Here is a 576,716-nt window from a genome sequence, read left to right on the forward strand (position 1 = left end):
GCTATAACCAGTTAGCCATTAGCCACTAATATAACTGCTGTGGCTACGCTAGGGGATTGGTTGGTTGGTTGGTTGGTTGGTTGGTTGGTTGGTTGGTTGGTTGGTTGGTTGGTTGGTTGGTTGGTTGGTTGGTTGGCAGGCAGAGAAGCAGACTGAGGATTGCGGATTGTGTGACTCCTGCTTCCTGTGTCTCTAACCCAGCCGCCAGCGAGAATATAGGGTACGAACGCCCTATCTATGGCTGCATTGGTGTTCCTTTTTGGCCTGCGTTCTGATGCAGGGAGCGGGACCAGAGACCCTGCATTACACATGGGTACATGTATCTGCATGTAAAAACACAAAGAATAAGATCTGGAAGAATATTTTGCAAACCAGTATCAGTGCTTACCTCTGGAGTGAGGAGGAAGGGACTGTATTATGGGGGACATTGTCAAAGGGAACTTCAGCTTTACGGGTAATGTATTTTTATTTTTACGTGATGGATTTATTTAATACTTATGTAATTAAACATTACTAGGGCAACTTATTTGCCTTTCTTCAGAGAAAGTCACCTAATGGATTGATTAAGGATTACAAAAATAATTAACATTTTGAAGTCAAAAGTGAAAAAAAAAGTAAAGGATTGTTACTTAAAAAGCATTCTTACCTTAATGAAACAATGTTGTTCTTTTTTATTCTGGGTAATAATTCAGACTGTTGTTAAAATTTATTATTTTAACAATTATTTATTTTAATTGCTAATGGAAAATGCCAATCTGATCTTAAATTTATTCTCAGACTTCTGCCTTTTTTCCCCTTTAAAATTGTTTTTAATAATTTATTAGTAGTTTGGCAGAAGTGACATAATCTTATTTTCCTTTTGTACTGCATTTATTCACAGCCAGGATCAATCTGCATAAATAAACACTGTCTCATTTACAATGTTTAAACAGTTTATGTTAATTTGTTAAGTTATGAAAGACACTTTTGGTCTACTAGTTCTACTAATGAATTACGAGTATAGTTATTTAGAGCATTAGCTTTGGGTTAAACAGATTTGAGTTTGGATTTTAGCTGTTCAGCCTTAAGCAAGTCCTCCAATCTCTTTTTAGGGATGGATCAGTCCTTTCACTCCTTCATTTAGTTATTTCCTTAAAAGTATTTGCGGAGCATCTGGCCTGTGCTAGGCATCAGGTTGCTCAGGTCTCTGCTCTCACAGAGCTTACAAGTCTCTGGAAGAAGGTAGATGTTAACCAGATACCCACACTGATAATCAAGTACAGTGCTACTAAGTGTCATGAAGGAAGCCTATAGGGAGTGATGAGGATACACCAAGGAAACCTGCACTAGTCTGGTGAGGCATGGAGGGCTGAAATTTGAAAAATGAAAAGGAATTAACCTGGCAAATATGAGGAAGCATTCCAGCCGGAGAGAGGAGCACGAGCAAAGACCCCGGAGCAGGGCATTCTGTGAGAGGCTAGTGTGGTTGGACGTGAAGTAATGGGCAGCAGGAGCTGTCAGGAGGTGAGGATGGGAGGTGGATTTATAGGCCTGGTGAGAATCTTGCACTCTAACCCAAGAGCACGGAAAAGTTTTAATCAGATAAGGGACATGATCAAATCTAGTTTTAATGGTTTAAAGCCATGGCTCTGCTTGACATGAGGAAGTCAGAGTAGAGTAGGGATAAATATTGAGGGAGAGAGGAAAAGACCCAAGGATTATTAATTGCCCTGCATTTTCATGGAACAACCAGTTAATTTCAGAACTCGGTTCTCTCTTTTCCAGACCTGTTTACTCTGGGGCTCTGCTCTGTTCTCTGCAATGCAGCCTGCCAGGAGTTTTATTCTCTCTCCTCTGGATGTCCTCGGTGTTCTACTGGGACCTTGGCCCCACAAGTAAGCCAATGAATTATTAAAAATAGTTTGTTTTCCAAGAGATGGTATTTGGTCTCGATGCAGATTTTTGTGGGGTATAAAGAAGCCAGACTGGTGCCCACAGCTCACTGTGTGTCCCAGGGCCCAGCCCAAGTGATGGCAGCCTAAAAATCATGTCTTTTTCTGCCTTTGAATGGGAGGCAGAGGCAGCTGACTCACCTGCCCAATGCATCATCATGGGCCAGAGCCTACTTTGGGGGCCAACTGCAAGCACCACGCCCCCACCCCAGCCCACTGATAGCTGCCCGGGGAAACCCCAGGCTTCACACTTGCCTGGGGTTGCTCAGGCATAAAGTCCCACATTGTTCCCTCCCATCCTCCCCAGACCCGAGTTCATTTACACGTTTAAAGGTGGGGGATTGGGTGTGCAGAGGAAACATTGAGCTCACCTCAGGGACTGTGGGGGCCCCTGGGCCACCTACTTGGTGGTCAACCCAATTCGTCCCATTACCCTCTGTTCCCACCCCAATGATTCCTTGATTTCTTATTCTCTGCTTACCAACTAGGAGAACCACTCATGAAATTTAGAATAATCTCCTAGTTCACTCTAGGAATCAAGGCCACCCTGAATGAAGTTACACCCCCTGCCAGTGTCTTTGATCCTTTCCTTACTTCCTCTTGAGGGTTGCTGGCAGGACTGCCCAAGATCTATTGATTCTGTTTGTGTTCACCGCTCCTTATAACCGAGCATTCTTACATGTCCCTGGATAGAGACCAGCAGAATCATAGGACACAAGGGGAGAGAGAGGAGAGGAGAGGAGAGAGAGGCATGAGAGAGGGGCTCTCTCTTAAGAAATGTTTGGGATCAAATACTTTTTACAAAAGTGGATCTCCTGAAAAGGGGAGGGATCCATGAGACATCAGAAATGTCCCATTGGATATGATGGCCGGATGCAGAGCCCTTTGTCATGTGGCCTCTGAGTGAGCCCCAAGGCTGCTAGTCCTTCTTGGGGCAGCGTGCTTATGGCTGACCAGGGTTGGCTATGCCCACAATGGGGTCTTCAAGCACTGAGGTCTTAGTCCAGAGCCAGGGTCTTCTGAGCAGACACCACTGCCACAACTGTCAGCTTCCTTAGAGAGAAAAGAGGATCCAGTAAAAACAGCTAACCTTATATAACCCTTACCATGTGCTGTACATTAACTTACAGTTAATATATGTAATCATATGAGGTCACCATTGTTATCATTCCCATTTCATAGATGAGGGAACTGAGGCACAGAGAAGGTAAAACCTTGTCTGAGGCAGAGGCTCCAGAGCCTTGGCCATGTTCTGCTGCCTCTGGGTAGGGCCTGAACTCCGCCTAGTCCACTCCTCCTTTTCCCAACTGCTCCAGCAGGAGTCCCTGAGGTTCTCTTTCACGATGGAGTCTCAGCCCAGCTCATTTTCCAAGCCTGGCCTGACCAAAATGGCCATATCCTCAGTCTAAAAGCCTGGACTAGTTTAATTAATACTAGTAACAACAGCAACCGTAACTAACATTTATGGAGCACTCTGCATATGACAGGCATTTTACTAAGCACTTACTAACAAAACTTCATCACAGATGTCCAAGATAAGGAAAATGAGGCTCAAGGAGATAAGTTACTTGTCCAAGGTCACGGGAGAGGTGGGTGGTAGAGCCTGACTCTGGAGCCATTGTGGAGAACCTTCCCTCAGTCTGTTCATGGCTTTCTACCTAAAGGCGGTCACATCTGTCATGGCCAGGGGAGGTCTTGGGCAGTGGGGTTTCCTGAATAGGGCCATACATTTTGGAGTCAGACAGACCTGAGACTAAATTCTGTGTTGGTACTTGTGGGACTTGGGAGCACTACTGAACTACTTAGAACCTCAGTTTCCACTTTTGTCACCTGGGTCTAATTCCACCTTCCTCACCCTGAGTTATTTTGAGATCAAAAGAGAGAATGCTGGATTTCCTAAATTATAGGCATTTATGTATTGCCTTTATGATTTTTGCCATTATTTAAGATTTTCCATAAGTTGACTTAAAGAAAAATAAAGTTTAAAAAGGAAACTGTATTACTACCATAATGAAAAGCCATAAGTAGAACTAAAATTTTGCAATTCTTTTTTTAAAAGATGTTTATTAAAATATAGCTAACAAACAATATTATATTAGTTTCAGGTGTACACCTTAGTTATTCAACATTTATAGACCTAGTGGAGTGATCACCATGATAAGTATAGCAACCACCTGACACCATACTATGCTATCCTAGTATTATTGCCTATATTTCCTATGCTGTACATTACATCAGGTGTACAGCATAGTGGTTAGACATTTATATAAGTTAAGAAGTGATCCCCTAACTAGTCTAGTACCCAGCTGGCACTATACATAGTTATTACCATATTATTGATTATATTCCTTATGCTTTAGTTTACATTTCATTGACTATTTTGTAACTACCAATTTGTATTTCTTAATCCCATCACCTTTTTCACCCTGCCCCTATTTCCCCTCCCATCTATCACCACAATAGATCTAGTACCCATCTGACACCATACATAATTATTATAATATTACTGACAATATTTCTTATGCTATACCCTACATCCCCATGACTACTTTGTAACAACCAATTTGTACTTCTTAATCTCCCCTTTTTTCACCCACTTCCAACCCCCTCCCATCTGGCAATTACCAAAATGTTCTCTGTATCTATGAATTTGTTTGTTTCATTTATTTTGTTCTTTAGATTCCACTTATAAGTGAAATAATAAAACATTAGTCTTTTGCTGTCTGACTTACTAAACTCAGCACAATACCCTCTAGGTCCATCCATATTATTGCAGATGGCAAGATTCCATTCTTTTTAATGGCTGAGGAATATTCCATTGTATATATGCACCACCTCTTCTTTATCCATTCATCCATTCAGGAACCCTTAGTTTGTCTTCATATCTTGGCTATTGTAAATAATGCTGCAATGAACATAGGGATGAACACATCCGCTCAAAGTAGTGTTTCTTCAGATAAATACCCCAAAGTGGGATTACTAGGTCCTTTTTTGTCTCTTGTAGCCTTTGTTTTAAAGTCTATTTTGTCTGGTATAAATATTGCTACCCCAGCTTTTTAGGTTTGTTTGTTTCCATTTTCATGAAATAACTTTTTCCTCCCATTTACTTTCATTCTGTGTGTATCTATTAACTGAAGTGAGTCTTGTAAGCAGCATACAAGGTCTGACATTTGAGAACGAATCCTAGAAAAAGTGCTACATATCTCATTGCTGAATATCACTATGGTCACCTTCAAAGTACTCACCTTGGGAATCTATGCACCGAAGCCAGCACCTAGTCCACCCTTCAAAACTATTTGGGAACTCTTTTTCTGGAATGGTCATCAGAGCTGTTATCGTATTACCCTTGATGTCTTGAATGTCATCAAAATGTCTTCCTTTCAATATTTCCTTTATCTTCGGGTAACGAAGGAAATCACTGGGGGCCAGATCAGGTGAGTAGGGAGGGTGTTCCAATACAGTTATTTGTTTCCTGGCTAAAAATTCTCTCACAGACAGTGCCGTGTGAACTGGTACATTGTCCTGATGCAAGAGCCATGAATTGTAGGTGAGAAGTTCAGGTCGTCTAACTTTTTTCACGCAGCCTTTTCAGCACTTCTGAATAGTAAACTTGGTTAACTGTTTGTCCAGTTGGTACAAATTCATAATGAATAATCCCTCTGATACCAAAAATGTTAGGAACATCATTGCAACAAGTTCACAAACTTAATTTTCAGACCTCGTATGTAACGGTCTTGTTTTCTTATCCATTCAGCCACCCTATGTCTTTTCATTGGGACATTCAATCTATTTACATTTAAAGTAATTGTTGATCGGTATGTCGTTATTGCCATTTTATTATACATATTTTTTTTCCCCACCTAAAAGAAATCCTTCTAAGATTCCTTGTAATTCTGCTTTGGAGGTAATGAATGCCTTTAGCTTTTTCTTGTCTGGAAATCTCTTTATCTGTCCTTCAATTCTAAGTGATAGCTTTGCTGGGTAGAGTCATCTTGGTTGTAGGTCCTTGCTTTTCATCACATTGAATACTTTGTGCAAATCCCTTCTGGCCTGCAAAGTTTCTGTTGAGAAATCAGCTGACAATCTTATGGGTGCTCCCTTGTGGGTAACTAACTTCTTTTTTCTTGCTGCTTCTAAGATTCTTTCTTTGTCTTTAATCTTTGACATTTTAATTATGATGTATCTTAGTGTGGGCCTCTTTGGGTTCATCTGTGATTCCTGGGCTTGAATATCTATTTTCTTTGCCAGGTTAGGGAGGTTTTCAGTCATTATTTCTTCAAATAGGTTTTCAATTCCTTGCTCTCTCTCTTCTTTTTCTGGAACCCCTATGATGTGAATGTTGGTACACTTGATGTTGTCTCAGAGGCCCCTTAAACTTGCCTCAATTTCTTTGGATTCTTTTTTCTTTTTGCTGTTCTGATTGGGTGTTTTCTCCTACCTTATCTTCTAAATTGCTGATTCAGTCCTCTGCTTCATCTAATCTACTTTTGACTCCCTGTAATGTATTTTTCATTTCGATTATTGTGTTCTTTATATCTGACTGGTTCTTTTTTATGTTTTCTATCTCCATTTTTATGTTGCCTATCTTTCTTGAAGTTCTTCCTGAGATCATTGAGCATCCTTATAACCATTGTTTTGAACCCTGCATCTGGTAGGTTGTTTGTTTCTATTTTGTTTAATTCTTTTTCTGGAGCTTTGTTCTCTTCTTTTATTGGAACATGTTTCTTTGTCTCCCCATTTAAGCTGCCTTCTAGTGTTTGTTTCCATATATTAGGTAGGGCTGCTATGTCTCCAAGTCTTAGGTCTTAGTAGAATGGCCTTAGAAATCACTGGGGGCCAGATTAGGTGAGTAGGGAGGGTGTTCCAATACAGTTACTTGTTTACTGGCTAAAAATTCCCTTACAGACAGTGCCATGTGAGCTGGTGCATTGTCGTGATGCAAGGTAGTAGGTGTCCTGTGGGGCCTAACGGCACAGTCTCCCTTGTCACCAGAGCCAGATGCTCCAAGTGTGTCCCTTGTGTGGGTTGTGTGTGTCCACCTATTATAGCTGAGCCTTGGTTGCTGTTTGCACATCAATGAGAGGGATTGACTCTCAGGCTCATTGGTTGTGAGGACTGACCATTACTACAGTGAAGGGCCTGTTGTGGAGGGGCTGACCCTATGAATCAGAATTCACTTTAGCAGGGCTCTGGTGCCTGCCCAGTCTGCCCTTTGGGTGTGTCATACTTGGCGGTAGCCAAGCGATGCTCTAGCTCAGTTTGAAGCTGGCCACTGAGTGTGCTAGGCCCAGGGTCACCTGGGAGGCCAAGTTCAGCTGCATCTTGTGCCCTGCCCAGGGCCACCTGGCATGAGCCACAAAGCAATCTGCACATGGCTGCCACCCATGCTGTGCTCAAAAGTGTTTTGAGAGACCAAGGCCAGCTGTCATTAGTGCCAGGCTTAGTGCTGCTCAGCCAGAGGTACAGAACATGCTGAAGCCAGATGCTGCTTGTTTGGGTTTTGTAAACCCTTGAGAGACATTAGAAAAGTCTGCAGCATGAGCCAAAGCAGTCCATTCTTATGAAAAAGCCACTGGAAGAGGCTTGGGTGTGCCTGAAAGTTGGGTGAGGCAGGGTCTCAGAATCACCAAAGCTGAGCAAATGAACAGCATGAGCCAGTTTGCTGGAGACTCAGATATATGATGCCTACCTGTGTCTGCATGCCAGGAGATGGGAGATCTCAACAAAGAAACAATGGCTCCTGCCAACAACTCTGTCCAGGAGAAAGCTGCCCCTCCAGCCCTTGCATTGCAGCTAGACAACTCAGTTCCTCCCATATCATATGTCTTTGGTGTTTTTCAAACTGCTGCCCCAGCACTGGAGCTCAGAGCAATTGAGTTCATCAGTGAGTAAGTTTGTGCATGGGCACTTTAAGAGGAGCTCCTGGGATTGCAGTCACCCTTCATCTCACTCAGCCACAATCTCCGCTGGTTTTCACAACCAGAAATCATGGGGTCTTCTCTCCCTGGCAACAGAACCCTGGGCTGGGAAGCCTGGTGCAGTGCTGGGACCCCTCACTCCTCCAGGAGGGACCTCTGCAGCAGATATATCCCTCCCCGTTTTTAATGGTCACAAGCGGGTGTGGGACCAGCCTGTTCCGCATCTCTGCCCCTCATACCAGTGTCAAGGGAGCTTCTTCTGTATGTCCTTAGTTGAAGGGCTTCAGTTATGCAAGATTTTAGGTGGTTCTCAATGATGGTTGTTTTGTAATTTTGATGTGGTTGTGAGAGAAGATACCACCGCGTTTACCTACTCTGCCATCTTGACCAGAAATCTCCCAAATTTGTAATTCTTAAAGTAAAAAAAAATTTTTTTATGTGTACCTTTAAAATGATCTGGCCTTATAATCAGCAGTACATATGCTATAGCGAACACTGACATATCGTGCTAAAGTGAGTAGGTCAGAGCACAGCACACAGTCAGTGTTTATTAAATGGTAGTCATTCTCCTCTGCGGTCTCCTCGTCCTTCTTTTGGTCTCATTCTTGTCCTCTCCTTGCCATGTGGTGACCTTGAAGGCCACAAATTCCAGATGGTTTAGCTACAAGATGGAGGAGAAGTGCAGCCTGTGTCAGACCGTTCTATGTGAGAAATAAGCCTTTGTTATTGAGTTGCGGTAACTAGCATTAGTTACTCCAACCGAGGCAGCAGTGTTCTTAGAAATCACTAAATACAATAACGCAATGAGGAACTACTAGAACACAGACAAGAAGAGCTGTGGTAAATGGTGAGACTTTGAAGTGAAACTCATTTGTCTTAGATGTCATGGCTCAGAAATATTTTGGAAAAATTGTAAAGATTAGGATGAATCAACTTTTGTCCCCTTTTAATTCAGAAGATGCCCATTTGTCAATTTATAGGGATAAATGTAGTGGTCAGATGTAGCCAAATATTCTTTTTTGGCTGGTCAGCAAATTCTAAACTTTGAGAAAAGCCACAGAGGAAACCAAATTACTAGCAAAAGGCTTGTAGGTGAGCCTGCAATTGGGGCAGAACAACTTGGCTGGCTGCAGTGGCAGGTTGGTGCAATGATTATGCTCGCAACCTGGGGTTTGAGGCCCAGCCCTGCCATTTATCATCTGTGAACATCTGGGCAATGCACTTCACTTATCTGAACCCCAGTTTTCTCATTCAGTAAAGGGCAGTGATGACAGCAGCTGCCCTTTAATCACTGTTTTGTATCACAGTGGGAATTCATTTCCACTTGGACAGCAGCTTCTTTATTTTGCTTAGCTCAAGGCAGAAATAGCAGCTGTAAGTCTCTGGGCTCTCTGATAATTCATGGGCTCATGGCCTATTTGCAAAGCATAGCTTTCAGCAAATAGCCACCTTAGCTGGGTGGTATGTCATAGAGGCCTCACAAAGCACAACTTTGAAGAGTTAGTATTGAATACAGGTGAGAAGGTGGGCAGCCCTGATTAAGTGAGGGATAAGGGGAATGAAAGCAGTGGAGGATGGGAAAAAGGATGCGCACACTTAATTAGGAATCGAGACTATGCAAAAGTTCATTTATCTCGGGGAGAGCTTGGGGGGACAGTTCAGGAGAAAAAGTTACATTTTCTATGTGGGAGAAATTATTGGATTAACTCAATTGTATGTGAAAGGTCACTTACGAGAGGTTTTGTTTGTGGTTATGGATATCTGGGAAAATTTGTGTTTATGTTTTCTTGGTAGAAATAGAATGAATTGCATCAGTAGAAATAGAACTTGTTTTTGGTCAGCCTGGTACTTGGCCATGCAAGGATGACTCCGGAATAACAAGAACAGTGTTGACTTTTCTGCAACCACAAGAGGGAGACAGGAACTGGGATAGAGCTTGGAGGGAGTTTGCGCAGGGACAATATCTGAGTCCTTTGGGGGAGGGGGTTCATTGTTGTTGAAGGAAAACGTGCTGAGGCTGTGCTAGAGCCTTCGTGGGCATGGTGGCTGCCTGTCGTCTCTCCCATGGGCATGGTCCCCAAGAGTAGAAATAAATCAAGTGTTTATGAGCCTGTTCATTGTCCTGTCCTGTCAATTCTCTCCCAGCAAGGAAGGAAGGCCTGAGGGAAAAAGCAAGTTGATACCAAGTGATTCCATGAAAGGACTAACCTCTCTGGACGTTCACCATAGATCCCCTGATGTCCTTCACCAATTGTACTTTCCCAGCATTGGCAGTTAACTGGATCGAATAGTGTTAGGGAAGAAGTTCAGCTGGGTGATCCATGCAGACCTCAGGGTTGGGGACTTCCACCGCTGAGGTTTGCAGAGGGAGTGGGGAAGGATGAGGAGCAGGGGGAGTATCAGGCTGGGCGAGAGTCCTGTGACATCGTGGGAATGGGCAGTAACCCAGGGCAGGGTGAGCAGACTGAAACTTGCTGGAAAACGCACTGCATTTTGCCAGGAGGAAGCACCACGTAGGGTAACTATTAACTACAGGACAGAAAGAAAGGGAATCCAGGAGCTAAAAAAATCACAGCTATCACAGCAAATCATATCAAGCCTCTAGTTTTGGAAACGGTACAAAAGTGCAGGGGATGAATGTAATTAATGAAAAGAGATCGGGGAATAGCAGGAAATTACAAATCACATCAGGAATAGGGTAAGGATCCCACTGCTCTTTGCCAGAACCTTCAGTGAACAGATGACAGATGGATAACTTGAAAAAAGATCTTAGTTCCGATTCACGGTGTCTTTAATGTTACCAATTCCAGGCAAATACTGTTGAAGACTACAGCTAGAAACTGAGGGCAGAGTAACTCTTTCTGCAAGACAAAACAAAGCAATATAAGCCAGATTTATTCAATAAAACTCTGACTTATTTTGGTGGTTTACTTGTGTTCGTGGGAGAGAGGGATTAGAAGCATTGCTGTAGAAGTGAGAGGCTGGAGTTCTGCCTTTTAATGAACTGGATTCAAGCCTGATCTGTGCTTTTACGAAGTATGTGACCTTGAAACATTTTTTAAAAATTCTTAAATCTCAGATTCTGAATTTTTAAAATAGAGATAACAATACACAACTATTCTATGCATATCATTGGTAGTTGGAAATATCAAATTAGGTAAGGTATATGAAATTGCTTGAAAAAAGTCCTATCTGCATTTTTATTATAAGAACAAAAACCATGGTTGACCTGGATGCCATATTATCAAGGACAAGTGTAAGCAGTGGCTTCCGAGAGCACAGTGACAGTCCTTGATTATATTTGTCATTAAAATTCTTCCAATAGCATATCTGGCTTGGGAAACCAAGTGGTATTAATTGGTTGATAAACTTGTACTGAAAATCTGGAAATGCCACCTCATTGAAACAAAAGACAAAAACTCATTGGGGACTGTCTTCACTCCATATTTGGCTTGGGGAAGATGCTTGTAATTATTATAAAATATATAAAACTCAAAAAGTATTTTTTAAGTTATCTCACCTACGGTCAGGTTGGGTAATAAAGGAAGCAACAGGGTTATGAAAGCGACTTGAGGATTTGAGATACTGAATGAGTTACAAAATAAATTCTGTCCAGAAATAGGGCTGGAATAAGATTAAATTTACTTCAGGAAATTCAACTGTTTCATAGTTTGAATGGGTTAAGCATCTTGTACTGCAACAGAGTTATTTCTCCCTTGTGATTAGTTACAACCCTGCATTTTAAGGGGCTTAACACTAAATTGGAGCATTCTCTGTAAGAACATGAGAGTACAGGGAGGAACATTGTGATAATGAGATGCTGACATCATCCACTCTTGAGGCAAGATATTTCAGTCAGTGGCATCTCTGTAACCAGGATAGCAAAACGTACAATTTTAAATTGAGAAAAAAGAAAGGCACAGATTTCTTGCTAAGTTTCAAAGTATTGGAACACAGGAAAGCTCACAGATACTTTGCAACTCCGAGATGGAATCGTCACCTACCCACCCGGTGAGATGCAGAACTGGCAGCTGTCCTCAGGGGTAGGGTCAGGGCTGGTAGCTGCCTGCAACAAAATACCCAGCCCTGGAAATGCATTCACCCATTCACTTATTCATTCTACAAATATTTATGACATATCTGTATACCAGACACTTTGCTAGCCTCTATAAGGGACATACATTTTTATGAGATGTAACCTCTGCTTTCAAGATGTTTATAGGCCATGTATTCTCGCTCCGGGTTACTTTTTAATGGTCTTAAGCAGACATAAACATTTTTTAAAATATTGAGGTGGAATTCATTAACCATTTTAAAGTGAATAATTCAGTGGCGTTTAGCATATACACAATAATGTGTAACAACTAACTCTGTCACGTTCCAAAACACTTGTATCATTCCAAAATAAAACCTCATATGCAATTCCTCCTCCCCCCAAGCTCTAGGCAAACTCTAATCTGCTTTCTGTCTCTATGTATTTACCTATTATGAATACTTCATATAAGTGGAATCATAAAAAATGTGACTTTTGTGTCTGGCTTCTTTCACTTAGCATAATGTTTCCAAGGTTTATCCATGTTGTGGTCGATAATGTGGATAAACTGTTGCACTATTTGACGTTCCCAGCAGTAATGTACAAGGGTTCCCATTTCTTCACATCATTACCAACTCTTGTTTTCTTGTTATTTTCCACATTTTTGATTATGGTCATCTGAGTGCCTGTGAGGTAGTTTCTCACTGTGGTTTTGATTTGCATTTCCCCACGGGCTAATGAAGTTCAGCATCTTTTCATGGGGCATTACGTATTTTTACAAGGTAACCAAGGTACCTATGAGTAATGATGCCAGGTCATCTGAAAGACATGATCATCTTTGCCCCTGGGAGGGAGTGGGGCCTGAGATCATGGAACAGAAAACTAGCAAATTTTGATTGGAGGAGAGGGGGAGGAGGAGGAAGGAGGTGAGGGCAGGCCTGGGGCACTGCTTGAGTTTGGAGAAGAGGAGCAGTTATGTAAGAGCGTTTGGGAGAGGAGACAGCCAGGCAGCCAGGGAGTGGACTGAGGGCTTTGTGTTTTGAAGAGGTTGGAATGATAGCAAAATTAGCTCGTGGGATCCCGGAGAGAAAAGTGTGGGTGATCAGGACCAGCATCCCTATTTCACCATTTCTCTAAAAGCCACTACTCCACTGATGGATAAATGATCTACTTCTCAGGGAGAAGAAGCAGAACTATGCACTGGGTATTAGGGAACCTCTCTGCCTGGAAGCATAAGCCATAGCAGCCTTTATCTGAGACAAGAGAAGTGACAGCGCTTTGAGAACACGGAGAGTCCTCTCCAGACTCTGAGTTGTGCAAGCCTCATCTTGAAAACCACCATTTGGGGGTCTATAGGATGAACTAATTTTTTAAAGGATTTTTCTTAACTGAAGAATGCTTGGCTATAGCTTTGGAGCGTATGTTTTTTCATGTTTACCTGTCATCTCACACTTAGCAACAACCAACCCCATTCTCAACAAGAGTATTGCTTTGGAGCCAATTTCCAGAACTAGGATTTAAACTCCCTGAAGGGTATTTCCATTCAGTGGATAATAATACTGAGCCTTGACCTGGGAGAGTCAGACTTCATCTGTACTCTATTCACACCCCTTTTTGCCTCTACAGAAAATGAGAGCTGTACCGTGTATTATAGAATGTTGGTCTAGCATGGCTTTCACAATTAGGTTGAATGTCCTATGTGGCTAGTTTCCATCCCCTTCATTTGCTGAAACTGCTCTCCCAAAAGGGAGTATCTCCTTAACTGCTGAATCTAATGGATTTTTCTTGGCCCTTACTTAACCTATTTAACCTAGTTACCATTTATCGATCACTTTCTATATAGCAGGCTTGTTGCTATGCACTTCACATATTTGTAGTATGGTTGCCCGTTTAACTTGCTGTATAACTTGGATGTTTAGAGGAAAATGTATATCTTTGTTTTGTCTCCAGGAAGTTTGGCCTTTCTCACGCCCCATCCCACAGGAGAAAATTATTTAACTGTCCAATCCAATTTCAAACATAGTCCAAGCCCATACATTAAACAGCTCCCTTAGGTAGTGTTGTAGGAGTCTCAGCTCTTCTTGCCAATGGGGAAGAATCAAAAATCAGTAAGCTGATTAGTATGCGAGCCGAGTTTATTGGTGATATGTTCTCAGGGAAGAGAACGGGCCTCACCGAGGTGGGTTAGAGAGGTATAGGCCCCCAGTCCTCTTGTCCTGAGGACTTACATAGTTTGCCGGGTGGGGTAAGGGAGTTACTTACTGATTTAGCAGGAAAAGGTGGCACATGCTCTTCCACCGAACGGAGTGACCTCCTAAGATGGGTGGAAGTCTGCTAACTCAGATCCTTATCTTGCTCCAGACCACCTCTTGTCGTCCGTTGTAAAAACAGATATGTGGCTGGAGGCAGTTAATCAGTTACTTGTGAGCTTTTCCTGTAGGCACTATGGACCACCTCCCACCCCTCTTCCCTCTCCTACGTTTTGTAACTTCTACCTAACAGTAGTAGCATAGAGTCTCTGTCGGATAAAAACGCTCAGCTTCTCAGAGAGCCTCCCTTTCTCACTCTGTTGCTTCTTTTCTAAAATGTTGCTTTGGGATATGCAGGGAGGGGACGACTTTCCACAACCCTAGGGCAACATGGCAGAACCAGGCTCCTGAGGGGGTGAGGTCCTTGTCTCTCCTGGTCTCCAGGCCAATGTCCCTTGTCCACCTGACTGCTGCTTGATCTGCTGACAGAGATGGCTAAAGTTGGCAGCTGTTCTCTCTTGCCCTGAGCAGGCTGTAGTCCTGCCCCCTGGCCCACCTAGCCTCCCCTCCACTATAGCTGATGGAGGGACTCCTTTGAGATCTATAACTGCCACTTGGCCCCAGTTCAGGAGGTCTGCTTTGGGGCCCTTCACCACTGCCATGGAGATCCTCTGTGAATAGCTTCCACATCAGAATCTCAGCTCTTGTGGGGACCTACCAGCCCCCAGTCTCTCCCTTAGTCACTCTGAAGTTGTACTGGGCTCCTGTCTCCTCCCAAAGCTCATTCCCACTTGATGGACCCCTGGAATGCTCTGCCCCCAGATCTTCTCATGCCTGGCTTCTTCTGGTCACATGGGTCTCTGTTCAAATGGCTGAGAAAGTAATGGTATCAAAGTCAATTCTTAACATAAAAAATAGATTTAGAAATAGGTTTGGGTTAAATCAGCAGTGTGTGTACATGGAATAAATGTTGGGAACTATGAAAATATCTCTGCAAAGATCTATATATTATATTTCAGTTTGTTCTTGACTGGATCTCTGAATAACTTACATGCTAAATGTAGACCTCAATTTGAACCTTCTCATTTTTCTTTTTTACTAAAATTACATATCAGATATACTCCAAGGAATGCTCAGCCTGTGATTCTCTTCAAAGGTCTGCCTTGGGGTGGCTGGATCCACTCCCCAGGCAGGTGCAAGAGCTGGAGTTTCTGTCCACCTTCGCTTCCTCCAGCCGGCCTCACACGATGACTGACAGGTGCAGGAGTGTGAATGCCCAGCTCCCCGGCAATGATTCCAGACAAACTTTCAGGCTTAATTAACACCAGAACTCCCGTGGGATCAGGTTGTGGCTGGATTCTGCCTCAGTTTCACCCTTGAAATGTGGCTTCTTCTCAGGTCTCCTCCTCTATCCGTCACTCCCTTACTGGTTTCCCCAGGCACTGTGTCCTCAATAAATCACCTGCACATGAGCCCTCGTCTCAGCGTTCACTTCTGGGCAACTTCACCCAAGATGTGGAGCTTGCTCGCTGAGATTGGTGAGCAGGAACGGCCTCCGTGAGGAGATGCCATTTGAGCAGAGACCCATGTGACCAGAAGAAGCCAGGCATGGGAAGATCTGGGGGCAGAGCATTCCAAGGGTCCATGAGGTGGGAATGAGCTTTGGGAAGAGAAAGGAGCCCAGTACAACTTCAGAGTGACTGAGGGAGAGAATGGGGAGAGAAGCACTGCACCCACTTGCCTTGGGCACTGGAGGCTGGTCTGCGGTTGATCCAATCTTTCTCATCTCCACTTGGCAGAGGCAGGAGTTAGGGGAAGTTCAGTAGCCTCTCTTCCCCTCCACAATCTATGGAGAGAGGCCTAAAAATGGGAAATGCCTATCTGAAAGGTTGTTGACCCTAAAGCAAGTTGAGGCCAGCCTGTGTTTTCCTGCTGCAGTGCTTGAACAGCATCTTCGTTGCATAAGAGTCACTGGCCATGACCAATTATTAGGTTGGTGCAAAAGTAATTGCGGTTGAAAGGTTAAAAATAATTGCAAAAGCCTTAATTAGTTTTGCACCAACCTAATAAATTGAACAATTAGAGGGCAGTGGAGATCCTGGGAGAGTTTGGCTCAGTTTCTATGCATCCTTGGTGCTTTAGCCAAAGAAAGGCCTCATTGCAGTGCCTGGTAAAAGACTGATATAATAGTAATTTCCATGTCTTGGGAATCCTCTCATTTGAAGCATAATTGTATGCCAAGATATTAGGTTGGTGCAAAAGTCATTGCGGTTTAAATGGTTAAAAATAATTACAAAAACCGCAATGACTTTTGCACCGACCCAATACTTCATAAAGTATAGGACTTGTGACACTGGCCAGGACAGTGAAAGAAAGCAGATGAGAGTCTGGATGCCCCTGTTAGGGAAACCTTGCTGGGCAGATGGATTGACCCCTAAAGCTGGGATCCAGACAACTGTGCTGTGTGTCTTGGCTGGGGAAGAGAAAATGCTTTCCTAAATGAAAAGCGGGAAGGAAGGAGACTCTTTTTGCTTGCAGCTCACTGGGAACTGGTTAATAGATGCGTCCCAAAGCCTCAGCTCACTTGGCTATGGACTTCGCCGTGAAGACCCGAACCATTAAACTCATCTTCTTTGTTGATTCTTTGTCAGAATGAATCAGTGACTTTTCATTATTCATGCAATGGGATTTAAATTCATCCAAATAAAAAATGATATAGATGGAGACTGAGGAAAAACCCCTAGTACAAATACCACAAATAATCATATTCTTTAAACAAAGCTGTCCTGCTCAAATTGTTAAGGTGTTTTAATTATGTTTTCACACGAAGATTTTATTTCTTGCTCCAGGTGCACTCAATGAGCGATAGTTGGTATAATTTCTTCCTGATTCATGTTATGGTTTATACTTCCTGCAATTTTAAAAGGAAGATTTTAACAGAGTATCGATAATCCAGGCCTAAAATCCCTTACTTTTTTTCCCATTTGGTTCTACTTCATTTTGTCAATATTTGTGTTAAGCAATCTGCATTGATTTTAATGAGGTGGTCCAGCGACCTTCACAAATAAATGATCCTGTGCCAGAGCAAAAAGGTCTCTTCTGCCAAACTCTTCTTGGCTGACTTACTCACTCACCTACTTGCATCAGCATTGTTCTTATTTTCAATAAGAGAAGCGGTAGCACGCAAGAGGGAAAGGGGCCCACTGATTAAACAAGGAGACCAAGTCATTTGCTTTAGTCACCCCAGAGCTTAGGGTCTGTGTGTTGTAAGTAATGTGCTTCCCAACAATTTGTGGGGTCTTTGGTGAAATACCAAACTTACTATACTAAACCCCGAAAGTAAGTAGGAGAGAACTTTGCTTCATTGATCTTCTGAGACTCATATATCAGCAGGAAAATAGGGGAAGGTCGTTTTCCCACGGCAGAGAGGATGAAATAAATATTTATTGCTTCCGAGGTGCAGAGCTTGTCTTTTAATCTACATCCATGATTTTCTGTTCAGTTTTGTGTTCTACACATTTGATTGTATGCTATCCACAATTGTAGCCAGAGAAAAACCAATCTGCGTGTATGTCTTGAGGGAGAGGAGGAGAAGTGGGGCTACCTGACAGAGGAGCCACCCCAGAAACCAAAAGATGTTTGCCACCCAGGAGCCTGGTGCAAGCCCACCCATGTCAACATTCTCTGGGTTTGCCAGTGACCTTTATCCTTTTATCTACCTTACTTTTACTCTCTTACTCATTACGAGGAGAGCATGAGGACAGAAGAGGGGGTTGGGTGGGGAGAGATAGTTCTGAATCATACATTTCATGGTACTGACTGCTGCTACATACTTTTTGGTTGTCACCGTTTTTAAAGCAGGTAAATACATTGATAAATAATAGCTGTGATAATAAAACCTCAGCAGCACTTTTGCATCACAGGAATTCTAAACCTTCAGTCCTATAGACCATTCTTTAATTATTAGAAAATAAATTTATGTTAATAGTAAAAGTATCAAATAGACATAAAGTGAAAAAAATAAAAGGCCTCCTTACCATTCCCCATCCCCGATTCTCATTTCCTTAAAGTAATCATTGCAAAGTCTCTTTTGGAAATTTTCTACATCTGTATTTTTAAGCACACATATTTGATTTTTTTAGACAAGTGGGATTGTACTTTACATACTATTAAGTGACTTGATTTTTTTCACAGTCATAGTTTTGACATCTTTCCATATCCATGTATACAAATTACAGGTAGGATGACTATATACTTTATCCAACAAAGACACGTGTTGAGTGACAGGGAGTGCTGTTACTAATTCAGTGGGACAACAGGTATGAACTAGCAGTGTTCTGGGCAAAATTAGAATATTTGTTCATAGGACAGCTCATGGTTTGAAGCCAATCTTTGTTAGTTTCTCTGGAAATTGCAATGTTTTGGACAGGATAAAGAGGTGGAGGGATCCATCAGAGAGCCAGAACTAGAGACATTCTCATCATGTAAACTGTGGACAGCTTTGGCTAAACAACTAACACTGCCAAACTCTAGCAAGTTGACATTACAATTTTTGCCATTTGAGTTATATGAATGGAAAATTAGGCGAAGATGTTATAAGCCGGACACATTCCCCATAATAGATATGACGGTTTCAACAATGTCAGTAAGGCAGTGAGATGGACCAGAGAATGAGATCTTCTTTGAGGACACGGGGGACGGACCAGAGTAAATGAGTGGATTTGGGGCTTTGGCTGATCCTATTCCCATGAAACTTTACGTCTACCCTGCAGATGACAGTTTACTTCTCATACCTCACATAAAGAGTTTTGCACACACTGGGGTGTTTGGGGGTAGGGGCTAGGAAGTTTAATACTGGTGGTGGTGTCTCAAGCTTGAACAATTTCCGTAGGGCCTTTTAGATCCTCTACTGAGTTGTGCTTTGTGCTTCATTTAATGCAAAGACAGAGTGGGGTTTGGGGTGTTTTCTTTGACAGCGAAGCAGCTGTGAGATAATTGGTGACCAGAGATCAGAGGAGCCACAGATCTCTAGCAATTGGAGCTCTCCCAGGCAGGACAACATGATATAATGTCCAAAGAGGAGGATGGGGTGTCGCCAATCTCTGTTGGATGCCACACATTGTTTTTCCCTCCTGGCTGTATGAAAAGGACTAATTTCATTTTTATGTGACTTGCACTCATGGTTTCTCATTTCTGATGGGATAGTTTCCAAATTCACATCATCAAGCCAGCTGGCTGCCACATCCGCACATCCCATTTATAGACTCTACCTATGCCTGTGTCCTTCTTTGCAGTTTGACCTTTGGCAGACATTTTGTCATCTATTAGAGACCCTCCTTTACCTCTGTCAATAGCAGGGATGAATTCAAATATAACAAATTCAAAATTTGAGTGTGATGATGTAAGAAGTACGGACAAAAGCACAGGGAAGTTATTTTTCTCATCACTAGGTATCTAACCAGATACAGGTGTCAAGCGACTGTCCATGAAATTGGACACCACCGGTGAGGTGTACTAGAAGGTGCGTTGGACTGGAGTCAAGTAGAATGAAGTTCTGCTTCTGGTTCCGACACCCATTCACTGTGCAGTTTGGAGCAAGGCTCTGGGCTTCCGTTTCATCCTCTGTAAAATGAGACAGGTGGCGACGCTTGGTTTCTAGGGTTCCCTTCAGGTATAATGTTCTCTATGATTTTGACACTTTACTTTCTTACAAAGTGAAAAAGAATCACAAAAATTCTTCACATTCAATTTTTCCCCCCTTTAATGACCACTTCAGAGTTTTCCTGAAGGAGGCACCATTTTGAGTCCATTACTCTTTCTTTCTTCATGGTCTTGACAAACGTTAGACTTGAGGAATGACCAGAATAGGAGACTGCCTTTTAAGGTCAGTTGAGGGCCACATCCAAATATTTCGCACATTGGCCTACCTCTGAAATGCCATCCTCAGGAGTTTGCTTTCTGCAGCTAAGGCACCTGCACTCAATATACATACATGTGCCCTGGGAGAGGCAAGATATTAAGCTTGTTTCAGCTTAATTAGAATGCATTTATCTGGGTTTTCCCAATGTGCTGCTAACTGACCACAACACCTTGGAGGTGGAGAGAGAGAATGGGAATTTTTTTTATAGGGCAGAGGAGTGAGTGATACCTCAAAAAATCAGGACAATACCAGGTGTTGCTACCTGGTGGGAGTCAGTGAGAGACAATGAGGAGTTGGGAGGGGGGAGAGAAGGGGAGTGGTTGGCAGCAGTGAAGAAGGAAGTCAGTGGACACTAAGAGCCCTCTCGAACAAGTTTGCCTCACAGTTTCTCTTAGCACAAGTTTCACACAGCCTAACATGACAGACCCAGGGTCCTTAGCCTGGGTCTGTCATGTTAGCCTGTGTGAAACTTGTGTGGTTCCTCCTTGCTCAATGAGCACTTGAGAGCGAGAAGGCAGGGAAGGGAATCAGACTGTGTTCACTTGTGACTCTCTACTCTTTCTCCTGGCTCCTCCAGAATCTCTGTGTTTTCATTTTGCCTGAATTTCAGATCTATAATTAGAGTTGAGAAGACAATGTTCTTTACAGAGAGTTTTGCTAACACCATGATTTTGGGAGAGGAAGTTATTTTAGAGGTGAAGAATACGGTAAATCTTCCCTCATTCCTTTATAAAGCACGCTCTCTCTTAAGAATCTAAGAATGGTAGGTTGCTGCAGTTTCTTTCTAAAATAAACTGTTAAGGGAGAAAAATTTCTATTAAGGGAGGAAAAAAACCCACTGAGAATCTCTGTCAGTGTTACGAACGGTCACCCTTAAGCTTCCATGAGAGTGCAGGGTTGGAGGTGCGTGCTGGAAAACTCACTTCTTCAGGGCTATGCTATGGTGGGGGTTGGGGTTGGGGGGTGTTGTCATGTATGTGATGTGTGTCTTTGTTTCATGCTGTTCTGACATTTTATAATGTGGTTTTCTCCTGGGAAAGTCGATTATACAGTGTCTTTTCTTGCTTTAATAATTCATGTTTTTTAACCTTACAGGCGACCCTGGATATGATAGTGAGGGAGTGCTTAAGGAAGTTTGGTGAAAGTGGTACACACCAAATCTCTGTGTTTCCTATAGAAGTGGGAGCTGTGAGAGGATTTTGAAAAGGTTGGATGTAAATGTGAGGAACACGTCTTAACAGTTACCGATTTTTGAGTTATCTCCTGAATGCCAATGATTGTTTTCCTTCTTTTGGTGAACTTGATCCCACCAAACTCAGATGCCATGTTAAAGACGAAAACACTGTTTGCTTTGTTTACTCTCTTTTCATTCATTCTTTCACCTTATGTACAAGGCTCCCACTTAGCTTTTGCTGGGACGGGTGACCGTGAGTCCACAGTTTTTCCGTGGTGTTATGACGGAGTCAGCCAGTTATTGTCCAAAACTTTTCTGTCTTAGATCATGAATTTAAATGTAAAACCTAAAAATTTAGAAAGCTTCTAGAAAAAAATGTAGGAGAACATATTGGGCCTTTAGGAATAGAGAAAAAGTTCTTAGACTTGACATCAAAAGCATGATCCATAAGAAAATTTGATGAATTGGACTTCATCAAATTAATAAAAACTTTTGTTCTGTGATTCTGTTAAGAGAATAAAAGACAAGCTATAGACTGGGAATAAGTATTTGCAAACCACATATTCACCAAGGGAACAGTATGTAAATTACATTTAAAAAAAATTTTTTTATTGGGGAACAGTATGTTGCTCCAGGGCCCATCAGCTCCTGGTCGTTGTCTTCAATCTAGTTGTGGAGGGCACAGCTCATTGGCCCATGTGGGAATCAAACCAGCAACCCCATTGTTCAGAGCTCGCACTCTAACCAACTGAGCCACCTGGCTGCCCCAAATATATTTTTAAAAACTCTCAGATGTGAGGGTGATCTGACTGCAACATCTCTCACCCCATTGATTGCCAGGGTTGATTTGGCTGATCTGGCTGGCTAGGCGGGCGTCCCCTTCCTCCCTCACCGTTTCATGTGTGTCCCTCCTGAAACTGCGTGCTGGGTCGAAGAGGACGACCTTCCCCAATAGAGGAGAGGAACGTTCTTCCATCAAGGGTTTGCGAGTAGCTGCGCTCCCCTGCTGGAACCTCCAAACAAGCTCATAAGGTCCATTTGTAGGAGAGTAAGGTAGTCAAGCTTCCAAGACTCTAGACAAATCCGAATGAGGTGCTACATGTGGCAGTCCCTTTAAAAAACAAAACAACAACAACAAAACAACTCTCAAAGTTCAACAGTAAATAACCCCAAACAATTCAATTAAAAAATGGGCGATACAGTTGAAGAGACATTTCTACAAAAGAAGATATACAGATGGCAGATAAACACATGAAAAGATGTTCAAAATAATTAGTCATTAAGGAAATGAAATTATAACCTCAATGAGATATCACTGCTTACCTACCACAATTGCTAAAATAAAAACTACCAACAACACCAAATGCTGGCAAAGCTGTGGAGAAACTGAATCACTCATCGGTAGGAATGTAAAATGGTACAACTACTCTGGAAAACAGTTTGACAGTTCCTTAAAAAAACTAAACATGTAACAACCACATGCAACCCAGCTATTGAATTGCACTGCTGGGCACTTATCCCAGACAACTGAAGAGTTATCCTCGCATAAACACCTGTACACAAATGTTTATAGCAGCTTTATTTAAAATTGCCAAAACCTGGAAACAATCAGTTCTTCAGTGGGTGAATGTTTAAACAAACTGGTATAGCGGTGCCATAGAATACAGCTTAGTCAAAAAAAAAAAAAAAAAAAAAAGGAAGAAGAAGAAGAAAAGAACTATGGATCTATATATATAAAACAACCTGGAAAATTCTCTGAAAAATTATGCTTAGTGAGGAGAGCGAATGGCAAAAGTGTACATACAGCATGATTCCATCTGTACAACATTCTTGAAATGACAATTATAGAGATGAAGAGCAGATTAGTGGTTGTCAAGAGTTGAGGAGGGCATGGCGACGGGAAGGAAGTGCTGTGGTTAGAAAAGAGCAACAATGAGAGATCCTTGCAGTGACAGAATCGTTTTGTTTCTTGACTGTCTCAATGTCAGCATCCTGGTGTGATCTTGTACTACAGTTTTGCTAAATGTTTCCATGGGTGGAAACTGGGTAAAGGATACAGGGGCTCTCTTGGTTTCAGTTCTTAATAATTGCATGTGAACGTACAATTGTTTTAAAATTAAAACTTTTATATGAAAAAAGAAAAAACCACCTAATAACTCACACAAAAGGGGGCAAAGGTTTTCCAGACAAAGGTAATCAATCAGAAATTCTGGAGGGAGACTGGAAATCACGTGGTTCCCAACCATAGTCCCTCTGAACCACCAGGAGGAGGAGCCTCTGGTTTGAGAAGTAAGGAATTAATGCATGTGAGTCTTTTTAAAACTGTAGGCTTACATCCAAGGCAGGTGTTATTATGGCCAAATGTTAATAGCTACCACTCTTCCAAGGGGGTTGTGCATTCCAACAGGAACAGGACAGCTTGCAGGATGGCAAAGCCCCAATCCACAGAAAGGGCTCACTTAGCTAGACCTTTAAATGTAATGCTGGTGGGGTGCCATTTGGAGGGGTCACGTCTGGGGCAGGTTATACTTGTTGCACCTTTAAAGAAGGTCAAAGCTGATGGCTTTGGGGCTACTGCCTTCGTTCTCAAGTCTGGTCACTTGGCCGTGCTTTTTATTCTCTGTTTGTGGCAAATTTCAGCATTGCTTCTCCTGCATTCAGCAGGACAGAAGAGAGGCCAGAGGGCAGCTGTGGGATCTCAGCAGGACTTAAACAGTCTCTGCTGGAGGTGAGGGGAGGATGCAGATTGAATGCATCTTTTGGAAACATTGGTGATTTCACATCAGGCTCACTCACCTTCTTGTGCCTTCTCCCAGGCCTCACTGCGCCTTTTGCTACATGTATCCATCCCTCCACCCACTCCATTAGTATATTCCTTTTCTTTTTTTAAAGAAATGGTTAAGGATATCTTCCCAACAGAAGGAAATCATGTTAGTCATTCAGTTTCTCAGGGATTTCCCCGTCCCTTACTTTTGGTTTGTGGCACCAGCACACAACAGGGGCTGAGGCACATCCGTGTAGGTATTTCCCCCTGTGGATTCTCTTCCTAACTTGCTTTCTAGCATCAAGATGCCTTATCGTCACTGCCTTAATCTTTGTAAAGCTGTGGGATCGCCTTATTAAATGTTATTAAGTTCTACCCGTATTCAGTGTGCATTAAGTCTCACTACTTCCGTGGATGGAAGTAGAAAAGGCTGTGAGTGTGATTTTGTGATTGTGCAAGTGATGGGCAGAAAAAAAAATTGCACGTGGTATCTGCTTGTAAGTTTCCTTAGTGAAATTAAGCATCAGAATTCCTTTCTAAAGAAACAATGGGAATACACTAAGAGTAGGCAGCCGGAGCATCGCAACAGCAAGCATTTATAGGTCATGGGCTAAACACTGGGAGAAGTGCGAAGGGTAGAAAACAGTTTGTGACCCATGCCCTGCACAGGGACTTACGGTTTGTTAGTAAAAATGGAAAAAAAAAAAGGGTGGGGTGGGGATTATCTGCTGTGTGACAGACAGGGTGTTACTAGACGCTCTCAGTCATTCTGCAAGGTAGTGAGAACCACGGCAGCTTCACAGACATGGGAACTGACACTGAAAGAGACGAAAGAATTGCCCTTGCTTGGTGAACTAGAAATGGCAGTGTTCAGGTACGAACCAGATCTGCATATGCCATACTCTAAACAGAAAAGAGCAACAACAGCAGTAAATGAGCAGGTGCTAACTAAGCGCCCAGGAATAGCAGATGATAGAGGCTGCGAGCTACCTGTAGAGGGAGCGATGGCTGTGCCAAGCGTGAGCACTCGATGAATATGAATTGTGGACTCTGTTTAACATCTCAGCTAGAGGGTATTTTCCATATTGGCTTAATTGGATGTGAGAGCTCTAGCAGTAAGCCAACTCAAGCACATCTGTGCACTTTGTAAAGTGACACGAATTATCTTGTTGACAAAACATGAATAAATGCTATCCTACCATTTTTGTTAAAAAGAAGGAAAATTCCTTCGAATTTGGCTTAGAACTTTCCGCTTAAGACAGTGTTTCCCTGTTCTATATATTCCAGGTCACTCCTACCTGTCTTCTTTCTTCCTTCCCATTTCCCAGAAGAATCTGTTCTTGCCCAGTCTTTGTCTTTGAAGTTAGCCAGCCCTCCACAGTGCAGAAAATAAGTACTACAATACACTGACAGTAAGTTGTTATTCAAGGAAACTCTTCACTCTGTTGTTACTTGGCATAGGCTCAGGAGAATGTATGGGAAGGACAAACAACAAACCCACCTGAGATCTGTGTTACAGGGCAGAAAGGATTACCATGGAAATATTCAGACAAGCCACCTCCTTCCAGCTCTCCAAGACTCTCCTCCAATTATGAGCTCAATTCCCCTCTTCTTCCCCCAGCTAAAGTGAAGCTGAGTCAATCCACAGAATGGAGGAATGGGGAACAGGAGAGAGAGGAGGGGAAGATAAAAGCATGTAGAAGGAGGCTTTGGAGCAGATGTGGGATGGGAAAACAGTATGGTTGGGTGGGATGTATTTGGATCTCCTTTCAGATTTCAAGCAAGTTGAGACAGGAGTTGGAGCGATTTTGTGGTTATTTGAGGTTGTTGGTGGACAGAGTTTCTGCATTTTCAGGAGCTAGAGCCACTTCTGAATGCCCCACCAAGCTTACTACATTCCGGGACCTCGGGGTCAGTCACCCGACTCAGTCTGGGTGGTTAGAGGGAGGTGGGTGAGGAAAGCGAACCAACTCAAGAACAGCCAGTGCCTGTGCAAGGATTACCTGTGAGAAAACTATTGGGTTAAACTTTTGAAACTGCCATGTTTAGTGGGGAAACAAATGTTGACTGTCATCAATTTCCTACGATGCAGTCTCATACAGTCTCCTAATCTTAAATCCGTTTCTAGAATGTTTTAAAAGGATTTTGAAACTGAATATGTTGGAAGGAGTGGACTTTGGTACCAACAAATATTTGGATTCTCGAGCTTTTCCTTATTAGATGTGTTATCTTGAGCAAGTTAGCGCAAATCTTCTGATCCCCAGTTTTCTCGTCTGAAAAATAGGTATAACAACAGCTACATAGGGATGGAGTGAGAGATTTTAAAACAACTAGAGCTTTAAGCCACATTGTAGGCACTCAAATGTTAATATTTTTACTGATCTCACTTCACTGAGTTTTTATTCACTTGAAATTTTGGACAATGTAGTTCATGTCCCTGGATTTTTCATGAACCCCAGCACTCATAATGAGTTAGAGGAATAAGGGACCCAACAGCTCAACTAACCTAATGCTGCATTCTACAAATGTGGAAATCAAACCCTGGAGACATCTCCCTTGGTCGCAAAATTAGCCAGTGTCAATCCCTCTGACCAGTTCCAGCTGCCAGTTCCAGAGGGTTGACTAAGTTGCTCAGGTAGTGGGTCCGACCTTACATTTCACTGTCCTTTCATCCATCCAGCAGAAACTCAGAGCAGGGAGAAGTGGGACAAAGAAGCCAGAATGTCCCCAAAGGTCAGCTTTTCTTTCAGGCTCTTTTATAAAAACTGTGATATAATTGACATAGGACATTAGTTTCAGGTGTACAACATGTTATGATATTTGTATATACTGTGAAATGAAAAAGGCTCTTGTACAGACTGTGTGGCTCCTTCACCCCAGAAGACTCAGAGCTGCTCTAAGGTTCAGGCGGGAATGGCAGACTGATTGCAGCTCCCCACCAGTTAGTAGCAGTTGCCTGGGGAGCTGTGTTGAGAAGAATTCTGTGACCATTTCCAACTTCATCAAGACAGAGTTCTATGATTGGTTAATGATATCAGCCTTAGATGTGGAAGGGGACAGTAGTAGCATGAATTCCTGGTTCAATGAGATGACTAATCTGAAATAAGCATTATAATAACTAAAGACATGAAAGAAGTACAAAGCATGCTCTGAAGATGGTCCATGCCTAAAATATTAGGAGAACATGTGAAAATTAAATCACCTCTATTGTTTTTCCCCTTTCAGTGGGAAGGAAGGTTTATATCTGCAATAGCATTAGTTATAGTGCTATAAAAAGAGAGCTTTATAATCTGTACATTTGTTGTAAAAAAATATTTCCAGTGGCCTCAGCTACTTTTTTTTCTTCAAGCTTCTTGATGCTCATGGGATCCGTCAAGCCCACTGGACTAGAAGTTGTCCCATAAGGGTTAGAGCCCTGATTATAATACATTGTTCTATTAATTTTTATCGATCCATGAATTTTACAGTTGTTAGTACATGACCTAAGAGCCAAGGCTGCTCCTTGGGAAGGGAAATGGTGACTAGATTAATTGGACAGAGCCTTCCAAAGGTTTCCAATCCCATTTGAAGCAATTGGTCTGATTTTTACACAGGGTCAATTGTCTTTTATATCTGATTCAGAAAATATAGTCAGAAGAATTTATAGCCAAAGGCAAATGTAATGTGAGCTCATTGGTAGTAACTCAATTAAGCTTGCTTGGTTACATAAATGTAATTGGCTTTTTGAAGACGTACATTTTATAGAATAAGGAATGTGAGTTTTCAATCGAAAGATAAGGAAATCATGTACAAGCGTTCTGCTTATATCACAGGTTTGGCACGGCACACTGAACAGGGAGGCTCACTTCCCAGGGTGTGAGCAAACACCAAAAAAGGTAAGGCTTGTGAAAGCACTCTGAAAGGTGGTGGGGTGGTTTATAGAGGCAAAGAATGATCATTTGCTGAAGAATCACTGTTTTCTTACTGGGCCTTTTCCTACCTGAAAGCCCTTGTCCAAGTCATGCTCTGTCCCCAGAATCACTCCCCAGAGTCTTCCTCTCCTCAGCCTTCAATGCCCTCCAAAGGGTGGGGCTGTGACATCTTCCCCCTGGGATACCCACTGGCCCTCTTGGGACATCTAGGCTGTCACCTCACTCTGCCTGGTGTAGGATATTGCGAATGCTCTTTGGCCACCCTTCCTCACTCCCAGATGTTACAATTGAACGCTGCTTGATCGGGTGGCCTTAGTTACTGGCCCACCTGGGAAATCTAAAGCCTGTTCCCCACATTAGCCTGCAGAAGGATCCAGCTTTCTCTTCCCTGATCCCTGGCCACTCCCTGCCTGCAGAACTCAAGTATGATGGGAAACCAGGGAAACAGAGAGCAGACCATTTACTCCGAGACACTGTACTTGTTTACACTCACCCTGACATATGTTAACTACATGTTAAAATCCTTTCCTCAACTGCTTTGTCCTTCTTAGTGTTGTAAGTCAGAAACTTCCAAATGCTTTTTTCCTTATAGGCAGAGCATAGGAAATAGACTCTTGCCCCTTGTTCCATAAGTTTAGTTCTCTCTATTAGGGTGAAACTAGCTGCTATAATAAATAAACCTCAAACTTTTTAATGGTTTATCTCAAGAAAAGTTTATTTCTCCATCATGTAACAGTCTGATGTATATAATCCTCCTCAGCATGGAGCTTTCTACCTATGGTAATTCAGACACCCAGGTTCCTTCCATCTTGTGGATCATTTGTCTTCTGTTTTCAGTTAATGAAAAATTCCAAAAATGCTACATATTATTATTTCCGCTCACATTTCATTGGTGAGAACTAGTCATTTGCTCACATCCAGAGGTAAGATGCACTGAGAAATAAATCTATGGTTGGACAGTCACCTCCCAGCAACAAAGTCATACCACAGAAGAGGGAACATAAATTCAGGGCGGGGGGCACCTAGCGGTCTCCGTTGTACCACACTATCTTAATGTGGGTGAGAACCACGGTGTTAACATGCTTATCCCCACTTTCTCTCTCTCCAGCCCAGCAAGCAGCATTTCTAAAGCTGCCCTTGAGTTGGCCTGGCCCCCAGTACTATTGAATCTCCACTGTAAGACCTAAGCCAAGCCTTTGGAAGTTTTGGTGAAGCATGGCATGGGCTGTTTAGAAGGGTCAGCAGCAAGTTGTGGGTCAGGGTCCCAATCTACTGCCAGCAGCTCTACCATCCCTTTCCTATTTGTAACTTTACTCTAGTTACAAGTTTGGAAAGGGATGTGCTTATTTCTTACCCTTCTGGCTTTGCTAAAATCAATACATTTTTAAAAGACCATGTCCTGGTCATGCCTGTTTCTCTTTTGGCGCCTAGGACTCTCCCCACAGTAGCCCCAACACAGGGGCCTAGCTCATACAAGTTCTCATAAACATGTGTTGAATGAATAGACAAACAAACATTGACAGTTAACAATGTCCAAGGGAAGCCACACATCAGGGTCCTAAACATTTTATACACCAACTAACCCATGACCCCCAAATACGGAGAGTAGAACCCATTAGTGTTAACATAAGATGGGGACCACCCAATATGAGGGAACCACCCAATCTATGTTCTTTGATTTCACTGGTCAAGAAATAATGCTTTTTTGCTGGGTCTTTTTCAGTCACTATTTGCTAGAAAGAGGATTTTTCCCCCCTGGTAACCGAAGTGGATAGTTACTTAGGATTGTAACTAAGTGTATTGGTTTTGCATATTGGGCTGGGATAGTGTGAATCACTCTACAAGAATCTTAGTGGATCTGCCCCTGAGCACCTTGGCCAGCTAAGCCCATGTCCCAGAGCTGGCTGCAGAGAGCCCAGTACTCTCACCATTTAAGGTAGAGAAGTGGAGACCATGGTTGTCAGCCTGGGTGCTAGTGGGCTGCGTTTGAGGGGAGGGAAAGATGTAGTGGTAGTGTCCTTAAGAGGGAGACAAATGAATATTGAATAGGTGCTAAAATGCCTACCTGGAATTCAATTAACAAAAGTTATGACCAGATAGAGAGAAATGGGTAAGACAGCAGTACAGAAAGTATTTGTGACAGGAAAATCGTATTGTGGAAAGCATTTCAATTATCCTGAAGATTGGCCTAAATGAAATTTTAACCTATTTACTGGTCCTCAGATCTTAGTGAGGCAGAGCTGCTGTTAATTTTGTCAAGCCTTGAAGGCATCTGGGAGGTGATTTGCGGTGAAGTCCCTGGGGGAGGTTGATTGCCCCTAGAGTACCATCTTTGCATGGATTCAGGAAGGTGATGAACCTCCAAGAGAGCCCCCAGGGACCCTTACCTCCTGATATTCACACCTTTGTGTACTCCCCTCCTACAGTAAATCACAGTTGACCTGTGGGAGCAACAGAATACTATGGAAGTCACAGGGGATGACTTCTGAGTCTAGATCATAAAAGATATTGCAGCTTCTCCCTTGATTTCATGGATTGCGAGCTCTGGGGTAAGCCAGCCACCAAGCTGTGAAGGCACTGAAGCAGCACTGTGGAGAGACCCACATGTAGAGAAACTGAGGCCTCCTGCTAACAGCCAGCACCAGCTTGGCAACTATCTGGGTGAGACATCTTGGAAGTAGACCGTCCAACTCCAGTTAAGGGTTCAGATGACTGAAGTCCCTGTGGACGTCTAACCCCATGAGGGTCTCAAACCAGAACCACTTAGCCAAGCCACTGCCAAACTCTTGAACCTCATTGATGGAATTATGAGATCATGAATGATTCTTATTGTTATCAACCACTCATTTGGGGGGCGATTTGTTCCATAGCATTAGGTTACTAATACGAGAACCATGTCTCATGTGCACAAAATCACCTTTCACTCTGTGGACTTTCTGTGTTGACTTTCTATAATGTTAAGGTTGTAGCAAGCAGTAACGAAGAGCGTAAGCTTTGTTGAAAGACCGAGTTCAGATCCCAGCACCATCACTTCCTACCGTTGTTACCTGGGAATAAGTTGTTTAACTTCTCTGATTCTCAGTTTCTTCATTTTTAAAATGGGGGAAAATGATGGTATCCACCCAGCAGAGCTGAGGATTAAAGGTGATATATGTTTTTTAAAAATTCCAGATCCTAATACAGAGAAATGTTTAATAAATGTCATCTTAAAAAAAGGCAAAGAGATCCAACAACAAAGGCAGAAAACCCCCTCAATGTTTCTCCCATTAACTCTTTTCTGGCCTGATGTACACAAAGTGAACAACAGTTTGAATTTAGTTCAACTTTGCTTTACTATTAAATTCATTGTTCATTTACTGTTTTGCTTTTGTGTGAGTGAAAATATTCTAAGCATAGAACAGAAGACTGGAGTCCAGGAGATTGCTTTCAACAGGACATTAAATCAAGAGAAATCTGACAACAGTGTCTGCCTTCCTTTATGGATGTAACGACACTGTTCAGATTGTAATTATGAAGATGAGCTCTTTCTCAGTAGACTTAGCATCTTCTCTGATTCAGATCTTGAGAGACATGTTGTTTCTCCTATTACTACAAATGCACACTAGTGGAACTTTACCACCAACAGATACATCTTTCAGCGATGCGAGTAGATTTATGGTAGAATGAATAATTCAGAGCTTTTTCAGACCCCAAATTCCCGGCTTAAATTTTTAATGAATTTATCAGGGTGATAGCTTGATATAGAGTTGCACCAGAATATAAAACTACTAAATATTTATAGTGACTCTTGATTCAAAAACTGAGTGATTCCACTTTCCCAGCACTTTTTTTTTGCTTTGCAAGAATATTTTTCAATCTCCCAACCAGTTAAGTAAGTTGTTTAAGAAAAGAACTTGTGAATTCATGTCAAATGGCAGAATCGAAAGATTTAATGAAATTGATGATATGCTCAGGAAAATATATTGTTGGGTCAAAAGAAGGTCTATGAGAATTAGTTTTAAATAACCCAGTAGGATAGATCTCCAGCATTAATCATAGGCATTAATTTTATTCAGAGCAAATAGCTTGAGAAGTTTTTACATGATTATCTTTCTTGTCAGGGATTTCCTGTTATTACACTTTAGATTTTTGTCTATAAACCTTGTCTTATGGGAGTAGACTAACACTTAAACTGGACATTAATTAAATTATATAGGTTTTCATGATGTGCAGGCTTTTAATGTTTTTTTGAGACAAAATTTACCCAATAGTAGACTTTGGCAGACACGCTCAGTCCTCCACACAGATCTACTTTGTATCAATCAGAGTTCATTTAGAGAAATAGAACCACTTGGAGATATATATATATATATATATATATATATATATATATATATATATAAAATAAAGTTCATATATATATGTATCTATAGATTCAAACTTTATTAGTCATTTTTAATCATAAAACCAGAAGGCTAGAGATATATGATTTTTAAAATGGGAATTTCACTGTATACAGTTTTGGGAACTTGTTAAACAACCTCTGTAAGGCTGTCATCTCACTTCTGATGTGGACCTGAAGTCTGCAGGCAGGCAGTTGGGAAGGGAAGATGGATAGAAAGTGGGGAGAGCAAGGACCAACTGGAATCCGTGAGCATGAGCTGGAACCCATGTCGGTTCTCACTGCTTCCCACCTTGACGTCATGGTGTCCTGCAGGAGAAGCGGGTATCCTTTCTCAAAAGCTCAGCACATACCTGAGCCAGAAATGGGAGAAGATGCAGGCAGATCCAGGGCGAGGTGGAGTTACCCTGGAGGAAGGGCAATGATAGGCCTGGTCACTGCCTCACAGTAACGAGGTGAGCCAATAGAGAAGCAACAACATGTGTGAGCTACAAAAATGCCTGCCTCCATCTTCTGAACATACAAGATAAAAATGGCCACTGCTCCACTTCCACCCTCCAAATCTTACCTGAAGTATATTTTTTGGGCCTTCTGAACTGGAAACTTAAATGGATGGGAATTCTGAGACATGTAGCTCAGTCTGGACAAGTCACCACATTACAAAGCTACCACGTCCCTGGATCTTTTGTACCACTTGTTTTTGTACCTCCCCTTTCTCCCTGGTTTCAGATTCTTTAGCCTCTATCAGCCAGCACCTGCAGCCTTACCTTTTGAGAGATGAGCTTGGGTTATTGGAGTTACTTTCTCCGGAAGTGCCGGGGAGTCTTCTCCCCTCCAGAGCAGCCCTTGACCTCTGACTGACCAGTGTATCCGTCTTCAGTGTACCCCAGTAACTGGGATCTCTGCTTGGGATCTAACTTTCTTAATAATAAAATTCTTCTCTGGCATCTCGTGTGATCCAGTGGCTGAAATTTTTTTCCAGAACTTACTTTTCCTGTGATGAGATCTCTGAAAATATGCTCGGCTGTGCCTCTCTGAGGCTGACTGCCCATCTTCATTGATGGCCTGACCTATACCTGATCTGCTAGACACCCTGGGTCCTAGATTCCCCCATCCTTTCCTTGTGACCTGACTATCCAGGTCTGGACTCACCATAAAACTTACTTCTCATATGTCCTTCCCAAGCATATGAGCTCTGGCCTCTGCTTATAGGTTTAGATCTTGGCCCTTTGACCCACCCGCAGACCTAATGGTTCTGCTTGTCAGACACTTCCCCAGACTGATCCATCTTGCCTCTGCCAGAGTCTTGTTTCTGACAAAAGAGAAATGGGCAAAAGAAAAAATTTTGATAAGTGGAGAAATGTGGTTGAAGAATAAGAATAAGGACAGAAAAATAATTTATTCAACAGTGTCCCAGATATTTTTCTAGAGGTTGGGCACATTGCAGTGAACTAACCAAAGCTCCTGCCCTCATAGAGCTTATCTTCTCGTGGGGAAGAGACAGACGATAACAAAAACCAAATAAATATATAATGTAAGTGCTAAAAAAAATAAAGCACGGTACAGAGATAGAAAAATGGCAGTGAGGATGTGCTATTAATATTTAGAGAGGGTGGTTTGGAAAGTCCTGTCTGTGGGGTCACATTTGGGCAGATTGCTGAAGGAAAAGAAGGAGTGAGTCAAAGGTATCTGGGGGTGAGGGTGGGGTGGGGACAACTTTCCATGCAGATGAAACACAAATGTGAAGGTCCATTTGCTTTCTTGAATAGCAGGGAATTCTTGCAGCCTACATTAACTGATTAGGAGGCATCCTGCTAAGCACTTTACATGTATTATCTCTTTGAATTCTAAAATGGTAATGTGATTAATGTTGCTATGAATGTTTTTATACCCATCCAATTTTCTTCATTTATTTTCATCATTTTCATAGGATCAACTCTGAGGAGTAGAATTTTAAGTCAAAGGATATGGACGTTTTTCTAGCTCTTGATATTTTATTACCAAATTGCCTTTCCAAAAGACTGGACCAACAATTTACATTGTCACTAGGAATGTCCAATATAATAAAGAAATAAGTATTAGAATGGCATGTTTTTGTTGCAAATGTCCACACTCAAAGGGCAGTTTAATATTTCCCCAAAGTATAGGATAGAAAGATGTTATTTGAATTTCTGTGCTTAGTAATGCTTTCTTTAAGGCATTGCTTCCAGGGCATATTTAATCAAAATCAACAGTAATAAACCTATAGCTTCTCAGAGTTCTGAATTGGGATCAGAAGGACTTTAAGTTCTGGCTTTGTCTCTCATCTAGGTGGCTTTGGGTAAATCTCTTAACTATGCTGAGACAGTTTGCTCATCTGCAAATTGGTGATTTGTACTTGGCAAAAATATAATGAGACTAGAACGATATAGTGTATATGGTAGAACTTTCGAACTCGGGAGCATTCTACATATATTAATTAGCTAATATTATTTACTAAGCATTCTCTGTCATTGTCTTACAAACAGATATGAAGCACAGTGTTTGTTACCAAAATATTTTAGTGGATGTTTTACTGTGTGGCTTCTTTTTTTGGTAAGAGAGCTTCGGTTTCCTTGGGGCACCCTCATCCCACCCGTACCCCACCCCTACCCTCAGTCCATGTGGTATGTGGGAAGTTGAATTGACTCTAGGCTCTTGAGGTGAGCACGTGATCCAGACCTAAACCAATCAGTATATCACTACACCCCCTGACTCAGTTGAGGGATGGACATGTGACACAATGTGAAGTATTCCTGGAATATTTGCTGTAGCATGCAAGACAGCGTCCTGCTTCTCCTGCCCTTAGAGTAGGTTGAGTATTTTGCCACCACAGAGGAAGAGCCTGCGTGATGATGCACCCAAAGCAGAAGGAAACAGGAGCCAAGAGACGCGAAGAGAAAACCCTGACAGGATTGTCTGAGCCCCCCCCCAGGGTAGCCCTGCGTGCCTTGGACTTACCAGTTACACGAGCCAATATATTATTTTTGCTTAATCCAGTTTCAGATGGGTGTCCTGTGATCTGAAGCCCAAAGATTTGAGAATTATACAAAGCCTGCACATTTGTGTAGCATTTTTTTGTTGCTCAGAGAGTTTCACATATTATATGTCTGCTGTTGGTTTCTCCCAGCTTCCTTGTGATAGAATCATGGAAAGTGCTATTATGCCATTTTTAAAGTGAAATACCTGGAGCAGTGAGAGGGGTGGTCACGAGCCAGTTCATCACTCAGGTTTAGACCTGCTCCTTCCTCCCTCTGGGGATTGGGGCAAGTTACCACCTTCTCTGAACCTTGGATTTCTTGTCTGAAAAACTGAGGAAATAATGCTGGCCATTATTTTTTGGATTCAATGAGATGGCAGGTCCAAAGTGCTGATTGCAATACCTGGCCATAACAGGTGGTCAGCTAGAAAAGAGGAACTCATATTATAATTTCTGCAAAATCCGAGAGCTGGTGAGTGTTAGTGCTGTGACTCAACCAGACCATAGCCTGCTGCTTCTTGTATGTCACAGCACGCTTGTGTCCTCTCATGGGTTGTGTACCCATGAATCACCACAGACTTTTGTGAGTGCTTGATTTGGGGGAGCTTCAGAGTAGTAGAGCAGTGCTTTGATGGCTAGTAGGAGCAAAATATGAACAAAATTCACCCAGGAGCCATGGGCCTGTTCTTCTGGAGTCCTCCAACTCTTTCCCAAAGTGGTGTTAAACCATGAATTTTGATTTATAGAAATATTGAAAGATATTTCCTAGAAAACCTATAATAGAAAACTTATAACAGATTAACCAAATCAATAAGGCAACATGGGGAAAATGTATCAAATAACTGGATATTTATTTCCATATTGAATAGGTTGGCAAGAGGCAAGAGAGCTCTTAATGAATTTGCTGACCTCATTTCTCTTTCCTTTAATATAATACAAATGTTAACATGCAAATTGAGTAATGGAACATCTGCCAGATATTTTAAATGCTTGTTGCCTCAGTTGAAATGGATGAATAATTGTATCATATGCCTATATATTAGAAGAGACAGGAGATGTTTTCAGGGATCTGTTTCCTGTGTCTCTGTTTTCTTCTGGTTTTGCCGAAGAAACTCATTAAAGGTTTGCGTTTAATGATCTGATTGAAGCAGCCATGTACCCAACTAGTTAACTTAGTTATTAACTTTCCATTTTCTAGGCAATAAAATACCCCAAGACCATGTGTCTTAAGCCCAGAAGAAAAATCACTGTATGTCCTAAGTCTAAAGCAATGAATAGTGTTTCACTTGCTGCTTTCAAGCATTTTGATGTGGTAACACAGCATGTACACAGAAAATGCAGAAGAAGCAACATTATTATGAATCTGGTATGCCTACTTATGTTATTAATATAATTACATTTTTACTCTGCCATCGCTGATCTTCTTTAACCAAAACTAATCACTAGTTTTGGTTAAAGTGTTAGAAAAACCCAAGATGATATAAATGTTAATTGTTATTCAGTGTTTATAAAGTTTCTCTTTAGGAAAATCCACCTCCAGGGATGCTTCTGGAAGCATTATATACATGGAGATTATTCATGATTTTTGCTGCCACTAGTTCCTTTGCTCCTGGAGAAGGTATATTCTAAGCTATTTTAATCTCTTAGCACTTCAGCAGTCATCTCTTAGCATTCATAGAGTCAATATTTCTTTTAATATTGGCATTATTACCTGTGGCTCTAAATGAGACTCATTGGAACTCATTCCAAAACCCAAATATTCAAGAACTGATTGCCTATAGTCCGTTGACAGAAAATGTCATTGGCGGGAGGGGGTGGGGTGCTAAATTTAGAAGCAGGGCAGTGATGCAGAGGGTGACAGCTCTCTCGAGATAATTTGTAATCGAAGAGAAGTAACCAAATTATTTTCTATTTCAGAGATGTTTGTTTATTTTTGTAAGCAAAGGGGATGCATAGAGTAACCGGCTATCTAAACACCATCTCCTTGCACAGAGTGGACAAGGTGTGTTTCAGTGATTCTCCAGGAGACCTGGTTGGAAGCAAAGATGGAACGGCTGGAGAGTGCATCACTGTTCTGTGATTGCAAATCAGGGCTGAGGGATGACTGATTGTCTTACTGCCTTCTGCTTGGACCCAGGAGTTATAGTTCAGTCTCTTTGTTCCCTCCTTGCAAGTGAAAATTTTATTATAAATGATGGTTTGTGTACTTGCCCTAAATCGTTTTTTGTTCTTCTTGTTTTATGACCCCAGTACTTCACTGTAGATTTTCTCCTGTTCTAATGCCTTCTCTTTGTCATTTATCATGCTGACAGTTTAATAGAATTGCAGGCCTGGCAGATGGTACTGGGATGTCCTTTCCCACACAATGCTAAGGAGCTTTAACCCTATCAGGGAGTCTCTTGACATAATGTTGCAAGAAATGGTGCTAACAATCCTGATATGACAAAGCAGCAACCAGCAGAGTAAAAACGTACATGCATCAACTTCATATGGTTTCATCTCCCATGCTTCTGGTGAAGCTGATGAAGAAGGGTTCCTTAGGATACTTTGGGGGCCCATCTGTAGTCAGCTGTGATGGGGCATTTAGTTAAGTTACTGAAACTCATGAGAGGGGATGGAATGATTTTCCTGGAGTAGGGTACAGGTTATCTTTCAGATAATAGAAGAAGATCAAGGTCTAGCAAGGAAGAACGAATGTGAAAGAGGTTACAGCCTAATAACTTAAAGAAAAAAGTGGCTATGCATTGAGAATTTACTATATCCAAGAATCTAAGTTCTTTATATATATATATATATATAAAAATTAATTAATTTAATCTGCTCACCAATCTTTTCGGGCAATTCTTATTGTAACAAACATTTGCTGAGCTTTACTGTGTGCCAGGCTGTACGCTAAACACTTGACAGGCATTTGATCATTTTTTTCTTCTCAGTGTCTTTACCCCTCAATTATCTCTCCAATATCTGTTCACTTCTGCAAGTATCTATGGCCACTACATTAGGCCAGGCCACGAACATTATTTTAAAACTTTTTTTACATAAAATAGTTTGTGGGAAACATCACAATACCGTAAGGAGCCCATATTTTAAGTGCACATACACATACATTCCTGATCAAGATAGGGGACATTTCTACTGCTCTCGCTCCTGCCCTCTCCTAGTTATTACCTTCCCAAAGGAAACCATTATTCTGACCACTACCATCATCAACTAGTTTTTTCTGTTCTTGAACTTTACATAAATGGAATCATACTGTATTAATCTATGGCCTCGCTTCTTTCATGTAACATTATGTCTATGAGATTCATTCATGTTGTTGCATAGATCTATAGTTCGTTCTTTTTCACTATAGATCTGTAGTTTTCCATTATATGACTATGCAACAATTACTTATCCCTCTGTAATTGTTTCTTGCTTAAATTACCAATTAGCCCCTTAATTGGTCTGTTGGCATCTCCTCTTGCCTTCCATTCTTTTCTGCATTCCATAGCCAGGGTGGTTTACTCTGTACTTTCTAAGGGATATATACACACTGAGTCTGGCAAGTGCTAGTATTCTGACCAATCCGGGGTGTATTTTGGGGTAAAGAGAGTCCAAATTAACAATTTCAATTCAATATACATTTATTGTACAGCTAAGGTGTGGCTTCTGCTCTATAAGAATACATAGGAAGTTCATAGGCAGACAGTTTTATAAATTAATACATTTTGTTCAGCCTGATTGATTGGCCAAAAGTGGTAGAATACTAGGTTTCGGGGGTCACAAAGAAGATAAAACCCTTCTCAAATTCCCATCCTTGGCTTTGAGTCCAGACTCACTGAAAAACCTTCTAATTACTGATTGGCCTCCAAGATACCGGATATCTGGAAGCAGGTCCTAAACAGGAGGGCAAAGCAGGTCAGTCAAGAATATTATTGTGAAAACAACTCATTGGGCTTAAAAGAAGTCCAATGTATTGTTGCAATATCATGTGCTTGGCTGGTATAATCCTGTGCTTGAGAAACTGGGTAATTCTGTGTTTATAGATAGTAGTGAGTTTCTGTTCTGAACTGCTGAGAATCAGACCCCACAAATTCAGTACTGCCAGGTGACATGGTTTGGGTACCAGGTATCCTCCGTTTCTGACATCGGCAGCCCCCAACAATGTTCAGTTCAGCACACAGCACAAATTAGTCACTCAATGCATAATTTTCAGTTTGATGTGACAGTGAAGTATAATAAAAGGCTATTCTGCTTACTTAGAGTAGGTGTTGAAGAGAAGACAAATGGTCATTTCCTTGTTTATATAGTAAGATATTTTTCTTTAGTTGATGATGCCAAGTAAGTCTGTCTATCCCTGAAACTCTCAAATAGTTCCTTGTGGTTTTCCAGGCCTGTGAAGAAGCTGAGGCTCAACTTCATGATTATATTAAGTTTACTAAGTGAAACCACATTAAAAAATTGAAATTATTGGTTGGTTTTATTTATCATTCATTTTGGGGGAGTGAAAATTTATTGTTTTTATTTCCATGAATGTCAATAGTTTTGCTCTGAATTTGGTAAAAATTCAGCAATAGGTTTTAGAAATTGGTTTATTGAAATATTTACAGAAAAATACACAAATCATACACAGCTCAACAATTCATCCTAAGGAGAACATACCAGTGCCAAGTTGAGCAATTATACATATTTTACATAGCTTTTTGTTGTCATTTCTGTTCTGCTTTTTTTCACTTAATGTTATTTTATGTATCTGGGCACTAATATAGTCTATGTATCTCTTTTAAATATCCTTATCATAAATATATGTATTATATATCATATATATGATATATGATATATAATATATTATATATATAATATGTAATATATGTATATATATAAAACAGCTTGTGGAACAACATTTCTTCTCTTTTGGAAACTTGCGATTTCATCCTTTTGGTGTTTAAATGGTACTGCAAAGGGACTACTTGTAAAATTGACTTCTTTCTTTCTTCTAAGCTGTTTTCTTGGAACATGAAATTACCAGTTCAAAAGGCATGAACAGTTTTAAGGCTTTTTTTGCTCAGTTTCAGATTGCTTGCCCTAATGTCAGTGAATAGTACCTTGGATAATACTTACAATTGAGTTTGGACAATTAAGTTCATGAACTTGTTACAACGATGTTGCTAACCTCTTTTGATATCAGAGGGATTATTCATTATGAATTTGTACCAACTGGACAAACAATTAACCAAGTTTACCATTTGGAAGTGCTAAAAAGGCTGTGTGAAAAAGCACAGGATTATACCAGCCAAGCACATGAAATTGTCGGTGAACTTTTCGCCAACAATTCATGGCTCTTGCTTCACAACAATGCACCAGCTCACACAGCACCATCCGTGAGGGAGTTTTTAGCCAGTAAACAAATAACTGTATAGGAACACCCTCCCTACTCACCTGATCTGGCCCCCAATGACTTCTTTCTTTACCCAAACATAATGGAAATATTGAAAGGAAGACATTTTGATGACATTCAGGACATCAAGGGTAAAACGATGACAGCTCTGATGGCCATTCCAGAAAAAGAGTTCCAAAATTGCTTTGAAGGGTGGACTAGGCACTGGGGTCAGTGCATTGCTTCCCAAGGGGAGTACTTCGGAGGTGACCATAGTGATAATCAGCAATGAGGTATGTAGCACTTTTTCTAGGATGAGTTCGCAGACTTACTTGTCACACCTTGTGTATGTGTGTGTTTGTGTGTGTACACTAGTACTACCCATTGGGTTTTGTCATTTTAAATTTATTTTCTTTGCTTGTTTCATAAGAGTGTAATTGTGTAAGGGACTTGATATGGTCTATTTCCATCCATTATCTTCCTATGAGTTGGCTAATAAAACTTCGGCAAGTTAATACAGGGACGTCTTCTAACTGTATTTAAGGTTGTGGATGTATGATATAGCTTATATTCAGTTATCTGAATGAAAAATTAAATGAAAATACTTTTAAATTTTTATGAAAAACAAAAAGAATCCCAGTGATTATTTTGTTTTGGAAAGGGGTTTGAACCATCACGTAGTTACACTGAAATTCATTCACCACCTAATTTGAGGGGTTGCTTGGTTTGGTTGATGTGGGAAAGAGGGTCCCATTAGACTGGAAAGCCCCATTTAGCTCTTTTCTTTTTTTGCCATTTAAAAAGACTGAGATATACTTGACATATAACCTTAGTTTCAGGTGTACAGCATAGTGATTTGATATATATATGTACTGCAAAATGATCACCACAGTAAGTTTAGTTAACATCCATCACCACACATAGTTATAATTTTTTTCTTTTGTTCAGAATTTTAAGATCTACTCTCTTAGCAATTTTCAAATATGCAATACAGTATCATTAACTATAGTCACCATGGTGTACATTACATCTCCAAGACTTATTTATTTTAAAACTGGAAATTTGTACCTTTCAATTCCCTTCACTCATTTTGTAGTTCTGCCGGTTTATTTCCTTAAAGAGCAGCAAGTTAGCAGGACACATACAGAGCCAGTTTGCTGGGACCGAAACCTTAAATCTTGACCATCCCTCTCCTGTTGGTATAGCTGTTAGTGTCCTTCAGTCCTGAGAAGAGCATGTGTGGAGATGTTGGCTAAAAATAGCATAGCCTCATCCTTTTTGAGGGAAAAAGCTACCAAGAGCTAAGGCCTCTAAAAATTATGGAAAATGGACATGCAGTATGAGTTAGGCGTTTGGACAAAAAGGGTTTGAATTGAGTTGTCCACAAGCTATCTTGATGAGTTTTACAGAGGGGATCAAGCCTCTGAAACAAGATAAATGATTTTCTGGGAGACAGCATGGTGTAATGATACAGAGCATGGGCTTTGGAGACAGATAGACCTGGATTTGAATCCTGCTTGCTTCACTTGCTAGTTATGTGACCTTGGAGCACATTCTTAGCCTCTCTAAGCCTTTGTTTCACAATCTGAAAAATGGGACTCAAATCTACCTCAAAGGATAATTGTCAGGTTAAAATGAGATAATGCATATGACGCCTGACACGTACCATGTGCTCCGCGTATGTTGGATATTGCTATTTTTCCATGGATAAGTGTATAGACCCACAACTTCATGAAGACCATGAAGGCACCCCAAAAGGGGCACTAGAAGGGGCTTTGCTGCTTCTGTATCTTGCAAAGGTGACTTCAGGAGAGGAAACAAGCCTTGGTTCCACCCCTGCTATCCTTCCACAGAGCTTCTAAAAAGTTTCGATACACAGGTAGAAGAGATCGAACCTGGGATTCCCAACTGATGAAGGGCATTTAGAGCCATGACTATTTATCTGCTATCTTCAATTCTATCCTTTGGGTGTTATTTTTGTTCTTTTAAGCTAGCAAAAGGGTGATATAAACTAACTATAACCTATAATAAAAACTATTCACAGATTTTTTCGGTTTTTACAAGTCAAATTTTAGAAAACCATGTTGTCCCTACAGGTTTGCAGGCTGCTAAAACCTAGAGGAGTGTATAGGGAGAACAATCTGCTCTTTGAGGAAAAAAGAAGATGGTTCTGCACATTGTGTGAAGCATATGACTGGTTCCATAACTTTGTAAAAAATACCAGTCGCGAGTATTGCTTTTAATACCAAGGTGCTAATCCAAGTCATTTTGTGTGTCAGATGCAAAACAAAAATTGTCATTCATGCTTAATTCTTCACTAGAAGCAGACTATTGGGTATTGATAACTATAATCAGTGTTGAAACTTCAAATGAATTGTTCCTGTATCATCTGCCAGGCAGTTTTCTCTCCTGCCAAATGGTTCAGGAACTATGGATAGAAGAGTGGAATTATTTCTGGCACACCTTTTAGCTGCCTGTAATGTGTTAATGGACTTGGTCAATAGGAAGCCATACCCTCTGCATGCCGGCCTTGGCTATGCAGCCAGACTACCACTCCTGGAATCCTCTGGGAGACAGTGTGGCGAAAGGATGTCAAGAAGCTAGTCTTCCAATGAGACCAAAAGTGACGTCTGACTGAGAGGGACAAATACCATATGATCTCACTTGTGTGTGGAATCTAAAGAACAGAATAAACGAGCAAAATAACCCGAGAACTAGACTCATGGATACAGAGAAACAACTGATGGTTGCTACATGGGAGGGGGTTCGGGGATGGGGGAGAAGGTGAAGGGATTAGGAAGTACAAATTGGTAGTCACAAAATAGTCATGGGGATGTGAAATACAGTCGGGGGAATATAACTAATGCAGTAAAGACTGTAGGGTGTCAGATGGGTCCTGGACTTACCAGGGGGATCATTTCATAGATTATAGAAATGCCTAACAACTGCACTGTACACCTGAAACTAATATAAAATAATATTGAATATCAATTATAGTTTTATATATATGTGTGTATATATACAGTATTGTAATAGCTGTGTACAGTATCGGAGGGGTAGTAGACTTGGGGGGGTTATCACTTTGTGAGGGGAATAAATGTCTAATCATTATGTTGTTTTGTACACCTGATCTTAATAAAAAAAAAATATTTAAAAAAACTCAAAAAACAAAAGTGACATCTGACTAATGTTTCTAGACACAGTCTTCACAAAACGGGGCGCCCAGTGTACATGCTTAGTCCCAGATCCTCCCTACAATATGGCGTGGTGGGGTTGCCGCGGGCTGCTCAGACCACGTTTTCCTGATATCTTTCCTTATTGATTAGAAGTAAAAAGATGAAGGAAAATGCACTTAGACAAAAACATGAGAAACTCCTCCAAAACTAACTTTATCTTAAAACTTTAGAATGTCATGAATAACCAATGAAAACATAGATTTTTGGAAAATGATTCTTATAGTCATATTCTTGTATGTTTAGAAACCATAAATTTGCAGGCCTTACCTCTAATAATGTAAGAACTATAGACCCAGGGTCTTAAAGCAATCAGCTCAATATACTGTATTTGTATTATTATTTCTACTCTCAGCCACACTTGTGATAGACTGTAAACCCCATGGGGGCAGGTGACATATTTTACTGCAGTATTTAAACTGCATAAAAACAGTGCCAGGCACATAGTAAATGCTTAATGAAATTTTGTTAAATAAATGAACGCATATCTATTTTTGAAATAAAAGATACCATCGTAGCAGGGCATCTCAAAGGAAACTTCAATTTTCCCATTAGATCCACTGAGTTTTTGTTTTTTTTCAATCTTTTTTGTTGCTTACATGAGTGAACAGAGGATGTGGTCTATGGGGTTTTTCACTGCATCAAAGAGATACACAACCTGGAAATACTGGGGAAACAGTAATTTGATACATTCCTCTGATTCTGATCAGGGCCCCAACATCCCTTGCTTATCCTCATGTTAAACAAGTTAACCAGAGGCAATATTGAGCCTTCCCTAGAAAAGTGTTTCAACTGAAATTCTTTTCTGCTGTGTCTAATCTAGAATGATCCTACTAAAAATAGTTTGCTTATTTTTGTTTGCTCCTTAGTGTAGGAGACAAAAGAGTTTGCCAATATATTTCACATTTATATTTTTGGGAAAACTGTTATCTTGTTCCTTTAATTTTTCTCCTTTAACATCAATCAGCAATATTTACAGAGTCTCTATTACAAGCCTAGCACTCTGCTTTCCCATGGTTTCATGCCTCATTTACAAGACCTTGGATAACATTTCTCATCTTTTTCTAAATCTTCTCTAATTTGTTCACAGCTTGCTTAAAATATGAATCCACAAAACTAGGCATACAGTGGTGAGCGTGTTGGGCAAAACAGTTTGTGTATAGGTTTTTCAGAGAGACCTAGACTCCCTCTGATTTATATCCAGGATAAGGGATATTGATAAATGAAGCCCCTATGCAGATCTGACATGGGGAGAGGGGGTTACAACCACAGAAACAGGATAAGAAACTTGATGTTTTCCAAACTATCTCTACTGGGATATAATTTTTCTTTCATAGAAAATAAGTCACACCTTATAATCAAACTTTCAAAACGTTGAACATTTTCTTGCTTTGTTTGGCTCTGCGTTATTGCCATAAAAAGAGTTATCGCCATGATTATGTGTATAATAAACCATCCCCAAACTCAGAAGCTTACAAAAACAAGCATTTGTTCTCATGCTCATGGGTCTGTAGGTCAACTACAGTCAATTGATTCAGCTAATCTAGGCTGGCATCAGCTGGGCAGTTTTGTTTTAGGCTCTTGGTCACTGAGGCTTCTCTCCAAGGTGGGTGGGTTCCTATCTGCTCCATATGTCCCCTCATCCTCCTTGGGCTGGTGGCTATGCAAAGCATATTCTTAGGAAGAAAGACAGGAGTGCAAGAGCCAAGTATGTTGGTCTTTGTTCACATGTCATCTGCTAATATTCTTTCGGGTGAAGCAAATTACATGTCCAAGTCCAGTGTCAACGGGGGCAGAGAAGAATACTGCACCCACAACAGGAGATGGAAGGGAGTGAATATTTGCTGAACAGTAATCTAACAGATCACCCAGCTCACTTAACTGTAGACTTTACAAAGACAGGACTTTGATCTCTTTTGCTTGCTACTGTATCCCCAGGGCCTTACACAGGTAGTCGCTCAATGAACATTTGTCAAATGAATGAATGAATGAATGGGGAAGCCAATGATATGTTCTGGCCATAGCAGATTAAGAATAGTATTAATGGCAGCAGCATAGGATATTCTCCTTATAACAAAGGCAGCATTTTAATAACATCTTTTTAAATGTCTGGCACAATTTGTACTAAGGTCACTGTAATGTGCACACAAATATATTCCTGTGTTTTTTTGTCCTACCGTCAGCACAGTGCAAGAGGCACTCTTCCGGCCAGGAGGCCCCTCCACACTGGAGAGGCAGGAAGGCAGCCTGCCTTGGATAAGCTGCTCTGCTCGCACTGCCTTGTCTGACCAATGTGCCTGATGAACAGGAATCAGCCAGCGGAGATCGCTGCCGGCCACCTTCCCCTGTTCCAGGGGCCCTGCCCAGCTGTGTCACACAGCTTGAAGCAGTGCTCCAGGGAGTACTCCAAGCGTCTCTGCTGCCTGCTCCAGTTCGAGTCAGCCAGGAAGGCTCTCGCTCCCGTGTCCCTGCCGTTGTTGATCCTGACAGATACCCGGTATTGGACGCTGAGCCCTTCCTGCTGCATCGTCACTTGGCAATGTGACCGATCCTGCCTGGTCATCCGGGCTGAGTGTACTTCCTGGGAATCACTGACAAACTGCCTCTGGAAGCCAAATACTTAACATAGGTCACAACCAAGTCTGCACGCTAAATAAATGGTTCGACTATCTTAAATTTGGTCTAGATTGAAACTTTATTCAGAAAGCAAAGCAGGGTGATTGGTGATGTCAAACATCTCAGCGGGATACAAATTTGGAGCAGGCAACTTTTCCGTCTTATTCAACGTTATTATCCCAGTGACCAGCACCAGGGCGGGCTCATGGCCTATAGGAGTGTTCCGTTAGTATTCTTAGAATGTATAAACGAAAAGCATATGCGTTCTCCAAATTATTTATATTTGGCATTATAACAAAAATTTCAATATGATGTATGTAGTATACTGTTATCAAATTAGTGATACTTGAAATTGAATGAATTTTGATTTATTAAGTTCTATGTTGAGAGCAGTAATTGGCACATAGTAAGCACTACATAGTATTTGACAAGATAAAGTAGTCTCAAAAACAAGAATCAAATGACTTTCTTGTTCCTGCTTTTCCAATTTGGAACAAAGTACAAATAGTCTAACTTCTCTGTCATGATTCCCTGTTCTCCCCGTGTCTCTGTTCCGAGAGACCATATCACTCACGTGATGATGGTGATGATGGCAACAACAATGTAATAATGACACCTAGTATTTATTGAGCATTTACTATGCACCAGGCACTGTGCTAAGTGTGTTGCGTGCATTATTTCATTTAATTACTAAAATGAATGTATTCAGTAGAGCATATTATTATTACCTTTTTGCGAAGGAACCCATGGCTCTGTCAGATAGAAAATGATGAAGCCAGTCTTTCAGATTTCAGAGTCTGTGTCTCTTACTGCTGTATTTCCAATGGGGGGGGGGCGGGGGCTGCAGGTGGAAGTCCTCTTCACATCCCTGCCGAAGACGTTGATAGTCGTAAGTGCTAGCTGAAAGAGGTGTGCGGTTTTATAAAGTGCCTCTGAAAACTTATCTTTCCTGTCCTGATGGAAAGTAATTCAGATCTGTGGCTTTTAACACATTTCTCAGTAGTTTGGCGTGAACTCCAGAAAAAATGCAAATCTCCTTTCCTCTGAGATCCTCCTTGGCTCCAACTTTGTCTTAAGTAAATATGAAAAGAGATGGTAATAACGTCCACAGTGAAGTTAATTAAGCAGAGCGGGTCTTCTACCACTAAGAATCCCATGGAGGACTTTTTAGAGAGTTTAAGTGACATGCCAGAGGCTACGAAGTCTATTAGGTCAAGGAATCAGGACCTTTGGCATCTCTGGGGCAGTAGAAGGTGCTTGCCATGGTTTACTGCACGGAAATTATCTTGAGCAGGTGTGTGTGCGTGCGTATGTGTATGTGTGTTCCTGCCAGCTGACCCCAAGAAGCAGGCAAGTACAAACTTTGCATAGTTAGCTGTGCCTTTGTGTGGCTCAGGGGAAGGTGATGTGTTGAGGTTCCCTCTTGAGAATAATGTGCAGAAGAGGCTGTGTGTAGGCTGACAGGGGCTCTGCTAATCCTTGCCTTGCATCTGACACTTTCCTGGATGGATTCCATTGCTGGGGCTCTCTGAGTAGTGGTTCCCTTGACAGCAGGAGAGAAAAAGGGGCCCGAGCTTATAGCTCCCTGATCCCCTTGGAACTCCTCACTGAGATGATGGGTGCTCATCCTTCAATGTGATACCTGTGAAAGCCACAGTCGTCAGTCTCAGAGAGGCCGCCCATTCAGAAGGCAATGAGGGGCTCTGTCTTTCCATTTTCAGCCTTAACAGGTAGCACAATTCCCAAGGTGATATAATAGCACCCCATTAGTCAGGCTCAATAGTATAGCTTCAGAGAACAGTGTGCATGATCTATAGCACAGTTGACCTGGCATGAGTCTACCATATAAAGTGTGGGGAAAGCATCCTGGGCTTAGAGAGCCTGAATATAGCCTGAGTCTGCCTCCCTCCCTTCAAGGGTGACCTTCTTCCAATGTACTTCATGACAAGGGTGGTCATTTCCACTGGTTTTCTACCTGGCTGTTAACCACCTTATACGGCACTACTCTGCTCAAAACAGGCCTGTGGGCCTCCCTCCATGCAAACCTGCTCTGCAGTGCTGGTCCCGCAGGGAAATTATAATTTCCTTTACTGCTTTATCCCTAAATTACCCACAGAGTGGCTAACTGAAGGCTGCTGTGTTTTGGGGTAACAGAGGTTTTGTGTTTCCTAGTATAGCATAAGTGGAAAAGCAGGGAACTACATAAGAATAGTGCTATTCTTAAGTGTCTCAACCAGTTATGATGGAATTTTTTTCTGGCTTTTTTACCTTGATAGGGTTCCTCTCTCTTTTCTTGTCCTCGCTTCCAGATGAACGTGCAACACCCAATTCATTCTTCCTTTATTATGCCTAGGAATTTAGCTTTCACGTTTCCCTTCACCACCCCAGAATAGTTCCTGACCTGCTTTTGTGTGGTCAAAAGCTTAGTAAGGAGCTTTGCGAAAGGCAAGGCCTAACACACAGACCTCTACCTTCAGCTATGCAAAGAACTAGCAGGAACTTTGAAATTACGTATTTTCCCTTATTTTGGTAAGGGTCAGATTCTTTGGGAGGACTCCCTTACCCGTTTTGGTAAAGGGAAGAAGAATGGTGAAAAACTATATTATTTTCTCCTTCCTATACCCTTCCTGCTATTTAGGAGAAGCCCCCAGGAATAAAATTTGTCTCCTACCTCTAAGTTACATTAAGATGTCAGCTTTTAAAAGTTCCTACTTAAGTTTAGGGCAGAGATAAACCTTATTTAGGATGTTACCCACTCTAACCAATTCTAGAAATAAAGTCTGCCAGTAACAGTGCTGGCAGACACCTGTACAGCACTTACTCTGTGCCAGGCACTGTTCTAAGCATCTTTCAAATGTATTTCTATCACATAACAACCCCATAAGTGAGAACTTATGTTACCTGAGTTATCTGTAATGCATCACATTACAAAAGTACAGTGTGGTTCAAATAACTTGCTCATGGTGACATAGCTGGCGTTTAGCTGAACTGGGCAGGCTGGGTTCAGAATCTGTGCTTTAGGTACTGCACTATATTGACTTTCATACAAACAGAAAAGGCTTGGAAGGTGTGTTTGGGGCAGGGGATTCTTAAGGTCTCTAGTTAGGTCACTGTGTCTGTATATACTGCAGAAATGAAATACCTTCTGATGGAAAAGAGACGCTGCAGAGTAAGGAAAAACGGTGTGCATGTCTCATGAGCCATTTTAAAGAAAACATGTTGTGATGCACGATTGTATCCTTTGGAAAATCTTTGGTATTCCTCCTGCTTGTGGTATCCTTACCAAAGCACAGAAGGAGAGTTTTCTAACATGGAAGTTCCTAGCGTCTGTGTTTTGCTGTAACTTGATTAATCACTTAATAATTGTTTCTATGAACCTGGACAGCCAATGGCATGGGGCACAGTATTATTTGTTGTTGTATACTGGTCACAGCAACAAAACTATCTTAGTATAAAATCTCCAAACGTTAAGAACTGCATATCTGATTTGCCAGGGTGAGCAATGGGTGCCGAGACCTGGTTTCGGGAGATCTCTCTGTGTACATTGACGTGCTGTACGTAAGACCTTAGGATCGATGTAAAGAAGGAGCTCCTTCTTTTGTATTTTTATGCTATTCTGTAACACTAATGTATCCTCTTTGGAGGAATGGTTTAGTGTCTGTGTCTCCTAGGTGAAAAGGAGACTAATTATAAAAAGCATCCAATCCATTTCGAGCATTTTCACCAAACGGTGAACCCAGTGGATATTTGGAGATTACCCCACCAGAGTGCATTTTTTAAACTTTGCATCCAGTCACTAAACATACTCTACTGGTTTGATTTAGTGCTACACTTAAAGGTGATTTCATACATGATTTAAAGCCAAAATCTGTTGAGGAAGAACAGACGCTCCGATTATCTTTGGCTTTTATTAAATTGGATTCCTGCAAATAAGAAGCACGTAGAAGAGTTATTGTCAGTGCTTTGATATAAAAGGATTTAGGTTCGTCAATATTATCAAAATGCCATGGAAGGACTGTGGTGGTAACTAAATTTAGAACATTGAGAAAAGCAGCTTAATAGTAAAAGAACCTGGGACTATAATTGGAAGTTATTTTTATCCATTACTACTAGTAGCGCTGTCACCTGACTTGTCAGAGGGAAAATTTTTCTTTCTCCTTGTATTTGTGATTTTAAAGTTCAAAATTAGTTGGAGCATGTAAATAACGCAGACAACCAAATGCAATTCTTCCGAAAAATTTAGAAAGAAATACTGGTTTAGAAAACAGAGGAGCCTAAAGAGACTAAAAGGAAATTAGCTGAAATGAAACTACATTAATACCTTCAATGGGGTTCAGGAAAGGAAATGGCCACGTTACTCCAAACCTGGTCTTCATTTTTGCCATCTCAACCCTTCTGTACATTGGAATCACCAGAGAGAAAGTTTAAAATACCAGTGATGTACCCTCACCCTGGACAATTAAATCAGAATTTCGGGGGTGGGAATCCCATCAAAACAGAGAGAAAGCCTATTAAAAATTGCATGAAAATTATTATCTTGTTAAATTATGTAGTTGTCTGTTCTCTCTGCATGAATCAGTTAGTTTATTTTTTTCTCTTTTTCATTTTCAGACTTCAATTCATTCTTCTTCACATAAATTAGGAGGTCCTTCTCAATTCCAGAGGTTAAAAGCCTAAAATGATGATAGTACTTCGTGTGAAGAGGTTAAATGCTACAAATGACAATGGTATTTTAAGATTGCTTTTGTTTGGTGCTGTAACTTTTGAGGGACCAGCCTACTGAAGCGTGACCACACATGCAGTTAATTACAGAGTCAGGATAGAATCTAGGTCTCCTGACTCTTTCTACTGTTGCATGACAAGATAAGATTCTGAAATCAGTATTCTATCAAAAAGTGCAATGTCAAATACCTTGCAAAACTCTTTGAAACATGATTTGGCAACTTTAAATTTGGCACCTACTTTAAAGTTTTTCCACACTAAGGTTCTGATAATGCTTGAAGACCATAAAAGGTTGGGGCCTCAATTGGCCGTATGTCCTTGTTTAAGAGAGGATTATGACTTGTTTGGTGACGAAAATTTTGACCCTGCCTGGATGGAGGTGGCAGAGGTAGTATGTTTTTCAATGTAGGCATGTGTGCTGTCAATATTCAGTAGACAATGTCAAAAATATCTTGAGATTTATTGCTTGTTAAAATAGGTAAATGGATCTTCGTTTAAAGAGTAAAAGAATATTTGGCTCTAAGGACTTGTCTGTCATAAGCAGTATTAATCAATCAATCAATCAATCAATTATGCAAATATTTATTAAACACCTACTCAGTGCCTGGTACTATGCTAGGCATTGGCAGTACAGTGGTGAGAAAAACAGAGCCAGGAGCTGCCCTTGTGGCGTTTACAGTCAAGTGAAGGAGATAAGACAAGTAAAGAGGGCTTTTCTGAAGAAGCAGCTTCTAGCTGGAGACATGAAGAAAACGTGCCAAAGGCAGGGGGCCAGGATTGAGGGAGAGTGTTCCAGAGAGAAGGAACAGCAAGCACATTTCAAGATCCGGAGGTAACAGAAAGCATGACTTTCTCAGCAATCTCAGAGGAGTTCATTTGAGCAGGTGCAATGAAAGGATCAGAGGATTGAGGCTGGAGATACAGATGGAGATCAAAGTTTGTATTCAGTGGTTAGGGGTGAGGAATTCACGCTAAGAACCCCGTGGAGGAGCCATTCAGGCATTTTAAGAGAGCTTTGTTTTAGAAAAAGCAGACTGGCTGTGGTTTGCGGAATGGATTAGAGTTGGACCAACCAGTTAGAGGGCTGTGTGGTAATTCAAGCTAAGAGGAGGGTTGCCTGACCTCGGGTAGTGGCATTGAAAAATCGAGAGAAAAAGACCAATTGGGAGCTATTATCTACAGGATTTGGTGATATTTACCAGTTTCTCATCTGACAGAATCACTATTTACAGAGACTTCCCTGAAGGATAGATAGCCCATGAGTCTCCAAACTTAAGTTTTGGATTAGTTAAACATTATAAGAGGGTACTATGTTTGCAGTGCATTGTCAATGTGATTCGACTCAAAATTGCTTTAACATTGTGCCATCAGGCCATATGCTTTTGTATCTTCCTGTGGATGTTCTTCAGGCCATTGTTTAGAACATGATATGGGCTCCTCTTTAGGAACATCCTGAAAAAACTTCCTCTTGGTGTACACTCCAAATGACTTGTGCTTCTCTGAGCTTTGTTTTGAGCTCTGGGATGAGTAGTGCTGGCAACCACAAGTTCCTTTTAGGTTGGGGTCTGGGAAACTCCAAGTCAAATTATGGCTGCTTCTACAAAGTGTATTAGCTTGTGGCAGCTATTGTCCTTATTCTGGCTTCATTTTTCTGGTTTCTATTTTTAATTTACTTTCTTCCCCGTTCTTTACTGGGTTATTATTATTATTTTAACCCTGCAACGTGGTATCTTTATAAACCACGTCAATTCCTTTTTGGAATGAGATTGAGTATAAATAATTACAATAATATGAAAAGAAATTTTTGGATCTTTGTGCCAGAACTAGAAGTTAGGAAGTTAATATTGGAAATATACTCTTAAATGTTTAGTTGTGAATTTAAAATTTAGATTCAAGTTTTTGAAAAGTCTAAGGGTTTCTGTTAGAACATGCATTTCTTGGTCCTTTTTCCTTTAGATTATAACTTGAGCATCACCAACTCCTTTCTCCTGATTTCAGCTGAATAGCAGTGTTTTCTGTGTTTGTAAGGAGTAACTTATCTTCACCAGTACTTCTGTAATTTCTCACATGGAAGAAGAGTATTTACACATATTCATTTAAAAATATAACGTGGTTATAGTAGGTAGTCTTTTTCTGAGTCACAAAAATAACTCCCCCTTGCATTTCCTTCAACAGCCAGGCTCTGTGTTATATATAAGAAATAGGGATTTAAATATATATTTATGTCCCAAAGAAACTAGAAACCTAGTGGTGGGGGGAGTCAATTGTATCTTTGTTATATAGTGTGATAAATGCCTCCACAGTGGGTAAGCACAGTGAATGCCTCAACTTTCCAGGTCCCCACCTTTTGTCCTGGCTGTGAAAATAGCCCTGCCAAGTCAAACTCACTGAGCTTCCTTATTCTGTGTCTGATTGTACCAATGTCATATGGACCCAGCCTGTGTGGGTGTCTGACTTCTTGCTCCCCATTTCGAAGTCAGAAGGTTTGGAATTATATGTTGTGCAAAAGGCTGCAGCTTCTATTCAGACAAAAATCTCATCACTGCGGGTAACCTTTTAATGCCAGATTTTGCTTAATGAAGTCACTTCCACATTGCCTCTGTTAACCTATAATTGGAAGAATGCTTTGCTTAACTGGAGTCAGGGAATTCTATTAAAGGATACATTCTGCAGGAAGGACATTCACAGCTAGTTTCTGATAAATCTGTTTTGCAACCCTGGCATTGATTTACATTGGTGGATGTGGTAGAATCCAAAAATGGCCACAGTTTTTTTTTTGCAGCAATCCCATCAAGAGGCAGAATCTATTTTTCTACCCCTTGAAACTGGGCTAGCCTTGTAACTTGTTTTACCAAGAAAATGTGGTGGAAACAATATAGTACCAGTTCTGAGTCTGGGCCTCGAGAGGCCTTGCAAGCTTGACTCTTACTCTTGGGACTTTACTGCTGTCTTAAACAAGCCTGGGCCAGCTTGCATTACCTGCAATGATGAAATACATGTCCCTTGTCTCCCCATCCACTAAACATATGAGAGAGACCATCCTAAGCTATTCAGCACCCAGCTAATCCATCTGCTGACCACAGATGCATGAATGAACCCAGCCAAGATCAGCCAACCCTGGACAGATCAGTAGAACCATCCAGCTGACCAATAGGTCATGAAAAGTGAACATGGTTTTTATTTTACGCTACTAAGATTTTGGGTTGCTTGGTATGCGGTGAAAGCTAGATAGTAGAGCAGAGTAGTAGATGGAAGGAAGGGAGTTAAAGGAAAAGGAAAAATAATAATATGCACTCACCACCTTCTTTATACCCAGATGATGATTTTTTTAAACTAAATCATAAAGAAAGAAAGAAATAAGTCTCCTAAACATTATAGTAGATGATTACACATGAGGGAGTAGATTCAAACCTCCTAAATAATTAATGATTCTCAAAAGATATGTCAAAATGAACCCATGTTATTTATGGCAGTGAATTTTAAAAATATCAATCCTATAATGAGAAAACATATAATTCTATTCATTTACTCATACCTAGAGAGAATATACACCATTTATTTATTTATTCCCACCCCCACCCAAAAGACAAAGGGTAACAGTTCAACTCAACTGGAAACCAAATTAGATAAGTGACCAGGTTCCAGAATTATACAGAAATATAATTCATATAACTTCCAGAAAATAAAAAGAAGAGGAAGAAGAAACGTGCATAGTCTGATTGGGAAGGGTGTGGGGCGGGTGGGAGACAGCAGATAGATTGGATCTGATTATCGTAAGGAGCAGTCGGAAAGCCATACAGGAGAAGGGGGGACCATGCCGTGTCAGGCAAAGGATGGTGCACTGAGAATGGAAGGATTGCTACCAACTCGCTGAGGGACCTTTGAACCATTGACTTAGGCTCTTTAGCCTCAATTTCCTCATTTATAAACTTAGCACTGGGCGAGTTGTTACCTTTCTGGTCTTGAAACAAGTCAACCTATATGGGGTGACTGTGTCTCACCCTCTTCAAGAAAGTGATCCTAGGCTCCTGGTGAAAGGTTTTGTTTATTATAATGATTCTTGTGGCCCTTAACATATTTTGATTGTCTGGTATGTGCCAGACACTCTGAGAAGCACTGGTCACATGGTGGTGAACAAAATGCAGACCCTGCCATTGAGACACTTAAGTATACAGTGTGGAAAAGACCACACTGTATGGAAAGAACTCTAATGGGGCAAATACCTGGCCACTCCAGGAAGGGGTGCTCAGAAAAGGCTTCCTAGAGTAAAAGTCCCTTTAGAAATAACTGAAGGATGAGCAGCAGTAGCCAGATGAAGAGGAATTTGTTGATTTGCAAATTGGCCCCTGTACATGGAGGGCAAGGAGAGACCCACGAAAGAGGCAGATGACTCCAGATTGGTGGGTGGCAGATTTAATAAGCAAGGGAACTTTTTACGAGACTTGATTTGGGGGGCCACAAGATGAGTAGATCGCGACACCTGCCTGCCAGGATCTTAAAAGTTTGTATAAAGGCCTTAACTGGTTTCAGTTATACATGCAGGTGGTCTCAAGAACACGTTGCTCTCACAAGGCGGCATCCTGGACAATGGCTGCAGTTATGGGAACAGTGGGCGGACTGTACATTCCAAGGACAGAGGAGGGGGTGAGAAGCCTCTGATTGCCCAGATCCAGGTCTCAGGTCAACCCGCAGTCATCCTCTTAATGACCTCCTCCAACAGCACCGCAGTGACGGTCCAGGCATGGTTCCTCTACAAGGAACCAAGTGATACTTATGCCCAGATAACAGTGTACCTACAGCATTTTAGTAGCTTAAGAATCAGAAAATTTTAACACTACCTTGAGGTGTTACAAAACTTTTTATGTATTCGTTGTCATGGAGCCCTGTTTTATTATTTATGAGAACACGGAGAGCCAGAAGAATTAGAGACCTTTAGTCAGGCTTCATCACATTCACTGGAAAGGAGATAATTGTAATTATGGAAGAGATTAATGTGCAGACAGGCGACACTCTCCAGCACATTGCACATAAAAACTCAGCCACATTGGAGAATAATGAAATAGAATGGGTTTTAGGGTTTGGGGTGTGTGTGTGTGTGTGTGTGTGTGTGTGTGTGTGTGTGGCATTCATCTTAAGGTTAGTAAAACCATATTTCAGGAAGTTTGGAAAATGAAAGATTATGAATAATCCTATTACTCTCACCATCACTTTTTGAATTTTGTGTATCCTAACAATCTTTTCCCCAACAATACAAAGGCATGTTACCGAGTTGACCATCCTTTGGCATCAAGACTGACGGATCTGACTGATTGCTCTATTTTGTGGGGGAGAGGCTGCATAAATGACAGCTTCTCAGGTTAGTCTATTCAGAATAGAATGAAGAAGAATTTCTATCCCAGCTCCCTTCTCCCATGATTGCACATTTGCCCGTATTACCTGTGTCCCTTGCACTTTCGGGTTGCACGTGCTTGATCCAAGCAGATGCACTTTTATGGCTCAGCAACAGGGAAGCCCTGGGGCAGCGGGCTGGAGGTGCATGGCATTCGCAGGAGGTGAGGCACTGCCAGGCTGTGTCTGTGTGAAGTCGGTGGGAACCCACACAGAGTTGGTCACTGCCAAGGTGAAAGTAGGGAAGTGAATGGGAACAGAAAAGTTATTTGAAACAACCTTTTAGCTTTTCTTTTGAGAAAGGTACTCTTTCTGGTAAGTTAGGAGCCTCCTCTAAATCAGCTGGGTAGCCAGGAAAGAAAAAAAGATATATGTCCACTTCAGTGCTGATGGTCTGCATTATCTTGGGGTATTTGAAGGGCAAGTTTTATTAATGGGTATCACTGACATTGAAAATCATAATGAAATAAAAAGCTTGTGAACATATTTCTTGCAAATTAGTAATTCTTGAAGCTAAAAGGCAAAGTCATTCTTGAGATTGCTTTTGGCAATAATTATTCAAGATGTGAATGTATTGGACATATATTGTGGGCTGTCTTACTGATGAGTTTTAAATTTTCTATTCTCTCTGATTTTCCATACCACCCATAATGTTTCTTTTCAGCAATTTAGTCTGTCTTCAGTGTCATTTATTGATAAATTGCTTCAGGAACTGCTGATACTTGAACATGCATAGTACATCTTCGGAAAACAAAGGATAAACAGAATGAGATTTGAAAATTAAATGTAGTGTTTACGGAAGAAATTAAAATTCCTTTTGATTTTAATTTTTTAGTAACATGGCTTTTTATGTGTCAACATCATCTTGAATGTTGATGGTTATCCTGCCGGAGGAAAAAAGAAAATTCCAAGTGGCTTATATTAGATTAGCTCTGGCCAGGATACAATCATTGTCCCTTTTGTTAAGAACTAGAATCGGTCAACAGCCCTCACACAACCACAAGGGGGCAGAAAGTGCAATGCCGTGCTACACATAAAATGGGCGAGAAAGAGATATTTGGCAGAGTACCAATGACTACCACAGCAGGTTTGGCCTTTTTAACAGGTAATATCACAGAAAGTCTTGTGGGATAAATAATATACAGTCGGTTTGAGGTTGTGACATACATGGCATTTTAGATGTTTAAATTACAGAAAGTCTTATTTGTCATCTGAACACATACCAGATTTCAATGTATAACTACCAACACAGCTATTCGAAATGCTACAAATATCTTCATTAGCTTTAATTTACTGTAAATCTTACTGAGTCCACATTCTCCATAAGAATAGTGGAAAATGCAGTCTCAGTATTATTGGGGCTCCCCTGCTGCAGGGTTTTGCAGTAAGGAGAGATCACTCTGGTCTTCAGTCGATCGTCACTGCTGAGGCGTCCACTAGTTAAGCCCGCATTCGACAGTGGAAGCAACAGAATCTCTGCCAATGCTGGAAAGCCCAGGACTAATGGCCCAGCCTCCCTCAGGGTTCCCCACTGTGATCCCCCTGAGGTCACTCCACTTCCCTGGGACACTGTCATCAACCAGGACCCAAGTCCCGCCCATACCTGGGGACCACCAGCCTTTGTCCCATTCTCAGTTTGAAGTCAATGCTGTGTCCTCGGATCTTCTCAAAGGACAGGAAGAACTGCTGACCCTGAGCAGCTTCTCTTTCTGTAAAGCACTTCCATTCAGCAGCCTACCTCTTCCCATGGTCTGCCAAAGTGATTCCAAGATCTGCTTCATGTGATTATTGCCATGGTTGAAAGGATTAAAGGAGACTTGTGAAAGCAACTGCCACAGAGAAATTCCTAGTAATGTAAATTTCCAACAATTCTTAGGTATTCCTAGTAAAGTGTGAATTAACTTTAGTAATAAACAAGTATCAGAACAAGGGTGGAGTTGGGAGAAGAAAATTGATATTTATTGTGCACCTACTATGTGCCAGGCCTTGGTAAGATATTTTCATATGTTATCTCACTTAACCATCACAGTCACAGTATTAAGTAGAGAGTATGAGCCCATTTACAGAGGAGAAAACTGAAGCTCAGATGGTTCTATATATGCATAAAACAAAAAAATAACAATAGCTAGCATTTATGATGCTTACTGTATGCCAATGACGGTTATGAGCTCTTTATAAATATAAACTCATTTAATCTTCACAACAGTTTCATGAAACACCGCGTTTCCCTGAAAATAAGACCTAGCCGGACAATCAGCTCTAATGCGTCGTTTGGAGCAAAAATTAATTAAGACCCGGTCTTATTTTACTATAATATATTAATTTTTGCTCCAAACGATGCATTAGAGCTGATTGTCTGGCTAGTTCTTATTTTCGGGAAACATGGTAGGTACAATAGCTACAATATTTTTATTTTACAGATGAGAACATTGAATCATAGAGAGTTTGAGAGATTTATCCAAGGTTACACAACTAGGAAATGGTGAGATTTGGCCCCAGGCAGACTGGCTCCAAAGTCTGTGCTCTAAACCACTATGTTATATGGCTGAGGGAGAAGGAGGAGAGGAAAACAGAGGAAGACAGTGACAGAGACAGACAGGCAAGAATGGAGGGAGGGAGAGAGGGAGAGAGGGAGAGAGAGAAAAAGAGAGAGAGAGAGAAAGACAGAGAGAGAGAGATCATAGACAAATTTTAGAAGTTGAATTTGTTGAAATTACTTAAGACTTTCTCCAAAGAAGTTTGATGCATTTCCAAAGAGTTGGACCTCATAAATAGTCCTCTGATGGAGCCTGGCACTGGAGGTCAATGTCGAGTAGACTCTACCCTGACTTCTCAGGCAGCTACTGAGTGCTGATCTCCCAATCCCGTTTGGTCTTACCATGAGCTGAAAGGTAAGTTATTTTGAGGGGAGGAGAATTTTTTTTAAAACCTTTCTATATGTTTGCCTGCTCAGTCTATCAGGTTTCAGAAACCAAAATACAAAAATTCAAATTTACAAACAGTGAATTATCCGTGTGCCTACGATTACCTAAGATTGGAATAAAAAGGCAGTGCTGGCATTCCCAATGGGGTAGCTGACAACTTGGTGGTGAAATACTCAAAATGGCTTTCCTGAAAATAGAATATGAAAACTAATTTTTTTTTCTTCCCAGATGCCAGTGCTTATCACCTGGTTGGCGAGATGCCAGATGCTTTTAAACACAAACTGTGCAAACCACATGAGGTCAACTCTTTGTAAGTAGCGCTGATGATTGTACAAGACAACACTGGGCCTTGCTTATTAAAGCTTAAACAGTCTTGGCTCTCCAACAGTCAAATTACTCTTAGCTCAAGGAGGTAGGTATACTACGAGTATATTAGCTTCCTGGAGGAAATAACCTTTTACCCTTCTTTCAGCATCTTTCACTGGTAACTCTGAATAGGTGTTTGAAAAGATTAAGTGACTTGTTCCTGCCATGGAAAGAGGACTTAAACACCAGATTTTCTGACCTCTAGCTGCCAATCAGAGTAAGGAAGACTGGATTCCATGGATTTTTATTTTACTAAACTTTCCAAGGTGTAAAGGTTGATGTGGTATTTTAAAATGATTTTATGATAGACTGTTATCTTTGAATTAGAATGTATATCTAGTGATCAATTTAGTTTTAAATATTATTACTTGGTATAGTTCTTTTAACAACAGACACAAAGACTGACTATCACATGAACTATTTTACAAATGATTTGGCTTTTTGTTTTTTTAAACAAAACAAATAGCCAATTTACTCGATTAGTATAAATACTCGATTTATACTCGATAGTATACTTGATTAGTATAAATATCTAATCTAACTTGAATAGATGATCAAAATAAATGTGGTCCAGATATCAAACCTCACTTGGAATCACAGACAGATGCCCTGTGCTTAGGCATGGAAGTATTCCTAAAAAGTTGCAGACAAACAAAATTTTTATAAATCAAATTATGATATACTTGGGAAATTGATTTACTAGGAAAATTGACTCTGTGACACTGGCTACTATAAGGAACCATATTGTGAATCAAATAACCACCTTCAGTCTTTATTTGTTTAATTATATCTTTCTTCATTCTTTTCAGAATAGATTTTAGGCACATTGATAATTCACCATTTGTAAATTTGAATTTTTGTATTTGGGTTTCCAAAACCTGGTAGACTGAGCAGGCAAACCTATAGAAAGGTTTTTTAAAAAATTCTCCTCCCCTCAAAATAATTTCTATAAATTTTTAATGATGTCTAAAATGACACTTGAAAGGTTAAAAAACTTGTCAAATGCACCAGAGTGCTTATCACTAGCAGAATTTACTTCTCATTGTTGTTGATCAATTTATAATTGTAGAATTTCTGTTGCATTAAAAAAAATGTGTCCTAGATTATAGCAACTGCTTTAATTTACTGTTTTAGTTACCTTATTACAGATGATTACAGAGTCATTTGCACATGCTCTGCTTTTAAAAAATGAATTTCCAGGTCAGTCTGAGAATTTCTATAATTGTTTTTAGAAACAGACTCTTGTGGGTATAATATTTACATTATTTGTATTTATGCTGACCTTGCTATTTGTATGAATGATGAGATCCACTTAATGCATTTTTGCCTACTTCTCTGGAAATTTGTGAAAACAAAGCAAAACTAACAAGAAGGCAACAACTTACACAATAAGTGTAATTTAGAATTTAAATACATTAATTATGGGAAGATAAATTATAAACATTAATTAGACAAAACCACTTGTCTTTAAAGTCTGCATATTCATATTCTTGTTATATTAGGTTTTGCTTGAGTTATTTCTTAATTTCTCTTATTGAATTTATATATCAATATGCTACAGATTATGATGTTATTAAACACATATTAGATATAATATAGACAAATTTGTTTTATAGAAACTAATAAAAAAGGACATCTTAAATTAATGAGATCAACCCATTTTACTGTGTGCAATGCATACATTTTATACAAGGTTTTCCACAGAAACAAAAACAATAAAAATAATAAATGTTTGCTGAAAATTGCTTCATGGTGGGGGGTAGCGGAATGTAGAGGCATTATTCTTTCATTTTTGCTTTAAATGGTTAACTCCCCACCATTGCACTGGAGTTGCTTTTTCCTTTAAGTTCATGCTGACCTTTTCCTTCCTTCCAAACTTCCATCTTTCCTAGCCCAGAAAGCAGATGTGGGAGGAAATTGGATTCTCTATGAACTCTCGTCCCAGGCACAATCTTCTCAGATTCACTCCACTCTCAAAATCCTGTGCTAGGTTTTGTGTCTGGATGAAAACCCTTCACACGTTGTGAAATGTCATATTGCATTTTAATATGCTTAAACCTATCCATCTTTTTTTTAAAAAGTATATATATTTCCTCCATCTTAAGGACCCACACACAGTGTGGAAAGTGCTTGAAGGCAGAATAGTGTGATTGATTCATTAGAGGTTTCTGAGGAGGCACTGTGGTTCATGTGTTTTTGTTGGTTTTGTTTTTGTTTTTATCCCCCTAAACTTTAGAAATGTGAGATCTGGCAGGGGTGTCTTAAACTGGCTCTGGATAATGACCGCTAAACTATGAGCTGACACCTTACCTCCACCCTCACACCCTTTAGTTTCCGAGATGAAACTTGGAAGGTTATTTTTCAGGAGGCTGTGACAGCAGACTGAATAGAGGGATCATTCCCATGGCTCACTGACTAATTCGGTGGGTCTCTCGCCAAAGCAGAGTCACACTCGAGGGGAGGGTGTTCAGAACACACAGCTTCAAGGACATTCCAGACTCAGATGGAAAGTCCCCAGACTGTAGCTAAAACTTTCACCGGTCCAGATATTCAGCTTTGAAGGGCTTCCCCCTGATGGTTTTGGTAGTAAAGGAGAAAATCGTTTCTCCTCAGGGCGTTTGGAATTGGCAAAATAAACATGCTGTGCGCAGCTGAGCCTCCCAAGCCTTTGATGTTTTCATTGAGAGGATGGAAGGTCCGGACCTAGACTGTCAGACGTGGTTGTCGCTTGATCTCTTAAAGCCTTTGTGTCCACAATACCTGGATACTCACTCCACGTACCACCTGCTGGGGCCTCATTTTTCTTTTCATTTCTTAAAAAAAAAAAAAAAAAAAAAGACTCTCCGTCGTCTAGGCAAGTTGCGAGAACTGATTAACGCCTGCAAACGCTTGTATATATCAGCAGATCCCAGGTGGTGTAGACGCCAAACGTGGACCAAGGCCCGGGGGCGCCCTGGAGGTGTCATCTCCCTGAGCGACAGTGTGCACCTCTTGCATTAACAGCCCTGGGTTCCGCTTGGGTCTCTTCCACCCCCACCCCTCCTCTCTGAGACCCTGCCACCGTCTCACCTTCTCTTCCCTTATGTCAGGTGGGGTTGGGGGGATGTCTACTCTTTCGAAAAGGGACGCAAAAGGGTTAATGATGAGAGTTGGCGGCCAGGAGGGGCGCCCACACCGGCCCTGGCAGCGGTGGGCGTCCGAGGTGAGGGGGCGCTGTTCGGGCAGCAGAGCGCCGGGTGGCGGGCGGGAGAGCTGCCAGGCTGACAGAGAGGCCGGCCAGAGTGGGGGCTGCTCCGCCGCCGCCGCTGCTGTGATGCGGAGCCTGTGCTGCGCCGGACGGTGGAATCAGAGCCCGGGCGCAGGAGCACCAGCTGCAACATCAGCACCGGTGGAGGCACCTGCACCAGTTCTCCCGCCCTGCGCTGCGCTCTCCTCCCCGCCGCGCCCGGGGCCGCCGCCCCACGCTCTCTATGGATGTCAAGGCGGCTCCCAACGGGGTGGCCACCATCGAGGACCGGATCTTGCGGATCACAGGCTACTATGGCTATTACCCGGGTTACTCCAGCCAGAAAAGTAAGATGTCGCGGGGCTGCCCTGCTCGAAGCGCCGGAGGGGGGTGGGATGCGAGAGGGAGAGTCGTCCGGACACCTGCAGCCTTGCCTGAGCCGCCAACGCCACCCTCTTGGCAGTGGGGCCAGTGGGCCAAAGTATGTGCGCTGTCCTCGGTCCTGAACCATGGAAGGAAAATGGGGCTCCGGTCGTTTGCGCCTAGGAGTTTGGAAACATTCGCAGCCTTGGGGGCGGAGGCGCAGAAAGGACCCGGTGAGCGCTCCAGACGGCTGTCGGCCCGCTCACCCCTGGCTTATTTACGACCGGAGCAGGCTAACATGGCTGTTTACTTAGCGGAAAGTCAGCCTTTGGGGCTACACTCTCGAAAGCCCCTACTGGGTGCCAGGCTGCTGGCGGGGCGCTGGGGACGCAGGCTGGATAGATTCGGGGGTGGGACCAGCCAGGGCTGCTGAACCAGACTTGGGTCCCGGCTCCCGCTAGGTCAGCTTGCTCGCTTTGGGCTGCTGAGACATTGCCAGCGCGGGAATTACTCTTGTCAAAACGTGTTTGGGAGGTTCGCCATCCCGGGCAGAGAAAGAACCTGCTTTGGGTCTCCGAGTCCCAGAGCTTGGAGTCAGAGACCGTGCACATGACTGGGGGTGGGGTGGGTGCGAGGGGGAAGCGCCGCCAGGGCACGTCGCGTCTTCCCCTGAGCCCCAGCAGGCTGTTCTGCTGGGTACCAGCTTTCTTCTGGCTAAGTGAGGTCCTGCAGCGCAGATGCTTTCGCATTTCTGGAGCAGTTTTGCTGGGAGGGAGATGAGGTGCGCTCTACTTTGGCCCCCTCCCCCAACACACAAACCCACTGTCTATATTTGCTGGCATTAGTTCTGCTGGCTCATTTTCGCCTCTTCTCAAATGGGGGAGTAGCTGCGGCTTAATTTCCGTGCAGGTGGGGTTTCACTTTTTCTATATCAATACATTTCTATTGCAATAGATGGAGCTCAATTAATGTTTTTGCTGTTAATTTTAACCAGAAGGCTTGGAAGCTCCTAGAAGCATTTCTGATTGGTATTTTCCTGTGACATTTTGGGGTACAATCAACATTGCAATTTCTCTGAAGCAGACAAACCCTGACACATAGACCAGGGACATTTTTCTTTTTTTCCATGTAACTTTCTCTCCCACTATACTCCATTTATATTGAATAATAATTCAAGAGCTTTCTTCCATGGGCTGTCCTCACACAGATATTTTCTAGTTCAAGATTTCATTTGGCTTCAGGAAAGGCCAATCTGATTTGGATGGTTTCTGTCTAGCTGTTTTTAGCATTAGAGGCATACATTATTCATTTTCCATACAAAAGTAATGATATAGTGTTAGAATTTTCTGGAAAGAAAATAACATGCTGTGGAATGCAGTTTGAATCTTTGTACTATAGACTCAAAAACTTTTTTTTCCCTATCAGCAAAGGGTTTCTTTTTTAACCCTAGAAACTTACATGAAGTCACTGACATTACCATGTGGAGATTCCTTAGATTTCACCTTTGAATATTTTAATTAGGAATCATGGATTCTTGGTTGCTTGGAGAATATAGAAGCTGTCTGTGAAACTACAAAACTCAGGGTAGTATATTGTTATAATTTTCATAACAGTGGAATTTGGTTAATAAAGAACAAACCCAAAAGGATACTGGAAAAGTGACATTTTAAATAAAGACATGTTCATATTATCTTTTCCTACTTGTTGAAGTAGCTCTATGTGTTTCATTTGCCATGCAATAACAGGACAGAAAGAGGGCTGAGTGTTGGCCAAGACAGTAACTGAAGATAAAAGGGATAAAGATGAACTTGGAATAGTTATTTGTGATGGGCACTTACCTCACTTTAGGCCATGGAGTTGAAACAGTGAAGGCAGAGAAACTCACACGGACAGAGAATTACGTGATACTGAAATAACTTTCAGGATGCTTGTGCTTTCGGAGGTAGGAAGAAGTTGCCATTTTGCACAATGACCAGCGAGGAGAGAAGAGAGCTGGAAGAGAGCCAGGCAGCCGAGCACCATGAAATAACCCTGCCCTTAATTCAGGCTTCAACTACTGAACAAACACATTGAAGCAAACCAGTACAATATGGGCAATTGATTTAGCTGTTATCAGGAATGAGTAACCGCTTGGGGGAAGGCTGGAGGGATATATTTATGAAAAGGCTGTGGAGAGGAGTCTATAGTATGTGAAGGCAAGATGACATTCCCATTTTCTGTCTGGTTACATATGAGGCTTCAAGATGGGATGATCTCTTGATATCTATGCTGTTTGTCTTTTTAGAGGTAGGTAGGGACTCACCTCTAAGAATATGAATCAGTGATGAGTGTCCTGTTAATACATCCTGATGCCACCCTGCCAGTCAGGAAAATGAGTACCTTGTCTAGAACAAATTCTAGTAGTCAGGCTGATACAAATACATATATTTTATTCTGATACATATATATGTATGGTACAGAGATGATTAAAGCATTTCTCTAGCCTCGAGTTATGATCTGTATGGGAAATAGATCTATTCATTAAATAGTTGTTAACTGAGCATCTCTTATGTGCTAGGAATCCATCAGTGAACAAAACAGACAAAAGTATTTTTGTTTTTAGAGCTTAAGTTCTAGTGGGAAGAGACAGACAGTAAATAATAAACAAATTATGAAATTATATTTCAAGATGAAAAATACAAAAATTACAAATTGCTTTGAAAAATTGCAAGAGTGTAAAAAAGATTTTAAAATTCTGAGGGGGCTAGCGATTGTGGCAATTTTAAGTAGGGTGGTCAAATAAGGCCTCACTGAGGAGGTCACAAGTGAGCAAAGACCTGAAGATATGAGGGAGTTGTCCATGTGGACATTGAGAGGAAGATGTTCCAGGCAGAGGGAAGAGCCAGGGCAAAGCTCCAAGTGAAGCATGCCTGGCGTGCTAGAGAAAGAGCAAGGAGGCCTGCATGGCTGAAGTGGGATGAACAACTGGGGGAGAGGTTGGAGATGAGGTCATACAGGGGCTCAGATGAAGCAGGGTCTTAGAGGCCATTGCAAGTCATTGGGCTTGTACGCTGAATGAAATGGGGAGTCTTTTCAGGGTTTTGACAGAGTGATGTGACTTGACTTACCTTTCCAAAGAATCAATTTGATTGCTCTGTTGGAGCAAGCGTGAAAGCAGAGAGACTAGTTAGCATGCTATTGTAATAACCTGGGTGAGAAGTGATAATGGTTTGAATCAGAGTGGTAGCAATAGAGGTAGTGAGAGGTGGTCAGATTCTGGTTATATTTGAAATTACAGCCAATAGGGTTTCCTGATGAATTGGCTATGGTATCTGCAAGAAAGAAAGGAGTAAAAAGTGATCCCCTCTTTTCTGATTTGACCAAGTTTGAGTTGCCAGTGGCTGAAGTGTGAAAGGCTGCAAGGCAGAGAAGTTTAGGGGGTTGGGGGTAAGGATGACTTTTGGGAAAGGTTAAATGTAGTTGGAGATGTTGAATAAGGCTGGAGATGTCTGACTGGAGGTATAAATTAGGGATGTTCCAGCATTTGGATGTTATCTAAAGCCTAATACTGATGAGAGCTCCAAAGAGTGAATGTATATAGAGAAGAGGAACAAGGCCTGAACTCTGGGGCTCTCAGGTGTTAAGAGGTTGGGGAGAAAAGGAGAGACCATTAAGAGACCAAGAAAGAGCTCCTAGGGAGGTAGAAGGGAATCCAGAAGCATGCGATACCCTGGAAGCCAGAAAAGAGTTTCAGAGGGAAGGGATTATCTGAGTCCAGTGGTGATGAAAGGTCAAGTAAAATGAAGACTGCTAACTGACCATGAATTTGGCAACTGGGTATATCATTGGTGACTTTGACACGAGCAGGTAAAGTTGCATAAAATGCATTAGAATGTGTTTACAGAGAATGAGAGGAAGGGATTGGAAACCTGAGTATAGACGACGCATCAAAGAGTTTTGTGCAAAGAGGAAGAGGGATTAGGGGTTGTGGGGTTAAAGAAGTTTTTTTGTTTGTTTGTTTGTTTTGTTTTTAAGATAGGAGAAATATCAGCATGTTTGCATGTAACATGAGAATGACTCATTAGAGAAAGAAAAAATTGTGATGTTGGAGAGATAGGGTATTAAATCTAGTGCACAAGGGAACAGACATTGCTTTAGAAAGGAACATATAGGGCAGAGTGTACAGGTGCAGGTTCTGGAAGGTGGGTAACTGAGATGGTGGGAGTCTCTTGATGTTTTCTTTTTGCTTTAGTTTTCTCCAAATAAGAAGCAAGGTCATCCACTGAGAATGAGAATTTGAGAAGAGGTAGAGGTTGGAGGAGAGAGAAGATGTGAATACTTAAACAGGGTCAGTGAGCAAACTGGGGAAGTACCTTAAGGTGGTCTGGCTGCCTTAAAGGATCCATTTAAAGTTTCTGGTCAAATATATGGTGATGGAAGGAGAACTGCCTCTGGGTGGTGAGCACACAATATGATATATAGATGATGTATTGCAGAATTGTACACCTGAAACTTATGTAACTATACTAACAATTGTCACCCCAATAAACTTTAATTTAAAAAAAAAGACAGTAAAAACAAAAAGTTTCTGGTCACAAATTTAAAGTGAAACCAGTCCGTAGGTTGTTGTATTCATTGACACAGTGGAGACATGGAGCAAGTGAAGAGAAGGGTTTAACCAGAGTTACAAATTATCCAATAGGTATAATAAAATAATAGGGGCAAAGAAAGTATTATTATAATGATTGACCATAGAATTGAAAACTGGTAAGTAGAGAAGAGAGGAAATGAAGACCATTGGGGAGAGTGAAAACGGGGGGGGGGGGGGGGGGGGGCGGGGAATCAAGGGATGGAAATCTCAGTGGGGTTGAAGGCTAGCTGTAGTTAGCTGGAAGATAAAAGGTGGTGGTCAGAGAGATAAAATGGTTGTATACTATAAGAAGTCATTCATTTCCACAATTCAAGTCAAAGGATAAATTCATTTGTTTTATTGTGTTCCATTATTGAAGGTTTGAGGGTGAGGTTTCTTTTTGTGCTTATGTAAGGAGGCAGTATGTTGATGTGCAGTGAATTAAACCATAGTGGTTTGGAAATTGATTGTAGTCTAAACCTGTCAGCAACTGACTCTGAGACCTGGGACACCTCTCTGTGGACGCCAGTCTCTGTAAAAAAGAGGATGGATGTCACTGTCTCAGAACAGCAATACAGTAGGTCATCTTTGACAGTCTGCAAAGAGTCCCACCCTCTACGGAAGAATCTCACTAGTAAACTCTATGAGTCCATTTACTTTGCCTCTGTCTCATCACTCCACCTTCTCAGATAGTAGCCAGTTGCCTCTTTTTGTACCATGCCATATGGTACAAACAACATACCATATGTTGGCCTTTTGTTTTTGCTATACCCTGTACGTGACCAGGTTCTATAGCTAATTTCCATTCATAGTTGCACATTTACAGTAAAACTTTCTCCCCTTGCTGTGATCCTATCTCTGATCATCCTGTCTCCAAAAGGAACGCTACCAACTTCCGGCTCCTTTGACTGTCTGACTGCTATGACTTAGCCTTTCCCAAATTTCCAGCCTCAGCTGTCTCTTCTCACTCTTTACTTTCCCCAAGTAAGCTAATCAATCTCATGGCTTCACTATATCTGTCTGTATTTCTAGATCCACTTTTTCTGAACTCTGACCCACATTTCAAACTTTATACTAGAATTCCTACCTGGATGTCCTCCAGGCATGTCACACATAAAACTAAATTCATCATCCTGTCCTTAAAATGTGACTTTGCCTTCTTATTATGTTTTTTAGCTTCCAATATCTGTATCTAACCAATTGCCAGAAACCTGGAGTTATCCTCAGACTCCGCCCTCTCCCCACACCCCATATTCAGTGTCCTGCCCCAACTGTCCCTCCCACCATCACTGCCTTAGTTCTATCCATCACATCTTCTGCCCAGCCTCACCTTCACCACCTTTAATTCCCTAAAAGGCAAATCTGCTCACCTCATTTCCCTAATCAATTGCCTGAAATAAATCTTCATTTTCTGTGGAATAAAGTCCAAACTCCTTAGTTGCCACAACCTGAGCTCAGCTTACGTTGTTCTATTTTAAGACACATTTCCTCCCTAATTGCCAAAGTAATGCATGCTTAATGCAGAAAATCTGGAAGGCAGAGAAGCAAAGACAGATTAAAACAAAATAACTCATAATTCCACCACCCAGAGGTGATTAGTGTTAATGTTTTGGTTAGCACTGTCCTTTTGGTCATTTTTATATCCACAGATACAGGCAAATACTTTTTATTTCGTACTGAACATTTCTCTCATTGGTCTATATATTTGTTATAAATTTAATGTATACAGTCTCCCATATATTTAAGCACCTTCATCTACGTAAATGGTTGGATTTTTACTTCAATTTTTCTTTTTAGTTTCACATCCCACATGGCCTCCACAAATCCTGGTCATAGTTTCATTAAGCAGCTCGTTGTTTTATTAAAATTATTGTCCCCATACTCTTCTGCTCCTCAGTGTCCTTGTACACTATGGCCCAAATGGCTTCTTCTCCCTCTGTCTCCTTCCTCACGCTTTGGAAAGCTCCTCTTTATCTTTAAAGGCTGAGTTTAAGTGCACTGTCTTCTGTAAATCTTCCTGATTGCTCCAGGCTGGGTGACTCTTTCTTCTGTGCTTCTGTAATACTATGTACTCCCCTCTGTTCCAGCATTTAGCAGACTACTATTTTGGGCTGTTTACACCAGGCTATGTCACCCACAGAGCTTGAGGAGGAAAGGGACTTATCTTTATTTATTTATTTGCCTCTTAGGCAAAGTGTCTAGTACATTCTGGGTACTCAATAAAGTTTATTGTACTAGTGAATGAATGATTAGATTCCTTTGAAGAAATTGGAGCGTCAATTGTTTTCACACAGAAAAAAATAATATGTGATGGTAGTGATTGGAAGGAAATTAAAAAAATTTGCTTGCTATGAATGAAACAAACAGAGGTGCCTATTCAAAGAATGAGAATACACCAAATGGTATGGTATGGTCACTTTACCTTTGTGGTTGTAACTTCTGCATTTGTGTATTTCCTATTTCCTTCATAATATTTTCTGTACTTGAATGGGGTGGAGGTAAGGCAATTTTTAAAAACACAGAGTAGTAAATATAAAGTTACTAGAATTATAAGAAATGAAATGTGCCCACCTCCCCCCTTTAAAGTGGTTACTGTTGGTCTTCATGGTACAATATGAATATAATACTTAAGCACTCTAACTGGATGAGTTATAAAATTGTCTCTTGCTGGTGAAATGAATGGACCAAACGTTTCTCCCAGTTCATATTCTGTTTATACCTGACAGTAAGCTTTATGCTTCTTTGTATATGATAGGTAGTATTTTGTAAACAGTTTTAGACTATGACACATAAGGGCTACATTGATCCTGAATATCACTGCATAGTCATTAATATGGATAATGTGGTAGTTTCTACAATGTCAATTCTGATATGTATTTTTCACTTAAAATACAAATTTACATATAAACTGAATATTTGTATTATAGAATACTACTTCTACTACCAGCTAACATGTGGGTTTCACATTCAGTTTGATATACTTTCTTTAGAAAGCCTTAAATGACCTGGATGAGGCCATTAGGTTTAATGCAAAGACCACAAGACCCTAGTCTGCTACTTGCTAGCCTTTTAAATTTGTGTAAGTAACTTGACCTCTTAAATGAACAATTTTGTTCTTGGAAAATGGAAATAATAATAGTTGCTTCACAGGTCATTGTAAGGATTAAGGAAGATAATGTATATAGAATGTCTGGTACAACACCCAGTTCAATGTATGGAATCTGTTATGATTATGGAGAAAACTAATAGCATTGATTTCATGATTTCAAAGAGCCTTGCTCATTTTTTTTTTTTTGTAAATAAATGGTTTACCACTTTTTCCCACCATATCCAATATCATACTTTGAATTGTTATGGAAAATTGTGTTACAGCAATGTTCAAGATAATTTACAAATTATCCAAGTTCATAATGGCTTTTATTTTTGGATGTTGCCTTCCTCCCCTTAGCCATTTCTAGCTTGCCTGACGTTGTAACCGAAAGGAGCAGTCCTACTTGGAATGCCTTTAGGGATCATTTATAATGGGCTGGAGGCCATTTGTGATGAGATTATTTCCACTGGGTTGATCCAAAACAGAGGAGACAAGTCTAGGATCTATGTATGGGTGGCAAAATGGGTTTGCATGTATGGAGATGCAAATACCCAGACATCAAAGTAGAGGAGAATGCAGGGGTGGGGGAGGTGGGGGAATGTGGAGGTGAGGGTGGGAAGGGGAAGGGTGGAATTCCAGATGACAATGGGTAGCATGGGATGTGGTGGGTAACGTTAGATAGCATTAGTAGGGCAATCAGGTGAAGAGGAAGTGAAGGCTGAGGATTAATTTGGAATGGTCTAGTGGAAGTTTTATTGTTCCTTTTATATGTGGAATCTTAGAGGGGCAGTTCCTTTTTTGGCTATTTATATAGTAGCAAATATAACAAATAAGGTATTGTATGTTCTACTTAAAAAAATACATCATTATGTTACAAACGCATTTACATATTTATTCATAGTCTTACTTAGTTATAATACCGTGTTTCCCCCAAAATAAGATGGGGTCTTATATTAATTTTTGCTTCAAAAGACGCATTAGGGCTTATGTTCAGGGGATGTCATCCTGAAAAATCATGCTAGAGCTTATTTTTCCAGTTAGGTCTTATTTTGGGGGAAGCACGGTAGTTACAATTTTTTAAGTTATAAAGCACTAACTAACAGATACAGAGGAATATAGAGAAAAAGGAAAATAATCTTGTGACCCTAACATAACTCCTGTTATTTTGGTTAATTTCCTTCCAATAGTCCTAATGCATATTGGGGTTCACGTCTTGATTTAGTGACACTATAGTGTAGTCATAATTTTGATATACATACAATTTTGTGCCCTGCTTCTTTTCCACTTAACATTTTAGGATAAGCATTTTTCTTTCATGTTGTTGCATTTATCTGTTTTCAGAGGCTGGAATTAGATTTTCCTTTGAGAGAGCTTGGCTTAAAAAATTTGGGCAAGCTAGTTCTGTTATTTGAGACTCAATAAAATGGAGAGACGTGGAGTGTTATTGAGGGCTTGTTTAGTTTCTAGTCACAGGATTGTACCTGAACTAGCTTAAGCAAAAATGGCAGCAATTGAAAGGATATTGGGGTCTCTCACAGATTTTAAGGGCAGGGATTAAGGGGTATAATGTAGCATAAGGTCCTGGAGGGCTGTGGAGGAAAATGGGAAGCCCTCTTTCTCTGCCTTTTATCTCCTCTTTTCTGGCACACATTCTCCATTCTTGTCTCTTGCTGCAGGCTGGCTTTCTCTATTTTCTGGTCCAAATGGTTGAAAATAGACTCTGCCAGCAGTTCCAATGTTTATCTGTCCTTTGTTCAAGAGACCAGACAGATTGAGCAAGAATCTCTTACTTCTAAATCCCTTTCCTGGGGAAAGGGACTCGTTGGTCTAATTTGTATCAAGCACACACTCTTGAGCGCATTGACTGGTAGTTTGGGGCAGGGTCAAGTTATGTAATCATGGCTGCCACAGGCTCTCTCCTGTAACCTACTAACTGGGGGAAGACTTAGTTTATGAGTATAGAGAAAAGGAGCGATTGGCTGGACAGTCACCTTAGTAGCTGTTCAGTTCATAGATGTATGTGTGAAAAGTTTTTCATATCAACTAGTAGGCTTCATTCAAGATCTTATTATTATTATTTTTTTTGGGTACTGATAGCCCTTAGAGTGTATCTAGGTACTGTTTAGTGAAGTTATAGACACTGCATTTCTATAAACTGAGAAAATCCAAGTGTCTGTTTAGATTATCAGTCCCTAGGGAGTTCTATTTTAATATTACCCAGCCAGTACTGCGGACTGCTTATTACATTCTATTGGAGTGCTACTGGTTGCAACAAGTGTGGAAGACATATTTCTTTTTCGAGATCAGATAGGGCAACACACCACTTTCTTCAGATTCAAGATATAGTAACTGAGGATGGCATTTAACATTGTATATTGTTAAACGAGGACTGTAATTACACTATTGTAAAGTCTAAGATTTTCTCTCTTTTGTCCTGGGCTAATGCCAAGACAACACTAGGGAGGTGTCAGTAATAGTTTTATGGTCCTGAAAACCAGACATACTAGGAATTCTTTACCCCTTGGGAAAGCTAAGATTCCTAAGGGTGGAAGGTCCGGCAGGGTTTTGCTACTGATATCTTGCCAAAACCCAGATCATGTGACTTTGGTATCTATCATGTGTTTCTGTTCATTCTCATGTTTAATCATAGGCATTCTAAAGGGAAGACCCAGGTCGAATGAGTTGGGAGCCTGGGTTACAACATCTTCCCTGCTGGGGTTATGGCGGCAGGTTCTAAAGAAGCCAGATACCTATCTATTTCCCAGGGACTTTTTAGAACAAATATATTAGAAGTTGAGAACGTTTTCTCCTTCATTTTTATTTATTTTTTTAAATTAAAGTTTATTGGGGTGACAATGGTTAGTAAAGTTACATAGGTTTCAAGTGTACAATTCTGTAATACTCATACATCACCTATCTATCACATGGTGCACACATAATGTGATATATAGATGATGTAATACAGAATTCGCCTTAATTTTTAAAAAAGTTGTGAGCACCTGAAACAGGAGCTTGTTGTCTTTGACCTTTCTAGTCCGTGTCCATGTAGCCGCCTTTGTGATCTTTAAAAAGCATTAATTAGATGCCGCCATTCCTCTGGTTAAAGTCCTCAGTGGCTTCCCATACGTCTTTGGAAAAGTATAAAACCCCAAACCCAGCCTACAAGGCCCTGCAGGGTCGAGTTCTTCAGATGGCACCATTCTCCCATGCCCTCACTGTGCTATGGTTATACTGGCACGTGCTCCAGACCCTGTCCTTCCTCTGGGCTGATGAACAAGCTCATCCCTCCTCCTGGTGGTGTTACCTGCCTGGCTTCTAGCCGTCTCTCAGGTCTCATATTAAGTGCCACTGCCTCAGAGAGGCCTTTCCAGCTTTACACCTCTCTCATCTCATGCATTTTTCCTTTATAGCACTTACTACAAACTACAATTATAATTTATGTCACCACTTATGCTCCATAAATATTTGTTGCTTGATTAAACCTTGTTAAAAATTGAGTAGATGTTTTATTTTTAAATCCACATTTTATTTGGAATATTTTTAGACTTACAGAAAAGCTGCAAAGATAATAGAGAGTTCCTCTATACCCCTTACCCAGTTTTACCCCATTGTTATCACTTTACATTACCAATGTATGTTTGTCAGAACCAAGGAACCAATATTGGTACATACCATTAATTAAAATCTAGGCTCTATTTGGATTTCACCAGTTTTTACATTAAGGTTCTCTTTCTGTTCCAGGATCCAGTCCAGGATACTGCATTGCACTTAGTTGTCATGTATCTTAAATAAGCTTTTAATGCATTGAACTTCAAAAGATAATTTCAATTTTATAGGAACTTCCTGGCCAATGTTTTAGGCCTTGGATCAGACCACATTTGAAAACTTAACTGCTAGTTTTCAAGATGACAATGGATTAAATTCGTGTTAGAAATCACCTATGACTTAACATGGTAATTATGTAGTATCTTAGAGGACTGTTCTTTTATAGTACAAACAATAGTTTCTAACATTTGTGCTTTTTAACATTTTGGGGGACACAGAAATCTTTGAAAATCTAAATAAAGCTATAAATTACCCCCTCACCCCAAAAAATGCACATATACACCAAACATTTTTATGTAGTTTATTTCATTACACTAGACATTTATTACTTCTTAGGAACAGGCTATAGGAATGGTGATTTCAACAAATTGTATCTTTTTTTTTTTTTTGTCTTATGAGAATGGATGCAAAATTTAATGGTAGTGCCTGAAAAAATTGAAATAATTCAAATTTGTTAACTAAAATAAACATGAACTTCAGTTTTATTCAAAAGTGAATTTTAGTGAGAAAGCTCTTGTAGTTTGAAATTGTGGAGTAGCCTCAGCCACAGGAATATGCAGCTCATCTTTGACATCGGGTTGATTTCAATTTGATTAAAATTTTAACACCTTCTAAAAAGTCTAACTCACAAGGATATGAAGTTAGAGGTCCTATAGCTTATTTTGCAGGAAGAGGTTGGATTTGTACCAATAAACACCAGACTTCTCATAAATTCTTCAAGTTGAATTAATGTCACATCATTTGATTTGTACTCAAGTCAATGAAATCATCTTTGATGTGAGATCTGCATCATCCATGCTGTCTTTTGTCAGCAAAAAAAGGATGAAATTATGTTTCAATTTTAAGGTTGTCTAAGCAGAATTAGCCTTCAAATATATCCTGCAGTGTATCTAGATATCTATAGATTGTCTGCACAGACATTTTATGACATGTCATTCTGGATCTTTACTTTCCTGAGAAGCTATGTTTAAAAAAAAAAAAAAAAATGTGATCTTCAGCTGCATTATAATAGTGACTTTAAAACTTTCAGTGAAAAAGTATATCATATTTATTTCTACAAACTAAGCAAAATGAAGAATGAACTTCTCTTTGAACTGACTGCTCTCAGGATGGGCTTCCCTTTTCTCTCTGTTAAAAACACGTAATTCAACTGAGTAAATCTGAAGATCTAATTGGCTTTATTAAGTGATTCATGAATTGGGCACCATCCCACCTAACAACTAGAAGGGAGCTCTGAGGGACTGTACAAAATGGAAGGTTCTTATAGGAAGAAGGGTAGGACAAAGGAGCTAGTAACAAAAGAAAAGCAAGGATTATTTTTAGATGAGGACATCTTCTTTTGGGGAGAAGGGGACAGAAATGCTTTTTTATCATGCAGATTACCTCTTCTTTCTATGGGGATGGAGAGGGCCCACCTGCAGATTACCTTACTGGTGCTCCACCAGAAAATTCCAGACTGATTGATTGAGATTACATTTCTGGAACAGGTTGAAACTGCAGTTCAATCAGGTATTTATTAAATCTAGGTTTGGTATCATAGGCTTTCAGCATGAGTGATACCATTTTGGGCCTGAGATTTTCTCTTTAATATCTCAAAGGTGGTACAAATGTTTTCCCGAATGTCATTCAAAGATTTCAAGTCATGCTTTCTGGAAAGATATTAGCTTCTAGGTAGTTAAGGAGAACTCCACATTCTCTTCACTGGCTCTGATGGAATTGGCTTTTGAGGCAATAGGAAAGGTTTCTTGTGAGATCATTGACAAAATTTTGGTTGCTACTATTATACATGCTGATGTATAAGGCAGCAAGTTACACTGATATGGAAAGCTACTTTTATCACCAAATAGCACAATCTACTTTTCTCCCCAGGCACAGTTTGTCAGACATTTGGTGGATGATAGTCATACACATATAACAGAAAATCAGGAGTTGGAAGCATTGTGAGATATATAGTTATTTGCTAATGGGAAATAGCATAGTTGTTGGACTCTCCAATTTGCATAAAAATTATGGCAAATGAGCAAGTTTGGGGAAGGACTTTATTTGATAAAGGCACGGGTTCCATTTTTATCCCCTGCTGCAGACCACAATGCAGTTTATCCTTTTCCAAAACACACCGGTTCCCAAGATTTCCCCAGGATGGATTTGGCTGCAAGTAAAGAAAACTCAATTTATATTGGCTAAGAAATGGGGAAATTTACTCTCTTTTATAGCAGGAATTTGAGAGGTGGATGGCTGACTTAATGGCTTATGCTGTAATGAAATATCAGATTCTAATTTTTTCTTTCCTGTTTTCCATCTCTTTGTGTGTTATACTTTGTAGGCTATGTCCCTGAATTTATTTTCAAACTCTTCTACTAAGTTTTTCACTTAAAGTTTCATTTAAAGTTGTAAAAGTTCTCTTTTGTTTTCTTAATATTCCTTTTAAAATTATTACATCTTATTTTTGTTTTATGGATATAATAGCTTCTTTTATTCCTTGAGGATATTACTAATATGGTTTTAGAAGTTTTTTCTCTTGAATGGGCTGTTTCCTCCAAGTTGCTTTAAATTTTTCTTTTATTATTTTTAGCCAATATCCTTGGATGTTTTGTGATTTTTGTTCGTCTGCTTACATTCTAGAGTATAGGACTCCAAAACTATTTGGAAGCGGTGAGAATGGTTGAGGAAGTTAAGAACTATGACAGATCTTACCCCCCTTGCAAGTTAGCCCACTACAGTTTCATGGATGCTAGCAGAAGACAGGAGAAACCTAGGTCAGGTACAAAGGACTTTCTTATTCACAGGTTAGCAAGTAGCATGAGCTTCATGCTCACAGTGGTTCCCCTTGCTCCCCAAGTTCCACAAAGGCTTCCTTACTATGTAGTAGGTTTGAGTCACAGCTGAGGACTCCTGAGCTTAGGGAATCCCAATCCCTTATAATGACATATAGCACCCACTCAGCCTTCGCTCCAGAGGAAGACGTTAGTAAACAAACCTGCCTTCTGTTCTAGAGGGAGACATTATTTCTACCTTCCAAACTGTTCACTCTACAGAGCCTTGAAAAGGTAGTCCAGAACAAAAGGCTGTCAGATCCTACACAAGATGTTCAGAAATGGAAGACCCATGATGAATTGTCTCCCAACAAGGGCTTATCTATTATGACTTCACTGTGAAACAGCTGGGCTCTTTTCTTGGGAATCCTCAATATCATTTTCTTTAAGATCTGGTTCTTTAGATCACAGAAGACTATTTGTGGGACTGAGTCCCTGCCCCGACCAGCGGGGCATTCAACAGGGACCGAAGGGAGACACCCTGAAAAGAGAAAATAGGAGGCGCGAAGAAATGGAGGCAAGACAAAGTTCTGATCAAGCCTCAAATTTTTTATTGCAGCTACAAGATTATATGGGTTAGGGTAGTGAATGAGGAAGGAGAGAGCGGAATGAGGAAGGGGCTTTACTTATCAGAGACGTGACCTTTTAAGGGCAAACTGACTGTTCCAGGAATTAGGCCATGTGCTTCCGGATAGCATAGTTTCTCTGAGTCAGGCTCCTACAAGTCCCAGAGAGCAGTTTCCAGGCTCTTGGCCTCACATGGAAAGGTGCTGGCTCGGTTATTAGATGGCCATCAGCTGTTATCAGATGGCCATTCACTGTGGCTTGTTGGCCATCAGCTGTTACAAGTTAGCCATTAGCCACTAATATAACTGCCGTGGCTACGCAGAGGTGGGTTGGTTGGTTGGCAGAGAAGCAGGCAGCAGATTGTGGGTCGTGTGGAGCCTGCTTCCTGTATCTCCAGCCCAGCAGCCAGTGAGACTATAGTGGTATGAACCCCCTATCCATGGCTCCGTGGGTGTTCCTTTTTGGCCTCACCATATCCTGCGTTCTTATGTGGGGAGCGGGAGCTGAGACCCCGCATGACACCCTGCCTGACACATGGTGCAGTGAGCAGGGTATGGCACCGGCCTGAATCCCCAAAGGGGTAATGGAGAAGGTTATACATATGGAAGCTCAGTTTCAGGAAGCCCGTGAGGAGCGGTGCTGGGAACAGGAGGCGCTATCTGCTTGGGAGAAATGTGACCCCTCGGTGAATTGGCGGGCCTCTTGAGCCTCTGGATGGCACACCACCCTGTTGGCCGTGGTGGGCGTCTCCTTCCTTTTGGCGGTCTGCTGCTTCCGTGGGCTCCTAGAGTTGTGGACATCTGACACCGAGGCCTCCACTCACTCGGACACCTGGTGCGACCAGCCGGACTCTGGCCAGGTAGGAATGGCATCTGACTCTGGGAGGACATGTGGCCTCCACACAGTGTGGTGCCCGGTGGCCACTGTTCTCGGGAGCTGGATACCCATGGAGGGGTGGGAGGAAGTGGACGGTTCTCCAACCAGCATAGGCTGGAGAAAGCGAAGGTCGTTGCGGTCGTGTGGGCTGGGAAGTGCTTGCTGAGGCAGACCAGGTGTGGGACTTGTGGTCCCAGGAGGAAACACTTGTTGAGTCCTTGGTGGAAGATACAGGTGAAGTCAAGGTCATCCCTTACCCCCAGGTTGGGGAGGAGTTGGAGCCCTCGCCCTGTGGAGAGGGCTCACGTTGTGGGGCCAGCGCACAGCCCTGGTGAATGATTGTGGATTATGGGGAATTGCCTCCCATCCCTGATTTGATGGACCGCTTGACTGTTTGCTTGGGAAAGTACCGCCAAGTAGTGGAACTGGCGGATGTTTGCTTCCTGTGTCTCTCCTGGCTGCCAGCGAGACTGTGATACAGGAAGACCCCTTGTTGGGGTACAGGCAGATGTTTACTTCCTGTATCTCACCTGGCTGCCAGCGAGACTGGTGCAGGAAGACACCTTGTTGGGGTGCTGGCGGATGTTTGCTTTTTGTATCTGGACCAGTGGCCAGCAAGGATATGTAAGCACCTTGGCTGTGAGCCACTATTGTTCCGGCATGGTACCCTGAGAACTCTGGCTGTGCCCAGGAAGTCTGGCTGTGCCCAAAAAGTAGGTGGACATTGAGGGACACCCCCTGGGACATTGCTTGAACTGGACTGAAACTTTTTCTTGTGAGCTGGATTTCTGACACAGGGCCCTCGTGGAAGACTCTTGTTGCGCAGATTGTGAAGCAAGATTCTGTAGGGGTGGAGTGAGGGAACCAGAGTCCCAGAGAGCAGTTTCCAGGCTCTCGAACTCACATGGAAAGGTGCTGGCTTGGGTAGTAAATGGCCATCAGCTGTAATCATATGGCCATTCACTCTGGCTGGGTTGCCATCAGCTGCTACCAGTTAGCCATTAGCCACTAATATAACTGCTGTGGCTGTGAGGGGTTTGGTTGGTTGGTTGGTTGGCAGAGAAGCAGACAGCGGATTGCAGGTAGTATGGAGCCTGCTTCCTGTATCTCCAACCCAGCGGCCAGTGAGACTATAGTGGTATGAACCCCCTATCCATGGCTCCGTGGGTGTTCCTTTTTGTCCTCACAATATCCTGCGTTCTTATGTGAGGAGCAGGAGCTGAGACCCTGCATGACACCCTGCATAACACTATTCTAATCTCCTGACTGGCTGCTGTCGTTTTTGGGAACCAAGTAGGAAAGAAAGCTAGGCATGTCAGTGAGCAGTGTGCATAGATTCACTTACTTTGTCCATGATTTTGGTGTGGTATCCCAATATTCAACTATGCCCAGTGTTCCTGTAGACTCTTGTTTGGGCCTCTCAAGAGAATAAAGCTCGGGCCTTTGCCAGAATAAAGGGAGGGAAGGTCAAATGTTACCAGAGTGAGGGTGGGGATTAAGAAGCCTTTAGCCTTCTTAAACAGACCAAACCAAAGCTCTTGATTTTAACATCACTGTCATCCCCTTTATAGTGATAACTGGTAACTTTGGGAAATTCTGGGTTGTAAACTGGACTAATATCCATTTCCTCTACTTTAGGTTTCAGTTTCCTCAGGCTTGACAAGTCATTTACCACTTTCTAGCTTCTAAAATTTTGTTATTGTCTTCTTTCCTGATTCTTGTGGATTTGTGCCTTTAAAAAATTCACTTATTGTCATTTTAGTGGAATTTCCTAAAAGGACAAATAAAGATGTGTTTATTCAATCTGCTATCTTTACCAGGAAGAATCACTGTACTTTCTATTTATATTCTTTGAAATCTTCCAACTGTAAACCAAGACAAATGTCTTGTTCATAGTGGCAGAGTACATTAAATTTATTTCCTTCCAGTGGGAAGCTGTTTTAGATGTCATAACTAGGGGGCAAATGACATTGTACATGATCTGTTTCTTGATCTGAATGCTGGTTTTATGGATGTGTTTAGTTTATGAAAATATCAAGCAGTAGACTTGTTTTGTGTATTTTTCTCCATGCATGTTATATTGCACTAAAAATTTTACATTAAAAATTGTACGTTTTATTAATGGTTTCCTTTGCTGTAAAAAAACTTTTGAGTTTGATGTAATCCCACATGTTTATTTTTTCTTACTTCCCTTGCGCAAGGGGATATGTCAGTAAAAATTTACTCCGGGTAATGTCTGTGAAGTTTCTTCCTATATTTTCTTCTAGGAATTTTATGGTTTCAGATCTTACTTTTAAGTCTTTAAGCCATTTTGAATTTATTTTTGTATATGGTGTAAGGAGGTGGTCAAGCTTCATTTTTTTGCATTTGTCTGTCCAGGTTTCCCAGCACCATTTATTGAATAGACTGTCTTTACCCCACCATACATTCTTGCTTCCATTGTCATAGATTAAATGACCATATAGGAATGGATTTATTTCTGGGCTCTCCATTCTGTTCCATTGAGCTATGTGTCTGTTTTCATGTCAGTACCATACTGTTTTGATATGTCCACTACAAGTTTATATATGTATATGTGTGTGTGTGTGTGTGTGTGTATGTATATAGTTACAAGAAGCGGAGTACAGCATTAGGAATAGAGACAGTGGAAATGTAATGGCTGTGTGCGATGTCAGAGGGATAATGGATGGGGGGGGGTTCACACAGTGTGAGGGATATAAGTGATAAACGTCTAAGTATTACTTTGTCTTGTGCACCTGAAACTAATAAAAAAAATTGTATGTAACATGACTATATATCATAGCATTCTGTCTATTTACCCTTATTTTTAATAAAACATTGAATTGTAATTTAAAATAGTTTTCAAAGTAACATAAAATAATTACTTTTGTGTGTTCCCAGTTCACTAACCTCTGAGCGTGTGCCCTAATCGCTTACCAGTACGAGGAAAGTGGTTCTCAAATACTTTGCTGCATATTAGAAAAGCCCGGGAGTTCTAAATATCCCAATGACAACGCTGTGTTCCATTCCAATCAGAACAGAGTCTCTGAGATTGAGACCCGGGCACTCATACTTTTTAAAGCTCCTCAGGAGTATCCAATGAACAGCCAAGACTGTGAACACGGGTCTAGGGCAATGCTTCTCAAACTGCCTGTGGGGAAGAGCCCGTTTCCGTTTTCTAACTTTCCCCTCATCATAGATCAAAACTCTTGCAAAATCAACAAAAATGGACTAATCGAAAAAATAATGCACTGAAATATCACAGCAATGTCAACTTTCTATAAAATTACCTCAATGCTTAGTCTCAATTTCTGTATTTATCTTGCTACAGACTGGGAACAGTTTCCCTTCAGAAATATCTTATTTTCTGATACCCAAATCTTAGACTCATTAAGTTGCTTGGTAACAAAGCTTAGTCATTCTATTTCCAGCTTATTTGATATAGTCTTTGTGACAAATTTTATCCCTTGGAGCTTGAGTAAATATACTATTACTTTGGCGCATTTGAGTATTAATTTATGCTGCATGTGACTGAGGACACAGTACTTGGCATATAGATGGGCCTTGATCAGATATTCAGTGAACAAATGAATATCATTAGTTTTGGGAGGAAGTGTAGGGCAGTGGCTAAAACGAGTATTTATTTGGATCAATGCACTCTTGGGTATGAGTTCCAGCTTTTCCAGCCAGCTTTCTGACATTGGAAATAGCAATATTAAAAGTTCTTTCCTCTTTGGATTTTTGTGAGAATTAAATCAGATAATATGTGTAAAAAAAGTTAGCACAGTGCCTGGGGGCAGACTAGGCACTCAATAAAAAGTAGCTATTAATATTATTATTATCATTAACATCATTATTCGATCATTCGTCTGGATGTCTTATAAGAGAGTAGAATAAAGTGTACCTGTGTGGATTTCATTTAGATCTTAGGTAATAAATTTTGGGGTATGTTTTAGATTATTGATTATGTATCAAATTTGTCACAGAGATTATACCAAATAGGCTGAAAATAGAATGAACAAACTTTGTTACCCAGCAACTTAATGAGTCTAAGATTTTGGTATCAGAAAATAAGATATTTCTGAAGGGAAACAGTTCCCAGTCCGTGGCAAGATAAATACGGAAATTGAGAGTAAGTATTGAGATAACTTTATAAAAAATTGACATTGCTGTGATATTTCAGTGCATGATTATTTTTTCGATTAATTCATTTTTATTGATTTTGCAAGAGTTTTGATCTATGAGGAGGGGAAATTTTAAAAACGGAAATTTGTTTCTCACCACAGGCAGTTTGAGAAGCATTGCCCTAGACCTGTGTTCAAGTTCTTAACCTTGGCTGTGCATTAGTATCTCCTGTGGAATATTTAAAAAATACAGATGTCTGGCTCTAATTCAGGTCCTTGGGACTGGGAAAAGTCCAAAAGGTGATTGTGATATGCAGGCTGGGTCATTGCCATAGATATCACACAAAGAGCAACTAAAACATGTGAGGTGAAGAGGGGGTGAGGTTTTCTAATACTTGACTTAATTGGGTGCTAAATAGGAACAGAGAAGTCCTGGAGAGTTATGAGCTTGGGCTTGGAAGTCCAGGATATGAACTCAGCCCATCTACTTAAAATCTCTGAGGATGCTAGCCTGTCAGCTGGAGGTCAGAGGCCACATTTGTCTTTCACATCTGGATACACCTAGACTGACCTTGAACAAACTATTTAACCTCTCTAAGCCCCTGTGCTCTTATCTGATCATTAATTTAGATAACTTATGGGTACATGTATAATTAATGGGTAATAGGAGCTCAAGAAGTAGTTTCTGTCCTTTGTGTGTGTGCACATACTGCATCCTCAGAAGTGATCTCTTGTTGGAGGAGGTCATCCGGAGGATGTAACCTCAGGTTGACCTGTGAGGTAAACCAGGGGAATCAGAGGATATTCATCCTGTCTTTGAAACACACGTTTTGGCCAGTGTTCCCACAGCTGGAGCCATTTTCAAGGATGAGCCTTGAGAGAGCAAGGTGTTGTTGAGACCATCTCTAAGGAATATGCCTCTAAACCCAGTTAAGGCCTCTGCAAACTTTTAAGATTCTAGCAGGGGGATACGGAAATCTACTTGTCTCGCAGACAACACAAGACAAGCCTCATAAGTAAGTTGCCTTATTTATTAAACCTGCCACCTACAATCTGGAGTTGTCTGCCTCTTTCCTCAGTCTCTCTTTGCCCACTGTGTTCCGGTGCCAGTTTCAGATTTCACCTGGGAAGCTCCCAAGTTTGTGAACCAACACCCATGCTTATTTTTCTAGTTCTTTTTTTATTCATGCTGTTCTTCCACTCAAATTCTCTATTCCAGCAAAATCAATTTATTTACTGACCCCTGAATTTGTCGTGTATTTTTCTGCCTTTCACTCAGCACTTCTCTCTATATACCTGTATCTCCATAAAGTTTCCCTGACCCATACAAGGTAAAGCAATCACTCTTTTTAAAAAATTCTCATGGTTGCATTAATTTTGGCACCTGATCATGTGGTACTTGGGTCTTTTCTTCTACTGTAAGACTGAATTGTCAAGTGTTTTATTGTTTAACTCTCTGCTTTTATAGATATAGCTCTTTAACTACACTGCATTTTAAATAAGCATGGGACCTTGAAGGCAGGGACAGTGTTGAATTATACCACACAGCAAGAAGTCAAGGAAGATGCGTTGGTTTCGGGAAAAAATTGTTTGACTAAGTTCTTCTGATTCCCTCATTTTCTTTTATGGGTTTTTGATCAAGGGTTTTTTTGTTGATACTCTTAGACATACATATTGCTGGCCCCTGCCTAGAAGGTAATTTGAGCACATAGAATGTTTAGGGAAGAAGCTAAGTTTTGTTAAGAAGTAGGAGACATTCTCTGTCTTTGTTTGCCTGCCTGGTAAATTCCCACTTGCGCTTGAGTCTCACTTCTGTCCTCCCTACCATCCCACACCTACCCAGCAATTGTGAGTTCTTCCTCTACCTGAACTCATAAACCCCCCATTATGGAACGTTGCTTTGTATCCCTGTGTTTATTCATTTATTTCTCCCACTGGGCTGCGAGTTGCCAAGGGCATAGATTTTGGCTTAGTCATCTTGGTATCACTGGTGTGCAGCACACAGTATTTTACCCATAGAAAGAACTCATTAACTACTGAAATAGGATGAAAACACAAGGACTCATACTCAAGCTGTAGAAATAGGATGTGTCAAAAGACGGTAGCTATAAGAGAAAAGCATGTATTAAGTTTCCAATGTGTGATAAAAACATGAGCTACATGGATTTGGGAAAAGTGTTGGAGGAAACCTAAGGAAGAAACCTTGGACAAGGTGGAACTTGATGGAGGAGTCAGATTGGGCCTTGTGTAGATTGAGGAGGTTATTCCCAGTGGAGGAAATGAGCTAAGTGAAGGAACAGGGGCAGGGCGTCAGGCATCAATCAGGGTTTGGCGTTGCACACAACAGAATCAACTCTTGCTAGTTTAAGTCAAAAGGTATTTATTAAAGAATTTGAGCACTCATACGGCCTCTGTGCCAGACAGTCATAATCAGACACTAAGTTGCATTCCCTAACCCTAACATTAAGGAGTGTGGAGATAGGACTTTTCTGGCTTGTACCTTGGGAAGGTGGAACAAATAATGAGTGAAATAATCAGGATGCAGGGCAGTATTAAACTATAATAGGCAGACATTAATGATTTTGTGCCTGGGCATATTTGGGTGACAGTGACTAGGTCAGGCCACCTAAAACAGAAGACTCTGGGAAAATACTAGGAAACAAAGTTGGGACGATCAGTAAGAGCCATATTTAGGAGGCCCTGAATAGTACAACAAAGACGTGAAGTTTTTCTGTGTGAAAGGGGAGCCATGGAAGATATTTGAGTGTATGTGTGTTGGGGATGGGGGGAGTTGAGAAGTATTCTAGAAAATGTCATATTTTGGCATTCTTGAGGGCTTGGTGACTTAGTCCCAGGAGAGAGAGCACTTATGAGGGAGGAGGATCTGGGGCCTGGCGCTAAAGATTGGCTTTGGAGAGGTGGGGTTTAGCTTGGGGGACAGTGAAGGTTCAAGAAATGATGGGGTGGCATGTAAGTGCCATGTAACTGTGACATCGGTCACCTCATGATTGCCAGGTTTGATTCAGCTGATCTGGTTGGCTAGATGGTGTTTGTCCCCTTCCTCTCTGCACTTTCATGTGTCTCCCCTCCCCCTGAAGTTGTGAGATCAGTCAAAGGAAACCTTCCCCGATAGCGGAGGTCTAGTCTTTGGTCAAGTGCATGTGAGTATGTGTGTTTCTCTTCTACAGCATAGGAGATTTGGTCTACTAGAACTAAACAAGCTCTCAAGAAATAATGGGTGATTGAATAAGTAATGGGACCCAGTAAGAAGCCATCCTTTTCTCCTTTGTAGCTCACTTCTGTTCTTGCTGCTGCTAGAACAGTTTTCCCAGTTCATGAATTCCATCAAGCCTAGATTTCTTATGTTTTCTTGTTTCCTATGGTGGTGTCTCACAAAGTGTGGGAGAAATATTCCTGGTGAAATGAGAGATGATTTAGGTGGTACGTGAACATGGCATCAAATAATCTTACGTAGTAAGAAATTTATTCCTTTAAAAATTCTTTTGTAATCCTTCTGCTTTTGACAATGAGGAAGTATAACACCAACATATCTAATCTCCATTTTTAATAAGGAGAAGAGGCCTCAAGCTAAGTGTTCCAAATACAAACATCTCATGCCATAATTTTAATAACATTTAAAAAAATTATGATAAATATTTTCCTATATGAGAGTGATATAAAATTTTAATGTCCAAACATTAGATGATATTTAGGAGTTATTGTTAAACTTCTTGGGTATGATGATGGTATTGTACTTAATGTTTTAAAAAGGCCTTATCATACACATATATGAAATGATACAGTATTTGTGATCTGCTTATCACAGATGAGGTAATTCAGCTGTATGTATGCTGGGAGAAGTCGTGTGATACGGCAAACAAGATTACACATGGGTTGATACAGTGTTTCCCCAAAAATAAGACCTAACTGGAAAATAAGCCCTAGCCTGATTTTTCAGGATGACATCCCCTGAACATAAGCCCTAATGTGTCTTTTGGAGCAAAACTTAATGTAAGACCCAGTCTTGTTTTCGGGGAAACATGGTATTTGTTATGCTGTGTATATGCAGGTTTATTTTTTTGTCTCTACTTTTGTGTTTATTTAAAAATTTCTATAATGACATGTTTAAAAAGTAACAGCAAATTTCAATGTTAAATAAATTGATTAGTAATAGAAAAGTAAGTCCATTTACAAAAAAACTAAAGCAAATAATAATAACATAGGTGGTATGTGGATAAGGCATTAGTCAAATTACTGAAATCTACAAAATACTGGTCTACTGGAAAAAGTTCAAGTATCTAACTGAGGAATCTAAGGTTCTTTTTGTTAGGGCCCTTTCTCACCTCTTTTCTTACCACTCCAGATGCAACAATATCAGGTGACCAGGAGTTTCCTAGTGTGCCATCTTAGGTTTTGATGCAGACTGTTCTGTTTCTCAGAATGTCTTCCAACAATGTTTGTTTGGACAATTCCTGCCCATTCTTTAACTCTCAGCACAAACAATGGAAATGGAAAGAAAGAAGTATTCTGAGAGGCTCTGGAGAAAGAGTTGAAATCACTTGGGACTAGCTGTGGCTTGATACCAGCATAAGAAGGAGCCAAGGGTAACCCCAAGGTTTTAATGGTGGAATGATGGTAACTTTGACTGGTCAGGGAGGCTACAAGGTGGAGGTGTTTCTGGATGATCACTGGTAAATGAGGCATGTTGAATTTGAGGTGTCTTCCAGAACTCCAAAGTGTTGATAGCAGCATAAACTGGGCAAGGGACATTTCTCTCCAACCAGCTTTTGAGTATTCAGTTGATAAGTGACATGGCAGAAATATTGAAAAATCTTTGTGCTCCCCCATCTCTTTCCTGTCGATCGTATTTTGAGTGTTATTCTGCTGACAAGACAATGAGGCAGAGCAAAAGAGGGAGAGGGTGTGAAATGCAAACAAGTCATTTGTTGCTTTTTAGGGGTGTTGAGAAGAGCTTGGGGAATGGGAGAGTTAGAGAGTATTGGTATATGTAAACTTTTTCCATTATTACTGAATTATAATTCCCCATCTACTATGTAGTCTGACTTCAGATTGTTGAGAAGTAGCTGTTGTTAATGTGGCTTTACCATTGCTTAGGAACTGTGGGGATTAACTGCAGACATCCCACAAGACCTATCTGGACTTTGTAGCCTATTTAATAACTTGGTCTTTAATGCGGAACAACAATATGGTTACAGCATCTGGGGGAAATGGGGCGGGCCTTTACTCCAAGTACTGATCACCCTATAGGGATAGTGAATAACACTGATTCTGTTTTCAAGTTTCTACAGCAAAGAACAGCATTTGCATTGGTCTGTTAACATTTCGACCATTCTATTTTGGTTCTTTGAGAGGCAGCTTGATGTACTGACACACTGCACAAGAAGGATTTGATCTAATTTTAGTTGGAGTAAGTATGATGTTGCTCTTCCACTGTATTTGGACTTTCCATTAATAGGTTGGTGGTTCAGTCACACCACTCTTCTTTCTAACATTCGTCTTCTTGTCTCCCCTCCCTTCACTGGCAACAGAGACCAGGGATCATCTACTGAGGTGTTTTTGCAATTGTCATCATTGTACTTTGTAGGCAAGCAGCATGTTTTTCTTTGTATTTAAAGCTGAGAAATACATGATTACCACTTTGGGTCTCCTTGTGAGCACAGGATTTGACACGATTTATGACATTTTAAGAGCTCACTGTTAGGGCTTGCACAAAGCACAGAGAATGAATCTGTCGAGGGAAAAGCAAAAAGCAAAAAGTGTATATACCAATGTGCTGCAGTTATTCAGCGAAGCGCAAAATCTTGTTGTAGTTTGTTTCGTTTGAAATAGATTTTACTTCTCAGAACTCATTTGTTCTCAATTTTTACCAGCTCAGTCTTTTTGGTGTCGGTATTGTATACTCTGAAATTTTAAGATGTCATGGGTGGTGACTTGTTCTCTGGTTAAGCGTGTCTTATGATGCCAGGTTGCTCTTGTCTTAGATGAGTTTTGAAGTTTGCCACTGTTACTTTAGCTTATAAACTTTTAGTGTTTTACTAAAATCAGCACAAGAAAGCATAAATAGATTCAGATTTATTTTAATACATGAAAAGAGAGGGAACAAAAAGATTCTTTTAGTAACATTAAACACTTTTTCAAATTTAGGCTTTTCCTTGGTTTGTGTTTTGTTTAATGGACGTTTTTATTATTTGGGGTGATGCTGGGGCTCATAAAGATGACTTGTGAATATATGAAGCACTAGTAACAGTGGTGCCTGCAATCTCCGTGGTATATTTAAATATACTCAACAGCTGCCCTAAGGAGCAAATCTAGCACTTATCCAAATTGGAAAGCCAATGAGAGGTTAGCTGTGGGAATGGCTGGAGTCTGTCTGTATTTGAATTTTCATTTAACATAGATTGTTGCTCCAATGTATCTCTCTGGAGGTGTGGATAGATTTATGCCTGTCAATTGAGGAGTACATTTCTCATTTTTTTTGGTGTGCAGCACAATGTGGATGTCCCAGGCCTTGAACCCCAGAGATTCTGGGTCTGTTGTCCTGGGGCAGAGCCCAGGTATCTGTGTTTTGATTCATCAGAATCACCTGGGGGAGCTTTCACGCCATACTGCTGCCTGGGCCTCCTCCCAGAACACTGACTCAGATCCCCTGAAGGGACGCGGCCTGGGAAATCTGTGTTGATGTTCAAAAGGAAGGAATGAGACCTAACTTATGTAGCAAAGATGGTCCTTGACAAATGTCATTTAGAGATAAGATTGAGATACTCATGTGAGACCACGAAAGATGAGAAATCTGTGTCCAGTGAGATTGCCTTGAGATTGATGATGATCACGATGACGATGGTGATGATGGTGACGATGATAACTGAGTGTCTGTAAGCTTTGTGTCATTCTTGCTGCCATGAGCGCTAAGTAGAGGAATTTTGTGCTTGACATTAATTGAGTTTTATGCTTTTGTGATTTGTGGCTGCTCAATTAACGTCATTAGGTACTTGCTCTCCTAGTCTTAAAATATTTATCATTAACTAAATAAATTCTCCCATAATTATGAAGACTTGGAAAGAATAAAAATCCTTGTACACTGGGTCTGTGTTGGCTCTGCCGTAGAAACCAACACTTGATATATTTCATGACATTTTCTGAAAGGTAAATTTGTTATGAAATGTTAAATTTCCTAATTGGTGAGAGAAATTAATAGATTAATTTCAGTTTCAGTATGCTATTTTCAATGGCATGCCTATCGCTGTCAGAGATGTATGGAGTATGTGAGTTCTCTTTTCCCTCATCCATTTATAGACCCAGACCATGGAAAAATTGGAGTGGTAAAAGCATTGGGCTAGGAAGATCAGAACTTGAGCTTTAGTATTTTCTCTTTCTACTTATTAGTTCTGTGACCTTGGGCAAGCCACTTGAAGTCTCTGGGTTTCCTTTTCCTCCTGTACAAAATGATAATAATTTGTTTGCAAGCAGGGGACTAGACCAGTTAAACTCTTCAAGTCCATTCCAGTTGCAAGCTCCTGTACTGAGTTTGCAGAGGAAAGAGAAGTACCCAAGGCAAGGTCAAGTTAAGTTGGGTGGACTGGGAGGAGGTGGGTTTCAGAGCTCAGGAAGACTGTATATCCCTCCTAGTGTTGTGCTTCAAACACTGGCTACCTCTCCAATCTTGCCCCTGGTTGCCATGATTTTCCATGTCTCCTATTTTGTAGATTCATGGATTTACTAAATAATGTGTGATAAAGCCTCAGTGGGACCCTTGAGTCATTTGTGAGGGATTGAGGGCAATTTTACATAATGGTTAGCTGGCTTGGAGAGTTACAGTGCTGAAAATGTACTTGTTAAGACATGGATATACATTTATGATTGGGAGGAGTTTTAATGAAACATTCATGACTTTCCTGTGTTTCTCTGGAAAAATAAATTCAATCACAGTAGGGTTTTTCACTCAATGGCTTATTAGAATGCATTCCTCTGCCTGAGTCATTTAAAGATATAGTTAATGTTTCTTCTATTTGGCAAAGATGTTATTGGACCCACAAATATCCTGTTCTCTTGAGAGGAAAACAGCTTCAATATTTTTATTCTTTAAATTACTAAAGTAAAGGGAAATGATTACATTGTAATGTTCCTACTTGCTGCTTGAAAATTCCACAGAAAACAACAACACTAGATGGATTATTTACCGTGATGGTTTGTGAAGCATAGGCTGCTGCCATACTGCAACACTGCTTGTCTCTTACTACCTGTCTGTAGGATGTTTTCAGTTTGTCCCTCTAGACCCATTCCCTGCCCTTCTGCACCCTCCTCTGTGCCTGAGAGCCTGAGCTGTACAACTGTATCTACCAGTGTCATCATCTGCTCAGGCTGCTATAACAAAACACCATGGACATTTATTTCTCTATTCTGGAGGCTGGGAAGTCCAAGATCAAGGTGCCAGCCATTTTTGTTTCCGATGAGGGATCTTCCTAGCTTGCAGACACTGCCTTCTTGCTGTGTCCTCACATGGTGGAGAGGGGACTCTGGTTTCTTCCTCTTATAAGGACACTAATCTCATCTTGGGAGCTCAATTCTTATGACCTCATCTAACCCTAAGTACCTTCCAAAGGTCTCACCTCTTAATACCATCGATGTTGGGGGCAAGGGGTTGAACATATGGATTTTGGGGGACACAAACATTCAGTGTATAGTAACCAGGCTCCCTTGCCCTGCCTTCTGGAATGATGTTGTTTAATGGAAGACACTGTAGGGAGGTCTGGAGGAGACTGAACTCGGGGTGTCCTTCTTCTGACACTCACCTGCTGGGCTGCACCTTCTGTTAGGCATCCTTTACTCTCTGCAGCGCTTGGTCCTGCTCCCTTTCTCTCCCCTTTAGGCCTAGGGGTGGTATAGCTCCTTCATGCTGTCCTGCTGTCCTCCTGCAAATCTTGACTCTGTCCCACTCTTTTCTAAACACTATTCCACTCTCCTCAACTCCCCTTTCTAGAGCACAGTCTAGCTCCTGCTGGGACCCTGGCTGATTCATGGTCTGAGGAGTTGATTTCAAAAGAGTCCTTAAGAACCTCCTTGTAACATCAGGATTCTGTTCATGGTACTTGGTGTTATTATAATATTTACTTCCCGATTTACTCAGGGGAAATGGCTGTTGAAGTGATGTGGCTAAAACGCCACAACCTTTCTTGATTCGAAAATACATCTTTCTTCCTCTAGTTTCTTGTTTTAAAAAAATGGTCATTGTATGATGGGTGTGTGACAAGACGAACATTTTGTATTTTCTGGTGGAATGATAAATTGCTATTAACTTGATGGAAAGAAATATGGCAGTTTATAGTAAGGGCCTTTGAAATATTTAACTTGTAGACCCACTAGCAATCCATCCAAAGGAAGTAATTGGAATTGCAATGATAAGTGCAAAATAATCACATAATATTGTTATTTTTAATAATTCATAATAATATAAATACATGTTCAGCCATGTGAAAATGATTTCATAAAGTACCTCTATATAGTATACCATGCAGTCATTAAAATTAAGTTTATAAGATATAAATGATAAACGTCTAAGTATTACTTTGTTTTGTACACCTGAAACTAATAAAAAATAAATAAATAAATAAATACATAAATAAAATAAAAATTTAAAAAAATGCAAAATCACAAATACAATTTGGTGCTATCCTCAAAAAATACATATATTACTATAAATGAGAAAGGCTGGTGCAATTGCTGTTTAAAAGGTTAAAAATAATTACAAAAACGGCAATTACTTTTGCACCAACCTAATATTTCTTTTAACTTGATACCTTCAGAAAAATAAAGATTTTTAGAGACTGTAGCATACTCATGATGCTATTGGGGAACCTTCTTTGGTAGCGAAATTAAGGATCTGAGAGACCGTGTTCAAGCCTTCAGGACCAGGGCAGGGCTCCAACCCTGCTGAAGTTGTGGTTCGCATCCGAAAGGGTACATCTTGGGTGGCTGGCTGCCTTTCTTAACCTTCCTCTCCTTGCAGATGGACCTGGTTGTATAATGCATTTTCCTACTTAATATTATTCTTACTTATTTTTAAAAAGGGAAATTAATATTTTTTCCAACTTATTTTTAAAGAGGGAAATTTGGTCTGCTCTCACATCTACCTAATATGTTGGTTTTATTTCTGCTTCTCGTTTGGGAATACTTTTTTTCTCATACCACAATCTTTTTTTCTTGCCAAGTATGGGTTTTTAAAATATTCTTTCAGATTAGGTGTGGGGACAGAGACAGGAGTGCGGTTTCCAGGCTCTCGGCCTCACATGGAAAGGTGCTGGCTCGGGTAGTAAATGGCCATCAACTGTGATTGGATGGCCATCAGCTCAGTGGCTAGTTGGCTGTCAGCTGTAACCAGTGAGCCATTGGCCACTAATATAACTGCCATGGCTATGCTAGCAGCGGATGGTGACTGGCTGTGCCGGGGGAGACTGGTGGTACCCTAAGAAGCCCAGGAACTTTGGCTGTGCCCAGAAAGACTGGCGGTACCCTGAGAAACCCTGGCTGTGCCCAGAAAGACTGGTGGTGCCCTGAGAACCCTGCCTGTGCCCAGGGAGATTGGCTGTGCCCAGGACTGATAGTGCCCTGAGAAACCCTGGCTGGGTCCCGGATATTGCATTCACCTCCAGGCTCCTCGCACAGGGCCCCTCGCAGAAGATGCTTGTCGCGTAGATTGTAAGGCGAGACCCTGTAGGGGTGGAGTGTGGAGACAGAGCCATGAGTGCAGTTTCCAGGCTCTTGGCCTCAAGTGGAAAGGTGCTGGCTCGGGTAGTAAATGGCCATCAACTGTGATCGGATGGCCATCAGCTGTAACCAGTGAGCTGTTGGCCACTAATATAACTGCCGTGGCTATGCTAGCAGTGGATGGTGGCTGGCAAGCACAGGTTACAGTTAGCACAGCGGATTGCAGTTAGCAAGGGGTTGGTTGGTTGGTTGGTTGGTTGGTTGGTTGGTTGGTTGTTGGTTGGCAGAGAAGCGGCCAGCGGATTGCGGATCATGTGGCTCCTGCTTCCTGTGTCTCCAACCCAGCCACCAGTGAGACTATAGTGGTATGACTCCTCTATCCATGGCTCTGTTGAGGTTCCTTTTTGACCTTGCCAGATCCTGGGTTCTTGTGCGGGCAGCGGGAGCAGAGACCCTGCATGACATCAGGTTATGGGAAATTGATTTTACTGCTAATTCTCCCTCAAAATTGTGCAGACACTGATCCAACCTCCTAGTTTCCTGTGCCCTGTAGATTTTTCAGATATGGAGTTACAGAGCTGGACTCATAGGAGGCAAGGCTGTCTTCATAGTTGAGCACACAGTTTGTGTGCCTGTGGGTCTCCTGTTAGGGTGAAGATATCTCAGTTTGGGGGAAAGTAATGCACTATTCAGTTTTGGCTGTCAATACTTTAGTAGATTAGTCTGTCAAGTAATTAGCTGTTGCTTTGGAAAGCAGAGTGCAGTGTCCAGAAGAATGAGCACAGCTGAGGTTTAGATGGAAAAGGAGGGAGAAGGACAGAATGCTTGGGATACACCCACAAGCCTTATGTGAACATGAGGTTCCAGCCCAGGAGGTGAGATCTGGGGAAGAAGGACTTGGAAAGGGGAGTGGTAAGATGCTGATGGCAAGTCTTGCCTATTTTTGATACTGCCGAAGCACTACCCCGTACCAGAAATCATGACCAATGCGCCACTAGAATTGGGTTATGTCCAGTTCAGTGAAAATGGCATGAAATGGTAGCAATCATCGTAATAACTTCCATTTATTGAGTATGTGCTCTGTGCCAGGCACAGTGCTGAGCATTTACATACATTATATCTTTTCATCCTCTCCACAATGCTGGGAGGTACATGTTACCATTCCTATTTTATAGGTGAAGAAATAGAGGCTCAAATAAATGAACTGATCCAAACCATGTGGTTAGTAAGTGGTTGAGCTGAGTTTTGAACCCAGTGGGTTTCGTCTGCTGACTATGGTATGGGCACCCCTAGTAGTTGGGGTCTTGGGTTTGAGTTCCAGCTCTGATAGCCACCGTATGACCTTGTGTAAGCATGAACATGTCTAATTATCAGCTTCCTGTATTAGAATTCATAATTTTCATATAATTTGTATTATCTTAGGTGCATTAGGGTTTGCAAAGTGCTTTCTAACAAATCCTCTAATTTTATCCTTACAGCAATTCTTAGCAATAGCAAACTTAATACCTGTTCTATAAACCTGCTTTATTAGAGACCTATAAAATTATTTTAATTTATAGGCTTCTTAACTGAATTTCCAGTCACTTGACTCTTCAAGTATATTTTCAATTTTTTTCGTTCTAGATTGCAAGCTTTCCTAGAGATATCTAGATATATTTTTTAGGATTTCCATGGCACAATATGAAATTGGGTTATAACCCTCATGTTTGGGGCTTATTGGAAGTCATATTTGGCCTGTAATATGTTTCTTGCCCAAAGGTAAGGAGGTCTAAACAAAAAGCTTCCTCAGATATGTGTGTGTATATATATATATATATATATTCTAGCATATATATATTACTTTTTTTTTTTTTAGGAAAAGGTGGTTTACTCCATTTTGCAGATCATGAGACCGAGGTTTACAGAGATTGAGCAATTTGACAAAAACCACACAGCTGAAACATTATGAAGTTGGAATAAAAGGACAATATATAAAGGGGAAATATTACTATGTAAACATTTTCTTTTGGGGCAATATTTACTAGGTTTTACTTCCATTAGTTTTTTTTCCTATGTAGAAGACAATCTACGTGAAATTTTGTTGAAAAGTAGAATATTACACTCCCTACCTTTCAAAATTAATACTTTAATTGACATAAATTTTGTCCTCACTAGTATAGTCTCTCCTCCTTCCATTCCATTTGCATTTAATGGCAAGATTAGTCCACCTGCCGTATTCTTTCAATAAAGCCACTCTCCTGTTAAAAACCAGTGATTCCCCTAATTAAAAAATAAATAAATAAATAAAATGAAAAAAAAAAAAAAAAGGGAAAAAAAGCCAGTGATTCCCCATTGTGATCTAAACTGCTTAGTGTGAAGATTCTCAAAGTTTTTCTTTTCTGTATTCATAGCCTCCTTTGAAATACTAGAATTATTTACTGCATGGTTGAAGGGATTAAAAGATTCAAAATCACACAAAACTAGGCAGCAGTCACTACATTACAAGTCCCATTGCAGTAGCAAGTGCTCTCTTGGCACTCAGAAAGGCAGCCACTGGTAGGTAGTGTGGTGTCCTCATTCTCTTGGCCATTCTTTGGCGCTGGGTTGAGGTTGAGCACCGTGCCAGGGCCACACTTTCCTTCCCACACATGCTTTAGAGGAAAAGTTCCCTCAGGTTCCAGAGTCCCACCATCTTTTTTTCTTGCTGACTTGGCCTGCTCCCTTCATAGCAGCAAGCTTTAGACCTGCTTTGCCCCGCTTTGCACAACTCTCTCAGCTTGCATTCTGTCGCGAAGAGACGTTGCTTTGACTACAGCTTTCCTCAGTGATAGCACATCTATGCTTTTCACCTTAAAGTTAGTGGCCCTGCAAGCCAGGGACTACAGCACACCTGTTGCGAGTCACTGCCCCAGTGTACTCCTCACCCCCTCCCCACCTGCAGGCACATTCTGCTCCTGCCAGAGAGGTTTTGCTCAGGGTAATCTCACATGGCTATCTTCTCCTCTTTCTGAACTCCTAACTGCATTTCAAGAGCTGGTCTAATTTTCCTTTCTGCCCAGAAGCGTTCCTAATGACTCCTGTCCCCAGTGAGCTCCTGTTCTGAACTCCTCTACCATCATATTTTCTGTATATCTCATGTGGTGCCTGCCTGTCACAGACTATGTGTGTACCTTCCTGCTGCAACAAAACCACCATCTCCTTGAGGGCCAGACCCATATATTATATTTTCTATCCATTACAAAACCTGACATACTGCTTTTGTGCATAACCGGTGCCCAGAAATCTAAGTCTGAGGGCTTTTTAAACCTATTTAAGATTGTATAGAGGTATTTCCCTATATGAGGCATTATCGACACAACTGTTTAAAAACAACCAGTGTGTAATACAGCTGAAAAGCGTCCTGTAGGTGAGAGGTTGGGCTATGGGGAAATTGTTGCATAATATTGTGCCCTTTTTGAGGTACTCTAGTGGAGTGCTGCTTACCTTTGCTGAATTTTACCCCATGACACACCTCTTGGTGCCCGGAGAACTTTTGCTGTTTTCTGGAAGAATAGTCCTCCAAATCCACCCCAGTTCTCTGGATTACCACCAACATGTGGAAGAAGCTAGTTCTGGGCAACACTGTGGCTTAATGGATTCATTGTGCATAGTTAAGAGTTTTGCAGGGAGCATAGGTTGCTTGTATGGGATTTAAAAGAAAATTGCTTTGAAGGGCTTCTGGGGGAATGTGTAAGAAAGATAGGTCTACTACTGCCAAATAAAGGTAATCTTTTAAAAATTTAAATATGCCCATTGCCTGCATTTTCTAATTTCCCCCCTGATTTTCCTATCACATGAGAATTTGACCCGGTGTGTCTATTGGATTACCAAATATTATTATTATTTAGAATACACTCTTTCTGTCAGTGTTGAAATTTCTTGCAAACCAGCCTGTGCTCATAGCTTTTTTTCTAGTGTGGATATACATTATAATATATAGGGAGATTAAAAAATTTCTCCACCCTTCCCCAGACCAATTAAATCACAATTTCTGGTGTTGGATCTGGGATATGGGTTTTTTATTTTTTTAAATGCTCCCTCAAGATTCAAATGTACATCTCCAGTTTGCATAAGATTCAAACATGCATCTGAACATGAGTACAAATTGAGAACCACTAATCTAGTAGTGGGCTCCCTGTGATCTCAGCTGGAACTTGTTGGAAAGTGCCTGCTTGGTGGTGAGCAGCTATGCTGATTTTTGCCTGACTTGGTAATTACTTCCATATTTTCTTTGTTACAGAAATTATATGAGAAGAAACTTGGGAGAAGAGATAATTAGAGGGGTTTGGGATTCATCATAGAGCTCCTTCCTGATCAAAACAAATGGAGATGCAGGTTATTAGTTGAAAGCCTAATAATGTCTTATGCTGAGGTTCATGCTTTGTAAAAATCATCCATGCACTTAGACAGATAGTATGTCCAAGCGCCTGTTAAACACATTGTTTATTTGCTGTTTTCTCAAAAATGTAAGGGGTGGGGGGAGGGACTGCCTTATAATTATATATTAGACAAGGCAGTTAATAAAACATCATCAAAGCTTGGGCTTCTATTGAGCCCCACTTTGGGGATCTCATATAGGACTCTCCACCATTGTCAGTAGACAGCTGGGCACTTCTTGCTGCAGAATTCTGTGCCCTCTTGCCTTTCATTTTTATAGACATCTGGAGAAATATTTGATGAAGATAGAAAATAACTTCCTCAAGAGAAAAATTAGTAATTACTTTCTTGTTACTGAACATGCTCTAAAGCTTGTAGAATTGTATTTTATTGTTTGGTGAATTGATCCTTTCTAAGAAGCTATTCTATAGGGTTGTGTAGGGAGTGTCAAGTCCTTCTGATAGCTGCTTAGAGACTCTTATGAAAGAAACACATCCAGTACCAGAACAGACCCAACTTATCCTATTTATTAATTATACTAGCACTTAAACCCTCCACCAGTCTTCATTTATTATTCACTCTGCTTCCTCTGCTTCCTGCTTTCTCCCTTTTAATGTGGCCAAACAGTGATTTCTCATACATTTTTTTTATTGGGGTAGAATTGGTATACAAGATATGTATATTTCAGGTATATAACATTATAGTTCGATATTGGTGTACACTACATAGTGATCATCACTGTAAGTCTAGTTACCATTCATCACCGTGCAATTGATCCCTTTCACCCATTTTGCCCTCCTCCAACCTCTTTCCCCTCTGGTAACCACCTTCTCTGTATCTGAGTTTGTTGTCACTTAGCTTATTTGTTTTAAGATTCCACATATAAGTAAAATTACGAGGTGTGATCAAACAATATGGTGAATGTTTAAATAATAAAAATGTATTACAGTAAAAGACACATTGCCATTACTCCCCCTCAAGATACTCCCCCTCACTTTGAACGCACTTATCCCATTATTCTTGCCACTTTCTGAAGCAGTTCTGGAAGTCCTCTTTCGTGAGTGTCTTTAGTTGTGCTGTCATGGCTGCCTTGATGTCTTGAATGGATTCAAAATGTTTACCGTTCATGGTCATTTTGATTTTGGGGAAGAGCCAGAAGTTGCACGGTGCCAGATCTAGTGAATAAGGTGGATGAGGACACACCGTAATGTTGTTATATCAGAAGAGATGTGTGACATGGAGTGTGGTCATGATGGAGGAAGATGTAAGGCACTTTAAAACATACCTTCTCTCAACTGTAGCTCACACATGACTGACTGCACTGAACAAGTTGAAACTTGTCACCCACCATTACTAAGATTCGACATGTTGCTTCCTGTATTGAAGATCCCTGACTTTCCCTTAGATGGCACTCAGCAGCAGCATTCACCGTAGTTTTTTATCATAACTATCCAAAGGCTCCGTGTATTAGATACAGTGGGGACTATGGGTGGTTTTAAAAAGGGAGATGTCATGATTCTGTTTTAAGGTCTTTCTGGCCAATGAAGGGAGATAATGTGAAAGGATAAGGGTGGAAACAGAATAATCCAGTGGACAGTTTTTGTTGCAGACCAGGCAAACGATGGCAGCATCGGTGGAGAGGATAGCTGGATTTAGGATACATTTTGGAGGTAATGCTAAGAGAACTTGCTAATACACTAGATGTGGTGGGTGAGGGAGGTCTGGGGATGGCGAGGGTGAGAGGGCATGGGGAAGGGGGATGAAGGAAAAGGATCAACTAAGGATGATTCCTAGGTCATTGATTGAGGAACTGGGTATATAGGAAAGACTGGGGGAAATAACCTTTGGGGGGGATAAAAAGAACTTCGTTTTGATCATGTTAAGTTTGAAATGCTTATTTCCATCCAAGCGGAAATATCAAATAGGCAGCCAGAAATATGAGCCTGGAGTTCACAAAAGAGGTGTAGACTGAAGACTCAGGCTTGGAGTATATCAATATATGGACTTTTATTTCTTTCTTCTTCTTCTTCTTTTTTTTTTTTTGCATCAGTGTATGAATGCATGGGAATGCTTAGGGAGTGAACATATAGATCAGAAGAGACTAGGTTCTGAACAAAGCCCTGAGGCACCCCAGGCTTGAGAGATTTGGCAGAGGAGGAGATAGGAGCAAAAGTGATAGAAACAAAAAAGTGGACCTTGAAGTAGGAGGAAAATCAGGGGTGTATGTTATCATGGAAATCAAGAGACAATAATGGTTAAAGAACGAGCGACGGTGGAGCTCTGTCTAGTCCTACTCAGAAGTCAAATAAGATAACGACAGAAATGTGGCCATCAGACTTGGTGCCTGGTCAGGGGCCTCAGTGAAATGGTGAAGAGCTTTGGTGTTTTACTCGGCTTTGTCCCATGCAGCCCAGGGCTCAGCTGAGATTCAGGTGTTTTGCTGACTCCACTCAGGTAGCCCAGGTGTGTAATGACTCTGATTCCCCAAGGGCCTGGTCTGGCCCTCCCTCCCCAATTTGCGGGGGTTGAGAGGTAATCATAGTCACACTCGATCCAAAAAGAGGACATGAAATGTGCTCCGTGGGGGCTGGGCACCTCTGGCACTGCTCCAGTGTCTTACAACTTCATAGATGGAAGCTGCTTAGGAGCAGCAGAATAAAGTAAGTGGCCCAAAACTCTTTGATATGCCTCCCCTCAAAAGGTGGGGTCTGTTATCCTTCTCTTGAAACTGTGTGGGCCTCTATGTCTGCGCTGACAAAAGACAGCAGAGGTATAGAGTGATGTTGGGACAGTTTCCCATCCTGGCCTTAAGAGATTGGCACCTTCTACTTGCTGGCTCTTAGAACCCTTGCATTTGGAGCACAGGATCACCCTGTAAGACACCTGATCCTGCTGGAGAGACCACATGGGGAAACTTGTGGGGGACAGGAGGAGCCCAGCTGAGCTGAGCCCAGCCTTCTAAGCATGTGATTGAAATTATCTTGTAGCCTCCAGCTCAGCTGTTAGTTGAATACCACTGAATGGCCCCATTTGATATTCGTGAGGCAGAATTCCTAACCCACAAAATCAAAAGCTGCTTGTTGTTTTGAGCCACAAAATTTTAGTGTGGCTGGTGATGCAGCAGTAGATAATTAGGACTCTAGGAGACCCCTTGGGCATCCAGGTCAGTTGTCCTTAGGCAGAAAACCCACTGCCCTTTGTACAAGAACAGTTTCTTTATTGGTATTTGAATTACCTATATTTATTTGGAGCTAGTAACATGTTGGGGTTTTTTTAGCATATAAGAGACAAAAACAGCTTTGTTTAAGAAACTGTCAAATGGCTAATAAACAGAATTTTTAAGTGAATGTAGAAAATAGCTAGTTTACCTAGGCTTCTTTCCATAGGTCTGCTATCGTCTGCTAACTCCTTAAACCTGCAATATAATCACTGATGTTCATGATGACCTTGATTTTCTGTACTTTGATTTTGAATCTTATTTTAGTGTTAGGTATTGTATAGGTGACACTTCAGGACAAAGATGTAATTGATGGAAAAGTGCCAAGAGACACAGTTAAAGCTTATTCCATTGCAAAGGACACAAACATTTACCTCTAGGCAGGTAGCCACACCAATCAGACAATGCAACAAGCTCCTAGACAGAGGTGCAGGCCTTCCAGATCCGTGTTTTCCTTGGGGACTTACTTCAGTGTTAGAGAAACATCAGCATGGCCTGAAGATGTCACTGGGTTCACACTCATGGTTTTGTTTTGTTTTATTTTGTTTTTTGCCTCTTTGTGTCCTCTCAGCCAGGATTAGGACTAGGGTGAGGGGAGTGAGATGCCCAGGGCACAAAATTTAAGGAGGCAGTCACTCTCAGGGGTGTACAAATGCAGGGTCAGTGTCTGAGCATGCATACCTCCTTAAATTTTGCATCAGGACATTTCACTCATCTCACCAAACCCAGACCCTATTTCCAGCCTCCCCCAACAATTCTGGATTTCCCATATGCCAGCCCCCTCACCAGGTCCACTGTCTGATACAGAATAACTCTGGCATGTTTTTGAGTGGTCACTTTAGCACCAGATGAAATGGAAGTCAATATCCCATGCACTCTTGGATACTGAGAACAGAAGTAGGCTTTAGGCTTGCTCAAAGTCCATTTCTGCACATTTCTTTTCTTTTTTTTAAATTATTTTTGCAGTTCTATATCCTTTTTATTTATTTATTTATTTTTAAGATTTTATTGGGGAAGGGGAATAGGACTTTTTTGGGGAACAGTGTGTACTTCCAGGACTTTTTTCCAAGTCAAGTTGTCCTTTCAATCTTAGTTGTGGAAGATACCATTCAGCTTCATGTTGTTGTCCTTTCAGTCTTAGTTGTGGAGGGTGCAGCTCAGCTCCAGGTCCAGTTGCCATTGTTAGTTGCAGGGGGCAGAGCCCACCATCCCTTGCGGGACTCGAGGAGTTGAACCAGCAACCTTGTGGTTGAGAGCCGATTGGCCCATATGGGAATCTAACCGGCAGCCTTTGGAGTTAGGAGCACGGAGCTCCAACCACCTGAGCCACTGGGCCGGCCCTCTTTTCTTTTTCATTTAAAGGTTTTATTGGGGAAAGGGAACAGGACTTTATTGGGCAACAGTGTGTATTTCCAGGCCTTTTTGGGGAACAATGTGTTTTTCCCAGGATCCATCAGCTCCAAGTCAAGTTGTTGTCCTTTCAATCTTAGTTGTGGAGGGCGCAGCTCAGCTCCAAGTTTAGTTTCTGTTGTTAGTTGCAGGGGGCGCAGCCCACCATCCCTTGTGGGAGTTGAACCGGCAACCTTGTGGTTGAGAGCTCGTGCTCTAACCAACTGAGCCATCCAGCCACCTGGGAGCTCAGTGGCAGCTCAGTGGCAGCTCCTTGTCTTCATTCTAGTTGCGGAGGGTACAACTCTATGGCCCATGTGGGAATGGCACTGGCAACCCTGTTGCCCGGAGCTCAAGCTCTAGCCAACTGAGCCACACATCCGCCCCTCAAGTTTACTTTTTCATATTGTAGTTAAACAGAGTATTTGATTTAACCAAACTTCCCCAACCATGGTAGAAGACAAAGAATTAATTATACTTGAGATGCTGGTGGTTGTCCACAGATAAACTTTACCTGAACGAACAAGTTATAAAGTGAACTTCTGCTGAGTTTGTTGCTCCAGGTCCTTGAAGGTCTTGCTTTAATGTTGAGAAATGCCCTTATTACCTGGTGTTGCAGTTCATATGGTGCCTGAGCACACCCTTTATCATCCCACTAAAAACCTTTTGGTTACTTAAAATTTGCTTTTGCCCAGTTGTAAACTGAGCTGTTAAGTGAATTTCTACACTAAATTATAATCACTTTTGCTAAAAGAGCCACCTTTAGAGTCTGGATTCTGGTATAATTTGATGTGCTGCACAAAAATCTGAAAGCCTGAGAAGAAGTTGGATGTGTGACTTTGAAAGTGTGGCTGAAATAGCATTGCTTTAGCCTTTGATTTGTTTTTATAAGGAGCAAACCAGATATATGACAGATAAGGCAACAATAACAGTTATGAGTGAATTAAGTCCTAAAAATATGAATTAAGTCTAAAAATATAAAATGAGAAATGTATGAAAAATGAAATAGGATTAAAACTGATATAGTAAATCAAGCTGAGAAATTTAGGTCAAATTAAAGAATGAAGTGTTTTATAAGCTTTATGGGTTAGCAAGCTTTCTCATTTTGTTAACACACATTTCCAAGGTGTTGGCTATATAAGAATTCTTTGTCCTTTCTCTACTTGAGATTTACGTCTTTGCCAAGTATTTTATGACTTCAATCAATTTAAATTTGTGAGACTGATAATCCTTATAGAAGTCAGTGCCTTGTCATGAGATCTGACACTAAAAATACACTCCTCGGGGGTTTTCTCATTTCATTCTCTGAAACTCAAGAAGTTTTGTGTATTACCAAAAAGGAAAATTTCTCTCCTTTTTATTCATACCCACTTGGCAAATACTTTCAAATGGGAAAAATAATAGGAAGCAATTTAGGCTGCTGTGTTATAGATACTCTGAAGAGAACAACTAACGTAAGTTCAGAATAAAACATTAATTACTGAGATGTCTAAAGCTGTTGAGTCACCTGAGATCATTGGTGAGAACCGTACCTTACATTGTGTTCCTATGGCTTGCTTTCTGTGCTGTAAAGAATTCCAGCTCCTACATAAAGTATACTATTTTTCTCTTACGTACCCACTATCACATTTTGCCCTCAAACTGCTGTCCTAAAAACTCTTCAACCTACTCTTGATTATCTGAATTTATTTAGACCGAAATGGCAGTTATGATGTGAAGGTACAGGTAATCATGAATACTAATAAGCGTATATTGAAAGAAGTCTGCATTACAGGCTGAACAATGTGCTTATCTTTTTTTTAATGATTTCTTTCTGTGTGGCCAGGGGAGGGGTTACATAAATTATTTCCTAGTGAAAGGTCAAAAATTCTATATTTTCTTCTAAATATTTCAAGCTTTTTCACATGTAGGTCTGTAATCTACCTGGGATTAATTTTGTTGATGATGTGGTATAGGCTTCCAGGGTTATTATTTTGCCTACGTGGATAACAAGTTGTCCCAGTGTATTTATTGAATCATTCATCTATGTAGTCTCTAAGTTACTTGCAGTTCCTCCCCTGCTTGGTATCAGGTTTTCATATTGGCATGGGTCTATTTCTGAGTCCTCTATTCCATTGGATGATTTGCTAATACCCTTACCAACACCACACCGTCTTAATTACTATAGGCTTATAAGAAGCCTTGATATTTGGTAGGTTTAGTTCTCCTATTTTGTCATTAAAAAATGTCTATGCTATTCTTGGCTTTTTGCTTTTCCATACAAATTATAGAATCAATTTATCAAATTTCATGAACAGCTTTGATGACTTTTCATGGGAATTGCATTTGATCTATGGACTAATTAGATTCTCCCCATCTTTGAGCGTTATCTCTTTGTTTATTCATGTATTTTAAATTTTGTCATAATTTTTTATAGTTTTCTTCATATAACATATATTTACATAATTTATTATGAATAAAATCTTTAAATTTTTATTTTCTAATCCAATATTATGGTTATAAAGGAATGTTGTTGATATTAGAATGTGGATTTTGTATTTCACAACTTAGCTAATCTTATTACCAGTTCTAGTAATTTATTCACAGATTTTCTATATTGACAACCATGTACAGCAAAGGGCAATTTTATCTCCTTTCCAATTTTTATTCCTTCCAATACTTTTCTTGACTTAATGTGTTGGCTGGGATGTCTTCAGGATATTGATTAGCTGTCTTAATAGCAGGGATCCTTATCCTGAAACTGAATTTAAAGGTAGTGTTTCTAAAATTTTACCATTAATTGTGACGCTTGCCATAGGTTTTTGGTAAAAATCTTATGAGGTTACCAGCAAAGCTGCTGTAATCCTATGAAAGGTGTAAAACATCAGGGTGATTTCCACAAAGTTCAGTCCTCACTTTGCAGTTGATTCTGAGGCTGGGATCGGTATTTGTCATCACACTCCTCTCTAACCAATTCTAGAGTTCATTCATGCTTAGAGTGTTTAAGCAAGTCTAAGTTGCTTGTCTGGTCAATGACCCAGATCTTTATCCCTTAGAGGTCTGAGCCTTTGTCTATTTTTATTTTTAACACCTGTGGACCATAGTTGCTGAGATTTTCCATTTAATGTGATCACAGGGTGCGGAAATACCCCCAGAAAATTCCCTGGATTGCACTTTCCTTTCATCCGTATTGTACAGCATCAATCCTAGATCTTTATCACAATCAGGGTCACAACCCCCACCTTGACAGTGATCCTTTCTTTGGCTACTAGTCTACTCGAAGGAAGAGGCCATATAACTAACTTGGTCATAGCTATAGGTCCACACCACGTCCTCTGGTAGAAGCTTCCCCTTCTCTGTGAACCAGGAGGTTCATAAGCAGCTGCTAAGATCGTGGAGAGAAGGAGCACACATTTAGCAAGATGGTCACTGAGGGGAATGGTGACAGAGCCCAATCCTACTTCCTCCTGTTGGTTCTATACCTGTGTATTCTCGTTATTGGAGACAAAGTCCCCTGATTGTCAGTTCAGTCTTGATGCCATGAAGGTAATGATTTCTACCTCATCTCTGATGATTAAGTGCCACCATTTGGCCTCTGCCATCCTCAAGTCCCATCAGCACCACAGACATAGTGATATTAAAGTAAGGGACACAGTGTCCTCTACTGTCGGTTTTAACCTGCAGAGGACATCCATTGCTTCCCAGTGAGTCTGGTATGCCTCTCACCGGAGCATTCTACCTTGGGGCCTTTCTGGAGAATGCATTCAAGTGGTGAGTTCTCCAACCTCACTTAAATCTATTCTAATATTCTCACCTCTCAGGGCCTTCTGAGTCCTACCTCAATACACTGCTAGGACAATTTCATATCTCTACCTAATTTACAATAGGCCATTGACATATTCAATCTTCAGGAGGACATTCCAGGCACATTTTTGAACCAGTCTCAGGTGATTTTGCCAAAACATTAAGTACCCAAATCATAGCAAAAGGTTCTTGTATCAATAAATTCTTCTGCATCCCGGCTATATTTTCTGTCTCCTAATCTAAAACCTCGAAGACCCGTTCTCATATGTATTCTCCATTCTCCAGGTTCCTACTTGCACACATGAGCAGGTCCTATTAGCATGTATCACTCCTACTGGATCAGGGACTTTGTTTCCTGGGCCTGTGGTGCAACCTAGTCTGGAGGCAATAAGGGGCAGTGGGAGAACTCCTGAGGTGGACAAGCCTTATCATGTTAACCAACTGCCTCAGGTGATGTCTTTGCATATCTCCGGATGAGAAGAGACTGTTCTCTACAAAGAGGGAGGGTGCTGCTTCTACCTTTAGTCTAACTTATCTTTTGGAAGATGCCTGGTAGCTCCATATATGTAGACCCTGAGAAGGAGGCGGGGAGGGGAAAGGTACAGTTTGGGCTCCTGCTGAGCCCCAATTCTATCTGTACTGTAGATTTGCACTTGCTTTTGATGTTAACATGTAAAAGGGTCCAGCAAACATTACACCACAGAGACTACATTGAGGTTTTAATCGAGTAGCATGGCTCCGCTGAATCCCTTAGGCCCCACCACGGAATTCACATCAGTGCTCAGAACAGCCAAGTGCCGCTGCTGCTCCACTTACAAGCGAGTGGAATAGCAACACTGCTTTCTTCTCCAAAGTTAATTTCTGTCAAATTCACAACAAATTCAGATGCTTAGCTTATTATTTTATTGGGTTGATGCAAAAGTAATTGCGGTTTTTGCAATTATTTTTAACCTTTTAAACCTCAAAGACTTTTGCACCAACCTAATAATTGGAGAACAGGTACTGTGGACTTAACTTGCTGTCAGTTGCCCTTCACCTCTCTTGGGGAAGCCTCTGACGGTCACCTATCCTCGCCCTATATTTGATGAAACTGTAAGCTTCGTTTTTGTTTTGCAATGTCCTGTGTTTCTTCCCTAGTTCCTGCTTTTCTTTTCTTTGGGTATTCCTCTCCCCCCGCCACCTGCTCCTTTTTTCCCTAGAATTACAAAGTAAGAAAACAGCTGTGAAGGTGCTTTAAAAGTTAAAGTGCTTTACAACATATGGTTCCTGCAGAATCCATGTCTTCCAGGTCTGTGCTGGTCCTTGAGGTAGGAGGGAGGGATATTTGCTCAGTGTTTCCTACATGCCAGACATTGCCTTTGGTCTCTTGCTATATATTTGTATTTAATTCTTATAGTGATCTTGCGAAACTGCTATTCTTATCTTTATTCTAAAGATGAGATAATTTAGGCTCAGAAGTTTATCTAATTTACCCTAAGTCACACAGCTAGTAAGTAGAGAATCTGAAAGAAAACCAAGTTTTGAAATTTTTGCTCTTTCCATTCTACCTCCCTCCACTTTCCTACTGTGTTTCCCCGAAAATAAGACCTAGCCAGACCATCAGCTCTAAATGCGTCTTTTGGAGCAAAAATTAATATAAGACCTGGTCTTATTTTACTGTAATATAAGACCAGGTCTTACATAATGTAATGTAATGTAAAATAAAATAATATAGTACCCGGTCTTATATTAAGTTTTGCTCCAAAAGACGCATTAAAGCTGATGGTCTGGCTAGGTCTTATTTTCAGGGAAACAAACACAGTATGCAAATTTATGCAAAACATCCATCTGCCAAACCTCCCAGTGTAGTCTGAATGGTCACTTTCACTTCTATGTGGCATTGGATGAGCCTTTTTCTTTGAAACTTGCTGAGACTTGTGCAATTTAGAGTCCTCAACCCGAAGCTAAGGTCTAGCCCTTTTGCACAGTGTTCTCTGAAATGATGCCTGGACCATGAAGAGACAACTGAAAAAGGTCAAAGACAGAGCTCTTGTTTTTCAATTGCAAAAACTGTTTACTAGGAACAATCTTACAACTGTCAGGCACTCAGAGACTTTGCTGCAGGAAGGATGGGCTCACATGAACCCGAGTGAAAGACAGTGAAACATCAGGGGCTGATGTTAAGAAAGGTGAGAACCGAGGCAAAAATTGGGGATAGTCACTGGTGGTGGCAAGGGGGCTCCCTGACCTATAATCTCTATCAGCCTTCCTAAACTATTGTAAACAAGCAAACAATCAAGCAAAAAGTACAATTCATTCAACAAATATTTTTCAACCTTGCTATTCAAAGTGTGGTCACCTGCAGACCATCAGCATCAGCAGGGCACTTATTGTGTAGAAAAGCAGCCTCTCAGGCCTAACCTCAGGCCTACTGAGTTACTAGAATCATGCCGACGTAATTCTTATGCACCCTGGAGCCTGGGGAGCATTGGCTTAGAGCATCTTCTCTGTCACAGTGACAGGCACTGGTGATAGTTAACAGCCATCAACCCAGTGAGTGAGCGCTCTGCTGTCACGGGAAAGAGAGGCCAGTGGGGTGAGGGTGGGGCGTGCAGAGGGACATACAATGAGCAGGTAAGCAAATATATTAGCAAGATAACTTCAATATGGACAAGTGAAACTTTCTCATCGTATGTCAAGTGTGAAGAAAAGCATCTTTAGGACACTTTGGTGTTTTTGATGGATCTACAACCTATTATCAGAATAAAAACTGAGCATTTGCAACTTCAGGAGTAGTCCCCTAGCCTTCCCTTCCAACCAAATTGCTGCACTATGAATATGGGAGAATAGAAACATAGACTGACAAAGCCCTCAGCAGGGGTGGTCGAAAAAACATTAAATTGTATGCTTAAAAGAAATGGAAGTGGAATAGCTGTTAACCCACAAATTGAGCAATTGCTATGTGTAAGAAATAATAGTCAAGCCGCCTTAAAGTGTAGACATGTTAAATAAGATACCAGAGCCTCAGATCTGTATGGACTGGAATGCTGGCTCACAAGGAAGACCTTGATTTAACCAGGATAACAGGATTGTGAAGTTTCAGCTGAGTTAGCAAGATAAATAGAAGGTCCATTCCCAAAGGAGTGGTAAACCATATGCAGAATTATGAAAGGGAAGTCTGAAAACCACTTACATGACTCATTAAGCCCCTCACCTATGTAAGGATAGGTGAATTGATACTCAAAATTAAAATTTTGTGAGGAGAATTCCTCTCAGAAAAATAAAAATAAAAAAGAGGGGAAAGCTGCGTTGTGATTCTACATAAATTAAGCAAGGGGAGGAAATAGTGAGGTGTTCACAACCTCATCACAAATCTGAAGAGGGGGCTTCTACCACACTCCCCAGAGAGCTTAAAATGTGACCCTTGTCAGTAGAGGGGCTTGGTAGATTAGGTGTCTGTCACCCAATCCCCTGTCCCCACTGGGATATCAAAGGAGCCAGAGCAATGGGATGGTAAGCTGCTGCCACCTCTGAAAAATCACACTGCCTTCTGATGGAATGTGTATCCTAGGGACCAGATGTGGAACCAGTGGCCTGGAATAATTCTAATGGGATTCAACCAGTGTGAGGAGACCCTGGCAGTAAAAGGCTGTGAGGCGTACAATGGCGTGTGGGGGGTTGGGCATAGGGGACAAGAGCTGATGGCGTTTGGAAATGGGCAGCCATAGGAAATGCTGAGTCAACACAGTTGCAGTCAGAGGGACTCAGAAGGGAGTCTCCAGAGGACTCCTAAAGATACAACAGAAAATGTCCTCTTTAAATGTACATCAACACCAGAAAGAACAGCACTATCTTACTATAGTATTGGTCAAGTAGGAATTTTCCTGTCCTTTTACTTTTTCTCCCTTGTGGCTTCAGTGTTGGGTGGGACACAGGTCAGAAATAGCAGTGGAAAAAAAAAAAAAAAAAAAAAAAGAAATAGCAGTGGGTAGGTGGAGGAGAAAGAATTTAATACAGAAGATGTTAACCAGAACCCACTCCCCAAAGGTGGGGGAGCAGCTGGCTGCTGGCCCAGGATAATGGAGGGGTATGTGGGAGAGAGAAGTCTTAACTTTGAATGAAGATTGATCTTTTGATTACTGTACCCAACTTGACACTTTTAAATACTGAATTGGGATTGCAGTTGTGATTTAAAATGACAGCAGGTTTTTTAAAAGATCTGATTATGACTATCAAAGTCAGAGTTAAGGAAGGATCTGACTGGGTTAAAGGGATAATGGGAAAAAGCAAGTTTTTGTAATTAAACCCCAGGAGTCCTACTTATTCAATGTGCCAGTTACAGTGAAGGGTTATCAGAAAGAGAAAAACTCGTAAATTCCAGAGCAGAGTGAGATTGGTATGACACAAGCTTTGATCATTTTTGTCAGCATCTGGAAGCACATTTTCTGTGGAATGACCAAGCTGTGTAGGTAGGGGCAGTGTCTCCGACATGAGCGTTTCCCAAAGAATGGTCATTTTAAGGGATTCACAGAAGAACAATTTTCAAATACTAGTAGGAGTTGAGCATTTGTTTTAATGTATTCTATTGATGAGGATTGTATTAACTAACTGCTATCATGAACTATCTCAAAATCAAAGTGAGTTAAAACAGTGAAAGGTTATTTCTCACTTCACATCATAGTCCAGTGTGGGCTTTGGTGTGTGGGGGGGTCCTCTGCTCCGTAGTCATTCAGGGAGTCCGATACCTTCTATTCGGGGGCTTTACGTTCTTCTAGGTCTTTCAATTGGCTTGTTCCAGCCACAAGCAAAGAGAGGGCATTCAGGATCACAGAAGGTGCCATGAATCACTTCTACTCATGGTCTATTTGCCAGTCATGTGACCCCACCTAACTGCAAGGGAGGCTGGGGAATGTATAGTACCTGGGTGACCAGGAGGCAAAGGAAATGGGCTGGGGGAGAGTTAACACTGTCTCTCTTCATGCATACTTTATGAAGAGAATAGCCCATCAAATCCTTGACCTCACAGATACAGTGTTATTGCTTAGGCAAAGCTACAGTAGTAGAGCCAAGAACTCTAATTCACTTCCTGCCGGCTACATGGATCAATAAAGGCAGGTTCCTGTGGGCGAAGAGGGAGGTGGGGAGTAAAAATCACTACTGATAAGGACCCTGAAGAATGTGGTGGGGGAAAATGCCATTATGTGAACGCAGAGTGATTCAGGTCTATTCAACCTCTATAGATTTCTGCTTAGGACATAGCAAAAGAGGAGCAAAAACAAAACACTTTTTCTCTTCAGGGCATTTCACTCTAATTAATCTTAAAATGAAGCTCTTTAAAATGAAGCTTTTAGTATTGAGTTATTATCAACACTTATTTCTCGCATGAAGAAAATAGGATTTTCCGGAGTGGATTTTCATAAACCAATTGGTTATTATTCTTTGTATTTCATTTTCATTTTTAAATTGGAAATGTTATTATAGACTGATTATTAAGTTATTTCTTAGGCAAGAAAAATAGAATTTCCAGGTGTGAATTTTTGTTCATCAGTTGGCTGTTATGCTTTGCATTTCATTTTCATATTTTTTATAGTGTGAGAGCATTGATTTCTTTTCACTGCCTTTGTCATTATGGTCACTTTCTATGTTTGCGATGGGTCAGAGCTGACTTTGGAGCCAGGATACTTGGGGCACACCTCCGTCTGCCCCTCACTGGTTGCCTGACTTGAAGTAAGTTTCCTGGTCTCTTCATGCCTCAGTTTTCTTATCTGAAAATGACAGCAATAAGATTACCTACCTCATAGGATTATTCTGAGAATTCAATGAGTTAATATTTATAAAGCACTTAGAAGGGTGCCTGGCATATACTCAGTGCTATGAATATTTTCAGTGTTAATCCTTGACAAGTGGTACTCATTTTCCTTTCATGGTGGTGATGTAGTTTCCTTTTGGCATAATACTTGACATTAAAAAACAATGACCCTTGACAAAGAGAAACATTAATAAATAAGAGCCCAAACCATAGAGTGCGATGGCCAGAACTGTGTTGTTGGTAAGCAGACTATTCAAGTGCGGACTCACTGTCCCACATGATGGTAGCTGACTTGCTCATAAATCAGGCCGTAGATTCAGCTTGGCGTTGTTGCACATCAACCAGCAAGGGATGAAAGCCCTTTCCTGAGGGTAGTATAGCGTTTTGCTACAGCACCATTGGAACAAAACTAACCCTAAACTTGTACTCAAAGAGGCTTTGTTTCTGAACAAGTTGAGATATAGTAGCATAAAGATGGGGACCAAATATCATTTGTTCATTGCCAGAAGTCAGGAGGAAGGTGATGGCTTTCGCTCTGCTGGCCATGTGGCTTGCTAACAGCTGAACCCTTGAGTTAGGCAGAACTGCCCTATGCCCAGGTGGCACCCTGGTACCCAGCTGGGAAAGAATTCCCCCAACTGAAGAGGCCACTCAGGAGAGGCACTAGGCTGGAGGAGCAGAGAGAGCTCATGAACAGGCACTCTGACAAGGAAGAAAGAGTGAGCTTTCCATTTACCCTGAGTTGACCAATCCCATTTGTCACTCCTCTCCCTCAGGGACAGACTGTGCTTCGGAAAAATTTCTTTTTGTGGAGGCGGAAAAGCTGTTTCTCTTTAGTAAAGCCCCAAACTGTTAGGGTGCTGTATTGTTTGGTCTCCTGTGTAATCTGATGACTTACAATGTCTGCACTGCTCTTTCTGGTATTAACTACAAGTGACTTCACCCATTGGAGTCTCTTCCATAAGTCTGTTATTTTTCCATGAATCCTGGTAAGACTTCTGCTTCTTTACCCACAGACAACCAGGGCAAGGGTAAGGTGTTTTCTCTTTATGGAGAAGAAAAAAAGCCCTTATTAAAAAAAAATCCATTCATGGGTGATCTTAGTTGCTATGATGTAAATGTGTGTGTGTGTGTGTGTGTGTGTGTGTGTGTGTGTGTGTGTTATGAATAAACAGGAAATACATTTTGCTGGTTTTTGGCCCTTACAAAATAAGAGAATTTATACATTAAATAAACTCCCAACATTGTTCCTTAGCTTTCTTAGAAATGTAGGTAAATCTTTGAAGTGGTCCATGGTAGTCTTTTACTGTTAATTTTACAATCTTCCATGTCTTTTAAAGATGTGCTTATATTATTTATGATATAAGACTATTAATTTTCTAATGAATGTTTCTAGATTTTAAGTGCACAAAATTATCACTAGTAAAAGTACGTGCAATTTTCTGAGGCTGAAAAACAATAGCATAGAGTTATTTATTTACACTTTGTTCTGCTAAGCTTATTATCAGGCAATGAAATAACATGTCATATTTTTGTGAACTGTATAACAATAGTTATTAGTAGCAATTCCCCACAAAGCCAAGTAGATAGCTTTATTTTTTTTAAATGTTTGCTTTGGAAATGAATTTTACCACTTTAATTTTGCAACATGGGAATTCTGATTTTTAAAAAACAGATATTTTCTCTATCTAGCCCAATGGTAACATATATTTTCAAGATTCTAATGACACACTCAAGAAGCATTCATAAATCAGTAAGTATTTAGCATGATAATGTTTTTACTCTGTGGCCTTAGGAAAATCATTTCATTTTTATTTTCTACTTGTCTTTGAAGAAATAGCAATTGTGATATTCTATTAAATAAAGTCTTGAAGCTCTCTGGGATGAAGAGTATGCTACTTTTTTATTTTTTGAGATTATAATATTTATAATTTATTACATATAACTTTTGAGTTAGGCCATTCCATTGTGTTGAAATAATTACAAATTTGGAGATATGATGAGTGTGTCTTTGGGACACAATATTTTCAAGTCCTTTGTAATGTCAAAATTTCCCTGATCTTACAATAAGATGGCATTTTCATTTTTAATGACCAACTGTAAGGCATTGTCAACTCTTTTGTAGAGACTATGTCATTTCATTGTTCTGGTTAACATTAGGCTCAAAAAAATGCAGCTATAATTTCAGTTGTGGGACCACACATTTGTGTTGTTGGTAATTAAGAAAACTTTTGAACATCACATATAAATACATAAACTTATTATAATATTAATTTGCTTTCCCACATTTTTGGTAAGGTTGTCAAAGAAGACAAAACAACGTATACCAAAAAGGAAAACTATTATGAATGAATGAAATTGTAATTTAGGAAAGGTAATGCATGGTCAATAAAGAAAATATAGACAATGCAGAAAAATAGAAAGAAAAATTTTAGTCACTGAAATGCTCTACCACTCAAAGACAATGTGCTAACAATTCTAAGAATATTCTAAACCTTGTTTTCAGGAGCCTTTCTTTTTACATTGTTGTGATATTACTATAATACTAACTTGATGATGTACAAACTTTTCACAAACTTTTTTGTCATTGGTTACATAATCTATTAACAAATAATAAAATAACAGATATTCTATTCTTACAAGCATGATTGATACTCTGATATTGACCAAGCTTTGGTAGTTTATCCTCTCTGCCTAGTTTATTCTCTGGTCCTTTCTGCTTAGTCTGTTAAACAAAACTAAGCTGTTAAATAAAACTAAGACATTTGTGCTTTTACTATAAAAGTTTTAAAGTTGGCCGAGTAGGACTCTTGGCTCCACTAGACAGAGAAGCATAAAAATCACATGGCAGCATGGTAATTATATTATTTAATTATGGGATAGATGTGTGCACATTTCTCCATAAAGGTGACTCGTTCAGATTCAGTAACTTCTGGATCCTAGGAGAAATTAAAACATTGTCTGTTACGAAGGTGTGTGCTTCAGGCAACAAGTGGAACTGTATTAAAATCAAGAACTTCTGCACAGCAAAGAAAACAATCAATAAATTACAAAGGCAACCTACAGAATGGGAGAAAATATTCACAAACCATATATCTGATAAGGGCTTAATATACAAAATATATAGAGAACGTATACAGCTCAATACCAAAAAAACAACAACAAAAACAAACGAAACAAGTAACCCAATTAAAAAATGGGCAGAGGACATAAACAGACATTTTTCCAAAGAAGACATATAAATGGCCAGTAGGTACATGAAAAGATGCTCAATTTCACTAATCTGGGAAATGCAAATCAACACCACACTGAGATATTACCTCACATCTGTCAGGATGGCTGTTATCAAAAAGACAAGAGATAACAAATGCTGGTGAGGATGTGGCAAAAGGGGAACTCATACACTGTTGATGGGAATGTAAAATGGTATAGCCATTATGGAACTCAGTATGGCAGTTTCTCAAAAAATTAAAAATGGAACTACCAAATGAACCAGCAATCCCACTCCTGGGTATATATCTGAAGAACTTGAAATCAGTATCTCAAAGAAATAGCTACACTCCCATGTTTATTGCAGCATTATTCACAATAGTCAGGACATGGAAACAACTCAAGTGTCTGTCACCAGAAGAATAAATATGGAAGATGTGATATATATGGTATATATATATATATATCATATATGTATGTATATATATCATATATAAGTAAAATACATATATAATGTTGAAATATTATTCAGCCATGAGAAAGAAGGAAATCCTGCCATTTGTGACAACATGGATGGATCGTGAGAGCACCAAGCTAAGTGAGATAAGTCAGACAGAGAAAGACAAATACTGTATTACATCATTTAAATACGGAATCTAAAAAAGCTGAATTCATAGAAACAGAAAATATATGGTGATTACCAGAGTCTGGGGGTTGAGGGAATTGGAGGAATGTTGCTTAAGGGTGCAAACTTGCAATAACTGGATAAGTTCTGGAGATCTAATAATGCACAGATGTTGTTTAGAGGTACAAACTTGCAGCTAGTAGATAAGTTCTGGACATCTAACGCACAGCATAGTGAATATAGTCAACAATGCTGTATTATAAACTTCAAAGTTGCTAAGAGACTAGATCTTAATTGTTCTCACAATAAAAAGAAAGGATAATTATGTGAAGTGACAGAGGTATTAGCTAACACTTAGACAGTAATCACATTGCAATATATAAATGTGTCAAACCATCATGCTGTACACCTTAAACTTACACAATGTTATATGTTGATTGCATCTCAATTAGAAAAATTAAAAAATAAAAGTCCATCTGCAAAAATAAAAGGTGTGTGCGTGATAGCCCCATGGCTTATGGTGGTAAATGCCGGCGGTGCCTCCAGGCTGAGTACAATGTGAAAAGACAGTATGTGGTAGTTTGTGAAAACCAGAGTTCTAAATGAAATTTCAGGACTTTTTAGAATTTTCCAGAATTTTACCTCTGTCCCAGTAAAGGTCTAATTTTGTTACTGAGCTAACTACTTATGGTTATTAATTATGTTCATTTCTAACTGAGTGTAAAAGTTCCTGTTGTAATTTATGTACAGTTTTCAGATTGACATCACTGTCATTTTCACATACACTTGAGACCACATTGCGTATACTTCCTTCTAGGTTCTTTGATGTAGTTAGTTATAGATATAGATAGTTAGGTATTTATCTTCTTAGGTTCTCTAGGCATTTTCTTCATTCTCCATATGTTCTTTCCTTACACAGTTTATCAGTAGCTTTTCTTGTAATGATGCTCTGTAACAACCTCAAAATCTCAGTGGCTACAACAAAAATACTTTTTTTCTTGCTCATGGGTCTGTGGTATTCACCTGAACTGGGCTGGCCTTCAGGACTGCTCTCTGGGTCTCTTCTGGATTTCAGGCTGAGTAGGCAGTGACTATCTGTGGTGTGTTTTCTCTACGGCAATGGCAGAACCTCAGGAGGACAACCCAAATGCACAAACACACCTTAAATCTCTTTTTGTATGATTTTTCCTAATATCCCATTGACCAATGTGAATCACATGGCCAGTCACAAGGTTAATGGGTGGGGCAGTGCATTGCACACTCTATCAGGATGTGGCAAGGACATATAACACTACTACAGGGATGACTAAATGAGTCCAGTACTCCTGTTTACCATGCAGTATTTAACATGTTATGTTTGGGGCTTAGGTTTCCTTTTTCTCTCTTGGCTTCCATTTTTATAAGGTGACTAGTTTTTCTTTGCATTTTTTAATGTCTTTTTTCATCAGACACTCTTCTTAAAAATAGTTTTACGAACATGGAATACTTCCCAGCTACTCTTCATAGAATGTTTGAGTTGGAAGGTACTTTAGAGTTTCAGTTCTCTTATTTTGCAGATAAGAAAACTGAAGTCTAAAGAGGTTAGGTGACTAGCAAAACAACACACAGCTAGTCAGTAACAGTGCATTTTAATGTGCAAGGTGGGGAGCAAGACATTGTAAAGTTCCTTTTTCCTTTTGACCCATATGGCCTGTCTCATTCTATACCAGTTCCCAATGCCACTTCCCAGGAGGAGTCCTGCTGGCCTGCCTACGCTGGAAATACTAAAAACAGAAAAATAGATTACCTGGGGCAGAGGGAGTGTGAATGAGTCCCACCTGCAAGTTGCCCAGTAGGCAGCAAGTGTCTGTCCTCCCCTAGCACACGTGACAGCGTGGGACTGCTGGGCTCTGGCTGAGTCACAGGACTTGTGAATGTCAGGCTGACAACCTCTCACTGAGGGTGTCTTTAAAAACCAGTTTTATGAGTCCTCGCAGCCTGTGGGAGGTTATAGCAGCGTACTTTGTGTGGAAATTTGGACATGGTTCTGAAAGTCTTTCTGTGCAGGAAACAGTCATGAAATTAGGAAGTTTGAGGTGATTTGTGCATGAGCAAGTGTGAATGAATGTGCTTCCATATTTTAACTGAGTAGTAAGAGCACATTCACCTGGTCAGTGTCTATCAAGTTGTGAATAATATCATTCGTGTCACCTATCATCTGAGATGCCTGTGAAACAGGATTTCATCAACATCAGATAATTATTGAGTCTCGTGTGTGTGTGTGTGTGTGTGTGTGTGTCCCTCAGTTTGATGCTTAACTGCTTCATTGGTTTCCTTCCATCTGCTATGGCCAGGAGCCAGCTGTGTCTGCTTGTTTCATTCTGCACACATGGTGCTTTAGACTGACACTATTTGCATCAACACTTTAAAGAAAAATATTTTTGGAGCAAGAACCAAAATTCAATTTTGTTTTTTCATTTTGTTTTTTGTTTTTTTCCTACCTGAGAAGTTCCTTCCATTATCTACTCTGTTCCTAATGCTTTTTGTTGTATGAGTTTTGCTATATTCTCCTGATGTGAATTTGAAACAATTTGCAGAGATAGAAATGCATTATCTTCATCTTACCTGGTAATACTTCTAATTCCTTTCCAACTCTGACTGTAAAAAGTTGTATACAAATTAAAATTCATCTATCAGAATTAGCAGCAGTTTATTCTGCAGCTGAGGTGATCAAGCGAAAGTTCATGAAGCTGATGAAAATAGCAAATAATGACTATCAAAAATGACAACCTACAATTCAGGGGTGGAGAATTGTTACTCTGGAGCAATGAAAGTTAAATATTTTGATCATTAATTTTATATTAAGTTTATTGCAAAAACATTTTATACTATAATTTATGTATCACTTTCATTCATTTAACTCTATTTAGAAATCAACCTATTTGTTGTGTTCTTTTTTCATTTCAGAAATATTTTTATACTATAATCTATGTACACTTTCGTTCTTTTAATTTTATTTAGAAATCAGCCTTGTATTTCCTGTGTTCTTTTATCAAAGAGGTGAGATTTGGTCTTTTTCATCCAGTGGCTTCTAGGCCATTGGATTTCTGGGTGACTTTCATGTAGCTGATATTTCTGACTGAATGTATAATGCTGTATCATGGCTGATTTGGGACTTTTTTATTATATTGGATCATCACATGGCCAGATTGGTTAAGTGATTTGAATACGTAATGTTGGCCAGAAATTCTGAGGACTTTACTGTGCCCATTTGGGTCATTGAGAGTAAGCATGGTTGTAAGCTCTTGAATCTTTTTTTCTTTCTTTACACGCATTGGGCCCCAGTGAATGTTTTCTAAATGAATGCAGTCTTTTGAGCTCTTTTAGATTACCTAAGGGCAACTTGAAGGCTGACTATACACATGGAAGCCACAGACAAAACATGAATGTTTGCAAAAATTGTTCTTTTTCCATTGATCCACACTTGGTAAATACTCTAAGTTGTATATATACAAACAAACTGACTAGAAATGAATACTCATATGATTACATTTAATGAAAATATTAGCAACTAACATTTATTGAGCCCCAATTAGTGCCAAGGTCTGTGAAAAGCGTACATTCTGTAATGTAAATTCTGAAAACAACCCCTTGAGTTGAGGAGCTCATGTTACCTCCAATTAATAGATGAAGAAGGTTTGGTTTTGAGAAATAATGTAACTTGTTTAAAGATTTATAGTTAGTAAGTGGTGGTACAGGAATTCAAAACCCAATCCTCTGAATTCCACTAACATCTTCAAGATTTCTGGTCTTCTGATTAATGTCTGGTACCAATATATACGATAGTTGAATGCTTAAAAGGTCTTTTTTTCCCCCAGAAGTGTGTTTTATCTGTGCACCTGTGTTTTATCAAGCACATACTCTTGAGTAGTTTTATTTATATATTATTTGAAAGGTACTACCGACATAACATTTTCAGAACATACCCAAAGAAGCCTTTATGTCCAAAGTCCAGTGGCCAGAATGATGAATAAAATGGGAAATCTAAAGTAAGTTCAAGCCCAAAGTGTGAATTAAAATGAGCCAGATGGACCCACAGATCTAGTGGTCATGGCTACTATAAAGGAAAAAGGGCAAAAAAAAGTTTAAAAAATGAGCATAGAAAAGGAAGAACGGTTGTGATTTTTCTCAGGGTACAGCCCTTTTCATTATTAATTGCGTGTGTTCTGTTCATCAGAGGTCTCTGGGAGGCATATTCTTAGGATTTGGGAAGTTATGCAGTAAGATGAAGTCGGGCCTTTGGAGAATTCCCTTTCCTGCTTTCCAAACACTGGTGTGTATGTGCATGGGCGCGTGTGTGAGTGTGTGTGTGTGTGTGTGTGTATTTGGTAAGTCATATACCTTGATTTTGTTGAGTGCTTTTAAAAAAAAAAGGCAATTTCTCAGCTATTGCCTCATTGTATCATCAGGGACATCGGGCAGGACAGCTGTACAGGAATTGGCCTGACCATCTAGCATCAGGGCGAGGAGAATGTTGCCTTGGTCAGGAGTCAGTGTAATATCACACCTGCCATCTCAGTTAAATTGTGATGTCTGGCATAATCCCAGAGACATTTCATGTAGCACAATATTCCAGGTAACTGAAGACTAATTTTTCCATCATCAAAACATTTAAACTACTTGTGATCATTTGGGTAATTGTAATGGACTCATGTAAATTAATCATTTTGATTACATTTCTAAAAAAAAAAAAAATGTTTTACTAGTTACTTTGCTGCTGATGAGTATGGTTAAGCTGTCCTTGATAACGGAGGGTAATTATGATAAACATTTGTTGCTTGTATTACTCGCCAATACGTGCCTGGCCTCTCAGAGATTACCGAAGTATATCAGTCTCATGTTACTTTGACTTCTGAACTCTGTTGTGTTTCTTATGATTTTCCTCCATAAATCCTTAGGGAAGATGAGTTGTGGAAGATATTTTTACTGGTGGCACGAATTTAACATCCGGTTTATGTGACTAATACATACCAGTTTCTCAGGGCCTAGACTTGGTACCGGCTTCGGAGAAATGTCATTAGAGATCCTGGGGACAACCTGGAAATGACTATTCAATTGGCTTTCCCATTATCCTGCAGTAACTGGCAATTGCCATGAGCAATTAAAGGGCTGTTAATTAGTTTCACGTTTCAGGTCATGTTTGGTTGTTAGATTGTTAGATTGATGTTAGATTGTTTCTCTAGAGCCTATTTTGTCCTAATTTCTATTGTAAAAAAGGGCTATTCTTGACAGAAGCTGTTATTTAAAGTTGAGTAACCAGCATCTATGGTGGAAAAGTTATAGCCCAATATGCTGACTGGCTTTCCTAATAAAAGATGTCCCTTAACAGTGGTAGAGAGGAAAAGCACAAGCCTTGATGGCCAACAGATTTGGATATGAATTCAGGCTTCATCTCATACTTTACTGACTTTGTCCTGTACTAACTGTAAGAACTTAACAGGATTATGCCTGCTGCCTCATCCATTAAATGGGTACAGTAGTAACTTCCATGTAGGGTTGGTGAGTTATGTACAGTATATGTGCCTAATGCATATACATAGCACATAGTAAGTGCTCAATAAATCTAGTTGATAACATTTAACATGCGTAAGTGTCATCAAGGAAGATAATTGTTTCCAGGGAAGCAGCCAAGGGTCTGGTTTCACTATATATTTTATTCCCTGAAATTGACCTTGAACAATGTTATACTTCTTATGGTTTTCCTCCTTCAGTCCTTAGGGGAGATGAGCTCTGGGAGTCATACATTTACTTTCACGGTCTGAAAGAGAAAATTGGAGAAAAATTTCCCCCCTGCTGCTAAGTCACTGTTCATGGCATTTTACTTCCTGACAGTGAAAAAGTGGCTAAAAGCACAAAAAATATAGTATATTATATAAGCTTTGAGTGTATTTCTTTAGTGTTGCTTCACAGATAGGTTTTCCTATTTTCGTGTGTAATTATACATGGAGACACACAGGGATAGATGGGGATTCCAAAAAGGATTATAAAGCCAAAGATAACACATGCTATGCAAAGTGAAATTAGTTATGAGAACTGACTGTGAAGCACAGATACATCTAGAAAAACATAATTACACAATTTAAAAAATATTGGACAATTTTATAAAGTTTGACAACCTGTGACTTCAGGGAGACAATGGGTAGCAGATTCGATGTATATAGAATGTACCTTTTGCTTTCTTTTCCATGTTGATAGGAAATACCACCCCACTAGTTTCTCTATGCAGGTAACTGCAATAGTTGTGTAATTCCATTACAGCTTCATAGCACCTTTGGTCTGAAGTGATTCGTAAGCGAGGAGACATATTTTCAGCCCCATTTATGGAAGGCACAGGAATTTGGGATTACACATTATAAATTAGTCTCTAGTGTTATTAAATGGAACTATAGGGTATGAACACAAGCACAGGTGAAGCGGGTGATGTGCAATTTCTAGTCAGGTAAATTTAAAATTCATAAGTGCAGAGCCAGGAAAAAAGAAAAAAATCTGACTTGGAGATATTAAAGCTAGGAGAAAAGTCATTAGAAGAATATGAGGTAAAACTATACTCTCCAAAAGAATTCAGCTATGCTACAAAGGCAGTCAGAGGCCATGGAATAACACTGGAATTGGTTATGAAACATGGAATAACCTGTGAGGGGAAAGACTGATTTGAAATTTTAAATTGGCCAGTGAAGTTTTGAGCATGAAAAATATCAGTGCTTCTGTTTTTCGCATTAAGAAATTTAAAGTGAAGCAATTTTATCCTCTGAGTGTGCAGGACGAAACCGAGTTTTTGGTATCAGGCCTTCCCATGGTTTTAAATGCACTAAGAAAGACAAAGCAACCAGATTTTTCTATGGTGTACTGTGACTTATGGGACAATAAGTTGGCCTGAAAGTTCCAAGCATTTACTGTATTACAAAATGTACCAGGACCCATATTCATTTGCTGGCCATGGAGAAAGGCCTATGAGATTTCACTTGACAGTCCTTACAAGTCATGTATACGCAAACCCCCTTCCCACTGGCCCTGGCCCTGCACCATAGATCACCCCACTTCCCAGCTTGGGTTGCTTGGACAGTTCACGAGGAAGAGAGCGGCCATAAAGGTGAAAACATAACCCAAGAGTTTAAGCCCTACCCTTGCCTTCCCCCCCCCCCCCCCGAATGCTTGATTTTATATTTGTTTTTCTGGGAACCTTGATCATTGGTTATGAGAAAGGCCCTTATCTCAATGATAATAACTGAGTACGAAATATAATATTTCTGTCTTCTTAACTGTAAAAGCAAAACAAGCCAGGCCTGACACCCCCTCTTCTCCCACCACTCCAAACCAACTCCCAAATGCTGCAAGTTGGCCAAGAACCACATTGCACAGTAATCTAGCAGACAGATGTCCTGTCAGTTAGCCCTTGCCCTGCCACCACTTGTCAGACGGGATGAGCCGCCTGACCCCTGTGCCCTGCCCTTTGAATGGCCCTCTGAGGGGCCCTTCGGGGCCACTGATGAGAGGCATGTTAATAGGCTGTTCACTCAGTAGTGCCGGCTCCCATTTCGTTGTTCTAAATGGATCGTCTGGGACCCAGCTCTGCTGTTGACAGAACTTATCCCTGGGTTAGTGTTTTCACAGTTTAATTTTTGTTTCTGTGGGTTTTGTTGTTGTATTTTCTCTTCTAAATTCAGAACTGGGGCCCTTGACAAAGGAGGCAGATGGTGTTTTTAAGTGATTAATGCAAAGCATCAGTAAAATTTTGTAACTCTGGCTGCTCTTTTTCAAAAAAGGCTCACCCGTAGGCTATGGGAAATTGTGGTCAAAATCCATTTAAAACTTGTATTACATCGGTCTTCTAAAGAAAGGGGCAGAAAATTCATGTTCATTTGTTTCAAGAGGTGACTTAAAACACTGTTACAGAATCTCTAAGCACACAGACGACATTGGAGCCAGTGCCCTTTGTCCACTTTTCCATACTTCTTGGGCCCTGTAGTAGGTGCTGATGTGGCCCTTCCAGCACTGACTTAGTTTTTCTGGTTGAATACCCGCTTTGGTGGTTCTGCACAGCCTTTGTTCAGAGATGGTATTTCTTACTAGAATCCACAAAGATCACCTTCCAGAATGAGAAAGGCTGTTGCCGTTCATTGTATGTTAAAAGATATAAATAACACGATGGATGTGTGACACTGAAATTATGGCATGATTTTATGAAGTTTGGGCTGGTTGCATCTGTGCAGATTCAGAAGCCAATCTTGTATATCTGTGGAAGAGTGTTGACCATTCTGGCGTGTACTGTTCTATGCGTTGGCGAGGGTACTCCATCTACTTGGAAGGGTCACCTTTTTCTAAGCCACACAAAAGCACTGTATGGGTTTAGAGAGGCCCGGGTGGCTCCCTGCTCACACCCCTCCTGACTTAACAGCTGGCCCGCTCCATTATGGCTAGGAAAGCACTCAGCTCCCAGTGTCCAGAGGGCTCTGGGCAACCAGAACTGTTCAGCGTTTAAGAGCTTTGTTGCCTGTAAGTTCTCAAACTTTTAGAAACTGTACTTGACTTCCTCTCAAACACATTGGCACATACCTGTATCTTACATTCATTTAACATTAACTGTATGAAAGGATTTTTGTAAGTTTTCTTTGGAAATTATTTGGCAACTCATTTAATTCATTACTGAGAATGATTTCTTGGCAATCATACATATTTGAGAACTCTTGCAAAATGACATAACCTGACCAATTAATTATTTCCCAATGTAATGATGTTTTGAATACCAATTTTAACAATTAGTGCTGTTGACACAATGTTACATGTTTAGGCACTTAATTAAACATCTATTAATATTGATTTAGCAGTTTTCTTATGTTGGAGCCCAATAAATTTTCCCCCAATTTTCAAACATTTTTATAGGCTCTTAAAATATTTGTGTCTATGGTTCCCAGGGTAAAATGGGCTTTGTGGGCAAAAATAGCCTCACAGTCCAGAAATGACTGACAGGTTCCTGCAGAGGGGTTTTCTTTACCTCCCCTGTAAGGCCTACTTTCTGCATCCCCATTTCCTGCTCCTGGTTTAACCCTTTCCCAGGACAACTGACAATAGGAACATTGACTCCCTCCCAGGGCATCTCCACCTCTCTGCACACGTGTCCTGCCCTTTAGTTTTACAAAGACATCAGATGACAATAGTGCAGCATTATCACATTTCCTCATTTTCGGTCTTGACTAAGGGCATGTTTAGAAAATAAGTGGCCTGGTTCACTTAGAATCATCGTTCTCCCACATTACAGACTGCCTGTGGTCAGGGATATAGTCTGTCACCAGTGCCTAGAATAGTGCCTGGCACATAGTAGGCACTCAATACATATTTGTTTTATGTTTGTGCATATTTAAGTGATTTTATAATAAAAATAATTTAAAAGAGTACTGAGGCTTTCCAATAATTTTTTTCTTTTAAAAATGATTTCAAGTTTGAGAATCACTGCTTTAAAGCTAGTGTTAGCTACACAGCTCTAACTCTGCTCACCCATGAGACAAATCTGTACATGGTACACTGAGCTCCTGGACGTGACAGCCTCAAACCTCCCTGTTTTTAGAAAGGGGTCTTTGTAATACTTTTGCACAATTGAAGGTCCATTGGCTTTCCTTGCTCTAAATCCAAAGTTCACCTGCTCCAAAGGAAAATCATGTGTTTACATTTTCCTAAAGTGATATAAAAATACTTGCAATTTTTAAATGGTACATTTCTTAGTTTTTACCCATGTAGGGTTTTCAAAATCTTGGAACTCAGTAGTAGCCATGTTCACTTTGATAAAAAGGCAATTTAGAATTCTTGAAGGGAGGGGAGAGCTTAAGTTAGGAAAAGCCTGAGAGACTTTTCACTAATTTCAAATATTTATGCTGAAAATGACTATTCTGTAAGTGAGCTGTGAACGTGTAGCCTCCCCAGATTATGTCCAAGAGGACGGAGAGTTTGTAACAGTTAGAATTTTAGTTTGCTTTTGCTTGGCAGCGTAATTCTTAAGGTAGATCAACTTACAGTGAGATAAACCAAGATGGCTCTTTTTCTTAGAACTCCATGGCAGGGAGACCAAAAGGGGGTGCCCTTTAGTGGTCCATTGCTGTATGACAAAATATCCCAAAGCCTCGTAGCATAAAATAACAATTTATTATTATCTCTTATGGTTCTCTGGCTTAACTGGGTTCATCTGGGAGATTCTTACTTGGATTCTCTTGTGCAGTTTCAGTTGAATAGGAGCTGGATAGGGCTGGAGTCATTTGAAGACGTACCTGGGGTAAAAATATCCACAGTGACTCAGTTACATGGCTGGTGGTTGATGTGGGCTATTGGCTGGAAACTCAGCTGGAGCAATCGACTAGAATGCCTACATGTAGCCCTTTCTGTGTGGCTTGGCCTTTGCAGCGATAGTCGCATGCCAAAGAAGCATTTCAATTGCAATGTTCCAAGGCTTCTTATGACCTGACCCCAGAAATCACAGATTGTCACTTCTGCCATATTCTATTGGTCCAGCAAGTCACTAAGGCCAGCTGAAGTTCAATGGTAGGGTAATTAGATACTACCTCTTGATAAGGGTGTGCCACGGTTACACTCTAAAGTAGTAAATGAGATGAGAAGTAGCATCTGTTGGGATGTTCTCGTCAGAAAATACAAGCTACTATGGTGTGGAATGTCAGGTAAGATGTATGTTTGGAAAGTGGTGTCATTAACTATTAAAGGATTATAAATCTGTACTTTGTAAACGTGCAGCACAAACATTAATAATATTAAATATATGTGTTAATAATATATGTAATATAATAATGTAATTAATAATATTAGCTAGTATAGTACTTTCTATGTTTCAGGCACTGATCTAAGTTTTTTGTAAGTACCAAGTCATTTCATCCTCCTAACAACCCAGTAGAAATTATTATCACAAATTTATAGAAGATAAAACTGATATAAAGAAAAGTTACAAAGCCAGTAAATAGTAGTCATTCTGACTCTAGAGTTTGTACTCTGAATCACAATACGATCCTGCCTCTGAATATTTGGTATTCTTTTTATCTTAGATTATTTTTAAAAGGTAAAAAATAGTCTTTTGTATGCCTTTGTTGTATTAAGGAGAACAGGGTTCTTTCTCTACATATTTTTAATTCACAAATGAGCTAGAGAAAGTAGGAGAGCCAGGGTGTCTCTTGAAGCTGGTATTTTGATGTTGGTGGAAAGCATTATCAAAGTATAAATCCCAAAAGTTGAAAACATAACTTATACAAATATAAATGAACACATTTCAAATATATTTTAGTCATTAATGATGGAAATAGCAATATGAAAAGTTGGCTCAAAGAGAACTGGAAACTGAAGTGTTTGAAGTGAAAGAAAGGACGTTTTAATAAGACTGTTAATTAAGATTTAAAAAGTGGTTAAGCTTCTACAAGACAGTAAAACTACAACTTTGGGGTTCTCTTTTCATTTCGGTACAAATTATTTGTATCACTGGGCTCATTCATTTGCATTTCTACGAAACAAGTTACTTCACTTTTTTCTGCAATTAATATTTACATTTACAGAGTATAAAATATCCTCATCAATAGCATGTCAAACATAGGTAAGGATCCCTAAAAAATCGGATAACCATTGGGCGGCTTGCTAAATAATGGCTAGCACTACACAGAGAGGGTTCTCAGTAATCCTTTTGCCCATGTCCAAGTCTTGGACAATTTTTCCTAAGTGAATAAAATTGAGAGACCTCGAAAGACAGATATAGTATACGTTTGCTGTTTTATTTGCTGCAGAGCATCTGAGCCTATTGTTCAGGGAGACCACCACTGGGTGAGTCTAGGACAGAATCAGGGTTTCATCCTCTCTCTGAATCCCAACAGCAACGATGCAGGCACATGAATTAGATTTGCCCAACTGGACTCTCCTTCCTGAGGCTTTGAAGCAAATGGATCAAGTCCCACAACCAATCACCCCCGCTTGTTGCCTAGAGAGAATTTCTTGTTTGCAGTGTAAGAAGAAGGAACCCGCACAGAGTCTAACAGATTCCCTGAGTTGAAGAGATGGAGTTAAGAATCTGAAGAATTGGGAGAGAGTAACTTGGCTAGATTTCAAAGGGCAGAGTACCAGAAAGGAGAGACCTAGACAGAGAGAGAAGTCAAGAGATCTGCAGAGGCTCCTCCTTGAGTTTTCAACAAAGAACTGATCCGTACATACATGTGAAGAAACTAGCCAGGGCCAGGGAACGAGCCTTCCCAAAGGATTACACATCATACAGAGGATGTTTTCTGTTCTCAGTGGAATTACATTGGAAATCAATAACAGAAAGTTATCTGCAAAATACTTGCATATTTGGAAACTAAATAACACACGTCTAAAAATAATGAATCAAAGATTTCTTTTTAGAAATTTTAAGTGAATGAAATGAAAATACCCCATATCAAAATATGAGGGATGCTGCTAGAGCAGTTCTTGGAGAGAAATTTATAGCACTAAAATGCTTATATTAAAAAGAAAGAAAGGTCTAAATCAAAGACCTCAGCTTCCATCTTAAGAGACTAACAACAAGAGAGAATGAAGTTAAAGTGAGCAGACAAAAGGAAAATATAAAAATCAGAACAGAAATCAGACATAGACATAGAAATGAGAGCAGCTGTCCATAAAAGTTCCCTGACGATTAGGGAAGTGGGTTAGTAGAAAAGACGTAGTAAATGCATCTACTACATTTATCCATTTTTAGCAGCCTGGCTATAAAGTGTTGAACAGGTAGAAAGAGCACTGGATGGCAGTCTGGCCCGGCTTCCGGTCTGGTTCTGCCTGTGATGGCCCTATGACTTTGGACAAGTCCCCTGCAAAATAGGGACAATAGTATCTTTCCTACCTGCCTTAAAGGTTATTTTGAAGTCAAATAAGACAATGATTGGGAAAGTAATTTGCATAAAACTGCTGAAATTAGCACTGTGAAGTAAGGTTTGGTAAAGAAAAATTTGGAATCACTAGATAAACTGAAGCTTGAGGATTATATGTGTGGATTTTATTTATACATATCATCTTTGTGTTCTTTTATAATGAATAATTAAAATGTTAATGTAGCACTTGATACAACATAAAATGTAGTGGGGTTATGAGCTTACATGTGCAGTGGAAATGTAATTCCATTATTTTTGTTTATAATCAATCTGGTCTTCCTTGGAAACTCCCACCTGTAAGGGAATGGGAAAGAAATTGTCAACCCCACGTCACACTGATTGGACTATCATCTGAAATAGGCCCTTTAGGTCATGCTTGCCTGTCCTGTTTCTGCTTCCTCTCTCTGACATGGTCTCTGGGTTGTGGTGGGAGAGGGGCTCATAGGACCTTGTTGTGGCAGAGTGTTGAAATTCTCCGATCCCTCCTGTACTGTTTAAATTTTGGTGGCTGGGGCCCCTCTGTCTGGACTTAGCTAGCTCAGCTTCACTAATGGGGGCCCTGGGAGTGTCTCTATTGCGTCATCCACTGCCTGGAACCCTGCCAACACAGTGAGCCCTGTGGCAGGCTCAGGGTGGATTGGACGGCTGCTGTGTTGGGGTCCACTGGAGATTTTCCAGTCTGCACCTGGGAGCCAAGGGAATGTCTGGTTCCTATGCACAGGCCATAGGAGCCAGCCTGGCCAAGAGAGCTAAGCATCGAGGGCCCCCTGCCTACCTACACCAGGACACCAAGTTTACCTTTCTGTGGCAGCCCCATTTGGTAAGGGACAGGCTGAGACTCCTGCCAGGTTTCTGATTAGCACTGGGAGTTGAAGTCCCTGCTCCATCTGGCTCCCCCACTCTGCTGAACATCCCCCCTTTCTCTGGGCTTCAGTCCAGAGATGGGGAATTGGACACAATGCTGACCACTTTGCTTGCCTTTGTCCCTGCCTCCTGCTTTTTCCTTCCTTGATTCTTTAGACCAGAAAATGTTGACTTTCTTTCCTTTTTCTTCCACTGCTCTCATCTTCACTTTATCTGGAGGCCCTGAGGCCTGTGGTAAGTGGGATATGCGAATACCAGCAGGAAGGCTGCATCATTTGCATGGTCCAGTGCCAGATGGAAATGCAGGGCTCTTTTCCCAAAACTTATTGAGAATTTCAAGACAGCAACAGCAGAACATTGAGCAAGGGGCTCTGTGAGACTACACTGGTGCTACACCCAGGGAGGGGAGCTGGCCCTGAAGGGGAGATGGAGGAATTGAATTCGTCTGCTTCCTCCGCAAATGCCTGGAGTCTCGTTAAAGAATCCTAAGCAAAAACTCTCTTTTTCCCTTGGGTGATAAACTGCACAGGAAGAAGGGTGCCCAGAACCGATTCTAAGTTAGGAACAATTAAAATGCATTGGTTTAATGATTGCCAAGGATCTTGTCTCTGTGTAAAGGATGTTTAAAGGGACTCTTCCTATGTCCTGGTCATTTCACCAAACTTGAGAGAGTAGGGAAGTCTTTGTTGCACATGTTCTAAGTCTGTACAGCCACCCATCTGGGGACAGACAGCTTCCTGCCAAGACCACCCAGAGATACCAGGTACAGTGGAAATGGCACAGACACTTCCCACCCCAGACAATATAAGGAAAGGGCCGAATGGAGGGAGTCTAACCTGGGGGGAAGCCCATGTTCATGGAGAATAGGAGCTATTCCCTCCCCTCCACCTAAAAGCCGGGACAGCAGGAGAATCATTAGAGGTTGGGTAGTGTGGAAGAAAGGCAGCTGGCTGGATGTTCACTGAGCTAAATGTCAGTCTCTTCCTGGTGCTTCCCTCAGGGTGGTATGTGTGAGACGATTCTTTGGAGGGAAGTTTATCATGTATTCCCTGACATTTGAGGGCTTGTGGGAAAAGAGCAATGGGTACGTGCATCTGGTCTAGAGATGTCTGAAGGCCCAGTGGAGCAACCATGCCAACAGGGCTTGTAAAGACCATGGCGTGAGATATCTGCGGAAAAGAAGGGAGCAGCCCCTATCCTATAGCCATCTCTTCAGCCCTCAGAAATGTACAAGATTACCTCTGAGGCACCTGTGGGTCCCTGTAAAGGCTCATGGAAGTTGGTACACAGTTACGAACCCTACGGCTGCCCAGTGTTGGGGAGACTCCACCAGGAGAAGGAGGCTGTGGTTGCTCCTGTAGGGGGAGTCGTCAGTGATAGTGAGTGGGGGTTGGGTGTGGCCGAACACTGTCCCCAGAAGATGGTACATACCACCTTGTAGACACCAACTCTTCATCAAAGGCTGCCAGTAATCGTCAGAAATAGTCCAAATCATAACGAGGCCTCAGGCTCGCTGCCCCACCATGAACAAGTGGCTCTGTCATGTAAGCAAACTCTTTTCTCTCCCCTGCTGTCCTCAGTGGTAAAACAAAGCCCTCAGGGTCCCAAAGTCTGAAGGGAGGAGTGAAGACAATGAAAGTAGAGTGCTTGCATAGAGAAAGCCCCAGGTTATGTGACCACCCCTTGCCAAGGATCTTTTTCCTGCTTCTCAAGGTCATGCACCCCTGCTCTCCCGCTCCTGCTGTAGCCGCAGCAGGATGGCATGTGCTTTCCTGAGGTATCAATGTTTCTTAAAATAGAAAATGGCTGTTTCAGATCCTGATAGGTAATGGCCATATTGGGCTTCCTACAAGACGCAGGGCTTTCCATCTCAATGCCGAGCGTCCACCTGGCAGGACAGACTGCTGGACCCCAGGTGTCTGCATCTTCCTCCAAACAGCTGGGGCTGGAGTTGGGGTGCTGGAGGGAGGGGGATTATACGACTGGGGATTCCTCTTTTGGGAAAGCAAGTTTGAGTGGCACTTTTAGGTAAACTCTTGTCAGCAAATTGTCATGAAAAAGGATTTGTTAGGAATTTGACCAATAAAACCCAAAGCATTAAAATGTGGGAAATTCTCTTAGGAACTCTCCACCCCACCCCCACCCTCACCCCAACAAACTTCATCTCTCTTTTGAGAGTTGCTTTCTAGGGATCGTATTAAGTGCCTTTGCTCTATCAGAAAAGCAGAAGGGATGGCAGGAAAGGGATGACCTGGCCGGGGAGCCTGGAGTAGGAAAGACTAATTAGCAATCTTGCTCTGTTACCCAAATATCTGGGAAAGGTAATGGATTTCCTGGTTGTGAGAAAAAGGCACACAAACATACAGAAAATGTTTTTTAAGGGCTTATTTTTCAAATCTCAGTGTTTGGATTCAGTGTTGCATATCAACTTACTAAAAATTTAATAAAGGCCAAATTCTATGCCTTAAAATACTACCGATACCCACATAAATGATACTTTCATTGAGAGTATGGAATTTTTAATATATCCATCGTCGTTTTTGAGAACTAACATCCTTCTATTTTTATCCTACTCCTTGTAATGTAGTTTGGCTTTTCTCTCTTTGTATACAGCCTCATTCTGCATTCACGTGCGAGGAGCCTAAATTACATATTAACCAAAATAAAAACACGGCCCAGAAGCTCTAGGCATTCATAACTTCAAGTGAAATGATTTGTTTTGCTGTTTCCTTTCTGAGATAGTCAGCCCAAGTAAATCTCCATTTAGACAGTACAAGTAATGACTTTCAAACAGCAGAGTGGGACATTTGTGAATAGTAGTCACACAAGGAAAAACATAGTCCCTAAGTGAGCGCCCATCTGAAGCTCATCATTCTGAGTCATGAGAACTTACTTGCCTTTTCACTGGGTACCTGACCCTCTCTGTACCTCAGTTTTCTCATCTGTAAAATGGAGCTATTTACCACTAACTACATGGAGATGTTAATACCGTTGACTATTTAATTTATCTAAATTGATTAAGAACATAGGGGATGAAATAAAATCTTTGTCCTACCTCTTCTTAGCCGTGTTACCCAGAGAAAATAACCTTAAGCTTTAGTCCTTCTTATGAACTAAATGGGGATAATTATATGTACTTTATTTAGTTTTTATGACTTCAATGAAATAATTTACATAAAGCTCCTTGTACCATGTTTGACACAAGTTTTTAGTATATTCTAGCTGCTGTAATGATGATGCTGATTTTCTAAATTGTGTCTATTAGGTCAAAGAAAATGGAGAGGGGCTGGGCAGGTGAGACAAGAGATGTCAGATTCCAAATCAAAAGGATTTTGATCTGGCTAAAGGAGGGACTGACCATAACCACAGAAACTGCCCGTAAATTTACATCAGAGCTCCAATATAGATGTCACTTCAAGTCACATGTGAGGGACCTGGGAGTGAATTTTGTGTTCTGAGTACTCCTCTCCCGGGTTCCCCAAGTAAACATGCTAAGCATTGACATTTTGTACGTGACTGTGTTGTGGACTGTAGTTGGTGTTATAATCATGGTGGTCTGAGAAAGCCTTTGGTGTGTCACCAAATGAGACAGCTGGGCAGCTTCTGGGAGGCTGGTCAGCTTGTATCTGCCCTGTACCATGGGAAAATGGGATGCAAAGTGCATCGTTTATACCTTTAAATTATTCAATTGCAAAACCCAGTGCTTTTCAAACTATCTGTAGGGAAGGACCAATTCTTTGTTCCCAATCCATCACAAACCAGTACATGGTCCTGCTAAATATGACTAGCATGTGGTTTGAGCACATGACACACATTATGCGAGTTTGGGATTCTGAACTGGCCTCGCTCTCTTCAAGGATGCAAGTCTGCTGCTCACTTATTTGGGTGTCACAGCAGTGTCAAGTTGCTATGAAGATTTCTAAATGCATACTCTCAATTTCTGTACTGTACTTACATTGTTGCAGTCTGGTAATAGATCTTTTGAGTTCCCAACAACAGCATCAAAACTTAATAAAGATAAATTTTCAATCACAAAATGAGAAATTTAGAGAGTGTTCATATCAATCTAACTCAACTGCCCTCTGTTTTTTATATCAGAATCCTCTTGGCATTGTGGAAAGAGTGTGAATATTGATGTCAGTCTTACTCGCAGCTCAGCTGAGCACTAGCTGTGTATCTGGTGGGCAAGTTATTCCTCTGAGCCTTTGTGTCCTCATCTATAAAATGAGGACCTGCAGATCCACAACACAGGATTAGACTGAGGGTTAAATACCTCGTGTTGGTAAACTCCCTAGCACAGTGCTCAGGTAGGAGCTAGCAAAGAGGTGTGTTTTATATTGCATGTTTGGGAATGAATTTACAGTCTAAACTTTGCAATTTTAGTTGACTCTAGATGCAGTCACGTAAACTATACACATTGCATTTCTCCCCCAGATTCCAAAATAGCCTTTCCATGTGAGCTTGAACTATATTCATTATATTTAGATGCAACAGTTCAGATTGCATCTGAATTTAAAAGTTCTTGATCTCTTCAGGTCTAGTTTTAAGAAAAATATATATTATAGCCAGAATACTGAAATATGACAGAGGTTCTTAAAGCTTAATATAAATAAAAATCCCTTGGACAGCTTGTTAAAATGCAAATTGCCAGCCCCAGCCCACAACACTTCTGACTCAGCTGTGTTTCAGTGAGGCTCTGGAATTCATAAGCAACATCAGGCTCCGCCCCCAGATCCCCAGATGATTTTGATACAGGTAGTTCATGAATCATACCTTAAAACACATGCACACCACAGTGTCTATAAAAGGGTATCATGAGGGATCCTTGTAATGGAACAACCTTGTATTTTGACTGGTGGTGGTCATACAAACCTATACATGTGATAAAATTGCATAAAACTATGTAATACACACACGTGAATGTGCTTGCGTGCACGCACACACACTCACACACACACACAAGATCTAGACTGTTAATATACTGTAGAAGCGACTTTAACATTCAGGTGTAGTTAGAATTTGGGGCTTCAATAGGTTATATTCCTGATTTTTCTAACCTACCAGTAAAACACAAACCTCAGTTTTTCTTTAATAAACCAACAAGTTATCCAATGGCTGGCTTGGTCAAGCTCAAACTGGCTTCATTAGATTTCTAAGATGTTTTCCTGGTCAGATATAGAATTCTACAACTTGAACCTAAAAATATCATGTTTTCAATTTTCCATGTGTAGACACTCCATCACCTTAAGTTAAGTGGATAGATTAAATGTACTGTTTAAGTTCACTGGGGAAAGCAAATGCTCCTAAGAGTGGATCACTTTCTTCATTGAAATAGACTTTTTTTCTTGAAGTTTATGCTAGACACTGTTCTCTATCAATCATTTAATTCTAACAAAGTTCAGAGATTTGGGGTCTCTATGGCAGCTGTGATTTTCATGTAAATGCTTCAACTTGTGTAGAATTAACTTGTGTATAATTATACAAAAGGTAGTCAGACTTGGGTATTTACTGACCTCAAGGAATCACTATAAATATTTTTTGATTGTCTGATAGCACCGTGGGTAGGTATAACAATACAATTCTAATCTTTTAAAAATGCATGCTGAAATATTTATGGATGAAGTGATATAATGAAGTGGGGTCTGCTTCAAAATAGTCTAGGAATAGGGGAGGTATTTAGGTGTATACATGGAATAATATTGGCCATAGGTTTCTAATTGTTGAAGCCGGGTAATGGGTACCTGGAGGTTCATTATACCTCTTTCTTTACTTTTGTATCAATTTGAAATACTTCATATGAAAATGTTAAAGAAAAAAGTAGTCAAAATTAGAAGCAGCTTTGATGATGTACATGAGACAAAGTCCAACCTTTTGGCGTGCTTATTGGAAATGTGGGCTAAACCTGTAGGGACTTCACATTTCCATCGATAGACATAAAACGTAGCTGAATGTCTCACTGAGGAAGAACGCATGACTTCAGCAGGTCCCTGATGACATGGGTCCATACTTCCCTGTGCAGCAAGCATTTGCCCTCTGAAGTTCTTGGCTTTACTTCTTAAGTTGTTTTTGTTTGTTTGTTTGTTTTTAGTATATTGTAACAGCAGGCTTTCATTCTGAGATAACCTTCTAGAAAGCCAGACAAACATTTTAGAGGACATTATGGCTCATGTGTTTATTTCCTTTTTATTTTATTTTATTCCCCACGACTCTGAATATCTTAAATGGAATGGATAATACCTTTCTTAAAAGTCTCAGTTACCATGTTGCCCCCAAAATAAGACCTAACCGGAAAATAAGCCCTAGTATGATTTTTCAGGATGACATCCCCTGAACATAAGCCCTAATGCATCTTTTGGAGCAAAAATTAATATAAGATCCAGTTTTATTTTCGGGGAAACATGATCCTTAGTAAAATAGCTTATCTCAAAAGCTTCCACCCTTAGGCTTCTTTCAGGTTCCTTTCCTGAGTAGGGCAGAAGATACAAGTAGGCAGCCAGACAGCCCCATACTGAGCTGCTGCAAAGCCCTTAGAAACAGGTTTGAACTCAAACATGTCATAATAACCTTCCTGTATTTTTAAAGCACATTTTCTCTATCCTTACATTTCTGGATAATAAGTGGTACTTGCATAATATCTACCCCTTGAGTCCTTTTGGAATGACGCAAAGCTTTGGAAGACAAAAACAAGCAGCCCCACCCCTTCAAACCCCACAAACACAAACAAACAAAACACTAGAATCACTAAACCTTATCATTCTTCCACCAAGCATGCCTTGTGGACCTCCTGTGGATAGAGTTTAGGCAGCTTAAGGGTTTCAGTGTATCAGGAGACAAAATATGCATGCTATTGGGGGGAAAAAAAAGAAAAACAACAATTAAATAACTTACCCGCAGTCCTGAAATAAATGGCCCAAATTATGTCAGTAAGTACTTGGAAAATGCTATATATGACTAGTAATAATAGCATGTTTTTCCAATCTTAAAAATAGAGTTTTGTGGCTTTTTATAAATTATCCCAAATAGATACAAAACTATCCCAGGAGTCAGGTTATCATTGTCTTGCATTTTAAATTAAAAATACAGTTACGATTTGCTGAGCGCTTGCTCTATGCTAGGCACCCCATGTCGGTGATTTTTTTCTGCCACTCTGAACCTGCCAGGTAGGAATTATTAGTTCTGATCTGTTCTGAGGTTGAGGAAGGTAACAAAATAGGCACGCTGCAAGCCCAGGGTGGGCTGAAACTCCACACTGTTGCCGAGTCTCAATCCTCAAACATCCCTGCAGGCTCAGTCTGCAACACAATTCCCAGGGGGCAGTTTGGTCCAGGAAAGCAGGATCTTTGGATTCTGACATTTTGCTTATTATGGCATTTGATAATACCCGTTTTGGGGTGCAGAGCCCAAAGTTGCTCTTGAGACCATGCCCTTCTCAATCAAACCTAGGAATTTTGTGTTTAAGAACAAATAATTCCCCAAACCGATGCTGCAGCATTGTTTCACTCCTACCACACAGAGAAACCTTCAGATAGTCAAAGGAAGGGAGACACAAATGTAATTAGCAAAGTGCTAAACCCTGATGTGCTGGGGTCCTTATGCCTCCTGGGTCCCTAAGAGCCCTGGAATGGAGCTTCTCAAACGTGGAACCCTCCGGTGGATGGTGGTGGAGTGTCTCACAGAGATTTTACAACACCTAGAAGTCTAAATGATTGCATTAACTCCCACAGGCACGCTGAGGACTGTCTCAAAATGTCTGTTCCCCAGTCCTAGTAGCCCCACCTCCTGGCAGGTGCATAAGCCATGAATGTTCCCAGGGTAGTCTTTATATAAGAAGAAACACACTGTCACACACAAAAAGCCTGGCCACCACCAGTGAACTGATTACAAAAGAAACTTTGATTGTATTATTTTTATAAGTTGCAAAGTGAGAGTGAGAGTCATTTCTTTGTATCCAATCTGGAGGAAGGCAGTCCAGAACACAGCTGAGGTTTCTCCTGAATTACACATTGACAGAAGCTTTAAAAAAAAATGAAAATTCACACATTTATGAAACAAAGACTGTGTATGTATACTAATGAATTTGACATGGTGAATCTAGTGGAATTAGGCAGACTCCAATGATTTTGAGAAATAAATGAAACAACAGTTAATTTGGCTGAAAAGCAGGTTAATTAAATCTGTTCATTTTTTTTCTTAATCTTTTCATGTAATATTCTACAGCAGAACATGGACAACCGTGAGATCTCCAAAACAGTATGTGGCAGGATACAGTGAGGGAAGCAGAGTCACATCCTGGGGCCCACAAGTATCCACATCCAAGAGGGAATTAGAATCCAATGGAGGAAGAATCAGATGGAGGCCTAGCTCCAGGTGGTCAGGGTCTAGCAAGTCTGTGGACCCTGGGCGGGAGCTGGGGAGACTATCACTCATAGTATTAGTGACATCTCTTCCTAGGACAGAGGTCATTTTGCTTTCTGTCCAGGTTTACACTCCCTGTGATATTGAGATGGATATGGGCCATATAAATAGGAGGGCAACAAAAATTTGTGGAATAAGTGCAGGTGAGTTGGTACCTACCACTTAAGAATCAAATGAGCTCCTAATGTCCTCCAAGGTTTGGATGGATCAGCAGTTCTGGAGTGGGAAATTAACTTCATAGATTACTGAACCTTCATTTGCAGACATAATTAGGACACCTCTCAGAGTTTTTTAATGTAGACATTAGTTATATATTTTTCTCCTTGCTCAAAGTTTCAGCATGTTCAAATCTTTTATTTTTAAAAGATTTTTATTAAAATATAGCTAACATACAATATTATGATAGTTTCAGGTGTACATCATAGTTTTTCAACAGTGCCCACCTGGCACTATACATAGTTATTACCACATTATTGATTATATTCCCTGTGCTAAAGAAGTGATCACCATGATAAGGCCAGCAACCGTCTGACACTGTACCATGCTATCACAGTATTATTGATCTTTCCCCCCTTTCTAAACTTTTCAATTAGAATTGACATTCAATATTATTTTATGTTAGTTTCAAGTGTATAGTATAGTGGTTAGACATTTATATAATTTAAGAAGTGATCCCCCTGACTAGTATCACCTGGCACTATATACACTTATTACCATGTTATTGATTCTATTCCCTATATTTTACATCCCCATGACTATTTTGTAACTACCAATTTGTACTGTTTAATCCCTTCACCTTTTTCAGCCTGTCCCCAACCCCCTCCCACCTATAACCCCAATAGATCTAGTACCCATCTGACACCATACATAGTTATTACAATACTACTGACCATATTCCTTATGCTGTACCCTACATCCCCATGACCACTGTGTCACAACCAATTTGTACTTCTTAATCTCTTCCCCTTTTAAGCCACTCCCAACCCCTATCCCATCCGCCAACCAACAAAATGTTCTCTGTATCTGAGTTTGTTTCTGTTTCGTTTGTTTATTTTGTTTTTAGATTCCACTTATAAGTGAAATTATATATTTGTCTTTTGCTGTCTGACTTATACTCAGCACAGTATCCTCTAGATCCATCCATGTTGTTGCAGATGGCAAAATTTCCTCTTTTTTTACAACTGAGTAATATTCCATTGTATATATGTACCACCTCTTCTTTATTCATTCATTCATTCATTCATTCATTCATTCAGTGACACCCAGGTTGCCTTCATATCTTGGCTTATGTAAATAATGCTGCAATGAACATATGGACGCACATGTCCCCTCAAAGAAGCATTTGGGTTTGTTGAGATAAATATCCAGAAGTGGGATTACTAGGTCCTTCTTTTCTCTTGTGTCTTTGTTTTAAAGTCTATTTTGTCTGGTTGAAGTATTGCTCCCCAGGTTTTTTGTTATTGTTTGTTTCCATCTTTGTGAAATATCTTTTTCTATCCATTTACTTTCAGTCTGTGTGTGTCTTTTGATCTGAAGTGAGTCTCTTGTAAGGCAGCATATGTAAGGACCTTGTTTTCTTGTCCATTCAGCCACCCTATCTTTTGATAGGAGCATTTAATCCATTTACATTGAAAATAATTGTTGTTAGGTATGTAGTTATTACCATTTTATTGTTCATATTTTTTTATCTTTTTTTTTTTCTTAAAAAAGTCCCTCTAAGATTCCTTGTAATACTGGTTTGGTGGTGATGAACTCCTTTAGCTTTTTCTTGTCTGGAAAGCTCTATCTGTTCTTCGATTCTAAATGATAGCTTTACTGGGTAATCTTGGTTGTAGGTCCTTCTTTTTCATCACTTTGAATATTTCCTGCCAATCCCTTCTGGCCTGCAAAGTTTCTGTTGAGAAATCAGTGACAGTCTCATGGGAGCTCCCTTGTAGGTAACTGCTTTTCTCTTACCACTTTTAAGATTCTCTATTTGTCGTTAACCTTTGGCATTTTAATTATAATGTGTCTTGGTGTTTCAGTGTGTTCAAGTCTTTACCCCAAGATAATTTCATTTTTCCAACCACCTCTAGTACTTACTGATCCTTTCCCACTTATGAGTATTGTAATCTAATAAGCCTTATCTTTGTTTACTTTCAAGTTGAAAATTCAATTAGTTACATTTGGAAAAGATTAATTCAACTGCTGTGTCCTTGAAGGCAGTGAGTGCCAAGCTTCTGCTCATCTGTGGTTTTCTTCCCATTGTTTTGCTACATTTTGTAGGAGCTGTTAGCATTTCATCACTCTTTGAAAAAGCCCAGTGTGGCATGGCTTACAGTAATAAAATGTTCATTATGATACTAGAGGAGAATTTAGACAGAGGACAATATGTCAGAAGCTGAGGTCTGAACTTGAGTAGTCTAAAACCTGGAGCCTTTGACACATACTGCTGCCTACACCATATGCATTTAACATCTGACAGCTAACAGGGTCATTTTACCATTGCTGCAACCTTGTTATTAACTCCTTTCTAGTTATCTGTTCACAGTTCTGGACATTGTACGTTCTTTAAGTGCCATAATTCAGTCTAGAGTCAAGAGATGATAATAGAGCTTACAGTCTTTCAAAGTAAGAAAATATCTATCATTGGTTAACCCTAATAAGGGAAGAAGAAAATAAACTGAGAAATCTGAGCAGGTGCAGAATAGGGAGTAGGCTGGAGGAAAAGAGGTCTATAGCTATGATCCTAGGTATTTCTAATCACTAACTGTAACCAGTTGGGAAGATCAACAGCCAGACAGTAAATAGAAGCACATATTGTTTTGGACATTAGGTGGAATTGTTCCATTGGGGGGCCTTAGATAGCATAGATGAATAATTTATCTCTTTCTCTCCTTCACACACACACACACACACACACACACACACACACACACAGATGTCATCTTCCTGTATCTTTTACTGGAGCAAAATGTGAATCTATCTAATTGACAAACTAGTGAAGACACCAGGTAAGCATCTGACACCTTGAAAAACCTTCTGTAAAATCTTTTACGAAAGACGATAAGAATCACTGATTTATAGGGGAAAAATCTGTACCACGTTTCTTGCTATAATTTAGTATGATGCCTATGCAAGCAAATTTTGGCTCTCAAATGTCTGTAATAACTTCATGATTTTGTTTTTTCAAATCAAATATTTTAAAACTTCGGACACGTTCCCATTTGTACTCCAGTCTTTTAAAATGTCCCATAGATTAGCTGTAGCCAAAACTCTGGGGAAAATCATACTCTGGTAGTTTACCATTCTATCTTTTCAGAGGCATCTAAAATGCTTTCTGCATATCCCATGGGCAATTGCAGTGTTGCCAGGCAGAGAGAGAGACACCAGAGTCAGGCTCACAGTCAGATAACAACTCATAGCAATCAGAGAGGTCACAGCTCCCAATTTCTGAGTAGCAGTCCAGGCATGATCCACACACTTGTTGCTGTTCAGTTGCCTCTTGACTTTTGCTGGGGTGTGTTGAGTGTGGGAGGGCTGCTCTGTACTCACAGCATCATCATGGGGGGTGCACAGATGATCGCTCTGCCATCCCAATTACATTCTCCACTTTTGGATCTCAAAGATTTTCCTTCATGGACCCTCGGAGCACAGCAGTTGGTGGTATTGTACTTGATTGAACTTTTTTTCCTACATTATTCTTCCAACTTGGATAAAAAACATATATTGTTTTTGTGAAAAAAATAAACTACACTTTTTTTCTTCCTCAAACTTCTACTTGCAAGTGAGGTTTTATCCTTTTATGGATTATTAATGCAGTCAGAACACTGAGAGATGTGTTGCAATTCTAACCAAGGCTTACATTTTCACTCTTAGGAGATCTGAGCCAGAGAGAGGTATGGTGCTATGCTCAGGCTTAGAGAGGCAAGCTGAGTTCTGAGAAAGGCAAGACACTTAATTTGATACCATTGTTTAGAACCCTCTGTGGCTGATTGTTTTCAAAGATGGCTGTAATGGTTTCCTCCCCCACCTTTTTTACAGTGTGACTTTGCTGGTTCTCCCATTAAGAGGTAGAGTCTATTTCCCCATCCCTTGCATATTGGCTGGCCTTTTGCCTTGTTTTGATCCATAAAATTCAATGGTAATAATGGTATGCAACTTCAAGTCCTTAAGAGGCCTTGCACTTTCTGCTTTAGACCACTTAGCATAAGGACACTGTGCTGAGACAGTCATGTAGGAAAGGCAGTCTGGCCTCCTGGAGGATAAGAGGCTAAGTGGGGGAGAACAGAGGCACCCAGGCAACAGCCAGCGTCAACTGTTAGACATAAGTGAGGCCATCTTGAACCTTCTGACCCCACCAACACTCCAGCTGAATGCAGCTGTATGAGTGAGTTCAGGTACAACCAGTAAAGGAATAGCTGGCTACTCTGCAGAATCATGAGACAAAAAACAACAACATTGTTTTAAGCCAACTAGTTTTGGGATGATTTGCTATGAAGTATGGGCTAATTAAAACACTCTTAATAAATAATTTTAGACTTTTAAAATACCAGTTTTCTTTGGATGGCTATAGGACATCTGTGAAAAGAGGGAAAGAAGAACACAATATTCCAGAAGAAAAAAATCTGCAATAAAGTCACCAAAACCCTATGCACTATACATAAGTCAAATCCAGAAAAATTCTCAAGTTTTCGAGCATATTGTATTGTATATGTCACAGATGTCAGTACTTGTCATATGACAGGTACTTCTAGGAAAGAATTAAAAAAAAAAAAAAAACCCACAGTGGTTACATATAGAATAATAATGATGCCTCATGTAGCTGTTAGAAATTTTCCACACTGGAAGTGAGTATTGGAAGGCAGAGAGAGCCACCCATTCCTCAGAGAGATGCTGATTACAGGCACAAGGCTACTCAAGAACTTATTTTATACTGAAAGTTCATGGGCAGTGAAATCACCTAGGAGTCATTAACCTGAAATAAAATGCCACTGGAGCTGAGTATTAAGCTAGTGAGAGGAAGGGTAATTAAGGATTTACCTACTTTAGGATTTTTTCCCATTTGCTTTTAATGTAATTCTCTTCCTTTCTATCAAAAACTTTTCATTTTCTAAATCTGCTATTTTCTCTATAGCGTAAGAATGTAACCGAAGAAAGAAAACTGCCTTAGTTCTTCTTGCTATAAATCACTGGGGTGATTTGCCCTATGTTGCCCCAGCTTAATATTCTGATATGAAAGCACTGTATTCTCCAATCCTTTTTACATATGGATTGTCTAGGGAAAACGCATGGGAACAACTATATCAATTTAATATTCCAATAAATATTATCTCATAAGAAGACAGTGATTAAAGAATTACATATGTATGTTACTTCATTTAGTAAAATACTTCTACGTTTTTCTGTGTGTTTTCTGTCATTATATGCAACTTAGTTTGGGACTAAAGGGAGATGAAAGGAAGATATCTATTAATTTTCTTATGTGTGCTAGACATTTTATTTATATTACCTCATTGGATCCTAATAGCAACCCTCTGATGGAAGGGTTGAGACTCAGAGAAGAAATGCAACTACAAAGTGGCAAAGCCAGGATTCAAACTCAGGTCTGTTTGTTTCCTCAGCATACAGAAATTGCCATACCAGAAGTGATGTGTGACACGGAGCCTTTCCATTGTGATCATTTCGTTTAGTTCTTTTTCTGGAGCTTTGTTCTGTTCTTTTATTTGGGACATGTTTCTTTGTCTCCCCATTTTGGCTGGCTCCCTTTGCTTGTGTCAATGTATTAGGTAGGGTTGCTATGTCTCCTGGTCTTAGTGTAGTGGTCTTATGTAGTAGGTGTGTACTAGACCCGTCAGGGGATCACTTCTTAAATAATACTAATGTCTAATCATTGTTCTGTACACTTAAAATCAATATAAAATAGTATCGAATGTCAACTCTAATTGAAAATTTTTAAAAAGGGGGGAAGGTGAAGGGGAATGAGGTTCAATTTTCCAGTTATAAAACAAGTAAGTTATGGGGATGTAATGTATAGCATGGAATATAGTCAATAATATTATGATAGTGTCAGATGGTTGGTGGACTTACCATGGTGATCACCTCTTTAGGTGTATAAATGTTGAATAACTATGGTGTACCTCTGAAACTAATATAATGTATGTTAGCTATATTTTAATAAAAATATTTTAAGAAACTCAACTCAAGTTGGCTTTAAGTATAAAGGAAAGGTATTGACTCACTTACTAGTAAAAAAAAGACACAACGCTATTGCACACTTAATAGAACACAGTATAGTGTGAATATAACTTTCATATATAGTTGGAAACAAAAAAATTAATGTCACTCACTTTATTGTGATATTTGCTTTATTGCTATGGTCCAGAATGGAACCCTCAATATCTCCAAGGTATGACTAAATTAAATATTTGCTGAACTCCAGCCTGTATCTCAGCCTTTCCAGGGATGGGGTATCCACTGCTTCATAAGTCAGCTTTCCTGAATTTTAAATAATTCCTATTGTTTTTGGAAGTATTTTCCTTACACTGTATGAGGATCTTGGGTAAGGGGGTCTTGAATTGAGCGAGGATATGGTTTTATGATTCTAAAAATAGCTAGGTAGGTTTCAAAATTCAAGTGGTAGCCATAGAACAGAGTGAAGCTAACCAGTTCCTTTAGAAAACAAATGAATAGCATTGTCCTTTATAACATACTGACATACTGTCCACATGCTATGCTATATCGTGCCGAGGCCATGGACTGATAACCACTGAAGCTGGTTGAAAGGTAGTTGGAAGTTCATTATACTGTCATCTCTACTTTTGTATATGTTTGAAATTTTCCATAACTAAAAGGTTAAAATGTTTAAAATTCATCTTTGTGTTAATAGGAAAATTTCCTCCTTCATGTTACTTACACATCAATGGAAAAAATGTTCCAGTATTTTTAAACACACATCAGTGTTGAAACTGTAAGATGTTTGTTTTTTGTTTTGTTTTGTTTTTTAACCAATATATGCTTCTAAGTTCAGTCTTGCTTCCTTTGTGTCTTTTGAGCTGCCCCCCAAACTTTTCCTGGATATTTCTAAATTAATTGGCTGATTGAATATCTCTCTACTTATCTTTGGCTATGCAAGCTGATTTTAATAGTCATGAATGATTTTTAAAAAAAGAAAATTGAAACTCCCTTGTAGCACAAATGTATTTTAAAAAGCCTATAGTCATATTTCTGTCTTGACTTCTGAATGTAAAACTTTTATTTTCAAAATGCGTACTTTCCAAATCACTAGGCTGAAGAGCAGGGGTTTCTGACATCGCCTACACAAACCTATGACATGACAGTGGGACAGAGACCCAAGCTGAATAGTAGCAAAGCCAGAGCAGCCCAGATCCGGATGTTAGCAATTTCTGGCAATAAGTTATCTATGTCCTATAGATCTGCAGGCTATGTGCTTTTTATGCATAGTGATGTATTTATAAATGAATCAATGCCCTTCCCGTCACCTTTGGTTCTGAAACTCACTTCATATCCTTTTCTTCAAAGACCTTTCCTATAAACAACAGATGGCTTGTTTCCAAAATGCAATGTAAATTTTGCAATAAATTTTTCATGCAGTTTGAGAAAATGATGTATATGTGTTAGAAATTCGTGTTGTCTTTTAGCTGCTTGCATGAATGTTCTGATGTATGATATTCTGGGTGACTGTTTTTGTAGAAAGATTCTCCCTCCAACTAAGATCAGAGGATTCCTTATTGCATTCCCATAACCCAGTGTAGCTCAGGCTGGGTTTTCTTCATCCCAATTTGTAAAATCTGACTGAATGAAGCGCCTTAACTCCATTTGTAATGCCATCTGTTTAGTTACTACAATTGGAGGGCTCAACTTCTGGTTCCCAAAGAGTTGTTGGCTGAACATATTGACTTGTAAATCTAAGGATGCAGAACGTGACATATAGAGCAATATGTGTGAACATTTAGTGTGTCTTAATTATCACCAACCAGAATTTTTCATCCCTACAGCACTCTGGAACTAAAAACCTTTTCCTATAGTATGAATACATTTTATAAAACATTACTGCCCTTGTTGATTATGCTTGAGGTAGTAAGATCAGCCTTGCAAAGGGTTTATTTATCAGAGAAATGGAATCTGCAGCTAAAGTCTGCCACCATGCATCACGCTTCAGTCGTGGCCATAGTAAGGGCAGAGCATAGAGAGAGGTGATTATTTTTTTACCTGAGATAGATTTTTCTTCCCCATTTTACCATTTTGTCCACCTGCTGTTATTTTTTTAAAAAATAAAACTCAAAACAGAAAAATGTAATCTTATGAAACTACTAAACACTGGATTTAAGTATATAGAGAGAAAGGTTTGAAAAGTAAACATCTAGGTATATAAATAATGCCTTTCACACTAATCTGCTGTTATCTCTTAAATTTTATTTTGTTTTTTATTATTTTTATTTTTTTTATTTTTAAGGAGGGGTGTAGTTCACAGTGGCCCATGTGGGGATTGAACTGGCTACCTCGGTGTTATCAGCACCACGTTCTAACCAACTGATCTAACCCGCCACCCCTATCTCTTAAATTTTAATCTAATCCTGCTCTCAGCCTCAGACTTGTGTGTGTTGCTTCTTTGTAACTCATCTTTTTTTTCTTTTAGTTTAATTTTATTTTATTTGTATTTACTTTTTTTTCCATTAAAGTTTATTGTGGTGACAATTGTTAGTAAAATTACATAGATTTCAGGTGTACAGTTCTGTATTACATTATCTATATCTCACATTGTGTGTTCACCACCCAGAGTCAGTTCTCTTTCCATCACCATATATTAGACACCGTTTACCTTCTTCTAGAGGCCCTCTCACCCCTTATCCTCTGGTAACCCCTAAATTATTGTCTATGAGTTTTTATTCCTTTATTTGTTTGTCTTGTTCTTTTGTTGTTTTCAGTTTTATAAACCACATATCAGTGAAATCATATGGTTTTCTACTTTTTCTGTCTGACTTATTTCACTTAGCATTATAATCTCAAGATCCATCCATGTTGCCACAAATGGTACTATTTCATCTTTTCTTATGGCAGAATAGTATTTCATTGTGTATATATACCACAACTTCTTTATCCATTCATCTATCGAAGGACATTTTGGTTGTTTCCATGTCTTGGCCACCGTAAATAAAACTGCAATGAACAATGGAGCACACATGTCTTTATAGATAAATGTTTTCAGATTTTTCTGGTAGATACCTAGAAGAGGGATTGCTGGGTCATATGGTAATTCTATTCGTAATTTTTTGAGGAACCTCCACACTGCCTTCCATAGCGGCTGCACCAATCTGCATTCCCACCAACAGTGTATGAGGGTTCCTTTTTCTCCACAGCCTCTCCAACACTTGTTACTATTTGTCTTGTTGATGATAGCCATAATAACCAGGATGAGGTGATATCTCATTGTGGTTTTCATTTGCATTTCTCTGATGATTAGTGAGTTGAGCATTTTTGCATATGTCTATTTGCCATTTGTATATCCCCTTTGGAGAAATGTCTCTTCAGGTCGTCTGCCCATTTTTGAATTGGGTTGTTGGTTTTTTTGTTGTTGAGTTGTATGAGTTCCTTGTATATTTTGGATATTAGCCCCTTATCGGAGGCACTGTTTGCAAGAAACTTCTCCCATTCAGTTGGTTGCCTGTTTATTTTGTCAATGGTTTCTTTTGCTGTACAGAAGCTTTAAAGTTTGATATAGTCCCATTCATTTATTTTAGCTTTTACTTCCCTTGCCTTTGGAGTCAAATTCATAAAATGCTCTTTGAACCCAAGGTCCATAAGTTTAGTGCCTATGTTTTCTTCTATGCAGTTTATTGTTTCAGGCCTTGTGCTTAGGTCTTTGATCCATTTTGAATTAATTTTGGTGACCGATAGCAAGCAGTCCAGTTTCATTCTTTTGCACGTGGCTCTCCAATTCTCCCAGCACTGTTTATTGAAGAGGCTGTCATTTCTCCATTATATGTTTTTTCTTCTTTGTCAAAAATTATCTGTCCATTTGTGTGGGTTTATTTCTGGGTTCTCAATTCTATTCCGTTGGTCTGTGTGCCTGCTTTTCTGACAGAACCATGCTGTTTTGATTATTGTAGCCCTGTAGTACAAGCTAAAGTCAGGGAGTGTGATACCTCCAGCATTGTTCTTTTTTCTTAGGATTGCTTTGGCTATTCAAGGTCTTTTGTGGTTCCATACAAATCTGATGATGTTTTGTTCTATTTCTTTTAAAAATGCCATTGGGATTTTGATGGGGATTGCATTAAATCTGTATATGGCTTTGGGTAATACAGCCATTTTAACTATGTTGATTCTTCCAATCCATGAGCACGGAATATCTTTCCATTTCTTTGTGTCTTCTTCAATTTCTTTTAAAAAATGTCTTATAGTTTTCAGCATATAGGTCTTTCACATCCTTGGTTAAGTTTATTCCTAGGTATTTTATTCTTTTTGTTGCAATAGCAAAAGGAATTTTTTATTTTTTTAATTTCTTCTTCTGAGATTTCATTGTTAGTATATAGAAATGCAATGGACTTTTGAAGGTTGATTTTGTAGCCAGCAACTTTACTGTATTCATTTGTTGTTTGTAATAGCTTTTTGGTGGAATCTTCAGGGTTTTCTATATATAGCATCATGTCATCTGCAAAGAGTGACAATTTAACTTCTTCATTTCCAATTTGGATGCCTTTTATTTCTTTCTCTTGCCTGATTGCTCTGGCAAGGACTTCCAACACTATGTTGAAAAACAGAGATGATAGGGGACAGTCATGTTCCTGAACATAAAACAAAGGGTTTCAGTTTTTCACCATTATGATATTAGCTGAGGGTTTGTCATATATGGTCTTTATTATGTTAAGGTATTTTCCTTCTCTACCTATTTTATTAAGTGTTTTAATCATAAATGGATGTTGTATCTTGTCAACTGCTTTTTCTCCATTAATTGATATAATCATATGATTTTTGTCCTTTATTTTGTTTATGTGATGTATCACATTGATGGATTTGTGTGTGTTGAACCATCCTTGTGCCCCTGAGATGAACCCCACTTGGTCGTGATGAATAATCTTTTTAATGCATTGTTGCATTCGATTTGCTAGAATTTTGTTTAGGATTTTTGCATCTGTATTCATCAGAGATATTGGTCTGTAGTTCTCTTTTCTTGTGTTGTCCTTACCAGGTTTTGGTATCAGGGTAATGTTGGCCTCATAAAATGAGTTAGGGAGTACTGTCTCTTCTTTAATTTTTTGGAAGAGTTTGAGTAGGACAAGTATTAGATCTTCTTTGAAGGTTTGGTAGAATCACTAGTGAAGCCATCTAGTCCCAGACTTTTGCTTTTGGGAAGGTTTTGGATGACTGTTTCAATTTCCTTACTGTTGATCAGTCTATTTAGATTTTCCAATTCTTCGTGATTCAGCCTAGGAAGGCTCTATGTTTCTAAGAACTTGTCCATTTCTTCCAAGTTATTGAATTTGGTGGCATATAGTCCTTCATAGTATTCTTGGATGATGCTTTGTATTTCTGTGTCATCCGTGATAACTTCCCCTCTTTCATTTCTGATTTTGTTTATTAGTGTTTTCTCTTTTTATCTTACTGAGTCTAGTGAAGGTTTGTCAATTTTATTAATCTTTTCAAAGAAACAGCTCTTTGTCACATTAATTTTTTCTATCTTTTTTTGTTCGCTATTTTATTTAGTTCTGCTCTGATTTTTATTATTTCCTTTCTTCTGCTGGCCTTGGGTTTCATTTGTTCTTTTTCTAGTTCTTTAAAGTGTAATGTGTGGTTATTTACCTGGGATATTTCTTGTTTCTTGAGATAGGCCTATAATGATATAAATTTCCCTCTAAAAACTGCTTTTGCTACATTCCAAAATTTTTGGTAGGATGTATTTTCATTGTCATTTGTTTCTATGTATCTTTTGATCGCTCCTCTTATTTCTCCTTTGACCTGGTCGTTTCTTAAAAGTATGTTGTTTAATCTCCACATATCTGTGTTTCTTTCTGCTTTCTTTTTGCAGTTGATATCCAATTTCAAAGCCTTGTGATCAGAGAATATGCTTGATTTCAATCTTCTAAATTTGCTGAGGCTAGTTTTATGTCCCAATATATGGTCTATCCTTGAGAATGTTCCATGTACACTAAAAAAATGTATAGTTTGATGTTCTAGGATGAAGTGCTCTATAAATGTCAATTATGTCCATTTCATCTAATGTGTCATTTATGGCTGCTATTTCTTAATTTATTTTCTGTTTGGATGATCTATCCATAACTGTCAAATTTAGGTTCCCTACTATAATGGTGTTTTGGTCAATTTCTTCCCTTAGTTCTGTTAGTAGTTGCTTGGTACATTTCGGTGCTCCCTGACTGGGGGCATAAATATTAATGACTTTTATATCTGCTTGTTTTATAGTCCCCTTTATCATTACAAAATGTCCATCTTTGTCTCTTGTTACCTTTTCTATCCTGAAGTCTGTTTCATCTCGTATCAATATGGCTACACCTGATTTTCTCTGGATACCATTTGCTTGGAGTGTCAATTTTCCACCCTTTCACTTTGAGTCTATGCTTGTCCTTGTAGCTGAGATGTGTCTCTTGGAGACAGCATATGGTTGGGTTTAGTTTTTTGATCCAATCTGCTACTCTGTGCCTTTTTATTGGTGAGTTCAGTCCATTTACATTTAGGGTGATTATTGATAGGTGAGGATTTCCTATCATTTTATGTTTGGTTTTCCTGGTAGGACTGTGTCTCCATTGTTTCTTTCCCTTTTTGTTGTTGTTTATTATTTCTTTGTGGTGGTATTCTATGATTTTTCCCTCTGTTTCTTCTTTTATTACATTATACATTTCAGTTCTGGATTCTTTTTTGAGTGGTAACCATTAAGTTTATGTAAAAGAAAGTTTCATATTTAGAGTATTCCATTTTCTTCAGCACGCTTACTTTCTCCATTCCCATATTCCAGTTCAGGCCTTTACTCTCCCCCCCTTTTATGTTTTGGTTGCCACAAATTATCCTTATTTATGCTGGTCAAATAGCCTCCTTCAGTATTTCTGGTAGTGCAGGTCATGTGTTAGAAAAGTCCCTCAGCTTCTGTATGTCTGGAAAGGTCTTTATTCCTCTTTCATATCCAAAGGATATATTTGCTGGATATATTATTCTTGGCTCATAATTTCTCTCTTTCAATAGTTTAATAGTTGATTCCACTCCCTCCTGGCTTGTAGAGTTTCTGCTGAAAAATGTGATGATAATCTAATGGGATTTCCTTTGTAGGTTACTGTCTTCTTTTCCCTGGCTGCCTTGAGGATTCTTTCTTTGTCGTTAGTTTTTGACAGCTTCAATACAATGTGCCTTGGAGAAGGCCTCTTGGGGTTGAGGTAATTAGGTGTCCTATTTGCTTCTTGGATTCGAGGATCCAGTTATTTCCACAAGTTTGGGAAGTTCTTGTCAACTATTTGTTTGAATATACTCTCTGTTCCCTTCTCTCTTTCTTCTCCTTCTGGTATGCCCATTATTCTTATATTGCTCTGTCTGGTGGAGTCAGAAAGTTCTTGTAGAGTTCTTTAATTTCTTTTAAGTCTCAAGTCTCTTTCTTCTTCCATCTATGTCATTTCCAGATTTCTGTCTTCGATGTCACTGATTCTTTCCTCCATCTGGTCAACTCTACTACCTAAGCTGGTTATTTCGTTCTTAATTTCTTCTATTGAGTTCTTAATCTCCAGAAATTCTATTTGGTTCTTTTAAAAAATTTCAGTCTCTTTGGTAAAATGTTCATTTTGTTCTTTGATTGTGTTTCTGAGTTCATTAAACTGCCTGTCTGTGTTTTCTTTCATCTCATTGTGTTTTTTAAGAACTGCAGTCTTGAATTCTCTATCATTTAAGTCACATATTTCCATGTCTTTAAGTTTATTTTCTGGAGACTTCTCATTTTCTTTCTGATCTGTCTTGTTACCTTGGTTATTCATGGCAATTAATGATTTACTATTTCTCTTTCTAGACTCCTACAGGATTGGGTTCTGCAACAGGTTGATAGAAAGAGGTCTTTCTTTTGTTTTCCAGTAGATGTTGGTAGAATGTCTTATTTTCTCTCTGACTGCAGCCTTTTATTGTCTCTCACACTGTAGTGTTATATTTTCTCTGCACTATTCCAGCTTCTCACACAATGGGGGGATTCCCTGGAAGGTGGGCTTCTCCTCTATGAACAGTTCACCTGGGTCATAGGGCACCACCTTCGTGGGGGATGTGGTGAGCTTCTGAAGTTCCAAAGCTCTTCCTGCACCAGATTCAGAGCCTGTGTGTTTCAGCAGCTCTGTTTACTCCTGCAGGGATCCACCCAGATAGGTGGGGACAGGGGCAGGTAGCATTGTGAGAGGTGACCCAGAGCAAAGTTGGCAACCACCACCACAGCCGGTCCTGCTTCCACGGCTCCCTCCCCTTTGCTGGAACTAGTTGGGCTGTGAGTCCGTGTCTGTGGACCACAGTTCTCAGAACTGCTAATATTCTGTTCTTTTGCTCTAACACTGCTACTGTTCCACTTCTAGCACCGGACAGGTGGGGGCGGGGCGAGCTCTGGGAGGGGTGGGAGGGGGCGGCTAGTCTCAGTGCCTAAGGCTTCCGTTCTCTCCTTGGCAGTGAGGGCTTAATCTACCGTTTTCAGCCTTCTTCTGTCAGTCTTTGCTCTGAGGTCTCTGCGGTGAGCGTTGGGTTCAGCCGTGTTATATGCTGCCCCCTCAGCCCTGTGGGCCATAAGCGGAGCCCTAGTAGTCCGAGTTCTTCCCTCTCCCGCAGCTGCGGTAGTTCCAGGATGCAGTGAGCTCAGAGCACCAAGCTAGGTCTGCATCCTGAACTGTGTGGCCCCTTCTCTGCACTTCTCCCTTCCCTCCTCCTCCGCTTGCACAATTTGCCCACCTTTAGGTGATTTCATTAGTGTGCCTCTTAGTCTTGCCTGTCTGCTGCACAGGGAGCCCTTTGTGGAGTTATAGCTCTTCAATTTGTTGTAAATTCCAGGGGAGATTTCCAGAGGCTCACCTCACACCACCAGTTTTATGATATCCTGTAATTCATCTTAAATTTTATCTGCAATTGAAACTTTCTCTGTTCTTCTAAAAGGCTCTAGGTTCAATGATTTTAACCCCAAGATAATACCAGCATGACAAAAACTCCATCAGCTGTTTATAGTCAAATCTCAGCAGACTTGTAGTTTTTCTGTTTTTGCTGCATGTGGGAATAGTTCCTATATCTTGCAAAAATATAGGAAAACCCCTGGGCTGATGTCCATGCTCAAAACACAAAGTTAAGAAAGAGGTATTACATTTTAGGAGCAGGCACTGACTTCTAGGCAGTCTTGGCAAGGTCAACTGCTGGATTCCCTAGACCCAGCTATACCTGCCCCTGGCTGCTGGAGGGTGGGAGAAAACACCTCTGGTAGAGGAAACTCCAGAATTGGCTTTAGCTTTCACAGTAGTGGGGCAGGTGCCTTGACTGAGCCTCCCACCAAAACCTGTCCTAGTAGGAGAGAGGTGATTCCTCAAAGGAATCAGAAGACTTTAGGAAATAATGCTTGGTGGTCAAAAAATGACAGGTGTTCATGACGGTCATGGAGTGTTTAGTGGAAACCCCTGCTGTGTTACCTCCAAACATGAATGTACGATGTGGTACCCATGTATTAAAGAAGAGACTGTGTAAGTTAGAGCCCTGACCCGGTCCTGAGAATTCTGGTTTCCTGGTTCTCACCTGGGCTCTGTGTGGTGTGGGTCTTTCAACAGACCCCAAAACTTGGGACCGTCATCCTTTCCTTGGTTAAATGAAAAGATTTCACTAAATGGTCTCTTCTGTCTTGTCAAGGTCTTCCCTTCTATGAATAAGAGAAAATGTCTCCTTCCCAAGAAGTATCTCCCACTGCTACTTTAATTTAAATATCATACTTTCCCTTAGCAGCTCCATCCCTAACTGTCACCACTGTCCTTAATACAAACCGCATTCTGAAAAGCTTTGTATCTTTCACTGTGCCATATTTTGGTCTGAAATTTAAAATCCTTTTGAAAGGATGCTGGTTTCTTATTTGTAACTGTTGGCTAAACTCATAGTTGCAGCTGCCGTGATTTTTGACAGATTTATGAAATAAATATAGATACCTACTGCTGCAGAAGCATGTGGATCTAAATAATGAAACAGGGAGAAATAAAATAATGCACACCTATATTGCTACAATTTTTCAGAGATGCCCCCTAGCTCAGACAGTGATATTTTGATTAAGTTTAGATTATTCACACAGAACACTTCCTCATAAGAACAAACCAAAATAAAAGTCACCTCTGATATTTCTATACAACTGGTGACCTGAGTTACAATTTTTCCATTTTCTTGTTTGATATTTAGATAGGGGTTGACCCAAGGAAAAAAATCATGAAAACACAATAGATAGTTAATGAAATGAGCCTCTGGTGTCCCGAGTCTGAGGGTCACCATACTAATCAGAATTTGAAAAGATGAAAATACTGAAGTCAATACTGGATGGACAGGTAATTTTCAGTCAAGAGACTTGCCACGTGCTTGAGGACATGTGTCTTAGTAACTGGGACAGGGGACAGCAGAGGATTGGGACAGGATCTGTTTCACTGGAATAAGTTTTGGAATGAACCATTCTCCAACTCCTTTTACAGTCTCCCCCTGACTCAATAGGCCCAGAATTCTTCAACTGTGTGCTCTCTACCCCACCCCAAACTATGATTTCAGGTCAGAGGGACCCAGATATTTTCTAATTATTCTAAACATACTGAATTTGATGAGATTCTTTTTATTGAAATGAAACATTTTTAATTTTACCTTCTTTGTATTTGATGATGATAATTTAATTTGCACTTTTAAAGGGTAAGCGTTTTGAGAATATTTAGTATGTTGTACATTTTCATAAAATTCAAAACAAGTTGTGCATAGTTGCCCACTGAGGTCTGCCCCTATATTCCACACAGACTGAAAGAGACTGACTAGTTGGGACAAGCTACAGTTCTCTCCCAAAATGAGTTAGAAAAATGGCTGTTCATGATACGTATATGAGAAGTAGAAATGACATATTTATAGTCACCAGTTATTTTCTAATGCTGTGTTTCCCCCAAAATAAGACCGGGTCTTATATTAAAGTTTACTCCAAAAGACGCATTAGGGCTTATGTTCAGGGGATGTCATCCTGAAAAATCATGCTAGGGCTTATTTTCCGGTTAGGTCTTATTTTCAAGGAAACTTGGTAATTGTTAGATAATAACATAAAATAATTGACACTTTAGCCCAGAATTGTCCTTGTTTCATTATACCATCCCTTGAAGGTCTAGGCAAGGATACAAGGGGGAAAAAATGGTACACGAGAAATCACCTGGTACCATCAAACTTCCTATTAAGGTTAATGTTTGGTTTCTGCACTTTTTTGACGTCAGTAGGACTCACTTACCTTGAGACAGAGCCCATGGCCTCCTTCCTAACGGGACCTTTGCTGCCCTCTGCTGACGGCATGGAAACCCTCACGCAGTGGTGCTCGCCATTCCTCTCTCCTGGGGACAGCTCTTCTGCAGCTCGTCCTATAGCCCTGTTATTCTCCCCACAAACTACTGGCTTGCTCCTGACTGCTGTCTGATCATTACTCTTCTTCTCTGTTTTAAAATTACATTTTTATATTGTAATCAGGCATCTGTGCCATCTCAAACCCCTCCTCGCTTCTGTGTCTCCTCTTCTGGTCAACTGCCTATTGTCTGTATCATTGGGACCTGATTCATAGTCTCCCTTCCCACTCCAACTCCCGTCATAGTCTCAAACATTTATTGAACGTATACTAAATATCAGGCGCTGCTCTCAGTGGCCATGAAAATGACTCAGCCAACTGATTAGCCTCATATTTCCTGGGCTACCTTAACTCTAAAAACTGTCATCTCTGCACCGTCTCAGCCAGTCACTCCCCGGACCACACTCTCTCTTCTCATTATCAGGAACCCCTCCATTGTTAAATCATAACTCCTTCATTCCACTCTTTGGCCACAACACCCTATTCCTTTAACCTCATAAAGGCCCATTCCTTTATTCTTTCTCCCAGACCATCATTAGGGGGCCATATAATTAATTGTCCAATGAGGGTATTTTGCAAGTGAGTGGACACTACAATAATTGCACCAGGCTGGTCCTGGGCAAACAGAGGTGACGGTCACACTGGTCACCATACACTGCTGAGTGACCTTCCTTTCCATCCCACCTGTGGTGAGCCATCTGAACTGATTTCTCACCAGCCCCCTCACTTCCTCTTATATTCTTCTGCCGTATGGGTCTACGAAACACATGTTCCTGTTTGCCTCTTTCTCTCCTACAACCCTGCAGGCTGGCTTACCTACAGATTTAGTCCCCTAACTAAGCCCTCAGAGCCATTCTTCAACAATTTTCTTATCTTTGGTCACCTTCCTTTCCTATTCCTCTCAAAAATGATTCCATACTTTCACCGTCTTAGAAGAGATCCCCCTACTCAATTCTTGACTCCTCTCTCCCAGCAAATGAGCTAGAATGCTCCGCTATTGGGAAAACAGAGATTAGTAGTTGTAAACTCCTTCATCTTCCCATTCCTCACATCTCACTCCAGATTTACTTTTACCATACCTATTCTTTGCCCTTTAAGTCTCAAAACAGTGAGTCTGTTCTTCTGATCTGCTACCTGTGGCCTAGATACTTCTCTTCTGAGCTTACAGCAAACCCTGTGTCTCTATCACTAACCTCCCACATGGTTTTTATTTTATTATTATTATTAGTTTCATGTGTACAAAACACTGTAATAGACATTTATCATTTATACCCCTCACAAAGTGATAACCCTCCTCCCCCAATCTCCTACCCCTCTGACATCGCACATAGCCGTTACATTTCCACTGTCTCTATTCCTTATGCTGTACTCCACTTCTTGTGAATAATAATGTTATAGTTGACATTCATTATTATTCAGCTTCAGCTTCAGGTGTACAGAGCAGTGATCTGGCATCTACAGGTTTTATAATTACCTGATTAGGTGTCATATCCCCCACTGAGCTGAGAGCCTCTTGAAGGAGACGGCTGCGAATTATTCTTCTCAATAGCCTGGGCCTACCAAGGGCTTTAATAGGTGTTTGCTACATGAAAGAATGCACACAGGCAGGCAATATCTTCAGTATTCTTTCTTGGTGGTTTTATTTATAAAGAAAAAGAAAAACAAACACTTCAGGGTAATTTATATCCATAATTAATTAAACTAAACAGAGGCTGTATGCTTTCACTTATAGGCAGAGTCAACAAATAAATGATTTCATTCTGTAAAGGGACTGGATTCACAGAGTTCCTAAGTTTAAAGTTTATTTTTAAGATTCTCAGCAGGGACACACATTTTAGCTGGTCTGGATGAATATCTTAAAAGAGTGAATAATAAATTAAAACATTACTCAGGTCCTGGGACTTTTATTTTGTTGTTGTGTTTTTGATGCAACACTCTTAATTTCTGGTTTAATTTATGGATGCATTATTGTCAGGTTTATGACCTGAACAATTTTGGGGGATCCCTTTCTTTGGGGATGAGTCAAAGTTAAAAATAATCTAATTTTGTTATGCAAAAAGATGTCAAGTTGCTTCTTGATTCTGAGTGACATTTATCTTCTTAAATGTTGTTTATATCCATAAACGTCATGTCTTATACATAAAGATGTGGCTACTGTCCCTCTGTTAGGTGTATTGTGTGAAATTGTTTTCTCTCTAGGTATAGAAATATTTGTATGATTGGGATTCAGACATTGTCTGTGGCCTTTGAACAATGAGTAGCTGATTCATTAGGAGCGGGGAAGTGGGGCTACAACAACAATTCAATGAATATTGGACAACATTTTACAACATATGTATTTGAAGGAATTTCCTATATTCTTATAGCAAAATAATATTCATTAATTCAGTTTTTAAAAAATTTAATGCCAATGCCACTTAACACCTTATGCATCTGTTCACTGAACATATATCATAAGTCAGACATCATGCTAGGTGTTGGCAAAGGTGGAATGAATGAGAAAACTCTCTTTCCTTCTTATGTTCTACAAAGGAAGGCAGCCACGGAAACAGAATTATTGTATAGTGTGATAAATGCAAAAATATCTACCCAGTTTGGTGCTGACACAAAAGGGGAAAAATGTAACTTGGCAGGGAAGATTCCTACATAGAAAGAATAAAATATGTGATGGTATAAAGGTATGAACCAGTATAGAGTATATTCAAGAACCTGTGAATAATTGGTCATGGCTGGTGCCGAGAGGGGCTATGGAATGGGGGCGGGTAAATAAGGCTGGAAAGGGAGGAAAGAGCTATGAGGCAGATGACATTGCAAATCAAGCTAAGGGCATTGAAATTTATTCTATGGGCAAAGGAGAGCCATTGAAGGGTTGTAAGGGGAAGGCAATGGCCAGATCTGTGTGTTTAGAAAGGTCATGCTTGATGTACTGTGGATTGCTTGAGAGGTGGAAATAATTAAAAGCAGGGAAAAGAGTTGGGATGCTCTGGCAGTTAGTTGTCCAGGTGATAGATCATGAGGCTTAAACCAAGGTAGCACCTTTGAAGATGGAGCAGAGTAGAGAGATTAGAAATATGCTTAAGAGTGAGAACAAGCAGAATTTGGTGACTTGATTGAAACTGGGAAGAGAATTAGATAAAAGGAAAGAAAGAATTCAGTATATGTTTTTGGTTTCTGGCCTAGATCATTTATATGAAGATGTGTATATGCTGTCTCTGAGAAGGTGGAGGTGGTAGGAAGTACAAAGTCAAAGCAAATAGAGTCAGTGAAATTGTAACAGCTATACATGATGTTAGAGGGGTAGTAAATTGGGGGAAGAGGGTTATCAGTTTGTGAGGGGTATAAATGTCTAACTATTATATGCATTGTTTTGTACATCTGAAACTAATAATAATTAAAATAAAATAGAAGCTTTCCAAAATAAATATATAAAAATAATAAAATCAAACCAAAAACAACAAAGTATAGAAAATCCCCAAAGATAAGGAATTACTGCTCTTACCAACTACAACCAGCTAGCCACAGACATGTCTATAAAATTTTTAAAATCACCCTATTGGTGGATTATAAGTAACATCTATTTTGATAAGCATTTAGAAGATCTTTAAAATTATGAAATATAAATATGTAATTATTTCCTTGAGAGAAACTAACAAATGTCATAGCAATTCAAAATAATCCCTTTCTACTTAAAAAAAAATCATCAGTTAAAGCAGTTGAGGAATAAAATAAGCAAAGAAGGTAATTAAATATTAAGTATAAATTTCCCTCCCTCCCTGCCCTGGGCCTTGGGGCAAATGAAGAAAACAGGCAGACACCATTACAAATCTGGAAACGAGACTTCACGTGGAAAATATTATGTGTAAGAAATCAACTTATTAATATCAATACCTTGAAAAACTCCCGGCTAGTATTACCTTGAACTAGTAGTTAATGTATTAGATTTGAATCTTTTAAGTGTGGACTTTTGCCTTTTGCTCGCAGTATATTCCTTGGATGTCTACTTAATCATAAATAACATACTAATACCAGGCAAAGTGAAGTGAATCCCTAATTTGAAGTGACCTAGAGGATGGTGCTGTACTCAGTGAAAACAATCTCATATTGTGTGGACAACTGATGCTGTCCCATTGCAAATGTGATTTCGTTTCAAGAGAAATAGGCTCAGAACTTTGAAATTCAGTAGCAGAGGACACAACCTGAAGAGGAGGCATAGTCCTTTCAGAAAGTGCACTGAGAAATGTTAGACCCTGGTTAGTACCCCTGATTGTCCCCTATGGGGCTTTGCAGGGGAGATAAAAAAGAAGAGCTGCCGCTTTTCACTATAGGACCATTGACAGTGAGCCAAGATCTAGGATGGAGCCTCTATATGCTGTGCTGTGTGCCTGTTCCTCTAAGTGATTTCCAGAGTAAGAAACCTGGATTCTTGTTTAAAATTAGAAACAAACACAGTACATTTCTTGGCTGCTTTTTCCAGTATAAAGGTGAATACGTGTGAACCAGTTTTTAAAGTCTCACTTCACTGCAGGCTCTAAGTTAATTGAATAAGTATTTTCCAGTAGTCCTAGAATAGCTCTGGAGTACATTGAATGCATTTGATCTTACACTGGTGCTGCATGCAGCTTAATTTTCCTCACGTGGGTTGGATGAGTCCGTGCCTTTGTGTCCCTTGATTTAGGCCCCCATGTATGTGTGTGCATGCACGTCTGTGCCCCCTTTCTATGGCTTCTTCTTGACTGACTAGAGACATTCCTGACTAACCTTAAAGAAAGACTCAAGGAACACCATAATCAAACAATGATTTTCTTAAACATGTTAATCCTAGAAGAGAGGCTTTTGCACCAGTGCGGCTGGTATTAATTTCAACCAAATTAAATTTACATTTTTGTACATCAAAAATAGTCCAATATTGACAATTTTATATGATTCAATCTGTAGTTTAATTCAGCAGCTCTTACCACTTTTTCTTCATCTAACCCAACAGGTGATGTTCTCATGCCCCCAGCTCCGTCTTTATCCTGTCTTCCCCTATCTCGGGTGGTGGCATCACGGTCCATCCAACTACCCAAGACAGATAACTGGGAGTTGTCATAACTCTACCTTCTCCTTCATTCTCCACATCCCACCAATTTGCAAGTCTTACTGATGCTTTTTCTCAATACCTTCTCAATCCAACTACTTCTCTCCGTCATCACTATTCTCTTGATTCAAACGAGTGTCATCCTTGGCCCAGACTAAGTGCACCAGCCTCCAAATTAGTCTCCCCACACCCATGCCTCCCCTCATTGTTCTAGCTTTTCTGCTGCAGCCAGAGAGATCTTTTCAGAATCTCATAATGACTCTCTCCTTCTTAAAGCCCTTCAATAGCTTCCCACTGGCCTTCAGATAAAATCTACATCCTTAATTTGGTTGCAAAGTCCTGCCTGATCCAGCTCACGTCTACAGCCTCGTGTTGTATGTACTCTTTCTGCTACACCTGCTGGCCTGTTTCAACTCCTTGAACACGTGATCTCCTTTTTCACCTCCTGGTCTTTACACATTTTTTTCTCACTCTTTCTCACTCTTACTCATCTAGCCAATGTCAGTCAATCTTTCAACTTTGTTTCTTCAGAGAAGCCTTCCTTGACTTCCCAGGGTAAGTTGGGTCCCCTGTCATATGCTTAAATAGCATCTGGATCTCTTCTTCACGACACTCATCATTTTCGTGAACTTAGTCAAAATTGCCCTTACCATCACACCATAAACTCTCCAAAGGCAGAGATCATTTTGTCCTATTTCTTGCTGTATCCTCTGTGCGTGGCACAGGGCCTGCCACATGGTGGACTTCAACAAATAGGTAGTAAGTGAAAAAATGACATTATCGTGACCACTTCCAGCCCTTATTCCCATTGCCCTGGTGGCAAATCCATCCTTTTTCCTCTCTCACTTTAAAGAAAAGACTAGAATCTAGTCTAGGACAGTGACACTTTTGACAAAACTTATATCTTTTCTAAATTTTTTTATAGGTAGACATAGACATAATATCTATAAGATGCATATACAGGTATGATTAGTAACCAATTATTGTGGCAGAATTCACAGTTGATTCAGTGCTATGTTGAGGCTGACATTGCAGTTGAGAACAATTGCTCTAAACTATCTATAGCAGCTCAGCCATGAAGCACAGACCCCTTTCAACAGGCATGTGAAGTTTTAGAAATGATTTCTTTAGTTAATGGTGCTTTCATTCGGGGGAAACATGGGATCGAATGGAGGACTAGGCATGTCAGCCATTTTTTTGTGCCCAGAACGCATTGCTTTTTGTGTTAAGCCGGGAGTGGGGCAGTGAGCTAAAGAGATAAAGAATGAAAGAAGGCAACTCTGCTAACTTGTAGTTGGGGAGAAATGACTGATTTCAAGGAAACATCTAGATAAGAAAGTAACAGTGTTTTAGTTAGTGTCCAGTAGGAAACAGATGTCACAATCTAAAGGATTTAACTAAAGAAAGAATACTGGACTATTTTCAGAGGTGTGGACAGTGTTAAGGCGACCAGCAAGGGATGGTGGAATATTCAGAGTCTGGTCACAGTGGAAAACTGTTGTAACTTGTTGGCCTGAGGGGAGAAAGAGAGGGAACAATGTTACCCAAACCCTGAGAGAGTGGGGCCACTCAACAGGAGCTGGAGTCATAGAGGAGGGCACACAGCTGCCTTCATTTCTTGCTGGAGCTTCCTATTGTCCAGACCTAGTAAGAGGTCAGTGACTGAGGGAGCCACACTGTAGAGGTCAGCTTTCTGGGATGCCGAGTAGAGCAGAGAGTGGATCTGGGGTCAAACAGAGAAACAGCACAGGTCGTACACAGATAGTGTTGGGTTTTATGACAATAACTATAAATACATTAAGTTAGCACTTCTTATTGTGTTAACTAAATGAGTTAGGAGTTACCGTATCTTCTAGTTCCTGGCCTTCTTATCCACTTACCGAGTAGAAGATCTTTTTGATTCCATATGTATTCAGTACCCACTGTTGGGTTGCATTCCAGTAGTGTGTTTTTTTTCTTTGTCAATTAGTTTTTTGGTACTAATAGCTAACATTTATTAATGCTATCTTAGTGCCAGTCACTGTCCTTTACATATATTAACTCGTTTAATTCTCAGAACAGCTTTATGAGCTAGGTATAACGTTGCCTAATCAGGGGGCAATGCAGAACCCTACCTTGTTCTTTATCTTTGTGCTGCTGGTGACCTTATGTTGCTACTACAGAGTTCTCTGCTGCCTGGCCCTCACTAGGGTAAGGCACTAGCCAAGGAGTACTTCTCATTCCACTCTGCTGCAGGAAGCCCTGCTGGCCAATTGGTACACAGAGTGGGCTTCTGCCATCTATTCCTAGGTAGGAATAACTCCAGGGCAGCCTCTCTCTCTCTCTCTCTCTCTCTCTCTCTCTCTCTCTCTCTCTCTCTCTCTCTCTGTGCTATGCGTATAACATCAACAATAAATGAGACATTTTGGCTGACTTCTTATGTAAATGCACACAGGGCCACAGAAGTGAGCTCTTTCTTTGCACAGAGGCCTAAGTTTATGTGTAAGGAGAGTTTATCTAGCTAATGATCTAGTCATCACTTGTCACCTTGGCCGTCTTGTGCTTTTTTCTCCTTAACCCATTCTTCCTTGTCTCCTGCAACAAGAGCAACAGGAGCCGGTAGGTGATGAGACAACCCTTCTTGTCAGGACACATGAGAACAAAAGCCGCAGTGTCCTGGAAAGGGAAGGCCCATCCTGACCTGTGGGCCAGGGCCTCTCCTGGGATTTTGGGCCATTTTTTGTGATTTTGACCATGTTTCTGAGGCAACAGTTCAGCTTTCATCAGAATCACTGATTTGGCCGTTGACTTTTGTTGTCTAAATGGGAGAAGCTGAAGCCATGCAAGTTAAGGCCCCACACAAATGCTCTCAGAACTAGGACTAGAACCAGGCCTTTCAGCTCCTAGTTCAGAGGTTTCCATACCCCAGACTGTCTTCCCACGTAGGAAACCATGGAGTGGTGGTCAAGGTGCTAAACTTGCTACCAACGTCTCTATAGTCCTGGGATGTTAGAACACTGGTTCAAGGTCATGCAACGAAATTTTGGATCTCTACATTACTTCACATCAAAAAGAAAGAAAGAAAGAAAAAGTTTCGAACTCTCTCTTTCTAAGTCCTGTGTGCTGGAGAAAAGGTGAGGAGTTATATTTGGGTCAGGGTCCCCTTGTTTGGAACTTGCGTGGCAGCAATGGAAAGTTCTATCAGGAAACCCCAAGGATCTTTGGGAATCTGAGGCTCATTGCATCAGGCCTGGGCTCCCTTTTGCAGAGAACAAGACACAGCCTGTCCTTTTGAGGAAGGAACACTTTGAGTCACTTGTTTTCTAACTGGCAAAGTATGACAATAAAGAGGATGAGAGTTGTTTGAAAAGATATCTTGATAGTTTCAGCTTCTTAGAGTGATTCTCTTTAGAAGGAACTACCAAGAATTTCCTAAGTAGTTTTGGGGGTAATGCCAATTAGTAAAAAGGAGTATGAGAGTAGCTTGCCCATGCCAAGTTTAGTATCCATGGGAAAGAGAAGTGTTTAAGGAAGGGAGTCATATGGGGGAATAATTACCTGGTATTGGATTAGTCTTGTCCATAACAACTCACCTCTCCCACTGCCCACCTGCCAGCAATTGCCATCACCATTAGCCCTTTGGACAGAGTAGCTAATGACAAGGACACGGTGTATGGCCATTTGTGAGCAGCTGATCTGAGGACTGTGCACATGCAGCTTAGGCCTGGCCTGTGCTATTTGCTGTTTGCGCTTGCAAAATTGAAGATTGTCACTCATTAAAGGTAAGTAGTAAAAGACAATGATTTAACTTAATTTGACATCCACTGTATTCTCTAATGAGATGGGGAAGGAAGAAAGGAACAGATAGTCAAGCATCTACTATGTACCAATTACTAAGCTCACAGTTTGCTCTGTTATCTCATCACCTCTCTGTGAAGATAATGCTATTAGCCCCACTTTACAGAAGAAAAAACAATGGCATTGAGAGAGGGTTATATAGCTGTTAGGTGGCAAAACCAAGATTTGAATTGGTCTACTTGACTCCAGAGTTCTAGTTTCCGTTTCCTCTGTTGTGGCATCTGCCTTCGCAGAACAGCTGGTGATTTGTTTTACACCTATGTGTGCAAAGTCAATATAAACTGTAGCTTGACATAAAGAATATGTGTATATGTGTGTGCGTTTTAAAAAAAGTAAAGACAATGTGTCCCAACAATCTATAGAAGAGGTAGAATTAGAACTCAGAAATTATTATCCTCATTGCTTGTGGCCACTGTCCATTGCCTTCATTGTACAGCCTACAACAGATCACTGTTGGCTCGTGTGCCCCAGAGTTCTCATCCATACAGTGGGGATTAGACTGAACCAGCTCCTGGAACATGGTGCAGATACACTGATTAATAATAGAAAAGCACTTTGAAAAGAGAAAGCATTTGCTGGTACTGTTCTTTGCTGGTCTAAAACACATTAGTTTTGATGTCTCTCTTAGTGTTTAGACTTAAGATGTATAAATTAGATGAGAAGTTGACATATTTCTCACTGTTTCTGCTAATGTGCACTGTAATGAAAGAGGCACAGAGCAAACATTTTGATAAACTAGCATTACCAACTTGTATTAATGAGATCTTTTATTCAACTAAATTAAAGATGCCAAAAAGTTACATGAATTTTTTACATGAAGACGGGTCACGTCAGAAGGCACAAACAGTTAAAACTGGTACCAGAATATTATTTACAATCGAAGGACGTAAAATGAATAGAACAGTCTCAGGTTTGGTACTAGTATTCTGTTAAGCATCCTTTTTTTCCAAAAAGACCATCCTCTCATCAAGTCCATGGGCTCAGTTCGTCTCTTGTGGCAGCTGTTGCATATTTGGTCTCCTCCGCACCCCTGAAATATTGAAGATATACTAAATTAGTTATTCTGTGCGATCAAACCTTAATTTTACAGAAAAATCCCACAGACTCTGGACCCAAAGCAAAGCTATACCTTGGAGTATAAATTGCATTTTAGAAGAATTTTTAATCCTTTTTAAAGAGAGCTTTTTTTAAATGAAAAACGCTTTGTGCACCTCATTTTTCTAGTTCTCTGGCTCTGTGTGTCCTTAAGATAAATCAGCTTTTCTCTATCAGTTTGTTTGCTGCAAGGAAATAGAATTGCTTCAATTCTTTCCCCAAAATTGGGCTGCCTTTTTGTTCTGCTATAGTTTTCTTGAGGTAAGATGGTTTCCCTAGAGTGATCTCTCTTTTAGTGTGATTAGATTTAGCCTCTGGCAAATCTTGATTTCTGAGAAGAATGGCTCAAGGATTGGTTAAATATGTAAGAATGTCTCGCCTGGTTTCAGGAACCACACTTTTTTAGCTGAGATGAGATTCTTGGGTTTGGTTGTATTTATTTGCTGACCAGAGTATCCTCAAATATTTGCTATTCACACTGGGGAAAAGAGCCTAATGTGGAAGATTGTTAAGATAAAACTTTGAAGGCCTCTTTATGCCATATCCCTCACCTCCCTAAACACTGCCATTTAGGGTTTCAGTGTTAAAACGTGGAAGAAATTATCCCCAAATCTTCCGTTTTTTGTTCCTTATGAATCAAGTGGATTTTTCATCAAATCAGGAAGTTAAGTATTCATGGTTGGAAATATCCTTCTTTATATACCTTTACATATATAGGTATATATGGAGAGAACACTTCCCAATTTATTATATATACTGTGTATATTTATATGTGGTATAATGTATATCTATATCTATATACTATATATATTTTACATCTACATATACTATATATTTATAGAGAGAAATTTCTATTTCTATGCACTGTATGTTATTAAACATTTTCCTTTTATAAAAGATCTATGTGATCTATACCCATAGAGGGTGGATTCACCTCTAACTTAAGAAAGCTATAAATGTCTAAAAGGCAATTTTTCCATAATCAGTTTATTGATTTCCCAGATATAATTAATACAGTTTAAAAACTTACTCAATGAAGCAGCACATTCTCCTTTGTAGTTTTGGTTGACATCTGCTGTCATCTTTCTGGGATTCGTTTATAAAAGTAACATGTTCATGCTCTGAGGTCATAGAATGAAATCCTTTCTTTGGGGAGCTCTTTGAAGCTTAACCTAGTAAGTTGTGCTCTAATACTGTTATCTACTGGAACTTCAACAAGAATTATTTTAGATTTTGGAAAATACTTCCTAAAATGACACATTTGCACACTTTGTTACATAATGATGGGTTAGTAAATAAATGAAAATGACAAAAACAAACATCTTCTCTGGGATTTGAGTAAAAGCATAAAAAACCTTTAAAACTACGCCCATCTTTCAAAATTGCAATTGCACTTCTGTGAATTCATCCCAAGGAAGAAAATAATCGTGAATGTGCTCCACCTGTGATCTTTATCACAGTGAGATTGTACTAGTGAATACTGAAAATATCTAAATGCCTGTTACTGAGGTATGAGCTAAATAAATCGTGGTGCACCCTTACCCTGGAACCATGACAGGGAAACGCAAAAATAAAACATAGCAAGCACTTAATATAATGAAGGAAGATGCCAGGTGCTGTTCTATGTAGTTTATTTATATGAATTCAAGTAATTCTCTTAACCATCCATATGAGGAAGATGCTATTATTATCATCCCATCTCACATGAGAAGAACTGAGGTACAGAGAATTTAAAGACCTTGCCAAAGGTTGCAGAGCTAGTAAATTAGGAAACCTGTATTTGGACCCAAGCAGTGTGGTTTAAGAGCTCATATCATGACCAGTCATTTATGCTGCTTTACATAGTCAAAGTAGATTACAAAGTATCTGCGTGGCATAATTCTACATTTGTAAATGTGTCTACATAAACACACGTGTGTATGTGTGTATATATACATATACAGATATGTATATATATATGGGTATAATAAAAGAAATTTTAAAATTCATATAAAACTGTTAACTATCTCTGGGCAATAGATTTTTTTAAATATTGTTTTTGCTAATATGAATTTTCTAAATGTTCTATAATGACCATATTTTGGGCCATTTAACAAACCTTAACAACTTTGTAAAAAACTGGAGTCATGCTACATATGTTCTTTGAACATAAATGAGTTAAACTTGAAATTAATAACAGAAATATATCTCAAAAAAATCCCTAAATATTTGGAATTAAACAACACATTTCTAAATGATTAATGGCACTAAGAGCAAGTCACACAAAAAATTAGAAATATTTTTAATTGAATGAAGATAAAAACACAACATATCAAAATTTGTGGGGTGCATCCATAATCATGTTTAGAGGGCAATTTATATCATTAAATACTTGTACAAGAAAATAATAAATGTCTTAAATCAATGATCTAAGTTTCCACTTTAAGAAACTTAAAAAACAAGAGAGCAACTTAAACCTAAAGCAAGCATTAAAATGTAATAATAAAAATAAGAAATGAACTTGAAAACAGCAAAACAGTAGAGGAAATCAATGAAACCCAAAATTGGTTCTCTGGAAAGATCAATAAAACTGATAAACCTATAGCCAGACTAACCAAGAAAATAGAAAGACACAAATTGTCAATATTAGGAATGGCAAAGAAGACATTGCTATAGACCCATGAGACATTAAACAAACAATAAAGAAGTATTACAAACAGGTGTATGCCCATAAATTTGATTAAGTGAAAGGGACAAATTCCTGGAAGGACATAAATTGTCAAAGCTCACAGAGGAAGAAATAGGAAATGTGGATTGCCTTATGCATATTAAAGAAATTGAATTTATAGTTAAAAACTTTCTATTCATAGACCCAGAGGGCTTCACTGGTGAAATCTACCAATCATCTAAGGAATAAATAATACCAATTCTACACAATCTGTTCCAGAAAATAGAAGAGGAAGGGACACTTCCCAATTCCTTCTATAAAGCCAATATCATCATAACACCAAAATCAGAGACATTAAAAGAAAACTATAAACCAATATCGTTAGTCATTAGGGAAATACAAAGTAAAACAACAAAGAGGTACCACTGGATACCTATTAGAATGTCTAAATAAAACAAAAAACAAAAAACTGACAATACCAAATGCTGAAGAAGATGTATAGCAGCTAGAATTTGTGTGTTGTTTATAGGAATACAAATGATGCAGTAACTTTTGAAAATAGTTTCTTAGCTATCCTACTTCTAAATTTACCCAAGAGATATGAAAACTTACGTTCACTCAAAAACTTGTATATGAATATGTATAACAGCTTTATTCATAATTTAAAAAACTGGAAACACCCCAATGTCCTTTAACTTTTAAATGGAAAAACAGACTGTAGTATATCGTACAGTGGAATATTACTTAGCAATAAAAAATAAATAAACTACTAACTCATGCAACAACATGAATGAGTTTTAAATGCATTATGCTAAGTAAAAGAAGCCAGATTCAAAAGGCTAACTACTATGTAACAGAAAGCAAATCCATGTCTGTGGTTTCCAAGAACTAAGGGTCAGAGGGATTTCCTACAAATGGGCACAAGAAAATTTTGGAGGATCATGGAACTGTTCTATATCCTTATTATGGCAGAATGGTGTTGGTTTTTATACTTCATTCCTGTAACTAGAGAATTTACTGAATTCTCATTAATTTTAATCATTTGTAAATTCTTTGGGATAGTCTATGGCAATCACAAATAAGGACATTTTGTTTCTTCCTTTCCAATTCTTATTCTTCTCACTTACTTTTCTTATTTCAAGTATAGAACAAACAATATGATGTTAAAGAGTAAAAGTAATAGATACCATCCTTCATTCTGACTTTAATGAGAATGTTTCTGAAGTGTCACCATTAAGCTTGTAACTGTTGTTAGTTTTTCATACATTCCCTTATGGAGTTAAGGAAGTTCCTTTTGTTCTTTGTTAGTTAAGGATTTAAAAAAATTATTACAAATGAGAAATTAATTTTAATGAATAATTTCTCTGTATCTACTGAGATCATTGTTATTACATAAAGTATATATTAAATTCTTAAAATCAATTGTCTAGATTATATTTAAAATTTTTACGTGCATGTTTAAAAATAATACTGGGAAAGATAACAAGAAAAGAAACAAAACAAATAACTACAAGAAATCATCAAATAACAAAGGAATGTAGCAAGAGAGAAGGAGAGGAACAAAACAACTGCAAAACAGATAAAATCTTTTGAGTATTCCCTAACAGAGCCCAGGTAAATGTCTTTTACATGGCAGGCACTATAGATCAATATTAGTTTGAGAAGGCAGGAAACAAAGCTAATCTTAAAAATGTAATGTTATGTGAGTAAAAATTATCATTGTGCCGCAACATAAACATAAATAGTCAGTAGATCACATAAATGTCTGCAATTAATATTACTTTCACATAGCCAACAGAAGCTCCTGTTTTTCTGTTGATTATTCATGCTCTGGTATTATAATTTGCACCCATGTTCTTAATTTTCCCAGTAGCGTGCCCATCATTATATATGCTCTGATTCCAGTTCTGTATCTGACTCCATAACATCCATAAAATCCTTTACTGCCCTTGAACTTCTGCCCTTGGCTGTGGACTGTAGTTTCCTTTGACCTTCAATGTATAAAAAGAAGTTAGGTATCAGTCCATCATAGTTAGAGTACATGGTCAGCTAAATTTAGCATTTAGGCTTTCTGCCTTCAGTTTGGTATATTACCCAAGAGCTGGTGTAGCAAAAACTGAGTATGAGGTCACATCTTTTCATTTCCTTCCTTCCTTCCTCCCTCCCTCCCTCCCTCCCTCCCTCCCTCCCTCCCTCCTTCCCTCCCTCTTTCTCTCCCTCCCTTCCTTCCTTCCCTCCTTCTTTCATCCAACATTTACTCATTGCTTATTACAAGCCAGACACTCTGCTGTGCCCTCATTTACATAAATAAACAAGATGTCCTTTCTCTTCTGTGGGTCACAGCCTAGAGGACAAGGCAGACATGAAAATAAATAAAAACTGTAAATGTGCTATCTCCACTTTCTTGTCTCCTGTACTGTCCTCAATCTCTCCCAGTTAGATTTTCGTCACTCTATCACTTTAGATATTACTCTTTTTGTGTAACATCTGTCTCTCCCCACCAGACTATTAGTTACATGAAAGCATTGACCTTACCTTTCTCATTTGCTACTGTGTGCCTAGCATCTGCTCAATAGTTATTGCCCAATGAATAACTTACAGTGAGGATTTGTATAGAGCGTTTGGGCCTATACAAATCCTCACCGTAAGGATGGATCAACTAACTCATTCCAAGAGATGCTGGCTTGGCCAGGTGTAACATTTCATTTTAGGCTTAGAAGCTGAGCTAGAGAAGGAGTTTAGGATAAGAGGGAATGCTAAAGGATATTCTCAAAAGAGGGAGTAGAGTATACAAAGTTGTAGAGGTGGGAGACAGCATGAACCATCAGTGTGGGCAGGGATGAAAGGGTTAGAATGCTGATAAATTTAAGCTATGTCTTTAAAGCATTGAAAGATCTTAAACAACGGAATAATATATTCAATTTTCATTTTGAAAAGATACGTCTGGGTACGTTATGGAAAATGGCTTGGTGGGGAAGCGGTGAGACCAGGCAGAAAGTGTTTTGTTGTTGTTTTAATAAATGCCTCATTCCTAAAAGTATTTGAGCATTGCGAAGGCTTAGCACTCCATCAGGAGACCTTGCTGTCCTCCAGGTAAGTAATGACATGAGCCTCAAGTAAGCTAGTGGCACTGGGCTAAGCAGTGGGGGGAGAGACTCCAGAAAAAATTAAGAAGTAGTATTGGCTACATAAGGGGAGTGGATTGGGGATGAGAGAGAGAGAGAGAGAGAGAGAGAGAGATCATGGTGGGGAGTTTTCTAATTTGATTGGAGGATGATACTGTTAACTGAGGTCCCAAATTCAGGAAGGAAGAGGAAATTAGTTCATTTTGAAGAATGCTGAATTTGAAACACAACATATTCAGATAGAGAAAGAGGAGAGACAGAAAAACAAATTTTCTTATGCTGTATTTTCTTTTAATATCTTTTAAAAGATATTCTGCATTGCAGTTGACTAACAAATAATTTGCACACTGTAACTTTGGTGTCATCTCAGCCCACTTCCCTGTGTGTGGTTGCTCTACCTGAACATGGTGTCTCCATGGCACTGTTTTAACCAGGTTTTTCTTGTTGTCTGTTAGATTGGAGAATGAAAAAAATTACATTAATTTACAATGGTAAATTATGAGAAGCCCTTTCTAATAACTCACGATCCTGCTTTAATTTCCAAGTATTTGTCATTTGAGGACCTCAATAAGATCAACAAATGAATATTACCCAGTAGGAAGAATAGCGAGAAAACAGGGTTGCAGTAGGCTAGCAGACCATTGGTTACATCTAGATGGGATCTTGCCCACCTTGACATCTAACTGTGGTTGCTCAGGTTAAGAGATGCCAAGCTTATTATAGAGAAAACACATCTTGGAGGTGTAATCATCATTAATTTCATTTTATTGAAAAATCAATAGAAACTGTAAAAATGGTTGTATTCTGTTGTTATCCCTGTCTGAGTAAGCGATATAAAGAATCCATAACCTCATCAAAATAACTTAGTGTACCCTATAATTTATAAAGTTGTCTCATGGTGATGCCACAGGTAGAATTAACATCCATTCTGCAACACAATTTGAGTTGTTTTTCCAAGGTCTTAATATGATGCTCTTAGCTGCAATGAAACCTAATTTATCCCAAATTTTGCTTGCAAAGGAAACACTGGGTCCTGCCTAGTAGTTAGGAACAAAAAATAAACCAACCGCCTTTTTTCCTTCCCTCTATCTCTCAATCTCTCCCTTTCTCTCATAATCTCTGCCTTTTTTCTTTACTAACTTTTTAACTCTTTCCCTCATTAATGATCCCTCCTTCAAATTCCTGATATATTTTTGAAATACTGATGAATGGGTCCTACTGCAGAGCAGTTAATTCAGGATCTCTGTGAATGAGATCTATCAGAATTTTCTAAGTATTCCTCAGGAGACTCACCTGGAGTTGAGAACCACCCCTGTCTAGGAGTAAGTCCACATGGATGATTCCACAGACTTGCAATGTAGCAATTTATCTTTCATCTCTATAATTTTAAGTGTACAGCTGTTTCAGCCTTCACATTGTTAAAAAGACATTTTGTCTCAAATGAGGGTTCTCTTGTTTAAGTTTTTTGGAATTACATTTTAGTACATTGATGTGTGTTGTTGTTGTTGTTGTTGTTGTTGTTGGCAAGTAGAGATGGACTCTGTCACTAATAGCTGATTAATTCCTTGGTGACTAAGTTAAGGCCAGTAAAGGAGATAACTACAAGGTATTGAAAATCAGTACCTACCTATGTGTGTGTCTCACAGGAAGGTCTCTGCTTCAGACTGGAGAAGAAAGGGATATAGGAGATGGTGGGAGAGAGGTTCATTAGTTAATACTGGGAAGAGAGGGGGTCAGCTCAACTGACACACAGACTCTAGAGGAGGAACAAACGCCAAGGAGCCTGGAACTCAGGAGAGCTCATTGGGTTCCAGATGAGAAAGTGTTCAGATGTTCCATGTTTGAAAGAGGACAAAGAACACCATTGTTCAAAGAGTAACTATTCTGTGAGGACCAATCAAGGGTGGTGTCAATTCTATACATAACTGATGTTTAAACAGGGCCAATTAGAAGAGAAAGGTACTCAAATTGTAACTCAAATGCTGCCATATGTGGTTATGAGCTTTCTTTACCTTTTTGGCTTATGGTGTGGATTTTTAACCAGTGAAACGTATTAGTTTGCTATGGCTGCTATAACAAAGACTGGGTGTCTTAAACAACAGAAATTTTATTTTCTCACAGTTCTGAATGCTGGAAGTCAAAGATCACGGTGTCAGCAACGTTGGTTCCTTTTAATGCTTCTCTCCTTGACTTGTAGATCACAGTCTTCTCCCTGTGTCTTCCCATAGGCCTCTCTCTGTATCTGTCTATCCTAATCTCTTCTTATAAGAACACCAATCACATGGGATTAGGGTCTACCCTAATGACCTCATTATAACTTAATTACCCTTTGAAGACCCTATCTCCAGTCACATTCTGAGATACTGGGGTTTAGGACTTCAATATATACATTCATTGGGCAGAGGTGGGGGGAGCAGCTCAATCCATAACACACCTAGACAGAAAATATTTCCCAATAAATCTGAAAATATAATTGATAAAGACTGTAGTGATCATTCTATGTTATCTAGGGACCCACATTTTAACATTGATATGAGGTCATCAAAACCCCTGAAAAACATAATAAGTGAATATCCTTGACGTGGATCAGAGCAGAATGGGTCTTGTGTCAAAATTAAACTTTCCTTTTGACTTTTAGAACCAAGATCAGCACTGTCACATAACTTTGATTCTGGATGAGCTTCTGATTGCATGCTTGCCTGTCTGCAGTCTGTGTCAAAAGCAATTCAGAAAAATGTTCTCCTATTGAACATCCGTGGTTCCAAGGCAAAAAGAGTGCAGGAGAGTAGGGAACCGTTAAAAGGCAACCAGAGTCTTCTAATGGCTTTTGGTAATCGACCCAGCTGTACTAATTTGATTTTTTGAACTGAAAACCCCAGGATACTTCTCTGAACGACTGAGCTCATGCTGGAAATAGCATCCTTTAGAGTGTGGCTCCAGGGACAGCCGCATAGTAAAAATAGCTTTAGGAATTAATTTCAAGATATGGGCCAGGTAAGTAAGTAACTGGCTCCTTGGTAACATGAAGGCATTTTCAAAGATGGGCTGACTATTTTCATCTCTTGGTAGATTTTTAATTGAAATAATGATCCAGTGACATGAGAATTAATGCTTCGGTATGACAACTAACTTCTATCTAGAAACTATAATTCAACATTGCTTATTTGAAACTCAAGTAGCTGGTAACCTCATCCATCCTGAACACAGCCAAGAACCAAGAAATAACCACAAATGGTCCCTGAACATCAAACCATGTTGTCACATGCAGTGAGGGTGATGCACTTTGTTTCTTGGAGATGCTCAGACCCACTCTCATAACTTATTTACTCTTGATTTTCATGTAGTTCAAATGAACGTGGTTGTCTTTTTTCTAAGACCAGGTGCCTCACACTATAAGGACTTCTAACGGACAGTATGCAGCAGCGAGAGGGCTCGTCAGACTGATCACAGGGAAAATTTCAGAAAGATCTCTAAGGAACAAATAATTCACACAGCAGTGAACTTGGAGGTTGTTTAGTGTATGGAGCAAAGACTTGCTCACGTCAAATGGCTTTTGAGGGTGTCATTATATTAGATCCTGGAACACCAATTGGGATTTGACCTTGGATAATCAAAGATAGTGTGATATGATCAGTATATTTTGTCTAGGACTAAAGCAGTCGATGAATACTTTAGAACAATTCAGTCCAAATGAAATAAAATAAAAGGAACTACTATTAATACTGAAAAAGGGTAATACTTGTGCTACTTGAGGAAAATTACCCGTTTGCCAATGATGCCTAAAGCCAAAGATTTACTATGATTGCTCATTTCTAACCAAAGGGCAGTCTCTGCTCTCTTCTTCAAATCTCCTCAAAGTCGTCAAAATCAATTTTGGTCTAACCTCTGGTAGTCAGGTCAAGTGAAGGCCCTAATCTTTCTTAAAGGTCATACCTGCCTGTACTCGATTTCCCATGTGACTTTGATTTTCTAATCAGCTGGGCAGGACAAATCCATCGATAGATGCCACCAGAGACCTAAGGGTCTAAATCAATGTCTTTATGTTTAAAGTTAGTAATACTGCTTACCCTTAGTTGCAATTCAGCTGCAACCTGTCTCTTTTATAGCATTTTGAAAATCTGGCTCTTCTCCCATAGATCATCTATACCAATGCATTTATACTCATTTATCTAAATTTCTGGAAGAAAGAAAGATACATGTTACAAGTAATATCAAGTGGGGGATTTTCACATTGTTCTGATTTACAGTTTAGTCCTAAAGCTCAAAACAAAAGGTGCTAAACAAAATGAGTCACTACAATTGGGACTGGACATTCCCAGACCTACCCCACCCACCCCATCCCTCCCCTCCCTAAGCAGCTAACTAAGGAGCTACAGAATCTGCCCACAAACTCTCTAACCCTGAAGAGACCTCTGAAAGAGGAGACAGAGAATGTTCTCTTCCTCAGAGCCAAGTGAGGGGGGTGGGCTCCTGGCGAAGCATTCACTCTCTGAGGCTGGGGGTGCTTTCCAGAAGGGAAGACTGACATATGGTTTTTTACCCAACCTGTAGACCCATCTTAGTGTCTCTGTCAGAAGGGTAGCTGGGAAGAGCTCTTCAGGTGCTGCTTGGGGACCAGGGGTGGGACTTAGGGGGTGTAAGCAGAGACTGGTGCTTGCATCTGTTCTAGAGAGGCCCCATTGGGAGAGCCTGTGCCTGCAAGGGTGTGGTGTGCTAGGAAGAAGATGTTGCCAACCACCTCGCAACCCATCCATTTTCCAAGGCTCTGGAAGGCTCTGGAAGAAAGATGCTGTGATTCTCCTGGCTGTCCCAGGAGTACAGGAAATCATGGAGGGAGGGGTTATAGAGAGACACAGGTGCCCCTGGAGGTGGAGAGGCTTCTTCTCTAATGAAGGAACCTGGAGGGAAAATGAACACTACCTAGAGAAAACCACCGCCATCCAAACCCAGCTCCTCCAGGGCTGGGGTAGGAGGTAAACAGATGGAACAGAAATCTTCTTATAGAAGGATGGTTGGTTGACATTGGGAGTTGTCTATGGTCTTTGTTTTGGTTCATTTAGATACCACAAGAAGCTGGTGGGATAGGAGGAATCTCAGAGGTAGGCCATGGTCCCTCCTCCTTGCGTGAAGCCCTGCGCGATAGTCTCGGGAGTCCAATCTCTGATGGGGAGAGGGTGGCTGAATCAGATTTAAACTGACACTTTTTAACTCGAGTGGACTAATTTTAAAAATCAAAAGTGACAGAAACTTATGTTATTAAGTTGTAGAAAAAAAGGGAAAGTGTAGTTGAAAGCAGCCCAGACATTTGCAGACAAGAGAGAAGATGTTTGTGATGCCAACTGTTAGCTCAGATTCCCAAGCCAGATCGATACCCAGCCCTGAGACAGGTAGGAAGGTGAGGCCTTCCAGACCCAGGCCCTGGATGCCCAAAGCCGCTGTGATTGTAGGGGGAAAGGTGATTCTGGAAGTGGTCTCAGGGTTGCTCTAGGTCTGAGAAATTGCTGAAAAATTTTAAACCCAGCTTTTAACATAACTTCTTCTATTTCATTGTATTTTTTAAAACTTGCCGCAATGGTAGAAAATTCTTTTGCTGAAAAGATTTTGGTGATTTTTGTTCTACCTTGTTTATAAAGGGAGAAAATTCAAATGTGACTGTGAAGATTTCTTTAAGATGTGCATTCCTTTCTGCTAGCTCCTGAAGATGTTTTACTTCTGGGAAAAATCATAGTACAACAGTTGTACATTTAGGCTCCTTAGAAAATGAGTTAGCCATATATTTATCTGAAGAATACCTGAGGCATTTTTTTCAGCGTATAATAGAATCCCTCCCACAGTGATTAGGTTCACAGTTGGGACCCTGTTGGTTCTGTGTTCTGAACTTCCCAAAAATCTACATACTGGGTTTTCTGTTTTTTGTTTCAGACTATTGACCTATTCTCTGTGCCTAGATGCATTGTTGAGATGTAGTATTTTAACTTAATGGATACTATTATTTTTCCAACATTATGGATGAGAACATTGAGCCACAGAGAGGTTAAGTACCCTGCCTAAGGTCACTTCACTTGTTAAGTGGAGGAACTGAGAGTCAAGTTCATGCATTCTGGTCACTCAAATCAGCCTCATATCAGCACCAACACTGGGTATGTGATGATTTAAAAGTTCTTTGACAATTAAGTAGGCAAAAATAGCATATTATTGATGTTTCAGTTTTCATCTCTCTGATGACTAATGATGTTGCATATTTTGTTTGCAATAGATTAATAATTTTTGCATTACTTTTTTATGAATTGCCTGTTCATGACCCTTGCTCATTTTCTATTAGTATTAATCTTTTTCTTTTTGCTTTATGAGAACTCTTCATTTTCACCATTTGACTATATGCTTCTGTGCGTATGTAGGGGGAGGGTGTTTTACATATGTGCAAGTTAAAAAACTTATGTAGTCATCTCAATTTTTTCCTTTCATGGTTTTCTTTGTTGTTTAATTTAGAAAGGCTATCTCCTCATGTCCATCCATGTTTTCTTATTCTTTTAGACTTCCATTTTTTTCTGCAACATTTTAATTATAAAATTTTCAAACAGAAAGTTGAAAGAATTTTATAGCAAACATCTGTATGCATACCATCTAGGTTCTACCATTAACATTTTACTGTACTTGATTTATGCATAGTTATCTATCTATTCATCATCCCTTTATCATTCTGTTAATCCAATTTATTTGGAGTGCTTTCAAAGTAGACTGCAGACAGTACACTTTCCCTCTAAATACTTAGGCATACCTATCATTAGTTAGAGTTAGTGTTTGTTTACACTTTTTTCTTTTGATGTAAAATTTACCTACAATGAAATGCACGAATCTTAAGTGTATTTTCACTGAGTTGTGATACATGAATGCACCTATGTAACCAAAAACAATCTTAAGATACAGAGCGTTACCACTACCTGAGAAAAATGACTTGTCTCCTCTAGAATCCTATGCAAGTGGAATTATACAGTGTTGGAATTGCTCATATTTCTGCACATCTTGCTATCAGAGGCACTAATGACCTTTGTCCCAGACTCTCTGTTCAAGGATATGTGTATAGCAAATGGCTCTGGAAACAAAGATTGTGTGTGCCTTGCAAGCGAAGAGCAGGCGTGCTCACTGCCCACAATAAAGGATGCAGGTTTGCCAAGCTCAGGGTCTCCACTGCACGTGCAGATGTCCCCTGGCTCTTCCCGTCATCCTGCATGTCCTATGCGAGACAGTGCTGATGCGCTGGCTGTTGCTATCGCTGTGAAAAATACCCTATCCCAGGAGTCCTGGGTCTTCTACCAGCATCCAGGAAAAGGGGGCAGGATAACTGGGTAGCTTCCACACAGGCTAAAATCTCTGAACCTTCCAAGTTGTTACTATACAGTGTATACTGTAGCTTCCTTCTCTCGGCATGTTTTGAGATTCACCAATGTTGTTGCATTTATCAGTAATTCTTTCCCGTTTATTGCCAAGTAGTTCTCCATTGTGCCACAGTTTCTCTCTCCAGCCTTGTGGCTCTGCTACTTACTGTCCAGACTTGAACAAGTTATTTAGCTTCAGTTTTCTCAGGCTTCAAACTTAGATAGCAATGGTGCTTGCCTCATAGGATTGTCAAGAGAATTAAATAAAGCAGTCTCAATAAAGTGACATACACATACTTGGCCTGTAATTATATGGCTAGTACAGTAAATGTTAGCTGTTATTATGATGATTTAAAATTTGAAGTGGTTATGCAGATTAACCCATCTTTAAGCTCTCTGGAAGACCTGAGTCGAAAACCGTAATGTTTTCCACTCTGACAAGTGTCTTTTTCTCTGTAAACTTCTGCTTGTTTTCAGTCCTTAAGGTGGTGTGTGTGTGTGTTTAAAGTGTGAGGAGTAGATGATAAGGGGAAGAAAGGAGAATGGTTTGGCTTCACAATGAAGCAGCAGCGTGTTGTTAAATCAGCCCACCAAGGAATGGGGTGCACATGGCCCCCCAGGGAAGCCCAGGGAAGGCAACATCTCTTACTCTCTCTGCTTGTTAGGCTCTGTTTTCTAACCTGGAGCTTCATCTATCACTGTGCTTGAAAGCCTTCAGGTCAACAGGACAGGCCTGGAGACCAGAAGGCCTGGTGTTGATAGAAGCACCTCCCTCCCTAGTAGTTGATGCAATTATTGTCACACATGGAGGGCAGTGTGGTTTTCATTCTGAGTTGAGTGTAATCCATGATTCAGAACTGGGCTGTCCAGCTTCCCGCCCCCATACTACCTGTAAAATGGACATCTCCCACCATCCCAGTGACAGTAGAGAAAACACCCTGGGACACAGTCATTCCTTAGCGATTATGGAATCACAAATACAGGTGGGACCTGGCTTAATGATGGCGCAACTTACAATTTTTCAACTTTGCAATGGTGTGAAAGTGATATGCATTCAGTAGACACTTTACTTCAGATTTTGAACTTTGATCTTTTCCCAAGCTAGTGACATGTGATATGTTGCTCTCATGATGCGGGGCAGTGGCAGCAAGCAGCAGCTTGCAGTCAGCCACGCAATCACGACAGTAAACAACCGGTACTCTACAGTGTCCTGTGTTGCCATTGTTTTTTGGATATTGTGTTCTGAGCATGTTTAAGGCAAGCTAGGCTAAGCTATGATGTTTTGTAGGTTAGGTGTATTAAATGCATTTATGACTTAACGATATTTTCAACTTATGATGGGTTTATCAGGACGTCACCCCATCGTAAGTCGAGGAACATCTGTCATGGGCTTGCTGAACCTTGGGCTGGCTCAAATAAGCACAGTAGTTCCCCCTTATCTGTGGTTTCACTTTCTGCAGTTTCAGTTCCCCATGGTCAACTATGGCCCAAAAATACTAAATGAATAATTTCAGAAATAAACAATTTATAAGTTTTAAATTGCGTGCTGTTCTGAGTAGCTTGATGAAGTCTCTCACTGACCCGCTCACTCCATCCCTAGGACATGGACATGACCTGCCCCTTTGTTCAGAACGTCCACATTGTACACGCTCCCACCCATATGTCACGTAGTGCCCATCTTGGTTGTCAGATTGGCTATCGCAGTATCACACTGCTTCTGTTCAAATAACCCTTGTTTTACTTAATAATGAGCCCAAAGTGCAAAAGTAGTTGGTGCTGGCAATTTGGATATGCCAAAGAGAAGCCATTAAATGCTTCCTTTATGTGAAAAGGTATGTGTGTACAGGAAAAAAGCAGTATACTTGACCCTTGAACAATACAAATTTGAACTAAGCAGGCTCACTTATATGCGGATTTTTTCAATAAATACTGTAAATATACTTTCCTTATGGTTTTCTTAATAACATCTTCTTTTCTCTTACTTTATTATAAGAATACAGTATATAATACCTATAACATACAAAATATGTGTAAATTCATTATTCATGTTATTGTAAGTCTTCCAGTCAACAATAGGCTATTAGTAGTTAAATTTTGGGGGAGTCAAAAATTATATGTAAATTTTCGACTGCTTGGGGGGTCGGCACCCCTAACTCTGCACTGTCCAAGGGTCAACTATATACATACATATAGGGTTTGAGGCATCCACTGGCAGTCTTGCAAAGTATCCTGGTAGATAAAAGGGGGACTTGTGTATTCTCTGTACATCTGTCTCTAGTAGCTGCCTTGCCATCAACAGATACTTAATTATTAGTAAATGCCTTTCTAGGTGATGGGCAACACTGAACCATCCTCATTCTCTTATTAGTTTATAGCCATTAATATTTCCATCAAGGTTTATCAAGTATTTTACTCTATGTACAGCATCATACTGCTATGAAAAATTTTTCAATAAAAGCTGAAAATCCAAATTTTTATATGAAATTTCCTAAATATTGTATGTTGGCAACCAAGTGAAAAACATAAAAACATTGTTTGGGCAGACTGAACCATGCCAGTAGATCGGGCAGTGCCGCAAGCTGCCCATTTGCAGTCTTTCACTTACAGCTTTGCCTCATGACCCAGGATGGTTTATATTTTCTTGTTCTGAAAGAAGAAGTGATACAGACCTGTCACTCCTAACGAGGGCCTGGCAGCCTGATTTGACTAGCAGACCAATTTGTGGCGATTGTCAAGTTCTGTTTTCAGTTACCTGTGGCACTTTCCATTGCTAGAACCCCCATGGAACTAAAGGGTTGATGCTTGTCCCAAATGTGTCATTCACAAACTGGAGGAATCTGAGCAATTGTGTTTAGATGTCAGGTGCAGGGAACTGTGTCCTGGCTCCGCGGTCCCTGTGCTGTAATGATAGTCACTTTTTCTGAGGCTCCCTCCCATGCTTTCAGAGGTCGCTGCGCTGAGTCCCTCAGTAACAATAACAAACGCATAGGAGGCGTGGGCAGCAAGATTCTTCTAGGTCAGGCTGATACTGCGCCCGTGTGGTCTACCACTGAACAACCTGAACCTGGACTCCAGAAGTGGAATGCTGATTGGCACTTGGACAAAAACGTGAGTTCTGTAATTGGGCAGCATTCTGTGGTTAGTTTTACCAAAGGCCAAATAACCACTGTTCTGCTATTTGCTTTGTTGCTGCTTGATTGTCTTATGTAACGTTGATACTAATGAGGAATATTCTACATCTTGTGCAGCAAAGCTGTGAATGATCATGTAGGGTCCAGGTAGGGAACACAAAACACACTCAAAGGGGTGATTGCACAGAGTGTAATAAAGGGACTAGTCACTAAGGTTTGGTTAGGGCAAAGGGAAACCAACAAGGAATGGTGGAGCAGGAAGCTGTTTCTGCCCTTGGACATGAAGTGACCCTGGAAGGAGTAGGTCCCAGAAAAAGTAGCTGGAACCCTCAGAGGAGGAGCTGCGGTCTTAGACGAGCACAGTGACCTCCATGGCCCAGGGGGTGACCTTTCTCTCCTCCTGCCTCCAGTCTCCTGCCAGCGCTTCACGTCGGCCAGTCCCAACCAGAAACTGAAGGAAGGGAGCTGGGTTCACTTGGTGCCCAGCAGTCAGCCTCTGGGAGCACAGCAGGTGGGAAAGTAGGATGGAGAGTGCGTCTAAAGGGAGAAATGAGGAATATCCTGTACACCTTGCCAACTCTTAGAAGGATGCTCTAATCACATTTTTCCAATGGCAGGGTCAGCTCATTTCTAATGGGCATTAGTTAGGCACCATAATTATTAATGATCTCTAACTTCTGTGAAAAAAACTAGGGAAAAAAAGGGCTCAGTCCAAGTTGTAGAATTCCAACGACAGCATGAATTTCTGTGCTTTTTCAAAGGGTGCATTTGGAACTTTGGAGTGAACGGTGGGTGGCAGCAAACACCTGAGCTAGGGTCCCGGACGGCTGCCTCCCTGCACTGGGTTTAATGTAATGCTTTTGAGTCGAATGACTTATAAATCATGAATATACTTTGCAGCTTGCCATAGGCCTCACCACTTCCTAAGGTTATGCCCAGTTCTTTTTGTTTCTGTCTGGCTATTGAATGCTCTTGAGTCTGTGACCCTAAATCTAACCCTCAGGGGAGCAATTCTCAAAGTGTGGCTGGTAGTAATTACCTAGGACCTTGTTAAGATGCACATGATCAGACTCCACTCCAGATATACTGAGTCAGGAACTTTGAGAGGGGGGTCAAGCAAGCTGTGTTAACAAGACGTGTGGCTCATGCTGATGTTCACAGAAGTGGGAGACTCACCGCCCTAGAGTACAGGGCCCTGATTGTCCTGTCACGTAGGGCACCTGCGTCCGTAGCCTTCATATTCCTTCACACACAGTAGCTTCATGCTCGATGTCCGGGCTGAAGTCCTTGAGGGAGCTGACCTCTATCGTCAAGAGTACTGAGACTGAGTCTTACTGATTTATTGTTGCTACAGTTATTTACTGGCTTCAGGTTATTGCATTGCCAAGACCATGTTGAAAGGTCCATAAAAAGAGAGAATAGAACCAAGAAGTCAATAATACTAGGCCATATGTCCAACTTCCCTAAGTGGGGCTGGTAAAATACTGCCATAAAATAGATCCTGGAAACTCTAGAGCTTGACAGCATGCCTCAGTAGGCATGAGGAATAGACAGGAGTGGTGCCTGGTAAGCCTCTGGAGGATGCGAATGCACTGTTTCCTCATGCACCAGAAAGACCACGCTCCCCACTGTGGGTGGGGCTGCTGTCTGGCTGGTGACCCTGAGCCCTAGCAGCATTTGCCCAGCCAAGCAGAAAAGAGGAAAACAAAACCTGACCTTGGTTTCATCCATGGTTCTTCAAACCATTTTGTCTTGGATTCCTGAAAACTAATTGTCTTGTGGAAACTGAGGCAGCAATAAGACCATCAGGGATCAAAAGGGCTCCCCCCAGTTCCCACTCACTGCTACCCACGGCCTCTGATCCCAATGATTAGGTGGGTGCCCCAGAGGCTCTTGCTGGATTAGGAGGTGTCTGAAAGGGCAGTGACATTGTGACCTTGACAGGGTGGCCATGGATAAGTCATTTCATTTCTGTAGACCTGGATATCTGTAAAGATGAAAAGCCTTAAAGGGATGTTGCAATGTTCTGTAACTGTTTTCACGGTGACAAGATTTGTCCGCCCAGTTTAATTTTCTGTGAAACTATTGCCTGAGACCATCTATAGTGCAGAAGAAACCGAACAATTCAAACTGGCAAGTGTTAGCCAAGTGGATGCATTAGTTCTCTATTGCTGCGTAGCACATCATCCCACAGTATATAACAACCAACATTTATTATTTCACATGGTTTCTAAGAGTCAGGAATCTGGGAACTGAGAACAGCTTGCTTGGGTGATTCACAGGCTGGCAGTCAAAATATTTGATGGCTTGACTGGGGGGGAGGAACTGCTTTCAAACTTACTCATGTTGGCAGGAAGCTTTAGTTTCTTGCTACAAGGACCTCTTCTCAAAGCTGCTCACAATATGGCAGCTGGCTTCCCCCAAAGAGAATTAGCTGATAAAGAGAATGAGCAACAAGGACAGTGTCATTTATTGCTTAATCTCAAAAGTGACATGTCATCATTTCTGTCGTGTCCTGTTGGTCACACAGATTAACCCTAGTTCAGTGTGGGAGGGGACCACATGAGGGTGTGAACACCAGGAGATGGACACCACTGGGGACCATCTTGGAGGTTAGTTTCCACGATGGATTATGGTTCCATAGTGGACCATGTGGCTGCAGGTGGATTGCTTCACAGATTATGATTGGCACAAGGGTAGGACAGCTGTGAACTGTAAAGGTAGCCCCAGCAGCAACTGGTCAAGAACCAAGCTTTTTTGCTAATTGTGATGCCTTTGAATCTAATCCATATACAGCTTTTTGATGTTTGGTTTACACACCAATGCATGAGCATGCATCAGTGATACATGCACACCTATGCATGCCTGAAGACAGTGACCTGCAGACATTCACCAGCCAGAAAGGCCTTGTAAATCGTGCTTCATCTACCCTTTTGAGCCATGCCCATTCCCTCTAATTGAGCCCCATTTTTCTAGGATGCTCAAACATATTTGGTTATCCCTCACAAACAGATCTGCAAACCAAACCAAAAAAATCTCTTCTGAGCATTTTTGCATGTTAGCATAGCTGAGTGGAGAAACAAAGCTCCGTTCACTTCCAGTGGGCCTGTCTCTTGGTGATTTGGGATCCAAAATCACCAGGGACTAATTTGCCTAGCTGTGCTTACAACTAACTAGCTCACCACTTTGTGCTTCTTCAGCAGATTTCTTGGAGTTACTTTTTAATTTTTATAGTAGATCTGCTCCATCACGAAAGTCTTTTTTTTTTTTCATGGTTATATTACCAAAACAATTTACTGCTATTTTGAGGGGGGAAAGTTTATTAAGATAACACATTAATTGTAATTTGTCATTGAATTGTTTATTTTTCTCAGGTTTAAATAAACAATGATGTTAAAGCTAAGATCCATCCCCTCAGATATATACTCCTTAATTTATAGAGGAAGAATTCATGTGGTGGTTAACGGCCTGGACTCTGGGAAAAGATCACTGAGAATTGAATCCTGTAACATTTACTGGCAATGAGAACTTGGACAAGATACTCCACTCCTCTGTGTCTCAGTCTCCTCATCTGTAAAATGTGGATACTAATAGTGCCTATCCCATAAACAGTATCTGGCACGTAGGAAGCACTATACAAGCATTTGCCACTGCTGTTACTTAATACGGCTGCTCCCTTTGAGGACTCTAGGTGGTATAGATGCAGCTCATTGAGGAAATTACACATTTGACCTGTTGAGACCCAGGGACACTTACCTCGCCTAGGCTGTCTGCACATGTTTTTTTTACCCTTCCTGCAGGCTGCAGGCTTCAGGTACACAGCCTACTTCCCCTTCCTTAATTACTGCCACCACCCTCTTTGTTCCTCCGGATTCCTTTCCACTCATGACCAGCTGGAAATGGGGAGAGGCTTCCAATCCCAACTCCTTTGCTGTCCTGGAAGGGACAGGCACAGTTTCCCTTCTCATTTTAAGGGTTTCCCTGCTAATTACTGCAGGGATCCAGTCCCACACCTGGGGAAAGCCAGAGAAATCTCTGTGAATTCTTATGACCTAAGATCCTGCTCCATAGGCTCTTGGCTTCCCAGACAGTGATACCCAGGAGCCTAGTGGTCTCATCTTCACTCTTGAGGATGAACATTGGACTCTCTCCTCCTCATCTCCTCTTCTTTCTCTCTGGGTCTTGTAGACCCCTTTCTGCTTGAAGGCTCTCCTTCAAAATCTAGGGTCCTGAAATGTTCAAATGGGGAATAAAGGGTAGAAATTAACTCATTTATTTACTAGAAACACACATTGAGTATTTACTATGTGGTAGGCAGGGTCATAGGGTTTGTTTGCCTGTCTTTGCGTTTGGGGCTGGGGTGATAGGAACAGGTGACATCCAAATGACAGACCATTGCCAACTGAGTCAGGCTTTGTGACCCTTAGCATTTCTCCTAAGAACCTTGGCAACCAGAGCCATATCTGGCTGTAAACTGGATCTCAATTTAGGAATTGGTGTTGGAATTAGGAAATCAGTGTTGTGTCCTTCAATTAAGAAAGAAAAAGAGCAAAAATGTCAGAAAGTCCCTTAAAACCTGATGGATAAGGACTCCTCATGTCCTGTCTGCTATTTTATTTTTACTAAAGGAGCTCTTCCTCTCTAATTAATTGGTAAGCATCTCAAATAGATGCAGACATGCAAGGAAATTTATTATAAACCTGACAAATCCCACTGTCACTGTGACAAGCACTGAATCAAAGTTGTTTCAACACAGATGTTTCTATTTGATAAAAAGCCACTTAAAATAATGAATTGGAACATTTAGAAAGTTTACATATTTGACACTAGTTGTATTAATAAAGTATTAGGAGAACAAATATTTCACGTTAAATCATAACTAACTGCTTTTCTGAAAAAAAAAAATAAATTTCTCCCTTCATAGAGAGGTTTTCATCGGAGACTCTTAGTGCATTTAATGGATAGCAAGTTATAAAACAATCTTATCCGATGACACTAAATGACAACTATGATCTCTGTTTTAAAGGGGGAAGAATAGTCACCAAGGAGAAAATCAACTTACCTGAGTTTTCGTAATCATAATAGCCTCTTCTCATTGAGACTTTGTTATGTGCCAGGCACACTGTTGACATGTGTTATGTGCATTCTTATTTGATTCTCAAAAAAGCTCTGAATGGTTACAACAATTGAGACTCAGGGAGGTTAAATAACTTGCTCAAAGTGACACAGTAACTTACCCAAATTCATAACACTGTGCTATATATATGGTAAATTAGTGGCCAACACAGAACTGAAACCTTTCTTTTTTGGTACCTTTCTAACCCTATGTTTCTTCACCTAATTATTTTAGAATGTTTACAAACCTCAAATTCCCCAGAATAATGAATTGTTCACCAGTATTATTATGCTAAGTAAATCACAGTGAGGGCCTGATTTCTGACTTGGAAGAGTAGACTGTGTGGAGGTCTATTCAACCCCAGTTGGTAGTATGAACTTTTTGCAGCTGCATAGAACCTCATGTCTAATGCTGTTTGTGGCACGGTGGAGAACAGCAAGGCCAAGCACAAATCTTGTATTTTGGGGCAAATGATGCATACATGATATTGTGACAGTCTAGCAACCCTTAGCCTGAGGTGGTGGGGTAAATTATATCACACCAAAAGAAACCCACAAAAGTCACTAATGATACTATGTTGGGTTCACATAGAAAGTTCATGAAAAGAAGGAGCAGACCCATAGCATGAGATGGACCTCAGTTCTGACCTGAAGCTTAAATTGCTGTACGAGAAGGATCAGTGCTTCAAAGTTGTGCTCAATACAGTCTATCAAGGACAGTATCCTAACGAAACCAAAGCCCAGGAAAAGACTAAAAAGCTGATCTGGGAATCTCATGGCCCTCTTCCTTCTGTTACCCAACAGAGGAAAGGCAGAGGGAAGAATATATGCTTGGCAATTAGTTCCTGTGGGAAAGACCCAAGCAGGGAGGAAAGCAAGAAAAGCACAGAAAAGCCATTTGAGTCAAACACCCAGATGGTGCTTGAGCTTGTGCTTTTTGACTCATTGGCAGCTTTGAAATTGAACCCTGACTAAGCACCTGCCATGTCTAAGTCTCTGTGCTCAGTACTTCTAGGAAATTGGCAGGTCTATCCATTATGGAATATGCTATCTAATAGCCAAGACAAGATGCACAAATAAAGAAGTCATGATGGAATGTTGTAATTGTGCTCAGTCATTTACACTAAGAATGTCATGGAAACACAGAATGGGGAGAGGACAAATTCTTATCGGGGGAATTGCATAAGATTTGGCATATGTCATTGGGGCAACAAATATCAAGCAGAAAGAACAGTAAAAATAAAAGCACAGAAATAGAAAGTTTAAAACATTTAAATGAAACGAGTAGTCCAATTTGGCTAGAATGTAAAATGTGAAAGGACAGTAGTGGAAAACGAGGTTGGGAACGCAGGTAGGGAAGAGATGGAGCAGAGCCTGGGGTAATCTGTGCTAAAACATGATGCATTTATTCTGGAGTCCAGGAAAGCTCTTGAAGACTCTTGAACAGTACAGTGACAGGATCAACCCCGGGCCTTAGGAAAATGATCCTGGCTGCAGTGTGGGGCAATGCCTTCTTCTTTTAGTCCTCAGGGATGCTCTTCATGGATTAGGGGTCAGGGGACCACATGCATTAGGATATAAGTGACTGGGAGCTGTGACTCTAAAGGGATAACCATACTAATCTATGAAAACGATCACTTTGCAACATTGGCAGTTTATTATGGGTGAAAAATGAGAAGGGATGCTGGTGATAATAGGCTGTCACCCACAAGTACGCAGTGAGAACGGTGGGTGTAGAGTGCAAGCCTGTATGCGTTGGCAGAAAGAACTAAGAATGGGTCACGGAAGCCTGTGGTGTGAGCCTTGGCAGGAATGCAGCTGTCCTAGTCCTTTCAGGCTGCTATAACAGAAAGTCATCGATGAGATGGCTTCTAAACAACAGGAATTTATTTCTCACGGTTCTGGAGGCTGAAGGTATAAGATCGAGACACCAGCAGATCGGGTGTCTCATGAGGGCCCACATCCGACGACACAGTGTTCTGACTGTGTCCTCACATGGTGGAAGGGCAAGGGTGCTCTCTGGGGTCTCTTTCATCAGGACACTAATCCATTCAGGAGGGCTCTATCCCCATGACCTAATCACCTCCCAAAGGCTCCCACCTCCAAATACCATTACTTTAGGGACTAGATTTCAATGTATGGATTTGGGGGGACACAAACATTTGGTCTATAGTAACTGCTTTGGATAAGGTGATAGTACAAAGACCCAGAAATTGAAAAGGGGAGGATGATAAACTCGGAGGCACAGTGTGTGGTTGTGCATGACACAGGCTTTGTAGGGTAGCATCTGTGAACGGCCACGCACACTTGGCCATAGCCCTAAATGCCCAGCCCTCCTCACCACTGCGGGTTTCACAAAATGTCTGGACACAGAAGGCCAATTTAGATACCTTAGACCACCTGATAGAAAAGTAGCCCGATGTCTTGTTGCTATATTTTTCAGCAGTCTCCCTCCCAGGACACTTAACGAGGACAGAAACCCATCTCTCTTGTTCTCCTCCACAGCTCTTGGCACAGTGCCCCCCACCTCCCAAACAGAATAGGTACTCAAATGTTTGTTAAATATTATTCAATTCTAGAAAGAGGATATTTGTAATTTGTTTATCACTTTTTATTTTTTAAAAAGAGGAAGAATAGAGAGGTGGTTCAGTGCCAGCTCAGCCTTTCTGGTACATGGTAAACAACATGCTGAGCTGACGGGTGACTCTAGGTAGGGGAGAAAGACATTTCCCGAGTGGTTCAAGTTAAGCTCTGAAGACTCACAGCTGCCACTGATGTAGCAGTAGGAGCCACCATGGAGTACCGAATCAAGGGCTGTGACAACACCTGACAACATCCCGTGGTTTGGAGGCACTCAGGCAGAATCAGCAGACCTTTAAATAAGCCAGAACGCTGCAAACTCAGGAACATTCCCTTCTTTACAGCTTCCTGACTTACATCCCCCAAATGCTCCTATGACGTCCTAACCCCCAGGACCTCGGAAGGTGACCATATTTGGAAACAGGGTTGTTGTAGGTGTAATTAGTTGATATGAGGTCATACTGGAGGAGGGTGGGCCCTAACCAAATATGACTGGTGTCCTTACAAAAGAGGAAATCTGGACGTAGACACGCACAGAGGGAGAACGCCATAAAGGCAGACATCAGGGTGATACTCCTACAATTCAAAAACTCTCAAAGATAGCCAGCAAACTACGAGAAGTTGGGGAAGAAGCGTGGAACAGGATCTCCCTCACAGCCCTCAGAAGGAACCAGTTCTGCCGACACCTTGATCTCCCACTTCTAGCCTCCAGAACTGTGAGACAATGCACTACAGTGGTTTAAGCCACTGCGTTCGTGCTGCTTTGTTACAGCAGCCCTAGCACACTAATACACTGACTGAGAGTGGCCCCATCCCTGATCAGGTGGCTGCCGTGGAGAGACTCTATTCTGCACGGTGGCAGCGAGCACCACCGGCTCCCTGGCACAGATTACTTCAGAGGAACAATTCCAGATTATAGCCATAGTCTTGATTAGGAAGCAGACAAACTAAATACATTTGTGTTTTCAGCAATTCTATTTTGCATCTAAATTTGTGGTGATGAAAAGTGAATCAAAGTCCCAGAGCTGAACTGCTCTCCCTACAAGTTTGGACACTTGTAGTATCCAACAGCCTGGGAGTGGGCGCTGGTGGCCTCCTGTCCTGCTGACCAGTGATTCCCTCCACATTTACCTCAAGTCCAAACGGTGTGATGATGCCGGAGGAGTGAGGCCAGAGCCCCCATTTCTCTCTAATCACTCAGTTCTGTAGCAGAGGGAATAGCCTTGGTTTTGCTGGGTCTTCTCTTTGTAATAGTCTCCCTTGTGAATTTTTCCCCAGTGAGACCTGACTGTTCTTATTACACTGAAATACTCTTTCATGCCTTATTTTATTGGGCTTGGCAGGATATTGCAAATACTTCAAGGCAGGGATCCTACTTTTATCTCTTCTCTAAAGCTCTAGGACACTGAACATATAATTTATTTAACAGTAACCATAAAAGGCCTTTGAAAGTAATCCTTGTAAATGGCCTTGTGACTTTGGTGGTATTGAACTTCCAGAGGCATATGTACTTGAGATTTTTTAAAAATATAGAAGGTCAATGCTTCTAACAGTCTGAATGGGTTGCCTGCAATCTAAAGAGGTTACTTAATGGAGGGGAAATGCCTGGAGAAAAGGGTCAAGCAGAATCTTCCATGAGGTGGCATCAGCACTAAATAAAAAGGGAAATTAGTGATTAAACTGTTTGGGATTAGAATTGTTTGTAAGATGAACCATCAGCTTTGGTTCAATATCACAGATCATTTCCCCTCTTCTCATATGCACAATTACAGAGCCACAGCAGAAAACAGATTTGAGGACATCTCAAACTCTCAAAATTAAGTATTCAGATTAGTCAATTCTATTTGATAAACTGTGTGAGGATTTTGTTATTTGCTTTTAAGTAAGGCAACAAAAAGATCGATTCCTTCCTTTCACCAACATTTATTTTGAAGGGTGTTTTTGTTTTATTGTTGTTTTTTGCAGTCTAAGGTCATCCAGGCCAACACGCTCATCTTAAAAAATGAGGAAACTCAGGTCCAGAGAGATTCAGGTCCCCAGCATCTTATTCGGGGGCCATCTCTGTTGACTTGGTAAGATTTTCAGTGAAACTGAAGCACAGTATTATTTATCACCACCTTACTTTAATCATAATCTCTCTTTTTAAACTAGCATATCCATGATCATCTTTCCTCTGAGGAAATAATTAAGGTGTAACAGGTGCCTATGATATTGAACAGAAAAAAGCTTACATTGTATAACTAATTATCTTTGCTTCCTCTCTAAGCCTAGGTAATATTTGTTTACAGGATCTCTTTATAACACAATATTTATTTTCACTGTGATAATGCCTTCTAGCAAGAAAAAATGAATTTTTATAAAGGACCGGAAAGCCATTATATTGGTGTGCAGAGTCAGCCCTCATTAACCAGTTAATTCATAGCTCATGTAAATGTCTACTTTCTATCATTTCATAAATTCCACAGTATATCAACTGTCTGCCTTCAATCGAGTCTGTGTAAGTTCTATTTTTATGTGAGTATAATTTGTAAAACTTCACCTGATTCCTTTTGAGTTTCAAGTGGTTTTTTTAAAGGACTGAACCTAAAAATATTCATCTTTTCTACATACTATTTTGATAGAGATAATCTATGTGAACCAAACTTATGGGAACTATGTTATCCAAAATGATGTATCAGGGTTCTGTGTGATGATACTTGCTGTATAACCTTAGTCATTTTACTTCTCTAGGTCTCAATTTTTCCATCTGTAGAATAGGGATGATGCCTTATCAAAAAAGAAGCAAATAAAATATCATTTGAATGCTCTTAAACAGTATTTGGCACATGTTGAAAGAAAGCATCACTGAACTTTGTTGGGTGTGAAATTTGTTGAAAAAACTAGTACCCAAATAAAACAAGAGAGTTACTCAGAGCCGCAATTTAAGGGACAGAAAACACCCAAATCTACAGTTGGTTCAAGCCTATGTGTTCATGTGTTCTCTTGGCATGAAGCTTTCTGACATTTCTTTTCCCTTTCTAAGGTCTAGAGTCATTTTGTACTTCTGTTCTGCTTCGTACTTTTTGTGATTAGGGTTTAGATGAGCAGAGGTGGATTCTTTATCTTTCCCATATTTACGCAGTGGGGTTCATGGAATTTGAGTTGCCGAGATGTTGGAAACACCATGTAGTCAGGCTATTGAAAACACACGGATCCATCTAGAACATTTACAGTGCATATGAGAAGATAAGGAAACCAGAGGAGCCTTAGAGAGAAACATTAACCTTCCCTCCCCTCTTGTGCCCTCCTTTCCCAATGAGGGACTCAATGACTTATTATGAGATGTGAGTTGTTATAGTCTAAGGAAGGGGGTGTATTGAGAGAAAAAGAGAGAAGATTTTTAATAGCGAAGAAGGGACTGGCCTTTGTCTGCTTTGAGGAAAAGTTAGCTGCTTCAGGCTGGACTTGAGAGGATGCCTCAGGTACCCGTAATGTCCACGGGTACCATAAGCTGAAAAGAGTTTCTTAAGGTTCTTCCTCATAGATGAACCCGTGTCTTCCCTTCATTGCTCCAGAACACCTGGGAGGCCCAGTATCCTAAGGCAGGAGCTTGCTGGTAGAAGTAGTGGTAGTTGTACGTACTAGTAGGTTCATAATGAATACACCTAGCAGACTAGTAGATGTAGACCATTGTCACGTATGTAATAAATCGGGGTCAGTACCATGTTCTCCGCCATATCTCCTAATAAATTATCAGGCCTCACACAAAGAAGGCAATAATGTTCTGGGAATTATTTTAAAATGGAATGATGAGATCCTCAATTAAGAACATATTTCAAAGTTTTATCTGACACTGATGAAACCAATAAGCTTGTATTTTTAGTGAATAGTTAACCAAGCATAATCATGAATCAACATAAGATGTTACAGATTCAAGCTAATCTTAAGCAGAAGATACCGTATTAACATGGGGGTGGGGGAAGTGAGGATTTCTCGATTAAGCCTCCATCTTTTTAATTTATGCATATAGATAAGAGAGGATGAGAAAATGGTTTCACAAGAGAAAAATAGAATAACTTGTGTCATTAATGAGGCAGGATACATTTTGGGCAGAGAACAGGCAGTGTGGTGATTCAGGGGCACCTCTCATTATCTCCTGTCAGGTCAAACTCGGTAATTGACTTAATCTTCCATTTCGCTAATGAGGTTGTTTTCAAATTGTTTTCCAAGTGCTGGCAGTAGCTATTAGGTCAAATGTCATCAGCTTCCCTTGCTTAGGGCCTTTAAAATGGTCCTGACCCTTTCATTTACAAGTGACAGATCCCTAACGCAAACTGGATTCAGAAAAACAAAAACAGAATCTATTGGCTTATAAAACTGAAAAGTCCAGGGGTTGTATCGTGTTTAGGTGAAACCTGATGTGAATGCCAAAACAATGATGACCCTGTCTTTCTCCATTTTCTTTTGTGGCAAAGACAAAAGCTCCAAGCTTGTACTGTACCAATTTAAGTAATCTCAACAATTAAAGAGTACCTTTCCCAAAGGTCCAGCAAAAGTCCTGGGGCCAGACCTCATTAGTTTACGTTGAGTCTTATGTGCTGCGTTATGGACATACAGCAAGTGCCCCAAGTGATTTCCATGTTGCCCATCCACCTAAAGAGAGGGAGAAGCAGCCCCCTCCACCACCACAGGGTGAGGGGCCGAGCCAGGGTGCACAGCTCATCAACAACTCTCTCCAGAGCTGTCTCTTTTATAGATGGACTTAGGAAAGGCACCCTGACTTAGGATCTGGGGACACCTGACAACTTTTATATTATCCTCTGCCTTTGTGGCCTCATCCAAAACTGAGGGAGGAAGAGTTCAATTTTAGGATTCTACTTTAGCAGTTATAATTGTCATCAGCATCCAGAATCCTGTAGAAAAAGAAGCACTTGAGCTGGGAATTGATTAACTGGTTTCAGAGCACCGTGACTTACTATTCACTTGTAAGCGAGTCAGGTGGCTTCTCTAGGCCTTGGTTTCCTCCTCTGTAAATTGGGCTTCATATCATTTCTTCTGTGTAAGGTTTAATGAGATAATGCGTGCAAAACTCTTTGTAAACTAAAAAAGAATTTTATATATAATAAATTAGAAGAGATAAAATTGTTCTTAGCTAGAAAAATAATTTATAATTATTTGTTGCAATACAACAAATTATAATTTGTTGTCTGGTTATGCTGTGGTTAATAACCATCAGTCTGTGTTTTGCATTTTGTTGGCAGATACAATTTTTCTGGAAAATGAACCATTTAGAATCACTTTGTATAATGTAAAAATAACAAGGAGAACTCTGTTGGCCTCTGTGGTTCATAAAAATTTCTAATAACTTGTAGAGTTGCCAGATTTTGCACATAAAAATACAGCACATTCAGTTAAATGTGAATCAGATAAACAATAGTTTTTAGTATAAGTCTATCCCATATATTGTATGGGATTTTGTCTGGTAGCCCTACTAACAAGTATCAGTAGACTGGAAGCAGAAATCATTACCCGATTTATTTTTATATTCCAGATCCTAGCTAGCACAATTCCTGATCCATAGCAAGTGCTTGATACACGATTCTGGAATGAAACAATCTTTTTTTTAATTAAAATTTATTGGGATGACAATGGTTAGTAAAATTACATAGGTTTCAAATGTACAATTCTGTAATACATCATCTGTATATTACATTGTGTTCACTACCCAGAGTCAGTTCTCCTTCCATCACCATATATTTGACCCCCTTTATCCTCTTCTACTATCCCCTCCCTCCCACCCTCTGGTAACCACTAAACTATTGCCTGTGTCTATGAGTTTCTGTTTCTTTGTTTGTCTTGTTCCTTTGTTTTCAGTTTTATATCCCACATATCAGTGAAATCATATGGTTGTCTACATTTTCTGTCTGACTTATTTTGCTTAGCGTAATAAGCTCAAGATCCAGGGAACGAAACAATCTTAAAGTGTTTACTAGGAAAACTGTCGGCAATGTGACAAATTACTTTTAGCAACCTTTTAAGCTTTGGTTTCTTCACCAGTTAAGCAAAGATAATAGTAAGTGCCTCACAGATTAATGGAAGGGTAACATAAAATCGGGTATATGAGCAGTCTTTATAAATTGTTAAAGAAGTCTACAAACGTGCTACAAATCTGTTATGAACAGCGCAAGGAATAGAGCTGCTGAGAAGGGTATTTTCAGTGTAGCCTTTGCAATAAGCGTAGAAACAAGTTTTCAAAATATTTCAGTAAGATCTACATGTTTAGTAAGTAAATCGAATGTACAGAAAACAGTTCTGCTCAGGCTGTTCTCATCCCCACCAAAAGAGGCTGTGCCCAGTGTCTAGTGTTGAAGTTTGGATGGGTTTCTACAGGGAAGTAAACTCTGCCTAACTCCTCCTGGTTCTCCTCAATCCCTACATGCCCACCTCTGCTCCCTTCTTGTCTCTGGCTGTCTAATTTGGTGATTGTGAAGCAGTCATTAAGGGTTGCTGTGTAAGTTATGGATAATTTGCTTGAAGCATCTGTTAAAAGCATGCAAAACCTACTTCAACAAGTCAACAATAAAAGCTGGAAGTAAAAGCTGTTTTACTTCTCCTGGTATAGCCAGGAAGCTGTGAGTTAAGGTTCCGTTCTCCCTTGCATTATCGCCGACATTTTTACTGCTGTTGAAGTAGTGAGTGGTGGTTAGGAGCCGTATGTGTTGGCGTAATTACATACACTGGCATGATTGTTTGATGCAACTTCTCAAACTTACTTAAATTTGTTCTCAGAAATCAAAACAGCTCATTAGCTTCCAGGAATACATTAGTAATTCCTAGAAAATAATTTCTTTTGGCATTTCAAATGGGGCATATTAAGCTACCACCCTTGAGGCCTTTCTGAATTTGTTTCACAGATGCTTAGTTATTAAGCATCTGTCTCCTTTACTGGCTCCCTTTCAACCTCATTTCTAAATGTTGGAGCTCCTGGGGCTCAGTACTGTTTCCCCCTGGGGCTCTCCAGGTGTGTTAGCTGATCTCATCAAAACTTGTAGCGATTTGAAACATATCTCAGCTGACCATTCCCATGTATTTCCAGCTTACTCTTATCTTCTGAGCAACAGATTGTGCAATCCAGCAGACTTTCTGACATGCCCACTGGGGTGTCTCATAGACTTCTCAGACTTAACACACCTAAGATGGATCACCTAGTGTCCCTTCCACCCCTCTCCACATCCTGATGTGTCCTCCTGCCTCCCATATTCTTCCTTCATTGCTCAGTAACATCCACCAATTGCAAAAGCCAGAAATTCAGAAGTTGTTCTTAAGGCTTTCCCTCCCTTACCCCCTGCTTTCTACCCCCTCTCCTGGCTTGGATTGGATAAACTAGCACCGTATTTTGTCAGGTCTGTCTCCAAAATTGGCTTGACTCTGGCTATTTATCTTCATCTTCACCATTCTAGCCAAAGCCATCACCATCTCTCACTGGAACTCCCTACTCCATTATAGTTTACTCTCCACACAATTACCCCATTGGTCCTTTTATAAGTAAGATCAGCTGACTTCCTTGTTTAAAACCACTCTATAGCTTTTAGCCACTTTCTCAGTTTCTCCAATGAACCATGCTGCACACTGCCACAGGACCTTTGCATATGCTTTTCTTTCTGTGGAGAAGCCATCTCACATCTACTTCACTACTTCTTATCATTCAGATCTTTCAGTTCAAACATCACTTCCACACCTTAGAATGTAAGTGCCACAAAGACCTTGTCCATCTTCTTTACTGTTATATCCCCATAATCTTGCACAGAACTGGCACATATACTAGACCCTCAATAAGTCTTGCACAATAAATGAAAAGATAAAAGAAGAAATGAATGAATGAATAAGCTCTAGATTAGGTCTTGTCCCTCTGTTATACTGTCTTGTAACCAACATTCCCTTTCTTTCATCCACACTTATAAAATTTTATATTTTCATAGTGAGATTATTTGTTTGGTTTCATCTCACTATCTAGACTCATGAGAGCAGGGACCAGGTCTGGTTTTGCTTCCGGTTTTGCCTTCAGAGCCTAGCACATTCCTAGCACTCGGTGGATTCTCACTACCTTGCTGGGTGTGGTTGTTGCTGCTGAATTTCCTGTCCGTATCTCACTCGCAGCCATTGGCACAGCTGAGCACTTTTCTTCCTCTAGTTCTGGACTCCAGCTCTCCTGCTTCTCCCTCTCTGGTCTCATTTTTCTTATTCTCATATGTAGGCTACTTTTCTTCTCTTAGTCCCATAACAGTTAGTGTTCCAACGGGGGTAGAGTCATACCATGGAATACTACTCAGCAATAAAAAGGAACAAACTATTGATAGACGCAACAACCTTGGGTGGATCTGAAGGGCATTAGTATGTGGGAGGGTTTTGGGGGTGATAAAGCTATTGGGTAACCTGACTGTGGCAATCTGTATGACTGTGATAAAATGCTTGCTGAAGTGTTCACAGGACGTCTCTGGACAATTTTTTTTCAACTTCCATGTAAGTTTTAAATCATTTCAAGCTAAAAAGGTTTTGGGGGCTTTTTGTTAAGTATTCTTCAGAGCTCTGCCAGAGGCCTGCTCTTTTTTACTTCCTTCAGGCTCCCCCTGCGATTTGTCAGCTCCTCCAAAGACTGTAGTCGCTGTACTGATGCTCTCAAACTCCATCCCTGTTTCCTGAGCTCCAATCTAGGGCATCCAAGTGCATAGCAACCACAGAGATCTATCTGTGCTGGTAAATTCATGCATATATAGTGATAATATCTGTCATCACTAAATAAGAAAATTCTGTTTATGGAAACATTTTAATATTGAAGTTTCTATAAAAATTAATTACCTTTTATCAAAGTCAGAATACAAAACCTGGCATCACAGTTGTCCCATATGATTTGCACAGTGGATTCAACATTTTTCCATAGATTTTGCTGTAGTTGCTTCCTTCTGGCTTCACCATGAAAATATGTTGCCTCGGTTGCATTTACATTTATACATACATAGATAGATAATGTAATATATACGTAGCTATGTAACGCTTCAGTTCAGCAACCCTGCTGCACTTTAAGTGGAAAGCAATCTTGATATCCCTCTTCTTTTGGTATAGTTTCCCATTGTGCCTAACAATTGATTAAGAGGAAAATTTTAGTGGAGGTCAAACAGTGTTTGCATGGTTTCCCAGGGAAACAGCACATCAGTACTTGTAGATTTCAGCAGCATCTCTAGATGACATCTAGGTGCAGCTGAAGCAGAGTGTTTACTAGAGAACAGGAGATTCAAACTGAACTCAGAGAAATCACTGTAAACAAGACTTCAAAAGATGAAGAAACATTGGGCACGAGTGATGCCCTTAGCATCTTCCAATGTCTCTGAATGAAACGCGCCTCCATCAGGCGGTAAATGCCGATTTACAGGCATTTGCCCTTCTCTGTGTGGCTGGTTTATTTTCCTCATGCTCAGTGTTGTCATCAGTGAGTGTATTCTCTGTAAAAATCCTTGAAATATAGCTGAAACTGCCTGTTGCCTACATACAGTTTTTACTTACATAAGTGGGGGTTTGGAGATGAAAATTATCTTAGGGAGAATTTGTGAGATTCCCCCAAAGAGAAAACTTTAAAAAGTTGCTTAGATTTGACTTATTTAGATTTCAGTTGATTTGGAGGCTGAGCTCTCTATTTTTGCATTTTTATTGCAGAGGTCTTTCTTGGGCTTCGCTAATGTCTCAGTAATTTACTTAGCTGCTATTCTTGTGGCAGCACTATGTAGATAAGGAAAGTATGTAAAGACTTCTAGATGAGAGTCTAGCATTTGAAGAAATAAAGGAATACTAAAGAAATTGAATCAAATGCACGTTTTCCTACGTAGCTGAACTGAGGTCCTTATCAGCCTAACTGAAATTCCATGCGAGCTTGGGTTGAGTCTAATTCTAAAGAATGAAGGAGAAAATAACATTAATTGCTGAAGATGAAACTGCCAGTCCTTTTGACTCAGAGATATTAACTAACATGGAATCTTACAAACTAATACATTGAAGGCTGGATTTTTTTAAAGGAAAAAGAATTAAAATTCTCTCTTTATCAACACTACCTGCATTAGTTTAGGCAACAGATTTTTAAGTTCTGGATTAGTAAAGTGATAATATCTTTATTTAATTAAGGAAGCTTTTTTGAGACTACAGAGCCAAACTCAAATCTGGCCTATGTCCAATTGATCACAAATCATAAAATATTTGAATCCCAAATACTGGAGTTTTACGTCCATCCTAGAACAAATTATGGGGTCTGAAGTCTTCCATTACTTCCAACTGGCAAAGCTGGAAGAACAAGCACACAACCTTTTCCACTGCTGGTTTTGTATACATAAGGCAGTGTTTGAAAACCATATGGATGGGCCTTGTCATGTTTGCCTGAATGTTGCCATAAATGAGGAAAGAGAATGGGGGCATCTAAGGATTGCATTGTCACATTGTCTATTCTCTTGTCTTTAGCCAGGAATCCTCTACCTTACATTTCTGGGGGACAAAAATCCCATATTTTTCTTCAAAAATTTTGAAAAAGGAAAGTTCTGTACTCCTTTTTAGAAACACCACTCTACTGATTAGCAGTCCTCACGGTTTGGAATTCTGTCCTTAAATTGGTTTTCTGTTAACCAAAATCTTCACTGCCACATTTTAAGTTGATTTTCTTGCCTGGAGAACACATTCAGTTTGAGTATGAGGATAAAATGGTACCTCCGTTTCTTAATCCACAAGTGGGATAACTCACATCTGAGGTTCTCTAAAGTTCCGTCTCGCTTTAACTGCCATTTTAGCACTTGCTGACATACTTCAGAGCGGTGGTTCTTAAACTTTGGGAGATGTGAGAATTTTGTTGAGCAGTCAATTAAAAGTTATGGAATTTCTCCCCAGTAATATATACATACACACAATTTTTGGATATAATTTCTCAACATTTGGGGACCTCCTGAAGGCCCCAGGTGTCCCTGGACCATAGATTAAGATCCTCTGACAGAGCACATACATCTTTTCATGTCTGAGTTCAGATGTGAGGTGTAAAGAATAAAGACATTACTAATGTTTTATGAATGACTGGATTCTTTAATCAAATATACCCTGTTTCCCCAAAAATAAGACCTAGCCAGACAATCAGCTCTAATGCATCTTTTGGAGCAAAAATTAATATAAGACCCAGTATTATAGTATAGCATAGCATAGCATAGCATAGCATAGCATAGCATAGCATAGCATAGCATAGCATAGCATAGCATAGTATAGTATATAGACCCGGCCTTATTGTAAAATAAGCTGGGTCTTATATTAATTTTTGCTCCAAAAGACGCATTACAGCTGATTGTCTGGCTAGGTCTTATTTTTGGGAAAACACGGTACCAAGACTTTTAACATCTTATTTTAAAATCTTGGTCACATGATCAATCTTTTTTACTTGTGTATTAATAATAAGCTCTAAATGTCTGATAGAAACACTTAGGGCTAGTTTTAAATCCTCTCTTGGATCTCACTTGATGTGATTTTATTACTGAAATGCAAAAAGAAAATAAATCTCATCACAAGACAGCATCATTATTTACCCCAAAGACAAGCAGACTCTACTGCATTTAGATGGCACCTTTAAAGTTCTTTCTGTTGCCTACACATCAGGTAAGAGTTTATTTTCTCTTCTGGATGACAGATACATTTAATTTTAAAAAATGAAATTATCATTATCTGTGAATGGCATGCAGTGTGTCCCAGGTTCCCTACGACATTGCTTGGCTAACTCCTTCTTCTCTGGGCTCCTGCTTAGATTTCACTTCCCCAGGAAAGTTTGTCTGAGCCCCCAGCCTAGCTAGTTCCCCTGCCATGGCTCAGACAGATCCACTCTATTCTCCGATCATATTGCTTATCTATACCATTGTAATTGCCCATTTTCTGGTCTATATTTCCCTAAAGACTTTAAACTCTGTGAGGGCAGCAACATTCTCATTCACAGTTATTTTCCCAGCACCTAAGATAGTGCCTAGTACATGCAGGGTATTGTGTAAATGCTTGTTGAGTAAGTGGCTGAACAAATGCATAACACATTGTATATAACACATATCTCTGATTAGGTAGCTCACTCATGTTTATATATATATATATATATATATATATATATATATATATATATATAAGTGCAATTAGAATGAGCTCATATTTCCAATATGGGACTGACCTACAGGATTAAACAAAAGGGAATCTTGTTCTTATCCAAGATGGGAGTGTGGCTACATGTGAGGGGCAGGGGAACCGTGGGCAAGCAGAGGCAGGAAAGGAAGGCAAGGATGGTCCAAAGCAGCAAGTAAAAGGAATGGGATTCAAAATGAACAGCAAATAATGGAGAGTAGACAGGTGAAAGGTGGATTCTGGGAAAATCCCCAGGTGGAATGGCACGCAGGGGTGTGTCTTCCGGGAACATGCAACAGCCTACCTGATTCATCTGCATCCCTGGAAGGTCTTCCGGAGGTGTTTAACTCTTGTCAGTCTTCTCAGTTAATTCCTGTTTTTTTGTTTGTTTGTTTGTTTGTTTGTTTGTTTTTTACTGAAAGGGGCAAGAATCCTCTTGTTCTGCTTTCACAGTGTGGGTATACGAGTATACATCACCTAGTTCAAACATTCACACTTTTGAGGGCAACTCAACAGGGCTTTTAAATCATTACAATGTGATATGTAAACCTTGCAGCACATTTGACATCAAATTAGTGAGTCTGCATTTTTCAATTTCTCCTTCATAATTCTGTAAAATTATTTTCTCACCACCACACTAAGGGGGTACATGGTATGAGACCTCTATTGTTTGATGCTCCAAGTAGATGAAGAGAAACACTGTTAACATAAGAGAATGGGTACAGAGTTATAGTTTGGGAAGATGAAAAAGTTTTGGAGATGGATGGTAGTGTTGAACCACTGAATTGTACACTTAATGGTTAAAATGGTAAATTTTGTGTTATACTGCAATATTACAACAAAAACTATACAAGCATAGCAATAAGAGCTTGATATGAGAAAATGGTAGTCATTTCCCAGTTCCATATACAGAGGGTGCCAAAACAGTGTATACACAGTTTTAAAAAAGGAAAAAAACTACTAAAATTGTAATATACTCAATATATACTGATAACAAAAGATGAATGCAAGTCATGTTTGACTTCTGCAATTACAAGAGGCGCTCAAAGTGGTTACCATCAGTGTCCAGATACTTCTAACTACAGTGAACTACTGCTTGAGCAATGCTGACCAAAGTGTCCACTTGTATATATATTTTTGGCACCCCCGGTATAGACAATCAAGAGACAGAATGACAAAAAGAAAATATCCAGGGTCAGATACTCAGCAGGTAATCCAGCCACTAAGCCCTGGAAATCCTAATTTCTGGTATAATGATCTTTTCAGGCAAAATGCCAAATTTGACCCTATCCCTTCTCTATGTATAACTGAGATTCTAAAACTTTATGATGTTGTTTTGTAAAGATTATCAATTTCACAATGTGTGCAGTGGATTTTAAAAACTATGTCCTTTGATAAAAGCCCCTAGCACACAAGTCTAATAAATTTGTCATATATCTTATTGAATTTTCTCTTGAAAATACACTCTATAAAGCAGTATTTAACACTGTAGAATATGAGTAGTTTTATATTTAAAAAGAAAGACAGTTTCTGTTTCTTATTCTTTCAGGAATTCTCACATATATCTTTTACTCCATGGAAAGTTCCAAATGATTTGGCCTATATCTCAGTATAATTCTGAAACTCCTCTCCTCACAAGACACCAAACTATTTCATGGCAATTGTCATGGCAATGCTTAGGGAAGATAATGTTTTAAGCAAGTGAGGGTGAAGAACCATATTGGGGGGCGGTTGGATGGCTCAGTTGGTTAGAGCGCAAATTCTTAAAAACAGGGTTGCCAGTTCGATTCCCACATGGGCCAGTGAGCTGCGTCCTCCACAACTAGGTTGAAGACAATGACTTGGGGCTGATGGGCCCTGGAAAAACACACTGTTCCCCAATAAAAAATAATTTTAAAAAGAACCATATTGGGTTTCACAAGCAAAATCTATGATTTTAACTTGTACTTAGGTGAAAACAAAGTGTTAGTTGGTATGATGTCATACGATCTTCATAAAAGTTAAAATTTTCACACTGAAATTTCCCATACAGTGTCTAGTCCCACTTGCTCATTTTATAGATGTAAACTGTAAACACCCAAATCTAGGAAACTTAAGTGACTTTCCAAAGAAGTCACCCAGACCCCTTCCTTCATGTTGCTTTACAAGCCCCTCTTATCCACTTGTTTTAGAATGGAAACCAAGTTCTGGAATGGCTGACATACCAATACCACCTGGAAGCCATTATGGGGAAGTCCCTGTTCTGAAATCTTGACTACCACTCCCATTTTCACCCTCAGAGAGAGACAGAGACAGAGAGAGAAAGAGACAGAGAGAGAAAGAGACAGAGAGACAGAGAGAGAGAGAGAGAGAGAGAGAGAGACAGAGAGAGAGAGAGAGAGAGAGAGAGAGAGAGAGAATGCTCATATACCGTTTTCCTCTGCTGTGACAGCTCATGTCTTCATTAAAATGATTGCCTGAGGTAGAATTCACGCGCGCGTGCACACACACACACACACATACACACCGACACACTTAACTCCATTTGCTTCCAAGTTCTTTTTCAACTTGTTCTTAGAGTTATTATAAAAAATATTCTGTTTCTCTCTCACTCATCCTTTTTTAAAGTTTTCTGTTCCTTGGGAAATACACTACACTCTTAAAACCCCACCATTTGGTAAGCCAAGAATTGATGCTAGTGGGATAAACTGTACCAAAGAAGGCAGTATTCAGGTTTGATGGGAATGAAACAGAATAAAAATGCAGGGCATCAGCCGAGAGCCTTGGGAAATACATAAAAGTTTTCCCCAGTAATTACCTACAACTTCTTTCTCTTTCTTAAATGTAACCTACTTTCCACAACCCAAACTTTCAACATAAATATAAAATTGTTTTCAGTCAGTTTCTCTTGTTTTGCTTAATGCCTGTGCTTCCCCACTGCAGATACATAGCATCTTAGCAATATTATCCACTAAAGGGGATTTTAGTACCAGTCCATGGTCAAACCACTCTTTATAACTTTGTTTCTATGGGGAAATGCATTTAGAGTTGGGAAAACCTCCAGTTTATAAGTCAGATTCTGTCTACGGTATTGGTTGGTGCAAAAGTAATTGCGGTTTTTGCAATTATTTTTTTTTTAACCTTTTAAATCGCAGTTACTTTTGCCCCAACCTAATATATCCCTTCAGTTTAAGCAAAATTACATCAGTAAATACTTTTTGGGAGCCTTCTAGGTGAACGACACTATTCTGGGTGCTATGATGTTCTGTAAATAAAATAACACTGATATGCATTATCTTGTCCAATCCTTACAACAGCCCCACTAGATACATATTACTTTCCTCCTGGCCAATGAGATGCCTGAGGCTTGGAGAGGAAAGACCCTTTGCTTAAGAGCACAACACCGGTGAGAGGCAGAGCTGACATTGTGTCCTCGGTCATCTGACTTCCAAACCTGGGCCCTTTCAACTGTGCTATGGTGCAGAATTTATGCTCTCGGGAGACCATGCCGGAAGTCAAGCTTGACCTTAGAAATATTTTGGAAGCTATGCTATCAGCAGCTTCTGGGAAAAGATAAAAATTTGTGCGAAATCTCAGATGGGAACAAGTTTCCTCAGACCGTAGCTTTATTAGAAATGCCTCTCAATGAATGCTGCTCCAAGTGACTGAGAAATCAAAGAGCATCATTGGAGCAATTGGGACTCCAGTAGAGCAATTGCTCCATTGGAGCAATTGAAGACAGGGGGACTTGAGCTTGTGACTGTGAGTGGTCCACCGGTGAGGCCAGAAAGGAATAGAGAGAGTGGCACAAACTGCCGTTGTCTCAGGGAAGCATACGACAGACTCTCCTTTTACCCCTCAAATAAGACTTTGTAAATATCAAGCCTCAGATGTTTCACTTTGTTTGATCTGGCCCCTGATGGAACCAGACACACAATAAATTGTATAATTACTCTATTAAGATTTGCCAAAAAGCCTGGAAAGCTGATTCTGTTCCATGCCCCTGCTGATCAGAACAGCTCAGCGTGTCTATTAATGGTTTCCATCCAGAAAACAGAAACAGGGACACAAAAACAAGCCTGTCCTTGCTGTTCAGATCTTAAATGTGGCGACTCCTTAGAGCAGAGATGTCCAAACTTTTTTCAACGTTTTTCACCAAGGGCCATATGCGGTAAAATACACAAACAGCCGGGCCACTCACTCGAGGTGAAGTACATATTGCCTCACCTGGTTTATTTAAGTAAACTAAACATATTTTTGGAATTTGCTGTGGGCCAATTAACAATGGATTGCGGGCTGCAGTTGGCCTGCAGGCCACAGCCCACAGTTTGGAAACCCCTGCCTTAGAATCAACTGCATCCAGTGTTCATGAGAGATCGAAAAGTAATTTCCACTGCGGTTTCCATTCCGTGCTCACATTTCAAAGATGCAAATATGAGGAAATTCTTGATACATATAGAGTTTATTGATTTTCCTGCTAATCAACCAATCTCACCAGTATTTATTCAGTGGTTAGTGTGTACCCAACATCCTCTCAGAGAGGCGTAAGAGATTCAAAACAAGTAGAAATGGGTTCTTGTCCTTAATTAAGGCATTTCTAATGGTGTCAATTTATTCATTTAGTCATTAAATATTTCTTGAACATGTGTGAGGATGATAAGACATATACACATTAAATTTATTGAACATAATTAGGTGCTACACTTAGTTTCTCCTTAAAGGCAAGGCAACTCAGCAAATGCTCACAAAAAGCTACTAAGTGCCAGGGCTGGGGACTCAGAAATGGCCAAGGCAGAGTCCACACTATTAAGAAGCTGACAGACAGGGAGGAAAATATGTAAACCAGAAATTACAATGCAATATGGTGTTATTAGGTAAGCGCACATGCACAGAGTGGGGCAAATGGTCAAGGAATGCCCTTAAACGTGGGCAACACTTAAACTGAGACTTTGAACTTAAATATGAGTTCACAGATTGTAGGCCCAGGGGTTGGATGGGGAGAAGTAATCAATGGCATGGCTGGAGAAATAAGCCAGTGACTTGTGACTTGCTTGTAACAGCCTCAGAAGTCACAGCTCCCTCCTCTCTGACTGCCCCACGAATTCCAATGACGTCAGCTGCCCCGAACTTTGATCTCTGCCTCCTCTACTTGGTGGTACCTCAAGGCTCTGCTCAGATTCAGCTTTCTGTACCCTGGGGAGGAAATTTTCCCCAAGCAAAAGCTGGAGATCATAGAGCTTTCCAGGTGACCTTTCTTAGGGATTGCCATCTTGCACCACCTACTGGCCAAACAGTTGCCTCATACGGTTTGTCCAGTTTTGTTTGCAATGAGAGGGGAAACTCATCCTGTACAAGTTACTTGATTGTAGCTGGAATTGTCCCATATGTCTGGAATAACCTTCACCGGATGCTGATGCTGTCTACCTTCCAATTTCTCATACCTCTGCCACCATCCCTAGTCTTTCCATTTCCTTCCCTTACTCGCTACGGAAACTGCTTTCATAAGACACCCGTGACATCCCTAGAGCCTTAGTCAGTGGGTATTTCTTCCACCTTCAATCTCCCTGAGCTCTTGGTAGTGTTTGGTGTCTTCCTTTTGAAACTCTCTTGTCTTACATTCTCACCTCTATGACTGCTTCTGCCTGTGACTCCTCTGCTCTGTTTTGTTTGCTGACCTCAGTCTCTGCACCGCTTGGTAACAGGCATTCCCCAGGGTGCTCATCACAGACCCTCTGGGCATCTACTTTATGGTCATTGCTTTAGGTAATTAATCTCCTGTCCAGTTTTCTGCTGTCTCATTGATGCGAATGATTCCAAGTTTGTGTGACCAATTCTGTCTTCATCCACAAACTCTTGTCAGATGTGTCCAGTTGCCCAGTAGATATTTGCATCCAGATATCCCACCTCAAAATTGATCTAGCTTCTGTCTCCTTGTTAACCTTATCTTATGCGCTTCTCTCCTTTGTCTGTGGTACTCCACCTACACTGACCTGTATTTCGTTCCTAAAGCTCACCAAACTCTTTTCCACCTCAGGCCTTTTGCACATGCTGTACCTGCCTCCTGAATCAGTGTTCCCTCTGTGTTTGTATGTGTATCTTCTCCTCAACCTAAGGTCTCCATTTACCTTTAATCTCCCAGAGGGATTTCCCTTGACTACAGCAATCTATCTGGACACCACTCGGTTATCCTCTATCACCACTCCCTCTTGCTTTCTTCACAGTCCTTGTAATTTGTAATTATTTGTTGATGTATTTGCTTACTCGTGCTGTATTCATATGTCTATATGTTTGTTCCCTTATACTAAGCTTCACAAGGATGAGACCCTATTTGTTTTATCAATTAAGCTCTGCTTGGCAACTAGCATAGTGCCTGGCACATAGGAAGCACTCGGTAAATATTTGTTGGATGCATGAGTGAGCACTGAACCACACTCACTATCCTTTTAGTCTCCACAGAAAGCTTCTCCACCCAGGTTTCCTGTGCTAGGCATTGATGGTGGGGACAAAAACATATAAAGCATAGTCTTCTGTACTCCTGCAACCTTTTGTTTGTATATTAATAAAAAATAATGAAGTTTCTGAGACAAAGTGAACACTGACGGAAAGAAACCAAGGAATTAGGTTCTGTGGATGTCGCTTGAAAAAGGGAGCTGATTATAGAGTTTTTAAGGCTGAAAACCACAATTGGTCTTTAGCCCAAGTTGCACATCATTACAACTTAGCTTCACTATTGTTGAGTTCAGATGACCCCACACACCACAGGCTGTTTTCCTGCTGGTTTTGGCTATTTTCCCAAGACGTAGTTGTCCTGTAAGTATTGTTCCTACTTCTGGGGTCTCACAATTTCTTATACATTCCAGGCTCAGGTTCCTGCAGGTTCTCATTTTCATTTGAGAATTTGTCAATATATTAGTGCTTTCCACATTGGGTTATAACGTACCTGTTTTCCAGCCTCTTTGCCCCAATATACTGTGAACCAACACAGACAGACTTGGTCTTTGCCCTCTTTGGAGCCCATATAGCCTAGTTCAATGTCTGGCACACACCTCAGCAATTGTTTATGAAAGAACCAATAAGGTTTGCTAAATCTCCTCTAGCCAAAACAGTGGCCAGGAAAATTAGCCTCTGGGCTGTAGGTGTGTGGGTCAAGGATATCCAGAGTTTTCTCTTTGATATCAGATAAATTATTTGCACATGGCAGCTCCTCTCTGTGCAGTCCTGGGGACTGAGCCTGTGGCAGTCAATTATGCAAGAGAGAGCCAATGAAGGCATAATGTGGGGAACTGGAGGGGTAAAGAGGGCAAGAGGAGATGGAGCAAGGAATGTTTAGAAGGCATTGCCAGCAGGACCTTTTACCTTATCCCATGTCCTGTGTAGTATATTTAAGTCATCTTCCAGACAGCGTGAACATCAGAAGTACCTTCCACTCCATTAGATAAATTTAGGATTGCAAGAGTGAGCATGCCTAACAAACTGCAGGAGCTGCCTCTACAAGAGAATTTTAAAATATATTATGCTCTACCGTCAGTACCGGTGCATTAAGCATTCTATCACTTGCAGAGCTGCTGTAATTTGCCTCACTTCAGTAAGTACGGTCCTCTCGGGGGATAATTTATTCCATTTGCTTACCAAAGGAATAGAAATTTAATACATATTCCTCATCTTTGGCCAAGAAATGACCTTTCTAGTGAGGATTTGGATTGGACATTTGCAACAACCATGGATGCAGCAGGGAAGTGATTAATTTGCCAAATCAGATCTCCTGAATTCTGGGTAGGAAGATTTCAGGGAGCTTAAAGAAAGTTTTACATCTTCTCCTATTAAATTACAAAGCCATGCAAGATTTTTATGAACCTTTTGCACGGTGAGTAAAGGATTATCTTTCTTCCAACAAAACTACCCTGAATTACCTAGCTCTGCCATCTTTGCTTGTATCTACCCATCCATGCTGTAGATCTTCATTTCCTTTAAGCCCAGGATTTGTTGGTATAGTAGAGCTTTCCATGTTGCGTTGTAATTCATCTGTTTTCTAGCTTCTTTGCCCCAATGTATTGTGAATCAAAGCAGAGAGACTTGGTCTGCTTCCATCCACCCGTCTTCATGTGTGTCCATCCTCCCCCTTCCACACAACAGATTTGGTGTGGTTCATCTAGTCCTTAAAATAACATGATTTTGGTATTTTCAAAATCTCAATATAGAATACATTTCCTTTCTCTTTGCATTTGTGCGCTGTTTATACTTGCAGCATGTGCTTTCCCACCTCCACACCTTTCTCAATAAATGCCAATCCTTTTGCCCCTACGGCTCCACAAACAGTAATCCATGGTCAACAACGACCGTGGTACCACAAAAGCACACTTTGTGCCATGGTCTTCTTTCACTCACCTTTTTTGGCTCCCGTATTGTTACATCCTTGTAGCCACGCAGCAGCTTAACCATTTGTCTCCTTGTACCTGCCCCCAAAGAAAGGAGAGTCTGCGAGACAGATCCTTTCTGGGACTTTGCTTAACCTTTGGGTTTGCACCTTGTACCTCCCTGTTTGGTCCCAGAAAGGTGGCTGGACAGTCAAAGATGGGTACGACTTTCCACGTGGAAAGCAACCTAAGATAGGTGCAGTCCAGTGAGGATCAACAGGAGAACCCACGGGGTTCATAGAGGTGGGCACAGCCCCCCCGCCCCCCACCTTCCTCAGGCTAAGAAAAGCCTCTGCCTCTGTAGCTGCATTCCTTCCCAGACCCTGCAAGGGAAGTGATTCAATGAGTGCTCTCCATCTATTCATATGCATAGAGGTTTTGTCCCTTGGGGAAGTACATACATCCTGAGACTTATGGTACAGCTGCCTACAGGCAAGGGTGATTGGCTTGAATTAGTTTTCTATTATAGCGTATGGAATTCACAGATCTTGAGATTGACAAGCTTTATCTCCCTAACTTCCCCACCTAACTAATAAAAGCTAATGCCCTATTAGGCACCAAATGCAGCATTCTTTCTCTGGATGGTCTCATTCCCCCCTGCATGAGTTTCCTAGGCCTGCTATAACAAAGTACCACAAACTCTATGGCTTAAGCAACATTTATTGTCTCACAGTTCTGGAGGCTAGAAGTCCAAGATCAAGGTGTCAGCAGGGTTGCTTCCTTCTGAGGCCTGTGAGAGGGAATCTATTCCATGCCTCTTGCCGAGCTCCTGGTGATTTGTTGACAATCTTTGGCATTCTTTGGCTTGTAGAAGCAACCCAATATCTGTCTTCATCTTAGCATGGTGTTTTCTGTGTGTGTGTGTGTGTGTGTGTGTGCGCACGCATATCCAAATTTCCCCTTTTTCTAAAGACACTGGTCACATGGGATTAGGGCCCACCCTAATGATCTCGTTTTAATTTGATTACCTCCCTGAAGACCCTATCTCCAAATGAGGTCACATTCAGACATACTGCAGGTTGGGACTTCCACATGTGAATTTGGAGGCAACACGGTTCAACCCATAACCTCTCCTGTGGCTTCAATGACTTGTCCATATTATGATGGCTCTCAGATCTGGGTCTCGATCCCAAATCTGTCTTCTGAACTCTAGACCTTGTGCCCAGCTGCCTGCTGTCTATCTTCCCTTGGATAACTTTTATGCACCTTAAGCTCAACATGTCTAATACTACATTCATCACCCTCCGCTCAAACTAGGTCCTTCTTCTAACTCAGTGAATGGTGTCTTATCCATGCTGGGGTCCTGGACAGAAACTGATACTATTCTTGACTCCTTCTTCACCTTCACCATCTCTCTACATCCAATCATTTATGAAGTTATGTCAGTTCTGTTTCTGCAATAGCTCTCAAATCTTCCTCTCTTAGACCTCACTGCTACAACTTCTTCAAAGCCACTATTATCTCTTCCTCAGACCACTGCCAGAGATCTCTTAACAAGTAGTTCTATCTTTGATGTACTCCCCCTTAATCCAGTCTCCACATTGTAGAGCAATCTTCTAAAAACCCAAATCTGATCATTCCATTTCCCTGCTTAAAGCTAGTCAGTGGCAGTGATTAACCTTGAAAGTAGATATTGGGCCCAGATAGTTGGTGATAGGCCTGGAGCTGGACACTGAAGGGAGAGTAGGATCTAGGTAAGTAAGGAAGAGGCTTAGTTGAGTGTGGAGCTGGGACTTACCATTGTGGGTTTCAGTTCACGAACTGTGTCACTCACACACCTGGTTGGTGAGGACACACACAATTTAAAATTGTGAAAATGACCTGATGCTGGTTGTTCAACTTTCTTCATAGCCCCTAAGGCAGAAACCTGCAAATAGTTTTATTTAGCTTGTAGCTTAAGTTAGTAATCACCTGCCTCTGCCAGTTCCTGACTTGCACTCCCCTCCCGGAGTGACAAATGTATACGCTCACGGCATTAGCTGTACCCTGGCATACTCAACTGCCCATTTCTTTCTTTCTGCTCATAAACAAGGCATACATATTCTGTGAACTGATCCATAGGCTAATGGTTTAAAAGCAAGTTCCCAAATGAGAAGATATTTCTGGACCATTGGCAGGGGCAAGGGGCTGAGCAATCAGTTGGCTCCTTGATTAAAGACTGCCTTATCCACCCATTCGGCATGTAGCTCTCTTTATAGAAATGACTGTGTAATTGGCTTTTCCCCTGTCTGGACTGTAAGAAAATGAGGACAATCACCATGCATTTTTGTCTTCTTTGTACTTAGCTGAGGGCTGGACACTTAGTAGGCATCAATGCCTTGTGAATGAATGAATGAATGAATGAATGAATGAATGAGTCTAATAGCCTCAGGTCTTTTGGTTGATCCTGAATTGTTTAATGAATTATGAATCTGCCTTATTAATGCTTTGTCAAATCCATCAATCAAGAAACTCACCAGGGCCATTTGGAAGGGAATGTTTTTCAGGAGAGCCTATCAGAGAGGAATTTGTAAGTAAAGGGTTTTTGCCATCAGTAGGGAATATTTCTCAAGATTTTCGGGGCAATAGTGACATTGCAAGAGGATGGCAGTGATGCTGCAAGGTATATAGCAACCTTAGCACTCGTCATATGCTCCTATACTGTATGTGGGTAAATGTCTTGGTTCATATTTCAAGGAAATCAGACTTTGGGGGCAGCCTCAACTAGAAGAAAGGCAGTATGAAGACATATGAAAAGCAAACAGGATGATTCCAGGAAGTAAGCTCAGCAGATGAAAAACCAGTATTAGAAAACAAATTAAAATCAGTTACTTTAACAAGAAGTTATTTCCAAGCATACACACACCTACTGCATCTAAAATATGACTTTAAATACCATTACGTTATTTGTATGTATTTTAGGAATAGTGTATATGGTATTATAAAAAGCAAAATAGTTGTGTAGTCTTAAGGCCAGCATCTTACCACCTAAGAGAAGGGGGTATGTGTGCAAAGGTACGACTTGCAGAACTATATTTACTGCTCTAGGAGTAGCTGAACTATAGATTTATGTCAGACAAGGACAGCACTTTTAGTTTTATTTTCTTCATACAGCACAGCATTTTCTTACCTATTTTGCTTCAACTTATTGAGCTGATCTCCATGGGAAATGTTCTAAAGGGGATCCTAAATTCCTTTTGGTTTTTGTGAGTTAAAGTGAATATTTCAGCACCATCAGGACAGGGGTATTTACTGTATGGCCAATGAATCTCTACTTGCTGTAGGCATCAGAGTGACATAGGGGAAAGTGCGGTATTGCATCTTATTCTCCCTCCCCACCTTCACACTGGGAATCAGCCAGCGACCTGCCAGGGGAAAGCTTGCCCCCAGGTGTTTAGCAAAGATAGCTTGGCTAGCTATGCCCCTTTAAGAATGTATATCATTACATTCTTACAGGGAAGTTGGCAAGAATTCCAGAAAATCTTCATGCTCTCAATGGGCCCCTCTCTGAGAACAGATACTGCCCCACATGGGTGGCTGCAATCCAAAAAGAAGCGGTGAAGTTGCCAGATGGGAGGGGTTTGGGACGGATGGGTGAAAAACATGAAGCAATTAAGAAGTATAAATTGCCAGTTATATAAATGTCACAGGGATGTAAAGCACAGCATAAGGAATATAGTTCATAATATTCTAATAACTATGTATGGGGTCAAGTGGGTATTAGACTTTTCGGGGTGATCACTTTGTAAGTTACATAAATGTCTAATCACTATGTTGTACACCTGAAACTAATATAATATTGTATGTTAAGTGTAATTGAAAACGTTTTAAAAATTACAAAAAAGAAGTGGTGAGTGAAGACATCAGAAGGAAAGGGGAAGAAGGTCCAGGGGAGCAGGGGCTGAGGGGCTGGATGCCTGTGAAGGCCCTGGAGAGTCGGTATGAGACAAGGCTCTTGACCTGAAGCCTCAGAGGTCAGCTGTGGCTGGTTAACAAAAGGGAGACTTATTGGGTAGATTTGGGAGGAGAGACTCACAGAACCTCGGGAAATGTGAAGGAACTGAGAGGCCATTGCTGTTGAGCCTCTGGGGCAATCTGCCAGGATGCTGTTATCGCCCTCACTCACTACCTGACACCCTGCTGACAACAATCCTAGCTTCCTTGAGACTCAAAGTTCTGGACAGAAGGGTCTGATCTGCTGAAACTGAGTTATGTCTGCACCCCTATTGCCCGTGCCCACACTCCTACCACCCGTGCCCGCACCCTGCCATCCGTGCCCACACCCCTTCTGCCAGGGACACAGAGAATTATTTGGGTTTCTTTAGCTTTCTTTGTGGAATACGGGGCACTGTTTCTCACCAAGGCTCGTGTAAAAGGGGTGTCCTTGTGAACAAGAAGGGAACTGGGTGCTGGGCAGTTAAAAATAGGACAGAGGGCCAAGGTATCCACATTAAAAACATTCAGAGAGTTGTTAACTGGGCTCAGACTTTTAAAAAAATTGTTATGTATTCTTATGCAACAACAACACACTTTCTATTATCTGGGAACTTATTTAAAATCAGGACTATCATTAAAAAAAATGGTAAAGGCAATTTTGAGGTATTTCTGCTGATTCATATATGGGGCCACCCAAATAGATTCAGAATTCTTCCTTAGGTACTTTGGGAATACTTAAAAATCAATTTCAGATTTCTATGAATATTCCGCAGAAATCACGCATAATCTAATTCTACAGATGACAGAAAGTGTAAGAAGGCTGAGGAGTCAGAAACTGGGTATGGGCGAGATAAGAGGAAGCTGGAATTAGGAAAACAACTTTAGGTAGAATAAAACATTGGTGTAATTAGGGCCACAGTGGAGGGTCAGCCCTGGCAGCACTAAAGAAATAAAGCTTGGTACTGGAGGGAGATTTAGGGCCAGAAATGATCTAAACAAGCAAATATTAAGGGTGATAATTTATTGGGAGAAAGGAGCCCAAATACATGAATATTGACCTCAACGCCTTCTTTAAAATACAAATCCAGAGCATGTGTTTGACAAGTGTAAGGGCTGCCTAAGCACGGATGTCTTTATAAGAGAGAGAGGGGGATCACCTGGTGTGACTAATGAGAGACTTCCAACCCGTCACTGCTACTACCCTTTACTCTCAATACCTATTGAAGTCTGAACATTGCCCACTAACTGAATTTGCAATGCCTAGGCACTCACTGTGGCATAGAAAATAGATATGATTTATTTATCATCCAGGTGACATTCTGAATATTTATTTTTGTCAGCACTGGCTTTATATTAATTGAGTGGTACCAGGCCACAGAGCATCGGACAGTGTCTTCATTTATAGCACTACAGATGACTATTTCATGGCTCCAGCTCTAAACGTGCCTCTGGGCCTGGCTCTGAAGTTTAAAGTTTGCCTTTTTAGGACAATGATTTAAATATTTCCAGTGGCTCAACTCCTCTTGGGTCTTTCCACAAATCAACCAGTGGGAGGCAACTGGCAGTAGGCAATGGGTTTTGAGCTATTTTCCATAAGGAGGTCCAGAAGCCAGGGCGTAACACTTCAGTGAAAATGAGGAAGCAAGAGAAATTACTCATTTAGCTTACAAATCCAACACTTGCTAGCTACACATTTACCAACTTTTTAGTACCTATGGCCAATATTTTATCTCAACCCATCTCAACTTGCTATCCAACCTATTTTTGGACTTCTTTCTTTCCTCCTACAATTGCCAAATGATTGCCAAATTAAACCTGACATTCACCTAAGAAGACATGAGAAGGCACACCTCATGTAAAAATAAATTATAAAAGATACTCGAAAGATAATTGAAAATGACTTGGAGTATCTGAATGGCAGTACCTCTTGAAGAACATGAATAAATGAGGGTTCACTGAATTTTAGACAGCCTTTTTTCATTGAATTTGAAATATTCAATTAGAAACATAGGTACAGTAGATATTTTGGATATGGAAAACAACAACCTATATATTTTTGATACTTTGATAATAACAGTATTAACATAGTATTAATTTAAGCATAGTAATCAGTATGTAATGCTTCTGTTGACATTTTGAGTAGCTGTATATTTTTTGTTTTTTTCTAAATCCAAGATTAAATAATACATTTTAATGAAGTCAACTTGAGACACCAACTGATATATATACAGCTCCCTCCATTTTTATATACCTCTACTTAGTTTTTCCCAAGATTGAGAGAAAAAGAAAGAAGAGAAGACAAGATACGCTTTTGTCATAGATGGAGGGGCCTGAGCTGTGGAACTAACACTTGCATCTACATTACGCTGCTGTCCTGCTAGGTTCTTGTGGGAGATGATGGTTCAGGAACACCAGCTTTCTTTTGGGGCGCATCACTGCTTCTCGAGGTTCTGATTTGATTGCTTCATGTGATTACTCACATAGTACATAACATGATGTCTTCAAAGCCAAATTAAAGCCAAGATATCGTTTTATCAAGATTTGACTTTTCATTTGACATCTCAGAAGTACCACAACAAGACATGGCCTCCATGACCCAGAGCAAATGACAGCCTCTGTTCTCCACCAGGTATCAGTGAGACTAAAGAAATTCACAGCTTACAAGGAGGAGCAAACACAAATGCCCCAGAGAGTGGTCAAAACAGTAGCTCTGTCTTGGAGCTGATGGCCCTCAGCGTCCAAGTCAGTTCTGATCCTCTGCATCTAATCATCCCAGTTGCTCCTCATCAAAGTCAACAAGTATTTCTTGAGGTCACACTGTATATAGAGCATTTTACCTGGTTCTTAGAGATCATTTAAAAAAGTATAAGCTATATAGATAACAGGAATAACTATGGATATATACATATGCATAGGTTGACATATATACACATATTTCCTAGCTCTGACAACTCAGAAGACACACATTCAGAGGTGCTCCAGTAACAATAAACACACAGCCAGTTCTTGGTTTCTAAATATCATTCTCCAATTAAAGGAACTAGGGATCCTTGGAGAGATGACTGATTTTAGGAGTGAGGCAGGAAGAATAAAAAATGAGGCCAGAGCATTGTACAGTGCCAGAAAGTAAGGAGGAGTTCAGAAAACACAAAAGAATGGGAATATATCAAAGGAACTCAGAAGACAATCACCTAATGGCGAAAGCTGAAATAATTTGAGCAAAAGAGTAAACAACTCAGGTTTAATCATAACCCAAAGTATAAAATAAATATACATGAGTCCATACTGGTATAAATGGTTGAATAAATAAAGGGAGAAAAGAGACAAATCTTTTCAGAAGAATTCCAAATAATACATGGTAAACACTCTCCCTCCAGAAGGTAAAGCTTAACCCTTCCCCATTCCCCACCCCAGAGTATGGGCTGGACTTAATGACTTGCTTCCAAAGAACAAAGTATGGAAAGGGGAGAAAGACTGGAAAAACCGGGCAAACACTACTCTGGCCGGGTGATCAAAGTTACCATCATCAGTAATAAGTCATATTGGTAGAGTGTAATAACTGATATCATGTGATAAGGACACTTCTCCTCTATGGTATTCTTACCCCAAATGCATAACCTCAATATAACAAGGAGAAAACCCCAACTGAGGAAGATTCTACAAAACACTTCAACAGTACTTCTCAAAACTGTCAAGGTCATGAAAAACAAGGAAAGATTGAAACACTGTCATAGGCGGCTAAGGAGACATGATGGCTAAATGTAATGTGGCATCCTGGATGGGATCCTGGAATTGAAAAGGGTCATTAGTGACAACAAAAAGGCCATTAGTGACAACACTAGTGAAATCCAAATGAAGTTTGAAGTGTGGTTAATAGTAATTGCCAAAGTTAATCTCTTAATTTTGACAAATGTACCAGGGGTATATAAAATGTTAACATTAGAGGAAACTGGATGAAGAGAATGTGGGAACTCTCTGAACTATCTTTTTAACTTTTCTGTAAATATAAAATTGTTCCAAACTTAGAAGTTTATTTAAACAGAGAGCGAGAGAGAACAGTCTCTGACATCGGCAGCTTACAAAAACAGAGAGTCAAGCATTCACACATGAGAAAATTAAGTATCGGGGCAGCTAGTGCATGACTGCGGTCCAAATGAGCTCAGACAGTACACGTTCAAAGAAAGTACAGATGCGTACAAGTATGTGTAACAGCAAAGACTGCAGGAACCAATCAGGACTTGATCTAGTGTTCAAGGATTTGTGTTGATTCAGTGTCCCAGGTGGAGGAACGGAACACCAAAGGCCTAAAAGCTGTCAGCACTGAAAGTAAGGCATCAGAACACAGCCAGAAGCAGCTTCACTGGAATGGAGTATTTAGGTTCGGGCAGGACACTCAAGTCCCAGTGCAAAATGAAAATGTAGGGCCTCTTGGTCAAAAAGCAGAAAAATTACTTTTCCCTTCTTATCCTATCTATCTATCTATCTATCTATCTATCTATCTATCTATCTATCTATCTATCCCCATGCCATGGTGTTTTGTTATTTGCTATTTAATGTCTACTCCCTTAGAGATGGGGATACTTACTTGCTGGGTCAGGGCAGGCCCCCACAGACGCTGGCAGTCCCACCCTGATACCCCAACGCTTTCCACGCCAGTGCCCAGAATCCGGTGAGATTGGTAGGCAGGGACAAAAGTGAAAACCCACCCCAGGATGTAGGGAGACAGCAGGAGACAAGGCCATGCATGAACTGAGGCTCCAAGTCCCTGTATGTGCCCCATTATCCCATCAAAAGCCACTTATAAAGAACAGTTTAGGAGATAAAAATATTAAGAATTTCCAGATGGCAACTACAGAAAACCCACCCTGGGATGTGTGTATGTATGTGGAGGGGATTGGGGTTCCTTCTGAGCACGGCGCCCTGTGTGAGTGCATTTGTTGTAGGCCCATGAAGCTGAGACCGGGTTGAGGGTTCGTGGAAGATGAAGCAGGAGAGGAAGGAGGTGACTGAGGAGACAGACTGAAGTTGGATTTCAGTGATCAATCTGATGGAAAGTGCACAGTGGATATGACAGGTGACACTGCTGGCGGTCTTACCAGTTAGGTATCCCACAGTCAGCCTTGGGAAGGAAGGGGAGGAAGCAAGCATAACATTACACTTTGCTTTCCTTGAGGCAAACTCTTAGTGTTAGCTGTTCTAACTTAGCACATATGTTATCAATGCAAACACCGTATTCTAATGTTCATTTCTAGTTATTGAATTTATCTAAAAAGACCCTTTATCTTAGAGACACAGACCTTGCCAACCTAGCATTTTCTTTTCAGGAGCCCCTTTTATAAAATTAGAAATGTGCTCAATGAATGGTCCATATGGACTCTGGTTGTGGCAGCCGTACATTTTACTGCCGAGGCACTTAAAATCTATTTCCAGTTTTTCCTCCAGGAAGTTCTCACACTGGTGTGAACTCTTTCTTCCCAGGTACCTCCAGAGCATCGGTTACTCGATGTAAACCAGGAGCGAACTGCCCCAGTTCACACAGTGGCGTCAGTAGACAGCTGTCCCCTCTCTCTATCACCGAAGACTCTTCTGCGCCCATTCTTGAACTTCAGAGCCGAGGATCATCTGGAGTTTGTGGACACAGAGTGGAAAGGCAGAACAGATCAGGTATGCTGGTGGCCTCCTCTCATCCATCCCGGCAATCTTCTAACCCTCCATGAAATATTTCACCACAGGCACAGAATGCAGAGGTACTACATGAACTCTTAGGGGAAGATTTAGAAATGTACAGAGACAGATGGTCCCCGACTTACACTGGTTCGACTTAGGATTTTCTTACTTTTACAATGGTGTGAAAGCAATGCGCATTCAGGAGAAACCATACTTCGAATTTTAAATTTGGACCTTCTTCTGGGCTAGTGATACGTGGTATGATACTCTCTCCTAACGCTGGACAGCAGCAGCCACCACAGCTCCCATGCAGCCACGGGCAAACAACCCATACCCTACAGTGCAGTATTAAACACATTTTAGACTTACAATATTTTCAACTCATGATGGGTTTATCAGGACGTAACCCCATCATAAGTCAAGGAGCATATTTGTACAATCTGTGAGGGGTGTGTGGTGTAGCCGAGAATACCAAAACATATCGTTGAAGGGTTACCATGTGGTTAAACAATGGCATCTAATGATGTTCATAAGGTAACTTATAAAGATTTTCTCATCCTCTTCAAGGTATCAAAAGCCATAATCTTTCATCTTGGTCCTGGGGTTCAATAATAACACACTGTGCTCATTTTGAAAAGAATAAAAACACCAGTAAAATCAGACTCCGCCCTTGTCCTCATCAGGACTACCAGTCCTTGGAGCCCTTCAGGTTTTCCCAATTTTACACCTCCTTCAGGACACTTCACTTGCCTTCTAATCAGCATTTACTGATCAGTCAAGACCTTTAGCCTTTCCCCTCATCTGTCTGACCACTCAGCAACCTCTGGGTTACTTGGGTCACTAGAATTGCTAGATAAATCTCATAACTATATCCATGAGTGTCCCAACAAATTTAGCATTTCTAAAGGCAGCTGGGTCCAGTAGGCTGCTGTCCAATGCCGTTACTTTTTGATAATGGACATCTTATTGCCTTCCCCAGAGAATGCTCTCAAGCACCGAGTCCATGCTCACTTCCTCTCGTCATATGACCACACTTCCCCTTTGCCACACTGCTAACTCCTTTTCCTGTACCATGATCACCTCCTCCCCATCTCTTTCACCTGCATTTTCATTCTCTCCTTCTCCATTTGTTCCTTCAGCTTGGCCAGCAACATATTAAAATCTCTTGTATCCTTCAAAACAATAACAACAGCAAAATACTCCATCCAAAAAAAAAAAAAAAAAAGTGGGTAGTAAAAAAACCCAAACAAACAAACAAACAAACAAAAAACAAACAAAAACAGAAGTTTAATAAAACTGGCTTTAAAAAAAAAAAAGAGAAGAGAAATGGCAATTCAGGGGACACAGTTAGAGATGAGGGGTAAACAGAGGTATAGAGGAAACCTGAAAGCCTCTGCTAGGGTCCTACTAATTTGAGAAGAGGTTTTATTCATATGAAAAAAGATATTTTTCAACAAATGGCAGTATTTTTAAATGGTATGAGCCCCAAGGCTAAAATTCTTTTTAAAAAGTAAAGAAAATGACATCTTAGATCTTCAGAAAGTTTTAATTGGCTTTAATATGTTGCAGTAATATTCCTATTATTCCAGTTATCTGCAGAATAGAATGTTTCAGTTAATTAAACATACTGGTTAATAAAGACTTGCCCTATTTATCATATACAGATTATAAATTTCAAAAACTATACTATTAAAGATCACATGGGACATAATTTACTCTTTCTGTGCTAATTCAGAAGGCACTTGGGGATATTCCAGGGCACCACAAAGAAAATAAAAGGAGAAGAATCTGAAGAGCAGCTCACAAGGCTTTCATGAATGTTACAGTACTTAAACTCAAAATGAATCCTGTGAGATCGATACTATTGCTGTTTGACAGATAAAGAAGCTAAGACTGGAATGACACACGTCCTCAGGGCCATACAATGGCAGGGCTAGGACATGATTCCAAATTCCAGTAGCCTCTACCATCAATGTGTGTGACTCCAACAAAGTTCCTACAAATGGATGGAGAGTTTCTAGTAAATCAATTTTAATGATATACTATATAAAAACTATAAATCTAAGCAATACTATTTTTGAAAATTATATTTAAAATAGAAAAATAAAAGAGCTCTGGAGACCTAATCTCTCTATGGTACCTATAGATGGTAAAAATTACAGAATTGGCAATAATTAAATCGAGTTATTAGAACAATAGGCCAACACTATTGGAGGATGTAGGTGACTATTGATGTCATCAAAAGTGCTACCCATGGTATGGTGGTAGTCCAGAAGCAATCTTCAAGACAGGTGACAGTGAAGGCAGATACCAGCTCAAAGTGATACCTACACTGTGTAAAATCATTTCTCCTTTGTGAGATAGTCCCTGAGAATAATGAGATCTGAAGTATAGTAGAGTACACTTTTCTCTTAAGTGTCACTTCTCTGAAACCGCAAGACTGCAACACTGCCATTCCCGCCAGGAAAGAGAACTTTCTCCAAACCATTTCTGAAACTTCTAGGGCTTGAACAGAGCATTCACACCTCAATGCTAGACACAGTGAGTATTCAGAATAAAAAGGTTGGACCCTGAGGTCATACTCACTTGGGTTCATCCTTAGATAACCTTAAACCAAGTCTCAGTTTTTTTCATCTATAAAATGAGAATAAGAAAATAATACCTACTTATGTGGGGAGGTTTGTGTTTCCTTCCCAGCCTCCCAACACAAAAGCCTTATTCTACCCTCTGATTCATTTTAGGGTTTAACCCTCCCTCTACTCTCTGCATAAGCCACATGATCATACAGGGAATTTGCAGAACTGTTTTCAAGAGCAAGTATTGTCTCTACAGTCAGGGGAATTGGCTAACTCATATTTCCAGAGTCACCTCAACATCACTGCATCATGGAAGTTTCTCCTGATCATGTCCTATTCCACCCCTTAACAAGTGCTTCTCCTCTGCCTCTGTACGCCTTGTATCTGCCATACTTGGCTCTTATGACACTATTGGATGTGTTTTCTGGCTTTCTACTAGGCCATGAACTCAACTCTTTGAACCCCTGGGACCCAACTGACTGACTAGCTCCTGGTAGTCTCCACAGGATTTGGTTGAGTAAATGGATAAAAGAGCACCAGTTTCCATCCTCTGGAGGCCTAGGCCCTGAGCGTTCAGTATTATTTGTAAGGCCTGGAAATTATACAGTAATTGCTGTGTTCATCCTTACTTGGTTTATATTCCCAATGAAGAATTCACTTTCCAGGCTTGCTCCCCTCCCCCCAAATAATTACATCAGAAAGCCTTAGCTGGGTGAAAGTTTTTACTCCCGTGGGGCACTCATGCCTGGCTCCTTAAGCAGTAGGAACACATTCAGCAGGACAGCCAGCAGGCGCTGGAGAGATAGCATGAGAAACGCATCTACTGCCACTTGCAATCTGCAGGCTGCACCACTTTCTTCACCCCCAGAATAAACCTTGTGCTTAAGGGAGATGCCTGAAGTCACAAAAGAGAAACTTGCAGACAGTTCTGCCTCCCTTCCCCCAGGATTTGACCATCCAGGATCTCAGGGAGCACAGGGATACAGGGGGCCCTCTGCTCCCACTTAACTTCCTGACAGGCACATTAATTCATTGTGTTGAACTTGTGTTCCCTATCAGAGGAGAAGGCCTTCAGGATTGTCACTTTCAGAGAGCTCTGACTATTTTAGTGTAAAAAAAAAAAATACTACTAAATATTTTTAGTCCATGTAAAAATACAAAGTAGAACTCACTGTGCTCCCAGAACTACATGGTAATTTGTCCTGAGGTGGGAAATGACTTTGTGTAGTCAGGACTACTCTGTTCTTGGGACACAATGCTTTTCAATTTAAAAGTCATCGTTGCTGCAGTTAAAAAAAAAAAGAAAGAAAGAAAACAAAACAAAATAAAATAAAACCCTCAGTGGAATATAACAGCAAATGCTTATTTCTCGCTCACTTTTCATGTCAGCAGATGTAGAGATGCTTCGGCTGGTTCTGCTCATTCTTCCACATAGACTAAAAGAGCAGCTCCTACTGGGGATTTTCCATCTAGTGACAGAGAGGAAGTGCAAGAGAGCTGGTGAGACCTTGTGATGCCTCTTGAAGCTCTACTGGGAGGTGGCATACGCACATTTGCTCACATTTGATTAAACAAAGCAGGTCCTGTGGCCAAGGCCAAAGTCTTTGGGGCTGAAATGTGTAAAGCTCTTACAAGGAAGTGGGTAGAGTACACTGCAGAACAGCACAGCACACAGCTAGTTCATGAACACCGTCAGGGCCTGGATGGAGGTCCAGATACATACTGTACCTTACAGAGCAGAGATTCTGGAGAGAAAATGAGCCAGAGTTATCAGTCTCTTCAAATGAAGGTCGAAAATAAAACCACTGGTGATTCTACTGTCTGCCTCTTTGATTGCTGCTTTATGACGTGATTCCCACACATCTGTTTCCCGTTCCTGTTTACAGGAGATGATGGAACACAGACTCATCCTGAGAACAGCAGCCAAGAAAACCGAATCAAGGCTCGCTGCCTCTCCTGCACATCCGTGGTTCTGAAGGCTGTCTGGGGACTCTTGATCGTCTTGTCAGTGTCATCATCTTGGGTTGGAACAACACAGATTGTAAAAATTACTTATAAGAACTTCTACTGTCCATTTTTCATGACGTGGTTTTCAACAAACTGGAACATTATGTTTTTCCCAGTCTATTATTCTGGTCATCTGGCCACTGCTCAAGAAAAGCAATCCCCAATGAAAAAATTCAGGTAAGTTTTATGTTAAATGGACAATAGGAGATGTTTTAAGAGAATTCCATGGAAATATGCATAATTGTATCTCTTGGAATGTAAGCTGAATTGACTTGGGGCGTGTGGAGAGACAGGATCTGAGTTTGGTAATGAATACATGACCTCCAGGAAACAGAATCATTCCCCCTAAAAAAAAAAAAAAAATCGCTGAGGGTCTGCAACATGCCAGGCACTGTGCTGATGCTTTTGTATATCTTACCTTATGTACTCGTCACTGGTGGTAATACCTGCCTTTTACAGTGGTGCTATGCTCGCCATTTTAACACTAATGCAAACAGGTTTAGCAAGGTTAAATGACTTGTCCAAGGCCACGCACTTATAAATAATGGAACCCAGATTTCAACTGAGATCTATTTATCTCTGAGAGTCATGTTTTAAACGAACACCTAGTGTCTCAAGCCCAGAAGAAAAGAAAAAGAAAAAAAGCTGTATTAACAAGATTAATTGAAAAATATTTGCTCTGTGTTCTGGACACTATGCTGCCTAAGCAGATGAAATGACCTCATTTCATACATGGCCCTGGAGTAGATTGAAAGATGCCGTTCTTTGTTGGCTAGGAGAACAGGGGCGCTTGTCTGTTGGTTTTCCAGCCATGAACTTGGTAGTACCATGGTTCTAGTGGTTGCTCGGTGCTAAACCTGGCTTCTGCAGCCCCATCTTGGAGAGCCCTGGAAACTGGCAGGCCAATGTCCACCAGCCCTGCACAGCACTCAAGGAAAGCCAAAGCTGCGTTTGGGTCAAAGTTCCTTTGCTAACGGACAGCTTCTTGGAAAGGAACAGCCCAGTGTTAAAGAATAACTTCCAAGACAGTAGCTCTGATCACCAAGAAAAAACACTAGTCGGGACCTCACTGGATGGCAGTGGGAGAGAAACAGTTCTCCACACTAGCTTATTGTTCCTTGGCCGAACAATCAATTTGTCTTGTGGGAGCCCAAAGAAACTTTCTGTCTTGCCCCTGTGCCTAATGAAAGAAGGAATGACTGCTATAATTGGTGCATTATAAGACTATTCTAAAAAGCTTCATAAACTGTGGAGGCTGTGTCTTCAATTTCCGTTTTCTATCACCAGCTTGGAAGTGCCTGGGAATATTAAAGTCACACTGAGTGGATTTTCCACGTGTGTCCATGAAAGTTCAATTCTAATTAAAGAAAAAAATTTTTTTTAATATTTTCTGGTTTTGAGGGGAAAAAAAAAGCCTTCTACTTGTTTGTGATTGTCAAAGATACTTGGAATTTGATTCCCATTGACATAGACATGATCTTGGGGTGTAAGTTCTTTTTTAATAATAGCATTTAATAAACAATTGCAGGGGACATGATGATCAGACTAAAATTCTCCCTCTTTGAAAATACGTGCATTACCCATGGCAGGAGGGCTCTGCTGGAATTCTCCTATGGTTTAGATACACAGGTTGATACGAACAATGAAAGTTTAATATGGGAAGTAGTACCTCAGAGCACGTCAGAGCAAGCCAAGTCGGTTTTATTTAAGACAACTCATTTACAAGAGGCGGCTGCTGACAGAAATGTTTTGGAAATAAGCTTCATCTTTACCTCATCTCCCATGATGGACTGACACTGAATTTAGCAAAATCTGTGATTTGGGACACCTCCAACTGTTAGTGCCAGTAGAGTGAAGTTGACCATGTCTAAAACCGAATCGAAGAGCTTTGATTGTCAAACAGAAAACATTGTCTTTGAAGGGACTGTTCTCCAGGGCCTCCTCCATAGGAGAAGTACTTAGTACCAGAAGATTCTGAGATCCCTGATCTTTTTGTTCCCTGTAGACTCATTAACACCTTCTGCCAAGAAGGCACTCCCCAAAGCTCTGAGGGCAGAACAATGGGAAAACGGAGTTAGTGTATCAGACTAGAAACAGAATTTGTCCCACAGCGTCAGACCCTCTGACTAGTTTCTCCTTTTCTCTTGAATGATATGAAAGCATTTCCAGTTCTTATCACTAACATCAAAAGAATTTTTCATAAAGTATTAAATCTAGATGGTAACAATTGTCCATTTGGAAGTAGTTTTTGATACTTTGATCCTTCCATTTATATACTATGAAGAGAATTCAATTGCCTCAGGTGAATTTGAAATTTAAGAAGAAAAATATTATATGCCACAGTTTGAATAGGGGTGTTTTCTTAAGGAAAAAAAATCTCTAGAAAGCGTGAAACTAGAGCCAAAGATATATTTGTCTATGTCAGGTACCTATGAAATGTGCTTACAATGTCATCCGACATCCAGAAATAGCTGAATAACCAGTAGCTGCTATAATGATGGTGAGCATAATTAAATTATTGGTGTCTCCCAACTTCTAAACTTCAGTCCAAGTTTTGCCACCTGTCAATGCTGACTCTGGTCTAGAAATCCTGATCTCATCATCCCAAGAAGAGACCCACTGTTATTTGCTTCTCCATAGAAATCTATTCTTTTTTTGGAAATTTTGCATTTCTTAGCAGTTTAATACTTAAGTAGCATAAGGTTCTACACAGGTGACCTGGCATTTGAATGGAGAGCATTTTTAATTCTTGCAACAGCAGCGATAAATGGTGAGAAAGTTGACAGTGAGAGAAGGAAAAAAAAGGGGAACAATGAGGTAGGCAATGCCTGGAGGACAGGGCTAGCCAGGAGAAAAGTACAGTCTCTGCGGGGAGAGTGGGGGGCGCTCTCCCTCTCAGCAGTGCTTTGCCTGGGGGGCTCTCCCTGTCCATCTGCTGCTACTGGTCTTCCCTGGGGGGTCAGATCGTTCACTTGCATGCATACCAAGTGTTTGCTTGAGAACACTCAACCCACCATGATGGTGTACTCCGGGGAAGAACAACCATCACTGCCTGGCTAGGGCCGGTGATAAGAAATTCTTTAATCAGAAATGGGTTTGTTACAGTCTTTCATAAATGTGTATTTTAAAAGGCATTTAGTAGTTGTAGATGTCAGGATAAACCCACAACTGTCAACTCCGGCCCTCGCTGGCAGACTTTCATGCAGCAGATCCCTTTGAAAGTACAGAATATGAAACCTGTGCCCAGGATGTTCTGTGAACACTGCTGCTTGTTCTGTGTGTGGCTCTGATTCCAAGTATCTTTATGGCTATAGGGTTTGGGAGAGGCCATCTATTGTCCTGTGTGTGTGAACACATGTAATTTCTGTTTCCTTTACTAAGGCTTTGTGCCTACGTGATTTGGTCCCTTCACTAAAGTTCTGTCTCTTTCCAGTTAAAATTTACCTTTGGGAAATCACATTTTCATTTTCGAAAAATCCTTCTCTTTGGTTGTCTCCCACGTGAAAGTGAACGACTACACGGTTTCAGTGTGCGCGCGTTGCATTTTTAACCGTCCTGGAATGGCTGGCCTGTAACTCCCAGCATTCTAGGCTGCTTGGGCACAGTGTTTACCATGGGATGCTATTGAAGGCCATCCCCCTATGCTTAGAGACTCACCATTGTGTCATTTCCTTCTCCCTGTGGTCCTCCTGGGGCGTAAAGGGGCGTCAGGCATGGCACGCAAACATTGGCTGGAGATGACTTTGGTTTGCAATATTTTGAGGCACAATTATTTCTTTTCAGGAAAAGCTGGAAGAGAAGCCAGTGCTAGTACGATCTAGAGCCATGTAAATGGATTTCGTTATAGATGTGTAAACATTATTAGAACTTGTTGGTTTGAACAAGATTTTTATACTGCTCTTGAAAATACAGGGCCTGGCTCGTTGTATAGTTGCCCAGTAGGTGGTTACACGTTTATGAACAACTGAGTGAAAAAAATAAAGCTGAATTCTCCCAGTGGCAAGCTTATTTTTAGTTTATGGTGAAATAAGCAGCTACTCTATCACTTCCTTTGTTGTCTATCCATATCACTAGCTTGAACATTTTGTTTAAAATGGCCCTTTGGGCTAAATAATCAATTTAGTCAGAAATCAAACAAATGAATGATTTAACCAAAGTGACTATTTTTACACAATGAATTCAGATAATTCCTCCAAAGGGGCCAAATGTGTGTATATAACAAAGTTATATTTTGTTGAGTTTTGTTTTTATTTTATTTTACTTTATTTTTTACTATTTTGAGGTTATGACAGAAGCTTTCTTTGTTTTGTTTTTTTCTGCCTTAAAATGCTAGAGAAAAAAGAAATTCATCTAACTGGGCAAATATATTAGAAAGAGACTTAGTGCCTTAGGAATAGTAACCTCTCAAGCTGTGAGTGGCTTTACATGATATGTGAAGCCGCAAGTTGTCTGTAGCCTTTTCAAACAGTAGCATCATACTGATGCTGCTGCATTAGCCCACTGGGAAAAAACCTTCTCTTTTAACAACTAGTAATTCCAGCAAACACTTGTTTCTGTATTTTTCCAGCGTCGCTGAGAATGTTCAGCAACAGCAGAATGTCTGCCCCAGTCATGTTGAGAGCATATGTGGGTTAGGAGAGGCCTAGGCTAACTCTGTGCCGGGCGGATGTGGGCTCTTTTCCATGGAACCCTTTGTGGTCTGTAGATGGCAGGACTGGGTTTGGTATGTTCTACAGATGACTGATGAGTCTTGAGTGTTTGTGCTCTTGCCTGAGAATGGCTGTCGAGAGTTAGGCAACACGAGATGTGTCACAAATAGTACCTGACTCTTCACCTCTTTTTCTTTCCTAGGGAATGCAGTCGGATTTTTGGGGAAGATGGTCTGACGTTGAAGCTCTTTCTTAAAAGAACTGCTCCCTTTTCTATTCTATGGACTTTGACTAACTACCTGTATTTACTGGCTTTAAAGAAGCTGACAGCCACGGATGTGTCTGCTCTGTTCTGTTGTAACAAAGCGTTTGTCTTCTTGCTGTCATGGATCGTGCTGAAAGACAGGTTCATGGGAGTGAGGGTAATAGCACACTTGATTCAATGCGTGAGGCGGCCCTTAATCATGACTCCTTGGCATCAGGAGAGCTGTTTTGTGTCATGAAGTGTCTGTAAAACGTTCCCATTGGTTCTAAGCACAAGTCGGAATTTGAAGGTTTATAAGGATGCCCAGGCAATTACAACCTCATGAAAGGATAAAGAGATTTCCTCTGAGCAGTGGGCAGCTTCCAACAGGAGGCACCAAAACAGACAGGGAAAAGAAGTACTTATTTAGAATTAACAGTGTAATCAACTCCTTCTGTCCTCAGGAAAGAAGGGTCTGAGAAAACTAGCCACAGTAACAATTCTGATTTGATTTTTTTCAATCAACATATGTTAAGACAACTCCCTCATGTTTTCCCCCCAGAGATGGATTTAATTAATATTAGTGTAAGTAGATAAGATTACTAAATAGTAATTAAAGTCACTGGTAATGGTACAGTGTTGTTAAAAGTGGCTATATGTCTATGTGACTAATCTGGAAATGGAACTTAAAGCAATAGCTTGTAGTTTTGGATACAAATTAATTGAATTGCATTAAACTAACACCAACTACTTCAGTTCTGAGTTTACTCCTTTCAGAAATAATTTTTTTAAATGTCTGTGTTTGTTCTATGTTAGCTGGATTGAAAGTCATGCAAATTTAAGGAGCCAGATCTCATTTATATAATGAGATGAAAATACTCAGAAAATAATTCTTTAGAAGGAGGTCTAAATGAATAGCCTTTTCTCAGAAGATAAACATCACATAATTATTGTTCTCTGAAAGAGATATCCAAGATTGGATTTGAAATTTGTTTTGCTATCAAAATATTGCTCTTGTTGGAATGATTACAGGGTCCTTTCTTCCCTAAATGCTGAAATTAATGTCTATAATAGAGAGTTTATGATAACCATTAACCTTATTTTTTTTTAAATAGCAAATTCTGGTTGCATCTTAGGAGAGGCTGCTCAAAAATTCAAGACTAAAGCTTGACATGAACAAGAAGTAGATAGTTATGGTAGAAGACAAGATGAGAAACTCTAAATCGGTCCATGATACTATTAGAATATACCCAGATGTGGTACCACTCTCTGCACTAGCTAATCTTAGATTTGACACCCAATGGGTTTAGCATCATTTTTTTTTATACGTGGAGTGCTGGTGCTGGCTCTCCACCATCAGGTGCCCTGACAAGTGCCTGAGAACAGGGACCTTCCCTGTAGAGTTCAGTGATCCATTCAGGATGGACTACATAACATGTGGGGGCCAGTGCAAAATGAAAATGCAGGGCTTCCTGATAGAAAAATTATTAATAATTTCAAGATGGCAATAGCAGAGCATTACCCCAAGGATAGGGGCCCTATGTATCTGTATAGGTCATATGCCCATGCATCTAGCTCTGCCTCTAACACCTAGAATAATTCAGGGGGAAAAGTAGGGACTCAATAGATATTTGAGGACATAGTGAATAAACTCATGCTTATGAGATCTTTCTCTTTTCTATCTACCACCATCATGGATCACTCATGAGAATTTGGAGGACGTTGTGAGAAGGGGGGGGAAAGAGACATAAGGCTTTTCTGCTTTTTCAGTGGCATCTGAATACAAAAAGGAAACCAATATATTCACTATTAGATTTACCGCTGAGAAAACCGATTGCATTAGACTGAATGAATGCATTTAACTTACTGATGCGAGAGATCATACCGAAAGAGGTTCAATGTTTATTGGAGGTCTTTTAAGGAAAACAAAAACTTAGCTATATAACTTATATTGAAATCACAGAAATATAAGAAATCTGCCTAGAGGCAGATTTCTACAAACCATTGCCATTTTTAAATTGGCACCTGCAGTGGGTCGAATGGGGGCCCCCACTAAGGTGTCCTTGTCCTAATCCCCAGAACCTATGAATGTGGCCTTATTTGGAAAAATGGTCTTTGCAGACATTCTTAACGTAAGGATCTTGCAAAGAAGAGACCATCTTGGATTATCTGGGTGGCCCCTAAATCCAATACCAACTATCTTTGTAAGAGAGACACACAGAAGAGGAGGAGGCAATGTGTCCACAGAGACAGAGATTGGAGTTGATGTGGCCACAAGCCCAGGAAAATGGGGCAGCCACCAGAACCTGTCCGAGGCAAGGAAAGTGTTCTCTCCTAGAGCTGCTGTTGGGAGCACGGCTGTACTGGATTTAAACTTCTGGCCTCCAGAACTGTGAGAGAATAAGTTGTCGTTATTTCTAGTCACCAAGTTTGTGGTAATTTGTTACAGTAGCCTCAGGAAATTAATACAGTATCTGTAAGTAATAAGACTTGATAGAAAAAATATTAAGTAGCCAATAGTAATTGTTGTAAGTATATACATAAAGTAAGACATCATAGATAGCAAAATAGTAAGTATTAATGTCAGGCATGCTTTTCTTTTTAAACGACAGGAAGTACTTTACTTCTCATTATAAAACATTAGGAAGTGTCGAATGCCATGTTTCAGAAACCTGCCCAGGTGTAGTTTTAACGATGCCCATAATCAGGCCATGGAATATGAGAAGCACCAAAATGTATTCAGCATTTTGCCTTTTGACAGTATCAGCAATTCTTTTCCTCCTGACACATATTGAAAACATGTATAATTAGGTCATTGGAGAAATTAAAGGAGGGCAAACAGAATACTGACAATATAAATGCAGCTCTTATTGGCTACATCCATAAATACTCTAAAGAACAGCCTGTATCTGCCACCTGACTTGGACTACTCTTAAAAAAAAAAAAAAAAATTAAAGGGTTGCTTTCAGTCATCAAATTAAAATTAATATTTGCGGCTCATTCTAAGGCTTTAGTAGTTTAGAAAAAGACCTAGTTTGGATTATAATTCTCGTATGTTTAACCTCAAGAATGATCACATTTAAAACAAATATACTTCCTTCCCTACTTCTATTTTTCATGCCTTAAGTTATAATATCAGTAAATATGAATTTATCTGGAGCACTGGTTGGCCAAAATTAGCACTGCTCACATAAAAACTAATTTTGTATTCTGAATAACTTATTATTTTGTTTCCTCTGAATGTTGATTGAATTACGGTGGAAAGGTAATCTGTTACACACTTATTTTTCTATTATGAAATCATTTCAATCAATTCGCCGGTAAACTTTGGTGTGTTAGAAACTTCTTTCATGAGTAGTTGCTTATAGTTGATAAATGATTATCCCATGGAAATTAGTAAACTTTTTTAAAAGATTTTTTTTTTAATTGCAAAAATGTTTGTTTAAGTGATAATCCAGTTCTTGCAGCTTTGAAGATGGGTGTTTTCCCATCTCCAAGACCTTATCTGTGTAGCTAGAGTTCTTAAATTCATGAGAAGCAGAGAAACCACTTTTTAAAAAGTTTTTCCTCAAAGAAAATGAGCTAATGGTTGGGGGTTTTCTTCTCTGTCACTGCTGTCTATTTCCCGCCAATGAAAAGTAAATGTTGGACTAGAAAGTGAAAACCTTCCTTTAAGGTCTTGTCTCCCCTTCATTTTTTATATTATTTATTGAAACTTTCTTTCCTTTTTTAAATTTCCTTGAACATATGAAGAAAATTGGTAGGCGGTAAATGGTTCAGCAGACCCCATTTTTCTTAGCAGATTTAGGAGATGAATTCATGTCCCTTCAGCTTGGCACCCATATATTTTCTAGTTATAATTGTCTCCCTATGCAGTTAACTTCCCAAATTGTGGCGCTTTTGGAGACTTTGCTATATCTACCAAGAACTGACTGGAGTGTGTCAGTTAACGTGAATTTTTCATGGCTTAAACTGCACTTCTCTGAATTCAAATTGGGCTCCAGAGCACTCTAAATCAGGACACTGAAGCTGAGCTGCTACTGATTTGTGCCAATATTACACATTTAGATGAGATTCAAGAAAACCTCTCGTTTCCATCTCGCCTTTGGTTGACATTTATGCAGTAACTGTTCATTCAGGTACAGAGCAGAATCCTCTCTCCGCAAACTTGATGGTTCCTGGAAGAGGCAGCAGAGGGTGCATAGTGAGACTCAGCCCTTTCATCCCCCCCTTGGCAGGAGAATGATTTATGAGTACCAGGGGAGAATGCTGAGTTGTAATGGCTCCAGTTTTATGTCCATGAGGAATCCATAACCCCTTCAACAAGGAGCCATCAATAGGTACACTCTATCCCGCACCACACACACACACACACACACACACACACACACACACACACACACACACTTTAGTCTTTCCTTCTGGCATTTCTTTTCCTCCTTTTCATCTTGATCTCCCATTGAGATCATTTTCAGTTGGATTTTATTCATAGAAAATTTGTTGTATATGTGTGGCCAGGGGTGGGGAAGTGGGAATCTTGGTTTGAGGCTCTGAACCCCTTGTGTCTGACCCATCCTAAGGACTGACCCTCCTCCCCCTCACCCTTGCACAGTATCTGGACAGTTATACACTGCCCACCTCTTTCATTTCTCTCACTTCAATTCCTGCCCAAGTTCTTTGGATCTGAGGTAAACACATGGTTCATCTTCATGGAACCTTAAATGTAACACGTGGATAAATTTAAGAATTCTGTATAGCCATGGTTCCTTGAAAACAGGCTCTAAATATACTCAGAGAGAACAAGGATGGTCATCTGTGCAGGTCTCATTGGTCAAGCCATGAATGTGTGTCCCACCTTCAGCTGCTGGCTGACCTTTAGTCTTGAACGTGAGTACAGCCTGGCTGGCAGCGTAGCTTTGAGACCCTCCACAATAGAGGCTACGGCAGGCTTGGGATTCAAGGGTCCTTGTGAGTCAGTGAAGCTCCTGCGTGCTCCACCCACCTGCAGAAACAGGGTTCACCGCAAGGCAAATTAAGGAAAGATATTAGGGTTACAAAGAGAAAGAGAAGCAATTAAAGGTTCATCTCAGTATCTTGAACCCTAGAAGAGCTGATATTGCTATGAGAATAGTAATTCTGGAAACTATTTGTCAGTGGAAAACACGGTGAATGTGACGAGGCTGGAAACCCTCATGGAAAGAAAAAGGCCGGACTCTGGTGATTTTTGAGGGCCTGAGCCAAAAGAGGGGAAAAAAATGAAGACATAAGAAGACAAAAACAGCGAAAAGCAAGATGCTTTCCTAGCCTTTATCTGTACACACTAGCTCTTTGAGAGGTAAAAGAAGCCTAGCTTTCATGCAGGGTCACAGGTGGTACGGTATATAGCACAGTGAGACCACCAAATGTTTACGTTTATGGCCCTCTTTGGGCTTTAGGAACAGACACGAATGGCCTCGTGATCGCTCTGGTTGGCCCAGAAAGTTGATGCAGAGACTGTTAGAGGAAGGTAGCTGTCTCCTGTCATTCCAGTGGCATGCTGGGATAACGGGCTCAGCATGATGTGAGAGGACGGAGAGGTTTAAACATTGTCAGTTTTATGGTCACTGTGGTTACTAACATTTTCCCCAAAAACAGATTCAGGTAATGGTCGTGGTAGGTTTTCTGTCTTATTTAGATACCTCTGGTTGGTGATGGGGCTGGAACTGGAATAGGTTGTGAGGAGAGCCATGTTTTCCCGAGGCCACGCAGGTGGCACAACGAGATGGTACATTTTCAGCACAGGAGTCTCTCATGGGATGCTAAGGCACTCAGAAGCACTTCTGTGGTTTCACCGTGTGGATGTGCACATAGGAGCACCGCTGACACAATATTTAAGGCCCTGGCTTCCTGCAGGCACGTTTCCAGTATCCTGAGCCTGAGAAGAGCCATTTTATGTTTTTCTGTTGAGGAACACAGGCTATTAATCCTTAATGACTGATGAATTCTGAAAATGCATGTGACTCAGCTCTGTGCTTGGGTTGTTTGTTCTCTGCAAATTTGAGGAATATTTGCTTTGCAGTTAACCAGTGGTGCCAAGCAGTGCCACTCACTCTGGGACCATCCAAATGACCGCTCCACGAGGCCTTCCACCCAACCTTTCCCTGCATTTTCTAGATTAGCTGAGATCCCTCCCCTTAGTTTCAACTGTGTAGGTAAGAAACATACGTATTGAAAATTTCTTAAAAGATGGTGATAGAGAATTTATAGTTGTGAAATTTAAATAAAAATGTGGAAAATAATTTAACTTATCTTTCCCCACAGGAAACCTATATAACCTATAAATTACTGTTCATACCGTAGAGATGAATTTTTCTAACATCTCAAATATTCAGATTTTCATGCTTTGAGAACTTAACTAACAGCGTTGTCTGGCCCCCTAAAGTGAAAAATGCTTCTTTCCATGAAAGCAATTGAAAGAGACACTGCTGTAATTTATATGTCAATTTAAGTGGTCTAAGCTAATATTTTCACAAGCACTTGAATATAAAATGTAATGGAGATTTTAAAGAGTCTCACCATGGTTATAACTTTGAATTGCTGCAAAATTATGTAATCTTTGTCCATATCTAATTCCTATCTTCATAAAACGTATAATAGAAATACTAGACATATATATTTTTACTAATGGCTGACTCAGAAAAGAAAGAGTTTCCAACTGTGGTCAGATTCTTGGGATAATAGTATTAGATATTCATCACTTTCCAGACAGTGATTTTGTTTTTCGCTTTTTTGTTTGTTTTCATAATTCCCTAAACCCAGAATTAAATATTATAGAATACTTTCAATAATTTTAAATATGAAAAGCACATCATATTAAAGTGCAGTAGGATTAACACCGTGTTAACCCTGTCTTGTTTATTTGACCTAGAAAGTACAACTGATGCTTGGCCAAAAGAAAACAAATATTAATTCAAACTTATTACCTACAAGTTCAGTCCTATAAGGAAAATCGACCTGTGCACCCGAATACTTTAAGCCATGGACGTTATTTAAACATGAAAACAAATCAGGAAATGTCAGTGTCTAATGTGCCTTTTCATTCTCTGAAATCAGACTGCTCAAAGAATTGTTGCAAATCCCTGCCTGAACTATATATCCCCAAATCAAAGAAAATGATAGCCCTCACAGAATTTCCAGGTCTAGATAACCCCCTCACCATGTTTATTTATGAGACTATTCTTGTTTGGAAATTTTCCTTGATACCTCATGGTGTGTGTATTAAATTCTATTCCCTATAGTTTGAGGCATAGTCTCATTAGAACACATGCCTGGCAGCTTCAGAGAACACGATATTCACTCAGCACGAGAAACCCCTCCCATCAAGAAGCCTCCCGGATAACACTTTATGAAGACAGTATTTCACTGCTGACATGTCAGCATCTGTTCTGAAGCACGCCTGCTGTTTTTCATAAAGGACACTTCAGTATGGAGCGGGCTCTGAAACCAACTGTGCATTTGCTTTTGGTGGTCATTAACAAAAGAATTGCTTTAGCAACATCTAAATGATATGTGTCATCACTGCGATACTTTGCACTGGCCTAGAGCAAGTCTACGGTGATATGTTAAAGATCTACATTTTGTTGTAATAAATAATTCACTAAGGGCCAAAAATGTTTAAAAAAAATCACATGTGAAAAAGCTATCTACTAAGGAACTGATTTACTTGAGAATACTCAGAACTGAAGCTTAAAATTTATCACCACATATGTTTAAATTTCACACCAAGTTGTGTCTTGATTTTAAAGTTGATGAGACTATTTCACAAGAAAATGACATATTGTTACCTATTCCAGGGTTGTTATTTTACTGTGTACTGTAGCTTTGAAATGTTCTCCAGCAGAACCACTTCAAGACAATTAAAGAAACAGCTGCAAACCAGTATTTCATTAAAGGAGTGGACTCCTGTTCTGAATATAACAAGTGTCATATTAATTTATAGTAAACCATTATGATTTCAGCCAAATTATGAACATTTCACTTTATGCAGTTAATGCTCCAGAAGAATTAAATAGAATTACCTTTCTGTGGTTTAATTTGCATATAAACAAAAGGAAGAACTGCCTCCATTTGACATTCCAAGTGACAGTACAAGCTTGCTCTTTATAAGAGATTACTCACTTTCTTTTTTTTTTCCCTCCCTTGGCCTAAATTTTGCTTCTTAGCTGCATCACTATTATGTCTCTCTAATCAAATCCTGGTTATGTGGAGGTCTTCAGAAACACACATTGATACAAGGAGCTGATTAAAATGTATGCTAAATTGTTTGAAGAAAAAACAATTGGATGAAAATGCTTAGAAGTAACTTCCTATTAAATTTATTTCACCAATACGGGTAAAAATCTCTAGAAAGTTGAGCTAAATAATTAAATTTTTAGCACTTAATTAGCATGTGAGCAACTTTTATATTCTCTGCCTAGATGTCTCATGAGCATACTGATTTCTTGTTAATACTGACCCTTCCTGCAATTGAACAGAGATGTACAAGAGGTAATTGGGTTTGAGGAAGAATCTAGCAACTTTCAGGAAGTCTTCAATGGCTTGCTCAAGAATATGGGGGTATCAATTTTTCTTTTTTATTTCTTTGCATTCTATTTGACAGATAGTTGCTGCAATAATGGCAATTACGGGCATCGTCATGATGGCGTATGCAGATAATTTCCATGCTGACTCCATCATAGGTGTGGCATTTGCAGTGGGCTCAGCCTCCACGTCTGCATTATATAAGGTACGTTGTGCACTTTCTTATGTAGTACATTGTCATTTTTAGCTTAGACTTAAGTAATAAAGTAAGGAAGGACGAAGGAAAATCTTGGCTAGAAAAAAATAAAGATGGTTTAATAATAAGTGCCATTTATTGAGTGCTTACTATATGGTGGACACTTGCCAGAGAATTTCACCTGTGTTAATGCACCTTTATGAGACATAGGCACTGAACCCCAATTTCAAAGAGGTAATTAGATTTGAAGAAGCATTTAGCAACTTTCATGAAATTTTCAAATGTTTGCTCTAGGATATGGAGGCATTATTTTTTCTTTTATTTCTTTGCATTCTAGTCAACAGATATTGTTTTGGTATGTTAATATTTTTTTAATGACAGATGAGGAAACTGAGGTGTTGAAAGATTAAGTAACTTGCCCAAAGTCATACAATCAGGAAGTGCTAGAGCCAAGATTTAAACTTGGACTGGCCAACTTCAAAGCCCTTGCTCCATGGCCCTCCCCCGCCCCTAACATCAACCAGTTATAGCAGGGGCGGAGAAAGACCTCTCCTCTCTTCATGTTTCTTTATTTGAACTATCTGTGGTCATTATTTTAACTCCAATTGAGGTATTAAAAATAATAAGTTGTCATTTGAGAGGTTACACGTAGGAACATGAGTCACAGAAGCTCATGTTAGTAGCAAAATGAACAGCCTCTTTTCGTCTCTGATGGATACTCTGGGTCTGCACTACCTACTCACCAGTCTTTCTTCCCTGGAGCTACCTGTCATCAGTGAAAATTCTATTCAGAGTCCTTGCCTCTAACTTCAGAAGCAAGGACTAAGAGAGCAGATCTAAAAGGTTCTTCCTCAAAGCTCCACTTTTCAGAGCCAATTTTCTGGATATAGCTAAAGGATTGTTCCACTTTCATCTCTCTTGGTGTTTGAATGAGAAAATGGTCTCTGAAAGGCAGAAAATGCCCTTTGCATCTCTCCTGGATGCCTGCTCTGATTATTCACTAGCGCTGCTGTTCAGAGGACATAGAGTCTATTTCCATATTGACATTTCCTGGCCCACTGATTCTGTGTGACAAGCTTGACAAGTGTTCACTCAGTTGCCATTAGTGTCTAACCTGCCCCCAACTGAGATGCCACTGAGATGTCTGATATGACCAAAGACTAGCATGTGATCAAGTTTTTTTTATTAAGTCTCTCAAAAGGAAGAAAGAAGTTCGGTTGAAATTAAAAGCAATACCTGGAATTGCTGTGTGACCAGGATGGCTCTCCTAGAAAGGATTCTCCTGACCATGTTACAGATGGATTCATTCTGGGAGTGGTAATATTTGCTGACACGCACAAAATCATATGTGCACCGTAGAAAAGACCTGCTCCATTCCCCATTGTTTCAGGATTAATATAGGAAGCGGAGGGGTTAGAAAGCCAAGAACTATCGACTAGAGTCCTGTCTCCTCCCCAGCCTGATGTGTGACTTTGGGTTAGCCATTCACATCTCCTTGTGATCTTTCTCTGTGCACAGATTTATAATCTAGGGAATTTTTTTTTTCTTAATCTGGAGAATAAACACAGTATGTGTCAAAGTATTTAAGGCTCTGAGAGAAAAGTGCTTGTAAATTATTATCTCTCTCAACCACATAACGACAGGCTCTCTCCATCCAATCAGATTTTCAGTATGTGTTGAAATAGTGCCATGAATTCCATGCTTGGAGGGAGGAATTGATGGTGTCTCAGTCTAGGTTTCTCCTGGGCCTCTCTCTTTTTATTTATCACTCGCCCTATACCCACCACTGATGGTGGCCACTTAACCCAGTGTACAGTACCATAGCAGTTTTCAACACCATAAGGAATTCATTTTACGGCATTTGCTGTTTCATCTGAAGGCTATAAGGCATCCTTATTTCAACAACCCATTAGATGCCATGCAGATGGCAAGGTAAGAAGATATGGAGGATAGACTCTGGGCTAGTAAGTTCACTGTGTGGATGAGTAGAACTCACCTTTCTGATACAGCAAAGTCTCTTACTGGGTGGCTTAAAGCTTTTCTTTCTTTTCTTTTTCCTATTTCAGGTTTTGTTTAAGATGTTTCTCGGAAGTGCCAACTTTGGTGAAGCGGCACACTTTGTCTCCACGTTGGGTGTCTTCAATTTAATCTTCATCTCCTTCACCCCGGTCATCCTGTATTTCACCAAGGTGGAGCAGTGGGCCTCCTTTGCAGCTCTGCCGTGGGGCTGTCTCTGCGGGATGGCAGGGCTGTGGCTGGGTAAGTGACCCCAGTGGTATCTTTCCATTCCTGATTTCTCTTGACCCTTCCTTGGATAATTTAATTATCAGATTATTCCCTTGTGTACCTCTGTCCTCCATTTCCCAAATTTACCTACTGTTGGCTAATGTTACTGAATGTTTAGACGTTCTTTGCAGGCTATTGCTTGATTAGATCAGAGCTCGCTGACTAGTGTGTCTCCTGTCAGTTAGAGTGTGAGCTGGAGGTCCAGGCCACTCTGATCACACTGAGCTTCAAGCAGCCCTGTCCATTCTTCATGATGTACTCATGATGTTACTGTGTTACGGTGTGTCGGGCAGAGGGAGAGAATGAGACAATGAGAGTCGAACACTCATTCAAGGAATTCAAAGTGGCTGGAACACTGAGGGCAGGAGGAATGGGGAGGAAGAAAAGAGATGACATTTGGGAGAGAAGCAGGTCGTGAAAGATGCCTAGAAAGCCACATTCAGGGAGGTTACTTTTAAAAGCCACTTAATCTCTCAGCAGGGAGGTGACAGACTCATATCTGCACTTTAAACAGCCCACTCTGGCTGTGTATAGAGAATGAGTTTGAGATAGAAAGCCCTCAAGAAGCAAAAGAAGAAGGCAGAACTGGGCTTGGGGCTCAGCTCAGTAGGCTGCTTAATTGATGACCAAGAAAAAGTCACCTGAACTCTTTTTGATATCCTCTCTTCCTGTAACTCCCTATAACTCCGAGGCTGTCTCCTTCCCCTGAGTAACCAGGAGGCTCCCACTTTCAAGCTGCGCTGCCGCTGTCACTTCAGAGGAGAGGAGCTTGAAAAATAACAAAGCCATTCTTCTCTCACCAAGCAGTTGAACTGTCACCAACCAATGACTCAGTGTCTCTACTCAGAATCAAATCATTTTCATTCTGTTTCTCTTTCCTCATATCACCTAAGGATAGCCCCCTCTGCCCACTCCGCCCTTACCCACAAGACTTGACCTGAAAGACATCTGCCACCCCTCAGTTGACTTTCTTTATCAGTGTGACATAGTCTGAAACCTAATCTGAAGCAGCACTGCAATTCTGAGGAGCAAAAATGGCCTTATTTTCTTCCCTATATGCATTGGGTCATCTTTTTCTACTCTGGCGCAGGCCCCTAAGAGGAGATCTTAAGCAAGACAGGAGACACTTCAAGAAAAGAATCAAACACAAAGTGTTGGTCCTTTGAATTCTGCTTTTGAAGGCCAGAAATAAGTGGTTATGACCTGTCATAACCTCCGCTAAGTAGAAATCAACAGTAGTGTTTCCATAAGACCAGGCATCCTAATGAAAGTGCCTAGATAATTTCCTGGCCCAAACCAACCTAACTGGGAAGCCTCATAACCAAAGTTTCACTGACTCTGGCCCCAGCTGTGTATGCATGATCTCTGGCTTGCTGCAAAGTAACCCTCCTCCGACGTCTGTCCCTTGGCACGTCTAATACACACTCCTGAGCAAGCCTGCTCAGGCTGGGTGCCACGGTGCTAGTGGGATGCTGGTTCTCCCCCAGGCAGCATGGTCTCCACACTCCACTGGCTGTCGTGTCACAGCACAGTGAAATGAGTATTTCACCTCTTTGCATCTGCTCCATACCCCCTTTGCCAGCCAACTGGCAAGAGATCAGGCAGCCAGGGTGCCAGAGGAAGAAAAAAGAGTAAGACTACTGCAGGTTAGATACGCACACATCCATCTCCAAAATTAGAGGATTAATTGACCAAAGGTACAGACAGTTTAGAAGGCATGTTTAGCACAGACGTTGATTTTGTTATGCTAAGAAGGAAAGCACCCGACATATCCATTCCCCTTTATCCTGTTCATCCTCCTTCATGTTACAGTTTTCAACATCCTAGTGAATGTCGGTGTGGTGCTGACATACCCCATCCTAATCTCCATTGGGACGGTGCTCAGTGTTCCTGGAAATGCAGGTACTGGTACGATTTGACAGATGCACAGTAAGTCTCCTGTTCATGTTTGTTTTACGCCTTGTGTTGTTTCCTTGAGCAATGGTGAATTATGTCCCTTGCCTGGGAAGATGTTTTTAAACATCATGAAGGTGGCAGACAGCAGAATAACTATGCAGCAGATTTAAAATTTGCAATTACAAACACTGTTTTTACTTGGTTGTGCTTTTAGAATTAAATGCCAAATGTATCATTTGGGTTTCATGTAATCTCCCTGACAAGCTAATTTTGTGGTATTTTTAGAGGCAGTCCTATGGAAACAAAAGGCATCCCAGCATAGGACTCTCAAGTAAACGTCACTAATGAAAGTGTAGGAAATGTACGGGGTGTTGGCTCCTCGTTAGACTGTCCATGGGGAGCTGCAGAAGCTTCTCTTGGGGGCAGAGCAGATGGCCTCTGGAACAGATATAGGAAAAAGCAATTTGATTTACTTCAGGGACAAGAGAAGATATTATTCTAGGATAAGCTTTCTAGTGAAAACTGTCAGTAAAACAAGTAATGGAAGTGGGTTATCTGGATGACTGTACAGTCCTTCTAACTTTAAAAATCTGTGATTCCAAGCCTTGGGTAGCCATCTTTCTTTGCCTTAGGACAATCAGCAAATGTTTATTGAACACTTACTATGTGTGATCAGGACTGTAGAAGAGACAGGGAAAAAATGATATTATTGTTTGTGGAAAGCTTACACCTGAATTTGGAAAACAGGACCAACATACGTGAAATAACTTAGAACTCTACAAAGTAATTTATTATTAAATGTCGAATTATGTGACAGACTCCAAAGACTATAAGATATTCAGAGGAAAGGAACATTGGAGAGGAGTGTAATTGTCAATGAAGTTTATGCATTCATCCATAGAATAAAGAATTTCTGAGCACTTGGTCTGTGCCAGGAACTGTGATAACACGAGTGATAGATTCTGAATAAGGCACAGTCCCTGCTTGCAGGGCTTACGTACTATAGAGAGGGAGACAAAAGGAACTGAGTTAATACAATGTAAAGAGAGAATTGCTCTGATAGAGGTATGTACTGAATGCTCTGAGAGAATACAGGAGGGGCCACCAAGAAAGCTTCCCGCAAGAAACCTAGTGGGAGAGACCTCACGGAGGGTTTAGCTGGATGAAGTAGAGATGATGTGGGAAGGGCATTCTATGCAAAAAGAGCAGCATATCTATGACCAGCTAGGTACATAACCCCCCAAAATTGAAAACAGGGACTCAAAAATATCATTGTACATGAATGTTCATAGCAGCACTACTAGCAATGGCCAAAGGTGGAAATACCCAAATGCCCATCAACAAGTAAATGGATAAACAAATTATGATACATACAATGGGATATTATTCAGCCATAAAAAGGAAAAAAAGTACAAATACATGCTACAATTTGGATGAACCGCGAAAACATAAGTGAAAAAAGCCAGACACAAAAGGTCACATATAATGTGACTCCATTTATACGAAATATCCAGAATAGGTAAATCCATAGAAACAAGCAGCAGATTGGTGGGTTGGGGATAGAGGACTGCTTAATGGGTGGGGGCTTTTATTTTAAAGTGATGGAGATATTTTGGATTCAGATAGAGGTGATGGTTGTACAACATGATGAATGTACTAAATGCCACTAAATTCACTTTACAATGGTTAATTGTATATTATATGAAGTTCATCTCAATTAAAAATTTTTTAAAGAACCATGTACAAAGACCTAGATATTAACAAGCTTGACGCGTTTGAAAAATCTTCAACGGTCCCATGAAACTAGAGAAGCGTGAAGGGATACAGAGGAAAAGTCTTAAAGAAAACTGCAGGGTAATTAAATCAGATGACACAAGCCTCGAAGGCTAAGTAAGATTTAGAGATCAGGAATGGAAAACAAATGAAGGGAACACTATAGATAATGGCATAGGAAAGGAAAGATGCACTTGAAAGAATGAGACTTTTTGAAGTCTTTAGAAGTAGCACTGACCTTGGTCATTTTTGTTTTTCAAAGAAGCTTAGAAACAGTCCTAGGTGGTGACTGACCTGATATTTCTTACTTAGCTGTGGATCTCCTGAAGCAGGAGGTGATATTCAATGTCGTCCGCCTGGCTGCCACCATCATCATCTGCATTGGGTTTCTGCTGATGCTACTGCCGGAGGAGTGGGATGAAATTACCCTGAGATTCATCAACAGCCTGAAGGAAAAGAAGAGTGAGGAGCATATGGATGATATCACGGATCCCAGCGTACACCTGCGGAGCAGAAGCAGGGCCAACGGGACGGTGTCCATACCACTAGCTTGAAGGGGGACGCGTTTTGAATGCACGTATGTGTATATTCTGTGAATATAATAAAATTTTCCCCCTGTACACTCACCTGACCATATTAATTCTGAATTTGGACAAGTCATATGTGAAATAATGCCAACAATAAAAGTTTACATTTATATGCTTATCAAGGAACTGGTGTAAACAATCATAATAAAAATTTTTTTATTAAAACATACTCATCCTTGGTCTAGTCCTTCTGTTTTGGAGGGATTTATTTCCCCAGAATGTACAAATTTTCCTGAAAACATACGATTCTTTTAAATTACGAGTTTGTCATTACCTTTTTCTCATCTGGAATTGAGATTTGTTTTCATTCCATCAGAGAAAGTTGCATAAGAAGAAAACACATGAAAAGGATACACACTATACAAATATATGTATTTAAGTCCAACAAGAACCTTAAATTTGAAAGCTGGAAAGTAATTAATCAACAGAGCACTTTCTATATACAAGACCTACACTAGGAACTATGAGATGTGAAGATATGGAAGACCCCATCTGTACTTTCAACAAGCTTAGAATAGTCCAGAGCATGAGAGGCTACAAATATCTCTAATATGTGGTAGACATTTGAAAATGGCCCAGTGATCCTAAAGACATCTGTTACCAGCCATCTCTAAAGCCCTTCACCACCAAGATTTTTGAAAGAGTTGTTTGTATCTGCTGTCAATTCTTCAACTCCCATTCACTCTTCAACCCACTACAATCTACCTTCTGTCTCCATCATTCTTCCAGAAGTGCATTCACCAAAGTCACCAACGACCTGGCTCTCAAAAAACCATACTGACACTGTTCGATCCTTACTTTATTGTCTTCTCTGCAGCATTTGACAGGATGACCACTCCTTTTTCTTGAACTAGTCTCTTCACCTACGTCCCACTGGACTCTCCTGGTTCTCTTTCTCCCTCGCTGGCTGCTTCTCTGGGCTCCCCTTCCTAGACTGGTCTCATCATGTCAGTGTCCAGTCCTCAGCCTTCTTGCATCTCACTCCACACTCTCTCCCTCCAGGATCTCATCTGCTCCATGGCTTCAAACATCACCCAGGTGGTGCCGGCTTCAAAATCTTTATCTCCAGCCCCAATGTGTCACCTGAGCTTCAGATCTGACCATCCAAATGCCTTCTGCAAGCTCACTTGGATGCCCCATTGTTCATTTCGGGTTCAAGAACAAAGTTGAATTTGTCATCTCTCCTCCCCTGACCTCTCCCTTCCTCTCCCTTGTTCCTTGTCTAGGTTAATCGTATCATTAGTCACTAGCTGCCCAAGCCAGGAAACGAGCCTAGATTCTGCCTTCCTCACCCTCCACATCTAAACCAGAAGTCCTGTTGATTCTCTTTCTTAATATTTCTTGAATCTATACACTTCCCTATGTTACCTATTCTAGGCCCCATCTTTTCTTTCAGGGATGAATGAAATATACTCTTTACTGGTCTCGCTAATTCCCAGTCTTGCCTCTCTCTAATCCCTTTTGTGCCCTGCAGGGTGACCTTTCTAATATATAAATGTGATCGTTTTACTCTCCTGAATAAAACACTTCAGTGGCATCTCATTGTCCTCAGGAAAAGGTCCAAACACTTTTGTATGTCATTCAAAGTTCATCACTGAATGGCCCCTGACAGCCTCTAGAGAAGGTGTCCAATCGAACTTTCTGTGATGATGGAAATATTCTATATTTACACTGTCCAACACAGTAGCCACAAATGGCTATTGAGCTCTTTAGGTGTGGCTAGTGCAATTGAGGGACTGCATTTCTAACTTTATTTATTACTAATTAATTTGAAATAACATTTAAACAGTCATAAGTGGCTACTGGCTACCATATTAGACCACAGCTCCAGAGCCTCGTTCCACCATCCCACCCTTTGCGGCCCCCTGGAATTTCTATACTTTACTCTGCACTTGGAGTTCTTCAAGACAATGTCTCTTTCTTGTATTCTCTTTTCCTCTCTCTTCACTTGAATAACCCTTACCTAGGCTTCGTGACAGGATTTAGTCTTATTTTCCTGGGAAGTCTTTTTCTTACCCCCCAAGTTGAACAATGTGGCTTCTTTAGAAGCCTCTGCTTACCCCAGTATCACACTGGTCGCACTCCCCGGTAATTGTCAGTCTACTCACCTGAGTTCTCTGTAGACCGTGAGCTCCTGGAGAGCAGGATCTGTGTGGCACTCATCACTGTGTTCTTAGCACAGTGCCTGGCACTTACAGACATTCAGTGATGGGTTGCTTCACATTGGAGATATGCTCCTTCCCTGAACTATAGTAAATCAGTTTTACTTAAGAGCAGGTTGTCTCAGGTGAGACTAGTTAAAGACCAACCGGGGTTAAATGTGCCACAGCCTTTGCTGTGCTTCCACAAAATACACACTTAGTAAACTGATAAAAGGCACTTCTTGCCCAAGAGGCTGATTAGGGCATCCAGCAATTTCAGATAATCTGCACTTTCTGGGAAATTTAGTGCAAGAAGCCAAACCTTTGTGGTATCCGTTCTAGTATTCTTTTTTTATTCAAGTGTCCCCAAAAGTGTAAATGAGACGATAACAGGGCAAGCAAAAGGGATTCAGGATACCAACCCACTGGCTGGGCATCATGGTAAATTAAAACCTTAACATTTTTTCTCTGTCATTTTTTAAAAAGTCGATGCCAGTCGCCTGACATAGGTAGATGACATGATATTAACTAAAATAATCACCACGGCACGCTCTAAGCTACATGAAAAATGGCACAAAAGAAATGAAATATATTATGAACAAATATGAATTAATTCATTATCTAAGTCAAGTTGTTTTTGACTATGTAAATGCCATATCGGTACAAACATTGCTTTTGCCTTGTTTTTAAATTACTAACTGGCAGTAATCACTGACTAACCCACCCCAGCATCTTGCCATTACTTAGCACGACATTTAAAATTGCGTTTTGACATGTTTAAGAAATGAGTTGTTTTGCTCTTTTTGACGATTCATTTTGAAAAATGGAGTCAGCTAAGCCCTACTTCAACCTATGACTGAGCACCGTAATTAGCTCCGTCTATATTGAGAAAACACTTCCATTATGGTATTCATTCGTTTATTCATCAAAAAATTATTAAGTTCTACTTCTGGCTCTGATGTAGGGTGTTATGTTACATGATCACCACCTGGCCTCTGACCGCCTCTAGAGCAACAGCGTCTGCTAGAACTTTCTGTGGTCATAGAAATGTCCTCTCTCTGTACTGTGAGGAAGGGGACGCAAAATGTCTAGCAAATGGCCTCTGCTTCCAGGAACTTCAAACATCACACGTAAGTTGTTACCACGACAATTAAACCAACTCAGAAATTTGTTTAAATCAGTTTGAGAATGTGAGATATTCCCTTTAATTCAGGAAAAGTAGAATATTCATAAATAAAGATACTAATACCTCTCCTTGCTAGGTCTCATGGGCATTGTGAGAGTCAGATGGGATCACGTATTTTAGGCACTGAATGAATATCGCTGTGCGTTCTCTGTGCCTATCATATGCCTTCAACGAGCCAAGTTCAGCTGGGTTTGGAGGATACTGACAAAGTCCTTGCCCTCCTGGGTGGAAGTGCCTTGTTGAGGTGACTACTATCTCTTTATCCAACCCTGGTTCCTCCCGAAAGTCCAGGAGGCCATGGCTTCTGAGGGTGACCGAATGGGCATCACAGTTCAGGGATGAAGAGAGAGCACCCAGGTTGCAACCCCGACTCTGCACTTCTTAGAAGTGTGACTTTGGCTAATTACTAACCTCTCTCTGCCCCTTGATTTCATCATTAGTAAAATGAGGCTATTAATACCTGTCATTTGAGGTTGATGGTGTATTAAATAAAATCACGTGTAGACGAGCTTAACACACTGCCGGACAGTCCAGAAGTATTAACTACTGTTAGCATTTCCTCTGTCTGTTTACCTTCCTCCAGGTCCTTATCCAGAGCACGGATCCACAGCACTGTGCTTAGCAACGTCACAGGGCCTGGTGCCGAGCGGGGAATTTTACCCAAAATAAACCAGAGAGACAAAAGAAGCCTAGCGGGAGAAACACTCGGAGGAAGCAAAAGAGGGTACACCGTTTCCATGTGGCCAGCTCCCTCCGGCATTGTGCATTGTGGCTTTCTTGCCCAGCCAGTGGAACTAATTGCCTGACAAAAAGACAGACTGGCAACTTGGGCACTGAAATTAAAATCACTTCAACCACGTTCTGATCGCTTCACAAACAAATTATAGGCAAATCAATTTTGCTCATCCAGGCTTTGCACGCCTGTTAATTTTGTGCCAGCGCTTTGTCAAGATGCACCCGAGGACAAAGGATTTGGAGAAGGACAACGTAAGCGATAAAAGAGTGAACAGTATACCCGGACGAGCATTAGAATGTTTCTGATATTTAAGTACAAATCCTCTTTCTTACTTATCCATAAACCCTTGTCACAAGTATAGAGAACACCTAGTACAGGAGATGCTGGTTTATCTGGCTGACACAGAAGTCTCTATTAATTCTAATTCTTCTTATTTATTTTTCTCCCCCCACCCCCTACCTCCAGTTACCTGTAGTAATTGGAGGTGAAGTGAGAACAGGAGAGCACAGGAGGTGATGGTCTGGGAGTGTTAGTATCGAGAAATCAGCGGCAGAAAGAGCAATGTTTTAAAGCTCTGATAAGCCAGTGTGCCTCCACGTGTGTGCCACAAAAGCAAAGGTTACTTGGTCATTGTCTGCTGGAGACGGGAAACAGATCCTTTGGGAGCTTGAGGAATCTTAAGAGCAAGAATTATAACCTGGGTTCCAGGAATGGGCTTCGGGGGTTGTTCCAAAAACCCCTGACAGTTTTCAAAAATAGTGTGACTTAGCTGCTTTATTCCGGAGGAATAAATTCAGAGAATTCAGAGGCTCTAAAACCACACTGTTCATTTCAATATGTTAGCCACTAGCCACGTGGAGCTGTTGAAATATGGCTAATCTAAATTGAGATGTGTTCCGTCAAATGCACCAGATTTTGAAGATTTAGTATGAAAAGAAGAATGTAAGCTATTTCATTAATTGCTGTATACTCATTACCTATTGAAACAAGAATATTTTGTATATGTTGGGTTAAATAAAATACATGATCAAATTCGTTTCACCTCGTTTCTTTTTACCTTTTTAATGAAGCTACTAGAAATTGAAAAAAGTTTTAATTTGCATCTGTGGCTCCCATTATGGATTGCTAGCAATCTAGTTTTAATAAGCCCTGCTTGAAATTAACCAAGGGCATGCTCAGGTGACACGGGATTCCCATGCAGGCTAAAGTTGAAGAACTAGACTAATAACCACTAGACTATAAACAGAAAATGTATTCATTGATAATCATAAATTGAACTGTCATATGGAGCAAAACTCTCACATTAGTAAGGCTGGTACAATCTTTCCCTAACAGGCAAATCTACCTGGGAAGCTGAGCATTGATGAAAAGGTTGCTGGTGAGCCTAAAATCAAAGCAAGGAGAGTCAAAAGTATGATTCAAACTCTTCCCTTCTGTTTTTGATTTCCATTTCAACTCCCTCTCCCTTGTAAAGATGAGGAGCTCATCCTTGCTGGACAATAGCAGGTGGTAAAGAGAGGCATCTGAGGAACTGACTGGTACAATTGCTCCCATCCCAAGCCGTTTACACAATCCACTGGCAGAATGTGTTCTACCAAATCCCAAAGGGAAGCTCCTTTCAGTTAATGATATTAACAAGTAGACACCATAAATTTGCCAACGCTTGATTTATAGACGCTGGTTATGACCGAAATAGTCAGTGCAGCTACACATGGTACCCACAATTGTCCAGCAGACAGAACTCTTTCTGAGCTTCTTCTTTGCTACACAAAGCCCTTCTAAATGCCTTTTCCCTTAAGGGAAAAGCTAACAAGTCCAGAGTTCATCTTTCCCTGATTACTTCCCTTACATATGGATTTTTTTCTTATAGTGTAATTAAGGATTCCATTTACCTACGTAAGTGAAAGTTATGCACTGAAACTCACTGCACCAAGACTGCTGCTCTACCTCCATCAGTGTCCTTGGCTTACCTCACTCTTAAAGTCCCAAGAAGGTAAAACTAAGGCACTTTCCATCTTCTGGATCATACTGGTGATGTGATTTACCTGGGCACATTCACCAAAGTTTCTATCTTGTTACATTTTTTATTTGCATTAACTCATCTTAATGTTAAAATATTTCCAGTTTCCATCTTCTTTCATAAAGCCTTTTATAAAATCCAACTTTGACTTGTCATTTTAAACTTTACTTATATTTTTACCTTTAATAATTCTGTTTCCATCAACTAACACCAGTCTAATTCTCTCCTTTTACATACGAGTTTCGCCTTTCCTTCAGTCACCCCTACACATGAACCTGTATCCCTGATCAGTGCTGAGTAGACCCTGCGATATTTCTGTTTTGTGTTGATAACCTACTTCTGATTGACATTTCCAAGGTTTCTTCTCTTGGAAATGTTAACATCATCTACTATGTTTGAGCAGGACTCTAAAGCTCTTCCTACCTGTGGCCTTGAAAGAGTACTATCTTCAAGATGCCATTGCTATTACCTAATCTTAATAACGGTGTTAACTTTTATCACTCAATTCTCAGTTTTCCAAGAGCCTCTCTGGCACATCTGTATCTCTACTTTATCCCTATCTTCTCTCTTTTCATCTACAATCTACAATAATATAAAAGTCCACATTCATAACGTTGATCCTATGGTTCTGTAGGTTCTGAAGTGTTCTCCATATTTCTGTCTGTATAAATTAGGGGGAAAAAATCATGCAGTTCTTTCTGTGTATTGGACCTGCTCAAGGGAGGTGGATGGAGATAACAATTAACTTCACACTTGTTAAATATGTACTAAAATGTTGGAGCGTGTGAGTGAGGAGCCCTGAACTTCAGCTTCATTAGTGTCATAGACAATCTACCACTATACCTGAGGGAAGAAATAACGAGAATGTAACAGCGGCCTGCCCGAGAGCACACATTTGCCCGTGGTACATCACTGGCTTGAACCCAGGCTAACTCCTGCTCCACTGTTTTTTTCACTAGAGTTAACTTCCCATCTCATCCTGGGCAAGGACATTAGTTTTCACAACAGTAGTGGCATCTTTTAATGGGATTAGTGAATCACATTTGCCATTGAATTCCAAGGCCAGTACCTATTTAAAAATGACTAATTGATAAGCCAATATCTTTGGTTGTTTCCCCTCTAACTATTGTTCTTCTACCATCTTTGTTCTTAGTTGGATGAGAAAGTAGTGCAAGATTCTGCTATTATAGATAAACCAGGAAAGTTTTGTGCCCAGCAATGTAAGTAAAGTGCCATTTCCCTAAAACAGTACACCACTTATAAAATTAAAATACAGAAAAGTTGAAAATTAAGCTAGAACCCAGAGCTTCATTTTAAAGTACCTATTTGCATAGTAATGATTAATAAAAGTCTTGCCATTTGTAAAATGAATTTTTTCTTCAATATGAATGCCTTGATTCATGAAATATTCCAGTTTGACTTCACCATCAACTATCTTTTAACCCAGGTGCATGGTTAACTGACGGGTCAATTGATCAAATAATAGCTGACTGGCCAAAAAGTTACTCCTAGGTTTGGCAGATGGAAAATGAACTGTTATATTCTTTTCCTCTCTGTGTTAAGTGCAACACAAATTACTCATGACCCAGCTGGGAGGTACATTGGGTTAATAAATCATAAGAATGGCCCAATGCTGGTTACTCAGATCCATGAAATCTGATTTGCTGTGGTTGATGGTGGGGCTAGAGAGAATCAAGGGGACTTGATGTCAGAAGCAATGTGATTAAATAAGAATCTTCTAGATCTGTGGCTGTTTTTACTGACACATGTCATTTCTTTTTCTACTGTAACCCTGACACTATGCTCTTTATTGTAAAGGGAGGGGTGGTTAAAACCTAAAACAAATGGTCTTACTGTCAGCCAGTGAAGCAGACACACACAACCCTAGAGAATGTTCTGCCAGTCTTTCCTTCTGATCCAATGAAAACTTCCTAACTATGTCAAGTCCACGGGTGACGTCAACCTAGGCTGTTCAGTACGTCTCCAAGTGCGCTCTTCTTGGCTGCATCTTGGTCCAGTTTCTTGAGCAAAACCTCCTAGTTAACCTCCCATCAGAAGATTCCCCCCTTTCCTCACACTTTCTGTCTCTCCCACTACCCCCAGGTCCTCTGTCCTTTTTCACCACCACCCCCTCTTTTCCCTCATCAGGGTCCTGCCTTTCCTGTGAGTTATAAGTCGTTCTGTGTCTTTGTATGGTGTCCTTGAATGGATAGAATGGGGAGGGTTTATTCATACCTGCACTGTAGTAAAGGAGAGGAGAGAAGCCCTCAGATAAAATAGCTAAAAGACAACTAGCATTTTTCAATGGTAATGATTAAATCCCAGCCAGCACACCTTCTGCAATGTATTTTGCTAAGAATATCCATCTCTTTCCTAGCACTGCATTGTATTCTAAGGGTTCACCTATCTCCATGGCCTTTGTAAGTGACAGACTCCATTTGGGAATAAACAGAAGAGATAAATCTCTCTCTCTCTCTCTCTTTCTCTCTCCCCTCCCCCTTCATGGCTCTCAAACCTCAGTCCCATTTTCAAGGCTTTCCAACTTTACATTCCTTTTACCTTAATCCCACACTCTCAATATCCATTCCTACACATATTCTCCAGATTTCTGTCTATATAAGTTGGAAAAAGTCATGCAGTTCTTTATATGTGTATTGAGCCTGTTCAAGGGAGCTGGAGGGAGATAATAATTAACTTCACACTTGTTAAATATGTACTAAACTGGAGCATCCAAGTGAAGGGTCCGGAACGTCAGCTTCATCAGCGTCATAGAAAATCTACCTCTATATCTCAGGGAACAAATAACAAGATCGTACCAGTGGCTGCCTCCTTGGAGGGGGACATGGGACTGGGAATCAAATTTAAGGAGACTTACATTTTTTTGCATCTGGGGGAAAGCAGAAGTAAGGGCAACCACGATAGGCATATAATAAATATGCATAACGTTCAAGCCAGGAGAGAGAAAAAGAGAGAAAGAATGAAGAAAACGCAATTGATGCAATCTGTTCAGGTAGAAAAGAAGACTGAATCAGCATAGATTATTCACTGGTTCATGCATTTGCTCACTCAGTGGAGTTTTGATGAGTGTCAGTTAAATGCCAGACACTATTCATGGCAGAACATTCAGGAAGTGCCTGTCTGCCGAATCCAGGAAAACAGAAATAATTATCTCCTAGTTTGTAAGTCTCTCAGTCTATTTTGTAATCTATTAAGTGAACACTATTAATAGTTGGCCTATTCTATAACCACACAGGCTATGCTGGCTCTCTCCGTCCCAGAACGCTCATTTGTCCCAAGATTTGGCAGTGTAAAATACAAATGAGCCACAGGGACCCACACTCACTAGCTTCCAAGGCAATATATTTCTTCAACTCAAGCATAACTTTCCAAGCATGTCTCTCAAGAATCACTGATTGGTTCTTCTTCCTTTAGTAGGAGAGTTTAAACTCCAAAATTTTAAAAATGAGGACTGATAGAAAAACACAAAATATGTGACTAAAGTACTTTTTTCCATTTCCTGAACCAATATAAAAAAGAATTACAGAATTTTGAACCTGGGATGAACTGAAGAGATTATCTTCTCTCACTTCATTTTATTTATTTATTTATTTATTTATTTACTTATTTATTTATTAGAGGTGAGATAAGTGAGACTTAGGTTTGTGTAAAATTACAGTGGCAGTAAGAAGAGGCCAGCCTGGGTACCCAGTCTCTACTAATCCATGGAGAAAGCAAAGCAGTCTCACTTAAAGAACTCACCACACCACCCCACACCACCACAAAAACATATGCATTCAGGCTTTCAACTATTTATCTATTTACCCACTATTTGCTGCTCATTGTTCTAGATGCTGAACAAAAGAATGAGCTGGCCCTCCTCTCTAGGAGTCCACAATGCAACATGAAAGACGCGTTCTGCAATGTTTGCACAAAGTAACGTTGCTCACTTGAGTTTCACGTTTGCTTTTATTATTTGCTCTAAGATAACAACAGAAATGATTCATAGGGTCTGCAAAGAACTTCACTTGCTCAGGGTTTTCCAAGAACGCCAGATGAGGTCAGCTCTGTACTTAGGGACTGCGCTTAGGGCGAGTCCAGAAGATCCCCTAGAATCCCAGGAAAATGCTGGCCTAACCTGAGGAACAGAAAACATTCTTCCTTCCGTATGCGTCAGGCCAACCCCGCAGACTATACTGGAAAATGTCTTGGAGAGAAAAATCAAGAGACCCAAGCTGTAGGCCTTTTTTAAGACCCAAAGATTGATTTTCTCATCTATGAACTCTCCCACTGGGTTTTGAAAGGATGAAAAAAGATAATAAATAAGAAAGCAGAGGTTGGGTGGTTGGTTTTTTTGTTTTGTTTTATTCAGAGAAGTCAATCACCTCACCGCTCTGGGCCTGGATTCTCTTACTGGTAAATTGGGGGTGATGGACTAAATCAAGAATGCAAACATAAATGCCCTCAGAGGCCTGGCAGATAATAGAAACAAGTGAAAGGGGGACAGCCTTGGTGTAAAACAATAGTGTCTGTTGGGGTCCATGGCACAATTGGGGAATGCAAGCCTATATGAAGAACACAAAACCCTGTGAAAGCCAAACTGCAGCCCCCAGATGGCACATTCTCTAATTACCCATAAAAGATACAGCACTGAGTGTGTATGTGCACATGTATTTAAGTTGCAGATGAAGAAGACTCTCCACCTGATACCTCTGCCTCTGCCAGAAAAATCAAGTACGGTAATCCCCCTTTATCTCCCAGGAATATGTTCCAAGGGCCCCAGTAGATGCCTGACACCCCAGATAGTACCAAACCCTAATCAACTTCTTCACCTCTGCCAGAAATGTGGCAGCAGCTTCATCAGCAGATGCAGGCTCTCCAGTAATTTTTATTTTATTTACTTATTTTTAACTGAAAGTATACATGCTACTAACTTACAGAACACATCCGTCCAAAACTATTCCTAAATCTGTGGGACCATCCCTTGCTTGCAATAAACGGCTTGGTGTCACTTGTTTCACAGGGACCCTTGCTAAAGCCTCTAAAGGCTCCATGTTTTCTGGCGCAACACGTTGCCTCAATCAGAATAAGTTCTCTGTTCACGTCTTCCACCCACAAATTTAATGCCTTATCCATCTTAACTAAGCACGTATCACACAATGTATCTATAACTTTTGCAGTTTTAGGTGCAACAGCAAAACTAGCATAAATTTCTTTTTCCTTCTTCACAATTTCACGGATAGAAGATTCATTCTTCTTACCGTAGATCTTAGCAACCTCAGCATATGATTTTTGTCTTGCCTTATTAAATCGGGAACTTTCACCTTTTCACTTAAAGCAAGCACTTTACGGCTTGTTTTTGGCATATCCGAATTGCCAGCATCACAACTCTGGAGCTTTGCAGCCATTATTAAGTCCAACAAGGGTTGCTTGAACACAAGCACTGCAACGTGGCGACTGTCTGATCTGCTAAGCAAGCTGACTACCAAGTGACTAACTGGTGGGGAGTCTGTGTAGTGTAGACACGCTGGACAAAGGGATGATTCACATCCCAGGCAGGACGCAGCAGGAAGGCATGAGATTTTATCATGCTACTCAGAAGGGCTTGTAATTTAAAATCTATGAATTGTTTACTCCTGTAATTTTCCATTTAACATTTTCAGACCGCTGTTGACCGCAAGTAACTGAAATCATGGAAGGAAAAACTGTGGATAAGGGGGGAGTACTGCAACTCGAGTACAAGGGTTTGAAGAGCCAATAAGAGTGGGGTGAGGGAGGGTTACAAGTGAGGAAATAGTGCAGGGGGGAGCAAGGAGTAAAGGGAGGAGAAGGGTCTTGTGGGGTAATGGTGATGGCTTAAAGCAGACAACCGGTAACAGTTAATCCATTTTACCAATGCACCCCAGAATCCCATGGTTTTCTCCAGGCAATCCCTGAAAGATAGAGCCCACTCAGAGGTCCTGAGTCTTCTGGCCTGAGGCTATTTTCCTGCATCACCAGTTTTTCCATGCCTAGTTTCCTTCTCCTTTGCAGATTGTTTCTAAAGGTGGCATGCAGTGTACTCTTTTGCAAAGGGGCTTTGCTACTGCTCCATCAAGAGGTGGAGTTGATTTCCCCTCCTTTTGAATCTGAGGTGGTCCCGACTTGCTTTGACCCATAGACTTTGGCAGAAGTGATGCTGTGTGACTTCCAGGCCGAGGCCTTAAGAAGCCTTGTAATTTGCATTTTCACCCTCTTCAAAGCCCTGAGCTGCCAGGGAAAAGAAGTCAGGGCTATTGGGCTGGAGAGACAAATTGAGGCGAGCTGAGATCTCCAGCCAATAGACAGAACCTAGGCCCCAATATGTGAGTGAGGCCATCTTGGATGTTCTAGCCCTAGTTATGCCCCCAGCCAAATCCTGCCACTTGACTGACCCCAGAGGGAGCAGAAGAATTGCCCAGCTGAGCCCACCAACACAGTAGTTATGAGAAATACTAAATCCTTATTGTTTTAAGCCACTGCTCTTAGGTCACAGAGCACTAGATAGTTGAAACAGAGACACAACGTTATGACCATCCAGACATGACCAGATCTCTTAGGCCAAATCTTTGACTTTGTAAGTCAAGCCATAACGGGACATTCAGAACTAGAGCTTGTTTTTCAGAAAGCCTGTCTTCAGTGGCACCTGTATGGTTCTCCCCAGTTGAAAATGTGAAAACTGTAAACCTGCACAAGTATCATCAAGTCTGAGTCCCTTGTTTAATAAAATCTAAGGCCAGAGAAGTTAAGAAACTGGCTCAGGGTCACACAGCCATCTAGTGGCCAAGCTGGGACTTGAAGTCAAGGTTCATGAGTTTCAATCTAGTGCTCTTTCCAATAAAATATGCTGCCTCCCACCATTCCCCAGAAAGGTGTCCATCACATCAGAATTATAAACAAACTCTCAGACAAAATAAGAGTCTCAGAAAAAAAATGGTTGTCAAGTAATTTGCAGTCCATTAGGCAAAATGCAGAGTGCTACGATATAAAAAGCACAGACTTTGGGGTCAGAATATCTGGGTCTAAATCCTGGATCCTCCATATATTTTCTGTGTAACCTCGTTAAGCCTATTTCCCATCTGCAAAGTGTTCCCAGGGTTGTAAACATTAAAGTGCTTTACAAGCTGCGGAAAGACTCTACAGATATTAATAGGAACTAATAATAGGAAAGCAGGTTGTACTTAGGACTTGACACTGTTCTTACACTCCCAGGAGAATTTCCTGAGAGTGACCTTTGGAGTTGAAATTTACCTCCACTTTCAGTGAAAATCAGACTAGAGATTATTCAAAAAGCAAAGTTTCAGCCAAGCCAGCTTTCCTGGGAACTTTCTCCTAGACCCCCAGAGCAGGCGGTATGACTGCTGAGGACCGAGGTGCTGGGAGACAGCTGGGAGATAGTCAACGCGACAGCGCCACACCCCACCCCACCCCGTGCTGTGTGTCCACGAGGCAGCGTGGCCCCCAATCACCCTGAGTAACAGGGTTAGACAAGCTCCAAAGCGTGATTCCTGGTTGCGGGGCACAGTTTCCAAAGCTTCAGGCCATGTGCTGCCTCTACACCTGGCAAGCAGACCTTGCAGAACACCTATCACTCCCGTGGGCCCCTGCATATAAGGAAGTGTGGTCCCTTATTTGCATTCTTATTTGCATTTCCTAGCTGCACACCCTCTGTGCCCCAGCAACCTGACATGGTTTTTTTCCGTCAAACGACATATTGCTTCACTTCGCTCACCCTGCTCGAGATTCACTCCATGGAAAATGTAAATGTACTAATCAGGATGACAAGCAGTGACTGTGCCATTGACGCTGTGTGTGAGGGAGGGAGGTAAATGGGCTGGCAACAAAAACCAGGAGATGTACCAGGAATATACAAGGCTGGATACTGAACTTCAGAATGTATCACAGCTCCGAGTTGGAGAGGGAGGCCTCAGGGAAGACTACGAGTGGCTCCCACAAAAACTGCTGCAGGGGTTGGGACCCTCGACTTTCAGGAGAGACTAGGCTTCTTGAAAGAAGAGGGACACAGAATTCGTTTGATAGAAAGGTGGGGTTAGTTTTGGGGAGCAGTGAAAGACAAGGTATGCAAAGCAAGGTTGGCTAAGACTGTGGGAGGCCATTAAGGCCAGTTTGGGGGTTTGGGTCCCAGGCTTGTCAGTATCTTTTTCAATCGCCCCTTGCCTTCATGGTTCAACCTACTATAACAATTGAACTGCTTAGTGTATAGTCTTCCATTATTAGAATGCAAACTCCTTAAGACATGGATTTTTTGCCTATTTTGTTCAATAATGTATTTCCAGCTCCTCGATCAGTAGTTGCCTAAGAAATATTTGCTGAATGAATGAACAGTCAATAACACGTAGCAGGTTGAAGGGAAAAGACAATGAACTTTTATCTCATTGATAGAGCCTTTATCTTTGCTGTGGACACAAACTGAAGAGTGACAAGATACAAGTTCATCTCGTGGCTGGATTTGGAATGAAGAATGGCTTTGGATGATGCATATAACGTGCTATAAAATCTAGAAAGGCTGTTGTCTTAGGAGACACCTCCACGTCCAGATCGTCACTTTCATATCTCTTCCCATAATTAGGTAAGGTCTAATTCCTATAGTAAAGTCTTCATTCCATCATTTTCATAGGGACTCTGTTCTCTTGCCTAAACCTTAACTGAAAAACTTATTGAGGGGCAGCCGGATGGCTCAGTTGGTTAGAACACAAGCTCTCAACAACAAGGTTCAATTCCCACAGTTGGTGGGCTGTACCCCCTGCAACTAAAGATTAAAAACGGCAACTGGAGTTGGAGCTGAGCTGCACCCTCCACAACTAGATCGAAGGACAATGACTTGGAGCTGATGGGCCCTGGAAAAACACACTCTTCCCCAATATTCCCCAATTTAAAAAAAAAGTTATTGATACCAGAAGTGGTCCCAGGAGAATAGAAGGATGGAGAATAGAAGAATGGAGATGGGAATCTGGAATTGGTTCTCTAATTGGCTGAATTTAAAAGCACCAATGGCCATGTTTCCATTGGTACAAGGTACATAGACAGTCTACAGCATAGTGATGAAAAAGTTACTTAATGTGTTGTCTGCAGTCACGTGGAGAGAAGTCCTTACAGAAGGTAAATGCTTTGAATGATCAAGCAGTTGCTGCTATAGAACATTTTAGTGGAAATATAGTGTGACTATGTGGTTGGTTGCTTGCTTCTAGCAACTGGACAGATTGAAGAAAAATACCGCTGAGCTTAGGGCTTTGCATTTCCAGCTAAATATCTGCATAAGTTATCAGAATGTTTCTATGACTGCTCTGAAAGAAACCCTATCTCCAGAGCTTCAGGGTTGGATTTCTGAAAGCCAAGCCTGAATTCCAATTCTGCAGGTGGGGCACATTCTTACAAGGTGGAGTAAATACAATAAACCAGAGGCAAATACACAATACCATCTCCATAGGTAGAATGCTCCTGTCTGAGAAGCAAAGTGGAAGTGGAAGTGGTTCCGCTCACTATTAGATTTAATAACCCACCTAAGGAGGTGTGATCTTTATTTGATGCTGTAATCTTGAGTTCAATGATTCTGTAAGGCATCCTACCCAAGAGAGAAGTGCTTCCACCAGTAAACACAGTCAATGCTCCATTAAATTGGAAGCTGGGATTTTTCTCTAGACATTTTGGGTTCTTCATGCCAATAAACCAATAGTCAGCTCTGAAATGCTGATTTTTATTGACCATGTCAGTTGGTCTTTCTTACTATCTGGCTTCCAGTTGAGTTTGGCCAATGGGAAGCACTAGCAGAAGATTCAAAGGATGGGAGAACAGAGGATTGAAGTATTTATTCACCTGACTCCCTCCCTGCTAGTTCATGGGTTGACAGTGTCTGTATTCCTCTACCAAAGACCACAGCTCCCATCAGGTGGACCTTTCATGTATCTATAAGTCTTCCTGGATTCTAGAAATTGCATCTTTCCTTTGACCATTCAGGACTTGGGCTAGTAATGGCTTCCTGCTGTTGTTAGATACAGAGTGCTTAAAACTACCCACAGCTGTGTAAATAACACTTTGTAACCCTTTTTTTAATATATGAGTCATTCTCCCAGCTCTGTGACTAATACAAGAAAGTTGTGATCTGAATCTCATTCTGGTCACCTTATTTAATTTTCTCATTAGCTCTCTTAATTATTAAGGTGATTGCCTTGGAGGTTCTAAGTACACAGTCATATAATCTACGAATAATTTATTTTGATCAGCAAAAGAAAAGTTTTCTTAAAAGGTAGCAGAACAGTTAGGCAAAGATTTCTCAGAATACAAAAAGCAAAAGTCATAAACAAATTTGAAAGATTAGACTTCATCGAAGTTTAAAAACAGTTGCTTTACAAAAGATACTCTTAAGAAAATGGAAAAGCAAGCCCAGTCTGGGAGAAAAATATTTGCAAAGCACATATCTGATAAAATACTTTTATCCAGAATACATGAAGAACACTTAGAGCTTATGAATAAGAAGACCAAAAACAAAATCTTAATGGGCAAAAATAAAGATTTGAAATGGGCAAAAAATTTGAATAGGTATTTCATCAAAGAAAATAAACGGATGTAAAGTAAACAAATGGAAATACAAACAAAAATTACAATAAGATATCACTCCACACCCACTAGAGTGGCTAAAATTTAAATGGTTGAAAACACAAAATGTTGTCAAAGATGTGGAACAGCTGAAACTCTCATACATCATTGGTGGGAACATAAAATGGCACACCACTTTGAAAAACCAGTTAGCAGTTTTCTTAAGAGATTAAATATACATCAACATATGTACATCAACAGCTCTGCTTTTACACATTTACCCAAGAGAAATGAAACTTGTGTCCACACAAAGACTTGTACACAAATGTTCATAGCAGCTCTAGTCATAATAGCCAACAACTGGAAACAAACCAAAACAATCCCTTAAACAGGTGAATGGATAAATTGTGGTATATTCATACAATGGACTATGACAACATCAGAAAGAAATAAACTGTACGTATATGCAACAACGTGGATGAATCTCAAAATTCTTATGCTGAGCTATAAAAGATGGACACAAAAGTGTATGTACCACAGGATTGCACTTACATGAAACTCTAGAAAGAACAAATCTGATCTATAGTGCACAAAAGCAGAGCAGCCTGAGACTAAGGGTGTGGGGATGGAGAGAAGAACGACTAGCATGGGGCACAAGGGAACTCTTTGGTGAGATAGAAATATTCTGTACTGCCACAGAGGTGCTAGTTACACAGGTGTATACATTTGTCTAAACTTGTTGAAATGCACACGTAAAATATTATGCATTTTATTGTTTATAAACTACACGTCAATAAAGTGATCAGGGGGAAAAAAAAGAAACAGAACAAATTATTGTAATCCCAGCATGTTCAGACACTCCTCTTCACAAATCATTTGCAGATTGTAATCACAGTTGTTCAGCAACAGCCTCTGGAACTGGGTTACAGTCAGTAAAATGCTCCCCGACATAGGAACATCAGTCATGATGAAGAGATCATATTTCAACTCTTGTTTGGAGGATTTGATATATTCCCTGACCTTAAAAGGCCACCTACCATGGAATACTGTATTCTACAGATAAAGAACTGGAGACTGATCTATTACCTTACTCTCTTATGCAATATAACATCAATAGTTTTTCCCGTTAGACAAAATTCAAGACTAGATAGGAAAGCTATGCAGGATAAAGATGACAAATGAGGATGTGTACCCACATTTCAACGTGGCTAGTTACCTCTAAGACAAGTCATTCCAAAGAGACAATCTTCAGATTCCAGTAAAAATAGCTGTAACTCAAGTTCTGTCTCTAACTGAGCTTCACAAACACATACGAGGAAAAACTTAGCAGCTCCCAAGGCAAATCAACTCCAAGAACTCCTTACTTTCTTCTTGCCGACACCCAGCAAACCAGGATCATCCTGAGCCAACAATTTGTTTTCGACTAAACAGGTTTTGCTTTTTAGTTATTACCATTTCATCTTTTCAGGGGTGAAGTGATGAAGCAAAATCTCTGCTAAGTAGATCATAAAGTTTGTCACTTGTCCGAGCATTAGACACACCAACAATCTAGACAACATTATTTAGGACTTTAAAAAAAAAAAAAAAAAAAAACTTACATGGGATCTGGCCTGAGGCCACGGAAATGATATTAAATTGGCACAGCGTGAGGCCCTAAGGAGGATGGCATTTCATAGAAGAGGCTTGGCAGAGAGGCTGATTAAATGCGTAGTGTAGACTTACTTCTGTGAAGTCCAAACACCTGAAAATTCAAATAACGGAATTTTTTCTGTATGAGTCAAGGACATCTGAGGTTCACACTAATAAGGCAAAGGTATTTCAAGAGTGTAAAGCAGTGTCTGAGTCAAAGAAAAGCTTAGATTTCATATACTTTAACACTGAATACATTTATTGTACTTCAATTCTTTGAAAAATTAGTGTTTATGATAATAACTCTCCATAAGCCAAGACATTCAATTTATTAATCTAGGAGCTCCTCATAAACTAGGACTATATAACTTTATTTCATCCCAACCTAGCACAATGCCAAGGACAAAATGTGCATTCAATAAATGTTCATTGAAATAAAATAAAAAACATGCAATATGGTTCAATTTTTAAAGAAAAAAAAACAATATATATGTTCATACAGTTATATGAACATGGAAAAAGGAGGCAAAATACACACCAAATGTTATCAAGAAGTACCTCATGGATTTAAGGCAACGGGGGAGAATTTAACATTTCCTTTAGTACATGGCACAGTGGTCAAAATTACCGGCTCAGGAGTCAGATTAGGTTCAAATCTCAACCCTACCACTCCTCATATGTGTCACTGGGCAAGTTCTTAACCTCTATGTGCCCTCATTCCCTCATCTGTAAATGGAGATCATAATAGTTCCAAGCTCACAGGGTTAGGATGAAGATTTAAATAATACATACGAGGCATTCCAGGGTGCCTGACACTTAGCAAGTACTTGATTAATGTTAGCTATTATTAGTACGTAGCTTGATTAACTAGGTGATCAAGTAGTACTTCTGAAATAAAGAAAAAATACAGCAAAACAAATTTTTTTAAGAAACCAAATTATAATACAAGAAGAAGAAGAGAAGAAAAAAGAAAAGGGAGGAGAACAGGGAGGAGGAGAAAATAGATATCGATTTCATCCTGAAGAAATCTCTCCTTGAGTTTCTGACTTGCTCCCAGGTGAACTAGTTGCTCCATGCTTGTTGCACAACTGTCATCTTGGGTTTTTCTTTACCTTCATTCTTGGGATTTCTTTTGTCCAAAACTTACGTTGAATCACATTTTCCTGGGTCCAAGGTTATCACCTCTCTTCATCTACTCTTTCATTTTGGTAGGTCATATCCACCATTATCTTCTTAGGAAAAGGTGCATATCAGGTAAATTTTTGGAGATGTGGCATGCCTGAAAGGTTTTTATTATACTCTCATACTAAATCGTGCTTGTTTAAGACATTGCTTTCTGCTTCTGACAATTCTGTAAAGAAGTTTAGTACCATTCTGATTCTTATTCTTTGTTGAAAACTTGAGTTTTCTCTCTGGAAGGTTTTAGGATCTTCTCTTTCTCCTGTGCTCTGAAAATTCACAATGGCTGAACTTAGTGCTTTCATCCATTGTGCTGGGCACTCAGGAGACTTTCAGTATGGCAAAATCTCCTTCCGTTCTAGGAGATTTTCATAAATTACTTCTGTGATAACTTCCTGCTCTCTATTTTTGCTTCTCTCTCTCTCTCTCTCTCCTCTGTCTTTTGTTTGTTCTCTATTGTTCCTTATTTTCTATCTCCTTAGCTTTTCCCTTTATTTTTACAGAAATTTCAACCTCATTTTCCAAAATTTGTATGGCGCTTTAAAATTTTTCTCTTGGGATATTTTTAATTTCCAAGAGCAAGAGTTCTCCAAATGTTCTTTTATTTATTTTTTTTTACATAGCATCTACAGTCTTGTTTCATGGATGTAAATATGTGAAATATTCTGTTAGATCGTCGAGAATATTAATAGAAAAAAATGTTTCCGGTTTTCTTCTCTCTGCATGGTCTCAGTTTCCTCCAATTTGTTTGTTTTAATTTCTATCTTTCATATTAAAGGTATTCCACAAATGTCTGGCAATCCACTATCTGCTCATATAGAAAAGTGGGGCACTAAAGAGTTGATGGGATGTGCTTGTTGATTGTGGAAAAGAAGGAAAAATGACAAAAAGAAATCGCTGCTGTCCCCACAGAGGAAGTCAGGGCTCAAATAACTCACAATGAGAACTTCCTAAGCATGGGGGCCTTGTGGCCTGTCAGTCAAACCCCATTTCAAGGGGTATTCCAAACTCTTTTGCTCAATTGGAACTGGGCTAAGTCAAGTAGTGTTTACCGCAAGGGGATTATGAGTCGTCATTTAATGGTCTTTCTGGTTATGGGGGGAGTTTTCACTCTATGTTATGGTTGCAACACAATTGATTTTTATACCTTCTGTTATGGCACCTCCTCATGGGTGTTCAAACACATGACAGAGTAGCTCCAGACCATGCTGGCTTTCCAACAGGCTGGTCCATCTAGCTCGGTAGCCGCTGGAGATCATCTCTATTGAAAGGCTGTGAAGTGTACTGGAGCATTGCTTCCTTTTTGAAGAGAGGAGGTCTCCAGCTCACCAAAACAGACGTCCTCGTTAGCAGTCTGGTGAAAGGGCCAGAGGAGGAAGTAAAGCGTGCAAGTGAGCATCAGGATAGATGTAGCACAGACCAGCCATGGAAAGGGAAGCTGTTCTTCAGCTTTCTGGGTAGAGGGCATGCCACAGTCCCATGGCACATGTCCCCCAGCACACATTTCAGCTTTTAAAATGAAGCTTCTGCACCCAAAATTTCCTTCTCATGAAGGGTCTCTAAATGCTTCACTTGAGTCTTCACAATGTATGTGAAAATAAAGACAATTACAGACCAGCAGCTGCAAGACCCGAAGTGGTCACTGCTTTTCTACTTTGTGCCTATAATAAAACTCATTAGGAACTTAATGAGAATTTAAGTATGTTTTTTATGTCATTCTGAAGGTCTGGTACTAATTAGGAACCCAGAGTTCTTTCCCCAGAGCCTGAGCAGAACAAAGGGGAAGTCTGAGAAGGTATCCATTCTCCCAATAAACACTTACAAGGGCCTGTTATATGGAAGGCTGTGCATTAAATGTAGAGGGTCAAGGTGAGAGATGGTACAAAGATGAAGGTAGGATATAGTTGCTACTCTTTAGACACTTAGGATTTACTACACAAGAAGAGGCAGCTGGAGCTAGGATTTTAGACTCGTCAGAGTGCTTGAATTCAGACCCAAGTGAACACATGCTACGTGACTCTGGGTTAGTGACAGTCGCTCCGAGCTTCCATTTCCTCACTGGTAAAATAGGGATGATGATAAGGCTGCCATCACAGTGCTGGTGTAAGAATGAAATGAAATGATACCTTTAAGGAGGTTTGTAGAGTGTCTAGTACATATTTGGAACTCATAATATGTTTGTTGTTATTATTATTATAAATAATCAACAGTAGATGAGAATCACATTAATCATGGGATTCACAAAGATAAAATGCAGTGGTGTGAATAGGAATATAATTTGCAGGGGTTCCCCCTGTAAGATTAGAAGTTTCATAAAATGTTTGATAAGAATGAAAGCAACATGTTCTCCCCCGAATAAGGATTTCTCTTCTCTTCAATGGACCTAACGTGTCTAGACTGCCACATGTCCTAACCCTACTGTGGCTTTGACTGGCCACTCGTCGGCTCTGGATCTAACGTCATGGCATTGTTTCCTAGGGCCATGTCCCTCCAAATACAAAAGCAGACTTCCTGGATTGTAATCTTCTAAACTCCAACTTCCCTCCTCACCTACCACAGTGCCACCCATGCCAGTTTTCCACTGTTCGTGTAGGCTTAAAGTCTTTCTTTAAAACTTGCTTCTTTCAGTCGGACTTTTTCCCTGCCCTCCAGGAATAAAATAAGGTCAGAAATGTGACCAAAGTCAGAGCAACTACTTTTCTCTCTTAGGGATATTTCCATGTGTCCTTTGCTGACCTGGCAAGATTTGGGGGTGGGAGAAAAGATATTAGAAGTCCCTGCTGAGTGGATTAGCCCAGCATTCACGTGCTCCAAGTCCCTGTGCTTGGTCTTTAGAGCAAATCACAATTATTATTGGTTGATCTCACTTTTTCAGAATGGAGGGGCCCATGAACATTTTCCCTGGACCCAGATGTCAAGGAAATGTAGCGATAGTACACCAAAAGTGACAGGTACTGCCAGAGGAGTCTGCCTCTGGGTCCCAGGGGAGCGGTGGCAGCAATTCAGCCCTGGGCTCTGACTGTAGAGTTGCAGCCCCCAGGACACATCTGGATGTCATAGGACAACTCACCAGGCCAGGCAGAGTGTTAATGAGAACAGAGTGCGTGGGAATGTCATCAGATCGCTTGGTGCTTTGGGGTCTATTCTGGGCCTCAACCAGATCTGATTGCATAATAGAACCGTTTGACATAGTTGGAAGTGGAAGCTGGCAGTGTCTTTGCTTGTTGGGTACTTGCAGGAAACTGGCATCAGAGACGGAAGGGGCCCAGCCTCATATGCAATGAATCTGGGCAAGCACAGGAGAGGAGGGGTCATCCCTGGCACTTGGCTGGCCCTGAAATGAAGGCAGGAGCCTTGCCCACATCTCCAGCTCTGTGCTAACACTGTGTTTTCCCGAAAACAAGACCTAGTCGGACCATCAGCTCTAATGCGTCTTTTGGAGCAGACATTAATATAAGACTCGGTCTTATTTTACTATAACATAAGATCGGGTCATGATATGATATGATATGATATATGATATGATATGCTATGATACTGGATCTTCCATTAATTTTTGCTCCAAAAGATGCATTAGAGCTGACTGTCTGCCTGGTATTATTTTCAGGGAAACACGGCATCTCTGTCCTGAGCTCCTTGACACCCAACCTCTGCAGCCTGCAGGGCCTGACTGTTCTCTCCACATAGTACCTGAAAAGATTCTACCATGGCCGGGTCCAGGGAAATATGAAGGGGGCACATCCTGCCTCTTCTCCATTTCTTCTCAAATGAATGCTGAGGCTGTCTGAAGTTTAAGATTCCTCTGTTAGTTCAGGCTCAGCACCTTAATGGGAGTCAGATTTGGCATGGCTGTATCTAATTTGAAACTTGGGGCTTGAGATAGTTCTATTACATTATAGTTACGAACACAGGCATTGAAAGTATCACCCCATGGATTACTCACTGATTAGAAGTGTGGGAAAGCAACTTTGCAATGGGGGGATCCACTGTCACCTCCTGAACCCGCTTATCAGTCTTAGCATGCAGCCTCCCCGTGGACGCCGTGTGCCGTATACAGGACCGGCTGGAATCAGGGTCTCTAAATGATTCAACCTGCATCTAACAAGCCTTTACACCTAACTCCCAGTTTATAGAAAATCCAGGGTCTGGAGGGACAAGTTCAATGACACCAGGAGGAAACAACCAGACCTACAGGACGACTGATTCCACGGTCTTTTTGATAAACTAGTGCAACGTAAAAGGTGGGAGGATTGCCTTAGAGGAAAAGATTTGTCATTTTAGAGGTATAATAACCCCCCCAACAAAAAAACAAACAAAAAACAACAACAACAAAAAAACGCCGGGTGTCAAACAAGGGGGCTTATATCTTGTCTTTGCCACTTATAGGCATGTGGACAAGTCACTGAATTTCTTTATGCCTCATTCCCTTACCTACAAAAAGAGAATAATGCATTCTACTTCACAGGGATGTTGTGAAGATTAACTGAGAACATGCGTGAAAGCCTTTAGCACAGTACATGGCATATTGGGTACTCAAAAATAGCAGCTATTAGTATCATACCAGCGTTCTATTTATTAACTGAACTGTTCCTATGGAATACCCTGCAGCTGGTGCTACGTGGGCTTCCTGCCTGCCACTTACCAGCTTCTTTATATAATAATATCTAACCGACCCTACTGGAAATATCATCTCCCCAAACACAAGTACCCCTCCCATACTCTGTCTTCCTGAGCTAAGGCTGAAAAAGTCACCAGAGGCCTGCCTGTATGGGAATAAGTAAGCGCATGTTAGCAGACGCTGTTGGTATCCTGCTCGGTCTCCTGGGCCTACCATCTCAGATGGGGCTGCCAGCACTCATCGTTCTGCCTCAGGGCTTCTCTCACTGGTAGAGCCCTCTCTGACCTCAAAAGAGTGACCAGCTGGAAGTGCCAGGGAATTCACACACACACACACACACACCCGCCTTCCCCTCAGCAGTTCTCAACCAGTGACAGATAAGAGGGTATAGCTATCTCAGCTCCCTTATCTCTCTGGTGGGATCTCTCAGAGGTGTGTTTTCAAGACATCCACAGCAAGATTAAGTTCTACTCACCCACAGTGGAACAAACTAGAAAACATCTTCTTCATTAGCTGTTTTGTCTTCCCTGAATTACTTCCCCACCTGCCACCTGAGTTTTCTAGGATTACCTCCCAAGTAAATCACTTCAACTGGAACCCTTGTCTGAGGGAACCCAAACCAAGACATTACAGGAATGAGTTTGGATTTTACCCCCAGGGCAACAGAAAGCTACTGAAGTTTTCGCTAAACTGCAGCAATCAGTCTCATTCTAAAGATCCAGGCTCTGCCCCACTCCTTGCCTTCCCACCACTGGCACTAGATTTTGAATCCAGTAAGAGTGTTAGGTACTGTGTCTCATTCACTTCAGATACTCCCCGTGTAGTGCTGGACATGGTGGGCTGCATCCAGCTTCTCCTGGACAGCAACCTCTACACCCTGCTTCCCACCAAGAGCGATAGGCAAGGAAGTTGGAGGTACCCCCAGAGACCTTGGTTACACAGAGCCTGCACGTCGTAGCTGCAAACAATTACATAGAAATTAACTACTGCTTTCTGCTTAGAGATGTCTGTAGTCTAGGAGTAAAATCCTGGAGAGGGCATCATGCCAGTTACAGCAAGAACATCTAGAAGGGATGAAGGTCTGAGGGAGCATCTGGCTGCCTGTGAGTTCAATGCCAGGGGACCTACCTTCCCAGGATAATTGTGAAGGTCCTAGAAAAGACCCGTGGAAAGCTGCACTGCTCTAATAAAGAGAATCCTTAGCCTTGCTTCAGTGACAGGACCCATGAGCATGCTGGCAAGACCCAAAACAAGCCATAAGCAACAAAATCAGACAGCTAGCCAAACTGTTGGCAAAGCTTGTGTACTGCTCTTGGGGCAACTTCAGAAAAAGTATGGGTCCAAGTGGGTATTATGATGGGTGATCCTTGGGAAAAATCTTTCCAGTAGAACCTGACATTCCCTGACACCCATGGGCAACATTTTCTCCTTCTTAGGAGAAGCAGATGAAATAAGCAGGCTGAGCCTATTATTCTATTATTCTATTGTCCTAAAGCAAGATATGCCAAGGCCTATGTCCTTTACTAGCTACAGGTTGGTAGCAAGGAAGCAAATTTAAGATTAGCAAATCCTTTGATTCTAATTCTTTGTTTAGCAATTGTGCTGATTTGCTTTCTGTTCGTATTAGAAAGAAGGAAAGAATCGTGTTTCCCAGAAAATAAGACGTAGCCAAACAATCAGCACTAATGCGTCTTTTGAAGCAAAAAATTAATGACCTGGCATATTATATTTTATATTATATTGTATTATATTATATTATATTATATCACATTATATTATATTAAAGACCCAGTCTTATATTATAGTAAAATAAGACCGGGTCTTATATTAATTTTTGTTCAAAAAGACGCATTAGAGTTGATTGTCTGGTTAGGTCTTATTTTCGGGGAAACATGGAAGGAAGGAAGGAAGGGAAAAAAAGCAGAAACTTGCCCTAAAGAATCCCAAAAGAGCTCCTAGAGTTAAGATTGGATATTTTCATGGACACATAATTTCTCCCCAGAAGGAAAGTACAAAGTCAGAGTGGTCACCAGACTACACTGGCCGCAGCTCAGCCACAGGTAACAGGAAGTCTCTGTTCTCATTGCATTGCCACGTGATCTGAGCCAGATCATGTCTCCTGGGCCACCTGGACAAAGGAAGGCAGAGAGCCAGAGCAGAGGGCAGTATCTCGGTGTTGCTTGGCATTACATTTGATGGGAAATAAAAGGAATAAAAGAGAAAATGAAGGGAAAGGGAAAACTTTGGGGAAGGTCTGTTTATTTGGTGTCGTCTAAATTTCATTTCAAAACAATTTTTAAAAAAATCAAAATGCAGACTTTCCCAGAACAGGGAAACATCCAGTTCTGGGCAGCCTCCGAAATGGATGCATTTTACAACACATCATTGACAACTGAGACTTCTGAGCTCAGGCACTAGCACTGGCCAGGCTAGCATTTCGTTCAATGACAGCAGCTGAAGCTTCACTCTGGACCACTTTGGCCCACCTTGAACTTTGGGACATCTGGTTCAACATACTCCTCTCCACCTTGTTCTTATGCTGCCTTAAAATCTAGAAGCTCACATCTTCACCTCTGCATCTACAGTTTAAATTTCTTCAAAAAAAACGGGGGGATTCAAAATTTGTTTTTAGTGGGCCTTAGTAAAAGTAGGCTTTTTGCCTTAGGAAAAAAATAAATGCTTATTATTTGATTTAGACCTATATCCTGAGTGACTGTTTAGACCAGACAGAGACCATATATTAAAGGTTAAATTTCAGTGTAAATTCTTGAGACAAACATCTATGGACAACAGTTAAAACATAATCTTGTTTGAAGAAAGGAAGGAAGAAAGGACTGAAGGAGGGAAAGAAAGAAGGAAGAAAGGACCTGTCAGAGGGCCAGAGCAGTGAGAGTGGCATTACAGTTGATGGGAAAAAAACAGAATAGAAGAGGAAATAAATGGAAAGGGAAATCCTCTTTGGTCATTATAACCAGGTTGATGTTCTCCCAATGAGAGATGAAACATACAATAATTCTTTGGTCTAAGTACTTTAAGAAACTCATGCATTGGCTGTCTTCAGAATAGCAATTATGTGATGGTTTGGTCTTAACACTTAATTCAATGATATACTTGCAGATTGCATTTAAAAGGTAAAGATACACATCTGATTCAACTGATCTCATTTAACAGTTTATATAAGAAGCTTCAATTCACATTTTTTTTCCATTTGTTTTGCTTCGGCAATTCCAAACCAAGTAGGTCTAGTAGCACTGTCACCCTCACACCCAATGTATGGATAAATATAGAGGGAAATAATCACTGGGAGGAAAATTAAGGTCTGGGTCATACATCAACTCCGCTTAGCTGGCATCCAAACACATAATTCACATCTCTGAAAAGTCTCCAGTATTGCTTATCTATTACACATCAATTGCAGAAAAGGCTGTAATTTTATTAGAAACATAATTTAGGAATCTTATAAATTAGGATTTAAACCCCACTTACTGAATGTTCGATGCATAGTAATTAACCCACGTGTGAAATTAAATCCAATCCTAAGCAATCTTTATATACATGTTGTTTTAAATTCTGTCTGGAGACTTTCCAAGAAAATCATATGCTGAAAAATCAAAAGGCAATTTCACCAACCTGACTCCAGACCGCTACTGTCCTATCTTAAGGAAAATCACCTTGGCATTTATCACCTGCCTAATATAAAACATCCAAAGGTATATATCCATAGCCCATTAAAAATGAAACCCCGTTCTCTAATATTAGGTTGTTCATATTTTAAAATGTACCACTCATTAATGTACATAGCCACTGAGCATTTGTATGGTTTTACATTTGTCTGTAGCTGCTTAGAACCTACAGTGATTGCAGTCACCATTACCTGTTTGATTCAAGTAGTACCTGGTGAATTACTTGCAGAAAAACCTGCCTTTCTTCCCCGCCCCTACCCGCAACCTCCTTATCTCCAAGAGGTTATCTTACCAAGAGAGGGTGGATGACCCTGGGAAGTCCATCAAAGGCAAGAGCTATCAACTCGCAATCTTATGAACAAAGATAAGGAATGTTTCTGCACAGGAAAAAAGAAAAGCTTTTGTCTTGTTGGCTCTGATGAGATATTGCAGTGTCAATCAGGCCATAAAAGACTGTAAGGAAACGTAGACGGTACCTCACCACTCCCTGATACCAAATTTATACTTCAAGACCTCTGTCACTCAAAAGTAAACTTTCTTGTTAGAGTGCAGGAAAATACACATATCTCCTATGAATGTGCATTGAATTTACTATAGAATTTAAATCCACTAAACAAGCTTCCTCAATACCTTTGCCCAAGTTAGGAGTGTGTCATGTAGGGACTCAGCTCCCGCTCCCCATACAAGAACGCAGGATATGGTGAGGCCAAAAAGGAACAACAACAGAGCCATAGATAAGGGAGGCATACCACTATATTCTCGATGGCGGCAGGTTGAGACACAAGAAGTAAACATCTTCCTGTACCTCAACAAGGTGTCTTCCTGCACCACAGTCTCGCTGGCCACGGGGCGAGACACAGGAAGTAAACATCCGCTAGTTCCACTACATGGTGGTACGTTCCCAAGCAAACAGTCAAGTGGTCCATCAATCAGGGATGGAAGGCAATTCCCCATAGTTCGCAATCATTCGCCAGGGCTGTGCGTAGGCCTCACAATGTGTGCCCTCTCTGCAGGGCAAGGGCTCCAAGTCCTCCCCAACCTGGGGGTGAGGGACCACCTTGACCTCACCCGCATCTTCCACTGAGGACTCATCAAGTGTTTCCTCCTGGGACTACAATTCCCGCATCTGGGCTGCCTCAGCAAGCACTTTCCAGCCCCCACGGCCGCAAAACCCTTCTCTTTCTCCGGCCTACGCTGGTTGGAGAACCATCCACGTCTTCCCACCCCTCCATGTGGTTCCAGCTCTCCAGCAGAGACTCCCCCTGGGCCCCCCAAGACCGAGTGTCCACATACACAAACTGCTGCACCGCCCCTCAGAGAGCCCTGGTCGGCACCACACCCTGCTCCCGAAACAGCTTTCATACGTATAAACTGCTCCATTACCCCTTTGAAAATTCTGGCCGGCACTATACCCTACTCACTGCACCATGTGTCATGCAGGGTCTCTGGTCCCGCTTCCCACACAAGAACGCAGGACACGGTGAGGCCAAAAAGGAACACCCACAGAGCCATGGATAGGGGGTTCATACCAGTATATTCTCGCTGGTGGCTGGGTTGGAGATCCAGGAAGCATGAGCCACACAATCTGCAATCTGCCATTTGCTTCTCTGCCAACCAACCAACCCCCCAGAGGAGTCACGGCAGTTATATTAGTGGCTAATGGCCAACCGGTAACAGTCGATAGCCAACTAGTCACAGCTGATGGCCATCTACTACCAGAGCCAGCACCTTTCCATGTGAGGCTGAGAGCCTGGAAACTGTTCTCTGGGACTCTGTCCCCACAGAGTGTCGTGCAGGGTGTCATGCAGGGTCTCTGCTCCCTCTCCCTGCACAAGAACACAGGTGTCGTGCGGGGCGGCCTGCGGGGTCTGTACTCCCACTCCCCACATAAGAACACAGGATGTGGCTAGGCCCAAAAGGAACACCCACGGAGCCATAGGTAGGGAAGTCATACCACTGTGGTCTCACTGGAGGCTGGGTTCACACGATATGCGACCTGCTGTCCGCTTTTCTGCCAACCGACCGACAACTCTCCTCCATTCTCTTCGACTCTGCTCCTCCTCCCTCCGTAGCCACAGCAGTTATATTAGTGGCCAATGGCTCAATGGTTACAGCTGACGGCCAACTAGCCACAGGTGACGACCATCTACCACCCGAGCCAGCACCCCTCCATATGAGGCCGAGAGCCTGGAAACTGCTCTCTGGGGCTCTGTCCCCACAGAGTGAACCAAGAACAAAAGCAGAGATTTCTACCTGAGAAAAACAGCTTTATAGCTTTGCCCCCTTCTCTTCCCTCCCTTTGGATGGAAAGGCTGAAGAGGAGGGTTAGAAGATGGGACAGTTGTGCTTAGCTCACTCCATGTCTCGAACGAAGGTGTTCTGTTTGAGGCAAAAAAGTTCTGAGCACTCAGAGTTTGTGCAAGGACATTTCTTGGGATCTCCATGGTCAGGTTGCCCATGGAGTGGCTCCAAATTGGGGGCTTCTGTCCCTAACGTGGACTAGCGCACTTGGCTCTCAGTTCCTCCTCCTCCCCTCTTTTCTGGGGCCTCACCACCTTCTCTGTCCTCTGTGCCCTGTGTCTTAGTGAAGTTTTCTTTGGGCACTACCTTCAGCTTTAAAAATCTTTAGTCCCTTGTCTGCCTCATCTTAAGAGATTTATAAACTTATATTCTCATTTCATATTCCTAAACTATTACAAATAACATCATATTGTATCATCTTGTACACTCTATAATGCATATTCATAACCATTCTGGAACTGGGAAGGGATCATTATAAAGTATCACAGACAGTCTGAAGAGTAGGCAAGATTTGGGTGGGTAAGAGCTTGTTCATGGTTTCCAACTCTTAGAAATTAGTTAAGGTTAAGAAATTACATCTTATATATAACTCTATAGGTGACATTAAATTCTCCTTTTCCTCTTTTAATAAAATTGAAATTATTTTCATCCCCATTCTGATAAAAAGTCTTTCAGTACATAAATGCTTTTAAAATGATAATCCTTAAACACCATTGTTAAATAGGCCCAACTATTGGGTTGGTGCAAAAGTAATTGAGGTTTTTGCAATTATTTCTAACCTTTTAAACCACAATTAGGGGTGGCCAAATGGCTCAATTGGTTAGAGCGCGAGCTCTGAATAACAGGGTTGCCGGTTCAATTCCCACATTGGCCAGTGAGCTGCGCCCTCCACAACTAGATTGAAGGACAACGACTTGGAGCTGATGGGCCGTGGAGAAACACACTGTTCCACAATATTCCCCAATAAAATTAAAAAAAAAAAAAAAAAAAAGAACATAAAACCGCAATTACTTTTGCACCAACCTAATAATTTACCCTTTCTTCGTTCGTTGGTCTTTTCCTGTCTCACTTTACACAGGAAAATGTCTATTTTAATGGATAAGGACTATCCTATTATATGCAGACATGTAGCAATACTTCCTCAGGAGAAGAACGCTTGCTAATGTTTACTTCGAGCTTACTGTACCTAAGGTATTACTCTAAGAGCTATAAATGGAATTAATTTGTTCATTCCTCATGGATTACTATTATTAACCCCATTTTACAGTTGAGGAAATTGAGGCATGGAATGGTTAAGTAATCTATGCCAATTGCAAAGTTTGGCAGTGACTAGTAAAAAAAGAGAAACAAACATGGTGTGAATCTTCATTTCCGTAATAATTTCCTCAACAACTAATCAACTTCTTCTACAAAGGTTCCTTTTCTCCACACATATAGTCTCTCAAAGTTAGATAATAAAGCAATAAATTAGATTTTAAAAAAATGAGAGCTGAATTCTTCTCACTGGATCCAGATCCAGGAAGTCCACAGTTTCCTGTATAATTTCTAATTCATTTGTTAGTTTGCAATACCTTTCCCAGCCCTTAGAAACATAAACTGATTGCATCCAAAAATAAATATTACTAGATATTGTTCAAGTATCTTAATCTTTATAATTAAAATAGTCTCTAGTTACCAGAGGTAATTTTGTTTATAGATACTGCTAATATATGATTCTTTCTTGCAGTCTCTCTGCCACAGGAAAAAAAAGTGTTAAAACGCAAAGGGAATTAAGTAGGAAAAAATTAAACTCAAACATCTTTTTAGATGAACTCTATTGACTATCAAGACTTTCCAAACCCATGTTAGTCTCTTAGCAAACAAAGTTTGCAAAGTGGAAAATAAATTTCTTTGAACTTCTCTACAGGAATATGATGAAAACGTTAGTCATCTGTGGTCATAAACAAGTAGAACTGGAAAGTGAGTTCTGTTTCTAAGTATTAAAAAAAAAAACCCTAAAAATCACCCATAATCCCATCATTCAATTAGAATTAAAGATTAACAAAGCCATAGATTACTAGCATGCACGCCTTCATGTCCAAAGGTGATTTAGCTATTCTTAGCTGGTAGTTCTTACAGATGGTGTTTAAAAATACATGCAATGAGAGGTACAAGTTTATGACTTCTCTAAAGCTCTGCTCTCCATCTCTGTTAATGGCCTTCCTGGTGTTACAGATTTGTTTAATGATCAATAGAGCTTTCTCTTCCTACCACTAAGCCTTTCAGAAAGTTGCATAAATAAGTCAATGTTTAACTGGATTCTTTGGGTCTGAAATGGAAAAGTGAGAGTTGATGGGAAGTCTCCATGGAAACCAGCCTTGCAGGAAGTGGCCAGAGGGGTTAGTGTGGTGAAAGAGACTTACAAAGATGTCATGAAGGAAACAACTGCTTTGTAAATCTGGGTAAACGTCTGTAATACCTTGATTAAAACAAGCTACATTACAGGCCCAAAACCACTTCCCTCATGATTTTCTTTTAAATGTCTTTAAAGTAAAATGGGGCTGAGCCACTCTAAAACTCATCCTAGAGTGACCAAAGTAGCACCTTTGCAAATCAAAGAGGAAGAGACTCCCTCAGCCCAACCTGTGGACGTTGCATTCAACCAGAACCTGGAAGAAACGAGTTCATATTCATTTGCAAGACTGCGGGACCGGAATAAAGCTTTGGAAGGGCAGCTACCACCTCTAAGAGAGACCTGGTATGGAAGATATTCTGCAGGTAAACATAAAACCCAGTCTGAGATCTGTGTATTTGTGCCAAGGAGAGCTACTGACAGAGTTGTCTGACTGTCCATCCCCATAATCTCAGAAAGTTCTAAATTATTGAAATATAAGGGAACATTTTTGATGAAAGAAAATCAATTGTAAGAATCCTGGGTACATTAGAATGGGTCTGTAAACTGCATAAAGGGCTTTTCACCATTCCATGTAAGAAGGAAAAATCATTTTGTTTCAGCTTAGTTTATAATGCTTTCAATGTTTATACTTAGCTTTGCCAGACAATTAAAATTATTTAGATAAAGGTGTGATCAATTATGAAAATCATATGTTTCAGTTAGATTCTAAATTTAAATCATTCTTTCCAGTATAATTTTATGCATCAAGTTTTGTTGTTTTGAAAGGAGCATTTTAGGAGTTCATTCTAATGTGAATTTGGAAACCACCCCAAACAGGATTGATTTATTGCAGTACAGATGAGTGGATGAGTCACCCTTTCCCCAACTCCATATTTTTCTTGGTCATCTGATGAACTAAGAGAATTTTTCCCAATTATAATAGGAAACTTTGAGCCTGAAGTGGCTATAAATTATCCTGGGGTATTTTACAAGACATGTAAATTCTTTTATGTCAACCACAATAATAATTAAACAGACATTCTAACTTGAGAAATGTACATTGACAATGTATACAAATGTATATACGGATGTAATTTTCTCTTTTCTTCACACTCTGGATCAATAACACAAATAAGTTTTCATTATTGGTCAGCTTGGCCAGAAAGCCTTACAGTCTCTTTCGGTACCTAGTAAATCTTACCTAGAATGATCTTCACTGCTATTTTCTATAACTGACAACCTTTGACTGGCTCTCTGTGACCTATGTTCTTATGTTCTTCAACTTCCTAAGGGCATGAGTGGAAATTTTCCTTTTAATTTCATCGAAGAATTTCTTTTTTATCTAAACCCTTTATCCAGAATTCTAAGTTTTTGGTAACTGAATGGTAAAAGCTGATTCTTATGCATTAGAGTCCCAACTAGGAAATGTTCTTATTTTATAAATGGCAAAAATCACAGTAAAAATAAATAACAAGGGGATGGTGAGCATTCTGACCACTATCTTCAAGGGGCCCGTATTCTAACTCCAGCTCCACCAAATGCCAAATAGTATGACTTTGGGCAATTTACTTCCTCAGTTTTTTTTTCAACTATAAATCAGGGGTGAAAATAACTGCCTGACACCACCTATGCCATTTTGGGAGAATCAAATTAAATAATGGGTTGATATCTTCCAAATCATAGTCTACAAATAAGAAGTAATCAGGCTGCTTAAGAAAACTTTGCTGAAAATATTTAGATTTTTAAATCCAATCTGTATTTTGTTGTCGCAGCTGTTCTTTCTGCTTTGTTCAACATGCAGGCATCTCTTGAAAAGTAAGGACATAGTGAAGTTCTTAAGGTAGTCATTCCAATGTCTCAAGGATAGAAACACATCATTACCCAGGAATTTTTCCATTTAAAATGCAAAGTAAGACTAGAATAGTCTACACAACAATCTGGAAGTCAGAATGCTTCCATCTTGTTGAGAGGAAAGAATGGGGTCTTCATTTATGCAGTCGAAGTCCATGGTAGTAATCCCAGGGCCCAGGATAACCAAGCCAAAAAATCAAATTCATAATGGATCTCTTGCCTCTCTGTTTCTAACGAGGCTTAGCCCTGGGTTGTTTTATCAGGAAAGAATACTGACATGTGGCAATTTGTGGGAATGTCTTGCCCTAGTTTAGGGGACTCTTCAAGTAGGGACATACAATACTCAGCTCTGCACAGTCCTGTTACACACTCATGCTCCATTTCTTTATCACATCTCTCTAATACCTATCCGTCTTTCTATTTCATCTGAAAAGAGAATTTATTTTAATTTCTTAAAGCTGTATTTTTTTTTCTGATTTCCTCTATGATTTTGGGGAGATTTCCATGACATTAAAATAAATCAGTAAGTTTCTTTTTTCAGGCCAAATTCTATGCTTGAATAACATTGGTCGTCAATACATGAATTGTGCAGATCTTCCTCTAACTATCACTCTGGAGAGAAAATGAGGGAAGCAGAAATTAAATCCTGAGTCTAGGCTAATATTTTATCATTTGCATTCATGTAGGGTCCCTGCTTTATATGTTTCATCTCATCTCTATATTCAACTCACAGAGAGATATATATATATATAGATAGATAGATATATAGATATATAGATATATAGATATATAGATATATAGATATATAGATATATAGATATATAGATATATAGATATATACACACACATATATATATAGATATGCATATATATGTGTGTGAATATATATATATACATATATATATATATATATATATATATATACACACACAAAATTGTGTTAACAAAGTCTAATAACTTATGATTAGCCTAATTTAACAGTGAATTTGTTTTTAATGGTTTGGTCTTGTTTCTCCCCTAATCCTTCAAGTGCCCAGGACCATGTATTTTGACATCCCACTGGAACAGGGAGAAACAAGTATTATTAAAAGTCATCCACCCCGAAGACTTCAAGTAAGAATTTAAAAGGCTTCATAAGGAATTTCTTTCTTTTTTTTTTTTTAGAGATTTTATTAGGGAAGGGGAATGGGACTTTATTTTTTATTGGGGAACGGTGTGTACTTCCAGGCCTTTTTTCCAAGTCAAGTGTTGTCCTTTCAATCTTAGTTGTGGAGGGCGCAGCTCAGCTCCAGGTCCAGTTGCCGTTTTCTAGTTGCAGTGGGCGCTGCCCACCATCCCTTGCAGGAATCCAGGAATCTAACTGGCAACGTTGTGGTTGAGAGGATGCACTCCAACCAACTGAGCCATTCAGGAGCTCAGCGGTAGCTCAGCTCAAGGTGCCGTGTTCAATCTTAGTTGCAGGGGGCGCTGCCCATCATCCCTTGTGGGACTCGAGGAGTTGAACTGGCAACCTTGTGTCCCATGTGGGAATCAAACCGGCAGCCTTCGGAGTTAGGAGCATGGAGCTCTAACCACCTGAGCCACCGGGCTGGCCCCCCATAAGGAATTTCTTGAATTTAATGGTAACATCCCTTTTCAACTATAATCATAAAAGAGAGACATTGACCATGACCAAGCAAATGAGAATGACATTATTGTTAAAGAGAATGTTGTCAATGCAAAGACCACATTTCTCTAGGATTTCCTTTTGTAATGATTTCAGTTTTCAGGCCACCACCAAAAGAAGGAAGTATAGCACGAAAGACATAGCCATGATGGCACTCAAAGACCTGAATCTTGCATTGATTAGTTGGACAACTATGGGAAATTTAATTGTAATAAACAATAACAATGACAACAGCTACTACTATTTAATTACCACCTACAATGAGTCAGATACACTCTAGACAACTTGATTGATGTCATTCATTTAATCCTCATTACCCTCTATGAGAAAGGAATTATTATCTTTGCTTTATGCACGTGGTTCGGAGTTAAGTAACTTGCCCAAGGTCAGCAGAGGCTAGATATCAACCAGGTCTCCAAAGCCTGTGCTCTTAATAGTCAGCCTAGATGATCTCTCCAGCCCTCTCTCTGTCCCTAACCTTTTGTTGTTCTAAGTGTTAACTGGTTGTTGAAGAGCAGAACATTAGATTCCAAGGCAGCAAAGGAAGAGCTTCAAATGCACTCACCTTAATATATATTTAACGAGTTTTCTCTAGAGAACTATAAATTCTAAGAACTCTCATCCTAGAAGGGGAAAGAGCTCTGAGTGGGTCCTTGAAAATGAGCATCAGCTAAAAGGAGGGCTAGGGGCTCTCTTGTGGTCAGGATCTGTCACTGACATATGAAAAAGGGAATTGGAACCAAATTCCACCTGCTACACAATTCACCCAGATGCCTGGAGCAGTCCCAGGGGTATTTGAACTCATTTGTTAGGTATAATTTCTGTTTCAGTTGTTGTTTCATTTACCTGTTTTCTCTAGAAGCTCACAATCATTACTTGATGTGATTATATCCTTTGGTCACAAAAAGAGCCAAAATATTAGAAACCTCAAAATGCTGTTTACTGAATGAAAAATAAAGTGATGTTAAATTTTTGAACATGTATCTAGCTAAACTGAACAATTTTAAAACTTCTGTTTTATTCCTAAATCAAATGCATCCCTTTAAAGGAGTGTGTTTAATATATGCTCCTGTGGAGGCTCTAAGCTGAATATCTCAAATAGAAGATATTACTATAACCAGTGAAAAATATGTGTGTAGCAGTCTAGAGTTCACAGAGTACTTTTTATATCTATCAACGCTAAATAATCGAAAGTTAGGCTTTGACTGTCTCGAGTCAATCAAGCTCAAAAAGGGAATTTGGCATTTTAAAGTAAAAAACTGCACCCCTACATCCTAACCAGCCACCTTAAAAAAAAAAGAACCAAGACAAATGAATTAGTTGAATGCAAAGACTATGTCTTATTCAGTCTTATATCTTCAGTCACCAACACTTAATATGTACCTCACAAAAGGTTGTGAATTAATGAATGAAGGAATGAACAGATGAATGAATGAGAATGAGACCTATTATGCCTGGTGGAAAAAAATATATATATACATCAAAGTGCACTCCCCATTTCATACCTGTAGCAGCATCACTGGACTGGAAGTCCAACTGACTAGCCAAAACAATCCATGTGCTGAATTATAAGGATATAGGAGTGTTTTATTGAACCCAAGAGCTGAGAGGCACCTGGCTATCAGGGAAGAGCTATGCCTTGGGACTTGACAGGCACAAGAACTCTCTCTCTGTCTCCCCTAAACTCTTCATGTGCTTGCTTTACTCTCTCCCTGCAAATAGATTTTCTCAGATCCTCAAGACCACTGGTGAAATATGGCCACCCTGAATTTGCACCTTACAATTCCAATCAAACAGACAGAGTGGCCTGGCCCTCTTGGCTCCAATTCCAAATTCCTGGGAGAAAAGATCTTATTGGCTCAGCTTTGCTTATGATTCCAGTTCTGGTCCAGTGAGCTATGACCAGAGGACATGCTCTGCAGTAGAAATGTGGGCACTAAAGCCCTCCACCAGAGATTCTGAAGCCAGCTCTCAGAGAAGAGGGAAACTACCGGGAACTTGGCAGACACTCTCCAAGATATCAACTATAATTATCTTCACAAATGAGGCTCAGCACATTTTCCACTGCAAATGGGTTTTTGAGAGAATAATAAATGTTAGGTTCCCATGACATGCTAATTAATAGCCTAATCTCTGCCAGAGAAAATTCTGAAAGTATTTTTAATTATTAAACCAAATCTAATTGCACCTTAAGTAATTTGAGTTCCATATTTGGCACTCTCCACTTCCTGAACATCTACTCAAATAAAGAGCAGGTTATGAACTAAGGTTCTCCAACGTGGAGCTGCTGAGATCTGAGAGCCTCTGCCAGGGAACTCTGAATCTAATGTGCCTGTCCCACGTTGCAGAGTCGATCATTACTGTCTCTTCTGGCCTCATTCATTGTCTCATCCACCCATCTCAGGTGCACCCTAAGGTGGAAATGTTCCCACCACCTGCCAGCCCACCCCCACTACATAGTGTTTCCTCAGATGACTCCCTCACCTCCCAAGATTTGCTCAAATCTCACCTTCCCGATAAGGCTTATACTGACAACCCATCAACAACTGCAACTCTCACCCTGGCACTCCTGATTTCCCTGAGATTTCACTATCTTTTCTTTTCCGCAGAACACTTATTTTCATCTAACACACCAAGCAATTTACTTATCTGTTACGTACAGTGTATATTTTTTCACTCCCTCCCGCCCCCTCCCTCACCCCAATGCTAGAATATAATCTTCACAGAGGTAGGGATTTTTGTCTGCTGTCTTCATGAATGTCTAAAACAGTACCTGGCACATAAGGCAGAACTGGTTAGTCCTTACCGGTATAGACAACAGGGTAGAGAAATGTGGCAACTGGATCTGGAGAAACGAATAGAAGACATCTGACACAATGCCATTTATTAAATTATTGATATTTCCTTTATTCCTACTGTACTAAGAGGTTTTTTCCGGGGCTGAGTGTTACATTTTATTGATTTTCCCCCATCTATTAAATAATCTACTAAAATAATCTCATGATTTTCTTTTTAACCAGTTGATACAATGTATTATCACACTAATAGATTTTGTAATGTTGAACCATGCTTGCATTCCTGGCTGAAGTCCTACTTGGTCGTGAGATACATATATAAGGACAACACTGATTTTTTTTATGCTTAGGCTTTCTGTATCTATTTTCCTACATGAAGTTGTTCTATAACCACTGTGCTTCTTTTTCCAGTTTTGCTCTCAAAATTGTGCTAGTTTTATAAAATGAATTGATTACCTTTTTCCTCTTTTCTACTCTCTAAAACATTTGATATAACATAGTTGTTAGCTGTTCCTTAAAAGTTTGGTAAAACAGGCCTGTGAAACCATCTTTGGCCACCTGACGTTTTGGGCGAGTAAGATATTTCCCTACTAACTTAATTTGTTTTATGGTTCTTAGTTGATTCTTCGTGATTCAATCTTGCTAATTTATATTTTTCCAAACAATTATCCATTTATCTGTGCTTTCAAATTCAGCTTTCTGATAATGCCTCAAACAAATCTTCCAGCTTACATTTTGATGCATCTCTTTTATACTCAGGAAAGGAGAACAACACAGCCCCTGAGCTGACACTGTGAGCCTGCCTCTAGTTTCCCATCTTACGTGGAGCATTTTTAGGTCCATTTAACCTACAGAAATAACTCAGAACCATCAAGAGACCTAAATGCCTTATGGATAAGCTTTCCCCAAGTTTTCTGTTCTGTTTTCTGGCCCATGGAGATACACATCTTGTATTAAAACCTGACTATGTCTTTTTGGTTTTATGTTTTATTTTTCATTGTTATATTTTTAGAACAAAGGATGTTAATGAAACGTGAGCTCATTGCAATGCCTTGACCAGAAATTCCTCCTTGGCCTTATGATTTCTTGCTTCAAGGCTATCTTGGACATCTTTACCTTTCTCCCAGGACCCTTAGAGGATACATTCTAGAGTCATGGTGCCAAACAAATTTTACACTTTCTTCAAGTTGCTCCTGACCACCTTTCTCCTCCTGCTAGTAAACAGAAGCAAAGACCATCTCAGGCTAGTGTTTGTCACGAAGCTCAATGACTTATGCTTGATTTAACCTTCTTTCCTAAATCTCCTCACACTTCAGCTGGTTATCCTGAGCATTTGTTTTATTTGAGAGGCCAAATAATCCAGAAATCGTTAGACAAATAATCATTTTCTTTTATATTATGATACTAAAAAAAGGGTGTCATTTTACCAATTCTCTCCTAATTCCTTCCATTGGATTCTCTCTGACAATGATGAAGTGAGGCATCTTGCTTCCCAGGCAAGGAAAAGGAACATTAATTAGAATCCAGAATATCAAGGCAATTTCATCTGACTGGTTTGCTTAGAGAAGCCAATTTTCCAACAATTTTTTCTGCAGTGCTTCTCAGACCAACTGCAAATGATTTAACAGAGGGATCCTATGTGCAATGTTAGTTGCTGCCATCTAGTGTCCTTCGTGGAGAAATAGTGGGAAACTTTAGGTTCTTTTCAAAGGCCAGGAAGAAAGCAATTGACCAGAGAGAGTACATCAAGACACCTACTACTACTCAACCCTTATCAGGCCTGCAGATTCAGATAAAAAGAGGCTGAAAATAGAAGAATAGCTATATTCATATTTTCAAAGAAAAACCTGGCCCTAAGAACTTATGGATGGATGATTTTAAATAGTTGAAAATATTTAAACAGCTGGCCTCTTCAGACTAAATTTTTCAATGCTCCACAAACAAATCCTCTGCAGTCCATTTTGATGTAGTTCCTTTATTCAGTTGAGGCACGATAGACGCCAGTGGACCCCACCGTAGGAAATCATCAGAATACCCTGGAGAGCTTTGAAATATATATATCCACATATGCAGAGGGTGCCGAAATATATATATACACATCATAAGAAAAGAAAAAACTGTATTAAAATTCTAATACTCAATATACCGATAACAAAAGATGAATACAAGTCACGTTTGACTTCTGCAGTTACAAGAGGTGCTCAAAGTGGTTACCATAAGCGTCCAGACACTTCTGATTACAGTGAACTACTGCTTGAGCAATGTTGACCACAGTGTCCACTTGTATACATTTTTTTGGCACCCCCCGGTATAAATAAATAAATATATATATATATATATATATATATATATATATATATATATATATAAAACAATTGATAAACTGGACTTTATGAAAATTAAGAACTTTTGTTCTGTGAAAGTCCATGTCAAAAGAATGAGAAGATGAGAGAGGATATACAGATGGCAAGTAAGCATATGAAAAGATATTCAACATGTCACTAGGGAATTGCAAATTAAAACAACAATGAAATACTACTATACACCTATTAGAATGGCCAAAATCAAGAACACTGACAACACCAAATGCTGGTGAGGATATAGGACAACAGAAACTCTCATTCATTGTTGGTGGGGATGTAAAATGGTGCAGCCACTTTGGAAGACAGTTTGGTGGTTTCTTACAAAACTAAACATACTCTTAGCATATAATCTAGCAATCATGCATCTTGGTTATTTACTCAAATAAATTGAAATTTTATATCCACACAAAAATCTACACACGGATGTTTATAGCAGCTTTATTCATAATTGCCAAAACTTGGAAGCAACCAATATGCTCTTCGGTAGGTGAATGAATAAATAAACTGCAATACATCCAGACAATGGAATGTTATTCAGCATTAACAGGAAATGTGCTATCAAGCCATGAAAAGACATGGAGGAAATTTAAATGCATATCACTAAGTGAAAGAAACCAATCTGAAAAGACTGTATACTATATGATTCCAACTCTATGACATTCTGGAAAATGTAAAACTCTGGAGACAGTAATAAAAATATTAGTGGTTGCCAGGGGTTAGTGGGGACAGAGGGATGAATAGGCAGAGCACAGAGTACTTGGGGGGTAATGAAATTATTCTATATGACACTACAATGGTGGATACATGTCACTATACATAGAGTGTCCAGCACCAAGAGTGAACCCTAATGTAAACTATAGAGTTTGAGTGACAATGATGTGTCAATGCAGGTTCATTAACTGTAATAAATGTACCATTCTGGTGCAAGATACTGAGAGAGGGCAGGTTGTGTGTGTATGGGGACAGAGGGAATATGAGAACTCTCTCTATACTTCCTGTTCAATTTTGTTGTGAACCTAAATCTACTCTAAAAAGTAGTTCATTAATTAAATATACACATACATACAAATATGTATCATATATATGTGTGTGTATATATATATCCCCCCCAGACCTGTTGACTCTCAATCCCCAATGAATAGCCCAGGATTATTTTTTTTAATCAGGAGATTCTGATGATACACTAGGTTTAGGAACAAGAAGTGGAGAAAGCATGGTATTTGGAATTGTACAGACCTGAGTTTGAATTCTGAAGTTGCCACTTTCTAGTTGTGCAACTTTGGACATGTTATTAACCTCTCTGAAATAAGGAGTCACCATAATTATCCACAGGGTTCACATGAAAATTGAATGAGATGATATACTGTGACTTGGGCATGATGGACAGTAGTGGCTACAAAGGCATATCGGCCTCATCACCAGAAAGAACCAAATCCTGAACCAAGCCAAGGGGTGGCACAAACACTTCCTTGGTCTCTCTTCAGCCCCAAATCTCTCTTCGGCCATTGCATATTCTCCTTCCCATCAGTGCCTGGATATCCCTTCACCCTTGGTCTCCCTTCCCCTTCCTTTTCTAATCCATTCCCCTCAGGGTTCTGAGCTGATCAGCTGCTGCTTCAGGTACCAACAGGTTCCATTTGTCCTACATCTTTATGTTCTGCATAGAAGAGAGCCAAACCTCTCTCTTACTAGTACCAATCACCTCTCACTACCTCCTTACTACATCATTATGTTAAAAAACAAAAACAAAACAAAAAAACCCACTTCCTTACCTTAGGCTGCTCTAGCAGAAAGGACTACTGGCTGCTCTCCCTAGCACAGCTCAGGCCCAGGCCCAGGGACCAGGAAATTGTTCCATAGGGATGTAGCAGGAGGCACGAGTCACACTCCCCACCATGAGGGCTGGGTACTCAGCCTCCATTTTTCGTGGTTTCTCCCTCTCTTTTTACCTTGGTCACCTGGAAAACCAAGCTGGCTTCCAGACCTACCCGTTGATAACACAACAAGTCAAGCTACACTGAAAAATAATTTCAAATTATATTACGATTTGCCTTTGGTGTTGGACTAAGGTGAGAGTAGTGCTCCCGACGTTTGCTGCAGCGTGGCGTCCTGGTTTTCCTCCTGCTCCTCGAGCCATCACTTCCCAGTCTCCTTGGCCATTTCATCTCCACCCATCAGCCTCTCGGTTTCGGACTCTTCAAGCCTTCAGGCCTTGCTTCTGCTCTTCTCACTCTTGACCTCACCCATATTATGGTTTCAGTTTTTCTCTACCCAAGAATGATCCCCAAACATGCATCTCCAGCAAAGACCTGTCCTCTGAGCTCCACGCCTGTCTATCTAATTGTCTACTCAACATCTACACTGCTACGCCTCTAAGGCATCTCAGATTCAGCCTACTCTAAACTGCATCTGTATCTTCCTGCTATATTCCTGGTCCTCCTCTAGAATCACCCATCTCAGTTACTGATGACACTCTCTGTCCCTTGAATTTGAATGTCATTTGGACACTTCACTCTCCCTCATCAACCATCACGGATCCTATTTGGTCAGTTTTACGTATTTGTAGAGCCCATCCGTGTCCTTCCACGAGCCCCCAGCCCATCACCTTTGTCCTCCTAACTGCGTCCCCACACCCATGACTGCTCTTCTTTAGTCTAGCTTCCACACTGCAGCTAAAGAGATCATTTTTAAAAAGCAAATGTAATCATGTCACTACGTTGCTTAACACGTGTCAGTGGCTGCCTGTTGCTCTTAAGAAGACCATCTTATACTGCCCATCAGGCCCAGCATGCATCAGCCCTGCCTACCTCTCCAGCCTCATGTGAGCGACTCTCCCTCTCACTCTGAATGGCAGCCAACTGACTTCTTGCAGTTCCTTCAACAGATCATGTTCTCTCCTACCTCAGGGCTATCAGTCATGTTGCTTCCTCTGTCGGAACACCCCTCTTAAAACCCCCAACCTTCCAACTTTTTCTGAAAAATTACTTCCTTGGGAAACTTTCTTGGACTGCCTCCTCCCCCGTCTCCCCCTTGCATTAGTTTTCTAGGGCTACAATAACAAAGTATAACAAGTCGTGTGGCTTAAAACAATAGACACGTATGGTCTCACAGTTCTGGAAGCTAGAAGTCTGAAATCAAGGTGTTAGCAGGGCTGGTTCCTTCTGAGGGCTACGAGGAAGAGTCTGTGCCATGCCTCTCTCGTAGTTTCCGGTGATTTGCTGGCAATCTTCAGCATTCCTTGGCTCGTAGAAGCAACACCCTAGTCTCTGGTTTCATCCTCATGAGGTAATCTCCCTGTGTGCATGTCTGGGTCCAAATTTCCCTTTTATGAGGACACCATACATATTGAATGAAGGGTCCACCCTACTCCAGTATGACCTCCTCTTACCTAATTATATTTGCAAAGATGCTATTCGCCAATAAGAGCACATTCTGAGGTGCTGGGGGTTAGAACTTCAACACATCAGTTTGGGAGAAGGAACACAATTCAACCCATAACACCTCCCATTTCCAAGATGGCGTCCTCCAGTTATGTATTCTCATAGTCCTGCCCTGCATACTTTTTCCTCAAAGCACGGATTAGTTTGTGATTATTCATCAAATAATCAAACAAGCAAAAGTCTATCTGTTCCCCCCATAGATTGTGAGCTCCATGAGAGAACATGTTTGTTAACCATTGTACCTCCATTGCTGGAATGTAGCAGCTATTCAATAAGTACTCGCTGGGTAAAGAAATAAACTCTGTGATTCTCTAGGTCTTTGGCTGCATGTCCATGTGAACAGACCAGCGTTTAGGTCCCAAGCCTACTCAGTCCCTTCCCTGCGCTCCAGCTTCCGGAGCATTAAGTCATCCAAGGCAAGGAGGGCTGCACGCAGACCTCCTGGTTCATCCGTTGCTGCCCAGGCTTAGTGACCCCTTGAAACTCCAGCATCACCTCCCCATAAAGCCAATACAATGCTAGAAAAAGTCATGTCTAAAATTTGTTAGCATACTGGACTTTCATTTTAAATGTGCCTTATAAGCACCCGTGATTATTACTGAGGAGGCTGAGGGAACTTCTCTGGAGATCTTAAAAAGAGGTCACTTCCCTAAGGACCAGAAGAACTCAGCTGGGTGGTGAAGGAATGAATAAAATTAAGTAACTTCCTGGTGCCTGTTTCATCTCTAATACTCTAAGATCCTTATTGTTTGATTACTTCAGCTCTGGTCCCTCAATGCAGATAGAAAAGGACTCTTCCTTAGTCTTTTAACTCGCTGACCAATATTTAGATCAGTAAGTCACTGGCAACAATGCAATGGAACAATAAAGAAACCAGATAGGTCGGAAAGCCTTTGGCACAGATACGACTGTAATCCTGTTGAAATTGCCTTCTCTGTGTGCTCTCAGGAATAACTGCTGCTTTTACAAAGTGTTAAGATAGTTTAATGCCTAGCTTTTATGTTTCACCATCTCATGGCATGAGGAACGCTGAAAATGCTCTAAATGTTGGACTTGTAGAAGCTTGAACCCATCAACCTGCCACAAGTAATTACTTCTGAAAGGATCCTGAGCCAGCAAGAAGCCAGGACAACTCACAAAGCAAAGGTGACCTGTGGCGATAACCGGTGGGGGTGGGTAACTGGGGGGATGGGCTGTCCTTTTCATGTGCTCCCTGCACAGAAGCCTTCAAAAACAAATCAAACTATTAAAGTCATTCCGAGTGAGAACTCTCCAAAGCTATCCATTTTCTCCTGGGCCTGCCTCTAACTGGCGACAGCTCTTGCCTCTCAGATGAACCCGGGGTCCTTCTTTGCTTCCTGGTGAAACAGGGAGAAATAGATGAGCGAGAGAGGAATTTTACTTGGACATTGGTGATTCTGGAAGTGTTCAAAGTCGTGAAAAATCCAGCATAACTCTTCCCTTTCCTTTTTCCTCTTGGACTAAAACTTCCTTTGTTCTCGGTTTTCAGGGTAAATCACATCTACGAGTTGTTCCTGACTTGTTTACCACAAGCTCAGCAAAAAGTAATCCCGGAAAGGGTCTTCTGTAAAGCAGTTTCCTTTTATAGATTTGTCACACTCGGCTGAGGAAACATCCCTCATGTAGAAATGTGAAGTGTGAGACGAGTAGATTTTTAACACTTTCCACTCCCCATCCATGTAAAGAGCCAGCCAGGCTCATTGGGTAGAAGATGCCCAGGTACTTTTGGATTCTCCAGGTCACGTTTGTGATGCTGACGGCGCCTGCAGAGATGGGCCCTGCCTGAGGCTCTCATCTGCAAGCACCGTCACTGTCCACGGGAAACATAAGAGACAGCTCTGAACACATTTGGCTGCCATATCCTTTCCCTTTCCTGGCCACAGCAAGTGATGAATGCGGGGGTATTCACCCCTGGTTGCCCTCAAAAACTATCTGCACTGTCCCACTGAGATTTATAATGCACCACGAGGAGATTACCAAAGTCACAAATAATCAACTTCAAATCCTTCCTAAACTGCAACATGCCAGCGCTTATATTGGTGTGGGGGGGTATACTATAGAAATAGGTTCCATTTAACCACTCAGTGGCTCCCCTCTGTCACAGCCAGACAATGAGTCAGTGGTAGAAGAGGCAGAGAGAGAGGCAGGTCTCATCAAACCAGAACACACTTCTGGGAACACAGTGTGAGGCATCTGTTGACAGGGGAGGTGATCTCTTGTCAAAATGAGATGTGGGAAGGTATTTCTGTTCACGGTTTGCAAAACTCTACAGGAGTCTTAAAAATCACATTATACGTATTGCAAATTGCCGCTTCATTCACTGATAGCTACACGAAGGACTCATGGGGAAGTGCAATGATCCTCCTTCGACATCACAAGAGACCTGTATGGATTACGATTTGGTGATTAAGCTCTCACTCTGTTGCAAAAACGGATTTCAAGTTGTAGGTTGCAGAGTCAGTAACTAATTACTCCATGCTAACGAGTGTGTCATCTTCCATAGCAGGAACTGGAAAGGAAGATGCAAACTCCAATGTATTCTTCTGGGAAAAGACAGTATTTACATAAGATGCAAATGCTGGAAATGAACCGTAAAAGACAAGAGGTAAATATGAGAAGAGAGAAGGAAAGTGTCACATTTACCAAATTCACTCCAGGTAATTACTGCCCTGGCACCTGAATACAGTTAAGCATTCATCTCCAGTCTTTACTTAGCATTTTAAATGTAGTCGTTGGAGCTAAAGATTCAACTACTAGAGTTGGGAAGAGCCAGCAAGAACCCTTCTGCTACCACCCTGCTGAGTCTTGTCTCTATTTTCAGTCCTCACAAGGATGTATCCATGTCTCAAGTCTCTTTTTTTTAACCGTTGCTTCTATGACATTCTGGCTCCAGCAAGAAAATGAGGTTAGATCATTTTTTGTGGTTTAGCAAAAGGGAGGGGGGTGATTGGTCTTTATTTTGATACCTAGGCATCCTTCTGTAACTTATGTAGAATTATCTTACAAGAAAGATCTCTCGTAACAAACCCCTTTACAATAATGTCTCCTTTCATTCTTTTGTTCCACATTTCTCACTCGAGTGGATAAGCCTAGAGTTACTGTCTTCTGCAATTCCAAATCTATCAGCCAGGCTACAGAAGAATGTTTTCACAAAGGTCCCCAGCTTTCTGAGACTGTAGGCACGCTCTTCCTTTCTCTAACAAGGCTGTGCATAAAGAAAGTTTCTGTGTCTTCTAACAGGAAAAAGAGAACCTTGTTCGGATTAGAGGACCACTGGTGTATCTAGATAAGCACACAACTTGTAACATGGCTGGTCCATTGACCAATTCTGGTGAAAGTAACTGTGGGGGAAGAACATTAACTGTTTATAGCTGATCATTTTCAGGCCCAAGTGGAGTTGAAGAAAAATCATCAGGAGGCAAGAATTAACAAGCAGAAACTGAGGGACCACAAAGCCAAGAAAATTCTTGAAACCATCCCAAGAAATGATGAGGAGGAGGACTTTCTAACCTTTTTGCCTGATGAAACCTTGGACCAAAGTTCACGTGAGTCATGTAATTTTTTTTTAGTAAAATAAAGTATTTCAAGTATTTCTAAAACTTCATCAAATAAACTTCTAGGGGAGCGGGGGTGAGGAAAGACAGCAAAGGGCCTTGGGTTCCTGCTGATATTTTACTTCCGGGAACACAGGGAGCATGTTGTCAGGTAATGGAAAATGGCTGGGAAGGAAAGACAGAAGTTGAAGCACTGTAATAAGATGTCTCCTTCTTTTTAGAGGCTTACTGTACTTGACATGCATTATTGCAATCCTTGCTCCATCCCTAGAAGGAAAAAAAGCAAAAGAGCCTCATCTTGTTGTGAAAGAGAAGGAAGCACGTGGAGATAATATTAAATGGCAAATTTGTATCAGCCACTGTGGTGCCATATGCAGACACTCTCGGCCCCACCCACCCTGTCCCCTGCTGCTCTCTCCAGCACATTCAGAATGTCTAAAACTCAATCCGGCATTCCTGCCCACTCCAAGCTTGCTCCCGCATCATCCACTGTCTCAGTGGGTGAGGCCTCCATGCTCTGTCACTCAGGCAGGAGACTTGACGTGTTTGCAACCCTTCTGCTCCCTCTCCTTGCAGCTGGTCAGTCACCAAGTCCAACCGATGTCACCTAGCCCTGAAATCTCCCGTCTCCCTCCCATGCCCCACGACATACCGGGGCTATTGCTGCAGACTCCCGACTGTACTCATCCTTCAGTCTCACCCTCCTTCTGTCAACCCTCCATGTCAGTGGTCCTCAGTGTGGTCCCCAGACCACGAGCGCCAGCGTCACCTGGGAACTTGTTAGCACTCCATTCAGAGCAACTGAATCTGCAACTGTAAGAGTGGAACCCAGCAGCCTGGTTTTAACAACCCCCCGATCTGCTGATTCTGAGGCCCCTGAAGTTTCAGAACCATTGATCTCTCAGTATTCAAACTATTGTGCACAGACCACTGGGACTTTATTAGGAATGCAGAATGTCGGGCCACACGCCGGACCTACTGAAGGAGGCCTTGCCTTTCATCCAGATCCCAAGGTGATTCTCATGCACAATAAAGTACTAGAAGTGTTGCACTAATAGCAGAGTAATCATATGAAATGTAAATCTAACCATTTCACTCTTTTAGTAAAAAAAAAAAAAAAGGAAAAGCCTTCAGTGAGTCTCCATTGGCCTGAGGATAAAGCCTAAACTCCTTTTCCTGGTCCTCTAAGCCTACAGGACCCAGCTGCTGCCTTCCCTCCCGGCTCCATCTCCTGCCACTCTCGTGCCCAGCCCCCACACTCCAGCCATCATATGGGCTGCTCCACAGCCTCGAATTGCTCTGTGATTTCCAACAGACACCTGTGTCCATATCCTCTGTGCTATGTTGCCCCATCAATTAGAGTCCCAATAAGTTTTCTCTGTCTGTATTCCCCCAGGAAAAACCCACCATTGCAAATGTACAATATGGTCCACACTCACAGGTTGCTGTGCTGTGGGCCAAATGCCCACCTCAGCAAGACTGACCACAGAGAGATCTACGGAAATGCTGGCCAAGCTTCTGGAAGGTCTTGAGATTCTAAAAGGCAAAACTGCCAGTGGGAAGAGACACTGCTGCTGCTCAGAGGCACAAGATGCTTAACCAATATGTGAATTAAAGAAAAGGCTGAATAATTGAAAATCTACTGGGGGCACCTATTTAACCTATATGCCTGAGTCCCAGAATGAAATATGCTGTGCAGTCACATAGAGAAACAACTTTTACAATTGAAAAATATTGGCAAGAAAAGTGCTTTAAGTACAGTGAGACACAGAGTTGCTGCTTGAGGTCAGGCCAAGAAAAACCAACATTGGTGAAGTCTCTGGAAGATGCCCCAGATTTGGAGAGGCCTGGGAGAGACTGTGGCACATGGTGAAAGGGGTTTCCTTTGCTCTCCGTGTGCTTTTTAGAGCTGCTTCATTTTGTTCCAGTGAAGGTTTATTGAGTGCTTACTATAAGCCAGGCACTGTGGTCTGCCCTTAACATGCATTATTGCATTTAATCCTCACACAACCGATAAGGTAGAGGTTACCACTAGCCCCTACGTGACAGAGCTAGGATTCAAGGCCAGGTGTTCTGACGACCCTCAAATGAGCCCTCCCACCCACCCCTTGTACAGCTTCATCAGGACTCCAGGGACTTGTTGCTCTGTCCAGGACAGCCTTGGGAAAGTCTGCAAATATAGAGGTTGTGATTCCTTAATCTTATCTATCTCTCAAGAAAAGGCTGCCCTCTGCAAAGCCTAGAGACTTGACCACTGCAGTAAGCATATGCTGAAGCAATGATTTCTTTTTACTTATTGCCAAATAGCATCTTTAATTTATTTCTCTGTCTTCTAAAAGAAGTTCACTTTTCTTCCTCCTAGAAGTAGAGTGTAACCATGACCATAGACTTACATGAGCATTCTGCTAGTCAGGTTCTGGGAATTAAGGTTTCCCTGTACCCATCTCCTCTTAGTCAATGCTAGATTTGCCCATTCTTGTTCCTTCTTTTGGAAGATGGGATGAGAGTTTCGGGTCTCTTGTGAGATAAAAATCAGTCTTCGTTTTCTGCTGCCTCTTCAAAATGAAATCATCCACATTTCACATACATTTTACATATATTTATGTAAAATAAATATATATAAGATATATAAATATATATTATTTTACATTATATACATATATATATATATATATATATATATATAGAGAGAGAGAGAGAGAGAGAGAGAGAGAGAGATTAGGTTGGTGCGAAAGTAATTGCAGTTTTTGCAATTTTTTAACCTTTTAAACTGCAATTACTTTTGCACCAACCAGATAGATAGATAACTTACACAAAGTGAACATCACTCTTTTGGACTTACAATTCCGTGAGTTTTAACATGTTTATGTGGTTCCTGCCCTTTCCAGAAGCCATGATTTGAATATAGAAGGTAGAAAAAGCCACGGACTTGACTTCATTTGAACCCAAACAGTACATTTACTAAATGTAAGATCCATGGGAGCAGGGATCTTTTTTTGGTTCCTAGAACCAGTGCCTCGTACACAGTAGACTCTTGATAAATGTAAGCTATATATAGTCTGTGTAGGGTTACTTTATATAGAGAGAAATTATAGCTAAATTCTAGTTATTTAATCTTTGCGAACCTCAGTTTCCACATCTGTAAAATGGGGATAAAGCATTGTCGACCATGTAGGGATTATGTAAAAATAACCTAAATATGTATAAAGCACATATAAAATGTAAAATGCCATATAAAGGCATGGGAATATGGACAAAACTGAAGAAAGATGGAACTGATGTATTATAATGAAAATAACTATGTGCATCAGAAGAAGTGTCACCTTAAATACATTATTTGAATGTCACCTTCACAATTCTGGTTTTATCTGGCCACCTGTACTAAGTATTTTTCTTTAAGGTATCTCCTAAAAACAAGAGCAATTTTCCTGCATAACCTCTATACAATTATTGTACTTAGAAATTTTAACATGTTTATGATACATACTATTTTCTAATACATAATCCATATTCAAACATCCACAGTTGTCCCAATAATGCCCTTTATAGCTACTTTTTATTTGCCTCTTTGTGTTTTATTTTTCAGATCCGGGATCCAATCTAGGACCATGTACTGCATTTTATTTTTTGTCTCTTAGCCCCTTTAACTCAAGAACAATCCCTCATCCTTTTCTCCTTTCTTCTCTTCTTTTCTCCTTCCTGCCCTTGTTCTTAGGAGGTTTGTGGTGACGTATTTTGGGGGGAAGTGACTCTGCAACTAATTCTTAAATGGTTCAGCTGAAAAGTCTGTGTGTGTATTTATATTTACATTTATATTATATATATCAATATATTTATAGTGACAAAATATTGATGGGTTGGGGTATACAGGTGTGTATTGTACTATTCTTGTGACTTTCAGAAGATTTAATTTTTTTTAATGACAAAAAAATATTTTTAGTGCTTGCCCTGTTGGAATCCTTTATATGTATATATATTTTATATTTAAAAAAACAGGGGTGGCCGGATGGCTCAGTTGGTTAGAGCGCAAGTTCATAACAACAGGGTTGCCAGTTCGATTCCCACATGGGCCAGTGAGCTGCGCCCTCCACAACTAGATTAAAGACAACGAGCTGCCACTGAGCTTCTGGAGGGGCGGCCAGATGGCTTAGTTGGTTAGAGCACGAGTTTTCAACAATAAGGTTGCCGGTTCAATGGGATGGTGGGCTGTGCCCCGCCCCCACAACTAAACTGAAAATGCAACTGGACTTGGAGCTGAGCTGCGCCCTCCACAACTAGATTGAAGGACAAGACTTGACTTGGAGCTGATGGGTCCTGGAAAAAACACACTGTTCCCCAATATTCCCCAATTAAAAAAAAAAAAGTCAAGCAGATTATTCTAGATTCACAAAAACCTAGGCAATTAAATAAGTACATAATTGTCAGGGGGAAAAATAAATTAAATGAATTTTTAATTTTTTGCAGGAAATTCACAGAATGCAGAATTTTTAGAACATCATCCAATGAATGACTATTGTCCCCGGAAAATTGGCAAAATGGAAATATGGCTCCGTGAACAAGAGACCCGGGGACAGCTTCTTTGGGACAGTTCCAGCTCTGACTCAGATGAGTTAGGGAAGGTTGAGAAGAAACCACGGGCACTGGTGAGGACCAGGACTGAGAGAATTCCACTTTTTGATGAGTTTTTTGATTGACAATAAGAATGCTATTCATAACCCCGACACTAAGTGCTTCGAAAGCTTGCTTCCCTGTAAAAATTCTTCAAGTTTGTATACAAATTATTCTGAGGACACCCATTCACTTTCTTTTCATTTGTAATCTTACGATTAACAGGAGTGACATATTTTGCTAATTATGCTACATAACTAACTGCCTCAAAACATAGGGGCTTAAATAATAGCCATTTATTGTCCCACTTTTCTGTGCATTGCTGGCTCTGTTCGGTGGTTCTTCTGCTGATCTCTTTTGAAGTCTTTAGTGTAGTTGAAGTCAGAAGGCAGCTAGGGCTGGAGTCATCTGGAGGCTTGACCAGGACCCTGAGATAGCTGGACCTTCTCCAGGTAGTCTCAGAGCCTCTTCACATGGTTTCTCCAAGGTAGTGAATTTTTTACACTATCAGCCCAGGGCTCCCCGAAGCAAATATTCCGAGAGGAGGAAGCAGAAGCTGCCAGCCCTCTTACACGCCCACCGCATTCTATTGGTTAAAGCAAGTCATGAGTCAGGTCACAATCAATGAAAAAGGGCACAAATTCCACAGCATGGTCCGTTGGGGCCCACCTTTGAGACCTGCCACCACACCATATTTTTAGAAAGGAAATTAAATCTGACAAAACAAAGATAGGAGAGAGTAGATCTGATACAAGTACAAACGAGTTTCTAACAGAAAGTCACAGTAATGCTACATTAGAGACTAAGCTCACTTAGGTCACTTTCTTGGGAGTTAGCAGCTTATTATCTCATCACAGAGAGGCTACAGGAAGGAAATGGAACAATGTCAAGTGTGAACGGCCGTTGTGAATTAAAGCTCAAAATTAAATGAAGATCTCTTAGAGTATGATGCAGATCTTAGAACTCTTCAAAACTAAAGGGAACCTTAGAAATGTTCAGTCCAAAATTACTCCATTTACGAAAAATTAGATTTTTAAGGTAATTTTAAGAGCAAACTTAGGCTCTACTTTTAGCATAATCTAAAAAAAAAAAAAACTCTTAGCCATTCGAAAGCTTCTAAGAATTTATTGAAACGTTTAAAACAAAACAAAAACACCCTTTTCAGCCTTCTCTAGGAAATCTCCAAAAAGAAGAAAACAGAGGGAAATACCTTCTGAATTTGACATTCAGTGCATTCAGATCAGTCTCTAAGAAGATAAAAGGACTGCTGGGTCAGGGGAGGAACATTCATGCTTCTTCCAAGGACGGAAGGCAATTAGGTCGTGCATTTTTACTCCCAGTTCTTTGGGAGAAGTATTCTTACTTTTTCTATGGTAGGTAAAAAGCATATTTCCTACAACAGGAGACATAATGGTTTGACCAGTCAGTCTTCTTGAAACAGTAAAATCCTTAAGAGGAGAAATGAGTCCAATCTATTCATAATGTCCTCACATATTATGGTTTATTTGGAACGTTTAAAGCAAAGTGGGCCAGTCAACTCCCAATGATGAAGGTAGCAGAGCCTACGCATGTCTTCGTCATCTGGTCTCTGACGTGAAACTGAACAACACTTTCTTCTAGAAGCTCACTTGACTGTGAGCTACATGAGAGCATGGACCATGTCTCCTCCCTGTGCTATCTTCATTTCCTAGCATGACATCTGTCACAGAGTTTATTATTAAGTGTTTGTTGAATTCATTAAGTCATGTGTTGACTTAACTAGCTAATTACAGAGCCACTTGTTTCCCTCCAGCTGTGCATCATTTCTACCATTTCCCAAGTGTCTTAGATGCACCAGGTTGATTATACAGTAAAAAAAAAAGGGGGAATTTTTGGTTGCAAGCTCTTGGAATGTATACATCTACATGGATGGCATAAATTAGACATTTCCTTGGGACACAAGAGCTAGACATGTATGGGCACCAATGAGGATGCCACAGCTCAAAATACTGTTCGAAACTCTATCAGAGTGTGTTAGCTGCAAAAGAAAGTCACTCACAACGCCTTCTGTGTGGGAGTTTGCCTGCTCCATGTGGAACTCTCCCTCGCCCAATTTTCAAGTCAAGGATTTGAAATTAAGAATAATTAATAATAATAATGGTGGTAGTGATAACTATAATGTGCACTGACTGCTTATCGTTTATCAGACACGCTTCAAATGCATTACATATATAATACTCATAACAACTTTGTGGACCAGTACTAATATCATCTTGAGGTACAGAGAGGTTAAGTAACTTGCCAAAATCACCCAGCAGAACTGCCCTTTGGAGTAGACTGTTTCTCATCAGAAGGGACTTGATGAAAGTCAGTGGCATTTCCCTCCTCTCCCTATTTGACCTCCACTCACCAATGGTATTCCATATTTTTTTTCTATTATGTGTTGGGATTGTCGTTGTTGTTTGTTTGGAGAGGGATAATACTATGTTGGAAAGGGAGAGAGCATTGTGGGATTATTTTTTAGCAAGAAAAAATTTCCTTGAATCCTGATAGTTTTACTATGAGCACAGGTCAGGATAAGGGCTCCTGAGAAACATATCAGGAGAGGAAGTTTCCAGGAGTGGGGAGAGGGTACAGAAAGGCGGATGAGAGTACAAACACAAACGTAACTGCCTGGGAGCAGGATGTGTGAGCAAGCCCACCAGACACCCCATCCCCGATGGAATTCAGTTGCACACTGTGGCAAGGGCCCAAGGACAGTGGTTCTCAATGCCAGCCACAGGTTAGAACTACCTGGTAAATGATCAGAAAAATGAATAACAATTAAAATTTATCAGGTCACCTTTCGATTAATCTAGGTTGGGGTAGAGTTCCGGCATTGTAAGCTCCCAGGTAAATCTAATGTGCAGCTAAAGTTGAAAAACACAGCTTTCGCGGTATGAACATTCTATTTTACCAGATATATCAACTATTATGGTTAAAAGCAACAACTACAGAGGTAATTGTTGACACGGAAGGAAGGACATGAGGCCTGGAGCTCCACAAACAGTAAGAGAATGTTCATTGTGTTGGTAACTGTCTGAGAACACCAATCCTTTATTTAATCTTGAATTTGTTCAGGGGCAACGTAGGGCCATCAGTAAACATAGCTGTTGCTGGTGAAAACCATCAAACTCAACCTAGAGGCAAAGTTGTCAATTTTCTTCAACTGAAAATCTCCTCAGCTTTGGAAAGAAAAAAGGCTTGTCAATGGCCAAATGCATGCTTTCTCTTGTGAAAACAACATTTTCCTTCTTGCTCTGAATTTTTCATAAGAAAGATAAATGTCTTTTCTTCGCATATTTTTGGAAAATTATTTTTTTTCAGGCAGAGAGCCATTTTTCTTCATCTATCTATTTCGATGATAATTCTGAGTTATTTTACCCGGACTTAACTAAAGATGACTCTTGCAGTCATCTTTTGTTTATGGTCTTATAAACGAATGGATAATGTTTTCTGCTTGCACAGAGCCTTTAAAAACAAAACAAAACAGCAGCTCTTTGTACCACTCCCTTTCTTACCAGGAAAGCATACTGATCACCAAATCATAATTCTATCAACCATTTCCTGCCTCAAACAACAACAAAAGTCCATTTCTACATATTACTGCAAAATCTCACTAATTTAGAATACTGTAGGGGAAAAGGCTTGGGAGAAAGTATGCTAAGGGGTAAATCAGGGAAGGTCAGATCATTAAAAATCTGAATTACATCTTATTTTTAAAGAAATAGTATTTTATACAAGAACAGACTAAACAAAAACACATTTGCAAGCAAAGTCAATAGTTAAGGTTTATTTTCAAATGTATACTTCATAATAAGTCTGCAACTCATGGCCCACTATAATATTATGTGAAGGGGATTGTGATATGCTAAAGAAATATACTACAAACCCTGTAGCAACCACAGGAAAAGGAATAGCTAATAAGTCAAAGAGGAGATAAAAATCAAATCATAAAAAATACTCAATCCAAAAAAGTCAGAAAAAGAGGAAAAGGGTGGACAAAAGAGAAGATGTAAAACCAGATCCAAATACCAAGGTGGCAGATTTAACCTCCAGTTTAAATGCAGAGCTGGTCAGATTAGATAACAGAGCAAGAACCAACTTTGTGCTATCTACAAGAAACAAACCTGAAATATAGATACAAATAGGCTAAAAGTGAAAGGATGAACAAAGGTACTGCATGCCAACACTAATCAAAACAAAGCTGGAGTGGCCATATTACTATTAGACAAAGCAGACTTCCGAGCATACAACAGGCATCATCACTGTTAGCAGCCAAAGTTACATATCCTTCAAGTTCAGCAAAAACAGAAATAAAGATCATATTGCACCCCACCACAAGCACTGCCACGAAAATTAAATTCCCCAAAGGAATCTGATAGCCATGCTGAGTCACAGCCCCACCCTTTGGAAAGGCGGATCCAGGTGAGAGTCTCACAGAATCATACAGAGTTGGGATCCAAGGACACTGAATAAGAGCAGCAGGTGTCAACTACACATGGATGCTGAGGAACTGGCTACCTCCCCAACACATCGCACGTGTAAAGCATAGCAATGGCGTGGCCCTCTCCACGAACAACATGGCAGTGGTAGAGAACACTGAGAGAAGGTTTAAGGTGCTTATTAGTTCTGGACACAAAGAATTACCTTTTACCATGAAATGACCTTCCAAGAGAACGGAGGAAGAAATAATTTTCCCCCAGAATTTATCAGCATGAATTCTAAATTTGGGAATTCCAGGGATGAAAAACAATGTTAACATGGAATCTAGGTTTTCAGTAAAGAAACAGAAGGTGATTTTACAATGACCTATTTTTTTGTACTCCCAATAGACTTACTCAAATGTTCCTGTTATCCTTCAACATTTCCCCTCAAAAAATGTCCTCCGAAAATATAACCCAAGCCTTATGCCACTATGTAAAGTTGGGAACTTTCTACATCTACTTCCAGTTCATAAGACATTGGGAGGCTTATCGAGGGCAGATAAAACTTATTATGCTCAAGGTGGAGCACCTCAAACCACAGGTTACAGGGATTGAAGGGGAATTTAGGGACTCTCTATCTTGCCCTCTCTCCTACAGGAGCTGAGATAATGATAGCACCCATAGGTGGCCTTCAGGAGAGGCTGATTAACCAACTGAAATCAATACATACTGATTTAGCTTAATTGGTAAATGTCTTCATAATTATTTGACAAGCACGTTATTTTTCAGTCAGTGTGTTTTACCACATAACACACACACATACACACCAACCACCACTCGTGTCCCCCCAAAAGAAGCAAGTACACTTAGTATTTCTTTGAATGGGCTCCACACACAGCAAGCCTTCTTCAACCTAAGGAAAGTAGAAGTTTGCCACCTACTGACCTTTTCCTGATGTATCTGCTCTCCTCAAAATATTGCTAACAATCCTAATTTGATGCCAGCAGCGTACATTACATGTATGCAACTATATCCCAATAAGATGTGAAGAATTGTTTACATCTTATTTTAAAAACCCTAGAGGAAAGAGAACCAAAAGCTCAAAGATTCCACATGAATATTAAACAGAATTCAGTGTTCACTTTCATTTGAAGGCCCTCTGCTGGCCATTCTCATCACATGTACTGCTTAGTTGTTTTTTTAAGCACAAAAACGTTGGGAACAATGAAGATATTTTTCTGACGTCTTGGCTTCTAGTACTCTCGACGCACTCCAGCATTTTTTTCCCTGCGTGCTTTCCTCCCTGGGGTCTGAGTCACCTGCCAGCCATTCCTTATGACCCTTTCTTGGAAAACAGGTCAGCCGATCCGGCCTTGACCTTCTGTCTTGTTCTGAGGCTGGCTTCCGTTTTTTTCCATTATTCTTTGCAAAGTTTCTGTTATCTAGCTTGTGGCTTCTTTCCTGACTTAGTATTTCAGAGGTAGTCCTAAAAATAGGCTATAAAGGGATACTAAGGCTTTAAAATAATATCTAATTACTAATAGGCTGGGAGCTCTTAGAGGCTGACACATAAAGCCATCCCCAGTTATTATTACGTAGCCATCCCCTGCAGACCGGGCTGTGAACATGTCAGGTCAAATGCATCAACTTCCAAATTCCGAGGGCAGAGTCTTCTGTCCTCTACTTCTTCTCCCTTCCTTGCTGCCATTTTTCACCTTTTCCTCATCCCTATTTTTGCTGCAGAATCTGCTAGGCTACTTCTGCATTTCTTTCCTATGCTCTGCAGGCTAGGATCTTCTCTACAAATACTAAAAAATAAAACTCTGTCCATTTGTCCAAGGGTGGGGAGAAGTCGGACCAGAGGATTTTTGAAATCCCCTGTAGTTGTCTAACTCTGGTAATAGATTAATCCACAACAGAGTTGATTGAAAACATCTTAGCATAGATATAAATGAGCTGAAGGGATCAGGGCTGCTTGGAGAAATGACTGCCTCCAGTAAGCAACAGGAATGTGCAAGACAATCCTGGACTACTTTGTTGTTCAAGAAAGCAAGAAAATTACCAAGTACTCTTATTGTGGTCATCTTTAAACTTTACAGTAGCCATCTGAGGGGGTTCCAACTAGTCGAAGATGAGAAAATTCAAGGATAAAAAACAACTGCAAAGGATTGAAATTTGAAATATATAAAAATCCATTCTTTCATAACACTCAAAACATGAATATACTGATGACTTTGGAGATTTCTACCACACCAACTCATTTTTCTTAAAATTGTTAAATAACAGGAAAGAAGCAATTAATCCTGCCTTCCCTGTGTAAACTGGATTTCAGCATAACTAAATAGTTGATAAAAGAAACTTGTTCTTTGTAGAAACAGTCCAACTAATAAATGCAAATAGAATGGTAGCATTAGAGTAACACCACTTTGCAATGCCTAATAAAATAATGGCACTAAGCGATAAACATCAATGGATACTAAAATCTTCGAGTGAAAAGCTAATGGGAGTTTTGTAATGGAGAGATCAGGCTGACACCACCTGAGCCCACTGACCAATCTTTTTATTTTTTATTTAAGTCTATATCAAGAGCTGTGAAGGGTGAGATTTTACTGTTTGTAAACTAACGAATTAACCTGCCACAATTTCATGGACGCTGATAGAAGATACAGATTCTGGGTCAAAGCTTGTATTGGTTATTTTCTGTATCAACTTGACTGGGCCATGGTGTGCCCAGATATTAATATTTGCTTAAACATTTCTAGGTGTGTCTGTGAGGGTGTTTCTGTATGAGATTAACATTTGAATCAGTAGACTAAGCAAAGCAGATTTCTGCTCTAATGTGGGTGGGCCTCGTCCAATCCATCAAAGGCCTGAAAAGAATAAAAGGCTGAGTAACAAAGAATTCTTTCTCTCTACCTCACTGTCTTCCATCCGGGACATCTGCCTTCAGACTTGGACTCAGACTGAAATTTACATTATCAGCTCTTCTGCTTCTCAGGCATTTGGATTGGACTGGAACGTCTGGAACGTACACCATTGGTTCTCCAGAGTCTCCAGCTTGCTGACTGCAGATCTTGGCCTTCTCAGCCTCCATAATCACGTGAGCCAATTCCTTATAGTAAATCCTCATTCTCTCTCTCTCTCTCTCTCTCTCTCTCTCTCTCTCTCTCTCTCTCTCGTGTTTCTGTGGAGAATTCAGACTAATACAGAAACCAAGGACAGTCTATTATTCAAGCAACAGCAGAGTGACCCAAAAAAGTTCAGATGACCCTGTACACATAATGGGCTACTTTAGAGGAAAGGAACCCCGAGCTTAAAGAATTCTAATATTTTACACTGTCCAGTAAGCTTATCTGCCCTTTGCTCCAGGGGAAACACTATCTCTTTCTTCCAAGACTACTTCACCATATAAACATCCTTGAAAAGATAATGCAAAGTGCATATCTCCTCTTGCAAAACACAGAGCCATGCAAAAGCCCTGTGGAGAACTGTCCTCTCAGCAGCCTGATCAGGAGGACAATCTTGACATCACTAAAAATGGGACATATGTCTGTCTCCTGAGGTGATGCAATAAGAAGCACACAGCACCACCTAGGACTCGTTCTTGCCAAAGAAGGTGTATCTGAATCTAATCAAGTCTAGAGATCTAGCTATCAGTTTGCAGGAAATACAGGGAATAAAAAAGCAAGTAAGGAACAAGTCGGACAAGGAGGCAACCAGCCAAATCTAGGCGATAGGAAATTGTACGCAATAAGTGACCCAGTTTCTCCAACAAATAAATGGAATTTTAAAAGGTGGGAGAAAAAGAAATAGTTATGGAAGAAAAGACTCAGGAAATAATGCAGTGAGTGGACCCTGTTTGGGGAAGGCTTGAGCCTGGGTGGGGAATTAGGTATTATTAAAATTACACGAAAGAAATAGTTGGAGATGATAATGGCATTGGGAATATGTTTTTTAAAAATCTTGTGTGTTAGAGTTAGTTCCTGAACGACTTATGAGTAAAATGATATGATGTCAGAATTTGCTTTAAATTACTTCACCACCACCAGTAATAACAAAAGTGGAAGGAGAACGGTGAGACAAGCTTAGCAAAATGTTATTAACTGTTAAAGCTGGGTGATAGTACATGAAAGTTCATAATACTATTTTCTTCTATGTAATTTTGAAATTTTCTAGTAAAATTTTTAATAAAACTGTGGGAGAATGAAGAAACAGGACACCCCACCACCCCACCCCGCCAAAAAAAAAAGTGAGAGAAATTAAGTACAGACATAAAAGGTCATCGGGAGAGTTGCTGTATCTTAGACTTTAGCAGAACACCTCAGATCTTCAGAAGACTTCCCCCTCAAGAGAATAACTTCCATTTTTCCTTTTCAATGGGGAATAGTTCATACCCTTTGTTCGGTGATAAGATAGAGTTCCTATAGCAACAAAGTGAGATAGAAAGGGCAGGAGGGAGAAATAGAGAAGGGAAGGGAGAGAGACACTGACACAGATGTATACCCTTCTCTCATGGATTTTTACAGTCCAGTAGAGGAGACCCATTAAACCCACAGTCACAAAGATGTGTGTTTAATTATCAATGGAGATAAATGCTATAAAGTAAGAGAGGAAATTTCTGTAAGAGCAAATAACACAAGAACTTGGGAGGTACCGTTGGCCTCCCTAAGGACGTGACCCTTGCTAGTGCTGAGCTCTGAAGGGTGAGTGGATATTAAGTAGGCAAAAGCGTTTGAGGAGGTCTGTTCTAGGACAGTCAGCCAGAAAGGTCTGGACCTGGGGATGCAGAGAAGAGAATGAATTAAAGGGGGCACCAGAATACATAAGGGAGGAAGGCTAGGCTCTTCTTTCAGTGGCCCCACTGGAGATAAGGATGGCTTACACTAGCACGGTGGCAATGGAAATAGAATTGAACCCATCGGAGAGGTGTTTAGGAAGTAAAATTACTGGACTTGGTGACTGATTAGATATGATGATAGGTGTGGATGTTTCATATTGCACTCTCAGTATGATTTCTGCAGCACTGTTGGAGGAGGTCGAGAGGAAGTGACTGCCAGTTGCCTCGCAAACTGGACCCAGGCAATTGGAGGCTCCTTACCCCATTGCCTGTCCTTGGAGGTATGTCCCGCTCACCATTCCCACAGTGGGAGCCACTTCAAGGATGCAGCCTTGAGAAAATAAGGAGCTGTTGAGACTGTCTGGACTGAATGTGAATGTGACTGAACCTAATCAAGGTCTCTGTATAAACTTTTCAGATTCTGATGGGCCGATGCGGAGATCTGCTCTGTGGCCACCCAAGACAAGTCTCATCTGTAAGTTCCCTTGCTTATTAAACCTGCCACCAACCAACCTGGAGTCGTCTGTCTCTTTCTTTAGTCTCTCCTTGCCCTCCATGTACAGGGAACAGTTTCAAATTTTGCCAGGGAAGCTCCCGTGGTTGCACACCAACCTAAAGCACTGAGTTTAGGGTGCCAGGAAAAGGGACTAGGAGCTGGTCCCAAAGAAGGACTGATCTAAGTATTTTACAGGAGGACTATAGGAGAAACTATTAGGGGAGAGCTGGGACTGCTGTGTAGCCCATCAACACCCCTCCCCACCATACTCACATACATTCACACCCACTGCTCAGGCTGTAAGGAAGGACGAATAGACTCAAGTCAGGAGATCTGCTTTGAGTTCTGGTTCTGGCTCTTACCAACTGAGAGACACTGGCCAATGCACGTTTCTGGATCAACGAGCTCAAGTACTGCCATCGAGGTGTATGGACCAAGGGGCCCTTGGCTCCTATAACAGGGACCTGGGCTGAAATCCTGAGAGGAAGAACTGGGGGGAGGGGTAGCCATCACAAGCAGCAGTTTCGATCTGGAAGTGATGAGCCCTACAGTAATACTTTTGGGACCGGCTGGTCCTTTCTTGTGAAATCCCCCAACCGTTTTATTATACAAAGGTAAAGAAAAGAACCTCTGAAATATTTCCATTTCATAAGAGGGTCTTTGCTTTAAATGCGCATAAACAAAATCTGGCAGCAGTACAGGTAAACCCTGGGTAATATTTGACATTACATTTGCTAGATTAGGAAAGAAGAGTCAAACCATTTAACGAAATATGTACCTGCTGTAAAGGATCAATGAAAGCAGGAACGGGCAGCGGCAAGATCCCACACTGAACACAGGGAAAACACCCTACGCTGTCACCATGTGCATCCTCGTTCTAAAATAACACCTACCTATGAAAGATCCCCACCCTCAGGTGAAGCAAACCAACCTAATCACTCCCATTTTTTTCTCAGAGTAAATTAAGCACAAAGATGTTAATTGTCTGAAAAACCATATCCACATTCATCACTGACCCCTATTTCTATATTCTGCTTTAAAAACATCCAAAGGATGGAAGCTCCCAGTACACGAGTCCTATTGTTTGGACTGCTTTCATTCATGACAGCATCTCTGTTTTCCTGAGTGTCATCCCCTTGGGCAGGGGCAACCAAGTCAAAATGCACGAGGTTGGTCAATATAGTGTTTATTGCACAAATCACTGGATTTAAAGACAAATGGCCAAGGGTCAAAACTCTCCATGGCCACTTGCTAGCTGTGTGATCATATGCAGACTTCACACTCTCTGCATCTCCCGTTCCTCCTCTGTGCAGCTGTGATAATAACATCACCTACCCACCAGGTGATTTATGATGACGGAATGCAACACTCTGTGCAAGCACTCAACATAAATTAAATGGTGGTTGATAGTTTGCTTTTCTTTCTGCTGAAGAGGATAATTTTTTTCAGTCATCTGATTTTGTTCCATGAGGAAAACTGAAGAAACAGACTTTCACCAGGGATTGTGAAGCATGTTGTCATGCAGGGAGGCCTGCGGGGTCTCTGCTCCCGCTCCCCAAACAAGAACGCAGGATATGGTGAGGCCAAAAAGGAACACCCACAGAGCCACAGATGGGGGAGTCATACCACTATATTCTCTCTGGCGGCACTATACTCTCACTGGAGGCTGGATCCACACTGTCCGCAAACCGCCATCCACACTTGCCAGCCCAGCCGCCATCTTCTTGCTAGCCCCCATTCTCTCTCTCTTTTTAGCGTAGCCACAGCAGTTATATTAGTGGCCAATGGCTCACTGGTTACAGCTGACGGCCAACTAGCCACAGCTGATGGCCATGCAATCACAGTTGGCCATTTACTACCTGAGCCAGCACCTGTCTATGTGAGGCTGAGAGCCTGGAAACTGCTTTCTGGGGCTCTGCCCCCACACTCCACCCCTACAGGCTCTCGCCTCACAATCTACGCGACAAGCGTCTTCCGCGAGGGGATCTGTGCGAGGAGCCTGGAGGTGAACGAAACATCCTGGACACAGCCAGGCTCTCTGGGCACAGCCAGGGTTTCTCAGGGCACCACCAGTGCTTCTGGGCACAGCCAGACTTCCTGGACTTCTTAGGGTACCACCTGTCTTCCCGGACACAGCCAGGGTTTCTCAGGGCACCACCAGTGCTTCTGGGCATGGCCAGACTTCCTGGACTTCTTAGGGTACCACCTGTCTTCCCGGACACAGCCAGGGTTTCTCAGGGCACCACCAGTACTTCTGGGCATGGCCAGACTTCCTGGACTTCTTAGGGTACCACTAGTTTCCCCGGGCACAGCTAGGATTTCTCAGGGCACTGCCACTCTCTGTGGGCACAGCCACACTTCCTGGACACAGCCAGGGCTCTCAGGGCACTGCCTCTCTCTGTGGGCACAGCCACACTTCCTGGACTCAGCCAGGGCTTTCAGGGCACTGCCACTCTCTGTGGGCACAGCCACACTTCCTGGACACAGCCAGGGCTCTCAGGGCACTGCCACTCTCTCTGGGAACAGCCCGACTTCCTGGGCACAGTCAGGGTATCTTCAGGGCTCAGCCAGACTTCCTGGACTCAGCCAGGGCTCTCAGGGCACTGCCACTCTCTCTGTGCCTCTCAGGGTACCCTGCTGGAACAACAGCGACTCACAATCAAGGTGCTTACATATTCTCAATGGCAGCCAGTCAAGAGACAAAAGCAAATATCCCCCAGTTCTACTAACAACAGTTCCCAAACAAACAGTCAAGCTGTCCATTAAATTAGGGATGGAAGGCAATTCCCTATAGTCCATAGTCATTCACCAGGGCTGTCCTGGGGGTGAGGGACAACCTTGACCTCACCCGCATCTCCCACGGAGGACTCAGCAAGCGTTACCTCCTGGGACTAGTCCCGCATCCGGGCTGCCTGAGCAGGAACTTCCCCGGCCCACAGGGCCGCAACGACCTTTGCTTTCTCCGGCCTGTGCTGGTTGGGGAACCGTCCACATCTTTCCACCTCTCCACGGGGCTCCATCTCTCCAGCAGCTGCATGGCTTTTCCTGTGCTGGTGGGAGAACCGTCCACGTCCTCCCACCCCTCCACAGGGGTCCAGCTCTCCGGCAGCTGCTCCTCCTGGTCTTCCTGAGACTGAGTGTTCATACACACAAACTGCTCCACCGTCCTTTGGGGAGCTTTGGCCGGCACCATACCCTGCTCGCTGCACCATTTGTCATGCAGGGAGGCCTGCGGGGTCTCTGCTCCCGCTCCCCAAACAAGAACGCAGGATATGGTGAGGCCAAAAAGGAACACCCACAGAGCCACAGATGGGGGAGTCATACCACTATATTCTCTCTGGCGGCACTATACTCTCACTGGAGGCTGGATCCACACTGTCCGCAAACCGCCATCCACACTTGCCAGCCCAGCCGCCATCTTCTTGCTAGCCCCCATTCTCTCTCTCTTTTTAGCGTAGCCACAGCAGTTATATTAGTGGCCAATGGCTCACTGGTTACAGCTGACGGCCAACTAGCCACAGCTGATGGCCATGCAATCACAGTTGGCCATTTACTACCTGAGCCAGCACCTGTCTATGTGAGGCCGAGAGCCTGGAAACTGCTTTCTGGGGCTCTGCCCCCACACATGTGTACTCAGTCTGTCTTCAGTCGCTTCTCAGTCTCAATGAATAAAAACACCAGCCAGCCAAGCTCCAAGGCCTAAAGACCAGGCCCGTCGTGCTGGTATCCTAGTGGGGAGCTTGCAGCCACTCTGACTGGTCAGCTGGCCTTCTGGCTTTGATTCCACACACGAGCATGGCCTTGACACATGAATACTGATAAGCAACTGACATATTTGTCCTGTGATTGCAGGTTTGGGCAGCCAAGTTTCAACACACTGATTTGCTTGTTGATTATGAAAGATTCGGTGGGTCCTGATGACCAGTTCAGCGTTGCATATGACCAGGAATAATCACCTACAGCTTCTAAACTAGAACTCTCCTGGACTTGAGTGAAAACATGCTAACCCAGCGTTTCTCTTCTCGAGGTGTGGTCCCTGGGCTACGTGCTCCTCAACCTGCTGGGGAGCTCATTAAAATGCAGACATTCCCCGGAGCTACTGAATCAGAGTCTCTGGGTGTGGGCCCAGGGGTCAGTACTGTTAGCCAGCACCCCAGGAATTTGGATGCTCATGAAAGTCTGAGAGCTGGTTAAGCAAACTCAGGGTTATCAGTCAAATTACTAAGGCTTCAAGGGCTATACACAACAGATAATACTTCAAGCCAGAATAACATTTAACTCTATTGAAAGGCTGAATTCCAAAATATTGGTTATGATAAAAAAAAAAAAAGAGTGCAATCTGGGAAGCGTAACTGGTGGCAAATTCTGGTTTTTGGAACTTATATTAATCAAGCACATTGGCTACACTAAAATGGGCACATTTGTCCATTACACAATACAATGATTCACTTTAATGGCTTGAATGATTGACTTTAATGGGCGTTACATCAGTCTCTGATAACAATAATAAGCACAGTAAATAATCACTCCCCAAGTCAATCACTAGCTGTAACAATTGAATGTGAACTTTCACTTTGGGGTTTTACTTGTCTGTTTTGAACTTAGAAATGGGTTTAAATAGGAAAAACACTTTACATTTGTGGGGACAGAGCCCCAGAAAGCAGTTTCCAGGCTCTCGGCCTCACATAGACAGGTGCTGGCTCAGGTAGTAAATGGCCAACTGTGATTGCATGGCCATCAGCTGTGGCTAGTTGGCCATCAGCTGTAACCAGTGAGCCATTGGCCACTAATATAACTGCCGTGGCTACGCTAGCAGAAAAATGGGGGCTAGCAAGAAGATGGGGGCTGGCAAGCATGGATTGCAGTTAGCGAGGGGAGTCGGTCAGTTGGCAGAAAAGCGGACAACAGGTTGCATGTCGTGTGAATCCAGCCTCCAGTGAGACTATAGTGGTGTGACTCCCCTACCTATGGATCCGTGGGTGTTCCTTTTTGGCCTCACCACATTCTGTGTTCTTGTGTGGGAAGCGGGAGCTGAGACCCCGCTGGCCACGCTGCATGACAGCTAGTATGGTCGGTGGCTCTGGGGCCAAACAGGCAGCCTGTGTGGTTAGGACATTGGTTACATGCAGGAGGAATGACCAATTAAGTAAATATAATAGAGGCTAATAGAAGCCAAGTTTTTCATTGCTGGAGAAGGGCTTAACAAATAGGTAAAAGAGGAAAGGATACACCCTGTGGTGTTGGATTGGAATTGAAGGTATCAATGAGAATTGTTGGTATTTTAACATAGATAGATGATAGATGACTGATAGCTGGATTGATAAATAGATAATAGGTAGACGGACAGATATAAATAATGTATATACGTGAGTGCGTGCGTGTGTGTACATACATATTTCCTAGTTTGCTAAGAACTAAAAGTAATGACACCCCAGTACCAATGAGCACCAAGATTATGGTTTCTAAATTGCATGCTCCCCTAAAAGGAACCAAGACTCTTTAGAGAAATGACTGATTCCAGGGCCGTCACAGGGAAATGGCAAATGAGCCTGGAACATCATGTTATGCTAGAAAGGAAAGAAGCGTTCAAAGAATGATAGGGACATGTCCGAAGGACACAGGAAACAGCCTGAGGGGATAATTAAATAATAATAGAAATAGGTAATATCACAGTAAACACAATAGAAGTCCATGAGTCCATATTTATATAAATAAATCAATGAATGTATAAATAAATGAGGGGAAGGAAAAACTCCACCTTATAAGAGAATGATGCCAAATAAAAAATATGAAGGGAATAATGAAGTTAGAACATTTTACAGATAAATTTTAAAACCTGCCAATGTCATGAAAGATAAGGAATGACTGGGAAACTTTTGGACTGAGGGAGACTAAAAGCAGTGAGAACTAAATGTAACCCATGAGCCTAGACTGAGTCCTGGACCTATAAAAGATATTACTGGATCACTATTAGGACACTCAGCAAATTTTTAGTGGGGTCTAGGGATTAGATCATAGTATTGTTCAACATTAATTTCCTGTGGATATGTAAGAAAGTCTTTTAGGAAATACACAATGAAGTATTAAGGGGCAATGGGGTATTGTGTCTGCATCTTTCAAATGGTTTAGAAAAAATTTATGTATGTATGTATGTATGTATGTATATATATGCATATATATGTGTATCTATATGCATATATGTGTATATATATATATATACACACATATATGCATATATATGTATATATATATATGGAGAGAGAGAGACAGAGAGACAGAGAGAGAGAGAGAGAGAGGTAACGATAAGGCAAAAGTGGTAAAATGTCAATGTAGGGGAGGAAAAACTTGTCCTCCATCCTCTTAGGTTATTTACCTGAGGCCTGCAAATTAAACTGACAAAAAAACAGATTAACAGGAGAAAAGGGTTCATTCATATACACTTGAAAGCCAGCAAAAGAAGTAGCTGGCTCTTTAAATGTTTTAAGTTAAAGGTTTATATACTTAACTTAGTAGGGGGAAAGGAGAGGGGAGAAACAGCTTTTCTGGGAAGAATAAATAGTTTTCTTTAGGAAAGACAAATGGGTTTTTTAGGATAGCAATCAAGAGATAAGAAAGTAAGCCATAATGCTTAGTCTACACAGGTATGAATGGCTTTCTGTCTCCTTCGGGGCCATAAAGCTCCCCTTGAAAAGGAAGTAGGATAGGTTTTATTCATGCTGTTCCTTGTGGGAGTAGATCTGCCCAAAAGAAGGAATTTATGGTAGTCTTATTTCCCAGAAATTGCTGCTTTTAGTTAGATAAGGGAAGCTCCAAGAAGGCTTCTTTCTACATCTGTTGATTCTCAAATGTCCTGGGTTTAAAATGGTATTTATACCAACTCTGGGGTTCTGAGTGGGTCCCTACATTAACAATTGAAAAATGCTGATGCGAGCTATATAGGAGTTCTTGGTACTTTTTTTTGCAAATTTTCTGTAAATTTGAAATTATTTAAAAATAAGTTTTTAAAGTATTACACCCCATCCTCGCAAATGGGAAATTTGGTTTTAAAAAAACCCTGCCAGCCCATTTACTTTATTCAAGAAGTGCCAACCCTGAAGGATGGATTAAATGTAAAAGATTTAATTTCCATAAATAAGTGAGTAGTAAACATCTATCCTTCAGGAAGAGAGCCCTGTAAGGAACATTAGTAACTTTATCCAGGCAGAAGCAGGTATTATCCAGGATCCTCAGAGCTCTTCAGGAAGAAATGCCGCCCTCCCGTCAGACAGCAGATCTCAGGCTGAATGTAAGATCACCACTTAGCGGAAGAATCTGCTGAGTGCTTTCTGGTTACAGTCCACAGCAAAGATGCTCGTATGCTCACAGTTTGATTTTCTTGTCCAAATTCCTAGCTTAGAAACTAATATAATGTTCAGATCTTCACACTAAAATAACAGGTTCTTGTTTTTATCTATTTTGCAAAATGAAAGTCGTCCTCTTTTCCACTTCTACTAGAAACATAAGCGACTCACATGTACTAAATACTTACTCTGGGTCAGGGCCTCTCCTCTCCTAAATATGTTATGTGCATGGTTTAATCTAATCATCTCCATTTCCTTATGAAATACTGACCATTATTATTCTCTTCATTTTACAGATAAGGAAACCAGATGTTCTGAGGGATTTAACTCTCCAGGGTCACAGCGCCGATAAATGGCTGCATTAAGGTTTGAATCCAGGCTTTCTAACAGCAAAGCCCATTAATTAACCTCTATATAAGATACTGTGCTATGCCTCAGCATTCTGTGGTTCCCTCTAGACTCCAGCTGTTAGTAATAACTTAGTCAAAATCCTGTGACAAATGTATCATATCTCAGTTTTACAAAAAACAAAAATCTGGAGGTATCTAAATGGAAAACAACTTAAGGTAACCATCTCAATACAAACCCAAGAAAGGGGAACTGCTCTGCAAATAAGAGCTACCTTACTTCATAGCTGCCTCACATTATACTGCTCAAGGTTTCTGGTGGCCTCCCTGCTGCGGAAAACTGATAAGCGTTTAGCTAGCTGCAGTTGCTTCGGATGAAGGGCAGGAGAGAGAGGTTGTTCACAAAAGACAGTGAAAGAGACTCACCTCCAATTTTAATTAATTTTCCTTTATATTCTTAATTAGAGCCTCTTGACTCAATCATCATTCTTTCCTGAAGAGTATCTACCAAAATAAAAATGGGAGCGTCCAAGAGCCAGGACCAAACTAGGAAGAAAATCATGAACCCCACCTCCTCGTTCAGTCCTAGGAGATCTCAAACTTCCTTTTTGCTTCAACATACAATATTCAAAATGTGACACAGCCCCGGGCACATATCCTAGAGGATCATCCGGAACCCTACTCATTTCTCTTTCACGCAAGAAAGGACTGCAGAATCAAGTGAGCTCAAGCAGCATTATTAGAGGGACACCACCACCTCAAATGTGTGAAAAAGAATACTGTTTGCAAACTGTTATGCCTCAGCTATTATCAGTAATAAGCCACAAGTAGCTATGGATATGACATATATTATTTGTATATATTCTAGGTTAAATTTCATTGTTGCTTCCTTTTAGGATTATCACATGCCCTCCTTCTTTTGTCATTATTTTATTTTACCTAAATCCCTACCATAGCAGCTCTGAGAGAAGGACAACGGAAGCAAAGAACTCTGCTACAAATTGCTCCAATCCAAGAATTCATAGTTATCAGGTCTCGACCTGTCCCTCATCAGCTGAGAGACTACGTTGAGGACTAGGGCATGGAGAGCAGGCCTAAGGAATATTTATCTTTCTCTTAAACAGCTTTGATGAGGTCTAATTGACAACTAAAAATCATATATATTTAAGGTACACAGCTTCATGTTTTCATATACAGATACATTATGAAATGATCACTGCAATTAAGCCAATTAACATATCTATCACCTCATAGAGTTATTCTTTTTTTTAATGTTGTGAGAACACTTAAGATTGACCCTTTTAGCTAATTCCAAGTATACACTGTAAAATATTGTTAGCTGTAGTCCTATTGCTACACATTAGCTCTCTAGAACTTATTCATGTTGCCTAACTTTGTACCCCTTGGCCAACATCTTCCATTTCCTCCACATACCCCCGCCCAGCCTCTGGCAACCACCATTCTACTCTCTGCTTCTATGAGTCTACTTTAGTTTCCACATGTATGTGACATCATGCGGTATTTGTCTTTCTATGTCATTCCCATATATAGGACTCCTCAAGTTGTAGAATATTATCATTCAGGCCCTGGTGGCCAGACTTTGGTAACCACATTTGACTCAAAGGAGACAGGGGTCAAGATGCAACAGGATCAGAGGATGGGTTCCTACCCAGCTGTCAGCCACTCCTTGTGTATTCTTATATTTGGGTTCTATTCTTGTGTTCCCAAACCCCAGAAAGCTGGACACGTCGATGCCACAAGTGCCATCTCCAAGCTCTGCCCTTAGTCTCTTGGTGTGAAATAGGCTCTAATACTTTAAATAATAATGATGATAATGAAGATAAATTTGACTACATCACATCACAGCAACTGCTATTTAACCATCACCACAAACATATGAAGTAAGTTTTATTATTCCTTTTTCCAGATGAGAAAATTGAGGTTTGCGGTATTTAAATAACTCATCCAAACACAGACATGATTTTGAACCCAAATCTCTCTGCCTCCCAAGAAGTGGTTTTAACTCTAAGACCTGATTTCTATCAGGCTGAGCCCTTTCATTGTCCTTCTCTTAAACCTAGACCCTGGCCACAGCTCTGGTTTTCCTGCTACAGCTTTTCAATATCCCACCAGTCTGTGATGGGAAGAAACACAAAGATGGTTAGTATTGAGGCTATTTATGAAAACGGCCTCAGTCTCTGACCCCTTCTAGACATGCCGTATATTTGCACATGGGGCTCCTTGGGAAGCAGACTCTAGACGGAGATCAGCATGCAGGAAGTTCATTAGAAGTACTCTCAGGAAGCAGGGCTGAGTAGAAAGGGAAGCTAAACTGAGATTTAGGCTCCGTGAAGACTGGGTCAGTCCCACCGGGAGTTCTGGAACCCAGATGGCCCGTTAGAACTGGAGTGGTGTAGCCAGACCTTTAAACACCCACATCAGCCAGGCTTTGAATATGGGCTCCTCTGGGAAGATGCATAACTCTGGGCAAAGCAGGTCTTTTTGGGTGAGGTACTTCCTGAAGGGGGCTGACAGCTGAGGCCTATCTGCCAGCAGCAGCACTCCTTCAGTGGGGGAGATTATGGTCTGCATTCCTGAAGGGGGACAGGATTATTCCACAGGAGTCTGTTTTTGCTACCCCGAACACACACACACACACACTCCATGGCACTCCAATGCCTTTTAGAATTTTTTTTAGGAGGAGGGACAGAGAGATGCTACAAAATGCAGCTTACGGCCTGAAAAGAATTAGACTGCTGAAAAGATACAGCCACATTTGCATTAGTTGTATTGCCCCATTTTAAACTGCTTACAAGGAGGAGGCGTTCTCCCTTGCTTCTTAATTAATCTTTCAAAACTTGCCTTCCGTAGCTCTGACTCACCATACATCTGAATGCTTATTTAAGTGTTCCCAAGCTTCCCATTAGCATTTTGGGACTGCTGTCTGCTCGAAGAATACGGACAGCTCCAGGGCCCCCTAGGCCTTTCTTTAGTGCTTTCTCTTCCCTCCCCTAGACTTCTGCTGTCTTGGGCTCCACAGACTAGCTGATGTTATTAAAGAAAGGAGATAGAAGTTGTCTTCTATGGTCCCAGGTTCAATGTCTGGCACACAGTAGGAATTCAAAAAATTTTTGTCAGATGACTAAATGGTGTGTTCTAGTTGGGATTTTAAACATCTCTTCTGATACCAGCAACATTCCACCACTCCCGCAGTGTTTGTGCTGCAGGGCTTCCCATTGTCTGCCCCATGCACAAATCCATTTTCCAGGAGTTATGCTCAGACTTGGAACCAAAAAGACTAAGATTACTTCCCAGGCATCCCTCTACCCAGGTATCCAAATATATAAACTGGTAATAAATTCAGTTAAATCACTGAGGTTTTTAAAAAAAAAAAAGTGAGGCTCACACACAGTTACATCACCATTCAAACGATAATTCAGTACTTTGCAATTAAGTCAACCATACACAAAAGTCAACCACATCTTCCCCTTGGCAAAAGCTAACTGATCTTCTCTAAGAAGTGACCTATCTTTCAAGATAAGTGTAATGATTTTGGCTGAAAGTATCCTTATAACATTTACAAATTTCTCTGTGTAAAAATAAAATCATTCTGGATTAAGACTCAGAAGCCGCTTCTTCAATCCACAACAATCGCTGATAATATTCTTTCCCCTTCTTTTCCTGTTTAATAGGAAGTACTCTTGGCCCTGGCTGGCTGGATTCCGTTTGCCTCTATTTCTATATATAAAAATGACCTTGTTCTTGGCCTTGATTCTCCTTGCTGTCAGTAGGCTGCTTGGACTAAAAAGGTGTGTTCATGTTCTTGGCTTTGCCAGTGAATTGACTTTTATAGCTGACTTGGCAAGCTTCTTTGGGTGGGGGAGTCAGAAGTGGTGTATCAGGTGGCCAAGGCATGGGAAAACTTAGGTTACAGATTAGAAAAGCTTGAAAATGTACACTAAGTTTTACAAGCACGGTTGGTTTTAAAGCACTGAAGTTATTTTTTATAACTGAAGGTATGTGTAAATAACTTTAAAACAAATGTCCAACTGCATTCAGTTTATAAAAAGTTATTTCATTTAGGCTAAAATATGTACATTAGCTCAATTTCCATAAAACTATCTTGTTCAAATTCTTAGGTCTAATTTACAATTCAGAATTGAATTTGGATTTATACGTCTGAGCAATTAAATGACGTGACTCTTTAAACATCTCCTTTATATTCACAACAAATACAGTAGGTCTTTGCTTCTTTGAAAATGAAGGAAAATCAGAAAGAAAAAATATCTAGTATTTTACTGATTCTCCAGTTTTTGCCTTGTCAATATCCTGGCATCATAAAAAATAGTTTAGCGTTCACCTTGGCATATCACAGGTAGGTCTGTGAGCCCCACCAGAGCCATTCCGTTGGTTCTGTCTTCTTCGCGTCTAGTACAATGTCTGGCCTGGAGCAGGGCCACAGTAATTGTTTAATGGATAACTGAATAAATTTTCTACCTTGTGGCAGAAAATCTCTTATGACTTTATGATGCAAAGGTAAAGAGATTGTCTGCCAGTTCACACTTTTGATACCCCTGGTGATTTTAAGTCTGAAAACTCTGTTATGCACCTTAAAAGACATTCTGCATCAATTAATACATTTACGTAATAAGCATTTATTTTATGACGTGTATCTTCCAGGCACTGATCTAGGTAGTGAACACATACAGCCATAAACAAATTCCCTACTGTCACGGAATTACACTCCAGTGGAACCTACATCACTACTCTGAAAGGAAAATACTGATAAGCCAATTTTTATGAGTAGGAAAATAACAGAGGTTTTATCTCATAATATGCTTGACATCCCTACCCATGCAGGGTTTTAAGTGGCACAAGTTCTGCATATTAGATCTTTCTCTATTTGAAGCCAGCTTTATAAGTCAACACAATCATTTAACATTTGTATCACCAGCAGCTGATACTCTAATTCAAGCAAGTTTTACCACCAAGAAAAGGGTCTATTAAAAAATACACACACACACACACATTATATACACACACACACACACACACACACACACACGCACAAAAAGTTGTTTGCATCTTTGTAGGCTTAGCATGATAAAGAAAATATTAGTATGACCTAATTTTGCATAGTGTTAAGAATTTTTACATATTTTAATGAGACTTTAAACTTGGTTAACAATCAAGGTAGTGTTTCTACGAACTCCATTTTTTCCCTTAAAAGAAGTATTTTCATGGGCTTATTTGAAATTTGACAAAGTAAAAGTTTACTGGAAATATGGCAAGAGTTACATGCTAGAGAACACTAGACAATTTAAAATTAAACATAAATGAATCATGCAAATAAGAATATTCAATTTTCATAGAATGAGACAATATGTAAAGTTTGCTTTAAAAACACGAATCAATTTCAGTCCCCTTGAAAGATATTACAGACCTAATTATTAGAAACTAATTAGATGTTAAGAAAAGCCACTTAATCCTAAATGCTTTAATGGATTTTACAAATTAGACCTATTAAACACTTTAAGAGAGCATTCAAATTTTATGCTGAATATAACAGCTGAATTTAAATAATTTAGTAGGATTCATTAAAATTTTAATTTTATCCAATAGAATTAAACATACTGGACTTTAACCTCTTTGGGTTTCATCATTTATTGGGTGTGATAGGAGGAAAACTAATCTAGGAGACTCAGGAGGCTTGGGTTCAGGTCTCATCACTGCTGTGACCTTAGATGTGTCACTTAACCACTTTGTGAGTATTGGTTTATCCTTCCATCGCAAAGGATCTTTTTAAAGACTGAGTAAAAAGTAGGTGAAACTGCTTTTAAAACTGTAAGGATGCAATCTCACTGCATGCTATTTATTAGTATTATTATGCTACTGCCCTCCTGGCAATGGAGAGAGAACATTAATCACAGGTCTCCCCACCCATAGCTGAGGGGATCACATCCCAACAGCGGCAAGCATCCTGTAATCAGGCCAGACCACAATGATTCTCTGCTGAGCAGGTTGTGCAAAGATGTCCAGGTGTTCTTCCGTGTCTCCAGTCAGGTGCTCTTTTAAACAAAGAGAAAAATTGGACTCACTAGTTTGAGAACCACAATTCTGTAGCTCATACTCTATACACATTTAGTGTAGCTGCAGAACAAAAAAACTTAAAATCATCTCCCAATTTTATGCATTTCTGGCAACTCTGGTCAGCCACGTGGTTTAGTTTCTTTACAAATTCAGCTAATGGCTGTGATGAACTTATCCTGAATTATTTCTCTATCCCTTTTTACCACAATATTTGGGTGTTTCAATATAGGGTGGTCCTTATCCTTTCCCCACCTTGTTTTCTTCCAAAAGAAACAAAACCTGTCTTCACTTGCTTAACCATCTCCATTAAAATTGTGTCCCTGTAGTACCACCTATTTTTTTCCTGCTGCTCACCAGTATCTTTTCTCCCATGCTTTGCTGATTATACTTCAACCCAATCCCTTCTCCTAAGTCATTTCTTTGTCACTGTCAGCAATTTCACCATATTTACCACCTCCATGTTTTCCCCAATAAATGTAATATGTCCAAAGGAAAACACTAGGTACTTGCAATATGCAAGACACAGCTCCTACTTCAACCTTACCTTTACTTTTCCACTTATTTTTTCCCCTTTAATCATTGGTATCTCCAAACTCACCTTAGGTGTCTATTGTCCTTGTAACAAATCTTTTATCCTCTTTGAAAGAGTAACGTCTTCTGTAGTCATATTTACTCTCTAATTCTTATGCATCTCAATGCTATTAATAACAATTCCCTAAAAACTGGAGCATTACTGGTTATATGAAGATTAAGGATTATTGTGAGTAATGTTATTGAGGTTTTGTTATTAAAAATTAGCCCTTACCATTTGAGGTAAGTACTAAAATATTTATAGATAAAATATAATCTCTGGGATTTGTTTGGGAAAAATATGACAAGGGCAGGTGAGGAATGGATGGGTCCCGATCAGCCATGGGTGTTGGGCCTGGTTAAGTACATGGAGAGATCATTATACTCCTCTATTTCAATATTCTCCACAATAAAAAGGCAAAGTTTTTTCTCTTAATTTGCTAGTCGGGGCTAATCTCATAAGATCTACTATAATGTTTAGATGACTTTTGTCATTTAAATGGTGCTACAAAACCCAATACCAAAATACAAAATTATATACTATATTATATATATATTAGTAATAATTATCTATTATTTATTCTCTACTAGACTGCTAGGCACTGTTAAAGAGATTTACATAAATTATTCATTCTTCACAATAAGCTTATCAGGTAGTTATCACTGGAGACGCAGAGAGATTAAGAAACTTGCCCAGTATCATCAGGATGGAAATAAACACTTTGAATGTTCGTTATCAGTTCCAAATATGAAGAAAATTATTCCCACAATAACTGAAACACAATGCTCACATCCATATTGATGTACTTCATTTCCAAATTATAAGCTACCAACCAGGTAAGACCTGGCCAAAGACAAGGTTGAAATCAGTTTACATTTACCTAGTTAAATCAATACTTGGTGGACTTACAAATTTTATTTTATTTGCATTCACAATAAAATCAAGTATAATGCTAGCTGACTGTGCAGTCAATGTTTACAGCCACGATTGGAGGGAGGTAGCAAAGTTTAAAGGCAGCAGGTTTAGCTTTAAGGCAACAGGTTCAGCCCCCTTTAAGAAATGAATAATCATGTACTATCATGGGAATCTAGCCCCCAAAATGATAGTGATCAATCACATTAGGGTAGTGAATCCTGAATAGTTCATAAAACATGAACATGAACATACATAAAATTTAGTAATTACTTTATACATCAGCTTTAAAAAATTACATGCAATTGTGGATTGTAATACAGCACAGTTCCTTAAAATTGTCAATACTCTTTCCTTAATGGAACTAGTGCATTCCTAAAAACACATGGCATTTTTACAAGTTATTACTAATGGTTTTAACTAAACAATTGTATACTTTACTCTGGAAAATATTTAAATCCCAGGAAATAAAACTTAAGAATGCCTATTTAAGGGGCAAATTTTTTTTTATTTATTTTTTTCAGTTAGTGCAACCTGCTGGCTTTTAAAAAGGGTGAGTTTCTTTGGCATGAAAGCAAAACATAGGAGACATACAAATCTTGAATGAACAAATGAGTACACACTTCCTGGAACACAAATCTCACTAAATAAGAATGTTTACTAAAAAAAAAACCTGAGTCAAGGACCAGAAGAGGCTATAAGGCATTTTTAAGAAATTTCAAATCGATTCACCATGTAACAAATCTGGTACAAATGTCTTTATACAATTTCTTTAAAAGCTAGGTCCTTCCCCTAGCATATGGTAAATTACTTTATTTACAAAAACATACATACAGATTCTCAGGAAATTGAGGTATTAGAAAATTGAGATATACTCATACAGCAAAGAGGTAGTCAGGAAAATCCATCATTACTAAAATTAGCTTATTTCTTAGCATTGTAAAAACCTTACATTATAAGCCCTGCATTGTTTACATTTTTTTTAAGTAGAGATAGATTTTTGGCACTTTGGTGATGTTATTCCTGGGTCTTTTTTACACGAAAATTAAACTAATTGCTCTCACCAGAAAGGGCTCTGAGCTCTCCACAGCAGTATTTACAGGCTGTACCAAGCCTCACGCTCCCTTTGGCCAGGTGTTTCCCATCCCCACGCCTGCCCTCTTGATGAATTACTTACTAGATGACCAGTTAGAAGCAGTGGTGACACACTGTGGCCAGAGAACACATCAAAACTGATCTGGTCCTCTCAGAAACAAAAACACTTGTCTTTGCATCAACATGACCGATCTTTCAGAATTTAAAAAAAAAAAAAAAAAGTGAGTATAAATATGATAGTCCTCCATGTTGCAGTTTGACCACTGGTAATGAGAAATGATCGATCTCATTTAGAGGTGATATGATTTCAAATTCATCTAAAATGAGAAATTATTAGGCTCAACTGTGTAAAATGATTTAATGCTAAAAAGATACAAGTCTCATCAGAAACCAATTTTGTGGCACTTCAATCTGTGCATCACTGCATCCCAAAGAACTTCCAAATAATAAAAACTGAAAAGGTTACTTTTCTCAGAAGGGCTGCATCACAACAGGGGCAGGGAGAGAGGTGGTGTCACATACTGTATTAATGAAATAGACTGTCAACATAAACAGTGCAGCTATACTATTGCTTAGAGACAGTTTTTAATCGTGACCCTTCGATTTCATATTTCAATAAATAAATAGTATGGTCTTAAAAATCCTATTCAAAAAATGCTTTCTTCAGTTATTACTAGTTAAGTATTATCTAAAGCTATGCTGTCCAATAGAGTAGCCACTAGTCACATGAGGCTACTTAAATTTCAATTAAACAAAATTAAAAATTCACTTATTCAATTACGCTAGCCACTCTTCAGGGGCTCAGTAGCTACACATGAATAAGGGCTAGCATACTGGAGAACACAAAGAACACTTATTTCTATCATAAAAAGTGCTATTAGCACTGATCTGAAGAAAGTGCCATGTGCCATATGCGCATGCGACTTTACAAACTTATTTTTTTAAAGTTGTTTAAAAGTATCACTATATATCTGGGTTACAGGTTAATACTGATCTATGCTCATGGTGTGAAAGGAAAGTATCACTTTATGGTCCTCACTTAGACAATTTACGAAGTATTTAAAGTTCCATATAAGGCCCAAGTAAAACATGAACTCAGATATTTTCATAACATGACTATAAAAGAACAAAGTGAAGATCTGGCATGCATGATGAAAGTAATTTAGCAAACATGATTAAAACAGATCTCTTCTTTCCATTAGTATCCATAAATCTTGAAATAAGAAAGTACGCACAAATACCATTTAAAGCTTCTTACAAGAATGGCAAAAGCCTTTTATATAATGCTCTATTTTACTTTGGTGTCTTAGTAAGGGTCAAAAAAATTGTTTAAGTACAAACAAAAAATAGTAAATTAAAATAAAAACTGTCTTAGGAATAAATTGCTATGGAACAAGGACAAAAAAATGTTGGTTTAGTATGTTCTCATTTGCATTGATGTCTGATATATGAGATGATTAACTGAATACTTTTAGGAAAATCAAGTTCGTGTTGCTATTTTCTAATTTACTCTGTTAGAACACAAAATAGAGAGATAACAATTGTGTATCACTTCTTCCAAATAACTCTTGGATGGGAGGCAGCAAGTGGGGAACAGAATAGATTGCTTGGTTTTTTTCTTAGTAAAACAACTCAATCATAAAATGCACACAGCTGTATCTAAAAGAAAAATGCAAACACAACTTAACCATACTTTATTTGACTGCATCTTATTTAGACAGCTTGCACATTTCAAAGCCCATTAAATCTCTCTCTCCAAAAGGATACGGGACAATAGAAGAAAATTATGCAGCAATATCCAGTCATCAAACAGCAGTCCAATATTTTGAGATACACGTGATATTTTATAGATACTCAACTCATATCTGACGTCAATATAATTTATGGTTATGTTTTTACAAACCTGAAAGCCCTGTAACATTATAGCACTCATTTTAGGGATGTCATGGTGCACTGAAAAATAACTGTGATGCACTACCAATTTGTTTTTATCTATGCTCCCAGAAAATGACGAACTTCATGATTTTTAGACACCATAATAAATATACACACCCAGTCTTATACATGTCCGCCAATACCATAACACAGGGCAAGGTAAAGTTAAAACATGTGACAAACTCCTTTACACAGATTTGTCAAGCAAGTGGAGAGGGTAATTTGGGGAAGAGGCGGAAAACATGAAAACCAATTTTTAATATTTTTGTTTTTGTTTTTTATTTTGCTGGCTTCCACTTCAAGAACTACTGTCTGGTTTCTGATCTGTGAACTCTAGAGCAGTTTCATTTTAACATAAGGGAAATCAGCCCACATCAAAAATGGTAGTATACCCGTTAGCTTCGTACTAACATATATAGCTTCATGGTAGCATGTATAAAATGTTCAGCAGTATAAACTGCCAAACCAGTGTCAGTGGATAGTACAGTCAGTCTTAAAGAGGCAGCACCCCTTTAAAAGAAAGTTGCACCTATTTTGCTCAGTTTTAGCCAAGTGAACTCTATCAATTTTAAATGGAATTGTTGGACGATTATGTAAGAAAAATGAAAGCCTAATATCAAAAAGTAAATTAATGTTTGATGCTCCTTCAACTGGAATAGAGATTTAGTTCTGGTGCTGGGTTATTGTGCTAGAGGTTAAAATTTTAGTCTACTTAAGTAAATAATTTTTGCATACCCAATTAAAGACATATAGTAGATACTGACATTCAACATATACCTGGATGAACAATATGGCAACCATCTAACTTTTTAGTCAGATGGTTATGGTTATATTTACAAACACCCAGTCAGTTCAGCAAAACACGGTCAATTCTGGAAGAAAAGGTCAATAGTGATGGTTTCATTGACAACCTGCCAAAAACATAAATGGTGGAACTGAAAATCCAGCATGTATCAGAACTGTCCCCATTAGTCAGTCAAGCAAATGTATGTTCAACAATCATTACCTATGAACCAGCAAGTCAAATGTAAAGTGGTGAGATAAAATCTGGTAACCTAAGTACTGAACTGTTTTACTTTAGTTCCCTCCATATTAAAAATAACAGAAGCATCACAATGATTGGCATTCCTCTAAATGCTAGAGCCCAAATAAAGTTGGACAAAAAACATGCTCAAAACGGTCAGCTGGAAAGCTGAGTATTGTGTGGTCATTTTTAATATAGCCAGAATACTGCCCATTAAACTTTCAAGAGCAATACAAAATGGAAAGAAAACGTTTTCTTTAAAAATAAGGAACTATAAATGATCCCACCAGCAGGAAGATTTTATTTTCATCAAATCTGTGTATCTTTATTTTAAAAGTACTTGTTAACCATGTTCACTTTCAAGACATTACACTGAGCAAAGAGCAGCTTTCCTTTAAAAAAAATAATAATAATAATGACAACAAACTTTCCTGAAAGGGGGCTTTTACCAACTGTTAATGGAGGTAGGGTTTTTAAAAGTACAGTAATTATAGCCATAAAATAAAATTCAAACCAAATCCTAGAGCAGAAGTAAAGCATATCCAAATTAAAGAAAAACAACATAGATTCCTATAAAACATTTTCACAGAAAATGAATCTTTTTTTTTCATGGGTACCTAGGTTTTCCAGTTAAATAAATTATCCATCACAGGTTTCCTGACTCAACTGAAAGCAAGTAACTTTAAAATTTATTACATTGCACAGATTGGCCAAAACGCGATGTGACTAATGAACATGGTGATGGCTATTAAGAAAACCCATTAAGAACTCATTCCAAAAAAATTTCCATTTCTCCCTTTTGTTTTTCTAGGAACTAAAGCAAAGCTCCCCCCAAAAAATTTGCTCAAATAAGTGGAAAGAAAATCAGTTTAAAATTTAAAATGGATACAATGCACCTTGAAATTTATTTCCAAGACCAAGAACCAAAAGTGAAACATTTTAAGAAATGAAACTAATGAGAATCCAAATCAAGTGGGGGAAAAAATTCCAACATTATTAAAGCTGTTCTTCACAGCTTAGCAATAATTTTGATTAAATAAAATCATACCAATTTACATTAATTATGCTTTTCCCCAAATTCCCTCACTCTCAAAAAAAAAAGTGCATCCAAAAACCTAGCAATTCCTGGCTCCATCAACTTTTCTCATCCCTTCTGAGCCATTTCTCAAAGATTTTCCAAGTAGATTCAACTTCTTACTGTAAGGAAAGAAGGGATTTCTAAAGTAAACCACTCTGTCATTCACCTGGAAAAAGCATCCAAATTATAAAAATCTGAAATAATTTATTATCAAATTTAGAATTTAAATAAAAACAAAAGTTTGCTTGCAAAGGCCTTAAAGAAAAGGAAAAGGTAGCATGCATTAAAAAACTAGAGATGAAGACAAATATACTTATCTACACAGGCACTGGCAGACGCAATTTCATTGTTACCTTTACTCATTGTAAGACACAACCAACCCTACATTTTTTTCATTCACTAATCACTGAGGTACCAATATTCAAGAATGGAAGATTTAATATTGAAAAAAATAAAACCTAAAATTGAAGCTTTCCCCACCCCCTTCAGAAAACTATGGCAGGTTTCATGTGAAATGTTAGTATACTTAGAGATTTTTACAATCTACATTGGCTTTTTTAAGGAACAAAAATCATGTTCCACTTACTGGTTCTGTGGTAAAACGATCACTGTGTAAATAACATTGTCAGCAGACTTTGCAAACAAACAAACAAATCTTGGCTATGAACTGGCACATCTTGTTGGTACCAAAAGAACTCTTTAAGTTTAAAACAATCTCTTTTAATTCAGAACAAATGCGCCATGCCAAAGTGCAACAAATATTGTGCGACACTCAATGAGACACTGACAGATAAGAACTGCATGAAAATTACTAAATCCACCTGCAAAGCAATTCTGTACAAATTGCATTGCATGCAAAGGTCGATTCTGCGTGGTTGGAAAGTTGTTCCTTGATGTCAGTTTCTCAACGCAGCCACAATTTAAGTCGCAGTGCATCAACTCCATTTAAATAGTATCTGAACAGCCTCTTATCTCGAACAAAACCAAGATTTTCATAAAGTTTCAAAGCAGACTTATTCGTTATTTCTGTTTCCAAAACAACCTTCAAAAAATAAGAGAAAACTAAGTTATAATTTTATATAATTGAAACTGATTTATATTTTCATAATTTGACAAATCACTTATAAACAATTAGGTCAAATATTTAAGAAAAACATACCATACTTAATTGTTTTAAAATTAATGATGAAATCATTCGTTATTAATGATGTACAGAAAAAAACAATAGTCATCAAAATTTTAATAGCAATGCTCTTTTGGGCCAAGGTGAGTGGGAACACTGGGGACATTTCTATTGATTTTTGTGATGTTTGGAATTTTTAGTAATGAGAATATATGTTTTATACTAAAACAAAGATGTTATTTCCCTGTGAAGTAGTGTGACATAAAGATGACGAAAAGAAAAAAAAAATCAACAATCAACCGTTTAAGAAAATAAACCAGTATTTTAAAGTATTCATATCAACCTCCAACTCCTTTATTTTCATTAATTTGTCATCATTTACCCACTACCACACTTGTCTAGAGTCTATCAGAGTCTGCAAACTACAGCCCTTGGGTCAAATGTGCCCACTGTCTGTTTTTGTAAATAAAGTTTTATTGGCACATAGCCATACCCATTTGTTTACATGATGTCTACAGCTGCTTTCTCAGTTTACAAGGACCGAGTTGAGCAGCTGCACCAGAAACATATGGTCCACAAAGCCTAAAATATTTACTACTATCTGGCCTCTTGCAGAGAAAGTTTGCTGAATCTACACCAAAGATACCCAAATTTTAGTGTACCTGGAGGGTTTGTTAAAATAGACTGCTGAGCCCCACATCCAGAGTTTCTGAGTAGGTTTAGGGTGGAGCCTAAGAATCTGCATTTTAAACAAATTACCAGATGATGCTGATGCTGCTGGTCAGGGACTCCATTCTAAGAACCACCATCTAGACACTATGGATATCATCAACACTTTGAACAGAGAAACACAAAGTGATAACTTTTATCTGGGTGTTTTTTAATATTACTGAACAATGAATAACCGATACTTCTGAATGTGATTTTCTTTCATTTATTGTACTTTCCTCTTTCAAACATCCTTTATCCCATTCTCCCAATTTTTATATACATAGCTCTACTTGCATTTCTATTGATTCTCAACCTGCCTCATTGAGAATTATCAACACAGTGAGCTACAGTTACTTTCAGGGTGTTATAACCATCAAATGTTTTTCGAGTGGAATAAAAAGAGCAAAATACAAATATACGTAACAAAGGCCCAAGTGAAGCCTTTGAGTCTCTTTCTGTTCTATCTCAAACTATCAAAAAAATCTGACAAGAATCCAAGCAAAAGATATAAACAGAGAAAAAGACTCATCATATCCAAAAATGAACTCATGATCAACTCCTCCACAATTCCGTGTATCAGTAACAAGATCTCCATCACACCAATGCTTCGAACCTGAAACCTAGGCGTCATCTTGGAACCTCTTTGCTCTCCAACCTTCCCCATACGTCTAAACACCAAGTATTTCAACTTTCTCTCTTAAATCTCTCAACCTGATCCTCTTCTTTCTGTCACCATTGATATCACTCTAGTCCAAGCTGCTATCAACTTTCACTGTAAGTACAAGACCCTCCTAACTCTATGTCTCCCATTCTCTGTAAGAAGTATGATGTTCTTGTTAATTCCCTGCTTAAAACCATGTGACTCCCTTCTGTCCTCAAGATAAAGTCCACAAGTTAAAGATAATCAAGAGACCTAAAAAGCCCATCCAGATTTGGCTTCCACCTACCCTGCCAACTTTTGCTTTATGTCTCCTGCTTTGCTCTCCACAATCAACACTAAACTTTCAGTTTCAGGAACTCAGAGAGATCTTTTCTTAGACTGTTCACATAAGCTGTTTCCTCTGTCTGGAAGAATGCTGTCCCTATCCTCGCTTTTGGCTTTAGTTTGTCACTTCCAGACTGAGTGGAGTATTCCTTTCCTTTTATACAATCCTACAGCACTTTGCACTGCTCCTTACTCAACCGCACTCTCATTTAACATTTGATGAGTATGTCATCTCTCCTAGCTGATGAGCCCAACAAGGGCAGTGATCACAGCTGTTTCTTCTGCACCTAACACTGCCTGACATACAGAAATCTCTTAAATATTTGTTAATTACATACATTCTCAGCACCTTTCATTACATACATTATATAAATATTAAACAAACAGTATTGCCAAGCTTTTAAATGACTGGAGTACTTAAAGAAAAAGTCCCCCCTTTTTTTTTTTTTGCCATTTATTTATTTTTCCCTCTTCTTCTGCCTACCCCCCACCCCCAACTCCACTCAAGCCATTGTTTCTCAGTCTAGTTGTGTAGGACACAGCTCCCTGGCCCATGCTGGTATCATGAGCCTTGCACTTCCCCCATCTGAGGCAGTCCGTCAGTTGGCCGCTCACAGCGGCTAATGGCAGGTCGGCCGCTCACAGCAGCCCAGCTCCAGCGAGAGCTGTTGTTCACAATCTTAGCTGTAGAGGGTGCAGCTCACTGGCCCATGTGGGAATAGAACCGGTGACATCAGAGTTAGGAGCACGGCACTCCAACTACCTGAGCTACCGGGCCAGGCCCCAAAAAGTACCCTCTTAAGGCAAATTACAAACTAAATCCAAACTTCTAATTAAAAGATCTATAAAACAATAATTAATAGTTCAGAATCAAGAGAAAAATGTTCCTAAGAAGGCCTTAAATAAAAGTTGTACAGCTAACATATACTGGTTTAAAAATAAAAGTCAACAATTTCTCTCTGCTCGTTTTTTATTAATATATGCCATCTTCCATTCTGGAACAAGTCGGGTCAGTACAAGTTTTCAGTTTTGAACAATTCTCTTGGGTAATTCCTAGAATTCTGTTTTAGGCCAGCACCTAATTACAGCTAAAATGTTAAATCAAAACCATTAATATGAGAAGCAATAAAGCTGCAACAATACAAAATTTGGAACTGATTTCACAGAAATAAAGAGTGACAGTTTTAAAAAAGGGCTAATATTTATTGAAAACATACTAAGTGCTATGTAAAGCATTTTACCTTCATTTGTCATTATGTTATTTTCACAATAAACCCATGAGATATTATCTCCAATTTACAAATGAATGAAACTCAAGGCCAGACTCCCAACCTGAACTAAAGCTTAATAGTATCCACTCTTCTCTACCTCCCTGATTGTTTTCCAAAGTAAAACAAAGCAGCAAATGGGAGCTGTAGTACAGCCTGTAACCTACTTAAGACGTGATGAAGGGGATCTAAGCCCATGTTCATTAATATTTGGCAATCTAAAATACTCACATCGGCAGCTAACTAGAACTATATAAATATACACACACCTGAGGTTTAGAATTACATAGAAAAAAAATTGCACAAAGGGCTAACCTTAGTGAAAATGAAAAGATTCTCTCGGCACACTGACATTTTCTAAACAGAGATCATGTATTATTTGACACAATAGAAATGCCAGAAAAAAGTAACTACTTTTGAATACTTAATCATTTATTTTACTCTTGTATTAAAAGAGAATCTGGGTTTATACTGGAAACGCACTATAAAACTATTATTTTAGTTCACATCAAGAGAGTATTAATTACATAGGAAGTCAAAGGATAATGAGGTTATTTTGGTCTTAAAGAAACTTGGCAAAGTTGAATTCTACCTAACAGAAAAAAAGATTATAGTGAAGTTCCACGGATTCTCTTAGCAACAAACCATTGTTAGAATAAGTCAAACCATTACAGTTTAGAAAGCCTTTTTTAATACTGGAGGCTGGGAGCTCTGGAGGGAGGGCAGGCTTGTTCACTGCTAGAACCTAAGCATTAGCTCACTGTCTGGCACCTCAGAGGCAACTTACAGATATTGCTGAATGAACACTTTTATTGCTCTTCATTACATCCCTTTAAGATCATAATTACCATCATAGTACATAGACAGAAAGACTGTAAAAAGTTAAATGACTTGCCTACAATCACACAACTACTATAGTAAGTAACAGATAAATCTGGCACCCAGGCTTCTCATACCCAGTTCTCTAATTAGGCTAAACTACTCAACCAAAATCCTTACAGCTTAAATAACTCCATTTTACTCTGTTCTTTGCCTATAGTGTTTCCCCCCAAAAAAGACCTAGCTGGACCACCAGCTCTAGTGCATCTTTTGGAGCAAAAATTAATATAAGACCCGTTCTTATATAGTATAATATAATATAATACTGGTTCTTATATTAATTTTTGCTCCAAAAGACGCATTAGAGCTGGTGGTCCAGCTAGGTCTTATTTTCGGGGAAACACAGTAGCAGTCTCAGTCTCATAGCAAAAATATGTTTCTAGTTAAATTAAAAATGTTAAACATAATTATTAAACACAAAACCTTAAAAGTCATTTTGTACATTGTCATAAGATGTATCTTATTTTGTTAACATGTAACAGGTTTTTTTACAGGTTATTTAAATAAATGAGGCCACTGTTGGTGGAAATGTAAATTGGTACACCCATTATGGAAAACAGTATGGAGGTTCCTCAAAAAATTAAACTTAGAACTATCACATAATCCAGCAATCCCACTTGTGGGTATATACCAAAGGAACTGAAATCAGGATCTCAAAAAGATATCTGGGGGCAGCCAGTTAGCTCAGTTGGTTAGACTGCAGTGCTCTTAACAACCAGGGTGCCGGTTTGATCCCCACATGGGCCACTGTGAGCTCCGCCCTCTACAACTAGATTGAAACTACTTGACTTGGAGCTGATGGGTCCTGGAAAAACACACTTACAATAAATAAATAAAAAGTTAAAAAGAAAAAGATATCTCAACTCCCATGTTCGTTATAGCATTATCACAGTAGCTGATATATGGAAACAATTTAAATGTCCATCAACGAGTGAATAAAGAAAAAGTCACACAGACACACACACACGAATATTTTTTAGCCTTAAAAAAGAAATCCTGCCATTGTGTCAACATCATTGAACCTGGAGGACATGCTAAGTGAAATACATCAGACATAAAAAGACAAATACTGCAGCATCTCACTTACATGTGGAAACTAAAACGGTCAAACTCAAAGAAGCAAAGAGTAAATGATAGGTGCCAGGAGCTAAGGGGGAGGGGCAAATGGATTCCAGTAAGACATTTTGATTCCAGTGTAGTCTCATCATATGAGTTAGTACTGAGTATTAATATCATGGTAATCACGCCTTAAATCTAAAAATAACTTTTGAAATTAAAATTTCCAGACATGAGATTTCAAGGACATCTATAGCTTAAAAAGTAAAGCACTGTTCATCATGCTGATCAATCACCTGCCCCATTCAAATTTATTTCAAGAAAAGTACATAAAAGTAAATGTCCACCAGGTGGATTCATTATTTCAGGTACACAAATCCTATTTTAAAAATTACATTTTAGAAAACTCATTCATGCTACTTAGATGTGTTTTTGTTTACTATTTCCTCTAATGTAAAACACAAATCCAAAATGTTTGGTCTAGTATCTCGACAGCCAGAGCACATGGGGGTGCAATCAAATTCAAGCCAGATCAGCAATATGGGTAATGCGTTTCCTATTCATGAAGCAACGAGCCCATTTGTTTGTTATAACTTTGTTTTATTGATGCTATAACTTTTTAGCCAGCTCCTGTAAAAATGAAAAATATCTTTAGCTATGCTATTTTAACATGTCTAATTCTGATATAAAAAGTTAGGAAAGTCATAGTAAGGCAAAACAAAAATATGTATTAGACCAAGAGAGTATATCATCATTATTTGGGCAAAAACATGACCTACATTTCAATTCTGTGATTACTAACTTTGGTTTAATATACTCTGAACTTATCTTAAAATGACAAGTGGCAACCAAGAGCAATATAAACATGACTCAAGGTCACAAGTTCTGCAAACAGAATAGAAAGTAACAATTGACTGGATGGATGTACATAGAAAGACTTCATCAAGATTTCCAAATGTACCTCTGTTAACAGGTTCATAGATTTAAAAATCTCTTTTTCTAAGAATAAAAAAACAGCAGTACAACCTTAGAGAAAAAGTAATTTAAAACCCTTCTCAAATGTCTTTCTGATAATTTGTCAACATTTCTTAATACTTTAAAAGAAAGGAATATTAGCCTAACTTAATGAAAGCAAAATTACAGGTTGGTTGTATTGTAATTGGTCACTGTACTTTTAGTGAATCATAATTTCAAAGTTTTCCTCAGAACAATGGATTATGTAGAAGACTATTATTACATATAATTTTGTTTTTACCAAAAGGTATTTTAACAACTTGGTTAACCCTGCAGACACATTTGTTTTACCTTACTGTGTACAAGAATAAGTGATTGCTGGTCCCAGAAAGCTTATAAAAAGCTCAGAGAGAAAAACAAGATAACAACTGACTGTGTAAGTCAAAATTCATCAGTACTTTTAAAAAAAAGCGGTACAAATAGGATGCTGGAAAAAAAGAACTAAACATTCAACAAATTATTTATGAGCCATGTACTATATCACAAATGCAACACTAAGAATACAGCAGTAAACAGTAAAAGGCATCTCTGCTCTCCTTATGGCTAAGACAGACTGAACAAGTAAATTTAAGCAAAGGACAGTAGTCTTCCCTTATCTATGGGGGATGCATTCCAAGACTCCCTATGGATGCCTGAAACCACGGATAATACCAAACCTACATATACTATAGTTTTTCCTATACATATACCTATTATAAAGTTTAATTTATAAATTAGGCAATTCCACAGATAGGAGATTGTTTCTTACTTTAGAACTTAGCAACCTCAGCACATGATTTTTTTCCCCTTTCCTTATTAAGTCGAGAACTTTTACTGTTTCATTTAAAGGAAGCACTTTATGGCTTCTTAATGGCATATCAAAACTGCTAGCATCACTACTCTTGTGCTTTGGGACCATTACTAAGAAAATAAGGGCTACTTGAACACAAGCACTGTAATACTGCAACAGTCAATCTGATAACCAAGACAGTTACTAAGTGACTAAAGGTCAGGTACCATACAGCATGGATATGCTGGACAAAGGAATGATTCAGATGGAGCAGGACGGCGCAAGATTTCATCATGCTATTCAGAACGGCTCACAATTTAAAACTTATGAAGTGTTTGTTTCCGGAATTTCCCATTTAATATTTTCAGACCACAGTTGACCGCAGGTAACTGAAACTGTAACGTGAAACTGGATAAGAGGGGACTACTGTATTACAAAAAGGGAAGTCCAGAAGGTGCAACAGATTCTGTCCCAGAAGGATTAAGGCAAACTTAAAGGAATTGTTGATATTTGAATTGGGTATTAAACACGGAGAAGTATTTTAATAAGCAGAGGAATACCAAGGAGCTACTGGGTCTAGCAAATACATCAATGAAAAAGTAGTTACACTGGAGTGGAGGGAGAAGAAAGCAAACAAATGGGATGAAATGGCAATATAAAGAAGTAGAACCAACAAACACACTACCACCAAAAATTAGAAGGGAAAAGGGGACAGAAGAGTTTGTTGTTTCTTTCGTTTAAAACTCAATGAAAGGGAGAGTAAAAGCCTTATAAAAACTAAACAAGAGTTCTATCATTTCATACAGCAAATCCTTTATCTCAACAATGTGGGACTCAGGTAGTGTTTTTAAACCATGGAAAAGTTCTCTAACACAGAGGCAGAGCTATTCATACTGCAAACACCATCTATTGAAAACCATACAACTGGAATAAGTTCATGGAACTATTCTCCATTTCAGTCTAAGTAATACTCATTGTTATAAAAGTAAGAAAAATGAGTAAATTAAAGTTTTAGACCCACAATGAAAAAACTACTTCTACCATAAAATGTATCACTAATTTAGGATTTAACCTCGAGACTGAAATCTCCATGTCATTCCTTGAACTTTCAAAAAACAAAAACAAAAAAACAACAGTACTATTTAAACATTTGATCAGTTAAGGTAAAGCACACAGCCTGTGTGCACACAGCCTATAGTGACGAGGATAACTCAGAAAAGGCTTAACTATAAGGAACATAATAGTCCCTGCTCATAGCATCCCTGTTTGCTGGAAACCATTCTACTCAGTGGCAGTAGAGGATCAAAACATGGTCTTATCATCCCAAAGATTTCTCCAAACTGTTCTGCTACTTTTGTGAAGCCTAACTTTCTTCCTCATGTGCTGACTAAGCTAGTATGGCTATGGTCCAAACGTAGAGACACACTCATGAATGTATGCAGTCCAATTCTCTTCTGCAAATTTGTTACCAGTCATGTAAATTATCAGAGTCACTGCACCTTTTACTTTTTGATATTAAAAGCTGTGAGCCATGTGTAAATTATCCTCCACCATGTGTAAATTATCTTATTTGGAGTAAAATTAAACATCCTTAAATCCCAGCACTTCTCTGTACCGCCCAATATGTCTGTAGGCCTTCTCATACAACCATCACTTGGTGTGATCTGTCAGAATACAAATTAATGCGAGCAAGCATAAAAATACTCTGCAGTACATCTCTGTATTCTGACATGGAAACGTGTTCATGAGATACTATTAAATGGAAAAAGTAATTATTGCAAAATAGTAATTATAATTTCATTTGTATAAAAAATGTATTACACATTTTCAGAAAGGTATGCTTAGAAAATGGGAGGATGCACATTGAAAGCTTAATAGTAGCTGTAAGAGGAAAGGATGAAGAGTTGAAGAGCACGAGGATAGTGAAAGGGATTTTGTACCCAAAAATACATACACATATACACACACAGGTTAATGATTCTGTAGGTTTTGTACAATAAAAACAAAACAAAACAAAACAAAAACACTAAAAATAACCAAGACAAGTTACTAATTAAGGTTAGTATGACAAAAAAATTACCTAATTTCAAGTATTTTGAGAACTCTCTAAAGCATATTTGCTCTCCAATTATAAAGACAATTGTCACTTGTATTACTCAGTTACTATACAGAAAAATACAACTTTGTTCCTTCTTAGTCACCATTGTCATATTAAAGATATCTACACTTTCCTAGTTTATACTTATTTACTTCCACATTATACAATAGTAAATCTTAACATTCCCAGCCATCACCATTATTTATTGTTCAATGATGTATAAAACAATATACATGCATAAAGCCTGGACTGTAGGATACAAAAAATTATACCTGCCATCAGGCCTTACAAACAAGCTGAACAGAGATGCTCTTAGTTTTATAAATAGTTCTACGTTTAAAAAAGTGGTTGTCTTTTTTCCCCTCCTCTCAGACTTATCGTTATTTAATGCTGACTTTTTCAAATGTGAAAAGTCCTTCAGATGGGCTAACAGTTCATAGTAGTTAAAAAAAAAAAGTGTTATTTAGAGAGAAACTAAGGCCAATATGCAAGTGAATTACAATAAGGTTTGTAGTAAGAGCTATCTTAAATTACTGTTAACAACTCCTATGAATACCAATTATTTATTGAAATGTCTAACGTTTCACCTTTATATTTTGACACAAAACAAATTTTAGCTCTCATTACCATCTTAAAATTTTTCTAGGTCAAAATTCATGTTTGTAAATGAAATATAATTTTCACTACAAGCTGTATTTGTATAATAATAGACTGCAAAGAATTCTGCAGTACAATTATTATGGAATATTTATAAAAATACCCAGTAGAATACTGCCCAGGATAAAAGGTCTTAACCATTTAGAAAGACTTACCTCATCACAATCTCCTTCAACCATGGCATATATAGCTTTCTTAACCAAGTTAGTACCTAGAACATAGATCTGAGTATTAATGAAGGAAAACTGTGATTAATTTCTCAAATATATCTAAATTATATCATAATAGGTATAGGAATGTCAAATGCTGAGTTCTATCTCCACTGCAGATACACAGATTACCTCAAATTGAGAAAAATTTTAAATTTAAACTGAGAGGCCAATAGAACCTACACAATATAAATTTCCTCTTCAAAGACCTATCTCCTGATATATTCCTTTTTCTCAGGTGTAATTATTTGCTCCAAGCAGGAGTTTGTGCTCTTTTGTTTGAAGGAAAGAGAAAAGAAAAAGGCAACGTGGTATGGATAGAACAACCCAGGAACTCAAGCTGGCCAGAGCTTACTGAGTAACCCTTGAACCAATCTTGCCAAAGATCACACCAGAACTGCTGTGACCCAGAATGGGCTCAAGGCACTGGGTTGGTTCCTACAAACCTTATAGTGAGCCTGGGCACACTGAAGTCTGGCACGCCCAAATGATGTCAGTGGTGTGTCTGTAAATGTCTAGCAAAATGTATCCTAGTTTAGAGTCAGGTATATTTGCTGTATTAAAGGTAAAACGATTGCCAAATGAGATTTTAAGAAAGAAATCCAAATTTGGTAAGAAATCTCTTAATGTTTAAACCATTCACATGAGCAAGCACGCATTACATGGGACAAACAAAATTTCTGAGGGCTAGGATGCAACCCTCAAGCCACCGGTTTCTGCCCTCTGAACTAGCGAGACAATTGTGTACCATTTGCCATGAGTCCTTATTAGCTCTTTCTAATGCATCAAAGACTCAAACTTGGCTTATATAACAAGCCTGATTCACTGAAAATTTTAGTACTAAACTATAACACTGTAAGAAAAGCTGGTTAAGCCTAATGTATTAAGTAAACTTATTCATAATGATTTCTCATGACATCTAAGATTGTGTGAAACAGTCTTAAATTGGACAATAATACTAATAGTTAAAAATAAAAACTACAAGGGACAAAACTGTTAATAATATTGATACAGGCAGCAAATCTTTCATGAATACTTCCTTAGCTTCAATACATCGCAGAACTTGACACGCTCAGACAAGTGCTCGTCTACCCGACCCTCCATCTTGAGCAAAGAGCCAGTAGATCCTACATACTAGGACAGTGGCTCTTAACCAGGCTTACATCAGTCACCTGGGGAAGCTTCAACCCTACTTCTAACAGGACAAACAAGATTCTCAAGGGGAGGGGCCTAAACCACCCAGCTGACTCTAATGACCATTATAAAGATTAACTGAAAATGCCAGGAAAGGTAGACCGAAGAAAGAGACTGAGTTTGGGAACAGTAAGAATTCGTTCTCTTGGTTCTCCTTGAATTGCTAGTATAATGTTTGATGACTAGTACTAAAAAATGGTAACAATTTCTCCACAATTTTGCCTTGATTGAGGTCCACTTAACCCAAGTATAGATAGCTCCTTGAGGGCTGTGATCGAGGACCCTAATAATGATATTAAAAACTGCACTAGGTAGTATAATGTAAAGCATTTTGAATATGATCAAAAAAATGTTTTAAGGTACACACTGATTGCCTGTGACTTATTAGAAAGATAATCTCTCAAACAATCAAAACATTAATTTAAAAATTCATTTGAAGAACATTTTGGAAATATTTTGAAATAAAAACTTTATTTTTTTCTCGTACCTTAATGCTCATTTCTACATATCTACATTTAAGTCTTTTGCTTCAAAAAAGAAAAAAGAAAATACTTATGCATTCTTTTAGAGACATAATATTTTCTTACCAATGCCACTTCTCCTGTATTTGGAATCCACGGCTAACATGGCTATATAACCTCTGCGGAACATCTTTTTGTGCATATCCAACTTGCAAACGATGGCACCTACACACTCCTCCCCTACCATGGCCTTAAAAATAAACAAACAGTTATGAAGAACACATTGCCATCAGGTACTGCACAATCACTCACCCAGAGAAACAGTAACCAACCATTGGTCAGCATTTTCGAGGGAGGAAGAGATCATGAGAATTCTAGCTAGAAAGCAGATGTTTCAGAAATCTAAATCCCAGCGCTCCTTCAAATGTTCTAGTTTTGAAATCTTTCAACATTCTTTAGGACATGAATCTCTTATGCTTATTATCACAGCACAAGAGACAAAGCCAGATTCCCACAAGGTAAACTTTCAAGTACTTTGTAAGAGGTTTATTATTATAATTATTTGCAATAAAGACCTACATGTTTCAGATTTAAGAATGGGGGAATACGAGAATAAAGCTTTAGTAAAAAATATGAATAAAGAAAGAATATGAATAAAGCTTTAGTAAAAAACAAATATGACATATTTATACTTGAACAGCAAGAGTTAGATTTTGATCAGAAAAAAATGTAAAAGTTTTTCAGAAAAATGATTGTTTCTACGGTACTCCTTACCCAAGGGGTTTTTGTTATGGACGTACTACAAAGATTAGATATACACTATGGTCTCATTTTCAGAACACTCCAGACAATGTGTCATTGTCATAAAGCTCATAGAATATCTATAACTCAAAATCAGAGCTTCTGTGATTTTACGGAGCTTTCCATTTTAAAATGTAGTTTTCCAGAGTGTTAAAGGATACCTGCTAAATAAATGCCACCATCGAAATATTTCTCAAAAATTCCATCACTCATAAAAAGTCCTGGTAATACTGTATTCTGGTAAATATAAATAGGGCAATAGTTCCAACTGTTTAATAATGTGTCAGCCAGAAATACCTGCTTGCTGTAAAAAGCCCTAATTAAAAAAATATGGAAACTGCAAATTATCGCTTAATAAAATTTCCAGAAGAAACTATTTCAACTTTCCTTTAAACCAGGAATAGTTTTAAAAACAAGCAAAGCCCAATTTATACTTAATACCTATTATAACTCAAATTTGTTGTGAGATTTTTTTTTAGTCCGCCATTCTATAAATTAATTACAAAGCCTTATTTAAAACTGTGGAGAAATCTTTTAGGCAAGATAATTCTAATCCATTTCATTCAAACCTAAACTAGGTCAGGTCAGAAAAATCCTTTTGTAGGTATATTAAATTCAACAATCCACACTAATTCATTTCTGTTTCATCACAAAATAAAAAACTAGATTGGGCCAATATACCTCTAAAATTGTTATTTCCATTTTCATTCATGATAAATCAATCTGGTTCTTTCAAAATTCTTTTGAAAACTAACATTTCTTTCAGTATTAACACCTGAAATAGACACAAAAGTTGCTTAGTTGAACAACTCGGACAGCATTTTCTTATTTGAAAATAACTCACTTCAAATATATACGTGTGTGCGTGTGTGTGTGTGTGTGCACGCATCAGACAAAATGGTACACTAAAAAAACTTTGGCCTGACATCATAAGGTCCAGAAAATGGAAATATATATAAATCTATGATACAAAACTGCAGGACAGCTACACTTCACAGTTAATGGTCCATACAAAAGAGGAAAAAATTAAAACCACTAGATACAACTGGACAATACTTTTAAATTAGATAGGAATTTCCAACAGATATTCTTTGTCCTTTGACGAATAAGCAATTATGTTAGTTCCCTCTTAGACTAGATTGATTTCTTCCTAATTAAGAATCTGTAGAAGCAAGAATCAAGTTGTACACATCACTTAAAAATAAAAGCCCAATATATGATACATTATTATTAAGATGTTGGCAGAGATGAAGGCCAATGCTGTATTTTTGTCCTGATAAATTTGCTGATGAATATACACTTACAAGAATCACTAAACCGTTGTCAACTTTTCCAAATAAAAGCTTCTGCACGTGCATTTGGAACTCATGGTATTACATGTGTTCTTTTTTCAACAATGGGAACTGAAAAATTCCTGGCAAGATTAAGACTTAACACTACAAAGCTAAAGGCTTGCCAATCTACGGAACTTGAAGAATATAAATTATATGAACTAGAGATTCCCAAATTCCAGAACACTACAAATAGGGAAAAAAATGTTTCCAGAGGAAGCCAGAAAATTAAATTTAGAATAAACGGAAGTACTATACGTCACTGGTAAGTTTAAAGAGGTGCCAACAACTGAAAATACCATGAACTCAAAAGAGGTAGCGATAATTAGTTAAATACAGAGTAACTGACAGTACCTCCCATTTGTATAGTACTCTACTTTCACATCTGTTACAATTACTAGAAAGAATCATAAGAAACTATCTTTTTTGTTGGTCAAATATGGTCAAGTGTTGGCAATTTTCTAAGGTTCAACCTCATACATTCCATTTGAAGCATTACAGGTTACTCATGGAAACCAGGAACATTTTGGAAGTTTCTAATCTCTTGAGATTGATGTTTGTAAGAACAACTGTCCGTTGGTGACACAATGATCTTTGTGGAATGGTCAATGGTGTGTCATTTTTCAGGTTCTTGTTTCGATGAGAGACCAGACTACCTGAGTACTAGCTTTGCCACTAAATATGTAGATTTAAACATTTAAGTCACTCTGGTCCTTAATTTTTTCATTAAAAAAAATAAAGTTGAGCTAGATTACCTCTAGCATCCTTTACAGTTCTAAAATGATACGATTTAAAATAAACATACACACTTATATTTGTTTTAAATTAGTTCTTATGGGAAATTCAAATTTTTTATATGCCAATAAAAAGGCCCCAGTTCTACCTGGCCTTTAATTGTTTAGCTATTGTTTTATGTTCAATAACACTAGATTCATACTTATACTAGTAAATCTTACAGGTCAATCACTTGTGCATATCTCCATTTCTAGATATTCAGAATTTATTGTTAAACTGACTGTTAAGCTAAGGGTTAAAGTACAAATTAGCTGATGAATTGGGAGGACTCTGTGTAAAATCAAAATTAAAGTTTACCAATATTAAGTTTATTAGATTCTAAAATGGCAGAGTTGAGAGAGGCCTAGGTAATAAAAAAAAAAAGATGACTAAGTATCATATATACACAACTATTATCTGAAGTTAACAGAAATACATATACTATTTCAATTTAAAATGTGACTCAATTGTATGCTTCTGTGGGTTAACTTAAAATTAAATCTACAATTTTTTAGCAATTACAGTGGCATACGAAATGACATTTATAATGCCAAAAAATCATTTTCCCATAGTCACTGACATTGACATATCTAAGAAGTTCTATTTTGAAACATGGTTAGAATCCTATTAAGAGCAGTTTTCTAGAATATACAATAGTTGCCATAATTTAAACAAACATACTAAACTGAGCAAAGTGAACACAGAAAACAGCATAACTACCATTATCTACAATACTAAGGTTATATTTTCAGATTACCACTAAGCTATACAATCAAAAAGATGGATTTCTCAAGAATTGTCAAAATGTCTTGCAGGGAATTACCAAGTGCAAGTAAATCGATGCTAAAACAACAAATAATGGTAGTGGCTTTTGCCTTCACATATCATAAATACTCAACAGCGCCATGTTGCCTTTCTTCAGTAAAATTCAATAGAAACAACATGCTTGTAAGTACAGGATACAAGACCCCCAACATGCAACGTACAGGCTTGTTGAATATACATCACTATGAAGTTAACCCGGATCATGAAGTCTTACCTTCAAAAGTTGCACTAAATAACTAGGAGCGTGTACACGCACTTTATACCAGGTAACGTATTATGAAATGCAGAAGGATACCAGTGCCATGCTCAGCCCTCACACTCCCTGCCCTGCATGGACTGGATCTCTCTGCTGGGTTCACCCTCTTTTCATTCCATCCACTTACCAAGAAGCACAGCTGTGGCCAGTTGTGGATAAAATATCTATAGGTATAAATGGAGTAGGGTTCAGACAGATCTTTGGTGATCAGTCTCATGATATCGGGCATTTGTAGCTCGGATTCATATCGGACATAACGTATCGTCCGATCCTCCCCAGGCTCAACCTCCCTGCCTGAGGGGCTCCTTAAACTGCAGCCGGCGGTCAGGGATGAAGACAGCAGCCGCACCTGCTCGGCTTCCTCCTCCTCCTGCTCGGTGCCCTCCGCCAGTCCATTGCGGGCCGCCGCCGGATCGCTCGCCGCCGCTGCCTCTGCGGGGCTGGGGAGCGCAGTTCTTGAATTATTGGGGAGGCAGTGAGAGGGGCTCTCACCCGAGAGTACCCCCGCTCCTTTTGTTGCAGTTGCTCTGGGACCCCCGTCGGGGGTGGCCGTGGAAGTGGCCGCCTCCGCCGCGCTCAAAACCTTGCTCTTGAGGGAGGCGGCCGCCCGGAGGTGCCGCAGTTCGGGGCTGATCAATCCGTTGAGTTGCTGCTGCTCCTGCGGCGGCTGAGGGCACCGGAGACACGGATGCCCCTTGGCCGCCGCTGTCGCCTCGCCGCCCGCGGGCCTCCTGCCGCCGCCTCCGCCTTCGTGCTCCTCGTCGTCCTCCTCGTCCTCGCTGCAGCAGGCGAGGGCGGCCCCCGCCGGGAAGGGACAGCGGGGCTCGGCCGCCGCCGAGGCCGGAGGTGCTGGTGGTGGGAGGAGGCTGCTAGGCCCAGGCGGTACCTCCGCCATCCTAGAGGCGACACAGACCGAGAGGGGAGGCCATAAGACCCTGCCGACGAGCGCGGAGCAAAGGGGGCTGCGGGCGGGGGGCGGCGGAGGTGGGGGTAACAAAGGCAGAAACCGTCCCTCACGGAGGTGCCCCCCCAATTCCGCGGCTCCCCCCTCACGCTCTTCAGCGCCGCCCAGCTGCTTAGCCGGCCACCGTCCCCGTCCGCCCGGGCCCATCCGCCAGGCCTGTCACCGCTGCCCCTCCCCGTCCCTTCCACGCGGCTCACCCCGCACAGGTCCCCGCCGCCACAGCCGCCACTCTTCCACCTCAGCCGCCGCCGCCTCCTTGGCCGCCGCGGTCGCCTCACCGCCAAGGCTCACACTCAGCCGCCGTCGCCGTAAAGCGCCTCGGCTGTTACCCCGGGTAAAGTTTCCTGGGCCTGGCTTTACGACACTTCCCTGCCTGCCGGCTGCCGGGACCGAGGGAAAGGGGCGTGGAGGGAGGTGACCTGGGGAGGGGCGGGGACGAAGGTGTCTCCTGCGCGCTCCGAGGGAGGCGCTCCTGGGCGCGGCTGTGGGGCGGGCAACTTGCTGAGGGCTCTGCAGTCGGCGCCTCCCAGCCCGCGCGGCCCGGCGCTGCGGCTCCCGAGCCCGCGGAGTTTGTAACGCGGCGCCGGGGAGGAGTGGGCCCGACGTGCTCGCCCTGCTCCAAGCCCGGCGCCCCCACGGAGCTGACGCGAAGCCCGCAGCTTCGGGCCTGCCGGCCAGGCCAGACACAAAACTCCTAAGAATGCTTTTCCTTAACTGTACGTTGTTTAACGTTTGCTCGGACTGGGGGCGAGAGGGGGCAGGGGGAGGGGCGGTTACCCGAGTCCCTGAAAATGGAGCAAATCAGGGTAGGAAATTGAGACGGAGAAGAAGTTAAAATGTGAATGAAGTTTAACCAGTCTTTGCCCCTTTAAGGCCAGAGAAGGTGAACAGGTAGCCCTTGTCTTCTCTCCTTAACCCCCTCACCCCGCCCAGGAAAATGGGAAGTAAAGGTGATTAACAGGTGTTGGAAAGCACGCCTGGGAAGAGTTCGAAAGGATGGAAAAGAGTGACAGCGACTACACGCACATTCCTACACTTGTGATTCGAATGTAGTTGGGCGGGAAGCACCGGGAAAAGGCGTCCTGAACGTCCTCCCCACCCTCTCCGCCGAGTGGTCTGAGCGGATGCAGGAGGAAGGAACTGCCGCGCGCGCTCGGGCTTGTTGCTCGCTCTGTTCTCGCTCGTTCGCAGCCGGTTTTCACCAGATTTGTTCTAAGAGGAACGCAGGTTGTGTAACTCACACGCACTCGGAGCAAATTAAATTTTTTAACAACTGGTTTGTAGAGCTGGTCAGGTGTGCAGCAGATGGACGTTTTCAGGGATAGAATTCTATTACTGATTATGTTTGCAAGTTTTTGCCATAATCTACACTCTGTGGCATGCACTGAGCATCGCTGTTAACCTGTTTCCCCGAAAGTAAGACCTAGCGGGTGGATCAGCTCTAATGCGTCTTTTGGAGCAAAAATTAATATGACAGGGTCTTATTTTACTATGACCATGTTTTACTATAAGACCGGGTCTTATGTTAATTTTTGCTCCAAAAGATGCATTAGAGCTGATCATCTGGCTAGGTCTTATTTTCGGGGAAACACGATACTAATTAATAAGCTAATGAGATTTCTGACATCTAAGCTCCAGTGACTCCACTTTATATCCCAGTATTAACTTCCCAATAAAGATCTTCCAAGTGAGATGACTTCTCTAATAAATCTGTCCTTACACCTATAAAATATTTTCTTTTTTACTAATGTTTATGAGTAGTAGCTGATATGATGGTAGCATTATTTTAGGAATAGAAATAGGATTAGTTCATTCTCATGATGTGGGCATATTTGCCAACTATGAGACTCTGAAAAGACAACTGTCTCTCTGAGCAATGACTTCACAGGAAGGATGGAAAGTTTCCAGATGGAAACCCCTGCCACCATCCTTCCTTCCTCTCCTTTCCATCACAGTGAGACTGCTCATATGCAGCAGGTAGCCACTGTCTCCACTGAGGTACAAGTTCACACTTCAACCAATGGGTGGGCTTCCACCTCAACTCTTCGACCAACACCTCTCTGGCAAAAGTCATGCGTTATGTCCCAAAGAGTAGACCCATGCAACTCCCATGCTACTTTGTTCCTTCGTGACACTTGATCCTGCCGTGCCCCTCTCCTGTGCTCTTCCCTTGGCTCTGTCATACGACTCTCTTTTGCCCTCCTCTGAACATGCCTTGTCAGTTTTTCTTGATAACAGTAGTCTATAATCACAATAGTAGTAGCTAGCATTTATTGTGGACCTACCATGCATTAGTATGTTATAAACCATAGCCCATTTAGTTTTCATGATAATCCTATGACGGATGCAGTATGGTTAGAAGCCAGACCAGAATTGGGTCACCATTTTATTCCTGAGTCAATCACTGGCAAGCAGCTGGGTTTACTTTATCAATTAGGCCTGTTTGAGGCTGAGAGTGAGATGAGCTGCTTCTGATATACTCATGTATGGCTCGGAATGAAGGCATATCTATAATAAAATTGGGGTTGAATCCTGGCTCTGCCACTTACTAGCTTCATGTTTTTGAACAATTTAATGTCTCTGGGCTTCAGATTCCTCTTATGAATCTGGATAGTATTACATGCCGCATGGGATTTTGGAAGGATTAAATGAATTAATACATAAAAGTGTTTAGTACAAAGCACATAGTAAGCCCTCAGTAAATGGTAGCCAGTCTCCCTTCCCACCCATCCATCCTCAACATTTCTGCCACTGCTGTCCTCATACAATGCAGACTGATTATGTCAGTCTCCTGCTTAAACATTTTCAGTGACTCCACATTGCCAAATAATAAAGTCTAAACTTTGGTTAGGGCGTTGTGGCCACAAATAACAGAAAAACCAACTCAATCTAGCTTTAAAAAAAATAAGGGAGTGAATTAGATGATGTAAACCAGAGACAGGATGAAGTTCAGGGTTAGTTGGTTCAGTGATAGTGTTGAGAACCCAGATTGTTTTGCTCTCCTGCCATTCAGAGTCAGCTCCATCTTAAAGCTGGTTTCCCTCATAGTAATAATATGGTCACCATAAGTGTTTGGGGCTAGGTGTTTCTTTATTCATGCCCAGTAAGATGAAGGGAGACGCTTTCAGGAACTTACGTGAGTTACATTCCCAGAAATCTCTAGCAAACCTCTCTGTGTTTCCTTGGTCAGAACTGGTCATATGCTATTTCTGACTCAGTCACTAGAAAGAGCCTAAGTTTACCCCCTGTAATGACGGGGGGCGGGGGGGAGGGAAGAAAAGCGGGGGGGAAACACACGCTAGAGTGGAGCTAATGGATTTATTTAGCAATATCTAATCAATTTATTTAGCAATATGCAATAGCAAAAGACAAAGGCAATTAATAGAACGTGCTAATGACAGAAAGTAAAGGTGGTTAAGACTAAACTATATACATTGATAACAATGTCATGTCAAAGGAGTATACATACATATAAGTTTAAGAGATCCCAACACGTGTTTACTATTGATCTAAAGTCACTTGGCTAAATACACAAATAACATCAGTAAGGAGTATCCAAAAGCAGTAATAAGCTTTATTGGATAGTAACTATTACAGTAGATGCCAAAAGCTCACCAAACCGGGGTGGGGAACAGCACTGGAAAAGTCATAAATCAAAACCTTGCCAGGTCTGTAGCTGAGAGCAACTCAGGTGTTTCCCACACCACTGTTTGCTAGTTCCCAAGACTGCTGCTGCTGTTGGCATTGTTGTTGTTGGAAGTTAAGAAGTTTTCTGATACTGCAAGCTGCATACAAGTTCCCAAAGATGCTGGAACGATGACAATTCACCAACAAAAGAACTGTCTACTGTCCATTGAGGCACATTCTGATCTCTTACTCTGAAACAATGCAATCCTAAAAAGCAGTCCTGAAACAGCAAATCTTCTGAATAGCAATCTCTTGAAACAGCAATCAATCAATCAACCCACCTGAGGTCTGTCTTATATATCTCTTTAGATGCACCCCAGAGCCAAGTTTTGTGTTCCTGCCTCCCCCTCCAGGAATGGCAGGTCCGGGGAGGGTCCAGCAGTTGCTGATATGAATGCTGCCCATCCAGCCGAAGGGCCAATTCATCCGGATAAGCAATATCTACTGTTCTTGCTTGGGACCATCAGCCCAAGGTCTTCCAAAGCCTGGCAACGTGCCTGTCACGTCGTCCTGATATAACTTAGCTACTTCTTCATTTCATCTGGTGATGTGGGTGAAACAGACAGAACAAAGAGCGAATTCTCTCAACCCCTGATCAAGAATTTCTTTAACCATAAGCTCACCATCACCTCACAGCACAGACAGAACAGCAAACATCATCTCATATCTCCCCTGCTCAGGAGAATGAGACCAAAGGGGGAATTTACTCAACCCCTGATCACAACACAGAAATCACCTCACAGAGGAACAGACAAAAGCTAATAGATAAAACTCACATCAACCAATGAAGGCAAATTTTCCTCAACATCTATCCTATACCCCCATTTAGGCTACTTGGGGCTAAGGATGGGTGAGCTTCTTTGGAAACATAGGGGTGTGTGGGGAAGAGGTGTATATTAAATAAAATTAAGTTTCTGTTAGAAGAATGGGGTGTGGATGCTGGGAAGACCACATTCTATGTTCACTGCATAAACAAGGTCTTCTTGATGACCTTACCTTGAAACACAAGTTATTTCTTGCCACTCACAACTTCAACTCAAAATATTCAATAAATGAATATTGTATGTATGAATGAATGAACTTGGAACTGAACTACTAACTTATTGTTCCCAAAATATGCAAGATTATTTCTGGTCTCTGTGTCTGTGCTTATGCTGCTACTGGTCCTTGAAATCATTACCCTCACTACTCCTAATCTCTCTCTCTCTCTCTCTCTCTCTCTCTCTCTCTCTCTCTCTCACACACACACACACACACACACACGCCTCATCACCATTTGCAAAAAAACCCTGACCTTTCCCTGCTGCATGAGTGCTTTGGATGTCTGTGACCAAACTTGTTTACACCACTTCTTTGCTCATCTGAGGCTTCTTCTAGAATGGAAGACTTTTAAGGGTGGGAATTATGTCTTTCTCCTTTTTTTAAACGGCTAGATGCATTATACATTATTCTGAATGTATGAATCAAAGATTGACCTTGCTTTACACCTTTTCAGATTGTAGATCTCTCTCTTGGTATAAATGCCTTAAAATAAGTTTATTTATATGCGACTTCTCATCACTACATGTGATAAGAGAAGTGTCTTCGAGGGTTTTAAGGGTCTAGTCATGTCTTCTAGGGTCTTTTGCTTAAAGATTCTTTTGCTTAAAATGGTCACTTCCAGATGCATTTTTTATTATTGAAATAAACACTTGGAGGTAATGTGTTCAATGACAACATAACTGTCTACATACACATGGCTGACTGAGTTATTTGGGCTATAAGTCACCACAGTATGCATGAAATGTTTCATCATTGTGGGGAATGGGTCTGTGAAACCAGTCCAGGAAAGGTAAATGATTTTGCAGACTTTCTTTCCATATTGCATTAAAACACAAATTATATGAAATAAAATGCTTGTTTTGTTACCTTTTTTCTGAATGCTAAAACACAGAAACAATCAAGATACGTAAAAGCTAGGTTTAGAAAGCACAGAAAGAACATAGTGCTAAGAACAGTGCCGCAGTGCTCATTGGGGATGTATAGGTCTCTAGTCCTAATATATTCTGACATGTTACTCATTTTAATATATATACAAAACTCTAAAACCTTAAATGCAACATAGTAAGTAAATAAAAAGAATATGGTAACCAAAATATTTGTAATGTTATATTTATACACTGTAATGGAAGTCTCTGAGTGATCTATAAACTCACAGCTGCTTTGCAGAGTTCCCATAGGAGAAACCTTTGAAGTTCAGGGAGTGGCTAATGGTTCCTTTGATCTTCTTAGTCTTTCTGCACTTCAGGGAGCTTTGGAGGAGGGCAGTTTTGCTTATCACTGTACCTATTGTTAAGCAAAACAAAAAGCAACTTCCTAGATCTATTGAGAGAGGTGGTACAGGTGAGGAACTTTCCCAGACTAGCTGTCCAAACTGCTACTCTTGGCCTATTGCAAGAAGTAATTCCTGCCCAACTTAGCCTCTCCTCAATCCACTTCAGATAACTAGTTAGTTAATTGCCTCTAGCCAATCTTTTAGTTGTTGTTTTTTTAGTGTCATTTTATTTGTACTTGGCATAATAATATTAGCATTAATTTACTTTCCAAACCATTTCATAAAATGTTTTTTAATAAAATTGTCTTCCATTGAGAAATACAAAAAACTCTAAAGGATGTTTGTGAAGTAAAATTCAAGATGATTATAGTTTCTAGTATTATAGTTTCTAGATTATAGTCAGTCTTCTAGTAGCATCTGCATTAAAGGTCATTGCATTATTAAATCTATTCAGTATAAAATATTTTAAAATATGCATATGCTGTATGAAAAAAATATTCATGCCTATCCTTTAGTCTTTAAATAATTTTTGAAATAACTGCCTACACATAAAGGAATTCATCTTATAAACATTTCTTGATAACTGTGGATGTTTTAACAAAAGTCATGCATGCTCATTCTAAAGAGAAATACTGAAAAGTTTAAGAAGAAATGAAGACCCTCAGAAATAACCACAATATATTTTTGATGCATTTCCTTCTAATCTTTTTATTATGTAAATATATATATATAATATGTGCATTTATTTTTATGTGGGAGATATTAACTTATTCTGTACATGTGATTTGTGTACTTTAAAAACACAACATTATATTATTAATAATAGCATATTATTTTTACCATGTCTTTAAAGATTATTTATAATGCTTTTATGAATTATAATTTATTTCCTCCCTATTGTTGAAAGAAGATGTCCTTTTTTTTAGGATTAGAAACAACTTGTCAATGTTTCAGAATTTTTTCCATGAGGGTCTTGAAAAATTAATCTGAAAGAAATCTCTTGAAATATATACACACATACACGTATAGCTGATAACTGAGGATACAATTCAGGACTTCAATGCTGAATGAATCACTCACAGCATCCCAGGACCACCACCATCAAAATCCGTATCATCTTTACTTTGATATGGACTTGCATCTATTAGAGTACATCTTTAAAGAAAGTCTGGGGGAAGTTAACTAAAATTAGACTATCTCACTCATTCATCCAGTTATTGATTCATTCAGTAAATATCTGTTGCTCTCTGTTGGGCATTATTAGTACAAAGGTGAACAGGGCTGACTCGGCCCTTAAACTTCCAGAGCCTACAGTCCAGATTAAAAGAACAATTAAACCAGAGAATATAGGTAATAATATACAGAAAGGGCTATGGTAAGGAAAACGGTGATTCTGATGGGTGCACCTAGTTAAGTTTTCCCAAAGAAGGCAACTTTTAACCAGAGACTTGAAAAGTAAGCAGGAGTTAGACAAAAGAGACAGGGTGGGTCCATCTGGAGAGTACACTAGAAGCAAAGCCTGATGAGGATCAGAATGCCTGGGAGGTGGAGAGAGGAAGCAGAAGGAAGCAATCCAAAGCCAGATCATGAAGGGCCTTGTTGTCTACCATAAGGAGTTTAGAGTATCCACGGGGGCACTGGGAATGTGTTGAAGGTTTGCTCTTTGAAAAGCTCACTCTCACTGCAGTATGGAAAACAAACGGATATGGGAGGGAAGAGAGCCAAGTGTTGTTGCAGAACTGCAGATAGGAAAACCAGCTCATTAGCTACAGTCCAGCTAAGGGTATCCTACATGATGGTTGGAGGTGAAATTCTGTAACCATCCTTCTTTTCAAAAAAGCCATTTATCACATTTAACTTCTGATGCTTTTCAACCAACCTAGCACTATTCAGCATTTAATAAGTAGTTGTTGCTTTGTTTGCTCTTTTATATCAACTAAATCTATTTTTCTCTTCTTAAGAATAAAGTGTTGGGAGAAGAAGTATCCATCCTAAGGACCTTCCCCACTCTTGTGATCTAGAGGCTCCTCCACTTTCCTTCACTCACTCAACTGGATGCTATATCCTGAGCTAATTGCTGAAGTCCTGGTTTTCTTTACAAAAAGCTTTCTGAGCTTGCATAGAAGAAAGCTCACAAAAGTCCTGATCTGTATAGAGAGGGCAGTACCTGGATTCTGCTGATGTTAGAAACACGGGGACTTCCCCCATTATAACAGTAATTTATATCTACATAAAAATTGGAAAATACAAGTGAAAAATAGAGAAAAAAGCCACCATAGTGCCACCCCCAAATGACAACCGCTATTAATATTCTGAGACATTTCATTTTAGTCCTGAATTTTTCACACTTAGCGTCATAACATAGAAAGAGTTTGTGTTATTTTGAATATTACGTTAAAATTTTAATAGCTGCAAAAGATTCCACTGTATCCCAATCTAATTCAACACACGGCCGTGTTTAGGTTGTTACCCATGTTTGTACTATAAATAATGCTACGATGAGCAGTTTCAGCATAAAAATTTTGTGTACTTAGGATTGTGCTCTTGAGATAAATCCTTAGAAATAAACCTAATAATCCTTTTTTGAAGCTTTTAATACATACTGCCAATTTGATTTACCAAAAGGGGTGAACAAAATTTACATTTTCACTAGCAACATTTGAGAGTACCTGTCAGGCAACATTAAAAAAGAAAACTTTGCTAATTTAATAAACAAGGAAACTTTTTTTCAAAAATAATTTAGAATGTTAGTAGTGTTTTCATATATCCATAATAACTAAGTAAGCTAAAGAGACAAACTGACTGCGAGGATATTAAGCCAGGACAACTGGCTTCATCTTCCACAACTTGGTAATATGGGTAGTTAGTATACAGGTTTTAGTAGTTTTTGACATTATTCTAATTTTTTCTCTATGTACTTTCTTCAGTTTGAGTCTCCTTTTTCTTAACTTCAGGACATAGTATTTCATAAGTGAATTCAGAGATTTAAAAGAATAGAGTGTACCACAAACCAAAACATTAACTTCTGATTGTATGGTTTTGAATATACAGCTTTGAAGTTCATTTAGTAGTAAATTAATTTTAAATGGAAAAGTTAAAAGCTGAATATTAAATTGATAAAAATAATAATGACTTAACTAGAGAAAACACAAGAGGGCAATCTTGCACAATAATAAAATGTGTTTGCATAAGATAAAAAATAATTTAGCATTTTTAATCAACTGTTCAATAGACATTGAAAGTCTTGTCAGTCTGTATTTTTTTTATTAGCAGTGATAGAAAGGTGACTTTGCATTAACAGTGATAGAAAGGAAATGTAGTGTAAACATCCATTAAATGAATTTTGCATGTATTTGAGTTATATTTTCTTATTTCTGTAAAGAAGTGAATCTATTTCCACTGACCACTGCGTATTGCCTGGTTTCAGTTTATAGAAAAGCAAGGAAATAGATACTGCTATAGAAGAGATACCAAAAAATATATTATTTTCTCCTGGATTCACTATATATATTTTTTCAAGATGGTAATAGTTTCTTTTCTGTTTCTTGTCCTTTTTATTTTTTTATTAGGAAAGTGTGATTAAATTTCAATGAAGAAGACTATCATTTAAAATTAAAAAATTAATGAATTGCTAAAGGAAGAGCATGGTCTAATGATTAGGTCAGGAAACACATCTGATCTTTTACATACTTTAATTTTCTGACACTTAAATAGGACTGTAAGTTATGTTAACTCACTAGGCCCTAAAAATTAAGGGCATGAGAAAATGGGAGGTTTAAGACAATTGCATGCACTTTTGCATGTGCAAATTCTCACAGATCTTGATTTCATCTACAAAACAAGCAAAGAGATAGCATCTGTGTGGTCTTACTTCCCACACTCCCATTGCCCTCCCCCACCTCAAACTAATGCAGAGTTTAGAGTGCCAAACAAGATAGGAAAAAAAAAAAAAAGGAAGTAGAGATAGGTGTTTTTTCTGAGTATACTGGTAAGAGCAAGCCTTAAGAATTTTGTGATCAAGTACCTGGTACTTACGAAAGCGATATGGCATAGAAGTTAATCACACGGTGGTGGACTCCTCAGTTTCTGCCACACACTAGCTGTGTGACTTTGAGCAAGTTCTTAACCTCTCTGTGTCTAAATTTTTTTTTATCTGTATAATACAATTATAATGGTACACATCTCATGGGACATAAATGAATATATAAATACTTAGAGCAGTGTCTGGTACAGGTAAGCTTTATATAGTATTTGCTGTTATGCTAAGGAGCATTAAAAAATTTCTAATGGAAATAAGAACCCAGATATCGGAATCTGAAATGCAGACAGGAACCCTGTTGGATTCATAGAAGAGTCAGCAGAAAAAAGAAAATTTCAAATTATAACCATTGTCAAGCTACACTTGGCTCGTGGTTTTTTCCAGTTCCTAGGAAGAAGGAATTAGAAATTAGCAATAGCAGTTTATTGAATCTTGCAAGAATTTTGCTTATGTTTACGATGTAGAAAACCATACTTGCTTTTTCCTCCACTATGAGAAATGGTTAGTCACTGTAAAGTACTCTTGTTTAATGCTTGTAAAACTCTTTATTAAATAACTCTCAAGGCCCAGTACTATTATTGACAGGATCTGAACTGATGCCTATTATTTGAACAGTGGAGTTAGGATATGGGTTTTCTGAGAGAGGAAATGAGATAGCAGCAGCGTATATAGAAGGAAGTGATTTAACAATGCTTGTATCTGCCATATGCAATGTGACATGCAGTGTGGCTTGCAATGCAAGATTGTTCAATCAAGTCACTTTCATATTCTGAAAATAACATCTCTTTGGGAGAAAAAAACCCCTGAAGTTGGAAACCCAAGACATACGAGTTGTATTCCTACCACTATCAATGCTACATTCTGTGAATTGGGTGAATTTCTCATCCCCATTATCATGGATTCTAAGTAGTTTGAGAGTAGAAAGATAAATGAGTCATTAAGAAAATTATTAAAAATATTGTACTGTTGCTTTGCATCATTCTATCTATGTTTCACTTTTCACTTCAGAGAAAATGTTACAATCTTGCAATATCTTCCTAGGAAGTAATTTAAGTGCTGTGCACATCTCTATCGAAATTATTTTGGAATCTCAGTGAAATTTTCTATCACATGCTTGTGGTGCTTGAGCAATTCTGAGTGCTGTTGGGGTTTGAAAGACTCCCAGCATGTTGGAAGATTTTTGCTGGGAAGGTTGCCTGATTGAATTTTTTATAAGGTAATTTTATCTTGTTGAATTACCTAAAGTGTAGACTTTAATTTTCCAAGTTCTGGCATTTAGTTTCCAGGTTCTGGTCTGATTCCATCAGAGCAACCAAATTTATAAGAGACTGATATATAAATGTAGAGAGCACAGTCATTTACAGTGGCATGGATGGACCTGGAGGGTACTGTGCTGAGCGGAGTGTCAGGTGGAGAAAGACAGATGCCATGTGATTTTGCTTATATGTACAATCTAAAGAACAAAATAAATGAACAAAACAGAAACAAACTCATAGATAAAGAGAACATTTTAATGGTTGACAGATGTAAGGGAGGTTTAGGGAATGGGTGAAAAGGGGAAGGGATTAAGAAGTACCAATTGGTTGTTACAAAGTGTCATGAGCATAAGGAATATAGTCAATGATATTGTAATAACTATGTATGGTGTCAGATGGGTACTGGATTTATTGGGGTAATAGATGGGAAGGGGGTTGGGGTACAGAGTGAAAAAGGTGAAGGGATTAAGAAGTACAAATTGGTAGTTACAAAATAGTCATGGGGATGTAAAGTAAAGAACAGGGAATATAGTCAATAATATGGTAATAACTATGTATAGAGCCAGGTGGGTACTAGACTAGTCAGGGGGTCACTGCTTAAATTATATAAATGTCTAACCACTATGCTGTACACCTGAAAGTAATATAAAATAATATAGAATGTCAACTGTAATTGAAAAATTTTAAAAGGGAGGGAAGGTGAAGGGGAATAAGAGGTCCAAATTTCCAGGTATAAAACAAATAACTCGTGGGGATGTAATGTACAGCATGGAGAATATGTCAGTAATATTGTGATAGCATACAGTGCCAGATGGTTGCTGAACTTATCACGGCGATCACTTCTTTAGATATATAAATGTTGAACAACTATGGTGTACACCTGAAACTGATAGAATGTTGTATGTTAGCTATATTTTTCAATAAAAATCTTTTTAAAAAAACCCCACAGCACTGTGCAAAAGATAAACACAATCTCCATCCTCATTGAGCTTAAGGGAGAGAAACAGCAAACAAATATTGTACAACTGATTATTAAAATCTCTGAGTAAAAATGTCCTGGGAGCTATAGAGCATGGGATGGGGCATGACCATCAAGTAAAATCAATGGGAAAGACAGTTCTTTTAAGGTTTACAATTTAGCGTTTTTGTTTATTTATTAAATACGTGTTATCATATTGTAATATGTAATTTGCTGTCTGTCTCCACAGTGGAGATATCTGTTCTACAGACTTATAATTTACAGTTTGCTTATTGGGGTTCTTCAGCTTCAAATTACATCTTCAACTTCTGCTATAGTGGAGATGGAATTGCCACATTGTGTAAATGTGGCTTAAACACAAAGAATAAATAGAAATTTAGCTGTACTTAATTATTTCAAACTTTTGCCTCAAATTTAATTGATCTCTCCAATTTCAGTGTTTAAAAATTAATATTTTGAAGTATATTTCATAAAATAGTATTTAAAATCTTACAAAAACATAATATTTTAGCTTTTTCAAAATGATTTCAAGATTCTGTATTCTCGTTACAGAAGTGACTCTGAAAATTTTTCACCCTCTGCTCAACTGGATGAACTGAGACCAGAGCTCGGAGATTTATGCCACAGCTATTTCCAAGATCTGTGATGGGTATCATGGGTGGAAAGAAAGTTTCTAACCTTCCATCTATTGCTAATTGTGAGGCTTTAGTAAAAAAATCACTTGAATCCTCATTGTTGGCTTAGATTAGTCAAAAATAATCAATTTCAACTTGCATGACTTTAATCTTTAATCTTTTTGTCGTGGTTTTCTGTAGCATTTTGTTGAAGAGGATTTTGAGACTGTGTCTCAACTCTACGTGACAGTGCTGTCGTGACTCAGCAGTATCTGTCATGGGCATGCAGGGACGATGGTGACATATGTGTGGTGGTACACGTAGGTCCCATTTTTTGGTTATACTGTTCTAAATTAATTTTAAGGTTGTTAAAAAAAGTTTAATTCTGTTTATAGACATGGAAATATGTTAATGATATATTATCAATGAAAAGTTATAATTATATATAAGTCCTTTATATATATATGTATACTGTATACTACTATATACATATATAGTAGTATAGAATAAGTTCTGGGAAGATATTCATCAAAATGTTACCTGCTAATCTTTGGGTGGTAGAAATAAGGATGTTTATTTTTGTCTTCATTTTCTAATTTTTCTTCAGTGATCATGTATTGCTTTTGGAACAAAATTGTGAAACTTTTTTTAATGTGTGTCTCTAAAACAGGTACTTAAGTGCATTTGCAAATTACAAATTTTAACAGGTATAAAATGAAATTAATTAAATCATGTTTGATGAATTCTTTATTATAATCAAAATGAGTCTACTAGATTTCACCAATAATATTTTATGTAAATATTTAATACTAGCTTTGCTCCAAAAATCTTTCATTTTTTTAAATTAAAAATAATTAGAAATGCTTTTAGCAAAATTTCCAGTAATACAAAAGAATATAGAATAAAAAGTAATCTTCCTCTCATCTGAGTCTTCCAGTCTTCCTTCCAAAGACAATTATAATGACTGGCACGTACATAAGATATTATTACAAAATCATCACATGATATATAAATATATGTATATATTTATACATTCTTCTTCCGAAGTAGAAGTATACTATATATAGCATTGTATATTTTTATTTATTTTCTCTTGATAATATGTATTACAGATCATTTCCTACCATCCCATCTAGTTCTAGTCCATTCTTTCCATAGACTGTGTAATATTCCATGTTATGGATGAGCCATAATTTGCTCAATTTGTCCCCTGTTTATTGTAACTTGTGTTTCCAAAGGTTTTTTTTTCCAGCTATTTCGAATAATGCTGCCTTGAATATAGCTGTTCATATATCTTTGAGCACTTGTGTGAATTTATCCTAGAGGATAAATTCCTAGAAGCAGACTTGTTAGGTCAAAAGCACATTTAAAATTTTGGCAGACATTTTTCAAATTACTTTCCAAAGAAGCTGTACTATTTAATCCTCACTGATCATGTATGAGTATGATACTGTTATTAAATCTATACCCATATAGTATATTACCAAACTTGGATCTTTTATTTATCTAATAGGTGAAAATGGTAACTTGTTTTAATTGGTATTGCTTTAAGTAATGTGATATCTTTCCACGTTTTTTATATCTTATTCTGAGAATTGCCTGTTACTGTCCATTCCTCATTTTCCATAGTGTTTTTTAAGAGCTCTTCCGGAAGTGGTTAATGAGTTAACAGATGATAATAAAACATTATCTAAAATTAGTTTCTTATAAGTTGTTTGTCATTGGTATCTTTAAAAACATAGATTCTTGGGGTGGCTGGTGAGCTTAGTTGGTTAGAGCGTGGTGCTAATAACACCAAGTTTGGCAGTTTGATCCCCACATGGGCCACTGTGAGCTGCGCTCTCCTTAAAAAAAAAAAGAAAGAAAGAAAAAAGTCTTAAATAAAAAATAAAAACATAGATTCCATTTCACTTAGGTCAATAAACATCTACAGGAAGCTTTCCAGATGCAGAATAGTATAATCTGGAGGTACAAAAAGATTAAATGGATAAAGGGTTATCTCAGGTAGCTCACAATTTAATACAGAAAATGTAGCCAAAAAGACATGGTCCTAAAATCATATTATGAGGCTGCAGGAGAGCACAAGAGATTACTTTAGACAGATCGAAGTCAGGGAAGGTTTAATGAAGGTGCCATGTGAACTGGGCCTTGAAGGACGAATGTATTAGATTATGAGGACAGCTGTAATCAAGGACCACAAACTGGGTGGCTTAAAAAAGCGGAAATTTGTGGTCTCACAGTTCTAGAGGCTAGACATCCAAAATTAAGGTGTTGACAGGGCCAAGTTACCTCTGAGACTCTCTTGGCTCTTCTGAGCTTTTGGTGGTGGCCAGCAATCCTTGGCATTCCTTGGCTCATGGCCACATCAGTCCAATCTCTGCCTCTGCTGTCATCTGGCTGTCTTCAAATAATCTTCCCTCTGTTCATGTCTGTGTTTGTGTCCAAATTATCCCTTTTTATAAAGACATTAGTCATATTGGATTCTGACCCACCCTAATGACCTCATCTTAACTTGATCATCTGTAGAGACCTAATTTTCAAGTGAGGTCTTTTGGGGGATGCTATGTTAATCCATAACAATGGATACGATCTCAGTAGAGAAGAATTGAGGGGAGCAGTGGATGGAGGGTAGGTATCTTAGGAGAAGAGAATAAAATGAGTGAAGACTTGTGGATAGGAAGCACAGGGCAGGTCCAGAAAACATCAGGAACTTTGTCCAGCTTTCCAAGAGCATGTTGCAAGTGAGGAAACTGGGAGAAGGTCTTATGGCCATCCACTCTCCAGGGAATGGTCACTCACTGAAGTCTTCAATCAGAGAGTGCCTGGTTCAGTCACTGGTACCTTAGGGAGATTATGCTGTAGCTGTGTGGAGGATGAATTAGATGGGGAAACTAGTGGCAGCAGGTAGACCACAGAGGAAACTATTATAGCTGCCTCAGAGAGGTCAGGCAGTAAACAATGAACTTGTAAAGACAGTGGGTTAGGGCATCTGTACTCACCCTCAGACCCTCTCCAGCTGGGGTACAAAAAGGCTGCTTGTTTTTATTTGAAAATATCCATAATCCAGAGCGATTGACCCCGTTCCATCAGAAAAATTGCTTGAAATATACTAATGTACTTCTTCATCTGACTGGGTTGCTTTCTAAGTGTCAATCTTACACTTTGACAAAGGTTACACATGTTGCTTACTATAAAAGAGGTCCCAGGGTTGTTTATGACTCTTTGGAAGGCCTTTCTTTCTGCTTTGTCCCTTAGCATTTTCAGACTGACTCACTAAAACATCTTGGACCAGAAAATGAAATTTGAAAAGTGTCTTCTCCTTTAAGTTCTTAAGAGCTTTTCATAACTTTGGCTTAAAAGAGTGAATAAAAGTGGATTAATGATCAAATTAAGCAGTGCCAGCCAGGCAGATATTGTCTGCATCTGTGGAGGAAGCGTCCACCCACTGTTCACCACTGTGCTTGCCTGCAATATGCTTACAATTATGTAGGGGATCCAGCAACAAAAGAAAATAAAAATCACCAGAAATAAATGAAAAGTACCATTGTGTTCAGGAACAGGGGTGTTGCACATTTCATAATGTCCTGTTTTCTGCACCAAGGAGAAGAGGAGCTGGGTATGAGTAAAGTATCAGCCCTCCTCTAAGACTAGGTAGTGTTCTTGTCTGGGGCTATTTCTCTTGAGATCCTCAAATACATTTAGAATCTTCTTGGCTCTTCTTTACAGAGAAGGCAATACTTGGCTTCATCCTTCTCAGCAATTGACTTTCAATGTCATGTAGCCAATTGGCTTGATCCCCAGCTACTTCTGCTGCTCATACATAACACAATGTGCCAACACACAGGTAGGGAACAAGAAAAGTAAAACTTTATAAGCCTGACATAGGTTACCCTAAGCACCCAAGGTTGCACGTAGTTGGCTGATACTCAAAAGGCCACCATCTCACAGGGAGGAAACCTTGAAAAGACAACTTAAATTGAGATCCAAATCCCAGTGCTGATACTCATTTTAAAGATATTTTGTGTGCTGTGCCAGACACCATGCATCTATTTGTACATATTGTAGCTGATGTGTTGTGCTCAAGGTATGCAATAGACCAAAAAGCTATTGTCCAGATAGGCGAAAGTGAATGCAGTAGGCTGAGTTCTAATTGCTAACATAACATCTATAATCGCAAGGTGGTCCTGGTGGTAAAGCTGAATTCAAAACAAAAACTACATTTAAAATGTTTATATCAAGTCTAGAGAGTCTTGATTATCATATATTTTCTTAATATGTGTATAAATTCTAACCCCAAATGTATTCATTGCCCTCTGAAAGGGTTAGATAACAGTTTTTCAGACAGTAATTTGACTTAAGATATAAATGGCATTTGTAGATATGAATGTATAGTTTATTCATTTATGCATCATTTTTAGCACCTTTCATTGGTGGGAGCTAAAGTATCCCTTGAGCTATTCAATTATATTTTAGAATAAACAAATACATGAACACCTTAACAGCAAATATTAGTGTAGGAAAATCTACACAAGCAATGCTTTCCTTAACCATAAATAATAACCACACTACACTATCCTTGTATTCAAGAACATTAAGAAATAAAGATCACTTTAAAAAGCCTCTTTCACTTAAAGTATAATAACAGAAAAGAAAGCACTCAGGACTACTCTTTCTTAATACTTTGTGTACTCAAGAAATAAACAGATTTATTTAAAGAAAAAAATATATATATGTATATACACATATATTTTAAAGTAAGAGCAATGACAATAGAAGATTTGTAGAGAATAATCACTTTATGTTTATCTCTTTTTCCTTTTTACCTCCCTCTCTCTTTTTTCTACTTTTTCTTTTTTATGTTCTTCCTTGATTTTTGTTCTTCATCCTTTTACTTCCGTCTTCCCTCATTAAATTATTTTTCTCCTTTCCTTTTTTTCCTTGACTTTTCTTGTTTTCCCATCGTATTTTGTAAATATAACGTCATATGCAATATAATTAAGTATTTAATTAAATATGAAACATATATTACATAATTATGAAATATTTTATTTTAATAAAGACTTCTCAAAACCCATCTCTGTAACAAATAAAAGAATAAAAGTCATCAAGAAATTGAATTTTTTCTGCCTCTTTCGAATTTTACATCATGTTTCCAAACGACTCCACATTTCTTATTCAAATAGCAGGGTAAAAATGAAAAGACACATAAAATTACTATTTAATCAAAATCAATTATAATGAGAGTTTAAAAGAAATCACATACCTTTAATGATTTGTTTCTCTTACCTTTATAGTACAACTGGCAAAATATTTGCCCATATTTGTCACCCTTAGTTCAGAAGAAATACTGACGTTATAGAATAAAAATACTTGGTGACAGGAAATACAACAATCACAAGAAAGTTTCCTAGGAAAAATGGTGCCTACAGATCAAAGCAAAATATTTGAGATACTAGCAAAGCATGGTTAACTTCAAAGGTTGTTCTCTGCACAGCTGTGACTCTGCTTTAGGTATGAAGCTTGCAGGAACATGAGCATCCTGGAAACATTCCAGATTAACTTCCCAGTTTGACAGAAAGCAATTAAAGGCCCTGAAAAGGAGGATAGTTCAAAACCTAAAGCCCAGAAATTCATTTCTAAGATATTCCTTCCTTAAGGAATCTTTTTGTCAGATAAAAGCATGACTAGACACTCTTAACATTTTGCTCAGGAACTTAGTTTAATAAACTATAAACTATGAATGTTCAGATGGAGGAAGGATGACAGATGTAAATGGATTCTAATTTGTAAATGCATTAAATACCAAAGATTACGCCAGTAATGCGTAATGTTCTTTCCCTTAGGTTTTGTGCACAGATGACTCACCACCCCTTCATCTCTTTCTTTTGATTAAATTGCATCAAAGCTGCTTCATTATCATCTTTCTTCCAACTGCTCACTTTCTGAGACTTCTCCAAGGGTGATACTCTTGTTATGAATAGACTGGGGTACAGACGAAGTATTGTTCAGAACGGATATTTCAATACAAACACAATATACTTTTGTATTGAAGTAGAACGGATGTTAATCCCCTTTTGTGGATTCACATCAATTTCTCTCCTCTTCTTTTGTTTCAGTGATGCCATTTTTTTCTTCTACAAATCTCAAGGATTATTGCCCACGCTGTGCCCACCATGTACCTACTAAGATTTGCAAGCTTCTTTTTCTACATGGATCCCTTCCCTGCCAAACGTAATTTTGATTTTACTGTACAATGGGACTTTCTTCTTCCTTGCTCTCACATTATAACGCAACTCATCAATTGTCCAACAATAATTCATCAATGAGGTAAATTGTTCTTATGATGGCTTATCCATGAGCATAAAGGATCTACTCTTGCTGCTTGTTTAGGGCTTGTTGAGACCTCTTCTGTTTCAAGAAAACTTTAGAAGAGTACAGCCACACTCTGCCCACCTGGGCACTAAGAAGAAGTGAAGCAGGGCCACCCTGTGGGCAGGATTCCAGCCTCCTTGGCTTGCCCAAGCTGAGAGAATCCACCACCATGTTTAAAATTCTCCCCTTCATTGAGAATAACTATAGTCAAAATGACCCTGATCTCATTCTTTTATCTCCAGGAGGCTCTATAGCTTCATAATTCAGCATCCTATCTTTATATACTTACTTCTGTCATATATAGATCTATTAAATTACTCAATATTACCTATTTTAATGTCTATCACACATCCTGTTCAAGTTCTATTTCAAATATATCTCTTTTTTGTTTGTTTGTTTTTTTGTTTTTATTTTTTTTAAATTGGGGAACAGTGTGTGCCTCCAGGCCCACCAGCTCCAAGTCGTTGTCCCTTAGTCTAGCTGTGGAGGGCGCAGCTCACTGGCCCATGTCGGAATCGAACCAGCAATGCTGCTGTTCAGAGCTCGCGCTCCAACTGAGTCACCCAGCGGACCTCAAATACAACTCTTGATTTTTTTATCTTCTTCTCAGTTGAATAAATACCCAAAAATATTAACAATCAATGTTGCACTGAACCTAGCTAGTGATCAATAATATCTGTCCTTTTAAAGATTCCTTAAACTGTGAATCTCATTTTCCCAAGTCCTCATAACCAATGGAAATGTCTTTGATAATTGTAAAGAGAAGCAATAAAAGAGTTTTAAAAATAAAAGTGTAGGAGGGAAGGGTAATTCTATGTTTAACTTTTTGAGGAACTGCTAACCTGTTTTCCACAACAGCTGGTCCATATTACATTCATGCCAGCAATGTATGGGGGTTCCAATTTCTTCACATTCTTGCCAATACTTGTTAACTGTCTGTCTTTTTTATTACAACTGTCCTAGTTGGCAGGAAGTAGTGTTTCTTTGTGGCTTTGATTTTCATTTCCCTGATGACTAATGATATTACATATCTTTTCATGTGCTTAATGGCCATTTGTATATCTTCTCTGGAGAAATGTCTATCCAAACCCTTTGCCCATGTTTGACTTGGGTTATTTGCGTTTTTATTATTCCGATTTCTTTTTTTGAGTTCTTTTTTTGTGAGTTTGTCAAGAACCAGACTTACATGCTATCAATATTTAAGATTAAAGGAAAATGACTGTCAATTTTTAATAGGGAAAAAACAATTCAAATCCTATTTTCTTCCATCATAAAAAAAGAAATAAACTTTTGAAAACACAAAGTAAAAGGACTAAAGTTTTAATAGTTTTATGAAGGTTAAAAATATTTGGATAGTACAATTTTATTTGTAATAAGTGAATTAATAATATCTACCTTACAGGATTGTTATAAGAATTAAGTGACTATTTAGATTACCACTACATCATTAGAGCTTAGTGCAGTGTTTGGTAGACACTCAAAAAACATACGCTAAATGAATTCATAAAGTACCCAGTGGAGTCTCACACACATCAGTAATTATGAGTCCTGCCCCCTCCTCTTCAGGAAACTTAAAGGAGGAAAGAATAACATACTAGCAGACCGCTTTGAACTATGTGGATTGGTGGTACATTATGATGAACTTAGTCACTAAATACTGTGAGATTTATGGAGCTGATGGCCATCTAATAACTGAGCCAGCGCCTTTCCTCATGAGGCCGAGAGCCTGGAAACTGCTCTCTGGGACTCCGTCCCCACACTCACACTCTAATATTATTTATGTCAATGCACAGTTCAACATCACTAAAAATTGTCCTGCTCAAACATCTTTACAAACAGTATTTAACTCTGGACCTGAGAAAGGAAGTGTGGGGACAGAGTCCCAGAGAGCAGTTTCCAGGCTCTTGACCTCACATGGAAAGGTGCTGGCTCGGGTAGTAGATGGCCATCAGCTGTGATCAGATGGCCATCAGCTGTAACCAGTTAGCCATTGGCCACTGATATAACTGCCGTGCTACATTAGGGGGTTGGTTGGTTGGCAGAGAAGCGGGAGGCGGATTGCGGCTAGCAAGCGCAGTTAGCAAGCGGATTATGTTGTGGGTCATGTTGATCCTACTTGCTGAGTGTCCCCCGGCCGCCAGCGAGACTGGGGTGCAGGAAGACGCCTCGTTGGGGTACTGGCGGATATTTGCTTTTGTGTCTTGACCGGGCACCTTCGAGAATATAGTGGTAAGAACCCCCTATCTATGGGTCAGTTGTTGTTCCTTTTTGGTCTCACCATATCCTGCGATCCTGTGTGGGAAGTGGGACCAGAGACCCTGCATGACAGGAAGCTACTTACTGCAAATTGGAAATTTCATTTTCTGTGATATAAAACTGCTTGTTAGGGGCATGACACTTTGTAATACCTGGAAAGTAGAAATGACTTACTCATACAGTTTCAAATAATACAACATGGATAGCTGACGGCACCAATTAAAAATCATTAGTTTTTTTATACTTAAAATATAGAAAAAGAAGAAATGTTTTAATTTTTAAAAGTACTCTGATAATCAACAAACTTCATGTTGCACTTTTTAAAAGGTCTGATTTTTTAAAAAATTTATTTAACATTGCTGAACACTCACAATAATAATCTTTGAAAAAAAGGCATCTTACCTCTTAAAGATATCTGATACAGGGGAAGCATCATGAATCTACAAATCTCTTTTAGTTCCATACCTAAACTGTAATTATTTCTTTTCTTGGGGATACAGCAGGTAGAACTGAAAGACGAAAATATTCTGATAAATTTGATGAGCTCCCCAAGGTCAATGATTTGGAATACATCCTCTAGCAATGACCGGAGGCTTAACATCTGCTAATTCTGTGCTCCTATAAGACAGTTGGTACCTGACTGGGTCTGAAAAGCAGAATTTCCTTTTAACCTCTGGTATTTCTTAGCCATTGCTGCCTGTAGTATGATAACCTGATGGTGTGCTTTTAGCTAAGTTGTGTGTCTTCGCAGGGGTTTGTCTGTCGTAAAGAAATTCAAAGAAAAGGAATGGCTAGTTATACATAGGCGATCTTGTTAGCTGAGGTTTAAGGCAGTCTTAGATAAAACCTAACGGAAATATGATGTGCATTGTGGAGGAAAGAGTAGCAGATGTAATAATATGAAAAACCATTAAAAATAATAAACTTGAAATCATTTATGAAAACAGGTAAATGGCTCTTTTAACTAGTGGTCAAACTCTTGGAAATTTGAAGTTATGAAAGATAATTATGTGGCTTTGCAAGCACTCTGTCAGAAACAGCGGAGGCATTTTGCTTAATAGGCTGCTGGAGCAGAGACGCGGTAGATGATAGTCATGGAAACGCCGTCCCGGGGACACCTGGGTCTGTGAGGGGCTCCTGGGTGGCTAGTGCACACAGGCAGGAGCAGGCCAGCATTTTAACATGACTGGTCATGTCCACGGCTCTCGCTGTAGCTTGTTTTAAATTGAATTTTGCTTCTTGAGTATGTTTTTCACTTGGGAAATTCAAAACAAGATCAACAAAAGAATGTATGTTGTTAGCATGCTTTGGATACTATGTGGAATGAGTAAAAGAGCCCTCAGGATTCAGGCATTTAAATCAATTCATCTACGTTATTCCTCAGGGCCTTTATTTAGTTTTTTTAAGCCTGTTCTGGATTTTACTTCATGAAGTACTGTGTTCCTCTGAAGTTTCACGTGAAGGCTACCCATATGGGGATAAGGACGTGGTTTAAAATGTATTTAATAAAAATTTGCCTCTTGACAGATACTGCTTTTGCAAATAGTATCTTTCCTGTTTTATGTTAGATACCTAAGACTCTGGAAAGTTTTCCAAAAACGTGTTCTTCAAAGTCATAGCGTCCAGCAAGGATGATTATGCTCATTATACTTACAAGAGGCAGAAATGGAAATTGTTGGAACAATTTGTCCAAATGATCTAACAAATTCATGACTGAGCTCTAATTGAACCCGAATTGCTAGGGTCCTATGTTAATGATTTTTGGTGCTGTTTGTTCAAATAAAAGAATACTGATTTTAAGGAGATCACGACTGAGATGTAGTTCATACTTCTAATAATTTTCTCAGTAGTACTGTTTCATTTCTCACCTGGAAGTAAAAGCATGTATAAATGTGTTGAAATTATGTATTTTGGTAGTACAATCTCTACGTTTTCATAAATTAACAAAAATTATGAGATAGGGGCTTAGTCAGGAGTCAAAATAAGAAATTTAAGACATATCAATATATAAGAGCCTCCTTATACTTTTTATGTCTTGGAGAAAGAATAAGGAGAAGTCACAGAGTCTCAAAGAGGTAAAAATATGGCTTTGAGACTGACCTCAAAAGTGAAAAAAGTGCCATGTTCCTATCAAGTAAATCAAAGTAGTGGGGTTTATTTAACTGGCTAACTGAATTTTTAAATTCTGAATTTTTAGTCTCCACCAGCTAGTTCATTTGCTTCAGCTACAGTATTATTTGTGGGCATAGATTATTTACAGTGAGCAGTTTTCACAAATTTATTTTCCTAAGGTAAAGATGGGGTAAAATAATATATGCTAGATAGCCTCCCTGGAAGACTGTAAAAATTACCAAGATTATGGTCATAGAGTTTCATTTTTATGGAGCAGGTAAAATGTTTAAAAATGACTAATTGAAATTAATACGCCTTCTGAGGGAAAACTGAAAACAAGTGCATAATTAAGCATATACAAAGAAAGAATACCTTATTCAAAAATTCTAATAGAACAGTTAAATTTATATTGACTTTGTAACATCAATGACAAATATATGTTTAAGTATGCATAGCTTATTATTATCAATAACCTCCCAAATCACATTATTGACAATTATAAATATTAGAACTATTCAGGTTGTTTCCCATATTTCCTTAATTTGTACTTTTCATTCAGAACACGACAGAGCAGAGATAATAAAGATTTAATAACGAATCAAGTTTAAAATCAGTTGTGTCTGCTGTATAATAAAGACACATCTATTGTAATTTCCTTTAGAACATCACAAATACTATATTCCATATTTTCATTACAACTGCTCCTTGGTTGAAACAGCTATAAACGCATAACAGTATGTATGTAATAACTATTGTTGTAAGCATAGAAATATTCTTTAGATACTATCTGCTGAATTATCACTAAAGTGTCTACATGAAACCACACTTACCAAGATGATAACTTGTCTTATATTTTATGCTTATCGACTGTTCCTTTGCCAAAACTAACAACTTATTTATTTTTGTGATTTTTTTTCTGAGACAATGGTATCAGTTACTTCTCTAAAATTATTGGGTTTATAAAATCTTAGAACATCTGTGTTGAGCCTATTCGCTTGTGACTACATAAGTTATATGAACTTATCCTCTCATCAGCACTATAATACCTTTTGTTCAAGATTTGAGCATTATATATATATATATATATATATATATATATATATATATATATTCAGTTGTTACTCATACACAGAAACCAGATTATCTACTACTTTACTCTTGAAGTCATTTAGTATGGGAATTGTCTAGTTGTGAATTTTCATAGAAATTATTTGTGGCAAGTGATTGACTTGTATCTTCCACAGCCTTTTGCTTTTCCCATGACCATTGGTCACCCTTGCACATCTCATGAGACTGTCATAGTTCATACTGAGGTATTGTGTGATTGACCGTGAATGAAACAATCACAGTGTAATTTTCACCTGTTTTATACTTTTTTTAAATTGGACTCTGTGGATGAATTACCAAACATATGTGGATGACAAGATCTGTGAAATAGCGATGTTGTTGACCCTTTCACACTATATTTTCGTAGCTATAGGAGTACATTTTAAGAGATAGTAATATTTGCAAGGGTAGTTGTCACAGTATTATAAACTCTTTGATATCTTTATATGCTATAATCACAGACAATATTTGAACTGAATCCGGTGCCATTTCCATCTTGTTCAAATGAGAAAATGGCTCTCATGGGAATTCTTTTGACTATTTCCACCTGCCACTGAATATTAGCAGGTTAAAGCAAACATTGGAAGGTGCCCCGTGTCATCTAAGTGAACAATAGCACATTTGTTTGCCTATCTAACTTCAACGATATTTGAAGGTTGACTTTTGAAGAGAGTGTTTTGTGAACATAAAAATAGAAAGATACTTGACCAAAAGAAGTATTTTCCAAGCACATAACTACAAATAAGAAAGAAAGCCTAACAGGACAGACCAGTTCTCTTTGTGGCTGCTTTTCCAGTGCGCTGAGGTCCTCCTCCACCCATTCAGAGAGACCATCTCAGATGCCCAGGATCACACTGAAACTGTGAACAGTGGATAGCAATGCAGTCCTACGGTCGACACAGGAGGAAATCCGAAAGGAGAAGTGGTGAAAATTGTTTTTGCTTTCTACAAGTTTTCATTCCATGAAGTATTGAAATGTGCAGATTTCTTGTTGGCTTTTCCTCCATTGATAAATAACAGCATAAAAGCAGTTAAATCATTTTATTGATGGTTTTCCTGAAATTGTTTATGTCCCCACTGCATATAGGGATCTGCAGAAATCATGCAACTGGACTTTTTTTCTTTACTATAAAATGGGAAGAGTAGTGGGTGCCTCATTTTTGTACAATAGGATGTTCTATACACATTTAGGAAATGTTCATCTGGGGAATGAACTCTACGGGCAGACAGTTCTTAAGATCCATAAATATCTTATTATTCTTGACATGCATAACACCCGAGGAAAGAAAATGCTTTTTCATTTTACTTCTTATTGAAGAAAACAATATTTTTAAAAAGTTGATATACCGTGACAACTTTCAGAAGACACTCAAAAGAGTGGTCTGTGAGGATTAGTATTACAGCAAATAGTAAATGGATAATTGAAAGAGTTTGTGTTGTCAAAGGGTTATGTGGGAGATGTAAGTGCTAAGATGAGAGGCTGTGGCTAATTCTGTGTGTCTCCAGAGAAAGGAAACTGCACTTGAGTTCAGCTATTGAAGAAGAAATTATTTTTAACAGTTGTGCCATGTCTCATTTTATAGTTCATTTAAAAAAAAAAAAAAAAAAAAAAAGCTCAAGCTTAAAATTGGTGAAGCCTGAGGAATAAAATCTCTATATGAATAAGCATTCAAATATATACAGAAACAAGGGCTTTCAATGACCAGAGTCCTGTTTTCTTGCTGTGGAGAGTTTTTCAGAGGTCCAGTGGAGGAGATATGGCCCAGCTTCAACTGGTCGCAGGTGCAGCCTCTCTTCCACAGAGAAGGAACAATGTCGGGAGTCAGTCGTCATTGGTTTGGCGTACCCCATGGAGACTGCCAGTCGTTTGCAGGCTTTTGTCTATTCTTTGTGTACTGCTTGACTCAGCTTGAGCCAAAAGAATCAGCTGCTAAAGCTGGAGCCTACCTTTCTATAGAGAGAGTAATGTTTGATGTTTCTGGACATTTTTGCAACACGTAACCCCTACCCTGAGCTCCTGCTGCCTTACAAGCTCTTTTCACATGAAAGTACAAGACTTAAAAACGGTACCTTCCACACAGTATACTCCCATTTAGGAGACAAGCAAACAGTGTTTTCTGACAGCTGGCTGTCCATCTGGTGTCTGATGTGTGGCAGAAAAGCACGGTGGGGTAATGAGGGAGACGGATGTTTCTCTAGGTGACAACCCTGCGTTCCTGAGAGCAGACTCCCCTGGGCTCCCTGCCCTTCTGCCCTGCATGCTGCCTCTCCCCACAGGATGGCAGGTATAGTCTTGTAGTGCAGCTAAGCTCTTTCTGTGTACCTACCTCGCTTTTCATTGATTTGCAATTTCTTGATACCTACAAACATTTCAACCACTTAGCATGAATGCGTTGGTACAGGTTTTTTAACAACTTCTATTTTTTTTCAAGTTTTATTTTTGCCTGGAATTCTCCTTTATTTTTATTTGTTTGTGACCATTTTCTAGCCTCTCTTCTCCAAAAAACTAGGAGGAACATGTATGCTAGATAAAAAAAACAACAACAATCTTCTGGCAAACTGTCAGGCCAAAGATAATTTGTTTTAAATTTTGATAATCTTCAGTTTGTTTGAAGTTTATAAATAGTTCAAATATCAGCATACACATTGCTATATTATACATATCCAGTTTAAGAATTATTGAGACATGTATCTTCTGAAACAACTACATTTTTGAAAATTTTACTTGATGTCTACCAAATATGTTTTGAACTTTTGACAGAATATTGTTGCTCTACAAGTGGTAAAACATGAGGAACCATGAATTATTCAAATATTAGAATTGTCTGAATTCCCTTATTACAGGTAAAATGGCTATTTTTAAAACAACATAAACACCAAACTTTCAAAAACCTATCATGTATACACTGTAAAATAGGAAATATTTTAAATTTTATTTTCACTCTTAGGGTGTGATCTTAAAATAAGCATTACTTATAAATAATTAAAGAGAAGCACCCAAAACAAAGGCTGTCACTTACAAAAGAATAACACTAGGAGATCCAAGATGGAGGAGTAGGTAAACACTGTGCCTGCTTCCTTACATGACCAAATTAAAATTATAACTAAATTATAGAACAATCAACCTGGAGAACCATCTGAAGTCTGGCTGAACAGAAGTTTTATAACAAAGGATATAAAGAATAAGCCACATCAAGACTTGTAGGAGGGGTGGAGATGTGGAACTGGCTAGCCCCAAATCTTCATGTGGTGGTTAAGAACCAGGAGGCATATCTCAGCCATGGAGTTTCCCCCCAGAGGAGTGAGGGACCCCAGCCTCCCCAGCCTAGAGTACTGATGCCGGGAAGAAGAGCCCCCACAACATCTGGCTGTGAAAAACCATGGGGATTCCAACCATCCAGGTGGGATGGAAGGCAGTGGGAAACCTAGGCATCCTCTTAGAGGGCCTACATACAGACTCTCTCACTCCCAGGCACTCACCTTGGGTTCCAGCAGAGGGACAGTAACTCGGGGGATGTTGGAGGCATATGGTGGGGGGCAGACTGAGGTGTGTGGCTTCAGATTGAGGACTGAAGGACAGTCGACATTTCCCTGTGAGGAGGTCCTGCTCCCATGCAGCAGGCAGTCAGGTACCATCTTTCCTGTGTTGGGCCCACCCCCACAGAGCCAAATCTGATTGGCCTGGTGAGCTCTGAAGCTGTACCCTGCTGACTCACTGGGAACTGCCCCACCCAACTCCCACAACTGTCAGAGGCATTTTCTTTAACAGGAACCAGCCCTGCCCTTGCACTCTTTCTTGGAAAACTATGAGAGTACCATAGACCCCAGGCATGTGGCGACTGGCCTTGGTGCACTCCGAGACTTTTGTTGAGTAGCTTCAGGCTCAGCACTGGCACCAAACCAGAATTTACATTAACCTGGTGACTACAAGTCTTCCCACTCTACTGACTACTTGAGACCCTGCTTCACCCAACTTGTGTACCACACAAGGATTTATTAGTGGCTGAACCTTAAGGGAGACGGAGGTGGCAGCAGTCCTCAGGGTGTCCTGGCATTTTGCAGAGTTATTCTAGACCTGGTACTGGTGGCAGACATCTTTGGTTCACAGTGTGGGCTCTCCCAAGTCCCTCCAGGGTTAGCACAGGCAGCGAATAACCGTGGATCGCTTTGTAGTTTCTACCTGGTAATGTCCAGCTGGTCACAGGCAGTGGCTGAACTGGGCCTGCACCAGAGCCCCTCACAAGAGGACCCAGACCAACATATTTGGAGATTGGCTTCAGATGACAGCAGAGCACCACCCAATTAGCCCCACAAGTAGCACACCCAAAGGGTGGTCTCAGCAGGCACCAGTGTTCACTGGTGAGAATCCCACTTAGTGGAGTAAGTTCCCCACACAGCAGCATGTAAGCTGTGGATGTGGTGAAACCCCACAGTCAACCAGCCTGAGGGTCGATCCCACCCACTGATGTGCCAATAGCAACCAAACCTCAACTATAACAGGAGGCACACACAACCCATACAAGGGACACTCCTAGAGCACCTGATGCAGGTGACCAGGGAGACTGTGCCACTGAGCCTCACAGGTCACCTACTACAGAAAGTCACCTGCCACAGCTGGGGAATATAGCAGATCAACCTATTGCATAAAAAAAAAAAGAAAAAAACACAGAGAGGCAGCCAAAATGAGGACACAAAGAAATATATCCCAAATGAAAGAACAGAAGAAAACTCCAGCAAAAGAACTAAACGAAATGGAGGCAAGCAACCTACCACATACAGAGTTCAAAACAATGGTTATAAGGATGCTTAAGCAACTTAGTAAGAATTTCAACAAAGAGACAACAAACATAAAAAAGAACATAGAAACCATAAAAAAAGAACCAATCAGAAGTGAAGAATACAATAACTGAAATGAAGAATGTACTAGAAGGAATCACTAGCAGACTAGGTGAAGCAGAGATTCAAATCAATGATTTGGAAGACAAGGTAGCACAAAACACCTAATTGGAATAGCAAAAAGGAAAAAGAATAAAAAAAAATTAAAATGAGGATAGTTTAAGAGACCTCTGGGACAACATTAAGCATAACAACATTCTTATGATAGGGGTACCAGAAGAAGAAGAGAAAAATTAAGGGATTGAGAAATTATTTGAGGACATAATGACTAAAAATTTTCCTAACCTGGCAACGGAAATATACATACAAGTCCAGGAAGCGTGGAGAGTCTGAAATAACATGAACCCAAAGATTCCCACACCCAGACATATTGTAATTAGAATGGCAAAGATTAAAGACAAAGAGAAAATCCTAAAAGCAGCGAGAAAGGCAACTAGTATTTTATAAGGAGCTCCGATAAGATTGTCAGCTGATTTCTCAACAAAAACTTTGTAGGCCAGAAAGGAATGGTAAAAAATATGCAATGTGATAAAAAGCAAGGACTTACAATCAAGATGACTCTACACAGTGAAGCTATCATTTAGAGTCAAAGGACAGATTAAAAGATCAAAATTACAAACAATAAAATGGCAATAACTACATATCTATCAACAATTACTTTCAATGTAAATGGATTAAATGTTCCACTCAAAAGACATGTAGGAGGGCTGAATGGATAAGAAAACAAGACCCTTACATATGTTGCCTACAAGAGACTCACTTCAAATTGAAAGACACATGGACTGAAAGTAAAGGGATGGAAAAAGATATTTCATGAAAATGGAAATGAAAAAAACAACAAAAAAAGCTGGGGTAACAATGCTTATACCAGACAAATAGACTTTAAAACAAAGACTATAACAAGAGAAAAAGAATGACCTGGTAATCCCACTTCAGAGTATTTATCTGAAGAAACTGAAAAGTTACTTCAAGGGGACATATGCATTTATATGTTAATTACAGCATTGTTTACAATGGCCAAGATATGGAGGCAGCCTTGGTGTCTGTTGATGGAAGAATGGATAAAGAGGAGGTGGTACATACGAGTATATACAATGGGATATTGCTTGGCCAGGGAAGGGAATGGATTCTTGCCATCTGTGGAGTCATGGATGGACATAGAGAGTACTGTCCTGAATGGAGTGTTAGACAGAGAAAGACAGATGGAATGTGATTTCATTTATATGTGGAACCTAAAGGACAAAATAAACAAACAAAACAGAAACAAATGTACAGATACAGAGAACATATTGATGGTTGCCAATAGGAGGGGGGTTGGGGGTGCGTGAAAAAGGGGAAGGGGGGGCAGCCAGATGGCTCAGTTGGTTAGAGTGCAAGCTGTGAACAAGAGGATTGCCAGTTCGATTCCCACATGGGCCAGTGAGCTGCGCCCTCCACAACTAGATTGAAGACAATGAGCTACCACTGACCTGCCAGAGGGGCTGCGAGATGGCTCAGTTGGTTAGCGTGCCAGCTCTCAACAACAAGGTTGCCGGTTCAATTCCCACGTGGAATGGTGGGCTGTGCCCCCTGCAACTAAGATTGAAATTGGTGATTAGACTTGGAGCTGAGCTGTGCTCTCCACATCTAGATGGAAGGGCAATGACTTGGAGCTGATGGGCCCTGAAAAAACACCAATAAAAAACAAAACAAAACATTTGAAAAAAAGAAGGGAGGGGGCAGGGATTAAAAAGTAGAAATTTGTTGTTACACGTAATCGTGGGGATGTAGGGTATAGCATAAGGAATATAGTCAATAATATTGTAATACCTATGTGTGGTATCTGATGGGTACTAGATTTGCTGGGATGATAGGAGGGGGTTGGGAGGCAGGATGAAGAATGTGAAGGGATTGAGAAGTACAAACTGATAGTTACAAAATAGTCATGGGGATGTAGAGTAAAGCACAGGGAATATAGTCAATAATATGGTAATAACTATGTATAGTGCCAGGTGGGTACTAGACTAGTCAGGGGGATCACTTCTTAAATTATATAAATGTCTAACCACTGCATTGCACACCTGAAATTAATATAAAATAATATGGAATGTCAACGGTAATTAATACATTTAAAAAGGGGGAAAAAGGTAAAGGGGAATAAGAAGCCCAAATTTTCAAGTATAGAAAAATGAAGTCATGGAGATGTAATGTACAGCATAAGGAATATAGTCAATAATGTCGTGATAGTGTGGTATGGTTTCAGATAGTTGCTGGACTTATCATGGTGATCACTTCTTTAGGTCTATACATGTTGAATAACTGATGTACACCTGAAACTAATATATTGTATGTTAGTTATATTTGAATAAAAATCTTTAAAAAATAAAATAAATTGAAAAAACAAAAAGAAAAGGAACAGCTCTTATGAGCTGTGATGATTAGCAAATTGAAAACCACTACAGTGGTTTTTCTTCAAATTTTGAATTTGTTGTTTAAACTACCTTGTTCTTTTTTTACTTTTCAGAGTCCCCAGGTAGTTGCTTCTTATCCTTTGTCCAGAGTTTTTATTTCTATTTAGTGGGAGAGATAAAGTTAAACATAGTGTGATTACATACATATAAAAATATAGGTAATTATATATAATACTTTTTTAAAAGACCATAGGTCAAAATTACCATCTTGGTTATTTTGGACTGGTGAGTATGTATTTTCCCATTTTCTATTTTCTAAATATTTTATAACACACTATCCTCAATACTTTATATTTAATCTTTTTCTGAATCTTTGGTTAGCTGAGCCTTTTCTAAAGGATCATGTAGTTTACAACCCTTAGAAACCATTCACCTCTGTACCAGCTGGATTGCTTTCAGCTGCAATAAACAGAAATTACCAACTCAGTGGCTTGAACAATAATGAATATGTTCTCTCACATAATAAAAAATTCACAGGAAGGTAGTTGCAGGGTTGGTTGACTCTGTAGCTCTATCTTATCACCTACCAGCTTTAGGTTTGCCTTTGGTGTCCAGCTGGTTTCCTTCATGGTTGCACAATGGTTGCAGCAGTTCAAGGCATCACTTCTAGACACAACAACATGAAAGTGGGCCATCTCTTTCTTGGAATTAGTTAGTATTTGATTTGATTGTAAATGATAGAAACCCTCACATAACAGTAGCTTAAGTGTGGCTTCTTTTTCAGTTCTTTTATACATGGTCTCCATTTCCAAGGTCACTCATGATCCCAAGAGGTTATTTCACCTCCAGCTATCACATCCACATTCCACACAGCAGAATAAAGGAAAGGAGAAAGAGTAGGTAAGAGGCACTGGTCAGTTGTCCAATAAGGAAGATTCCCAGGAGTTACCACACCTCACTTTTATCCTATTGGTCAGAACTTATCAGGCCTCAATGGGCTACAAAAGAGGCTGAGAAATGCATTCTTTTTGTGGATGTCTGTGTACCCAGGTAGACTCTCCACTACTGCAGACTAGTAGAGCATGCATGGTGGGAACAATCAGCAGTCACTGCTACATTCTTGTACCTCGCAGCAAGCTTTCTCAGAAACCACCAGCAGATTTATCCTTATGAATTTTTGGCCAGAAAAGCATCCCGTGCTCATGCCTAGGCCAAAATCTTGGCAAAAGAATAATATCACCATAATTAGCTTCCATCCATCAAGAGTTACCATCTAGGCTTGAGGCTGGGGCTACCCTTCCAGGAAAAGGGCAGATACCTAAGTGAAGTCAGAATTCTTAGGAAGGAAGAAGGGGTAGCGGAAGAGGATGGACTCCCAATGGCCCTGACAGGTGAGACCACCTGCACACCCTCTGTATGGAGGACGACAGTGTCCATGTCCCTAATTTCACTGTAAATGGCATTCAAATGTTTATTTGTGATCACTCCCGCCACTGTGCCATCTCCTCACAACTGCTTATGTGTGGAATGAGAGAAGAGAGTGGAATAGAGCCCAATAGAATTCAGTTACTGCTAGTGGGTTCCCCAATATGCATTTCTCCTTCTACCTAAGAGCTCATTTGAATTAAGTTCTGAATATTGAAGTTATTTTTATTCAGAAGCACAGAGTAGATAAGCATCTCAGAAAACAAATGTAACCATTCCTTACTTATGATTGACTAGGAGGATCCCTTAAGAGAAAAAAACAGCAAACAAATTGGGTTTTAGAATTTAAGATGTTTTGATTAGTCACCTCCACTCTCTCCTTGCCACACACAAACATTTTGGGGAGGAAGGAAGCCAGCATGTGAAAAAGGATGAAAAAATTAGATAGAAGAAAATGATGATGAATGAAAGTAGGCGAAAGCGGAACAGTAACAGGGCATGTGTGTGAGAGAGGGAAGTAAGAAGCTGTGTGATTTTGTCACTATTATGTTGCTATGGTAATGAAACAAAATTAGGCTGATATTGCTCTATCGGTTTTGTTTTGAATGAGGGACCAAATATGTGCAAGAAGAATGACAAATTAAGTCTTTAGTAAACAAAGAGACAAACTGCATTTTGTCTAAAAATTCACTATGATTTTTATAAGAACTCCTATATTGCATTGATACAATATCTGAAAACTTACACAGTAATTTTAAACTTTCTTTTTGTGAACTAAAATTTCTCAATTATGAATTATATATTCACTGTAGAAAAATGTAATACATAAAAGAACAAAGCAGATGATAAAAAAACCTCATCCTGTCTGTTAACTTTTTCTGTGTAGCTTTTCAGTCTTTTCATTTATGAGTATGTGTTTTTACCAGTTGGGATCACACTTTATTATTGTAGATTGGATGTTTAAATCAATTCCAGTTTTTTTTACTGTCCTAGTCAGCTTGGACTGGTATATAACAAATTATAGGCTTAAGCAAGAAACATTTATTCTTTCTTACAATTCTGGAGGTTGGGAAGACCAAAATTAAAGTGTCCACAGATTCAGTGTCTGTTGAGAGCCTCCTTGGTTTGCAGACAGCCATTTTCTGGTTCCATCCTTACATGTTGGAGAACAGAGCAAGCTTTCTTGTCTCCTCTTGCAAGAGCACCAATCCCATTTATGAGGGCTCCACCCACATGACCTAACCACCTTCCAAAGTCTCCACCTCCTAATACTACCACACTGAGGATTAGGGCTTCAACAGTTGGAATTTGGAGGGACACACACGTTCCATCCATAGCACACTGTTATAAATAAGATTTCAAGAAAAAAAATTTTGCATACTTATTTTTGTGTACCTTCAAAAAGTACTTAGAGCTACTCTTGACACACTAGTCATTCAACAAACAGGAATTACCATTTTCCCTGACAACCACATATACATTTAGTGGGGTCAATCATTATTTGTTGACTTATAAATCAGGGTTGCTCTTCAAATGCTATAGGAGGTGTCTTGCAGCGTTCTTGTTTAAGGGTAGAGCTGGAGGGGTTAGCAAACCTTCTGCCAGAGGGTTCCACAAGGTGGCATTTACTTTTCTATGGCTTTCAAACCTGAACTTTTGCAGAACCAGCATCCACCTATGTAGTCAGAATTTGGAGATGCCAACTCATAACTAAACCCATTATAGATGGCTGAATTAATACAAATGTTAGTTGGCAATGAGAAATATAACTACCAGGAAGATAATGCATTTTCATCTATGTAACCTATATATTCTATTTTTGTAGTCAAACTACCAAAAAGAGAATCAGAAGGTTACTAAAAAACAAAATCAGGTAAGATTTCAATGTGTATGCAGGCTTCTCATTCAGATAGATATGCTCTTTCTGGACAGTTCATACAGTGTATTTCCAGTTTGGGTACCATATAATTACTATATAAGTTTCCCTTTTTAAAATGCACTTTCTAGGTTACCTTGATTGGAATTGTGGGGGTTCCTAATTGTTGGGGTTTAAGTCACATATTTACAGGCAAAGTCTTGGTTTACTTCCTCAGATGGCTGTTCATGTTCATTATATGTAGCTAGCAATCATCAGTTTCACTCTAGGGGTAACTGAGTAACTGTATGTCTCTTTATCACTATATTTATCAATGGTCCCTGCTGGATTGGGCATTTTAGTAGAGAGATTGAAAAGGTTTCAGTCTATATTAAAATACTTACAGAATAAAATTTTAAAGACTATGGCTGTAACTTAAAGATATTTGCTGGACAAGTATTTATTGAATATTCACTGAAAAAAAAGTGGAGTAGCTCATCAAGTCCAGGAATGGTAGATTTCTCTAATGAAATGGAGAAGCTGTGATTTTTAAATTACGGTAACCTTCACTGGCATCTTCTGAATTTCTTGAAGGGAGAAGAGAGTCTTTGGCCCAGGAACGCAACCTCAAGTTACTTTAAAACAACTTGGTCTGGGACTAAGCAGAGGTAGCTGTGAGCAAGTCAGCTGAGCATCACCTGAGCTGGGGCTTTTGGGGAGGGAATATGTGAATATTCAGGTCTCAGTCCAAGGATAGTTCGGGATGGTCATGGCCTACTCTTCAGCTGGTCAGTGCCATCTATGAGTTTCTATAATGATCCTATACAGGCCAATATGTAGACCAATCAGACCAAATATGATGACCTCTGTGGTCCAGACTGGATAGGGAAGGAGGTAAAGCTGGGAAGAGGCTGCACAATGGGGAAATGAGCGAGGGATTGCAGACTGGAGTCCTGGATGAAGGTGAAGATTAGGTTAAATTCGTGTATGAGATTGAGACAAATGTGGGATAAGAGACGGCTGTGATGGGAGAATGGTATTCCTGAGGTGGAGGAATTCCCAGAAGTATACAATTTTCAGGATGTGGTCACGAGAGTGAGTTCTTACTCAGGTTATGGATGGAGGGATGCTAAGAACATTTGCAGCTCTGCATAGCACTCATCCTTTGGGATATAATCTTTCCAAGTAAATGGTCCTAGTAGAGACTGCCAATCAATGCAGAGCACCCTCTTGACCACAGAATTGGGCATATCATCCACTCCAATCAGAATTCTTCCGCAGGATTTTTCAATACTTGGTTGGGTAAATGGGTGGTAGACAGAGTTCATCTCTTGGGCACTGAACTGTGAGGATATGATCCTGGAACAATGCTTCAGTTGACTCCCAAATCTATGTCTCTGGCTCTAACCTCTCCTTTATCCTCTAGGATCCCTTTAGACATCTCCATCTGAATTCCTCATTAACCCATAGCCACGGCAGAATTCTTCGTTTTCCCTCACCCACATTGTTGTCCATCCTGCGTTGTTGTCAGTGGCACCAGCCATCCAAGCCGGAAATCTGGAAGTCATCCTCAAGTACAACCTCCCTCTCCCTCTCCCTCACACATAATCACTAAACCCTGTTAATTCTACTTTTTAAATATTTACAAATTTCTTTCCTTCTATTTCTACTGCTGTGGCCTTAGTACAGACCTTTATCACAAGCTCTTAACTGCTCTTCTTGCCACCAGTCTATAAACCTCCGGTCTATCTCTTCCTGTTCGCACCCCACCCTCTGCCTGGGTAGAGTGAGCTTTTTCCTTCAGCACTTCAGGACTCACTTCTCCTCTCTCTGCAGCCCTGCTCTGGACACACCCCTGCTCGCCAGCCACACTGAACGGCTTGCGATTGTCTGAGCCTTCCATGTTTTCTACCTGCTCCAGGCTTTAGCTCAAAGGCTGCCCTTAAATCAGAACAGGAGTTAACCACTAAGAAAAAAATGCTTTTTTTCTTAGTGGTTAACTCCTGTTCTGCTTTAAGGTGGGACTTGGGTGTTGCCCCTCCAGGCATGCTTTGGTGACATTTTCACCTTTTCCTCCCTGGTTGAGATCCTGCGGACATGCTCCCACAGCACTGGCATGTGCTAGCAGAGGACTCTCTCCCCTGTGTTGTGAAAACAGATCTATTTGTTTTTCTTCCCCCCTAAGCTGCAAGTTCTTTGAGGAAAGAGACTGTCTTGTTCAAATTCATATTCCATTTCCAGGCTGGGAGTTTGACCTGTAGTGGACCCTTAGTAAACACCTGTTGAAGAATAAATACGTGGCTGAGTGAATCCAGGGAAGACGCATCACTAACTTCAGTTCTCTGGTTCTGTGAACAGAATCTCTTTTTAAACAACCATGGCTCCGTGAAGCTGAACACAATATCCTCATTAAAATTGCTTTTGTCATCAGAGCTGGAAAAACAATCAGATGTCTTCATTTTACAGATAAAGAAACTAAGGCACAGAGAGGTTCAATGACACTCAAGGGCACACAGCTGGGCCAAGCATGAAATAGGCTCCTGGGCTCCTCTGTCCTGGACCCAGTGTTTTTTTTCCCCAACTACTAAGCTGCCTCTCTAGAGCACCTGTAATTTCAAATACTTTTGATCTTGTTTTTTTGAGGAATGTGTTGAGTACTTCTTGCCTCAGGAAATGAATACTCCCACCTGCAGATGACTCCCCATAGATATTTAACTCCCTTCTAAAATGATTTTACGCTGTGTCTCAGGCAGGAGGTTTAGACGGAGCACCTTTCAATTCGGCTGCCTCTGGCCTCCTCTCTACACTTCAGAAATTGCAAGGAAGGAAAGTCAGCTTCTCCTCTCATCTGTCTGAGAGTGAACATGGGCTCTGAGATAGGATTGACTTGGTTGGGTAATGCACCTCCCCAGTAGGTTTTTAGTTTTTTATAAAAACCATTCACAAGTAAGTCACAAAACAAAAGCATTTGGTGCTGGAGGTGGTAGGGTGGGTGTTCAGAAAGTAAAATGCAAAGCTGAGAGCTGTTTCCATGATTTTTTCCATCTCTCTGCTCCCATCTGTTAAAATGATCTCTCCTGATTTTTCTTCTGTTTAGTTCTCTGATCACTATACTTATTTTGGCATTTATGCACATTTAGCAAGTCAGCTACTGAGGTTTTCTAATTTAGTTATATGACATGACATAGTTTAAATATTTGATTTATTTGAATTGCTGGATTCAAAGTACTATTTGGGCATTTTACATTAATTTTTAAACAAAGGTGGTTTATAGGTGACTAGTCTGTCAAATTATTGCCTTTTATAATTTCTCAGACGTTTTCTTCCTGTGATTGTTAATGGTATTTACTTATCCTCCAAAAAGAGAAAATAGAAAAAAAAGCCATAAACCTGAACACTAAGGAGCACACCGATGGTGAAGACTTTCCATCTTACTGAGGCTTTTCCAGGTTCCACTTTGACCCATAAATTGCATATATGTATATATGATGTGTACATGTATATTTGTATACAAATGGATAATAAGTATAGCCACTATGCAAGCTTGTTGGGGGGCCGATCAAAGCATCCTCAGAAACATTCTCTGCTGAGGACAGGGACAATTTTGAGCTCTGTGGGGGAATTCCAAGGAAGCCTAATTAAAAATCATTGCATGAGCAGATAGTGCTTTTTCATGTGATCTATAACATTTATCACAAAATTTTAGCTTTCTCAGGAACAAAGGCACTCAATGTTTACTAATAAAGGCTTCTGAAACAATTCGTTGCTCACTTCTAGTTGAGAAATAATAAAAATTCTAGGTCATGAACCTGAGATTTGTGATTACACAATAGAGAAGAAATGACTCTGGAACTGATAATGCCCTTTAATGCCATGGTGGCTTCACCTGCCAGGTGGAGGTCTGAGCATCCTCACGATTCCTTTCCCCCTGCCCATCCTTCCCTGAAGCTTCCAAGAAAGCCTGTTCAGGCAGCCTCAAGCTTCCGGTAGGGGTTGCTGTTGTCTAATACAAGGTCTATTGTTCTCTCTAGAATTTGGTTATTTCTTTAGATCCATTTCTAACCTTTGCCCTTTCCGAGGATTTAATCTGTTTAAATTGATATCGGTTATTTGCTCTTGAGTTTACTATGAATTTAATCTTATGCTACTGTTTAATACATTAAAGTGATATTTTGGTTGCTGCCACTGCCCTGATTAGCATTAATTTTCTCCAGAATGTGTTTTGAATATCAGTGAGCTTGTTCAGGAGAATGACTAATAATTGTATTGTTTTTAAAACAGTGAAATATTTGATTACTTTATAAAATTCATGGAGTGAATTTTGATGAGATCAGTTCTGGAATCAAACTAAGACTTTCAGAGGAATTGAAACACTGGCCTTAATATATACAAGCTTTGCCTTTAAATTTTTATTTTTCTGCTAGTAGAGATGCATTATATTTGCATTTTTGAGCCTGAATAATTTTAATTCCATTTTTATTGTACAAACCCAAGAGGAACATTTACTTTGTTTTCACTGATTAGTTATACAATTATTCTTTTCAGATACTACATGGACCATGAACCATAATATTATATTCCTTGCTAATACATTTTGGCAAAAGTATTTACATGAAAACACAATACATAAATGTAATGACTTTCTCAAATGAGTACATTGTTGCCATGAAGCAATCACCTTTATTTTAATACAAGTAAAATTCATTAAATTTTTCTCAATTAGTAAAGCGACTTTTCCAAATGAACTAGTGAAGGAAAAACATTGCCTGTTTTATCCTAACTCAACTGATTGCCTTTTATTACCAGACGCCTATTTAGGGAGGAGACCAAGAAAGAAGTGTTTAATTTTAATAAAGTTGATACAATGCTGACTCCTAGGGGATTAAGTATGGTTCTGATACACTTAGTTTCTTTTCAGTTAGTTTCGAAGTAAAAGTTAGATTCAAAAGCAAAATCCCTTGAAGCAAAGATACTACCTTCAAGACTTTTTCCTGTTGAAAGGAGGAACTTGGAGATCCAAATGAATAAACCCTTGGAATTGCAAAACTTACTTTAAACAAAAAAGTATTTTACTTTTTCCTTTCATTGAAATGTTTAAATCCCATCATAAGTCTAATAACCGGATTATGTCATTTGATACAGTTGAGTTGAGCCTTGTATTTTTTTTTAATTATTATTTTATTGGGGAAGGGGAACAGGACTTTATTGGAGAACAGTGTGTACTTCCAGGACTTTTTTCCAAGTCAAGTTGTTGTCCTTTCGGTCTTAGTTGTGGAGGGCGCAGCTCAGCTCCAGTTGCCTTTGCTAGTTGCAGGGAGCGCAGCCCACCATCCCTTGTGGGACTTGAGGAATTGAACTGGCAACCTTGTGGTTGAGAGCCCACTGGCCCACGTGGGAATTGAACCGGCAGCCTTCGGAGTTAGGAGCATGGAGCTCCAACCGCCTGAGCCACTGGGCCCGGGCCGGCCCCGAGCCTTGTATCTTTAAGTACAAATGTAGGTTTTAGGGAAAAATACAATTAACTTTGAATTCACATTTATGTAGTATAGATTTCGGACTAATTTAACTTAATTGTCCCTTTCTGAAATAATATTTTAGTTCTAGTGTTGGTTATTCATTTTATGTATAGATGAAAAACATCTTTCCCCTCCCTTAAGATAGGTAGATAGGTTTTAAAAATGACACTAGCTATGCACACGCTGACGGAGAGAAGAGATACATCTTTCATGAGGAAGAATTCCAAATAATTTATGTAGATGTTCACGACGCCCCATCAAAGGAGGGGAATCTAACTCTCCACTCCTTGAGTCTGGACTGTGCTTCGTGATGCTTCTGAAGAGTAGCATGTGAAAAGGGGAAATAAGTGACTTCACAGTGGAGAAATGTGGCACATACTACCTGGGACAGGTGATCATGGCGAACATCATCAATGATAAGTTATATTGATAGCTTTTATCCCTGATACGATGTGAAGAGGATGGCACTTCATCGCCATGGTTTTCTTCCCACACACCTATGACCCCAGTGTAACCATAATAGCACCACCAGACAAGCCCAAATTGAGTGACATTCTACAAAATACCTAATTAGCATTTACAAAAACGGCCAATGTCATCAAAAACAAAGAGAATCTGAGAAATAGTCAAAGACCAGAAGAGGCTAAGGAGACATGATGACTAAATATGTGAAATCCTGGAACAGGGGAAAATTAATGAAACAGAAGAAACTGAGATTTACTTAGTAATAGAGTACTGACATTGACTCCCTTGTTGTGACAAATGAATCACCATAATATAAGATGTCAGCAATAGGGGAAACAGAATGAGTTGTATAAGGGAACTCTGTATTATTTTTGTAACTTTACTGGAGGTCAAAATTTTTCTAAAATAAAAAGTTTATTGAAAACAAAGAAAAGGCATTTAAGATTTGATTTCTATTACATAGGTGTTGATAGGTTGGGGGGAAGTTTTGGGGGAAGTAGGGAGAAATAGGAAAATGTGACTCAAAAATGAATCTTTCCTTTTTAAAAGCATAAATGATTTGTGAAAAATACTCTCATCCTGCACCTACACCCACAGCTTTTCACCTTTCTGGTTAATAGTGATCATAATGTAAACTGAGTCTGAACAAGTTTATGTTTTGTATTAAGGTAATGGTTTACATGATGGATGTATCTGATCACGTGAAATAGAGGCTAGAACTGTGATTCTGACATAACCTAGACTGGATCTGATCACTTTTGTCCTAAGGACTTCCTGTGCCTCTTGAATGTGTAGGATCCCCAAACTATTAGACTCCAAGTGTTTTCTTAATTGGCTTCCTCTGTGTGTGTGTGTGTGTGTGTGTGTGTGTGTGTGTGTGTGTGTGTGTGTGATGGAGGAAGGACCTCCTCCAATAGTTACATGGAAAAGGACATATAAAAAACAAACTTGCGGAAGCTTGAATCTCTGAAAATGTCTCACTTAAGTGATGTTTTGACTGAGCCTAGAATTCTGGAGTGGAAAATATTTTCCCTCTGAATTTTGTAAGCAGTACTCCATTTTTTTCTAGCTTCTTGTGTTCCCTTGAGAAGTCTTATCTGATTCTCAATATTGATTGTTGTCACCGTGCGACTAGGGTTGTGGGGAGCAAGGAGGGCGGCACAAGGTTAAGAAAGACAGTAGATGAGAATAGAGGGCAAGTGGGGCCAAGGGACTCCAGCCTCAAGGACTGAGCCCCGAATGGGGCCAACGCATAACTTTCATTAGTTAGGTGAGGTAGTAAAGAAGATAAAGCTTGTCAATCTCAAGATCTGTGAATCTCATACATTATAACAGGGAACTGATTCAAGCCAGTCAGTCTTACCTGCAGGCAGCAGAACGTAAGTCTCAGGATGTATGTACTTTCCCAAGAGACAAAATCTTTATGCATATAAATAGATGGAGAGCACATCATTGAGTCACTTCCCCTGCAGGTTGTGGGAAGGAAAGCAGCCACAAAGGCAGAGGCACTCCTTAGCTGGGGGAAGGTGGGGGGCTGTGCCCACCTCTATCAACCCCATGGGTTCCCCTGTTGGTCCCCACGCAGCTCTGCCTGGCTTGGGTTACCCCCCCTCCCATGGGGAATCTTACTTGTCATTGGCTGACCAGCCATCTTTCTGGGGCCAAACAGGGAGACATAAGGTGCAAGCACAAAGGTCAAGCAAAGTCCCTGAAAGGATCCGTCTCACAGACTCTCCTTTCTTTAGTGGAAGGTACGAGGCAACAGACGGGTAGGCTGCTACGTGGCAACAGTGTTTATATTTAATCTGTTTTCTCCTTTTGGAAATATTGTGAATCTTCTCTTTGTCCTCTGAGTTCTAAAATCTTGTATTTGTAAGCCTATTGTAAGTGTATTTATTAATTGCACTGGACCTTTTCGATGTGTAAACTCATGTTCTTCATTTAATTTGAGGAAATTATCATGAATGTTTTTCTTGGTGATTTCTACCTCTCCATTTTCCCTGTCATCCTATGATTCAGGTGTTGGATCGCCTGTATTTCTCTAATTTTCTTATGACTACTCTTATATTTTCTATTTGTCTTCTGATCTAATTTCTGGGAGAGTTTCTCAATTTCTCTTCTAATTCATTTACTGAATTTCTCACTTTTGTTTTCATACTTTTAATTTCCAAGAATTCTTTTAAAACTATTTTTCTGAATGCTCCATTTTAGTAGAATCTCCTGTTTCATGGATGCAATATCGTCCCTTATTTCTCTGAAGATTTTTATGATAGCTTTTCATAAGTATTTCAGGCCATCAATCCCTAAGGCTTTAGAGATTCAGTTGTAAAAATCATGCTGGTTTTTTGCTTTCACCACCATCACCTTAGGATTCAACTTTCTCTGGTTTACTAGGTGAGATACCTGCTTTCTAGCTTTCAATATTTTGTTGCTATTATCTCCTTTCCCATTGTCTTTGGGACTTCATACCCCTTAAAAAGAAAAAACAAACAAACAAACAAACAAACAAACAAAAACCACCTTTCTGTTTTTGATGTGTGTGTTGGTAGGGCTGTCAGAGGAAGTGTGCATGTTTAACCTGTCATCTTTAGGTTGAAGTTCAACATGCCTTTACTGAGTACCTACCCTGGACTAGATTGTACAAGGAACAATGGGGAATACACAGATAGTCTCTTGGATCATGTAATTGAATCATGGTCAGCTTTCAGTTTTGACCTGAAATTTAGAATTGACCCTAGGAAGGACTGATTAATTCAAGATCCTGATTTCCCTATGATTGAGAGCCAAATCAAAGATGGGAAGAGGCTGATTGATGTAATAATTGTGCCAGTTAGAATGAGCAAGGAAACCTTCACATAAGTATTTTATGTACTGAGATTTCTATACACTGTAGTATTTTTTACCTTCTTTTATTTCACTCTTATGCCAAAGGAAATTAATGATGAAGATGGAAAAACACTCCTCCTGAGTATGTCCAAGACATTCTTGGAAAGGTAACTCTTCTTTGATGGGGTCTTGAAATTCCCAGTATTCAAATATATTAAAGTAAGAGTCACACAATCAAATGTCCATAGGAGCCACATGAGTATTATATAGGGTCATGTTAAAGAGAAACAGTAGTGCATGATAACAATATATGACAAGAAGCCTTTGGCCTCAGAGTTGGGGGGACTATAGGAAGCAGGAGGAAGTGTGGAGAACTGCAAAGGGAATGCCCTAAGGAAGTGAGTTCTTGCTACCGAATTTTGGCCTGTTGTTGCCCCGTGGAAACGAATAACCCAAGTTGTCCACAGAAACCAGAAATCTACATTGTAATCTGAAATGTTAAAATGAGATATTATAAAATGAAATATTAATATATGAATATGAATAGTCCAATTAAAGTTTTTAAATATTAGCAAGTAATTTAAAAAAAATTTTTAAATATGCAAAAAAACATTTGGGAACCAAATGGAGTTGCAGGTCTTCAATTTAAAACATATGGCAACAGTCTTCCATTTGCCCTAAGTTCATTTTTCAAGATTATATAGGATCATTCATAATTTCCATGGCAAATGTAACCCTAAAGTTTGATGTTAATCTCTGGGGAATCATAAGCTTTTTAAGATGTGAAAGAAGGAGGTAAAAAAATGGGTCTAGAAATCCTGTACTCTTTTTGCCACTATTTTCTCACATAGGGTTGAGACAACTCCTCAAAACCAACCTGCATTTCCAAGGTTTTTCTGATCTAAATGGATACTGTAATACCATCTAGCTGCTTATCTCTAGCCATTGATAGGAAAGGATTGACAAGATACAATGTTAGGTGAAAAAAGCAAGGTAGACAACATTATGTCTAATGTGATATTTTTTTGTCTTAAAATAGAGGAAAATAGAGATACAGTTTTATAGTTGCTTGTATATGCATAAAGAAAATCTATAAGGCTACATTAAAAAATTAAGAATGACTGTCAACCTATGCGGTGGAACCTGTACAGAGAGGACAATCTGGAAAGGAGGCTTTCACTATATCTCTTTGATTTGAGGTACGATATCACCTTTCTGAAAAATTAAATTTAAAAATACACTCAATTTTAATCACAAATCCATATCCAACTAATATTACTTTGCAAGTCCAGTGATGGTAGCTGGAAGGGCATGGCTGGATAAATCAGAACTTTTTTTCTTTTGTTCTCTGTCTCTAACCCTTACCTCTCAGCTCCGGGGTGTTGGCTACATTCTTTCTTGTGGCAGATGGCTGCCCCCCAAGGTTCAGGAAAAATGATCACAAGATGCATGAGTCATAGCCTTGTATTATTCTGATCGCTTGCCAAAGAGGAAGAGAAAATATCTTTCCTTCTCTGGCAGTGAAGTGTCAAGATGAACTCTAGACCATCTTGGGTCACATATCCTTTTTGATGCCTGAACCTCACTGTGGTCAGGAGGTAGAATATTCTGATTGGCCAGGCCTAGGTCACATGGGGATGGTGAGGTTCCCTCACTTGAACCACATAGAAAGGGGAGGAATATTTCCCCAAGCCAGGGGGTGGGGGCAATGAACACCTATCTGCTATGGAGCCAAATATGCTAAAAACCAGAACAAACCTAAATCCCTGTGGTTCAGATCTTTATATCTAGACTTCCTGCAAAACTCAGTGAACCACAGGATGCTAAGGACCTGGGAAATGACCATTAACTATACAAAAGTATGTTCTCTATTTAGGTGGGTTGTGAAGTTGAAACTGGAATATGACATCTTTCTCTAAGACCCTACTTGATTAAAGTTGCTGTTACAAACTGGGAAACACATCAAGCCCCTTCCCCACTGAGACTGTTTATTCCCTCCAGGTATTAATAGTTTTTGAGTCTAAACTTAAATGATGTGACAAAAGAAAATATTTGCCAAAAGAAGAAGTAATGCAAGAAGTTCAGATTTCAGAAATGCTGAATTAATCTCCACAAACCTGCCAAATTTTTAGAAAATAAAAATCTCAGCTCAGCTCATTAAAAAGTCATCTAACCTGATGACTGGAGGCAAAGGGTGTCCAGTTAGTGAGTTGATATTTGGTACGATGGGCCATCCCTAGCATATGCTCTTTGTGGTTAATAATAGTCTTTGTTTAGTCGTCACTCTCCTAGGAGGGAATGCTAATGTAATACTCACTGAGTTTTCTGCTGCTGGCTGGGAATTATCAATAGGTCATAAATAAACTACCACCACGTAGGAAAGACAATAAGATTATATATACTCCTACTACCTCCAATTACAGTAAGAGCAACAATTATAAGGTTGTACTCCTACAGCCACCCTGGAGAGAAAATGAAAGGAAAATGTTCCATTAGCTTAATGAAGAGAGCACAGCAGAGCTGTAGTCAAATTTTCTCACTATTAGCACCTATGGTGTGCCCCAGCACACGAGGGAAGGTCGAGATGCAGGGTAACAATTAAACTTTCTGACAATTAGCCCCTACAATGTACGTTCCCTGAACCCGAAGGAGAAATTTCAAAGAATCACATTTGTATGTTTCTCACCTCTTCCATATGAAATTTGAGTGAGTCATTTGCTTGTGCAAACAGAGGGAGTCAGGACCAAAAGTTTATTTTACAGATGACTACAAAGTATTGTTGGCAGGCTTGCTGGATGGAGCGCACACATTAACTAAATAGCACCATTTGTAAAAGGGAGGGTTAAGAAAGATGAAAGCAGAGAAATGTTCACACCAACCTAATTAGGGCAAAGATGAACTGGATTAATGTGAGTCATTTGGCTTCAGTGTGTGCCTATGCTAGGAAGGAGGCCTCAAGAAGACAGAAAAAATAGATATGAGGGCTCTCATTCCAGCTTCCAAATAATGAAGGTTGCCTCCCAGAAGGCACTGTATTAAAGGGAGAAGAGATGTCCCAAGGTTGGCTGCCCTGGGCTCAGATTCTGATGCTACCACTTAACCTTGTCAAGCTCTAATTTTTTAATTCTACAAAATGGAGGTCCCCAACCTCTGTGGGTCTGCCTAGGGATTAGTTGATGAATGGCAAGTGCTTAACAAATGTTAGTTATTATTGTCTATGTTCAGAATCACCCTAGAACATTATACATTTGTATGGTGTATGGTGTAAGTTAATATTTGTGTGATAATGAATACTCTCAAAATTTCCTTCTGGCGACCAGGATTTAAACTTTTCTTGGGTGGTACAGAGTGAACAGTCACTTGGCTTCACCTCCATTTAAGGAGAAATAAAGAATACTTGTACAATTTGGAGATGTCTGAATTGTTCTACTATACGTATATGTATATATATATACATATACGTATATGTATATGTGTATATATATACATACACACACATACCTACTACATTCAGTAAAAGACAATTTTCACTACCTGCTCTCCTTTTCTGGACACATTATTCCTTTCATGATTATTACTGAAAATTGTTTTGTCATACGGAAGTGTGATGAGTGTTATAAAGTAATCCATTCTGGGTGCCAAATACACTGGGTGTGCCTCAAATGTCTACACTGTAACTACACTAAGATCTTTTACAAGGATCTCTAATAACTAGTTGTAGCTTTGCAAACACACATGTATTTTGGTTGATTTTTCTAGAGATTACTATGCCAGCAGTAGGCTATATAAGAACAATTTAAGTTCCATTTTTAACTCCATCAGCAGATAAGAATTCTTATTATTGTAATTACTTTGTCTTTACTGGTTAAATTAACATTCAGCTGTTGGGGTTGCTGTGCAATATATGATATTATTTTACCTACTGTGTGTTCAAAGCAGTCTTGTCACAGTAACAGCATGCTAGCCTGAAAAGCCTTATAACAAATAGGTAAATACATGTCTTTTGTGATTTAAAAAGGGGTAATTATGGCAGCCTTACTGCATTTGTGGGTGCATAGCTAAAAATAATAGAAGTAAAAATGTCAGGAAATATTTAACATTAAATACAAATAATCTCAAGATTGTCATAAGTATAAGAATGACCTATAAAACATAATTTTTAGTTTCTCTTGATAGAGTATCCAAATTAGAATATGAAAACACATGCACAAATACTCTTTTATTTTCCCTTCATTTTAAGCAGTCCCAGGCCTATCCACTACAGGTGCAATTGCTATAATTTTCTTGTCAAAATAGATCTTTGCTATAAAGGACCCCCAAATTATTATTTCTATTTTTTAAATTTATCTTTATGCTTTATACAAAGAGAACCCAAATAAATCCTGATATTGAAAATATTTTGGCTTCCTAGAAACACATAGAATTATGCTGTACAAGGTGTGCTTATTATTGAGATTCATTTAAAAACAAACACACAAGAACTTGCCACTGAGCTTCAAAGTATTCTCTTTGGTTAACTACACATTTACTCCAAGATTCTGTCATTGTGCCAAATCTTTCTGGAAATTCCTTTTTCTTTGTAAATGACCTTCAAACCATGTGGTTTTGATTTGATTTCTTAAAATTGAGCCCTTGTACATAAGACAGTTGATTAAACTAGATAAAGTGGTTTTCATTTAAAAAGAAGAGCCAATCATAAGGTTCATTTTTTTTCTTCTGTAGCTTCGAAATTAGCTTTGAAGACTTTTGCAACGAAAAGCCCCCTAAATATTTTCTAGCCATGATGGCTTCACCCTGAATCATCTCTAGAGGAGACTTATTTGAAAGACAGTATATATTTGAATACACGTACCGGTAGTATTGTTAGTGAACATTATTTTTGAAAAATAGTCAAATGGATTCTAATCCATTTGATAGTTACTGATGTAAAGCAATGATTGGTAGCATAACTAAGCTGTGTTTGAGCAAGAATGAGATGCTTAAAGTTAGAAGTCACCAGGGAACTGTCTGACTTAATCAGTTTCAGGATTGTATTAAATTTTCTCCAATCTTTTCCTGTTAAATTTTGCCGAGGACGTTACCAACGGTGGATTAATAACACAATTTTGCATATATAATTATTCTTAACCTATCTTATTCTAAAAATGATTTGAGGGGTGGCCGGTTAGCTCAGTTGGTTAGAGAGCGGTGCTCTTAACAAAAGGTTGCCAGTTGGATTTCCACATGGGCCACTGTGAGCTGCGCCCTCCACAACTAGATTGAAACAACTACTTGACTTGGAGTTGAGGGATCCTGGAAAAACACACTTAAAATAAATAAAAGTTTAAAAAAAATAATTGGAGGAAACTAACAGTAAAATATATAATAGTGTAAAATTAATCAAGATCAATATAATAAGATAGGGTAATGCAATAGGATACAATAGGATAAAAATAAATAAATTGAAGCAAAGGGAAAATATAATATAGTAAGATGAATACAGTACAAAGATAAAAACCAAAAACGTATACGAAAAAGCTCTGGAAAAGGTCAAATAAAGGTCAAAATTTCAGGTCTCAGCTTTTAGTTACCAGAGAGGAAAACTATTTGTTATAAGAATAGACATACGTGTGAGTTCATTTTCTCTCTGTGTGTATGTATGTAAGGAGAAGCAGTGGGGCTGGTTGGTGTAACTAGATGAAAATCTAAATCTGACTTTGCCATTAATATAAACTTTTAATTTCTCTGTGGTGCAGCAAATGTGGGAATTTAATATTTTTCTTTTCCCTGTTTTACTAGCACATTACAAAAAAAAAATTGGGATGTAAATAATTATGACCTACTTCCAGTTCATAAGTCATTAAGAAAATAGAAACAGCTGATACCATTATTGGAGGGAGCATCAAAGGAGCATCACTTATGCGCCCTTCGCTTTATATGCACTGTGTCACTTCGTTAGCAATCTCATGAAGTAAGATTCCTATTTTACCAATGAGGACCCTGGGTCCAAGGTTTACTTAAACAGAGGTAGCATTTGAACTGTGGTTGCCAGAGTATATTCTCCACTGACGACACTGCTTATTAACACCTCCACGGACTTTACTGGAAAACTGTCTTAAGTAGCATAATAAAGAATTATCCTTATTTCAGATTTCGTAAGCGTTCATCATTGATTTTTAAAAAGCCCATGATAACTTTTGTGCACTCATCTCAGTTTCAATCTTTTTGTTAGCCATACAGCATCGGAACTATTATTTAGTCAGCATTTTCCTTTATATGCATTCATTTCTAATTTAAATTTAAGGAGGAAATTTTGTCACTATTAAAAAATATAAAAGCAGTGTGTTTCCTAGAAATAAAAAGAAACATAAAGAGCCCTTAGGAAGCTCTCAGGCACCACTAACTGGGCATGTGCAGGACTGGAAAGTTAGGAAGCTCCTCCCCTCCTTGGGTGTAGGGGCGTGACCTTCAGAAGGAATTTCCTGAAGGTTGGAGAGGCTTGGCCTTGTGGTAGAGACTCAGCCCTAGGGGAGATGAAGAAATATGCCCACTGCTTTTAGAAAACTGCAGCTGCAGTTTAGAGTACCTTATCAATAAAGCAATCTGGGAAAAAGGGCTGGTGGAATAAAACAAAACAAAATGTCCCTGTTCTATGATAAGAGAACAAATTATTTTCAATTCTTTTTAGAGTTACTAAGACTTAAGTGCCCTTGTTCTGAAACTTCAGATTTCTAAGAAGCTAAGTTTGACAACTCAAACACTGTTTCATTAAATCAATAAATCAAGCAATCTGACATTTAAAAAAATATGTTGTCAAGTAAATCAATATTTTTCTATTATTTTTAGAACAGATATCTCCAGAAAATCCAAGCGATAACAGCTGGTACTTAAGGCATTTCTATATCTTTCAGCTTTAAATTCTGGGAAAGCAAGCACTTAATCTTTACATTTCTTCCTAGAGCCTAGTAGAGTATGTTACATAATATGTGTGTCAGAATATTCTGAATGTATTCATTTCCTTATCAGACATCAAACTTAGATTTAATCAGTGGTTTATCTTATAAAGAAATGATTTCCACTGGTAGCAAATAGTTATGAATGGTGCAGACCATATCTTGGTGCAGACCATATCTTGGACATAAAGAAAAGCCTTACAGAAACTTTGAAGGCTTCTATTGAACTTCTATTAACATTAATAGTTTGTGGGTTATTACTGCATTTGTTTAATGTTCCTGTGGATTAACTTCATTTTTGTTCGATCTCAATTTTGGCAGGCTATTGCCATTTTTTTCAAACCTTATGTGAATTTTGAATAAATGTCTTTCATTGAATAATGAATTGTTAAAATTTAGCAACCTTATAAAACACTTAACTCCATTCAATTCTATGGCCATTTTATTAACTCCAAGGACCCATTCAAGAAGGGAATGAAGAATGAAGACTGATGGGATACCTATGCACTTAGAACTTGGTATCACTCAACGCTCACAAAAACCCTGTGAAGCTAGGAGGAAAGTGAAGACCACAGAGATTAAGTCTTTTATCCAGAATCACCCAGCTCTGTAAATGGTAGAGCTGGGATTTGAAATTAGGTCTGTATGATTTCAAAGATTGCAGATTTCCTCGATACCACTCTGCCTTTATGGTAAATGGAAATGTTCAAAATATCACTTAAAATTCTTGGATACTGGCAACTCCATTTCAACAGTATATGGGTATCGCTGAAAGCTGTGGCTCTCTATGGGGTGAGGGGAGTCATATCAGGTAATGTTATACTGAACAAAAATCAGGATCGACTCTGGAAGCTCACAGAGTCATTGTAGAGTGAGTTCCAGGAGGGAATTTCTAAGATGGGAGTGCCAAATGCTTTAAGGTTCAGTGAAGCCTAAATGCGGAGAATGTGTCCTGTGATGCACAGCAACCGTGGAACTCAATTGTTGCTCGTCTAACAGGCTGAGCTGAAGCTATACACAGTGTATCTGAAAGAGTAGTGTCATCCTTGTAACTGGTGACAAGCTATCTGAATAGTGCCCGAGATGGCAATAACAGAGCAGAAATCACCTGTGATGAATGTGGACTAAACCAGTTTGCACAATGGGCTTTTTCTACACATGTGCAAAACAATCACTCAAGCATCATTAATTTGTTATAGGTGGGAGAACAACCTGCTTCATTACATATTTATAACATTGTGCTGCTTTACTGAATCAAGACTAAGCCTCTTTTGTGTTTCTGGTGGTACTGGGAATACAAAGTTGCGAAGATGAATGTCATTGTCTTCAAGAAGTTCAAAATATTAGTGTGGGAGGCAGGGTTTGGAAAGATTTGCAAACTCATAGGAAATCAGTGCTCTAGAACTTGCATTTTTCATTTTACACACACAGGTATCTAAGGATCTACACATACATTCAACTGAAACAAGGCTAAGAATGTGTTGCAAGCTAGAAGTTCTGTATGTGAACTATCCTAAACAAAAATGTAGCTTATCAATTGACTAAGTATAATATATATTAGCGTATTAACAGATAATGTAACAGTTCACATATTTTCCTCATAATCCTATTTATACATTATATGTTCTTCATTGATAATGGAGAAATCTCATACTTGCACATGTGAAGACACATTCAGAATTAGCAAGGGAGGCAGGAGGGGGAGACAGTGTGGGGAAGTGTACATTTAGTATGGAGGAATGCTTTCATTTTGTATATTAGGCTGGAAACTAAGTGTAGTAATCATTTTCCTTAGAAATTTGTATTTATTTACATATCCAAATTTCACACATTTGGAAGCAAAAAATATTCCTTTACATACATATTCTTACCATATTAGATGTTCAGATTTCTGGGATTCTGCTTGTCAGAGAGATAGACTGACAGAGATACGCTGTTGCCCCTAGGATGCCCATCTTTCCTTTGCTTAGCGAACTTCAACCATCACTTCTTTGGACAATTTCTGTATGAACAATGTATAGGAGTAGTCTCCCATATTATAATGCTAATACACTGCAGGAATTATACCATTCAAAATCAGGTATTATTTTTTGTCTTTGTATCTAGTTCTGGAGTGGCATATAATAGCATAATAAAAGTTGAACATTAATTATGAGTTTTTATTGACCAAATTAAGTTCTCCATTTCAATTAATTACTCAGCAGTTTCTAAATCCAAGTCATACCTTATGTTGAATTGTTTAGGCCCTTAATATTAAATCAAACGGCATGTGCTATCTTAATATGTATAAGGAAAATACATACTGTGTGCATGAAGCCACTAATATTCACATTAGTTAAAAAGTCCTCTTGCTATTAGTTAACAAGCTATTTAAGTATTACTAACCACTTCTGGTTACTTCCTTAGCAAAAAGAAAGTTAAAGGCTTAGGATTTGCTTTCTTTTAGATTCAATTTTTTTTTTTAAGATTATGGATAAAGATTGAAGTTCCTTAGGAAAATGTTAAAATATTAATTTCAAGTATACTTATATACAGTAATTCTTAACTTTTAAATAATTTTTATCAATTCTGTCTGGATTCTGATAAATATATGATGCTCTGTAAATGTATACATGTATATATTATAGGAATGGTAAATAATAAAATATCTGGCTAAGAGGTTCTCAAGAGCCTACAGCATGGTCTAATAACCTTTGCTGTTGACAGGTACGATTTTTTATGCAGAAACATGGAAGACTGATAACTTGTCCTATTGGTGATCTAATTAATAGTTCTTCAAAAGTTAGTCAACCTATAAGAGATTACAGAATACTGAGTTGTATTCAATAACACATGCTAAGAGACCAAGACATTATGGTACTTTAATCCCTGGTAAATACTATACTTCTATTTCTAAAATATGTGATTTAGTTGTTTATTTTTGACAGGTAAAATTTTTGAAAGGTAAAATTCTTTCTGAATTTTGAACTATTGACTCTCACCCTATTTTACTAGTACATATACTTATTAAACTTTAAGATGTCAGATTGGCAAGACTGTTTTCAATTGCTGTCTTGTGTATTCTTAATTTTTATGAAATTAAGATTAATTGTAGCTCACAAAAGTTCTCAATTATCAGTTTCTCCAATGAACATATTACATATTAAATTACACACTTCATAATTTCACAAATGTTTTTTTTTTAATTTGATTTTCAGCTTATTATTTCTTATGCAGTGTAGTTTTGGAAACAAAGTTACATACAGCATTTAGAAATACTTAATTAAAAGGTATATTCAAGCAAATGAGCCTTTTTTATGGGATACATTTCCTGGAGACAAAAATCTTTAAAAGAGAAAGTATTAAGTCTGATACTTAAATATTTGGAAGATACTTAAGAAACACTTGTTAAATGTCACTTATTTATATTTTGAGAATGCACAAATGACTTATTTTTATTACTCATGCACTGCAATAGTAGGGAGAATAGCAGGTTGAAGATGCAACAAATAATTCTTTGAACACTTCAATAAACACAATGTAAACATTCACTTTAATAATGTTTCCTTTGTTAATGCAAAACTGAGCGCATTTTTTTCCTTGCCTCTGGCTGAGCCGTGACTAGCTGAGTAGCAACAGCAGAGTGCTGAAAGAATTTTTCAACAGCAATTTACTTTTCAAGGTTGATGATCAGGATCATTATGTTGCTTGCAAAAAAGGTCTATTTCTATTAGTTTGATCCAGTCATTCCTCTTGTTCTCATCATATTTAGCTCCCCTGGCAGCTTTAAGTGAATCAGAAGTGCCACTGGTGCTCCAGTTCTATAGCTTTATATATAGAAAATGAACTATATCTTTCAGAAACCAATCTGTTAAACCCATTGAGAAAGTATGGGTACATTGAAATGAGTGTCTCAGATGTGAAACCTTTGAGTTTTGCTCTTCAAATAGAAATACTCTTTCTAGTCAGTTGACCCATGCAACATTAATGCCAAAACATTGTCTGTTCAATCCTAACTTTTCTTACATAAAGAAATTCTAAGAAATCTTGTTTTATAGCTTGAACACAATCATTACTCATCAACAAGATCAAGAAATAGAACTCTTATGTAATTCTAAAATTTTACATGATGCATATTGAAAAAGGTTTATTTCAAATGCATAACACTCTAAAAGTGTAATGAGAAGTAATCAAGTTATTCTCCACATCTTTAATACATGTCAAAATGGATAAATGTTTTCCCAATCTCCTTTCTGTAAGGGACTGTATTAGTTCTAATGTGTATATTCCAACATTTAAAGAGCCCCCACAAAGTGTTTTGGAAAATTCAATGATATTACATTCTTCACACTAAACATAACTATAAAACAGGCAAAGAAAAGAAACTCTTTATTCACTGGCAAATTAACAATGTTAACAATATAAAATAGATCACATTTATGCAGGCTATGCTTGTAAAAGGGAAAAATCACAGGGTTTAAAAATATAGTCATTAATTATCTCTTTATAACCTGAAGAGGGCACTCAAGTCCCTTGAAAGAAAAAGTAAAATGTTAAGAGATAACAGCAATCTTTTATTTTTCATTTTTATTATTAAAAGTGTGTTATACAGACCAATTTTTTTAAACAGAAACTCATTTAAAAAGACATTTAAAGGAAACAATACAGTTTGACTTTAAATGTTTAATAGATTGTCAAAATACACCAATTTTCATGTCCTACTGGAAAAAAGTTCAGCAGGTGGTTTCCATCCCAGGGCATCTGTCAATCTGTAAATGCTGTGCATCATACGTTAACGCCACACTGCCAACAATTACGCAGATTAGCCATGGCTTTAGAGAAATCAACCTGGACCTCAGAGTAACCTGCTTACAATACAGTAAACTAGTAGTACAGATAAGGCCTTGCACTGCTCCACGTTACATATGGACAGTATTACCATATTCATAAAACAGTTGATGAAAAACATTAGAAGCTGGTTGAAAAGCTTTCAGTTCTAAGAGTTCTAATCATTTTGTAAGAGTGATCTCATGAGTTCTTTGGCAATTTTCATTTTAATGAACCTCTTCAGTGTGTTTGGAGGGAAGACATTTGAATAATTTGACTTTAAAAATTCTTCTTCCTCTGACCTGATACTAAATATTTCATAGGGAAACCCACCAAGTCACACATACTAACATATTATATACACTACATAAATATACACACACACACGTACATGTTTTAGATTCTTTCTCTGATGGTGTATTTCAAAACATATTGCAACATTTTATTAACTAAATACCAGGGTTGCCAAAAAATGTATACACATTTTAAGAGATATTATCTATGTATTACTTTTCAAAATTAAATTAAGTAGCAACGTGTAGTATGACATTCGCTCAAAAGATGGCGTTAATCAAATGAATGCTAGCGTCATTCATTGTATTACAATTTTAATAATTTTTTTCTTTCTTGAAATGTGTATACATTTTTTTGAAACCCTCTGTGTTTACTGCTGAGAAGTGAATTATTAAAAATACTGGTTTCTTAGCAACATAGCCAAGGGATCCTGCCTTTCATTTGTATTTTTTCTGACTCTCAATTTTACTGCTGTTAAGTAACTTGCCATCAAAAGATATTTGGAAACAGTTTAGTTACTAAATTGAAACTAGAAAGCCTGGTTGGGTATCAAGTTAGAGAAGCACTTTTTTGAGTCATTGTTTCAATTTAGAAACTGGGTCACAAAAAGTTTGAGCCAAAAAAACATACAAGAGAATTATGTAAATATATAGATTGCAAATTGCTACTAGAATAATAATTATAAAGCATTTAAAAAATGCTTTATAATAATTTAATAATTAAAAACAAATGTTGTTAAATTATTGTTTCGTTTTTAAGGATCTTGAAATACATGTGAGGACTAGACACCCAAAATTTTTATCTTTCAAGATATTGACATTGACATTGATAAGTTTTTTAAAAGAGAATTTTTTGAGAAATCTAGCATGAAACACATTTTAAAATTTTATTCTTAAGACACTGTGCTAAATCCACAGACTATGTCAAAGTTTAGGGTTATGGAAGAAGTATCCAGTTAAATGAAAAAAAAAAAAGGCAGAAAAAAATAGTAAACAATACTGTGGAAATGGTTATTTTGATAATTTAAAATAATTATTTAGAAATATTTTTGTAATGGCATCATTTACCTTTCTTTATGAAAAAAATCTTCATTCTGAAAATGAATGCAATTATTTTTATGATGGGAACATAACAAGTTCTTTTCCTCAAGAAAGGGCAAAGTTAACAAATAAAGCTTTGAAATCAGAAGTCTCAAGATTTGAATAATTGCGTATTACATATTTTCCCCAATTGGATTTCTTTACCACATAGCATGACATTTTTTTAAATGGGGGAGGGTGGAAAGAAAGCATGCAGTTTAATAGAAGCATATTCTCAACCAAAGTTGTAGCCACTGCTTTTTAGGTTCTCTCTGGGCCAATAAGTATACACTCTAGTACATGAAACGAAACTAGAAGATATACTTAGAATGTAGTTGTTGTTGTTGTTTTTTTCCTCAAAGCATATGTTTTCCTAAAATCATTGTCAGGCAAAGCAAAAAGAAACGTTTGTTCTATTACATAAGAAATAAACTTCATTTGGTATTCAATTGACTTTCTAACTTAGCAGACAGGACTTTACATCTTCAAATACAGAAAATAAATTGCATTCTTGGCCCTTGCTTTAAAAGGTTAGAGAGAATAAACGCACACCCTAGTAGTGTTCTAGTGATCTCCCTAATCTCAGTTGCACTTTGTCAGAAAGAGGTAACTGGTAGTTAAGTGAAATACCCTAGATCAAAGGGGGATTAATCACCAACTGAATCCTTGCTGAATAAACCTGTCATTCAAGAAAATTATTTCCACTGAACTTAGCAGAGGATTGAAGGTATTTGCATAACAGGGACCAACATACTTCAGCCAGGTTAAAAGGTTCAGAATTCATCCCATGTTTAGCTTTTTGCCTCCTTTTCCTTTCAGCAGCCTGGTACAATGGTTTCTAATCTGATAATACAGCTAACTATCTAAATGATGTCAGAACAGGAAAGTATTGCAAAGTTTGGACGAGGGATGGATCAATTTCACTTTCAGTAACTCCTAAATCTGATTTGTTGGAATTTAAGATGTAATCCTAAAAAAGTCCCTTAAACCTGACGACTGTTTATTAACATCCCTTTTCTGACCTTTGTCTTAGAAACAACTGTTCTGCCGTGGCAGCGGTCTCCGAAGAGGGTCTGGATGAAAACTGGACCTACCTACCTCCCAGGGGTGGTGCAGGAGTCTATGAATGGCTATAAAGTAGTTTGAAATACTATAATAAAAAAATAGAAGAAAAATATTAGCAGTTGCTATTGTGTATAAAATTGTGCTTTCAAAGATCTTAAATCATTGAAATAATTTTAGCTCATTAGAAAGAGTTGGTGTAAAAAAATTAAATTTTATACAAACGTTTAATCAAAACACTTTTTTGACCAAATAATTCTCTGAGGCCATTACTGCAAACCTGAAATTTGAATCAAATATTTAAAAAGTAAAAAGTGAAAAAAAATACCTACCACTGAGAGGATATTACCAGCTTTAAAAGTTTAAAAAATATTGTTTAGTAAGACACTAAAAAAGGGTTTTACCAAAATCATGAACTATCTTTTCTGGAGTACATTTCCAGAAATTTAACACTTTTTGAACCTTTTGGGTCTACTGAAGAATAATTACTCATATGATAGACATCAGATTTCATAATCATATTTTGGCACTAAAAGGAACTTTAGCAATTTTGCATCTAGAGTATGTTTGACACCATCCAAATCTAACTGGAAGTAGGTGCTCATATTCACTGCGAACGCAAAGCATCTTTCAAGTTAAAAAATGCAAAGAATAGTTATCAAAGAAAATGAATAAAATCCATAGTGAGATAATTTTTTTAGAAAATGATTGAAGTTTTAACCCAAGAAAGGACTCTTAGAGTGTCTTATAGCTTAGAATAAGAACATGTCAATCACGATTAAGCTTCTGGAATCGGAATCCCTTTGAAATGCAGCTGTTTCTTCTTTAATTGTGGCAGCGGACTCTGAAGAAAAGAAAGGTCCAGCCTTAAAGATGAGTAAGGAATACAAAATAGCTCAGGATTAGTTGTGGAGTTCAAAGGTCGCTAATTACACTAAGGAGTTCCCAGACACAGGGAAAACATTAAACAGGTCACCTATCAAACGGGAAGCAGACTTTGTCTTCAGAAATTATCCTGAAGTGACAGGTTTCTAGACAAAATCAAAAGCATCACAGTGTGTCTCAACAGGATGAAAACATGAGTTGGTTTTAGTTCTGTAGCGTTATGTTAGGGTGGAATGGCAACAGATGGCATCAGGTTGCCCATTGCACCCATATTCCAGTACTCCCTAGATTTTTCTCCACTTTCTAGAAATGTCAAACCAAAGATTCACTGGTTCTGAGTGCTTATAAGTTTCCCTAGGGGATTATTATACTGACTCTCTGCCTACTCACTAGATAAATGCCTCCTGCTTATCTTAGTGTACTTTGCTAAACATTTATACAATCAAGATGTTCAAATGGCTTCATTAATACTAACGTAAGTTAAATGTTAAGCTTTCCTTAAGAGGTCAAAAACTTAAGGGGAATAATATTTTTTTAAATTTATTTTTATTAGTTTCAGGTGCACAATGTAACAGTTAGACATTTATCATTTATATCCTTCGCACGGTGTCAACCCTCCTCCCCCCATCCACTATCCCTCTGACATCGCACACAGCCATTACATTTCCACTGTCTCTATTCCTAATGCTGTACTCTGCTTCTTGTAACCATATACATACATGCATACATATATATGTACATATATATGTATATATACACACACACATATATATATACATATGTATATATATACATATATATATGTATATATATAAACTTGTAGTTGACATTCATTATTGTTCAGCTTCAGCTTCAGGTGTACAATCAGTGATCAGGCATCTACGTCTTCCCTGAGGTGGTCTCCCTAACGAGACAAGTGTCCATCGGATACCCTACAAAATCTTTACATTATTGAGTACATTCCCTAAATTAACTTTCGTGATCCCATGGCAATCTTGTGGTTACTGACTGTGCTTTCTAGTCAAGGGGAATATTTTTATTCTTTCAAAAGGAACATTTTCATTACTGATTATCTATGATTAGGCTAGACTAACAAAGTCCTGGTCAGACAGTTACTCCATTTCCTTTGTTACTTGGGATAATTTTGCACAGAGAACATCGTGCCATGATAACGCCTTGCAGAAAATGAGTTTTAATGAGTAGGATTGACCTTAATTTAAAAAAAATGTATTTCAAATCCTAAATTTATACGCAATATCCCCTCAAACTATCATAGCTCTCTTTCAAGGAGTTGGCAGCTTTTTCTAAGCTTTTCCTTAGGACTCATTAAAAAATAGAAACCAAGATACAATTTCATTGAATATTAGTCTGTAATGTAATTTTTTATAGTTTCTATTTCTGTTCTGTAAAAAGACATTTGACATGGATTCAGTTTTGAGGATATTGAGATTTCATCTTGAATGGTCACTTAAAGTCCAACTTAACAAGTGAAGTGCTTTGAAAACAGAATGAGACATAATTGTAAGGACAGGTAGAGAATAAAGAATATGACTAGAGTGTTTCTGAGGAAACCAAGAGAATGCTAATAAGAAAGCAAGAGTGACAAATTTAAAGAAAATATGTTACATGAGACTGAAGATAAAATGATACTCTCCATCCACAGAATGGCTTTTGAATTTTCACCTGAATTAATTAATTAATTTTAATAGAACATGAAAAAAGCAGTATTATACTTCAACGTTATCTTTGAAAATTTGGCTGCAGACATTAAATGACGAGAAAACACTGTACTCATCTTCTGAATGTTATCCTACCCCTCTTAATATTCTTGCAGACACTCTAAACAAAATGTTACTATGGCAGATTAATAAACTTACCTGAAAAGTAACTCTAAAACAGAGATAAATACTTTAAGTAGAACAATGCAGAATCTTTATTAGTCAATAGTGTAGTTCTGATTAAGAACAGGTTACTATTTAGACAATTTGTTTTCATTGGCTGTCTTTTCAAGAGATTTACAGTTGTTTCTAATGTGGTTGCTGGTATTCTGTAACAACACAACATACTAAGAGCTTGGTACTCAGGTTTGGAAGAGTGAATAGTTTTTTACTTTGCACATCATCTACAATCCGGAGCTGCCTGTAGGTCTGCACTGAAGAGGAGCCTGAGCCCATATCCAGAAGGCTCAGTGGAGAAAGAGGGCGATGATTGATTAGCCAGGTCTGCCACAGGAGCAGGATGTAACAGGTATGGCAGGATGACCCATGACTAGTCTAAAATAAGCCTAAAATGAATCACTACTGTTTTATACTCTGAATCACATTTGAGTAAGATCAAAAGGTAACAAAATTGGAGACATTAGTCTTTAAAATGTTTTTTCAAACTATGTCAGACTAAACATGTCAAACAAAGCATTTTAATAATTAAATCGTTCAATGATTTTTTTCATTCATAGGTTATATGCATACACATTAAAAATAAAAGACCATAATTTAATTTAAGTGATGCTACTATTGTATAAATTCTATTTAAACATGAGACAATTACAGTAATAATGATCCATATGTTACTGGAGCAGGAGCTTTAGAATTCCAGATGTAATATTCAGAAGAAATTAGTTTCCGGTCTGGGGAAAAAAAAGAAATAAATGATAAGACTAAATTCAATAAGAGAACAAAGTCATGATATTTTAAAACTGTGGAACACAATTATCTCAAGGAAGGTAGTATTTTGAAATATTTATTTTAGTTTGACTTTACCAAAGATTATAACTTTTACCACTTTAAAAATATGGGTTATATATTTAAATAATCCATCTTTAAGCTTTTTTATGCCAAGATCCCTCATTTTTGCTAAATCTGCCAATTTTTTTCTCACATTTTCCCTAAATTCTGTTTCTTGTGGGGCATTACTTTAACTACAACTACAACATAAAAATTTTTTTTATCGCTTTCCCTTTTGTAACCTCTTCACCATGGTACTGATTCTGATCTTGCTATTTTCTACCCATTCTAATTTTCAAAGATAGAGACAAATATTTGACTTTCTAATAATGTTTTAAAGAGATTGCTTCAGCAGTTTCTTACAGTTCTGATCAAATTTAAGCTTTTTTACAAATAGCTTTGTAGCTTTGGACAAACAACTACCTCTTTGAAATAAAGTTTTCTGATATGTAAAATTGAGGTAAATGCTCATTTGGAAATGGACACATGTAAATTCTTATTATTATATACATCAGTAAGTATCCAATTCTGCCTTTTCTACCTTTCTTCTTCATAATGAAAAGGGTATAGGCAGGATATATTTCCTCGTAATCTTTTTTTTTTTTTTGAGAGGGAACGTAGCATATTGGTTAAGTAGCCAGGCTCCAGAGCCAGACTACTTGGGTTTGATTCCCACTTCTGCCATTTATTAGTTAGGTGACTCTAATCTCTCTGTTCCATCAGCATCCTCATCTGTTAAATGGAGATAACACTTAATAGGGTGGTGTGAAGATTAATGGGTTAACATGCATAAAATATTTAGAGCTGTGCTTGGCACACAGTAAGCAATAAATGTTAAATTATTATTAATATTTTGCATTCATTAGGTACAACCTAATATAGTGGTTTGTTTGTATTTAAGACAAAACCACTGGTTTGCCCAAACTGACATAACTATATTATGCCTTCATAAAAAAGATGCCACCTCTATGCCAACCCTTGCTCATCCAGACAATTTTATAAACAGGAGAAGACAGAGGACAATGTAAAGTACACAAAGTGTTACACAGAACAAGATCAGGCCGGAATTTTTATAAATTGGGATTATTCGCTGATCTTTTTGTTACATTTTAACTTTACCTTAGGCAATAACTGTATAACACCATTTTAATTCCCTCAAGTTCGTTTGAATCTGTCCAACTTACGTGTACTTATTTTTGGTTTTCCTGATGCAAAAACTTGAACTGAATGCTGATCCGCGTAACACCCAGTAAGTGTATAATCTAAGATCCTAAAATGGAGCTAGAAAAAGAAGAGAAATGCACCAAATTGAGGTGATTCTTTGGTAAAAATAATGATCATACTTTTTCCCCTTGACATAATTTTAGGAATTTACTTCACACAGTTCACAAAATTAAAATCACAAATATTAAACCTGAATATTGTGTGTGCGTACACGCATATGTATACATATACACACACCATTTCCCCTTTACATTAGGGCAGCTTCTTTGAGGTTGCCATTATGAAGAGCTTAACATACAGCAGGCAATTCACTAATATGAACTCTAATCCATACTGCAAGGTTTCCCTATTTTACAAACAGAGATGGAAGCAATTAGCATCCCAACAAGTAAGTAGCAGAGCTGATATTTGGACTCAGTCCTGACTGACTACAAAGCTGTGCTCCGTCCCCTATGGTGTCTGGTGTTCTGTATATTCTCTTCTATCTCTAATCTATGTGACTGTGATATACTTTTCCTTGGTAGGAAAACAATGAGTATTCAATGAGACGGTCTCTGCCCTCCTTGAGCTTCAAGTCTGGTCTAAGTCACGTATTTTTTTTTTTTAGTAACACCATCTTTGACTTCAAACTATTTGTCTCTGTGCTTAATTAGTGACCAAGACTTTACCTTTATTACAACTCTTATAGCAGTCTCTATTTCATTCCCTTCCTTTCTCTTTTTGTGCCACTATACTAGCTCAGCATCATTCATTTATTACCTTTTATCTGGAATACTAATATAGCTAAATAATACTTTGTCTCAAGTTTTTTTCACTCACCTTCCTCACATCCATTCTAGATTGATCTTCATACAGCATTACTTTCTGAAAGACCACTCCCATACTTAAAAACAGAATAACATTTTCTAACAAAGGAATAGAAGTCAGATTCAAACCGTCTACAATCCAGACCTAAATCCCATATCCAGCCTTATGTATTCCTGCTGTTCCTGGCACTGGTTCCTAACTATGCCTTGTTAGCCTTCATTCCTTTGATTAAGTCATCTACCTATACAAATATCAGCCAGTTTTCCAGGCTTTGTATTCATGCTAATATGGGCCTCAGAGTTCGCCTTAAACTCCATCTCTACTGCAATACTTTCCTTGGCCACTTTGGTCAGAAGTGCTCATTCCTTCCTTGAAACACCAAAAGCAGTTAGAATTGATCAATTATTGACATGGATCATTGAAAATCCCTAGAAGGCAAGGACAACATCTTACATGTTTTGTATACAAATCTAAAATGTGGTAACTAGAGCTGAGTAGAACTAGATTAAGTTGAGGTGTTTAGGTTATACTTAACCGTTTCACCTTAAAAGTTTTAAAGTATTAAGTGAAATGGAAAGTGACTAATAAACAAAAAGAATCTCACAAAAATTTTAAAAAGAACTTAGCACGACATAAAAAACAGAATTTAAAAAAAATGGTCAGAAAACATTAAAAATCAATTAGATACATGCAATTTAGAAAGAAAGGACAGGTTTCTAATGTAGTGAGCCATACAAGTATATTTACCTTTAAATATGCTGTACCTCCGATGCAAATGTGGTCAAAAGGCTGCTTCGCATGGTTCTTAGCTCCAAAAGTTATTGTTGCAGAAAGACTAATTTCCATTGATTTTGGGAACTTCTGTCCTAAAAACACAAGTACACCAATCAAATATCCTAAATCAAGTAGATCGTACAGCAAATGTATGAGAATAATAAACAAAACCTAGCTCACCAATAATCCAGATCAATAAGCTTTTCTCTCGAAATACTTCGAGCTGGCCAAAACTAACTTTGTATTCCACCTGTGTGATTGGACCTCTTTAAAAAAAGAAAAGGACATAATAGGAAAAAGTAATGATGACAGATATAACAGTTTTAAGAAATCTAAGTCAAATCTTGCTATTGTTACTTAATGCAAGGACAGCATAAAAGCGTATCTATATTCAAGTTTGCATAAGAGAGTAGAACAAATAACAAATACTATATCTAAAAAAAAAAACACCAGAAATTTAATAAATATCTTTGGTGATGATACACATTTCATCATTAAGTCTAAAGACAACTATAAAATTATATAGACATATTAATACAATCACATGGATTGACATAACATTAAAACTGTGATTTTACCATACATTTAGATATCCTCTGGAAAGAACTATGCTGTAGAACATCAATTTACAAGAACTGATGAGGAAGTACAGTTGAATCTTGAATAACATGGGTCCCCATGCAGTTCAAACCCATGTTGTTCAAGGGTCAAACTTTTCAATCCACAGTGGGAACCTGCAGATGTGGAGGGCCATCTATAGTTAAGTTTTTGCGGAGTCAGAAGTTATACATGGATTTTTAACTGTGCAGAGTTCGATGGCCCAGCTCCCAAATTGTTCAGGGTCAATTGTAATCTTGTGATATAATTGTGTTAATTCACCAGGTAGTTGATAGTTGGGCTTGACTTGTATGTAGAATACAGAAATTGCTAGAAATAGAGCCAGGAGTGAAATAATACCTGAGGAAGTTACACTGGCTTAAGTTTATATTTACTAGCAAGTTTAACCAGAAATACGAAGACACATTTAAAGGTAAAGAGATTATTTTTATGATGACGTTTTGGTTCAGAATCAGCATTCATTTCAATAAAAATAACAATAAGGTAAAAAACAAAGCCACGTAATTTATTGTAGAGCAGGGGAAATGTACTAAAGAAGGCAGAAATTACAGCATCATGTTATTTTATTCCTACCTATTGTAAAACGGTATATGAGCTTCACAAAATTCAAAATTATTTTTCACACTTTCATGAAGTTTTAAATTAACTGCTATTTTCAGTTGTGCTTCTTCCTCTTTCATTTGATAAAAGCCCAAAATTGGTGGGACAGGAACCTGGACACAAACATAAACAAATTTTTTATATAATTCTCGGTAAATGGGTCTAAAATATCAATGGTGATTGAGAAAAAAAGCCTTGCAGTAATACAGTCATTACTATGACTAATGGGTTACTTCAGGTTATTTTAATAATAGATGGTAGAGCTACAGTACATTTGTTTTAAGGGCAGAGACTCTTTTTCTGTTTTCAGAGATGAAAAGGTACCTTACAAAGGTTTCCAACGAATTTTTTTCCCTACTCTTGCTCACCCAGGTTCCCTTCCTCCAGGTTCTCAATGATCTGCAATATAGGACGTGCACTAGACACACTGGTCACTGACACCCTGCCCGTAATTCCTGCTGCCCCCTTTGTACCTTGTGACACCCCCTCTCCCTAGCCTGGCAGTAGCTTACTACATTGGTTACCAAGAACTGACCGAAGGGGAGGCAATCTACACGCTGGGGTGAGCCAATCACGCTTTCTGGTACATCTGAAGTTAGAAATAGGAAGGACCTACTTTCAGAGATGAGACAGACGTGTAGACCTTGAGGACAGAGTGATTTTAATTTTAATTTTTCTGGTTCTAATTCCAGTACGGCCTGTATCTATTTTCTTATTCTTGAATGACAATGAGATTGTCTCTTGCATTCTCAAAATAAATTCCCTTTACTTAAGCTAGGTTGAGTAGCTTTTTCTGAACTATTGATTCACAATTAGGACAGGAGACAGACAAATGGTATAGTAGAAAAGATGTTGGATTTTGGAATCTGGAAAATTTGGGTTCAAATCTAGACTCTGTTACTTATCAGTTATAAGATCTTGTGTAAGTCATTTAACTTCTGACTCTCCTCATTTGTAAAATGGGGCTAATAGTACCTACCTTAAGGGTTTTAAAAGTACTAGAGAAAATATATGTAAAGTCCCTAGGACAATATCTGACACACAGCAGTTATTTAATAAGCAATAAATAGTTATAAATAATTTATATAATTGTAACTACAGTTGCTGGGAATTAGAGGTATTTTTATATGTTCATGGTTCAAACCATGACTAAATCATACCAGAATCTATCCTATACCATGAACTCCTTATTAGGGAACATTAAAAAAAAAAACCCCATTACTTTGAAAACGATTCAATGTTGTTATAGACACCAGAGACAAGAGGCATCCTATTCAAAGAACTAAATATTCATTTTCATTCATCAATTACTGTCTGGTAAATAACTCATGAAAAGTTCTCATTTGGACCCAATGTATAAATGATTTGCTTAAAACAGAATTCATAAACATTAAGATTAGCAAAGTCTCATATTTTTCCAAGGCTGTTTACCTGGGAAGTGTAGTAGCATAAGTTGAATGACTCTAAAGGTGGAGAGAACGGAAATTTGTAAGGTCCACTAAATGCAGAATCATCCATTGCATCAATGCTACTAGAAGTAAGAATGGCAGAGTCAAGAGAAGTCACACAAGGATGAACCAGAATATCCTGAAGTGGAGATCCATTGGTGGGGAGACTCAAGCTGATGGTAACATTTGGCATGATTCCTTCTAAATCACACTGCAATACAAACAGAAACAGATCTTACAGAGATCTTAGAAGTATACATCTTCTGGCTGAGGCTTTTCTGAATTTGAATCCTCTTCCACAACTTAACTCACTTTTCTCTCAAGGCATTGTTCTCTTTGCTTTCTGTACTCTGGTTAATAGTTCTATCATGCTCCCAGACAGTCACAAGAGAGACCAGGAGAGCCTTCTTAGAGCCTTCTGCTTACATTGAAAACCTTTAAAAAGCTATTTTAAACCCACTGACTTCTCTCCATTCCTGTCACAAACACATTGGTACAGGCCCTTACAATTTCTGTTACAGCCCTCTGAATGTATTTAGATTTGCTTTCTTCTAATCAACATCAAGGTATATTAAGGAAACATAGTTTTAATTACATTGAATCCACGCTCAAGATCTTTCAGTAGTTTCCTCTTGGTTCTGTATGACTTTGAAAACTTTTCATTGTTTGGCTCCCATCTACATCTTAATCATTTTCTACCCTGCAACTAAATGTTGTAGACATATTGGATTCTTGAATTTCCCGGAGTAAATCATGTCTTATGCTTCCATGCATTTGTGTGATTCCCTGCAGCTACAACCCTCTTTTTTCTATATGTTGTTTGGGGCCTCACGTTCTTTATTTTCACCTATACTGCCCACCTCTGCCATGTAGAGATTTGGAAGGTAGAAGGGAACGGGAAGCCAGTATCTTGGAAGGTCAAGGAAGCCAGATTTGACAGCTTCACAAACCTCCTTCTGAGCTCCCGCTTTAAAGTTCTGGTGTCCAGATGCAGCACTTTCACAGACACTTCCATGAATTTCTGCTTTGAGGTTGTAACAGAGACATGGTGGCTCCTCAGGTGTCTCTGTGAACCCTGGCTTCTCTGCCTCCTTCCAGTGTCCAGACTGAGTCATTAGTGACTGTTTCTGAAAGGCTGCAGCTAGACAATCAGACTTTTATCCTCTCAGCTCCTCTTATACTTGAGTAAGCCCTAATTCCTATATTAAACACCTTTACTCCCATAAATCTTATGGTGGCTTTTTTCATGACCCAACCAGATTGATACACCTTACTTATGTGTGTAGGTACTCAGGTTCTTCCTTTGTACCACAACTCTAACTTGACCTTTACCTTTATTAAATCCCCAATTAAAACTAGCCAATCAAGTCACGCAAGGCTTATTGATGTTTTGTGTGCCAGACCCACACAGTATTTTAAGAGTTAGTGGAACTCAGCAAGTATAATGCTTAAACTCCAAATGCAAGCAGCTAGTTCCATCACCATCTACACAGTCTGTATCATGCAAGAACTACCCACCCTTATAGGTATTTATCTCTGCCCGTTTGTTTCCCCCTTGAAAATTTAAGTTCTTCGAAAGCAAGACTTGTTTTATTTTCCTTCGTATTTCGAGTGCCTAGCATATTGCTAGGCCCAAGAGACACTCAAAAAATGTTTGGTGAATGGATATCTTTTTCTAATTATGGACCCTACATTTGTTTTCCATTCTAACATGAAATGTTTCATCTTTTTATGTTTTACCTACTGCTTGACATACGCGTGAATTCAGGAATGTATGTGCTATACAATGGAAGCACTTAAGAGAATAGGCAGGCATTATGAACAATGCCATGTATCAGCGCTCTATAAAGGTCTTTCAATGACAGTTATAATAGCAGTCGCATTTGAAAATAAAAATGCCAACCAATCTTACTACAAAATTTAAAAATACTTTAGTGTTTGACTTCTAAACCATCTGCTACTTCACCCTCTATATGTGAACTAGCAAGAACAAAAAAAAAGTTTTGTTTTTTGACAGATATTTATGGAGGTGATAAAATAAGCAAATATTAATAGCAAATACCATAAAATTTTAAAGTATTCAGTTTATACTTATTAAATTAGCTTCTAACATTCTCAAAAGAATTAGAAAATTGCAACCATTATGGAAACCACCAACAAATCATTTGCTTCTTAGATATTTAAAATACCAGATCACCAGTCATTTACTATATAGAATGAGGACATCCATTCTAGAAGAAATCTACGTACATATGCCCTTGAAGTCAATCTGGCATATGTAACTAGGAATTATAACTTTTAGCTAGGAATTATTAAAACAGAAGGGACCTAGGAACTTATCTGATTTTAGAAATGAGAAAAAATTTTAAAAATTATGTGACTTTTCCAAAGACAAACAGAATTAGTGGTGGAGTGGGGACTAGATCTTCAGTCCATCGGCTTTCGGTTTACCAGGTTTTCTACTAGGACTAAGAAAAAATAAAAAAATAATTATTTCCATTTATAATGGACTTCACAATACAACTCTTTAAATACTAAGCTCCTGAAGTACTTAAAAAAGAGTTTGGCTAATAGTTATACTATTTACACATAAGTTTAAAGAAACATTTAGCATGGGTTAAGGTACACCCCCATTCTTTTTATTTTTAGAATAAAGTGTTTTTAAAGAAAAAAGTTTTTAGAGAAGAAAGTTCTCCATCATGATAGTTTGTATCAGAGTAGGACTAGGAACCAATCCAAAATTCCCATACGGCATAAACTGGGGTCAGCCTATCAATGAGCTGAGATATTTAATACCATGATATTAATTAGTAGTACTTTATAGATAACATATTCCCTACTTATTGTCACAGAATGAAAAAAGAGAAATAGTGAATTTTCCTACTTTTATCTGCTAGAACTTAAGGAAAAAGAATTCAACTACTTTAAGACTTGTGAATAATAACATAATTCATGAATACCTCAATATTGGAGCTATTCACAATAGTTACTGCTAATAAAGGTAATAACTGGAGTGCATTTTTGATAATGATGGAAGTGAGTTTAAAACAGACACATAAATTCTTAGGTCACTTTAAAGTTAAAAAGAACAAGGAAGATCCAATTTGTCTGCCAGGACTATTCTAATTCTCTGTACTTGAAATCTACTTTTACCTGTAGGATTTGTACATAGCCATTCAACATTAAGTTTGATATATAAAAAGCTTTATTCATAAATGTGGAGACTAAAGGAAGATATCAGAAAAATAAAGATATGAGAGTATTAATATGTATTTATAGAACTTGTACTTGGAGGGTTTTTATTTTGCATCATTTTTCAACATGGCACTGATCACTGTTAACTGTATTGTTATTTCTATTGTCTTTTCCTATTTTCTGACCTTAAACCAGAGAACCCTATATTAACCTATTGACTTGTTTAAATAAAACAAGAGCCCTTCAAAATGGTTTTAGATATTAAGTCAGAGGTTTGTCAATTTAATCCCCTCTAGAGAAAATGGAATTTAACGAATTTAACAAATTTAACAAATCCTTTGACATTACTCTTTTTAAAAGGCTCAGCCTAATTCCAGCCCCCTTGAACATGGACCAGACTTAGTGACCTGCTCCTAATGAAGAGAACATAGTAGAAGTGATGCTATCTGACCTCTTAGTCTTGGTAATAAAAAGAATTGCTTCTACCTGTGCCTCATGCCTGTCTCTGTCTCTCTGTCTAATCACTTGATCCACGGGAAACCAGTCACCACGTTGTGAGGACATTCTTAAGCAGCTTGCTGAGAAGTCCACACAGAAAGGAACTAAGGCCTCCTACCATTAATCAGCCATGTGAATGAGCCACCTTGCAAGTAGATCTTCCAGTCCCACTCACACCTTCAGGTGACTACTGCTCCCATTGAAATCCTGACTGTGATCGCCTGGGAGACATCATACTAGAAGTTCCCGCTAAGTTGCTCCTGAAGTCTGACCCACAGAAACTGAGGATAATAAATGTTCATTGTTGGGATAATGGGCAATTCATTATGCAGCAGTATGTGACTAATATAATTAGTAATGAATGTAAAAAGGTAACATTACAAACTTTCACATGAATCTAACATCTAATGACTGTTATTTATGATAAAAATCAAGAACGTTATATAACAATATAAAATAAAGTTAGCAAACTTTACTTTTCTCCATAGATGTTAAAACAAATACGAGAAAAATCTCACCTTGCAAGTGACAGTTCCAACGACTTGCCACGTATCTGCTATATCCTGTTTATCATATTGCATGGATTTTACCTTTTCAGTAATAGAAATAGAAACTTGTGGTTTTCCTTTGTATGTTCCAGCTTTCCAGGCTGGCTGTTTTTGTGGATGAGTCACAGAAGCAAAATTAATACTATCCAATGAATTCTGTAAGTTGGCATCTAACAAAGTTCCAAATGGACAAGCCTGCAGAAACAAGTCAGGCAATTGGCTCAATTTTGTATTTAGCTCAGTGTCACTTTTTTGACCTGAGTAAAGAAAATCCTGTACCCCAAAAAGAAGTTCAAAGCCTTGTGAAATTGCACTAATGCTAATTAATGGTGGTCGAGGGGATAAAGTTTGTTCAACTAGTGGAACACAAGCATATATTATGCCATTCTTCAGAAAAGCAACAACTGGCCAGAGTTCTTCACCTCCTACTGGAAGTCCATAGATAGACGTCTTATTGATGCGTGAACAGCTGTCACGACTCTCTGTGAAGTCCTTATCTTCATCCAACAATCTAAGCTCAAAGAGTAGTGATTTAAGAAAAGGACCATCTTCAGGAATAGGCACATAACTTGCTCCATTGAAGACTTTGGCTCGTTTTTCAACAGTTGGATACCGTCTGCATTATGGAAACAAAAAAACATTATAAATGATTCGTCCAACTAAAATAAAAATGGATGAATCCCAAAATAAACAAACAAAAACTCAAAACATGGGGCAAACAGTAAAAATAACAAAAACACATCAAGAGATACATACACACACCCACAAAAAACGTCAACCAAAAAAATATTACAAGTTAAGTTCCGACTATAGTAACTAACTGTTGCATACTTGCTATACTATCTCAAATGACGAAGTATCATTACCTATTACTAAAAATAATTCAATTTAATTTTTTAAATAGGTAGAGCACATGGTTCTAATTCAAAATCCTAGTTTATTGGCCACTCAGATTTCCACTTGGAGGTCAAGGAGTATATACCGGGACACATTTTAGGCATCTACAAGAGCTTTTTTTCTTGATGCCACCTTAGTAAAGCAGGATCAAAAAAAGTGGTTCAATTGAACCCTCTCCAATTTTGAATTCATTAGTTGAAATACAATTGTAAAAAGAATGTTCTATTCTACGCAACCTATAGTGAATAACAAGCACCCTGAGTCTTTTTGCCAACCCCTACAAAAATATGTAAGAGCATTTCAGTAATAATGGTTTACCTCTAGGCCCTGGAAGATACTATGAGGTAATAAAAAGAATAAAATCTGAATAATCTTTAATGGTTTGCATTCTCTAAGCTGAATGGTAAGTTACTAACGCATCCCTTTTTTGTGGGGGGTTGGGGGGCAGGAACAGAATAGAAGGTGCTTTTGCTCATTTACAGAAATGTTAGATCACATTTTCTTAGTTCGAAAAATATGTTTTCCTTATTCCTTACCTCTCTACTTCAAAGTCCAGAACAAAGTCATCTATTAGCTATTAACTTCTGTGTAAATCACCTAATTTTCCCAAGTTTATCTTATTTGCAAAATAAAGGGTGGCTAAAGAACATACCAGTAATTCTCATCAAGGATCAAGAACACAGCTAGCCTAAATAATTTTTTCATTAATACTACTAATAAAATACTGATGTTTATTAATACTCTTAAAAAAGAAAAATAAGAATGTATTCAAAGTTGTCAGTGTATTAGTGAACCTCACTCATTTATTTATATTCTGATGCATTTTCTTCATTGAGAAAAGAATTAGCTAGCACTCCAGTAACGGACTAGTAGGTGAATGCCATTTCTTTCTCTGAGTCTCTGGATAAGACTAGTTGAGAACTTTGGACTAAACTCTAGTACAGTGTCTTATCCTGTAGTTACCAAGAGGGTAATTAAAGCTCTTCTTAAGTGGCAAGAATCTCATGATTGAATATAAAGTTAAGAAGTTAATCTGGGGCCTTTTACAATGCTTCAATATGTCCTCAATAAATATTTTTGTTGGATGACTCAACCTGTCATTCAGATTTATTCTAGACCTTTTCTAAATTAGGACTCAAACCTTAAATGGCCCTACAACTATGGGCTACAATACCAACCTCAGCCAGACTTAGCCTGATACTATTACTATCTATCCAGACAGTAAACCTTTAAAACAGAATCTAAACCAAGTCTTGTTGTGGAGGAAAAGTAGTTACATACAGAAAAGATCATTTGCCTTTTTAATTCTTTAATGATGACCATTATCTGTTGGCATATATGTGGATAATATGCCAGTGCATATCTGTTTAGCCCCATCACTAGCCACAAGAGGTCAGAAAACCGAAAATAATAAACCTTAACTGGTTCATTCAACAATACAGAATTAATAAGTGACAGATGAATTATCTGAACCCAAGTTGCTCCAGAGATGTAGAAATGCTTACACAGACATATCTGAATTTTTCTTCTGAAATATTCTGAGCACAGTAGGAAAAAATTCTGAAAACAAGCATGACTTCTTCAAGGAGCTTATTTTTGTAAGCCAGAAAAAAAAAATCTTACAAAGCTACAGCTATAAATACAGTATGGTATTGATATAGTAACAGACAAATAAAGTAATAGAACTAAGACAGAGCAATGTTTATATGGGAGACATAATGAATTATCAAGAACCTGACACATCAATGAAGAAAATATATACTGTTTGGAAGGCGATGTTAGAAAACAGGCGTACAGTACAGAGAAAAACAAAATGGGATTCCTATGTTTACACCACATCCAAAGATGGACTACAGATGGATTAAAGGCCTAAATATAACAAATAAAATGATAAAGTTAAGAGAAGATAATGTACGAAGATGTCTTTGGGAAATAGGAGCAGGGAAAGACTTCAACAAATCTCCCAAAGCATTAACTATTTTGCATGCAATAAAATTAGTGATTTCTGTTTAACCTCAGGCAACATAAAGTAAGTTGACAATGATAAATTATGAGAAAACACCTGTGATAGCTAAAAATGACTAATATAGGACTAACATCAAGAATACACAATGAACTTCTGCAAATTAATAGGAAAAAGCCAGTAACTCTCAAAGAAACAAAACGAACAAAGGATATGTACAGGCAATTCACAGAAGAGGAAACCCAAAGGGCTAACAATCATTGCGACATGGAGAACAGCAAGTAAAAATAAGATACTGTATTGGCAAAAACTGGAGATGTAGGAACCCTCGCTTACTGCTGGTGAAAATGTAGACTGGTGAAGGTATTCTGAGGAGCTAATTATTGGGCAATATTTAGTCAAAATCAGCATAGATATGTCCTATGGACCTTTTAAGAGTATCTACTGCAGTAGTTTTCTCTCTGATGGCAGAGTTGGAGGCAACCTGGGATATCACCACTGGGAAGCGGGGTAGGTAAAGTGTGGAGGATGTAAACCATGCAGTGCTACAGAGCAAACAGAAGTAATGGCCTAGAGCTGCACTGTCCAATATAGTAGCCACTAGCCATATGTGACTATTTCAACTTAAACAAAATTGGGTTCCTCAGTTACAATAGCCACGTTTCAAAAGCTCAATAGCTACACGTGGCTAGTGGCTACAATATAAGACAGCATAGACTTATAACACTTTCCATGTCCATCTTTGCAGAAAATTCTATTGAACGGTGCTGCTCTAGACGAACACAAAGTAATATGGAAATTTCTTAAAAATAGTGCTGACAAAGCTGACAAATGTTAGAAAAGGGAACGAAATCTCTAGCACAATTATGTAATTTGAAAAATGCATACACAGATATAAGGAAAGCAACAAAGATAGGCATACGAGTTACCTGCGATGCAGGGGAGAATGGCAGGTATAAGATAACCCAGGGAATATATAAGCAAAACTTGCAGTAACTTGGATAGACTAATGAGGTTGATGAACCTTACTGAAAAATATTATTAACCTCCTTACTTGAGGTACAACAATAACAAATGTAAGTCAGGTATCCTGGGAGAAAATGGTAAACTCCAACTCTGATGCCCTTAGTAACAAAAATTGTTTAGGTTGCAAAAAGGGAGTTTTTCGTATCCACATTGCCAACCACTTTTCACGTAAAATTACACTCATCTTTATTTGTCTCAATCTCAATTCAGAGCTATGCTACTTTACCATATAACTTTTCTTGGGGAAGAATGAATTTATTGGAAAGAACTGTCAATAGCCAATGAGAGCGAATGGTGAAACAGATTATTCCATTGCCACCCACATTTTATAACGGGCTATTGTATTTAGATAAAATGTGCCAAATTCTAAAAATGGAACCAGACCAGCTTACATAATTTAAGAAAAAGTGAATATGATTTAATTTTTGTACTTTTTCAGTTTTCTTCAACAATTAGGCACTTTAAAGTAAACCTATCTGAAATTGTCTAGTAACAAACATAAGATGAAAATAACAGTCTGATACCGCTCAGCAAGGATTTTCCAGAAGAATGAGTTAAAATGTCCTTGAATAATTTTTATTAATGAAAGAAAAATTTTAAACATGTGTAGTGCTCGACAAGTTTTCTTCCTTTCCTTTCATCCTCTCCTATCAATCCTAAGCAGTGGAGTTCATTTTAAGATACAGTAATACTAATACTGTAATAGAAAACATAAAATTTAATATGTGCCAGGCATAAACTCATTTAATTCTCAAAACTCTATGAGGTAGTATATTAAAATCTTCATTAAACAGATGAAACAGAGGTTAAGTAACTCGCCCAAGTTGGCGGACCAGGGATACTTTGCATCACAAAACTATGCTGCATAGTCCATCCCTGCGATTCATCATCCCTGAGGATTCAGACATTTTTACCTGGAGAATCTGACGATGCCACAAAGTGGGGTTCCCGGTTCGTGGCTTATGAGCCACACTGCCCGTTGGGCCATGATAAGCCGCTAAAGCATCAGCTTATCTTTAAGACCGCCAACGAAGAAGAACACAGACTAGGTTTCTCACATGTACTCAGAAGCTCCGGACTCACTCATCCTTAGCCACCTTCTGCTCCATCACAAACAGGTCGGGCTCAGCAGAGAGGCAAGCTCTTCAGAGGCAGTGACTAAAACGTCTGAGTCCCTCCTGGCCAACACATGTCACAAAAAGTTCTGTGAATTCGCACCTAGAATCTCGAGAAACTTATTTATCCCCGACAGCCCCGGCACTCTCTTCCTCGGAAGACCATTTCCGGGATGGTGGCCCGCAAGGATCAAGGTTCCTCAATCGCTTGAGTGACGAGCCTCTCAGAAGTTCACGGGCTGCTCGCTTCGCACGTCGGCCCCTCCCGACAGCCAACTCGGCGCGCGCAGCTCCACTTCCGGCGTACGAGGCGGTGACAATGGGAGCGGCGCGGGCGGCGCCGGGAGGCAGCTGACAGGCGTCTGCGGCTTCGCTTCATGGCCGCTCTCCCGCACCGCCAGGACTCTGTGGGGAGTCGGGGAGCCCGCGGCGGCCGGGAGCCGGAGCTGGCGAGCGGAGTGGGGACCTGTGCGTGGCGCCGCTGAGGCGCAGCATGTGAAGAGGATACGGCGTCCGGGGCTAGGCGAGCCTCTCAGCCGGCAGGGATGGCTACGACGGCCGAGCTCTTCGAGGTGGGTCCCGGTGGCTCCTCAGGGAGTGGCAGACCTGGGGTGCAGGCAGCTAGGTAGGCGAGCAGAGGAGCTGGTGTTCTCCCTCGGAAGAAAGGTGCGAAAGCGAAGGGGTGGGGTGGCGGCTCCGGTGTCAGGGCGGGCGGAGCGTGAAATGGGGGAGGGGAGGCTTGGGGACCGGGGTGGGGAGGCAAAGAAGGGAGCCCGGAGTCCGAAAGGAAGGGGGTTGGAGGGGGGGCGGTGTATCCGCAGGGCTGGAGAGAGCCTGGGAGGTTTGGGCGCAGGAAGATGTACCCGGGATGAGTGGTGGGAAGGGCTGACTCAGGTGCGGAAAGAGGAGCCAGGAGCCTCAGGTTGGCCCAGCCCCGACTTGTCGCTGGGATACTCGCGTAATTTTCTCAGGGGGCCTCCTGAGATTGGGGCGATTGGGGGCTTCTCGTTGTTGAGTAATCATTCCATTAGTAAATGGGAGAAGTGGCACTTATCTGCCTGTCAGTTTATGCTTACATTTGAAAAGGCCGGGGTATATTTTAGGACAATAAAGGCCTACTTTGCTCTTCGGATTGAAGGGAGACAAAACTAAAATTAACGTTTGTGTCCGGGTCTTAACGAGTTGAAGTGTATTGCAAAACCACCTAACTGCTAACCAGAGAATCCTTAACGCGTGAAACAGTGAGCATTCTAATGTGTTTCCTTGAGAGTTTTCAGTCTCTAAAACTTAACATTTAATTTAGTGAAATCCGATGTAAGAAGCTATGATGTTTGAGATAATAGAATAGGAAAATTCTAATTAGACCATTAAATAGTGAAACATATAAAGGATCTCCTTTTGTGGAAAAAATGAAAACATGGGGAAAAAGGAAGGAAAGACCCTTTCTGTGTGTGCTTCTGTTTCAAAATGAGCAACAAAGTTTAAGTAATAATTGAGAAGACTGCAGTTGACAATAGAGAATTTCTCCATAAGTTAAAATTGTATTTTTCTGTTTGAGTCAGCAGGTTATTTTTTTTCCCGTCTAAAATTTGAATGCCACAGTTTTTCTTATGACAGTGGGAACTTTTCATATTTGTTACTGTTACATATTTTGGGTTTCTGTCAGTTTTTGGATAGATAATGCTTTTGTTGAGAGGAATAGCATGCTATTATTATAATAAATTTTAATAAGTAATTTGTGAGTGAAAGATTTTAAGTACAAGAAAGAATTTGGAAATATTAATTGCGTTTCCTCAGATTTAAGTATTGGGAGCTACATTACATTAGCTTCTGTAATTCCAAAATTGTGCCATCTGTTTATTGATTAACACAGGAGCAGGGAGACTTCTTTTTACTAAAAGCTTTTACTGTGTGTTGCTGGGCAAAATACTAAAGTAGTTCTGTAGTTCCTTGTTTTATTTTTTATGTCTTATAAAGGTAGAAAACTATTTATGAACTTGAGATCTTCATGAAATACTTGAGCAGCTATTACTAGAAAACTTATTTTATCATACAGTTCATAAAGCATTAATCTTTGAGTTAATGAATTCTGCTTGACAGTCCCAGTTGTGTTTCAGGTCATATTATGTCTTTTTTTTTTTTTTTAAATGTTTGACCACACGAGCCCACATAACTTATTTGAAACTGTGTTTGATTTCTGCTTCCCTCCAGAAAGGGAGGGAGGAGGTAGAGAAATACGTATTTTGCTTTCTAGGGTCTCACCGTTTAGTAAATTAGTTAACCCAAATTAAGGTTAACTTCACTCAGTAATTCCAGTTATGTGATAGCTGGTAATACTCTCTGACCAGTGATGATAGAGACAGACCTGTTCTGTGGCCAGAGGGTTCATAGAAAAACCTTAAACATGCTTATGGATCTTAACTCATGTGACTTTCTCTTTCCTGACCACATGTAGTTTGTTGCTTCATCAAAATGAAAATCATATTACATTAATAGTTAAAGTTAAATGTTAATAGTTATGATTAAGAAATAATGTCTGTTCAGCCCTGCAAATGGACTCTACTCTTGAATAAGTTTTTATTCCTAAGTGAGAAGTTGATCTCTGCTTTAGAGGGAAGAGGGAAAACAAACAAACCAAACCTCAGTCATTGCTGTTATTTCCTGTTGCCACTTCTGTAGGATCTAGGTTTTGTATGGACAAGTCAGGGAGTTTCTTTTTCTCTTGCTTCCCTTTCTTAGTCACAGCTGGAAAACTGGGGGAAACAAGTCAGGATGTAGTCAAGGATGTTTTGTTTTTATGCATCCTGGTTTTAATGCACTATTAAATTGAAGTGTGCTTTCATTTTTGCACAGTGAAAGGGCAAATCAATACAAAATTATGTTTTGAATCCATGAAATTTCATGTGTTAACTCTATTTTTAAGTTATTATTGGTCCCATGAGACTTCCTTTTTTAACATAAATATCTTCATATAACAAAATCAAACTATAGGATGTTTCCTTGGTTGGCAAATGATTAGTAATAGATTACTCAGCTATTTTAATAGTGAATATCCTGGAAATTGAACAGAATACCCTCTTAGTTTCAATCTTTCTAAAAAGATCTATGTGCAGTCTTTCTAAATGATAACCTCAGGGTGGACATTCTAAACAGGAATTCCTATGTGGTTTGTAGTAATTACTCCTCTACATATAAAAAGTGGCTGGGATAGTAAATTCTTTTTCTATTGCAAATATTCATACATATTTTCCCTCTTACAGCACTACTGAGGATATTGTGCTCCCTCTCACTTGCTATTTTTCTCTCCTGTTATTCTTCTGGATTTTTCCCTTCTCTTTGAGCAAGTTACCTTAATGGGAGAGTTCTTTGTTAACCAGGGTCAATATTCATTCAACAAACATTTGCTGAGTACCTATTAAATTCAAGACAAATTGCCAAGATTAATGAGGCTGCATGTCTCAAAGGGCATGCCATAGAAACACTAATCTATGAGATGTCCTGCAAAAAACCCAAAGTGGCTAAGAGGCCAGATAAGTTTTGGCAATGGGCATACTTTGCTTCATTAGAGATTTACAATATACCTTAGTATGTTAAAGATTCTGAGTTCATTTCTCAGACTTTTTCGACCATGATACTTTTATTTTATAGTGCTTATTAATTTCGTGAATTCCATGGAACATACTTTGGAACTGTTGAAGTATATATGGAATCTGCCCTTATTGTTAAATAGAGGGAGAGAAAATAGATGTGTAACTGCATACTCTTGAAATACAGTTATAGTGTCAAAGAAGTCTAGATAAAGTGTTGAGAGGATGGGAAGATTATCTCGAAGTGCAAAAGGATCAGAAGGTGGCATTTGAATGATATATAAATGATAAGTTATACTTGAGTTTGTAGAACTGAGTTTGGAGGGACTTTCTAATAAAGCAGACAATAAAATCCAAGATGTAAAGGAGGTAAATGTAGACTGTGGAAGACAGGGGAAGAGTTTATTTGGCTGGAGTGCAGGTAGCATGCATGAAGAAGAGGAGTGGTATGTAAAGCGAATTGGGGTTTAATTGTGGAGGTCCTAAATGCTAGGGTTAGGAATTTGATTTATTTCCTGTAAATGTAGGTGCTTTGATAATAACATTCGAGATCATGTAATTTTACTGTGGTGACAATGGCTGTTTGACTTCCAGGTTAGAATTTGAATAGCCCAAAACACATTTTCACACACAAAAACATTTATGTCTCTTAGATTTTTAAACTAAGTTACAAAATCTGTTTCAACAGACTTATTGGAAAAGATCTCTCGTTCAGTTATCTGGCTCAATATATATTAAAGAACGAGATGCACAAGTAAGGACCACTCCTTTACCTTTAAAGTACTGAAATGCTACTTGTGTCGGCCATATTAGCTATTAAATAAATGTTTGTGGAACCTGTCTACCAATTACAGTGTCACATATGTGAGAAAATGTGTACATTTAGCAAACATTTTATTGAGTACCTTATCATTCCAGGTACTGGAGTTAAAAGATGTTTTGAATTAAAAATCTAGTTGGAGGAGTGAAAGGAAAAGGGCTCTGTTTCTTCTCTCAACACTACCACTAGTCTCAATACTTCACCTCTGACACCAGTTTGTGTGGGGTTTTTCCCCACAACAATTCAGTTTTTCAGCAGACACTGACTGGGTGTCCTACAATACAGTTTAATTTTGACACTCTCTACCTGGAGTTAGCATTAGATCCCACCAATTAGGGGCTCAGTCCCACAAGATGTGCCCACTTCAGGTAACAATTTCAGTCTAGGTTGTCTGTCACCTGTACTTCTGACTGACTAGCTGTAAGTTGGAGGTTCTCAGGACTCCCCTCTTCAGATTCCTAATTCGCTATAACGGCTCGCAAAACTCAGGAAAACAGTTTACTAACTAGTTTACTACAAAAAGATACAACTTAGGAACAATGGAAGAGACGCATAGGGCAAGGTATGGGGGGAAGGAATAGTGAGGCACCCTCCCAGCATCTTGCTGTGTTCAGCAACCTGGAAGCTCTCTCTCTGAACCCGTACTTTAGGGACTTTTATGGAGGCTTCATCATGTAGGAATAATTGATTATTAACTCAATCTCTAGCCCTTCTGTCCTCCATGGAGTATAGTTGGTGGGGCTGAAAGTTCCAGGCTTCTAGTCATGCTTGATCTTTCTGATGACCAGCCTCCATCCAGGAGCCCATCAAGAGTTACTTCAGTAGAACAAAAGCGCTCCTATCATCCAAGAAATTCCAAGGGGTTTAGGAGCTCTGTGTCAGAAACGGGGTCAACGACCAAATATTAGAACAAAAGCTGCTTCTAGCACCTTTATCTTTAGGAAATTACAAAGGTTTTAGGAGTTGTAGCCAGAAGCTGAGTACAAAGACCACGATATCATGATATCACAGGGAGACATTTGTTAACAGATAACACAGTGCAGTGGAAGTACAGAATCTCTTCCTGGTATAATTAGGAAAGATTTCATATAGTAATGACATATAAATTGGGTGTTGATAGATAAGTAGAAAGTGTTCAGGAGAAGGGCATTCCAAGGCAGGGATAGAAGATGACTCTGATTTGTAAGGTGAAGTGTATTCAGGAAATATTGAGAAGAGGTGGTCTCTATATATGCATGTTTTAGGTGTGAGAGTTGTGGCTCCAAACAAGGTATTGAGACCACAGGGGCAGTTTGGGGGAAACTTTGAGAAGGCTTTATAGGCCATCTTTAAGGGAGCTGACATGCCTTTTTTTTGTGGGGGGGAGTGGAGAGGCATTTATGGGTGGGTGTAGCACATTGTATTGAATCTATTTTTGGGAAAGATGCTGTAAGAAAATATAAAAGTTTAGTTGGATTTTCTCAAAGAAAGAATGTTAAATTAGGGATTTATGATCCTGTCCAATGGCTTGATGCCTTAATTTTTAATAGAAATGACCACAAACCCCATGTTTTTCTTATAATTGGTAGCATTTGTAAAGAGTGTGAAATGAATGGTTTAACAGAGCAACACCCTAGTAACCAATTATGTCACGTTGAATTTAGTATCAAGCATCTTAGTCTATGATTCATTCTTCTTACATCTTTGTTTTTGTTTTGGCAGTTTTTGCTTTTAGTTACTGTAGTAAAATAGAAGGTGAAGATATACCTTTGTCAAGTTCGTAAAATTCTAAAAGATTTTCGGGGAGGGGGTGGATTACTTACTCGTATCTTCGAGAGTCCTCTTGGGAAGACTTGGTCATTTCGAAGTCTTAGAATTTGTTAATTTGGTGATCTTTTTCTTATTATAAATACCTTTGTAGCAAGGTTGAGTATTAGAAAGCAAGTTACTGAGATTTATTTGGTTTTATAATCAGAAAGGTTTTTTGTTTGTTTTTGTTTTTGCTTTTTTGGAACTCCTATTACATTGGGATGAGTAGTAGATTTATCTTAAACTCTGTGGTAATTTGATTGCCTCTGAAGATAAAACCTGCATTTTTCTTCCAGGACACAGTTTCCTCCTAATTTTCCTTCCTCTTCACTGGTCCCTCCTGCTTTGTTTCTTTTGTTGGATCCTTTTCTCCCCCTATCTCCAAATGTTAGCATGCCCTCCTCCCTCCCAGATGACCTCATCCAGTTCGGAAGTTTTAAATGATACTTTAAAATTATATGTAGTTCCAGTTTCTTCCTGTTAATACAAACTTATTTTTCTGACTGTGTGTTCTGTGTTTTCACTTGTATATCTTATAGGCATCTCCTATATATCAAATGCAGAACAAAACTCTTGTTTCCCCACTCCCTCTTCCATCTTTCCCCAGTCTCAGTAAATGACACCGCCCACCATTCACACATTTGTTCAGCCTGCAAACCTCTGTGAGTAATCATGATTCCTTTTTAAAATTTCTTCCCACATTAATCCATCAGCAATTTGTGTGAGTACATCCTTTAAAATATCACGACCATTTCTCAGCACCCCTCCACTGCCCCCTCACAGACTTATGTCTGAGCCATTATCATCTCTTGACGGGACCACTGCAGTGTTGCAGGGTGAGTTCTCTGAGAAGCAGACTCTGAAGCAGAGTTTAGTTTGCAGATTATTTGTTAGGAAGTACCCTTGGCATGAACATCTGTGAAGCAGCAGGGCAAGGCGGCAGGATTGTGCCTGTGGGAAAAGAGCTACAGTGCTGGCCTAATGACAGTGTCAGTGGCCCCTAAGGGGAGTTCTGGGACTAAAATGACCTGTCAGAGTTGTCCTGCTTTGGACCAAAGTAGTCAGGCCTTTATATCCCCATCTTAGTCAGTCATTCCCCATGTTGGGAAAGGTATAACATTGAGGGAAGTGGCTCTTTGCAGCTTAGGGGATTCCTGAAAATACTGTGAGGTGAAGGCTGTCCGAGGACAGCACTGCTCGGAGCCAGGGCAAGTCCCTTCTTGAAGGGTGATCTGGATGACATATCACTGTATCTGCCGCAGACCAATTCAGTGCCACTAGACGCCACTTCTTTGTTTGTATTTGGGGAGCATCTCCTGCAGCATTCCATTTGGCGTTCTTATTTTGGAGGAAAATTAGAAGAAGATTCGTGGAATGAACAGCATGACTTGGGTTGCAACTCATATGCACTATTTCCTCCTCTATTTTCCATTTGAACAGCCCTCACCTTCAGCTAGTACCTCTGCCATTCTTGGTGGTTTAACTGGTTGCCGTAGCAGGGTTGCTACACTTGTCCATGTACTTTTTGAATTGGTCAAGGAAGTATTAAGAGATTCTCATGAGGAGAGCTAGGTGTCAAGCATGTTATTCCCTGTACCCATTGTTTAGTAACAGTCCTGCCTCCTCCTGATGATCAGACTCAATTGCCCCTGAATATAAGCAGCCCAGGCAGCACCTATAGTTATAATTTAACGGGACTTTTATGTTCCCAGGCAAAAATGTTCCCTCTTTGGAGAGCAAGACCTCTAACCCTGTAGACCCCAGAATTGCAGGAATAGCAAGCACAAATTGGGGATTATTATAAGCAGGACCATTTCTGATTTTATTCCTTGTTCCCAGACTCATGTGTTTTTCCTTTTGGGGACACAGCATCACATAAAGGTTTTTAGTTCATAACGTATACTCCATCTTGGAGGATAGTGCTCCATCTCTATAGAGGATTGTCTCTGAACTGGTGCTTCAGCTATGCCTTCAGCAGTCTGTTCCAGGGCTCTGTCAGACTGGTAGCTTCTGCGCGGTGTGGTTTGTAATATGACCGGTGGATCCCATGGTTACTTCCTTTGCCATAAATGGGTCCTTTGGTCTAATGTGATATGTGGGATCTCATGCCAAGGGAACAAACACTCCCTCTGAGGAGGGCAAACCCAACTCACATTGTTTCTAATTCACGTCAGAATGAATTACTTTTGCAGAATGAAAAGGGCCCAATGTAGTCAAGCCACCAGATAGTTGAGTAGTGTACTTGAAGGATGGGGCTGTTTTAGGGCTCAGAGTTGGTCTCTGTCACTGTTAGGCTAAATATTTGGCTTTGACAGTAGCTGGATCAGCCTTGGTAAGTAGGCCCTCATGTTGATGGAGCCATGTAGTTTCTGTACTGTTTGCTCTGTTCAGTGTGCTAATGCTGGCCGGAGGCTGGCTGATGTCAACGGACAGAGTCAGTTTGTCTACTTGGTTGTTTAATTCTTCCATGGTGGATGTCCTCTGGTAGGTTTTAACATGTAATACAAAGATCTTCACACTTCATGCCCACTCTCATGTTCCATCCCCATGACTCTACCCCAGACGTCCCTGTCTTCAGTCTTCTAATCGTTTTCCTGTGATTGCCAGGCCCTTTGCCTTTGTCTGTGAGTTCACATACTGTATTATAACCTCAGGTCAGTTCTCTGTCCACCCAAGGGAATGACTAGCTATATTTCCTGAAGCTTTGTCTATTGGGAGGATGTTTTTCTTGCCACTGAATTTCAAGGCCATCACCTCTAAGTGAAGTTGCAATTATAGCTGCTGTCTGTTTTCAGTTGGCACCCACGTGCCTAGCCAACTCTCCATGAACCAAGCTCAGGCGTTTTCCTTCTCCATCCGCTGGTTGGAAAAGATCCCACCTAAGGCCATAAGTGTGAATTGAGGGAGGGATGCTAGTGCAATAGTGGTGGAAGACATGGGAGTTTGAGCTATCTGCTTCTGCAGTTTGCTTTTTCATCCTGTTCATGTTTTGATTTTGGGTTTACCACTTCCACCTTATGATGGATAGTTTTTGGGTCACTTGTCATTAAGTGAATCTATTAGACCCCTGCTCATGCTGTATAGTTCCGGAGACATGGTCACATTGTGTCCTGTGGTCAGGTGTGCCATCTCGACTAGGGTCCAGTGGCACACCAGCTGTTTCTCAAAAGATACATAATTCTCTGCTGCCGATGGCATGATCTTATTTCACAATCCAGGGATCTGTGCTGTGATTATCCCACTGGGGCTTACCATAATGCCCGTGACATTGTTTCTCAACGCTGATACCTTAAATACTTTAGTAAATACTGATTACTTTAATACAATAGGGTCTGCTAGGTTGTATGGCTCAGACAGCAGAGTTGGCGTCACGGCCCTCACTTTTGCAGAGCCTTTTTGTGCTTTTGTGTTACCTGATAATATGTGTTAGAGCGTGTGTGGAATATGCTGCCTCCAGAACCTGAAAAGGCCTACCAGGTGTTGTGTGTCCTTCCTTGTGGTGGGAGATCAAAGAATTTATCCTTTACTTTTGATGAGATGTCTGGTATGCCCCTGACTACCTTACAATTTTTATTGATCCAATGTGCCCTTGAATCTTTGTATAGTGTATGTCCCACTCTCTGGAGTACGTGTATCTTTACTCCTCCAGTGTGCTAGCCGCTGCTTGCTTATTCAGCCCAATTAGCATGATATCAATGTATGATGGATGAATAAGATGTTCTGCAGAATGTCTGTATGGCACAGATCGTGTTATAGTAGAGGGTAGGGGAGATCACAAAACTGTGAATGTATACTGTTGTCAGTTCTATGTTCTGATTCTCTTTGTTGATAGGAATGGAAAAGTATGTAACCGCCAAATCATTGGCCATATACCATGATATATTACGTTGGTCGATTTTGAGTTAGTTACCCTCCAGGATTTGTCTGATTTCTGCAAAACCCAGACTGATGAATTAAACGAGAAAATGATGGGTAACATCGCCCCTGCATCCTGATCAATGATGGGTAACATCGCCCCTGATCAAACTTACAGCCCTTGGGATAGTTGTCTGTTTTTAAAGTTTTACTGATACACGGCCTTGCCCATTTGTTTATCTGTGGTTACATTTGTATTATGGCAGAGTTGAATGGTTGTAACAGAGACTATATGGCCCACAAGCCTAAAATACTGTCTGCCTCTTTAAGAAAATATTTGCTGATCCTTGTTTTAGAGCTTAAAAAGTAGCACTAATTTTTGCCATTACACTTGACTTACTACACTGAGTAGAGAGGGGCAATTTCAGAGACTTCTATTTGGACTTCCCACTGTAGTAGCCCTTATTGTATAGACCAAGTGCCCAATATGATGATAATGATGATGATAAAAAGTACAAGGTTATATATCATACGTTGGTCTTAATTGTCACCTCTCTCTATATTCATTCCACATGCAGTTTCTTTGATCTTATCCGTGCTTCTCAGTCCTCTAATGGGTTAAGCTCTGTCTTCTCTTTCCCTAATGGTCTAGAAAACTATACATTCCATTTTTGTCTGGCTGATTTTTCTTCATTCTTCTGGTCTCATCTTAATTCTGGTTCTCAGAAAATTTGACTGTTGCAACACCCACTTCTTGCTATTTCTTCCATCCCTTACTGTCTTCCCATCATCTCTGTTTCTGTTATATACTTTTAGAGATACAGGACTTTTCTTTTCCTCACATTTATCACAATTGTAATTAGTTATTTCTGTAATTACTTACTTAATGTTGGCATCCTTACTTAGAAGATTATTTCTATGAGGCCTTGAATTCACTATTATTTCTTTGAGGTCTATTGAATTCACTTCTGTAGTCTATACTGCCTATCACAGTGCCCAGCATGTAGGAGATGCTCAGTAAACATTTTCTGAATTAATGAATATCCCGGTTCCATCCACCAACTACCTACTGAGTTAACAAGCCACTCAGCAATTTTAATACTGAAGTTTGTGCATGCATTTTTAATTTTACTTATCAAATACTATTGTATTCTTTATATAATTTTTCCTATTAGACTGTGAGTTTCTCAGGGGTACAGTTTGTGTTTTATACATCTTTTTATTCCAAAGCCTAACAGAGTGCTTGGCACTGGCAATTTTATTATTCAATGAATATTTATCAATGAAAATGTTTTTAAAGTACAATTAACAAATGGGAAATTTTATAGATATAAGAATTTAAACTGGAATCACCAGCAAATGCTGCTGATTAAGTTACATGTTAAGTGGGAGGCAATATATGGTATTTATTTGCATGAAAGAGGGTAGTATGGGAAATATGTAAATTATCATGTATTATAAAAAATACATTATCAGCTGATGGTTAACATTTGAATGTTTATTTTCTTTTTTGGCCCTTCTACTCTTATATTATTTTATAATTAATGCTTTTTTCCTGAGAAAATTTAGAAAATTTTGTATCCTGCCTTTTTCATTAGATTTTATATGTGTGAGCATTTTTCTCATTTCATTAAATTTTTTATAACATGATTTTAATAGGAATGTAGTTTTGCATCCTGTAAGTTTACTGTAATTTTTCAGTAATAATTTGTTGAATGTTTAAACAAAGTTTTCAATACTGTATGTAATAGTCAATAAACATTCTGCAAAAATTTTTGCTTTCATATCTGCTTTTCCTTTAAAATTTTAGAAGTAGCATTACTGGGTTAAAGAGTAAGAGAATCTGTAATACTTTTAATGTTACCTAAGTGTTATCTATTGCCCTCCAAAAATATTGTACCTGTTAACATATCTAACATAATGGGAGTGTGAATTTCATACCCTCTCTTGCATTACATATTATAGTTTTTAAAAACTTTGTCATTTTGTGAGATAAAAGTGATAATTTGACCTTATTTGATTACTAGTGAAGTTGCATACTTTTTCATTTTTCTTGACCATTTGTATTTATTTGTTATTCTATAAATTGTGTCCTTTGCTCACTTTTCCAGTTTTAACTGGTATTAGTAATTTAATTTCATTTTAAGTTCTCACATAGTAAAACCTGTTTCACTTTTGTTCTTAAGTTACTTTCTATGAAACTTTTTAAAGAACATTTATTTTGTTAACTAGGAGCCTTTTGTGGCAGATGAGTATATTGAACGTCTTGTATGGAGAACCCCAGGAGGAGGCTCGAGAGGGGGATCTGAAGCTTTTGATCCTAAAAGGTGAAGTAAAAAACTTGTTTTCATGGACCTGATCTAGTACAAATTTGTAATTGGAATAGATGTGATTTGGAATTCCTTTCAATGTTCATGTAAAGGGATTTTAGTTAACAATCGGTTATGAAAAGAAACAAGCATTAGAAGTTTGGGATTGATTCCCTCACCCCCTTTACATTCCTTTTATTTTAGAGAAGAGCTTTACTTGGTACGAGGGAACGGATTTTGTCACATTATAAGAATCTAATATTTTCTCTAATTAGTAATAGAAAGAGTTGGTGTTACCTTTAAATAAACCTTTAAATTACCTTTAAAATAAACACATGTTGACTATATTGTTTTAACTATAGTTGTAAATTGGGGGAACAGAAAGTCACTGTACCCTGGAATGCACAATATTATTTTTATGTTGTACATTTGCCTTTTGACTGTTTCTTTGAGATTGGTTTCTATTCTGGGGGTTATTGGAGATTTTAGGTGAGGTTTTCATTCATGCCAGAGATAATTCCTAACAAGATGCTGTAGAGTTTAACATGATCATCCTTAGTTCAAGAAATGCTTGTTAATACCTTATTTACAATTATAAGTGAACTGGCTAGTTTCTAAAATTAATCATATGGATTGATGCATATTCTCATTTTTATCTATTAGGTTATTAGAAGAATTTGTAAATCATATTCAAGAACTCCAGATCATGGATGAAAGGATTCAGAGAAAAGTAGAGAAACTAGAGCAACAGTGTCAGAAAGAAGCCAAGGAATTTGCCAGGAAGGTCCAAGAGCTCCAGAAAAGCAATCAGGTAAATAAATGTTTAGCTAAGTAATGAATAGTTTACATACGGTATAATATATTTTTCCTTCTGGTTTTAAGTTCTTAATAAAAGTCTAGTCAAATGGTAGTAACTTGTTGAGGTTTGTCTCTATTGTTCCCATGCCATGGGATAAAATGTTAATGAATTGTTATCAGACACTCTGGGCACTGGCTTGCAATTGAGTGTTGATTTGGGATTACAGTGCTCTCTTCTTAGGATGGGGTGGTATCTACTGCAGTATTGTCCTTGCTTCCCCTCTAACAATGCAAACTTGCAAGAATGATACCTTAGCCCACCTGTATCTTTAGGGGCTCATTATTAGCTGCAATATTTAGGGTAGTCGTTTGTATTCTCATTTAATCATAAAACAAAGTAATACGAGACCAGCTATTGCCTGGGTCAGGTTTTCCCTAGAGAAAACCTAGTCTGGGAAGTTTCATAAAAGTCATTGAGGTATGTGTCCCAGTGAGAGTTCTATTGTAACTGTGGGACAAGCGGATGCAGAATTCTTCCTTAGTCCATTTTGGAGTAGAACCAAATTACTAGACTGGCCCTGGAGCTAAGTAGACTTTAGCCCTTTCTTAGGCCCTAGACTTAATCTGGAACCTCCAAACCCTGTTCCCAGCCTGAGTCTGATCTGAAACTTGATTGCCCTTTATAACTGTAAATTTGAGGAACATTGTTTAGCTCTGCTGCCTCCTGGGGGCTGTTTGTTCTTTAGTGTTTAGGGATTAGCAAACTGATCTCTGCTCAGATTTCATTTATTTAGATTCCTTTAGTTAAGCATATATGGCTGTGAGAAAATGTTTAATAAAGTACTCAGTGATTTACGTAAGATAGAAAATGTGTTTTTAAGTAGTTAAGGTGATAGATTCCAAATACTTCTAATGCAATTTTCCCTTGATAGTAATAGTAATAGCATTAATAGTTAATCTAACAAAGTCTGGATCCAATCTGCTCTGCCAAATATTAGCTGTGTAATCTCAAACAACTCAGCCTTTCTGTGCCTGTTTTTTCATCTACAAATAAAATACGTTGTTGCAAGGATTAAATATGGAAATACATGTAATATGCTTAAAACAGTAAATTTTTGCAGTTTATCCCCCTCAATTTTAGATTAGAGCAAAAGTACCATACTAAATTATCAGCAATTGGTTATTGGCAACTCTAAGGCATTCATGGTACAGAATTTTCACCTACCATAGGACAATCAGTGACCCAGGGAAAAGGGGCTAAGAAGTAATGTACCTTTGCCTCAGTAAAAAAAATTGCTGCGGTCTTCTGTTTTCAAAGCTGGGCAAAAACCGTTTTACCTTATTTATAATGCGTTGCTCTTTAAATATTTAAAATAAATTTTTGTTAAATATTATTTTTAATCTATGTCTTCTGACATTTTGGGCTCATTTTAGTGTAGTAGCAAGTGAGTTGTTCAGATGACTGGTCCCTTTTATTTCATTGTTTTCAGAATCATTTAGGAGTAAATGTTGCTAGAAACTTTGTTAAACAGATGAGTAGTAAGTAGCCATATTGTTTTGTAGATTAGCAAATATATTCATGATAAAATATGATTTTAATAGTTAAAAATGTGAAGTCTGCAACTTTGTTAAAAAGTTTTCAGATTATGTGATGTAATGGGTATGAATTGTTTTTGTGTATCATCTCATACATACAACTTCTATGTTACCTTTAGGTAAGTTTGATAGTAGTGACGAGTTAGTTGGTGGTTTCGTTTTTGATAGACATCAACTTTATAAACTAGGTTCTGTCATTGTATTTTATGTTTATGCACATTTTTTCTAGGTTGCCTTCCAACATTTCCAAGAACTAGATGAGCACATCAGCTATGTAGCAACCAAGGTCTGTCACCTTGGCGACCAGTTGGAAGGGGTAAACACACCCAGACAACGGGCAGTGGAGGCTCAGAAATTGATGAAATACTTTAATGAGTTTTTAGATGGAGAATTGAAATCTGATGTTTTTACAAATTCTGAAAAGGTAAGCACTGTCAGAAGGATAAAAGCAAATTACAGCATTAACAACAATATCCTAATTATAAACTACAATTATTAGTTTCCATAGTCAAACTTCAAATTACTGAGTAGCTGACTTATTACAAATTTTTATTGTTCTGAAATGCAAAGTAGCGCACTTGCCTACGGATTGCTGATGAAGTGTTTATATTCAAATTTTTAATTGGGTTGCTTGGCATTTTTGTTGATGAAATTATATGTGGCTTAAAAATGCTGAGGTATCTGAATTAATGAGTGTTTCTTTTCTGTAATTGACTTTTAATAGTAACAGAATTTCTATTGTTTTTGAATAGTTACATTCCATTGGATGAGGGGGTGGTCTGACCTAAATCTTTGATAAGTTGAAGTAACATTTTTGTTGTTGTTTTTATTCACTTAGCTTAAAGTGGGATAGATGCAGCAGTATGACCCGAACTATTTTCATGAATTTTGTTTATCCTTTTTGGGTTCATAAACTCAGAGGAAACTTACACTTCTGCTTTTAGCAAGTTGAACTTTTTCAGAGTAAACGAACTGTAAATTTCATTGGGAAAGGATTGTGGCATTATAAAATCATAAGATTTCAGTGCTGGCAAAGCAAATGTTTATGTTTTATCAACTCGATACTTCAAATGTATTCCTGTTGTTCACAAAGTTGTATTTGTTGTGGATTTTAAAAGAAAATTGGGGAGGGTCTGTGAACATACTACTATTTTCAAATATAAATTTGTTTTGTATATACGTAAGGGTTTTTAAAATTTTATTGCTTTTGTTTTTTTAATAGATAAAGGAAGCAGCAGACATCATTCAGAAATTGCATCTAATTGCCCAGGAGCTACCTTTTGATAGGCAAGTTTGTTTCTTAAGTGCTAATTTGGATATATGGTGTAATTTATAGAATAAAATTGTATTTTTCCCTATATGATTTTGCTCATTAATTCAACGAGAATTTATTGAGTACCTCCTTTGTACAAGGTGCAGTATACAATAGTTGATTGGAAAAATATGGTCTCTTAATACTTAAATTTAATAATACATCATGAAATAATTTCAATCCTTTTTCCTTCTAAAAAAATTGATGAAGGAGAATTTTGAAATTGGCTAAAGTGAGAGTCTGAATTTTCATTTTTTGGACTTTGATCACCAGGGTGGGTGGGACCATTCAGCTGCTTTTTCCTATCTCCAGATGAGAGTTCTTAAGTTTTGTGGGGTCTTAGGCACCTTTGAAAAACTGGTGAAAGCTATAAAGTTTCTTCAAAAAGTTTAGGTACACACTGATTTTTGTATACAATTTTATGGAGTTGTAGACTTTTTATCTTATCCACAAACTTGTCTCTAGGGACTTCAGGTTAACCCCTGCTTTATCCTAAAAGAAACATTGCTGAAAAGCAAATTTTTTCATGATTTCCTTTAGTCTGTGGAATGTCAGATACATTAATAAAATCTTGGTAGTAATAGTTCCCCCATGTGAATACCTGAAAGAAATAGGTCTTCCTTTATAACAGACAATATGTCTGTTACTCTTTTGGTAATACTTGATGATCCTCTGGTACAGGTAGAATGTAAATGTGCTGCTATACTTAATGCTTGACCATTGTGTCCCAAAAATAGAGATTGAATTTCTTACCCCTAAAATATATCTTAGTTTACTCTGAGCTTTGTGTCATCATAAAGGATTAGCAGTAATGATCATCTTTCATTTAATTATTATTAATAATCTCATACTTGCCCAGCATTATCAGTAATGATTTTTAAAGTCACCCATAAAAACCTCTCTAATTTTATCTCATTTCATAGTTGGACTGTTTACTCAAGTGGGTAAAATGTGTGGCTCACAATAGGTGCATGATAATTGTTGGCTACTTCTCTTACCCCCTCTTCATCCTATTCTTCCTCTGCAAAACACACATGCATGTACTCATCTCCTTCCACTTCTCAATTACAGTTACATGCACTTCTTACAGTTTTGTTTTAGCCTGTCAAGCAAGCCTTGGATTTGAATATATATCCTAATCAGATTTAATTTTTTCACAAAGACCAATATGGCCTTACATGCGTCGGTGATCTACCATGCCTTTGATATAGTCACGCCCCGCATAATGTCGTTTTGGTCATCCAGGCACCACATATACGATGGTGGTCCCATAAGATTATAATGGAGCCAAAAAATCCCTGTCACCTAGTGATCTTGTAGCTATTGTGACAATGTAACACAATGCATTACTCACGTGTTTGTGGTGATGCTGGTGTAAACAAACCTACTGTGCTGCTGGTCCTATAAAAGTATAGCACATACAGTTATGTACAGCACATAATACTTGGTAATGATAATAAACGACTATGTTACTGCTTTATGTATTTACTATACTATACTTTTAATCATTATTTTAGAGTGTATTCTTTTTATTTATAAAAAACTTGCTGTAAAACAGTGTGCTGTTACCCCAGTAGCAGCCTCATGTATCATCTTGTTTTTACCCAGTCTTTTGATTGCATCATTTTCTCTTGTATTGTTTTGTAATATGTTGTACAGGCTTATAGACTAGGAGCAATAGGCTATACCATATAGCCTAGCTGTGTAATACGCCATCCCATTTAGATTTGTGTAAGTATACTCTATGATGTTTACATAACGGCAAAATCGCTTAACAATGCATTTTTCAGACCCTATTCCTGTCATTAAGTGGCACATGACTGTGTATCAATTTTGTGTAACTCTAAATTTTTATTACTTGATTCATCTATCTTTGGCATATCTTTTTCCAGCCACTTTCCTCTCTCTTCAAACTCATTACATGGGATCTCAACATTAATTTTCTATAATGTGCATTCCCTTTAGTATTTTCAACTTGAAAAAATTCTAGTGTATAATATGTGTGATGTTTTCATTTCTGAATTTGCAAAGATTGAATGATTAATCTGCTAGGCACATTGCTGTGTCCTTCTTATGGCTTCTATTCTAGTTTTAAAATAACTAATTTTATATACTTTTTATCATTGTTTTTGTTTTTAATAATAATGGAACGTTATATGAAAAAATCCCAGCAGAGAGGAGATAGGCAAATATCAAGTGAATTTAAAATGCCAGTGACTATGAGTCGGGACAATAACTCAGTGTTGGGGCTGGCTGAACTGTTAATGCCTCATACAATTCCTCCTGCTTTAACAAGGGAATTGGTTTCTCAATGTGAATTTTCTAAAGAACCAGCTCCCCCATCTGAATTGCCCAAATTCAGTTTTGTCACCTGGCATGCTTCCTGTCAGTACTCTTTCTGTCTGGCTTTGTCTTTTTGTCTTTTTTTATGATGACCTTTAGTACAGAGGGTTCCCATAGATCCCCAAACCCAGGTTCCCTTTTTATTAATATTTTATATTACTATGGTATGTTTGTCACAACTAATGAGCTTCATTGGTTTTTATCTTTCAGATTTTCAGAAGTAAAATCCAAAATTGCAAGTAAGTGGGGTTCTAGTTATTTAACTATATTGAACAGGTAATAAAATTACTTGTGTAAAAGAAAAAAAAATAGTAAAAGTAGAGATAGTGGAAACAGTAACATCCTTCTACCCTGTCCCTGAGTTTGATTCCTCTTCCTTGAAGCAACCATTACCAGTTCTTGGGTTTTCTTCCAGAGTATTTTATAGATATTTAAGCACAAGACATAAATCATGTATATATGTATAGAATTTAGTTCTACTATCCCCATTTATTTAAAAATAATTGGTAGCATTTTATACCAGTAGCTTTATGCCTTCTGTTTTTAATTTAACAGTGTATCTTGGGGATTGTTTTGTATCCATACATATATATACTAAAGCAGTTTCTTTTTTTAAAAAATGCTAAGCTCATATGAGCATTTTAATACCTATTTAATTCCTTATTAGTTTGATTCTTGTTAATCTTTGGATTCTATTTTAGGCAGATCATTCTAGGTTTCTGGAAAAGCCATTATATTTTCAGGCTCCCATGGTAGCCTGAGTCACTGTTTTGGAGGCTATTTTGCATGGGAGGTTCAAAGAACCACCTATTTCCCCAAAAGTGTTAGAATAAGGATGACATAGATAGTTGGACTTCCTGGCAATGTTTTTGATCACTGTAGGTTAGTCCAAAGTTCATTTGTTCATTCCAAACCATAATAGCCTCAAAAAGGTAGTAAATCAAATATCACATATTATCTTAAGGTGAAATTTGGTGTTAAATGCACCATTATTCATTGTAAAGGCATCTCAACTCTAGTAAAGATTTCTGTATTTTTCCTCATTCTTTCCATAGTTTCAAGTTGAAGATTTTTCCTTTCTCTTGCTATTAGAAATGACATCCAGGAGGTTTTCCCAGTCAGTTGCTTTTTATAGTAATAGTTGTAAATGACACTAAGATTATGGGAGCTCTGCTGTTTTGCTAGTTGGGAAGATTTTTGTCTTGAAAATACATATTTATATACCATAGTATATTATAGAGGTCTAGATTCACTGCCTGTAATATCACATTGTTTTTGTAATTCTTCCAAAAGAAGGCTAGATCCACAGTCATTATATTTGTAAATAATTCATATATTAGTAAATAACTTGGATACCTTGTCTGTCTCATTGTAGCTAATGACTTTCTTCTTATTTTTAGGTAAATACCATGATTTAGAATGCCAGCTAATTCAGGAGTTTACCAGTGCTCAAAGAAGAGGTGAGATCTCCAGAATGAGAGAAGTAGCAGCAGTTTTACTTCATTTTAAGGTAAACGGTAAAAACTAAACTGATGATTAGTCTTCAAGACTGAGGAGATTATGTGAATTCTATATATTATAGTCTCTGATTTCCTCTATTACAATGATAATTTTCATTGTTTTGAATAATTTGAATGTACATTTCATCTCTCTATAAGTGATACTAAATTTTAGGTATTTAATACTATTTAAATAAGGATTTTTTGTTCTGTAGCATTAATATTGTATCAAATATCAATATGTATATTTGATACCAATATATTTAGAGCTATATATGAATTTTCATGTAGTTTGACATAGAAAATCATATTGTTTGCCTTCTTGGTTTGTAATGGTTTTTTTTCTTCAGTCAAACGTTATGAAATAGGTCAAAAACAAGAAGACGTGACTTAAGGTCAAGTCTTCCTACTTCTGGTGAAATGTAGGAAGCAGGGAGTAGATGGAATGTGACGAGTAAAAGACTTAAATCCAGAGGATCTCAAGTGGTAATACAAAGGAATATTGTGTTACGGAACTATCTTCCTGGAACTTGAATTAGGGAGAGAATCCCTGTATGGAGTGTACTTCTGCAAACAAAGTGCTTAAGGAAATAGTGCTTCCTTCAATCTGTTTCTTTAGATTTGTATCAGATTAGGGAAATATAGGCCATTTATTGAACTTTTCATTGAAGTAACATATCTGAGTGTTAAGAATGGCTCTTGAGACAAAAGTATATCTTGCTTACTTTACTTGTTTTTATGTATGATTTGTTAATAAAAATTAATAGTAAGCTTCATGTGACAAATTATTTTATTTAAACATTCTGTTAAAATGAATTCAATTTTTAAAGTAAAATTCCAGAATGTCAGTTAAATGCAGCCCTGTCTATATTCTTGCAAGGGAAGGCAAATTCTTTGAATCCAAGAGGACAGGAGGAAATATATATACACAAAACATTTTATCAAGACCTGAACATGCATGCCCACGTGTGCGCATGTTTTGGAGTTAAAGGAGATGGCTAGGTGATGATAGGATAACCTGACTATAAAGAACTCAGTTATACCTCAGTTTTCTTCTTTCAGTCTAGAATCCTACAAGGATATGAACCAGCTAATCAATATCGTAGATAGCACCTGGGAGAAGATATCTATATTAGGTTATTGGTTTTCTACAATTAATTATGTTTAAGTTCAACAACTATTGGCCATCCATTGGGACATAGACATAACTTTATTACATACAATACCTCTTTTATTGAGATTATTACTTTAACAGAACAGTGATGATGTATTTCTTTCTTCTTTATAGGGTTATTCCCATTGTGTTGATGTTTATATAAAGCAGTGCCAGGAGGTAACATAACAGTAGACTTTATTTATTTATTGGACTTTATTTTATGCCAAATTGTGTTTTAAAAAATATGTATTTACTATGTAAAATGCCTCTGCTGTTTAGGGTGCTTACTTGAGAAATGACATATTTGAAGATGCAGCAATACTCTGTCAACGGGTGAACAAACAAGTTGGCGATATCTTCAGTAATCCAGAAACAGTACTGGCTAAACTTATTCAAAATGTGTTTGAAATAAAACTACAGGTAATTTTAAATAATGACTAAGTAGTTTTTAAAAGCAATATGTGATTTATTTTATCTCTACATTGTGAAAGTTTTTAAAAAATTAGTTTACTTATGTAATGCCCTTAGGAATAGTAATCTTATTCGGTGAAGGGGAAAGGGATGACAATGTCACGCTTTCTGAAAAATATTTTGTTGTTCACCATGAAAATATGCTAATCACTAAGTGTCATCAGAACATATGTTCAAATTTTGTGTACCAATAGTAGTAGTAGTAATAGTAGTAACAGGTTGAGTACGGTGGCCTCAGGTTTTTATTTTTATTGGGTCCTCACCTTAACCAATAGATGGCATTTGTGAAATTGAATGAGAATTACAAGTGCAGTCTGCAGGGTTTTTTATAATAGGGTACTACATAAAAAGAAAAAACGCCCAAGAATTTAATTTACAATCTTTACTCCCATAGTACTATACTTTAAGGCAACATTTTCTAACCTATGTTTGCCGCTAGATTAAGGAACATTAAATAAGTGTTTGTTTTTAAAACACAATTCAGGACTTTTAATAGCCTTTCAAGGTATTAATATATTCGTGATTTTCTAGAGTGAGGTTGTAATGTGCAGCATTCCCCAATTTTGCAGTAATGCCTGTTGATGTCTCAAGGAACATTAGTGTTACCCAGACCACAATTTGGTAAATGCTACTTTAAGGAATTAACTATATTGGTATAGCCTCAGGTTTTGTTTCTTTGGGTTTTTCTTGTTGTTATTGTTAAAATGTACTTCATGAGTCGGGATGGGCTGTTTTCTCAAAAAAAAAAAATTTGAAATTCTTTTTTTTTAATTTATTGGGGTGACAATTGTTAATAAAATTACATAGATTTCAGGTTTACAATTCTGTATTACATCATTTATAAATCCCATTGTGTGTTCACCACCCAGAGTCAGTTCTCCTTCCATCGCCATATATTTGATCCCCCTTACCCTCATCTCCCACCCCCCACCCTGAAATTCTTAATACTTATTTGCAAGACTGATATAGACATACAAATAAATATAGCAGTAAAAATTAAAAACCTATTTTCTTTTTGTTTTATATTGTTTTATTTTCTGTGCATTGCCTTTTCCATTGGATTATAAGTTAGAACAGTTTAGAATGTGGAGTAATTTTAGAGGGAAAAAATCTTGATTGTGTAATTTAATATTTACTTAATTGATATTAATGTTGACTTTTTTTTTTTAGAGTTTTGTGAAAGACCAGTTAGAAGAATGTAGGAGGTCTGATGCAGAGCAGTATCTCAAAAATCTCTATGATTTATATACAAGGTATGTTTTTAATTATTAGAAAAATAACATCTCAGATGTTATTTTTTTTCTAAATGAAAAATGAGGAAGTATTCAGGTATTTTTGAATAACAGTTTGTCGGACAGCAAATATGCCTTTTAGCGTTAAATGCTTAGTTGCATAGATTAGTATTGTACAAAAGCAGCATTCTTAGTACATTAATTTAAGGAATTGGATATATGCTTTATATTAATGTACTTTAATGAAACATAAACCTTTGTTTACTTTGTGTAAACTAAGACTTGAGAATTTTGTTTCTGATTTTAATTATAAGCTAATTCACTGTTCTTTTTTTTTCTTGAAGAATTACTATGATTACATTTATCTACAGTTAAAACTTTATAAATTGACAAAGGAAGTTACAAATTCTTAAAAGAAATGACAATTTCAGCTTGAAGTCTGATGTGAGAATCTGTCTTGGTCTTTTGTAAAGGGCATTGTTAACACTTAGAAATATTATTTGAAAAGCTTCATATGGAATTTTTACCCAACCCTATTGCTATTATTCTTCAGTGTCATTATTTTGGGAAGATGGTTTTCAAAAGTAACCATAATTCAGAAGTTTATATCAACAACAACATTTTTGTGAGCCTGTCTTCAACAATGGGAAACAGAAACTTAGAGGAAAGTCCTCATGGACAAAGAGAAAAAAGAATGAACAGGAAATAGACCTCTCAGTATTCTGGCTTGAGTACCATGTCATGAATGGCATTAGGGCATACTTGAAGCCATTCGACCGCTTGTTGCCATTTATAGACTGGTTGATTGCTTCAGTTTCCTCTTCTAGGTCATTCCTAGGAGTTTATGAAAGTTTTCAAAACCATAATGTTGTTTGAAATGGTCATTCTACTTTACATATAACCCTTATAGCTGCTTTCTGCTTTCTTAGTACCATCTCAGGGTTTAAAAAATAGTGGTTTAACATAGGCTGTTAAAGTCATATTGTAAAAATATATATATTTCTTAGTATTGTTACTATACCTAAAATATATATTAATCTTTTTTTCCCCCTTTTCCATGAAAAGAACCACAAATCTTTCCAGCAAGTTGATGGAGTTTAACTTAGGTACTGATAAACAGACTTTCTTGTCTAAGCTTATCAAATCCATTTTCATTTCCTATTTGGAGAACTATATTGAGGTGGAGACTGGATATTTGAAAAGCAGAAGTGCTATGATCCTACAGCGCTATTATGATTCAAAAAACCATCAAAAGAGATCCATTGGCACAGGAGGGTGAGTGCTTTTGTTAAACATCATAGTTAAAACTAAAGACATGAAGAACTTTATTATATGTTTGGACAAATGTCAAATATTGACAATTGTTGGAATTTTCTGAAGAACTCTTTTAACTCAGTTTGTTTATACTATTGATCAAATCCTGTCTCACGAACCACATGTTCAAATAGCCTAATATAACATGATTAAGCTGTAAAGTAGACTATCAGTATTATAAAGAATTTGATAGTTTCTTTTATATTTTCAGACTCAGTAAATTATTCCAGGTTATTAACTCGGAAGCATATCATTTTTTTGTTGATTGTTGAAGGTGTGGAAAAAACAGCAAATAGTTCACAATTTAGGTACTCTGAGTTTTTTAATGACTTGTGCATAAAATTATTTAATATTAATACCTTAAAACTTGTGATTATTCACATACTAGAAGAAAGTGATTTGTTGTAAGATTTGGTGGCACCTCAGTAATCCAGATCTCAACTGTCTAGAATCCAGTTGATTTTAGGGTGAAGCAGAATGACTTCTGTGTGTGGAGCCATATTATTGGGGTCCAGAGTCCACATACTTACATACCGAAATCAGTTTCTTATTTTCCAGTTTGTCATATATTAAATAATGATCAGGGAGAAGTTAGGAATAAAAAGTGACAGCTGAAAGGCAGTAGCAAATAAAGGAAGGGAAAAACTAAAGACCAATCATAACAATTTAAAAAAAAATTAGTTTGCAGTAGTCTGGAGTTGTATATTCTAGGAACAAAAAAAACAAAATCTTCCAATGATACCACCAGACAATAAATGTTCAAAGTGAGCCTTAGTCATTTAGAAAAGCTAAATTATGTTTAATATATCTTGTTTAACAATAATGAAGAAATGTGCAGTATGTTTAAATGTATTTTTAAAATATTAAAATTTTAAAGTTTATTTTAAGCAGGACCATTAGTTACCTGGAATATTAACTTAACTGGAATAGCCCACTTCCAGTGAAACCAAACAAGGAGTTTTTAGCTGTTGAGTCAGAATTGTAGAGCTGAAAGAGACTTGAGAGATCATAACCCCAAATCTAATTGTTCAGATGAAAGTCTTCTGCTTAGAGATTTAAGACTTGCTTCACTTTATAGAAGTAATTATTAGAATTAGAACTTTTAGGTTCTCCTGGCTATTGGTCCATTTTTCTTTGTTGATGTATACTAAGTTTGAGACTACTTGAAATTTATGTAAAGTGTTCTTTTTTTCATTTGTTGATATAATGCACTAGTATTCAAGATTTGAAAGAGAGAATTAGACAACGTACCAACTTACCATTGGGGCCAAGTATTGATACTCATGGAGAAACCTTCCTGTCCCAAGAAGTGGTAGTTAATCTTTTACAAGAAACCAAACAAGCCTTTGAAAGATGTCATAGGGTAAGAGTAATTGTAAATTCATTTTATTTATATATAATTATGTATTTTAAGTTTTGCCTTGTTTATACTAAGATATAAATCTGCTCTCTGGTTAGGAACGACTATTTTTTGCATTAAAAATATAGAGGATTTTTGTTTTAGAGAACAGAATTATTTAAAAATTATTTAGAAGTACATTTGTAAAAATGTTACAATATGGCACATCTGGGTGGGTGATGGGTATATTTGGTACAGTAATATCTTTACTTTCTGAATGCTGGAAATATGTTAAAATATTTTTAAAGCCTCAGATCATCTAACACGAAGCTGTCAACATATTTATTGTTTGAATCATAGCATCTAACTCTAAATCATGACCTTGTGTCTGGAAATTCACAAGATTGAAATTCAGTTCAATTTAGTGTAGACTTTCTTGTCCAAGCTAATCAAATCCATCTTTATTTCCTATTTGGAGAACTATATTGAGGTGGAGACTGGATATTTGAATCTGATCTAACAAATATTATTATGTGTTTACTTTGTACCAGCTGCCATATTAGATTAGACACTGAGGATATAAATATTAGACAAATACACTACCTTTGAATAGTGTGGCGAAAGATGGTAGACATATAAAGAATTAGTACAAGGTAGCTATGCACGGTTGGGACCAAAGAGAAAGCAACTAGCTCTGCCTGGGTAAGAAATGGAGGAAGAGTATTTATCAGGGAAGACTTAAAAGAGAAGGGGACATTTGAGTCCTGTGTCTTGAAAGCAAAATAGGAAATCTTTAAGAAGATGATTCTGGCAGGCTGTTTTAGGTAGAGAGGATAGTACATGTACAAAGATATATACACAGATCAATCACGCAGCATGAAATGCTTGAAATAAAAATGTACGTGGGAAGAGTAATAAGAGAGGAGGTTGAACAGGTAGACAAAAACTCTCTATATGCCATGCTTAGAAATTTGCACTTGACCTTGTAGATGTTGACGGCAACTTTAAAGGATATTAAAAATGGCAGTGTAATGAACAAGCAGGCTGGTATTTTTTTCCTTTCTTTTTTAAGAAATAACTTTGAGATATCATTGCCATTCAGTAAACTGCAAATATTTAAACTACACAAGTTAGTACCTGTGATAAATTATGTATACATTTGTGAATCTATAACTACACACAAATTATGAATAATGAACATATCCATCATCCCCAAAACTTTCCTTTTGCCCTGTTAATAATCCTCCTTTCCTTTCCCTCCTCTTCGATCTTCAGTCAGCCACTGATCTGCTTCATATCATTATAGATCAGTTTTTAAAAAGAAGGGGACATTTTAATTTTTTTTAAAGAGGAAAGGCAGCAATATTTTTATTGGTGTTTTATATATTTATCTTACTACAAAAACATTACCTATTTACTAGAGAAAAGTTTCAAAGTACAAAATGGTATAAAGGAAACTAAAAACCCTCTTGTAATTCCAGTACCAGTTACTCTTACCTTTTGACATATCTTCCAATTCATACATTAAAAATAGGGTTAAGATTACAAAATAAGTATGAATTTATAATTTTGGATCCCATTTTTTCACTTAACATTGTTTTTCTCTATTAACTAAGAAAAAAATGCTGCAGAATTTAGTTTTGAATAGGTGTATCATGTTCCATCATTTGGGTATTTTCCCCTATTTCAATAGCAGTTTTCAACATTGGAAATAGCATTGTGATAATTTTTGTGGCAAATCAGTTTAAATTTCAGATTATTCTCTCTACGTAAATTTCTAGAAGGGGAAAAAGACACTGATCCTTTAAGGTCATACCTTCCTTGATCGTTTTTTTTTTTAATAGTTAGACATTTATCACTTATATCCCTCACACAGTGATAAACCCCCTTCTCCTATCTACTACCCCCTCTGACATCACACAGAGCCATTACATTTCCACTGTCTCTACTCCCAATGCTGTACTCCACTTCTTGTAACTATATATATATATATATATATATATATATATATATATATATATAAATAAAATTATAGTTGACGTTCATTATTGTTCAGCTTTAGCTTCAGGTGTACAGTGCAGTGATCAGGCATCTACATCATCCCTGAGGTGGTCTCAAGAAGGGGACATTTGAAGACTGTCTTGAAAGCTAAATAGGATGTCTCCAAGAAGTTGATTAATTTTCTAGACTTTTTGTTATAAATGGGCTTATAGTATGGTATGTGCTTGTGTTTCTGGCTTCTTTCACTTAGCATAATTATTTTAAGATTCATCCATTTGTGTGTATGTTACTTTTTGTTGCTGAGTTGTATTTCATTGCATGAATATACCAGAATTTGTTTAACCATTTACCTATTGATGGACTTCCAGATTGGTCCTAGTGTTTGACTATTATGAATGAAGTTGCTATGAACGTTCGTCTGTCTTTATGCAGACAGTGCTTTTATTTCTCTTGGGTATATACTTAGTAGCAATATGATAGTAGTGACTTGGTATTTTTTTTAAGAAACTGTTTTCCAAAGTTGTTTCATTTGACGTTACTACCAGCAGTGTGTTAGTGTTCCATTTGCTCCACATGATTTCCAACATTTGGTATGATCAGTCTTTTTAATTTTAGACAATTGAATAAGGTGTGTAGTGATACCTCATTATGGTTTTAGTTTGAATTTCCTATGACTAATAATGTTGAATATCTTCTCATGTCTTTGTTTGCCATCCATATATATGCTTTGGGGTTGTTGTTTTTTTGTTTTGGGGGGATTTTTTTGGTCCATTTTAAAAATGGGTTGTCTGTTAATAGTTTCTTTTGATAACTCTATATTCTTTAATGCTTGTTAAGAGCATCTGTGAGCAAAGAAAGGGAATGAGAGTTGCGGTAGAGAGACTGATGAAGGGTAAAGGTTGGAGTGGTATTAAGAAGACCAGGAAGGGAATTGAGAAATACCAAATTTATGTTTGATTATAAATACCAGTATTTATAATCAGTGGAGATTTAGCAGATTTAAGGTGGGTTATGCATTTCAACTCCCAGCTGTGTATATCAGATAATAAGCATTACTCTGAGAGCTCGCGTGAATGGAGATTAAAAATAGGCAACAATCAATTGATAAATAATACAAGAAGCAATTATAAGAAGTAGAGAGGTAATTTTCTAACTTTTAAAGAAGGATTTTATTTCCTCAGCATGACTACTACCGTGTTTCCCCAAAAATAAGACCTAGCCGGACTATCAGCTCTAATGCATCTTTTGGAGCAAAGATTAATATGAGACCCAGTCTTATTTTAATATTTAATATTTTAATATTTAATACTTATATTAAAATAAGACTGGGTCTCATATAATATAATGTAACATAACATAATATATAATACTGGGTCTTATACTAATTTTTGCTCCAAAAGACGCATTAGAGCTGATTGTCCAGCTAGGTCTTATTTTCGGGGAAACGGTAATAATGTTTTTACTGAGTTAATCAGCAGCAGCATTAACATCAAAATGGACATTTATTATTGTGGGCTTACTGTGTGCCAAACACTGCGCTTAAAAGTACTTTACATGCATTTTCATATTTTATTCTCACCTTAAGTATAGGATATAAGTCTATTCATATTATTCCCATGTTACAGATGAGGAAATTAAGGCTTGGTAGGATTAAATAACATCTTAGTGGTTCATTCAACCAAAAGTGATGAAACTGGGATTTGAACTGGTCATATTTTATAGTGCATCTGTTTTTGATTTCCTCATCCCCACCCTCCGATAAAATAAAGAATACTTTTTGTTCTGAGTTTTGCTAGAATACCCTTTGTTCATTTGGTGGCTCTCAAACTTTTTTGACCATGACCCACAATAAGAAACGCATTTTACATGGCAGCCCAGTGTACATTTGCTGTATGTGTTTATGTGTGCGTGAGAGAGAGAGAGAGGGAGAGAATTTCACGACTACAGTTGGTTTTACTGTGTACATTATGCTTTATTTTCTATTGGTTCTCTCTTCTCTCTTTCTGATCACAATCCCCTAATGGACTGCAATCCAAGTCAGAAAAACCTTGATCTACTAACGCAGTAGTGTTGTAGGCAAATACAGAGCATTGTATGTACATAAGAGGCATTGAGGGTGGGGAGGAAGAGGTGTAAGTTACCATTTTGATACCTGAATACTGCCTATGTCTTATACAATGTTGATTGCTGGAAAAAAAACCAAGTTGTCTTTTTTTAAAGGTAGACTTGAGCTGTGATGTATTTGGTTTTTGTTTTTAAAGCTCTCTGATCCTTCTGATCTACCAAGGAATGCCTTTAGAATTTTTACCATTCTTGTGGAATTTTTATGTATTGAGCATATTGATTATGCTTTGGAAACAGGACTTGCTGGTAAGTATATTTCTGTTATCCTTTGTATTAAATTCCTTTGATCCTGCTTGCATATGCATAATGTTGTTTTTATATATTCAACTCTATATGTCAAATTCAGTTCAGTGCAATGAATAATGCTTTTTGAGCTTCTGTAATGCAAGGATTTGCCAGGTGCCAAAAGCTATACAAAGACACAGTTCTCTCATAGTACTTACTACATCGAGATGGGCAGGGTAAGCTACATAAATCACTACAGTATATGGCAGAATGTAGTAAGTACCATGCTATAAGTTATAAAATGTCAAGGGAACAGAAATGAAGGTGACATCAATTCTGGTTAAGGCAATTGAGTAATGAAAGGAAAATATTTGAAAATAAGTCTAGAAAGGAATAGATTCATATTAAAATTTTTCTTTTGCTTTGGGTCTTTTGGATTTACTGGTATTAATAGTGTATTAATGATTTCTTCCCTAAATTCCAGTGCTGCTAATCCATTTGCCTCCTTAACCTATCCACCTGTTCCGTGTGCATCTCAAATTTAACAAATCCCAAATGAAACACTTTATCTTCCACCTAATCCTGTTCCTCTCCCATTCTTTCCCATGTCTTTAAAAGGCATTACTATTTACCAGTTGCTCAAGTCCCAAACCCAGGAGTTGCCAGAATTCTTCCTTTTCTTCAACTGTGATATATACTTCCCAAAATAACTCAAATTCATCTACTTTTCTCCATCTCCACTGATGCCACTCTAATTTAGACACCATCTCTGTCCACTCCTAACCGGTCTCCCTGTGTACATCCTTGACTCTCCAAATTACTGACTGAAGCAGTTTGATTATCATTATCCTGTTTAAGATCCTTTAGTGTCTTCCTATTACTCTTAGGGGGAAAACAACAACAAACTCTTTACAAAAGCTTGGCTTTTGAGCCAGTCTCCTTATGTATTCATCCTCATCTCCTATTGCATTTCCCTTCTCTACCCCAGGCACTCTGACCTTCATTCTTTTTCTTTATTCAGGCTCTTGGCATGTGATGTTTCCCATCCCCCAAACCCTTTACCTTCAGCTCTTATGTCTGTCTGGCTTTTCAACCTTCTTATCTCAACTAAGACATCACCTACTGAGAGAGGACTTTGTTGATCATCCTAGTTAAGTAGCCCTCCTCTCCCAGCCTAGTTACTCATTATGTCGTCATTGGATTAACTTTTTTCATAGTACTTACCACAGTGACATTTTCATCTGTTAATGTCTGTCTCCACTCACCAGAATTCATTCATTCAACACGTACTTAACTAAGTGCCTAATTCTGCACTCATGGAGCTTACATTCTTGTGGGAAACATAGCCAAGTGACTAGGAAGAAGAATAAAATTGAGTAAGATAGAAAATAGTAATGGGGAGAGATGGGATGAGGAATTGAAGGGCACAGGGCTTTTTTAGAAAGGATGGTCAGAGAAAGCCTCTTTGAGGAGACATAAACCAGAGTGAAGGAGTAAACTGAATATTTGGAGAAATAGTATTTTAAGTAGAGAGAACAACATATAAGCTCTTGTGGGTAGGACTCTTATCTGTCTTATTCACCATTATAGTCTAGCACCTAGAAAGCACATGTAGCAGATTCTCAAAAAATACTTATTGACTGTATATAACATCATTCTGTAAAGTTTCTGACTTTGAAGCAAGTTGTCCATAATTTAGTAACCTGGTGGTTTATTCTTTCTCACTTTTTTATATAGTTGTTCTCATGGTGTAGATGAGCTTTGTATCCCACTTTTTTTGGTTTGTTTCTTAATTACAGCAGACTCTTGACATCAAGTATTTAATATTTGCCATTTGCAAATGATTTAAAGATGTGGTAATTTGTATTGGGATAATAATACTCACCTCAAAGATGTGAAGATTTAAAAAGATAATGAGAAAAAGTAACATGAATTTGAATCCATATGGTATGAAGGATTTCTTCTTTAGCTAGTATGGAAATCTAGCATCTTCATTTTAACAGCAGTATTTACAATTTGGAAAGACTTAGAAAATTTCATGGTAGGATAAGAATGTCCCTTATATTCATAAATATTTTCCGTGCATCTATTTAGTTTCTACTGCTATTGTTTTTAGTGATTATATAAAATTCTGTGATACACATATGTGTAAAGTTTAACCATCCCTATTATTTAGACATGTTGGATCTTTTCAACAATTTAGTAACATAAATAATACTACAATGAACAGTGTAAAGTTTAAAGTGTCTTCTTTGTTTTGAATTATTTTCTTTGGATAAAATCCCAGAAGTGAAATGACCAGATCAAAGTGTGTTACAATTTTTTAAAAATTTCTATATATATATAAACTGTTTTCCTAAAGGATTTTTCTCCCATTAATTTACACTGCTACTGGTATATATGACTATCAGATTTTCTGTACATCATCGAATATTCTTTTAAGGCTTTAATAATTTAGTGGTTAAAATATGCATAAATATTGCCTTAATTTTCAACTCTGTCATCAGTAGCAAGGACTAGTATTTCCTACATGTGTATTGACTTTATTTTTGTCTCTTATAAGTTTGTGTTGGAGGCTTTAATTTTCCTACCATTTTCCTAAGAAAAATAGTGAAGTGTATTCATGGCTCAGGTCAGTCATTGGGCACAAGAGAGTGGGAAAGGGAAGGAGAAGGTATAGTTCAAGATGATTCATTAATTGATTTATTTTTCAGTCTATTCAGCAAATTATGAAGATTGAGTAGATGGTGAAAACTTGGATGAATTTTCTCACATTATTAACAAGCTTAATTTTACTCTTCTGTCCACGAAAATAATTGCTGATGTATTAAAACAGCAGTTACTTTTATTCATGTTGTATATGTAAAACCACATTCTTTTTTCTGTTTCCAAGATGAACTTCCTGAAGTATGATTCTAACATATACATGCCTTCCAATTTTAGGAATTCCTTCTTCAGATTCTAGGAATGCAAATCTCTATTTTTTGGACGTTGTGCAACAGGCCAATACTATTTTTCATCTTTTTGACAAGCAGTTTAATGATCACCTTATGCCACTAATAAGGTTAGTCAAATTGTCTGATTTCCATTGGTATTTCAGTGAAGATTACAATATTCCACATATGTTTTTGTTAAATTTTAAAAGTAATACATGTTCATAAAAACATCAAACAGGACAGGAAGGTGTGAAATAAAAAGTAAAAGTCCTTTTCCTTTTTCCTTGCCTGTCTGTTTTCTCTTTCTACTGTGGTATTATTTTTGTTGTACTTGAAAAGACTGAATATGTCATCAACCTGTATCTGATGTGAAAGAGGACCTCTAGCTTGTACCTATTTATTATAATATAAAAACATGCAACACAAATTTTATGAGATTAATAGGACAGGCTTTGATGAGGCATTAAGTAAGGTTTAGTTTATATCTTCCTATCAATTTACATGAACTTTTAAAGCACATGAGGATTAAGTAAGGTAATGTATATGTTATCATGTTTTATAAAATTGTATGGGTAGTACTATTTTTTTTTTTTTTTTAAAGATTGTATTGGGGAAGGGGGGAAGGGGAACAGGACTTTATTGGGGAACAGTGTGTACTTCCAGGACTTTTTTCCAAGTCAAGTTGTTGTCCTTTCAGTCTTAGTTGTGGAGGGCGCAGCTCAGCTCCAGGTCCAGTTGCTGTTTTCTAGTTGCAGGGGGCACAGCCCTCCATCCCTTGCGGGACTCGAACTGGCAACCTTGTGGTTGAGAGCCCGCGCTCCAACCAACAACTGAGCCATCCGGGAGGCAGCTCAGCTCAAGGTGCCGTGTTCAATCTTAGTTGCAGGGGGCAGAGACCACCATCCCTTGCGGGACTCGAGGAATTGAACTGGCAACCTTGTGGTTGAGAGCCCACTGGTCCATGTGGGAATCGAACTGGCAGCCTTCGGAGTTAGGAGCACGGAGCTCTAACCGCCTGAGCCACTGGGCCGGCCCCACTAGTACTATTTTTAAAGAGGAAAAATATTCTTATAAAAGATAAAATTCTAGACACTTTGTTATAAACAAATATGCCAAGAAATTAATCCAGAAGCAATCTCAAAAATAAAAGATCACTTATGATGTCTGAATCATACTTTGAAAGGAAATTTACTTTTTAGAGAGCTATAATAAAGTCACATAAAGAATTCACATAACTATTGTGGGTTGCATATTCCTTAATATTTTGGGTCTTTTTGACATTTATATAGCATTCAGAAGACAAATATGATTTCCAAGTTTTTGTTTTTCATGTAGGAAAGCTAAATACAACTGGATTGGCAGTTAGTCTCCAAATTTTAATTAGTACAATATACTGTGTTTTTAAGACTAGTGATATTCTCTGAGTTTTCTTAACTATTATACCAGATATTTAATTAAAAAGGAAACCAAATAATCCCAAAATTTCAAAATTATATTTTTATTAGTATATTGTTAAGGGATGTTTCCTCTGAGATGTAAGTAACAAATCTAAATCTTCGTCTTCTCTATGAACTGGTTGAATTTTCCTAGTGTGACTATTATAATAATTGGGCATAGTGAATTCTAAGTACAGTTGACCCTTGAACAATGAGGAGGTTAGAAGTGCCAATCAACAACCCCCCACCACACCCCTTACCCCTACAGTCTAAAATTTGTTTATAACTTGACTCCTCTGAAACTAGCTACTAATAGTCTACAGTTGACCGGAAGCCTTACTGGTAGATAAATAGTAGATTAACACATGTTTTGTATATTATATGTATTATGTACTGTATTCTTACAATAAAGTAAGCTAGAGAAAATGTTATTAAGAAAATCATAAGGAAAAGGAAATATATTTACTATATTTATTGAAAAAAATGCACATTATTAGTGGACCCATACATTTCAAACCCATGTTGTTCAAGGTCATCTGTAATTACTTACGTGGTTTTTGGATTTGTGAGTCTATTAAAATTATGTGTATGTGTTTATAAATGTATATAGCAATACACATATGCACATGAAAAACTTTTAGAATTGTAAGGCTACTAATGTGATTTTTTTTTCTTTAAATATTCAATAGCTCTTCTCCTAAGTTATCTGAATGCCTTCAGAAGAAAAAAGAAATAATTGAACAAATGGAGATGAAATTGGATACTGGCATTGATAGGCAAGTTGTTAGTTTTACTTTTTCTCTTACATTTTTAAAAATTGTAAAAACACCATTATAGCAGCATAAAACTGGTTTTCAGAGAAGAAAAGATTTTATCTTAATTTCACCGTCCTGCTATAATGTTTGACTTTATTTTTACATGTTGTTTTCATCCTTATTAGATTTTTTTTTATTGGATACCCAAGCTTATTATTTCTCAAACTCAGTATGTTTATTTTTTTAATTTTCAGGTGTACAATAGATTTATTTTTAAACCAGATTCAGTTGAAAGCCTTTTTTTGTAACGCCCCTACTCCTTCTCCCTATCTCTTTCCCTCCTCCCAAACTCCTTAAAAATGGTATGTAACATAGAGGATTTTATTTTCATTTAGAAATTACAGGCTTATATCTGAAATGCTTTAAGTAAACATACTAATTTTCTAAAGGTAACTTCCATTAAGTGAGTGCAAACTCTACATTCAAAGATTTTTTGTAATATTTATTGTAGTTAATTACCTATTCATAGTGTAGAGCAGTGGTCTCTCTTTTTTCTGAGATGATAGTGGGCATATATTTATTGATGATGATAATAGCTACCCTGTATCAAGTATTTGCTATATGCCAGGCACAGTGCAAGGAACTTTACCTGATTGATTATTAGGTAGAAAGTATCTTTCCATTTTACAGATGAGGAAGTGGAGGCTTAAAGTAATTTGCTCAAGATCACAGTTTCTGGTGGTAGAGCTGGGACTCAAATTCTAAAGCCCATGCTACTAGGTTTGGGCATATCGTTTTAATTTACTGTAATTATATTCCTTTCTTTTCCATTCAAGAAAGCATGTTCAAATGCAGTGTGTTATCGTGCTGTTCTAAAGATAACCTGGAATCCACTCTAATTTATAAAAAAGTAAATAATTTTTACTTTCTCAATAGTAACAAACTTACAACTCACCTCCACTTATCTTCTTATTAAGATCAAGAACTACCATAGAGTATGTGATAATAAGGGAAAGAAAAACAAAATGGGAAAATAAAACTGGAAAATGTAAGGATATTACAGAATTAATTACTGAGATGAGTTTACTGAAGAACTAATCCTTAGAAGAATCCTAACAACTAGGCTCTCTGTTTTTAGTCAGAGCTACATGAGGTTATACATACGCAGAGGTTCAGTTAATAAAATTATAATGTATACATATACATTATGTACATTATAATTATCACTTTAAGAAGTATGTATTTTCCTAACTAAAGCCTTCATATTAACTTAAGTTGTTTCTTCTTGCTTTGCCTCAGAATACCTGAAAATCACATTTGGGAGGTGGGGATCTTGAATATGTTAAGCCTTCAAAAGTACAGGAAATACATATTTTCTAATTGTTTTCTTGATATATATTAGGTAATTTCTTTTCATCTTTCCATATAAGTCTTAGTCTCAAAGTCTTTGCATGAGTTGTCTAGTTGAAGTCACAGTGGTCTGCGGTGGTCTCTTGAATGTAAACTTCTAATTCTCCTTTACTTATGTATAGTGAGGCCTAGAGGTGAGCTCAGCATTCACCTGCATCCTTGCTGATATGTTCAGACCAATATCCATCTACTGTTAGGCCAGAATTCCTTTGATTTTGAAGCTCGCATCATCTTCCCTTTGCTATTGTTGTTGTCGCTCAGTCATTTATGGCAGTTTCCTACATTTATTGAGGATTTGGACATCTGACTCATAGTTTTTCTTTTAACCTTATGTCTTAGGTTATTTCTACTTCCATGTATGTGACCCATTCGTTTTCTTGATCATCTCCACTTTAGCTGCCTACTTTCATATCCTACCGTTATCATTGGTATCAAACTTTGAACCTCAATACCCTACTCAATGCCCACAATCTCCTATTCTTCCAGCTACACATACCTGCTTTCTTACCTCAGCAGGAACTCTAGCCCTTAATAGCTTTTGCCAATCTGTTACCGTTTTGCTAGTTTTACTTTATTCATTATTGTGCTTTGATTGCTTGGTCCATGTCTTGAATTATTCTCTCATAATTACCCCAAAATCCATTTCCTTTAACCATAACTGTCTTACAGATTCTAAACTCTGAACCAGTGCAGTCTTTTTTATTCCCGTAACTGGGTGGCTGATTGCTGTTGGAAAATATAACATAACTCAAACATTACTGGTGCTGTTACAAACCCATTGTCTCGTTTCTCAGCTAGGTGTCAGTACCACTTGTCTCCTGCTTTTCCTTAGACTGAAACTCATGTTCCTCTTACCTGTTCACAGGCTTCTAATTTTTTTAAGATTCAAGTAAAGTATTGGGCAAATGAATCTTTTCCATTTTGAGCAGGAAGCTAATAAAAAACCAAGAATTCTTTGACACCAAGACCTACTTTTTCTAAAATATACAGTCTACTAATAGTAAAATAGTTTTATGGTGATATGAAATTAAATACTTTTAATTTAATTTAATATAAATAATATAAATAAATTAAATGGATCAAATATATGGTGTTCTTAATTCTCTAGGACATTAAATTGTATGATTGGACAGATGAAGCATATCTTGGCTGCAGAACAAAAGAAAACAGATTTTAAGCCAGAAGATGAAAACAATGTTTTGATTCAATATACTAATGTGAGTAAAATGATTTGATATGCTAGTAAGAGTATCTGCTTTGTTACAATTTTTGTTAACATTTTTATTGGTATATCTTCCCATGCTTTAAATTTTTTTCTTTTATACTTAGAGATTAATGAGGAACTATATGTATTTACTCCTTAGCTAAGCTGATACACATTTCTATATAATAAGTGTAGAAAAAATTTTACAGGCCTGTGTGAAAGTCTGTGCTTATGTAAGAAAACAAGTGGAGAAGATTAAAAATTCCATGGATGGGAAGAATGTGGATACAGTGTTGATGGAACTTGGAGTACGTTTTCATCGACTTATTTATGAGCATCTTCAACAATATTCCTACAGTTGTATGGGTGGCATGTTAGCAATTTGTGATGTAGCTGAATATAGGAAGTGTGCCAAAGACTTCAAGGTATGTATTCACGAACATCTAACTTGTAAATAGGCTCAAGAACATAACTCAGACCATTAAAACTCTGTACTGACTTAAAATCATTATTAAAAATTTTTTAACTTTTGTGATATTGTAGTGAGAAATAACATTTCCTAACTGAAAGGTGTTGTTCTAATCATATTTTCAGTATTAGCACCTTTTTGCTTCGTGCTTTGTTTGAGACAAAGCCATATTTCAGTTCCACAGTCCAAATGACCATGTTGACTTCTATTGCTGATGCTATATATATGTTACACATCAGCAGAATATATTCCTTCTTCGTGTATATCTCTCTAAAATCACTTTTCCTTAAGGTTAAATTATTTAAGGAAAGTGCAAAATTAATGATAATTAGTTCTAGTCCACAAAAGTCCACAAAATGTTACTGTTGAAGAAAATTGACATAATATGAACCTTTTCAAAAAGATTATAACCAAGTTTATGTAACAACTGAAATATTTGAGTTTTAACACGTCAGGAGCTTTTAAAAATTCGAATATATTGAACTCCACATTAGTAAGTACTGACTAAAAGTATGTATGTGAGAAGAATTTGCAAACCAATTGTAACCCTAGAAATTATTTTGTTTCAATATTATTTTTTTCCTTCTCTTATTTCAATTCAGATTCCACTGGTATTACAGCTTTTTGATACTCTGCATGCACTTTGCAATCTTCTGGTAGTTGCCCCAGATAATTTAAAGCAAGTCTGCTCAGGAGAACAACTTGCTAATCTGGACAAGACCATTCTTCACTCCTTCGTACAACTTCGTGCTGATTATAGATCTGCCCGCCTTGCTCGACATTTCAGCTGAGGTTGAACTTTGAAGAGAAATGTGTTATACTTCAGCAGGCCTTGGTTGATAGAAAGCACAGGAGATACGACATAGCCAACATTTTATGGAAAAATGACTGTTTGGGAAAACAGCAGCCATACTTACCCTTGAGATTTTTTTTTGAAGTTTGGACACTACTAGCCATATTTTATTTTTTCCCCTTAAGTTGAATTTTAATTCCACTCTTGAACTTACAAGTTTCAAATTCTGTGAAACTACTCGTCTCGGTTTTCATCCTGGAAAATGTTAGTGTCGGAAGGCAAATGCAATGTTACCAATGTTCTGGTTCATGTTCTTTAATTTAACATATTGCATTGGGAAATTTCACCGTCCTATTTTGTATTAATAATGGGTCAAATACAGTAAAACTACATTTATTATTTGTCAATTTTAATGACATTTTCAGCACTGGTAATTGTTAGTCAAATTATTTTAGGTTTTCCTAGAGAATTTTTGCCTCTTTCAAAAGGTTAACAATCGAGCATAATTTCTGTAGTAGGTTGATTGGATTTTTTCTGAGGTACAACAATAATACTATTCCAAGAAAAATGTTATAAACTAAACTAAAATGATGAAATGTTTTATGTATATATTAGAAATGGATCAAAATACATCTGCTTTCTGGGTAAAAAAAACTTAAAAGTTTACTATTTCTTATTTGGTAAACAAATTTTAAGTCAATGCTAGCAAGAAATTAATAAAACTACCTTATTTTATATTTTGCTTACGATGAGGAGGACCTTAATTAACATAAGGACCGTATTTATTCATTATTTTAATATTATAAGGGAAGTAAAAAAGTGAGGTATAGTCTAAATGGTGCATATTAGAAATACTGATAAAATTTAGCAACAATGCAATCCTTTAATATTTGTTTTAATGCTAAACTGGAATAAGATGGGATGGCTAAACACGCAGGTAGTCTTTTATTTTAAGAGGAATTGGAAATTGATAGATAACGTTCTAAGTCTAGAGACAAGGTTTGCAAAGCTAGTTGGTTTTCAAATCTATAGTTTCTGTCATTATCTTTTTTCAAGGCATTTCTGAATCAATTCCTACTGAATATAGTTCCTTGAATTGGCTTAATATGGTGACATAATAAATCACTTGTAAAATGTTAAACATCAAGTGAAATTTAGAAAGGCCATTACTCTATAACTCTATAAACTTGCTCTCTTAGCTATATGTAGTGTTTCGGCTTCCATTTTGTTCATAGTCTTACAGGAACAGATAAACTTTAATGTTCAACTCATTCTTGGCACTTTTTTTCTTTTAATGTAGGCTTTTTGGCCTAATTTTGGAATACTTTTTTTTTAAGAATATATTTCTGAATGGTCATCCACTTTATGAAAACTTTCAGGTCTAGAGCTACCTACTTGTTTAAGTTACTATTGACTGAATTTTCTTTATTTTCTATTTAGCTCAGTGTTATCAAGGTAAGCAAGAGAAACGAAGTATGCCAACTTTTATCAAAGCATTTTAGGAAATTATGGCAGCTTTAGAAAGCTCTCTAGTTTTCTATTCCTTAGCCAAGGGAGAGCCAGAACAAGTTTTGGATGCGAGAGAAAGTCATATGCTTGTACTATTGCCATTTTAGAAAGCTCTGATGTGAATTTAAATTATACCTCTGTTACTTAAAGCCAACAATTTTAAAGCAGTAGTTTTACTGGACATTTGAACTCTTTGTACACAGTATCAATTTGTAAAAAAAAAAAAGAAAAGGGGGGAAAATCTCAAATAAAACACGAGAGAACATTTTAAGACTTCCAAATCAGAGAAGTGCATAAATTATTTTGTTTGGATTAATTTTTAAAATGTACAGCCTATACTTGTTGCATAGATATTTTGTTAATTATTATGCTTGAGTTCTGTGCAATATTTTCCATTATGTCCATTGATAGGGCAGTGACAAAACTCATAAGTGAATACTTAATTTAGAAGTGTTAACATTAATGTTCAATAAACAAATTCCCTGCAATTGTTTTTATTTTATTTCACTTCATTTTTACATTTTAAGGACATCCATACTAAATTTTATAAATTGTTTTTTATTAAAATTTTTAAGACGTTCCTTATTTTTCATAGCATAGATCTTTTCATTTCCTTTTTTACCAGAAAAATACTTGACTATAAAAATACTTGACAAGATTAGAAATTTCACCTGAACATTCTTTCTCTAAAAAAGAAAAATATTGTTTTAATAGCAATGTGCATTCTTTGTGTTCCAATTTTTAAAGTATTTTTCATATTTATAGTCACTATAAAATTTTGCCCATAATTTATGGCTCAAAAGAGATGAGTAAAATGTTTTTCATATGCCCATGGTAAAATTTTAGGTAGCAGTAATGAGACTTTGTATATTAGTAACTTGAGCCAACTTTTGAATAAGGATAATTTTTGCAATTTTCTGCAATTCCACATGAGGTAACAGGCAATATTTAAGTAATGTTTTAAAGTTTAAAATATGCTCTAAAACACTGCGAATTATTTTTCTAAAACTTGAGTATGTTATGTTTGCATAAAATGATACAGAAACTGAAATACAGAACACAAGCTTAAGAAGGAAGTCTAGCTTCTGTAAGTTATGATATTGAAAAGAGACAGTCAACCAGAGTAAATAAATAGTTCTTATGAAGAATTATTAAATAACAGCTAGATGGATCTTTAGACAGTTGGCTATCTGACTATTTCAATACAATTACTAGCTTCATTTTATGAGTATCACCATGGTTGCAAGTCCCTAGCACCTTACTTGTTTTAAAAAGAGTTGAGAAATAGGTTAATTCATGGTATATTTTAGGCCATTTTATTTCCTCTTTGATTTTAAATATTTCACTAAATATCAGCCTTCCTGCTCACAATGAAATAATTGAATTGTCAGCCAGTAGATTGATTCAAAGTGGAGAATTATACTGCTTCTTTAAAATGCCTTTTTCTCATCTATAATGTTGACTATTTTACAAGTATCGCGATAAAGAGATTTTTGTTTCTAAAATGCCACAGAACCCCTTACGGTGGTCATGTTTATAAGGCAGTGCCTTATAGGGCATGCTTGAACTGTATGTGAGAATAAGGTGCACAATTTGTTAGTGACTTAAAAAGCTCACATCAGGAGGTTTAACTTTTTTTTTAATGCAAAAATATTCTACGTATTACCCATATGTTTCCCATTGACTCAGAAGTGTGAGATGTTTCCTAGAAGGATACTGAATTTCCCTGATTTCTAATGGAGAATTTGACATTCAAAGCATTCTGTGCTTTCATCCAATTAGTTTAACTGTATTTAGTTCCTGTAGTACTTCTTTCTACTTGAGAAAATCTGTCCTGAAATATGTTGTGTAGTTTGGAGGAAAAGACCAATCCATATTGTTAAAAGTAAATAATTCTATATAGAGTGAAAACGGCAATTTTTAAATTGTGATTCATAATAAAGATAATTATAGCTGCATTTATTGAGTTAAGTCCCATGCACTGTGCTAAGCCCTTTGCTTACATTATCTCATTTGATTCCAGAGTAGCCCTAGTGGTTGGGTACTATTAATATCCATTTGACAGATAAAACACCTAAGGCACAAAATGGTTAAGTAGACCTGCTAAGGTCTACAGCTAGTAAAAGGCTCAGATTGAAACCTAAATCTTTTTGCTCACTATTTGTACACTGTTCTCCTTATGTAACATGCAATAGGTCCTTTAGTTTGATAGGCTCCTTGGTTTTGCTTAATCTAATTTTCTTTTCATCCAATGTTTGGTTCTCATTGTGTTTAGACTGAAGTTGATATACAGTGTCAGTATCTAATTTGCTATTGAATTTGTTTAAGTATGTCCAATGTGTGGTCATAGTTTTTAGATTTGGTTTTTAAAATTTTATAAGTGGTCATGAAATTTTAATTGAATATTAATTTGTATCTAATAGAAATATTTAAATCATAAAGTTCTCTTTAGTGAGTATATTATATAATCATAGTACTGTTTCTGCTTAGTCATTTTTTACAGTAGAAAGTGTCCAGGTATTTTGTACCATATTTTGTAACATGGGAGTAAATGACAACTCTATCTTGGAAGATAATGAGAATATCAGTATTTCTGCCTTCAAAAGCAGACTATTTTAATGTCATAAGCTTGCCAATTTTGTTAATTATTTAATGCATTGGTAGCTACAAATGGCTAATGCTGGAGTGAAAATGTAGGGGAAAATGTACTCAGTGTATTAACAATAGGTAGTCATTTTTATGTAGTCAAAAATTGCATGTTTTATCTTTTAAAAAATTGCCTTAATTTCTTAACTTTTATTCCTACCATTGATCAATCCTTTCTCTTTCCAAATTTAGGAGAGAAACAACCCCTCAAGTGTATATGAGAGAGAAACTTGACACATTAGAGAGTAAGAATTTTAATTGGTGATTTGGAGCAGTTAGGCTGATATAACCCTGGGCTTATTAACAAGATTGATATTTTTCAACTAGGCCCTGTATCCTTTAACACTATTATTTGGGAGATGACAGTAAACTTCAGTTTTTGTGATTAATATCACTTTTGCGGGGAGAAACAAGTGATTAACCACACTTGCTCATTTTCTAAGTGGTTTAGAAGGTTGCAGTCTGTCTCACCATACAAAGCCAATTTAAATATGAATATATCACATCATACTCCAAACAGCAAACAACCTCAGAGGAAAGTCATTTATTCAGAAGGCATAGATTTGTGCTAGAGAGCAGTGATGCATTACAAATATATAATTATTTGCACTAATATTTGAGCAGGTGGAATGGATTAGAACATGGTCAACATTATGCTGCTGATAACATGTATTTTCCTATATTAATATGTACTGTGCAACATGTATTAAAATTGTCAATAATTCATTTTAGCCAAGATACTAATATTTATATTACTGTGTTGAAGAGACAGTATCCATCTGAGCCACTTTTAATTTAAAATTCTGAACCTGGAATTAAGTTACTTTTAGAAACCACTTAAATTACTTTATAATCACTGGAAGGTCAGTAAAACATGTGAGTGGCTAGTGACTTAATAGGAAGAAGTATAGAGGTTTAAGAATAGGGGTAGAAATATGGAATAAGGAAGTAAGATGAGTGACTTCCTCTTGTTTTTACATCAGTGATATTAAGTGAAGGAAAATGTCTTATCCTTTCCAGAGTATCTGCATATTAAACTAAGTCTGAAGATTGGATGGAACCAAATCCAAGGAATTAATCTCCAGTGGTGGACTTTCACATTTTTTTAGATTAAACTTTGAGAGGTAGGAAGCCTTCTTAATACCCCTATAATTTTAAATAGGCAGGTGCTTTTGAATGAGGCCATCCCTTTTTACCTGCTTATCATTTTAATCTTTATACTGTGGGTAAATTTTGTTTCTTTGAACTTGCATGTTCTGTGGTGGCAGTTCTATCAAACCTGCAGCTTTTTGCTATAGAGAATATTATCCAAATAGATCTGGACAATGCAGACCTAAAGAAAACTGTGAAACTACCTCTACATATATTGTTTGCAAATGCTGTGTACTATTTAGGGGATTCACATGAAATGTGAAAATACTTTATAGGGAATAATACTAAGTGCCTCCATTATTAGGATTCTCCAGTAAAATCTGTTTTCAATTTTTGCCACAAGGGGGAGATGTTATTTTTGTAGTAATTCCTGCATTTTTGTTTGATTTTAAATATAGAACTCACTTAGCTTCTCTCTAGTGAACGGCACCTCTGAACATGTCACTCCTAACTAATGGTGGGGGGAGAGAGAGAGTGTGTGTGCTGCTTAAATAAGATTCTGTAAGTGAGAAATTTTCTGGGTGAATTAATGGAACAAAAAACAGTTTTGAAGAACGTGTGTGTGCACAGTGGAAACGAGTTGGACAAAGTTCTTCGTAATGAAAATTATGTTTTTTAGAGTTACATCTCATGAATTCCTTTATTAACTCTTAAGAATAATAAGAATCATTGATTAGTTTTCTGCATTCTGCTTTTTAAAGAAAAAATTTTGAAACAGTCTCAAACTTACAGAAAGGTTGTAAATACTGTACAAATAAAATATTTCCACTTTGAGAGGAAGTTGCTGTCATGATGCCACATTACCCTTCAATACTTATGTTTTCCTAAAGAAAGAATTCTGTGTAACCACAATACATCAAAATCAGGAAGTGAGCGTTGTTAATATAACTCCCATCTACTCCTCAGACACCATTCAAATTTCACTGATTGTCCCAATGTTTCATAATGATTCAGTTCAAAATCATGGGTTACCTTAAGTTGTAGGATCTCTCTTTCGGGAACAGTTCCTCAGTCTTTCTTTGACTTTTGCTACCCTTGGCTCTTTAATAGACTGTAGGCCAGTCATTTTGTAAAATGTTCCTAAATTTGGATTGATCTGTTTCCTCATGATGAGATTCCAGTTGTACCCTCTTTGGCAGAGATGTTGCAGGAGTATTTTGTGTTCTCGTTGCATCCCATCAGGTAGTGCACAATTTCATTTTGCATCATTTCTGCTGATGTTCATTTTGATCTGTTGTTTGTGGTACTATCAGGCTTCTTCACTATAAAGTTGCTATTTTTCCCTTTGTAAGTATTTTCTGAAGACGCAGTTTGAAGCTATATCTGTGTCCTCCTAATCAAAATTTTAATTAACATCAGTTTGATTCAGGTTTTCTAGTCAATGGATTATTATTTGTTATTTCTTTTGAATCTCAAATTGTCCCATATTGGCCCTTGGGGAGCACCTTCATGTTGGCTCCTGTGTCCTTTTGATATGTTGCCATCATTTTTTAAGTTCTTTTTTACTTTCAGACACATGTAATTTTTCAGCTCATCTTGTATTTTCCTTGCCTCGGCTCTGCAATCAGCCATTTTTCCACCTTTTGGTGAAAATTGGTATTTAGAAGCCATGATTTGTGGATGAGGTGTGCTTATTATGATTGGGAGTCGCTGCCCCCACTCCTCTTCAGTGGACAGTGCTACGGAGCACACACATACATGCGAGTATATTTTAAATTTACACACACAAACACACTCCTCTGTGTGAAACCCTCCTCACCCCATTTGAACTCCAACATTGCATATTGGGTGTCTCCTCCCCCACTCAGGAGGAGGGCTTCCTTACCCCATTCAGGCAAGGCACCGAAGCATTATTGGCTTTAGGACAAAGTTGGGGGAATGAAAATGGCCATTACAGAAAACATGTAAAGATTTAAAAATTCTAAATAAATGTTACTCATAATTTCAGCATTCAGAAAAAACTCTTCTGGTGTGTTTTCTTTTACTGTAGTGAGCAAATTAGTAAAGCTGAATTGAGAAGGGTAAAGTGTTTGTGCCAAAAACCCAGAACTTATATTTTGAAGGATTTAAATTTGAAATGCATATCATATGTTTTTCTATAATGTATCTCCCTACTGTTAAGAGTAGCTCCTAATTAATGACTGAGAACATCAGAGAAACTGAATGGAAATCTGACTATTAAGGACTGAATACCAATAGGATATTTACTAATAAATTTCAAAGGGAAAATGATCATACAATTGTTTTGTAGGCCAAAAAATAAAAATACCTTTAAGTCAGATAACTTTATGTGAGAAAGGAGTCTGTATCTGGATTGGACTTAATACATATTAAACTTCATATGAACTAGGAGTCTATACGTGGGCAAATTATTCAATTCTCAGTTTCCTTGTTAGGTCTCTGATTGCTAGGGCTGAAATTCTATAATTCTAAATGCAAGAAAATGCAGACTTTCTATTAAAAGCTTGTAGTGGCATCAGAAATAGATTAGCTCAAGAAGTCATGTCTGTTCCCAGCTGAGAGTATGTGAGTCAAATCCTCCCCCAGTGCTTCCAGCGCACAGTGATTATATACCATTGTGATTAAGAACTAAGGCTCAGGAATCAGGCAAATGGCAGACGTGCATCTTAGCTTTGTTACTTATTAATTATATGACCTCGTGCAAGTGTTGTACAGTGGGGAGAAAAGACATTTGTGATCATTTTTTGTCACCATTTCTGTTGGTTTTTTGAAGGTGTTTCCAGTCCTATTTGAGATCATTCAGTCATTCTTCATCTGACAAACATTTATTGATATTCTCTTCTTTGTCAGACACTACGTTAGAAATTAGGGTTATGAAGATAAATGAAAGGATCCTGCCCTCAAAAGTCTAGCCAAGTGAGAGAGTTAATTTATGCAAACAAAAGTACTCTACAATAGTAGCATGGAACCAGGTGCTGAAAGAGCCCAGGGGGAGCTGTTACTAAATTTGTGGGCTGGTAGGGGGTGGTGTAGGTAATCAAAGCTATTAAAGTTATCTTTTATTAAACACCTACTAAGTGTCAGGCACCTTGCTAAGAACATACTGTACTTAATCGTCACACTGGGAGTTAGGTACTATTATTATCCCCATTTTGCAAGTGTGGCACAGGGAACTTTGATAACTTGACCTAGGTTATATATCTCCAAAGTAACAGAGTCAGAATTCGAACTACCTTCAGGCTTCCAGAGCCAATGTGCTAACCTCTTTGTTCTATGATTACCTCTAAGAAGATTTTATAAAAGGCAGTTACATTTCAGCTAGACTTTACAAAGGCAGGGAGCATTTCAGGAAATGGGGCAGGGGAAGGAGCATTCCAGGTAGAAGTGACTCACTTCCAAAGGTGTGGCGCATGAGTCACTGGTATATTCACTGAATGGGACGACTCCTGTGAGTAGAACTCAGGGTGTGTGGTCAATCACAAAAGGCAAGTTGGAATACTTGGGACAGGGTTAGCTTATTAAGAGTCTTAAGTGTTATGCTGATTGTATCATAAAGATAACAAGACCAACCATTGATGACTAAGTAGGTGACTGACATGAACAATTCTTTAAAAAGATGACTCATAGGAATGTATGCATTGGATGAGAGGGGAGAAGAAAGCTGAAGGTAAGCAACTGCATTAATCTGGATAGTGAAGGCCTGAACTAGAGAAGTTGATGGATTCTGGGAACACTTGGAAGAATAAACCAATGGGACTTACCTTTGTTGCTTATTAGATGTGGAAGGCTAGGTAGAGAAGGAGTCAAAGGTGCTTCCAAGATTCTTAGCTTACATTTCTTGGTGAATACTAATTACTGATTTACATACATTAGCAAAAGTAGGTTTAGGGGGAATGCCAATGAGTGCTGGAAGAATATTATCAGAAGTTATAGTCATAAACATTTTAAAACTTTAATCTGCATTTTTTCAGAAATACTAGAAATGTGGCAGAAGAAAATCCTTTTTTTTTTATGCTTTGGAACATGGGATGGTTTTGAAATTTGAATAGTATATTATTTGATAAATGTGTAATTGTCGAGTTTTCTTAAAGCAAAAAAGAAAAAAGCTCTCTAGCATTTTAGTGTATGGATATAATGGGTAGACTCAAATGGAATGACACCAGTTCCCCCCGAAGTCAGACCCTTAGAAAGTTTAAATTGTAAAGTGTATAGATGACTTCCTATGATTGGACTGTTTACATGCTAGGAATGCTTTACACCTTGATTCCCAATTCTGAGCCAGAATTCTCCACTTCAACTCTGAGGATGTCAGGTAGCTGCTCCTGGGAAGACACTGCAGATCTATAACATAGTTCTCAGCCATTTAACTATAATCTCAAAGAATGCATGTAACATTAACAAAAATGACTGGCAGTAGGATGTGGAAAGTGGAATTACTTGTTGTGGATATAACACAAACTAATTTTAATTGATGGATTTTAGATTGGTGTTTTGAAACAATATTTTTGGATCTTTTGGAAGTTTGACGTAACTGGGTTGTCTAAAGCAGGCTACTGGTTAATCAAACGATTAGCAAAATCCTCTAGAGGTAATTTATTTCTAAATCTGATAGAAAAAAGCCCACATTATCATGCTTATATTTCAGATGCTTTTTATTCTGCTTTAACAATTTTATTAACACAATGAAATCAAATTATTTCATTGTGATTACCAAAGGCATTGCTCCAAAGAGCATTTCTGAATATTGAATATTTTTAACTAAGATATTTATAGATATAAATTTCATTAAAATTCTGAAATATTTAGTAAATATTTTAATACATGTTTAACTCTAATCGGTAAAGAGGTGTCTTTGAAATAGATTTTAATGTTTTGATTTTCTACAAAGGAGATAATATAAAAGTAAATGGTGGTTACACATAAGCACAGGATACACATTCTTTTCAAGTGCACATGGAAATTTACTAAATTGACTTATGTACTAGACTGTAATGTCCTAACAGTTTTCAAAAATTTGAAATTATTCAGAGTGTTCTGTGACTACAGTGGAATTAAGCTAGAATTATTTTTCTTATTAAATTTTTTTTCTTACACTTGGAAATTAAACAATACCTAAATAACTCAGAAATCAAAAACATTACAATAGAAATGGCTTTCATTACAATTTGAACTGAATGGTAAAAATACAGCTTATTTTTCTATGCAGCTAAAGCGATGCTTAGAGAAAACTTTAAAGTCTTAAATGAATATATTGGAAAAGAAGCAGAACTGAAAACAATTATTTAAATATCCATTTTTAAAAGTTAGCACAAAGCACCAAATTAAACATGTAGAAGGAAGGAAAATAATAAATTAATAAAATATAAAACATACAGAAGAGAGGATCAGTAAAAACAAAAGTTGGTTTTCTGTAAAGACTAATGAAACTGATATACCTCTGCAAGAACTGATTAGAAAAAAAGTACAAACAGCTAATGTCAGAAGAGGGAAACTTCTGTACATGTTCTACAGACGTTAAAAAGAAAACAAGGTTAATATGACCAACTCTTTGCCAATAAACTTTCAAAATTAGATTAAGTGATTATACTTTAAAAAATTAGTAAAACAACAGTGATACAAGGTAAAATAGAAAATATTAACAATTCTACGTCTATTAAAAATAGTGAATCCATAATTTCTTCTCTGTGAGGAAAACTTAGGCTGAGATAACTTCCTTGATTAATTCCTCCAAACATTAAAGGAAGAAATAATACAGTTTTTCTCAAATATGGAATAGAAGAGGAAGAACTTCCCAACACTTTTATGAAGCCAACATAACTTTGATGTCCAAAACAAAGACATTATAAGAAAGGAAATTATAGAACAATTTCTTATTAGCATATATACTAAAATCTTAAAACATTAGCAATCCAAATCCAGTGATATATAAAAAGGAAAATATATCAAAATTAGGTTTATTTTAAGAATGGAAAGTTGATTAAATACTTGAAAATCAATAAAATTTACCATATTAACAGAATTAAAGGAAAAAATCATCTCAATAGAAGCAGAAAAAAGTGAAATTCATTACTCATTGTTGATCATGAGGATAATAATACCACTTTGCAGATTAGGAATCAAGGAATTTTCTTAATCTGAATTTCTACCAAAAATATATGCAAACATAATGGTGAAATACTGAAAGCTGTCTTCCTGAGATCAGTAATGGGACAAAGATGCTTACTGTCACCACTTCTGTTTAACATTGTAATGGAGATTCTATCCAATGCAATAATGCAAGAAAAAATAATTATTAAGGCAGAAAGGAAGAAATACAACTGTCTTTATTTACAGATGATATGATTGTGTACATAGAAAGTCCAAAGAGTCTATAGGCAAGTTATAATAAGTGAATTTAGCAAGGTTACTGTATTCAAAATCAATATACTACAAATTAACTATACAAGTTTTTCTTCATACCAATAAATAATTTGAAAGTAAAATTTTAAAAATGGTGCCTATTACAAAAGCATCAAATACCTGAGAATAAAGCTAGTGAAAGACAGGAAAGACATCTATGCATAAGACTATACGACATTATTGAGAGAAAATAAAGGGAGTGAAATGCTATGTTCATGGATCAGAAGACAACGTTATAAATCAATTCACCATAAAGTGATTTACAGATTTAATAAAATCAGAATCAGAATCTCAGCTGGCTTGTGGAAATTGACAGGCTGATTCTAAAATTCATGTGGAAATGCAAAGGTCCAATAATAGCCAAGATATTCTTAGAGAAGAAGAACTTGGGGAACTTTCGCCACTAGATGACAACACTTATTACAAAGTTACAGTAATTAAGACAATGTGATATTGACAAAAGGATAGAAAAGTAGACCAATGGAGCAGAAGAGATGGTCCAGAAATAGACCAACACGTACATGAATACTTGAGTTATGATAAAATTGGTACTGATGAGTAGTATATGTATATATGAATCTCAATCCCACTACTTAGTACCATACACAAAAATAAATTCTAGGTGGATTATGCACCCAAATGTGAAAGATAAAACAGCTATAAGATAATAAGAAAATATCTTCATGATTGTATAGACAAAAAATATCTTTGCAAGTACCAAAGAGTTAACTCTAAGTTGGGTCACATTAAAATTAGGAACTTCCAATCATGCTAAGGCATGAAAATGAATGGACTTGGCAATCAGGAGTGAGGGGATTCAGAAAGAGCCTCTGAAAGAGATTCAGAAAGACCCTCTGAATCTCTGGGGCCCAAAGGTTGGGGAACTTGATGTAAAGGGATGAAGATTCTTGAAGAAATTTGTTGGTGGGAGATAAGAAAATAAAAAGAGTAGGAAAAACATTTGCAATATACATAACTGACAAAAGATTAATATTCAAAATATATGAAGAGCTTCTATAAATCATTAAGAAAAAGACATTCCAATAGAAAAATGGGCAAAAGGTTTGACCCACAATTTACAAAAGAGGACATCCAATGCTCAATAGACATATGAAAAGGTGCTCGACAACATTGGTTATCAGGGAATTGCAAATTAAAACCACAATTAAGACACTGTTACACATTCCTGAGAATGGCAAAAATTAAGAAACCTTGACAATTCCATGTGTTGGCAAATATGAAGCAAGTGGAATTTATATACATTTGTAGTGGATACAGATATATTGCTCTTTGGATAACTATTTGCTATTTTCTACTGCAGACACATACCCATCAATTCCAGTCTTGCCTTTGAGGAGAAGGAAGGGTAGTGCCTGAGGAGGGTAGTATCTCAAGAGCGTAGCTTCGGGGGTACTGTTTTATTTCTTGATCTGGGCACAGTTACATGAATGTGTTTACTTTGTAATAATTCATAGAGAAGTACATTAACAAGTTGTGTACTTTTCTGAATTTGTTATATTCTAATACAAAAGTTATTTGAAAGGAAATAATTGAATATAACAAATACTTCAGTTTTATATTCATAACTTAAATACAATTCAGAGGTACTATTAAAAATACTGTACTATTCAGAGACGCATTTTCTAGAACTTTCTGGATATAATACAACTGGCTTGTGCTGTTTTTGAAATAATTAACTTCATCTGACCTAAAACGGTAAGACCCCACTATAGTAATTCCTGTGTAGATGGATTAAAACTCGTATATATACAATATTTTTCTCATTTCTAAAGTAATATAAATACTTCAAACATTACGGAAATATACAAGTAATATACTATAAATACTTCAAACATTACAGAAATATACAAGGTAGAATAACCAGAAATATATAGTGTAATGTACTGCTTTACTGGCTTGGTCTACAAAAGGTTAATTTTTTTAAAATATTAAAATTTTAACAATTCCAATCTAACACCTTGAATTCCCCACAAACCTCAGGTCACAGTGGTTAATAAAGTTTTACTGCTTGCTTGGGGTGTAACCAAAGAACAGCTCCAAAAGTGATTTCCTCTGCCATTGGCAGTGATTTTTCTTAGGTTCATGAGCTCCAAATTCAATATCAGGGGCCCTGTGGAGTTTATCCAGCTCCCAGATGTTGAGGCCAATTTAACGCCATCAACAAAACTCTCCAAGAACTTTCATGCTCCAAATCCAGACGCAAAGAGACTCTGCCCCACCCGCACACTCCTGATTCCAAGGCCCATTCATTTTTCTGCTTTAAAATGATTGGGAGAGGAACTAGAAGGCCAGTCATGGTAGAGTGGATTTCTCAAAGCCCAAATTAGTTTATTTTAATAACACCACATGGGAACACCGGGAGTCCCATCTAAATCTGCATATAGGAAAGCATTTCTCCCATGCTTCAAGAGTCCAGCACAGCCAACACCATATGTAATTACTAAGCAGAACTCCTAATAATCATAGCTAACACTCATGGAGCATTTACTTCGTGTCAGGTGTTCCTTTAATGATGTTGCAGTCAATCTCCACAGACTCTGAGGTAGATAGTAATACTGTCATCACCTTTTATGGATGAGAAAGTCAAGGCATGGAGAAATCCAATGTAAATCCACCTAGGGAGGGGAAGGTAGAGATAGGACTGAATGTGGGCAGTCCGATATTAGTACCTGTACTCTTCACCACCACGTTACATTTCTTGGAAAATCAGCAGCGCAGATTATAACATCTGGATTTGGACTTCTGATGACTCACGTGTTTCTCCAAGATCAACTGATGAACTCTTAATTTTGTGTAACAGAAAAGCCTATTCTGGATAATTTTCCCTAAACAGCAGGTACATCTCAGAATAGAATGGATTTATTTACTACCAGAAATCCGAACTATTTAGCAACCCTCAAAAGCCAAATCATTTCACAAAATAAACCAACACATTTAAAAAGTGAAAAATCCCAATAATCCTGCTTAGAGCTCAACTCTGTTAATAATCATGTCATGGATTTTGATTGATGTAGCTTCTCAAAATTGTTACACCTAAAGAAATCCATACTTTCATGCTTGAATATGCAGCAAGTTGAATATTGATGTGGCCCTTCATAGCACGAGCAGAGTTGGAAATACTTGAACCAACATGAACAATTGAGGGAGTGAGGCTTTCCTTTGTTATTTAGAGCCCCTGGGTAAGAATTCATAGGCCAGTTGGTAATAATATTGCCTAGATGTGGGGATAGGCCAGAACCAAAGCCTGGTCCAACTTCAAAGATGGGCAATAAAGACAACTTAGGCCCATTTTCAAGATACCCAATTACCTGCAAATGAGCAGCAATACAAGCATATGAATGGAGAGGCCCAGGGTCTCCTTTGCTCTTCATGAAAGGGTGCCCAAAGTTTAGAAGTCAACACAGCACATTTCCAGTGAGGAATCACCACAAAACTCCACCTCATAGAGTTTTATTAGCCTAGGACAGAGGTAGTATGAGCATCAAGTGTTTATTTTATCATTCACTTGGTTGAATAAATACAGAGGGTGCGGAAAAAAATGTATACACATTTTAAGAAAGGAAAAAACTGTATTAAAATTGTAATACTCGATATATACCAATGATGAAAGATGAATACAAGTCATGTGTACACATGTTTTTGGCACCCCCGGTATTTACTGAACACCTACTATGTGCTAGGCACTGTTCTAGGCACATGGAATACATCAGTGAGCTAATTCCCAGATATTGAGTTTACATTCTAGCAGCAGAAGCCAATCATTACAATTAATAAGTAAATTCCAGACTAGAAGATGGTAAGTGCTTTTGGGGGGAAAACATCAGGATAGAGATAAAAAGAAGAGTTTTCAGGGAAAGGTTTCTGTTTTACATGTGGTGGGCAGGATGGCAGGGTCAGCTTCACGTAAGAGAGTGGCATCTGTGCAGGGACACAAGGTCCATGTTCAGAAGGGACTGCACTTGGTTTAATACTCTGCTGACATCATCTCAAAGTTCTTCATGATTTTATCTTTGAACTTAATGCTTTTTTCAGTGAAGTCTGATTGTACAGTGGAGTATGTGTACAAGCAGAGGAGATAGGCACACTTTGGATGTCTGTTGAGATTCTAATTGAAACTGCATTGCATTGGCATATTAATTTGGGGAGAATTGGCATTTTTAGAATATTAAGGTATTTCCGTCCAAGAAGATGGTATGGTTTTCTATCTGGTTTTATGTTTTTTGAAGGTGTTATGTAGATATTTTATATTCAGGGTCAGCACATTTCTTTCTTATTTATTTGAATTTAAATTATATTTGAATTTATTCCTAGGACTTTTTCTGGGGGGGGGACAGCACTTTCAATGCAAGGCACATTTCTTTTTCATATTACTTTTTGTCCTTTGACTTATAATAATAGGATAAGGGAGAAAGTTTGGTAGAAATATACAACTAGAAACAAAACAGTCTCTTGTTTCCTGGCATGTTGTATTCCTAGCTGTCTTTTGCTTGTAAGTTTATTCTTCTCACTCAAACTCGTTGGAATAGGATAAATTAATCCCTTTCAGGGGAAAACAGAGGGATCAGTGAGTTTCAGAGTCAGAGTCGTGGTGGACAAGACAAGGCCAGTAGTGGCCATGAGAACAAACTGCTCTGTGTGCTTGCTTGTTGGGGTAGCCATGGTTGTCAGCAAGACCAAAGAGAAGTAGGCAGAGAGGTCAATGACCCCGTGGCCTCTTGGGTGGGGTCTACATATGTGTACCTTTGACATCGATGGCCCATCAGGACTGAATGCAAAGGTCAGCACAAGCAGGGACCACAGGGGCTGATGTGACGTGTAGTCCTGGCCTGATTTGTGCAAACCAGGGAAAATGGAGCTCATCCAAGATTAGTAATGCTGTAAATCTTATTGTAAACTGCAGCAGACACATTTAGTCAGCAGAGATATTTTCACCAGCAGTGCAAAATGTGCAAATGCACAGAGATGAAGCCGCTAGATGAAGATTTAGAGCAAACTCTAAAAAAAAATAGCAACAGCGTCATGGCAGAAATAGGAGGACATTCTAGATTAAAATTAAACGGACACAGAGGGATTTGGCATGGTGCTACAGCCCCAGCAGCATTTTGCTGGAGATACTGTGACTCACAGAAGGCAATCAGGCCAGCAAGGCCAAGCGTGGCTCCAAGAGGAGACAAGGCAGGGAGGAGGTACGAGACTAGGTCTGATACTGCTTTTATCTGCTTTGGGCTATGCGAAAATACCTAGCCTTCGAGAAAATACATGGAATATAGGGAATTCGTTGTGCCCAAACGAACCACTTTCATGGACCCACATACCATGTACTCACACAGATACAGTTTTTTACCAATTCATTCCTTTGTTTAGTGACCAAGGAGATCTTCATTCAGGTTTTAAAACATAATAGAAACAAAACAATCTTCTGCACCCAGCTAAATTTCCAGCCACGATATTGGTTTCTACCAGAACACTTACTTGTTAGGCCCCAGTTTTGTAGATCACTGCAATTTTGAGGTTACAGGAAGGTAGAACAGGGAGGCTGTTGTTTGGATCCAAAATGGCCACACTACTACCGTCCTCTTGAGCATTCATTTTTCAGCTGAGTGTTGTGTGGAGCACAGGAAGGGAAAGAGTTAAGTACATCAAACTGCATATACGAAATAAGAGGGGGAGAAAGAAATGTTACTAGCATATTTTTAAACAAAAGACATGAAAATGGCAGTCCTGAGTATGAAAAACAATTTTCCTTTTCATGCATACTGACAGCCAGAGGGGGTTATTATTGAGAATATGAGTAAAGTTACTGCCAGTTTTCTGCTGGTACTCATGTTTAAAAAGAAACTATGGAAACCAGGAGAAGGAATATTAATTAAGTTCAAATTTGGAATGTCTTTGCCAGGAGTAGATGAATGAATTCAATGAAGCAACCTGTTGGGTTGTAATTCAGTGTTTTGTTAGCAATTTAATAGAACGCTGAACTTTTCATCAATTGACACTTTGTTTTAATAATCTTACTAAAAGGTTATTTTCTGATAAGATTAGTGCTGCAATGGGATTTTATCTTAAATTTGAAGAAGTAGTATATGTTAATAGTTTCTTTTTCACAATTTTAAATAACCACATTATTGGTTATTGCTAAAAAAATGTTTAATACATTTTGCATATCAAAAATAAAAAGGACAAAATAATATAGACAAACAAATGTCTTTCCCATTCCAGATTCTTTTTCTCCCACCGTAACTGAAGAAACCTGTCATTATATATACTTTAGAGGTATTATTTGCACGTCTTTCACAAAACCTATTGTTTATTAGACCTATTACAACTCTTTTAAAAAGTTTCCTAATATGTGTATATATGTATTCATATATATATGTGTGTGTGTGTGTGTGTGTGTGTGTGTGTGTGTGTGTGTGTGTGTGTGTGTGTATACATACACATGCTTTTTTTCTTTTTTCAAGGTTCTTTGATTATTACATCTTTGGGGTCTTATTCACTAAGAACACATGCCTTTTAAAAGAATATTTTCTAATAGTGAAAGTAATATGGATGTCTGGAGAGGGTAATGCTAATGAGAAAATACAAAATGGGAAAATTATTCACCTGAATAAACCTGGAGAGTTTACAAGTAAAGCTTCACTGGTCACTGCAGGGTTTAAAGGAAGTTTCTACTTTCCAATGTGAATATGCTGTGGTCGTTTAGCTCTTAGACTAATTTGCTTCTTTCTGGTGGGGAGGATAGCAATGCTGAGAAAACACTGACTAAACCGAAAATCAGCTCCATTTAAATATGAAGCTGCGTTCTGAACACAAGCATAGGCTGCTGAAGGGCTCTGAACATTAAGCTGCATGCCTTGCTGAGTTTTATTCCAAATAGACAACAGCAGATGGTAACAATGCACTTCTCATAGATGGTAGGAGGGAGGCAGTCTTGTCTCAAGTAATACTATTTCTGGGCGATAATCCAAAATGCGCAGTAGGCAGAAGTTAAAAGGAAGCGCTTGCTTTTAGGTTTTTAAAATATATCCCTTAATCCTGGGTGATGATTGACAATCATGATTTAGAGTATGAGGGGCCTCTCTTTAATCTGGCAAGTTTGATGTTATTTGCGTATCTAGTAGGGCTTTTATTCAACTAAAACTAAGTGGAAGCCTGTGCAATTGATGCCGCATTTCAGAATTGATTCCTGGCCTGGTGCTCTATTTACAGATTAGTAAGTATGCAGGATCCATCCTCCTCCTCATCTTTTTGAAATTTAAGGGCTCTAATAGGTATATTTACAATGAAAATGTTTCTTGCTGTGTAAGACTATGACCAGAAGGTGACTTTTTTCCCCTATTATTTAATTTCTTGAGAGAAGAAGCAATCTGTAAGATTATAATAATCTTGATTTGGTTCTTAAAATATATTACCTATTGGTACTTACAAATGACTAATATGTTGTCATTACCGGCTTCATGTGGGTTGTTATAAGTTCTTGGGAGAAATTTCAGTGAATTACCTTGAAGCTTCCTGCTCCTGTTACATGTTTTCTGGTGAAGTTTTTGTAAGGAACAGAATAGATCAATAGTTCAGCCATTGTATTCCTATTGTTTTATCAGCTGTGAAAATAAATTGATTTAAAAGCATACATTACTAAAATATAATTAATCGAATCATAAACTCCAAAACAAGATATAACTAAGGAAAGAAAATGCCCAGGAGTGAAAGTTAACAGATGAATTTTACAACAGTAACAATAGTGATTTTCATTGATGCATTTAAGCTCTAACATTCATTTCTCTGTCACAGTTGCACTAAACAAAGCGAAATGGGTTTATGAGAAGGGAGCAAGAGCTATATGTGAAGCCCAAGTAATTTAGTGTTTGACCTGTGTTCTCATTATGATACATTGAATTATGTAATTTTGGGAAACATTGAGAAGTAAAACATTGTTAAAAATCAGAAAAAACTGAAAAGTATAAAAAGAAAATAAATACTATTTTTATTTTTAGAGGCAATCACTGTCGTATATAGTCATCAGTGTTTCCCCCTTATTTTGTGTTGCAAAGGTCCAGATGTCAGGGTTAAAAGGTACTTCCCAGGAGACATCCTGGCTGCCGGGAGCATGCAGAAACATTCAGAAAGAGTTCCTTGCGGTCTCTGGCGTGGGGGTGAGTGACACAAAGTGCTACAGGTTTTGTCTGTGTTTTATGGCTACATCAGCACAGCTCAGCTTTCTTCCCACAGGAACCCCAGTGATGGAATCCTTTGTGTTTAGAATATATTCTAACCTAATAAGTGAAATGTTGATAATACCTCTTTCTGGTAACATTTCAAAAGCCCATTTTTGCTGCCAAATTATGTTTGATATTATAAACCCAAGAGAAAGATAGTATAAAAATCATATTGGAATATCCATTGCAAACAGTTATTAAACCCCAATTTCCTTTTTGCCTTTGGACTTGCGGTTTCTTGCAGGAAAATGATTGAGTGATTGTGAGGATGAAAACACTACTTGCCTACAGCTTTGCAGACTTTATTCATAAGAATTGCATAGGTAACTCATCAAATCTTAATGAGGATTTTGTGAGAAGTATAGTAGGGAAACCTAAGTCTACAGGCTCAAGAATTAAATCCCAACCCCTCAGAATGCCAAATTCAGGGAAAAATCAAGGACCTTCCTTTCCAGTCAGTGACAGCCATCATCCTAGAAACTTACCCTGTCACATGGTTTCCCTGTCTGGCGTGCCCTTCCTCTCCCTACCTCCCACCCTCATGTCACTGGCTGCACTCTTCCTTCCAGATGCTGCTCGAATGTCCTCTGTGCCATGAAACCTTTGCCTACTGCCCTCAGCAAGGCTCCTGGCCCCTCCCTCTGCACTGCAGGGCTCTCCCCACACACACCTCCATTGCTGCTCTCATCACTGCTTACTGTCTCCTTACCTGTGAGCCTCCCACAGCCTAGCGCAGCATTTAAAAATGACTTGTTGACTGATTGAATTACTAAATAGCTGAGTAAACAAATGGATGGGTGAATTGGCCCATGAGATAAAAGTGTCCAGCACCCAGGCTAGCAGCACAGTTAGTACCCAGCAGCAATAATAGTGTGTGATTACTGAATAGTAATCAGACATTGTGTTCAGTGCTTTAATGAGTTACTTGTTTATGGTGATATTATTATCCTGATTATACAGAGGAGGAAACTCTGAGGCTTAGAAGGAATAAATCACTTGTCCAATGGCATAGAACCAGGGGCTCATAGGGTGGGGACTCAAATTCATGCTGTCATTCCAAAGCATGTGTACTTACCATGATCAAATACTGCCTTTTTCTGCAGCAGGCAGTCAGTACTTGTTGAATGAATGAATGAATGAATGAATGAATGAATGAATGAATGAATGAATGGGTTCTCTCCCTATAGGGGAAGAGCTTTGGTAAGAAGAAAGAAGTTATAATAAGACTGAGCACCAGAAGTGTAGTAAGTGCTCAACAAATAGCAGCATCATTGGCTTTGTTATTTCTTCACACGGTCTACCTGGAAACAGCCAATCTACATAGCATCAGTGAAATCTGACATGAAATGAGGGCTAGATTAACATGTGAGCACTATGGGTGTCACAAATACTTGTTTCGTGAGGAGGGGTCAACACTGGCAAAAATGCTTTCTTTTCTTTGTTTTCTTTTCTCTCTTTTCTCTTTTTCCTTTTCTCCCTTTTAATTTCTTCTGAAAGTTATCTACTTCAGTAGAAGTGGGACCATGTTACACTTTGCCCTTTACATTGGGAGGTATTTATGGAGACTTGCGTTCACTGGCAACACATTCTGTGGTATTTTCAGCACTTCTAATATATTGGTACCACAGGCATTTGCCTGGCTGGTCCACCCCAGAATCTGGCTCTGTATAAAGATTGACTTTATTATGACAAGCGCCAAAAGTCACAAGTTCCAGGTGATCAACATGGCTCAGCAATTCTCATCCTTAGTTTTGAACCAACTCATTTGAGGAGTTTTAAACAATCTTCAAATTCCCAGCCCCCAATCTCAGAGTTTCTGAGTGAGGAGACCTGGGGAAGATTGTGGTCGACGTACATATTTTCAGGAAGCTCGGCCCTGTGGGCTGGGCTGTGCAGCTTATGTTTAGAACTAATGAGACAACGTATGTAAAGACCTCTTCAGTGTGTGGCATATAAATATAAACTTTCCTTACCCTGAACCATCCTAAACAGGATGGCAGACTGAAAAAGGGATAGGGATTTATTTCCAGGCTTATCTGAGGGAGAGAGGAATCTGTGGATATGCTAATTGGTTTAACAGATATAGTTCAGTGGTTCACAAACTTGGCTTTTCTTTGGACTCACCCCAGGGAAATTAAAAAATAATAATAACCTGAGTTCATAGGCAACACGTTTCTATAGTATTATTAGAACACCTAATATATTGATGCCCTGGGCTCCCACCCCTAGGGACACCGATCTAATTGCTCTGGAGTGTGGCTCTAGGTATCAGGACTTTTTTCAAAGCTCCCAGGCATTTTTAACGTGCAGAAGAATTTGAGAACCACTGGTCTGGTTGAAGAGACTACAGCAGATGTTGGGTAATTGACTCTCTCTGGCAATATCCCTTCAACAAAGGTATTCTCTTGGACGGATTCTTCTGCCACTCTCAAAGTCAAACTCTTAGAAGGCCGGTCTTTGTTTCTAAGGTTAGGAGAAGAAGAGGCAGTGATTCTGCCTAAAATGTAGGAATCTGGTTTTCTAGAATTTCTAGGTAGGATCTCAGGAAGCATTTTGTGGAGGCACTTCTTTGTTACATACTTTTGCTCTGTCCTTATTCTCACTAAGAAAACTCTTGCCATGAATTTAATGCCCTGAGCTAAGGTGTAGGCTGGCCAATAGGAGTAGTCCATTTGTCAATCAAAGATCTCAAAAATGAGTACAGTGGGCTATGACTTGTGTGGAGGATTAGTATGAGTCACCTCATAAAGGCCCGATTGCTCTTAGGGGTGATGATAAAACTGTGGTTCAGAGCCCACAAAACTAAGAACCAGACCCTGCTTTCTCAGTGATCCTACCACACTGCCACCCCGTGAGACTTGTCCAGAAAGAGACAGCCAGCCTTAATCCATCTCTTTACAGGAAGACCAGGGGACTGTCATCACAGCACTTACCATGTTAAGTAAATAGGGGCCCCTAAGGGAGTAAGGACTCCCTTAGCTGAATGCTGGAAGTCATAGGCAGGTATTTGAATCAGGCCTAAGAAAGAAAATATTCTGACAGCATGGGGAAAAAAAGAGAGATAACTGACAGGTCTAAGTGTAGACAACATGAACACCAGTCAAAGAGCGCTGTGTCTGAGAGGCAAACCATGAGATAGAATGATCCTGAGCCAAAGGCACATGTCTGAGGACCCTCCCATGAAGCTCACTAGTGGAGATGTAAACCGTGGGATGTCCACCCATACGGGGGCCATTTCAACACAGAAGTCCTCTCTTCTCCCTCCAATTCTCCCTCTAATCTGCATCAATCTCATGGCCTGCTTGAGAAATCTCACTAGTAAGGCTTTATTCTGATATAAAATATAAATAACTTCAGAAAAGGTAATATAATAAGCCTTCCCATGAATGTTTCTACAATGACTCTCAACCCTGGCTACATGTTGAAGTCCCATGGAGGCCTTTTTTTTTTTTTTTTTTAAATACTGAGGCCAGAGGTTGATTGTCAGAAATTCTGATTCAGTTGTCCTAGGGTGGGGCCCAGGCATAAAAGATGATTTTGATGTGCAAAGTTGGAAACCATTGGTCTAGAGTGTGAAAATTTTGATCATATCCTTTCTGGAGGGCAGAGTTTGGGAAGGAAAGACAACTGAGACCTTGCGTGAAGGGAAGTAGGAAAAAGCACCTGGGATTTTTGTAGGAAGATGGGCAGCGGGGAGATTAGGTGTGAGGAGGTGATGCTGCAAATAAACTTCTATTTGTCAGTTCTGCCGAGGGCTTGCTCTGACCCAGGACATAAGAGAGATAAGAAGCAAGGAGGAAGGAAGATGAGCTTATGAGAAAAGTGCATCTTCATGAATACATATTTAAAAACTGTCTCAACAAGCATTCTCAACATCGCTGGGTTTTGGAAATGGACCACCTCTAACAAAGCAGTTTCAGTTCCTTTACTACTGATTCTTCCTGGAAAATCCTAAAATTAAAAACTATTGCAAAATTGAGTATTAAAATATGTCTATGAGAGTAGGATACCTCAGGATAGTTTATGTAAGAACCTTGAAGTGTGCCCTCAGAGAAACATCTTGTTTTGTTATTGTGAAATCACTGTGTAAATGTCTGTTTTTTAAAAAAGAACAATCCCAGTTGTATCTTGTTTTTGTTTGCTTCTCCATTGTTTGCTGGCCAAACAGCTTGCCCTTTGCCCCATTCACTTGTCACTTTGCTTGGCATGAAGAATTTTAATTAGTTTTGTTGGTTGTCCTCCTGACTTTTGTTTAGAACATTTTCCAGGACCGCTGCTGTACATCTGTTCCATGGCCTCTGAGAGGCAGTGTGGCATCATGCATTGAGCTGGTGTGGCCTGGGTTTGAGTCTCAAGTCTTTGACCTTGAGCAAACCTTATTGATTTCCATTTTCTCATCTATAAAATGGGAATGGTTCTAATACTTACACTTGCAGAATTATGAGAATCAAATGACAATACATGTGAAAATTAATTTGTAAACTGTAACATGTTGTGCAAAGGAGTTCCCCCTCTTCTAAGGTCCATTCCATAGGCAAGGCCTGTTAAATCTCTTCAGCATAGCATGAAAGAGAACTGGGTGGTTGGGGGTAGTTTTAAGGCATCTGTCTGTTCTTGGTCTGTGGATCATTTCAAAACAGATGTGCTGAGCTCATCCTCTGGCCTGCATGAAGCCTTGGCTCAAGAGTCATCGTCACCAGGTTCTAGGTACATCACTCATTGGGTGCTCTGCCCCCGGATCTGGCATCAGAGAGATGTGCATGGCCTTCTGCGTTGGTGGGTCTGACCTTGAGCAGGGCTCCAGATTAAGCCACTTCAGTTTGTCATCAGGGTGAGTCAGGTGGCTTTGAGGATATCAGACTAGAGTTCCTCTCAAGATCGCTATCTTGGCTTTGGGTCCAGCGGTCTCTCCACTCTTAAAGGCCCCTTTCTTGGTCTGTAATTCCCTGCGGGATGTGAGAGTCTCCTAAAACATTAATCCAAGGCAGTCTCTGAGTAGCGCTTTATTGGTAGGGCTTGTGGTTGTTCATCAATACTGTATGATAGAGTCTGCCATGCAAATACAATCCAGTAGGAAATATAAGCGTTTCTTTATCCTTTCCTGTTCTAAGACTGTCCTTGTCTTGATCTAGGACAGTGATTCTCAAAGGGTGATCTCCAGACCAACAGACGCAGCATCACCAAAGGGAACTTGTTAAAATGCAAACAAAGCATCAGCTCTACCCCAGACCTTCTCAGTTAGAAACTCAGTTAGAAACTGCTGGGGGTGGTCCCAGCAATTTGTGTTTTGACAAGTCCTCTGGGTGATTCTAATGCTCACCAAAGTTGAAGAACTTCTGATGTAGAAGTCAGCTACCTACAAAGCTGTGACCACCTGTGTTCTCCCCTGGGTTCATTGGAAGTAGAAATGAGGGTCTTCAATGGCCTCTCTCAGGTGCCCTCCTTGTCGTCACCCAGGGAAGGGGCCATTCTCCATGGCTCTGTGCTATGAAAGCACCCTAACTAGCTGCCATTGGGCTCTCCATCCAGCTGGCTGCACTCTCAGACCTTCGCTTCATCAACTTTCTGGATTCGGGGTCTTTTACTTTCAGGCCTAACAATTTGGGGACGAGAAGCCTATGATTTCTCTTCCTGGATAAACGTGCATTTTGTTATCTGACCTCAAGAAATAGCATGAAATTAACTTATTTCCCCTACCCTTGGTTAAAAGAAATGTAATTTTGTTCTGTGGCTCTTCACACGTTTGGTAATATCTGACCATAAATAGTTTTCGGACGAGAGAGGGTCAAGCAAATAAAACAGCCTTGCCCGTAGGCTGGGGGAAAAAAATTCTGCCCAACAAATTTAAATTGCCTTTCCTTTGATCATAATGCATATTGGTGGCCTGAAGGAGGATAGTACCAGTGTGCTGAAGGCTAAAATTTCCATTTCTATCACTTTTTCTTTATCCACTGCAGTGGCTATCTGCAGGACTGCTGGTCATACTCTCTAAGTAGAGTTAAATGTTAGTTTCTGCTTTCAAAATGCACTGAGATGGGTGTAAAATGGCGCTTTCAACCAATAGTAATGTGTATTTTGTTGTTTCGCGTGTGATCATCACTATGATTAACACCTGAGTACCCACATTAGGAAAACACAGGGAAAATACTTCCTTACCCTATTATTGGTCTTGAGCTCGAAGAGGTCGTTTCTCAAGTTCTAACTGATAAAGCAAAGAGACATTCAGCGCCCACACATTCAAAAGTGGTTTCCAGTTGTTACTCAGCTCTAAGAGTCAGTGAGACGGGTCCTGTATGAAACAAGATCCCCTCTTCATTTGGCCGTGAACTCAAGTTCTACTGCGTGGCGATGAGCCCTTCCCCAAAGATTTATCAGTAAAGTCAAATGCTAGATTTTTTTTCGTTTCTTCACCACCAAATACATCAGGTGCGAGCCAGTGATCTTTGGCTCCCCCCCACCCCCACCCCCCTGCCCATTTTAAGCCAATTTTTGTCTCATTTTACTCATCATCATGTGACAAGTGGGGGCTGAAAAGCTAAATTGGCTGAAATGTGAGTGACACTCTGACCAGGAAATGGCCAGGGCAATCCTGTTTGACTAGCTTCTGGATTCTGGGTAGAACAGAACCATCCAAATCTCTTAATTTCCCAACACCTGTGGCAATGTTTCACCAGTGGATAAATTCTAGGTTTTGTGGCTGTCTGGGACTGACAAGACAATGGTAGCAATTCTCCAAATTTCCCAGCTAATTACCTCTGCTTGCATTGACCCAGTGGTGCAGATTGGGATGGTAGTATAGGGGAATGCGGGACCCCACCCTCTGCTTCACTGCTCCCCGGTGTTTTCCCCTGGAGACCCAGCCCCTCCGCACAGAAGGTTAGAAACAGCACCATTGGAGAACGAGGGCTGGGGAAAGACAAGAGTCAATTGCTAGTCCCTGTACATCCAAACTAATGGGGTTTCTGTATTAACATGGTCAGCACACTTGAGGTAAGAACATGTTCAATTTATGTTTGATAAATTGAATTGAAAACACGTGCCCTAGGAGAAAATGCTAATTTTTATTAAGACTTTCACTTTTTAAGAATTATTCTTTATCTTCTACTTCATTTTATTCCTGCAGCTTTGCATTTTGGCAGGTTAGGACCTCTTTCATGATCTACGTTTTTCAGGCATAGAGTAGGCAAATCGCCTAAGATCGCACAGCTAGACAGAAGTGGAGAGGAGACCCAATTCACTGCTTGGGATTTCCAGCCCAAATCCTTTGCTACCTCTACCTTGAAGCCATGAGTGTTAGACAGTATGCCTGTGATATAACTGAGATGCTGCAAACTGTATTCTCCTTCCCCGACCAGAAGACTAACCCAAACAATGGTCTAGCATCAATAAAACAGAAACACCTTTTAAATAGAGAATAAAATGAACAGAATAAGAATCAAAAGAGATCAAATTTGTATGTATGTGCCCAAGGTGTTAGAGATGGTTATAATCATAGTCATGAACCCAGCACTTGCTTTATTAACTTCCCAAGCTCTGCTTCTTTAAAACCAGGGCAAGACTTGAGGAGCCCCCATTCATCCACCTTAAGTTCACAGATATAATTATGTTTTGTTTCATTCAGTGTGCATGTTTTGGAATTATTTTCTGTGTCTAGAAGAGATTTTAGAGGGGCAGAAACCACGAACTTACAGACCTATCTCATTATCACTCAGTCAAATGCTATTTAAATGAGCAATTATTTACTTAGTTGGAAGCAGTGTTTTTTCGTCCTGTAAGGAGAAATAACTTTCTATCACTATTTCTTTCCCCAGCTTTTTTCTCTTCACCTACAAGGAAATGGAGATTTTATGTTAACCCTGTGAGCTGCTTTTTTGTTGTTGTTTTTCAGTTATTCTTCATTATTTAAATCAGCCAGGCAAATATGTACTCTTGCCAGTCTGAGACTATAAGAATAAAGGATGATGATTTTATTTTAAAACTTGAGTACCCCCTGGAGAAAGTAATTGGCAAAAATGTCTTGGTATTTTAGTTCCAGATTGAGTTTTCAATGATTGACTGTGAAGTGTATGAATTTAAAAATCAGCCATTTGGAACAGTCTGGCCTGAATTCTGGACATCAGAGGTGGTGTTTTTGTTAGCCTTAAAGTAGACTTACCAAGAGGCTTCTTTTTGTCACTAAAATCTACATTGCAAGCTAATAGGTCCCATATTATTCACCTAGGATGGGGGTTGGCAAACTTTCTCTGCAAAGGGTCAGATAGTAAGTAGCTTGGATGTTGTGGGTGTGGTATAATAAAAAAATATATGTTATCTTTGTCCCCATTTCCTGCGCAGAGCTCCTAAAACCCTTGAAATTTCCTGAGTGATAGGGGTGCTAGGAGCATCTTTTGTTCTAATATTTGATCGTTGACTCAGATTCCTGACTTAAGAGGTTCTAAGACCCTTGGACTCTCTGGAGTGGTAACAGTATCTTTTTGTATGTCAGCGAGACGACTGGTGGCTGGGGGCCCCTACATAGCTTCAGAATGGAAACGGGCCATCCGCGAGACCAAGCCATGTTTCGAAGCTTGGAACTTTCAGCCCCACCTGCTACCCTCTGGGGCTGGAGATGGAGTTAATAATTGATCATACCGACATGATGAAACCTCCATAAAAATCTAAACTTCAGGGTTCCAAAAGCTTCTGTGTTAGTGAACACATCCACGTGGTTGGAGGATGGTGCACCCTAACTCCACCAGGACAGAAGTTCCTGCTCTCAGGATGCTTCCAGACCTCACCCTATGTACCTCTGCATCTGGCTGTTCATCTGTATCCTTTATTGTATCTGTTATAATAAACCAATTAACCTAAGTGTTCCCTGAGTTCTGTGAGCTGTTATAGCACATTATCAAACCAGAGGAAGGGGTTGTGGGAACCCCGATGTATAACCTGTTGGTCAGAAGTACAAGGGACAACCTGGGACTTGAGGTTGGTGTCCAAAGTGGGGGCAGTCTTGTGGGAGTGGGCCCTTTTCCTGGGGGTCTGCAGTAATCCTGGGTGATTAGTATCAGAACCGGTGTCTGGAGAGTTGGAGGATTGGTTGGGGTGGGAGCAAATACCCACACATTTGGTGTCAGAAGTAGAGAAAGAAAACAGAGTTTTTCCTTTAACAGGCCGGAGGATCTTTGTCACCGCTACTCAGCATAGCCTCTGTGATGTAAAAGTAGCTGTAGACAGTGTGTAAACAAACGAGCATGGCTCTGTTCCAATAACACATTATTTACCAAAACAGGCAGTGGGCTAGATTTTGGCCCAGGGGCTGCGGTCTGCTGACCTCTGATTTAGGAACTTCTTGGAATAAATTTGTTATTCTGAACTGTAGAAAATTATGTGACATAAAAAATAAAAAGGTCAGTTAGTTGTAGACAATTTAGCTATCGTTTTCTGATTCTGACTCTTCGTATGATTCAGACTCTGAAACTATACCTTTAAAAGAGGGACTTCCTGTCCTCACATCAGGAATTAGGGTGAGCAATTAAGAGAACTTTATTTAAGTGCTTCATTTTTAAAATACAACTTTTAAATGCAGGATGTTCCTCTTGAAAATATTATTTGTGTGCATGTGTGCATACATATCTTCGTATGTATTGAGTCTATATATCTAATACATCTATCCTTGTGTAGTATGCTGTGAAACAATACAGCAACTTTTTCAAGCTTTATTTTTAGTAACTACTTTCACAAATAATAAGAGTGGATCTCTCCCTGACCTTCTCTTGACTCCAAGTGGAGCAAGCCTCCCAGATCCATATGTCCCTGATGACAGGACTGGTCTGTTCCAGGTGGGAGATGTCTCTGGGGGCCGCGAGTGTGTGGATGTCTGTGGCTCTAAGCCTGGCCGCCTGCCAAAGTGATTGTTTGCCAAGTTGTTTGATCAAGGTAAAGGGTTGGAAATCAGAGCCCAGGTCATGAAGACAATAGCTGAAATCTGGTAAGGGGCATCAAACTGGCAGGTTAGGTAGATGGAGAGGAGAGGTTTAGCTCACTGAGGGAGAGAGGGAACATGGTACAGAGCAGGCAAGAGGACAGTTTGGGGGCAAATTCTGTGAACCCTGGGCATCTGCGGGGACAGCCCCTCAAGGGAGCCTGGCACCCTTTGCTGGCTGGAGCCAGACTTTTACAGGGACTGCATCCTGTGGGTCACTTAGTGGCCCATTCTAGGGATTTTAGAATCCTGAAGGCTCAATTCACCTTGGATCCCATTGCGTAAAGTTGACTGGCCAGAATGAAAGCCAGTAAAACTGTCATCAAACCAGTATTAAGCACAGAATCTCCTTTAATTGTTTGATAAAGTGGTATTTCAATGTGCGTCTGGCTGCTAGATATCCTTGGAGTTGGTTATAAAAGAAAGGACTCTGAAGTTCAACTGTCAGTGTTCAAACGTCAGCTCCACTGCTTATTAGCTATGTAATGGTATTTTGTAAAATAACCTAATCTCTCTAAAATTGGTGACTCTGTAAGATAATCTATTCTTCTTTCTAAAATAGTGTGTGCTCCTGCCTGCCCACTCTGCTGCCTCTCCACCCCCACCCCACATTTTTTTCCGCTGGCTGCCACAAATTGCTGGATGGAATCATATGAATTCTAAATTACTTTTTAAAATTGACATGACTTTGCTGCAAGCCAACTACTTCATAAGCTGTGTCAGCTAAAGGTCTCCCCACCAGTTAGTCTGAAGAAGTTTTTGCTGTCATGTCTGTCCTGTTAATTTAAGCAGAAACTGTAATTAGATGTAAGTGGTCCTGTTCCCACAGAAATGAATGGCAGCATCTGTAGAGAGACAAGCGTTCCAAACCCTTTTGGCTACCAGTGCTCTGCAAGTTAGCAGTATGGAGTGAGGCCCAGATCCAGACTTCTGTCGGCCTAATTTTATATCTGTGGACGCACAACACTAAATCCAATATTTCTAATGCCTTGCTGTGATGGGTGCAAAGCCAAGCACATTCCAGACTTTTATGCTGGTGGCTCCTCCTGAGAAGGACACAGTGTGTGTGTGTGTGTGTGTGTGTGTGTGTGTGTGTGTTCTATTTTCCTCAATCACTTAGCATAGATAGGAAAAATAGAGGTTTGATCAGTAGCTATGTGCAAACCAGAAAATCTGAAAGAATAGAAAGTTATGTTTATTCCTGAGCAATGGAATCACAAAGATATTTCGAGTCAAGATGGTTTGTTCTTTTGTTAGTTCTCTGATAAAGGAATGAATGGATTGTATCTTGAGAGTGTAGCCAGTGATAGAACCAAGTGCAAGAGCCTCTTGTGTGTGGGAGGGAATGTACTTGGGGGAGGAGTATCTTGGAAAGACACATTTATATCCAGGAAGTTAAAGAAATCTGTACTGAGACAATTCATGCTGTACTAAAGCTTCAACAATGCAATAAGAGCGGTAGTTCTTGAATGCCTACCCATCATCCATAGCACATTAGACACTGTAGGGTACAAAAGAGTGAGAGAAAACATGATTCTTCTCTGCTCAGTGAACTTGCAGGTTGGCTAGGAGTTGAAATATACAAGTTCAGAAATAAAACTGTATAAAATTGAGTACACTATTAAGTAGAGCAAAACTCTCTCCAAGATGAGAGAAGCATGGTCCAAAAAATTCACTTCCTTAAAACCTGGCATCATATTGCAAGATTAATGAAATGACCAGAGTGAGGTTGGCTAACTAGCCATCTGGGAGTTCCAGGGGTCTGTGCCATCTAAATCCATCCTGGTCCTGGCCACAGTTTGGTGCCACCTGGTGGCAGTTGTCTACTCTGGCTTAAATATACATGGAATGATTTGGGGTCCTGGGATTGACAGGACTTCTAGGAAAGAGACAGTGATTCCAGGAATCTCCCAGATAGTTGGCATCCATTTCACTAGGTCAATCCAGGAAAACTGGAGACATGGGGCCACCTTTGGCTCCCGTGCTTCCTGATGGCATTACCTGTGTAGGCTCCCCTTTCCCTTCCAACAGCCCACCACGTCTTCCCACCTACCACCATCTTTGAGAACAGTGCTGGGGAGGCAATGGCAGCCAACCATTACTTTTATCATGTTCAAATTTGCCTTTGAGTGTTTCAAAAAAATTTTTTTTGTTACTTTTTACTTTACAGATTTGGAGAGGAGTTATTGCAGTGTAAGTTGTCGCAGCTAAGGTTTCTTGAAAGAAGTTAGTTTTGGGCCTTACTGGAAATGCACAATGTAGTTGTCCCAAGGGATAGTGAAGGCATTTCAGGAAAGACAAACTTTATAATATCAAGCAAAGGATATTTTCCTAGCTGATGTTGTAGTTTTCTAGAAAACATGTACCTGATTTAGCATTTAATTTTTGACCCAATAAGATATATTTGGGGGAACTTTGGAATCTTTTTGGGTGATAATGAAGGACGAGTGTCTATATTAGTACCTAGCAGTGTTTTCTGTTTTCAAAATATTTTGTGGCTTCTGAACACGTTTGGCAGTACTGGGGAAAAAAAAAGCTTCTTTTTGCGGGTAGATATTTAGCTGTCCTAATACATGACTTAAAACACCACCAACTGTGACATGTTTGAATGTGAAGTTCAACAAATGAGAGAGTAAGAAAAAGAGACAGAGAAACAGAAACGACAGGGAGAGACAGAAAAAGTGCCCCAATGCTCACCAAACAATTAAATTACCTTAGATTTTTCTAATTTAAAAAATAGGCTTGCCCTTTATATCAGCACAGCAGCTTTGCCAGGAAATTTGATTTTTGTTGTCTCAATCAAGTAAACTACCAATTCTCCAGGGATCAAGACAGGAAATTTAAGTTTCTATCAATCGTGCAGCTCATTTTTAGCAAAGGCTTACCTTCTGGCTGATTCACTTGTTGTTACCTCTTCCCTTGGTGATTTTCCTATTCCTCCCTATGGTTAATGCTTTGCTTTTTTTTTTTTTTTTTTTTTTTTTTTTTTTTTTTTAAATGTAGTGCATTTTAATCTTTAAAGTGCCATGCAGTCAAGAATTAATCTCCAGTGGAATTTTTCCATTTTGTCGATGGAGGAGATAGAAGAGGAGATGTAGCTAGATTGTCTGGGACCCCAAAATGGAATGTTTTCAGATTTGGTGAGCAGTCCAAGCCTAGAAATCCTGAGGCAGCATTAACACATCTGTTTGCTCCTGGACTGTAGATCCTCTTGAACCATGTGTTTGTATGTTGATAGGGGAAGCAGATAAGGAGTGACCAATGGATAGAATTAAGAGATATGCTGTCCATTTTTCCAATTATTTAAAAAATCTATACCCAGACAAGAAATCTCATGGCCTCAGATATGGTAGAAAGAGCTCTAGACCATTACTTTATCCCTTGGGGTGCAGTGCCTTCATCTATAAAAGCAGAAACAAAGACAAAAATATTTACTGAGCAGCTATTTATGGCCATATGCCTAAAACTGTGTGAGGCGCATTAATAATGGTCATTGAATTTCCCCAAGTCCAGTATCTTAGAGAAAGGAGACTCAGAGTGATGCCATAACTTGTTCATGATTTGTTATAGTTCAATTAACTATGAAGAGGAGAGTCTAGTCCTCAGACCTAGATCCACTGCTCTTTCTGTCATATCACAGCTGCCTCAAAAGAGAGGGCAAGACTACCTGGGCTTGCCAGTCCTGGATAGATGCAACATGGTTCCATCGTAACCAAGACGGTACAATTCAGTGAGTCTGGGTAGAAAATAAAAAACTATTAAAGAGCAGATCATCATGGTGATGGCTCAGTGAGTCTAGACCAGTGGTTCTCAGCCTTGACTTCACATCAGCATCACCTCATGAACTTATAAAGGCCTTGATGCTCTCCCCAGACACATTAAATCAGGGGGGCGGGGTCCAGACATCAGTCGTTTCGTATCTCCCTGAGTGACTGCAGTCTGCAGCCAAGATGGCACACAACTGCTTCAGACTTAGGAAATCATAGCAGCGAACTTCTGTTTTGGAAGTTGTTTGATACCCTCCTCTCTCCCGGTCCTGCACCTCATCTTCCTTTGCTCTTGCAAGCCAAGGGAAAGGACAGCAACCTTTAGCTTCCTTGCTTATTCTCCTTATCACTTATAACAGAGCATGTTTGCATAGGGGAGGAGAAGAAAGAAAATTAATAACACCAGGCATGAACAACAAACATTGGCAACAGGTCTATGCCTGACAAAGACTTAGCAATGCACAATCGCGATGTGCCAAAACATTAGCAAGGAAACTACTCACGCGTGACTTGCTCGGGTGGCTTTGCCAACAGATATCAACAGGCTCTTGGGAGTAGCTTCCACCCAGTGCAGCTCCTCAAATGGAGGGTGTTGTGAGTTTCCCTTAGGGGGAGAAACAAAAGTGATAACGCGACGTCAAAGTATTCCCATGTTCAAAATGACCCAACACCGTATGGGATTCTATGAGCTAGAAAATAGTTGATTAAAATTTCATCTCTCTTCACAGACCGAAAGGGATTTTATTCCCAAATCTGGCATATTTAAAGTGTGGCTGTTTATAGAGTTAGATTATATCCTCATGAAAATGGGTCATAACAATTGCCATGGTTTCTTGTTCAAAGTTAGGCCCTGTGTTTTGGAATCTGACTGCAAACTCTGCCAGGTGGTAATCCGCACGGCTTGAAACAATAAACATGGCAGAGTTTTAAGCAAATATCGACATCACATTATGAAGTTTAAAATATGTATGATTTTTTTCAATAGTAAAGCGAGAAAAATGAGGCTACATAGTATTTGGTAAAGTATTTCCTGGATTTTTCTAAATTCTAAGCATGTAAAGAGTAGTTGTAAAATGAGTCTTTTCGTGAATTTCTGAGTAAGACAGGAACAGTGAATGTGAAAACCTCAGTGTTTTCAAATTTTGAAGTTATTCCCCAAACTCTCAAATTACCAAAGAGAATAAAGGTGCTCTTTCACTTATCCCAGCCTTTTGAGTTTTAACTATTAGTGAACAACAATAAAAAGGTGAAAAATATTTTAAAACTCTGTTTTTATTGTGAAACCCACAAACACACATCAGAAAACTGCAAAAATAAAAAATGTTCAGCCCAGTGATCTAGCACAAAGAACATTTGTGAATCTACCACCAGGCCAAGGAACAGAACATGGCAAGCCATCTGATAATACATTTTTCAGGTAGAAAAGAGGCCACCATTTTCAAATTCTAAATTTCTTCCTGGAAGAGAGAGAAAGTAAACATTTGAAGGTGGCTCCAAAAGATTCCTAAGAGGCAGAAAAAAGGAAAGCATGTCAATGGGAAATGCTGAGTTCATCAGAGGTGTTGAGAACCCATCTCTAGGTCAACTAAAATTTTCATTGTTGCCTAAATATGACTTTCCCCTGTTCTTTCTTCTGTTTGTCTTTACCTTGTGGAATGTTAAAAGGGAGTTGATAAGATCTTTCCAACCAGAGTCTTATATAATTAGATAACTTAAGTATTAACTTTTACGACAGCCAAAACTTGGAAACAATGTAAGTGTCCATCGACAGATAAATGGATAAAGAAGATGTGTTATAGATACACAATGGCATATTACTCAGCCATAAAAAAGAAGAAAATCTTGCCATTTACAACAGCATGGATGGATCTTGAGGGCATTATGCTAAGTGAAATAAGTCAGACAGAGAAATACAAATACTGCATAATCTCACTTGTAGATGGAATAAAAAAATTTTTAAACACACACACAAACCCCCCACAAAACAAATTCACAGAAAAAGGGATCAGATTTGTTGTTATCAGAGGTGGGGAGAGGGGTAGAAGGGGAATCAGATGAAGGTGGTCAAAAAGTACAATCTTCCATTTATAAGATAAATAAGTATTGGGGATGTACAACAAAATGACAATAGTTAATACTGTTGTATGGTATATTTGAAAGTTGCAAACAGAGTAGATCCTAAAAGTTCTCATTACAAGCAAAAATATTTTCTTTCCTTTTTTTTTTTTTTTTTTGTAACTAAAGCAGGTGATGGATGGTAACTAAACTTATTGTGGTGATCATTTCACAATATGTGAAAGTCAAGTTATTATGCTGTACACCTTAAACTTATACAGTATTGTATGTCAATTACATCTCAATAGAATCGAAAGAAAAAAGTATTAACTTAGGCTCAAGTAGCCCAGTCTCTGTTAAACATTATATTCGGAGAAGCCTAGCAACCACAAGAAATTAAAAGAATTAGAATTCTTACCTGCATCACTTAAGCAACATTTTAAGAGGTATATTTCATATCCCACAGTGACAAAAATCTCTTCTTTCCTTCTCACTTATTCCGTACCCTAGCAGTTCTAGAGACTCTCACTATCCCAGAAATAATTTCTAGACACCTACTGTGGTATTTTTTTCTCTCTGTTCCCTCCCCTTTTCTCTGTTCTTCATGGTGTAGGACAATTAAACCATTCGTGCGTCTTTAAAAAAAAAAAAATTCATTTCAGCTTTACTCATCCTTTAGATTTTTTTTAGAACAAAGGAGAGCAATGGAAGTGGCCCCACTAGCAAGATTCTTTACCACTTTCCTCTTTCTTTTGGGTCCTTTTTCTGTCTACTCATTTCTCAAAGCCTATCTCGCAAAGAGCCCAAACTAGTTTGTCAAAGGCCAAAATATATGCTTAGAGGATGAGAGTGGAGAGAAGCAGCCAACATTCTTTTAGCTGCGAGGGACTCATATATGTGTGTGGATGGGAGTGGGGGTAGACACTGGCAATACTCCTGTTAGTAAACCTTATCTCAGAAATGGATCATTTTGAACGTGGGAATACTTTGATGTTGTATGTCACTTTTGTTTCTCCCCCTAGATTGACTTGAACTGAATTTAAAAAACAACATAAATTGAATGTGAGTAGGAGTTAGGGATACTACATCTTAACCTCGTGTAATGAAAAGGACAGTCTGTTAAAAGGTTCAAAAATATTGAAAGACTGCCTTGTGTGGGTCAGAGTTGCAGAAAGCATTGCTTTGACCCTGGAAGTTTGCTGAAGAATTGGATGGTGGTGGTTGGGGAAGAAGGACCTGAAAGGGAGGAAAAGGCTGTTTTTTCTTTGAATGGGGGTAGTCTTCCTCATGGTTCTTTGCTGAGGTCCTCTTCTTTCTCCTCTCCAATTTGTGGGGACCATATCCAGATCTGCCTCACGTCAGTGTGAGGCCACCACAACCACTGGCCATGACTGGGTGGGTGGTGAATGTGAGGAGAAAGGAAAAGTGACCAGTCAAGCCGTAAACCTGAGGCCAAGCAGACAGTAGTTGATCCCTTTCTCTAAAGTATCAGGTAACCTAAGAGAAAAATGTAGTCTCAATATAAAATGTAAGGAACACGAGGATGAGGTCACCTGAGCCCACATAACGTAAGACAATGCCCCAATACATAGGCTACTTAAGAGAAAAGGAAGTGATTTTCAGAGAGCCGTAAGAGTAAAGATCTAGAGACTATACTGAGTAAAGTTTTCTTCTAGCAACCATATGGTATAATATAGAAATTATGAAATAATACCTATGTTTCTGAAATCTCAATTAAAGAACCATTCTGGAATTGTTCATAGTACAAATACCTAAATCTGATCCTACTCAACAGAATGTCTGTTCACTCCAGTCATTGCTCATCAGGGACTGCTCTATAAGTGGTGTCCTGCGAGGGGTGCTGCCAAGGTCATCCTCCTCTTATTTCTGATTGACAGTACTGATTCTGAGTTTGTAGCGCCTCAGTTTACAACTTCGGGTTTATGACTGACTGCAACTACTCACACTCACCAGGCTTTGTGAAATGACAGATGGATTCCAGTTGCCCAATCCAACTTCCCTCTTCTTGTCAGTGGCTCTACAAGATTCATAATCATTTTTCTATCCTTAATGGCTCCATTTCCTTTGCTCCCCACATCTTTCGTATTAATGGCTCTGGAATCCAGAATGCCCCATCACTTGAAGGACCCAGGGCAAGAGTAAAATAATAGTGACCCACATATCCTGTGTTTAAATAGTTAAAAGTTATAAAAAATTGAGCTCACAAACTATTGAATAAAATATGTTCCCTTATGCTGGGACAAATAATATCTTCATAATGACAGAGTAGAATAATATGAGTAAAGCTATGGTTTATATGTGACTGAAAGTTGGCAAAATGTCAAAGACAACTGAATTTAATTACTATAATTGCACATGTCTGGGTGTATTGTTGATAGGCTGGAAATGTTTAGATGAGTGAGAAAATAAAGATATACATATTTCATAAATTATTATGCATATATTTAATAAAATTTATTTTCATGTCTTTTTAGCAAAATCAGCAATTATGCTGTTATAATCAAGATTTTCAAATAAATTGTAATCTATTGACAGGGATAATCTAAAGGATTAAAAAGTGAAATGTCATTGTATTGAAGTATAAAAATTTAAGTATAGTTTAATAAAAAATGTAAATTAAACATTGAAAAATGAAAATTAATTTGAAAATTGAAATTATTTTTCATTTATTTTCAAAAAAGTTATTTTCTTCTAAAATATTAAATTTAGCTATTAAAGTTAAGAGGCAAACTACAAATAATGAATTTAAATATTTTAAAGTAAAATTATTTAATTAAGCTAAACTTTTAATTTAATTTTTAAAATGAATTCAAATTCATTAATGATTCATTGTCAAAATGAAACCATTGGAAATAGTGAAAAACTTTTTTAAATATATTTTTTTTACTTTTCATTTACAGTAGACATACAATATTATATTAGTTTCAGGTGTGCAACATAGTGATTAGACATTTATATAACTTACGAGGTGATCATCCTGATAAATCTAGTACCCATCTGACACAATACATAGTTATTACAATATTATTGACTATATTCCTTATGCTATATTTTATATTCCCATGATTTTTTGGTAGCTACCAATTTGTACTTCTTAATCCTTTCACCTTTTTCACCCATCCCCCAACACCACTCCCATCTGTTAATCCTCAAAATGTTCTCTTTATCAATGAGTTTGTTTCTGTTTTGTTTGTTTATTTTGTTCTTTAAATTCTGCTTATAAGTGAAATCATGTGGCATTTATCTTTCTCTGACTACTCCACTCAGCATAATACCCTCTAGGTCCATCTATGTTATAGGTGGTAAGATTTCATTCTTCTTTATGGCTGAGTAATATTCCATTGTATATATGTACCACCTCTTCTTTATCCATTCATCCATTGGTGGACACCCATATTTTGACTATTGTAAACAATGCTGCAATGAATATATGGATACACATTTTCCTTCAAAGTAGTGTTTTGGGTTTCTTCAGATAAATACCCAGAAGTAGGATTACTGGGTCCTTCTTTGTCTTTTGTTATAGCCTTTATTTTAAAGTCTATTTTGTCTGGTATTGCTACTTCAGCTTTTTTGTTTGTTTGTTTCCATTTTCATAGTATCTTTTTCCATCATTTTACTTTCAGTCTGTATGTGTCTTTTGATCTGAAGTGAGTTTCTTGTAGGCAGCATATATAAGCATCTTGTTTTCTTCTCCATTCAGCTGCACTATCTTTTGATTGGAGCATTTAATCCATTTACATTTAAAATAATTGTTGATAGATGTGTAGTTATTGCCATTTTATTATTCATATTTTTTATCTATTTTTTTCATCTTAAAGATGTCCCTCTGACTAATTTCTTGTAATACTGGTTTGGTGGTAATGAACGCCTTCAGCTTTTTCTTGTCTGGAAAGCTCTTTATCTGTCCTTCAATTCTAAATGATAGCTTTGCTGGGTGGAATCATCTTGGTTGTAGGGTCCTTGCTTTTCATCACTTTGAATATTTCATGCCAATTCCTCCTGATTTGCTAAGTTTCTGTTGAGAAATCAGCTTACAGTCTATGGGAACTCTCTTGCAGGTAACTAACTGCTTTTGTCTTGCTGCTTTTAAGATTCTCTGTCTTTAAACTTTGACATTTTTATTACTATGATGTATCCTGGTGTAGGCCTATTTTGGTTCATTTTGTTTGGGAGTCTCTGCACTTACTGGGCTTATATGTCTGTGTTTTTGTTTTTTGCCAGGTCAGGGAAGTTTTTCATCATTATTTCTTTAAATAAGTTTTCAATTCCTTGCTTTCTCTCTTCCCTTTCTGATACCTCTATTTTGCAATTTTTGGTATGCTTTATGTTGTCTCAGAAGCCTTAAACTATCCTCATTTTCTTTTCTTTTTTTTGGATTCTTTTTTCTTTTGGATGCTCCAATTAGATGTTTTCTGCTAACTTCTCTTCCAAATCACAGATTCAGTCTTCTGGTTTATCTAATCTACTGTTGTTTCCCTCTAATGTATACTTTGTTTCAGTTATTACGTTCTTCACTTACGACTGGTTCTTTTTATGTTTTCTATCTCGATTTTTATGTTTCCTATCTCTTTGCTGAAGTTCTCTCTGAGATCATTGAGCATCCTTATAACCAGTGTTTTAAACTCTGCATCTGGTAGATTGTTTGACTCCATTTTGATTAGGTTTTTTTTTTTTTTTGGAACTTTGTTCTGTTCTTTAATTTGGGGCATGTTTCTTTGTGTCCCCATTTTGTCTGCCTCCCTGTATTTGTTTCTATGTAATAGTTATATCTGTTATGTCTCCCAGTCTTATTAGAGTGGCCTTATGCAGTAGGTGTCCTGTGGGTCCCAATGGCACAGTCTCCCTGGTCACCTGAGCCGAATGCTGTAGGTGTGTTCCTTGTGTGGGTTGTGTGTGCCCTCCTGTTGTAGTTGAGCCTCGGTTGCTGTTTGCATGTCAATGGGAGGGATTGTCCCTAGGGCTGATTTGTTGTGGTTACTGGCTATGACTACAGTGGAGGAACTATGACGCAGGGGCTGACCCTACAGAGCAGGATTTGCTTTAGCAGGGCTCTGGTGCCTGCCCAGTCTGCCCCTTGGTTGTTGTATCCATGGAGGCAGCTGGGTGGTGCACTGGCTTGGTTTGAAGCCAACCACAGAATGCGCCGGCCCTGGGGCCTCCTAGGAGGGGCCCCACCACAGGCCAAGTTGAGCCACAGCCTCTTCACTGCCTGAGGCCATCTGGAATGAGCTACAAAGCAATCCACAGATGGCCACCACCCACACTGGCCTTGAAGGTGCCTGGGAGAGGCTAAGCTGTGAACCAAGGTCTGCAGCCACTAGTTCTGGGTTGGGGCTGCCTAGTAAGAGGTACGGGACAAACCAAGACCACATGCTGCTTGTTTTGTGGTTTGTGAACCTTTGAGAGATTTTAGGAAAGTCCCCAGAATAAGCCAAGACATGCTGTTTGTATGGAAAAGCCACTGGAAGTGGCTTGGGTGAGCCTGCAAATTGGGTGGGGCAGGGTCTGAGGGAATCACCAGGGCAGGTGAATCAATGTTAGCCAAGTTGATGGAGACTCAGATATGGCACCTGCCTAAGTCTTCATGCTGGGAAGGGGGCAGGCTCAACAAAGGAACAGTGGCTTCTGCCAGCATTTCAGACTCACTCAGAAAGCTGCCCCTTCAGCCTCACTCGGAAGCCAGACAACTCAGTTCCTCCCTATGTTCCTGGCACCTTTCAAGCTGCCGCCCCAGCGTTGGAGCTCAGAGTGAGTGTTTGTCAGCAAGTAATTCCCTGCATGGGCCCTTTAAGAGGAGCACTTGGGAATCTGTCTTATTCAGCCACAATCTCCACTGGTTTTTACAGCCAGAAGTTATGGGGACTCCTCTTCCCAGCACTGGAACACTGGGCTGGGGAGCCTGGTGTGGGGCTGGGACCCTCACTCCTCAGAGGAGGACCTCTGCAGCCAAGATATCCCTCTCGATTTTTAACTGCCACACGTGGATGTGGGACCAGCCCACTCTGTGTCTCTGTCCCTCCTACCAGTCTCAACATAGTTTCTTCTGTATGTCCTTGTTGTAGGGTTTCTGTTCAGCTAGACTTCAGGCAATTCTCAGTGATGGCTGTTCTGTAACTTAGTTATAATTTTGATGTGGTTGTGAGAGAATGCAAGCACACCTACTCCACCATCTTGACCAGAAATCTCAAAATCTTTATTACATTCATGTTATATCTAGGTCCTCAAATTTAAGAGTAAATGAACTGTTTCATATTGCAAAATATTCTTCAGTTCTTATGTGCAATTGTTTTAAATATACACTAATTCATGAGGACTCAGAAACCACAAACTGGAAAACAAAGAGAAGCAAGAAAATGGATGCTCAGTATTACTAGGAAAAGATATTTTTAATGCAACAATCTATTCCATTTATGCTAATAGGAGAGCTTTTACAAGTTGTTCTTGAACGCAAGCACTCTGGCTGCTCAAGCCCTCCTGTACTCCAAAGCAATATCTGTTTCCAATGTAGGCAGTAGCACAACTGACAGCCTTCGTACTATTGGACACAGGTGCCTGAACATCACTACATTTTGTTTTAAGGGCTTAGGGCAAGAAAGATGCAAAAACATTTCACTAGGACCTAAGAGGTGTTAGTCAGTCAAGTGAATGTTTAGAGTTATGGGTTGTGCTATGTAATTCAGAGCATTGGATTTACATGTCCATGGCTCTTTACTAAATTTAGTTCTTAAATTTTGTAATATGTGGGGCCCTGTAAAGCTGGGGATCCCAGCCGTCTTGTCTGGGTCTAAGAATGGGATTGTCCTGATACGTCTCTTCCTCTCCACTTCTGAGTCCTGGTTCTAGTTATCGTATACCTTGATATTGAACTAGCTCTAACCACCTATGGGTTCTTCTTCTGCCAAGCCGTCTGAATCCTCTGTGTGATCAATTTTTTCTAATAGTCTACGACCTAGTATGTATTTTTTTTTTTTTTTTTTTTGTCTTAGAACTTATGTCAGTTACCTGGTGCTTACAGAATCAAGCCCCAGATGTAAACAGACTATCTCACCTCATCAAATTGATTTCCTTTGTTTACTTAAATAACCTTTGCTTCACCAAGTTGTTCTCTTTGTACCCTTAAAACTTATAGTTTTCATTCTTCTCTGAGTAAATTTGCTCACATGCATCCCCACTTTTTAAAATCTACATAGCCTTGGCTAAGATAACATTAAGTGTCTTTTGGTTTACGCAACTTCTGTTATTGGCTTGTGGTTATTTTCCATCTGTATTTTGTCTTCCTAAGTATTAGTTGTATGAAAGCATGGTAATTTTAGTTTTCTTTGTTTTTTAAAAGCCATAATCACATTTTAATTACAAGAGTAAATATATGTTTTCAAATAAAAATTTTAAAGTATATACTTTATTCTTCTCATTCTCATTCTCCAGGAGAAAGCCCTACCAATAATTTAGTTTGTTGTTTCAGAACTTTTTTACATACAAATGCTTACAAATATTTTTGTATACACCATTTTTAAAAGCAAAAAAGCGAATCATCCTAAATATTCTTTTCTGTGATTTTCATTATTCGCATAGCGATATATCACGGACATCTTTCCATGTCAGCACATCAGACTACCTCATTCCTTAAAAGCTAGATGTAATGTATCTTATACAAATATAATATCTCAACTGTAAGTGAGGATAATAATAGTATGTATTGTGAAGAATTATGGTGGGGAATAAAAAGGTCAAAACATTTGAAATGCTTAGAATTGTGTTTAGCACATGGTAAGGACCAATACATGATACCTATTTAATAATAAAAACAACAATTATAATAATAATAAAGTTTACTATTAATTTATTTGCCTATTTCCTGCTGATAGACATTTATGTTTTCTCTAATTTTTCACTTTTACAAATAATGTTACAATGAACATCCTTACATATTCTCTTACACACTAAACAATGCTAATTCATCTATCGATAGAATAAAAGAATCCAATGTGGCAATTTTTTAAAAGTTTATAGTATTTCTGATTATAAAAGTAATACATGCTCATTATTGAGAATTTGGAAAATATAAAAAATGTCAAAAAACTAAACCCTATTACAGCCCTACCATTCAGAGGTAAAATCATTATTGGCATTTTAATGTATTTCATTGGGGATCATCTTATTGGATAAGTTTATGTGCTTTTTTCACTCTATATTTTAGAGAAAGCACTTGCCCATGACATTAAATATTTTATCATACAAATATACCATTGTTTACTTAACTGTTTTCCTGTTGTTGGATATTTAAGTTATTCCTAATTTTTCACCATATAAATAAGTCTAAAGTTAGCTTTTGAATATAAGTTTTTGCTCACATTCCAGTTTTACTTAAAACATGAGTAATACAAAAATTTTGGATGGCCATGGTGCTTTCCAGGAAGGTTGTCGACAATGTCAGAGTGTGCCTGTTCCAGGAGGGGCCTGCGGAAGTCAGCCTCCACTTTTGCAGTCTGGAAGCATGCCTGGATTCCTGCTTCTTCACCTTTCCCAGGGCCAGACCCATCCTGGCGATCTCAGTCACAGATATGATGCATAGTCTGTCCTATCATTAAGACTGCCAGTCTATATGCTGGACTCTTGCTCTGTGTTCAGAGCTTATCTAATATCATTTCTTGCTCTTCATAGTCTTCCTTTCAAATTCTTTATGGCAACATTTCATCCTCTTTTTGGATATCATTTCAGTGACCCATAGAAGACTGGAATCTCAGTGAATCTAGATTCTATTTTCTGCTCAGGTGGAGACTTAGCTGTGTGACATTGGGGAGTGATTTTTCCCCCCCTGTGTCTCAGTGTCCTAATCAGTAAACTAGTAGTATGTGGAATAGGCCTTTTTGCAATGTGGTATTTATGACATTGTTGCAGTGAATAAAATCACTACAAACTGATTTGGAAGGTAGAAATTCACATGTAGGCATGCCTACAATAATAATATATGATGCATCATTTTTCTGCCCCACCAAAGGAGAGGTGTAGTTTGTTGATCAAGCTGATTTTAGTATTTCTTTGGGCTCTGAACTAGCACTTCCTTATAATGAGGTCGGCAGTGAGAAGGGCATGAAAGAAGAGAGAGAGCCATCAGGTAATGACTGAAGGAGCTTGAAGCACAGCCTACCTGTCAGGAGTGTTGATAGCTTTGGTCAAGAATTCACATACCAGGAAGTCAGGTACAAAATACCACAATTTCTTTAGCCACAGGCAGAGAGTTTGTCGGTTCCTTTCTTCCTGCTTTCATCCATATGCAAGCAAGTGATAACATGTGCTAAGTTAAATAATGCATGGTACTTCAACTATTCTTACTTTCTATCCTTTGGTTATTGTAATTACATGTAATTTTGTGACGGATTTTCTATTTTTTAAGAAATCGCACTTTTGTACTTGATCCAGCTAACAGGATTTTCTTACATTACTTCATAAAGAGACCATCTTTTAAACTTCTAATGTTATTTCTTATTCATTAGTACATTTGCCTGTGGGGTATGTTCATAAATGGGTTAAAGTTACAAAGTTATGCTTATAAAAGCTCATGGTAATTTGGAGTATCAGGAGGATTTATTAATTTTGAAATCTTAAAAGAGCAAAAGCTAAAATGAGATTGGATTAAATATATTCTTGCATGCAGTTATTCTAAACACCCTTAAGGACCAAAGACTAACTTACAGAGGACATTATGCAAATGTGAATATATCTCTAAGTGCCTCATAGGCTTGCTGATGTAATATTTTACATGGTTAGTTAAATACATCAAGTAAAAGGTTTGACCTTGATAGAGTACAAAGGTGCTTCTTTCAAAACAACTTAGTTGTTTTCCAAGCCATTGCAGAACAATCAACATAAAATGAGTGAAATCTAGAATCTCATTGTCAGTGTCTCAGTCAGTTTAGTACCTGCTTCACAGGAAACCAAATATATTCTTTATAATATCTCCTGTATTTGTGTTCATATTGTATATTTCATGTGCTTGAATGCTTCTTCAGGACCACACTATTGCAATGTGAAGAAATAGTTCCCAGACATCACTGGTCCCAAGAAAGTAAGTTTTTTTAAACAAAAAATGAAAACCAGATCTCCAGATCTCAGCAAGACACACTGAACCAGATATTTTTTGAGTGAGCCCAAGAATCATGAGCTTTTTGCAAAAGCTTCCCCATATGAAACCCATGATCTGGTTCAGGAACCACCAGAGGTCTCATAAAGAGCAATTGGCATCCTGAGGTGGTATTTTTGTATCTTTTCTTTTGGCCACATTATCATCATCTCAATATGATAAAGAATAGATATGCTTTTGTGGGATTTATAGTTTCTACATTAATGTGAGAAGAAGAAAGTGTTAATGAGGATATTATGACTTAGACTCTAGAAACTTGGAACAAAGGGGCCATTCCATTACACTTTGGCTCACCCTTTATTAAATGGCATGGATTTGTGGTGCCCATTTCTAGGTTGGCTGACAGGAAAGAAAGAATTTAGGGAAGAGAAGACAGGAGAATGTTACAAAGAAACCTAGACATTCATTACTTTACCCCTGCTTCAAATGTGTGTGTTTTTTCCCCCAAACAGAACTTAAATCCATTAATCACTAATTTATATAAGCATTATTCACTTTTTAAAATTTATTCAAACAAATATTTACAGGGTGCAGCATTTATAGGGTGCAGAGTTCTGTGCTTGCCAAAGGGTCAATCATTTTAGCAACTTTAAAAATATTCTTTGCTCTGTTCATGAGCAATGGGCAAGGAAAAAGCACAACATAAATCTGATTAACAAACTTATTTTACATGTAATTATTCTGAATGTGTTTATACCAGGAGGGATGAAAATTCCACTTTTTGAGCTAACTGCATTCTTCCCCATCTTAACAGGGTTGATATTTCTTTCTGATCATTTTGAGCACCACTAATACCCCAGCAGACTAAAATGGGGACAACTGGCAGGTGGAGAAATGGATGAGGGTAGAAGCAAGATGTAATTTCTTCCACTATAATTCTCCGCAAGTTGTGTAAACTCTCCTCAGTTAAACAAACATTTTTAAAGACAAAGATTTTACATTTTCATCCAATCACTGCTGGTAACAACTGCTCACTTTCACTCTTTTGGAGCCTTCCCAAACAGGCAGGAGATTTGCATTTCCTTTAATAGTCTCAGCAGTATGCTTCTTTCCAAAAAAGAGAGAAAATGAAAACCTTGCATTTCCCTGAATGCTGAGTAAAATAACATGATTGTATTCCAGGTGGCCTAGTGAATAAATATGCAATAATTATTGTTCTTAGTTATTGATTTATACAGGAAACTTCCCAAGCTGTTGAACTTCACACACCACCATTTAAAATGACATCATAGTCTCCATACCGATCAGAAAGGCCTTATGTTGACTCTTCACACTAGCCAGGGGTCACTGAGCACGTCCTCAAATTGGAGTCAGTGGGACAAATCCTATCTCGAGCCACTGGAAATTAAAAAGAAGTGCACATGCATAGAATGTGGATTTTTATTTCTGTGGAGGACTGTGGGTTTCTAAATTTCATACTTTTGTTAGGAGAAATAGAACATCTAAAGAGAATGAATGTAGTTGTTTAACATGAAAACATCTGAAATATCTGGCACATTCTTAAAATGAAGGCCCACTGTGAGCAAAATGCACAGGAAAGGAATGGATTATGAATGGCAATGTGGACAATTATATCGTCCCAACATGTCAGTGACCTGAACATCAGTATGGTTCAGCATGGGTTCCAATTTCACTTATGTTGTTGACTCCAGTTGAGCTCCCCGCTTTCTCCTCCTTGCTGTATCCAGCATCACCTATGTCCCCTCTCCTCCTTGCCTGCTCAGCCTCTTCCCAGGCCTGACACCTGCTCTTCCCTTAGCTTCGCACATGACCAGCTCCTTATCATCTTCCACATCTCAACTCAAATGTCAGCTCCTCAGAGTGGTTTTCTCTGACCAGCCCATATCGAGGGACTTCCTTCCCTATTTCATCTGCATCATTATTCCCTTCATTGATATCACTTATCACAATCTGCAATTATTATTTTTGGTTGGTTGTCTTCCTTACGATCCACTTCCTCCTAGAAGCATGCATGCAGGGACCGTGTTGGTCTTAATCAAGGCTCACAGATAGTGGTCTGAGCCATTGGTGAGCTCTTGTATCTGTGGGTGACCTTTAAGAGTCACCTGGAAAGCCACCTCCTCCTCCATGAAGCCTGCCTTGGGCAGAATTGATTTCTGCCTCCATGGTGCCACCACTGGACCTCACTTGCATGCCACGGTTATGACACTTGCTGTGCTGGGCTGTAATTGCTTCTCTCCACGCCCATCTAGTCTGCTAGCACACAGCTCCATGAGCTCGGGGACTAAGACTTATCTCTGGATACCCAAAGCCAAGCAATGGTATCCAGGACATAGCAGGGGCTCTGCTGCTTAGTGATGGAATGAAAGCAACCCCAATTAATCAGCAATCCATGTCTGCATGTTTGTGTATTCATCAGAGAAGGGAGGGGTGGAGAACCACAGAAAGGACCGCTGCTTTTTCAGCTTTATTTGCTATATTGGTGGGGTAGGGGTGAAAGAAGAGCTTTATAAACAGGAGATGGGAAACAAGTACACTTGCAAAGAAAGAAAATGTATTTTCAAGCATTTTGAATTCAATTTTTAGGTGGGTTAAAAAAAAAAGAAAAGAAAACTACGAGGGGAGAACCAGAAGACAGGTACTTGACAGTATTCCTTTAATGCGTTTCCTGTTCCTTGATGCATTGTCTTCTTGTGCAAGTATCAATATTGTGTGTAGACAGGAGGAAAAGCATCATCTTCAAACTGTAATGAATCTGAAATGAAAACAAGCCACACAGTTGGCCAACACTGCTTTAAAATTGCACATCAAGAATACTCCCAGTGACAAACACTTTCAAGGCAAACAAACCAAACAGAAATTAAAAAATCTCGGTGGGGTATAAATATGTAATTACACTCACACAGGGAGCATTTTATCAGGTAAACCATCCCACTCTGTTAATTGAAATGCTCCAGCACTGGGCGTTTTTGACAAAGCGTCTGAATATGTATGTGAAGGGTGCAGACATGCTGCTTCGCCACGGCTCTTTCTAGCTGGGGTGAACCGCCTCAAAGCCGTTTTCCTGTGCAGCTGGGAGGTCAGTTCTTAAGCCTTCCTTTTGTTTGTTTGCTTCTGTTTCCATCTAGCTGAATGTTGCCAGGATGCAAACTGCTTTGGAATTCTAAATATCTGTCCAAAACACAGCTATTTTCAAAATTAAGACTCATACTTTACTTTTAAAAAGCTCACTTGCAATATGTAGATAAGCAAGCCTCTTTGGTACTTTAGAAATGTTAAAACGACCAAAAGGAAGGATGTTCTGGGAATATACATGAGGATGGTGCGGTGGAAGAATGTTGGGCTTGGATTCTACTTCCGGCTCTGCTCCGACAAGGTAGATGGCCACAGGTCATCAAGACATTGCCACCTTAGTTTTCTCATATGAAATAAAGGTTGGTGTATGATTGCTAAAAATTCCTTTCTACTCCAATAAGGCCTGTGATTCTAATAGTATTGACTTTTCTTGAGGGCTTTTCTTTTCTTTTTTTCTTTTTTTTGAGCAGTTGGATTAATTAATTCAAGGAAATCTTTTTAGTGTTGGGAAAGTCACCCAAATGCGGCTCCACCTCCTTCCTCTGGGAATCTAGATGCTCTGGCCTTTCTTCAGGCCCTGGCTTGGCTAATGCTGTGTCACAGGTGCCAGAGCCACTGCTGCAGACTTACTGGGTGCTCTCCCTAGGAGCAGGCTGCCAAGGTCATCTGCAAAGAGAGAAATGCAGGGTGGTTGGTGTCTGGGAGTCAGTGTTGAAATCTAAATCCTAACATACAGATCTTACAGTATAGGCAGAACCCACTCTGTGGATTTTCCAGTTCCCAGGGCTGCTATAACAAAGGACCACAAGCTTGGTGGCGTAAAACAACAGAAATTTCTTCCCTGACAGTTCTGGAGGCCAGAAGTCTGAAATCAAGGGCAACGCTTTCTTTAAAGGCTCTGGGGACACTCTGTCCCTTGGCTTACAGCTGTATCACTCCAACCCCTGCATCACTCCAACCCCTGCTCCCATGACTATGTTGCCCCCTCCTCTGTCCCTCTGGGTTTTTTCTTCTTTTGTCTTTTATGAGGACACTTGTCATTGGATTTAGGGTCCACCCTGGTAATCCAGGATGAACTCATCTCAAGATCTTCAGTTTAATTACATCTGCAAAGATTCTTTTTCCAAATAAGGTCATATTCACGGGTTCTGGGGTTTGGGTGTTGGCATATGTCTTTAGGGCCATCATTCAACCCGCTGTAATCTCTGTCCCAAGATTTCTAAGCCAGTGGCATAGAAAGTCTGGGTCTAGGGATTAAAGGCATACATAAATGACTATCATATGATTCACCTCAAAATCACCTTAGCTTACAGTTTATGAGGAACTGCTGGAAAGTGGCAGGAATAAGACATGAATGCATTTGGGATTTAAGGAAGGTGAGAGGAGAGGTCAGGCATTCAGTGTGATATTGAGTACTTATGATCGTTGCTAGACACTATGGGTGCAACAAAGATGTATGAGCAATGGCTTTACCCTTGAGCAACTCACAGTGCAATAGAATGAAAAGGCATGAGAACCAGAGACATGGAAAAAAAGGAAAGCAAGATATTTTTCTAATGAGATAAGCTAGCAGTTAGGTTTACTCACAGTTCTCGAATATTTATTCCGAAACATTCTTTAGAAATGTACTTCTTTTTCATGGGGGTGGATGGGTGAGAGACACTAGAGCACATCTTCTTTTCTCTAAAGATGGTCTGATCAGAGCCCGTCACAAGTGGGGTTTCCTGGGAAGCTGACTCTGAAATGGAGTTTAGCGTGCAGGATGTGTGTTAGCAGTGCTGTTGGGATCAACAACTGTGGAAAGGAAGGGAAAGGCTTGGGCAGAGGGAGAAGCTGGGCTGTGGTACAGTCTCAGTCAAGGTCTCAGTTGACCTCCAGGGAGCTCTGGAGCAAGGAAGGTCCTTCAGAGCTGCCCCTCGATGGGGCAGGGCCTTTGAACTGCATATCAGTCCGTCCCTGGCTATGTGCTGCCCGATGTGAAGAAGCTTTCTTCAGCCAGGATATTTCCAGAGAGGGCTGACAGCCCAGGGCTGTGTGCCAGTACCTCCCCCAGTAGCCAGGGGAATCAGTTCTTCAGTCCTGAATGAGGATGTGGGCCAGCACATCCCAGCATCCACTACAATTCCTTGCTTAGCCTTCACCATCCCCAAACTCCATGTCACCATCCCACAAACTTTACAATGTTGTTGAAGATGAATCTCACTCAAAAGGTTGATGCTATCCACATAGGTTCTTCTGTCTGGTTACATTTATGAGTTTGTTTTTGGAGAAGAGAGCAGGACCTTATGCTATAAAGCAGCTCTGACCAGACACAGGGATTCAAGGGAAAAGACATTTGGTCATTAAAACTACTCATTGCCTCTGTGGGGTGAGGAGATGGGCCCGTGCCTCTGGGGGACTCCACGAGTGTGCATTACTTTTTAGGGTCACTTCGTTTCTCTAGACAAATGGGCATACAATTGAGAAGTCCTCCTTCAACCTGGAATGAAGGAAGGGAATTCTAGTAAATAGTTCTGTTTCTGTGTCAGAATTTAGTGGAAGGAACATGGGGTGAAAGGTCAGATGGACAGTCAATAAATGTTCATCCCTTTCATCCTTCCCTCTTATCCCTGTTTTCTGGGAGCAACTCCTGCTCCTCCCAGCTTCCCAGTATAATCCCTGAGGCCTTGAAGTTTCTAGTTTTATATTTTGTTACATAACTGGCTTCAGAATCTGCACTCTTGCAGGACAATCTACGTACTCCTTCTTCTGCCAGACTGCCTGGGCCCTGGGTCCGTATCCTCATATCCTGTTTCTGCCATTTATACATTGAGTGATTATAAGCAAGTTAGCTCACCCCTCTGTGCTATAGCTCCTTTGTGTAAGATGGTGATAATTATGTTATCTATATGTGTGTATATACACACACACACACACGTATATATACACACATATAATTATAGTATACATTAATAGAAGTTAATATATCATTAAACACTTAGCACAATTCCTGGCTCAAAGTAAGTGCCCAATGTTAGCCATTATTAACATCATTATTTCATTTTCACAATCATCAAGCTGTCTTTGAGTGTCACCTCTGTGAGGCTGACAGCTGAGGTCCCTGTTTCCTCACCCTTACTCCCTCTTTGGCATTACCTCTCCTTGGACTAGTTTTCCACCCTCCTTTGTGGAGACTGCCTTGATCTCTTCAGCGTACAGCCATCTTCCCCACCTCTGCACTCCTATAGTGCTGTCCTCCTGGATACCAGAGTTTACCTCCTGTGTTGCATCATTAGTTATGATGCTACATGTGCATTTTGGTCTCCAGGATCGAGGAAAATGATCATGGTGAGATTGAAGGGGAGATCAGACGTTGGTAATGAGGAGCTAAAACCCATGCTATTGAGATGAGTATAAGAGAACAGGTAGTTGTTTGCAGTGATTTCAAGTCTCTCAGCCTAGATGAATTATGTGCCAACTGCTCTGTTCTCTGCCATTCCCTTCCTTGCTTTTTCCACTAGAGCTGGACAAAATTTCCCAGAGACGCTTTATTGTTTCCCTCCTTCCCTTCTCTCTCTAGCTTCCTTTCTCCTCCTGCCCCTTCCCTCCTTCCTTCATTTCTTTCTTTCACAAATATTTACTGAGCAACTTCCACATGCAGGGCACTGAACACCCACTGGTGAGCAGAATGAGAAGGTGCCCGTCTTCCCAGCATTTACAGTTCAACAGGGAAGACAAAACTAGGCAACTGCCATGTGGTAGGAGGTGTGCGTTTCTCATTTTGAGATGGGAAAGGAAAATAAATATTTATTAAGCACATACTACATTTAATGTTTTATTTAGTCCTTATGACAATCCCCTAAGTTGTTGCTATTATGGTTCACACTTGAAAAAAATCGATGAGCAATCTGTTACTTAAAATGACACTGGCTTTCTTACCAAGGTCAGCAAGCTAAGGAAGTGGAGAAGCTGGGATTTGAACCCAAAAGAGAGTGATGGGAATAATGGGTCTTGAAAAGAGAAACTATGAGGAAAGGTTGAAGATACTGTGGATTATTATCTTGTGAAAATGGAATTTTAATAGGCTCATTCAGTATGACTCCAGAAGACAGTGCATAGATGAATTGGTGGAAATCACAGAGAAGACGATTTGGACTTAATATATGTAAAATTTTTAAATTTTAAACTACAATGCTCCAAAGTAGAAAAGATTATTTTAGGAGGGTGTATTATGCTACTCACTATTGTTGGTATTCTAAAGCTAGGAACTCTTGTTTCGGGAGACAATACAATAGAAGCAAGCATTAGATGATTGGAATGGAGAATAGGCTTAAATGTTCTTCATTATTCCATGTTTGGTGAAATTTTCTGTTACAAAAGAAAGAATTCCCCAAGAGCAAGTGTTGGTACATGAAATTCCACACACTTTGGGTGGTAGAGCAGTTCAAGAAATGTTTCTGATTCATAATTGTTGCTAATTGGCTTCTAAATATTTTTGTAAATGAAAATGCAGTCAATTCAATAGGAATCTATTTGAATTAAGATATTAAAATAAAAAAATTGTGGGAGCCATTTCTATTTATGACAGGTGGGAACCATCTCCCAAGGATGCCCTGTAATTACATTTAGAGTTGCTTATCTAGGGCACATCAAAGAATTAGAGGCAAGTGGTCATTGCACTAATGAAATGCTTATCTTCATCTGCTCATCATGCTGAAGAGCTTTTAGAAATGGCTGATATTTGGACTCGTCTTCCATTATTAATTAATTGAATGGGCATTAGGGCTCCCAAGCTCTATTAAATGAAGCGAGGCCTAGATTAATTCTGTTTCTATACAGTAAGTACGTTTGAAAGCATAACAATTTTCAACATACTTGTAAAATAGATCAGCTTGGGATGCATCAAAGAATGGCATTCCTCTCTTCAGAGATGCCTATTTTATAAATAGTAAAAGCAAAACGGGCCTTGAGATCTTGTTTTCTTGGGGAACCTGAAATTAAACTTACATCATTGCCCTTATAATAAGCATCTTCTATAAATCAGAGACATATTTGGGTTATTACAATTCTTTGTCTACACTTGCACTTAATGTTCTAATTTTGAGTGTGTTTGGGCCTGACTGCTCTTGGTTAAATCTGTTGTGAGGCAAAAATACTTTGGGCTGCTTTGGCCCTCCCACTGCTTCCAAATGTTTCTGGCAAATCAGCTCAGTGGGCATAAGCTAACATCCCCCAAGAGCTCTTGGTCTGAGGAAACTTTTGCCAAAACTTTACTTGTCCTTAGTACCAAAATAAACACTGGCTTCAGTAAGAAAAATCACAGCAAGCTTTCCCAATTGGAGAGCACTGGCAAATAAAGCAAAACTTTCAACTGAAATCGAAGATGGTTGGACCACTAAGAGACACTCAAATGGAGGAAAACTTTTCATTCACAGGAGAGTTTGGTTTCCTATGGCCTTTCAGTGTGTCTGGGACCTTGAGGCCAGCTTTTGCTTTCCTTAGCTCTGCCTTATAATATGTCAGACAATTCCTGCCTCGTTTCTCAATCTGTATCTCAAGCCTCCTCTCCCTGCCCATCAGCTCATTTCTTTATGTAAAAGAAAGCTTCAAACATCTAGGCTAGGCAGATGCTCTGCATGGATCGCTCTGCATGGGAACTAATTATTTTAAACCACATTTGTTTGTTGTGTTTTACCTGCTGGGGTGAACCTCACTTCCCAAGCAAGCTGCCACAGGCAAGCTTTTGCTTAGAACTCAAACATGTCGATTCCACCATGACCCGAAGACAGAGTGAGGGGAGCCCATTTGTAAGTTTAGTGTTACCACCACATTGCCAACCAAACATGATGTCAGGTTTTGACAGTTGCCTTTGAAGAAGTTAACCTCTGACTGAACTTCGAGGGAAAAATTTATACGCAGTTGAGTAACTTGATGCTGACAAGAGCGGTGAGAATATCATTGACATGTGAATAATTTGAGTGATGCTGGAGGGCTCTATGTTTTACTTTCAGAAACTCTCAGGTTGGGTCAAGTGTACAGGCTGATTACTGCCCAGTCAGGAGGCAGTGAAACCTGATATACAAATACACCTGCAATTTGGTAGACTCCAGGCATAACCTTTACAAGCAAATTGCTTCTTCAGAACTGTTGTGTGAAATTGCTTTTATCTACTTTTCTTTGGGGGTGATGGGCTGCGTGAGAAATCAATAATCACAGAGTTCTGTTTGGATAGCCTATGGACCAAGTCCATGAAGTAAGCAGTTGCATTGTGGCTTTTGAGGGACTCTGTCGCTTCCTTTCTTCTTTAGTTCTGCAAAGGAATAGTAAGATCTTGCCATCTTACTCTCCTTCCTTACTGTCAGAAAAGGGGAGAACACAAGTAGAACATGTCTTGAAGGTTTTAGAATCAGAGATGGCGTGTAAGGATAAATTCACTGACATGGGATCTTTACCCAAGACTTAGAACTCAATATTGTGTCAAGTAGTTGAGGAGTTAGTCTAAGAGTTTGGTGGGATAGTTCCTTAACATTTGGATTTGAAGATGGCTTCTGAAATAAGGTGGAGGTATCGGACTTCTTTGGCATAGAGGAAGCGGTCAGAAGGCTGAAGGATGCGAGAATTTTAGAATAGATTTATGATATATAAACTTAAAATCCTTTCGCTGACTGTATTCCCTGGAGAGTTGAAAGGACACAGTCTCCATTTTAGTAATAAGAAAGTCACTGGTGAGGGAGGCACTCACATCTTTGATAAATTTGATAGTGGCTGTATTGTGTAACTATGCCGAGGTTCAGGGAGGAGGATACTGCCTTGGAACTGGGCTCCCTACTATCAAATGGGGATACTAGGGCTGAGAATAGCAAAGGTCAGGTGGAAACTCTTAACTGTCTGTGGTGGATATTGTGGTGCTCTTCCCACGTCCTTTGTCCAAGGCCAGTGTACTCTGCTGCTGGGAATAGACACACACGTGTCTATCACTGGGAAATGCCTCACCTGGGGCTATGCCCTTTCCCTGGTGGCCTCTGGCTAATAACTGAAGATGTGGAGGTACAAAGTCCTGGCCCCATTGCCTCAATTTTGAACAACTCTGAAGGGCCATCCTGGTTCTAAAGCTCTCTGTTGAATCAACTGAGGCCTCAGAGACAATTGCTTTGTGGGTCAACTTCATCCTCTGCCCAACCCTTTCTTCTTTATTTCCCTCAGATATAGCTCCTAAATGTACTTCTCAATGAACCTTCTGCATGCAAAGGTTTTCATCTCAGAGTGTGTTTCCAGCGAACCCAAGATGTTTGGGGCCATGTGTCCTAAGAACCAGGTTCTAAAATCGAATTTTGGAGCCAGAACAGTCATTAGCCAACTAGCAATGAGAACTCTATCACTGATAGTAGGTGGAATATGGTTAGCCCTGGCACGCTGTCACAATACAATTCTTAAAAGTTTCACAAGTGATAAACTGAGATGGGAGTCCAGTGGAAGGGGATGCACTGTCTGGTGCAATATCTCCATTGTGTAAGAGGTATGAGAGAAATCATTCTATGAGGACATGGAATAGTGTGGCTATTGTTGAGTGCCATTGATTAGCGGAAGAGAGTAAATGTCAGGCTCCAGTGACTAAAGACCTATTTGAGGCAAAACGTGAAAGCTAGAGGGCCTGCTTGATATGACAGTATTCGAGTGGGTCCTAATGTCTTTCAGACCAAGTACAGAAAGACAGAGGACAAGCATCAGGACTTAATCATAAAAGCAGTGGGCTCAGGCCAAGGCCAGGGTGGGGCCTTGCCATTTGGGGTAGGTCTATCTAGGTCTATGTATCTGAAAACTTTGAACTCCCAAATTCCCTGAAGACCTGGGCTTGCAGAAATGGTACTTTCTCCTTGTCAGAATATAGTGGAACCCTTTGATTGATGAACATGCAGAAGACTCAAATCATGAAAGTGTCTTATAGAACATGTTTGTCTCCCTCTTACCGCCCTCCCTGTGCTCCGTTTCCACTCCCAGTAGCCAGACCAATAACAAAGATCAAAACTCAGCATAGCCTGGCTGGGGATGTGCTTGGCTGGCTAATGAGGAGAGACTAAATACAGAAGGAGCTGTGGCCATGGAAATGTGCTTGGGACTGGTTCCTGAGGTGCTGAGTCAAGGGAATAGACCATACCATTGAATAAGAGAGCATTTACTGAAATGGGAGTAATCTGTTGTGATACAGGATTTAAAAGTGTGGCAAGGATCCCAGAGGCTGTGCTAATACAGTGCTAGGGATGTATGGAATCTTGGAAAAAGTGATGGCCATACTAAGTAAAGAAGTACCAGAACTTCCATGGTACGTGATAGAGGAAAGGATCAAAAGGCACAAAGAAGGGGTGTGCTAAAATGGATATACTCCATATGCCTAAAAACTCCTACTAACCAAATATGTTCTGCCTTCTGCAAAAGGTAAGGGGGCACCAGCATCATTGACAAGCTCAGTGGTGGCAGTCCTACTCCCCACCTCAGGTCAGGGATGGTGGTGGAGATGTTGTTACAGACCTCAGCTCTCTCAGAACAAAGGGGATTATAGTTAGCAGTCTTTAACTTTAACCATCAGAAGCCATTTAGGTGCAATTACCGCAATTAGTGGCCAGGTCAGAATGGTGGAGGACAGTCTGACTTGCAGGGAGCTATGAGAGGGTTAATTACTAGGAGCGGGGATGGCTGTTGCCGCACAGTGAGGGCAGGGAAGAATATGGTTGCTGCTCGATATAGCCATTTGTGTGTCTCTTGGTGCTTCCAGCCCAGTTTTAACAATAAAAGGACAAGTACAGCAGCTATGGCCTGAGAAGGGCATGGTAAGCAGGGACGCAAGTCCCTTAGAGATGTGAGTCTGCACCACTCCATGAGGAAGACATTTAGACCAGCAGAAACTGAAAACGGGCGGTGGAGAAGGGAGATGAGGGGTATTAGTGATGGCCTCCTAAGTGCACATGAATTGTCCACTCTGTGTGGAGAGAGAAGTGTCTTAACATGGTATGTACATGGGCTCCTGGGCAATGGCAAATAGTTTGGCTGGTTAATGAGGGGACCTAGAAGGAACATAACTGGAAGACTAGTAACAAGGAAGTCTGGGGAAGAGGTATGTAGAAACCGTGCGTGAGTCGCACAAAGCGTGTGTACCTTTGAGACTCACGTGAATGACCTCCACAGAAGAGGCTCTGAATAAACAGATAGTTTGGCCCCTCCTGTGGATGTTGCCCAGCCTATCTTCTTAGCCATCCTGATTCTTGCTTAATGACCCATAAATAAAGTGATCATAGTAGTAGGGAGTGGACAGCACATGGGCCCAGTACCGTGGGTACTTCTCATTAAGTCTGAGGTAGATCCCGCAGCTGAGTCCTACCTGCCAGCAGCAGAGAAGTACACCGAGCCCTCAACCTGCCACCACTCCTCAGGGTAGGAAGCCATCCAGCCACATGGTGGTAGGTCACCTACATCTAACCCCCTACATCTGGGACGGGGTAGCAGTGCATCAGTATTGGCATCGACACAGACTTGGATATGGGTTTGCCTTATCTACTTGCAGTGCCTCCACTCATCTCATCATCTCATCCATCGACTGCATCTCCCACAATTGCTTCCACCAAGGGACCCATTTTATGGCAAAACAAGAGCAGTGAAAAAAAACTGAACTCATGACCGAAGGATTACTATGTACTTCATCACTCAGAAATAGCTTGCTGGATTCAATGGGAGAACAGCCTGTGGAAAGCTCAGCTACGGTGTTGGTTAGCTGGGGAGCAGTACCTTGCATGGCTGGGACACTGTCTTCTGGGAGGTGGTATATGCATGCAACCACTGGCTGACATATGGTACTTTATCTCCAATAGCTAGAATATGTGGGTCTATGAAGCAAGGTTGAAAGAAAGGGTGTCTCTACTGACTATCACACTTGACCCACTTGTGAAATTTGTGCTTCCTATTACCATAATATGTATATAGTATACATAGCACATATGTGTACACAGGAACACACACACACATAATGAATAAGATGGCCATGCTGTAAAGCATACATTCAAGACACTGGAGATGACAAACATGCCTTCCATTTAAAGCAATATGTTAGTACATTTATGCCGATTTAATCATTAACATTAGTAAGAGGCCAATTATATTGTTTAAGAGTAAGATGTTTCAAGAGAAAATGACAAAGAGATACATGTAATCATTGCAGTGCCCATTTACCATCAGATAGGATGTGCAATAATCCCTTTAGCAAGCTTAAGCTTTTACATATTAATGGCAATATTGGAGAGCAGGAAGATGCCTTTTAACTGAGTCACCAAGGTCCTTACAATAAAGAAATGCCTTTGCTGCTTGGCCCAATTACTGGTATGTGCTGGGAGAATAATGCTGTTTTGTGGGCTCTTCCCTCCCCTGCACTGGGGCCTGGGGTGGTTTTTTTAAAGCAATGCTGTATAGCAGTTAATAATGAGGAGGGGAAAAATTCATTTAGACGTTTGGCAACATCTTTGTGGCACTCAGTATGGGTCTCATATAGAGTAGATTTGCCCTGCAGAGAAATGCTGGCAATGCTTTATTCTTAAACATGCGATTAACCAGCTACCAGAGACAATGGAACATTTAAAACTCCTATTCCAATGACCAAGTTATCATCTATAGGTCTCAGAGCTACTAAAATGTATTTAAAAATGAGCTGCAGGACACCATGTGTGTTTCCTCATGGGTTAAAACAAAGGGTTTGGGTTAGATTATGGCCTCAGGGATCCTGTTCTGGGCTACAATACTTCACAATGTGAAGGCAAACAAAGTAGCAAAGAAAAGCAACCTGTTGACTGAGGGAAGTGAATAAAAAATAATGATAATAAAGAGACTAAATCAACAGTAAGTCCAAAGGAAAATGTCTTTCTTCGTTTAACAATTAAAGCTGCTGTCATCCTTTCTAAAGGATGAGCTGAGAAACAATCTGCAGATATTCCTTCTTGGGTAGATCTGCTGGATGAAACAACTGCCTTTTCTTTTGAGCTTGAAAATTATAGAGAAGACAACCCAAATGTCAATCAAAAGTGAAAAAGATAACGAAATGTGGAAGCCTATTCAGCAATGAAAGTGAATACGGAACAACACAGATAAATCTATGACGTCACAAAAGAATACACACTGCATGATCCCACTTGCCACAGTTCAGCATTTGGGACAAATGGATTATAACGTTTAGAATGCAAACGCAGGTGGTAGAATTCTAAGGGAAAAATAAGGCAATGAGCACCACAGAGCTCAGGACACGAGACAAGGTTCTGACTGCAGAAGGGCCCTGGGGCCGACAAAGGGTTCTTACTTTCTCTGTTTTAACCTGGATACTGGTTAATCATTGTTTGTAAAGTCCTACCAATGTCTTCTATGCCATTTTTCTATATGTACATTGTTTCACAATAAACAAAGTCCAGAGGAAAACATACTTAAAAACAGTATATGCATTATCCAGAACTACTTAATTTTAACATATGGTCCTGTTAAAAATAAAATAAAAGAAACGTGTAACTCCTGGTCCCACCTTCCTTCCTTCCCATTTGAAGCAACAACATGAAGTTGGTGTGTATTCTTCCTGTCCTTGTTTCTATAATTCTCTATACATGTGTTTCCATGAATAACTTATTTCCTAGCGTATTGTTGAACTTTATATCAATTCTTTGATACACGTATTATTCTGCCAACTTGTTTTTTGCACTTGATCTTATATGTGAGCTCCATCCATGTTGATACATATTAAAGAGGCTCTGCTTCTTCATGCCTCAGTTTACTCATCAGGAAATACGGTGATAGGAATGGTATCCACTACACTGGGTTATGAGGAGGTTGCAATGAGTTAATATTTATAAAGCATCTGGCATATAATAAGGGCATTATGTTCTCACATAATTAATCTAGTTAATTTATTAATTCACCAATCTAATTACTTAATCGAATTAATTTTACCTGCAGCATAGAGTGCCATCATTTCTTCATCCTTTATTTATATAGTTCTCATGATGGACAGTTAAGTTTAGAATTATAAACAATGTGATAATAACGGTATGTTACTGCCTTTTAAAAACATTTATTTGGCGTCTCCCCCAGACCTTCGGAGCCAGCACATTTTCTGTCTGTGACTTTGGTAAGAGTGGGAAGGAAGCCCCTGAACAGAGCAAGGCTTCACATCTTTGGAATTCAAGGGTAGTTGTTAAACTCTAGGACTTGCTATTATTATTATATTTTTATTATTATTGTTTTAATTAGTTTCAGTTTGGGGAATATAATCAAGCCTAGGACTTTTAAGGATGAAACTCAAGAGGAGTTGGGAGAGGAAGAAATCACCAAAATCAACTGGGCACTTAGTGTTAAGTATTTTGTGTACTTGATCTCATTGGTGTAGATGGCAAATATTGTTATCCTCACTTTTCAGGTAAGGAAACTGAGGCTTGAATGGTTAAAGAACATGGTTAAGATTACACAGGCTGTAAGGGGAGGAGCTGGCATTCGAAAGAAGCAATTAAAAAATGGAAGGAATAAAGGTCGGGAAAAAAAATGGGTGAAGTTTCCCTCAGAAGGTGAAATAAAAAAGGATAATTGGATCTGCCCCCAAAGACCTGTATCTTCTAAGTATCCCATCACACTTCGGCTGAGGCCTGGGCAAGATTTCTCTCTCCAGTTGACCATCCACCTCGACCAGCATCTTGGCCTAACTCTGCCCTTTGCAAAGGAACAAATGGTGCCAGGGACTTTTAAGGGGGTGGAAGGCAGGGGATGGGGGTGTGGGTGTGGTGGAAGACTGGGGTGGGAGAATAGAAAGGGATATGCTACAGAGACGATTATTGAAAGTTGACAGCTGCCAAACACGCTGTGTCCCTGGCAACACCTGTTGAGTCTGCCGCAGTGGTGGAGAGTCAGATGAAGAAAGACAGCTGTATACATGCCAACAGCAGCAGGATGCTGTGCTGGGCTCGTGCTCTGCCAAACTCGCTGGCCCGGATTCAAATGGCTGGGTGTCGGCTTGGTTTGCCAGCGAACAAGCCCAGGGAATACATTTGCATTAACACCACTCGGCCACCTCCCCCTGCTCCTGCCTCCCCTGTCCCTCCCCCACCGCATACAACATACTTCCTCTTCCCAGAATGTCATCTTCAGGCTGCTTTTCAGAACCCGTATTTCAGTGGAACATGAGGTAAGCCAGATGCTGTCCTGAATTGCCTCGGAGGCAGCCAGCCTCAGCAGTCAAGAGCAAGACAAAAAACTCCAGTTCAGGTTTTTGGCACTTGGCTAAAAAAATATGCTGGATAATTTTAACTGTGTGTGTGTGTGTGTGTGTGTGTGTGTGTGTGTGTGTGTGTGTGTGTGTAAAAAAGAATAGATGGGGTTTTACATTTAATCTCATGCAAATATTATGCTCACCCACCCAGACCCTTCCTTTATTCAAACACCTTGAAATCTGGGGGATTCTCAGGTAAGCTGGAAGAGTTTCACAGTAGCAGTGAGATATTATAGGACAGTTTGGTACTGCCTTCAAAACTGCTGCCTAAGAGGGAGAAGTGTCAGATATGTCTAATTTTGTCTTATCTTTTCTCAAGACTCCAGGGATACTCTTGAGGAATAAGAAGTCTCAGATCTGGATGAGGGAGCTTTTCTCTGTACGGACCACTGCTTATTATTTAGACAATTATTATGTACACACACACATACACATTGTTTATTATAGCATACATCATTTCAGCCACTTCAGGCCAGCATGCACTAGAGGTGGTGAGAGAGATGAAGCCTTAAGAAGGAGAGAACCTTTGTGGATTACTATTTTTTGATACCCTTTGTCCCAGAGGTCTTAATGAGTGAATAGACCTCAAATTACAGAAATTATCTCATTCTTTTTTTGTTTTTAGAGGCTTAAAACAACACGCATTGATTATCTCAGTTTCTGTGGGTCAGCAGTTGGGCACAGCTTAACTCTATCCTCTGCTCAGGGTCTCACCAGACTGCAATCAAGGTGTCGGCAGGGCCTGTGGTCTGATCTCTGGCCCAGGGTTCTCTTCTAAGCTTATGCGGTTGTTGGCAGAATTCAGTCCCTTTCTGTTGTAGAACTGAGAGCCCTATTTTCTTTTTATAGTTTATCTTTTTTTAAAAAAAGATTTTAATTAAAAGTATAGCTAACGGTACACCATAGTTGTTCAACATTTATACACGTATAGATGTGCTCACCATGATACACCCAGCAACCATCTGACACTGTACGATGCTATCACAATATTATTGCCTACATTCCATGCTGTACATTACATCCCTGTGACTTATTTGTTTTATACCTGGAAATTTGGACCTCTTATTACGCTCCCCCCTTTTTAAATATATCAATTATAGGTGACATTCAATATTATTTTGTATGAATTTCAGGTGTACAGCATAGTAGTTAGACATTTATATAATTGAAGAAGTGATCCCCCCTGACTAGTCCAGTACCCACCTAGTACTATATGTTATTATCATATTATTGACTACATTCCCTGTGTTTTATTTACATCCTCATGACTATTTTGTAACTACCAATTTGTACTTTTTAATCCCTTTATCTTTTTCACCTTGCCCCCCAACCCCCTCCCATCTATCACCCCAACAAATCTAGTACCCATCTGACACCATACATTGTTATTACAATATTATTGACTATACATCCCTTATGCCATACCCTACATCCCCATAACTACTTTGTAACAACCAATTTGTACTTCTTAACCCCTTCCCTTTTTTACACTCACACTCTTGGCCAAACCCCCTCCCATCTGGCAACCATCAATATGTTTTTCTCTATGAGTTTGTTTCTATTTTATTTGTTATTTTGTTCTTAGATTCCACATATAAGCAAAATCACATTGCATCTGTCTTTCTTTGTCTGATATACTCCACTCAGCACAACACCCTCCAGGTCCATCCGTGCTGCCACTGATGGCAAGAACCCATTCAACTTCCATGGCCAAGCAATATTCCATTGTATATATGTATCACCTCCTCTTTATCCATTCTTACATTGACAGACACCCAGGCTGCCTCCACATCTTGGCCATTGTGAACATGCTGCGATGAACACATGAATGCACATGTCCCCTCAAAGTAGTGTTTGGGTTTCTTTGGATAAATACCCTGAAGTGGGATTATTAGGTCCTTCATCGTCTCTTCTTATAGCCTTTGTTTTAAAGTTTATTTTGTCTGGTATAAGTATTACTACCCCAGCTTCTTTCTGTGTTTTTTTTTCATTTCATGGAAATATCTTTTTCCATCCCTTTACTTTCAGTCTGTATGTGTCTTTCAATCTGAAGTGAGTCTCTTGTAGGCCGCATATGTAAGGGTTTTGTTTTCTTATCCATTCACCCTCCTATTTCTTTTGAGTGGAGCATTTAATTCATTTACACTGAAAGTAATTGTAGATAGATGTATAGCTATTGCCATTTTATTATTCACAATTTTTAATCTGTCTCTCTTTTTTTCCATCTTAAAGAAATCCCTGTAACATTTCTGGTAATACTGGTTTGGTAGTGATGAACTCCTTTAGCTTTTTCTTGTCTGGGAAGCTCTTTATCTGTCCTTTGATTTTAAATGATAACCTTGCTGAGTAGAGTAATCTTGGTTGTAGGTACTTGCTTTTCATCACGTTTGAATATTTCCTGCCAATCCCTTCTGGCCTGCAAAGTTTCTGTTGAGGAATCAGCTGACAATCTTATGGGAGCTCCTTAGAAGTTACTAGTTGCCTTTCTCTTGCTGCTTTTAGGATTCTTTCTTTGTCTTTAACCTTTGTCGTTTTAATTATAATGTGTCTCGGTGTGGGCCTGTTTGGGTTCATCCTGTTTGGGACTCTGTGCTTCCTGGACTTGTATGTCTATTTCCTTTGCCGGCTTAGGAAAGTTTTCAGGCATTATTTCTTCAATAGTTTCTCAATCCTTTGCTTTCTCTCTTCTCCTCCAGGTACTGCTATGATGCAAATGTTGTTACACTTGATGTTGTCCCACAGGTTTCTTAAACTATCCTCTGTTTTGTTTTTTTATTCTTCTTTTTCCCCCTGTTCTGATTGAGTGTTTTATACAACCTTGTCTTCCAAATTGCTGTTTCGATCTTCTGCTTCATCTAATCGCTGGTGATTCCTTCTAGTGCATTATTCATTTCAGTTATTGTATTCTTCACTTCAGACTGGTTGTTTTTTGGGGTTTCTATGTCCTTTTTTATGATTGCAGTCTTTGTTGAAGTTCTCCTTGAGATCATTGAGTTTTTTTTTTTTTTTTTTAATTTTATTGGGGAAGGGGAACAGGACTTTATTGGGGGAACAATGGTCAGATTGTTGTCCTTTCAATCTTAGTTGTAGGGGGTTCTGTTCAGCTTCAAGTTGTTGTTCTTTCAGTCTTAGTTGTGGAGGGCGCAGCTCAGCTCCAGGTCCAGTTGCCGTTGCTAGTTGCAGGGGGCACAGCCCACCATCCCTTGTGGGAGTCGAACCAGCAACCGTGTGGTTGAGAGGACAGGCTCCAACCAACTGAGCCATCCAGGAGCTCAGCGGCAGCTCAGCTCAAGGTGCCGTGTTCAATTTTAGTTACAGGGGGCGCTGCCCACCATCCCTTGCGGGAGTCGAGGAATTGAACTGGCAACCTTGTGGTTGAGAGCCCGCGCTCCAACCAACAACTGAGCCATCCGGGAGGCAGCTCAGCTCAAGGTGCCGTGTTCAATCTTAGTTGCAGGGGGCAGAGCCCACCATCCCTTGCGGGACTCGAGGAATTGAACTGGCAACCTGGTTGAGAGCCCACTGGCCCATGTGGGAATCGAACCGGCAGCCTTCGGAGTTAGGAGCACGGAGCTCTAACCGCCTGAGCCACCGGGCCAGCCCCCGGGCCGGCCCCCATTGAGTATTTTTATGATGATTGTTTTGAACTCTGTGTCTGGTAACTTGCTTGCCTCTATTTCATTTAATTCTTTTTCTGGATTTTTTTCCTGTTCTTTCATTTGAAACACATTTCTTTGTTTCCTCATTTTGGCTACCTCTCTGTATGAGGTAGATCTGCTATGATTCCCAATCTTGGCTGGTGGCCTTATGTAGTAGGTGTCCTGTGGGGCTCAATGGCACAATCTCCCTGGTCACCTGAACTGGGTGCTTCATGAGTGTCCCCTGTGTGTGTTGTGGGTGCCCTCCTGTTATAGTTGAGCCTTAATTGCTATTGTCATGTCAGTGGGTGAGATTGACCCTCAGGCTGACTGGCTGTGGGGTTTGGTCACATCCACAGCTTATGGGCTGCTGTGCAGGATGCTTACCTTACTGAGTGGGATTTGCCCCATTGGGCCCTGGTGCCTGTTGAGACCACGCTTTGTGTGTGCCGCTTGTGGGGATAATTGGGCGGTACTGTGCTGTGATCTGAAGCCAATCTCCAAGTATATTGTTTCTTGGGCCTCTCAGGAGGACCTCCAGTGCAGGCCCAGGTCAGCTGCTGCCTGTGACTGATTAGGGGCTACCCGGTAGGAGCTACAAAGTGATCCACAACTATTCACTGCCTGTGCTGGACCTGGAGTCATATGGGAGAGGCCACGCTGTGAACTGAAGATGGCTGCCACCAGTACCAGGCCTGGGGTAGCTCCTCAAAAAGCCAGGACACCCGGAGGCCTGTTGCCATCTGTCAGCTCCTGTAAGGTTCAGCCACTGATAAAGCCTCGTGCGTTATGCAAGTTGGGTGAGACAGGGTCTCAGGGCGTCACTAGAGTGGGAAGAGTTTTGGCCAGCGTAATGTAGACTCTGGTTTGGTGCCAGTGCTGAGCCTGAAGCAACTCAGCAAAAGTCTCAGAGCACTCCGAGGCCAGTCACCACACACCTGAGGCCTGTGGACTCTGATAGTTTTCTAAGAATGAGGTCAGTGCAGGAGGGTCTAGCTGCTTGTGGGGAAAGTGCTTCCAATTGTGCTTGAGTTTGGTGGTGCAGGGTCCCAGCTGAGTCAACAGGGTGGAGCAGTGGAGCTCACCAGGCCAATCAGATTCAGATTTGGCCATGGTGGGGGTGGGCTTAACATAGGAAAGATGGCTCCCGCCTGCCAGCTGCACAGGAAAAGGACTCCTCACTGGGAAAATGCTGACTATCCTCCAGTCCTCCCCCTGCAGCCACCTCAGTCTGCCTCCCATATGACTCTGAGGCCCCCCAAGTCACTGTCCTTCTGGTGGAGTCCAAGGTGAGTGCCTGCGCGTGAGTGAGTTTGTGCGCTAGCCATTTAAGAGGCTGTCTGGGTTTCCTAAAGCCTTCTGTCCCACCTAAATGGTTGGCATCCCCACTGTGTTTCACACCCAGATGTTGTGGGGGCTCCCCTTCCTGGCCGCAGTACTCCGGGTTGGGGAGCTTGGTGTGGGGTGCTGGGGTCCCTTGCTCCTCCACTGGGAACCTTGGTGGCTGAGGTATCACTCCATATTCTCAACCACCACAAGGAGGTTTTGTGTCCCATTCTGTGTCTTCACCCCTCCTACTAGTCTCAATTTGGCTTCTTTATATTTTTAGTTATAGGACTTCTGTTTGGCTAGACTTCAGATGGTTTTCCCGGTTGATTGTTTTATTTTCCCGGTTGAAAATTTAGTTGTAATTTTAATGTGTCCATGGAAAATTGCAGGCACAGTGTTTATCTACTCCACCATCTTGAATCTCTCCCTCATTCTTCTTATGCACGTGCGTGCACGCACACACTCACATACATACACACACACACACACTACACTTCTTGATAAATGCTTTCACTTAATTTCAGTCTAATGTTTGTGATGGAAGATCATTAACACTTACTGTTGAGTTCTTTCTTAACAATAATAAATCTTTATTAAGGAGCTTTCAGTTGAAATAAATAATGTCAGACATTCCTACTTAAGCAACATGTCTTGAGTCAAAAATTTATTTTAGGAACTTATCTCCCACATATACTTACATATGTACGGGAGCCAAGTGACTAATACACAGATTTCATTGTGTATTTTTTTGTACTGTTTGAAATTTTCTATTGTATACTTGTGCCACATTTTCAAAAGTATGTAAATTAAGAAAATAAACTTATTTCTCACTAAGCTCTGAAGTTGAATATTAGGTATATAATTTCTAAGTTTAAAATTTGTTTTAAAAATGTTTCAATTATAGGTGACATACAATATTATGTTAATTTCAGGTGTACAACATAGTTATTAGACATTTATATAACTTAGGAAGAGATCACCCCAGTAAGTCTAGTATCCATCTGACACCATCTAATTTTTTGTTTATTTTAAGCCATGAGTGTAATGTCACATACAACTAGTTTGACCAGTATTATAGATTAGTAACTTGATTAGTTTAATTAGAATCTCTAGTGACTAATTAGAAAATATGAGTCAATGTAGTCCAAATGTCCATTCTGAGTTAAATTGAGATGGGGTTCTTTTTCTTTCTCAGCCATAAAAATTGGCTCAGATTACTTGTTGCTTACCATGAATTAAATAAGATTGCTGTTAAGGACTTAATTGCCATAATTCTGCAATAGCATTTGAGCCCCTAAGTCCCTTGTATTGCATTTTGAAAGCATTTTTATGCTTTCAGCTTGCATTTATACCTGTATATTTATATTATATGACTCTGTTTATAATAAATAATGATAGGAAATGGTGAAAATTTACATGGATCCAAGAATATCCTGGAAATGTTCATCTACCTTCACATCAAAATGCTCTCTTTCTCCTCACTGCCCACCCCCCCGCCCCGCCACCATAGACGTGTCAAAGAAATACATTAAGAGTGAGGGAATTTTGCCTGCCTCTCCTAGTCTCAATACATATGAAATGAGTGCAATAGTACTCATCTTGTGGAACTATTCAGAGGAGCAAATGAGCTAATGGGTAATGAAAGAGCACTTTGAAACTGTCGTGCCCTATTAGTTATTTTTGTTAGATATCACACTTATTCGAGGTAAAAATGAAGTGGGCTTTGTTTCAAAGTTCTTTGCTGCATCAGATTTCTGTACAATGGTTAGAATAAAAGATGTCAGTATTTTCAAATTAATTTGTGTGTCTGCCATTGACAAGGGCAGCTTCCCCCAAGAGGACTGGTCCTGTGGCAGCACCCAATCAGAGTAAGCCTAAATTGAAACACGAGACATACATTTAAAGCAGATAACTCTTAAACAACTGGGCTGAGCCCATTCTTGTGGGTTTATGTGTGCACAAGGGCCAAATCCAGGAAAGCGCAAAAATGTTTTATGAGATGACAATTTTGCCCTTGCATAATCTTAAATTCATGCCAAGGATGTTGATGTATACACTTTGAATAAGATATAAGTGGGGTCCCTTGATCATGTTTCTTGTTTCTCAGAAATAAGAAATCAAGAGTTTTGACTTCCTAAGTACTACCCTTTAACTTCACTTGTTTTGAATACATTTTATTTGATAAATTAATTCCTTTTCTGTATTTCTCTTCATGGATGTACAGTATTTTCTATGGAGAATTCCATTCTAAATGTAGTGATTTTAAGTTAGAAAACAGCTTCTAAGAAAGTATACTTCATTTTTCAGAACAATGATTTTAAAACGTATGTTTTTAAAGTGGCAGAACATTTTGTTCAAATGGAATATTAACGTGTTTAAAAAAGGGGGGAGAGAGGCAAAAGTGAAGCTGGAGAGAGAGAGAGAGAGAGAGAGAGAGAGAGAGAGAGAGAATGTCAAATATTTAGTACAGTTGTAGGTCCACGTTAAGTACTCGATAAAGGTTAGCTGTTCTGATTGGCAGATGCTCTTCTAAGTTGTAATTTGAGTCCCAGAAAGGACACCTGCTCTTCAACTCTAGGCCACTTCTCTGGACACAGGTCATGGAAAGTGTGCTTCAAAGTAATATTGGCCGTATTTGGCCAAGTCTCTGATTCTCTCTGTCTTCATTTAGGTGGGAGAACACAGATCTGCAAATGAATATAAGCCAGTATCAAGATAGGATCTTTGGAAGTCCTTGCAAAAAGCAAATCTCACAGTGGATTGTGTTTGAGTAGTCACAGCATTTAACGGGAAGCTCATTGTGATATGATGCTTGGGTTCTAAGCCACAGGACTTTCTTAGAAGTCAGAGCATTTTACACCGAGGGCTTTGATGCCTTTTCCTCTTAGATGGCATCTAATGTAGGTTTTCTTGCTCTGAATCCTACCATCTACTCAGATCACTTAAAAGATCTCCATGATATTTTCAGCTTGCTCCACACCTTGTTCATCTTCCAATCCCAGACAGGTTTCCATTTGGCCGGGAGATCTTTCCAGTCTTTTCCCAGGGCATTGAACGAAACCACATGAACTGGAACAGTCAGGATATTCTTTCAAATCAACAGGGTTGAGAAACTCTCTAGCACCACATCTTTTGTCGAAAACCCAGATCATTGAGAAGGTGGTTACCCTATCAATCTGTCAGCATGCAGGATCTGACTACTAAGAAGTAAAAAGTTAAGTGATTTAGAGCAGTGCACAAAAAGAACCTAAAAACGGAGCCAAGCGTTTCTCGATCCTCCTGACCTCCTGAGCTGTTTTTCCTTAGCTGCTTCAATTTCAACACTAAATTTCAATATTGAAAAAAAAATCGTACTTTGCTGCTTGGGTTGCCTCTCGTCTTCTTTTTAAAAATTAAAGTATATTTACTTTATTTCTGAAAATTAAAAAATGTTCAAGTACAAAAAAGAAAATTGGCTTTTTAAAAATAAATCCACCACCTAGACATAACAACTGTTGACCTACTGGCATATTTTCTGTCTGTATTTTTCAATAAGAAAAATATCTCACTATTTTTATAAAAATGAAATCTTCACATAGAAGAGAATCAGACATTGAAGAATAATGCTGAATATAGAAAAATCACCTCATATTCAATCACTCAACAATAATATTGTTAACATTACGTTAAATAAACATTTTCAGATATCTTTTTGTGTCTACACATACACATACAGAGATAGAGAGAGACGGAGGGGAAGGGAAAGATAGAAATGGTGTTATAAAATGGGGACCATAATCTAGAAGTTATTTTTAATAAAGCAAAAACAAAATACATGTAATTTCCTTTAATTTAATGGAAGAGAAAAGGAAACTTTAGGAAATATGGAACTTTAAATGTTTTTACATGGTAAAAATAAACATTTTCTAAAGGATATTTTAATTTTAAAAAGAAATTTTAACAAACTTTGAATCAGAGTTATATATGTTTCAACATTAAATATCATCAATTAAGCCTTTCTGTGAAATAGGATGTTAGTACTCTTATATGGTCTCTCATCTCCTCTACCATTCCTTCCTAATTTTTATATTATAACTTGTACAATGCCTATGTTTGTAATATTAAGATTCTGATCTTTAAAAATGTATCATATTAATTCATTTAAGCATTTAAATGAATATGATGCTCATTGTTAGCCTTTTTACAACAACTTTCATTCTAAGTTATGAATTTTGATTAATCTCAGAATAAGGTGAATTTAATTTTCAAGCCGTTTTTTCAAGAGGAGCTATATGAATGCTCTATTTCTGATTTTTTTTTTCTAGTTTGAGGATATCTATCTTTAGCTTTCCTATAAGAACAACATTTGCCGCGTTGGGTATGATTTTCTTGGGTCACATTTTCTTTTCTTTACAACTCTGATCTGCATGTGTGGATTTGTATAACCACCACCACAATCAATACATAGGACTACATCATTACAAAGACTTCCTTCATGCTACGCCTTTATAGTCATACCCACTTCCCTTCTCCACCACCATCCCTAACCTCTGACAACCACTAATCTGTTCTCCATCTGTATAATTTTATCGTGTTGAGAATGTCATATGAATGAAATCATACAGTATGTGCGCTTTGAGATTGACTTTTTTTGCTCAGTGTAATGCCTTTGAGATCCAGTTAGGAGATTTTTTTTTTTTTATTGTGCAGTGGCCATTCACTGGTTTTCTTCCTCCTTCTGGTAAGAGCATGCTGGGGATTTGTTTTGTTTTTTGTTTTTTTGTTTTTGTTTTTGAGGATCACTCTTTAACCGTTTTCAGTTCACTCACTGCCATACCCTCAACCTCGATCTCCTGGGGCGGTCACATGACCAAAACCTGTTCTCAAATTGCTCTCATTGTGCGGGGTCAGGGACAGGCATGGAGACAGATATTATACTCTCTACAATACACTATGTTAAGTCTTCTAGTAGTGACAGTATAGAGAAAGAGGTTGAAAATAGTACTTTTATAAGGAATTTGGAAGACCATCCCAGAGGAGGAGCTATTTGGATTGAATCTTGAAGGTTGAATAATATTTTTCTAGCAGAGAAAGTGGAGAGGGCAATAAATCATCATCATTGTCAGTGGAAGATTAAGAACAAGCACACACACCCATATGTTAAAAGACATGTAGAAAACTATATAAATATTATATGTACCATTATCTGAAAGTACCCCTGCAAGTGAGAACTCAGAAAAAAAAAATCTATGAACTAAGTATCTACTGTTACTCAATTTAGAAAGATAATTATTTAGCTAAGATTACCTATTTTGATTAACGGTTGTTAACACATGAAATTGTGTTTGGATTTGAAAAGTTTGCTCAAATTTCATGAAAGATACATGTTATATTCAGAAGTTCAAATTATAAAAAGCTATCTCATTAAAACAACGATGTATTTGAAGAATCTGAAGTATAAAGCAAAGGACAATTAATTTACCAATGCTTCTTTCTGACATATTTGGTTTTTAGACATTCTTTCCACATACTTCTTTCCTTCCATCAGCCTTAGGAACTGAATGAAAACTTTGCAGAGAGGGTTTACAACCATCACTTGGCACTATAATAATAGGAATCTCTCAACACATTAACTGACATTTTTCTATTTCAATGTTACTCAAAGAAGCATAAACTTTGGATTGACTCACTCAATATTTCAAACTTTTTATTTTTATTTTGCAACATTCATTATATTTATTTCAGTAAATGTCCTCCTTTTTATGTGCTTTTCTATACTGCAGAAACTAGAAATCTGAAAACTACATTTTCTAGGCTCCCTTGCAGCTAGGGACTCAATTTTAATTTGGTTTCACCAATCAGATATGTTTGCCAGAGACATGAATACGGAACTGAATTAAGGAGAATTAACAGATCTCCTGCTTTGGGCTGTTCCTAGAAACTCAACCTAGAATCTGTTTTTTTGGCCATTCCACTCATTCCATAAGCCATGCTATACATTGTAATAAATCCATTTCAGCCTCAATGATCCAGAGTAGATTCTGTTCTCTGTAACTAAACCCAGAATAATAGAGCCACCTTGGACAAAGTTTCTGTATATAAAAAAAGTTTCTGTATTTGTATTTTTAAAACAATATAATAATCACTTAACTGTAAATTTATGTATTAAAGGTAAAATTTGGTACTGAGCACCCAAAAAACATTTTTATTTTAAAATAAAGTGTATTCCTTTTTTGGTTCAAAATGAAAATAGTTTTATAGCTTTAGTTCTGATTATAAAATAAAATAAACTTGTGCTTATAATAAATATGTTAGACAGTAATAAAAAGAAATAATAAAACAAGCAAAAGTTTATCTACAATTTTTTCCTGAGATAATCTCCGTTCTTTTTCTGTGCTTGGACATATACAACACCCATATTTTATAAAATCAAGAACATGACAAAAATATTGCTCTGTAATATGCCTTTCACCTGATATATTGTGAACATATTTTCATATAAAATCTTCACTGTTACTAAATTCTTCATAGACATTGTGTGTATATCTCTGATATCATAACCCATCCCCTGTTTTGAATATTCAGATTTTTTTTCATTTTCAGCTGTTATGAACACCACCAAAATGAATATTTGTCATTTCTTTTTATTTATTTCCTCATTATAAATTCATAGAGGATGAATATTTAAGTCCATTTCAAAGATTTTGATATGTATTACCAGACTGCCCTCTACAAAGATTGTTTCAATTTCCAAGGTCACCAACACTGGGTGTAAATTGTCTGATAATCTGATAGGAGAAAACCAGAATTTTACTTGGTTTTAGTTGTATTTCTTTAGTTGTATATATGTTTTTTTCTCCCTAAAGATGACTATTTTATGTTTTTGGCTTCTTTAGTTCAGGATTATTACCCAGATACGTTCCTTATCATGATGTTAAATGTAGATATGGGTTTAAAGGCTGCAGTTATTCTTCAAGTGTTTTGAAATAGTATTTCCAAGGCTGAAGCTGAATCAGAAGGCATATTTCTCATGCCTTTTGACTTTGTAATTTCTGTAGCATTCGCTACAGTGACACTCTAGGATGTAGAAAGGCCAGTGTCATTGCTTTAAACATTCAGGCTCATGGACAGCCCCCTGGCAATCTGTATATGGTTCTGTGGTACAAATGATCAGAGCTCATTTGATTGCTACCTCTGGATACACGGAGTCTCTCTTCCAACAGCCACAGGGCTCATCGCTGTTATTAATCTGTCTCTGTTGCCAGATTCATAGCTTCAGAGTAAGAAAATATTATCTGAGCAAATATTTAAGCAGACTTCTCTACACGGTTATGCTTCATTAAAGAGCAGCTTTCATTCCGTTTGTTCTGGAGTAAAGTGAAATGCTCCAAATCAATACACTCTCCAGTTTTCCCAAGCATTTTTTTCCCCAGTAGGAAGGCAAGGGCTTCTCAGGAAGAAAGGCGTTAGCATGAGGATCCTTCCTCTCTTATTCACGCCCCTCTTCCAGAATTCTGCCAGTGGCGGGAAAGCCCTGGGACTGAAATGGATAAAATAAAGGGTGCTTGTGTACACCTTTGGGCAAAGTGGTTAAATATGAGTGACATTCTTCTACTAATTGCTGAAGCATATGCTTTGAATCGGTCCACTCCACATTCAACCTCTTTCTTGTGGGTATTCCTATGTTGCAGAAGTTTTCAGCTATTTGGCAGATGGGAAAACATCGAAGTGTCATCTGTACAGTATCCTATGGCAATACAGTGCAAGGACTCCTATCCTAACACATTCTAGAGTCTTTTCTTCCCTCTTCTGCCTCAATTGCCCCCTCCTTACTCCTGAGTTGAAGGCGTGTGCTATAGAGAGCACCGGGGTAAAGGGGGAGAAAGCTGGATATTGAAATTATTGATCTGGATAAGTAGCGTTGGTGCAACAAAATGGCGTGACTTATCACAACAACAACTACAAAAAAACCTCAAAAGAGGTGTTTCCAAAATTTCTAACCACTAATATTTTTAAGGATAAAACTTGTCTTGCTGGTGTGGTTCACACTGGCTAGATGACTTGAGGAAATTTTCATGTTTTCTCTTAAAATTAGTTGTTTGAGGAGCAGTGTCTTTCAGCAGGTATTGTTCATGTCGATTACTGCCTATTCATAGATATTGTTGATAACAACCTTATGGGTGGAAGAAATGCCCATGAGCTTATGGAGAGTTGGCATGGCGACCCGTTTAAATTCCCATTTGGTCCATCCTGGAAATCGCAGCCAAGAAACTAGATTCCTTTTCTCTTAAGCACTTGCTCCCTTATGTTTTTATATCCATGCCCATTGAGGAATGTGTTGCCAGCTCCTCCCACCTTGTTTTATATTAGAGCTGTGTGGAATAAAGCCCTGGGACTCCTGTTCTCCGTTCCCAGCGAGGGCACACTAGCAGTGTCTTCAGTATTTTCAGGCAGATGAATCAGTTTTATTATTTAGTAACTTCAATGAAGGTTGGGGCGCAATCGTGTAATGGATCACTTGAGATTCTGTTGGCATTGGGTCGTTCAAAACTCATATTGAAGGAAAACATTTTTATTTTTATCCAAAAATTTATTATTTTGGATCACAAAATTGTATTTAGAATTACAGATAAACGTATCAGACTTTTATCTTATATTTTAAAATAGACATTTTATTATATTAAGAAAAAACATCTAGCTCTATCTTGTTATTTCTTTATCACAAAGAAGAAAGAAGTGAAATCCGTATTTAAAAAGCTGTGGAACATTGTGCATTTAAAGTACTCAGCAAGTTATTCCCTAAAGCACTCTATATGATATGTAAATCTTTTGATCTTTCACAAAATGCATGAATACTATAAAGAATAATGAGTACAAGCTTGGAAAATACAATATTGACTGTCAACGTAGTGCACTTAGCTGCAATTATTATTTGCATGGCTTTTGCAATATAACTGGAGGGGATACTTCTGCGAATATGTTAAGTACATACCAGTGTCTGCTAAAGAAGATTTAATTTTATAAGAAAGACTTCTTTTTCCCTTTCCCCTTCCACTAGGTATTCTCTTTGAAACCATTGTCTCAGGATGGAAAGAGTCTTAGGTAAGGGTGGAATTGACTAGGATTTAAAAAGAGAAGCCCTGCTACTGCATTGTTGTTAATAACCATATGATGGATAAAATAAGTTGGCTTTGGAAAGTATCACTCTATGATACCCAGCAGAAAGAATATTTAAGTCATGGTAAGCTGTCCTCTCTAGAAATCTTTATGTAAAACTTAGTTCAGCAATCTGAATGAAATCTTTTTTGCCAGATTAGTTTGGAGAAAAGTTTAATTGACATTCTTGAACATTTTAGAAATTACAAATTCTGTTTGAACTTGTTCCATAAGATTGATGTGAAACAAATAAGTCACAATCTTTTTTATGTATCAGTTAAAATTATGATATTTGAATTCACTTGGTTTTAGTCAAAGTAATGCGCAATTTTGTTACTGTGGCTTGTTGTGTTTACGATGTGCCAAGACCTGGTTAGCTAATCCAGTCCTAACCATGTAGAACTGCTAGCTAAGGACAAATGGCTCACTGGTAGATGCAATATGCCACATGATTTGGGAGTAGCTGATGTACAAATGGAAAGAAAAATTGATTTTCATGATGAGGTATGTGATCCCAAGATGTTAGTGTCTCAAACTACACAGGGGCATGAATGCATAAAACTCTACTTGGATGCATGGAACTCTAGATGAATGGCTATATTAAACCTTGTAAACTTCAGTTTTTAAGACTACGTGAATAGATGTTTTTATTTTATTTTAGGAGTATGTGAATAGATTTTGATTTTAAAATTTGTGTGCAAATGCAAAGAACCTATGATATTTAATAGGATCTTGAAAAAGAAGTACAAATTTGGAGGTCTTCAACTATCTGTAATCAAGATAATATGGTAGTAGCATTCAGACAAATAAATAGGCAAAGGAACAGAATAGAGAGCCTCACATTTTCAGCCATTTGATTTTTTTTATGGTGATTGTTTTTTTATTATTATTATTAGTTTCAGGTGCACAAGACAAAGTAGTACTTAGACGTTTATCTTTTATCTCCCTCACACTGTGTGAAGCCCCCTCCCCCCATCCACTATCCCTCTGACATCGCACAGAGCCATTACATTTCCACTGTCTCTATTCCTAATGCTGTACTCTGCTACTTGTAAGTATTTATTTATTTATTTATTTATTTATTTATTTATTTATTTATAAACTTGTAGTTGACATTCATTATTGTTCAGCTTCAGCTTCAGGTGTACAGTGCAGTGATCAGGCATCTACATCATCCCTGAGGTGGTCTCCGTAATGAGACAAGTATCCATCGGATACCCTACAAAATCTTTACAACATTATTGATCACATTCCCCAAATTAATTTTCAAAACCCCATGGCCATCTTGTGGTTACCGACTGTTTTCTAATCCCCTCAACTTCCCCCTTATCCTCACCCCCCCTCCCATCTAGCAACCCTCAGTTTTTCCTCTATGTCTCCAAAACTGTTTCTGATTAGTTCATTCATTTATTCTTTTCTTTAGATTCTACATATAAGTGAGATCATATGGTATTTGTCTTTGTCTGACTTATTTCACTTAACATAATGTTCTCTAGGTCCATCCATGTTGTTGCAAATGGTAAGATTTCTTTCTTCTTTATGGCTGCATAATACTCCATTGTATAAATGTACCACAGTTTCTTAATCCAGTCATCTACTGATGGGCATTTTGGTTGTTTCCATGTCTTAGATATTGTGTATAGTGCTGCAATAAACATAGGAGTGCATAAAGTTTTTTGTATTAGAGTTTTGGATTTCTCCGGATAGATACCTAGGAGTGGAATTGCTGGATCATAAGGTAGTTCCATTTTCAGATTTTTGAGATACCTCCAAACTGTTTTCCATAGTGGCTGCACCAATCTGCATTCCCACCAACAGTGCACCAGCGTTCCCTTTTCTCCGCATCCACGCCAGCACTTGTTGATTTATTGATGATGTCCATTTTGACTGGGGTGAGGTGGTATCTCACTGTGGTTTTTATTTGCATTTCTCTAATGATTAGTGAGTTTGAGCATTTTTTCATATGTCTGTTTGTCATCTGTATGTCCTTTTTAGAAAAATGTCTCTTTATGTCCTCTGCCCATTTTTTAATTGGGTTGTTTGGGTTTTGGAGTTGAGTTGAGTGAGTTTTTTAATAAATTTGTGATATTAACCCCTTATCAGATATATCATTGGCAAATATCTTTTCCCATTCAGTAGGGTCCCTTTTTGTTTTATTGATGGTTTCCTTTGCTGTGAAAAAAACTTTTTAGTTTGATGTAATCCCCCATGTTTATTTTTTCTCTTACTTCCCTTGCACGAGGGGATATATCAGTAAAAATCTTACTCTGGGTAATGTCTGTGAAGTTTCTTCCTATATTTTCTTCTAGGAATTTTATGGTTTCAGATCTTACATTTAAGTCTTTAAGCCATTTTGAATTTATTTTTGTATATGGTGTAAGGAGGTGGTCCAGCTTCATTTTTTTGCATGTGTCTGTCCAGGTTTCCCAGCACCATTTATTGAATAGACTGTCTTTACCCCACCGTACATTCTTGCTTCCATTGTCGTAGATTAAATGGCCATATAGGCATGGATTTATTTCTGGACTCTCTATTCTGTTCCATTGATCTATGTGTCTGTTTTTATGCCAGTACCACGTTGTTTTGATTACTGTAGACTTGTAGTATAATTTGATGTCAGGTATTGTTATACCACCCACTTTGTTCTTATTTTTCAAGATTGCTGAGGGTATCCGGGGTCTTTTATGGTCCCATATAAATTTTAGGATTATATGTTCTATTTCTGTGAAAAACGTCATTTGGTTGTTTGATAGGAATGGCTTTGAATATGTATATTGCCTTAGGCAGTATGGACATTTTAACTATATTAATTCTTCCTATCCATGAGCATGGTATGTGTTTCCATCTATTTGTATCTTCTTTCATTTCTTTCTTCAGTGTCTTATAATTTTCTGAGTACAGAGCTTTTACCTCTTTGTTTAAATTTATTCCCAGGTATTTTATAGTCTTTGAAGCAATTGTAGGTGAGATTTTTTTTTTAATTTCTCCTTCTGATGTTTTATTATTGGTATATACAAATGCAACTGATTTCTGAATATTAATTTTGTATCCTGCTACTTTACTAAATTCATCTATCAGCTCTAATAGTTTCTTGGTGGAGTCTTTCGGGTTCTCTATATATAGTATCATGTCATCTGCATATAATGACAATTTTACTTCCTCCTTACCAATTTGGATGCCTTTTATTTATTTTTCTTGTCTGATTGCTGTGGCTAGAACTTCCAGCACTATGTTGAATAGAAGTGGAGAAAGTGGGCAACCTTGCCTTGTTCCTGATCTTAAGGGGAATGGTTTTAGCTTTCCCCCATTGAGTATGATGTTAGCTATGGGTTTATCATATATGGCCTTTATTATGTTGAGATATGATCCTTCTATTCCCCCTTTCTTAAGGGTATTTATCATAAATTGCTGCTGGATTTTATCAAATGCTTTTTCTGCAGCTATTGATATGATCATGTGATTTTTATTTTTCATTTTGTTAATGTGGTGTATCATATTAATTGATTTGCGGATGTTGAACCACCCTTGCATACCAGGGATGAATCCCACTTGATCATGGTGTATGATCTTTTTAATGTATTGCTGAATTCTGTTCACTAATATTTTGTTGAGGATTTTTGCATCTATGTTCATTAGAGGTATCGGTCTGTAGTTTTCTTTTTTTGTGGTGTCTTTGTCTGATTTGGGGATCAGGGTGATAGTGCCTTCATAAAAAGTGTTTGGGAGGCTTCCTTCCTTCTGGAGTTTTGGGAAGAGCTTGAGGAGAATAGGTGATAAGTCCTTTTTGAATGTTTTGTAAAATTCACCTGTAAAGCCATCTGGTCCAGGGCTTTTGTTTGTTGGGAGATTGTTGATTACTGATTCAATTTCCCTGGTGGTAATCAGTCTATTCAGGTTTTCTGTTTCTTCTTGAGTTAGCCTTGGAAGATTATATGCCTCTAGAAAATTTTCCATTTCTTCCAGATTGTCAAATTTGTTGGCATATAGTTGCTCATAGTAATTTCTTTAAATTTTTTGTATTTCTGCGGTGTCTGTTGTCACTTCTCCTCTTTCATTTCTGATTTTATTAATTTGGGTCCTCTCTCTCTTTTTTTTAATGAGTCTGGCTAAAGGTTTGTCAATTTTGTTTATCAGCCATTTGATTTTTGATAAGGCCATTAAAGTAGCCCAATGAGGGGGCAGAGTCTTTTCCACAAATGATGCTGGAACAACTGGATATCCATGTGTGAAAATTAAAGAAAAAGAACCTTGATCTTACATCACATCTTACACAAACATCAGTTCAAGAGGGATCACAGACTTAAATGTTAAATCTAGAACTCTAAAGATTATAGAAGTATAGGATAATATTTTGCAACCAGAGGGTAGGCAAAAGCTTCTTAGACAGAACACAGAAAGCATAAACAATAAAAGAGAAAAATTTGATAAACTAAGTTTCACCAAATTTAAAACTCTGCTCATCAAAGGACATCATTAAGAAAAGGAACAAGCAAGTCAAATGAGGAGAAAATATTTAGAAAATATATATCTGACAAAGAATTTGCATCCAGAATGTATAAAGAATTTATGTAACTCAGAATATAAAGATAAACAACCCAATTTAAAAATTGGAAAATGATTTGAACAGTAACTTGATAAAGGGAGATATAAAATGGCTATAAGCCCATAGAAAAAAAGGTGCTTAACATCATTATTCATAAAGGAAATGAAAAATAAGGCACAGAGAAGTACCATTATGCTCCTACCAGAATGGTTAAAATTTAAAAGACTGATATCACCAAATATTAGTGAGGATGTGGAATGACGAAGTCTCATACATTGTTGGTGGGAATGTACAATAGTATAACCACTTTGGAAAACAGCCTGGCAATTTCTTATGAAACTTAATATACACTTACCTTCTACCCAATAATTCCATTCCTGGGTATTTGCCCAAGAGAAATAAAAACATGTTTTCAAAAAACACTTCTACAAGAATAATCATAGCAGTTTTATTCATAACAGCCTCAAACGGGAAATACCCCATGTGTTCATCAACAAGAGAATAGATAAACTGTGATAAAATCCACAAGAAAATAGATAAACCAATGATATGCTACCCAGCAATAGAAAGGAGCAAGCTACTGAAACATGCAATATGTATGAATTTCAAAAGCATTAAGCTGAGTGAAAGAAGCCAGACACAAAAAAGTATATACTGTATGATTCCATGTACAGGAAGTTCTAGAAGATGCAAAATTCATCTATGGTGCTTCTGGGGTGGGGAAGCATTGATAACGTTCTATATCTAGGTAGGAGTTTGGGCTGTATAGGTGTATGCATTTGTCAAAACGAATTGAAAGGTACACTTAAGATCACTTAATTGCATGACAATTTTACCTCAACAGTTAAGAATACTTGAACAAATGCTAAACTCTATTTAGTAATATGCATGCTGAATTATTTAGGAGTGTAATATAATGATGTCTGCGACTCTTTTGAAATGTACCCCAAAATAAGATGGATTGATGGATGGATGGATATGTGACAAAGCAAGTATAGTAAAATGTTAATGGAATCTAGGTGGTGGGTATATAACTACTCACTGTATAATTCTTTCAATTTTTCTGTATCTTTGAAATTTTTCATAATAAAATATTGAGGAGAACTATATGAGTAATTTTTACTACTGAAGACTACACTTTTTTCCCCATGCTTTTAATATTTAGGAGAAAGATTATGCAGAGTGAGCTATTCTCTCATTGAACTCACTTAGCTAATAAATAGAACCTTTGAAGTGTAGTGACAAGTGAGACTGTCATTAATAACAGTATAATCTAGTAAATTTAAACACATAAGAAGGATCCAGCCCTCTAAACCAATGGTTTCATACTTGACTAACAATCTGGATCACATGAGGGAATTTATAAAAATATAGATTCCATGGCCTCTCTCAGATCATTGACTATCTAAATAGGAAATAGAGGGGAGGAGCATTTTTAAAGGGAATTTCTGAAGCTAAGTTTGGTTATTTTGAATTTGAGATTTCTGTGGGAGGTACAGCTGCAAATAACCAACTGACAGTTCTTTATGTAGGTGGCAAGCATGAAGAACATCCCCCCAGGGTGAGTGTTTACATTCATAAAAGATTAAAGGTCAGAGTCCTTAGAAACACCAACATTTAAGACTGAGGTAGATGGGAGGAGGTGTGAACCATGCACCAGCTAAATCTGTGTTTATGGCTGGATCCTTGGTGTATCTACAGCCTCTTTCAATTGCTTCTCCTTGAACCTAGGAGCACATAGAAAACTTGAATACTAAGCTTCAAGGCAAAGGCCACATGTCTGAGGCTTAGCTTCTTGGTTTGGTTGCTACAATCGTGTAATTTCTGCTTTTCAAAATGTCCAGTCACAAGACCTGGAAACTAGGTCTCGTAACAGAACACAAGGTCAGCATGCATAAGCCCTTTGATTGTTTGTGTATTTCTATCACTGGGATCCATTTGTGTGTGGTTTTGCACCTATGCACTGGCCTGACCCCAAAATCAAAAGGGGAAGAGACAATTTAAAGGATATTTATATCAAGCCACTTGAACATTTAGGAAAGTAAAAATGGATTTATTGCTGCCACCTCAGGGCATGAGAAAATTTTCATGCTGATTTGTTCTGCTGCTTTAAAAAATGCCTCATTATTGCAGCAAATGTCACATCATAAGCTCTTTCTAGTATTAGCAAGATACAGAATACTTTCTTGAAGAAATATAAAGAAATCTTATGCATTTCTATATATCACAATATTTCCAGGAGTCAACTTTCTTTGGAGAAGTCATCTTCTTGTTTTGAATGACAACTCATAATTACACCAACAAACACTACTGTTCACTTTAGCAACCAAACCAATGGATACCCAGGTACACCCACTGGAAAATAAAAAGACCAACATCCAAATTTCTCCATGGCTTTATTTTTTTGAGTTTATTTTTGATTTTATTAATATTATTATTATTGGCTGTTGTCGATGACTCTAATGCCATTTGAACCTGAATCTAGAAATCCTCAATAAAAAAGTGCATTTTAAAGAACATATTATTGTTCCTGGATAATTGATCCTATTTTAACTTAGTCAATAATTACAACGTTATTTAGAAATAGTTACCTTTTTTTTCAGATTCTAGTTTGAATGAACAATCTTTGAAAAAAACAACAGATGTTGGAAAGTTGAGAGTAAGAGTGGTAATTTAGACCTCATGATCAAGGTTAGGAAGGAAAACATTCTGGATAAGTCCATGTTTTGCTTACTTAAACAGAACAATTAAGAGAAAATAATATTCCAGCTTGAAAGTAGTTATACTTTTAATCTAGTATCATCTTTTCTGATATACTTGAGAAGTTCAACCTATTTGATGATGGTTTTAGTTAGGGTAGAGATTAAGTTGCTTTAACAAAGTAATCTTGAATACAGTGGCTTAAAGCATATAGTTTTAGGGAGAATATTCCAAAGAGGTGGGAGAAAGTTCTACTCCACATGGTCATTCAGGAACCCATCTTTTGGCCTGCTATCCCTTAATGCATTGTCTTTGTCTGCGTAATCAAAACCGGCTTTGATTAATCAAAGCATGGATATGGTCACATCCATGTCCCAGCTTACAGTGCACTGGGACAAACGTCTTTAAAGTTGGAGGTCCCAGAAGTTGCATACATCCCACTGGCCTGAACTTAGTCATGTAGCCACACTGGTTGCAAGGGAGGGTGAACATGTAATCTATGGTTGGATATCATATGCCTGGTTTAAACTTTAGTGTTATGGAAGGAGTGGAGAACAGATTTTGGCAGACAACCAGGAGTTTTCTGGTCTTTATGGGATACTCTGATAGAAACATTATAATACTGAGCTCGGAACCACTAGTTTCGAAAGGTAGGACTCGGGGCTCAAACTGTAGTTAAGTTGTACTAAAAATTATATTGCAGGATAAGGGAAATGGAATACAATCTATTCCAAATGGATGTTTTTGGAAGAAGCAGTAAAACAGAAAGAGAGTAAAAGGCCCAGAGCTTAAATAAACATATTTGAATAGGAGGTGATGTTTTGCAAGACAAGTGACAATCAGTTGATTTACCATGCTTCTATCCAAATGCAAATAAGGTCACCCATGATTCTGAGAAGTTCCTATAGGAAAGGAAAATAATTCTAATTAGGATTAAAAACATTATCTCTCTCCAAATGTCTGCAAGCATAGAATACTGGTTCTGACTATGGCTATACCTATAATTTTGCAATATGACTTTTTTTTAAGTAGGAAACAATTTGGTAAACTGATAACTAATTTAGATAATACTAATTGTATTGGGTAGAAGATGATTAGGAGAGTTACAAAAGAAACCTCAAGTGTGCTCTGCGTTGGATATTATTGAAAACATGAATATTGTGTAAAGCTGTTATCCCTTCCACAGAAGAGAGATGATTCCTGGATGTGCTTATATTATACAAAATCAGAAGAGTAGGAGCTGGGGGCAGGGTGGAGGGCATAGTGGTTATGCTAATTTTCCTATACTCTGGAATCCCTCTTGAATTCCCTTCTGTGAATGGTGCATGCGCACATGTACACACATGACTTAATTGTATAATATTATCACCTGGCTTTATAATCACAAACCATACTTTGCATGTGGATTACTAATACAAATTTACTTCCTTCTCAGTTAAATGCAAATAGCCTTGGGTATCAAGTAAGCCCTCTTTATTTTAGCTATGCACACAATTTGCTGCCTTAGAACATTGTGGCATATATATATATATATATATATATATATATATATATATATATATATATATATATATACCTTCCTGTGGAATGGATGCTATCATTGAATCAGTTTTTGAAGGGTTAGTCAAATATTTGTTTCTCATTTTAAGTAAGCAGAGTGTGCTAATTTTCATAAGTATGGTGTTCTGTATGGAACCTGTTTAGCATTATTTGGAGTAATCACATCTTTTTCACGTCATGTGATAGTCAACAGGAAAAATACAATAACTATCCCATCGGCACTCAATCAAGCAAAAGGCCTGTACTTTATGAGATGCCACAAACATTCTTTCACTTCTGAAATCCAAGTCAAGCAACCCCTCTGAGCTTCTTTTCTGCCCTTCCCTCCCCTCCTACTGATCCATTCACCATTCTTCTTGGCCTCGCTTTGTGCTGTGGGAGGATGGTCCTTGTGGACCACATCTTCTGAGCTCCCTTGCTGGTGGACTTAGGATTAGATGTGGCCAATCTTTGGAGATCAGAGGGTGAGAGTAAGGGTTTGGGGTAGTCCTTCCTGGTTTCCTCCTTCCTTCTATGCTCTACCTCAGGCATCAACTAGTTCTTTCAAGGACTCCAGCTCCCATTGGGTGACTCTTCTTTGCTCTTTCATCTCTCGTTGTGTTCCAGTAACGTGATTTCTTCTACTTGTCCCTTTAATATAGAGGTGGTAACATCCTCCCCCTGTAGCTAGTTCTTGGGTACCTCTCCATCTGTTGTTTATTTCCTCAACACAGCCGAACTCTCCATAAATAATACTCTCCTTAAAGTTTCTTTATTCGAACCACCTGGAGTGAATTCTGTTTCTTCCCATTACCACGGCAGGGAAGACTGCTGATAAGCCTTTGTGTTTATCTACACTGAACATGTTATGGAAAGAGTTTTCCATGCCTACACTATGTAATTTTCTTTCTTTGTTTTTCTCTCTGACTCATTCCAACAACTCATTGGTCCACCATGCTACCCACTCTGCCCTTGTTAAAGTCACCAAGAATGTTAATAATAATAGTCCAATGGTCAGCTTTCAGCCCTCATCTTACTTGACCTTTCAGCAGCATTGGACCCTGTTGACCATTCTCTCCTCCTTGAAATCCTTTCTTCACTTGGCTTCCTGAACATCATGCTCTACTGACTTTTCTAACACCACATTAGCCAATCTTTCTCAGTCTCCTTTACTGGTTTCTCTTTGGGACCAGAGCCTGGATAGCTGCGTACCAAACATGCCCTCTCTTTGTCATGAGCACCAAATTTCTGAATCTCCCTTGTAGTTTGGAGGTCACAAGTACCACTTCCAGGCATAATCCTAAAATCTTCCTGTGTACCATCCTCCATGTTCTTCCCCTTTCTCTCCCCATGATACAGATGTTTGTGATAGTCTTGGAAACCGTGTGTTTAAGATAAAGGAGCCACAAAGTGGAAGGAGAGTCACACACCAATCAGAGCACCCATTATGGATTTTATGTGAGTGAGAAAAGTACATCTAATAATTTTGACCATTATTCATTTCTGGTTTTGTCTGTTATAGCAGGTAGTCCTATGTGGAGCAAACTGGTATTTATCTCCCTGTTCTCTCAACACTGAGTGCCCAGGGCTCATTCCTTGGATCTCTTCTCTTTCTACACTCTTTCCCTTGTGATCTCATCCAGTCTCATGCCTTTAAATACCATCTATATTTTTGTCAGCTCTATCCTTCCAGTTGCTCAGACTGAAAACCAGTCTTGAACCCCGACATCTGATCAGTCAATAAACCATGTTGGCTTTACCTTCAACATATATCCAATATCTGTCACCTTCTCACCATCTCCACAGGGATCACTCTGGTCTCATAGCTGCACCTGGAGTGCTACAGTAGCCTCTTACTGGTCTCCCTGTTTCTGCCCTTGTTCTTCCCAGTCTGTCCTCACCTGGTCCACAAAGTGGCTCAGTTAGAATGAAAGGCAGGTCATATCACTCCTCGGAAACACGGGAGTCCTTCCAATGGCTTACAAGGCCTTCCATGAGTAGCTCTTCCTACTTTCCATCTCAACCTTCTTGCCATGTCGCCCCTCTTTGCATATTCCCACCTCAAAGCTTCTTCTCATCCTGTTTCTTCCCCCAGGTTGTCCCAGGCCTCCACCTAAGACCTCTTTGACTCTCCCATGCTCCTTGTCAGTAAGGTATCCATGACCACCTATTTAAATTGTAACCTCTCCATACACACTCATTTCTCTCCTTTTCTCTGCAGTCTTTCACCATAGCAGTTAGTAGCATCATGCATACAATTCATTTGATTAAGTTATCTTGTTTCTTTGGTCTTCTTTCCCTAGGTTTTAACTCAGTGCAGGCAAGGATTTTTGTTTTGTTCCTTGCTGTATTTCAGCACCTAGAAGAGAGCCTGGCACACATAGTAGTGCTCAAGAAATATTTGTGGAATTAATGAATGCATTTTCTGCACTCCTTTTAAACCAGACAGGAAAATCCAAGTTTTAAAATGCTTCTTAAAACACAGACCATAGAGAAAGAAAGGGAGGGAGGGAGGAGGAAGGGAAAAAAGAGGGAAGGAAGGAGGAAGGAAGAAGGAAGGAAGGAGTAAGGAGGAAAGAAGGAAGGAAGGAAGGAAGGAAGGAAGGAAGGAAGGAAGGAAGGAAGGAAGGAAGGAAAGAAAAAGGAAAGAGGGAGGGAGGAAGACAATGATGGTTTCATACTCCAACAGAAAATATTCTGCACCACTACCAATCAGTATTTTCACAGCCCTCACAACTGAATCCACCCCAATAATCACACTGACAGAGCCATTTATAGAATATTGGGGTCCTATGACCAGCTTTCCAAGAACCCATGGCAAACAGGCACTTGAAACAGTGTTGTTAGATTTAACATAACAATATGTTACATCAAGTGTGTCTTTATTTTCTGTAATATTACCAAATGGTTATAATGTTTTAAAATGTACTTAAATTTCTCTTTGTAAAAATAGTATTCAGTGTACATGATTTGGACAATGTAGAGAAGGATAAAGGAAAAAGTGAAAGAGAAAGGAAAAAGTTAGACAGGAAGGAACATCCACAGTCACTAAAATTACCATATTGGTGCCTGACCTGTAGTGTTTTCTCTTTACATTTTTTCAAGAAGTCATCTTTCAATGACCTTCATAAGGTGAATGCATTAGCAAGAACCTTAGTGCACATAATGCTAATCACTTACCAAATTCTGAACCAGAGCTGCTCTTGTTTCTTGTTGCACCACACTTGGCAATCAGTTCCCATGATCATAATTATCCTGTCACGAGCAGCATTTAATGACAGACAGGGCCATTCAGACATGATAAACAGCCCAATGTGCAGATTTCAGTTACCCTTTTTGTCACTGTGAAATAGCAGTTCCATTTATGTAGCAGTAATGAAACATTTCTTAGTGAGAAATCCGGAAAGATTGAAAATCGTTTTGGCCCGGCCTATGAGTAATGATGTCGAATGATGTAGTAGGGTAATTATTGTGAAGACTTAATTCCTATGTCATCAGGTATTTATAGATGTACAAAGCATTCTACTGATTAAACAGCATTCAAGGTGACAAACATCAACTGTGATTGACAGCTTACAGCTCAGACAGACTAAAAAGATTAAATAACATTAGAAAGTGGCAGGTGACTTCTTTCCCCTCGGGGCATTTTGCCCTGTGAGGAGCGATTGCGACTTCTAATAATATTGCGAACAAGTAGGTTCTGAACTGTTTGCTTGCAGCAGTCATACCTGAGGAGGAATGCAAAGCCTGTCATGCATCTTTTTCATCTTGGTGAGGTTGCAATGGCTATAAAAGTTAGATATAAGGTAAAGTAAAACTTCTCCTGAGACTTAAAATACCCTGGAACATGTCCAACTTCTAGGGGCAGATACTGTTTCAAAGCTGTTGGCCAGGATCAATTTTTCTATCTGATACCTTCTCTCTCAGGAATAGAGCCAAGCTGATCCCCAATTTAGGTATTCAGAATTTCAGGTAACCAACATTGCTTCTCTATAAAATTTCTCCTGTAGCTGAGCCTTCAGTTATATTATATGATTCCTAATACATATCTATGCATGCCTTACCTCAGCCTCTATCTTTTTTTCTTTCTAGAAGTTTCGGAGGAGATTTTTTTTACCGTCTTCTCTAAGCTGGATAATACTACTTCCTGCAAAGTCATAATCATAAAGCCTCATGTGCTTGTGGTTCTTTGAACTTTATGAAATATTTCTTTCTTCCCTTTATCTCATAGTTATCATGAGAACTAGATAAAAAGAATGCATGTGAAATATTTAGCACAGTGCTTGCCCATGGCATTTGCCAAATAATTGTAAACCATTTTAATTAACTAATTTACTATACTGCATCCCTACAGTAGCCTCATAAAGTAGATAAAGGAAGCAGTATTATTTTTGTTTGATGGGTGCTTTTGCATCTAAGGGACAAAGGTTGAGTGGCTCTCCTAAATTCAAGAGACTTTTCTGGATCCGAATCAAAATTAGCATCCAAACCTGCTGGTTTCCAACCTCAAGTATGTTCCCTGGACTCTTTTAGACTGCTTCACTGCTCTGAGATGAGATGACCCTCAACTTCTCCAGGACTTGTCCCTTACGGCACCATAACTGTCACTCGTGCTCCCAGCTGTGCGCCCATCAGCTCCTTTCATCCTCATCCCATTGCTCTTCTATGAAGACTGCATTTTGTGCTCATTAGGAGCATACGCTTTGCTCCTGAACGGACCTGGGTTTGCATCCTGGTTCTGGCTCTTACTAGTGGTGTATAAAAGGAACATAGGTTTGTTGTGAGGATTAAAGAAAGTGAGTTATTGCCTACATAGTACCTGGCACATGGAAAGCGCTCCATAAATATTCATTGTTATGATGATGATTCCTAGATAAACTCCAGAGCTGCATAGCTGTACCTGCTGTCACAGCCACGTCTCCACACCAGCTGTCTGCTTGGGCTCCAGCCAACCTGGCTCATGGCCTCCACACTCCACTGACACTACTACTCTTCCTGTCAATAAAAACCTCCCTCTAACCAATCCAGGACCTCTCTCCTGCTTGGGGTTCTGTGGACTCATCCTTCTCCATCGGTGGCTTTTCATTCTTGGCATCAGTGCACCCTACCCTGGTGGTTTTCCTCATACATGGCTCCCTCCTCCTCTAATGGCACCACTTCCCTCATCCCACCCTTCTGAGCTCTGCCTGTCCCTGCAGACAAAGTCTCAGACTCAGCATTCTCCTCTTCAACCCTACAAGGACCATGGTTTTATTTACCCCCTCTGTATCTACCACCTTGTAGCCACTAGCTGTGCTTCTAGAGCAGTTAATTGGCTAATTCTCATCTCTCTCTCTCTCTCTCTCTCTCTCTCTCTCTCTATATATATATATATATATATATATATATATACACACACATTTTTGTGTGTCTCTAAAGGCTTGGTGAGAACAGTTGAAGGAATGTGATTAACATTGTTGGCAGGAAGCAAAAGGAAAAATGCCTATGGATCACCTGCATCTTTTTACCCTTTACAAACTTTCAGAGGTGCAGTCATGGAAGTTCCGTGGGTCTTACTGCTTTGATGAGGGAGTCCAGTAGCAAATAAATGAGCAATTCTCCCACCACCTCCTTTCCATTCAATGTTGTAACAAGCTCTTAAAAGGTTAGAAACTTATGAATAAACAAGGTGTGTCTCCAGCACTGGTGTCCCATTTTGAGTCTCATTAAGGCAACAGTAAATTCAAACTCATGTAAATGCTCTGGCCCTGCTGGGCACCCTGGAACAAGCGAGGTCTGGACATCCTGCTTGAATAACCACTTCTGCTGCCACTATCTCAACACACAGTAAATAGTTACTATTATTGCTCTATGCAATCATATAGTGCTGAAAACTCCTCTAAAATCTCAGAAAATCCTTCCGTTCTTGTCTCCTTCACCTGCATGTATCACGGAGTAGGTTCTGGTCCAACTGTCACTGCTCTATCGTGTGTCATGGATCAGGGTGCTGTGTTGACACCCCCCCCCCCAGGCATTCTGAATACCTTGTCACAAAGACACAGGTATGGAAACTCTGTGGCCACTGACCCAACATGGTCCTAAGAAGGAAGAAGTGTGAGGATAAAAGGTAGGAACCCTGGGGCCTCTTTCTCCTTCTCCAGGTTGGTGCCTGGAGGGACCCCAAGTACAGTATAGACATGTGTGTCAGTGCCCTTTTACACAGAAAATAGGAAATGAATTCCAAACAATACTGGAAACAGCTGACCCTTTTAGTACAAGGCTTAAATATGCTAGTGCTGAGCCAAGGCAGCATGTGCAGAGTAAATATTTTAATCCCTAATTAATCACTTTGGTTAGATTGGTAAAACACAAGTCTAATGAAAATAATTTAAAATTTCCTTCATGAATAATTGCCTTGTTCAGGGAATTGTGGGAAGAGTCAACTGACTGACCTTCCATTCTTACTCAGCTGTACTGCTCTGAGACTTAATTTGTGTCCTTCAACCCCTTCCAGTCACCGTCACGAGATTCGAAATACCTTTCGTGCAGTTCAGCAGCAATTATGCAATATGACAGTTAAGTCAGCAGAGAAGTAAAGAACCAAGCAACTCCTTGCTTCTCGCCGTGGAGGCTTATAGGACCCAGTAGAGGGGAGAGTGTCTTCGCAACCTTGCATTCTTTTATTAGGTTGTGAACATGATGGATTGCTCCAGGTTATTGAACTGTTTCTGTTCCTTTTTAATTAAAAACTTGAATAATAAGGTGCCCAGGGTTGGGGCATTTACAAAAGGGAGAGAAAGAATTTTCCAGCTCTGAGTGCTGATGAATGTTATCCTGATTAGCACTGTGCCACCAGATTTAATTACTTCTTTGAGTAAATCAAATCTTTCTGAGAGGGCAGTGTTCCCGAGTGTGCAGAGACCAAAGGTTAAGCCACCTCACGAGTTACCTGTTCAGACGTGTTGGAACCTGTTAGATGTGGGTTGTGAGTGTGCTCTACTCCATCCCTGTTCCATCCTGCTGGCCTGCCTGTTCTCCCTCACTTCCTTCCTGGTGCCCCTCAACCCTCTTCCAGCAATGACTATATTGCTTATCTGGTTGGAATGTCCCTAGGAGCGATGACTGGCAACATGCCATATGGCTGGTGCACTCTGGCTCACACTGCAATCAGTGCTAAAAATTGCCCGGTCCACCAGTCAGTTTGGCCAGTTCTGTGGACTGTCAGGGTCCACCTGGTGGACCATCTGCCACTTCCCCCTGGAGGTCCCTCCTCTCTTTTGTTTTCCAGTCTGGTCCTCCTCCTCAAGCTTGCTCTTTTATTTAGAAGATTCAAATATTTGGGGGAATTTTGCTTCTGCTTCTGGGCAAGCAGGAAGACATGATGGTCTTGGGTTGCTGGAGTGCATTTGGATGACAGCACCTTAACTCTTTGCTGTCCTGCATTTGTCTTGTACGACGGCCAATAACCAGCTTAAGAAGCTTGGTTATATGGGTGGAAAAATACCATTCAAATGGAGAAGTCTAGATGCAGGCAACTCATAACCAGGTGATAAATGAATTAAATTTGGGAGCAGATTTGGTGTCTCTATTCACAAATGGAATTAACCACATTCCGTGCCAAAAGGGCTATGGAAGTCTTCCCATTTTACAGGATCAGAGGCATAGAGAACTGGAAGCCAAATCACTGGTTTTCAGTGTATTTTGACCACTGTGGGTTTGTGAAGGGATATGTATTCAACAACGTGATGTATGGTTAAGCACGACTGGTTGAAAGTACTCTTGTTCTGATGGTCACCTTTAAAAATAGCTCTAAGGGATTCCTCCCCAGAGCTCCTGCGGCCAGTCCTCTGAATCAAAGAGTTGCCAGCAACAAGTCTCATTTAGGGGAGACGGCAGAAAGAGGACACCGAGCTGCAGAAGGCAATCTTTGACTGCTTTGTCATTGTGCCCAGGTTGGCTCCTGCTGATGACATCTGTAGAGTGCTTGCCCTCCCTAGGCAGGGAATGTGTGCGAGGAAAGGAGCAAGACTCGTTGCTTCCTCTTCCAGGGCTCACCTCTGCAGCTGGACCACCTTTCATGCTGTCCACACTACCCTGTATAGGAGCTCTGCAGAAAACACAGCTGAAACTGTTTGGGGATTGTCTGTCAGCACTCTTGCTGTCTCCAGCTGTACTGATTAAAGTCAGGCCAGAACCCACACAGACCCCATAGTATGAATACTACTAAAATGTCCCCTGCGGTTGTCCGATCCTGTATTTCTGGTGTCACTGGTTAGAATTTGGACAACGGTGCTGCCCCTCTCACAATTTAACTCCACACTGGAGCATTTCTATCCATTACCTAGGAGTCTTTGTTTATAAGTGTTTCACTCGTTTAGTAATGTGAACTGAACACTTACTAGACACCAAGTACTGCTGTGCTGGGCACTGCCCTAATTAATGTAGCCTCAGCCCTGCTTAAGATTCTCTCAACACAATTTAATTCCCATTTTCCACCTCTTCAGTTGTTTTTAGATCTATCATCAGTTACCATTCATTTGGCCATTCATACATTTCTGCATTCTCTCTAACATTGCTTACGTTAGTCTTAAAGCCCTATAAGGGCTGAGCCTGGAAACACAGTGAAACTGAGATTATATTGGACCACTTTGCAGAGAGAGGGATATGGTATGAATACATAGATAGAGATAAATATGATATATGAATTGATGGTAGGTAGGTAGATAGATGATAGATAGATAGATCATAGATAGATAGATAGATAGATAGATAGATAGATAGATAGATAGATAGATAGATAGATAGGTACCTTTTGGTGTGAGCTGCTATGTGGCACAGAAACACTAAATTGAAAGAAATGTAAGAGGTCCTGTAGTCCTTCTCTCATAGTTCACAGGTTTAAGTGACTTGCTCAAGGTGACACTTAACTGTTTTAGAGTTGAGACTAGAAAACTGAATTCTGACTCTTAGTTACTGCTTTTTCCAACATACAGTAATCCTTACCCCATTTAAGTCAGTGTCTATTATTTGATTACTTCTGCTATCTAATCAGTAAGAAATGGGTGAAATACCAAGAAAATTCAAACTTTTTAATAATAATAATTATAAAGCCTTATGAAATCTTCTGATTTTAGTAGGTCCAGAATATACTCACAAAATGTTGGAACTTTTCACTGCTGTTTCCTAGGGATAGCTATTTCAGGTCCAGAATTTCCCATCATCAACACTGGAGAGACTTTTCTGTTTCTTCTCCCACCCTGTTTTAACTACTTTGGTGGTGCTTCTTCATCAACTGAATTTGTACATTAAGGCTGATACCTGACCCAGCGCCAGAAATGCCTCCAGAACTAGCTAAACTCTGGGTCTGAGTTTGGAGGCCAGGAGGTGAGTCCCTTGTGTTGTCCTCTCAGCCTTTCATAAAAACAGTTCCAGAAAGAACACCAACCTTTCCCCTCTAATAAAGATTCCTAATTGCCAGAAATCAGCCCATCAAACCTGAAACAAACCAGATTTGCTTTTTTTGGACAAACATCTCGTTCCCAGAAGCCTTCTTTTCTCTTTATTCACATCTTAAAGATAGTTTCTTATTGACTTGCCCCTTGTTTGTATCACAGTGGCTAATATTTTTCAAAAATACAGTCATGAGTTCTGAAAATAATCATACATTGAAAACCTCAAATAGTTTGGGTATGTGAAATCAAGTTACCATTAACAAAATGAAGCACATAGCCCAGGCACATGAGTTGCTCACCTCACGTTTCTTTGCTTTTGGGAGGCATTGTGAGAAGCTGGAATTGGGTGGCATGAGGTCAGTGGGGGCTGTGCTGTCAAGTTCAATGGTGGATTGAGAGAGTGGACTGTGGAATGAAGGGAAGATCGAACATCAGGTGGTTTGGGGAGATTGGAGGATACTCCCCAGTTGGGCTCCCTAGCTATGTCATTACTGTGGGAAATGGTAGGACTTAACTGCTTCCTCCTCAGATCTGCTTCCGGTGGGGCTGGCCTCATGGGCTTTCAAATCCTGGGCTCATTTGTGTCCTCTCTGGTTCAGGACTGTGCCATTGAGAATATCATTTTATTTGGAAAGGTCTGAGGAGAGAGGGGAAAGCAGCGTCCCACTACTTGTCTTAGTATGCAATCCCTAAATGCATACTGATTTACAGGGAGGCAGGTTGGCACTCAATATGAATAAGAACATTTTAATGATTAGTGAAGATCAGTCAGCTGATCAAGGAGCTGAACAAGGAGATCTCTTCCATTGGAACTAAGAGGCTTAAAGACTATCTTTCAAGGATTCGGAAAGGGCTTCCTGTTTTGGATAAGCAGTTGGGTTAGATGACTTTGAAGATTCATATAACCTAAAGGATTGTGATTCCCTGAATATCTTTACGCACATATATCTATGAGGTTTGATCAAACAATACAGTGTATGTTTAAATTTTTAAAAAAATCACAGTAAAAGACACATTGCCATTAATCCCCCTCAAAATACTCCCCCTCGCTTCAAACACACTTATCCCATCATCCTTGCCACTTTCTGAAGCAGTTCTGGAAGTCCTTTCATGAGTGTTTTTAGTTGCGCTGTAGTGGCTGCCTCGATGTCCTCAATCATTTTGACTTTGGGGAAGAGCCAGAAGTCTCATGGCACCAGATCCCATGAATAAGGTGGATGAGGACACACCGTAATGTTTTTATCTGCCAGAAATTGCCATATCCCAGAAGCAATGTGTGACATGGAGAGTCGTCATGATGGAGGATGATTTATGGCACACTTTAAAACACATGTCCCAATTGTAACTCACACCCAACTGACTACACCAAACAAATTGCAACTTGTCACACACGGTTAGTACTGTTAGTTGTGCTGCTTCCCATATTAAAGATCCTTGCCATTCCATTGAATGGCACTCGGCAGCAGCATTCACTGTATTTTGTGATCACAACAGAAAAGCTCCATGTCACACATTGTTTCTGGTTTGGGAATTTCTGTCAAATAAAAACCTAATCGTGTGTCCTCATCCACTGTAATCACTGGATCTGGCACCATGTGACTTCTGGCTCTTCCCCAAATTCAAAATGACGATGAAAGGTATACGTTTTGAATTGATTCAGGACATTGAGGCAGCCACAACAGCGCAACTAAAGACACTCATGAAAGAGGACTTCCAGAACTGCTTCAGAAAGTGTCAAGAATGATGGGATACGTGTGTTCGAAGCGAGAGGGAGAATTTTGAGGGGGAATTAATGGCAATGTGTCTTTTAATAATTTTTTTTATTTAAACATTCACCGTAGTTTTTGATCACACCTTGTACATCATAGGTTTATGAATATTATTTAATTCAATATCTAAATTGGCTCATTAGTGTACACAGAGGCCAAGGGCAAAGTCAGAATAGGCGACTGCTTCTAGGATTGGATTTGGGGGGCCTCAGGAAGGCTCCTCTGATTGGAAACATACACAAGTACAGCCTCAGTCATTTGCTTAGGGCTATGTCCCCTCGTCTAATGCAACTGATTTGAGGAGAAGAAATGCACTGTTGCCAGTCATCTTGTATCGATACCTGAGGCATAACGATGTAGAGTTGTGTAATTAGGGGAACAAACTTTGCCGTGAGACTTTCTGGGTTGAAATCCCTGTGTGGATTTCGGCAAATCCCTAGCCTAGTCTGTAAATTGGGAATAAGAATAATGCCTATTTTATAAGGTTGCTGTGAGAATTAAATGATAATACATGTAAAATGCTTAGACCAGTGCCTGGAAGAAAGTGAGAGATCAGGGAATACTAGCTATTATTTGCTCCTCGGTTTGAAGGGTTTGGTCAGACTCTTGAGAGTAAGTTTGACTTTGTGTAAGTGAAGGGCAAGGAAGGATTTTTTTGTTTAGGGTCAGCAGTTTTTTGAGGGGCTGGAGATGGGAACCAAGAAGGAGGAAGCTAAAAAAGAAGAAGCAAAAAAGCAGAAACAGAGAGCACAGGAGACAAACACTTTCTACTTTGCAACGTTGCCCAAGAAAGTCCAACCCTGCCTGGTTTCCTGAGTTTCCATGTTGATGAGTAAACCCCAGGTAAAAGTTTTGAGAACTCAGTTGCCTGTCAAGCCTCAGACTTCAAAATGCAAAAGAGACCCACCCGTTTTTCAGTCTAAGCTCTTTTCCTCCCAAGTAACATAAATCCAGGGAGAGTCAACGCCCCTCAAACAGAACGCGTTTACCATAAGGGCCTAATCCACTTTCTGGAAAATTGTCCACGGATTTTAATTAAGTTCTTCTAAAGACCAGTGAACCTAGAGGGCTCCAGACAAAGGGGGGAAGCAGCCTGCCAGGTGGCCCTCTCCACGTGCGTATTTCACCAGCATCTCAGAGGGAAGTTAGGGTGAGCATGCTTCACATTGGTCTTTCTCATGACTGGGCCCAGCTTTATCGCAACATAAAGGAAACTCGTGTCGCCATAGGAAGGAAGACTTTGAAGCCTCTTTCAGTAGTTGTTTTAACAACACGGAATGGCTGCCTTGCTGTTAGCTCTTTTCCCCAGCCCACCCCACCCTCTGCTTATGTGTGGTTTAAAAATTAATTTAGAATACGTGAGATCAGCAAAACAAGGGCGTTAGGCGGTGTCCCCAGAAATGGACTTGCTGTACTCTGAAATGTTCTTAGAAACACATGTGAGTTTCTTTGCTCTCAAATTAAGGCGGATTAGAGTGGCCAGACAGTTGTAGCTCAGCTCCTTCAGATCATGTGGCCAAGGCTGAAAGCCTGAAGTTGCTGGCATGAGCCTAAGTCAGTTGCCTGATCTCCAAATTAATTTTTGAATTAAATGATTGTCCCCCCTCCTTTTTTTATCCTTCTAATTGAGACTTTCATTGAAAAATGCTTAACAAACAGATGGAAAAACCCAGAACAAAAGGCTGTTGTGAAATAAGAAAATGGAGGTCATTGGAAACAGTTTTAGGTTAGTGCTGGAGGTTCACTTGAATCTTTCTTTTAATCATATTTTCTTAACTATAAAAATATTTTAAAATCAATCATAAGCACTGTAGTTAGAACCTAAAGAATTGTTGGAAGATTATTTCAAAGTTCACCGTGTGACCTACTTCCCAAACCCAGAACAAAGATTCTGAGTCCCGAAAGCTTGACGTTTAATGTTTTAAGTTACAGTGGCATTATCTTACAGATCTTAAACAATGTTTTAATGATCAGAGCACTTGTAAAATGTTTCTATAAGGTAAAATAAAGAGAGGTAATTTTAAAATCCAAAAATGAGGAAGAACCATATACTTAACAACATGAGGACAGACAAGTGTTTGAATAAGGAAGTGATAGTCTGAAAGTAAAGGTTTATTTGGGGGAGAAAAAAAAGACATAATTCTAATTTTAAGGATGTGCAAAAATTTCAATTGTACAGAAGGCTTAGATTCAAAATGTTTAGTAGAGAACTTCACACTGAAAAAAAATGTAGTATTGTGTAGTTAATGCATACTTTTAAAAATTGTAAGGCAACTTGATCAATAAAAACAGTCTTAAAGCCAAATAATTATTGGCTGACAGCAAAATAAACAGTTTGCCCAATCAAATTTTAGACAAGCCACCTTTCATCAGACCCATGACTAGACTCTGTGTGTGAAGAGTTTGGGGTTTTACAATTTTATCACCCTTTATGGTTGAGAAAAATAAAGGAATAGGTGCAAACAAATACTATTTCGGATTTGGGTGCTGGAAGGGCTTCCTGTGATTCAATGAATGATAGCCAAATTCTCAGAGATTTTAGGATACGGTTGTTACATCCAGGTAAGCTTCAGTCATAGCAACTTTATTAAAGGAGAGTCATGGTTGGGTGAGGGAAAGGGACAAGTCCTTCGAACAGCAATTAAAAACCAGAACTGCTACGTAAACATGACTCTTCCAAGGTTCTTTAATTTTGGGTTTTAAAATGTTGACCATGGACCCCTTGGCAATTAACTTGTATGGAAACTCTAGTAGATCCTTAATGGTTAACTTTTTCTCCCTGCTTGCAGGAGATGACACTAAAGAGAACCTGAGATGGGTGAGGAGAGGATGAGTATAGCCAGTTGCTCTAAATGAGTTTATTAATGTCCTGATCTTCTTTCTTTCCTTCATTCAAAAGGTATTACTTGCTTACCTATTGTTTGTCTGGCACAGTTCTAGGTTCTGGGGCTACGTTAGTGAACAAACCAGACAAAAATCCTACCCTGCTGACGTTTACATTCTAGTGGGAATTGGGAGAAGAACAGATAATAAGCAAATACCTATGTCAGAAGGTGATGAGTACTATGGGAAAGAGTAAAGCACAGAAGGGAAGGAGGGGAAACTACAGGGAGAGAGATGGTGGTTGTGATTCTGAATAGGAAAGTCAGGAAAGGCTCACCGAAACATGAATCTTCAGCAAAGGAGTATGGGAGGCATCCATGTAGACATCTGAGCAGGGAGCTATCTGGGCAGAGGGAATGACAAGTGTAAAGACGCTGTACTGGGACGTGCCTGCTATGTCCCAGGAGTAAGCAAGAATCAGGACTCATAGTTATCTCCATGGACCACAAGATGTAATTTAACAGGAGTGAAGCACATTTGTATAGGGTCTTATAGGTGACTGTGGGAACATTTTAAGGTACCCCTCAGAGAAAGAGCAACCACTATTTACCAACTAAGAGATAAAATAGACAATGGAAGATGAGTGAAAAGCCTAGAGATGGAAAATGTCTGATTAGTAGGTAGAAGTAGTTGAATTCTGCAAATTATAGACCAGAGGTTGGTTTTAAAAGCAAAGGATCAGATAGTAAATATGTTAGTGTGTGCAGACCATCTGGTCTTTATCATAATTCAACTCTGCCTTTACTGCATGAAAGCAGCCATAGACAATGCATAAATGAATGAGTATGGCTGTGTTCAATAAAATTTTACTTATAGACAATGGGCAGAATTTGGCCTGTAGGCTGTAGTTTGCTAACCAATGCATATAGATCAATGACTTGTGAGGACTTCTGTGAGAAAGCAAATGACCACTAAGAATAAGTTATGGCAGAATAGTCTTATTTCTTTATAATGGGACTATTAATCTATTAGGGTAAGTCAAATTAGGACACTTGACAAATTCTTATTTTCATGTGAGAAAAATGGAGAAATTGTCTTCAATTTAAGAATGTTCCTCTACTCTATCTCACAGAGGCTGATTGAAGCCAGCGGTGTTTCCCCAGCTCCTGCATCAGCTGGCTTCCAGCTGGTTTAGGCCAATGGCAGGAAGGGAGGAGTGGAGTGTATTTCTTCCTCTCCCTCTGTGCCTGGGGTGGTAGCTCTTGTGGTAACCTCATCACCTTCCTGGCTCCACTTTTCACTGCTAGGTGGGTTCTACTAACCCTGCCCCACTGAGTGCTTCAGCCTGGGATTGACACTGCCTTCCTGCTATTGCCACACTTGGTTGCCTTATTGTTCCCTGGTTGACTTCTCAGATCTTCCATTGTCAGTGAAATAACTCCCCTATATTAAATTCTCTCTGTCTTAAATACTCAGGGTGGTTTGTTTTCCTGGTTGAATCCTGACTGAGACAGGGGCGATTTATGAAAGTCACCCTAGAGGGAGGTTTAGACTCCAGTGTTGCCAGGCTCTTTGCTCTCAACATTTTTATCAATAACTTGGATGATGATATAGTGGGTCTACTAATCACATTTGCAAATGGCCTGGAGCTGGTTGGAAAAGCTATTTGCTGGATGGCAAAATCAGAATCTAAAAATATCTCAATGGGCCAGATCTAACAAAAAGGAATGTAATAAGAAAAAATGTAAAATCCTGCACTTGGGTCCAAAAATCAAGTATGGGATGTGGAAATTGTGACAGAATAGCACATGAGTGCTTCATGTATTTGGACTGGCACCAAAATGAGGAAAAAGTTTACCAAAAAAAAATAAAAATTAAAAAGCCAGAGGGGGCACTGGTTCCATTAATACTTTAGTACAGAGAAAAAGGGAGTTAACTGAACTATTCTATTCTCTATTGGTCAGACCACCCTTAGAGTGTTACATTCCATTTGGGGTACAGAATTCTAAAAAGTATGGGTAAAGTAATTTGAGTCACAAGAGAATGACAGAACAATAAAAGAAAGTGCAAATTTTTGAAGAAAAGTAGAAAGAAGCAGTCAAAGAGATGGGTAGGAATAAAACATTTCCATGTCTAAAAGGGGACGAGGTCAGCAGTGGTAGGATAGAATGAACATACTTGCTGATACCTCTTTTTTAAAAGAGCAGAGGTTGCATAGTTCCCCTCTTTGGCATACCCTACCTACCGTCTTACATATTCATATTAGGAAAATTTCCTTTTTGTCTATCCCCAAATTATCTTGCTCTAATGAAAGTTCTGATGCAGTCATTGTTGAAATGATGGCTCAGTTTTGCATTTAATCAATGGCTCAGGAATCAGACTTATTCTAATTCTAGGCACTGACTCCTTTTGTGACCTTAGGTAACTCACTTTTAATTGGCTCCATTTCTTCACCACCACCACCCCAAAAAAAAAAGAAACTGCCAAGGAGAATCTGTTTTACATTTTGCAAATACTGGACTTCCAAAGCTTAGTACAGTTTTCTTCTTTCTTTTTCCTGCTTCTTACTGTTTCCATGTTTTGCCCAAATCAGAGTCACTGACATCTTGGGGTTTCTATGCATATGTGATGAAAAGAAATGAATAAGATGACAACTGGGAAAAAGTAAAGAACGGCTGCCTTGATATTCCATACAGGAGTTGGCACCCAGCCTCATTAGAACTGCTGTCATTGTCACTAGGTGACCATAGATCTCTCATATGTTTTCTTCTTTTCTTGAGTTGGTAGACTTTTTTGTAAACTTGAATATTTAGTCTGCATTGCCCTCTAATAGAAACTTCATGTAATTCTGAACACCAAGTTGCTGTTCTCTTCACACTCTGATTCTTAGCTGTGGGATGCTTTTGGTCTGGCCTGCTTACCTGAGGACCACTTCCTTCTCCTTTTTCTTTGGGAAGAAATTAAGAATTTGACTGACACCTTTTCTGTACAGACAGAGTCAACCTGCAGAACAAATAACTTAGAGTCGGGAATCAGCAATTCCTGATGTTACCTAATCATGCTAAACTCATTAGCACTTACACTGGATATCTTGGTGTGTTTAGCATGGGCAGGTTAAAAGCAAAAATTTTTATGATACTTAACCTGGTATTTTGTGCTATTTGATCGATTTAGGAAAAACTGTGGGTGTTGCTGCTCTAACACACTGTTTTCTTTTAATATCTTATAGGTAATATGAATTATTAGATTTTCTTTGTGATACAGTTGTCATGCTTGACAGCTAAAATAATATGGTTCAATGATAGGAACACTAGATTTATATAGCATATACCATTGTTAGCTTTAAAAGTTTTACAACCAGAGAGATCTCAGTGGTTAGGCCACTTCTGTTACAGATAAGGAAACTGAGGCCCAGAGAGGTGAGGTGAGGCCCCTGAGGTTGCCGAGGAGACTGAGACTTGGAGCTAGAATCCTGAGCCCTGCCACTGTACCATCCCACAGAAGCTCTGTTCTCTCCGCACCCGTCATCTCATGTGTAGATATAAACAGCAGATCGGATGTTAACTGGACTATCGTGGTGATCATTGTGCAATATATACAAATACCGAGTCATTATGTTGTAGATCTGAAACTAATGTAATGTTTTATGTCAATTATACCTCAATAAAAAATATTTAATGCAGTTCAGAAATAGTATTAGAACAACAGAACAATACTTCTATCAGCTGGGACTTGGGACTTGTCTATCGTCCTGTTCTAGTGAACAGAAAATGGATGTGGATTTGTACACATTATTTATTTCATATGCACTAAGGTGCCCGCGATTGTAAGTGGCATCATTATGAAATTTTACATTATATTTACAGCAAAAACTCCTTGGGACTTATTTAGACACCGATTCCTAGAGTATTTTACTGTGGTGTATAAATGAGAAGATATAAACAAAACTAATGGTATTTCTAAAACTTCTTTCTATCCAGTTCAGTTCTTCTGAATCATTTTTTGACTTGCGGTTGTTACTATACCTATTTTCATCCAGGGTTCTTTGTGCCATCAAGAATATCAGTGAAGCAGTATCTCTGAAAAGAAAGCTCTATTACAGTCTTGGGATTTTTCCCCCTAAGACACAGACATTAATTCTACAAGTTTTTGATGTATATGTCCAGGTAAAGACAGCTGCCACCTGGTGACAGCAAGTTTAAGGTAGATTCTGATTTTAGAGATGTTAAAATGCTGAAAAATGTAAAGAAAAAAAGAAAGGAAGGAAGAAACGAAAGAAGGAGAAAGAAGAAAGGAAGGGAAACAGAAGGGGTCTTTGAATACAATATGGCACGTCATTTGGCATTTCTAGCATTCCTTCTCTGTTTAGGATATGCATGTCTCTGTGTGTGTGTGTGTGTGTGTGTGTGTTTGGGAACTGCTGGCAGCCATCTTTCCCAGGCCCTTTGAGGAAGGACATTTACAACACAAGAGATTGGAAGGTAAATCTGAAAGACAGAGAAAGTTTGGATGACATTTTTCCGTGAATTTAGCCATACCTAAAGCTACCTTTGCACATCACATTTAAATGAACCTACCAAATACCGTTTTAGGCGTAAACTAGCTTGAACTAACCCTCTTTCCCTAGCACCCCTCAAAGAATCTTGACTAATCCATGGGGCAACCCAATGCATATTAAAGAATATTCTATAGATTCAAACATTTACAGGACAGTAAAAAGAAAAAAATAAATAAATCTGGCTGTAATGTCAGATAATTTTCTTCATGAGTGTGAACCATAGAGGATATTGGGAAAACAGAAAAAGAAGGGACCAAGACAAATGACAAAGTTTATTAAACAAAGCTGAAGTCTGAAAAGTACACTCCGTAACCAAAGCTGTGTCTGCCTGTAGAACTCATCCAGAGCTCCCTCCTCTGCAGATGCCGCCGACCGAGGGTGAGTTGTGGCATTCTGTGCAACTGATCGTGGACAGAGGCTTACAGTCTCCTGGGATGCTTCCACAGACACCACCACTTGCTGGGGACCACACACCTCTGAAACCTATGTGCCATCCTGGCTAACACGTAGGCAGTAACTAACAAATGCTGGCTTGCTTGCTTTCTCCCACTCTGATCACTGCACGTGATTTCCGAGCAAAGATTAGAATCTAGACTCTAGAACCACCTTTCCCTCCCATAGAAACTTATCATACACCCTTCCCAGGGGTTCTTGGGAGGAGGACATAGCTTTAAGGAAAGCTCAGGAATTTGGTTGGTAGATTGTGTGTGTGTGTGTGTGTGTGTGTGTGTGTGTGTGTGTGTGTACTCACCCAACAACTAGGGTAACTCTATAATTTATCCTCTAAAGCAAGACATTTTTGAAACTGAAAGGGGACAGTAGTAGCAAATACTCAGGAACCACAGGTATGTGGCAACATATAAGTAGCACTAAGTTGGATAATATTTTATCATTCAACTTCATTTCCTCATTAGTCAAACTTCTGTCACCTACTAAACCGAGTCCTGTGAGGACAAGATTCAGACCTTCTTTGTGTCCCTAACATAGTAGAGTGTATAGATGCTCAGTGAAATGTTGAGTAGCACAGAAAACATTGTGAGCAAGGAGACAATAGTTAACAAACAATGAAAGTTATGTGTCTTTTACTTTTTTCAAGTGGTGAGTGGCCAGCCATGCTTCCTGAGCAGAACACTCAGAAGACTGGGCAGAGATAGGCGGTTTACAGTAGTAACCCAGAGCAGAAGATATAGTAATAGATCCACCTGACACATTTGCATAAATGAATAGTCATGATTGTCCTGCCTTGTCACTGGGCATACATGTGAATCCTTCATGTGACTTACACATGGTTACATCCAGCAGAGGGAGGTGAAAGGAAGCAGGAAATTGCTCTGAGACTTCTACAGGCCCCAATCCCCACATCCTAGTATGGGGGGTGAGGTGTCTTTCCTCAGGGAAAGAAACTAGAGCCTCAGAATTAGGTATCCAGGGCTTCAGAGACACTCACACGGCAGGCAGGGAGTGGGGGGAGGAAGGACAAGAAAAGTGTTGCTGACCCATTCCTGTCACTGTGCCTGGCAGGGAGGGACTTGGGCCCTGAGTATCCCCTCCCTTCTCTGATTTTCCCCTTCCCTGATTTTCCCCTCCCCATTAAGAAACATTAAGATGTTTCTTAATGTCATCTCCTGTCATCTTTTCAACAGTGATGTGGATGGTGTACTATTGTCCCGTTTTCAGACAAGGAACCTCGGAGGGGAGAGGGAAGACGGAGCTGACTGAGTTCCCTGACTAAGGGAACTTCCCTCCCTTCCCATCTTCTCTTCAAGGTTCTTCACTTTAATCTCCTTGGGCTTTGGAGTTATTTTCTACTCTAGCAAGATTAACTTATTTCTGTATTGTCTCCTTCTTTCTTCTCTTCTCTTTATTTTCCTTCCTAGGAAGTAAAGGTGAAACAGAAAGGAGCAGGAGCAGAAAGTGTGGAGGAAGTCTTGCAAGGGTCACACCCTGACCAGCCCTTTCTTACAGGTGGTTGGGGCGGGAGCCACATGAAGACTCACCCCACATTCACACTAAAAGCCGCTGGTGCCTCATTCTTGGCAGGGCTCCCCATCACAGGAAGAGAGAACACGAGATGTGACCTGGCTGTGCCAGAGAGGAGCTCTAGAAAAACAGGCAGAGGGCCAGATGGGACACTGGCTCTCTGAGGTTAACGGGAAACCCAGAATTAGAAGAGGTGAATCAAGCCAGTGTTCGTAGAGAACCGCAGAGGGGCTGGAAGGAAGGGAGGGTGTTGTGTGACCAAGATTTTGGAGCCAGTTAAAATGGGATTGAGGCACTAGCAAGAGGCCGACAGATTTGGAGGAGAGGGTCAGGGTCTTGAATCCTGATTGCACTGTGATTGCCTTTCATAGGTCAGGAGGATGGCTTGGCTGGTTTCTAGGCCAGTGTTAAACACATGATGTTGAGAAAGTTGGTGTTAGGGAAGGAAGAAGTATTATTTAGAAGTAGGTGATATTCTTTCTTGAAACCCTTACCTCCACATATGGAGATCCCTTTATAATGTTTCCAGTTACTAATTACCGTAGGCAACCCTGGCTGCCAAGAATACTTCTGAGTCTTGCCTATGCCTGCCCTTCTACCATGTTTCCCCGAAAATAAGACCGTGTCTTATATTAATTTTTCTCCATTAGGGCTTATTTTCAGGGGATGTCTTATTTTTTCATGTACAACAATCTACATTTATTCAAATACAGTCATGCCATCTTCTTCTGGAACACTGTCATAACATACTAAATGAGCCCATCTGGCTGCGATCTTAACGGGCTTATTTTCGGGGTAGGTCTTATTTTCAGGGAAACATGGTAGGGGGCAGTCTTGCTCAAAGCTCATCTCTCACATCCCACCTCTCATCCCTCCCATTCCTTCAGTGAGTCATCTGCTGGGTAGTAAAACTGTGCTCAGGTTAATCCATTTTTACTGTTCAGTGTTTTTAACTTACTAACATATAGTTCTCCAAAAGATATTACTTGAAACATAAAGACACTTGGTACTGAAAAACAATACGAGCTTTAGAGTTCAGTTGACCTGGATTCCAATCCTCCTGCTCACGGTTCGGCCCTGAGCACATTATCTAACTTCTCAGATTCTGTGTCTGGGCAACTGAGAAACTAACATCTGTTTACTTGGGATTGTACACAAATGCTGAACCTAGTGCCGGCCCTGAGTAGATACTAAGTAATTATCCGCCCCTTTACTCCTTTCAAATTCCTAAAAATCGTAGATCAGTATTCCCTACTTAACGATTAGTAAACACAGTAGTTTCATTTGGCTAGAGTCCACTTAAAGGAATGAGGTCAAATAATCTTAGACATCAGATTAAGTTTTTAAATTACCTTATTGGCAATTCTGCTTCAAATTTCATTGTTTTGATTATTTGGAATAAAGCAATAGTTAATATCTAGACTTCTACTTATACAATGAAAAAGTAACTATTTTATCTATTTCTAAGCATTTTTAGTAGTAAAAACAATAGTTAACCATGTCCCGTTATTACAAAGGGGCCATCTGGCTGCTCTGTAGTAAAAGCTACCAAAAAAACAAGGACAGCAGTGGATTTCTGTGACATTGTTCCTTATAGAAAGGAAGTAGATCACGACTAGTTGTAGTTCACAGTTTAAGACTTAATTTACAAAACTAAGGGAATACAAATTAGATGAGGTGGTCAAAAGGTACAAACTTCTGGTTATAAGACAAATAAGTCCTGGGGATGTAATGTAAGCATGATGACTAGAGTTAATACTGTCATATGGCATATTTAAAAGTTGTTGAGAGAGTAGATCTTAAGAGTTCTCATTACGAGGCAAAAAAAAACACCCACTTTTTTTCTTTTTTTTTAATGTCTGTATGACATGAGAAATTTTAACTAAATTTATTTTGGTAATCATTTTACAATATATGTAAGTCAAATCATTATGCTGTACATCTTATATGGTGCTGTATGTCCATTATAGCTCTATAAAACGAGGGGAAAAGAGATTTTGAGGTATTTATTTATTTATAAATAAAAAAATCAAATTTCTTCAGGCATGTGGTAACACACAGGCCTATGAAATCTGAATCTACAGGCCAAGTGAATCTTTCTTGCAGGGTCTGGCAGAACTTGATTTTGCTGGTATTCTTTCCATAAAGACTCCACATCAATAGGTATAGAAATCCATTGTAGTAATAAAGGGGTAAATCATCACCCCCTAGAGAATCACTCAGTTACGTTTTTTGGTTCATATCTGAGAATTGATGGAATACAAGGAAAGAACGGTTGTGGAAATGGTTCCAGGAGGGTTGTGAAAGAGAAGGCTTCTCTCTTGTCTTTCTGCAGCAGTCCTCCCCAGATGGGGAACAGAGAAAAACCAATTCAGTGACGAGAAAATGTTTAATGAACTTCTCAGAATACTCCACCACTGCCCGCATGAACCAAAAGCACACCAAGCTGATAATAGAGAAACGATCGGATTCAGCTTTGAGAGGCCTTGGTTCTCACCCCCCTCGTGTAAAAGTTTCTTTTTCCTTTAACACAATTTCTTTCCCAAGAATGTTTTCAGTAGGAGATAATGCACAGAAGGTGTACAATACCACTGGTTGTCAAAGAAAAGAAGCTGGGGTCCCTTCTAGTGGGTGGTAGGTAAGAATTACTAATCCAATCTGCTTGAATTAACTCAAAACAAGGATTAGTGTAAAGTTCCAGAATATGTTAATCTTCCTTTATAGAAGTAAACTTCAGCACTGCCACCAGCCCCATGGTTCATAGTGCCTGGGAACAATGAGCCAATTAAACTTGAGAGGGAAAAAGGATCTTGCCCAAGTTTACTGATTGTTACCTAATACTTTGAGTTGCTTTGATTCTTGATTATTTGGCTTGGTGTCTCAGACACAGGAAATAAAACATCATTTATTATTCATTAGAATGTTTCTAAGTACAGTATACCTCCTAATTAAACACATACTCTTGTGTGTTGGTATTTTTCATCTCCTACTTTATTAAAGAGGCTGTTTAAAATGGCTTTTGCAATAGCTGATATTGCTTTGCCAAATATGTCTGTCAATATTAATATACTTTTTTCAAAAACACACTTAGAACTTACATGATTAATGAATGGAACAAATTGTAAGTTACTTGGATTCAGATCTACTTGGTAGAGATTTTCAAAGGGAAAATAGATTCTTATTCTCAGAGTAAAAACATCATAGAAAAAAAAAAAAAAACATCATAGGAAAGAGTGGAAAAATATCTCTTTTTCTCCGTGCCAATTCAACACTGTTACTTTGGAGAAATTATCGGACCTAGAGTTGTTGACATTAACTTAATTTTAGATAGGTTTTGAGATCTAAAAACATTAGCTATCAAATGTTTTGAAATTAGTTGCTTTTATTTGTGTGTTTATCTTCCATAAGTAATGATTGGCTTATTTTATTGCCATACAGGATCAGGAATAGAAATGATAGACTATCAATTACTTTGATCATTAGTAGTCAGATATTTATCTAGAAACAACTCTAATAACTAAATAACAACAACTAACATTTGCTAAACACTAAGTACAAGGCCGCTGACATATATACTTCCTTACTTAAGTAATTTACATCAATTTTAAGGTTTAAAATTACGTCGGAGTTTGTGCTGCATAAAACTAATAGGAACGTACTCATGTAACATCTCAAGTGATCCTGAGTTAGAGTATGTGTTGAGATACTTTTTGTGGAAAACACTTTAAAAAGAGCTTAATAGTGAACTCTAATTTTTTAATGAAATTTGTAAGCATCAATAAATGTATTTCAGAATTCTATACCTTTCAAAAGATATTTTCATTATTAATCTAAATTTTTGGTGCCAAACTCATTTAAAACTACTTTTATTTAAACTTATATTATTCCGGTTAAATAATGACTTCATTTAACATTACCTGAATTTTATTAGTCTATAACCAGTTTTCTTGTTTTACTTTGTTTTAATTTTCAGCATCAGAAAGTTAGAGAAATGAGAATTGAAAATGTCATTAAGTTTAAAAACATCTTAATTCTCTTTTCTCATCAATGCCTGTGTGTGAACTTCCCACACATCACCCAGAGCAAAGTCTCCCACAAATAGGCTGACGTGAATGTGTTTTAAGAACTTGGGCTCAGTGGTACAGAAAACCTAGCAACATACTTGGAAATTGTTTACTTTCCAAGTATGGGAAAACGTGTGTGTCTGGTTTTTGGGGGGTTTTTTTGTTTGTGGTATCCATATGCAAATTTATTTATTACAAATTGAGTCTCATTGAAATGAAAATGAAAAGGCAATACTATTTCTTTAATATGGTTCACTGACCCTGTTCACACTGAGTTACTGATGCTCAGTAGGAGTTTGCCAACACCAGTTCTACTCAACCCTTGATGATTATGGAGGATTTACTTATAATTGAAAATGTTTAAAAAAAAAAAGACAAAATCTAATCCAAAAATCAATTTTGCATAGAATTTAATAACAGATAAAAGCACGAAATTCTATAACTAACGGATGAAAAATGCCAGCACTAAGAAATAAGACTTTATTTCACAGCATCAATCCCAACACCTGTGTAGATGCTTCCTGACCTGGTTTCTTCCATCAACTTCATGACAAAGGAACTGCGCTCATACTGAGGCACGGTAAATACTTTATGAAATAAGGGCAGGCATTATAAACAATACAAACCATGTGAAACCAAGGTAAAAACAGGCTGCAAGCAAACACAGTTTCTTCCTCTCTTTTAGTGAAGCTGAGATTTCCTCCCATCCAAAGTTCCTAGGTTTTAGATTCCTCCTCTTGGGCCTGCTGTGAAATGTAAAGGGAGCAGCCTCCAGTGGTTGCCCACGAAGGTGAAACAGCTTGGCAATGGTTTATCTCTCAGATGGTTCTCCATCTCTTGGATGTATTTGCTCTGCACACCAACAGAAAAACCTCGGGAAAAAGTGAAGTTTCCCATATTTCCTTGTTTGGCTTAAATGCTGCAATGCAGTAAGGGGTCAGGAGTGTGAGCCTGCTCTATTTTATACCAAATATGAACCTCTTGATACATTACAGTATAAAAAGTTAGCAAGCATTATTTAAAGTGTGGCATATGTTTCTCTTATATTGTCTTGATGCAACAATCCATGCCCTAAGAAAGTTGATTTTTTTGGTTGTCTTTTAAAAAATGAACAGTGATGAAATAAATACAGAGGTTTATGAAATGGTGTCCACTTAACTCAAAGAAAAAAGCCACCGCTAAAATTTTAAAGGAAGAATGTCCAAATTGCAGGTGTGTCCTACATATCAAACCCAAATTTTCCCATTAAGAGCCATTAGGACTTTGTTATAGAACATCAACTCCAATGTGCCCCAGCCAGCCTCCCTCACTAGGTTCCACCGCAAATAAATAAACAGCCCCTCCCCAATGTCTTGGCTTACCCCCAGGGGAGGGGCCCCTCCCTGGCTGGTGTGCCTGAGCAGCTGACTCACCACTTGGGGTAACACTAGTAATAATGTAACTGTATTATGGTGCTGGACTGAGGGAAGCAGCAGATAATTTGCTTGAAAACATGACCTTTTAATTTAAACAAAAGGCTTAAAAAAATAAAAGTGGGTTTTAAATGTAGTTTAATCAGTCAGGCGAGAGAGGTCTAATGAAGCTGCCAGACGGATTTGTAGCCAGGCTGTCACTTCGGCCATCATGTTTACAGCTCCAGGAGTGAGATTAGTACCGTGTGAAGACACAAACTCCGTCAACATTGCGTGTGTCTGGGATACCTGTAAATTTTGACAATTTGATAAACTATTTTGTGCAATGATGACGGTTTGGAAAACCTAACATGTAAGAATTTAGTTCCTTGAGACCTCCCTTCTTTCCACTGGACCTAGAGAGCATTACATCAATACAACAAAGGTAGTGATCTTTGAGGGAAAAATATATATATGTATGTGGCATCTATTATATATACTATCTATATTTATATACCATAACATTGCTTAATGGATTTTTTCATTTTCCTCACATGTTATTTTGTCTAATATTTTCAAGGGAAAAAAAATTGCCATTTTGGCCTGTACTTCAGCTAAAAGTTCTTTCCAAAGATTTTTCTAATGGAGGAAAAGTCACCCATGTGTCAGTGTAACAATATCATATCATAATTATTAAATAGTTCTTTTACAGTTTTAATTTCCATTGCAGTGTGCCTTTTGCCATCAGGGTTAATATGAGTGTAAGGTTTGAAAAGTCTATGCTCTGTTGAAGCTACCGTGTTTCCCAAAAAATAAGACCTAGCTGGACAATCAGTTCTAACGCGTCTTTTGGAGCAAAAATTAATATAAGACCCGGTCTTATTTTACTATAGTACAAGACTGGGTATAATATAATATAATATAATATAATATAATATAATATAATATAATAATATAATATAATATAATATAATATAATATAATATAAATAATATAATATAATATAAAAGACTGGGTATAATATAATATAATATAATATAATACCGGGTCTTATATTAATTTTTGCTCCAAAAGACGCATTAGAGCTGATTGTCCAGCTAGGTCTTATTTTTGGGGAAACACGGTCTTTACTAAACACTGGGCAATTTCAGTAAGTTAGTACTCCCCTACTCTAGGGTACTGACGTTCTTTCTTAGCATTGTTGGACATGCCGAATCTAATTGTCTTTTGAAACAAATGTCCACTGAGTGTTTAGCTGAAGACATGCAATCGAAAAGGGTGTCAGGAAAGTTAAAGAAAATATAAACTTTTTTCTTACTGTTTTTCAGGAATATTTTTTAAAAACAGAAAAATTAAAGGAAACAAAATTATCCCACTGGAAAAAAATAACAGTTGAGTTTGTTTTTATAATTTGCCATATTTATTTGCTGAAAATGGTACACAGTTGTGAATAAACACTAAAATTATCCATTCTTAATAATCTAGGGAAGCCTCAGTTTAATCTCTCACTCATTTCATGCCGAAAGCACAAATGTATTACTTTTGTTTTACCATAGGTTTCATTCCATCTGTTGAAGTCTAGTACGTCAATATTTATCACATTTATAAATTCTGAATCACTAAGGGGGAAAATAGCCTTGAGGGGGAGGGAATATGCCCATTATTCTTTCTTGGTATTTTAAAGTTTAAAAGTATTGTCTCTGCGATGCTGATTCTGCTCTTTTGAGCTAAAATAATGCAGCTTGCATTTTTTTAATTAAAAAAATTTATACGTGTTTTCAAGATTTTTTATTTCCCCCAAACCTCTCTATAATTGCCTTGTCATGATTATCATTTTCTTTTCACTGTTGCTTTCTATGGAAGCCCCAGGAAAGAGTTCCTAAAAATTAAATTTCATGCTTGCATGTGTTTCTGTGATCTGCAGCGTGTATGATCTCTGAGTGGAAAACTTCTCTAAAAATAAGTGGATTACCCTTTTTACTACACTGTCTGATGTCTCTTCAACAGATAGCACTGCTTCCCTGTGATCTCTAACCCACCACAATTGAAATGACAAGCGTTGAAATGGGAGCCTCACGGTGGCGCCCTCTACCTTTGCCGGTCCCATCTGCAGCACCGAGCCCGTCACGCTGCAGAGCGCCGGTTCCCAAACTTGAATGACGGCTGGACCCCTTTTAAAAGGGTGGAATAATCTTTACACACCCCATAATACATCAATGGAGTCCACTTTGGGAAACACTGACTTGAAAGTTAAGATTTTATTCCATAACAATGTCCTTCAGTTGAGAATTATAACTGCAAAGAGAAAATTCTGTCTTTACAACTGCTAAAAGATTGAATGTTTAAGTCTTCATTTTGTTATTGAAATAAAACAATTAAAAATATTTTAAGGGACGATATCAAACTGAAAAGCTTCTGCATAGCAAAAGAAACCATCGATAAAATAAAGAGGCAACCAACCTAATGGGAGATTTTTGCAAACAACACCTCCAGTAAGGCGCTAATATCCAAAATATATAAGGAACTCACACAACTCAATAACAGAAACATAAACAATCCAATTTAAAAAATGGGCAGAGGACCTGAAGAGATATTTCTCCAAAGAGGACATACAAATGGCCAATAGACATATGAAATAATGCTCAACATCACTAATCATCAGAGAAATCCAAATAAAAACCACAATGAGATATCACCTCACACCAGTTAGAATGGCTATCATCAACAAGACAAATAGTAACAAGTGTTGGAGAGGCTGAGGAAAAAAAGGAACCCTCATACACTGTCGGTGGGAATGCAGACTGGTGCAGCCGCTATGGAAGGCAGTGTGGAGGTTCCTCAAAAATTTAAGAATAGAATTACCATATGACCCAGCAATCCTTCTCTTTGGGTATCTACCAAAAAAATCTGAAAATATTTACCCATAAAGACATATGTGCTCCAATGTTCATTGCAGCTTTATTTACATTGGCCAAGACATGGAAACAACCAAAGTGTCCTTCAATAGATGAATGGATAAAGAAGTTGTGGTATATATGCACAATGGAATACTATTCTGCCATAAGAAAAGATAAAATAGTACCATTTGCGACAACATGGATGGATCTTGAGATTATAATGCTAAGCGGAATAGAAAAAGTAGAGAACCATATGATTTCACTGATATGTGGTACATAAAACTGAAAACAAAAGAACAAGACAAACAAATGAAGAAACAAAAACTCATAGACACAGACAATAGTTTAGCGGTTACCAGAGGGTAAGGGGGTAGGGGGACTCTAGAAGATGGTAAATGGGGAGAAACATATGGTGATGGAAGGAGAACTGACTCTGGATGGTGAACATACAATGTGATATATAGATGATGTATTACAGAATTGTACACCTGAAATCTATGTAACTTTACTAACAATTGTCACCCCAATAAACTCTAATTTAGAATATATATATATGATTATTATTATTATTTTTAATATCCTAAAAGTCTTGGAATCGTGAAAACATGTCCATGGACCTCTGTTTGAAAACCTGCTTTTCCTTTTGCCAGGAGATGCATCACTCCTTGGCAGAAGATGTGCGTTTGACCTTTTATAAACTGCTGTGTAAATATCACCCTTGCTTAGTTTGTGAAAGACTAATGTGTTTCCACTAACAAAACTGTCTTTCCAGGGTTGCTGCTTTCTAGAATAATGCTTGTTTTCCTACTGGGCTTTCTATTGCTGGTGTTTTTAAAGGCAACTAAATTTGTCTAAGGGATTGCACTTTGAGGAAATCCAAAGAATTTTAATCAAGAACCAGTGAGAAAGCCAAAGTCCCTAATGGAAAAAAAAATGACAAAGTAGCAGACCTCAAAAATACTAACCAAGTAGATTTTCTAATATTTGATGTTTTAACTAGAGGCCAACTGTTTTCTAAAACATATTTTTAAGCAAATGTTAAAAAGAATTAAATATTTTTTTATAGGATAACTCCTCCTATTTATGTGTTTGTAACATCAACAAACAGTAGAGTTCACCTTTTTCTCCTCATAGCAATCAACAAGTTGGACTTTCTTACACTAAAATAAATGATGTCTCTAAAGGATCTGTTCTCTCCAAAAGGGTGAATTACAAGGAAATGATGAAGAAACTAAGTTTAGAATATTGGCTTTCCCATAACATAACTCATCTGTTCTTGTTCGTAACAGAGAAAGGAGACAAATCAATTAATAGTCCTATTAATAAGGGAGCTGTGAATTAGTCTTTAGTCTAGGAAAATCGGCCCATATTGCTCAAAGATACTAGGGCCTCCTTTGGTCCTGTATAGTTCTTGGAATTCTAATAAGCTTACAGCCACAGGTGAGGCTAGCACTGTTGTCTATCTTTGAGCCAACTTGCACACCTCAAAAACAAATATATATAGTTACTGATGTGCCACCGTGGGAATGTACCGTAAAACCAGCAGAAAGAAAAATAATAAACATGTCATGCAAGAAGCACATGCCATGATGCCTAGCTTCAGGTTTTCAATAGCTGAGCTTTATTACAATAACCACAACATGAACAGCTTTGGGAAACAGAACAATGAGGTCAACATACAGGCCAAAAGGATCCATCACTCAAATGGTCTTCTTTTCAAAACACAGCTATCTATGTTGAGCTCAAGTTAAGAACTTGGCACCGGAAGACTTTGTTCATCCTAGTAGCTTCATAGATAAAAATAAAACTGGCAAGTCTAGATGGAAATTCATTTTTGATCAAAGGAGTTTTATAAGTAAATTCTTTGTTATGAATCCTAGAAATGATTCTATATCAGTTAACCTGGTTGTATGTTCTAGATGACCCCGAGTAACCCATCATAAAAGCCAAATATTAGGGAAATGTGCATTTTCCTGAC

The 576,716-nt window shown here is 39.0% G+C and overlaps 5 protein-coding genes across 12 annotated transcripts; 3 read left to right on the top strand and 2 right to left on the bottom strand.

Annotated features, from left to right (window-relative positions):
- The first annotated feature begins 1,769 nt into the window (after window positions 1–1,769).
- Window positions 1,770–245,310, top strand: SLC35F4 (solute carrier family 35 member F4). 4 transcript variants are annotated; one of them, XM_074327431.1, is made up of 8 exons: window positions 1,770–1,874; window positions 220,180–220,365; window positions 224,831–225,128; window positions 229,803–230,022; window positions 238,483–238,608; window positions 240,666–240,858; window positions 242,698–242,787; window positions 244,867–245,310. In XM_074327431.1, exons 1-8 carry the CDS (start codon window positions 1,838–1,840, stop codon window positions 245,106–245,108), a joined length of 1,392 nt encoding a protein of 463 aa, XP_074183532.1. In that variant the 5' UTR covers window positions 1,770–1,837; the 3' UTR covers window positions 245,109–245,310. The 4 variants fall into 4 exon arrangements, with proteins under 4 accessions (XP_074183532.1, XP_019581357.2, XP_019581356.2 ...); XM_019725798.2 differs by lacking the exon at window positions 1,770–1,874 and adding an exon at window positions 63,082–63,457 and having other exon boundaries at window positions 244,887–245,310; XM_019725797.2 differs by lacking the exon at window positions 1,770–1,874 and adding an exon at window positions 63,083–63,457.
- A 32,237-nt stretch (window positions 245,311–277,547) lies between these two features.
- Window positions 277,548–298,183, top strand: CCDC198 (coiled-coil domain containing 198). 5 transcript variants are annotated; one of them, XM_074327432.1, is made up of 8 exons: window positions 277,559–277,644; window positions 277,734–277,960; window positions 280,459–280,541; window positions 290,752–290,838; window positions 292,217–292,318; window positions 292,535–292,618; window positions 293,099–293,258; window positions 297,732–298,183. In XM_074327432.1, exons 2-8 carry the CDS (start codon window positions 277,738–277,740, stop codon window positions 297,959–297,961), a joined length of 969 nt encoding a protein of 322 aa, XP_074183533.1. In that variant the 5' UTR covers window positions 277,559–277,644; window positions 277,734–277,737; the 3' UTR covers window positions 297,962–298,183. The 5 variants fall into 5 exon arrangements, with proteins under 5 accessions (XP_074183537.1, XP_074183534.1, XP_074183535.1 ...); XM_074327436.1 differs by lacking the exon at window positions 297,732–298,183 and adding an exon at window positions 293,489–295,835 and having other exon boundaries at window positions 277,548–277,960; XM_074327433.1 differs by having other exon boundaries at window positions 277,552–277,960; window positions 292,220–292,318.
- A 27,496-nt stretch (window positions 298,184–325,679) lies between these two features.
- On the bottom strand, window positions 325,680–345,770 carry NAA30 (N-alpha-acetyltransferase 30, NatC catalytic subunit). Its single transcript, XM_019725789.2, has 5 exons — window positions 345,618–345,770; window positions 344,584–345,352; window positions 340,596–340,719; window positions 338,761–338,816; window positions 325,680–329,087 (listed from the first exon to the last, which is right to left on the bottom strand). Exons 2-5 carry the CDS (start codon window positions 345,349–345,351, stop codon window positions 328,950–328,952), a joined length of 1,086 nt encoding a protein of 361 aa, XP_019581348.1. The 5' UTR covers window position 345,352; window positions 345,618–345,770; the 3' UTR covers window positions 325,680–328,949.
- Window positions 345,771–406,496: 60,726 nt separating this feature from the next.
- Window positions 406,497–422,206, bottom strand: AP5M1 (adaptor related protein complex 5 subunit mu 1). Its single transcript, XM_019725788.2, has 8 exons — window positions 421,823–422,206; window positions 416,993–417,638; window positions 412,765–412,992; window positions 411,307–411,446; window positions 410,296–410,381; window positions 410,089–410,207; window positions 408,495–408,591; window positions 406,497–407,213 (listed from the first exon to the last, which is right to left on the bottom strand). Exons 1-8 carry the CDS (start codon window positions 421,894–421,896, stop codon window positions 407,131–407,133), a joined length of 1,473 nt encoding a protein of 490 aa, XP_019581347.2. The 5' UTR covers window positions 421,897–422,206; the 3' UTR covers window positions 406,497–407,130.
- Window positions 422,207–422,323: 117 nt separating this feature from the next.
- Window positions 422,324–462,585, top strand: EXOC5 (exocyst complex component 5). Its single transcript, XM_019725787.2, has 18 exons — window positions 422,324–422,595; window positions 434,306–434,400; window positions 435,046–435,193; window positions 437,006–437,200; window positions 437,999–438,063; window positions 440,642–440,670; window positions 441,832–441,941; window positions 443,219–443,263; window positions 443,366–443,506; window positions 444,728–444,810; window positions 445,855–446,064; window positions 447,319–447,466; window positions 451,705–451,813; window positions 454,736–454,856; window positions 456,854–456,940; window positions 459,438–459,546; window positions 459,743–459,958; window positions 460,605–462,585. The coding sequence occupies exons 1-18, from the start codon at window positions 422,569–422,571 to the stop codon at window positions 460,791–460,793; spliced, it is 2,127 nt and encodes a 708-aa protein (XP_019581346.2). The 5' UTR covers window positions 422,324–422,568; the 3' UTR covers window positions 460,794–462,585.
- The last annotated feature ends 114,131 nt before the right edge of the window (window positions 462,586–576,716 follow it).

The sequence above is a fragment of the Rhinolophus sinicus genome, linkage group LG03 (assembly GCF_036562045.2).
Source record: "Rhinolophus sinicus isolate RSC01 linkage group LG03, ASM3656204v1, whole genome shotgun sequence".
NCBI lineage: Eukaryota > Metazoa > Chordata > Mammalia > Chiroptera > Rhinolophidae > Rhinolophus > Rhinolophus sinicus.

Coding starts and splice junctions, on each gene's coding strand:
- AP5M1 (XM_019725788.2), bottom strand. CDS start 421,896: ATGGCCCAACGGGCAGTGTGGCTCATAAGCCACGAACCGGGAACCCCA. Junction 411,447..412,764: donor TATGCTACTACACTTCCCAG/GTAAACAGCCTT, acceptor GTTTGTGTCCAG/GTTCCTGTCCCACCAATTTT. Junction 410,382..411,306: donor CATATACCGTTTTACAATAG/GTAGGAATAAAA, acceptor CTTTTTTTAAAG/AGGTCCAATCACACAGGTGG.
- EXOC5 (XM_019725787.2), top strand. CDS start 422,569: ATGGCTACGACGGCCGAGCTCTTCGAG. Junction 440,671..441,831: donor AGTAAAATCCAAAATTGCAA/GTAAGTGGGGTT, acceptor TCTTATTTTTAG/GTAAATACCATGATTTAGAA. Junction 441,942..443,218: donor CAGTTTTACTTCATTTTAAG/GTAAACGGTAAA, acceptor TCTTCTTTATAG/GGTTATTCCCATTGTGTTGA.
- SLC35F4 (XM_019725797.2), top strand. CDS start 63,355: ATGGATGTCAAGGCGGCTCCCAACGGGGTGGCCACCATCGAGGACCGG. Junction 240,859..242,697: donor GATGGCAGGGCTGTGGCTGG/GTAAGTGACCCC, acceptor TTCATGTTACAG/TTTTCAACATCCTAGTGAAT. Junction 242,788..244,866: donor CAGTGTTCCTGGAAATGCAG/GTACTGGTACGA, acceptor TTTCTTACTTAG/CTGTGGATCTCCTGAAGCAG.
- NAA30 (XM_019725789.2), bottom strand. CDS start 345,351: ATGGCGGAGGTACCGCCTGGGCCTAGCAGCCTCCTCCCACCACCAGCA. Junction 340,720..344,583: donor GGCCACAGCTGTGCTTCTTG/GTAAGTGGATGG, acceptor TTTATTTTTAAG/GCCATGGTAGGGGAGGAGTG. Junction 329,088..338,760: donor TTGAAGGAGATTGTGATGAG/GTAAGTCTTTCT, acceptor TATTTTTTGAAG/GTTGTTTTGGAAACAGAAAT.
- CCDC198 (XM_074327432.1), top strand. CDS start 277,738: ATGGGGCTGAGCCACTCTAAAACTCATCCTAGAGTGACCAAAGTAGCA. Junction 292,619..293,098: donor GGCTCCAGCAAGAAAATGAG/GTTAGATCATTT, acceptor GATCATTTTCAG/GCCCAAGTGGAGTTGAAGAA. Junction 293,259..297,731: donor AACCTTGGACCAAAGTTCAC/GTGAGTCATGTA, acceptor AATTTTTTGCAG/GAAATTCACAGAATGCAGAA.